The sequence below is a fragment of the Leucopleurus acutus genome, assembly GCF_964270905.1.
Source record: "Leucopleurus acutus genome assembly, chromosome: 4".
Classification (NCBI taxonomy): Eukaryota; Metazoa; Chordata; class Mammalia; order Artiodactyla; family Delphinidae; genus Leucopleurus; species Leucopleurus acutus.
This window is the reverse complement of record NC_139146.1, coordinates 36,553,566-37,130,281: the sequence shown is the minus strand read 5'-3', so window position 1 is coordinate 37,130,281 and position 576,716 is coordinate 36,553,566. Positions and strand designations below refer to the sequence as shown.

The following is a 576,716-nucleotide window of genomic DNA, read 5'->3' as shown; positions in this document are numbered from 1 at the left end:
AGGGCTCAGGAGGAGGAGGCATGGCCCTTCAGACAGAGCTGGCCCCTCCCTGGATTGGGGCTGCGTCTCCCTCCTGCTCTTGAGTAAGATGGTTCTCTAGCTGAGGGCATGTTTGGAGAAGGACTCAGGAGAGAGCCTTGGCCACCAACGCTCCCCAAAGCTGAGAATTGAATGTCCCCTCCCGAAGGAGGACTGGGGCCGGGAACCTCGCCATCCACTACAGGCTTGCTGGGAGAATTAGCGGTTGCTATTCCTCTGTGCTAATGAACCCAGCAGTGACACCTCCCCTGGTGTGAAAAGTTACTATTATATTTGTGGGGGAACTGAGTTGGGGGCAGGCTGCCCAAGTCCAGGCTGCCCAACCCTACAGGTGAGGGAGGTGAGGGAGGCAGTGCCCTTGGGTGAAAACAACCTTGTTCCTGGATTCTGGAAAGTGTCTCCCCTGCAAACAGACGAATCCATTGGAGCGAACTCGGGGGCGATGCCAAGCTGAGAGCTGGGTGGTTAAGGCTGCCTTGGATCCGTCCACGTTTCCCAAATAAATAAGCTGCACGCCATGCAATCCCCCACTTAAAATAAACCCCATTTCCCCGTGGAACAGAAACGACAGCTTAGCATTTCTTGGCAGCCAAGAGTTTCCAGAATTTCATGCAGGTTAAAAATAAAAATGCAAAGCATTATGATAATCCCTCCTGTTTCTGTGGCACTCTGCAGTGTGCAAAGTATTTTCCCAACCATATTTCACCACATACCTCTGCAACCATCTTCGGAGGGTGGTTGTTTTATTCCTAATGGTAGATAAGGAAACTGGGGGCGGGAAGGCAAAGTGGGTGAAGGAAGATCGCCAGGAGTAGCGCAGACCCGTGCAGCTCCGCGTTGAGTGCCCTTCCACTTTGCAAGTTGTTTTCATTAAGGAGCGAGGCATTGGATTTAGAGAATGAGCTACCTGTGTGTGAAGTTCTTGTTAATGTATTAGGTGAGACTGGGAAACACTTTCAACCTCAAATCAGCAGAGGCCCAAAGCTCATTGACCTAAATAAGGTTGGAATCAGTGTTCTCATCATTCGAGCCTAAACCTAGGGGACATTTCTCAGTCTATATCTTACTTGGTGTTGATACCAGTTAGGGTCCAACAGGAAGGAGATGGTATTTTTCATGTGTGGTGATTTGAGAAAGTTTAATCCGGAGACTGCTTACAGGGTGGGCAGTGTGACACAGGGGTCAGTTGGTGGCTCAATCTTGGTTCCAGACCCATTTGCGGGCCAAGTTCCGAAAGCCTAGGGGATAGATCCATCCTGGAGGAGAGAGAGAAGGGGGTCCTCTTTCCACTGATTGGGGCTGTGTAACCTGGGAGGCCAGACCAAGGTCACAGCTGGACTCAGGCAAAGAGTGTGGAACACATGAAAGACTTGCCAGAATTCAGGTCTCCAGAAACAGTGACTTGATGAAAGGCCTCTCCCACAGGTAGGACCCAGCAGAAGATGGGATCTGAGGTCTGTGGCCATCACTGCCAGCCGTTCACGGGGCCGTGGATCACGGCAGCTGGGGTCCCCTGGCTGGAGTCCCCTGGTCTGACCTCACGTCTTGCAGAGCTGTCAGCCTCAGATTCACCATTTGCTCTACCATCTGCTAGCTGGGTGGTCGTGGGCCTGTTACCCACTCTCTCTGAACTCCAGGTTCTTAATCTATAGCAGTAGACCCCTTTCCCGTGGTTGTCAATCACGTGAAAGCAAGGTATTCCCAAAGTGTGTTCACAAATTAGCCTCTGAGAAAGAAATGTGGCAATGGGATGTGCTGCGATGACGCCATGTGGGAGCTCAGCCATGCCCAGGCACAACAAAAACATGTAATGCCTGTCTCCTCTTCCAGGAAGTCCTCTGCGACTGATGTCACCTTCCTGCATCCCCTTTGGGCTCCCAGCTCCCTACCCTAGAACCTCTATCATGGCATTTTCCAGCCCACTTCTTCAGGGTCCCTTCACCTGCCTTCTGTCGAGACTGTGAGCTCCTTGAGGGCAGGACCTTGAGGTTTTCTCCCTGTAACCCCAGATCTGGCACATTTCCTGGCACCTAGGAAGCCAATAGCTTATTGTGCCCGTGACTCGGCCAATAGTTGTTGAATGAACCAATGAATGAACCCGATCCCCTAGCATTGCTGTGAGGCAGCTGGAGCAGTCAGTGTTGCCCCATCTTAGAGGAAGGGAAACAGGGTCTCTAAGAGTTGAGGTGACTCACCAAGGACACAGAGAGGCCAGTCAGAGGTTGACTTTGGGTGAGAACGTTCCAAGGACTTTTGAAGGAAGATAAATCCTGGGGCTGTCTTGTTTCTAACTGACCATGGAGAACACTGCTCCATGACCCTCAAGAATGCCTCCTGGCCTGAGAAAAGCCAGAGGAGGCCCAGGGGCCTGCAACCAGCCAAGGGAGCAAGAAAGGGCTGTTTCTCAGAAAATAGTGGCGCCCAAATCCCCGTTCACCTTATTTAATGCTCCAAATTTTCTGAGAGGCCTAATTGAACATTCCTCCGTGGAACCCTCTAGGTGGAACAATTAACCGGCCTCTTAGCAGCAAGGAGCTCCCTGGGCAGGCCCCAGATTTATGTCTCGTGGGGAGGCAGCCTATTAACTGTGGCCATAAATCTCAGGGCCCTGGCTGGCAAGGTGGATTTTAATAAAATCATAGGGGACGGAGGCAGGCTGGGGTGGCAGATTTCCGGGGGGAGAGCCAATGTTTGCCCATAATTAACTGGGACGCCTTTGAGCTCTGGGGAAATGCCCAGGATTTTAATGAAAATTCAGGATCTGGAAACAGTGACCAGTTGGCAACCAGGCCAGTATCCCTCCTGAGAGGGGGATCAGGGAACTGGGGGGGGGCGGGCCCAGGTCACCCCTGCCAAGGGGTCTTGAAGTTGGTGATATTCAGTGGACTCTGGGACAATTATTCTGGTTGTTTAACTATGAGAATACTTTCATACCAGTTGGCAAATTGCTCCTCCAAGCCCCTAAGGGCCTCCACTTTCCAGGGACCCTTGTCCAGGAATCCTTGGAAACAAGAGGGGAAACAAGACGGGAAATGCCTGGCCTGGCAAGGGGCTTCCTGATCCTGAGGGAGGCCTTCATTCCTCTAGGTCAGTGCTCAAGGCCTTCCTTTGAACTTGGCTGACCCATTAGCCAAACCCTCCCACACTGGAGCACCCCAGAGGCCCATCCCAGAGCCTCTTTTCATCCCTCCCCTTCTCTCTTCTCTGCCTTCTCTTGCACGTCTATACCTCCTGTCCACATCCCTCTCTTGAGCTCCAGACTCACAAACGCATCTGCTCCCTTATACGTCGAATGGGCATCTCCTCTCTAACATGTTCAAAACCGAATGGTTTCTCCCCACCCCTTCCTCCTTGGCCCTTCCATCCTCATCTTAACAAACAGAGCTACCTTCACTCCATGTGCACAGGCCAAAAACACAGGAGAGTCCTTGATTCCTCCCTCCATTTCCTCATCCCTCAATAAGTAGCCAGACCTTCCTCCAAAACTCATGTCACCATCTTCACCAGTTCTGTTCCGGTTCAAGCCCCTTGTCGCAGTAAGCATGGGCTGCCACAACAAAATATTGCAGACTGGAGGGTTTAAACAATGGATATATATTTCTCATGGTTTTGGAGGCTGGGAAATCCAAGATCAAAGTGCTGGTTGATTTGGTTCCTAGTGAGAACCCTTCCTGGCTTGCAGATGCCCAGCTTCTCACTGGTGGAGAAACATAGCTCTCTGGTGTCTCTTCCTTTTCATATAAGGGCACTAATCCAACCATGGGGGCCCGCCCTCATGCTCTCAACCAAACCTAATTACCTTCCCCACCTCCTAATACCATCACCTTGGGGGTTAGGGCTTCAACATATGAGTGGGGGAACATAAACATTCAGCCCATAGCACCCCGTAAGCTCCTGCCTGGATGACTGTGTCAACTCTTACTTTATGTCCTTGCTTCCATTCTTGCCTGCCTGTTTCCTCTACACAGCAGCCCAAGAGAGCTTTTAAAAATGCAAATAAGGTCACGTCACTCCTCTGTCAGGGACAGTGAAGGGTCTGGGATTTTAACCTACTTGCCAGGTAACGAGTTAGCCTGTCACAGCTTCATGGATATTGGCAGAGACAGGAGACTCTTGGGTCAGAGACAGAGAGCTGTGTGTTACCGACACCAGTGGCCATAGCCAGGGCATCATTATTCTCTTGAACCATTTTTCTAAGCCCCAATTGCCTGATTCCCACAGGGTGATGCAACAGGACCAAGAAATTAGTGCATGGAGAGTGGGCTGCATTACAGGAAAGGAACCCCAAACTTAGGGAGCCCCAATATTTTCTAATGAACTACAAGCAAACCTGCCCTAACTTTGCCCCAGAGGGAGATGCTTATCTTCATCATACTAGATGGTACGTGAACCCACCCTCTGCTTGGGAGGCAGACACTCTCTTTATCTTCCAAGGCTGTTCATATACAAACATCTGTGAAAAGATAGCATGGAACAAAGGCAGTCAGTGTTTCCGATTGTCAGAAATGGACAGACCCATAGAGGACTGTCATTGTGTTAGTTATCTATTGCTGTGTAATGATATTGCTACAATCATAGTGGCTTAAAACAACCTATATTTATTATCTCCTAGTCTCTGTGAGTTTGAAGTCTGGAGGAATTTTAAGTGGGTCCTCTGCTAGGCTGGGTTTTCATCTGGAGGCTTGACCAGAAAAGGAACTGCTTACAAGCTCACATGGCTGTTGGCAGAATTTAGTTCCTTATGGCTGTAGGACGGAGGGCTTCTGTTTCTTGCTGGCGGTAAGCTGGATGCTGCCCTCAGCTCCTAGGGGCCATCTGCAGTTCTTTGCCCAAATTTGGGCTTCCCCCAAATGGAAGCGTGCCTCATCGATGTTAGCAAGGGGGAGTCACTTAGCAAGATGTGTGCTTCAGGCTTATGAAACCTAATCATGGGAATCGCATACATCCCATCAGCGTTGCCATATTCTATTGGTTAGAAGCAGGTGATAGGTTATTCCCACATCCCCAGTCCCATAGGGGATTACACAAGAGTGGGAATACCAGGAGGTAGGGATCATGAGGACCATCTTAAGAGGCTGCTCCCATAGTCTTCCAACATCCCGGCTTAAAACCCAATGGCTTGGGACTTCCTGGTGGTGCAGTGGTTCAGAATCCGCCTGCCAATGCAGGAGACACGGGTTCGAGCCCAGGTCTGGGAAGATCCCACATTCCGCAGAGCAACTAAGCCCATTCGCCACAACTACTGAGCCTGTGCTCTAGAGCCCGCCAGCCACAATTACTGAGCCTGTGTGCCACAACTACTGAAGCCCGTGCGCCTAGAGCCCGTGCTCTGCAACAAGAGAAGCCACCGCAATGAGAAACCCACGCACCACAACGAAGAGTAGCTCCCGCTCGCCGCAACTAGAGAAAGCCCTCGCGCAGCAATGAAGACCCAATGCAATCATAAACAAACAAATAATTTTTAAAAAACCCCAATGGCTTTAAGAGTGTGCATCTTATGGTATGCAAATTATATCTCAGCTAAAACAAACAAACAAACAAACAAAACAACAAGGGCATCTCACTATTCTTACGCTTAAAGCCAACCTCCCTGCCCTGACTCAGGACACTCTATGGGCTTTAGCCCCTGCCTATACCTCTGACCTCACCCCCTAAGGCTCTCTTCCTCACTCCCTCTGGCCATTTATCCTTCTGTTTCCCAAACAAGCTGGCAGCTTTCCTGCCTCTGGGTCTTAACACTTGCTGTTCCATCTGCCTGCCACACCCTTCCCCTCCTTTCCCACGGCTAACACCCTCATCAGCTTCACCAGTTCTGCCCTGGTCCAGGCCACCATCAGCTCCTACGTGGTCACCTGCAGTCCGCCCCTACTTTGTCTCCTGGCTTCCATTCTTTCCTCCCTCTCTCCTCACAGCAGCCCAAGAGCTCAGTGTTACTCCCCACAAAAGGCCTCCCCGACCACCCTGTAGTTATAATAACAGCACCCGATACTTCCTGGGGACAGCACAGTCTCCCAGCTGCTTCACAAGCTCCTCATTTAACCCACCCGACAACTTAATGACAGTATGTGTGGCTGTCCTCCTATATTTCAAATGAGGAAACTCACATGGCACAGAGAGGTTAAATAATTTGCTTGAGGCCACGCAGATGGTCTGCTTTAAAGGCCGTGCTCCTCCCCAGGGAGACATACCCAGCCCAGGTCCCTCCCACCCCGGATCTCATCACCTCACTCCAGTTTCGCCCGCCTGCGCCCAGCACTACCTACGTACGTCTCCTGCGCGCACCCGGATGACGTCTGCCTCCCAAAGCCTGCAGCCTCGTGAGAGGGGGACCCTGGCTCTCTGGTCACCAGCACCGGACACGCAGTAGCTGCTCCACGAGGATATATTAACGTGAATCCATTTTGTTCTCAGCAAGCAGTGAGTGGGAAACCACACGGGCCCCATACGGGTCTGAGATTAGCCAAAGCGTTCTCCTCTCTGGGAAGGAATCCGCTCCTGCCCGTGCCACGTGGAGCGATCCCAGCCCTGGGACTTTGTGTTTTCTCTTCTCACTGCGGGGAGGGTAGGAGGGAGACGTGTACTGTCGCAGATCAGAGCGTGGAATTGGCATCAACCCCGACTCTGCCTCTTGCTAATGGTGGGACGTGGCCAGAGACCCTTCCCCTGTGAGTCAGGGTTCATCCAAGGTCGGGGGTTACAGGGAAGGTGGGCTGTGGCAGCACCTCCAAGAATCCATCTAAGCCCGAGCAGGTGTGAAAGCGCTGGGCACTCAGGAGGGCTCGCCGGCTGCTGCCGGCACGGCTTAGAGCAACGTCGAGGCCTCACATGGGGCTGAGAACTTTGCGTGAGTCGTCACATTTCATTATAGGAACCGTCTCCTGCAGAGGTCATGGCCGTCCCCACTTTCTCTGTGAGGAGAATCTGACATTCTTGAACTGGACCAGTCATAAGCATCGCAAACCACAAAGGAGTTCTGTTTGATAGCTTTGTTTGTGGAACATCACGAGGAGATTTAAATCCAGTATAAAGTGTACACGCAGATTCCCGATTTCCATCTCCAGAGGACAGGGGAGATGTTTCAATCATCTGGGGACTTCTGTGCCTGGGAATTGAAGGTGCCAGGTGGATGATTATTGGAAGCAAAGCATTCCCTTCAGAGGAGAGCTTTCACTAAAGCCTAATAGAAATGTCTCACCTCTTATTGGGCTCTTGGACCATGAAATGGACAGTGTCATAGGGAGGACTGGATTGACCTACCTTCCCTTCCCCATAATCCCCTGACCTCAGTTTCCCCATCCACAAAAGGGGAGCAAAAGTCTCTAACTCTGGGTGCACTTGTGAGGATGAACTAGTTAGAGGGTGAAAGATGCTTCGTCTGTCTGTCCCAGGTGCAGAGCTGGGGCACCATGAACGTTGGTCTGATCCTTACTCCGATGTTGACTCCTTGCTTGGAAACAGGAGGGCTGGTCTGGCAACAGGGGTTTCAGCATGGAGATGGAGAGGCAAGTCCTTTATATGTCTGTGCGTGACAGTCCTGGGAGGAGGGCAGAATTAATCCTTCAGGTGGGGACCCTCAGATGTCCCCAAGACAAAGAACGTCAGGAATTTGGGCGGGGGTGGTCGGCACCAGAGGACCACTGTTTTCAAAGCAATTCCCAATCTCTTAGCCCAGGAGTCTTACAGACCCTTAAAGACCTTACTCCTCACGCTCAGGGACCTGAAAGGCCATCTAGAGTGGCCGATTTCTCTCATTTTTACACACGAGGAAACCAAGGCCCAAACAGGGTGAGTGGTTTGGCTGAGGCCTGGAATTCCCAGAGGCCTCCCCCTGTCGTGGGAGGGAGTTATAAATCAACTCCTCTGTGGATTTGTCTTTGAGTCTTCTGCTAATCCCTCGTGTCACAGCTTAAATGTCACTTCTCAGGGAGGTCACTGCCAACCTCTCTGCAGGGGCCCCTTCTATGAGCCAAGCAGCCTGCTCCGTGAAGCCTTACACGTTTTTCTGGAAGCTTCTCCATTCACATCTGCTTCGCTGGTAGAACATCAGCCTCCTCTGTTTTGCTGCTCATCTCTGGTCCTTAGGGCCTGGAACAGTGGTGCCGAGAAGCGAATGTGTGAATCTCTTTCCAAAGCATAGATCCAGCAGTGGGAGTTGGACCAAGCAGGTTCTTTAGTGCTGTGTTTAGTACAAAGCCCTCCTTTGATGTGTGCTCCTTGTCTCATCACATTACATCCTCTTGGATTCCAGTGGACACACCCAGCTCCCTCACAGCACTCTGAGAGCTGGACCTTGTCCACCTCACCTGTTTCTCCTGCAACTTCTGCCATGGTTCCCTGCACACAGTAGGTGCTCATGGAGCTGCGGGTGCAAAGCGGTAGAGCGTGCAGGGGGCCTAGGTTTAAATCCAGTGCTGCCCCATAAGAGGTCTCCACAGGCTTCAGCTTCCTGGTCTGCAAAATGGGGAACACATCCCTGAGGAATGTGGGTGGATTAAACGAGGTAACGTTATGACAGGGCTTAGCAGAGTGAATGGCACATAGTAGGTGCTCTGGTGCACAAGTCCTCCAAGTGCCCTATTTGGTATCTGGTCTTTAAACATCCCCCCGCCCCCCGCACACATCCCCTCAGGCTTCGTCCTTCCACGATAACCCCCCGGGCTCTGCACCTTCCACCCCACCTGCAAATCGCTTTCTCTCCTCCAAAAGAACAGCCACGTCATCTGCCAGCAGCCTCTTCACGCTGGGACCTCTGCCCACAGGGCCTTCCTCACCTTCCCAGCAGTGAAGACCTTCCACTCTCAAGTATCACCTCCACTAGGAAACTCTACCCAGCCACCCTCACAAGGGGATCCAGTCACCCCTCCAGTGGATCTGGTCACCCTATAGGTAGATCTGACCACGTCCCCAGGTGGACCTGGTTCCCCCACAGATAAATCTGACCACCTCCACAGCTCTGACTCCCCCCATAAGTAGATCTGGTCACTCCCACAGCTGGATCTGAGCACTTCCTCCCTCATCTGCTCCCCACCAACCTGTGCATACTTTTGTCTGCGTGTCTGTCAGTCCCCCCCCCGCCCACCCCATGTCTGCCTGGTCCCTGTGTCTCTAGGACTCAGCACAGGTCGGGCACACCCAGGGGCCTTGGGCAGCCTTTCAAAAATCTGAAAGACTGAGAGACAAGCCCCAGGAGTGGGTGCCCCTTCGATACCCACTGATCAAGTAATTTCAATCAAAAGCAGTGACGCGTCCCGGCTCCCCAGTTTGCCCACTTAGCTTTCCCTCCCCGAACCCAACAGAAATCCCCACCGCGTCACGATGAAGAATCAAGCCTTTAGCAAGCTGCTGGGCTGCCTAAGAGTAAAGCAGCATAATTATATCTTAATAGTTGTTTTGCAGCATAGGATTTTAATTACTGAATGTGTGATAACGGCTCCTTAAATGCCCATGCTCTTTAAAAAACCTAATTTATAATTTAAAAAGCTGACACTTCTCCAAGCGCTTTATTTTATCTTGTCGGGAGTAATGGAAGAATAAGTTATTGAAAACCTTTATTTTTCATTAGCCTTAAATTCAACGACAATTAATGTGCCCAATTTGATTATAAACTGCACAAATTAAACAATAAAGAGCTGTCTAATGAGAAATTAATTATGAGGAAGGGAAGGGGAGCGGGACAGGATAAAAGCAATAACTTATAGCCCGTGGCAGGATGTGTCAGGTTTTAAAGGAGATGAAGGGCCCTGTCCTCAATGTGTGTCTTTGCTGATACGACCCATCACAGATCAGTTGATCCAGAAACCATAACAGGCTAGTAATTGAAACTGCCAAAATCAATAGTGCTGACAGCCTTAATTAAATTAAATATGGCTGTGATGGGCTCCCGGTGCCCAGCAGCAGCCGGCCACTTGACCCTCCGGCTGAGCACGCCTGATCGAGTGGCGTGATGGATCTGACCCCAGGGGACAGTTGGGGACCGGGCTTCCGAAGAAAGTGGCTCTGGGAGGATTGGGGCCGGAGGCTGCCCCGCCCCCTGCTGCCCGGCTGGGCCTGGGAGGGAGGATGGGGGACCGGGATGCATTCCCCCTGTCGGAAGTTGGGAGGTTTGGGTCCTAGTGGGGCAGAGAACCCTCCTGAGTTAGAGGAGGTGGGAGCAGAAGAGGAAAATTAGAATCACTGGTGAATCCCTCTTTGACAAAGTGTTGGCATTTCCCACCCTTTTCCGAGAGGCGTTTTATGGCCCAGCAGGAGAGACTAATCAGACAGGCCTGGGTTCAAATCCCAGGTCTGCCACTTAGGATTCCAGGGACCCAGACCCAGACTTGACCTTCCCAAGCCTCACTTTCCTCTTCCATCAAAAGGGCGCATGTGCTCAGAGAGTTTTAAGTGATGGCTGCGTAAAATGCACAACACTGACGGGATGCTGAGCCCAGCAGGGGGTAAGCACGTGCGCTCAAGATGCCCTCTGGTTTTGCAATGAATGAGCGGAAGCCCAAGAGGTAACATAAGCCGTTCAGATCACACAGACTTGGAATCAGAACCTCTGACTCGGACCCGGGGCTCTTTCCTTATTCTAGTGGTGCCGCCCGAGAACTAAACGTGTGAAGTGTTTGGCAAGTGCTTCTTTTCCATATGGAATCCTGACCCGTGAGAAAAGTATAGGGATTGTCAGCTACATTTTACAGAAGAGAAAACTGAGTTTCAGAGTGGCTAGGAAAATTGCCTAACTTCACACAGTCAGTGAGCGCCGGAGCAAGGGCTAGAACCTTGCCAGCCAGGTAGAACGGGACCCCAAGATTGAAGCACACGACAGAGGGACGAGCCTCAACCCCTGGGGTTCCTGGTGAGGCCCTGGTGGTCACCGGGCACTGCCAAACTCCTAGAATCTGAACCCTTCCCTCCTCCCCCCAGCCCTGATGAAGGGGCCGACTTGCTAAGAAGAAATATAGAACCAACAGCAGCAAGTTTTGTTTTTCTGGCTGTTCTTATAATTCCTTTTCTGAAAAAAACACTATCAAGTTGATGATAATAAAAAAAAACAACAACAACACAGAAAGATCTAGGACACACGCTCCCACACCTGTCACTACTATGAATTTGGGTTAAAGACGTTTGGTTCCTTGGATGCCTTGCAGGAAGGCACTACTGCACAGCGTAGCCGCAAGGACTGTGGATTTTTCCTCAAAAGCCCGGGGTGGGTTCCTACGCCACTCCATCACGCATCCGTGGTGTGATCTTGGATATGTGACTAAACCTCTCTGCTCTCCTTCTCCACATCTGTGCATGGGGACAAGCGTGGATGCCCTTCCTTCCTCTCAGAACTGACATGTCACCAAAGCAGCAGTGCCCAGGAAAGAGCTTTGTAAACCAGACAGTCTGGTGCAACTACTATCTCCTGTGTTTATTATTCACTGGTGTTCCATTTGCCTTAGCCGTGGGTCGACTGAAGGAAAAAAACATACGTGATCTCTTTCTGAGATATTGTTCTTTCCTTACCAAAAAAAAAAAAAAAAAAAAAAATCAACGACTACAAAAATATCCTGGCTTCATAAACATTGGTTTTCACCGTAGGAAGCTGAACAAATAAATATCTTCACAGTTTGCTCGGCTGTCGGCCGGCTTGAGCTGACTTCTTACACGACATGAAATAGACAGCTCGGGGAACCCAGTGTTTATGTCAGCGCTAACAAACTGTCCCTTCATTACCGGCCTGCCGGAGATCAGAGGCCCAGATTATTGAAGGAGACGCCTTTGAGATGCCCAGGGAGTTGCTGTGACAACCCCCAGAGGGCGGGAGGTGGCGGGGGAGGCAGCCTGACTGTCGGTGGGGACAAGGCTCTGGGCTCTCCAGGCCAGAGTGGGGATAATCCCAGCCCAGGCTCTCCCCGCACAGAGAGCCCCCTCTGCTCACCTGCTCCTCCAGCCCCATCCACGAAGGCCTTGGTGACCGTGGAATCTTGGAGAGCAGCTGGGAAGCCAACGGGCCATACAGCTCAAGGTTGACCCTTTTCTTAAAGCTGGTGAAAGAGCGATGTGGGTAAAATTTCCCATCCATGGTGGCTGCTAGTTATTGTTCACGGTCATGGTTCCCGTGCAGTGCCAAGAAGTCAAGACTGTTTGCATCAGAGCCGCCTGTGTTGAACCCTGGTCCAGCTGTGTGACCTTGAGCAGTCACTCAACCTCTCTGAGTCTCGGGCTGACAAGCTCTACCTCGCAGGTTTTCTCCTGTCCCAGGCACCTCCCAGAGGTCAAGTGTGTGGGCTCTGGGGCCACAACACCAGGGTTTACACTTCAGGTCTGTCACTCTTGAGCTGCATGACCTTGGGCAAGTCACCCATCTTTGTGAGCCTCAGTTTCCTCATCTGAAAAATGGAGATAATGGTACCCAACTCAAATGCATTGTTCTATGTAAAGCATGGATGCAGCTTGATAAGTATTTATTATTCAATACCCTCAGGACCACCAGATGAGGAGGGTCCTGGTGTCCCCAGCCTACACTCCAAGAGGAATCCAAGGCTCCCAGTGGTTGGATGCCCCTTCTGAGGGTTCATGGGACCACATCTCAACCCTGGAATTTACATGCCAGCTTGTTTGAGTGCAAAGCTGGTGCTGGTTCCTCTGTGAACCACGGTGACTGCTCTGGGGAATAATACATCACACACACACAAGCACACACACATGCGCGCGTGCATGCGCCAGCGTACATCATGAATTGCCAGTGAAATTACGGGTCCGCTGGGGAAAAATTACAACAGGGAAAAAAAGCCCTCATTGAATCAGAGCCCTTCACCTGTGCGCTACACTCACCAGCTTAGGGAGGGCCGGCCAGGCTGCGCTCGCCCTTCAGCTTCTCCAGGGCCCCGGGATGGTGGCAGCAGATGTGATTTGCTTTCCCGGTCAGAAGCTGTGCGAACTGTAGCAAAGAAACGCAAGGCAGATTACTTTGATCAGGTAGAGGGTTTTTACACCGAGCTTGACTTGCAGAATTCATCCAAAAATCTCTCGAGTAACTAACTCATTCAGCACGTTGTGACTGGGTTCCTGCTCTGTGCGGCATTGAGTAAGTGCGGGGGATGCAGGTAGATAAAACGTGGTGCCTTCTCGGGGTACCAGGTGTGAAACGGAGCCTGAAATCAAGACTACGAGATATCACCTCACCCCCTTAGAATAGCCGCTATCAAAACCGTTAAACAAAACAGAAAAGTAACAGATATTGACGAGGATGTGGAAAATTAGAACCCTGTGCACTGCTGGTAGGAATGTAAAATGATGCAGCTGCTGTGGAAAACAAGATGGCGGTTCCTCACAAAATTAAACACAGAATGACCATATGATCCAGCAATTCCATCTCCTGGATATGCACCCAAAGAACTGAAAGTAGAGACTCAAGCAGATGTTGTACTCCCATGTTCACAACTTATTCACAATAAGCAAAAAGTGGAAAACAACCTAAAATCCATCAGCAGATGAATGGATAACAAAATGTGGTCCATCCATACAATGGGAACATGATTCAGCCTTAAAAAGGAAGGAAACTCTGACACATGCTACAACATGAATGAAACTTGAAGTCATTACGCTAAGTGAAATGGGCATGAATTTGTCAAAAAAGACAAATACTGCATGATTCCACTTATGTGAGACACCTAGAGTCAAATTCATAGACAGAAAGTAGAACGGTGCGTGCCAGGGGCTGGGGCAGGAGAAACAAGAAGACCTTTAATGGGGACAGAGTTACAGCTTGGGAAGATGAAGAAGTTCTGGAGATGGATGGTGGTGACAGTTACACAATACTGTGGATATACTTAATGCCACTGCGCCATACACCTTAAAATGGCTAAAATGGAAAGTTTTATGTATATTTTACCCCAGTTAAAAAGAGAAATCTGGAGAGGAAATAAAAGATACAGAGGTTGGAAGGGCAAATTCTAAATATCAGGGGCTGGACAGAGGTCAACTCATCAGCCAATCAGAATTGATTAAGTGCCTACTGTGTGCCAAAGCAGGACAGCTGGGACAGTGGGGGAGGTGGAAGGCTTGCCTAGAGAAGGAGAAGGAGAAGGACCTGCCCTCCCAGTGGCGTTTCTCACTGCAGTGCACTTCTGCATCACCTGGGGTCTTGTTGGGATACTGTTTCTGGTTCAATCAGACTGGGCTCTGGTTTCTCAACTGCACTTGTAACCAGCTCCCAGGTGATGCTGAAATGCTGCCGCTCCGCGAGGGTTCAGACACCGCCCCTGTGTGCCTGGTGCATCTCATCCAGGGGGCCCTGCAACGGAAAGGGTGGGAGAGAAGCTTGATGTCAGGCAGCCCAGCATTTGAATCACCGCTTCACTGCTTGTGTAAATCAGGGCTCTCCAGAGAAACAGAACCAATCGGGAGACAGAAAGATATAGATATTTATAGCTACATCTATATCTATATATCTAGATCTATGTGTGCATCTATATCTATAAATCTATGTATCTATCATATGTATACTATATATATGTACGTATATTTTTATACATGCATATATATATATATATATATATATATATATATATATATATATATATATGGAGAGAGAGAAAGAGAGGGAGAGAAAGATGGCTCAGGGAAGGTTTCTCGGATGCAGTCTTTTTTTTTTTTTTTTTTTTGCAGTATGGGGACCTCTCACTGTTGTGGCCTCTCCCGTTGCGGAGCACAGGCTCCGGACGCGCAGGCTCAGCGGCCATGGCTCACGGGCCCAGCCACTCCGCAGCATGCGGGATCCTCCCGTACCGGGGCACGAACCCGCGTCCCCTGAGCCAGCAGGCGGACTCCCAACCACTGCACCACCAGGGAAGCCCTTGAATGCAGTCTTAAGGGCAGTTCCTTCCTCTTCTGCAAACCTCAGTCTTTGCTCCTCAGGCCTTCAACTGATTGAGTGAAGCCCACCCACACCGTGGCGTGTCATCTGCTTTACTCAAAGTCCATTGATTTTATTTTTAAACTCTTTTATACAATTCTTAAAGCTTACTTTCCATGAAAGTGATTACAAAATATTGGCTCTATTCCCCGTGTTGTACAATACATCCTTGAGCCGATCTTACACCCAATAGTTTATACCTCTCACCCCACAGGTAACCATTAGTTTGTTCCCTATGTCTGTGAGTCTGCTTCTTTTTTGTTATATTCACTAGTTGGTTGTGTATTTCTTAGATTCCACTTACAAGTGAGATCATACAGTCTTTTTGTCTATAAAGTCCATTGATTCAAGTGTTAATCACACTGAAGAAACACCTTCACAGTACTCTCTAGGATGGCGTTCAACCAAGCAGCTGGGCCCTGTAGCCTTGTCAAGGTGATGCCTGAAATTAGCCATCACACCACTCACTGGCTGCCGGCTGAGCTGCTCTGGGCCTCAGCACCCACCTCTGTAACATGAGGACAACCAAGTTCACAGTGAGTGGGAGCTCTCAGATTGGAAATGAGTTTAAAGTGCCGGGCATAATGCCTGGTACCCAAGAAGTGAGAAGTAAGCATCCCATCCCCCCAGCGTCCTTAGAGGAGATGCAGCTTGGGCACCAGGTATCACGAGTGACTCTAAGTGTCTGCGCTCAGGGAGCCCAAGAAGATCTGGGACAGGGAGAACCAGGCCCAGGCTGACAAAGCAGGGCTCTTCCCTGGAGGGAGGGTGATGGCTGCATCAACTTCTGGAGACAGGGCTGCTGTAGGAAGAAGGAAACCAATCCCAGACACCAGAGAGAGGGGCTGCCCCTGGTGTGGCTGCCTTTCTCCACCTTAACTGTTGCCAAGGAAGAAACTTGCAGCGTCAGGGCTGCAGACGTGCTGGTGAGGATGAGGCCAGAACCCCTTGCATTCAGACAGCCCTCTGATGCAAATCGGAGATGCAAATCAAGGGCCCTCTCCGCATTACTCTGCAAGGATTTCCACTCCGGGTCTCCCACCTGTGTTCCGTGGACAGGGGACGTGTGTTTGTTGACCTTGCAATCCGGGACCTAGGCTCTTTGCACAGCCTACAGGCTCCCACGGTCTGGCCTGTGTCTCCCCTCTCCAGCTAGATCTGCTTAGCACCCCTCGCCTATCTCAGATGAAAGTCCAAGTCACAATGAACCATTCGCAGTCTGCTCTGGGGTGAACATTGTCTCCCCTAAATTCATCTTTACCTGGCACCTGTGAAGGTGACCTTATTTGGAACTAGGATCTTTGCAGATGTGATTAAGATGAGGTCAGACTGGATTAGGGTGGACCCTAATCCAATATGACTGGTGTCCTTCTGAGAAGAGAAGAAACACAGACACAAGGGAGAAGGCAGTGTGAAGACAGACACAGGGGTTGCAGTGATGTGTCTACAAGCCAAGGACTGCAGGCAGCCACCAAAATCTGGGAGGAGGTGAGGAAGGATCGTTCTCTGGATTCTTCAGAGGGGGCACATCCCTGTTGACACCTTGACTTTGGACTTCCGGCCCCCGGAACTCTGAGAGGATAAGTCCCTGTTGTCTGAAGCCCCTCAAACAATGGTTCCCTGTTACAGCAGCCACAGGACACGAACACACAGTTCAGTGCAGCCCCCTGCCCACCCCATCACAGCACCACCCCCAGACTATCTTCTTCCAATGCTCAGCAAACATGCCCTCCGCCTCTGGCCCCCAGCCCCAAGTCCAAGTCCTTCTTTGCCAATACTGACTGCATCCCATTGTCACTGCCCGGACCTGCCTGTTGCCCCCAGACAAGTGGCTCCAGGGTGAAGGTCCCTTTGCATCATCCTTGCCTCTCGGCACTGCCTGGCACACAACAGGGGCCCCACAAATGAGTGTGGCCCCCTTCCCCCAGGACCCAGAGTCTGGAGGGCAGACCTCGGCACAGCACCTTTCTGGGGCCTGGGCTCAGCTCTGACGCTGTGACGAAGTGTTTATTTCTGGCCTCACCGACCTGGAGGTGTAACCACATACCTGGTCGAGACACCACCATTCCTATCTTGGACTTCAGAATAAACTCATCTCGGTAATTGATAGTCTCCACACATCACAGGCCCTTATTAAGCCTGGCAGGGCCTCTGAAGGGCAGGAAGGTCACCCAAGGGCCTGGAGAAGAGACCGCTGGCTCCCCCAGGCAGAGTTCCTTCACCCCCGCCCCCGCCCCAGTGAGGAAACCAGTGCCTCCTCCCCCTCTCCCCCCTCCTCCCCCTCCCTCTGTCTCCCAGGCTTTCCTGCCTTTGAAGGGACCACCGTTGTCCCCAGTCACTGCCTCCAGGAGCTTGGCAGTCCTTCCCTACACACTCCATTTCCACCGTACCCACATCCAGGCAGTCACCAAGCTTTGTCAGCTCTCCCTTCCCTGTATCTTTCAGACTTTACCACCCCTGCCTGCCCCAGCACGTCCCCACAGCCTCCCTATGTTATGAAACAGCTCCCAAACTTGCTTTTGCTTCCTTTCTCTCTCCTGTTCCACCCTCTTCAGTGATCCACAGGCGTCTCTACCTAAGGAAGTCAGTCTGGGTGCCTCCCCCTGCCTGAGCCTTTCAATGGCTCCCCGTTGCCTCTGGGTTAAAGATCTAACTGCCCAGCCCCATCTACAAAGCCCTTTGGGATGTGGCTCCTGCCCCTATCTACCCCCTTAGCCATCTCCAAGTGCTGCCTTCATGGTCTATACTCCACTCCATCCAGAATGAGTCACGTTGCACACAATGCAGGTCAAAGCCCAGGCTTTTGAAAACGCTCTTCCCTCTGCCCTGAACTTTCCTAATCTGTTAAGCTCCAATTTAACCCTTCCAGGCCTGGGTCAGATGTCTGCTCTTTCTTAAGTCCACCTGATGTCAGGGTTATGTATCCCATCTGCAGCCTTCCTTCTCCCTAGGCGGAAGTAGGATTATGGGTCCAGAACTTGCTAGTAGAGGGCCCCTGTGGGCCAGCCCCTCATGGGTAGGTAAACCTATTCTCACAGATGGGTCAGTCCATGTAAGACAGTTTCCTCTGGCAGGTGAGTGGGTGCCCATGTTGTAATGACAACAAGAAGTGGTTGGCCCCGAAAGCCTGGCCTGTCCCTGGCCCACTGTGGACATTCTCCCCCTCCTGGAAGGTGAGGAGTAAATGTCTGATTTATCTTTGCCTCCCCAGGAGCTAGTCCACGCCTGGAAAAAACTGTGTCAACAAATGTTAACTGGATAAACAAGAGAAAGAATCAGCAACGTAAAGAGCAGACAAAAGACGAAAGAAAGCAATCAGGGAGGATGGAGGCAGGGAAAGCAAGGATAAAACACATACTCAGTTAATCTCACAGCGTCCTTCCAAGGGGCCCATTATGGTACCCATTTTATAAATGTGAAAACTGAGTTCCAAGGAAATCTAAATGAACTGCCCCCAAATTACACATCTGTTTGCATCTGTGACACAAACCCATATCTCTCTTATTTTTTGAATTGTTTGTGGTCATTTTCACGAATGTGTGTCAAGCTGGGTTTCTCCTCTCCCATTCCCATGCAATTCAGTTTTCCAGTGCCGCTTCTAATCTGCAAATACAGGTTTCTTTCCTCTTTACAAAAGTAGTGTGTGCTGATTTTAAAGAATTAGGAAACTAAAGAAGAGTATTGTTTAAAGCAACAAATATAATTTCCATGAACCCCATCACCCCAGGACAATCCCTCTTAAAATTGTTATGTTTTCTAGTCTTTTCTCTGTTTGTTGTATATGTGGTTAGAAGTAGCTTTCTAATGCCATTTAAAATCCTGATTTTTTTTCACGTAATATTGTATCTAAAGCATTTCTCCATATCATTGGAAACTCTTAGTAAGCATAGCTTTTAAACTTTTTTATTAAGCACCTACTAAGTGTCAGGTACTGCCCTAGATCTGGATTTACATTCATAATATACTTTGTAAACACACCATAATTTTTCCAGCCTTTCTCCAACGGTTAGGCATTTAAGTGGTTTTGTTTTTCACTATTATAATAATTCTGCAATAAACTTCTATGAGTATAAATTTTTATCCACACTTGGATAACCAATGAAGTTTTAAAAGTTAGTTATTGCAATGGACTGAATTATGTTTCCCCCCAGATTGAAGTCCTAACCCTCAATGTGACTGTAGTTGGAGATAGGGCTTTTAGGAGGTAATTAAGGTTAAATGAGTTCATGGGGTGGGGCCCTAATCCGATAGGGTTCATGGTCTTATAAGAAGAGGGTGAGAGGGATCTGCCTCTGTTTCTATGCCATGTGAGGGCACAGGGAGAGGGCAGCTATGTGCAAGCCAGGGAGAGGGTCCTCACCAGAACCTGACCATCCTGGAACCCTGAACTCGGGCTTCCAAACTCCAAAGAGGTGAGGAAACAAATGTCTGTTGTTTAAGGATCCCGGTGTGTGGTGTTTTGTTGTGGCAGCCTGACATGACTAAGACAAATATCATGTTCAAGATCTCCATTATGATGAAGTCTTTGTACGTGTTTAAATTTGTCAAAACTTAATAAATCATACCCTTTAAATACGTATATCTTATTGTATTTGACTATACCTCAATAAAATTGTTTTAAGTAAATATCAGTGTTTAGATTGAAATGAACTATACTTCATCTTGTTAATCCTCTCTTTTTTGGAGATCCCTGCAGGATTCCACACACAGACATCCTCACTCACATCAATATCATTTACAGTTTGGGTCACTCATTACATCACAGAACGTGAAACCGAGTTCCCCAAAGTCTCCATCACTCCCCAGCTGGGTGCACTTGTGCAAGACCCATCCCTCTCTGAGCCTCAGTTTCCTCATCTGTAAAGTGGGGATGCAACATCTTCCTCTTGGGTCACTGTGAGCGGAGACCTGCTAGCCACCCTGGCAGAGAGCTTGGTGCATGGCAAGTGCTTCAAACTGTTTTCAGCATTATTGCTGTGAGAAAATCACGAGCCCTCCTGTCAGCTGTCAAACTAAATACAGGCGGATCAAGCCTTCCAGCTTCCCAGAACTGATGATAGATCAGGCTCAGTGAAAACAGGCGAGCGTTCTCAAGCCATTGCATCAGATCACCCAGGAAGCTCCTTTAGAATGCAGATTTCTGGCTCCGGGTCAGGTCTACCAGACTAGACCCTCTAGGACTGGGCCCTGGCATAGGAATTGTACCACGCATCTGGAGAAATTCCGAAAGCTACTCCCTGGGCTCCGCCAATCACGTTAATGAGAATATCATCAGCTCTTGTTTGTGAGCATCTACCCAGATCCAGGCACAGTGCTGGGAGTGCAGGACAGTGTTCTCAATCCACCTGTGGCACACCCACGTGAGCTGGGGCTCATTGCGGCCCCATTTGACAGGAGAACAAAGTGAGGCTGAGACAGGTTGTCACTTGCTCAAAGTCATTCTGCAGAGCTGGGTTTTCAGTCTGGGTCTGTCTTATTTCAAAGGGCTGTGCTATCACTCACTGCACCATCTGATGTATCCATTTATTCAGCAGACATTCATTAAGTACATACGAAGTGCCGGGTTTGGGTCTAGGCGCTGTGAACCAACAGTGAACAAACAGGCAAGGTTTCTCCCTACATTGCAATAGTGGGAAATGGGCATTTTTAAAGTGTAGCAGTCAGGATAGGAAAGGTTATGCTGCAGTAACAAACAACACCTCAATCTCCATGCTTAACACAAGTTTCTTTCTTTCGCAGGCTGCACATCCACCATGGGTCACCAGGGGGCCGCTGCTCATCACTGGGAACAGACTGATGGAGGAGTTACCTCCAAGACACTGCTAGTCACCATGCGTGGGAGGAAGGGTGTTCTATAGGATCGCACAACAGCTATGAAATCTTTCACCGGAAATGACACAAGTTACTTCTGCTCACAGATCACTGGCTAAAACCAGTCACATGGCCCCATCCACTGATGAGGGGCCAGGAAAGGCTGTGTGGGGACCTCCCATATGCCTGAGGGCAGGGAGACCAGGCCACTGACTACCATTAAAAATAAACTCCTGGCAAAGGAAGCTCATTTACAATCAGGATGACTGCTAGAAAGAAACAAAAACAGGGTTGTGGGGTAAAGAGAAGGGAGTGCAAAGGGCAGGAGGTTCTCTAAACGGGACACTCTGTGTAAGTGACATTTGAACTGTTGGAGGAATATTAACTTTAGGTTAAGGGAAGCGACTGCTTTGATAAACTTTTCTTTGTTTTGGTGAATAATCTGGATTTATCAGGTTCAAGTTGTTGAGAAACCCCAAAAGATGTTAGCTCTATTCCTGGTTGTGTCAATTCTCCTGAGTAACCCTTGAAAAGCCACTGAACTTTTTGAACCTCAGTTTCCCCATCTGGGAAATGGGCACTGTGGGCCTGCTAAGAGGTCCTCAGTTGGCTGCCCCCAGGACAGATGGAGCCTGAAGAGCTGTTGTTGCTTTTAGTTAACGACATTAGCCAGCGTTTTTACATTGGGAAACTCCTAATAAAAGTTTGGGTCTCTAGCATCTCTTAAAATTGCAGTAGGGTGGGTAAGCCCCGGCCAGGACTCCCACGGCACCAGCTGCTGCGCTGTGTTGGCTTCCTCCTCTCCAGGGGACCAGAGCTGTGGTGGTCGGCATAGTCCCACCCTGCTGGGGTCAACCTGCCCCTGGGCCAAGTGCGTTTGCCATTCCTGGAGCGGAGGGCCTCTGGGGTTCCCTTGTAGCATCAGCAATCTTGGGAGTCTGTATGTTTTCTCAGTTAGAGCTGGGGAAATCTTGTGTGTGTGTGTGTGTGTGTGCGCGCGCGCGCGCGCGCGTGAGTGTGCAAGTGAGTTGTGTGTGTGACTACACGTGAGTGTGCATAAGCTTGTGGGTCAGTGTGTGTGAGTGTGTAGAAGCGCTCAGTACGTATGCAAGCGTATGAGTTGTGTGTGCGTGGATGTGAGTGTGTGTCCATGTCGAGTGAACATGCCAGTGTGCATGTGTGTGTGTTTTAGGAAGGAGGGCATTCAACAGTCAAGTTGGAGGTTGCAGCCCAAGATTGTGGCTGGCTGCCTCAGAACTGGAATAAAAGCATTCATTTTTAAGACCCAGAACAGAGGTAAGAAACACTAAACCCCGTTTCCTCTCTTTCCTTAATCAAACCTTTTAATGTAATCTTGTCCCCTATCTTGCAAATCCCCATCCTTCCTTACTGGCTAAACCTCAGGACTGGATATGAGGAGTGGGGACAGAGGTGTTTCTCTCTCTAAGGGACCGAAGTGATAGCGTGATGGTGGGTCTATCTCTGGGGAGGGGGAAGGATGAAGGGAGAGGCAAGTCTCCTTTGATAAAAGAGGCCGGATTAAGTCCCTTGCCCCACACTGTGTCTCTGAGTAGCCCCCAGGGGAGCGAGAATCAGGCCAACAGGTCTTGATAGGTGAGCTGTCTGGGCTCTGCACTGCCTCGGGGCGGCTCCCCACCTCCAGCTTCCTCAGATCCCGGGCCTGCTCACCATAAAACTCCACTGATGCTGCTGCGTACAAGGAGGCCTGGAGACGAAGTGCAGCCCCAAAGCCCAGGTCAGGGCGGCCCAGTCCTCCCAGACCAGCCTGAGTCACGTGGACCTCTGACCCCAGGGCCTTGGGGTGTGTCCTAGCCCCTCCTCCACTGGGGCTCAGGCCTGGGAGGGGTGCTGAGAGAGGGCAGCCCAGGCTGCCCTTGGGAAGGCTGCAAGGGGCCCCCGGCCCCGCCCTGAGGAAGGAGCCTCCTTGCAGAAATTTCAGGCCTGTGGTTTCCCCTATTTGTAATCATTTGGATAAGGTCAGAATTAAAATCAGTTTCCATGGTGAGAAAGGAGGGAGAGACTTAGACACAGACCCAGACAGGCAAACACAGAGAGAAACAAGAACAGAGACAGAGAGGGAGAGACGGGGACAGGGAGACAGGAAGGAGAAAACAGAGAAGAGCAGAGGGGCTAGGGACTGGGCGGGGTCACCATCTTAGGGACTGCATTGACCTGGGGCTTGTGAGGGCCAGGATGAGAGGTGTCCTGAGAGAGGGGGCAACAGAGGATCTCTCCCCACTGTGTGCCCAGGGCAGAGGGCGGGGAAGGAAGGGAGAGAAGAGGATGGGAGAAGACACACAGGAGAGGCAGGGAGGGAGAAAAGGGGGGCTGGGACCAGACTGAGAAGGCAGGTGGCAAAGGGGATGAACAGCACAGCCATCTGAAGATGGTGGGAGGTGTGGGCGAGGAGCGCCCCCAGCCCAGGCAGGGAGGAAGGAGGACCCACTGCCCTTGGCCTTGATCACCACTGCCCTCCCCAGACCCAGGGTCCTGCGACCAGGCCTCAAGGTACCTCCCAAGAAATAGGGCAGAAGAATGTGCAGGGCGGGGGGCGGGGGGCGGTGATGTGATGATGGTGGGCAGGACTAGAAGCCGTCTCCCCAGAAGCCCCAGGAATTCCTCGAGCTCAGCCCCCGCCTCCATGAAGTCCCTGCTTTGGCGTACTTGAGCTGTCACTTGTGAGCCCACTGAATGGGGTTCTGTGGAGGCGCTTGGTTCAATTATCCACCAACACGGACATGTGGCTCAGAGAGGTTGAGAAACTGACCCAAAGTCACACAGCTGACCAGTGGCAGAGCCAGGAGTCAAATCAAGCTCTGGTTTGAGAGCCTGCACTCTCCTCACTGCCCCACACAGCCCTTCCCGAGCCAGGGGACTGCATGGACGCCCCAGGGGGCATGGGTGCCAAAGGCTATACAGACCCAAACTCAAGTTTGCAGACTCTAGTGCTGGTCCGGGTGCTTGGGGATCTTGTTCAAATGCGGATTCTATCTTGGCAGAGCTCTAGACACTGCTGACCATTCCCAGTGAGGCTGCTGCCACCGTTTGGGGACCACACCTGGAGTAGTGGGGGAATCAGCCGTCCAGAGGATGGGAGCTGTTCAGGACTGAATTTCCAAGTTATTCAACCAGAAGAACAGGAAAGTGTGAAAGGACCCCTGAGAGAGATCCTGGGGAGCAGGCAGGGGGAGACAGTGAGAAGGAAGAGGGTCCTGGGGTCAGAGGTGTTAGCACCTGTCCCACGGGGAGCCCAAGACAGGAGCAAAGAGAAAGAAGTTGCAGTCATGCCCGTGGATGGGCACTTGCCCGCAGCAAAGCTACACTGGGAAAACACACACTGTTTGGGTGCAGACACATCTTGTCTGGGATCCTGGTGACCCTGGGAAAAGCACTTGACCTTTCTGACCCTCAGCCTTCTCATCTGTGTAATGGGGAGTAATACGCCCTCCTCAGAGCATTTCTTGTGGGACTAAAACAAAGTCTGTATTCACTTCCTAGGGATGACTTAGCAAAGTACCACAGACCGGAGGTCTCAAAGAACAGAAACCTTGTCTCTCACAGTTCTGGAGGCCAGAGTCCAAGACTAAGGTGTCGGCAGGGCCGTGCTCCCTCTGAAGGCTCCAGGGGAGAAGCTGTCCCAGGCCTCTTTCAGCCTCTGGTGGTTGCTGGCAAGCAGCGTTCCTTGTCTTGTGACTGCAACATCCCCATCTCTGCCTCCGTCGTCACTGGGCCTTCTCCCAGGGTCTCTGGCCCACAGTAGGAACTGTCAGCCCTTCCCCCGTCTCTCCCACATGTCCAGTGTCAGTTACCTGCACAGCTCTATGTCCCAGCCCTCCTTACAGGCAGGAACTGTGCCACCATCTCTCTCTAAGAGAAGTGGCCAGACACAGCCTGGATGCACAGATGACCCGCCGCATTGCTTCTCACGCAGAGGCTTCCTCAGGGTCTGCTTTGAACCCAGGCCTGTTTCCTTCTCTGGTTGCGTCTTCCAGCCTCCCCCCAGGGTGGGGCCTGCCCCAGGGGCTGTTTCCTTCCTTGATGCTCACAGATGCCTTGGGAAGGGAGGGCGTTCTGCGGATCTGTTGGATCTGTCAGCATTTGCTGCTACAGACCCCAGATCACACACTTTTTTTCTGGCCAGCGTCTTCCTGTCAGAACAGTACCCACAGTTTCATCTCAGCATGCAGGAAGGGACGAGGAGTCCCCACTGCCTCTCTATGCCAACGCCTTCCCTTGCATTATCCCAGGTATTGCCTCAGCAGTACTCTCCTGTGCATCAGAGTCCCCTGGAGGGCTTGCTGGACCCCACCTCAGACTTTCTGATTCAGCAGCAGGTCGAGGGTTGGGCCTGAGCATCTGCCTTTCTCACAAGTTCCCAGGCGGTATTGATGATGCTGGTCCAGGTGAGAACATTGTACTAAGGTGGGTGTCATTATCACCATAGTATAAATGAGAAACGACAGGTTCAGAGAGGTAGAGTGATTTGCCCAAAGCCGCACAGCTCACCTGGGTTATAATCTCACCTGGATCATGACACCGGTCCCCACCTGATCTTCCTTGTTGGCCAACGACCCCCAACACATTAGCTGCCCCACCTCAGTGCCCGCCCTCCTGCCCCTACTCTCCGGGGTCAAGCCCACTCCCACAGAACCTCTGCCCTTCAGAGGTGGAGGCTTCTCTGGTGCCGGGTGGGAAGGGTACACGCCCATGAACAGAAGGACCAGCCAGGAGCTCTGGAAATACATTCGAAAGGAGAATCAAGGCAGGCCTCATGGAAGAAGGGCATCTGAGCTGAGTCCTGGAGGACGGCTAAAGCTGGATTCGACTTAAGCATTGTTATGGACCCTCCACTTTCTTGGTAAAGCCCCCTCCCTTCCTATCAGCCACTTCCCTCAACTACCCCAAGGACAGAAAGGAGAGGGAAGGGAAGAGAGGAGTGAAAGGAGGAGGGGGGAGCTGGAGCTGGAGGGAGGAGAGAAGAAGGGAGGGGGCAGGCGGGGTCTCAGTACAGGGCCGCTGCTGGGGTTACATCCAGAGCTCTGAGGCACAGTGACTGCAGACAGCCCGGGAGCCAGTGCGGGTCTGCATGATGGGTGGAGGTTAAACGCAGCCACGAGGCTCAAGTTGGGAAGCCATTCTTCAATTTCCAATAAAAACCCTGAAGTAGGGATGACGCGTGATAAATCAACCTTCCACGAGTCCCATCCTGGGATAATCTTTTCAATCATCTACTTGCTCAGTGTTCGTCTCCTAAGACGATCAAAAATGTGCAGGGTGGGGCTTCCCTGGTGGCGCAGTGGTTTAGAGTCCGCCTGCTGATGCAGGGGACACGGGTTTGTGCCCCGGTCCGGGAGGATCCCACATGCCGCGGAGCTGCTGGGTCCGTGAGCCATGGCCGCTGCGCCTGCGCGTCCGGAGCCTGTGCTCCGCAACTGAAGAGGCCACAACAGTGAGAGGCCTGCGTACCGCAAAAAAAAAAAAAAAAAATGTGCAGGGTGGATGCCCACCCGGGCCAGGAGGCGAGGAGGCCTGAGAGCAGCGTTCGTTTGGCAGATGGGCCCTGAGTACCTGAAAGGCCAGTCTGGCCAGAGTCAGAAGACAGCTGATTAGGGAGGCTTCCAGGGAGAAAAGCGCTTCAAAGAGTGGCCGGGAGGTCAGGGACCAGGGAACCATCTCCTGGCCCAGGACTGGTACAGTCACGGCATCTCAGGAAAGACGTCTCTGAGCCCCAACTATGCTCCAGGGGCTGGCGACAGAGCAGGGAGCGAGGCCAGGTCCCTGCCCTCGTGGAGCTGGCCTTCCAGTGGGGGAGAGAGACATCAGACACAGAAAGGACATGGCGTGAAGGAAATAGGCACAGTGTGACGTGCAGAAGTGGTCCCGGAAGGCCTCTCTGAGGAGCTGAGACTTGAGCCTGTCAAATCGGCTCTACCACTCACGAAGCTGAGTGACTTGGGGGAAGTTACTTAATCTCTCTGAACCTGTGTGAAGCCTCCGCAAAGGGGAGGAGACATCAGCATGTGGTAGGGGCTGTGGAAGAGTGTGTTGCTTCCCAGTTGCCCCTTCGCTCACCTCTCCCGCCCAAATTCCCCTCCCCCAAGAACCCCCCCCTTCTGCTCTTACTCTTCCCAGGAGCCTTCCCTGGTTCCCATTTATAGCATCCCTTCTCCACCTACTGTGGGCCTCCAGTACCTGGCCTTCCCCTCTTTGAAATACCCTCCCTTTCTCTCGTGCATCAGGGGTACTTCCATTCATGTTTTCTCAGCCCTGCAAGACTGAGAACTCCTTAGGGCCAGGATCCTTGCCTGACTTGACCCTGTGGGCCCCGCAGACCTAGCATAGGACACGGCTCAGAGGTAGATCCTTGGATGTCTGCTGCCCTGATGGGTGGGTGGTGGATGGGTGAAAGGGTGGATGACTGATGGAGGGATGGTTGGATAGATGAATAGATGACAGGATGGAGGGAGGGATGGCCTGGATGATGGAGGGATGGATGGATAGATAAATAGATGACAGGATGGAGGGAAGGAGGGATGGATGGATGGATGGATGATGGAAGGATGGATGTGTGGGTGGTTAATGGAGGGATGGATGGATAGATACATGGGTGACAGGATGGGTGGTTGGATGAATGGATGATGGAGGGATGGATGGATGACTTGCTGAATACCTGGGTGGGTAGATGAGTGAGTAGATGAATGAAAGTCAGGATCTAGGGAAATAAGAGGATTAGAATTAAGGACACTGGGGAGGGTAGCTTCGCAGAGGAGGAGGAATATTTCTTCCTCAAAGACAGAAAAATTTTTTCCGAGGAATAAAAAGGAAAGTTGAGAAAACACCTTCTTTTTTCCCTGCATTTATTCAAACATTTGTTCGGCACTATGCTGGGCTCTAGGGATCTAAATAAACGGGGTTCATGGCCAAATAGTGAAAGCAACAAGCGAACAGGCGGTGAATGCATGCTGTGGTCAGCATTATTTGAGCAGAACGGTTAGGAGGCTGCGGGGAAGAGCCGTTCCCCTCCTGCTGGTTGGCACAAAGAAGGCCGCTAACAGGGCTCCCCGTCACCAGGTGACGGTGCCTTCTAAGCAGCCTCAGCTCTTGGCAGCGAGGTAGTTTGGCACTATTTCTTTGCCACCTCTGGCAAGCCTGCCCACGCCTGAGTCCCGACTCTGGAGCTGATGCCTGGGCTCCCTGGGGACCGCGCTTAGGCAGATGCTTGCAGAGGCCAGGGGATTTTTTTTGGCTGTTCCGTTTGATCTACAAAGGAATGGAATTATTCTCCCCCGTCTTGTGTATGAGGAGGCAGTAGCTCAGGAAGGTGTGGTGTTTTACTCAAGGTCACCCAGCTGCAGAGCTGAGGGGCTGGAATTCGCACCCAGGACAGCATGACCCCAAGCCCCATGCCCTTTCCACCAGGCTGTGCCACTCCTCTGCATGGATGTCCTGTCTCTGTTGCTAGGGTAACCTCCCTCCGGGCCCAGCAGTCACCCCTCCTGGAGCGTGATTCTTGCACCTGACATCATAATCCTCTGTGACATCTTAATCAGCTCCCAGGCAACTGACCGTGCCCACAGGGAGCAGAGTAGCAGTATTAAGGCCCAGCAAGTCAGCAGGGCCTGGACTGGGCCCACCTGCCCCGCCTTAGCCTTAACCCTTGCCTGCCCACCCCACTCCCTGGGGACAGTGGTTAGTTCTAGAGTCACGCAGATACTATTTCTGAATCTTTCTAAGCTTCAGTTTCCTCATCTGTGAAATGGGTATAAGGATGCCCATCAGCTAATGCACAAAATTGTGCAAGGGCTTCGAAAAAGGACATGAGGGCACTGTGTCCTTTCAAGGAGCTGTGGGACCCAGGAGTCGCTATTGCCATCATTCTGCTCTGAGTTTACTGCTTTTAGAGCCTGGATGTCCAGCAGCAACACAGAGCTCCCCAGGCAAAGAGGAGGACACACATACATCCTGTCGTGGGTTGCATTCTGTCCCCGCAAAAGACATGTTGAAGTCCTAAGTGCCCATACCTGTGAATGGGACCTTATTTGAAAATAGCATCTTTGCAGAAGTGATCAAGATGAAGTCCCACTGGAGGATTGTGGTACCTTAATCCAATATGACTGCTGTCCTCTTAAGAAGAGAGAAATTTGGACACACACACAGAGGGAAGACGATGCGAAGACATACGTGGAGGAGACAGAGCAGAGATTGGGCTGATGCAGCTGTAAGCCACAGAATGCCAAGGATTGCTGGCGACCACAAAGCCAGGAAGAGGCAAGGAAGAATTCTACCTAGAGTCTCGGGGCAGTGTAGCCCTGCTGACACCTTGATCACCGGCTTCTAGTCTCTAGAACTGTGAGAAGACAAATTGTGTTCTGGGTACTTCATAGGAAACGAATACTAGGAAACGAATACACTCCCTAATAGGACAACTTCAAATCAAAGTCTGATGTACAGTGGGGATACCACTTTGCTGAGTGACCTTCAGCAAATCACTCAACCCATTCTCCCAGAAATATGGGGCTATGAGGCCACGTCGCAAGTCAGACATGAAGAATACGTGGCATCCAGTCTGTGATGTGTCAGCACAGTTGATGGGATTATTGAAGCCATGGCATGATTCCGTAGCATTGATTTATATTTTTTTTAAGTTCTCATTGGGAAGCCCTGCGTCTCCACTCAGGAGGGCCCTGGCACCCAGGAGGAGGCAGAGCTCCTCAAAGTTTCCTCTTTGAAGACCCCCAGCCCACCCCGGGGGTTTACACATGCACAGCGCACCCAAGCAGAGCAAGTGGGAGGAGCCCCCCCTTTTTTTTTTGCGGTACGCGGACCTCTCACTGTTGTGGCCTCTCCCGTTGCGGAGCACAGGCTCCGGACGCGCAAGCTCAGCGGCCGTGGCTCACGGGCCCAGCCGTTCCGCGGCACGTGGGATCCTCCCGGACCGGGGCACGAACCCGTGTCCCCTGCATGGGCAGGCGGACTCTGAACCACTGCGCCACCGGGGAAGCCCGGGAGGAGCCACTTTGATGGACCCTCATCTCCTCCTCTTCCTGCCCCTCTTCCTCCCTCTCTCCCTTTTCTCTGGGTTCCCGCCCTTGCTGAGACCCAGCCACTGGCTTGGGATTGTTCTGCCCCAGATGCACCAGCTGAGCAGAGGGACCTGCTGCTCCCACCTTTGTTGTCAGAGCATGTGTGGGGAGGGAGAAGGCAAGGGGGACTCTTCCTGTGAGGGGTGGGGGCAGGGAGGGCATGAAAAACATTGGTTTCCTTTCCTTTGGGTTTCACAGGCCTCTCCAGTCTTCCCCCCAAAGCGACGACTGCCACGTTTTGCGAGGTTCAAGTCCTTGCTCAGCCCCCAGTAGCTGAGTGACCTTGGGAAAGTTACCCCATCACATCACCCTCATCGCTTTGGTCATCTGTGAAATGGAGACCACAGCACGGACCCCATGTGGCCAGGAGGATTAAATGAGGTAACGTGCCTGCACATCGTGGGTGTTTGGCAAGTTTCATGGTGGTGATTACTCCATCATTAATATTCTCCACGTGCCTGAGGTCAGAAGCAAACACTAAGCCCCTCACCTCAGACCACAGCTGCTTGGTGCCTCTGTTTTCCCATGTGTTAAATGGGTTAATGGTGCCTGGGTTTAAGGCTGTTGGGTGCAGAAGATAATTAAAGCACTTAACACAGAGCCAATATCACTTACTTCTCTACCTTCCCTTCTCATTACCGTTCTCTGCATCATGAGGGTAAAATCTTAACAGTAGTCCAAAAAATTCTTCCAAATTTGCCTTCCAAGTTGGAAAGTCTACAACACAGCCTCACAGGCAACCCAGCCTCAGGAGAATCTCAGGGAAGGCTTTTCCTCTTTGCACTCAGAAAAGAGAACTAACACGCCTGCCTGTGATCTGGGGAGAGGCGTGCTGGGCTGGCTTTTGTTTTTCTAGAAGGGTTGTAAACACAGGATAATGAGGGCTTGAGAAGACAGCTTTAATGACTGTTATTGCTGGGAAAACAGAGTCCATGGAAGCCCCAAACTGGCCCATGCCCTCCCTGACCGAAAGCCCAGAGTGTCTGGGAATGCTGGAGGGCAGGCAGGGTTGCCACGGAGCCTTGGGGTCTCACCTCTCTGACCTTCAAATGCTGCACAGCCTGCCCCTTTCCCCCTCCTGCCTCTGCTCTTCCCACCTGGACCGGCGTATTCTCCTCCACTCAGCATGTCCAAACCCTGTCTGTTTTCCCACGCCCACACTCTGGCACAGGCTGCCCTGTACCCCAGTGTCCTTCTGGCACCAGCTCCTGTGAAGAAAACACCCTGTCTGAACCTACACCACCATCCTCCCAAACATAGCACCTGGATCAAGTCCAAGAATGTCAGTCAACGAGCTGCCAGCCTCTGGCTGGGGACTTAGGGCAAGGACAAGGGAGTTCTCTTGGGAATGTAAAAGGCTCCTGAGCTGTGTGACAATGGGGCAATGTCTTGATCTCTCTGGGCCTTGACCTTGTACCTGCAAAAAGCTCCAATATCTCCTGGTCAGGTCAGACAGTCATTGCAAGGCTCAGATGAAATAACAGATGGGAAGTGGTTTTATCTTCTGGGGTGAGTTATCAAAACCTGCCACCAAGCCTGGTCCTTTTGCATCACTGTATTTGCTGACAAGAATCTTCTGGAAATCCCACTGACCTCTTTTGGTCAGAAAAAGACTTTCCGTGCAGGCTTCCTCAGTGCCAGCCGCTTCACCAAATACCACACATGATTCGCCTTATTTCTCACAGCAGAACGTGGGTAGACTTATTAGGCCCATTTTGCAGACGAGAAAATAGAGACATGCAGAGGTCAGTAACTTTCCTAAAATCATGGCAACTATGCAGGAGATTTATTCAGTCGTTCACAAGTATTTATTGAGCAATTGCTATATGCTGGGCCCCGTGCTAGGTGATGGAGAGACAGTCGAGAGCAAAATAAAGCGTTTGCCGGTAGGGGGCTGAAGTTGAAGGGGGAGAGACAGATAACAGAGATAATAATAAAATGTTGGATGGGACGCATGCTACGGAAAAAAATAAAGCAGGCTGGAGGGAGTGAATGAGTGGGAGAAGGTGTTCAGGGGAGCCTTCTCTGAAAAGGTGACACGTGAATGGAGACCGGGAGGGAAGTGAGGAATGGAGCTATGGGGACAACTGAGGGAGAACATTTCAGGTGTCCTGGGGCAGGAGTGTCTGGGCACCAGCAAGGGGCTCGGGGTGGCTGCTCATGGAGCAGATTTGGAGGCGAAGGGAGAGCGGGCTCGATAACGTAGGGAGATGTGGGGAGGAGAGAGCGGAGCAGGTAAAGCCCCACGGGCCCAAGTGAGGCAATTGCCGACTGTGTCGCTGCACTCTGCCCCTCCCCACACCCCACAGGTGCAGGACCCTGACCCTGACCCTGAGCTAGGAACTGTCCTCAGGGCACCGTGGGGTGGAAAGAACACGGGCTTTGGGGCCTTGGGGCTGGGTTGGGATGCTGTCTCCAGATGTTGGCCCATCTAAGTCACTGTAGCTCTCAGGATCCTTCCCCATCTATTAAGTGGGCACAACAGTGCCCACCTCCCAGGTTTGGAGGACCCATCTCGGGGTTGTTGTGATGGCAGAAGCCGACTCCCAGATCACTAAATCCCTACGAGCACTTAGGAGGTATTCCTCTTTACTTAAGCTTCTCCGAGAATGAGAGAGGGAGACAGGAGAGGGTCAGGAACTCCTCCAAGGGCACAAAGTTGGAAGGGAAGGAGCCAGGATTTGAACTCAAGGAGCCAACTACCAGAAGGAGGCTGTTCCAGGTGCCGAAGGTGGCTTCTGCCTGGGCTCTCTCACTCGCCTTTCCCCCACTCAGCATCTGAGCTGGCCTCCCCTTACCTGGCAATCAGGCTCTGAGCTGGCTCCAGTTACTGGAGGCCCTGAGGGGTCTGTTTAAACAAGTGTGTCTGAGCAGGAAAATCAAACAGACAGGGACCCTCCAGGGCCGCCGGGGGACCACCGCTGGGACCACGCCTGAACCTGATAAGGCCGGATCTATTTTCACTTAATTGGGCTGCGTCCCGGGACCCACGATTTGATCAGATAGGAGGTCTCCGCAGGGATGGAAAGGGTCCGTTTCAGGTGGGGTTGCCCTGTATCCCTGGCTGGGAAGCCCAAGAGCATTGGGGGTGCCCCCGGCTGGGGAGGGCCCCCATGAGAGTTTGCTCATTCCTGCAGAAAAGGTTGGGGAAAAGGCTGTCCGGAGCATAATTCTCCCCCACCAGGAAGGCCCAGGGAGGGAAATTCGGCCTTCCTGGAAGGGTGGGGCCTCTGGATGAAAGTCACATGGCCACATCCTCCCAGCATCCTGCAGTCACCACAGTCAGTGTCTGACACACAGGGAGAAACACGCAGCCAGGGAAGGTCCTGCCGGGTGGAGGCAGCCAGCTGGCCAGGGACATGCTGCTGGACTTGGAATCCATGCCGCTGGACTTGGAGTCCATGCAGGCCTTTCTGAGTGACACCAAGCACATGTTGTTTGATCTCTCTAGAGATCCTCCCTATCTTGAGAGGAAAAGGCAGCTAGAACTCAACTTCATGTTTAAAGGAGGTTTAAACTCAGCAGAGCCAGCAACTGAGTGTTCTTTTGCAAACGTCGTTCAAGAACTATTGGATCAGCGCTAAAATGGACTGTTTTCACCCTTGACCCCAAGGCTCGGGTCTCTGGCCCTAATGTGTCTGACTGATGGGGACGCTCCGGGTTAGGGTCTTGTGCTGAAGGTTTGACACTGCCTGCTCGTCATCCATTCGCCTCTCCTCTGAAGTGCCCCTCTTTATGCCAGGCCCTGTCCTAGTGCCAGGGGCCCCACACAAGCTTGCTCTGGAAAGCCACCCCAGAGGGTACGCCCAGGGATCAGAGCTGGAGCAGCTGGAAGCACCAGGCCCTGTGGGTGGGCCAGGCTTTGCAGCCTGCCTGCCCCTTCCCCATCAGGGAGTCCAGATCAGGAGGCTCCAACGTGGGGCACATCCACGCAGTGGGGCACCCTGAGAATCCCCTGGGTGCCACGTGAAATCTTAGAACATTTTATATTTTTGATGTTGGTTTTTGCTCATAAACAATTTAACTCCAGCTTTCCCATATGCAAACCAAGGATAAAAATAGAGTTGTTGTCAGGATTAAATGAATTAAGACACGTTAAGAGCTCAGAACAGTGCTTTGCAATAGTAATTGTCAATAGGTATTAACTATTATTAATGGGACTTATGATTCCTCATCCTGGCATTCCGCTCTTCAGTTCTCCAGTTTCCTTGGACTCAGATCCTCCTCATACAACCTCAGGGAGGATGGCAAAGTGGGGCTTGGCACGTCCATTACATGGATGCAGCAACTGAGGTCCAGGCCGGGGTTGTCATTCACCCTGTTACACACCTCCTCTGAGGTCATGGGCAGGGCCAGGACTCCCCGAATTCCAGAGGGGCGTGGCATGGCGAGGGGCGTGGCCCTATAGGGAGTCGTGGCCCTGTGCCTTCCAAGCACACTTAGAACTTGTGGGTGTGAAGTCTAGTCCGGATCCAGCCCAAACTCGCTGGCAGTGGGGGAAAAACAGAACTGAATCAAAACCGCAGGCATTTACAACATCCACGGCCCATCTACGCCGTGCAGAGGCTGAGAGTGGGACAACAAAAACTCCCCCACTTCTCTACATGCGTGGCGCAGTGGAAATGAGCAGTGACGCCGTTTCCAGTCCTGGTGTCACCGATGCCCAGCTGTGTGGCCTGGAATGTGCTCGGTTTTCTCATCTGGTTCCATGTTTTTTTTTTTTTTTGGCTGGGAGGCATGTGGGATCTTAGCTCCCTGACGAGGGATCGAACCTGCACCCCCTGCATTGGAAGGCGAAGTCTTAACCACTGGACCACCAAGGAAGTCCCTTCGGTTTTCTCGTCTGGAAAGTGGGCTGGCCATCTCGGGAGCTGTTGTGAGCATTAACTGTGGTGATGCATTGAAAGCACCTAGCACATAGCAGGTGTTCAGTCAAAGCGGGTTCACTCCAGCCTGCCCTGGCTCCAAGAAACAAACCCTGTCCCAGGGCTCCACGAGCCCATGCCCCAGCCCTCGCTGGAGAGAGGGGACAGACGGTCCCTGAACCTACCAAGGTCAGAGTGCACCAGGGTGCACCACGCTTTACAGTCTTTTGCATCTGAGTCCTCAAAAATGGACAGGGTCCTCTGTGAGGTCGCAAAGCTGCAAGCCACTGGTCACAGTTGGAACATCCGGGTTTCCTGACCTTCCTGGGGGCTGGGAAGGATGAGCACTAGGTAAGCCATTGGGCAACATACATTTAGTGCCAGTTCTCTCCCTTTCTGGCTCAGAGACTGTGGGAAAATGACTCCTTTTGGGGTCTCAGTTTCCCTATCTATGGAACATGGGCTCCATAATGCGCTGATTGAGTGCCTACTGCATGCTGGAGGCTTTCCAGCCACTGTCTCCCCTAGCCCTCCACCTACCCAGGAGGGTGGCACCCAGCTCATTTCAAACGATGAGCATCCCTCGTTCACGCTCATGGGCAAGGAAAGAGAGGTCCAAGGATTGCGAAGGCAGGAAGGGAACAGTATAGGGTAGAGGCAAGGCACCGCCTTTTCCGAACAGCTGAGGGTAGTAAGAGTACAGAGACCTGGGGCGGCCTGGCTCGTGCCCCTGCAAGCCCTTAGGAGGAGTCTTGAATAGCCAGGAGGAAACTGGCTGGGACTGGGTCTAAGTGCCCTGCGCTGGGTCAAGGGCAGGGACAGGGCCAACTGCTTCTCCCTACAGACCTGCTGCCTGCTGTTCTCCACTGTTCCCCGTGGGTTCCCTGGCCACTCCTGCCCTCTCCTCAGCGTGCCCTGCATTTGCACTCTGTTTCCTCCCTCAGGTTCTGGAACCGTGGGAGTGAAGGACTCTTAGCTGGCAGCTTGAGGTCTGCCAAGCCTTCTGGGTGCCTGCAGAGCGCCATTCAGACTCTGTCACCCTCCTTTTCCATCCTCCTGACAACCCTAGAGGGAAGCTATATTGTGCGCTCATGATCCAGATGGGGAAACTGAGGCTCAGAAGAGAAATTACTAGCTCCAGACCATGGGCAGTAGAGGCAGGAGCCCGGTGGGCAGGGAGGAGCACCTCCTGCAGCTCCAAAGATGCCAACTGCTGCTCCAGAAATGGGAAACTATCTGCAGAAAGAACTCGCTGGAGTCGCATTAGCTTCGGAGCGACTTGAGGGCAGTGATTCTTACTGAATCATGGGTCTGGGGGGGAGGTGAGAGGCTGCAAAAAAGACAGAAAAAGGGAAAGAGGAGGGGAGGGGTGGGAAGAAACATGGTAGTAGAGACGGAATGACACAGAGACAGCAGAGAGATGGAGGCTGCCAGGTCTACCGGAAGAGACCAAGAGAGACACACCTGAGACCAAGACCCACCCCAGAGACAGATGAGATAGACTAAGGGAAAGAGGATGCAGAGGAAGAATGTCAAAAGCCAGGGCCCCGAGGGAGAGAGACCACGGAGAGAAAGAGGGGTTGAGGTGGGAATCGTCGTGAGAGGGGGCCCGGGGGCCTCCCAGACCACCTAGCCCCACCCGCAGCCCCACCCCCGTTCCTCTCCATATTGTAGGGACCCCTCCTGGTCGCGGAAGGGCCGGATCCCTTGCCTGAGAACTCGGCACAGTCCCGTCGGCTGCCCAGCCACGGCGGGGTGCGGGCCACACTTAGGAGGACACTCCCTGAGCTCCCCTCGACTGTTCTCTTTTCCCGTCTCAGCTCTGGCCTTCCTGGGCATCCCAAACTCGCCGTCCATCCCACTCAATACCTAGGTCTTTCAAAAGTCCCAGGATCGTAGAGACTCCTCGGCTCTCGGCATCGCTGTATCCTCCACCATCTCCGAGGCTGTGTGTCTTTTTGCCTGTGTCTGTTGATCACTGTTCCTGCCCATCTCTGCCCAGTCTGGTCTTTCGCTCAGCCTCTTTCCCCGGGTTGTCGAGCCAGGGGTGAAATACGAGGTTTCCCACCTGCATAGGCACCTTAGAGGAGGAAGTTGCAAGTCGAGAGGAAGGCCCCAGAACCCCCTGGATGCCTCAGAGCACCTCCAAGTGCTCACAGCGCTGGGAACCTGCCACAGCGCGAAGTCCGGCGGTATGGCCAACGGCGGGAGGGCCAAGCTCAGCGTCTCTGAGCTGGGGCACAGAGTTCCCATTTTAAAGACGACAAACCGAGGGTCGGAAAAAACGGCCTCCAGATGGTGAAGCAGCTCGCAGCCCGGATCTGTCTTCTTCTCTGACACACCTGAGCTCCTCCACATTTGATAAATTCATGGGAAATCTGGAGAGTTTTCAAGACTCGAGAATGTGGTGGGCAGGGGGAGGGGAGGAGCAGGAGAGAAGAGTAGTAAGTGATGGACCCAAAACCCATTTTCTGGATTGGGGGCGGGACTGGGAGGCGGTGCTGCCAAATCCTGACAGCACCCTCTGTATTTTAATGCGTTTCGTCTTTTGACAGCTCAGTGAGAGGAGACCGCTACAGCGAGTGAAAAGAGTGGTTTGGGGATTCAGACCACCTGTGTCCAGATCCTGGCGCCACCACCAACTGGCTGTGTGACCCTGGACAAGACACTTAACCTCTCTGATTCTATTCTCTCATCTGGAAGGGGGAAAAAGGCTATAGTAATACCTATCTCCCAGAGTAGAGAGGATTAAATCGGGGAAAGTTTGTGAAACCTCTGACAAGAGCCCTGACACCCAACTCAAAAAAAAGTCAATTCCCTTCCTCCCATTCCTTCCAACCCTTGCACGTCCAGGCCCCTGCCGGAACTGAGATGGGGGCCTCGGTGGGCTGGGCAGAGCCTGGGGGGAGAAGGGCGAGCCTTCCTCAGCTCAGGGTGGGCAGAGCCGGGATGGAAGATGTTTGGTCGGCCCCTGGAGCCTCGGGGTCTGCCTGACATCTCCAGGCTTAAATAACCGTGCGCCTTTGTTATTCGTCGGCAGCAAAGTGGTTCGTTACGCCTGATTGGTCTAATTGCTTTGAAATGGGATATATTATCTATAATTATAGAGCTCTAGGAGGAGCCGGCCGGCCTCCGCTTTCATCTTCCCCAAGTGCACCCTCATGTCGCGATCACATTAATTTGGGCCATTTGAAAGGGGGGCCCCTCTCTCCCCCCGCGGATCTAGACCCCCTCACCCCCTTCCGAATTTAAAGACACAAGGAAGCCCCGGCCGGCTCTGGAGGAAAGAACTAAGGGGGGAGGGGGTGGAAGGGCAGGGCGGGAAGGGGGGAAGAAACAGGGAGTCGGGCTTGTCGATTTCTCCCAGTGAAATCCTCCACTCTTGGGCAGTTCCACCCACAAGTTGGGCCCACTTAAGCGGAGGAACGAGCAAGAAGGAGAAAATGTTTTTTACTAGTAGCTTCCCCCCCCCCCCCCACTTCGCATTGAAAAGAACACCACAACTCTGCAAAGGTATAAGTTCTGCCCAGGTCCCGGGAAAGCAGAAAGCTTTTTGCTCCGAATTTGTGCCGTGGATATTCAGGCAATAGCTGAAGACTCCCTGGAGTTCTTAGCTCTCCGGAGTCTTTCTCTGGAAAGCTGTGAAATCCTCCTGAAGGATACCATCAGTGACTCCCGGACAGTTTCCCAAACCTCTGACTCCTAGCCGTTCACTTCTAGGCGACCGAGACCAAAAGACTGGAGAACTCCGGTCGGGAGGCCCCCTCCGCAAGTTGGGGGATCCCGGGGTGGTGCTTTCTGTCTACCCGTCAACCGCCCTTACCTCCAGGACAAAATACCTCCCCTCTCTCCCCCTCCGTCGCCCTCCTGGAGATTGGTGAATTCCCACCAAAATAAATCGTTCCGGGTAATCGGTTTTCATACCACATTCATTCTATTAAAGAGGACTGTTTGGGGCTCGCTAATTGCCGGGGGATCCCACTGAGCTGCACATTTTAAAAATGCACGCGGGATTCCTGGGTCGAGGCCACAAAATGCAGTGGGAAAGGGGGGGAGGGGACGTAAACAAAAACCCGACGGAGGTGACAACGAATGCCGAAGTGAGGGACCAGCCTGCAGGCTCTTCGAATCCGTGCGCAATACCCAGATAGTGACGGAGGTCTTTCCAATGGGGTCCCTCTCAAAACAAATCTCTGTCCACGAGGCGGGAGTCTTAAAACACCACCCTCCCTCTGCAGCCACGCAGTCCCATAAAATAGGCATTTTTGGGGAAAAAAAGAACACCACCACCAGTTGCCCAGAGAGTGGCCGCAGGACACACCCTCTTTCGGAACCGAAATGCTGAGCTGATCTGTTCGGGGCATGGAGAGAGCTTTAAGATGCCCCGGAATGAGGGAAGTAGGAGCCGGGCGGGAGAGGTGGGGAGGGGAGCCGAGTGCGCGAGGACGGAAGCCTAGCGCCAGTCCCGGAGCTTTATCTGCTGCGGGCCAGCCCTGCCCTTGCCAGGCATGAATTACAGCCCGGCTTTCTTGGCTGCAGCGGCCACGCGGAGAAATGCCGGCAGTAGAAGCGCCTGGGGGTTAGTGCTGGCGGCGAGATAACAGGCGCAGCCCCCGGCCCTGTCAGCTCTCGGAACCCGCCAACCGGGAAATCCGAAAAGGCCCAGACGAAAATCAATGCAGAGAAGGCTCCCTCTCACTGCCCCAAACTTGTGCCTTTCCTCCCGCGGGAACAACGCTCCCCGGGAGACAGATGGATATTTTGGGTTTTTTTTCTCTAAGTCCCTTCTCTGAGACCGTGGGTATCTTTTTCTCGCAGCCCAGTGGCGGATCGGTGGAAGAACCCCGAGCGATTCTGAGCACGGACTCCACGTGGAATCCACTCTGAACCCCTTTCCCTCTGCAGACACTCTGCTCGCCTTGCACGGGTGCTGCGGTCAACCCGCCGCGCCGAGCCAGAACAGACACTAACCCAGACCGAACCTAATAAGATGCCGTGGGGTTCGGGACGGGTTCGCGAAGTAGAGGGGCGGGCGGCAGGGCCGGGGGCTGCGGGCGCAGGCGGTTTGCTCCCAGGAGGCGGGGGCGCGACTTCAAGGGCCCCTGCGCCGGCTGCTGCCTTTGATCGGGCCGCCGCTGGCGCCTAAAAACAACATCCTCGTCTGCCTATTAGGCGCGCTGAGGGATCGTGACAGATTGTTTATCCCCGCAATTAGCGATGCGGCCCTTCTCCCGCCGCCCGGCCGCCCGGTCCCCGGCCCGCGGCCTGGCCTTGCTGCGCCCGCCGGACACAGCCCTGAGCCCCCTCTGCGCCGCGCGCCTGCACTCGCGGGGTTCGAGCCCCAGCTCCGCCCTAAAGCAGGGGTTCTTATCTGGAGGACTCCAAGTGGGTACAGAGCCTTTGAAGTTGCTTTTGCTGATGCGCATTTTCTAGTTAGAAAGTTCTTAGTTATATTAGATTTTCAAAGTGATCTGGGAGCCAAACATTTTGCTATGGGAGACGAGGGCGGAACACAGCAGGTCCCAACCGAAAGTCACACTGCTCGCTTTTAAAATGTTGACCCATACAGCCTAGGGGCCTCGGTTTCCTCTCCCTCTTTCAACCGAGTGCAGAGTGAGATTCCGGCTCGCCCGTTCCAGGGAGAGTTTAATTGGAAAGGCGGGCAATAGAAGTCGGCCATCCAGTCTGGGCTGCTAGCAAGGTGCTTGGCCTACAGCCTTGATGAGTGTCAGGTCGCTCATCTCTGGCCTTCTATCCTTTGCACCCTCGGGCAAACCTCCAGGGTCTAGGTTTCCCTGCCTGGAGGAAGGACTCTCTATTCTCCGTGCCCCCCAGAGGTACGGTGCCTTTAGAGAGGCCGCGTCCGTGCGCCGCTCCTCCAACTGGGCCGGACGCGAGCTGGAGGCCCCAGACCCTGCCCAATGCTTGTGTTGCAGTTTCGGGAGCGCAAGAAGTCTGGAGAGGCTGCGTAAATTTCACAGACGAGAGTATTCCCGAACCCGCCCAAGGCCTTAACGTCGTGGAGCCTGCGGACAGATGGGAGGCTGCCAATGGCCCCGGCGTCCGCAGCCCGACCCCTCCTGCCAGACCCCGGACGCCGTCCGGGTAATAAAGTTCCCTCTCTAGTAATTCATTTTCCTTAATCTGGATGCCCCTAATCTACAGCTTTTATTGCGCCCAGTTAAAAGGCGAGGGAATTCGCTGTCCCTCCGCGCTCGGATAATTACCCCGAAATGGCCACGGCAGCCCCTTGTGTTTCCTGGAGATTAGAACCCCGCAGCCATCAATGGCCGGTCCCGGTGAGCCGCCAATCACTGCCGCCAGCTCCCCGGGAGCCGCCGGCCTGGGCCCCGGGATAAGAAGCCATAAAAAAGAGGTTCAGAAAGCCGCCGAGCCCCGACCCAAGTTTGTGTACATCCTCCGTCTCCCCACACCCCCAACTCATTTTCCTGTATTTTTTAACAGCAAAAATAAAATCACGTTTCCTCCGAAATTGGCAAAATAAAAATTCTCAAGCCCGGCACCAAGGATCCGTCCCAGGAGCAGTCCTCTTTTCTTGGCCGTCTCTCCCAAATGCGCCTCCCCCTACCCCCAACACACACACACACACACACACACACACACACACACACACACACAAGATCAGCGATCCAGAGATAGGGACTGTTATTGTTTTTGCGGACACGCTGATCGAGGTTACGTTAAGGCCAGATCAGTGTTTTGTTGATGTTTCTGTTGGTTTTATATTCAATAAGTTTTATATCAAAAGGATCGGCTTCGTCCCCGAGCCGGTCGTCGGTATAGGTGCTGTTATCCTCCTGAAAGTTCACAGCTGGAAAGTACACATCGGGTATGAAACTCGATTATCCATTCCAGATAACATAATGTACTCTTATTGTTAACGTCCATAGCACCACGGGAGCGTGGCTTCTGGGGCAAACTTCAGTCCAGCGCTTAGGAGACAAAGGCCCACTTTTACGCAGAGGTAAAGTTTTGAAGATTGGAACAGAAGAAAATGAATGCTTAAAGAAGAAATTAATGTTATGTCTTTCTACTGTAATAAATAACCCTGCAGATTTTTTAAACTATAAAAAGAATATATATAAGAAATGGCTTCAACACAAATTATCGTGGTAGAGAAGAGGGGAGGCAGATATTGGAGGAGGACTATCCTCCACTATCCACTGGGTAGAAACAGACACAGCAACTGACTGAACGGAAAGGTAAGGGGAGAGGTAGGAGAGAGAAACAGGAAAGGAGTAGAGAAAAAAGGGAGGAATTGGGAAAGAGGGGCAATAAAGGAAGGGGAGGAGAGGGAAGAGCAGAAGAGAAGGACTGAGAACAAGGGAAAGTCCCCCAGGAACACAGTAAAATAGAGACCCAGGAGGAACCACACAGGGACAGGCGGCGCGGGCTTTAGCGCAGAGGAACGTTTCTCGAGCGCCCCCTCCCCTCCTCTGCCCTCCCGGGGCCGGACCCAGCCCTGCGCGCCCCGAGGCCCAGCGCGCCTCCGATCGAGTCCGCCGGAGCGGGGCCCAATGGATCGCGCCGGGACCGCCCCCTCGCGCTCTGATTGGCTGCCGCCGCACTGGCCTCGCCTTATTAACAAGTTCTCTGGGGAGCTGCGGCCCGACCCGGAGCCGGCTGGTGCGCCCGGGAACTCGGCCTGCGCGGCGGCGCCAGCGGATAAGCAGGCCCGGAGCGCCGGAGCTGGTCTTCTGGGGAGGGGCGGGAGGCGCGCGCGGGAGGGCCCGCCCGGCCAGGGCCCCGGGCAATCCCAGAGGCCGGGCGCGCTCCCAGCCCGCCCGAAGCTCATGCCCGGCGGCTGGCCGGAGCTGAGGCTGGAGGGGGGGCCCGGCTCTGCATGGCCCCGGCTGCTGACATGACTTCTTTGCCACTCGGTGTCAAAGTGGAGGACTCCGCCTTCGGCAAGCCGGCGGGGGGCGGCGGGGGCCAGACCCCCAGCACCACCACGGCCACGGCGGCCGCTATGGGCGCAGACGAGGAGGGGGCCAAGCCCAAAGTGTCCCCTTCGCTTCTGCCCTTCAGCGTGGAGGCGCTCATGGCCGATCACAGGAAGCCTGGGGCCAAAGACAGCGTCCTGGCGGCCTCCGAGGGCGCACAGGCGCCGGGCGGCTCCGCGCAGCCTCTGGGCTCCCGGCCCGGGTCGTTGGGCGCCCCGGATGCGCCGTCCTCGCCTCGGCCGCTCGGCCATTTCTCGGTGGGAGGACTCCTCAAGCTGCCAGAAGATGCGCTCGTCAAAGCCGAGAGCCCCGAGAAGCCCGAGAGGACCCCGTGGTTGCAGAACCCCCGCTTCTCCCCGCCCCCGGCCAGTGAGTAGCCAGAACCCAGGCGGCGGGGGAGGGGGCCAGCGGGGGTGCGGGACCCGAGGGCGCCAGGCCGCGCGCCGGCGCCTGCTTGTCTCAGGCGTCTGCGTACCTGCAGCCCGGTACCCGGGGCCCGTGCAGCAGATGGGTTGGCGGGGAGGCCGGCGGTTGATGCCTCACCCCACTCCCACCCAGGAAGAGGGTTGAGGCCTGGCTGAGGCCCAGCAGTCGGTCCACTTTCGCGGGCTCCTCGCCTTGGCTAGGCGACGCTGCGGATAGGAGTTCACTTGTAGGACGCGGTGTCTGGGCACCCTCTCCTCCTGCCTCTCCCACCCCCCAAACGACCCCAGGAGTCCCGCCTGGCTCCTCTTTCAGACCCTAAGCCCTGTTACTTCGCCGTTCCAGCAACGGGTGGGTTCTAGGGGTGCGGACACCTTTCCAGTGCTCAGTTTCACTTTCTCATAGTTGAAGCCTGGTGCGCCCCCTCCCCTTTTCCAACTCCTCCCCCAAAGTATTTCTTTGCCCAAAGTATTTCCTAATCTCTTGCAAAATCCTCCCCCCACACCTTCGTGTTTCAGGTAGACACTTGGTGCTCTGGGTGGATGGATCATTTAGGGGGAGGGGCCGCTCAGGTTCTAGTGGAGGGGGCGCTCAGGTTCCAGTGGAGGGGGCGGGGCACCAAGTCAGTTAGTGGGAGGCACCCCCTCCAACATGGTAGGGAGCTCCCAAATGTCTCGGACTGGGTCATGGAAGCTGACTCCAGCCGCTAAAGACGCCTCCGGGGTCGTTCCAAGGCCTCCGGGTCCCCTGGCTTCTCTGCGCAGCGAACACACTCGGAGATATTTCAGGAGCACGGGAAATTCCCAAGTTTTCCTCGTTTCCTCTGATTATTTTGCGCAGCATAATAGCAACCCGAATTCAATGGCGTGATGCTGAGGAATGATTTTTATCTGGGGATTAAACGTCTTTGAAAGGCCAGCCCCTCCCTGGGCCTAACGGCCGGAGAAGGTGGCCCAGCGCTGGGCTGTTGCTACCGAAGGGAGTGACGTTTCCCTCGGCGCCCGCCCCTCGGGTGGCCCGGCGGAAAGCGAGTCAGGGGCCAACTGCTTCCCGGACTCTCAATGGTCTCGACCAGGGAAGAAGCAGGGATGTTAACACGAGATTTCGTTTGACTCACATCCTGGTGGCCTGAGAGCCCAAAGGATCTCTTTTTTTTTTTTTTAAGCGTGCAAAAAACATTGCATAATTAGGCAAAACCCGCCTGGTGAAACATTCTCGATTTGAATTAATTGCTCCCCCGAGAGCAACTGCTGCATAGGCAAAGCGTCCTTTCCAAGACTTGAGGATTCTTTTAGGGCCTGGGTCCCGACCCAAAGTCGACGGGATCTCTGTTGTCCTGGGAATAATTTTGGTCCCTGTTTTAACTGGCCGCAGCTGCTGGGTGTGGCAGGGGTTGACTGGCCCCGCAGACCCTGTCCCGGACCTGCATGAGCCCTCTGAGGTGGTGCTCGCTCACAGCCCATCCTTGAGGTATATTTTGAAGCCGTAAGAAAAAGACACCTCGGCACCAGCAGTGTTGATCTCTGCGGACGGAGGCACCCCCCCACACACACACACATTTGAAAGTGACCAGAGGCCAAGGCACCGGGGATGGGAGAGGCGCAGGAGACAATTGAGACAATCAGAAGAAGCAGCCCCGTTAAGATGAAGCACCTCCTCAAACCATGGCACTTTTTATATTTGAGACTTGGCCGTGGTGCGACATTCGTGACATCCGGGGTCACTCCACCTCCAGTCAGCAGGGACCGAGCTTAGAACCCTGTAGGAACGCATTGTTCCAAGGGAAAGAGTGGAAATCAGAGATCTGGATTCCAGGCCACAGAATGGCCTAGCTCAGCGCTGACCACTTAGTGGGCACAGATAAATGTTCGGCCAACGCCTAAAACTAAACGTGATCCCGGGCTGGGTGCAGGGCCTCTTTCCGTGCGTTTCACCGCTCTAACATCCGCCGTCCCAATGTGCGTGGCGTGGCGGTGGAGAAGGCCCCACTGAGAAAGGCCTTCTTATGCAGCCATCTAGCTTTAAGGGCTGTCCCGCCTCTCCCCAGTTATTTCGGGCCTTGAACATGGGCTCGTGTCACCTGGAATCTTAGTTTCCTCATTTGCAAAAGGTAGACAAGAACATCTACCCTGAGGGGCTGCGGTGGGAATTGGAGAAAATATTTTCCAAGCGCTTCTCACGGTGCCTGGCGCTGAGGTGCTCCACGCAAATGAAGAGCGGGTGTTGTAATTTAATATTATTCCCATTTATGGGCCGATGACTCTCCCGCGCGGGTGTCTTAACCTCCTGCGTTTCTCTCTCTCGGCCCCCTAGGGCGGCTGAGCCCCCCGGCCTGCACCCTGCGCAAGCACAAGACCAACCGCAAGCCGCGGACGCCCTTCACCACAGCCCAGCTGCTGGCGCTGGAGCGCAAGTTCCGCCAGAAGCAGTACCTGTCCATCGCCGAGCGCGCCGAGTTCTCCAGCTCGCTCAGCCTCACGGAGACGCAGGTGAAGATCTGGTTTCAGAACCGCCGCGCCAAGGCCAAGAGACTGCAGGAGGCAGAGCTGGAGAAGCTGAAGATGGCCGCCAAACCCATGCTGCCCCCCGCAGCCTTCGGTCTGTCCTTCCCCCTCGGCGGCCCCGCGGCCGTAGCGGCCGCCGCGGGCGCCTCGCTCTACGGTGCCTCCAGCCCCTTCCAGCGCGCCGCGCTGCCCGTGGCGCCCGTGGGACTCTACACAGCCCACGTAGGCTACAGCATGTACCACCTGGCATAGAGGGCCCAGGGTCGCCTACCTGTGGTGCCAGCCGATCTCTCCAGCAAGCAGCAGGAGCCTTCCCCCAAGGCGCTCCCCTGCTCGGCCCCGCCTGGCTCCTTCCCTTTAACCCCTACACTGCTCTGGTTTCTCCTCTCGGTTGACCCCTGAGTTCACTCTCTGAAGTCTGATCCCTTCCCCCAAAGCGGCTAGAAGTGTCCCATAACGCTCTTCTAGAAGGTAGATCTACCCCCTCGAGTTATAGATGGTGGAACCGAGGCCAGAGAGGCTGAGAAATGTATCCACAGTCCCCAGCAGAGTTAGTGGTTGCACCAGAACTAGAGGCCGTGCCTCCTGCACCAGGCAGGAAAAAGCACAGAGAAATTCATGTCTGAAGATGTCGGAAACGAGAACAGTGGGAGAGAAAGAGAACTTAACAGGGGAGACGGATCCCAGGTCCTTCCACTGGAAAACTTAAGAGAACTTCAACAGCGAAACATTTGCTTTTGGGGGGAGGGATACACAGATGCGTGACAAAGGTAGGTTGAAAGGACCTCTCTCTTACCAGTACCAGAAAGAAATTGTAAAATAAAAATTCTCTTTCTATTTAACAGTACATTTGGGTGGCTCTCAAGATTCCCTTTGGAAGGGATTGCTGTAATATACTGTATATTTGAAATTTTATTATCATTTATATTATAGCTATATTTGTTAAATAAATTAATTTTAAGCTACAAGAAATTATCTCCTTATTGATTTAGTCTTCTAATTTTACTTCTTGCCATCTCTTCACATGTACAGTTGCTTTCAGTTTGATGGTAGTTGGATGCCAGCAACTTTTCAAAGGTGACGACAGGATATTCAGGGACGGGGGGGGGGTGTCTTTTTGAACACACAGGACCGACCTGCGTTAGCAAAGTCAAGTGGAGAATTGAAGCAATTACCTAGGATAATTAGGCTCAATTTTCCAATTCACTTTAAGCTGAAATCGACACTTGCTCAGGCGACCCATAACCGACTCTTTCTTTTTTCTCCCCTTTTAACCTGTCTATGAAAACAAAGCGAATCACCCAAATGGTTTGATGACTGCAGACAGCTGATCCAGACAATTCCCACCCCCGCAAACCTGTTTTTCCCACAGGAGGGCCAAGTGGGGGGTGGGGAGGCATTGCTTTGCTTCTCTAAATCGCCGCGCCCGTGTAGACGCGGTTTGCGGAACTAATTTTGGAGCTCCCAGAATGTGAGCGCCTTCACACTTCCTACGACGACCCTTAAAAAGAAAAAAATCTTTACCGAAAACCCAGGGCGACCATATACTTCCCGCCTTGGTGTGTCCTTTGCATGAGCCCTGCCTACAAACTTGGTTTTTCTTTTATATATAGTAGGTTATATTCAGGCTACCAGGAGAAGATATTTGAACGAGCGCCAAGTTTAGCCTTCTGGGGGCAATTCTGTGAGGATGTTGAAGGCAGAAAATGACCTCCAGCAAATAGAGCTTACTATGTTCCAGGCCCCGCTCTGTTCTCTTTCGAGTTGGGGGCCCTGCCTTAATTCTCACCAGATCTGCGCCCCTCCCCCCTCCCCCTCTGTCCGGCAGTGGCGGCGCCTCCAAACTCCACGCTGGGCAGCCCCCCGGCAGCCTTTGCTCGAGCCTTTGCGACGGGAAGCCAACACACCAAGGGTTGTCAGAACTCGAAGTTACCTGGCGTTGGACTCGGGGAGGGTGGACGTCTCCATGGATAGAGACCGTCTCACGACGTGGAAACCGAGTCTATGGCGCACTGCGCGGCTTCTAGCCCTAGGGGAGGTCAGCCTCGAATTCCAAGAGAGCGCAGGGTTGCGCGCACGCGCCCCAGGTGGGCTCTCGGCTAGTGCCGGGCAAGTTCCGGTGTACCGTGGGTCTCGGATGCTGCAGTCTAGGTAGCTCTGGCAAAGGCTCTGTCCCCGCGGCTGGCGCTGCAGCCTGAACTTGTCACAACTCCCCTCCCAAGGAAAAGAAAGCAAGCTTGCTGTGGAGTGCAGTTCCGATGACCAGGCAGTCCCCGGCCTCTGGGCGGGCACAAGCACGGCCATAACCCGAGTTGGGCCTCTTCATCCCCAAGGTAGGGGAGTTACATTTTAAAATGTCTTGTACTCCGTATGCCCACGCGGCCCCTTAGGGGGCTTAGGTACATCACTATGTCTTGCAGACACTGAAAGGATATTTCCCCCCTCTATAAACACAACATCCCGAGTGACCGCGCGCAGGACACCCTGGCTTCCACAAATCTTCCGGGTTCCTTTCTGGAACACCCCTGGCGACTCTCCTGTCTTGGGGGTTGTACTGAACTTGAAGTCAGAGAAGCCCATGTGGTTGATCCCAGCCCTGCCACTTCCTAGCTGCCTGACTTTTTGGGTAGGGAAGATCACTCTGTCTCTCCATTCCTGTTTTCTCATCTGCGAAATGGTCCTGGGAATCCTTCCCCCCCCCCAGGAGTTTGGGGAAGCGTCAACGAGCCCTTGCGCGGGAGGGCGCCCGGGTTATACGGGGCGGTCTGAATTTTCTCAGCTCACGGTGCTTCGGCAAACTGGAATCTTTTCCACCCGTGCGGGATAGGGGAATGGCGGGGCAGGATCGGGTATCTCCTCCGGCCCGTGCTCCCGGGCCTCCTGGCTCCTCGAAACTTGGCAATTTAGGGTCCAGGCAACCTTAGAGCAACATAATTGCAGTAATGAGCAACTGTTCGCGCTCAGCAGACGCACCGAGGCTCCAGCTTGGCGGTAGCTGCAGGCGAAGTGGGCGCGCCCCCTTCCCCCACCCAGCGCCTCAGCCAGTAGGGAACCGGCCACCGCCCTGGGACCCCCGCCCAAGCCCGCTTCCGCGAGCACCCCAGCCCTTCTGCAAGCCTTGGGTCCGGGTCTCCTTCCACTCCTATGTCCCCTGGTTTCCCCATTTTTGTTTCTTTTCGTTCAGCCTTTTCTTTGCCTCCCTGCTTTTGTTTCTGAATTCCCTCCCTCGATAGGGCGTGCACACATAAGGTGCTCAATAAATGTTTGCTGGATCAGGGCGGCGCGCCGCTGTGGGGTGAGGACCCTGAGCCAGATTCAGCCGGGTCCGGCGGGAATTCGAGGCGGGGCTGGGGCACTGCTTCTTGTCCAGCCGAGTCCTTGGAACGCAGTTGCTTGTTTATCAAGCGAGGGCGGAGTGGGCAGGGGTTCCCGGGTCTGGTCCTTTAAGGATCGATTTCCTTGCCTGGCAGGAAACGTCGGGTCAATCACGACGGAGTCGCCACCTACCTCGCTTGTACTTTGTGATGGAGGAGGAGCCAGCACTTAACGCAGCCTACTGTGCGCTGGAGTTCAGGCGCACGCCACCTCCCCCGCGCCTCCCAACAACCCTAGGAGATTTTTTTACAAGGGAGAGCACTGCGGTTCAGAGAGGTTACGCGGTTTTCCCAAGGTCACACAGCCAATAAGGGGGAGAGCAAGGATTCCGAACACAGATTCCACTCGGGGATCCACGCTTTCCCGGTACTGCCCAGCTCCCTCTCGTTGAGGGTCACACAGTCCGGGCCAGCAATTTGGGGCTGGGAAAACCGGCCGCTTAGAACTCAGGCCCTAGCTCTTCGAATTTAACTCCTTCCAGCCCTGACCACAAGTAAGCGCTGTCCCTTGGGGAACAAGAGGGGCATCTCACCTGCCCTGCACGCTGTCTGTGAATGCGTTTTCGTTTTGTTGGGGAGGAGACGGACATCTCAATCTGCAAAACTCAGCTTCTGACCACTCTGGCGAGACCAAAGCCCATGGCGTGGAAGCCCGCGGAGAACCGAGATTACCGGGCGGCGAGGGGCCTGGGGGGCTCCTAGCTCTGTGTGCAGGTCGGCGGGGCCCGGGCGGCCAGGGACCTGCGAGGCTGGGGTGGGGCTGGAGAGCTCGCGCTAAGAGGGCCTAGTTCTAGGGTTCCTTTCTCTGCTCTATGACCCGGGGCTGAAGGCCCAGCTCTCTCAGGAGACCCAGTGAAGACAGTTACTCACGAGGCACAAGGCGGGAGCCATGAGTGCGAATCCTACCGCTGTGAGGCTGGCCCCGGGCCACGCGCCGACCGATGCCCCCTAGTGACCCACGGCGCGGAGGTGAGGCCGGCCTGGCCTCGGCCTGCGCCCAGCCTGGAGCCCTCGGGGGCGCAACGGGAAGCAGCGAGGAGAGGCCGCGGCCGCCTTTCAACTAGGCGGCTGGCGCCGGCCTGGCCTGGCCCCCGGGGCCGTGCAGCCTCCCCGACTCTGTCCCCGCCCGCTCAGCAGCTCACACCGCGGCCGGGCCGGGACACTCCCCCAGCCCCGCCGCCCGCCGCCGGGACAAACACCTTAACCTACCCCCGCCCGGTGTCCATTCTTCAGAGCACCCCAGCTCGCCCGCCCCAGACTCTTGGATTTCCTTCCGCTCCACTCAGCTCCCACTGCCGCCGTGCACCGCACCCCCGCTCCACGCCTTCGGCGACCCTCCCATCACACTGGCCTGCCTCCTCCACAGCGCCCTCCCGCGGCCCCGCAGGCCCACAGCCCCTGCTCTCGCCAGCCCCTGCCCCTTGCTGCGCTGGAGCCTGACGCTGGACTAGGCTCCCTCGGCGACAGAGAGCGCTTGCTCTTGAGCGCGCAAGCACGCACGCACACACACACACGAACATATATCAGCAACGCATATACAACACACCAACACACAGCACAGCATACATCTAACGCACACACAGAACTGACACATGCAAAACATGTTACAACCAACACAGATACCCAACACACATCCAATCAACACTCATCACACACACAAACAGAACCAGCACACATCACCAACCATACACACCCAGCACACAGACCCACACAGTCAACAAATACACACACACACAAACGGCACTTCCCAAACACATGCAATTCGACACACACAACACATACACAACCAAGCCACACAGACACCTAACCACACAAAACCAACATATGCTGCACACTGTGTACACATAAAACCAACACATATACCCAACCAAACACACACAGCACACACCCAACGCCCACAGTCAACATACACGCATTCCAATGAACACGGCTCCAGTTCATAGAGACACATCAAGGCTACGCTCCAACGTCCTACGCGAGTTCTGTCACTTAGGACCGGGTGACACTGATATTTACACATAATCTTGGGTGGGGGAGACCCACTGATAGACATTGATTGGGGGGAGATAAACTCTGAGAAATGATGTACTGAGAGACTTCCAGCCCGCAGAAAGAGACTTCTGGCAGAGGCTGAGAGAAGCCACTCAGAGACTGGGCCACAGGGCTCCACAGAGGAGAGAGCCGCATAGCCTAGAGCACAGCGGATGCGGTTAGGGGGAGATCTGCTGCGTGGAGGACACCGTGAGGGAACGTGCCCAGCGCGTGTGCGTGGGATCAATCCCAGGATGAAAAAGCTTTTCCTGGGAGGCACCAAGAATCGCCCACAGGAATGCTAGGCGCTCCCAAGTACCCCGGGGTGACTTCAGCTCTTCTTTCTCATCCTGGGGGTCCTCCTTGGAAACCCCCTCCCCCCAACCCTCCGTCTCACACACCCGCCGTGTGCCTCCGCAGAGTCTCCAACGCCTTCCCAGGAATCAGATCCGACATCCTGCACGTGCTCCGCTGAACCCAGGCCCAAGATCTGGAATAGCCATTCAGACACCCCCCCCCACCCCCGCCCCGTCCTGCCCCCAACCGAGAAGGCGGTGCTTCTAGAAGTAGCCAGTTTACCGCTGGAGTCAGACCATCTGGTCTTAGGAATCCTGGTTTTGGTACTTATTAGCTGTGTGAACTTGGGCAAGTTACTTAACCTCTCTGAGCCTTTCCCCGTAGAGAAAGTGTGGAATGTGGCAACAATCCCTTTGAATTATTAAGAGTATAAAATGAAATAAAGTGCTTGTGAGATGCCTCGCACTGCCAGCAATTACCCTTGATTATGAGTACTTGGGGTGTGTGCGTGTGTACTTTCCTAGAGAATCCGAAAGAGTCGGGGCTGACGACTCAGACATGGGGGCTGGAATCCAGGTTTATGCCTTTCTGGATGGTGAATTCTAGCAAGTTGATGCTCCTCTCGGAACCTATGAAATCTGCCCCAAAGCCTGGCTCGCAGGGCCTAGAGCATCGTGGCGGGGTGCAATAAAGACCTGTGTTTGCGGGTAGTAAAAGCGAATTCAACGGGCTGACTGGGAGCAGAGAATGATCGGCCCCGACCAGAGGCTGAGTGGGTCCGGGCTCCCACCGCGGCTCCCTTTGCTGCCCATTTTTTAGGCCAGGAAACTATGGCTCCAGGCGGGCGCCGAGCGGTGGCTGGATCCCAACTCACTGCTGTAGGACCGCAGGGGCTGCCTCCTTCCCCACCCATGGGAAGCGGGTTTTGCAGACGCGGGGCTGCGGTCTGGGTGAGGTTTTCCGTGCTCGGCGCTGCGAGTCTGTGCGTGCACGCACGCGGGGCGCTGCAGGCTGTCTTTGCCCTGTTTACCAGGAGCTGGGTGGGGTAGGTTTGGGTAGATGCGGGCGCGACCTCAAAGCCTCCTCTGCGCGGGGCCACTTCCCTGCCTCCCCAGCCAGGCACCTTCAGGACTCCTCGGCCCCTGTCACTTTGTCCACACTCAGGTGAGCTACCCCGAGGGAAGGCTGAACTCTGCGTTTGGGGATGCTACTTAAAAAAAGATACCCCGTTTTCTCTCTTATGACCGGTTCCCTGCTTCCCTCCGGTGGCAGTTGGGGCTCTTCTACTAAACAAGTGGCCAATGTCAGGGCCACACCTACTGGAAGTAAATATTTGGGGCAGGCTGAGTGACACCCCACACCCCCCCCCCCCGATTCTCTGAGACTCAGGCTCCATGTCTGCTAAGTGGGCACAGCAATGACTCCTGGGAGGGTTGGAGAGAGCTAAAGGGAAAGAGCTCTCCCCAGGTCTGTTGGTCTGTTATATCACCTGCGTTCCCAAGCTGGGGCTGGGAAATAACGATGGACCTATCCTTCCGGATGTGACTGTGGTAACGTGTAGAGCCCTTGCATGTACAAGAACCATTCCAGGCACTCCATGTGGATTATGTCAACGAATCCTCACTACCAGGAGGGCATGCGCCATTGGTATCCCCATTTCATAGACGAGGAAACTGCAGCATAGATCGAATGACTCAGGAAAAAGCACACAGCTAATGAGAGCTGGAGCAGAGCTTCTGAACGAGGCAGCCTTTGCTGGGCGCTGTCACCTAGCCTCTCACTTCTCTGAGCCTCAGTTTTCTGGCCCCAGGAATGGAGTCACATTCAGGCTAATGCAGAGGAAGCTGGGGTGACTCGACCTGGAACGTGCCTGGGGAGCAGGAGAGCATGCAGCACAGTGGAGGGATGGCCACGATCACGCTCTGTGCTGGTCGTGCTGATAACCTCTGTGGCTGCTATGGCTGGCCAATTGGAAGTTGGGATGCCTGGATCCCCCAGGGCATGGGTGGGTGGTCCTAAGGGTGAGGGATGAGTGGGTGAAAAGTGGCAGGGGTGTTCTTGTCCTCGGATGGTGGTGGGAAGGATGGAAGATTCTGTACCACTGCGAACCCAGAATTAATCCTTTAATCCTCTCCCTTAGACTCAGACCCACTATTAACCCATATTACAGGTGAGGAAACCAAGTCACAGGGCGGGTAAGTGACTTGCCAAGGGTCACACAAGTGCCTAAGACCGGATCAGTGTTTTCCATCAACCACTGACGATACCTCCAGCGTGAATGCAGAAACTCATCTGAATGGCAACAAAGCCACCAGGAAGCACCGGCACCTGGGCCAGAGCACTTGGCAGAATCCCCCTCGGACCACAGTCAGAACGGACCAGGTTGCCTTGCTCTGGGTGCTTGGTGCCTCCCTAAACCCACGTCAGATTTGGAGAAACCATTCTGGACATCGCCTTAGAGATGTGCCGTTGTCGCCAATGGGATCAATGTCCTCATGCACAGATGAGAAAACTGAGGCTTGAAGGGGTCGTGCTATGTGGCCAAGGTCACAAACTGAAAGTCTGTGTCCAGTGTACTTTCATTAATTCATTCAATGGTTGAACAAGACGAACACACTAACAAATACGAACTTCAGGTAGCGATGAATGCTTTGAAGGGAGAAGATAACAGGACAGCGACAGGAAGCACAGTGGGAACGGTCAAGGTGGACCTCTCTACGGAGGCGACCTGTGAGCTAAGACCCAAAGGGCGAAGAGGAGCCAAGGGAAGTATCTCCTGTGGAGAGGGACCAGCCAGTGCAAAGGCCCTGAGGCGGGAAGAGGCTAGCCAAGGCTGAAACTGGCCTCTGTCGAATTAAGAGTAGGAGGCCTACAGGGTCCGCTTTGCAGTTTCTGAAGCTCTGGGAGATGTTAGCGAGGAGAACGGTGGGGGCGGAATAGGAGGGACCGCGGGCCCCAGTTAGAGGGAAAGTGATGGCGACTTGGACCAGGGTGACCGCTGAAGAGATGCTTTTTTCTTGATAACCTTCCTTCTCTTCTGCGCCTCTCCCCGCTCCGACACCTTCGGAGAGAGTTTCTGGAGAAGCTTGGCAACCCGGCGGGGTGAGGCAAGCCCCAGGCCCCACTGTAGTTTCTCTTCCCTTCGGAGCTCATTCAGATTCGAGACCCCGCCCCCCGGCGCCCTGGTCCCGCCCTGGAGTCCCTGGAACCCGGCCGCGCCAGCCCTAGAGCCAGCTGGGCCTCAGCTGTGGGGCGGAGTCCGCCGCGGACACCCCCCGCGGCGACCGCAGCTCACAACTACGGTCCCCCGCCCCTCCCTCTGACACCCGGCCTGGCTCCCGAGGCCCAGCTGTGCGCCAGCTGTGCGGTCCCGCCCCGGAGTGCGCTCCCGGAGCTCAGCCGTCCTCCAGGGCCTGCCCTGGATCCATCTCGCAGTTTAGGAGACTGAGGCCTGGACGCCAGCGAAGGAAGAGGATTGCCTGCTATTGGGCAGGGGCGGGTACATGACTCTGCGCCCAGCGCCTGCCTTGCACAGTCCCATTTAACCCTCACGAACCGACGACAGGATTCTTATCGTTACCGCTTTGCACACAGCAGCACACTGCTGCCCAGCGAAGTGAAGGTACTTGCCCAGGGCCACGTGGCTAGACAAGATTCCAAGCCACACCGGGGAAGTCAAGCCAGGTGCCCAGGGCGCAAAAGTTGGGGAAGCACTCACTCTCGGGGCTGTGTGAGTGCAGGGTGGGCACACGGAGGGAAGGGACTACATGTCCAGAGAGTGAAGATACTCCCCCTCAATTATCTGAATAATATCTGCTCCTTTGGTGTTATTAACAAAGGTGGAGCCTGGGCTCCCTGCCCTGACCCCCACTTTATTCATGCTTCAAGTCTTGCACCAAGTACATCTGTCAACATCGTTTCCTCCTGTGAGCTGAGGGCAGGCTGTGGTTTGATAGATTCTTTTATGCCAGCGCCCAGTACAGCCCCGGGTGGGGAAGCAAGTACCGCATCCCCTAAATGAGCGCTTACTCTGAGCCAGGCGCTGTGCCAGGCGCGTAACACGCGCTATTTCACTTAATTCACCCTATGACCTTCAAAGAAAAGATTGTCTTTACTCCCTTTCTTAGACACGTCAGTTGTGCTCCACACATGTCAAGTGACCCGTCCAAGGTCACTAAGCAGCTTCCGGGTGAACCCTCAGGAACCTGGACTCTTGACCGGGATACCCAGTTTTCCTCCACGCTGGGGCCGGGCAGGGTGAGGGGCGGGAGGTGGTTTCGAAGAAGTTCGGGAGGTGAGACCTGAGCTGGAAACTTCATGGCGCATTGATTTGGGCGGGGGACGCAAGGAGGCGCCCTGCGAATATTTCTGCTCTCTTAAAACGCCTGTCGGCTGATACCTGAGGCTCATCCAGGTCAAATCGAACTGCTCAGGGTCCGGGGCTGGGGCGGCGGATCCGAGAGGCCCGGTCAGCGGACTCCCTGGCCCAGTAAACGCTACTGGGTTCGTGGATGAGAGCTTGGGGCAGGTGCACCGCCTGCGTCCTGGCTTCGATTTCTAGAAGGGGAGCCCTCAGTCTGACTCCATAGGTCCCCTGAGAGCCGGGCTGGAGGAGGCAGGGAAAGGTGGTGAGGACCCTGAAAGGACATTCTTCTTACCCTTCCTTCACCCCGCCCCAATTCTTTTCCCTTTCTCACCTTTAATTTTCAATGTGATTAAGATAGTTTCTTATGTTGAAAGGTGTGAAGTGACCACTAGAGACCCTGGGCCACCCACTCATTTGATGAGTGTTCATTGTGTCAGGCAAGCCGGGAGAGGTGTTGGGGACAATGCTGTGACAAGACAAGGTGCTGGTCCCTGAGCAGCTCAGAATGAGAGTGGAGGCTGCTGGCACTAACAATGACATGAAAACATGTTGTCAAGCCAGGTGGTATGATGAGGATGTGTCTGGGAGCATGGGATCCCTGACGGGGGATGTAGGGAACATTTTAATAGAATAAAGGACCTCCAGGCCAAGGGACCAGGAAATGCAAAGGTCCCCCATCACTGACGTGGGTAGAATTTTGCGGCTTCGAGCATCCTTTAGCAGTGGAAAGGCACTGGCATGATTTGTCTGGAAAACGGACATCTCTGCTTTTAAACCGAATTCACAAATCTGGTCTCCTTTGATTTTCATCATCTAGCGTGCACTTGGGACACGTTCTCACTGTGCCCATTTTACAGATGAGGGAACTGAGGCCCAGTGCCCTGCCATGGCCCCTCAGTGCATGAGAGGGTAAATCTGGGGTGAGAGGGCAAACCTGAGTCATTCCATGACACCCCAGCTGACTCCAGATGGACTGGTTTCAGGTGATTGCTTAGATCTATGTCTGCCTCCCACCAGCACATCCATTTAAGGAAGGACGAGGCATGCAGTTTGGATGGGCCACAAGCAACGTTCCTGAGCTGGCTGAAGGTATCAGAGCATGGAGCAGAGCGAGCGAGCGAGCGAGAGAGAGAGAGAGAGAGAGAGAGAGAGAGAGAGAGAGAGAGAGAGAGTGCATTGTCTTGCTGAGTGGCCTCCGGAGAGGCTCCGGAAGTCTTGGTGTCTGAAGATCTACAATTTTACAGATGTTCGTTGATCTTGGGGGTCTTCATTTTCCTGAGTCAAATCTGCTCCTCCTGGGTGGAATTCTAAGTTGCCTGGGCAGTCCTTGTTTCCACCTGGGAGGGTGTGCCTACCACTGGTCTCCATCTGCAGCTGGGTGAGTCCAGCACTGCACTCAGGCCCGCCTCACCAGGATTGAATGGGAGCTCTGAAATTCTCTGATGGAATGAAGCCCACCCCCTACCCCTGCCTGCAGGGGCCATTCTGATTTTGTTCTCATGCTGAGCTGGCTTCATGGGCCTGTGACTGGTGTGGTCACACTGGGACCCACTCTCAGAAGGGTCCCAGGCTGGGGGTTTAATGCTGCAGTCACTGTCTCAAAGTCCTTAGTAATTTGACCGTTGAGTTTACATTTTGTAAGTGAGGTCTAATGTGCTGGGGGCTTGGACCTGTCTCCAGCTGCCTCCCGGGACAGGTTTTGGCTGTCTGCTCCCCTCCTTCCTGGTAACTCAGGACCCACCCAGCCTCCTCCTCTGCTCCCTCCCAGTGACTGCTGCTGCTTCTCTCCATCTGGCAGGGGCCAGTGTGCCAGGGTGCGCAGACATGCCAGGGCATCTGGAGGTGGGGCATGGTGGCCGAGCGTGTCCCATGGGCAACTTGGGAGGGGTGAGCCTCTTGTCCACCCTGATCCGGGAGCCCAGCACATTCCAGCATAGAGATTGCAACACCCTTGGGGATCACCCGTTTGCCAAGGGTCGGGGCAGGGGGTCCGAGGGAAGAGGAGGTACCTGGCCCATTCGACTTCCCCATCGTTGGTTAGGTCTGGTGGCTGTCGGGATGGGGAGCCAGGCAGCTTGTGGAGTGGGCGCGTGCAGCCAGGTCACACGTGGGGCCCCCCAGACACCTGCCAGTGTCCCTGTGAACACAAGGGGGTGACACCACATGGGAAACCCCTCTACAGGACAAGAGTGAGGCCACAGGGAGAGGCAAACACTTTCTACGTGAGCCCCTTTAGCACACTTTCACCCCGGCTTTTTGAAAAAGGGGCTGTGCATTTTCGCTTTGACCTGGACCCCACAGACTATGCAGCCAGTCTTGCCCCCGTGTGCCGGGTGGCTCATGGGTTTTTCTTGCTGGAGGCCCAGTATCGCTCACCCGACCCGCAGAGCTGCTCCTCCAGGGGCCTGGGCAGAGGTAAGAGCAAGCTCTCAGCTAATAAGTCTTCGTAAAATGGGATGCCCGGCTCCCACACGAACCCCAGCTTTACAAGGAGGTGCTCTTGACAGCACACCAGCAGGAACTGCTGCTTCGGTTCAGGGGAGACGTGTCTGCCATGTTCTGGGAGTTCCAGGCTCAGAATCAGAGAGCTAGCTGGACACGGAGACAGCCAGTCATGGGTGCAGGTCCTGATGGGCCATAGGAGGAAACTGAGGCCCAGAGAGAGTTGATGACAGTCTGGGGGTCTCACTGGGCGGAGGAGCAGAGTGAGGTCAGGCACTCAGGTCATCTGGTCCAGCTTAAGTCCAAAGCAAACATCCCTGCTATCCCCCTGCCTTCAGTGAGCTTTGATATAACGGTTTCTAAGACCCTTTAGCTTGCTGCTTGGTCCATCCTGTCCAGATCTCCATAGCAGCTGCAGAAGGGACCTTTAAAAACTTGAAATCTGATCATTTCACTCCCCAGCTCTAAACGCCTCAATGGCTTCCCATCTCCTTCACAGTGAAGTGCAGAGTCCTTACCCTACAAGGCCCTACGTGATCTGCCCCACTGCCCCCTATGACTTTCCCAATTACTCTTGCGATGGTAGCTCCTCTGGCCTTCTGGATGTCTCTCAAGCGCAGCACACATACCCCTGCCCCAGGGCCTTTGCACTTACTGTTGCCTTTGCCTGCAGTGCTTTTCTCTGGGTATTTGTATGCCTGCAGGCTCTTTCTCTCTCTCAGGTTTCTGCTCCAGTGTCTCAGAGAAGCCTTTCCTACTCCCCCTGTCTAAAATTGCATTGTCTTCACTGCATGATCACGATTAAGCTTGCTTTGTTTTCCTTCATATAAATCACTACCTGAGAGCCGAGTGTATGTTTACATGTTTATGTATTTCCTGTCTCTTCCCAGCTTGACTCTCAACACCATGAGGCAGTGACTGTGCCCAGCACGTGGGACAGTGCTCAGTGCATAGTAAGGCTTCAGTATTTATTAATTAAATGAAGACTTCTCGTCTCACACACAGGAGGAGCCCTGAGAGGTTCTGTGGGCAGCTCTAGGCCCTGCAGGTCTGGGGGAGCAGCTGGCTGGCAAACTGGGCCCCTGAACAATGGGCCCAGTTTTTGGTCTCTGTCCACACTGCTGCCCATTTCTCAGAGGAGGCCCTGGGAAACCTGGATACCCAGGAAGCAGGAAGATGGGTGCTGAGAAGTCAGCAGCTTCCCATCTGACAGCTCCGGGAACACAGATTTAGGGGAAAATGGTAAAGGAGGAAAAGGCCATCATTTCCATGCAGGCCTGGCAGCTCTCACATCCTGCTACGTCCCTGTCCAGAGTGAAGGCAGGACACCTTGAGATTCAAAGGAGGGACGGGCTTGGCGTGCACATGGAGTTGATGTTGATGGAGCTGAGAGCCATTCTTGGAGCCAGGAAGCTCGGGTTCAAGTGCTGGCTGCTCGCTAACTGGCCACGTGAACTTGGGCATGTTTCTTTGCTTCTCTAGTTAACAGTTTTTTCATCTGTGTAATGGGTGTCGTAATTCCTGCCTCATGGGACCAGTATGGGGATTAAATGAGTCAATGCATGTGACATATTTGGAATAGTGACAGGGACTTAGTAAGGTCTCAAAATTCCCCACTACTATCAGGTTCCTGGACTCAGAAGCCAGAAAGCCTGAGGCTTGGTTCCTGCTCTCCTGCCCACCCCTGCCGCAACATCAGCCAGTGTGGGAGAGAAAAGAGAGGAGGAGAAATACCGGGGGAAGAGACACACAGATACGTCCCCCAGCTGCACGCTCCTCTTGGAGACTCTCACCCCAAATCAGCGAGGCTGACAAAGCAGGAGTTATAACTCCCTTGTGCCAAACAAGGAGACCAAGGGCCAGAAAGTTTGGGGTATTTGCCTAAGGTTGCACAGGGAGGAATGGACTAGAATTAGCCCGGATGTTTGGATTCCTGGACCTGTGCTCCGTTCCCATCACATTTTCACACTGGCCTGCTTTTCCTAGCATCTGCCTTCTGCATTACAGCTGGCTGCCTTTTTTATTTTCTAGTTTTTTCAGGACTTGGATGAGCCGGAGCCTGAAGACATAATAGCGAGTTGGACCCTGTTTCACCACTGATCCCAGGCCAGGGCATGCCACTAAATGCTAGGGCTCTCACAGAAGCTTTTGCCCTCAGTCTGTGATGTCTGTGAGATCACTCTTGACAAGGATTTCCCAGAAGTTCTTAAAGTACAGGTGAAGGTAGGAAATTCTGCTAGGATGAAATTAAGATAAGGATATTTAAGTCCTTAGCATTTGGGTACTTTTCTGTATGTCGTTAGGGTAAAGAAAGAATGATTTTGTTTGCTGAGCACCTACTCGGTTCCTTACTCCTGTTCTTTGGTATAATGGACACATCAATATGTGACACGGCATCTTGTCCCAGTTGTTCAGGGAATACTGGAGCCAAGATTGGGTAAGTCAGTTGCTCAGGATCATGCAGTTAATGAGCCTGTATCTGGAATTCAAATTAAGCTCTGTGTGACTGGAATGCCCATGTCCATGCAATCCCGCCACGCTTGCTTTAAGTGCCTTTAAACACATTAGCAAGCTCTGAAAGCACTGGATATGGTTTCAAAAATACAAATCAAGTAAAACACTTATAAGAAGAAAGAATGTTGGGGAAAAAAGCAAACTACAAACAAACCAACCCCAAACTCTCTCCTGGTGTTGATGGTTTTCACTGGAGATGATACAGAACCAGAACTCTTAAAATCAGTCTTTGGACTTGTTAGTAACAGCCTGGTAAGAGAATGCTAATGAAATGTTATTAGTTTTTTTTCTTGTTCAAACCGCATTTCAAATGATTCGGTTCGTCATCCCCTTTTTACGAGGAACAAAAACAAATGTTTTCCAAAGCTTCAAACCAAAATCTCTGTGTGGGTTTCTTGTTTTGAGCCAAATATTTTGTGTCTTTTCCCAAGTGGGAATTCCCCCCCTCCCCTCACTGTCTGTCTGTTGTTCCAAGTCCTCTGTGTCTTGCTGGTCCAACTTTCCCCTCCCCCATCTTAGAGGCTAGTCTTTCTCCCCACAGAGAGTCAGAGTCCTGGGTTCAAATCCCAGATCCTTTTTTGTTGCCCACTAAACAATTAGTTTTTGTTTTAATATAAGCCATATTTTAAAGACATTCCCACTAAAAAATAAACAAGAGTACTCAGAGTACAGAGCATATGTCCACTCTTCTCCCCAGAGATGATAGGTTTTTTAAACTTTTTAGAATTAATTTTGACTTTTTATTAAGGAAGTAAGTTTGTATAGTTTTTACAGTCAAATGGTTTAAAAGGCTTATAATGACAAAGAGCAGCCTCCATCCTGCCCACCTCAATTCTTCTGCCCAGATGCAACCATTTTCAACTTTTAGTTATTCCTTTTGGCATTTTCTTCCCTCTTTCTAAGTAATATCTCTCCACTAATAATTCTTTTTTTTTTTTTTTTTTTTGCGGTACGCGGGCCTCTCACTGTTGTGGCCTCTCTCGTTGTGGAGCACAGGCTCCGGATGTGCAGACTCAGCGGCCATGGCTCACGGGCCCAGTCGCTCCGCGGCACGTGGGATCTTCCCGGCCCGGGACACGAACCCGTGTCCCCTGCATCGGCAGGCAGACTCTCAACCACTGCGCCACCAGGGAAACCCACTAATAATTCTTGATTTTTTCTGTATCAAACATTATCAATGGACTTTCTGTTACCAAGATGAAATTTGCTCTTACACTAGTTCCCCCAATTATCCTCCCACCAGTCTAATTTCATTTTTTGTTAAATCAACATTCAGTGTTTATTATTATGACCATGTAAATTGTGTTCAAAATCATACCACATAGTATGCTAACTTTAATTACATTTCCTGTCTTGTAGAGCTTTTTCTTTTTTCTGGGGTTGATAATTGCCTTTACATTTTATTTAATTTCCTATGTGTCTGTAGTTAATTCATCTTCTCACTTTTTCAGAAATGGAAACTCTTCTGGGCAAATTCACACATACCAGGTAATGTCTCAGATCCATTTTCTCCCCCTTGCAGTCATTTCTCTTGGAGACAATTACCCTCTTACCACTGATTGCCATCTAGGCCACTACACAACTGTCAGCCTTGAATGTCTCTTTCCCATCACCCAGGAAGTTCCCTTTGCCCCTCTCCTGGGTTGGATCTCTGATTTCCTGAGTTTCACGCTTTTTTTTTTTGCTTGATTTATTTCCTGTATTGGTGTAGATCTCTTTCAGTAACTTTCTGAGGCAGGGTGCATGGAAGGTAAATTTTTCAAAATTTTGCATGACTGAGATTGTCTTCATTTCACTCTCACATTCCAAAGATAGTTTATTTGCCTGTACATTTGCTCCAGCAACCTTGGAACCATTTCTCTGTGGTCTTCCCACTTCCAGCTACTGATGGTCTGATGTCATTCTGATTCCTATTTTATCTCTCTGTAGGCATGTGGGATCCTTCCCTTATACCTGTTGCTTGGGAATTTCATCATCATGTACTTTGGTGTGGTTCTTTTCTATTCTTTGTGTTGGGCCCCAGGTGAGTAATTTCAATCTGGAAACCTATGGCCTTCAGTTGTAAGAAAGCACCTGAATTGTTAATCTGATCATTTCTCTTTCAGACTTCCTATTATGTCCTATCATTTGGTTGTTAACCTGCTTAAATTGATACTTTAACTTTTTTTTTAAACAACAGAAATTTATTCTCTCGTAGTTCTGGAGGCCAGAAGTCTGAAGTCAAGATGTTGGCCACACTCCCTCTGCAGGTTCGAGGGAAAAATCCTCCCTTGCCTCTTCCAGCTTCCACGGTTGCCAGCAATCCTGACATCCTTCGGCTTGTAGCTGCATCACTGCAATCTCTGCTCCTCATGGCCTCCTAACCCACATTTCTTTCTTTCTTTCTTTCTTTCTTTCTTTCTTTCTTTCTTTCTTTCTTTTTTTTTAAAACATCTTTATTGGAGTATAATTGCTTTACAATGGTGTGTTAGTTTCTGCTTTATAACAAAGTGAATCAGCTATACGTATACATATATCCCCGTACCTCCTCCCTCTTGCGTCTCCCTCCCACCCTCCCTATCTCACCCCTCTAGGTGATCACAAAGCACTGAGCTGGTCTCGCGTGCTACGTGGCTGCTTCCCACTAGCTATCTAGTTTACATTTGGTAGTATATATCAGTCCATGCCACTTTCTCACTTCGTCCCAGATTACCCTTCCCTCTCCCCGAGTCCTCAAGTCCATTCTCTATGTCTGCGTCTTTATTCCTTTCCTGCCCCTAGGTTCATCAGAACCTCTTTTTTTAGATTCCATATGTATATGTTAGCATACGGTATTTGTTTTTCTCTTTTTGACTGACTTCACTCTGTATGACAGACTCTAGGTCCATCCACCTCACTACAAATAACTCAATTTCGTTTCTTTTTATGGCTGAGTAATATTCCATTGTATCTATGTACCACATCTTCTTTATCCATTCATCTGTCAATGGACACTTAGGTTGCTTCCATGTCCTGGCTATTGTAAATAGAGTGGCAATGAACACTGTGGTACATGACTCTTTTTGAATTATGGTTTTCTCAGGGTACATGCCCAGTAGTGGGATTGCTGGGTCGTATGGTAGTTCTATATTTACGTTTTATAAGGAACCTCCATACTGTTCTCCAGAGTGACTGTATCAATTTACATTCCCACCAAGAGTACAAGAGGGTTCCCTCCCTTTTCTCCACACCCTCTCCAGCATTTACTGTTTGTAGATTTTTTGATGATGGCCATTCTGATTGGTGTGAGGTGATAGCTCACTGTAGTTTTGATTTGCATTTCTCTAATGATTAGTGATGTTGAGCATCCTTTCATGTGTTTGTTGGCAATCTGTGTATCTTCTTTGGAGAAATGTCTGTTTAGGTCTTCTGCCCATTTTTGGATTGGGTTGTTTGTTTTTTTGATATTGAGCTGCATGAGCCGTTTGTAAATTTTGGAGATTAATCCTTTGTCAGTTGCTTTGTTTGCAAATATTTTCTCCCATTCTGAGGGTTGTCTTTTTGTCTTGTTTATGGTTTCCTTTGCTGTGCAAAAGCTTTGAAGTTTCATTAGGTCCCATTTGTTTATTTTTGTTGTTATTTCCATTTCTCTAGGAGGTGGGTTAAAAGGGACCTTGCTGTGATTTGTGTCACAGAGTGTTCTTCCTATGCTTTCTCCTAAGACTTTTATAGTGTCCGGTCTTACATTTAGGTCTTTAATCCATTTTGAGCTTATTTTTGTGTATGGTGTTGGGGAGTGTTCTAATTTCATTCTTTTACATGTACCCATCCTGTTATCCCAGCACCACTTATTGAAGAGACTGTCTTTTCTCCATTGTATATTCTTGCCTCCTTTGTCAAAGATAAGGTGACCATACGTGCCTGGGTTTATCTCTGGGCTTTCTATCCTGTTCCATTGATCTATATTTCTGTTTTTGTGCCAGTACCATACTGTCTTGATAACTGTAGTGATACTTTAACACTTTAAAAATCTTTTTTTAATCTTTCCTCACCAGGTTCTACAGTGCTTTTCTAGGAGATTTCTTCTGTTTTATCCTTCATTCTTTTCCTTGATGTTTTCATTCCTGTTGTTATGCATGTAGTATTTAAGACCGCTTCTGTGTTCTGTGAATGTCCCCTTTTTATAGCATCTTACTGTGTTCTTATTTCACAGATGCAGTATTTTCTCTCTTTGAGGCTTTGAATTGTATTTTAAAAGTTTTCTTCTGCTTGCTGCATTGTCTCTCTTTTTCTCCAAGTTCTTCTTTCCCATTAAGAGGTGTTTCCCAAAGGGATGGTCATCTTTGCACAAAAAAGTTGACCACAGGCTCTGTGGGCATGGGCGTGTCTTGTGGACAGGTGGGCTACCTGGGTGGGCAGTAAGGCAGTGATCCAGCCCAAATGACAGTTTCTGTGGATCTTTCCCCTTAAACTGGTGGGTTTCCCCAGAGAGAATCACTTCAGTTTCATTCCTGGGAAGGGCCTCGAGGGTAGAGCCTGGCCAATAGGTTTCTGAGGGCTGAGTAGGGGAAGGCACCAAGTGGTCTTATTATTGTTAAGTGCAGAATTTCTCCTCATGCTGTTTTCAGGCAGGTGTCAGCCTGCCTCCTTCAGATGTATCTGATATCTTGGAATCCAGAGCCGGTTTGGGTCCATTTCTCTAGAGAAGAAAGCTCTAGTAGTTCACTAGAATGGGAGACGAGTGTACATCTTGATGCATGTGAGGGAGGACTTTCTACCAGTCCTCCTCTACTTCCACCCGTCTCTCACCCAATCTGTAGAGGCACGTGGGCCTCTAATTCTGAGCTCTTATCCTCTGGTTCTGGGTATGACCAGCTCACGTGTAGACTTTCTCCTCTAAGACTTGGAATTCACTTGAGCCGGCTCTGCTAGGTTGCGTATCACTTGCCCATTCATTCACCGTCTTCCCAAACCTTATGGACATCTCTTGATTCCTGCACCCTTTGTTCTCATAGATGAATGCCTTTAAAAAATCCCTTTATTGTTATTGTAGTGGACTGTTAGAGGAAGTGGAAATAAATGTGTTTCATCTGCAGTGTTTATATGGAAAGAGAAACCTTTCTTGAGACATTTACATAATAATAAATCCATTGATGATAATGAAGATAATAATAACTATTGTCCATCACTCAAATTGTTCAAGGGCTTTGTAGGCACTGTCTCATAATGACACAGGAACTAAGCACTATTTTTGTCCCCATACTACCGATGAGGAAAGGGAAGCTCTGCTAGGCAGGTAATTTGCCCAGAACCAGTGTTGATGAGTAGAGAGGAGGAGTTCAGGACCAGGTCTGTCTCTGGAGCCTGGTCCCTAACCTCCCCCTGTGCAGATCCTCCCAGCCCCGTGTGCACAAGAACACACAGGAATGGGTGGAATGTCACACAATCGGGCTGTGAGCATTACTCCGTAGCTTCCTTTTCTAATCCAACCATCAGTCATGGATATCTGTTTATACCAGCCCATGAGAGCAACCTCATTCTTTTTAACAGGAGTATAATATTCCACAACAAAACCTACCAAAATGTATTTAACCACTCCCTATGGAGGGACATGTATGTCAGCTTTAATCTCCACAACTTTTAGCCATGTGACTTGGGGTATATCAAGTCTCCTCTTGAGCCTCGGTTTCCCTATCTTAAAAATGGAGGCATCACAGAGGGTCCACTCCAGTACAATTCCATTATATAAAGTATAAAAGCAGTTGAAAACTCAAATATGCCACATACAGCGTTGAATGGAAGCCCTCCAAAAGATACGTCCATTGGGCTTCCCTGGTGGCACAGTGGTTGAGAGTCCATCTGCCAATGCAGGGGACATGGGTTCGCGCCCCGGTCCGGGAAGATCCCACATGCCGCGGAGCGGCTGGGCCCGTGAGCCATGGCCGCTGAGTCTGCGCATCCAGAGCCTGTGCTCCGCAATGGAAGAGGCCACAGCAGTGAGAGGCCCGCGTACCGCAAACAAAACAAAACTAAGCTAAAAAGATACGTCCATGTCCTAATCGCTGTAACCTGTGAATAGGGTGTTATTTGGAAAAATAGTCTTCGCAGATATGATCAAGTTAAGGATCTCGAGATGAGGAGATCATTCTGGATGACTCATGTGGACCCTAAATCCAATGACAAGTGTCCTCATAAGAGGCACACAGAGGAGGCAATGTGATCATGGGGGCAGAGATTAGAGTGATGTGGCCATACTCCCAGGAATGCCACCAGGAGGTGGAATACACAAGAAGGATCCTTTCTTAGGATCTCTGGAAGGAGCTTAGCCATCCTGACACCTTCTTTTTCTTTTTTTAATTGAAGTATAGTCGATTTACAATGTTGTGTTAATTTCTGCTATACAGCAAAATGACTCAGTTATACACATATATACATTCTTTTTTATACTCTTTCCCGTTATGGTTTATCCCAGGATATTGGATATAGTTCCCTGTGCTATACAGTAGGACCTTGTTGTTTATTCATTCTAAGTGTAATAGTTTGCATCTGCTAACCCCAAACTCCCGGTCCATCTCTTTCCCCCTCCCCTTTGGTAATCACAAATGTGTTCTCTATGTCTGTTGAGTCTGCTTCTGTTTCATAGATAGGTTCATTTGTGTCATATTTTAGATTCCACATATAAGTGATATCACATGGTATTTGTCTTTCTCTTTCTGACTTACTTCACTTAGTATGATAATCTCTAGTTGCAACCATGTTGCTGCAGATGGCATTATTTCATTCTTTTTTATGGCTGAGTAATATTCCACTGTATATATATATACCACATCTTTATCCATTCATCTGTCAATGGACATTTAGGTGGTTTCCATGTCTTGGCTATTGTGAATAGTGCTGCTATGAACATAGGGGTACATGTATCTTTTTGAATTATAGTGTTGTTCAGATATATGCCCAGGAGTGGGATTGCTGGATCATATGGTAATTCTATTTTAATCTTCTGAGGAACTGCCATACTGTTCTCCATAGTGGCTGCACCAATTTACATTCCTACGAACAGTGTAGGAGGGTTCCCTCTACAGCATTTTTTATTTGAGCCCTACTAACACCTTGATTTCAGACTTCTGGCCTCCAGAACCGTGAGTGAACAAATTTCTGTTATTTAAAGTCACCAAGTTTGTGGGTAATTTGTTATGGTAGCCACAGGAAACTAATATATGCCATTGGAAAAAAAAATTTTTAAGTGAAAGTATCACTTAGAGCGTCTCAGAATTCTCCCATGTATAAAGAAGTGGATATCTCGTGAAGCAGGGCATGGTTTCCGGAGACCTGCACACCAGTCTCGGGTTGACGTTTCTTTGCACTGCAGGCTTGGCTCATTTCTTGCAGGTTCTGTAGTTTTCACTGTAGGTAGTCACCTGGTCTCCTTCCCAGAGCTACGTCTCTTGACATGGGGCTCAAGCATGAGCATTTTAAACAAGGTTCTATGTGAGACTCAGGTAACACAGTCCCTGAAGAATCACTGCTCTGAAATCAGAGTTGGCACCCCCAATGTCCAAGAGAGATGCAGTAGGGCCCGGAGGAAGTCTTGGTCTGTTCTTGACCTCAGAGAAGGTCAGGGTTGGAAGGGTCCTTAGAGACCCAGCCCTGTTACTGAGACACTGAGCCCAGAAAAGGCAGAGACTTGCTAAAGTCTTGGGGCCAGCAGAAGCCTGAGTAAGGGGGTGCCAGGTAGGCAGCCTCCCCACATAGTGGAGTCAGCCAGCCCCAGCTGTGGCAGGCCTGTACCTCCCCCTGGATCTGCCTGGAAGCAGAGGCCCCCCAGCCCTGTTCCGAGGGAGAGCATCTCAGACCTGGGGAAGGCCCATCTGCCTTCTGGGCTGCCCTGTGTGACCCCCAGCCAACGCCTTAACTTCTCTGAGTCTGTTTCTTCATTGCTAACATGGAAAACCTACTGATTATAACAGTCATCTCTACCTCGCAAGGTTGTTTAAAAGATTGAAAATGACCCTGGGTGAACATGCGTCATAAAAACATCAAGGCCAAATAAACAGCAGCTTTCCCGGTCCCACGCACTCACAGAGCTCTAACAGCACCTCTTAGCTCTATTACTGTTAGTTTTAATGTTTGTCTTTATCCTTGGGATAAAAACTCCCTGCCAGCAGTGGCCGGCTGTGACTGTTCTTTTCACTGCTGAATCCTCCACTTCTACATGATTCCTGACACATAGGTGCTTAATAAATAGTGCCTAAATGAATACACTAACACTGTTGTTAATATGAGATGGCATGATGTAGGATTCAAAAAAAATCTTTTGTCTTACGGATAGAGCCTTAGGTACTAGATTTTGTCTTTATGCGTTAGGATATTTTGCGTATCCATCTCTCTCATTCTTTCCCACCCTCTCTGAATCTCTACCTTTGTCCATCCTTCCGTCCTCAAGTCTGACCTCTCCGGCAGGCCCAGAGCCACTGGCATTTTCTTGGTCTGATCATCTCCAGGCTTGCCCATAACCTCTCCTGGCCACAGTTCTGATGGGAGCAAACAGGGACCCTCCTCCTTGGTCCTCCAGGCAGCCTCCATTCCTCCCCAGGGGCATTTCCAAGCCCAGGCCTGGGGACGTTGGGAGCCTGAAATCCAGGTTCTACTGTGACCCAGTGCTGGTCCTAGTGACAGAATGAGGCTGGGTGCAAACCTCCTGATGGACATAAAAAACATGTCAGGAATCTGAAAAAACAATGTTTTGGCTGGAGCCCCACCTTAATCCCTCATGAGCTGTCTCAGTTGAAAGGCTTTTTTTTTTTTTCTTCCGTGCAGATTATCTGAGAACTGCTTGGCACTTGGGAATTTTCCATTGGCGCAAGTCAAGCCTACCGGTGCCAAGAAAGGAGAGAAGAAATATCAGACAACGTGGGCCCTGCTCTCCTGCCAGTCTCAGTTTGGGAGACTTTTTCCATCCCTGGGGCCATTTGTGAGAAATCAAGCTCCGAGGCCTTCCAGGGAAAATCTTTTGACTTTTTATTTTTATTCTCCAGCGTGGAAATTCTCCACATTTGAACACTAAGTGGTGGCATGAGAAGGGTGTGGGGCAGCCAGGCCAAGAAAAGTTGTATGTGCTTATTTTTATTTATTTTTTTCTTTTCTCATAGGGAGGCAGTGAGGTTTCTGCAGTCTGAAAACATTTATTCAAATTGTGACTCTGTTACCGGTTGTAGCATGGATTGGGCAAATCACGTCGTCTTCTGGTCCTCACTTTCTTCTTTCTGGTGTATATGGGTGTGTGTGTGAGTGTGGTGTGAGCTGGGTCCTCAGCTGGGAAGCTGGACCTTGGAGGGTGAGCCTTGGGAAGATGGGGGAAGAGACTGCCCGTATCTCTTCAGATCATCATTCAGGAAGGGCAGGTGTAGATGGCAGGGTGGTGTTCCAGGCAGTGGCTACCAAGATGGAAGCAGGTCAGAAGCCAGGATGATGTAGCCTGCTGAGAAAATATACTTTTATGTTACTCCTCATATTTATTCCCATTTTGAAATCCTTCAGTCTCTAGGGAAAAAAATCTGGATAGAAATCGGCTACTGGATATTCAAGGGAAGAAATTCTGTGAAGAGGGTGACAATGTGTGGGACCCCTGAGCAGGCTAACAATTTTCCTTTCAAACTGATGTTCTCTAAGTATTTACTTTGTAAATATTTACGGGGAGGGCGTGGCAGGCATGGAGAAGGAGGCCCCTGGTGGCTGTCTTGACATCGCCTCTGCTGTCAGAACAATTCTGCTCTGGCCCAAACTTGCACGCTTCACGGAGTAAAACAAAACTTCTTCAGATAACTGCGCCCTACTTAGATTAGAGTTTAGCAACCATCTGTCGGTCCTCAGGCCTACCTTTGGTGGGGGGGTCTTATTCCTCAGCCCATGTGGGGATCTTTTCCAGACCCTCCTCCCTTGAGGGATGTTCTGTAAACACAATTCCCTCCATCTTACTGTCCCAGGGATGATTGGCCCCTCTTGTGGGTGGGCTTCAGGAAAGTGCTCAGCTGTTGGCCCTCAGTCTGACTCTGTGAGTGTGTCTAAGGGGGACACTGCCCACCCAACCTCTGCCAGACCAGAGAGGTGGACCAGGCTAGGAGCAGTCAGCAGCACAGGTCTGTGAAGAAGGGAGCACTGGGACTGTGATGGTCCCACCCCATCCCGCAATGGAGATTCTCTCCCCATCGTTGCAATCTTGAGAGTTCAGGGTTTCTTTATATCAACACATATATAGCACAGTGCCTGACACACACTGGGCATTTATTGTGAGGCAATGCAGTGCAATGGCCAAGAGAACGGGCTTTGAATCCAAACTTTCTACTTTCAAATACTACCCCTGCCAACTGCGAGACTTTGGGGAAATTGCTTAAACCCTCCCTGCCCCCGTTTCTCATCTGCAAAATAGGAATTATAATAGTACTTATTTTACTTGGTTGTTCTGAGGACAAAATGAGATGATATTTCGAAATGCTAGCACCGGGTGTATCGTATTGTGGTAAGCAGCATCATGGCACCCAGAGATGTCCACGTTCTAACCCCCAGAATCTGTGACTGTGTCAGGTTTCATGGCATTAAGATGAGGAGTTCAGATGGCAGATAGTATTAAGGTCCTTAGTGTCCTGGAGATGAGGAGATGATCCAGGATGATCTGGGTGGTCCAGTGTGATCATGAGGGTCTTTATAGTGGAAGAGGGAAGCAGAAAAGAGAGAAACAGCATAAGATGGAAGCATGAGAGAGTTCTGATCAAAGCTGACGGTCTTGAAGATATAGGGAGGGTCATGAGCCAAGGAACGCGGCAGCCTCTAGAAGCTGGAAAAGACAAGGAAACAGATTCTCCCTTAGAGCCTGCAGAAGGAACCAGTGAGGCGGATTTTGTCCTTCTGACTCCAAAACTGTAAGAGAATAACTTCGCGTTGTTTCCAGCCAGGAACTTTGTTATGCATTAATGGAAAAGTAATATAGCTGGGTGCAGGGGAAGGGCTTCCTTTCCTGCAGGCTGAGATTAACATCTGAAAGGTGGTGTATGTGCCCATTTTCAGAGCGGGAACTAAGACAGCGTGAGTTATGTGTAACTGTGTAACAGTATTACCAACTCATTTAAACTGGTGGCTTAAACAAACTCACATGTATTATCTCATAGCTCCTGTGGGTCAGGAGTCCGGCATGGCTTGGCTGGGTCCTCTGCTGCAGATCTCTCAATCCAGGTGTTGCCTGGGGCTGTTTCATCTGAGGCTAGACTGGGGAGGGCACCTGCTCCCAAGCTCCTGTGGCTGTTGGTAGTTCCTTGCAGACTGCTAGACTGAGGGCCCGTTCTCTTTTTGGCTGGAGGCTGGAGGCTGCCCTCAGTTCATGGCCACGTGGCCCTCTCCATGGGGCAGCTTACAACACACAGCTTGCTTCTTCACACCCAGCAAGACAGATGTCACAGTCTTACGTAATGTAATCACATGGGCCTAACCACACGTATCCATCACCTTTTCCACAGTCTTTATGTCTGGAAGCGCATCACAGGTCCTGCCCACACTTGAGGAGAGGGGCTCCCACAAGAGCATGAACATCAGATCATGGGGCACCCTAGAGTGTGTTCTCCACAAAGAACAAACAAGAGATGATATGAGATGACTCCAAGGAGGCAGTGTGATGTGAGAATCAAAAGCATCGGCTCTGGAAACTTTGCTTCGGGTTAGATTCCAACTAGAGCACTTCCTGGTCCTGGAAAAGCTGCTTAGCTCTCTAAACCTATTTATCTCGCCCATAAAATGGGGATGATGGAGCCCTAGCCTCGTAGAACTATTCTGAGGTTTCTAGTTGATCCAGAACTTGGATAGCCGTGTCATTGATTTAGCCCAGGAGAACCTAAATCAATGTCACTCGTGTTCACTGGGTCCCCTTTAAATGTTGGTTGGTTTTGTGTGGTTGAGGGCCTATAGTAGTCTCTTCCAGAAAGCAGTTTTATCTGTGGCAGAGGATACCTTGTCTCGCAGCATCCATCCTCCCTGACTCCCTTTGCTGCTGGAGTCTCCCAGGATCGGCTGGTGTCTTAAGCGGTTTGTTCTGCTCTAACAAATTACCAGAGAATGGGGGGCTTCCCAGTTCTGGAGCCTGGGAAGTCCCAGATCAACATGCTGGCTGATTCAGTTCCTGGTGAGGGCCCTTTTCCTGGTTTGCAGACAACGGCCTTCTTGCTGTGTCCTCATTTGGTGGAGAGAGAGCCCTTGTCCCTTCCTCTCCTTTTAAAGACACTGTAAGGGCATCCTGGGTACCCCACCCTCATGACCTCATCTTAACCTAATTATCATCTAAAGGCTCCATCTCTGAATACTATCCCATTGGGGGTTAGGGCTTTAACATATGAATTGGTGAGGGGGACACATTCAGTCCATAGCAGTTGAGGACCTATCGGCCAAGCTAAAACCACTTTTTAAAATTGCCCCGTGTAGCAAGAATGACCATGTGACCAAATCTGGTCGAGCGGATGTGACCAGAAGTGATGGGTTGCATGCCGTCATAGGGAGCAGGCATACCTCCTGTCCGTCTTCCCTCTTCCTGTCAGCAGGAAGGTGATGGGAGCAAATTTGACCACAGGTTGTTGCGATGGCAGAGAACAGGACAGAAGGGTCCTGGCTCCTGACACCCACCAGCCTTGGACTCTCTACCCAGAGGCTTACGAGAGCAAAAATTAAACTTCTTCTTCTTGAAGTCACTGTACTTGAAGCTTGCTTGTTAAAATGTCTTCATCAGCATTTTATTTAATACTTGGCTATTTACTGGCTTTCGCTGTGAAGAACACTTGCATATGGAGATGAGTTAAATGCAGTCTCTGTTTACAGCTATGCGTGAGTCCTGCCTCTGCCTGGATTCCTGGAAAACAGTACCTGAGACAAAAGGCTTCTGTGCGACAACTTTGCTGGGGAGCGTGATCCCAGGGGGCAGCGAGTGAAGCTGGGCGGAAGGATGCGCTGACCACACTAAGGGTGACTGGTGACCCGAACTCCAACTATTTTGTGAGAATCATCTGAGAAGGATCTCCCAGGGGAAAGAGAGCAGAGCAATTTTCCATTGGCACCTGACCCCTCCTTGGCCAAAGGTTAACCCGTGCGGTGTTAATTCCTCGCATTGCTGGAATGTGTGGGCACAGGGGGTGCTCCCGTGGCATCAAGAGCCCAGCATCGATAGAGAACCCCTGGGGTCAGAGGCGGTCAGGTCTCTGCATCCTGAGGCTGGGCGGAGCCCATGCAGCCATGGCTGGGATCAGTGGCAGGGGAGTCACGAGCATCTCAAGTGCATGGGAGGGGCTCTGAACATCAGTAGAGGAGATGAATCAACACAGCAAAGTCCGTCCTCCCTCCCTCGTCGCCCTCCCCATCGCTAACCGTGATGTCTGGTAGCTGTTTGCACAGCCTTAACCAGACTCCCTGGGTGGGGTGGGGGGAAACGGACAGAGGACACCTGTTGGCTCCTGTCCTCAGCTGCTTAACGTCCTTCCCTGTTTTTCTGCGTAATGTCCACTGTGTTAGTTTCCTGGGGCTGCCGTAACAAGATACCACCACTGGGGGACTTAGAACAACAGAAATTTCTTCTTTCACAGTTATGGAGGCCAGAAGTCCAGAATTAAAGTGTCAGCAGGGCCGTGCTCCCTCCGAAGGCGCCAAGGGAGCATGCTTCCTGCCACATCTAGCTTCTGGTGGGTCCAGGCAGTCCTTGGCTTGTGGCTGCCTCACTCCTCTGACTTCACAGGGCCTTCCCCACTGTGTTTCTCTCCGTGTCATCTTGTCATTGGATTAAGCGCCCACCCTAATCCAGGATCATCTTATCCCAAGATCCCTATCTTAATTATATCTGCAAAGACGCTTACCCCCAATAAGGTCACATTCTGACATTCTGGGCTGCCATGTCTTCTATGGGACAGCATTCAACCCACTACTCTTTCATTTAAAAATTTCTCTGGACATTTTCTGTTTTAGGGGTCTGAAGTCCAACACCAACTCACTTACATAGGAAAGGAGTTGAATGTAAAATACTCAACAAGGAGCTGATTAATGTAAAATAATCAACAAGGGAACTCTACTCAACACTCTGTAATAACCTATATGGGAAAAGAATCTGAAAAAGAATAAATATATGAATATGTATACTAAATCACTTTGCTGTGCACCTGAAACTAATGCAACATTTTTTTAAAACATTGTTATTGGAGTATAATTGCTTTACAATGGTGTGTTAGTTTCTGCTTTATAACAAAGTGAATCGGCTATACATATACATATATCCCCATATCTCCTCCCTCTTGCATCTCCCTATCCCACCCCTCTAGGTGGTCACAAAGCACTGAGCTGATCTCCCTGTGCTATGCGGCTGCTTCCCACTAGCTATCTATTTTACATTTGGTAGTATATATTTGTCCATGCCACTCTCTCACTTTGTCCCAACTTACCCTTCCCCCTTCCCGTGTCCTCAAGTCCATTCTCTACACCTGCGTCTTTATTCCTGTCCTGCCCCTAGGTTCTATTTTTTTTTCTTTTAGATTCCATATATATGTGTTAGCATACGGTATTTGTTTTTCTCTTTTTGACTGACTTCACTCTGTATGACAGACTCTAGGTCTATCCACCTCACTACAAATAACTCAATTTCGTTTCTTTTTATGGCTGAGTCATATTCCATTGTATCTATGAGCCACATCTTCTTTATCCATTCCTCTGTCGATGGACACTTAGGTTGCTTCCATGTCCTGGCTATTGTAAATAGAGCTGCAACGAACATTTTGGTACATGACTCTTTTTGAATTATAACACAACATTGTGAATCAATTATATATCATATCAATTATATATCATAATCAATCAATTTTGAATTATAACACAACATTGTGAATATAAAATTAAAAAAAAATTCTCCCCAAAAATCATCGGGGAATTCTGGTTTTTCAGCACAAGCCACTCATTCTCCTTGCTTGGCCTGGCCATTAGCCTTTCTCTGTTGCAAAAAAAAAAAAAAGAGTTGACATAAGACTGAGAAGGCCAGGAGCGGAGCAGACCTCAGACATGGTGGGGCAACACCCTTCTCTCTCTTTCTGTCCTTTGCCTTTCTCTGTGTCTTGGCCCCTTCCTATGCTTCCTCTAAGTAGGAGGGAAAAAGCAGAGTCACAGGCCACTCCTAGCTCCAGCCATGTCAGATAAAAGGGAGAGAGATTTTCTCTGGCAAGCTAGATGAGGTCTCAGGCAAGGACTCTATTGGCCCATCTTGGGTCAAGTGTCTATCCCTGGGCCCACCCCTTAGCCAGGGGTGTGGGATACCAGGATTCAAGCCCCACGAGGACCCCGTGGAGCAGGGGAAGGACAGTCTGCAAGGGAAGAGAGGCTGCTTTTCCTGGAAGGAGGGTTGGGTGTGGCGCTGGAGGGCTGCAGATGACAGGACCCCATCACTCACCTGCTGTCTGTCCTACTGCACTCTCCACTACCACACCAATGTGTCCTTCCCCAAAGTCTCCATGCTGTCACATGCTCTTCCCTCTGCCTCCACAGCCTTCTTTGGAAGCCATTCTGCCCGTCCCCACCTAGCCCTCCCTGCCTGCAGCCCCCAGCCCTGGCCAAGCTGGGTCTGCCTCCCGTGCTCCCACCACCTACTCCACTTCCATAAATCGAGGCTTATCCCTTTGTGTCATGAAGGTCTGAACATCTCCTTCACTGGACTGGGAGCTCACTGAGCTGAGGGACTGGATCTGTCTGTCCATCTGTATATTCCCAGGCTTAAAACAGAGCAGGAGTGTAGGGAGTCTGTGCTCGCTGAATGAATGAGTGAATGAAAATAATCTCGGACAAGGTTGGACAAGTCATGGCAGGAGGTATGAGTGGACGAGGAGGGGCAGCTCCTCCCCAGCCGCTCAGTCATGGTGGTGGCTATGGCGGATGGCTAGTCCCATCACTTGCCCTCGGCCTCCTGATTTTGTCCACAGCCCCCAGTTCTCTGCAAGCTCAGATTCACCTCGCTCTGAGGCATCCCTGCTCCGGTCAGCTCTGGGAATCTTTCTGCTTCCATCCAGGGCCTTTTCCAGTGTCCTGGCACCTCCCTTGGCTCTGTTGCAGTGCAAACCAGAGGTGCAGGAAAGTTATCAGCCCCACTCACCCAGGGAGAGTGGGGACTTCTGCAGAGATGCCCAGTCTCCTATCCCCAGGGCTGGGCAGTTCTGGGAGACTATTTTAGTGTCCTGTGGCTGTTATAAAAAATTACCACAAACTGGGTGACTTAAAACAACAGAAATTTGTTGTCTCACAGTCTGGAGGCCAGAGTTGGGGACCAAGGTTTTGGTGCGGTTGATTCCTTCCGGAGACTCTGAGGGAGAAGCCATCCCCAGCCTCTCTCCTGGCTCCGGGTGGCTCCCGGCAATCCTTGGTGTTTCTTGGCTTCCAGACACATCACTCTAATCTCTGCCTCTGTCATCACATGCCTTCTGCTCTCTGGGTGCTTTCACGTGGCCTCTTATGAGGACACCAGTCACTGGATTTAGGGTTCATCCTAATCCAGTATGACGTCATCTTAAGTAATTACATCTCAAAGACGCTAGTTCCAAGTAAGGTCATATTCTGAGGTTCCAGGTGGCATGAATTTTGGGGACACCCTTCAGTCCAGCCTGGAGGCCTCTGTACCCTTCTCGGGAGGTCCTAGAGGAATGGAATTCCTGCTGCTTGCAGCAGACACTCTAGTTATGCTCATAGCATCTTCCCCATCTCCCCTGTCCCACTGTCTCCCTCCTCCCGCTGCGTCCTGGGTCACCCCCAGTGAACTACCCTTCTCGGGTTATGCTCTCGGGGGACCCCAAAACCAAGAGAGACCTCTTTTCAGTGCTAGCTATGAACTGCCTTCTTCCCCAACCCCAGCAGTCTCCCTGAGTTACCGCCAGAGACCAGAGTCCTCATAAACTACCCTTAACTGTGACCCAGGAGTCACTGTGTGTCATGAACTGTTCTAAGCAGTTCACAGGCCTTAACTCGTGAGTTCTCATATCAGCAGGCTAGCTCTTAACATTGTTCTCACTTTATAGGCAAGGAAAATACGGTCCAGATAGGTTGTAGAACTGGCCCAAGGTCACACTAGCTAAGGAGCCACAGAGCCAGGTTTGAATCCAAGTGGCTCCCCTCTGGAGCCCCTGCCCCCAAACAACGCCTTTGAGGCCCCTGGTGAGTACCTGACTGGCTGTGTCCTCGGGGCCCACAGGGGCCATGTAACCCCTGGCCCTCCCGCGGGCCCCTGTGCAGTGCTGATCGGCAGGAGTTTCCACAGCGGTGTCCTCGGGGCCCTCTGGAGGGAGTCTGGGTACTGGGGCTGCTCGCTTGGTTTCACGTGAATGTCTTACATGGTCAGCTTCCTGTTCCATCCATCTTAGGGGACAGCCATGAATAGGAAGTGTGGGCTGAGCGTGCCGTGGGGGTCTGTGCCTCCTCCTTTGTTCAGTGTACTTGTACCCTCTGGATGTGCTTAAGCCCAGTCTCAGCTGCGCCATGTCCATCTCATGAAGGGCTGCCTATGAAGGCCAGCTGGGCACACCTGACCACATGGCTTGGCGAGTCTGAGGGCACGCAGCATGCAATGGGCACTTCTGCTGGGTGGTCACTTAATATTCTTTTTTTTTTTTTTTTTTTTTTTTTTGCGGTACGCGGGCCTCTCCCTGTTGTGGCCTCTCCCGTTGTGGAGCACAGGCTCCGGACGCGCAGGCTCAGCGGCCATGGCTCACGGGCCCAGCCGCTCCGTGGCATGTGGGATCTTCCCGGACCGGGGCACGAACCCGTGTCCCCTGCATCGGCAGGCGGACTCTCAACCACTGCGCCACCAGGGAAGCCCGATTATGACTTTTTATAAGTCATAACGACTGACATGAGCTTTCTACTCATCTTTCTGCTTAATCTCTTTTGATTATATATTAATTTAATAATTGATGCCTTTTTGGGGGGCTTCCCAGCCTTCTTGTTTTAGGAATACCATGTTCTCTTAGCTATATTTATAGATATTTGTGGGTTAGGGGTCTCTGATTGCCTATTTAGGGTAACTATTCCCACCTTCTTTTTGACAGTAAAATTCTGCCGCCGCTTCTCTACTATTTGGGAACCCCATCATCCCCCTTGCTACTTTATAACTGCATCTCCTACCATCAGTCCCAGATTACAGAGGATGACCACTAAAGAGCCTCTCATTGATGCTTCTGTCTCTCTTCCAGGGCGTTTCGTATGGCCTTGGTAGATGCAGGGTCCTTCAGGCCTTTCTGAAGAACATAGCCAATGGGTCTTCTGGTCTGATATATAGATCCATTATAGCATATCCTCTTCTCTCAGTTTTTTGTTCCCTTCTTCTAGAAACTTCCATCACAGTCTGACATCTCTACTTCATATAATGCGGCCCATCACTTTTTCAGAGCTTCTAAGAACAGCATGTTAGAACCATTTCCTGGGTCCCTTGTCAAGATATTAAAGCCTGATAAGAACATGCAGTATAAACAAACAAACAAACAAAAACAACTAATACTAAACTTTCTTTGGGTTATTTGTATGGAAATATGTTAATATAAATGTTTCAGACATTACATGAAATTTCTAAAAATCATATGTTCTGGTCTAATGTTATAAGTCATAATTCTAGTTATTACTTTAAAATGTATACCTCAGAAATAACTAAATTTCCTTGTCAATTGCATTATTATGAACTTTCATCAAATCTTTAACCGTGGTCATTTTTAAGTCTTTTGTCATTTACACACAGTTCTGGGTGTACTCTGAGGCTTTTGCCAAAATGTTCCTATAAAAGGGTTTCATCTTCAAGGAATTCATGGAAAAGACTCTGACAAGTACAGGTTTCTGGTAACTGACTATACTGCTGAACTGAATGAATAAGCGTTTTCAGAACTCTAATGGAAAACTGATGAATTCATAAAAGTGCTAACAAAAGATCAAGATGAAAAAAAATTAATTACATGGGACTGAGTGAACTGATGAGGATGATTATAATTTTTGTCACCTTCTGTTTGAATAAAAATAAAAAATCCCACAAGGACTCAGAGGCAAAAAATATACAAATCAATTTTCACTGCAAAGTAAAGGAGCTGTTACAGTGGCAGATTCCTGGACTGAATGTCCATTATGACATAGTATGAGTGTGTTTCGTGTTTCGTAGTTGCAATCATCGTTGCTTTTGTTGCGGTCATCCATTTACAATGCTTGGTGTCAGTTCACTTATCTCTTGTAAAAGTAAAATACAGCGTGTGTGTGTGAAAAAAAAGATTGAGTGAGAATGTACAGATTAAAGACATGTAAGAGACATACAATAAACTGTAAAAAAAAAGATTTAAAAAAATATATTAAAGTCTGTATATGAGGAGCTTGCTCCCCCCGCCTCCCCATGTCAACAAAATCCCCCTCGCTCAGTTTTATATTCCATTTCCTCGACCCAGTACCTTCAGGTCCACTGCAGAGGAGACTGTCAGCTTCCTGCTAGAGCACATTAGCCAGTCCTGAAACTCTTTTTGGACTTACTAGCCTTCTCCTCCCTTAGAACACTTACCACTTCCCCTGTTGAGGGTCATGCTGAGACTGACCCTAACTATTGCTCTGATGGCTAGAAGGGGACTTGGGGAAGATTCTGAGGTGAGGGAATTTTGTTTTATAAGGCATCCCTTTCTTGAGGCTTCAAGCAGGTGATCACCATGACCTTTTAGTGAGGGGGATGGGCCCCTCTCCAGGGTCAGGGGGTTCAAGGGAATTTCTAAGTTCTCAGCTGTACTTACAGAGGTGTCTCCAATCCAAGTCTCAAGAGTCTCGGACTTTCCTTATTGTTGCCCTGACGCTGGCAGAGGAGACTCGCCCAGCTGAGGATTCCACCTTCCCTGAAGTTCTGCTACCTGACAATTAAGCTTTGTCTTGGCCTTCAGCTCCGTGTGCCCTCCAGCTGCAGAGATAAAAGTCTCTGAAACGTGGCCATGGGGATCCTCTGACTCCCACATTTGACTTTTAACCAGCGATTAATCAATCTGAGCTTATCACTTTTCTCCCTTTAATTCATTACTGGTGTTTCCGCAACAGTCACTCGACTGCACAGATCTTACAGTTACTGTTTCTCCGCTACCTCCCAAACTTCAGTGACCACGCACAGGCTAGTGCATCTCCCTGTTGCTTGTACAGTACCATAATTAACACGGGTGAAATTCTCAGCAACTGTGCCGCTACAGCACGCCGGGGACTCCCCCCTAACTACCAGTGATGGGGTCTTCATCACCATCTGGATAGGGAGAGACCCAAATCTAGGTTCTGTCCTAAGAAACTGTTTCTTAGAAACTGGTACCAAATGTGTCTGGTTGGATTCCCCAGGACCAGAGCCTGTGATAGGGACTCTTGTGCAACTGATACGTTGAGAGAATACTTTAAGATGAGTCTATGAGAGGGACAGAGCCAGGGACACAACTTGGCAAAGATGTAGGCTCAGCTAAATTCTAGCCACGGCTTGATCTCATGGGGAGCTCTTGAGTGTCTCATGTTGACACAAGGTGGATGAGACTTTGTATATACATATTAGTCAGAAATTGGCTGCACACGGACCCTGGCCAGGAAGGGGACAGGGTGTAACTCCTCAAATATATTCCAAAAAGCAAAGAGCAGTGCTCCAGGGAACGGGCAACTCAGAGTCACCAGAGGTCACCATCACAGCAGCAAGAGGAATGGGTGCCCACCCAGTGAATGGGGTCTGGCTGACCGGTATCAGCATCTACTCCAGTTTATCTCTGAGTAAGTATTATTTAGTTCTCTTGCTTTTTCAAGTCAGCATCTTCACCAGCATTTTTGATTTTCATCCCAGAACTACTAAAATGAGTTCAAACCAATCAAAGGATGACCAGGAAAATAGGACAGAAGCTACAAGAGGGATTGAGCTGGACCAATGAAAATGTTTTGAATCAGAAGTTGAGTCCAGCTGTTAATTAAAAATTGATTTTATTCCTTATTCCTTTGTAAACTTTACAGTTTACAAAGCACTCTCAAAGCTTTTTGACTCAAATGACCCACACAGCAAGGATTGAGCGGGAGAGCCTCCTTGTCGTCAGAGGAGTGACGTGATTATTCTAAGACCTCGAAGCTGGTAAGTGGTAGAGCCAGAGAGAGAAGCCAGGTTCTGGCACCTTCCATCAGAGTTACCTGACCCTGTCGACTTCTATATGTTCATTAGGGGCCATCACTTGATCTTAAGCACACACTTTTTCCTTCACTCAGAGGAAAACACAAGCCAGCATGGAGTATGATTTCCTTGAGCCATGATGGAATGTTTCAGAGTTACGGATGTGAATGTATGCAAGTTTTAAAGGTAACCACAGAAGTTTATTTCTCTACTTGTATACAGACGATGGCCAGGGAATCAAATAGTCTGCTTCTCTGGTCTCCTACTGTCCATCCCTTTCTGGGTCGAAATCAAGATCTGCTTTTCCCTCCACTGGGGAAGAGAGTTGGGTGTTTTAACTCGTGGAAACATATGGTTCTCTTACCAGCTGACAACTATCTGGCAGAGCCAGGGCAGGGGATGGGCAGCGTGCACAGTAGGCAGGTTTCTCAGAGAACTCGGTCTGGAGGCAGGCTGGGTGGTGCGTCCAAGGAGCTGTCTCACGGCTGCTGTGTTATGTGCAGCTGCAAATCACTACAGTATCTCCCTGACGTGTTCCACCCTTCAAACTGGGCCAGTAACTCTTTTCCCCCTCTCCAGATGATAGAAAACTGTAGACTTTAACTTCCCAGCCAACGGTCCTTCCTCCCACCCTGGCTGTGTAATTCCTCCACTCCAGTGACCTCTGTTTCACAATCTGGACCACATCTTGAAGCTCCTCTCCAGTCATCCTTCTGGAACGGCCTCCTCTTTGCTGGCAACTCTGACATTTGAGCATCCTCCCAGTCACTATCTCAACAACCCATTTTAATTCTCTGTCTTGCCCTCATAACCATCATTTTCTAGGTTCTGTATTGATTTGTCTGATTCCTCTTCCCTCCCCGCCGCCCCCTTAGAGTGTAAGCTCCGTGAGGGCAGGACCTGGACCTGCCTCGTTCACTGCTGATCCCCTAGTGCCCTGGCACATAGTAGTGTTCAATAACTATCTACTGCAGAGCATCTCTTATATCCATGATCCTTCTAAGCTACCCAGCCCCTCCCCACAGGGAGGTAGGCAGTGTGACAGGAGAGGGGACAGACTGAGGGCGTGGGGTTAGAAGGTTCTCCCCGGGCTGCACAGATGACTCCTCACACCCTCCCCACAAAGCCACAGAGGTGGGGTTTCCCAGCCCCCATCAGGCCTGGCCTCAGCTGCCTACAACCCCTCCTCTGCCCCCCTGGGTGGCCCCCTCGCCACTGCTCTGTGCAGAGAGTAAAATCAGACATGGAGCAGATGGTCAGCCATGTGGAGCTCCGTGATGGACAAAATGTCACCTAAGAGAAGTGAGGCTCGGAGGGGACCGTGCCCGAGCTACCATGATGTCCAGGTGACACCAGGTGAAAGCAGGGAACCCCAGGTCGATGGCCATGAGCAGGACATGCCTACAGGCATGCCAGATCCTTGCTCTGTGGAAGGAAAGCCATCTCTGGCCCTCCTCTACCCATGTCAGTGTGGCTTACATCACGAAGGAGAAGGAGACGGGGAGCAATGTTTGCTGAGCACATTAGGTACCGCCCACTGTGTGGCATGTTCCATTTTGAGTCCTCTATCTCCCTGTCTAGTTATCATCTAATGACCCATCTCCAGCTTTCCCTCAGAAGATCTAGAGTGGCTTACAAATACTCGAAATCCAGCTTGGTTAAAAAGAAAACAAATACCAGGTCAAAGAGGAAACAAAGGCAGGAAAAACCCAACGCAGGCGAGGTGAAATTGGTCCACAGCCTGGACAGTGAGGTTCAGGAGAGTTGGAAGAGGTGGGTCACAGGTTTGGGTCTGACCTCTCCAGCGGCCAGTGCCGAGGGACACGTGACCAGGCACATGATGTCGGGTGTCCACAAGGCGAAACTAAACTGGCTGCTGAGAAGCTGGTACGAGACAGAGAGTAACACAGCTATTTTTGGTCCTGAAGTGGACAGAAGCATCTCCCTCTGGGCTTCAGAAGGATGACTCACTGGGGAGCAGGGAGCCCTGTCCTCAGCCCTGTCTTCAAGGTAAATGCAGAGGCCGTTCCTGACAGCATCCCTGAATGCAGGCGCATGGCATCACACCAGAGTGAAAATGCAGTAACAGCTTTGTGCGGTGGGGATTAAGTGGGATAAAATTTAGAGTATTAAGGAGAATGGATAGATGCTAAGTCTCCAGGAACTCTTCCACCCACGCTTTGCTTTTCTCTCAACAGGGCTTCTGATACTATTGTGTGGTGGCCCTAGAGTTCTAGTATATGGTGATAATGATGTACGGGCAACCTGTCCATTTGTACAGCCATCCAAGTTGATCTTTGTTAATCCTCCCACCAACTCTGTGAGACAAGTATTACTGTCTCCGTTTCCAGTGGGAGCCAAGAAGACTAGGTAACTTGCCCAAATTACCCAACTAGTAGGTAACAAACTAGTAGGGTTCCGAACCCAGTGTGGTCTGATCCCAAAGCTCTGGTCTTTCCCCTGCACCATCCCGCTCAGCTTCTGCTCCTCTGGGTGAGCAGGCCTAGTTTTACAAAATGGCGGCCATGCGACTTCCATCGGCTGTCAGGCCCTACTTTCTCTCTCCTCCGTGGTTCCCAGGAACCCAGGGAACAGCCTGTTCTTTTGGCTGGAAAGAAACCAGGATGAATTTCAACATTTTCTAACCAGGCCTCGCCCTTCTCACTCTTGCCTTTGTTTGCAGATCTCCAGTTTTCCAAACCCAAACCCCCTGATTGACGGTGAGCGACTGCCAAACACATCTGGCACAGAGGAAGTCCAGAATCACAGTCATCCAGGTGTTGGGGAGGCCCAGCCAATGGGTCATCCGTGGTCAGCCGGGCAGCCTCCTGGTTGGTCGAGGTCTGGCCCTCCCCCCTTATCTTTGGGGCCTTCCTCCTGAGGACAGACAGTCAGGGGGAGGGGCAGGCAAGGGGACTGGGCCAAACATTTGGAAACGCTTCCCTTGCAAAGACTCGGCCAAGAAAGGAGATTTAAACATTTCTTCTACCCACACGATTCAAGAAAGCTTAGCTTGGAATTCCTAATTTTTATGCTTAATTATGACACAGTGTCTTCGAGGGTGTGTGGAAGAACTTTCATTGGGCTTGTAGAGGTAGGAATCCCCATAGACCCCTGACGGGGGGAAGCTGGTAGAAACCACAGAAGCTCAAGGACAAACCCTCTTATGTAAATGTGGAAACAGGCCAGAGACAGAAAGGCACTCGCCCTTGATCCTACAGAGAGCGGGCGGCCAAGCTGGGGTCTGACCCTTGGCCTCAGGAAAACCAGTCCCTTTCTCCCCCCCACCTCTCAAGCCTGCCCATCAAGTGGGAGGGCTGGCCCAGGGTGGAAGCGTGGAAGGTGCCGGTGGAGCTGGAGGGGGACACAGAGTGCCAAGGGCTTGCTCAGAAATGACAGTCACAGTCTGCAGATTACTGGCCATTCGCTTCCAGAAATCGGCATCACTGAGCAGATACTACCTTGTTTAAATTCAGGCTCAGAGCGAGCCTCGTTGCCCAGCCTCCTTGGCTGGAGGCTTTTGACAGTACCACGAGTCATCATTGGTCCGTTAGCCCTCTGAGGTGACAAATGAGGCAACTGAGGCACGGAAAGATTATGTGACAAGCAGTTAGGGAAGAGCGTGGATTTGCATCCAGCTTTTTTCCTCCTTCCTCTGGGAAGCTGCAAGATGTTTTAGTAAATGAATATAACGTTATGTATAGCCAGGTTTCTGCAGGAAGCAGAATTCCACTGAAAAAAAGCCCGTTCAGTTGTTTTAATGAAGGGCCATGTACAGAGCTGTGGGCAGGGTTAAGGACACTGGCAGCCTTATACAGGCTCCTGGCAATACTAATTCAGGCAATCAGTGTCTCCTTCCAGTCTGAAGAGACAAGGGGAGGACGCAGGAACATTGGAGCCTGGTAAAAGCTGTAGCCGTGGACCAGGGGCCGCCCTGGTGTCAGTCACTGCTGGAACCTGCCCAGTCCCTGGAGCTGTTTGAATTGCAACCTGGTCATCGGAAAACAACTTCCCTCTCCCTTTCTTCCTCTCCCCACCAACCGCTACCAGAGCCCCGCACTGGCTGACACCACCCAGAAGCTGGGATGCACAGGCCCTTGAATGATACAGGCTATGGGTCAACTCCCAAAGATATGTCTAGTTTGGACCGAATGGTGTATTCTACAAACAAACAAAAAAACTGACTTAGTTGCCTATACTTAAAATTTGGAGGCATCACATAAAAATCTGAATTTCAGGCTTCTTTTGAAAAAGCGTTGGTACCGTTGGTCCTACACTTCTGCTTGGCTGGGAGAGGCTGGACCTGCCCCTTTATGTAATGGTGGTATGCTTACCAGCCCTACACCCTCGTCTTATACCCCAGGCTACCTTTGTCATTGATGTTCCTGTCTGGGCCTTGGAGTCTGTCACGTGGCCACAGGAAAGGTGGGGGAACCAGAGCCAGCGAGGAGAAGTGACTTCCCCAAAGTCACCAGAGCCGGGACCACCATGCAGGTCCTGCCTCAGTCGGGCATTCTTTCAAGGCACGCGCTGCTGTCCCGACTGGGTCTGGGACTCTGTGGGCCATGACCTTTGTAGGACCCACCCTTCTCTGAGTCCACACCAAGGAATCACGTTTCACGTCAGGTCAGCATTTCCCAGGCATCCAGCTGGAGGAGAAGCCAGCCCCCCAAGTCTCCAGACAGATCTTCAGGCATCTGGGCTCTGTTTCCGTGTGTTTAACAAGGAAGATCCCTCCCTTCACTTCCAGTGTCCCTCAGCAAGCACCCCCTGTGAGCTCCAGGACAGCCCTGCCAAGGTCCTCATGATCACTCTGTTTCTATAAGAAATGAGGGGCTCAGAAATGATTTGCCAACAGATGTGCAGTGGGGTCTGAGGCTGCACTGGGATTGAGCCCCACTTGTCTTATTGGGGTTTTACTGCCAGTGTCTCCCCAGTGACGGGGTCTACTGGGTGTGGGGAAGGGTTGCCAATTTCAGGTTTCTGGTTTCCCCAAGTTGGCAGCGTGTCTGCCCCATGTCCGTTCACTGAGTGACACGGGCCACAGGGAGCTGCCCCCAGACCCACAGAGAAGCTAGGACAGCACTTCTGTGTTCTCGGATGCCGCCACCCTCGCCTGTCCCTGCGGTGTGAAGCTGTGCACTGCCCATCCACGCCAGGCATTCTCAACCCAGGCATCCAGAGGCTTCCATCAGTGATCTCAGCTCCAGTCTGGAATCTGCTGGCTGCAGAGGCACGGTCAGGGCTGCCCTTTTAGCCACCCCATTCCAAGATCTCCTTGACCTCTCGCATAGCTCTTGTCCTGTCTTGTCCGAGACTGAGATACCCTTACCCAGCTCCAGAAACTTGTCTCCTCCCCATTTCCAGTTCAAGGTGGAACAGTAGCTAGCACCTTCCGTGCATGCTCACCGGGGCAGGGCAGAGAAAAGCTGTGCTTTTGCCCATCACTCGTTCTGGGTCCCTGGAGAGCCAGGACTCCAGCCATGTCTGATGTGTGATTCCTGCTCGATGCACCACCGTCAGCAGACGGATGAGGGCAGTGTTGAGCTGGATGCCGTCTGATAGAGCGGGGGCTGCCTCTGCTCCTGCATGGTGGGGCTCCCTCTGCTCCTGCATGGTGGGACCCCATCAGGCTCCTGGTGGTTGGTCAGCAGGGGGACTGGAGCGCCCCTCGGCACCTGCTTACCCACAGACCTGCCACCTCTCCCGTCTCTGTGAGCCTGGACCCCTGACCTGCATCTGTAAAGACCTGAGATTTGCACTTTGAAGTCAGGTGAGCTTGGGTTTGAATCCTGCATCCCTCCACGCAAGCTGTGGAACCCTGGGCTCTTCTCAGAACCCCCTGGTCCTCAGCTCCTTCCTCTGTCCCGTGGGGACAGGACGTCCTACCTGGCAAAGTTGGGGTAAGGCTGGAGGCACACCTCCCTTCTCTCTTCAGTCGTATCTTTGCTCAGAGGTCCACCCTGACCGCCCCCTGCCCCCCCACAATCTAAAATCCTCCTGCTTCACAGACTTATCTTCAAAACCCTTGTCACCATTAGCCACAGGATAGGTTTATTTGCTTATTTTTTCATTGTTTGCCTCCTCGTCATAACGTAAACTATATGAGGGCAGGATGGCCCCTGTCACTCTACACTGTATCCTCCATGCCCAAAACAGTCCCTGCATACAGTAGGCCCTCAAAAGTATTTGTTAAATAAATGAATAGACGTGTGTTTGCCCGTCCTCAGTGTCCTGCCCTCACCTGTCCCCACAGGTCCTGCTCTGTGCTGTCAGTCCTGTCCTACCCTCTGGTCTTACATCTACTCAGAACTGAACCAGATGCTGCCAGCCCCCTGATTTTGGTCATTGCCAACTTCTGGAATCCCTGAAGCCATGTTCCCTACTGGGTTGGGCAACATGGGCCACCCGGATTAATTAAAATGCAACAAAACATTCCCCCTCCAAAGGGGTGGGCTCTGCCCTCTAAGCTTACCATCTTGGGTTTGCGGGGCGGGGCAGAGAAAGACCAGCAGGCAGGCGGACTACCATGTATGAGGTCCCTGCTGGGCTGGGGTTCAGTCCCAGTCCTGAAGGTGCCTCGGGGGAGACCAACAAGGTCACATCATTTCAGGAACTGGATCCTGGCTGGTTGTTGTGTGTGAGACTGTGTTTTGGTTGCAGGTGCCAGAAACCAAACTCAACCAGTTTAATTAAGTCCAAGAGGAACATTGTTGGCTCAAGGCATCAGTTACAGGAAGAGCAGAGTAGGGACTGGGGAAGGAATAGCCACAACCAGAAACCCCACGTCCCTCTTTCTTAACCTTGTGTATCTATTTCTCTCTGGGGTCTATTTCCGGGTCTCTCATATGTCTATTTTCTTCCACTGCGGTCACTGGGGGAGACACAGCCCTGGGACCCTGAGATCTGAGAGAAAAAAGAATCTGTTCTCTCACTCCCACCTGATAAATCCTAGGGAAGGACTGTGGTCGGCTCAGCTGGGTTGAGAGCTCTGCCTTGGACATGTCACTTCGGTCCAGAAGGTCAGGCACTAGACAGGACATCCCACGCCCCTCCCGTGACCTGGGCTTTGACCAGAGAGGGAAGAAGCAGGACTGGGCCAGCATGAAGGGTGGCTACCGTGGCTACCGTGGATCTGGGTCTGCAACCACATCATGCCTGTCCTGGAGTCTAGATGCCCTCTGCTCCCACCTCTGCCACAGAAGCTTCCTGCTTCCTGCTTCCGGCTCCTCCTGCCGCAGCTCCACCTGCTTCTTGGCATGCCCTTCCCTGGGCCCCCTTCCCTAGGGAGCAAACTGCTAAGAGTTAGTTTCTCCATTCTCAGGTGTTCTGGGCTGTGGCTGCCCCTGTCCCCATGTGCTTCCCTGGGCCTCTGAGCTGGGGCCCCCCTGAGGGACTGAGGCAGGACCACGCGATATCCGTGCTCTGGAGCACATCTGCTCCCTGTGCTTAGGGGAACCCAGGTAAACGACGTGCAAACATCATGGGGCTAGACTGTGGAGCTGAAGGGAAGGATCTGGGTGAGGGTTCAGATGTACACCCTTCATCTGATTACCTCAGAGGCTCTGGGGAGCCCGTCTTGCTAAAGAGGATGGTCTCGTTCTCCAGGCCCTGGTGTCCCAGAGTTCCCGGGAGAGGGATGTCCTTGAGAATCCAACTCCCCGAGCAGCTTCACCTGGATTTACCTCATTCAAAGGAACGTTGAGTTCTTGCACCAAGTCTTGCCTGCCAATTGCTGCTCTGAGCTGTCCAGAGAGGACTCAAGGTGAACAGCCAGGATGGGAAGCTCTCAGAGGGCAGAAAGAACCAGTGCTGAAAACGAGGCAGGGGGTGGGGGCTGTGGATGGTGAGTGCCTTTTATAAGGCACTGAAAGCGTGGCAGAAATGGCAGCCACCCAGCCTGTCTGGGCACCCACTGTGGGCCAGGCATCCAGAAAGCTCCCTCCTTGCCTACAGGGAGCTCACGGTCAGGTGGGTTGCTTGGGTGCTGAGGCCCTGACTCACTCGCCCCGTCCAGCCCATCTGAATCATGGCGCCTCTGGTTGCCCGGGCCAGGTCCCTGGCCAAGCCCTCTGCACAGCTGAGTAACATTAAGAACTTGGCCTCCCTCACAGCATGCATCAGATCCTCTGGGCCTTTTTCTTATTGTTGTTGTCAGAGGCTGATGGGAGTTTGGGAAGCAAATGAGGAATGTGTTCATTTAGGGCCAGGTTAAAACTGGGCTGCAGGGTGGGTTCAGTCTGAGGGAAGAGCCTGCAGGGCATCAGGTCCATGTCCAGGTGGTGGGCTCTGGGTGCATGGATAGACTTGTTCCTCTAAGCCCCATCTCCCCATCTACAAAAGAGGGGAGAACAGCAGAACCCACCTCCCAGGCCCGTGAAAAGATTGAGTGAGAGCAGGCAGGGACAGTGCCTAGATCAGCACAGAGGGGGTGCCCTGTAACATAACACTGGTGCTCCATGGTGCCTCAGTCTCTCCATCCATGCTGTCCATCTGCCCTCCTCCTCTGTCACCCCATTCCCACTGGCCACAGTGTGAGGACATCTAAGTTCCTCAGAAGACCCCACCTGGTCCCTAGCACCCTCTCCAGCCCCTCTCTCACCATACTTTCCCCAACATTCTAGGCCCTAGAACTCTAGAACATTCCAGGCCCTAGAACATTCTAGGCTCTAGAACTCTAAGAACATCCCAAGCCCTGGAATTCTAGAACATTCTAGGCTCTAGAACTCTAAGAACATCCCAAGCCCTGGAATTCTAGAACATTCCAGGCTCTGGAATAGGCATGGCACTTCCCATCAAGCACACTTTTGTGCTTTTGTTGACCTTGTTCCCTTCAAATGTGTCCCCACCTTCTTCAGCTGGCTAACTCCTCATCTTCCTCTTGTGGCAGGAGGTGACACGATGAGATTTTGGCCTCCCATCAACCCAGGCAAGTGACATTCCTCAGCGCAGATCACCTCCTCTGAGAAGCCTTCCGTGACCTCACCTGCCCCCCAGATGTTCTTTGCTGAGCTTCCTCTGTGCCCCAGTGAGCTGAGGATCCCCCACCAGGGCCCCCATGTCCCTGCTCTGGTTTCTCTCTGGCTGTGAGCCCCGGCACCTCAGAGAATTCCTGCATCACTGGGGTGGACCTGTAGGGGGTGTCCACTGACACTTTTTGAGAGACTAAATGAAGGACTCGTGGAGATGGGGCAACAATGGCCTCCCAGTTAGGAGAACAGAGCTGCTACCCTCAATCTTTTGCCCAGACCCTATCAGGCCTCACTTTCCAACCAAGGACCCCTGGCTCTGAGAAAACCCAAATCCAGCCCTGCTCAGCCACCAGCTGAAAACCTTGGACCATCAAAGAACACTGAACACGGCTTCCTGCTACAATTTATCACGCAGATTGTCATGGTGAGAGAGAAGAGAGAGGTGTAATTGGAAAGAGGCCTGAGAAAGTCACTGTGATATTTCAGCTGATGAAATCTTTTGCCAGCTTTTCTCTTTGAGCCCTTGTTGTGTGTGCGTTTGCAGGGAGGCGTGAGAGTGAGGCCGGCAGGGGATATGGGAGCAGGTGATGGGACTTGCTGACGAACGTCTTCTAAGATTCTTCAGGGTTAATTTTTTTAAGTTACTCAAAGATACACCAAAGGTTAGAGTTCTGGAAATGGGAACCAGGTTGGTTCCCTGGAAACTGAAAACTAAAGTGGCTGATTTGTCCAAGTCAGACTCTTCTCCCTAAAAGATTGCCAGGCTCGTAGGACCCTGTGAGTTAGACTCCTGGGACCCCCAGCCCAGGTCAGCATAGATTAGGGACCCATGCCTGATCAGTCTCCACTTCTTTCTCTTCTTTGTCTGCCCACCATCCCAGCATCCTTTGTTGCCATGAGGGTCCTAATGGTCCCTGGGTGATCTCCGCAGTGACTCTGGACTTCAGTTTCCCCTCTTAGGAAATAGAGAGATAGTCCCTTCTCTGCCATCCTCATAGGGAGGCGGTGAACATAAATAGCTCAAGCATGAGAAATGACTATTTTCCTCTTAAATGAGAAATGAGTAGTAGAGAAGAGGCAGCGGGCTAGGAGCCAGGACGTGTGAATCTGAGCCCTGGCTTTCTCTGATCCATGGAGAGATGGGCCCTTGGGTTACTCACCCTCTCTGGGCCCCCATTTTCCTTATCTAAGAATAAGAGTCTTGACCCTTGGCTTTGGCTGATTTCAAGGGCCCTGCCAGCTCCAACCTTCCAGAAGCCTGCACATCCCATTTCTTCTTGACTAAACTGTACTTTTTTTGTGGGGATGGGGTGGGGCATGGTCCCATCAGATCTGGTGCAAAGTTCTTCCCAAAGGATGCAGCCATGGAATGCTCGCTCAGGACCCACCATGAGGCTGAGACTCCCTCCATATCACTGGCCATGCCAGCTGAGACTGTGGCCTTCCAATTTTCCAAGGATGTTATGGAATCTGACCTGGCCTGGCTTCCCTGGCAGCTGGGCTACTCCTTCTGACTTGGCTGGTTGAAGGAGGCTGCCTTCCCTGAAACTGACTCAAGGTTTTGAAAGTCATTCATCACTGTTAAGTCTTCATGGGTGGGGTTCTCTATTCCTCCTAGAATTTCCTCCGGGATTGGTCTCTCATTGTGATGGGCTCTCACGCCAGTGCCACTTAGAGGGCCCATCATGATGAAGATGGGGACTTGCGTTCCAGTCCCAGCTCTGCCACCTCCTAGCTGTGTAGCCTTGGAGAAGTCACTTGACATCCCAAGGTCTCTATGTCCCCAGGGGCAGGACAGTAGGAAAGAAATACCCCTGCCCATCTCATAGGGTGGTGTGAGGTCCAAAGGAGATGATGGGTGGGCAGGGGCTTCCTGGTCTGTGAGAGACTGTGGACTCGTGCAGGGGATGCTATATCTCTGCCGTGGTTACTTAGCAATGGCAGCACTAAGCTGTGACAAGTCCCCGAGTCAATTCATGGTGCTGAAAAGGGGAGTGGTTAAGGTGGGCAAACTTTCCCAGTGTGATGCAGTGGAGAGAGCATAGGAATGAAACGCCACCATACTTGTCACCTCTGCAATCGAGATGGATCCCCAAATCTGGTGGCCCCCAAACATAAAATAGGGGCAGTAGTGAATTTGCCCAGTAATTACGTTGGGATCCCCCAAAGCAGACCCTCAACACATAGATTAGATTCAAGTAATTTGGTGATAACCCAGGAAGGATGGGGAAGGGGGTAAAGGAGGGAGGATCCCCCAGAACCTCTGAGAGAGGGTGCAGAACACACCCAGAGTCACTCCACAAGGGGGCCAGGAACCTAGCTGGTGTTTGTCTACCAACTGTGAGTTGCTCTCAGGGTGTTAATGCCCCAGAACTTCCTGCCTGTCTATGTGTGGGCCACCGATGCCCTACGTGACCAGAGAACACGCTTAGGCAGAGATGCAGGAAGCCAGGGGACTCCAGGGCCAGCTGACGGGGTGCAGGCCGGATGCTGACAGTGACTGCTATGCCACCTCGTAGGCTGTGTGAGGGTGACAGGAGGTAATGGAGGAGAAAATCATGCCTGGCCTTGGCGAGCATCAGAGAGCTCTTTGCTGTCATTGCTATCTATCCACCAACTTCCTCTGTCCCCAGCAGAACCTTCTCCAGACATCATGAGCTTCAAGGGAGGCTGCCGCCAGCCCAGCCTCAGGGCTGGGGTCTTGGTTGATCTAAATCAATCGTGGTGCCCCAGGCCCCTTGCCTGTGATTGGTTTGGGCATGGACCTGGGATGACTTTCTGGTCCATGAGTCACAAGGAAGAGGAGGCTGGCTCCTGGGAGGGGCTCAGGAAGATGGTCTCCTGAAAGCCCCTGCATGTTCTGTGTCTGTAATCACTCCTGGGGCAGGGGCTGCCACCTTGTCATGGTTCAGGTGGCCCCAGGTGGCTGGAGCACCTTCCAGTAACTTCTAGAAAGAAGATGGCTTGAGTCTGATAGCTCCGTACCTAAAACTTCCTTCAGCAGGGGAACCCGAGCACAGGTTTAGCTCCAAGATAAGCTTCCCACAGAATCAATATGCATGTTTTTCCTTCTTTAAGAAGGAAAAAAAGAATGCTCTGGCATTTTTCCTTTAGAGCCACCCTCTCTGTCTCCACAAACTGATCTAATTTGCAATCAACGTTGCATATTTCCCATTCTAAAGGTCTGGGGAGCTGGGCCTGGAAAGCAGGAAGGTAGTCATTTGTGATGGAACTGAGAAGGCTGGAGAAGCTTCCACATTCCTGCATATTCGCACCTCTCTGGGACAGGACTTGGGCACTGCAGTCAGCCGTGTCCTAACGACTTCCAGCTCCTTCTGGGAGCCTGGGAGACCAGATGAAATCATTGGGTTGTGAAGCAATTTTACTTGGAATGAATGGTGAATTTTGTTTTCTTTTGATAAAGAAACACCAGCCTGTATCTGGCCTTTTTTTTTTTTTGGTAGTTAATTTTAGGAAGGACTTTTGAATGCAGTTAAGATGAGGTTGGACAAGGTCACACTTGGGGTTGTCTTGGAGCTGCAGAGCCCATCCATGGCTGTAACAATGGCGAGAGGGAAGGCTTATGACCTGAGGCCTCAGCCCTGCCGGAGGGACAGGAGGGCTCAGGTCCAGGATTTGGGGGACCCCAGGGGCTGCAAGCCTTCCCTGACCCCTCCCTGGAGAAACAATGCATCAGGGAGAAAGCCTGCTTTCAAATGGGCTGACAGAGCTGTGTGAACCCTCCTGGGAAACTTAGGGCCTTGGTCATGAGAAAATAGGAGCCCATGAGGGGAGAAATGAATACTCTATTTTTTTCCCCGAGGGCAAATATGTTTATTTACAAAACGCACAAACCCTCCCTCCCAGAGTGCAATGCCTGTGGGAGAGGGGAAGGTCGGGGCCTCACACACCTGAGACCCCAAGAGTACCAGGAGGGGCGGGACCTAGACAGGGCCGGAAGGACACACTGGCGCTGCCTCAACACTGAATCCAGTAGTGGGTAGGGTTGGAGTGGTGAACACTCTTAATAGTAATGATGATGGTTACTTTGCCCAAGGCACCCTTTCTGTTCTCTCCAGCTCCCCTGTAAGGCAGACACCATCATTCCCACTTTTATACGCAAGGAAATTGAGGCTCAGAGGGGTTGTGTCCCCTACCCAGGGTCACCTGTCTGGTAGGAAGGTGACCAACTCTCCCGATTGGCCCGGGATGGTCCTGGTTTTAGCACGAAGATTTCCACATCCCTGGAAACCTTCAATTCTGGGCAAACCAGGACAGTTGGTCACCCCAGAGGAGTCAGAGCCAGGATTAAAGCTGAGTCCAACGGGTCCCCAAGCCCGTTGCTCTCACATCTACACCACGCCAGCCGCTAGCTTCCAGCCCTTGTGAGATCTTCCCACTCAGGGTGAAGCCCATAAGCAAGGCCATGCAGTGGGAAGATGGGGAGGAAGAACTTGAACCCAAGACTGTCTTTCCCCAGAGTCTCTTTTTCTTACAAGATCACAATGGTGGAAGGTTCCAGAATGCCTTTAGCCCTGTGGCATTGCTGTGAATGGGTAGGTATGCCTAGTGGTTATACCTCTCCAGGGGCTGTGCGCACATCTGGAGGGAGAAAGCTGAGTCTCTGCAACAGCTGCCTCCTTGCCTGGCCTGGAACCCTGCCTGGGAGAGAGCGGGACCCACGAAGCCTTCACGGCGTGAATGAGAGGCGACATCACACATGGGTTTGCTTTCATTTAAGCAGCAACACAAACGTTCAACAACTCAATAATTGGCAGACATAAATACAGACATAAAATAAGGACCAGTTTTAAAAGAACTCCAAACAAGTACAATGTGGTAACTTTTCTCATTAGCATCAACCGTCGTCCTTCATTATGTGACATAATCTAACTCTGGTGTTCTTCCAGGCCTGGGCTAAGCGACTCGCTCTCTCGCTCACTCGCTGGCTCTGGCTCTCTCTCTGCGTGCATGTGTGTGTGTGGTGTACAAATCTTCTGTGAATATACTTATATTCACAGAAGTTTTTCAAGCCGTTTCTCCTTCATGGAAGCTGTTTTGAATGTATGAGCAACTGCAGTGGAAAACTGGCTCTTCCATTGTGGCTGGCTTGGAACATCACATTCAGACTTGTTTCTGTGTTTTGCTACTCCCCAGCATCTCTGTCTTCCCAGCCACCCTGGTTCCAAGGCCCCTGTATCCTCATTCTTTGCAGCTAGAACAGAGCCCAAGCGGAAGGACGTGCCAGCTGAGTCTGTTTTGAGTGGCTTCTGAGTCCTGGCTCTTGGCAAACCACTGGTGTATTCCAATATCCATCCTCCTCTCTTTCTATGGTAAGAGGAGCGTGACGTTTGGGCTGAGCCATGGCCACCCTCAAGATGAAGACTACATTTCTCAGATTTGTTGCTCGCTGTGGCTATTTGGCTAAGTTTTTTTGCTCAAAAGGTATGGGTGTGATTCGTACAAGCTCTGAGTTGTGCCCTTCAGGGGAGGGCTGTACCCTCCTCAGCATCCTTTCTTCCCTTCCCACTGATTCAAACGTAAGCGTGGTGCTGGTGGACTCAGCGGAAACATTTGTTCATTCATCTCATTAACATAACCAAACAAGACTCCACAAGGGATAACCCACAGAGATAAAAGACAATAGAAATAGACCTACAGATTTGTCAGGTGTTGGAAAGATCGGAGGCAGATGATAAAGCAACATCATGGAGATGATCCAACAGCAAGCTAGGAGAAGCTTGGGTCCCTGCAGCCTCGTGGCTGCCTGGCTAGCCTGCATATGTGAGAGAGAAAGAAATGCTTATCCTAAGCCTCTGATCAAGTAACTGAGCGGTAACTAACCCCATATCTGATAATATATGGTCCTTCTGTAGCAGCTGGTTTTTTTCACATGCAAACAATTTTGATTTAATCACGAACAACAATAAAGTAGTTCACACCCTTCTTTTTTTTTTTTTTCCTGGTACGCGGGCCTCTCACTGTTGTGGCCTCTCCCGTTGCAGAGCACAGGCTCCGGACGCGCAGACTCAGTGGCCATCGCTCACAGACCCAGCCGCTTGGCGGCATGTGGGATCCGCGGCATGTGGGATCTTCCCAGACCGGGGCATGAACCCGTGTCCCCTGCATCGGCAGGAGGACTCTCAACCACTGTGCCACCAGGGAAGCCCCACTCCTTTCTTAAATGGAGGCAGTTAGGGGGAAATTGCAAGGGACTACTGATAGGATTTAGAATTGGTTGGTTGCAGTCGAAAAGGAGAGGGAGAAAATGATGGTGGAGAGGAAGAAGAGGAGGAATAGGAGGAGGTAGCTTGGTGGTACCTAAACTTTATTGAGCGCCATATGTATACCTGGAACATACTGACGCTAAACATTATTTGTTGTTTATGTGAAATTCAAATTTAACGGGGTGTTCTGTATTTTATCTGGCTGCCCGATTTCCACCTCAACCTCCTACTTCACCTGGATATTTCTTACTTATCCTACCAGACTCAGCTCGTGTGCAGATTCCTTAGGGAAAGCATTCCTGCCTCCTAGCCCAGACTGGACCCTTGTTACAGCTTTTCCCAGGACTGTGCTTCTGCCCCCAGAACCTTATCTCTGTTTGACTATTTGATTAGCCTCTTTCTCAAAGTAGGCTGTGAGTATCTGATAGCAGGTCCACCCCTGCTTTTGCTCATCACTGTTTCTTCTCCTACCCCTGTAGTGTATCCGGCACCTAGTAGGTATACAATAGATAGATGTACAACGACGTAAAGGCTGGCTGAGGAATTTGTCCAAGACCAGCCACTTAGCAGGTAGGAGAATTAGGATTCAAATCTAAGGAACAAAGACAAGAGCTGTTTTAAAGGAAAACTGACCCCATAACTTGGCCTCTAGTGTCCCCTGGCTGCTTCTGCAGCCCCCTTGTGGAAGGCAGCTCAGCGGGTCAGGCAGGGCTTTGCCTGAGACTGAATCCAAGCTCAACGACTGCTTATCTGGGTGGCCGCGGGCTAGCCACCTAACTTCTCTGCATCTCAGCTTCTCTATCTGCAAAATGATGACAAAAAATAATAATAGCTCTCTCATGGAATTGTTGTGAGGATTAAATGAGCCGGTACATCTGGAGCCCTTAGAAGAGGGCTAAGTGCTCAGTAAATGTGAGCTTCTGTTATGCCATCTCTGCCTTGCTTGCTATAGTCCAGCCACACCCACAGAACTGGTTCCTACCTGAGGGCCTTTGCATGTGCTGTTTCCTCCGCCATGGAAGCCCTTCTCATGCTCTTTTGCCTGGCCAGATCCTTCTAATTCTATCTCTAATTAAATCTCGACTCCTTTCTCAGGAGGGCTTTCTCTGCTCCCACCTGTTGATGTTTTGTACTCACCCCCTTCTCCATCCTGTCTCCTCGGACCGCTGACCACGATATGTAGTGAAATGTGTATTTGGTATGTGTTTGTTTAGGGTCTGTCTTCTTCCGTCAGACTGTAAGAGGGCAGGGACCTCTTCCTTGTTCTCCAAAGACCTACAGTGGCCAGCACAGTGCCAGGCATACAGTAGGTGCTCAGTCAGTGTTTGGTGAATGAATACATGAAAACAAAACCACCAGGACATGGTAGCTGAGGGCACAGAGTGGGGCGATGGGAGGGCAGTGAAGGGGCCTGGGAAGTGGGGAGCAACATTGCTTTTAATGGAAACAGGGAGTGGGGGGAGACCCGGACTCCGTTAATTTCAGTGAATGCTTGTCCAGCGTTGTGTCCTTTGTTGTACTTCTCTCCTGTCAGTCACTCACGCTAGTCTATGAAAACATCTCAAGGGGCCAAGTAGCACAGATGAAAGCTCTTATGACCTTGAAAGCTATTTCCTCCCGTTGCGGCTGCCTTAAGATTTCTGTGTACATCTAGGGGATGGATGAAAATAAGGATAACCATCACTGCCAGGAGATGCCAATTTAAAAATATACATTATATGAAATACTTCTTTAGAATCCCACAAGGTATCTTCTCCCAATTTTACAGATGTGCTAAAGAGTCTTAGAAGGAATAAGTGATTTGCCCAGAGTCACAGGAAGTAGAGGACTGCTGGGATTGGAACCCAATCTGACTGCCTCTGAAGCCCATGCTCTTGCCTGTCCATCCAACAGCCTGTGAAAAGCTAGAGTTTGACATGATTGGTCTGGCTACCCATCCTAGATCAGCATGAGGCAGCAAGGGCCCAGAGGGTCTCAGGGGCCATGCTTCAATACCAGCAAATTGCATGCCCACCAGGCCCTGCTACAGGGGGAGCAAACTCTAGCTTGGTAGTAGCTTGAGTTACTCCAGCTTGATACTTTCCTTGATTCTTTCATTGTTTGATTCATTGATCAACCTATTCATTCATTCAATAAAATGAATTGTACAAGGCAATCACATATACAGGAAATTGTAGGGAAATATGACGTCCCTGGAGTCACAGGCTTTGGGGAAGTGTTGACCTTTGTGTTGCCAAGGTCCTGGGATTCAGCAACCAGATGAGCCCTTGAATGAGCCCTTGAATCTCTAGGACGGGGTCCAATAATGGAGACTCACAGAAGACATCGGCTCCTGTGAGACCACTGGGAGTCCTAGGCACATCTCACCTCTGGTTAATCTTTGTGTCCTCACAGTCTTAACAAAAAGCAATTGCTTTTGCTTTGTGTGTGTGTGTGTGTGTGTGTGTGTGTGCATGCACATGCACTGTAAAAAGAGTGGCCAAGAGGGATTTAATTCAAAACAAGCATCACTAAAAATATGCATCTCCATTGGATGAGGGTCAATTAATGATGTGAACAAAGAAGATACAATGTCAACAGTCATCTGTTTATTCAAGAGACATTCACTGAAGAACCCTGGGTGCCAGGGCCTGGGTCTCATGGGCCCCACAATTTAGAGGATGGAAGGACAATAAACAATGACCAGGAAGTGACCCATGGGCTGAGAAGGGGGTGGACACGGAGCTGTGAGCCCCAGGTCTGTGTTGTCACGTCTGTCTCACATCTGTCCTCTCTCTGGGTCCTCAACTTCCTGAGGGCAGGAGATGCCTCCTGGTCTTGTCTGTCTCCCTGGGCAGGGCCAGTTGGATGCAAAACACAAACGAGAGGCCCCTTGTTCAAAAAAAGGAAAAAATGCCAACAAAGTTACAAAAATATAGAGTTTCTCTTCTTCTGTGGCCTCTTTCTTAAATTCTCATGGTGTTTTAAAATATTTACTATTTAATAGCCATCTAAGTAAATAAAAATTATTAACATGACTTTCATCATTTATCTTCAAATTGTGTGATGCCGTTTTCAATACAAATCTAAGAGCATTTAACTCTTATGCAGAATCTCAGGAATTCCATGCTCATAGCTCGTATGTGAACACGTGGTTCATTCTTACCAGAACAGGGGAACCTGCCCAAAAGTAACTCACCTGTTCTCATTTTGCTTCTTGATGTGCACACTTTGCTCTCAGTCTTCAGCTCACTGATGAGTGAGGAAGGATGGAAAGGTAAAGGAATTGTGGGTCAGTCAGTCCTTCCTTTCCTTGTATGTCATCATTCTCAGCGTGAGATTGGCTAATACAGGGAAGTGACAAGAGATGGAAGGGATGTGATAGGATTTCTTGGTCGCTAGTGTTTCTTAGAATATCATTGCCTTATTTCTGCATTCGACATAAGTTCCAGTTGAAAAAAGAAGGTGGAGGCTGTCAGAGCCCCCTGCTACTCAGTCACAGATGTAACATGCTTACCTTGAACTTGCATTGAGTCTCGCTGAACTCCCGCATAGTGGGTCCACAGGAATTCTGTTCTCACAGGGCTTCATGAATGCTGGATGTGGATGGCGTGGCAAGGAATGACAGGCATACATGCTATATGTACCTCCTCTGCTCTATGGTCCCACTGGACTTCACTTATGAAACACAAGTTGAAAGACAAATTTATTAAGAATTTCAAGATGGTGATAGCAGAGCATTCAACCAAGCATGGGGTCCTTCCAGGTGTGAGGGTCTGAGAAACTGCCCAGGTTCCATGTCCATGAAGCTGGCCCTGTCCCCAGGGCCTTGGCCAATTTTGCTGATGAGTGAAAATCTTCCCCAAGGTGATCATATTTGATTTACGGTTGATTGGCCAAATGGAAGTCTCCCAGGCAGAGAAAGGGAGACCTAACAGAGGCAGGAGAAGTCGTTGCAGGATGGGAGTTGTGGTCAAGTTGTCATGGCTCAAGTATCTTGTGCCAAGGAGGGAGGGGCAACAATGAGGTTGAATAGGAGAGCTGGAGCCAGGTTGGAAATGTCTTTGTATTCTAAACTAAGGAACTTGGCCCTCTACCATTGGCAATGGGAAACCACTGAAGACGCCTTTAGATCTTGGGCTCAGAAAGAGGGATCTGTTGTAGAGCAGGCAGGATGGTAGGGGAGTGGCAAAGAGGCTGGTGCAGAGAGTCAAGGCCAGAGACAATGGGGTCTGGATGTGGGTGAGGCTGCAGGGAAGGGAGGGGGGGCTCACTTGAGGGAGAATACCCAGGTACAGCCCATAGGGCAGGGTGAGCTTCCCGACGGAGGCGGGGCAGCCAGGTGGAGGCCCAGGGCGAGCCTTGGGTTTCTCATTTGGGCAGCTGGGTTTTCTAACTTCTAAACCCAGAGGGTTTAGACATATCACAGGGTCTAGAGACCTCTGATCCACGGCCTGAAAATTCTTGCATTTACTGTTCTCTCCTGCTGAGGACGAGAGCGTTAAAGCACAGAAAGGAAAACACAGCAGAGGGCATGTTATTTTTAAGAAAGCCTGTGGCACAAATAAAAACACAATATTTTAAGCCTTCGTTTATTTGCAGGGGAGAGACCATGTCAGCCTGAAGGTTCTGGACAGTGAGCCAACCCCCGCCAGCCTCTGTAAACACTCCCAGACGATAAATAACAGTAGCACCAGTGTTAAAGCCCCTCATTAGGGTCTTGGCATGAGCACACCTTGATCTCAGAGGTCCCCCTGAGTTGTGCGTGCTTCTCTTGCATTCCAAGAGATGAATCTTTCTTCTTGTAGTTCCCAAGCAGAGCAATGGCTAGAGGAAGGTGGAAAGACTTGTTTGTGCCAACAGAAACTTGTTGTTGTTGTTATTGTTATTTATTTATTAGGCCTTAAGAAGCATCCACACCTTACCCTCGCAACAGAAAGTCCCTTATACTATTTGACTTTCCACACGCTCCTGTACCGGAGCCTAGGCCCATTTAATAAATGAGAAAAAAGAGGCTCCTGGAGGCTAGTGCCTTGCCTAACGCCATATGCTGGAAAACACTGGAACTTTCTCCTCGTGCTTCTTGGTCTGAGGTCCAAGCATTAGATCAGTGCTTCATTTTCTTGCAAAAGTACTCCTATCAGAGAGAGGTTGTCTTGGGGGTTCTAGAAGGAAGTTTACAGTGGTCCCCTCAAATAAGGAAACTGTCATTTAAGTCTAATGTCTTATCTTAATTCATACAAACATTGCATCTTGTGGTATATTATAACCAAATATGTTTTTTAAACATAGATATAATTCATTGAATGTCTTATCCAGTAAGATAGATGCTCTAAGAAGACCTGCTGTATTTATCCTGTGTCTTAGCCACTGGGTAGGTCCTTGGCGTACTTAACCATACATTGAAGGGAACTGCATCACGCTATAGCTGCCACTGTGATCTAAAAACAGGATGAGATGATGTACAAGCTACCCACAATAATGCTGGGTAACAAGCAAGCCCAGGATTTCAGTTGCATACAACAGGAAGCATTTATTTAGCTCAAGGATCAGCTGGTGGTTGGCTGATACTGGTTGGGCTTGGTCACATGTCTGCTGGCCCGTTGGTCTCAGCAAGAATCATCTGGGCAGCTAGGCTCTGCTCCACATGCCTGTCATCCTCCTCCAGGGTCCAGTGCACCAACCCAGGCCTGCTGTCCTCATGGCCGTGGCACGGGGCACGATCATGCCATTGCTCATGTCACACCTGCTAACTTTCCATTGACCAAAGCAAGTCACGTGGCTGAACCCAAAGTCAAAGGGTAGAAAGTATTCTTTCTTTAGGAGGAAAGAATTGAGAAATCACTCAATGAAGGGTGTGGATACAGGGAGGGGTAAGGAATGGGTGCTGTTAATGAAAACTCCCACAGTGACGGGAGTATGGGTCTAGTTATTTTGTGTCACTCTTATTAACTTGCATCAGGGAACCTGGATCCTTTTCTTTTTAAAATTGAGGTATAGTTGATGTACAATATTACATAAATTTCAGGTATACAAAATAGGGATCCACGATTTTTAAAGCGTAGACTGCATTTATTATAAAATATTGGCTATATTTCAGGGAATCTGGATTTTAATGGTAGCTCAGCCATGTGACCTCAGATAAGACCTGTGTTCTTTCTGAGCCTTACTTTTCTCACCTGTATAATAGGAACAATCATTCCTTTTTCCCAGGGGTGTTACTAGGATAAAACAGGTGATTCTATGGAACAGCACTTTATGAGAAAGCAGGATGAAGATATTCTTACTATTACTCCATCTAATGTTTCCTGAGTGGCTATACTTAGCTCCAAATAATTTTTGACCTTCAAAATAGTCAAACCAGGCTACTGAATGCTTTGGAACAGGAATCATTATAAAAACAATGAAAACAACCACCACCACAGCAACTATGATAAAATCACAACAGGAACGCTTTGATATTCACAATTGCCTTTCCTAGATCACAACAGGAACACTTTGATATTCACAATTGCCTTTCCTAGTATCTCCAACGCTGAGACATAGCGCTTACTCTAACAAGGCTTTGCTGAATGAATAATCAAACCACTAACAGTGATCATGTATTTTAAAAACGTCTCTCTGGTTCTAAAATTAGTTTCCAAAGAGGAACTCTAGAAAAATCTTTGTGTGAGGGATCCCCCTGGAAGCCAAGCTTCACCTGCTTTGAAGAGTAGCTACTCATCTCCCCAGATACATCATGGAAGTTTTCTTCCACCATCCCCAGCACACACAGAGAGCCACTCTGAGTGTTTGTCTTTGCAGCCAAGTTGAACCATTCTGTGAGCCCAAATCCTTATCTTTTTTCTCCATGGCATAGTCAAGCCCTAAATCTTGATTATCTTAGGAAAGAGAAATCTGCATTTTATTGAGGACCATCGCTGTGTCAGGCAATTCCACATGTCAATTTCTCCAGTTCTCGCTGCCTCTGAGGGAGGCATTAGTATTCACCCACTATTTACAGCTGGGACTCTGAGCTCAGAGAGGTTGTGGGATCTGAACTCGAAGATGAGCTTAGGCTGGCTCTAACTTTTCTCCCGGCCTGTGGCCTGCACTGGCATTAAATAGTTGTTACTTGATTGCTCTATCAATGAACAGGTTGGAAGAAGCTACTATTAAGGTAACAGTCATTTGGCCGGAGGCAAAATGTGGAACAAGTAGATGTAATGTCTGTCCACACTCCTGCCCTCAGGACAATATCCTGTCCTCAGTAAGGCTCAGGGACGGTTCATGGTGATGTTCACGCTCTCTGGAAGAGAATTCTGGAACGGAATTCTTTTTATTGAGTTCAGGATTTTAAATTAGGCCAAGCACATCCAGAGATTTCTAAGATTCCTCTGGGTTTGAAAACACTGGATGTAGTCTAAACCCCTCATTTTCCAGATGAGAAAACTGAGTTCCAAAAATGTGAGTGACTTTTAGAGTCACCCAGCTAGTTATTGGTAGAGCTTGAGTTTTGCTGGCAAGTTCTCTCTTTCTCTATGTCTCTCTGTCTCTGTCTCTCGCACACACGCTCAGCCAACCCCGGGGCAGGGGTGGGTGCAGGCAGCTTCTTCTAGCGAGTAAGAATGCCCATAATCACCCTCTGCCTTTCTGAGTGACGCTGAGAAGTTGAAGGCTGAAGGTCTCAGCGCCCTGGAGCCCCAGGGAGTCTGTGAACACTTAGCACATTTAAACGTCAGCCCTTCAAACCATCCATCTGTGGAGCTTTCCGTGGGATCGATTCCCCCATACCACCAACGGGCTCCTGATTAGAAGCACAGCAGAGCTCCAGAAGCAGCAAGGCTAGCAGGGGAGGGACTCACTTCAGAGCCATGACACGGTGGACAGCTGAGCTGTCAAAACAGGAAACAGATTCGCGGTGCTTGATTCAGGCTGGTTGACTGCGTGTGTGAGGGAATCAGCCCGTGTGCGACAGGCTGTTTTGACAGGCTCTGGGCCGCTGGGGCGGGATTGCACTCTGTCACACATGCTTTGGGCCTGCAAATGGTCCAGACAGCTGCCCCCTTTTGCATCTTGGAGTGAACAGCTAGGATGAGCTGATTCTGCCTAAGGACAAGTTCTGCTCCCTAAGAGAGAGGGCCCTGGGCCAGAGCCCCCGTGGTGTGCACCCAACTTCCCCACTCACTGCTGTGGAATCTTGGGCAAGTTACTGAGCCTCTCTGAGCCTCCGCTTCCTCCTCTTGTAAATGGGGACAATACTAGAGACCGAATTTAACTCACGGGTAGACAACCCATCGCTGTATCTTAGCGGACCTTAAGGCACAGTATTTAATTCACAGTTAAATAACTCATCCATTGACATTAGTGGAGGTTGAATTATGAAATTTAGAACTTGGAGCGTTGCAAACGGAAGGCACTCACCAGAGGTTGGTCGATGTTCTCACCAACATCTGACCCTGTACCTTCTGCCCTTAAGCCCAATAGGAGGGAGCTCCAGCTGCTTCAGCTTTGTCCAGGGACATCAACCCCGAGTTCTGAACCTGAGCCTCCTTACTTTCTTCCTAAAATTAACATCTGTCACTGATTGGACACCTGCCATATGCCCGGCATTGTGGTGGGCACTTACTCACAGTACCTCGTTCTACTGCAACAACAAATCTATAAAGTAATGACATCCAAATTAAAAATGGCCAATGAGTGTTATTTAAACATTCAAGGTGCACCGTGAACACTTAATATGTATTAACTTTGTTAATTAAGTTTTAGGTCTTATTTCCCCCATTTTGCAGATGGAGAAACCCGACGCTCAGAGAAGTGAGCTGCACAGACTAAGCTGCGGAATGCCAGACACGGAAGACCTTGGAAAGGCCCAATTTACTCTGGACAGAAGCAATCTCTCTCTCTCTCTCTCTCTCTCTCACACACACACACACACACACACTCTCTCACTTGTGTGCAACTGTGCACAGAAACTCCATCACCAGTGGTAGGGAAGGTGTTCCATGGGCTTATAACAGCGATCCTCACATATCTGGAAGCCTTGGTCTGTGTCTCACTTTCCTGGAGCCCAGCAGGGGCTATGGAGATGGGCAAAAGGTGGCAAGGGCAGCAGAGACCAGGGCGGGGCGACCACAGGGTGAAGTAGGGGCTGGAAGTACAGTTTTAAAAGCTGGACAGTGGGCTGGGTGCACTGTGTCAGTGGTCCTGCATCACAACGATCCAGAGACAGAATCCTGGTTCTCTGGAGGACCCACCAAGCTCCTCTCCATTTACTTCACTCGCTGGGTTCCCCCTACTCAGAACACCCCCTTCGCCCACCCCCCCACCCCCCCGCCAGCCCGTCTTTCCCTAGGGAACAACTAGTCATTATTCCAGATCCAGTTAGGGGGTACCTCCTCTGGGAAGCTCTGTTCCCTCCAAACAATGGTTCCCCAGATTCCCATCAGGTCCGGAACTTTCTACCACTGGAGCATCTGCTTGTAGTCTGAGTTCCCCTCTTGCCTGAAGGAGCCCTCTGGGGCATTTCATTTCTGCCCAGCCTAGCACAGGGCCGGGACAGAGTAGGAGATGAATAAAAGTTGGTCGACTGATGAAAATGATGAAGTCTGGGTGAGTTTTCAACCAAACAAATGGAGGGAGAAATTCATATAACAATCTCATTGGACAGATCAAGAGGCTGGGGCTTGGGAAGTGCTATGGGCTGAATTGTGTCCCCCCAAATTCCTAGGTTGAAGTCCTAACCCCTGATACCTCAGGATGTGACATTATTTGGAGCTAGGGTCTTTACAGAGGTAATCAAGTTAAGATGAGCTTATCAGGGTAGCCCGTAATCCAATATGACTGGTGTCCTTATAGAAAAGGAGACGTTTGGACACAGATTTGTATAGAGGGGTGAAGGAACGTGGGAAGGGGACAGACAAGGAGGGAGGCCTGGAACAGAGTGTCCCTCACAGCCCCTGACAGGAACTAGCCTTGCCGACACCTTGATCTCGGACTTTTGGCCTCCAGAACCCATTCTGAGCTACTTTATCACAGTGGCCTTAGATAGCTAGTACAGCACAATGAAGTAACTTGCTTATTGTCACAGGGCCGTCTGTGGCAGAGCCAGGATTTGAACCTGGATCAGCTAACTCCAAGATCCATTTTGGGTGAAGACTTGCTGATTTCCCCACTCTGTACCTCTGTCTTACCAGTTCTCCCATTTTCCTTTTAGAATAAGAGTTGTTCTTGGGCTTCCCTGGTGGCGCAGTGGTTGAGAGTCCGCCTGCTGATGCAGGGGACACGGGTTCGTGACCCGCTCCGGGAAGATCCCACATGCCGTGGAGTGGCTAGGCCCGTGAGCCATGGCCGCTGAGCCTGCACGTCCGGAGCCTGTGTTCCGCAACAGGAGAGGCCACAGCAGTGAGAGGCCCGCGTACCGCAAAAAAAAAAAAAAAGAGTTTTTCTTCTGTCTACTCAATTTCTATCTACTGCTTCTCTATGCAGGGTCAGTTAGATCTGGGGAGAAGGGTGAAACTGAAGAAAGTTGGTGACTGGAGGCATTAAATCAAATGAAAATCACATCCACTTATCATTTTATGTGGATTAAACTTTCTATTGTAGAAACCATAAACCTACACTGACACTTTCTGTCAGTAATGAAACTTATCTCTGTAATGAAAGCCTGACTGCTGCATTGGACACACGAGGGGCTAATCAGCAGTACCTCCAGGCCTGAGGTCCAGGACCCAGACCCTGATGGTTCAGAATGCAGAGGACAGAACCAGACTGGCTGGGCTCAAATCCCACCTTCACTGGCGGACACTCAGGCAAGGTGTTTCATCTCTCTATGCCTTAATCTCTCATCTTAAACATAGGGTCAAAAATATTATCTGTTTCTTATATTTTCTTTGTTTTCCCCGTGTGGATTAAGGGAGGTGGGTAGTACAGGCACTGTGCTTTGAAGAGTGTCTGGCGTGCACTAAGCGCTCCATCAGTGGGGGTTATTTATAGAATATTAATAACATTATAATAGGAATTATAATAATATTATGTATAATCATATATTAGAATGCTAATTATAATGATATTGTAATATTAATAATGCAGTTGTTAATTATAATATTAATAATTAAAATAATATATTAAAATATAATATTAATAATACTATTGATATAACGGTAAAATTGTTGCTCCTACTATTACTGGTAAGCCCTCCATTGATGTGGGTAATTGTTTTGTTGTTCTTATTATTGGTCTTATCAGAAGTTCCTGAAGGTCTCAACAGGTCAAAAGGGGCTACAAGGAATATTAAAATAATTTTAAAATCACTTCTTAACTGTTTATTCCATCAAACAGCCACACTTCAAATATTTGACTTTGTATTTTGCTTCCAATCATTGTTTGTATGGGAATGCAGACATTTCCATGGTTATACCAGTCTCCCTATGATCACAAGCTGTGGACCATTTCTGAACCGCCTGTGTGCCTGGAGTTTTACTTGGTACCTCTTGTGTGTGATAACTTCCTTCTCAACTTCACAATGGTTCTGTAAGTCAGACAGTCCCGAGGTCCATGTCACAGTGCAGGAAAAGGCTCCGAGACTTGCCTAACGTCCAGCCTTGTTGTGAGGCAGAGCCCAGGGTATGACTCAGCTCTCACTGGCTCCAAAGCCCTTCTTAGGGATTATCCCTGTAGGACCAGTTCCAGGAGTAGACGACTTCTCAACCTCACCTTCCAACCTCTGTGGTTCCTCTTGGTGCACTGAGGACGTAGTAATTCCTCAAAAACCCAACATCTGGAATGAATTAATGAGGAAAACAAAGCAACAGGGCCCACTGTGGCTTGGGATGTTGAAAGTTTGTCATCTTCATGCTTTTAATCACTTAAATCAAGTGAAGTTGCGGTAGGGTCCGCGTTCAGCTTGAACAAGCTGATTCTGCATCTCTGGCTGCAGGTGGGTGCCCTGGGTGGACCCCACTGTGGAGAGCTGGGCCAGGGATTTGGTTGGGCGAAAGAGTCACAGTTTTGCCTCCATCAGGCCCTCGTCGTGAAGGAGAACAAGGTGCCCACCTGTTTCTCTTTCCCCAAGAGATTTTCTGTCTGTGATTGTCATTCGTTCCTGGGACTCATTGCTCTGTTTTTCCAGGAATAGCTTGGAGATCTGACCACCTCCAGAAGCTGGGAGGACAGAGATACCTTGGATCCCTCAAGGGCAGCTACAAGGCAGTGTGGGGAAGAGATATATTTTCCATCAATTCCCCAGAGAAACCAGGAACTGAAATGTGTCTCAGGGAAACGATGTGAGGATCTAAATAAGTACGGCTGTAAAGCCACCCCGGAAACCATGAAGTGCTTATAAATGATGAGAATTTCTAGTAATAGGAAATGATGGTATGGGCTAAGAGATACAGAGGAAGATATAATGAGTAAATTTAAGGGGTTTAATGATAACGGTAAAAATAACGACAACTAGGGAGATCAGTTTGGCCTGGGTTTCCTGGAACTGCCCTGGTTTCAAAACTGAAAGGTCAGTGTCCCAGGAAGCCCCTCAGTGTTGGTCACCCCAGTAATGAGCATCTCAGACAACATGAATTCATTCAAAGAAATTAAAAAGGATCCATTTGCAACACTTTTTGAACAATGGCTAGAACATGCATTCTGAGTCGTTTCGCGGAGGGACTCTTTGCCGTCCTTGGTTGGTAGCACCGCTGCGACACCTGAAAAACCTCAGTTCCTTTCAGGCTTGGCAATACGTCAGAGCCAGACTCCTCAGGGACCCATCCCCTGAGATCTCAGGACTCACCAGAAACCCTGGCATTCCCATCACAGCCCCTTGCAATCTGCAAAGTGATTTCACCTATTATTTCATTTCAGTCTTCCAGCAGCCCAGGGGAGTGGAAATAGTCGGCACAATTACTTTCATTTTTCAGATTAGCAAACAGATTCAGAGAGGTTAAGCCACTCTCCCCAGGTCACACAGCTGGTGGGTGATCCAGCCAAGGGCCAGGTTTGTCTGACTCTAAAGCCCGTGGCTTTTTTACAAATACTGTATGATATTACTTATAGGTGGAATCTAAAAAATACAACTAGTGAATATAACAAAAAAGAAGCAAACTCACAAATACGAGAACAAACTAGTGATTACCAGTTAGGGGAGGGGGGCAATTTGCGCGTGGAGGAGTGGGAGGTACAGACTATTGGGTGTAAGATCGGCTCAAGGATGCACTGTGCAACACGGGGAATAGAGCCAATATTTTACAATAACTGCAAATGGAAAGTAGCCTTTTAAAATTGTATACAATTTTTAAAAATTATATTCCATTAAAAAAATAAAGTCTGTGGTCTTTTCCCTGTGATATCTACCACTTCTCTGAGTTATTCCCTCACGTGAAAAACCAAGATCTCAGCATCAAATAAGCCAGTGCCAAGACTCCACTCCAGGGAGCCCCAAAGCATGTGGCTGAGCTGAACCCCACACACCGGTGCCAAGCCAGGGGGACAATGACATGGCTTCCAGAACCTCAGTCCTCCTGGTCTGTCGCATATGCTTCATGACAGTGGCAGTGTGCAGGGGTGTGGGGTTGGGTACTAAGGAGGAAGAGTGGCTTTCGGAGTGAGATAGAGAAACCTTTAACAGAACTAATGTAAAGCAAGATGACTGTAGTTAATAACACCGGCTCCAATGCGGGAAATTTACCAAGAGAGTAGACTTCAGCGGCTCCCATCACACACACAAAAAGGAGAAGATAAGTTAATGAGCTTAATCAACTTAGTATATTAAGTAGCTGGACTGTGGTAATCACTTCGCTAGGTATATGGCTGGCAAATCATCCTGTTGCACCTTTAACAATTTTTATTAAAAAATTAAAAATAAACCCACCTCCATCTATTACTACGAGCCTTGATTTCCTCACCTGTAAAATGGAATTATGGTCACCTTGCAAGGTGATGGTGAGCGTGAAAAGTGATAAAGTGTTGGCACAACATGGTACAGCCAGGGGACTGAGAGCTACCGTTCATTGAGCCAGACGTGGTTTTAAGCACTTTGATGGATAAAATAATTTAATCTCGAGCATCTCTGTGAGGGAAGGGTAGGCTAGTCCATGGGTCAGATGCAGGTCAGCACACAGGGGGCTGGGGTAGGGTCGGGCACGAGCAGGGGCTGAGTAGTTTTGCCAGATCAAATTTTCTAGTCTGAGTGTGTCCCATGCAATACTTGGGACATACTTAGGCTACGTAATTATTTGTTGTTTATCTGAAGTTCAAATCTAACTGGTCGTCTCGTATTTTTATTTGCTAAATCTGGTACCCATAGGTCTGAGCCACTGCCTCCAATAAAACCAGTGTTCATGGCTCACGTGGAACATTTCTCAGGCACTGGGGGGTGGGGGGTGGGTTGGAAGCTTACATGTACCAAGTCTGGACAGCCCTGTAACGGGAGGTGTGCATCCCCTGGGCTTCAGAGTCATCTTTGGGTCTCCTGTGAGGCTGGTTCCTTTGCATCTATCTCAAAGGGATCATCAGCAGCAAAAGAGACAGGGATTCAGATGATGTAATTACTCTTTCTTTTGCTTTCTGATGCCCATCAAATGATTTGTCTAGCCCCCTCATTTTTTCTGCTAGTCTTTGCCTATATCCCACAATTATTTTGAGTGTGAATAAGGGAAGGAAATGTTCTCTTTCATTATCTTATAAGAAATGTTTTAGGGTAGTGGTTCTCAGATTGGAGTCCTAGGACCACCAACATCAGCGTCATCAACGAACTTGTTAGAAATGCAAATGAATCGGAAACTCTGGGGTAGGGCCCCAAACTCGGTTTCCACAAGGCTCTAGGGCGTGTTGATGCCTACGCAAGTTTGAGAACCTCTGGTTCAAGCCATCCGCTTTGAATTAGGAAGCAGGAGAGCTTAGAGCCCAGCTCCACGCCTCCCTGGCTGGGTGACCTTATGCAAATCACTTATTCTCTTAGACTGTTTCCTTCTGCTGAGGGTAATGGGGGAACCAAGGCCCCCAGAGCCCCATCCAGCTGTGTGTCATGTTTCCTCCCAGTCCGTCGATAAAGGCAGCCTGCTGGGGGGTCCCTGGGCAACGTGCCACAGGAGTGGGAGCAGTCTGCTAGGTCCCTGCTCCCTGCCACCCAGCCTGCGGGTCCCCAGCCAAGAACAAAACGACATGTGCTGCCACTTGGCCTGGCAAGGGAGGTGGCCCAGCGCCAGGCCCTGCTAATTGCTGATTTGCACTGAAACAGCAAACAAAGCTCTTCATGTGAATGCCCTGGTTATTTGGCCGGTTCTCCCCCAGCCTCCTTTAGTCACCACCCAGAGGACTGGCCCCATACTCTGGAGCTATTCTCCCCGGGATTCCAGGAGGCCACATGGCCAGGGGCACTCACGCAGCCCCCGGAGAAGCCAGCCTCTCTCTCAGCAGCTGATTGGAAGAGGGTTTGCTGTTGCTCTGTACTTTTTCTCTCCCATGTTTATGCTTCACCATGAAGAAAAGAATACAATGATTTCTCTCTCGGGGGCACAGAGCTTTCGAGAGAAAGCAGCAGAGGCGAGAAAAGAACAAGAGCCCCGACTTGCAGCCTTGAGACCCCGCCAAGGCTTTCAGTCCTGCTGGGACTCACTCCCATGCCTGTAACTCAGGGAGCCCTTGGTGCCTCCCCAGCGATTGAGACCCGGTAGGATTGCCTTGAACCTTCGTTCCACTGCCCGAGGGCACCCCAAGTCTCCCCAGGGAGTCTGTTAAGCCCTGGTTTTACATTCTCAGGGCCCAGCTCCTGCATCCTCATCCTTTCTCATTCTCCCACGACACCCCGATACCCACAGCTCAGCTCCATCACCAAGTACCATAAGCAAAGAGAAAACCACAGGTCCAAACGTTCCACCGTTTTGTGGCCTTGACAGAGACTTGGCGGAGGGTGGGTGGGGTTATGGGGTGAAGTTAAGTGGCACATCCCACCCTCTGGCTACCCACCACCTGCCTCCACCTCATCACATGCAGCTTCCCTAGATCTCAGAAGCCCTGGTACCTGCTCTCACCTGGGCTTCGCAGAGCCTCCTTCACCCCGAGCAGGCCCTTCATGCCAGTCTCCCAGCAAGGAACTCAGTTCCAAGAGGTGGAACTTTCCCTCATCATGTTACAAGTCATCGGTGAAAATGAACTAAGTCTCTGACCTCTGGGAGCTTACATTCCAGTGGGAGGAAAAGGGGAAAAGCACAGAAACAAATAATCATAGAATGGGTCCGGTGGCGATGAGTCAATATATTTGGATTTGGAGCGATTCCCTCAATTTGCGCTTTCTTTCCGCCCACGGGTGAAGCTCCCTGAGACAAGATTTTTTTGTAAACAGCTTTATGGAGTATAATTTACACACTATAAACTGTACATAAAGTGTACAATTTGAGAAGTTTTGACAGATGTACACACTCGTGAAACCACCACCACGAACCAGATAGTGATCCAGCTCCCCCAAATGTCCTTGTGCCCCTTTGCGACTCCTCTGTTCCTTCTGTTTGCCCCATCCCCCCTGATGGTTGGCAACCACGGATCTCCTCTCTGTTACTACAGATTACTTTGCATTTTCCGAAGTTTTATAGAAATGAAATCATACTTTGGCTTCTTTCACTCACCAAAATTATTTTGACATTCATCACTGTGGTCGTGTTAATTAAGAGTTCATTCCTTTTTTTTTTTTTTTTTTTTTTTACGGTACGCGGGCCTCTCACTGCTGTGGCCCCTCCCGTTGCGGAGCACAGGCTCCGGACGCGCAGGCTCAGCGGCCATGGCTCACGGGCCCAGCCGCTCCGCGGCATGTGGGATCTTCCCGGACCAGGGCACGAACCCGCGTCCGCTGCATCGGCAGGCGGACTCCCAATGACTGCGCCACCAGGGAAGCCCCAGTTCATCCCTTTTTATTGCCGAGTATATCTCACTACACGGACAGACCACAGTTTGGTTGTGCTTTTACCTGCCGATGGACTTTTGGATTGTTCCAATTTTTTGACTATTAAAAATAAAGCTGCTCTAAACATTTATATCTAAGTCTTCACACAGATGCATATTTTCATTTGTGCTGGGTAAATATCTAAGTGGAATGACTGGATCATACGGCAGATTTATGTTTAACTTTTTTGAGAAACTGCTAAACTGATTTCCAGAGTAATTGCACCATTTTACTTTCTCACTAGTAGTGCACAAATGTTCTAGTTCCTAGCCTAAAGTTGCTATTACCAACCCTGAAAATTTTAGACACTTTGATAGGTATGTCTTGGTATTGTTACCGAAAGTGAGGTCCAGCTGCTTGCCGCCCTAAAGCCAATACTACTGAGGCAATGTTGGTGGAAAAGAAAGTTTGCTTTATTGCGGAAGCCAGCATCCAGGGGAGGGCGGACTCATGTCCAAAGGCCAACTCCCCCACTGACAACCAGTGGGCAAGAGCTTTTAAAGGGGAGTGTCAGGGGTGTATAGGTGGAGGGAGGGGGCTACGTGCAGAAGCAGCACAGTCAGCTCTGACAGTCATCTGGAAATTGGTCACGTTGTGGTCTGTTCAGCGTCATCTAGATTGTTTTGAGTACAGTTAGTCTTCAGTTCCAGGGTCGGTTTGTTCCCATTTCTTTGAGTCCAGCTCTCGGAATTGTGGCAGCTTATGTCATGGCTACAGTCTGGTCATCTTGTAGTTAACTTCTTCCACCTGGTAGGGGTTTCAGTATCTACAGAACAGCTCACAGGATATGGCTCAGAATACTATCTATAGCCCTTGAAGAGGAACTGAAGGTCCTTGACTTTGTTTAATGACTAGACTCTTATGATTTGGTCTTGTTTGACCATTATCCTTTGCTTCTGCATTTTCTCACTTCTCTGATTAAACTTATTCTTTGACTAAAGTTTTTCCACAGACAAAAGGCAGGTGGAGGACATGAAGGGGCAAAGGACTATAGGATCCTGCTTCATTTCAATATCTCATTGTGGTTTAATTTGCAGTTCATAGTGACTATGAGAGTGTTGAGCATCTTTTCATGTGTTTATTTGCCGTCCAGATATCTTCCTGAGTGAAGTGTATGTTCAACATTTGACCATTTAAAAAATTGGGTTGTTTGTTTTCTCATCATTGAGTCTTTAGAGTTCTTTATACGTCCGGGATGAAAGTCCTTTATTAGAGACATACTTGCTAAGATATTTTTTCCTGTCTGTGGTTTGTCTTTTTATTCTCAACAGTATCATTTGAAGAGCCTAAGTTTTAAATTTTGACGAAGTCCAGTGTATCATTTCTTTTCTCTTATGGATTGTGCTTTTGGTGTCACATCTAAAACATAGCCTTACCCATGGTCACAAAAATTTTCTTAAGTGTTTTTCTTTTTGATGATTTATGGCTTTAGGTATTAAACTCAGGTCTGTGATTTATTTTGGTTAACTATTGTATGTGGTACAAGGTAGAGATCAAAGTTCATTTTGTTGCATAAGGGTATCCAATTGTTCCAGCACTCATTGTTGAAAAGACTATCTTTGTTTCACTTAAATGGCTTTGTACCTTTGTTGAAAATCAACTGACCATTATATGAATGTCTCTGTATATGGACTGTCTATTCTGTTCCATTGGTTTATTTGCCCATCTTTACACCAGTAATGAATGTCATGATTAGTGTAGATTTATAATGTTTTGTGGTCAAGTAGTGTTAAGCCCTCCAACTTTACTCTTTCAAATTTATTTTGGCTATTTTAGGTCTTTTGTACATGAATTTTAGAATTGGTTGGTCAGTTTCTACAGAAAAACCTGCTGGGAATAAATTTGGAAAGGGTTGAATCTATAGATCAGTTTGAGGAGAACTGACATCTAATGATATAGAGTTTTCTGATCCATGAACACAGTCTATTGATCAATGAACACAGTCTATCTATTTGTTTAGATTTTGTTTAATTTCTGTCAGCAATGTTTGTAGTTTTCAATATATATAGTCTTGAACACTTTTGACAGTCCATTCTGCATTACTATTTATACTTTTAATGCTATTCTAAATGGTATTTTAATTTCAATTTCTGATTGTTAAAAACTAATATTTAGAGACACGATGGAATTTTGTATATTGATCTTATATCCTGCAAATTTGATAAACTCACTTATTAGTTCCACTAGCTTATAAAAAAAATTTTTTTCCATTCCATCAGATATTCTGCAGAAAGGATCATATGATCTATGAATCAAGACAGTTTTACTTCTTCCTTTGCCATCTGGATATCTTTTATTTCCTTTACTTGCCTTATTGTTACTGATTTACATCTTTAGTAAAATGTTGAATAGAAAAGGGAAAACCAAACATCCTTGTCTTGTTCTTGATCTCAGGAGAAAACCACTGGCTCTTTTCCCATTAATTACGATATTAGTTGTAGATTTTCCTAGATGTCCATTATCAGATTGAGGAAGTTCTCATATTTTGAGTTTAATAAGATTTTTAAAAATCAGAAATGGATATTGGATTTATAAAATGTGTTTTTTGCATTTATGATAATGTCATGTGTTTTTTTCTTAGTCTGTTAATGTGAATTACATTGATCTTTTGAAAATGTTAAACTAACCTTGTATTCCTGAGATAAATCCTACCAGTCATGATGTATTATCATTTTTATATACTATTGGAGCCTAAAATTTGATAAGTTTTCTTTGCAATTATGTTTATGAGGGATATTAGTCTTTGGTTTTCTTTTCTTGCAATGTCTGTTTAGTTTTGGTATCAGGGTCATGCTGGCTGCAGAGAATGGGCTGGGCAATATTCCCTCCTATTCAATTTTCTGGAAGTTTGTATAAAATTAGTGTTATTTATTTCTTACATATTTGGTAGAATTCACCAGTGAAGACCCTGGGCATGGAGTTTCTTTATGGGAAGATTTTTCACTACAAATTCAATTTCTCTCATAGATAGAGGACTATTTAGGCTATCTATTTATTCTTTTTTTTTTTTTTTTTTACAGTAGGCGGGCCCCTCACTGTTGTGGCCTCTCCCTTTGCGGAGCACAGGCTCCGGACGCGCAGGCTCAGCGGCCATGGCTCACGGGCCCAGCCGCCCCGCGGCACGTGGGATCCTCCCGGACCGGGGCACGAACCTGTGTCCCCTGCATCGGCAGGCGGACTCTCAACCACTGCGCCACCAGGGAAGCCCACCTCCCTGGACTCTTATCCCAATCAACCCAAGGTGACCACTGGACTCCATCTGGGTTACCCTTTACTGTGCCACTTCATGGAAATTCTCTCCGGGCTAGATTGAATAATGGCCCTCTAAAGATTTTCCTTTCCTAAGTGCAAGAACCTGTGAATATGTTATGTTACCTGGCAAAGGCGAATTAAAGTTGCAGATGGAAGTAAGGTTGTTAATCAGCTGCCCTAACAATTGGAGATTACCTTGGATTATCTGGGTGGGTTCAATGTGATCACAAGGATTCTTAAAAGTGGAAAAGGAAGACAGATACAGTAGAATCAGAGAGATGGCAGCTTGAGAAAGACAACACCCAATGTTACTGACTTTGAAGATGGAAGCATGGGGCCCTGAGACAAGAAATGTGGGCAGTCTCTAGAAGATGGAAAAGGCCAGGCAAGGATTTTCTCCTAGAACCTGCAGAAGGGAATGCACTCCAGACAACATCTTGATTTTAGCCCAGTGAGTTCCATTTTGAACTTCTGACCTCCAGAACTATAAGATAATAGATTTGTGTAGTTTAAGTCACCAAGAATGTCTTCGGCTATAGTAGCAATAGGATACTAATACAGATTTGGTACCACAAGTGGTGTGCTGCTGTAACAAATACTTTGAAATGTGGAAGTGGCTTTGAAATTGAACAATGGGCAGCATTTAGAAGATTTTGAGGAGTATCAGAGAAAATGTCTAACTTGCCTTGAACATATTTTTAGTAGAAATGGCTGTTAATGACTTAGCTGGTGAAGGCTCAAAAAGAAGTGAGGTGCATGGCAGAGAACAATGCATATTGTCTTAGAGAATATCTAAATCTTCATAAATAGGCCAGTAGTGGAAATATGGATGTGAAAGGTCCTGTTAGTGAAGGCTCAGGAGGAAATGAGGAACATGTTACTGGAAACTGGAATAAAGGGATCCTTATAGTAGCAGAAGACTTAGTGGATCTGGGACCTACAGTTATGTGGAAAAGCAGAACTTGTGAACTATGAAATTGGACATATAGCTGAGGAGATTTCTAATCAAAGAGCTAATGCTCTGACCCAATAAAGATGTTTAAAAAAAAAAAAGATGTGGCACATATATACAATGGAATATTACTCAGCCATAAAAAGAAACGAAATTGAGCTATTTGTAATGAGGTGGATGGACCTAGAGTCTGTCATACAGAGTGAAGTAAGTCAGAAAGAGAAAGTCTAGTACTGTATGCTAAAACATATATATGGAATTTAAGAAAAAAAAATGTCATGAAGAACCTAAGGGTAAGACAGGAATAAAGACACAGACTTACTAGAGAATGGACTTGAGGATATGGGGAGGGGGAAGGGTGAGCTGTGACAAAGCGAGAGAGTGGCATGGACATATGTACTCTACCAAACATAAAAAAAAAAAAGAGCTAATGCTCTGACCCAGTTTCTTCTTGTGGCTTAGAGTACAATGTGAGAGGAAAGAGATAAATTAAGGGAAGAATGTTAAACTAAAGGGAAACAGGACTTTATAACTCAGAAAATTCTCAGCCTATCCAGATTGTAGAAGACACTATAATTAAGATATTCACTGTCAGGAAAGTATGCTTTAACAACCTTTTGCTAATACCTCAGAAAGATGAAAAGGTCCGAATATTCAGTTACACAAAAGGCTCTTTGAAGAGATTCAAGGTGTGACTATTAGATTCCCTCAGCCATTTCAAAAGAGCCAAAAATAGATATGAGATTATCTAGGAAGAATCTGTGGAGAATCTTCTTGTCTAATGGAGTGAATCCCTAAGACATACATGGGAGACCTACAAGGTCTTTTAGAATTTTACAGCAGTAGAAATGCTACCAGCATTTCCAGTTTTAGCTATTATGAATAAAGCTGTTATAAACATTCATGAATGTATGTTTTTATTTTTATTATTTTATGTTAAATTTATGGCATTAATTGGGGAAAAGTGGGGTCTCAAGAACTGGATTATGGACATATAGGCAGATTCCAATGACAGCCTTGAACTCCTAAACTTTGCCATGCCTCTTTTGACAGTAGTAGAAGCAGCCTTTCCTTCTCTATCTAAGGAGATTAGCCTCCTATTGCCTGAAACTCCAGTGAGATTTCCTGTGGAAAATTTCCTAGCTGCCAATCCAGGACTGCTGATCCTTCTGAAGACCTCCTGCCACTGCCCCTTGTTGTTTCTAAGTCAATAACCACACTCAAATCCTGGCATTACCCAGTGGGCTGGGTGCAAAGTGTTCCCAGGAAAGAGTACCATACATAACAAACAAATTGCAGGATTCTGTCCATTTATTATTTTTTTTATTTTAATTTTTTTTTGCGGTACGCGGGCCTCTCACTGTTGTGGCCTCTCCTGTTGCGGAGCACAGGCTCCAGACACGCAGGCTCAGCGGCCATGGCTCACGGGCCCAGCCGCCCCGCAGCATGTGGGATCCTCCCGGACCGGGGCACGAACCCGTGTCCCCTGCATCGGCAGGTGGACTCTCAACCACTGCGCCACCAGGTAAGCCCTGTCAATTTATTTAAAAAAATCAAAACCCATCAAAAAATTTTTTCGTATTAAGGAGTCTATGTAAATTTGGTATTAAGAGAATTTAGTGTCTTAGAGGGATAGTCTTTTAGCTCCACTGAAATGTGCAGTATTTGACTTATACTTGTGATTTTAAGTGGAAATCTTATAAGGCGTGTGTGTGTGTATGTATATAAAATTATTAAACCACTGTTTTTATAAGTTTATTTGATTTATAAGAATTATTTCCGTATTGGGAGAGTTTGCCAGACCACTGAACTACTTAAAAGCAAATCAGGTATACGCAATTTACAAACGTAATTCAAATTTTTGAAGAAGTTTAATTATTTAATGTGGTTAATAGGACCAAGTATTATTTTTGGATCTCTTGTGAGTGATTGTTTGCTGGTCATAAAAAGGCCTTGTAAACTCTGGTAGAAAGTTCTGGTGGCTTAACAAGATCTGCTTCTCTTCTTCCTTGGTGGATGTTACTTTTTCCCAGTCCTTTACAGTTAGTTGTGGCCAAATGACTGAGTTCTAGCCCAATGGAATCGACCAGAAGTGATGTGGGCCATTTCCAGTCCTGGCCCATGAAAACCTCTCATGGGCCTTCATTTCTTCCCATCTTCATCCATGGCTGGGATGGAGATGACCAAGGCAAATTTGCAAGCCACTGGTTGGAAAGTCAAAGCCTTGATCAGCCCGGGCCCCTGCATGACCTCATGGGCTATGGGGCATTCCTCACTTGTGCTGTCCCAGCACTGCCATGGCATGTTACATAGGCAAAAATTACATTTCTTTTGTGTTGGGGCTGCTCCATATTGGGACTAATTGTTACCTAGCCTTCTCTAACTAATATGGTTTACAGAATATTAAAGAAAAGATTAGGTGTTAGGATATTTAACTTTAATAAGTTGAAAATAAACTTTGTGAAAAGCAAAACAAACTTCTGAATAGACTTTGCTTGGCCCAGGAATCTTTCTTTGCAAAGCTTCACAGTGGTAACAATTTTCAATTGAGGCTTTATAGGTAACAGATCTGTTGAAGAATGTCAAATTTTTCCTTCTTTTCCATTCTCTGCTCTCCATTTCCTCCCCATGATGGATCTAAACCCTGCTACAAGGGAGTCCTTGGAAAATCAATAATGTTGAGTAAAAATTTAAAATAAACCTTGTTTTTTTTAATTCTTAAAAGTAATATACACTCAAAAATTTTGGAAAATATAAAAAAGTGAGAAAATGTCAGAGAAAGACAATCACTGCTAATATTCCAGTACTTGTTTTTTCAAGCTTATGTTTAATTTTACATAGTTGATATTATATTATATACATATGTATTTAATAGATATTAAATATATATATAATAGGGGTTTCCCTGGTGGTGCAGTGGTTGAGAATCTGCCAGCCAATGCAGGGGACACGGGTTCGAGCCCTGGTCTGGGAGGATCCCACATGCCGTGGAGCAACTAGGCCCGTGAGCCATGGCCGCTGAGCCTGCACGTCCGGAGCCTGTGCTCTACAATGAGAGGCCGCGACAGTGAGAGGCCCGCGCACCGCCATGAAGAGTGGCCCCAGCTCGCCAAAACTAGGGAAAGCCCTCGCACAGAAACGAAGACCCAACACAGCCAAAAATTAAAAAAAAAAAAAAAAAAATATATATATATATATATAATTACCATAGTGTGTATATATATATATATATATATATATATATTTTAAACATCTTTATCGGAGTATAATTGCTTTACAATGGTGTGTTAGTTTCTGCTGTATAACAAAGTGAATCGGCTATATGCATACATATATCCCCATATCCCCTCCCTCTTGCGTCTCCCTCCCACCCTCCCTATCCCACCCCTCTAGGTGGTCACAAAGCACCGAGCTGATCTCCCCGTGCTATGCGGCTGCTTCCCACTAGCTATCTATTTTACGTTTGGTAGTGTATATATGCCCATGCCACTCTCTCACTTTGTCACAGCTTACCCTTCCCTCTCCCCATATCCTCAAGTTAGCTGCCATTTCCTAGGTGCTTACCATCAGCCAGGTATTGAGGTTATAATGAACATACACCCTCTCAGTTAATTCTCCCAGAACTCCCACTATACAGTGCTGCTATCATTTATTTTAAAAACAAGCAAACCAAAGCATAGAGTTGAAACAACTTGCTTGAAGTCAGAAAATAAGGAATTGTTTGAACCCGGAACTCTCTGACTCCAAATCCTTGAGCAGGTCTCCTCCACCATGATGCCAAAGGCCAGGTCTTTCCATTAACTTGTTGCATGACCTTGACTGAGGCACTGAAAACCTCTGAAATTACCAGATTGAAGTAGATGATCTCAAAACCTCTTTCCAGCTTTGCAGGCTACAGCCCAGTGATCCCGGGGTGCGAACACCCTCCCAAGCCTCCCTTCCACAGTGGGCTTGCTTGGAGCCTAGGAGGTGGTTCCGCTTACGCTTCCACAGCCCTTGCAGCCCACCTTCACCTTGGCTGCCTGCCCCACAAAGCCTGGAGCCTGAGCCTGGAAATCCACAATCCAAGCAGAGAGATGGAACGGGCTTGGGAAGAGGGCATGAGCTCCCTTAGTGGGGCCCAGTGGCACCAGGAGTCTCCTAACGTTCCAGCTCCCACTCGGGATGGCTTTTATGATTTTTGCAGAGGGGCGGATGCACAACATGCATACATTCGGCACAGTTCGGTACTTACTGCCATGCCAAGGCTGGGGGGTGCTATTTTATATGTCTCTGTTTGGGAAGGGTTTCCGTCTGACTTTGGCAGCCGCTCTGTGCAGCGATAAAGCCCTTTCAGACCATCTCACACAGCCACGGGCATCCAAGGGTATTGTATTCTTTGGCCCCCGAAGGCTATTTCTCCCTTTTCCAGAAAACGGAGTGTGGAGGGTGGGCTTGGAGTCAAGGCTGATCACAGATGGGAAACGAACCCGGGCATCCTCCCTCGTCCCACTGGATGATTTGATGATTTGATGAGGTTAGTGAGGTCCAAACGGGTCAGCTAGCACCCCTGCCCCGGGGCACTGGAGCCCATGGACCTGACCCCTTGTCCTGTTCCCCCAGCCAGACAGCAGAATACTTACTGCTCATGAGGTGGGTTTGGTTGGTCCTTTGATTTCTGAAGAACTTCCTTAGGCATCATCTTACCTGACCCTCCTCAGACCCCTGGGAGGTAGGCTCCGTGATATCATCACACCTCGTCTTCAACACAATCACAGTGGTGATGACAGAACTACTGAGCCTTGACTCTGTAGCAGTTCCTGTTGGAAGTACTTGACACCCATGAACCATGGCTTTGCAGATAGGTCCGGAGAGAATGAAATGACTTAAGGTAGAGACATTCCCTGATCCTCTAGTTCACCCCAGCCATCATCCTCCCCGGAAATTTCACAAGCCGGCAATGTTGCAAAGGATGCTGCTTGCCAAACACATTGTGCTCATCTCCATGGCTTTCTGCAGTCTCTTCAATTTTTCTAGTGCTCCCTGGAAAATGCCTATTCATCCCTCAAAACCCAGCTCAGGAGAAGCTTCCTCCAGTGCAATCCCTCAGACCTCATCAGACTGATTACATCGACCCAGTCACTGCCCACGAGCTCAGTTTAGTGGCCGCTGAGTATGGTCCACTTCTTCCACAGAGCTGCACGGCTCCCTGCTCTGGGGCCAGGAGGCTGACTGTGTCGACTGGCCCCCCTCTGCCCTCCTGCTGGATTTGGTCAGTAGGCGACATCAGCAGGTGATGCCAGGTCAGGAGGAGAGTGAGGGGTGGGCATCCGTCCCCCAGGCTCCTTCTCTGTGCTGTGCATTAACCATGACTTTTATTTCTCTACTCTGATGTTTTGCTCACCCTGGAGGACTGGGCTAGCCATTTCCTGGAGATAATAATCAGTTCACTCACAAGTGCACTTCCCAATGCAAACCAAGCAACCCAGAGCCCACACCCTCCAACCCCCTCCTTTATGGGGTTCACACACTCTGGGCCGCTATCCACCTGTCCTAATCCTCGGGTACCAGACAACTGGGGATAGCCACTCTGCCAGAGCCTGATGTAATCATTCAAAGCAGCCCAAGTCATCTCGCCCTGCTTCACCTGTTCCTTCCATTGGAAACCACAAGAAAGGCTGCTTCCCAGTTTCCCCACTCCCTCTACCTCCCGAGCAACCCTGGTGATTCCCCGTGTGGCCTGCCATACTGTGGCAGGTCCCCTTGTTTTGGAATCTCTGAGTATAGCAAAAATCTTTTCTCTCTTGATTTGTTGGCTTTACTGTATCTACATAATAATAAAATGTAAATTAAAACATAGCTGCAGGGCTTCCCTGGTGGTGCAGTGGTTAAGAATCCTCCTGCCAATGCAGGGGACACAGGTTCTATCCCTGGTCCGGGGAGATCCCACATGTAGTGGAGCAACTAAGCCCTTGTGCCACTACTACTGAGCCTGCACTCTAGAGCCCGTGAGCCACAACTACTGAAGTCCACGCGCCTAGAGCCCGTGCTCTGCAACAAGAGAAGCCACCGCAATGAGAAGCCCGCGCACTGCAATGAAGAGTAGTCCCCGCTTGCCACAACTGGAGAGAGCCAGCACGCAGCAAGGAAGACCCAACACAGCCAAAAATAAAATAAATTAAAAACAAAACAAAACAAAACACAGCTCCTGTGGGCTAGCTGCTTCCCTCTGCTGGAGCACTGCCCGCCTCCCCCACCCCCCACAGCCCATGCTTCTGCTTCAAATCCAGTCCAGTGTTCACACCTCCCCTGCACTTCAGGGCAAGGAGCCTTAGCAGCTCCCCCTACTAGCCCCCAGGTTCTGCACTGTCCACACCTTTATGAGTAGTGTTTGTATGAACATCTTCTCAGTTACACAGTTTGAGGGCGTCTGTTTCCTGCCAGGACCCTGTCTGGTACCTGGGGGTAAAACCTGGAAGCAGACAAGGTGAATGCTGTCCTTATGGCCCATCCAACCATCTTGAGAAGCATCTTAGGGTCCTTCCTGCCGCACGGTGCCTGGACTCACCTGCCTCCAAACTGTGAGATCCCTGGGCCAGGCCCCTGCTCCCCGCATCTCGGCATCCCCCACCTGCACAGCAGGCGCCATCCTGCGGGAAGCCGGGACAAGAATACGAAGGACAGATTCCAGGACAGGAGGGTGAGCACTTGTGGCTGGTTGAAGGAGAAGTCACAGATGGCACCCAGGTTTCTAATGTCACCAATGGTGTTGCCAGGCAGAGCAGTGGGCTTGTGGGAGGGCGAGGTTATTACTGGACGTATATTGAGTTGGAGGGGCCTATGGTGTCCCGTGGCCAGTGGATTGGGAAACAGTGAAGCTATGGTGTGGAGAGACCCTCCAGGGACTGTGCGGAGAGAGACCAAAGTGGGCCCAGGGAAGTCGGGCTACATTTGGAAGTAGGGGTGGGAGGCCATCGCTGGGGGGCATGGGAGGAGGGCTCTGCACAAAGGTGCAGAGCCAGAGGGGTGGGCTCCAAAGGGGACGCGGCAGGGACGTGGGCCGAGAGGGGCCTCTGGATTTGCCAGCTGCAGTGTTCCCTTGGGCTGAGGCTTTGTGGTGAGGGGGCAGAGGGGAATCTGCAGGGGTTAGGATGGCAGGGGGTGGTGGTGAGCCCAACCTCACTGCACTCAGAGGACAGGAGGGTGTGAGGGAGACATTCTAGGAAGGGTGAGGCCAAGAGGAGGGGCTGAAGTGGTGGGAACAGCATTCCAGGCAGAAGGAACAGCGTGGCCAGAGCGGGACATGGAGGACATGCGGCTCATTTATGTGGCTGAAGAAGGCAGTTTAGAGTCAGATGTGCTTTATGTATGAGAGTGTGAGTGTGTGTGTGAGTGTGTGTGTGTAGGTGTAGGTGTGTGTGAGTAAGTGAGTGTTTAGAGTTCTTTTCCTTTCTTGTTGGCCGTCAGGTGCAGATGTCGAGGTGGTCAGATCTTCAATACCCGACACCTCACTTCATCTGGCTGGGAAAGTCTTTTCATCAAGTTTTTCCCTGTTAGCCTCATACCCCACTTCCAACTCCTTCTGTATGTACATGTGTGCACGTGTGTATGTAGTCTTATTTGCATGTTCTTATAAAATATGCGTTGTAATTTGCATGGATATAGTTTTAATTTTTTGTAAGATGTATTGGGTCACGGGTCACAATTTCTTCCTCCTTCCTTTCTTTTCCTTCCTCCCTCCCCTCTCTCTTCCTCCCTCCCCTCTCTCTTCCTCCCTCCCCTCTCTTGCTCTCTTTCCTTCACAGCCCTGGATTTTACTGCGTAGTCAGTACACAGTAGTGGGTTCATCCCTCTGGCTGCTACATTATGCTCCAGAGGTGCCCACCTTGCATTTCCCCCTCTCTTCCCCCAGGGGTGGACCTCCCAGGACAGGTTCCCTGTCCTGGGAGCTGATTTGTAAAGAGTCTGATGAAGAAGGGAGGGAGAAGGGAGGCCAGGAGCCCAGGGGCCACAGAATGGGAGAAGAAGGAGGTACAGAGGTTCTATGTCTGCTGACTCTCTTGGGGGAGAGCATGAGGGGGCGTTGGAAACGGCCAGGCCCCAAAGGGTGATCAGGAAGGAGCAGGTGCCGGAGTTTTAGAGTCTTTTTTTTTTTTTTTTTGCGGTATGCGGGCCTCTCACTGTCGTGGCCTCTCCCATTGCGGAGCACAGGCTCCGGACACGCAGGCTCAGTGGCCATGGCTCACGGGCCCAGCCATTCCGCGGCATGTGTGATCCTCCCGGACCGGGGCACGAACCTGTGTCCCCTGCAACGGCAGGCGGACTCTCAACCACTGCGCCACTAGGGAAGCCCCTCTGAGTCTTGCAGACACCTCTCCATTGCCCCCCGAAGAGCCTGTGAGCAGGAGGGGCTAAGCTGAGCCTGGCCTGCTGACCGGGCATTGGCTGGATGCTTATTTGGTGGGGGGAGGAGAGAAACATTTTCTATTAATAAAAATTGCATGCCTCTCTCTGTTCAAAATAAGATATTTATTATGTCCATTTATTATAGGTGATTTTCTGAACCAGACGGCATCTTGGGAGGCATATTAAAAAGTTTAAAATGTAGATAATAAAAGAAAGCCCTTGCTTGGGGGTAAGCAGGGCTACATAATACCTCATTCTGTTTCTGGATCTCAGTTGGCTGGGATTTGCAGCCTCACAGTCCCTCCCGTTGGCTGGAGGCTGGTGCAGAAATACTCAGCAGGGGATGGTCATCCACCGGCAGAGACATGGGTTTCTTTCCACTCCAGGCAGCATCCAATTTAGCAGGGCCAGGGCTTCAGTTCCCATTCTGCCACCTCTGTACGGACTCCTGCACAGAGACCTTCGCTAACTGGCCCTGGTTTCTGGTTTATGACAGTGATGTGTTCATGCCCTTATTGGTCAGTGCCCGAGGCAGATGCCCGGCTGGTCCCACTTAATATGCCACTAGAGGCAGCTACTGCAATCCTCATTGTACAGCCAAGGGGTGCTAAGTCACTGGCTAAAAGTCATATAACTAGTAAGAGATGTGGCTGGGGTTTAAACTCAGCTGCTTCCAGAGCTCTATTTTGCCCTGGGCCTCAGGCTGTGTTAACCATATCTTCTATTTTCTGTATTCTGATGCGTTCACCTCTGGGGTCTTGCTGACTCTGGAGGGACTGCCCCTCCCAGGACTAGCCAATTACTATAGATAATAAACAATTCACTCACAAGTGCACTTTCTAAATTCAAATCCACCAACGCAGAGCTCACACGCACACCCCCTCCTCTATCTGTTTCTCACATTCAGGGCCATTATCCCTCGCTGTCTTCCTCATCACCCCAGGCCGGGTACCAGACAGCCGGGGACAGCCCTGCCCCCGAGCCTGCTGAAATGATTCCGACCAGCCACTCCCAAGCCTGCTCACTCCGCCTCCCTGTTCCTTCTCATGAGAACCTCAGTAAAGGCTCTTGGCGCCCCCATTCTCCCTGCCTCCTGACCCACGCTGGCGCTCCTTCAAGTGGCCCTGCATGGCATGGCGTGTCTCACGTCTCCAGAAAAAAAACTTCTTCCCTCAGGAGAGCTATTTCTGCATCTGCATGTGTCACCACACCCATGAAAACAAATACTGGTGCCCTTAAAACACACGGGTTTCCCAACATTCAATGGCCAAGAGCTCAGATTTCGGCTTTCACTTTACCTTTTTTTTTTTAAGTATAAATACATTCAGTAAAAAGCCACACGTGTGTTATCCCCATCAGTTCCTGCCACTTCTTCAACCTGCCCATCTTACCCACGAGGGGATTGGATACTCTCTGCCTTGAGGTCTGCTGGTTGGTTACATTTTCTCAGGGAGATCTGGAAAGAGATCCCAAGGTGTGCCTGTACTGAGTTTAGTCCTCACTCAGCCAGGGGAAGGGAGTGTTGTTAACAACTTCACTTAACCGGCAAGGAAACCCAGACTTCACCTTGACCACATACAGTGGGTGGCCGAGAGGGGTTCATGGCCACGGCATCCTGGCTTTGCTCCACACGGGAGGTGGCGATGGGTTCTGATTTCTTGGAAGTTGAGGCCCGTCTGGGCTCCCTGCCATTCTGCCTGCAGTTAAAGGGCTCTTGCAAACAAGGACATGCACCTTAGTTACGAGGCTGTCCAACTCTGTGTTGTAAACCATCGCAAAACTTTAAAAACAACCTAAGTGTCCAACTGAAAGGGAATGGTTAGAAAATGTCTTGCTGTAGCCATACAGTGCAGCACCCTACTGCCATTAGATATGCTGCCCAGAATGTTAACTTGTGGGGAGTTGTCCATCGTAGTTATTGACCAAAAAAAACTTACAAAGTATAATATACATGATGATCCATTTGATATAAATATCTAGGAACGTATGCAGCTATGTCTTTGGGTTAGGATTCAGGTGATTTTAATCTTCCTTGAGTTCATCTGTGGTATTCTCTACTTCCATAAGAAGAGGTGTTACCTAAAATAATACTTTTATTTGAAACAGTCTCTTTAATATCTACAGAGTCTGTCTTCTCTGGCACAGAGATGGGCCTGGAAGAAGAGAGATCCTAGGAATAAACGGAACTTTCCCAGGAGCTGGGGATCTGATTGCCCACCCTGTTCCCTAGGCTGGGCTAGGAACCCTGACACGGCCTCCTCCTCCGGGGTGTGGGAGGTGCCCACACACAGCCTCTGCAGTAGAGGTTTATCTCTAAAATAGACACCATAGTCTCCACTGTCCCGGGGTGAGAACTGAACGGCTATAAAAGTGTGAAGCGCCCAGCCTGGCGCAGAGTAAGGCCCAGGTCTTGTTTACTCTAACTGGGCTTCTTCTCCACATCGGCCTGTGCCTCTCCGTTTGCCTTTCTCATTTTCCATCACCCTGCTTCTTCTCACCTCTCCTGTCTCCTCCTTCCTCCCACAACCCCTCCTCCATTTCGTTCTCGGGCAGGAAGGGACCCCGTCTGTCTGGGCTTCAGCACAGCCATCTTCTCAGAGCTGCTTTTCACCAGCGAATGCTCACTGAAGCTTCAGAACTTCCCAGGGAAACAGAGTCATCATGCCTGTTTTACAGAATGACGCTGGGGCGCAAGGTAATGAGCTGGACCAGAGAGGATCAGTGCAACGATGGTGGGAAGGAGTGTTGCCCCACTGTAGACAGGGTGGTTGGACCTCAGCACCAACGACTAGGTTCAGATAGGGCTCCCCACCTCCAAGCCAGCTTTTCCCCTCTGTAAACTGGGGATAACAATAGTCCCATGCCCCACGGGCTGTTGTGATGATTAAATGTGAAAACCCACAAAAGCGGTTTCACGGGGTAGCCTTCCCGGCAGGAGCAGGGCTCCGGACTTGGAGACAGGGGCCCAGGGTGGGGCTCTGGGTTGGGCAGCACGAGGATTGGGTGGGCGCCTCACCCGGGGCAGTGACCCTCCCCCCAGCCTTTCCAGCCTTACGTTCTAGGGGAGAGAAATGCGTGGGGTTGAGGGCTTCGCAGCAAGTTCATTTCCAGTCCGTCTCTCAGACCATCTGTTGACCCCTTTCTCACCAGGGCCCATGAAAATCCAGCCGCATTTTTTCTTTGCTCCTGATGAACCAATAACCTTGAAAATTTGAAAATAAAATGTCTACGGCCGCACAGCTGACTAAGGCTGTGTGGCTTTGCAGACATTATAAAACATCAAATTAGACGGAAAATTGCCCAGGGTCCCTGTAAATGAAATTTACTCTTTTTATAGGGGGAAAATGACCCTTATAATAGCAACAAACAATTTTGGGCTCTTCCTTTTATTAGCCGGCTCACAGGGAGAACAGGCTTTGTTCATTCCACTGCCCTGGCCCCAGTCAACACTTTTACAAAGTTTTTACAACACTTTGCTTTGCACATTTTCACAGCATTATAACAGGAAAATGAGGTTCTACCTGTGTCTCTCCTGTTGGGATAGAACTTTTTGCCCCCCCTCCCCAAAGTTTATGCCTCCTGACTGGTGCTGGCTGGATCCAGGCTTGCTGTGGGGCAGCGGAAAGAGTCCTGGGTGGGGAATGAGACAAGGAAGTCTGCTGTGTGACTTCAGGCTCGTCGCTTACCCTCTCTGGGCCACATTTCCTTCCTCCATGAAAGGAAAGGGTTGGACTGGATCAGGGACACTCAATGCATCTAGGAGCTGGCACAGTGATGTCCTTGTGTGATGGCCAGGCGGGGAAGTGCTACCCCAGAGTCACGCCAGGGCCTGTGTCACCCATTAATGTGCATGTTCTAACATGAAACTTAACAATATGTTTTTTCCTGCTCCAGAACCTCACAAGAATATTTTGGGGGCAAGGCAAAGAGGGAAGATGCCCCTGGTCCTAGCTTAGTGGTTCTCAACCGGAGGGTGATTTTTGCCTCCACCATAAGACATGCAAGAGTGTCTGAGACGTTTTGATTATCATGAGTGGGTGATCATCTGGAGATGCTCCTGGCATCAGTGGGTGGAGGCCAGGGATGCTGCCAGACACCCTAGAGTGCACAGGAGGCTCCCCCATGACAAAGGATTAACCAGCCCCAGGTGTCCACGTGCCCAGGCCGAGGCCGGCACCCTGCACAGAGGATTTGAATGGAGCGTTGAGACTGGCTGGTCACAGACTGGTCCCCACCACTGGCCCTACTCCCCACGATGCAAAGCAGTGCCCGTGGGACCCTGCAGCGCTGGCTGTCAACCCAGGAGTCACCACACCCTACTACATGCCTGTGGCCTGACCTTTGTCAGGGGCGAGAGAGCTGCCATCTGCCGTCAAGCCGGAAGCAAGGCCTGGAGAACTGGGTGGGGGGTCAGTGTTGAGGGTCCAGGGACGAAGCCCCAGAGGTGAAGGTGGCCCCTGGAGACCGCAAGCTGACTTGGATGAGTTCTAGCTCTCTCTCCTCCCAGATTCTCATATGGGGAGAAAAAAACCTCCGTGGAAACAACCACCCCCATTCACCCTGTCACATTGGCTTCCTTCTTGCAGGTAAGAGGAAATACACTGACCTTTTAAAACCTCAAAAGCGGAGCCTAAGGAGGCCGAGCGAGCAGGGCCCTGGGCGTCAGGGACCTTGGGCTCGAGCTCACGTGGACGTGTCTGTGGACGTCCACCATGCTCTCTGACCCACTGTTTTCCTGTCTGTAAAGTGAGCAAATGGACACAGGCTCCTTGAGTCCTGTAAATGGAAGGGTTTAGACGTTTCCTGATGCAGAGTGGGAATCCAGTCTGGGGACTGGCATGCTTGGTGTTTCCCAGGTACCGCTCTGGTCTGCCTACCTTGGGTCATCTGAGTCATGAATTATGCATCTGCAATTTGGGCAGTAAGGATTGCCTTGTCCTACAACAAGGCTCTACTGTACAGCAGAGGGAACTATATTCAATACCTTATAATAACCTATAATGGAAAAGAACCTGAAAAAGAATGTGTATATATATATATATATAACTGAATCACTGCAGTACACTTGAAACTAACACAACATTGTAAGTTAACTACACTTCAATTAAAAAAAAAAAAAGGACATGCAGATGGTGACATGCTGAACGAGGAAACACAAACCACCTACACAGGGTCCACAGGGAGCTCCCCCTGCATACAATCTCCCACTCTCGGGAAGTGAAAACCCTGGGTTGTTTCGATCAAAGGCGGAGTTTCAATACATCCACACAAAGGAAGTCAAGACACAAGATTTATCACTTATACATCCCAGAAACGGGGGTAGGGAACACAGTGAGCTGGGGGAAGGGCCGTCTTCCGTCCCAGGTCAAGGGCGGGCAGAACATGGATAGAGAACAGAGTGGCAAGCACCTCTTACAAGATGTTTGGGGTGGAGGTCACCAACTTCTCAGGCTCAACTCTAAGTGGTTCTTTTAATTTTAAAAATGTATTGTTTATTTTTAACTGAGGTAACATTAATCTACAACATTGTATGTTTTAGGTATACAGCACTGTATTCCCTCTCCTGCGCGCCCTACAACATGCTCACCACCAAAAACTTAGTGTTCATCTGTGACCATATAGCTGACGCCCTTTACCCATTTAACCCTCTCCCCCAGCGCCCTCCCTCCTGGTCACCACTATTCTGTTCTCTGTATCTACCTGTTTTGTTGTTTAGTTTGGTTTGTTCACTTATTTTGGTTTTGTTCATTTCTTTGTTTTGTTTATCAGTTTTTTATATTCCGCCTACTGTGTTTGTATTTCTCCATCTGGCTGATTTCACTTAGCATAATGCCCTCAAGGTATATCCATGTTGTCACAAATGTCAAGATTTCATCTTTTTTGTGGTTGAGTAGTATTTCAGTGTGTGTGTGTGTGTGTGTGTGTGTGTGTGTGTGTGTGTGTGTGTGTAGTAGCTTCTTTAGCCATTCATCTGTTGATGGACACCTAGGTTGCCTCCATATCTTGGTTATTGTAAATAATGTCATGATGAACATGGGAGCGCAGGTATCTTTTTGGATTAGCGTTTTCACGTTCTTTGGATAAATACCCAGAGTGGGATAGCTGGAGCATATGGGCTCTGTTCTTCATTTTTTGTTGAATAGCCATACTGTTTTCCACAGTGGCCACACTGATTTACATTCCCCCCAACAGTGCACAAGGGTTTCCTTTTCTCCAGATCCTCAACAACACTTATTTCTTGCCTTTTTGATGTTAGCCATTCTGACAGGTGTGAAGTGATATCTCATTGTGGTTTTGATTTGCATGTCCCTAATAATTAGTGATGTTGAACATCTTTTCATGTGCTTTTTGGTAATCTGCATGTCTTTGGAAAAGTGTCTTTTCAGCTCCACTGACCATTGTATAATCTGTTCTTTTTTGTTTTTGAGTTGTATGAGTTCTTTATATAATTTGGGTATTAACCCCTTATCTGATATATCACTTGCAAATATCTTCTCCCATTGGTAGGTGGCCTTTTTGTTTTATTGATGGTTTCCTTTGCTGTGCAGAAGTTTTTAGTTTGACGTAATCCCATTTGTTTACTTTTGCTTTTGTTTCCCTTGCCTGAGGAGACATATCGAGAAAGATATTGTAAAGACTGATGTCAAAGAATGTACTGCCCATGTTTTCTTCTAGGAGTTTTATGATTTCAGGTCTTATATTCAAGTCTTTAATCCATTTCAACTTACGTTTGTGTATGGTGTGTGACAGCAGTCTAGTTTCATTTTTAAGACCTGAATATTATAAGATATGGTTGATAGCAATTGAAGAAGACACAAATAATTGGAAAGATATTCTGTATTCATGGATTGGATGAATGAACATTGTCAAAATGTCCTTATTACCTAAAGAAATCTAGAGATTCAATGCAATCCCTATCAAAATCCCAAGGACATTTTTCAAAGAAATAGAACAAAAAATTATACAGAACCATGAAAAACTCTGAATAGCCAATGCAATCCTGAGAATAAAGAACAAAGCTAGAGGTATCATATCCCCTGATTTCAAACTATACTACAAAGCCACAGTAATCAAAACTGCATGGTACTGGCCCCAAAACAGATACACATATGGAACAGAACTGAGAGCCCAGAAATAAAGCCACACATATATGAACAATTGATTTACAACAAAGGAACAAAGAACACACAATGGGGAAAGGATAGTCTCTTCAATAATTGGTGCTGGGAAAACTGGACAGCCACATGCAAAAATAGAAAAAGAAAACTAAGTGGTTATTTTAAAAGGTGTCCCAGGAAAAGCAAAGTGGGAGTTTGTGGCAGGAGTCCTAAGCTCAGGTCCTTATTTAAATATCCAGGCTCTGGGTGTGAGCTGGTGTTATACTGTAAAATGCCCAACTCATTCTCAGGGAGAAATGCTGGTGGCTTGGTCCCATGTGAGAGCTGTGGGTATGGTGATAAGAGGCTGAATTGGGGACATAGGTAGGTAGTTATGATGGCTAGCTGCAGCTAGGAAGACATTTGATTTTTAGCCCAATTTTCATGATGAAATGGAGACCAAAAAAAGGTTAAGAAATGTGCCCAAGCTCACAGAGCTAAAGGCTATGTATGAATCCATAGAGTCCACGAATCTGTGCCCTTGAGGGATGAACTTGCTGGAGTGGGGCATGTCTGACCCATCACTGAGTCCTGGTACACAGCAGAGACTCAGTGCCATCAAATGTGAATTTCGCTGCATGCTGCAGGGAGCCCTCTGGGCGCAGCCATAGTTCATTCTGGCCAGTGGCCACTAGAGGGCAGCAGTGCTTTTTCCTGTGCGCAAAGTTTCAGGACATCGGCTTCAGCGGAGTCAACCCCATCTGGTCCCAGGTCACCTGGAACTGAGAAACTTTGGGACGGAAGGGCCCCACTGATGACCATCCCTCCACCAACCCCAGCCTCCTACCCAAGCCAGAGGAAAAGAACACGCTTGAGGGCCCTGGCGGGAGACTGGACAGGACCATCAAGACCTGTGTCGCTACCCCTCTCCCTGGCCCCCACCTCACATCTGAGAAAGGGAGGCCAAGAAGGGGGAGGGACTTGCCCAGGTCACACAGAGACTGGGTGCCATGTGATCACCCTGTTCTCTGAGACCCGCTCCAGCCCTTCTCTCCTGTGACCCCAGGGTCCTCTGTCAGTCCAGCTGACACTGGAAGGCCTTTGGCGGGGGGTGGGGGGAGTGGTGTGCGCGTGCACACGATCAGATTAGTATCCCAAGGAGGCAGCAAGGGCTGGAGGGCCAGTCAGGGAGGAGACCTGCTCCAGCAGCCTGCTGACCCCTTCCTGGTCTATATTTTCAGTCCACAGACCGGAGAGCAGTAATTGTGAGAGGTAAATGATGCCCAGTTTCTCAGCCTCAGGTATCCTGGCATCAGCCGAGTGTGGATTGATTTTTAAGCATCTACACACCACTGCAGCTTGACCTTTGAGAATCCTCTCTTGCTTCAGACATGCACATAGAAAGGTCACATTGATTGTTTCCCAAATCCCCGCATAAATATTTGCTTGGCTGGCTGAGAACCTCGTTCGCCTGTGTAAATTAATATAATTTATAATCAATTGCATTTATAATTAATTAATTAATTTATAATTAATTGCATTATTTATTTATTTATTTATAATGAACTAATTGCATTGACAGGGCTTCCCGTCCACAGCCCGATGCCAGCTTCGGAGGCTCTGGCTTTTCCTGTTGATGGTCAGCACGTCCAGGCAAAGCTTTCGGGCTTCTCCAAGCAGTGCCCCCTTTCCCTGACTCATGTCCACAGGTGAGGCCTGTGAAGGCCCCGCCCTGCCCTCCAGTCCCATCTCCCCGCTCCCTTGATGTGTCCTAGTCTTGGCGGTTGCTCACACCTATCGAGCACCATTGATGGCTGACGTAACACTTGCTGTGAGCCAGCCTCTTTCCCAAGTGTTTTCCACACCGTCACTCATCCACGCAACTCTTGGCAGAGCCCTACTCAGTAGTTGTTATCATTAACCCCATTTTACAGGTGTAAAGACTGAGGCCAAGAGATGCTCGTAAGGGACAGAAATAAGATTGGAATGAGGCATCTGGCTGGAGAGTGTATCTCCTTTACCTGTACGTGGTAAGCTGTTGGGCACTGAGCCACCTGACAGTGTCCTGGATGCTTTGGTGTGGGTCCTGCCACCACACCTCTGCTGGAGCTGTTCTCTCCTCCTGACGCCTCCTTGCCCTTCCTCTCTTCATCTGGCAACTCCAATTCCTCTTCCACGTTTCTTCTTAGACCCTCTATTCCAGAAGTCTTCCTAGGATCGGGCCCCTCGCTGGTAACTGTGGGGAATTCTCAGTTTGCCACCAGGGTTCGTCCACCGTTGGAGGAAGATTGCTTCTCATCACTGCTTTTGGCCAAGCATCCGCATCCCTTTGCTTTTGTCCACGGCAGACCTTCCCTCTGTCTTCCCCAGGCCCCACCCCTGCCCTCTGGTTGGCCACCCCAGCTCCCTGCGTGAGACCGGAGCATAGTCCATGGGTTTATCCTGTTTGCTTATTTTAGCAGGAGAGTAATCAGAGGTGGGGTGACTTCAAGATCAAAACAAATCCCACTTTGTGAGCAGCCAGGACGTTTGCTCTGGGGCCCTGCCAAGTACCTCCACCCCACGTCCGCTCCCATTTCCAGCCTACGACTGGTAGTATCTGACCATTTCATTCCCCAAACAAGAGCCATGAGAGAACTTTGCCAAACGATATTTAAAAAACATGCAACCACAAGGAAGGAGGATTATTCTACAGCGGAGAGTCCCGGGTGCTGCTGAGAAGCCGGTCATGTGACTCCAGGCGCAGGAGCTGGTCCAAGGCTGTTTCTGCCCGACTACCTGCGTTTTCAGGTAATTCACCTAATCTTTGAAGACTCCCCTTTGTCATTTTTTTTTTTTTTTTTTTTTTTTTTTTTTTTTTGCGGTACGCGGGCCTCTCACTGTTGCGACCTCTCCCGTTGCGGAGCACAGGCTCCGGACGCACAGGCTCAGCGGCCATGGCTCACGGGCCCAGCTGCTCTGCGGCATGTGAGATCTTCCTGGACTGGGCCACGAACCCGTGTCCCCTGCATCGGCAAGCGGACTCTCAACCACTGCGCCCCCAAGGAAGACCCCCTTTGTCATCTTAAAGATGGAAGAAATCATTTTGTTCTGAATGCATCTCAGGGTTGTTTTGAAACACAGCGTGTATCGTGGGTCCGTGTGTCCCCTGGGCTCTGTCAACTGCAGAGCATCACAGAAAATACGGGGACCGTGAGAATGGGGGTGACCCCAGGTCTGAGGTGGGACGGAGAGAGTTGGACTCCCTCTTCAGATGGATCCTTCGGCTGTGTCCACGCTCTGAAGGGGACACATTCCAGGGCCCAGGATCCTCGGAGGAAGCACAACCTGTGGCCGGAGATAAGCAAGAGCTATAAATCCATTTTATGAGGCCTGCAATCGCTGTCTGCACAGGCGGCATCCTGGCTGCCGTGAGGGAGGCTTATCAGCGATTTCAGGAGGCCTGTGACACCGATAAGACGGAAACCAGGGCTGTGAGCTGCCTGGGACAGCAGCGGGGCCTGCGCTGGGCGCCTGGGAGCCACAGCTCCGCGGTGCCAACGACAGTCAAGAGCATCCTTTCCCGGGGCCGTGATCCTCCGCCGGGATGCCCCTCGGAACTGGGTTTTCAGTTTGTCAGCGTGGTACTGTGGTTCGGCATAAATTTTCCAGCCTCGAAAACGGTGCATCCGAATTTATTATTATTTTGCTCATATGTGTCATAACCATGGACCTTCCAGAAAACGAGCAGGATCTAATTTTACAGTAATGATTCCTTCATTATCTCTTAACTTTAAATCAAAACCACACCATTCTTCGTCTTATAAATATGTTGCTCCAGGGGGTGAACTTGCTGAATCACTCCAGAACTTTCCATTTGAAACTGGAGGGAAGAGGAAGAGGTTTGGGAGGGACGAGGTGTGAGGAGTTGGCAGTTTGGGGAGTCTAAGAGGCAGGAAACCTCGAGGTACCCAGTGGGAGACCCAGAGGAGCTGGTCTAGAAATGTGAATTTGGGGATGGGGGCCAGGGCAGGAAGAGAGGAAGGAGGGATGGAGGCTGAGCTGCCTGGTGGGGACTTTCTATGGAGTCCGTGGCCTGGAGCAGAGAATTTTCTGAAGATGCCAACAAGAAAGGAACACAAGGAATAAAGACTATGTGGAACAGAAAGCACAAATCACCAGATAGACATTTGAAGGGATGTCAAAACAAGAAAAGATGCCAGGGACATCACTCCTGGGCCTGAGACCCTTCTACCTTTAGTTTTTCCTTTTCTCAGAGAGCAGATAGGATTGCCAGGTGAGGCGTCGTGAGGATATCAGATAATGTTCTTCCATCAGGTCTCCAGGAGATGGGCTTCCCACACAGATGTCTTCTTCTGATACTTGGAGTAGATCAGCATAGAGTTCCTGCTGGGGTACAGTGGGTAGTGGGGGACCCGGACCTCCTCCAGGCCCTGGCCAGCAGCTGGGGTGTGGGGTGTGGGACTGTACTGCTGTGGACTAGCCCAGAGCACTCTGCTGGGAGTGGGGAGTGCAGACCAGGGAGGGCAGTATTCAGGCTTTGGAGGTTCTGCAATGAAGCAGTTGTGTGGCCCCGGCCAGTCTCTTTCCCTCTCTGAGCCTTTTGAGCAAATGTCTAAGCTCCCGCCTCGCCCCTTGAGCTCCCACATACACAATGCAAGCCCTGAAATGTCCTCCAAGGGAGTCTTGTCAGGTAATTCCTCCATCAATGGAAAGAGCAGTGGGCTCGGTGTTTGGAACCCTTGGTGTGAGCACCAATCCTGCCACTTCTTGGCTGGGTTACCTCTGGCAAGTTACTAAACCTCTCTGAGTATGGTTTTCTCCCAAAAGTTCTCTCTGGCTCTGTGTTAAACAGCAATGCTCAGCTATACTCTTCACAGGAGGAAATGGTAGCTTATGCTAGAAAAGCGGGGGGGAAAGTACTAATGGAATCATTGAATCATTTATTGGAAGGGGATTTCAGTTGTTCCAATGAATAGAATGGTTATATTCACATTTTAAATTCTGGAATATTGGAAACATACAGAAAATAAGACAGAAAATTATAAATAAACAGCACAACTCTGATTCAGTAAATGTTAACCTTTTGTCATGCACGCCTAAGCTTTTAAAAAAATCCAGTATTACTGATAAAGGTGAAGTTCTGTTTCCCTCCCTGTGCTGCTTCCTCTTCCCCATTCCCAGAAGCAACTAGTCACATGAATGCGATGTGTTTCCAGTCCATTCTCCTATGCTTCTAAGGAGTTTTTGATAGTCTTAAGTACATACAGCTATTTTGGGGGACATACACTCCTGAAACTTTTTTTCTTATTAGACAATAGGGTTTTTTTTTGTTTTTGTTTTTTTGCGGTACGCGGGCCTCTCACTGTTGTGGCCTCTCCCGTTGCGGAGCACAGGCTCCGGACGCACAGGCTCAGCGGCCATGGCTCACGGGCCCAGCCGCTCCGCGGTATGTGGGATCTTCCCGGACCGGGCCACGAACCCGTGTCCCCTGCATCGGCAGGTGGACTCCCAACCACCACGCCACCAGGGAAGCCCAAGACAATAGGTTTTGAGATCAGGGCTTGTTGAATCATGGGCAGCTGATTCATTCACATTAACTGCTGTGTAATATTTCATGGAATGAATATATCAGAGTTTACTCATTTTTCTGAGGGACTTTTAGGATCTTTCTTTTTTCCATTATAGCCAATAATGAAGTGGTCGTGAACATCCTCATTTATATCTCCTTGTGAGATATATTCCTGAGATATATTCCCAGGAAAGAAATAGCTTGACCAAATATCATGAAATTGCTCTTTAAATAACTTGTATCAATTTACACTTCTGAAAGCAGCCCATGAGAGGTCCTGTGTCTCCTTGTCCACACTAACCATTGGTATTATGAGACTTCATGTTTCTTCGTATTTGATGGGTATAAAACTGTATCATATTGCTGTTTTAACGTGCCTCTCCCTGGTCGCTAGAAAGGTTCGACATCTTTTCATAAACTTAAAAGGCCATTATGGTTTCCTGTTCCAGATTATTCAGTCCACATCCTGCCCATCTTTCTATATCGTTCTTACTGATTTGTAGGCAATTTGGATAAGATTAGTTAACATACTATTTTTCCAATCGACAGGGCTTTTCTTTAGCTTTGTTTATTGTGTCTCTTAAAATCTTATGTTATATTTTTTAATGTTTTCTTTATTGAATATATTCTTTGGATCTTGTTTAAGAATTATTTCCTTATCCTAATAACACAACGATAGTCTGCCATGTGTTGTTCTAAATATTTTAAAATATTGCTTTACTTATTAAGTCTGTCATCCCTCTCAAATTTATTTTTGTGTATGAGATAAAATTTCCATTTTTTCTAAGTGGATATCCTATTATCCCAGCAGCATTTATTGTATTGCTTATTATTTTCCCACTGATTTGTCATGTATTCTCAGCAATACACCAAATTTCATTTGTTCTGTTCCACTGGTTATTTTCTTTCCCTGCATCAATAGGCCAGCACACTAATTTCTACAATATTATTACAAGTCTTGATACCTGGTAGGGAAATTTCCCTCCTTCCCTTTTTCTTTTTCAAAATTTAGTTAATCTTTTACATTTTTCTATAAATTTTAGGCTCAGCATATCAAGATCTGTCCTGTTGGGATGTTCACTGAATACATTGAATTTAAGTTGAGATTCATAATCATGGCTTACCTCTTTATCTATATAGGACATTCTTTTATGTCCTTCAATAAAGTTTTAGAATTTTCTCCATAAAGCCTGTACACATGTTTACTTATATTTATTCCCAGTTGCCTTATGGTTTTTGCTGCTATTGAAAATGGGATTGGTTTTTAAACTACATTTTCCAATTAGTTTTTGATGTCACTGCTATCCATTTTTATTTATTAAATATTGACTAAATAATCATATTTTTTTTCTAAAAAGGCCTATCTTCTGTCCTGAATTTTATCTTAAGCACTTTCATGAACTAAAAAGCTTTATCCCATATGTTTCTAGCCCCCAAAATATATTTTATGCTTTTCCTGCTTTTGTCCATTACATAAACGAAATCATTCTGTATGTTTTCCGCTACTTATGTTTCCTCCTCACTGTAGGTACCTGAGATTCAGCCATGTTATTATGTGCCATTGTAATATATTCTGTATCATTATCATTATATGACTCTACAACAATTTATTTTTCCATTGATGGACTTTTGGGTTGTTTCCAGATTTGCTATTGTAAATATTCTGTCATAAACTTAGATATATTTGTGGCACACTTGTACAAGAATTCCTCTAGGGTATATTCTAGGGTTAAAATTGCTGGGTCATAGGGTACACACATCTTCAAATTTACTAGGTAACATCAAGTTGTTTTTCCAAATATCTGTCCCACCAGCAGTATGTCAGTTGCCTCGTGTCCTCACCTACACTTGATATTGTCATATTTAAAATTTTTAGGCATGTTTGTAGATACAACAGGTATTTAATCAAAGACTTGCTTTTAAATCTATAAACGGAGATCACTTGTCCTAATCCACCCATCCTTCAATGTTGGCATAAGAACTAAAGTTAACAGAGGGGAAAATAGATTTGAAAATATTTTGTAAATTACAAAGTTTTCCACATACTTAAGAAGTTATCATCACCAGTAAATTGAGAGTATCCTAGAGAATCAATAGACAATGTTACAGCACAACTCCAGACCCTTCCCCTCTTGAGCTAAATGATCTACAAGCTCAGAATGTCTGTAGACCTGTAGGCCAGAGGAAGGATGCCCATTGTGGTGACAGTGACAGTGATCTGAGCCCATCTTCTGAATAAGGAACACCTTCCAATTTTATAGCATCTTCAGCTGGGTTGATTCTGGAACCTTGGGATCAAGATGAAGTGAATTAAGAAGCCATAACTTGAGCATGTTTTCTTGTTTTTGGGTGGCAGCCAGAAAATTCTTGAAAAATAAGTGATGCTTGCATTTTAGGAACTTGATTACAAACGTTTTGGAAATGTATATCCAATGCTTAAATAATTCCTGGGATTCTTTCACTATGAAGGAATGTAAACCTAAGTTATGACTGCTGACCTGGCCATTTTCTGCACATTGTGCTCTATTTTTCTGTTCTTTCTTCTCCTCCAACACTTAATTGATTTCAAGGGCAGTTCATTACTCTACTTTGTAAGTTCTTTTTTTTAAAATTTATTTTATCCAAGTATAATTGACTCACAATGTTGTGTTAATTTCTGCTGTAAAGCAAAGTGATTCAGTGTTTTATATATATATATATACATACACATTCTTTTTCATGTTCTTTTCCATTACGGTTTATTACAGGCTATTGAATATAGTTCCCTGTGCTATACAGTAAGAGATTGTTGTTTATCCATCCTATATACAATAGTTTGCATCTGCTAATTCCAAACTCCCACTCCATCCCTTCCCCACCCCCATCCCCCCTGGCAACCACAAGTCTGTTCCCTATGAGTCTGTTTTGTAGATAAGTTCATTTGTGTCACATTTTAGATTCCACATATAAGTAATACCATATTATCCTGTGAGTTCCTGATCTACGTCTAGACCTGAATATCCTGCAAAGGCAGAAGGTGATTTCACGTTATTGGCACTTTTGCAAATCAACGAGGCTTAAGCTATGAGGACTTTTGCCTAATAATTCTCAGTTGGTTGGCATCGCCAACCAACTGGTGTGAAGGTGCAATGCTGATGCCAGCAAATTGCTCCAAGACAGCACTTCCCTGGTGGTCCAGTAGGAAAGAATCTGCCTTCCAAAGCAGGGGACATGGGTTCGATCCCTGGTTGGGGAAATAAGATCCCACATGCCGCGGGGCAACTAAGCCCTTGTGCCACAACTAGAGAGAAGCCTGCGCACGGCAAGGAAAAATCCCACATGCCCCAACGAAGATCCCGTATGCTGCAACTAAGACCCAACACAGCTGATCAATCAGTCAATCAATAAAGAAATAAATTGCTCTGAGACAGCCGAGACTGATGACTAAGCTTTTTTTTTTTTTTAATTTTTATTGGAGTATAGTTGATTTACAACGTTGTGTTAGTTTCAGATGCACAGCAAAGTGAATCAGTCATATATAACATATATCCACTCTTTTTTTTTTTTTTTTAGGTTCTTTTCCATATAGGCCATTAAAAGAAAGATAAGGTTCTGTTCACGTCTCTGCTGCTGGCTCCAGTCCAGACAGTCATGTTTTATGGAAGACCTTGGTCAGAGCCCTGTGAGAATGAGTGTCAGCAAGAGGTGGGTCTCTGTGTGTGTGTGTGTGTGTGTGTGTGTGTGTGTGTGTGTGTGACAGAGATAGAGACAGAGACAGAGAGTTACAGAGGTTTTGAAGTTGACCAAACAGTGAGAATCACAAAAGCATAGGAACCAGGCCTCCAAGGCTGTGAATATATCAGTGTTGTAAGTAGCATATACTTTATGAAGAAAGAATGGGCTTTGACCACTTGGAATTGCCAAATCTTAACTTCTGACTTTTCTTGGTCTTCCCAATAACCAGTATCCAGTCTCCATAAATATCCAAAACATAGTTACTGAGTATCTACTAAGTGTCAGGAATGGTGCTAGGTTGGGGGGATAAAGTGATGAAACAAAATGATGTGGTCCCTGCCTTCCTGGAGCTTACAGTCTAGTGGGAAAGACAAAGAATATGAAAATAAACAAATGAACATATGATCAAGTACTGTAATGTCATAGGATGCTTTGCAGAGACTGATGGTGGTGATGGTCAATAAGGGGTTTGTAGATCAAGGTGAGAACTTCAAATTTCATTCAAAGTGGGAAGCTGTAGAAAGTTTTTCAACAAGGGAAGGACATGATCTAATTGATGTTTTAAAGTAGATGATTCTGGCTTCTGAGTGGAAATTGGATGGGAGGGGGCCAGAGTGAAAGCTGGGAGGCAATTGCAGTCCAGGTAAGAGGTCATGATGACCTTGACCAGGATATGGATAACAGGTATGGAGAAAAGAGCACAGGTTCCAGGTATTAATCAGGGTTCTCCAGAACCCTGGATATAGTTATACGTTTACAGATATAACATATCATATTTATTTGAAAAAGGATTTGTTATAAGGAATTAGCTGACACAGTTATGGAGGCTTAGAAGTCCCATGATGTGTCACTTATAGGCTGGAGGCCTGAGAAAGTGGATGGTATGTTTCCAGTCTGCGTCCAGAGGTCTGAGAAATGGAAAGTCAATGGTATAATTTCTGGTTTGAATCTGAAGGCCTGAGGACTAACAGTGACGTTGGCCTGAGGACTAACAGTGACGTTGGTGTAAGCTTCTGTCCCAGGGCAGGACAACACCAATGTCTCAGCTCAGCAGTCAGGCAGAGAGAACAAATTCTCTCTTACTCAGTCTTTGTTCTATTCAGGTGTCCAGTGGATTGGCTGAGGCCCACCCACATTGGGGAGGGCAATCTCTTTACTCAGTCCATTAACTCACATGTTAACGTCTTCTGGAAACATCCTCACAGACACAACTAGGATAATGTTTAATCCAGTATTCTGCACACTCTCTGGCCCAGTGAAGTTGACACATAAAGTGCTTTGGAGGCAGAAAGTACAGGACTTGCTTCTTAGTTGCAAAGGTGGGAGAAAGGTGAGGAAAAAAAAATCAGGGGACACAAGCCCACGTTTTTCATGGAAGCAAATTGTGAATGATGGGGCAATTTTACTGAGACAGGAAAGGCCAATGGGCAAGAAAAGCAAGAGTTACCTTTAGAGAAGTCAATTCTGAGGTACTTGTGGGGACTCTAAGAGAAAATGTAATAACAAGGTAGTTGGAAAATTAACCTAAGCCTCCTCGGAAAGTCTGAGTAGGAGGTGTGAATTTGGAGGTCCTTTCACTAGGTGGGTTAAATCAGTTGAAGAAAGAACATGGGCTCTAACAATTAACAAGCACATGAGAAAAAAAAAAAAAAAACAACCTTCTGTTGTGGAAGCCTCAGGGGAGAAGGATCAGTGATTGTCAGAATCTCACTTGGGACAAAAAGAGCTAATGGTGAGTGAGGATAAGGGGACAGAGTTCTCACCTTGGTCTACAAAGCCCTTATTTAGCATCACCAGCATCAGTCTCTGCAAAGCATCCTATTACAGTACCTCACCATTAGCTCCATCCTCCATCAGAGAAAGGAGTCCTGGGCAAAGGTTGGAGGTCATGTTCTGAGAAGGTTCTGAACTAATGTTGAGGTGGTAAAGAGCAAATGGTGAAGTCAAGAGATGCAAAGAAGGTGGGGTTGACCAGTTGGCTATAGAGAAAGAAGGAGAAGGAGCCCAGGCTGGTACCCAAATGTCTGGCTTGGCAATGGGCTGGTTCACAGGGGAGGAGCCGTGTCCTCATTTTGTTATTTTTGAAATCCAAAGCAGAGGGACCCCTTCAGGAATTGATAACTTCCAACCACTGGGTCCCAGTCTTTCTGCCTAGAAAAGGATTCTCCTTTATGTGACCCTGATTATTACACAACTGGGGTCAGGACAGACACCCTCTGCCTGCGTGTCCCTGCCAGGCCTCACCATGGTCCACACTGATTACATTCTTTTTTTTTTTTTTAATAAATTTATTTATTTATTTATGGCTGCGTTGGGTCTTTGTTGCTGTGCACGGGCTTTCTCTAGTTGCAGCCAGCGGGGGCTACTCTTCGTTGTGGCGTGCAGGCTTCTCATTGCAGTGGCTTCTCTTGTTGTGGAGCACACATCTAGGTGTGCTGGCTTCAGTAGTTGCTGTGTGTGGGCTCAGTAGTTGTGGCACATGGGCTTAATTGCTCCGCGGCATGTGGAATCTTCCCGAACTAGAGATCGAATCCCGGTCCCCTGCACTGGTAGGTGGATTCTTAACCACTGCGCCACCAGGGAAGTCCCGGTAGTTCTATTTTTAATTTTTTGAAGACCCTCCATACTGTTTTCCATAATGGCTGTACCAATTTACACTTCCACCAACAGTGTACAAGGATTCCCTTTTCTCCACAAAACTTACCTGTTGTCTTTTTTATAAAACCCATCCTAACAGTTATGAGGTGGTTTTTCATGGTGTGTTTTTTTTTTTGTTGTTTTTTTTTTCGGTACGCGGGCCTCTCACTGTTGTGGTCTCTCCCATTGCCCAGCACAGGCTCCGGACGCGCAGGCTCAGCGTCCATGGCTCACGGGCCTAGCGCTCCGTGGCATGTGGGATCTTCCCGGACCAGGGCACGAACCTGTGTCCCCTGCAACGGCAGGCAGACTCTCAACCACTGCGCCACCAGGGAAGCCCTTCATAGTGGTTTTGATTTGCATTTCCCTGATATTGAGCACATTTTCATGTACCTGTTGTCCATTTGTATGTCTTCTTTGGCAAAACATCTATTCAGATCCGTTGCCCGTCTTAAAATCAGATTTGGGATTTTTTGCTATGAGTTTTAAAAATTTCTTACGTACTTTGGGTATTAACCCCTTATCAGATACATGGTGCAAATATTTTCTCACATTTCATAAGTTGCCTTTTTTTTCATGGTTTCCTTTGCTGCGCAGAAGCTTTTAAGTTTGATGTAGTCCCACTTGTTTGCTTTTGCTTTTGTTGCCTGTGTTTTAAGTGTCATATCCAAAAAATCATTGCTGGGACTTCCCTGGCAGTCCGGTGGTTGGGATTCCGTGCTTCCACTGCAGGGGCACAGGTTCAATCCCTGGGGAACTAAGATACCACGTGACACAGGGCACAGCCAAAAAAATAAAAATAAATACATTTAACCATTCAAAAAATATTTAAAATAAACAAAGAAAATCATTGCTAAGATCAATGTTAGGGAGATTTTCCCTATGTTTTCTTCCAGTAGCTGTATGATTTCAAGTCTTACATTTACGTCTAATCCAGTTTTGTGAGTGGCGTAAGACAGAGGTCTAGTTTCTTTTGCGTGTGAATACCAATTTTCCCAGCACCAGTGATTGAAGAGACTATCCTTTCCCTATTGTGTGTTCTTGGGGTCCATGTCAAAGTTATGCATGAGTATATATCTGGGTTCTCCTTTTATATCTGGGCTCTCCGTTCTCTTCCACTGTTCTATGTGTTCTGATCCATGTGCCAGTACCATCTCGTTTTGACTATAGCTTTTAGTATAATTTGAAATGATGTGATACTTTGAGCTTTGTTCTTTGTCAAGATTGCTTTGGCTATTTGGGGTCTTTTGTGGTTCCGTATGAATTTTAGGATGGCTTTTTTCTGTTTCTGTGAAAAATGCCAGGGGAATTTTGATAGGGATTAAGTTGAATCTGCAGATCACTTTGGGCAGTATGGACCATACTTTTATTTTAATGGTATTAATTCTTCTAATCCATGAAAAGGGGATAGCTTTCCATTTATTTGTGTCTTCCTCATTTTCTTTCATCAGTGTCTTATAGTTTTCAGTGTGCAGGTATTTTATCTCCTTGGTTAAATTAATTCCTATGTATTTTATACTTTCTGATACTATTGTAAATGGGATTTTTTCTTAATTTCTCTTTCTGAACGTTTGTTGTTAGTGTATAGAAATGCAACTGATTTTTGTATATTGATTTTCTCTCCTGCAACTTTACTTAATTCTAACAGGTTTTCTTTGGTGGAGTGTTTAACATTTTCTATATATAAATCATGTCATCTGCAAACAGAGATAATTTACTTCAAGAAGAGGGAATTTTGGACACAGGGATACAGACGCCAGGTAAATACCACGTGTTGATGGGGACAGAGATTGAATCGATGTGTCTATAGCCAAGGAATGACAAGGATTACCAGTAGCCACCAGAAGCTAGGAAGATGCAAGGAAGGATCCTCTACCCTAAAGCCTTCAGGGAGAGGATGACCCTGACAACACTTAGGTTGCAGAACTTCTAACCTCTAGAACTATGAGGCAATACATTTCTCTTACTTTAAGCCCAGTTTATGGTACCCTGTTATGGCGCCCTAGGAGACCAGTACTGTGATGCTCTGGTCTTGTGCTTCTAGATATAAAATCATAAGCTACTAAATCATTCTCATACATCATCTAAGTCAAAGACACCTAAGAACAAGAGGGAAAGTATGGCCCACGTGTACAGAAGGGAGTAAAGGAAACAAAAAGACCACAGTGTAGCATGTGAACTTTTAAAAAATCAATATTTGAAATCTTTTTCAACAATCCAGTTACTTAACTGAGATGTTACTACTGTGTTCATGAATTAATTAAACAAGCATGCTTCACCTGCAGAGAGCCAGTGTGGGACACAAGGGAGAGTGCAGGCTTTGGAGCTCTTTGAGTTCAATCCAGCCTCCCCACTTAGCAGCTGGTGACCTTGGTCAAGTTACCTAATCTACATGAGCCTCAGCGTCCTACGATGCCCGTCTGTAGGTTTGTTGTGGTGACTCAGTGAACTGATGTTTGTGACGTGTCAGGTACTGCACTGCCATGGGTATGATGCAGGATACAGTCTGTCCCCAAACATAAATTAGAGCATCTTCCGACGCTTTAAAGACAGACATTCACACAGGTGGTTTGAAGCAGACCCAGAAACACCTGTGCTCAATGGAAAGCGGAAGAAAGACATATCTTGCTAAAAGCAGCAACTTGCAGAAAGAGCATGAAATAAACACACTGACACCCACCTTGGACAAATACAGCAGGACATGTGTTTCTCACTGTAATGATAGTCTTTATTTGATTTTCATCACCTTTCAATGAAAGAGTGGTTCCCATCAGCACTATGTAATTATGAACCTCGCAAATACATCTTATAGATAATGAAATTTCCTTAAAAATGAAAGATAAGTGTAAGGAAAATTTGTAGAGAGAGAAGGTATAAAATAGAAGCTTGGTTAAATGTAAAGCAGGTTTTTATCAAGAAAGAAAAATGGTACCACTACTCCGTTAAAGTGGTACTGCAAACATACTATTTTGCTTGTTCTCAAGCTAGTTGTTCATAAAAAAGAAGCTGGTTTGCCCTTTTCTTCTTAGTGATCAAATCAACATGCTTGTGTACCTCACCATCCTGGTAAGACAAAACCAAGGGGAAGGAGAAGCAAGGCTTCTAACTATGTTAAAAATCGTTTCTAGGGTAGGAGCACGAGCCTTGCTTTCCAGAAGGTGGAGAGACACATGACAGTTTCAGGGAGACCTGTGGGGGCCATGGCTTTAGCCCATTGTGTCTGGGCAGCTGACATAACTTCAGTTCCCCTGGGGTCTCTCTCTGGTCTGAGCTGCCTTAGCTCTGATGATCTGGCAGGACCGTGGTCACTAGGATTGGGTATTCCAAGGCACTGCAGTCATCCAACAGGAACACCAAATCCTGGAAAAGATGTGCAATGAGCAGGAATGTCACTGAAGGTGGCCACAGAGCCCATGCACAACTATAGGACTCCTGGTTATCCTCAAAGACTGTTCAATTGTTCCCCTTTGTGTGAAAATTTCCCAACCTTCATTTCCCCAAGGAGAGCTGGTTACGTCTTTCTTCACCTTCCCATTGAATCTCATATAGTCTTTGACTGTTGAATTCAGTTGTACATTGGTTGACCAGATGGATGGATGGATAGATGGGCAAGGGAGTGAATAAATGAATAAATCTCAATTATTGAGCAAAAACTCTGGGCCAGACATCGGGGATACCATGAGTAACAGCACCAGGTCTCACCTTCAAACACTTTAGAGCCAACAGCAGCACTTTTCAGACTGTATTATGTCTTCTTCTTGTCTCCCCTCCATGACCAAGGGGAGAGGGGAATGAGGAGGGGAATGGGTGTGGGACAAAATGCTCGTCTCATTTTTGATGCATAGTAACAAACAAATCTTAATAAAACTTAAAGCTAAAAAACCTAATAGCTAATTATTAGTTTCCTGGGCCAGGCCTGGTATTCGGTATTCTATGTTTAGTCACCTTGATAGAGATCTTAGGACCGAGGGAGTTACTACAGTGTCCAGCACACACTGGTTGTAAGTAGTATTATCCTCCCAATGCTCTCCTGACATGGGTATCATTCACGAATGAGGAAACTGTGGCTCAGAGAGAGGAGGGGACACTGGCATTTAGGAAGCAGGGAGGTGAAGACAGGGGCTCAGGTCTGCCTGATGCTGAAGCCTGTGCCCCTAGGACCACACAACTCTGCTTTCTACATCTTAACCAGTGCTGATTCTGTGTTTTTCCCGTCTCCCTCCCCTCTGCTGCCAGATTCCTCCCAACACAGAGCACACCAGAAGCCCCTCCCCCAGGAAGTCTCCCCTGATCCCAGGGCTCTGGGAATTCTCGGAATTCCAGAGTCCTCTACCCGCAATCCCAGCCCCATTTGACTCGCAGCCTGTGGTCTTGGGTGTTGGAGATGGAGCTGGAGGACAGGAGGAGCCTTGTCCTGAGTTCCCCAGCGCTCAGCAAGAGCTATAGGGTTGAGGAAGGGTGTTGTGACCTGGAAGCACCCCACAAGCTTTTGTTTTCCTCCTCCTCATCTCCCTCTTCTCCTAACCCTTCTCTTAAGTTCTTGGCTGATGACAAGTAGAAAAAGAATGTTCAATGGCGTCACTTACCCTCCTGCAGAACGAGTTCATGATGGTGTACAGTTTCCGCACTTTGTCCTTCAAGGCATCTACCCGGGCCACCTTCCAACACTGGGGCGATGCCACAAAGTCCCGCAGCTTGGCCAGCACACAGTAATTCTGTGAGTGGACAACAGGGACAGGTCTCGTGGTGGAAGTCAGTAGCCAGAGACGCGGGAGCTGGGGACTCCTGGCCCTTCTGCACAGTCTCTCCCCACTCCCACTCCAAGCCCTCCCGCAGGCAGGCAGACCCCTCTTACGTGTATATCCAGGTACAGCCTGGGCAGGTATCTCACACACGGCTCCTGCAGAAAGGGAAACGGGTTTCTGTGTTGCTCACAGGGACACACCCTCAGCCTGGCCACAGAAGGCTCTCTGCCAGCCTCCCCAAAACCAGAGCAGCCCCAGATCCCTGGGGCCTCCCTTGATGCTGCCGTGTACAATACTTTCTTGTACCATATGCCACATTCCCCCAAAGTAAACTGCTCTTCTAGAATTCGACTTTTAGAATGCAACCATTTTATCATTGACTATGAGCTAGGGAACAGTTTTATATATACACACACACATATACATACATATATATATATATATATATATATAGAGAGAGAGAGAGAGAGAGAGAGAGATACATACATATAAATATGTGTGTCTATATATGTATATATATTAAAACAGTTCTATAACTGTAATCTAGACATAGTAATATATACAGTATATACTTTAGTAATATAAAACAGTATATATATGTACACTTTTATATTACTGTATTTCACTTTTGCTTCTGTGCTGGCCTGAAGGTCAGAAGACCCAGATTCTGGTCCCTCCCGACCAGTGATTCCCTGTGTGACGTGGGGTAGGTCTCCTTCTTCTTTGTGACTCGGTTTCCCAGTTGTGAGATTAGAGAGTTAGAACACATCACCTCCACTTCCTTCCAGCTCTGAGCCTATGCATTATTTTAAGCTTTAAAATCATATAGTTTTAAAATATGCTCTACATATTTAATAGCAAGGAGTTTGCGGATACATTGGGGCGTAAAAATACAACCAAATGTTGTTACAAAGAAATCTTAATTTATTTGACAGAGTCGCTAAAAAGTAAATTGCAGAACTGCTGTGTTGTTTGATCCAATTTGCCTACACACTTGGATAACTGTGTACAGACCCAGAGCTGAAATCCTATCCTCTGAATGTGATGGCAGCAGGTCACCTCTAGGTGGTAGAATTGCAGTAATATTTATTTTCTTCTTTGTCTTTTGTGCCTTTTCCAACCATTTTCAAAGTATATGACTTTCATAAGTTGAAAAAAATACTCATCATTTAAGTTTCAAAAAGAAAATACAAAGGAGGTGCTAGGGTATCGTAAGCCCCACATCTGACGGTGCATTTTATTTGAAGGGTTCACAAGCGGTAAAGGGATACTTTTAAATTTTACCAGAGCTTTGAAGTTTAATTTGTTTTGTTTCTACACTGGACGAGCAGTCAGGAGGCCGGATTCTAGTTCTGGGTGGCCCCTGTGGGACTGATGGCTCCGAGCCCCTGGGTCTTCCTCTTAACACAGTGTTGAGAACAGTGCAGACTCCTGGGTTGTCCTCTGTGCAGGCTGTGTCTGCATTCAAGTCTTCAACCCTCCAGCTGCCCGAAGCCGGTGAGGGGCTCAGCCACCCCCTCTCACAGCTGAGGATGCTGATACTCAGGGTTGAGTAATTTGCTCAGGGTCCTACAGCAGGTTAGGGGTGGGGCTGATTCTGGGAGTTGCCCCCTTAGCTCCTGCTGGCTAGTGGAGAGAAGAAATAAGCAGGACTCTTTGGTCCTCCTTAAGCTGGAGCTCTAAACTCTATGGGAGCTTCTCTTCTCCTGTTCCCTTCTCTTCTCTTCTCTTCTCTTCTCTTCTCTTCTCTTCTCTTCTCTTCTCTTCTCTTCTCTTTCTTTCTTTCTCTCTCTCTTTTTACATTTTAAAACAGATCCTCTGATATTTGCTAGTTATAAACAAAAATTGTGATGTCTTTGATTATATTTTCTTTGTATTTAAAAGGAAGTGCAAACCATCGGTATTTAATAGGATGGGAATAAAACACAAATACCCTTGAAATTAACATTGACCAGAAAAGAAAAATAGCGTTTTTTCCCTGGTCCAAAGGCAAATTTTTGAGAGCTGGGTCTCCCAAGTCCTCAGGGGGGCCGAGGGCACTCACCGAAGGCTCCGTGGCCTGCAGGCTCCGGGAGTCAGCGGTGATCTCCCGGCTCAGGGCCAGCATCCTGGAGTAGCAGGTCGGGGGAGCCGGCTGAGCAGCGGGGGGGCCGGCCAGAAGCAGCATCAGCAGGGGAAGCAGCTGGGGGCTCATGGTGCAAAGGCGGCCTGACTGCAGTCTGAGGCCAGCCGCCCCTTTAAGCAGAGGCTTGGGGGTGGTCCTCCACGTCTCCATTTCCTGTGGTGCCCAGCCAAGGCCAAGAGCACGCCCACCTGGCCTGTGGACACTGGAGCCTTTCAGACCTAACGGTCCCCCTTGTTGAGAGGAGGTGCTTCCTGGCAGGGGCGGGGAGGGGGCGATGCCAGGCACCTGGAAGGGAACAGGGTCTTCCTCTCACACAACTTGCAATAGAACTTTCTCTCCTGGCAGGGGCTCTTCCTGAAGTGGCAGGATTGGCAGATGAGGGGGGCAGAGGACAAGAGGGAGACAGGAGGGATGGTGGTTCAGCCAGAGGGGCGGGAGTGAGCATTCAGCCCCTTCAGTTAGAATGGGGACCGTTTGGTAAAACTGGATGATCTCTTGGAGCAGAACTGGGGGAGGGAAAGGGACCAGAAGTGATGGATTGAGGACCAGTGATCCGGGGGTTTGGGGTCAGGCAGCGTGGGTATCACTATCCACCCACCACTGACTGGCCAGGGGAACCTTGGGAAATCCCTTGCCTTCTGAGCAGCTGCGCCTCTGCCTCTGGAAGATGGGCTTGTGCTAGGGCCTGTGATGGGGGATGTGGGAGCATTCCCCTAGCTGGTCCACTTCAAGCTCCCAGCACAAGTCCTGGTACAGAGCAGACCCACTGGAAGGGTGGGTTCTCCATATGTGGGTCTCTTTTAGCAATGATGCTCTGCGGGCTGCTCTCCTGTAAATACAGGAGCGTGGGTACCAGTTAGAAGAGTAAGCTCTGCCCTTAGGGGCTCAGTGCATCGCATGGTCACCCACTTCTGTGATGACCCTGGGCAAGTTTCTTAACTCTTTCTTCCCTCTCCTTGTCTGTGAAACGGGGATGATAAGTGCATAGCGAGGAATAGAAGATGCTGAACTATTATCACAGTCAGAGCTAATGTCACTGTCTCCTTTCCTACAAGCATCCCTGCGAGGCAGGTCCTGCAGAAAACAGTCCAGTTTTCCATGTGGGAAAATTGAGACTCACAGAGTTCCAGCAACTTGTACAAGGTCATAAGGCTGGAGGCAAATGGGTCCAGTGGGGCTTTCTGCCTTGTCTTCATTCCGTCCTCCCGTTCTGCGGTGTGGAACTGGGGAAGAGCAGGACTCTTGCAGCCAGAGATGAGTTTGAGCTCTTGGGCTGCCCAAGACCAAGGAACAAGCAACGCGAAGGAGCTGTCGAAAGAGAGGAAGGTTCTTACTTAACACCAAGCATCACATATGCTCCAGCAGTAATGCGTGAAGCTCATTTATACAACTACACAGCTGTTGTCACAAATGCCATGAGCTTCACAGAAAGCCAGTGAAGTGGGTGGGGTTATTCCCATTTCCCAGAGGAGGAAACTGAGGCTCTCAGGGGATATGAAACTGTCTGGGGTCACAAGGCTTATAAGGGGAGGCAGAGCTGTGCACCTGGGTCTGCCTGTCTCCCAAGCCTGTCTCACCGCAGGGGAGGGCAGAAGAGCGGCCCGGGCTGGCACACATTCCCAGAACAAAACAACCAAAGTGGAGGACCAGAAGGTTAAGGGAAAGGAGTGTGGTGTCCTGCATATTGGGCAGCATCGAGGATCAACAGCAGGGATGAAAGTTCAGCTCCAGCCTCTCCCTGTCTCTGTTTGCCCACAAAAATCCCTTCCTGACAGGTGCCGTTCCCTGTCCATAAACAGAGCAGCATCACCCCAGGCAGCGGGAGGTCTCTTCCCGCCCTGATGTTCTATTTTGCTACTTTTCTGTGTTCAAGCCCTGGGCAGGGATCACAGCCTTCCCTTCCTGTTTTGCAGGTGAGAGCATTTTCTCTAAACACCTTTAGCAAGATGGCCTGGGGACCGCCTTTTGGGTGCCCTCTCAGGCAGGGCAGCACTGTGTGTGTTTGGAGGTGCAAGCAGCAAACACAGATGTGTTTTTCTTCTGGATCAAGGGGTCTCCCCACTTTCTGTGGCAGTGCCTGGGGCGTGGGCCTCCCTGGCAGACAAACCGGCCCCAGTCAGGGACTCCGGACTCCCTTGAAATGCTCCAGTGTTTCTGGATGTGCTCATCGAAGGAGCTTCAAATTCAGGACAGGGAGGAAAAACCAGCCCAAGCAGCAAAACTAGTCCTTGGACCATCCGATCGAGGAGGCATTGCTGTGCTGAAAAAGCGGGCTTTTCTGTGCACTTGATGGTGAGATAAATGTGTCGCTGGGAGATCTGGCCTTGTTCCACCCTGGACACGTGTGTGGTTTTTGATAGGACTCCTTGGGTGAATCAGAAGCCTCCTCTGCACCCTACACACCAGACATCCCGCTAACAGGATCCCATCTGCCTTCCCACTCACCGTGCTTGCCTTCTGCATCTGGGCTTGTCAGCACCCAGCACCCAGCCGGGCAGAGCAGATGCTCAGGAAAGCTTTGCTGAATTAACCTGATGGCTGTTAATCTTGTTACTCAGAGCGAGGCACAAACCCATTAAGAAACCCACAGAGCACAGCCGGAGTCATGCCAGAGAGACCCTGCCCTCGATGAAGGAGGTATCGGGGGACCCACGTGTGTATTGGCTCACAAAGTTCTCCTTTGGCACTGCCGTCCCCCTGCGCCCCCAATAGCTCCCTTCCCTGGCCCCTTCCCTGGCTCCTTCAGCATCAGGCTACTCAGTATGGAACGTGAATGCTAAAAATCCAGGCTGGAATTTCCACACAGACTGAAGCCTCTGTCTTCCTCCAAAGGTTTCCCCAACCCCCTTAGTGCGTGAGAAGAGCAGGGGTCCCATCAAGCCATGGTACCTCATTATGTCAGGAGAGCGGAGCAGCCAGAGCTAATGAGTGAGTGAATGCTTCTCAGCTGGAATGGCATCTACCAGCCATTTTCTTTGAATGGATTCTTCATTCATTCTCCAGACACTTTATTTATTGAGAATCTATTGTGTGCAGGCCTGAGATGGACAATAAGGATAAAACAGTGAATGAGAGATGCTGTCCTCTGAGGAGACTAAAGAGGGCAATTAACTCATCGAACACACAGGGTAAGTGGCATGACAGTGGGAACCCTGGTGCCTCAGAAGCCTCTCCCTGGCGATGGCTCCGTCAGCAAGTTGAGGAACGTTGTGGGGATGCGGGATGGGCATGGGGATGTGGGCGGGGGCAGTGTATGGAGGAGAGAGAGAATTTGGAAGCTGCTATGCTGCCACCTTTGAATGTGGAGGAAGAGGCCACAAGCCAAGAGCTGCAGGAAGCCTCTAGAAGCTGAAAAAGGCAAAAAAAAAAAAAAAAAAAGATTCTCCCCTAGAGCCGTCAGAAAGGAACACAGCCCCGCCAAGACTTTGATTTTAGTCCAGTGAGACTCATGGTGGACTTCTGACCTCTAGAACTGCGAGAGAATAAAGGTGTGTTGTTTTAAGCCATTCTGTCGGTGGTTATGTGTTACAGAAGCAACAGGAAACTAATACACCATCTCTCTGGGGTTCAGTAGGATAACAGAGATCGTGGTTGTGAGGAACTTGGAAATGATCTGCATCAACTTGCCTGGTGCTTGTGCCTCTTTTACAGCTTCCCTGTCAAGCATTCATCCAGAGTCTGTTTGCATACCTCCCTGGATGGGGAGCTCATTGCCCTTTAAGACTGCCCTCCAGTCTCTGGGCAGCTGTGAACAATACAAATTCTTCCCAAGGTGAAGGTGAGATGTGCTGACTCCCTGGAGCTACCACCTGTGACCTAAATCTCTGTTACCTTCTTCCACAGAACAGCCCTGGGTGATTCTCAGCCGTCAACCTGTCTACCACTACTCATCCCTGCCCCCCAGACAGAGCCGGCTCTCTTTCTGAGCAAACACCCCAATTTCTTGAAACTTTTTCCATGGGAAGTGGCTTCAACATCCTTTTCCACAATTACATTACGGTTACCATCTCTCTGCCCAGAATTCTTTCTGCTCCCAGTAGACATTTCTAAAGCAGAAATCCACGCTTGCCTGTTTCACATTCTTCCCTGGTTCCCTGAGGCCTGGAAGATAGTCTGAGGTCTGTGGCCTGGTCCCAGCCTACCTCTCCAGCTATCTCTGCCTGTCCTTTCCTGCACTTTTATCAAGGAATGACAATGATGATGGTGATGATGATGACGATGGTGATGATAGCTAACCCTGAAATGCGGCCTTGCTCCAAGCCCTGTACAAGGCTTAATGCATTCATTCTAGTATCATCATCTGAGGGCACTGAGGCACAGAGAGGTGAAGTGACTCGCTCCAAATCACACAGCATTAGCAATCCCTAGTGTTTGTAGTTATAACACCCAAGTGGCCTTTGGCCTTCATACATGCCGTTCCTGCTTCTTGGAATGTCTTTTCCTCACCTTGTTTGTTCCTGGTTCATTCCTTCTCACCCTTCCAGACTGAGCTGAAATGTCACTTTCTCCAGGAAGCCTGCCTTGCTGGATTGGGTCCCCTCCACCTGCCTGCACAGGCTCCCATGGCCCCTGCACTTTCCTCTGCTTTGACACGGCATTGTCCACTCTGGCCTTTGTCTGTTTGCTTGTCTGCCCCCTACAGGCAGAGCGAGTGTCCTCTTTGTCTTTGTGTCCACAGCATGGAGGCCAGGTCCAACACAGAGTAGGTGTTCAGTAAACATCTCCCTGATGAATGGAAGTGACTGCCCCTTTATCCCTGTTGTGTGTCAATATGTCTCCCACTAGCTGGAACCCAGATTGAAACACAGCCCTCCTTGAGAGGTCTAGTCAGAACTGTTAACCTCCTTGGTTTGGGCCCCTGTTGTGTCAGTTAGGACTAAAGTTGTGAGTTACAGGAAACACGGTTTGAGATACCCATGGCCAGATTTTCTGGAAAGTTCAACTGGAACACGTAGTGGTAGTGTGGAGCTCAGGAATGGTTTGATCTAGGAGCTCGATGAAGTCACCAAGGAATCACCTTATTCTGTCTCCCTCTTCCATACTGTGATGGTCTTTTGATGTGTCAACTCTGCCAGGCTATAGTCCCTGGTTATTCAATCAAATGCTACTCCAGGTGCTACTGTGAAGGTATTTGTAGATGTGATTAAAGTCCATAACCAGTTGACTCGAAGGACAGGAGATTATTCTAGATATTCTGGGTGGGCCTGATTCAGTCAGTTGAAAAATGTTAAGAGCAGAGCTGATGAAGAAGAAATTCCCTGAGGAAGAAGAAATTCTGCCTGTGCAGTAGCTTCGACCCATCACCCTGAGTTCTAGCTTGCCCTTCCTGACAGCCTGCCTTGCTGTTTTGGACTTTCTTGGCCATGCAGGCCTCCACGACCGTGTCAGCCAATTCCTTACAATAAAATAATCTCTTACTATGTCTCTGTTTCTGGTTCTGCATCTTTGGTTGAACCTGAACTGACACATATGTCACTGACTCCATCCTAAAGCCAGGTTTCCTTGTGGTCGCAATGTGGCTGCTGGTAGAGTCCAGCACACATGCTATCCCATCCCTGTCTGGAGAGGACACATGCCATCTCATCCCCTGACCATTGAAGGAAGTCCTGAGCTTTGCGCTGCCAGCAGATCCTGCCATGTCTGTCTCGTGACCTCGTATTTTCATAGTCTGGGAATCCTTTTAGCATTTTTAGATAAAGATCACTTAAACTTTTCCTTCTGGCTATTCAGACTGGCACATTCCTGTAAGTGATGCAGGTAACCAGGGAAACACTTGTTTGTTCCCAGCCCTACGGGGTTATGGGAAATTCCTGAGCAGACCATAAGAAATAAGAACTCTTTCATTACATGGCTCAAACTCAGAATCACACCTTTCCCCCGAATATTCCCTGTGTTCCTGTCCTGTGCCTGTTTGCAATGACAGCCAAGGTTGAAAGGGCCATGGCCAATCTCAGATCTCCTCGGCTACCCAAAGTCCAGCCAGTAGCTGTATTCGCCAGAGATCGGAAGAGCCCTGCGGCAGTTTCCATCCTTGGAAAACATCACACTGGACACACAAGGAGTCTGAGATGCTGACATCAGGGGCTGGTGGTAGAGGCCAGTTCTCTAGCAAAGAGACTACCTCTGAGTCCCCCTTCCTGCCTGCATTTGAGGTCAGAATCCAGGGCCAGTGATGCCTGTGCTATCCTGACAGAGCAGCAACAGCCAGGAGGTATTTGAGCAAGGGGTGTAGGTTGAACAACTAGCCGGAATGTTGCCTCCAGGGTGTCCTGTCAACAGCAGTGTTCCTTTGGTTAAAAGCCACACATCTCCCCCTGTTTATGTGATGTGTTTCGAGCTTGTTACTTGCGCTCTTGGCAAACCCAAGTGGAAAGTTGGCCCACATATTCCAGAGTAAAGGAATGAAGACAAACAACAAGGCCAGGTTTTGCTTTGGGGCAGTGATTCTGAAAATAATCCCACGTTTTAGAATAGAGACCCCTCTATAATCCTTGAAACATGGATTCAAATTTTAATAGGAAACAGTGTGCAGGACAAATTCTCCCAAACATTTTCCTTGGGCCTGTTTATGCAGAAAGGACTCAGAAAAAGTCTTTCAGAAGAGTCCCAGCTTGGCTTTTCTCAGAAAGAACACAGGCTTTGGCGTGATAGAGGCTTCAGTTTAAATCTCACTTCTGTTATGATGTGACTGTGCAAATCTTGCCACCCCTTGTCTTCCTCTGATGTATGGGATTTATAACGTTTATTGCCCAGAGTCCTTGTGAAGATGAAATAAACATGAAATAGCCAGTGTGACTGTGGGGGCTGTGGTTTTCATTTTCTTTATCTTTTCTTTCTTTTCATTTTTTTTCCCTGGTTGTGGACCTTGTTCATTCACTCCATCTTAGGCCAGTTCTAACCTTCCCACAATGGTTATGGCGAAGGGCACGTGGCCCAGGATGGACCAATCAGCTTCCTTCCCTGGGATGAACTGATGGGTACAGGAAGAAAGTCACTCATTCCACCAATGTCCCTACATGGTTGCCAACAGTTATGTCTCCTGACCTGGAGTGGGCTTCTCTGCTGGAGGAGCAGGCAAGGCCAGAAGCAGAGCTGGGAGATGGATGGAGAAGAGAGTCTGGATGGAGCTCCATCCCTGATTCTGTTCCCAGAGGCCCAGTCCTGGAATTCCTCCTTGGACTCTGTAAGCTGTCCTGGGGTCATTTCTAGCTATAGACTTAGTATTTCCTTTTGGCTAGAGCTGGTTTCAGTGAGTTGTTTTTCTATCTCTTAAAAATAAGAGAGCTCTGAATAAGACAGGACCCAGCACGGCGCCCAGCACAGAGCTGGTGCTCGCAGCCATTGTCTTCTCTTTGATGATTCACTATTTGTGGCAATCATTGGTGCTGATCATCAAATACGTCCAGTCTCCTCTCTCTTGGTTCCAAGCCAGCACTGAGCTTCCCTGCTCCCTTGAAATTTTGCATGGCCACGTGAGTCATTTCGTGCAATGACACATAAGAGGACATGATGGGTTTTGCTTCTGGGCAGAAGCTTTAAGAGCCCGTGCATGAGTTGCCACTGTCCCCTTCTCTCTGCTATGGGACCACTGAGTCAGAGATAGTGGCGGCTCTGCTGGCCTCACCCTGAGGTGGAGACCTAGAGCTATACCCCAGCCCACCTCTGGCTTGTTTGTTATGACAGTAGAACCTAGCCCAGCCTGACTGTGGTAGGTAGAATTCTACCACGACCTCCAGGCCCCTGTAGAACCCCGTCCCCTTGAGTGTGGGTGGAGCCCATGTAGGAGATATCATTCCTGTGGTTTAGTTAGTTATATGGCAAAAAGGATCTTGTAGATGTCCTGGAGGTTACTGATCACTTGACTTTGAGTTACTCAAAAGGGAGATTACCCAGGGATCTACCAAGTGTGGAAAGGATTTGACCTACACTGCTGGTCTGAAGGTGGAGGGAGAAACATAGGAAGGAATGGGGCAGCCTCTAGGAGCAGAGAGTGGCCCCTCTGGCCTCCAGCACAGAAATGGGAACCTCAGACATACAGCCACGAGGAACTGGGTCGGTCAGTAACCTGAATGAGCTTGGGAGCAGATCCTTCCCCAGAGCCCCCAGATATGAGACATGGCCAGTGAGACGCACAGCAGAGAACCCAGCTGGTTTCACCCCGACTGACCTCCACAGCCAGTAGCTGATAATGGATGTTGTTGTTTTCCTTTAGTGATGTTAATTTTTTTTATTTTTAAAATTTTTTTATTTAAGTAGAGTTGATTTACAATGTTGTGTTAATTTCTGCTGTACAGCAAAGTGATTCAGTTATACATTTACACATTTTTTCAATTCTTTTCCATCATGGTTATCACAGGATATTGAATATGGTTCCCTGTGCTATAGAGTAGGACCTTGTTGTTTATCCATGCTATAGATAATAGTTTGTATCTGCTCATCCCAAACTCCCAATCCACTCCTCCCCCACTCTTCCTCCCCCTTGGCAACCACAAGTCTGTTCTCCATGTCTGTGAGTCTGTTTCTGTTTCATAGATAGGTTCATTTGTCTCATGTTTTAGATTCCACATATAAGTGATATCATATGGTATTTGTCTTTCTCTTTCTGACTTACTTCTCTTAGTATGATAATCTCTAGGGGCATCCATGTTGCTGCAGATGGCATTATCTTGTTCTTTTTTATGGCTGAGTAGTATTCCGTTGTGTGTGTGTGTGTGTGTGTGTGTGTGTGTGTGTGTGTGTGTACCACATCTTCTTTATCCATTCATCTGTTGATGGACATTTAGTTTGTTTCCATGTCTTGGTTATTGTGAATAGTGCTGCTATGAACATTGGGGTGCATGTATCTTTTTGAATTATAGTTTGTCAGGATATATGTCCAGGAGTGGAATTGCTGGATCATATGGTAGCTCTATTTTTAGTTTTTTGAGGAACCTCTATGCTGTTTTCCGTAGTGGCTGCACCAATTTACTTTCCCACCAACAGTATAGGAGGGTTCAAATGGGTGTTGTTTTAAGCCTTCATGTTTGTGGTACAGTAATTTATTACACAACAATAGACAACAAACACACCGAACAATACATTATTACTTGAGGTTATTCCTTGAGGATTATAATTTTTCAATTTAATAACACGTGTGACATCCCCCAGGCTGCCTTCCAGTGGTTTGTTTGCCAATGTCTGTGTCAGATTCAGGATATTCTGGTGGAGGAGCTGAGCTGGTCACCTCCGTGTCCCCGGGCTGAGCAAAGGCCCCGGAGAGACACTCTAAGATGAGGTAGAGGTGACACTTGGCAAAATTGTGACGTTGATGGAATGTTTTGCACCAAATGTCCACATCCCATCATGCCTGGTTTGGGGACCTTGAAACTAATCACAGCTAATGTGGATACAGAGCTGGCCGAGGGTCCGGTGCTTTTCTTAGGGTGTTGTGCCCGTGAACCAGGGCGATCCTCGTAAGAACCCTACCAGGTTGGTGCTGGTACCATCACATCCCCCCTTCACAGATGAGGCAAGAAGTTACATAACTTGCTCAAGGTCACACAATTCATTAAAGTGAAGCCCAGGTTCAAACCAGACAGGTTGGCTCAAATCTGAGTTCCTAACACCCCACTACCCTGCCAACTAAGAGAAAGGACTCAATAAAAATTTGTTGAGGGATGGAGAGAAGGCAAGAAGGACAAAAATAATTTCTTTATACGCTAACAAGCTGTGTGATACTGGGTAGCTCACTACCCTATCTCTGAACTTTAATTTCCTCAGAAAATGAGGGGAGACTCTATTTAAGGTGCTGTTTTGCATTTCTCTCCATTATAAATGTGGTGGCTTGCTGCTTTTAAGAGGTCCATCACGAGCATGGCGAGTCCTCTCTGCCCTGGGCAGGACCAGCCTACCGGCTGCAGCGGCCTGAGTGTGGGCTCACGGGCACATCGGGCTCTGGACCACCATTCTGCAATGTGCTTGGTCCCCATGTTCTCAGTGTCCTGAGGTTCCTCATGGGGACGTGGTCGTGAGGATTGAAGTGGGCTACTTGTTTCAGGCAGAACGGGCGATGCTCACTTATGAGTAATCTCCCTTCCCAGACCCTGTCTCCAGGGAACCTGGAAAATTCCCTGGTTGTTAGCAGATAGCATGTTGTATTAGAGATTGTATTTGGAGGCCCAGATTTTTTTCCCTTTTGTTGTGTTTGTTTTGTTTATAGGATGCTAAATGATTCACTTAACTGATTCTTTTCAATAAATTAACAGAATCGACTTAGCTGAATAAATATGCTTGTTGCTTTGGTGTCACGCATATACAACCAGAATTCTTTTAAATTTAGAACCTCAGACCAGTCGCTGGTTTTGGCTCCTGACCTATGAAAAATCTATACAACCATTTCCATCTTTAATGATTTCTTTTATAATGAAAGATGAATCATTTCTCCTGCAATGTGATGAGTATTTCTAGAGCTATTCTGTATTCCCCTGAACCTATGAAAAAAAAGTTATTGTCATAAAATATACACAAGATAAGTTTTTGAAATATTTAAACTTTTTTTTTTTTTTTGCGGTACGTGGGCCTCTCGCTGCTGTGGCCTCTCCCGCTGCGGAGCACAGGCTCCGGATGCGCAGGCTCAGCGGCCATGGCTCACGGGCCCAGCCGCTCTGCTGCATGTGGGATCTTCCCGGACCGGGGCACGAACCCGTGTCCCCTGCATCAGCAGGTGGACTCCAACCACTGCGCCACCAGGGAAGTCCCATTTTAAACCATATTTAAGTGGCATTAAGTACATTCACATTGTTGTACAACCGTCACCACAATCCATCTGCAGAACCTTTTCATCCTCCCCAGCTGAAACTCTGTACCCCCTAAACACTACCCTCCACTTCCTCTCCCCCAGCTCCTGGCACCTACCATTCTATTTTCTTTCCGAGGGCCAGCTTGATTTAGAGGTTTCAACTCAAACCACAGATCTAAGCTCTGTCATTTTCTTGCCGTGTGACTTTCTCTACTGCCTTACCTGTAAAATGGAGACAATGGTGGTGGTCACCCTTATGCTCGGGGCCAGAGGGGATGAAATGGTTAAGATATGCAAAGCCTTTAGACCACCAGTGCCAGGGGTAGACAGAGCATTGTGGGTTTGGTATTATTATTATTTATGTGATTTCCAGCCCTCAAAATACGGTTCCCACCCCCAACTCCCCAACACATTGGGCGATGAGGGGCTCGGGAGCTAGGACACACCATCTCCACCCCCAGGCGCTGGCCCAGGGCTTGAGCCTGGTACAAGGACAGAGAACGTGGGTGGAATGAACGAATCAGTGATGCTCCAGTCACTTCCTCCCATAGCATGAAGCCCTGGGAAGCCAGCGCCCCAGCACAGCCACCATAAACAAGGGCCCCCTGAAACCCCCATTCATCTTCCCGGTCCCGTGGATTCCAGCTTCTGAGGTGAAGGCTTCCTCCCTCGGGAAGCGCTTTGAGTGTTTTGGCCTCCATCCTTTCAGGAAGCCTCGTAGCCAACACACACCCAGGGCAGGAAGTTGGTGAGAAGGACTTAAACCTTGGGTGGAAAGCATCTCACCTCTTCAGAAACCATTTCAGAAGCTGGCTGCACATCCATGTTCCTGGCACATTCCTGGCACAGGGAGCCGGATTAAGTGTGACCTCCCAAGTTTTTTTCTTTTTTCTTTGAATAGTTCCTTTTTTCCTTCATGAAGAGGCCATAGTTTCTGAGTGAGGCTCGCTTATGGCACAGAATCAGGAAGGCAAAGGGGGTACAAACAGGTCCTGAGCACTTACGGCTGTAGCTCTCAATACATTCTGAGCAAACAACCACCCTGAGAGATGGGTATAAATCCTCATTTTACACTTGAAGCTCTTAGGTTCAAAGGGGCCATGTGTCTTGCCAAAAATACGCTGCTGGTACGTGATGGGCTGGTAATAAAACCTAGATGATCTGGGTCCCAGAGCTGATGCTCCGCATGGGATGGGATGTCTCTAAACCATCTTCATTGGCTGGGGGTATCCAGATACGCCAAATACACTCACATGGGCTGTCTTTACTTATCACAGACTTTCAGGGTGTTTTTAAAATTGAGCTGCATTCACTGATGCACAGCAGATGTAGGGCCCTAAACATAGTATAAAATTATATCCTTGAAACATTTCAAAACAAAGGAGAAGAGGCAAAAAAGCAGGTGGAGGAATATCACATATGTTTCCAGGCAGGTCATGCTGATTTCACACTGTTATGTAGTTCTTCCTAATTCTATTTCAAATATAGGAGCTTTGGATTCTTATTATTTGCTTATCCATCTGTTCAGCAGAGACTTGAGCAGCAATTGGGCTTCTTACAGCTACAGAATTAGTCTTTTGAAAAATGAACCAGAAGACGTATGGAAATTAATCTGGCCTTTCTCAACGAATACACTGTAATAATAACCTCTTATACACGGGCATCACATGTTTATAAAACATGTGCCCCTTACAAATGAACTTATATACTAAACAGAAATAGACCCACAGACGTAGAAAACAAGCTTAGAGTTAGCAAAGAGGGAAGGAGGGGAGAGGGATAAATTAGGAGTTTGGGATTAACAGATACAAAACTACTATATATAAAATAGATAACCAACAAGGACCTACTGTATAGCACAGGGAACTATACTCAATATTTTGTAATAACATATAATGGGAAAGAATCTGAAAAGGAACATATACATATGTATGTATGCATAGGGGTGTGTGCATATCTATATCTATCTATCTATCTATCTGAATCACTTTGCTATACACCTGAAACCAACACAATATTGTAAGTCAACTATACTTCAATTTTTTAAAAATGTGCCTCAAATGTGTCATTTTCCCTCCGATGCCTGGGCTTCTGACCACGCTGTTCCCCTGCCTGGAACACTATTCCTTCTCCCAGCCCTACTGCAATCAGGCTCAGACTACTGAGTGTCTGGACTGTCCTTTCCCTGACAAGGCATTTTCTCACCCCAGGCAAGATGAGCTGTCTGCTCTGTTCTCTCTCCTAGATTCTCATGCTTCCCTGTCCAGACATTAGCCACAGATTGTTGCTTGTTTACTGTTCTTCTTTCCTGTACACCTTCTATGTTGCTCACAGCTGGATCGTGAGCAACCATCACAGTGACTGACTCCAGAAATATTCTACATGCTCTCCTCCTCCCCCGTATTTGATGAATGAATGGCAGATTGAGCAAACTTTATCGATAGCTGTTGTAAGTGCCACACTCCTACAGGGCACCCTGTGACAGCTCTGTCATCATCGTTATTCACGTCACGACAGTTTTGCCTGATGCTTTGCAAATTGATCAGTGTGCTTAAAAAACAACTTTATCTGTTGTGTACGTGTCACGTGTTTTCCAGAAAAATCTTCCCATTTTTCTGCTTGAACTACTGTTCAAAAATAAGCAAAATAAAACTATCCTCACATCCTTCCACTCAGTCAGCTGATTCTTAAGCTGGTCTCAGCACTTGAGTAAATTTGTCAGGTAGCTTGAGGGGCATCTTGGGTTTTCTCAGGCTCCATCATCAGACATGGGTTCTAGATGCATTTTCGTGGCAGCCTTGCCACACAAGTCCTGCAAGAGTCAGTAGCAAGAGTCTTAATGGACTTTTCCATTAATGGCTGATGTCTGCTTTCCTCCCACTGGCCATCAGTGACTTCCTTTGAATGATGGTAAAAATGCATTTTCGTGGTTAGATGTAAATTTCATTCCAGAGTTCCACAGATGTCTGGAAAACTCTGCTCCCATTTGCAGACTCTACTGGGGTTGGGGTGGATTTTAGCGCATGGCCGAACGCTTGGAGTTTGCAGCCTGACAGCCTCTGCTGGATGTTCTTGGCTCAATCTCTCACCAGCGATGGCATTTCAGAACCACACGCCTTCATATTGCCATTAAATTGTATGCACTACACTTCCTTCCTTCTTTATTTTACTTGTAGCACCCAGCAGTGACCATTTCATAGGAGGTCTTGATACATTTTCATCAAAGAAATGAATAGATAAATCTGTCTCTGAGCCTTACTGTTCAGGTATTAAAAATGAAAAAATAATCTTTATAGGAGACTTAATTAAATGAATGTTTGTAACATGCTTATTATACTAAATGGCACATAGTAATTGCTCAATAAATGGGTAACTGATGACTTACGTTTTTAGTCCTTGTGGGGACTGAAGGGGTTGGCATATCATGCAGACAAGAAGAGGGAGTTTAAAGGGGAACAATTCATTCAACAATGTTTCCTTCCCCAATATTTCAGGCGACCCCTTCCCATGTACATAGTGCCTGACCATGGGATGTCCTAAGGGCTGCAGGAAGGTAGAGGAGGAACTCTTCACTTTGTCAGGGTTGAGCAGTAAGCAGGGGGCATTTCCAGATGAGGAGATGGCTCAGCTGGACCCTAGAGGCTTGTCAGGGGCCCCCATGTAGGGAGGAGGGGCTGGGCATTCTCCGCAAAAACTTGGACTCATATTCAGAGGGCTAAAATATCTTTGAGAACATTTACATTCCAAGTTAACACACTTAGAATTGTTACCTACAAATTGGCACCTGCCATCTACCTCTACAAGGATCAAATCATGAGCCGCTGCAGCCGCTGACCTTCAACACCCCCTGAAAGGAGTTCAGGGTGGAGATCAGGAATGAGGCCCTCTGTGCTCTGGGAAGGATTGGCAGAACAGGTCTTCAGATAGTTAGATATTTTCAGGAGAAGATTTTATGAGTGCAATTCTTGCATCTCCTCGTATCTAGAAAAGCACTAAAATCTTTCATGATGACGTCTGCTCCTCATGACTAGTAACCTTCATGAGACCAGCAGAAACCTTCTGCAAAAAGTATGTGCTTGACCACATGTACTCCCCCTTCACCAGAATCACATATGTACTCACCTCCCTGCTACCTCTCTGGAGCAGTTTCTCAGAGCTATCTGAAATGCTGTCTCCCGGGCTATAGTCCTCATTTTGCCCCAAATAAAATGTAACTCACAACTCTCACGTTGTACATTTTTTTAGTTGACAGAATGTATTTGCATCAGAAACACAAATTAATTGTAAAAATGTTTTTAAAATTATTCTTCATGCATGTTTTCAAAAACATTTTTCTTCTATCATATTCAAAATTATTAAACTAAAAGAATATAAATTAGAATATAAATTGATATAATTAATAATTATACATTATAATAGAAGAAAATTTTAAATAAAAATTCTTTAAACCAATCAAAAATGATTACTTTGAAAATATGATGAAATATGATGAAAATATGATGAAATATGAAAATAGGATGAAATCCATTGACTACTTTTGAAAATATGATGAAATCTCATTGACTACTTTTACAAAATAAAACGATTTTGATTTCAGTGTTCAACATCCACCTAGTTGCTAATATAAAGAATCTGTATCACGCTTCAGACAAGTTCTATCTAGACTTACACACATCGAAATAAGCACAAAATGAATATTTAGTAATGCAAAATGTTCCTCAGCCACACCATGCAATTCTTGCCAATACCCGGTGGTTCATGAGTGCCTCTGGATCTACCTATTGGAGCCAAAAGGAAGCTAGAAATGGATACTCAGCCCTGCTGGGAAACGATACCCTGCTATACAGGAATCTGACGGTTCATGCGCTCTAAAGCAGGGATGCCACGTGTTAACTCCTTTGTCTTTTCTGGTACCCAAACCCTCTGGCTGCTCAAATCCTCCTTACTCTTGGAAGCAGTGTCTGTCTCCAACATCAGCAGTGAATCAACTTACAAATCTTGGAAGCACTGGCATGCAGTCACATTTTGTTTTTAGGAGATAATGCCAGAGATGCAGAGAAGTGTTCCCGGGTTTCTGACCCATCTTTAGGGTTATGGGACATTCTGTGCCAGCTCCCCTGAGAAGGAAGCCCCAGAAGTTCTAACAAATTGCAGGTGTGTTTATGATTTGCCAGACCTTCTAATAGTGGGGGACCCAGTGCAGGAGCCCCTCATGTCTTGATCTAAGAGGGATACACTCTTTTGTATTAGAGTCTGATTGAGGGTAGTTTCTGTATCCTAGATCAGTTTATTTCAGTTTGAGTTTAAGGGCAATTTCAATTCTTTAGAGTACTGATCACTTCCTGAAATATTTTGTTTTTTAAAAAAAAGCATGCTTTCTTGCCTATTTTCCTTCTTAGAATGTAAACTCTGCAAAGGGAGATTTTTTTCTGTTTTCTTCCCGGCCTTGAGCAGCATGTTGTAAGATCCTGAAGAATAAGCAGTGAATGACTGCAAAACTAAACAAAGGTACCTTGATGGCCCACCACATGCCAAGGTGTCGGGGCCACTTAGGAGCCCACACATAGCCTGGCATAGCGGAGGACAGCTGATTCTACAATAGACTCAGACTTGCTTTGCCTCCCCTTCACTCATTCACTCACTCACTCACTCACTCACTGCATTTGCCAGTGTAATACGAAGAGTGGTACACAAAACTGACCCTGAGGGCTGTTAGGCTGCTTGGGCAAGGAGATAGCAGCGGGTAGGGGGTCCCCTATCCTGGATGGAGGCTGTACTTTCTCTCCACTTCTTATGACCCAGAGGGACTTTTATTTTTTTTATTTTATTTTTTTTTACTGTGTATTCCATCCTCACAATGTATCTCATATCTTTCTGTAAATTTTTATTTTTTTATTGAAGTGTAGTTAGTTTACAATGTTGTGTTAGTTTCTGGTGTACAGCAAAGTGATTCAGTTAAATATATATATATATATTTAAATTCTTTTTCATACTTTTTCATTATAGTTTATTACAGGATATTGAATATTTTTCCCTGTGCTATACAGGAGGACCTTGTTGTTTACCTATTTTATATATAGTAGTTTGTATCTGCTAATCCAAAACTCCTAATCTATCCCTCTCCCACAGTTTCCCCTTTTGTAACCCTAAGTCTGTTTTCTAAGTCTGTGAGTCTGTTTCTGTTTTGTAAATAAGTTCATTTGTACTATTTTTTAGATTCCACATATAAGTGATATCATATGATATTTGTCCAACTTACTTCAGACTTACTTACTTATTTCTCTGACTTACTTCACTTATTATGATAATCTTTAGGTCCAACCATGTTGCTGCAAATGGCATTATTTCGTTCTTTTTTATGGCTGAGTAATATTCCACTGTATACATGTACCACATCTTCTTTGTGTTGAGGGACATTTAGGTTACTTCCATGTCTTGACTATTGTAAATAGTGCAGCTATGAACATTGGGGTGCACGTATCTTTTCGAATTAGAGTTTTCTCAGGATATATGTCCAGGAGTGGGATTGCTGGATCACAAGGCAACTCTATTTTTAGTTTTTTAAGGAACCTCCATACTGTTCTCCATAGTGGCTGCGCCAATTTACATTCCCACCAACAGCATAGGAGGGTTCCCTCTTCTCCACCAGAGGGACTTCTACTTCTAATGGACAACTCCAAGGTGCCCAGATGCCAGGCAGATGGCTTTCCCAGACAGCTGTAAGAGCTGGCACCAAAAGGCTCAAATTATTCCTGCATTTGAAAAGTTTCCATTCTGATTGTCCTGCACAAAAGGAGAGCAATAGGGGTGGGGTCCCTCTGCTGGATGGTAGACCTAGTCTGGACACCCAACAGAGTACCCTGGCCCAGCACACCTCTCCAGGGGAGGGTGGGAGGATGCCACCCCGCCGACCTTGGCTTTATAAGATTTGCTTTCTCCAATAAAGCCTATTCCTTCACCTAAATCACATGGCTTTGTAGAGTTTAGTTAGAAACCAGGTGCATGGCATTCAAGATCTCCTTGGTATAATAGTCTGTCCATCATTAACCCCACTATCTTCTCTACTGTCTTGAGAATTGAAAAAGAAAATGCTCTTCAAGAATCTAGGCTAATGGGGAGGCACTACATAAAGCTACACATTCTAGACAGAACGATAAATCAAGAGATTGCAGCAACGAATAGAGACTTTATTCAGAAAGCCAGCAGACCAAGATGATGGTGGACTAGTGTCCCAAAGAACCATCTTCCCCAAGTTAGAATTCAGGCTTCTTTTATACGGGGGTAGCGGCGTTTGGTTGTTGCAATCCTCTTGGTGTCAGAATCCTTTGTTCTTGCCGTTGTCCACTAGGTCAGGTCATGATGTTCCTATAAACCTCCAACAAGACAAATGTTTTTCTCTGTTCTGCAGCTCTTTATCCCTATGTGAATGGAAAAGTGTTGTACCTTTAAAGGTCAGAGCCTTGAGAATGGGCTATCCTGTATAATTCAGGCTGTAGGCAACTTTCTTAACTTGTAGCAAAAGGAATAGAACACAAAGGTTAAAGCAAAAGAAACTGATCCAATATGGAGTCAGATTTGTTCTTCCCTATTACAATATGCATCTAAGTTTAGTCTACCTATCCTACTAGTTAGTGTGACCTTGGGCAATATATTCATCTCCTGTGGTAGCCATAAAAGTATCACAAACTAGGTGGCTTAAAACAGAGTCTTATTTTCTCACAGTTCTGGAGGCCAGAAGTAAGTCTAAATCAAGGTGTCAGCAGGATTGGTCCATTTTGGAGGTTTCTGAGGGAGAATCTGTTCCATGCATCCCTCAGCTTCAGGCAGTTCTTGGCAATCCTTGGTGTTCCTGCTTTGCAGATGCATCACTCCAATCTCTGCCTCTGTCGTCATGTAGCCTTCTCCCTGTGTGTCTTTTTCTCTGCATTTCCCTCTATTATAAGAACAGTCATTGGATTAGGCCCATTCTAATCCAGTATGACCTCAGTTTAACTTGATTACAACTGCAAAGACCTTATTTCCAAATAAGGTCACATTTACAGATTACAGGTGTTAAGACTTGAACACTACCTTTTTGGAGGACAAAGTTCTACATATCAAGGTGAGTTGCCTAACCTCTCTGGATACACTGTCCTGTTTGGTTAAACAGGGATGAAAATAAGGTCAAGAGGATTAAATGCTAAAATATGTGTCAGATGCTTAGCCGAGGCCCTGGCACATATTATACACTTAGTAAATGGTGGCTGGGATTATTGGTGAGTCGAGGTGATCAGCCAGAGAGGCCAGAGCCCTGGGTCTACCAGATGGCCTCGGATATTTCTAAGGCTTTGCAATAAATGAGCTGTCATTTACAGAGGTGGAGCTCAGGTGTTGTCACATGCACATGGGGCTCAGAGAAATGTCACCAACAACAAAGGAAAAGCTTGAGGTTTCCCCAATTTTAATTGGGAAATGGGGCCCAGAAGGGAAGACCTGGAGCTCATTCCCATGTATTCCCAGAGGAATAACCAAGGTTCTTATGGAGAGAAAAAGGCACAGAATATGGATCAAAGAGTTCAGGGTTTGACTCTCCATCCCCCCATTTACTGCCTACATGCACTTGGGCTCGTAGCACCTCTGAGCCCTGTTTTCTTCCATTTCCTAGTCCCTCCGTCCCATACCTGTGATATTTTTGTCACTAATCTCATTATCTCTATGCTATTATTACCCAATATATTGTTACTCTTATTACTTTAAACAAATGGTTCTTTTCCAGATCAATTAAGAATAAGAAAAGTAAAAGATTTTATTTATCTTCATTTGTTCCTTCTCTAATCCCCTCCCTTCCCTTAGGTAGATCCAAGTTTCTGACCTATAACATTTTCCTTCTTCCTGAAGATCTTCTTTCAAGATATTTTGTAGGGCAGGTCTGAATTTCCTCAGTTTTGGTTTGAGAAAGTCTTATTTCTCCTTCATTTTGAAGGATAAGTTCACTAGATATAGAATTCCAGGTTGGTGGGGGTGGGAATGCAGAAAGGCAAAAACAGATTGGAGGCCATTACTGCAATAATCTACCTACTTAATCCACTAATGGTCCATGCCTTGCTCATCATAGGATTTGGGCCTCTGCATTGTGGTTGCCCAGCAATTGGACATATGTCATCGTGGTGTCTGCCCATTATCTTTTGAATGGATTTTTTATTTTAGGGAAGGAAATTTCCACGTCGTGAATCCTGCTTACCTCTGCAATGGAGAATCAGAATTCGATTTTCCTAGCTTCCCTTGCAGCTAGGACAAAGGACATGACCTAGATAGCACCAATCAGATGCAACTAAAGGAGATTTGGCTCCAGAAGAGAGAAATTGTCTGCCGTGTTGCAACTTCTGTTCAGCATCTCCAATGCTAGTGCCTAGAAGCAGTGGGATTATGCCTGCAGCCTGTCCAATGGGGAGTTATGATCTTGGCTACTGGCTGCATCATGCCCTGTTCAATTCTCTGGCCATCCCAGGGATTGTGTAAGCTAATGAATATCCTTTAATACTTTCCTTTTATGTGTATATGACCTAGGGCTCATTTTGCTATTTGCAGCTAAGAATCCTAATTACGCACTTGTGTGTAACTTTCTCACCTCTAAGAACTACCATTCCTGCTTATTTCAAAGATTTGTGTAAATATAATAATATATACTAAAGCCATCTGAAAGCAGCTAGGTGCAATTAGCATGGGGGCTGCGTTTGTTTTATTTCCCACCGAATACCCAGCACTTAGCAGTTAGTGCCTGGAATGTAGTAGGTCCTCAACGAATATTGGTTGGAAAAATATGCTAAGATCATCACAGCTTACACTGGTAATCACCATCATCAACATCCCACTCCTTCTCCATACAGCAGGCCCCTTATGGTTCTGATTATGAGGATTGCATCCAGGTGTCTCTGAAGTCAGAAAATAGACTCCACAATTGCAGACCAGACTAGAAGATGGCGCTGTTTCCTGATGAGTAATCAAGTGGACCTGAGCAAGTCGGATCAGGTTCTGCCAGCAACAATTCATACATGGATAGAAGGAACTAAAACTTGTGCTGCTGCTATTTTGAGGAAAAGCTTTCAAAATTCCAGTTGACAGTCACAGAAATACTGTTTTATGATTATTTATTAAACACCAAGGCAAGGGTAGCATTTTAAATTGCATACTATAGATCTCTAGCAAGAGTTTGAATGTATCATGTGGAAGTTGGTATTTTGATGGACTAGAGCACAGTCTCTCACCACTGGCACTATTGACGTTTGGGAGGGATGTTTCTTTGTTCTTGGGAGCTGTCCTGTGCATTATAGAATGTTTAGCAGCATCCCTGGTTTCTATCCACTAGATGCCAGCAGCACTGCTTTCCCCCAGGGCCAGTCATGACAATCAAAAATGTCTCCAGACATTGCCAAATTTCCCCTGGGTGGGGATCACCCTGATTGGGAACTTCTGGGCTAGAGCAATATTTCTCATGCTACCAAATCAGCATCTATTCACATGTATTGAGCCCTTGGTAGGCAGTGGGCACTTTGTTGGGTATTTTGATTCGAAGTTCACAGTAACGCTATAAGATAGGAAAAATTATCTTCATTTTACAAATGAAGAAATTGAAAGGAAACTTGTTTGAGCAGAATGACTGAATAACGAATGAGTGGTCCAACAGCGATGGTGGGTTCAGATCACAACCAGCTCTTCTCACTCCCAGGCTGGAAGTTTGACCCCTCCAGAACCCCAGGTTCATTGCTAATCAAACTCAATTACTCCGCAGACAAAGGAAGTGGACGTAGAGTGAGGATGCCTTGAGGATTCTGAGACCTGGCTCTGACAGATGAACTTCCCCAAAGCAAATCAGGAACTCCTGATCGTGTTGAAGCTGGTGGAGATAAAGATACTTCTTTTCTGGAGACCAGCTCTGGGAGACTCTGAAGACTCAAAGATTAAGATGTCACCATGTTTCAGCCTGTTTTCAGCTTCCACCGCACTGCTTTTATTTACCATTGCTCCCCTTTCTTCATTGGCTTGTGAAGGTTAGCATGCGGATGTGTTCATTTCTGTACCCACTGGTGCCTGGCATGTAACAAGCACATGTTTGTTGAGTGAATAACTGAAAGGGGGCAGGAGAGAGGACAAAGGGGTGTGTGTTACATCTCTTTGCTCCCTCTTAGAACCTCGCCTTCCCATCCTTTGTTTGGAAGACACTTGGCTAAGACAATACCAGTCACCTTGGTGTTCCCAGGTGACCCTCAGTTCTGAGAAACAACAGGACAGAATTTTAGTATTGGAAGAATACTTAGACATGATATCATCCATAGGCAGTCTGGTTCATCCCTACAATATTCCTGACATGCCCATTAAACCCATTCATTTATTCATTCATTCTTTCACTTTGCTGGCCATCTGTTATGTGTGTATTTGTTCTGGATGTAAGGGAAGATGAAGATCTTGGCATTCATCCAACCTGTAGTAGTTAAATAATGGGCTTAACTGCTGAACCAAAGAAATGATGATAACTGTGATCGTTAACTATGATAGTATGTTTTCCTCTCTTAACAGTCCAGAGGTGGGCAGGCAGTCCAAGGCCAGCAGGGCATTCTGCTGTGTGAGGTTATCCAGGGACCTGGGCTCCTTCTATCTGATTTTCCTGTTCCTCCCTAGGCTGTGGTCCTCTCCTGCAGGGTGGAAGCTGGCTCACAATATCATGTCTCTATTACAGCCTACAGAGGAAGGTATGGTCATTATATACATCGTTTCTCACATCCTATTGGCTGGAACTTAGTCACATGGTCACTCCTCTCTATAAAGGAAGCTGGGAAATGTAGTCTCTAGCTAGGTAGCCATGTGCTCAGCTAAAACTGGGTGTGTGCATGTTCTGTTTTTACAAAGAAAGAAGGGACAAATCAATACCAAAGATCAAGTCGTAGTCTGCCATACAGCCCAACTTCTTCATTCTTCTGGGTTGCAGATAAGGAAACTAGGTCCAGAGAGGGGAAGTAGCTTGTCTGAGGTTGCAAAACAAGGCAGTGACAGTAGAACTTTTAAGACCTGTCTCCCGCCTCCTAGGTCATACACTTTTCATCTCAATACATGGTGCCTTTTATTTATTTATTTATTTAAAATTTATTTATTTAATTAATTTATTTTTGGCTGTGTTGGGTCTTCATTACTGCACGTGGGCTTTCTCTAGTTGCAGTGAGCAGGGGGTACTCTTCGTTGTGGTGCGCGGGCTTCCCATTGCGGTGGCTTCTCTTGCTGTGGAGCACGGGCTCTAGGCGCATGGGCTTCAGTAGTTGTGGCACGCAGGCTCAGTAGTTGTGGCGCACAGGCTTAGTTGCTCCGCAGCATGTGGGATCTTCCCGGACCAGGGCTTGAACCCGTGTCCCCTGCATTGGCAGGCGGATTCTTAACCACTGTGCCACCAGGGAAGCCCCATGGTGCCTTTTAGTAAATTGTTATTATTACTCCTACTCCACTTGGCTTCTGCTTTCTAAGAGAAGGATTTATTCTCTCTGATACAGATTGTGTAGACTGAAAAAAAAAAAGCACAACCTAAAAGTTGAGAGTTATGTTTTATTCGGTGGAAAAAACTGAGCACTTAAGCCTGGGACACAGCATCTCAGATAGCTCTGAAGGACTGCTCCGAAGAGGCAAGGGGGAAGCCAGGATATACAGGGGTTTGTGCAACAAAGACCAGGTAGTCCGAACATCACAAGATGACTGTTCATTAAAGAAAGCCAGACATCTCAAGTTAAGGAATTTAGTGCTTTTCTACGCATTATGGGAAGATGCAAGAGTCTGGGCTCATTGAAATCATTCCTTTGATATGCACCTCAGCTATCTGGGGCCAGTATCCTGTGTTTTCTCATCCTGAGTTTCCTCAGGGTGTACGGTTGGGAGAAGGGGAGTGCAGGGGGGAGTGGGTGGCTGCATTTTGCAGATTCCATGGTGGGTATTATGTTTTCCATCCTGAGTTCCCTCAGGGCTCACCAGCACCATCCAGGGTGGCTGGAGCGGCTGTAGTGGCTGATAGCTGCTACAGCCTTTGTTCACTGATAATGGCAGGCAGCATTTTTAGTTCACAACGGTTCTACAGATCAGTGGTTCTTAGTCCCTTTTTTTAGGGGAAGCGGTAGACTCGTGGAACTTTTCAGGGAACTATGAAAGACTTTCACTCTCCCCCCATAAAAATACTCAAACATACACGCACGGGCAGGCACACACACACATAAGTACACACACACAAGTTCAGGTGCAGTCTGGAGTATTCCCTCCCATATGACCCTAAGAATCCCTGTCAACCCAGGTGGGAATACAATGTAACACACTCCATGGATGCTGTACTTGGCAGCTACAGAGCCTTCTTCCTGACCCAGCTGGGTTCACGTTACAGCTAGAATTCCCCGCAAACACTTAATTTGAGATCAGCGTGGAGCTACTATGCAAATTGTTTTAATATAAGAACGAGGAGCTCAGAATTGCTCGGCTACCAAGTTCCAAACGAGGGAAGTTTTATCAGGCCAGGAAAGGAAGAAAGGCCATAATAGTAGCAACTGATGGATCCTTCTTTTGGGTAAGCATGCACACCCACGCACTTACCCACAAAGACACAACAATAAAAGGTAACTCTCGAAATGATCATTTTTTAAATCATTAGGGATAATTTGCTATCTGAGTGAGGTGATTTTCAACAATGAACTGGCTCTGCAAACCGTTCCTTATCTTGGTGTGCCACAGAACAGCCTTTCTCATTTTTTTCTTTATAATATACAACACTGCCAAACAGAACATATTGAAAGAAAGTGCAAGCAGACAGTATTTACTCTAAGTGAACCAGAATCAAGTTTTAAATAAAATAGGCTTAACAGAAACGATAACAAAATCTGATCTAGCAGACTCAAAAAAATCGCTTGGCACAGAAGACAGCCTGCCCGGAGAATTACATGAGCCTCTCCTGTGCGATTGTGTTACATAAAATTAAAGGTTACAGCCGCTGGAGTTTATAGTTCTAAATGCGAGTCTGGTGAATGCCTAATCATGTTCTCTGTGATAGGTCCAGCAGCCCCAAGAATCTACTCATGAAAATTGAAGTCAGAAAAAGCATCCCAGTTCTTATTTTCTGTGCCTCTATTTGGGATTTGAGATGTAACATGGAATCGTATACTCAAGTTCGTGTCACATTCATAGGAGAAGCTTTAGACCGCAACTTCCATGGTCTTTCCACAGTCAACCTCCTGGGAAAGGCAGATACACTCAGGGCAGAGAAGCAGATGGCTTTTATTTAATTTATTTATTTTGCAGCTAGTCAGAAGACCACACAAAGCCTTATCAGTATGTGAGCCAGGCAAGAGGGCAAGACCTGTAGCTGGCTTTGCCTTGACCACGGCCGATACCAAGTTCAGCCATTCTCATTCAGGGGACTAGGTGACACTCCACATTGTGTAGGAGATAGAGGAGGAAGGTACTTACGTCAAAATAATTCAGCCAGATTGTGCCAGGAGGACGTGACCGATTCCTTGCAGCCATGAAGAGTCATGACGAGGGTTTCTGGAGGCTTCCAGTCTCAGCTGTCTGCTAGGGAGAGCAGAGTGGGAGAAGGAGGGTACCACCTTGTCATCCATCCTCCCTTTCCATACCTGGAGACCTGCCTGGTTGAAAATGAGTCTTGGTTGGGGGGGGAGTCAGATTAGATGTGTGACTCTGTCTCCTTGACAAAAGAAGCCCTCACCCAGACACCAGTAGGAGAATGGAATTCTCATCTGTCTCCTTTTGGCAGTGAGCTTCTGACTACAAATGTCCATTGGAGTCTCCTCTATCTCAGTCCTTCCCAACAGCACCTGCAAAATCTTTTTCTGTAAAGAGTATTTTATGGAGCTGTAAGTAGAAAGAGTTAAGAACTGAGTGCTCTATGAGGAATGAAAACATAAACTTGTACTTAGCTTTTAAGCATATATTCCATGTATTCGTCTTAATTATGCACATGGAGTCACTTACATCTCTCATAAATCTAGAGCTATATGTGTCACATAATCCTTGGAACAAATGATGACTTTATAGGTGACAAGCCACAGAGAACAGTCATAAATCCTCTGCTCTGCCCCCAGGATACCTTGGGCAGCATCTTCTCATACGAGGCGGTGGGATGCAGTTTTACTTACTGGTCTCCTTAGTGCTCCTAGCCCAGCGTCTGACACAAAATACAAGCTCAGGGCATGTTAACTAAAGCACTAAATGATAGTAGGAAGCCATTTGCCAGAAGCAGTTTGGACATTATTTCTAACCAGATTTTTATCGGGTTCACTTCTTGTGTTGGCCACTAATAAACATAGCTTGATTGTTACCAATATACCAGGGGCTGTGCTACACACTTTCTCTACATGAACAAGTTTAATCCTCACACCTGCCCCTGATGCAGGTACTCTATTTGCCGCTGTAGATCATCTCTGTGCCTCAAGCCCTTCCCCCACGTAGCTCCCAGAGCATCCCAGACTTTGGGTTTCCTCTTATATGCTGGTTACTGCCTCTACATCTCCCCAGCCTGTTTTTATTAGAGGCCCTGGGGTTTGACATCTGGCATCTCCTTCTTCCTTGGCGTCTCCAAGATGATCTCCTCCAATCTCAGGGCCTGAAATGTCATTTAGAAGCTCAGGATTCCCAAATTTACATTTCCAGTCTCACTTTCTCCGCTAATCCCCAGACATACCTGTCTAGAGGCCGGTAAGCAGCCACAGGAAACATGTCCCAAACAGGACTCCAGATCTCCCCACTTCCCCTCCCATCTCCTGCTGCCACTCACCTCCCCGCCCCACAAATGCACAGATCCTATCCTGCCCACAGTTTTCCCCAACTTGGTCAATGTCAACTTTTTCCTTCCGGTTGTTCAAGCCACACCCTCCTAGTCATCCTTGTTGCACCGGCTGCCCCCTCTGCCTGTAATGTTTTCACCCCAGGTGTCCATGTGGGCAGCTCCCTCCCTGCCTTCCGGATTTCCCTCTGGTGTCTGCCCAGTGAGGCTTCCCTGACCATCCCGCTTACAAGTCCAGACGCCTGATTGGCGGCGACGGAGTTGGGGTTCCTTTCATGTTTCCCAGCAAAACCTGGATTTCTACACACCTGAAACCATCCTCATTCATCATTTTGTCAGTGAATATTTGTGAGCATCACTTCTGTATCAGGTACTGAACAAGACCTCGGGGGCACAAAGATCCCTGTATACAGACCTGGCTGCCCTTGAGGCTCACGGATAACAGGAGAGAGGGTAGAATGTGGAAGCAATGCCATGTGGTGTGGGTCCACGCATGCCTGTAGGGAGACAGCCTTGCTGCTGAGTAACTGTGGTGGTTGCGTGGCGGCCGCCAATGAGATACATCCGAGTTCTAACCCCCCTGCCGGGAACTGTGAATGTGATCTTATTTGGAAAAAGAGTCTTTGCCGGTGTTTTGGGATCTTGAGATGAAAGCATCCTGGATTATCTAGGTGGGTCCTAAATCCAATTTATAAGAGACAGAGGAGGAGGTGACACGGAGAACAGAAGGCCACGTGAAGATAGCAGCAGGGATGGGGTTCTGCAGCCCTAAGGCAGGGAATGCCTGGAACCACCAGAAGCTGGAAGAGGCCTGTAACGGACCCTCCCTCAGAGCTTCTAGAGGGAACCCCCCCTGCAGACACCTTCATTTTGGACTTCTGCCCTCCAGAACAGTGAGAAAATATATTTCTGCTGCTTTAAACCAAGTTTGTGATAACTTGCTACAGAAGCCATAGGAAACTATAATACAATAACTGTGGCCTTAAGGACAAGCCATTTGACCCTCTGAGCCTCTTTTTCTCCATCTGCAAAATGGGGATCTTCCTAGCACCCCCTCATGTCACACAGTAACGTAGTGATGAACCATGCCTTACAAAATCAGGTGTGTTAGTGTCCACAGATTTTTTTCAAAATGAAAATATTGCTCATTGTTTTTACTGGTTATTAAAATAATACAAAATTTTAAAAAGAAAATAAAAATGATCTGAATTTCGTAACTCCAGAAACAGCCACTGTTCCCTACTTCCTTTTTTCAGATCTGATATATGTGTTTAATTTGTGGATCTAAATCTCCACCACTTTGCAACCATTCGGCCTTGCCTTAACCTCCCTGTGCTTTTTTCTCTATTAGTACAGGGGTGATAGTCACGTCCACCTGCCAGGTTTGTTGTGAGTATTAAAAGGGGGTGATCCATGAAAAGTACTTGAACTAACAGGCCTGACACAATATCTATAAATGGGTAGGGGGTCAGGGAAGGGGTTGCCTGGAGAGCCACGCTTCCTGCAAAGTGCTGGCATGGAGCTGACACACAGAGAGTTCCCCCTAGAGCACGCTGCAGCTGCTATCCTGATCACCCCTGCACTCAGTCACCGCACTCCAGCGACCTGGAACAGCCGAGGCCCTTCTCGCTTGGCCTCCGGACTTTGCCTGGTTGCCCCTCTCTTCTCCCACCTGGCTGATTCTTCCTTGCCCTTCTGGTCTCAGCTAATGTGCCATCGCCCTCCTGTCAGCTTCTTTGAGTGTGGTTCTGTAATAGGGAAGAACAAATCTGACTCCATATTGGATCTGTTTCTTTCACTTTCATATGCTATTGCTTTTGTAGCCTCTGGCCTGGAATATACAGGATAGCCCATTCTCAAGGCCCTGAACTTTAGAGGTATAACACTTTTCCATTCATACAGAGATAAAAAGTTGCAGAACAGAGAATAACATTTGCCTTGTTGAAGGTTATAGGAACATCGTGACCTGACCTAGTGGACAACTGCAAGAACAACGAATTCTGACATCAAGAGGTTTCCAACAACCAAATACACTCTCTCCCCTTTTGGTATAAAAGAAGCCTGAATTCTAACTTGGGAAAGATGGTTTTTCAGGACACTAGTCCACCATCATCTCAGTCCTTACCCAACAGCTGTCTCTCTACTGGCCTGTCCTGGGGTGCGTGGTATGAACTTGGACTCGGTAACCGTTCAGGGGCCTCCCCTCTGCCTTCACAGCCTGTGCTTATCCCCCTAATCAAAGTATGACCCGCTCTGCGAGTGTTGCCCTTGTCCTTCACCAGCCTTTTAAACTTCAGCTTCATGGAAGCAGACCCTGTCTTACTCATTGCTGGGTCTGCCTCCAGCACCCAGCCCAGGGCCTGGCCCACAGCAAGTGTTCAGAAAATGCTTGTTCAGCAAAGGAGGAAGTGAAGGAACAAACACTCGTGACTCCTTTCTGGGGGACCCTGCGCCTGCCCTGACTCTCAGGGCTGGGACAGGTCCCTCCTGTGTTCCCGTAGCCTCCTGGGATTCCTTCCACACAGTACAAATCACAGTTAGAGACTTTGCATGCATGACTATTCATTGAATATATGTATTTGTCAGTTCTTTCTGTGATAATGCTGTGGAACAACCACCCCCTCAGCAACCCCTCCCCCCCCAAATCTCACTGGTTTACAAGAACATATTTTTCTTGCTTGTGAGCTTGTAGTTCTGCTTCAGGATACACGTGGGGTTCAGGTGTACACCTTGGGTCTCTCATTCTGGGAACAGAGGCTACCCAGGGCCAGATCTTCTTGTGGTGGATGGCAAAAGGACAAGAGAGCTGAAACATGCAACGTCTTAAGGCTGTCACTCTGAACTGGCACACTGTCACTGCCTCCCATAGACCACTGGCCGAAGTAAGTCCTACAGCACGCTCCACCTCAGTGGTGGGAAAGTAGGAAATGCCCCCTCATTCTAGTGAGCAGTATCAAGGACAGGGAGAGAAGGAAAAATTGTGAGCCAACAGTACAATTTACACCATAGCTAATTACTGAGGATAATAACTAACACCTGTGTTGTGCTTATTATGTTCCAGACATCAACATCAATTCATTTATTCTGCATAACAACCCAAGGAGGGGGAAAAAATACTATTATCACCCCCATTTTGCAGATGAACAAACTGAGGCCAGTAGAGGTTAAGTAATTTACCCAAGTTAGCTTGCTAGAGAGTGGCAAAGTGGAATGAAATCTGGGAAGAACAGGGCCCAGCACTCATGCCTGTCACCATCCCTCCTCCTGCCTCTTGGTCTAGGGGCTGTACCTCCTTTATCTTGGTTAAGTACATTGCCTGGTGTAGACTGGCCAGTCAGTCAATGCTTGTGGGCAGAATGAAAAGCAAGAAATAGTTATTGATCATTTGTTACATGCCAGGCCCTGTTACCTGCTTTTATAAATATTATCTGATATAATTCTCATAGCAACGCTGGGGAGTTAGTATCAACCTCCCCACTGGAAGTGGGGGGGCACATACAGCCTGTAAGTGGTAGAACCAGTCCTGTAAATGATGCTTGTCTGACCCCTGAGGCCTAGCAGTTTAGGCCAATCCTGAAACTTTAGCTGGATGGGGCTGGCTCGTCTGCTCGACCTCTTCCCGTTGTCTCTCGGAGTTTTCTTGCTGTGTTAGACAGAGAGACACTCCCTCCGTTCCCTCCTCCCCCACAGAAAGAGACAGACAAAGAGACAGAGACAGCTTGGGGGTGGGGGAGACAGGATAGGGAGATAAAAAGAACCACTGCTTTCCACCAAAGCACAGACGGTAACTTAAGGCGCCCAGCAGATGGCAGGATGTGGCCAAAGATTCCTGGCTACCAGGTGCCTGGGCGGGCAGGACTGCACCGCGCGGGTAACCTGCGCGTCCCTCAGGAAGCGCCCTCTGAGAATCTGTGCTCGCCCCACGAGAGCTTTGGGGCACACCCATCGCATCCCTGTCATTAGTATCCGCGTGTCCAGTCTGGGCTCCCCAGCTCCCGCCGCCAGGACCCCACCGACCCAGATGCGAACCGCCCTTAGTTCAATTTCAGGGGACTCCGGAGGCCCACGCAGAGCCACTCCTAGGGAGAATGATTTGGGGCAAACCACGCCCCTTTGCGGACTCAGTTTCCCCGGGAGAATGAAGGGGTTAGACTGAGTCCAAAAGGGTAACTCTACTTTCACTCATTAAACATTTAGAAAAACACTAAGAAGAAAGAGCGTGTGTTGCAGAACTGGCAGACACACCACTGCCCGGGTCTCAGTCCGAGTGGACAAATAAGGCCAATAGGGCGTCCGGGGGTCCCCCTTCGTAGCCAGGACTGACTAACTACTGACCGAAGAGTTCCTTTACCCCTGAAATCTACCTGACTCTAAAATGGGCAACAACGCTTTTTCTAACCGTTGGGTTGTTGAGAGGTGACATGGGATTGTGTTTATAAAGCCCTTGACTGAGGCCCGGCACACAGTAGATGTTCACGACTCGCTTACTGCCTGGAGGGAGCGCCCCGACTCCTCTGGGCCGACGCTGCGCTCAGCTCCGGTGGGTCCAGCGGGGAGGCGGCGGCCCGCGCCCTCTCCTACAGGCAGCCCGTAGGGCTGCGTTCGCCCTCTGTGCCCGCCGCGCCCTCTCCTCCAGGCCGCCCCCGGGGCTGCGCTCGCCCGCTCTCCCCCTCTGCGCAGCCCCCGCCCATTCCCTCCTTCCCCTCCTGCTCCTCCTACTTTTCCCGCGCCGCCTCCGGTCTCCCGCGTGGAGCGCGCCTCGGTGGCCCCCGCGCCGCGAGCTCCAGTGTTCCAGGGCGGGCGCAGGCGAGGGGCGCGGCAGAAGAGTTAGCGTGGCCAGGGAGCGGCGGGCGAGGCGGGAGAGCGTCGCCAGGGGGACGCCCGGGAGGAGGTGGCGCGGTTCCCGCCGCTGCGCGGCGCTCGGCCCCCTCCGGCTCGGCGCGCGGCTGCAGCCTGGGCTGGGCGCTCGCGGCACATTCCGCACCCGCACCCCGGCGGCCGGGCATGTAGTAGCGGCAGCTGCGGCAGCCGCCGCGGCGAAATATGGGCGGGAACCACTCCCACAAGCCCCCGGTGTTTGACGAGAATGAGGAAGGTAAGAGGGCGAGGGGCGCCTGCCCCGCGCTGCCCCTTCGGGCAGAGGCCGGGTATCCCTCCTTCCAGCACCCTTGGCCGAGCGTCGGCTGTGTGCCCGGCCCGTGCCGGGCTAGGGGCTTCTACAGAGGCAACAACTCCTCGCGTCAGTGCCCCTTAGGGGCCGGGACGGTGCCGAGCGCGAGCCCGGGCGGGCCATTCCGAGAGGAGAGTGAACCCGAAGGCTTCACTTGGGGGAGCAGCAGGGATGAGTTGACTTCGGAGGCGAGTCTGGATGTTGTTGCTTGGGCTCCGGGGAAGCCGAGGTCTCCTTTAGAGCCCGAGGCTGAAGGAGGCGTTGTGTGTGTGTGTGTGTGTGTGTGTGTGTGTGCGTGCGTGTGCGTGTGCGCGCGCGTGTGTGTGTGTGTGTGTGGTGTGTGTGTGTGTACTACGCATTTGGTCTTATGCACGGACAGGTTCCATGCTGCCCTCCTCATTCGCCCAGGACAGCTTAGGGAAACTTTTCTTGATTAAACTCTGTCTGGGCGGAAGGCGTCCCGCTGTTGGCAGCCTCCCAGGTGGAGGAGTGGTGTAGGCGGTCCAACCTCATCTAAACTCCAGAACTGGGTTCTTATGGCTCATATCGGTAGAGCTTCGTATTTGGAATAGCAGAACCCCTTTTCCAGCGCTGTGTGTCTGTGGGCAACTTCCTTAACCTCTCTGAAACCTTTGTTTCTTCACCTAGGAGAAGAGACTTACGATTACCGCTTACTACCTTAAGGGGTCGTTTGAAGCTTAACCAGTGGTAATTCATGTGAGAAGTGCCTTGTATATATAATCAGTTACAGAGCTCTGCACGGTGTTCTGTGTTAACTTTGCCTCTAAAAGCTCGGTTTGCTATTGCACTGGTTTCTCCAGTCTCCACTGTGCCCCCAAATGAGAGCCAGGTCTACTGAGCATAGTCCATGTGCCAGCCAGTGTTCTAGGGCTTTACATGTGCTCACTCAGGCCTCATGGCAACTGTATGAGGTGGGTACTTTTGTTGTTCCATTTTACAGTTGAAGAAAGAGATGTGTCCTAGTCAGAGCTGGCTTTGAGGCTGGACAGTCTGCCCTGGAGGCAGTGCTTCTTGTGCCCAGGAATAGGCTTGTGGGCATCAGTCATGATCTCTAAATCTACCAAGGCTGTGGGTGGTAGTCAAGCGCTCACCCTGGCAGTCCCTCTGAATAGAATACCTGAATACAGTCAATGTAATTGAGTCACGCCATTTGGTTCTTTCTTAAAGGAGTTCCTAGTCTAGTGGCACTGAGGACCATCCATGGTGATAAGGGCAGTGAGTGGGACCAGTGCAGGGCCTTGGAGACCCAAGGAAGGCTAAGCCCTTCCTGGTTGTTTAGTCTGGAGCACAGGTAGATAGGGAGCCAGGAGTGGACAGACAAGAGGTAGCCAGGTGGGTGGGGGAGGCTCTTGTGTATCCCAGGAAGCATTTGGACACCATGTAGCTGAACTCTTCCCCAGTCAAGTTCATAATGACCCTGAATTGCTCTATGAAAGTCAAAGCGATCTTGACACTTAAATCAGTATTTAAATACGTGTTCTGCTAGGGACACATCCTGCTTGGGGTGGATGTGGGGCAGGCCTGTCCCTTTGGGAGAACTTCTGTCCTGTGAGGTTACATTCAGGGGTGCTCAGACCCTATGAGAAGATACACTCATTGACAGATGGAGAGGATGACTTGGGCCGAAAACTTTCTGTTCTCAATCAGTCAAAGGTTTCCTGTCTGTTTTGGGGAACGGACCTATATTAGTCTGCTCAGGCTGCTATAACAAGATACCCCAGATGTGGAACTCCCTGGTGGTCCAGTGGTTAGGACTCTGCACCCTCACTGCCGAGGGCCTGGGTTTGATCCCTGGTCAGGGAACTAAACTCCCATAAGCTGTGTGACATGGCCACAAAAAAAAAAAAAAAAAAAAGAGAAAGCATTCACAAGATACCCCAGATGCTTAAACAAAAGAATTTGTTGGTGGTGGTGGCTTAAACAACAGAAATTTATTTTCTCACTGTTATGGAGGCTGGAAGTCTAAGATCAAGGTGTCATCAGGGTTGGTTTCTGGTGAGGGCTCTCTCCCTGGCTTGCAGACAGCCTCCTTCTCCTTGGGTCCTCACATGACCTGTGTGCTCGAGGAGATAGAGATCTCTGGTGGCTCTTCCTCTTCTTATAAGAACGCCTGTCCCACAGGGTTAGGGCCTCACCCTTATGACCTCACTGAATGCTAATTATCTCCTTAAAAGCCCTCTCTCCAAACATAGTCATGTTGGAGGCTAGAGCTTCCGCATCTCAAATTTGGAGGGGACACATTTCGGCCCATAACAGGATCCTTTGATGAAAGCCATGGACTCCTTTCCCAGAAGAAAGCACAAACTTATGCATCACTCCCAATTTTAGAGGTTTGTGGTAGTAGCCTGGGTCAAAGGTCATGCTTTAGGTAATTTTTTAGTGTCTTTCTCTTTTATTTTCAGAGTAAATTTGCTTCCCTGTCTCTATCCTTTATCCCAGAAAATATGCTTTAAATATCTGTTGGCAAAATAGTTATATCTGGCATAGCCAAGCTTTTGATTTTCTTGCTGTTGTTCCTCATTCCAAAAGTGGTCGGGCTCAAGGTCAACTGCCTGGTTGAAATACAAGGTTAGGACTCTCCTCATTTTGCTGGCTTTCAGCTCAGTGAAACATTAACTTGTTTGATTTTGCCAGCATATGTCTCAATACCTGTGCAAGTAACACACTGTTATTTGCCGCCAATTGATTCGCTTATTTCATAGGCATGTACTGGTCATCTTTTCTGCACCCACCCCTGTGCTGGGCAGCAGGAATATGGAGAAGATGAAGGCAAAGTTCTAACCCTCAGGGAGCTCGCAGAGCAGATAAACAGCCAGGACAGTGTAAGAGAGCTCAGGGGACTGTGGTATCCTACAGGAGGTGCCCTAACCCCGGGGCAGAGAGGAGGGGTCAGAGAAGACTTCCTCTTAGACTGAGTCTTGCAGAAATGGTAGAAGTTCCCAGGAAGGAGAGGTTGGTAGGTAGGGGAAGGGTGTTTCAGAGGGAGGGAACAGAATGTGCAAAGACAGATGGTAAAGAATAAACATGGCTCTTTGGGGAGATTGTGGGGACTTTAGTACCCCTGCAATGTGGTGTGTGAGGCTGGAAGCTACAGATGAACCCTGAGTGCTGGGGTGGCCTTAAAGGGCCCAGTGGCCATGGCCATGTATTTGGAATTGACCTTATGGACATCTGTAGTCAACAGAAGGATTTTAAGCAGGGCAGTGACATGGTCTGGTGACCGAACATGCTCTCCCAAACCAGAGTTGCTGAGTGGTTGAAGATGCAGATACCTACGCAACCAGAACGAATCTGATTTGTAAGTAATTTAAAGCTAAACTGTAGCTGAAAATTTGCCATTGTGTAATTGTACCATAACTGTCTACATTCTGATGGCAAACATTTAACTTGCATCCAGATAATATTAAAAACTGTAACTTAGTGATGCATTGTGTGGACTCCTTTTCATACCTAATTGGGAATCATTATCGCGACTCAGCCAGGGAGGTCTCAGAATCTGCCTTTTACTAGAGAGTTTACAAGGACCTCTGGAAAACTGCCCAGGGTCCCATGGTCTGTGTATGGATGAGCTGGGACTCATGAGTTAAACCCCCAGGGCTGTTTAACTCCAGAGCCTGGTACCTAACACTGTTTCCTGTGCCACCCTTTAGGACCTACAGGAAAATGAATCCCTCAAAGATATGTAGGACCAACGCAGAATGAGACTAGCGCAGAGATCAGGCTCTGATAGAGGTCTCTTTATGCAAACGTCTATAGGAAGAAAGTAACAGTGCATCCTGACAGCACTTGATCATTTACAATAATCAGCTACCATCTTCAAAAAACATTTTGTTGAGCTGTCATATCATAATGCAAGTTCTGGGAATGAAAGCAAAATCATCTCCCTTTCCAAATTCGTGTCAAAATTGTTTTTAAGGTCTTTTTCCTTTACTGTCCTAATCTATGTCTAGACATTTTTACATAAGGGTACACTTGCCACACAAAATGATTTCTGCTTTTTCTCTTAGCGTCCTGTTTTAAGTAGTTTATGTTGCTATAATGTCTTCAAAATGACTATTTTAATGGGCTATAATATTCCATCTGATGGAACTATTGTAACTTAAATGTTTTCTTGTTGTTAGACATGCAGGCTGTTTTCAGTGTTTCATCTTTATAAGTAAGTTGCCTGAAAATTTTATACGTAAAGCATTTTTCTTCTTTTAAGTGAATTCCTTAAAATGAGGTGCAGTGAGTGAGATTATTGGATCGAAAGGATCGAATAACTTCTAGGACCCCAGAAACATGTTCTTAAATTATGTTTCCAAAAGGTTTTTTTTTTAATATCAATGTTGTATCAATTTATGGCCTGTACCCACATTTGAGGGTATCAGTTTCACAACCTTGTAAACAGCTCTGGATATTCTCATTTTAGATTGTTAGGAGTTAAAGGGACATTTAAAAAGAAATGTACCTTCTGTATTATTGTTGGGCCAGGTAACTTCACATGCAGTGTAGAACATGAAAGCATCTTCTTGGTTAACGTAAATGTACAACAAAAGTTGTTTAACTCTGGGCACAGTCAGATAACAAAGGCAATTTAAAAAATCACTCCCTGAAGTTGCAGTCATGCTTCACTTGGAGAGAGTCTTTTGAACCTGGGGTGTCCCTGTCATTGTGATTCACAAAGTGGCTGAAATCTCTTAATGGGGCAGGATTCGCTTCCAATTTTGTCTCAACTTTTTTAGAACTTGGGGCAAGCTCACTTATGTTATATATTGCTTTTCATCCTTGTACCAGTTGTGGCTTGTGCAAAAGGTGGAAACCAAACATATTCTGAGAAAGTTTGGAGTTGCTTTGAATGCACTTTGTTCTTTATATATAGAGTACGTACAGAAGTAGAGGCTGGAGAGAGGCCATGTAAGGGATGTGGGCTTATGGGCTTGGTGTCCACATGTGTATCAGGCATGTGTGTGTCTAATGCAGGAGTCTAGAATGTAAAGCTTAGATTTTAAGATCTACACCTCATTTGAAAGTTCATTTTGATTTGTCTTGTACATGGGGGATTAAGAAAATTACCATAAATCAATCTGAGATGGTTAAGTAGAAATGAATTGTAGGATGCATTTATACCTTTCAACCCTCCTAGAAAATAAATATGGATTTCATGAGGATAAACCATGTACTTATCATCTCTAGAAAGTCAGACATAAGTATACACACTAATGGATTTCATTGACTATGACGCACACACTTTCCCATGTTTTAACATTTCTGAAATTGGGATGTGCTTTATGATCACTGCTGGTCATGGTGGTACTTGTGATGTAATTTTATTGTTTGTACATGGTCACAGTTGTTCGTACTAACATGATATATGAAAGGTCTAAAGGAACTCTTTTAAGGGATGCGAAAGAATCACATTGTAGATTAATCGGCAGCATTTCTTCCTTCTTCGTGGCACATAAAGTAAGAGTGCATTTAATGTGGATGGCACCTGAAAGCAGATGGAATAGAGCATGCCTGCCTCCTTCAGCTGCAAGTGACAGAAAAGCAACATGAGTTCCTTTAAAGGGAATTAATTGGCTCCGGCCACTTCTCATCACTTCCATTCCGGTCCAAGCCAGCGTCACCCCTCTTGCTTAGGTTATTACAATAACTTCCTTAACTGGTCTGCTTACTTTTACCCTTCCCCTCTTCAGTGGTACCTCCATGCAGCGGCCAGAGTGATCCTGTTAACATGGGCATCATTTTTCGTGCATTGGTCTCCTCCTAAGGAGTTACAAGCTCCTTAAAGTAGGGATGTGGTGTGATTGATTCACTGCTGTGTCCCCAAGCCCTAAAACACCTGGAACATAATAGATGCTCAATAAATTTTTGATGGACAAATCAATAAATGAATGAATGGAGGTGTGAGTCTCATCAGCTGTGGCTGGAACCAAGTTCCTGAATACTATCATGAGAAATCTTCCTCCTTGGATTCTCTCCTCTGTGTGGCTCCAAGCAGGCTCTCTCCTCATGAGGCCCTTACCACCCCCAGGCTCACAACCTCACAACGCCAAGTGTGGAAAAGGGAGTATCTTTTTCACCATCGTTGCAGAGAACATCCCAGGGTTAGTTCCGATGGGTTCTCATGAGGTCTTGGGTCATTCTTGCACCAATGCCTGTGACTGGGGAGACTGAGGCTGTAACTGGCCGGGCTGTATCTCATGCCCACCCTTGGATTCAGGGGGTGGCGTTGGTTCCCCTTGAGGCATTGGGACAAAGAAGATATGTGAAGAATATTCTCAAGGAATATTGCAGTATCAACAGAAGAAGAGAAGTGGACCCTGGGTCAGGCAGGTAAACACAAACAGAAGCAGCTACTCCAGTGATGATTATTTTTGTGTTCCTTGAAACATGGAACATTCCTGGTTTATTTTGTTGCATATCCACCTCTGCACTAGACTGTGACTTCTGAACAGCAGCAATTCTTTCCTTTTCACCTTGGTGTCTGCAAGGCCTAGAATGGGGCCAGTGAAGGCCTATGACAGCGCTTTGTTGAATGAGAGATGAAAGTAATAACTTATTGGGGGCCAATTTCTTCTATTCTTCTGAGTTCAGAAGCTGTTGAGAAACAAATGAAGACATTTCGGGTGTATTATTAATAAAGTTGGTTTGGAGAACTGACTTGGATTTGAGTCCAGAATGGCCTTTCTATTCTTGTCCCTTAATTTCAAGCTTGAGACCTGCTTGGGCAGAGAATTGAGTCTGTAAGGTGGGCTCTGGGACCGTGGTTCCCAGTCACAGAGAAACCCAAGAAATTTCCAAAAAATGGTAACCTGTAATGATCAATGGATATCGGACTCTTGTATGTCATGATTTGGGCTATCACTTCTCTCCCAATGGAGAGAGAAGGCAGATCTTTCCCCTGGTGCTTTCTGGGTAAGACAAAAATCCCTCTTTTATGGGACAGCAAAAGGGTGGAGAGGGGAGATGGCTCTCACGATATGAGCTGGAGTGGATAGGCTGTTAGGATGGCGACAGGATTTATGATGTCTTGAGGGAAGGGTTTAAATGCCTTGAGAGAAGAAGGATCGATATTTTAGAAGGATCAATCAGCATAAGCTAGCACTGAGCTTGGGCATTCTCCTGAGAGAATTGGTAGGAACAAAATATTCTTAGCAATACTCAGTTATCTAAAATCTGGGCTCTGAGCTATTACAGACAGAGATGGAAAAACTGTTCTACAAAGAGCAGTGAGAGTCCTGACACCCTAAAGGGATATTCTCCTGCAGACAACAATGGGGACAAACAGTTTAGGATACCAGGGGAGAATTGTGCACCAGAACCACCAAGAAGAGAAAATCAGGCTTATTAGCCAGAGACAACCAAGGAAGAAGTGAAGACCGATATTGTTACTGATCCTGCAGTCTAACTCCTTTCAGCCCTTGGTTTTTCTGACCATCTTGGAGTGTCCTTATTCATTGAGGAGTCTGGCCTCTGGTTCCTCTTTCCATCTGTGAAGTCAGTAATACAAATAGGCCCCATTCTCTCAATGTGGGGCTTTACCACTGTTCACCCATATCCCGTCCCTGTTTATTTCCATGCAAAGGATTGTCCTTCCTTGTCCCGTTGCAGTTCTGTGGGAACATGTGACTCGCTTTGGTCATTGTGAGCAGAGGCAATGCGTGGCACATCTTGGAAAAAGTATTTACGAACTAGGTGTCACTTCGTATGTCTCTAGCTCTGGGCAACCACAATGTTCTGGATGGTGGAACTTACTTCAGCCTGCCTCCCAGAGTGAGTGCAACGTGGAACAGAGGCCACACCGACTACCAGCCCACCTGACCTGGGACATGGCATCAGTGAGACAGACACTTCTGCTTTTTGAAGGCACTGAGATTTGGGGCTGCTTGTTACTGATTGTGCCTGTCCTGATTGGCACATTTACCAAAACCAGCTCTCCCTCAGGCAGAGAGCATTCACTATTTTACAGTTAATTATTATGTTAGCTGTATTGTTATTGTAGATATGCTTTATCATGTTATTTTCCTTCTATCCTAATTTGCTGGGAGGTTTTATTATCAATGAGGGTTGAATTTAAGTAAATGCTTTTTCTCCATCTGTTGAGATAATATGTGGTTTTTCTCCTTTTTCTTTGTCTGACTAGGTGAAGAATCAAATTTTTAGCGTATTCTTAAATAATAAATTAACCTTTCATTCTTGGCATAAAACCCAGTTTCTCATGATGTGATATATTATTAGATTTGATTTGGTAATATTTTGTTTATAAATTTTTCATAAGAGGATATTATGAACAGTATGCCAATACATTTGAAATTTGGATAAAATAACTACTTTGGAAAACACAACTTAGCAAAAATAATACAAGGAGAATTTAAATATTAGAATAATTCTATATCTATTAAGGAATTGAACCTGTAGTAAAAATTTTCTTGTAAAGGGAAGTCTAGGCCCAGATGTCTTCATAGGTGAATTCTTCCAAATGGTAGAAATAATAATAATGATACAAAGCGAGTGAGAGGCATGGACATATATACACTATCAAACGTAAGGTAGATAGCTAGTAGGAAGCAGCCGCATAGCACAGGGAGATCAGCTCGGTGCTTTGTGACCGCCTGGAGGGGTGGGATGGGGAGAGTGGGAGGGAGGGAGATGCAAGAGGGAAGAGATATGGGAACATATGTATATGTATAACTGATTCACTTTGCTATAAAGCAGAAACTAACACACTGTTGTAAAGCAATTATACTCCAATAACGATGTTAAAAAAAATAATGATAATCTTCTGCAAACTCTTCCAGAGAAGAGCAAGAAAGGACACACTTTTAATGTCTTTAAAAAAAAATTTTATTGAAGTATAGTTGATTTACAATGTGTTAATTTCTGCTGTACAGCAAAGTGACTCAGTTATATATATTTATTCTTGTTCATATTCTTTTACATTATGGTTTATCACAGGATATTGAATATAGTTCCCTGTGCTCTACAGTAGGACCTTGTTATTTATCCATTCTATATATAATAGTTTGCATCTGCTAATCCCAAACTCCCAGTACTTCCCTCCCCCACCCCCTTAATGTCTTTATTAGTTTTTTTAAAAATAAATTTATTTATTTTATTTATTTTTGGCTGTGTTGTGTCTGTTGCTTCGTGCGGGCTTTCTTTAGTTGTGGCGAGCAGGGGCTACTCTTTGTTGCGGTGCACGGGCGTCTCATCGTGGTGACTTCTCTTGTTGCGGAGCATGGACTCTAGGCATGTGGGCTCAGTAGTTGTGGCACATGGGCTTAGTTGCTCCGCGGCATGTGGGATCTTCCCAGACCAGGGCTTGAACCCGTGTCCCATGCATTGGCAGGTGGATTCTTAACCACTGTGCCACCAGGGAAGCCCATCTTTATTAATTTTTTGTATCAAGGTTATATTGGCCTCATTAAAAGAATTTGGAACTATACCATTTCTTGCAATTCCCTGTAAGAGTTTGTTTAGGATTGTTATTATTTCTAAGTTGCACATGTATGGGCCAAATGTTCATAATATCTTCTTAATCTTTTCAGTGTTTGTAGGATCTGTAATGATATCTACTTTTTTAATTCTGATTTTGGTAATTTGTGTTTTCTCCCCCCTTAATTTATTTTTTGATTGGTCTTGCTTGAGTTTATCAGTTTTTTTAGATTTAAAAATACCCTTGGCTTTCTTAATTATTATTTGTTTGCTAATGATTTACTGGTTTATGTTCTCATTTTAATTTTCTCCTACATACATTTTGGTTTAACTTACTGTTCTTTTTCTAGATTTTTGAGACAGAATCTTCTTTGATCATTGATTATATTTACTCACATATTCTGCTCATTATTTCTTCCTTCACTTGGAAGTTTCCATTGGAATTATCTTCATTTTGCCTGAAATATTTTCTTTAGCATTCCCTTTAGAGTATGACTTCTGGTGACAAGTCTCACTTTTTATTTGTCTGAAAATGTCTTCATTTAAACTTTGTTTATGAATTATTATTTTTCTGGATATCAAATCTGTATCGGCATCTTTTTCCTTCAGCATTTTGAAGATACGATTCTATTGTCTTGTGGTTTTTATTGTTTCTGATGAAAAGACGACTGTCAGTACTATTTTTTGCTCCTTTTCAGCTGACGTTTTGTCTTGCTGCTTTTAAGAATTTTATATTTTGCTATAAAATTTAAATCAGAAATTAAATCAGAAATTTCATTACGGTTTGCATAGGTCTGGCATTCTGGCCATTACGTCCTGTGGCTCTTGCTTCTTGTATCTGTGCTTGAGGGGCATTGCTATTTTTGCGGGATTCTTATTTTGTCTTCTAATATCACATCTGACATTTTCTTTCTCCTCACATTATCAAACTCAAATTGCACAGATATTAGGCCTTATCACTATGCCTTGTATGGCTCTGACAATATTTCCGTATTTTAAAAAAACTCTTTTCTTTCTCTTTGTTTTTAGTCCGAATATTTTCTTCTACCCTATTTCTTTTGTAATCACTTCAGGTCTCCCTATCTGCTATGAAGTATAACTTTCAAGTTCTTAATATTCATTGTTGCACTTTTCAGTTCTAGAATCACCATTTGGTTCTCTTTTATGGCTTTCACCTCTGCTGAAATTCTCAAAACTTGCTTTTTAATTATTTAAACCTAACAATCACGTTTACTTAGAAGACATGTTTGATAACTCCATTATTTGGTAACCTTCTATTTTTTTTTTTTTTTGCGGTATGCGGGCCTCTCACTGTTGTGGCCTCTCCCGTTGTGGAGCACAGGCTCCGGACGCGCAGGCTCAGCGGCCATGGCTCACGGGCCCAGCCGCTGCGCGGCACGTGGGATCTTCCCGGACCGGGGCACGAACCCGTGTCCCCTGTATTGGCAGGCAGACTCTCAACCACTGCGCGACCAGGGAAGCCCATAACCTTCTAGTTTTATTGTCAATTGTTTCCTTTTAGACATCTTTTGTTTTCTCATCCATTTCATACTCATTGCTGGAACAAAGCCCTTTGGCATCCTTACGGGAAGCGCAGAGTTTACCAAGCCTCTTCCTTTTTGGTAGACTCTGATTTTTAGTGTGTGTCCTGTCCCTAAAGCCTGTGAGGTCTTGCAAACCCTGTGTGACTTCTTAGCCTCCTGAAAGCTGTTTTCAGATTTGGCAGATAACCTCTTGAGGAAGAGTGATCTCAGTGCTGGACCCATCTCTTTGGGCTTTTCTTTTTCATCGATATTCAACCTGCAGCTCCTTACTCCTTTGAGAGCTCTATGAGTCCTTCAAATAGATTTTAAAATATATATTTTGTACAGTTATCATAATTCTTATTAGCAGGAAGGTTGACCAGAAACACTCTAGTCGACTGGAAGCAGAAGTCCTCTCCTCAGTGTTTATGTGTGCGTAATGCCTTCTAGTTTAATAATAAGCTCTCCCTGGTACCCGTGTCACCTTAGGTCTACCACCCAACACGCCTCGCTTTCACAACCATACTTGCCCCCAAAACAGTCTTTTCTTGGTGTCCTCACTTTCTCCTGATAACTTGGTCCTTAACTCACTACGTTGGCTTCATCATTTCAGTGAAATAGCTCTGAGTAGAGTCATGATCATTTGGTACTTAAAACTAGCATATGATTGTAAGTCTTTTCTTTCTTGGAAATAAGAAAATGAGCTCATGCATAAACTCATGATCCAACTGAAGAGTAGAGCCTGTCCTGTACTTTTGAAGCTCCCTGGGCTTCTCCCTGACTCCATCCTCTTTCCCAAACTTTCTCATTCCTAACCATACAGTGTTTAATTGTTACTGCTTTATGAAATTTATAAAAATAGTACCACGTTTTATGTATTCTTCTGTACTTTGCAGTTTTTGCTCAAGATTGAGTTTCTAAGATTCACCCATGCTGTGTATAGCTGTACTCTCTTCATTTTCACCAATGTATTAATGTTCCATCATGTGACTGCACCGTGAACTTTATCCTTCCTACTGACAGTGGACATTTGTACTCTTTCTAGTTTTTGACTATTATGAACAATGCTGCTATGAACAATTTTGTATATATCTCCTGGTGCACATACGCAAGAGTTTCTCTAGAACGTATACCAGGAAAATGGCTGGGTCATAGAATAGGTGTATGTTCAACTTTGTTAGATAATGGCAAATTGTTTTACAAAGTAGTTGTACCAGTTTACACTCTGATTAGCCACGTATAGACGCTTCCATTGCTCTACATCAGCATTGTTGTAAAGAAATATGATGAGGTCGCCAAATGCAAGCCATATTTGTAATTAAAAAATTTCTACTAGTGACATTATAAAGGTAAAAAGGATTAGGTGAACTTAATAATATACTTTATTTACCCTAACATAACTAAACTATTTTAATTTCAATGTCAAAATTATTGAGATATTTTACATCCTTTTATTCATACTAAATCTTTGAAATTGGGTATGTATTTTACAGTAACAACATGTCTCAATTTGGATTAACTACATTTAAATTGTTCAAAAGCCACATGTGGTTCGTGGCTACCCTGTAGGACCACACACCTTTCCTTCCTTGCCAATATTTAGTTATGGGCTTATTTCATATTTGCCAATCGAATGAGCATAAAATGGTATCTTATTGTTTTAAATTGCATTTCCTCACTAACAGGTTGAGGTTTCTTTATATATTTCGTTCCCACTTTTGTGAAGTGCCTGTTCATAGCTTTGTTAGTTTTTCTTCTAGAAGAGTCTGCCTTTTTGGATTGATTTGTTCCTTACATATTCTAGATAACTCCTCTTTGTCAGTTATATGTGTTGCAAATATTGTCTCCTATTTTTTGATTTCCCTTTTTAAGTCCTTTATGATGTTCATTGGCTGTTCCTTCTCCATCTTCTTTGCAAGTTCAGCCTCCTCCCCCTTGCAGTAAATCTTGGAGTTCCTCAATACTGAGCCCTGGTACCTCTTCCTTAGCTCTCTGTACTGTCTCTCCAGGTGAGATTGCCAACCCCTACGTGTTCAGTCACTCTGTACCAGTCTGAGTGCAGTCAGGAGACCAAAGCAATGTCAAAAAGGGAAAATGTAGTACAAAGGACTGTCATCTAGTCAAAAGGTTGACTTCGAAAAGGAGTCAGGACTCTAGGAGATCCAGAAGTAGCAATTTCAGGAAAACAGCTGCTCCCGCTAGGGCTGAGGGTGAGTTAACAAGGGAAAAGCTCAGAAACCTAGAAGAGGGCTTCCCTCTCCATCTAGGCTGTTTCAGATCTCATTGGGAGGGCCTGGTTGTCAGAGGAACAGGCATCCTACTGGGTGGCACAGAAGCTTGCGGGAGGATGCTGGCTGCAGCTTGCGCAGGAGGGCCGCTGAGATAAGGGCTACCAGGTCCCCTGCACCCCAGCCTAGTGCAGCACGTGGAAAGCAGCACACTGGAAGAAAAAGGAACGCCCCTTCCTCCCACTCTGGACCGGCCGTGTCTCTGTTGTGCCCTCTATTGGCCATGCCGAACATGAAGCCAGCTGGAAATAAACGTCCACAGGGTCCCGTCCAGTGTCACAAAGCAGTGGATTTGGAGCTCAGAGACAGCACATGCGTAACTGGTGCCTATTCCTCTAAAACCATGACTCAGTAATTTATTTCCTTAATTCACATTTCTCCTCTGGGCTCCCAGTCTGTGTGCCTGTATTTCCACTTGGATGTCTCAGAAGATTTAATACCTCAAATTCAAAATGACCTCAATCAAACTCATGTGTTTTTCAGAGTTTCCGAGCTTAGTGCGCAGTACCATCACCTACCCGGTTGCAGGAGCCAACATCTCTGAGGTTTTCCTTGATCCTTCCGTCTCCCTCACCCCCGTGAATCCAATTAGGCACCTGGCTGTGTTGATTTTACCTCCCAAATCTGCCCTTTCTTTCCGGCCACACCACTACCATCTCCATTCAGCATCGCCCCTCATGGGACCCCTGTGCTGCCTCCTGACTGGTCTCCGTGCTCCCTCTTGCCCTTTCAGCACATCCTCCATCCAACCACCAGAATCACAGTTTTAAATCATGAATATGACCAAGCTGGTCCTGCTCAGCGGTCCTTAGTGGCTTCATTGCTCTCAGGACGAAGACTAGGAATGTAGTATGGCCTCCAAGGTTGTATGGTCCGGAACCTACCCAACTCTCCCATCCTGTCTCATCTCGCTGAGTTCAGTTCACTGCTTGAGTTAAATTGCTCAGAGCAAAGTTGTTAGAGTACCTGGCATGTGGGCAGTGTCCCATCCAGTTAGCAACTCCTCTCATTCTTCCTGTAATCAATGCTGTTATTTATACTCTTTGCCATGGGAGCATTCTTTCAGTTTCATGTAAGTTCCATGCCCACTACTGCCCCAGGGCCTTATCACTTGTTCTCTCTGCCTGAAATGCTCTCCCACCCACCTCCACCCCACTTGGTTTAGTTATCTCCCACTTATCTTTCTTCAAGGTGCCTTATCTTATTCCCAGACTGCGTCATGACCCCCAGGGAACCCCCCTCAGATTACCATGTGCCCTTTCCTTACGTTTATCACATTTGCAGTTCTTTGCTTATTTGTGTGAATCCTTCATTAATGTCTGTCTCCCCCCTGAGACCGAAGTCTCTATGAGGACAGGGCCTGTGACTCTTGTAGTGTCTAGTGTGGGTCCCACTGCTTTTACAAAGTGTCTGTCATTGTAACTGCTGGTCCTTGACCGTCTGCCAGGAAAGACAAAGAAACATCACTGTGTAACCTATGAAAAGTAACAGCTTCCCTCCTTGTATCTGAAGGAGGCAGTCTAGGGAAAGGGAAAACCGAATTATATTTAAGAAGCACCTTGTATGGGCCAAACATTGTTCATACACGATTTCATGTGGTCTTTAGAATAACACTGCAGAGTAAGAGTGGTAACTTTGGCTTCATTTTATACCCAAGGATATTGGGGTTTGGAGAAGTTGACTAAGTTGTCTTAGGTGATAAAATTGTGGTGCTTGGTCTCACTTCTTTCTGTATATCTGGAGCGATCTTTCCCGCATGACAGTCTTTCCCAAGATTCAGCTGTTTGTGTCCCACCTGCAGAATTATTTTTTACCACAGCCATGTATTACCTGTACTGTTATTTACTTAATACTTTTTTCTATCTTGACTGATTTTACTTTACTAGAACTTTTTTAAAAGGCGCTTAAATGGATTAAGACTTCTATAACTGGGAAGAAAGATAAAGTCAAGATAAAGTACGGTAGATAAAAAACAATGATATTCAGTGTAGCAAGATATTATTAACCTTTTTGTTTTGTTTTGTTCTTTTGTTTGTTTTTTTGTGGTACGCCGGCCTCTCACTGCTGTGGCCTCTCCCGTTGCGGAGCACAGGCTCCAGACGCACAGGCTCAGCGGCCATGGCTCATGGGCCCAGCCGCTCCACGGCACGTGGGATCTTCCCGGTCCAGGGTATGAACCCGTGTCCCCTGCATTGGCAGGCAGACTCTCAACCACTGCGCCACCCGGGAAGCCCTTATTAACCTTTTGTACACCCTTCCTTTGTGACTTGCTCAGTGGATATTTTTGGAGTGGATTTGTAATCACTGAACTCCCAGCAGACCTGGGCGGCAGCTGGGTAGATGCAGGGTTGGGCCCTGGGGGGGGGGGGGTCTGCAGGGTAGGTGTTTGCATGTTAGCTCGAAGGCGGGGGTAGGTCCCTGAAGGGAAGTGAGTCCCACACTTTGTTCCCAACATCAGAGCTGCGGCTTGATGCTCTTTCAATCACACTGCAGCTTCCAGCCCTGCTTAGAGATAGTATATTGGCCTCTGGGCTTATGTGTCTCTGGGACACAGCAGGCGCCCTGCCAGGTACACCCTGGAATCTTCCAGCAGGGAAGCCCCGTCCACAACACAGTGGTTAAGAGCGCAGACCGTGGAGTCAGACTGCCTGGAGTTCCATGCTGGCTCTGCTACTTACTATCTGAGCAACCTCAAGTAAGTTTCTTCTCCTCCCTGATTCTCAGTTTCCTCATCTGTAAAATGGGGATTCAGTGGTACTTACTTCATAAACTCTTCTGAGGAGTAAATGAGTTACTACATGTAAAATGCTTACTAAATAGTCTGGCACATAATATGTACTATGTAAGTTTTATTAAATTAGATTAAGTTTTGTGACTGAAGAAGGTCATGCACAGAGGTTAAAAGGACAGGTTTTGGGGGTTACACAGGTTTAAATCCTGATTCTTCTACATATTGTCTAACTGTGGAGCAGTGCCTTAACTTTCCCAAGCCTCAGTTTCCTCTTCTGGACAATGGGATGCAATCTGATACAGTTGCCATGGGAATGGAGTGAGGTGATGCTTCTTACAGTGAACAGTGCTTAGGAGGGCACTTGGCCCAACACCTGGCAGCATGATATATGTACAAAGAGAGAGGTCAGGTGAGGATTGCTGTTCCTTTCAGCCTGAAGAAAGAAGTTGTTCTGACTCCCTCCTGCCTTCAACCCCTATCGTCAGGAGGGATTCCTCATTTCCATTCTCCTAGGAAACAGCCTGTTCAGACAAGCTTCCTTGTCCGAGTCCTCATCACATCTGTCAGGAAGGCCAAGGCCTATTTTCAAGAAGCCCGACTCTGGCAAGTTGTGTGGAACAGGCGATCAGGGATAGCCATCCTCTTGTTGGTGGTCGATGCCACTGACATGGATCAAGCCGACTTTTGAGTCTTTTTGCTAAATCTCTTGGCGGCCCCTATGGAGGGCTTGGGAGTGGAGTGGGATTTTAGGGAGGATTAGATATCGGGCCCCCGTCTTTTAGAAAATGTCCATCATCTTAGGTGCTTAAAGGAAAAGAAGAAAAAGACTTCTGGATGCCTGGTATTGTGGATTGAGTTGAGTCCCCCAAAATGAGTATGTTGAACCCTAACCCCCAATACCTCAGGATATGACCTTATTTGGGGACACAGATGTAGTTAAGTTAAAAAGAAGTCATTAGCGTGGGCCGGAATCTCATAAAAACAGGAAATTGGAACACAAAGACAGACACACACACAGGGAGAGTGCCATGCACACATGGAGGCACAGGTGGGGTAATATGACCACAAGCCGAGGCACACCAAAAACTGGGCAATCCACCAGACGCTGGGAGAGAGGCATGGAACAGATTCTCCCTCACTGCCTCAGAAGAAACCATCCCTGCTGATACCTCAATGTTGGACTTCCAGCCTCCAGAGCTGTGAGAAAATAAATTTCTATTGTTTTAAGCCACCCAGTTTGTGGTACTTTGTTATGGTGTCCCTAGGACACGATTTCACCTTGTTTTACCATTATGTAGTAACTTCAATGTGACGTTCTAGAGGAAGCCACAGATCAGGTCTGGGAAGTGTTTCCAGAAAAGGCAATTTCTTTTTTTTTTTTTTTTAAGATTTTTCTTTTATGTAGACCATTTTTTAAAAGCCTTTATTGAATTTGTTACAATATTGTTTCTGTTTTATGTTTTGGTTTTTTGGCCTCGAGGCATGTGGGATCTTAGCAGCTCCCAGACCAGGGATTGAACCCACACCCCCTGCATTGGAAGGCAAAGTCTTAACCACTGGACTGCCAGGGAAGTCCCCAGAAAAGGCAATTTCTGAGTCAATCCTGAGGTAGGGACAGGAAGCATTGAGGGGGAGGTAATGTGGGGAGGAAGGAAAGAGCTGAGAAGGTGGGGCTGGGGAGGCCCTTTAAGGCTAGGAGAGCAGCATGTGCAGAGGTGAATGGGTGCAAGGAACAGGGAGGTGTCTAGAGTTAATGGGGAGTGGGTATGGTGGGGGAGGGGGCATGGGGGAGGAAAGCCATAGAGATGGGGCTGGAGACTTAGGCCAGAGCCATGCATTAAAGGGCCTGGAGTGTCATGCTATGTGTCTTGGTTGGCTTGGTTGCCACAACAAATACCACAGACTGGGTGGCTTGAACAACAGACATTTATTTCTTACAGTTCTGGACCCTGGGAAGTCCAAGATCAAGGTGCTGATGAGACCTTTCTTCTGGTTTGCAGACAGCTGTCTTCTCTTTGTACCTTCACCTGGTGGAGAGGGAGAGAGTGCTAGTCTCTCTCTGTAAGGACAGTAATTACTCTCTCTCTAAGGACACTAATCCCATCATGGGGCCCCACCCTCATGACCTCATCTAAACTCATTATCTCTCAAAGGCCCCATCTCCAAATACCATCATCTCATTGGGGGTTAGGGTTTCAGCATAACAATTTTGAGGGGACACAAATATGCACATCTCCATATACTAAGGAATTTGATTTTTATTCTTAGTTGGCAGAACTGACTCTGTTATCTGTGAGACTCAGTGCAAAATAAAAAGGTGGGGTCCCTCATTCCAAAATTGGAAACATGCTGTTAAAGGTACTAAGATATAAAGCTTTTTCCTTTCTTTCATGGTCTCCCTCTTTCTCTTGGTTTGTCATGGTGTTTTTTATCTGCTATTTAATAGCAATCTCGCTAAATAACATTTAAAATTTTGAATTATCAGTGAGCATTTTACCATTCATCTCTGAATTGTGCAATGCCAGTTTTAAATGCAAATACAAGAGCATTGAACTCTCGTGCGGAATCACAGAAATTACCCAATTCATACATCGAGGTACATATATGAACATATATTTCGTACTGACCAGAACAGTGGAAACACTGCAGAAAATTAACTCTTTTTATTTCCCTCCTTGATACGTGCACTTTCTACCAACGCTGCCTACCTTCAGCTGACTGATGAGTGAGGAGAGATGGAAGGGAAGAGGAACTATGGTTGTCTCATATTTTCCTTTCCATCTGTGTCATCACTTCAGCCTCAGTGATTCGCTAACACAGGGAAGTAACACAGGAAGGAAAGGATATGACCAAGGTTCTTTGGTCCTTGCAGTCTCTTAGGACACCTATGCTTCTTTTCGCATTTGGAGTAAGTTAGTTCTAGTTGGACAGAATACTTGGTCTCTGCGGACCGTCAGTGCCCCTGCTTACTCAGATATAGACAAAACACACTTACCTGGGTCTTGCTGAACCTCCACACTTCATGGATCCACCAGAATTCTGTGCTCACGGAGCATTACAGATGCCATATGGGAATGAGGGACAGGCACATTGAGTGTAAAGCCTCTGCTCATGCGCACGCCCCACTGTAACGCCTTACAAAGCTACATTTCCAAGGTGAAAGACAGCAACTCCATAGTGTTCAACCAAGTGTAGGGCCCTGAGCTCGGAGCTCTGTGTTATTGCATGCCCACAAAGCTGGCCCTCTTAGTAGAAGATGAGGCGACACTAATAGTTTTAACCTGGGGAGTGATGTGACCAGTTTCCGTTTTAGAATGATCACGATACCTGCAGACTGAAGGATGGGTTGGCAGGGGGAGAAATTGGTGGCCAGGAAGACAGTATAAAAAAATCCATAAGAAAGGGAGGAGGGTTGTAAATCCCCATAATTGGATATGTTGGCATATGTGTAGACAGTTATCTGTATCACTATATATTGATGTACAGGAAAACACAAATACTCCTACAGGTGTTTTTTTTACGAATCTAGCCCCTTCACCCTGTGGATAGAGCCAGTGAGCTCCCACTTACAGGCAATATAGCTTATCAAATTCAGCAAAATCATGGCACAGCAGAATTTTCTATAGTTCACTTAGGTGGTATAATATGTTTATAAATTCCATTTAAAATGTAATTAATTTTAAGAACACTTTTTTAAAAAAATTGGAAAGTCACTGCATGTCATATTTAATAAGTTCCAACATAGTTTCTTAACCCTCCTCTCCAGAGTATAATTACTCCATCAGTCTTCCTGGAGAATCAGAGGGAGCTTAGTAGAACACACCTTTCATGCATTAACCAGAATTGTGCTTGCTTTGGAGTTGCATTGGAAAGTTATTTGCATTGACATTTTACTTCTTCCAGGACATAACAAATGTTTCTGATCTTCCTGAGGTATCTTGGTCTTAAACTGAGGTTATAAATCTTTCAGAGCTTCTGTTTACCAATTCCTTTAATTTCTGTGATGTGACAGGTAGGGAGAGAAACAAAGCTATAATTTATGACTCTTCTTCTTTCTTAGCCAGCAAATAAGACACAAGATCAGGCCCTGGTATGCAGGTTGGCAATTTGGTTTGTGTTTTGGCTTCTGCTTCTGAGTTGCTCCTGGGGGAGGTGTACCTACTCCCCATCTTTCTGGAAGTGTTTATCTGTTTGTAAATAATGGGAACACTGTGTTAGATTTTGATATAGATTTCTGGCTGAGGCTATAGGGCAGAGGGTCTTAAATATGATATTGGTTTGAGATGAAATAGCTGTTTAAAAAACCACTAGTGGGCTTCCCTGGTGGTGCAGTGGTTAAGAATCCGCCTGCCAATGCAGGGGACATGGGTTTGAGCCCTGGTCCAGGCAGATCCCACATGCTGCGGAGCAACTAAGACTGTGCACCACAACTACTGAGCCTGCGCTCTAGAGCCTGTGAGCCACAACTACTAAGCCCGCATGCCACAACTACTGAAGCCTGTGCGCCTAGAGCCCATGCTCCGCAACAAGAGAAGCCACCGCAATGAGAAGCCTGCACACTGCAACAAAAGAGTAGCCCCCGGGCTTCCCTGGTGGTGCAGTGGTTGAGAGTCTGCCTGCTAATGCATGGGACACGGGTTTGTGCCCCGGTCCAGGAAGATCCCCACATGCCGCGGAGCGGCTGGGCCCGTGAGCCATGGCCGCTGAGCCTGCGCGTCCGGAGCCTGTGCTTCGCAATGGGAGAGGCCACAACAGTGAGAGCCCTGCGTACCGCAAAAAAAAAAAAGAGTAGCCCCTACTCGCTGCAACTAGAGAAAGCCCGCGCACAGCAACAAAGACCCAATGCAGCCAAAAATAAATAAATAAATTTATAAAAAGCAAACAAACCACTAGAACATTATTTGCCGACAACCCCATCATTTGTTTTTGTAGGCACAACTTATGCCCTGCAGGCTTAAAGTTTTAGTTGCCAACCCAAAGGTTTTACATAGATATCTGGTAGGAATCTCACTCTTAGCGCCCCTCAATTGAACTCTTGCTTCTCTGCCCCATCCCTAAATCTGATCCTTCCCATCTTCCCTATTTTAACAAATAGCAGTTCCATTCTTCCAGTGATGAAGGCCAAAACTTTGGAGTCATCCTTGACTTTTCGTATGGCACCTACCCTCTTTCCCGTAGTCCTCCCATTCCTGTCCTGTACTCCCGCCTTTCACACCCACCATTTCAATACCAAGACACTGAGAAATTTGGAGCAGGAGTTGAAAAAGACTCATCTCTCTCAATTGTCTCACACTCCCACTCCCAGTTCTGTTTATTTTCAGTCTTCTGGAGTTTATTGAGACTTATGTCTTGGCATTTGGTCAACTTGCCATAGCCTCTTGTAAAGAATAGGTATCCCGTAGTGATTGGTGTAGTGTTCTATAAATGTCACTTAGGGATGTTCAAATCTCCTGTGTCCTTAATGAGTTTTGCTGCTTTTTTAAAAAATTGGTTACTGAGAGAGGAGTTTCAGCATCTGTATGTATGTTTGTGAATTTTTCTATTCTTTTTAGTTTTGTCAATATGTATGTATTTTGAAATATGTTAATAGTTATATGCACATTTAGGATTATTTTGTCTTCTTGATGAATTGACACTTTTATCATTATGAAATCATCTTCTTTATCTCTGAAAGTAATGCTGTTTTGAATTCTACATGGCTGCTATTGATATAGTCATGCCAGCTTTTTAATGCTTTGTGTGTGCATGGGAAATCATTTTCCTTTTTTTCACTTTCATTTACTGTGTCTTTGAATTTAAACATCACTTTAAACAGCATGTAGTTGGAGCTTCCTTTTTTTGTTTTGTCTGAAAACCTCTCCCTTTTAGTTGGAGTAATTAGTTCATTTATGTTTAATATATTTTTGATGTGGTTGGGTTTAATCTGCCTCTGTCTGACTTTGCTCTTTGTTCCCTGTGCTCTTTGCTCCTTTTTTATTCCCTTTTTGAATTTTTATAAACCTAATATGTTTTAATATTCCATTTTATTTTGACTATTGGCTTTTTAGCTAAGCCTCTTTATATTTTTTAAAAGTTGCTGTAGGGATTATAATATGTGTTCTTAGTTTATCACAGTCTACCTTGAATTAGTATTATACCACTTCATGTATAATGGTAGACTCTTATAATACTGTAGTGTAATTTCATTCTCCAATTTTTGTCCTTTTTTGTCAAATATATTTATTTCTATGTAGGATATAAAACCCATGGTACTTCGTTATTATTTTTTCTTTATCAGTTGTCTTTAAGAAAAAAGTTTTATATTTACCTACATGCATACGATTTCCAATGTGCTTAATTACTTACTGTAGATTCAAAATTTTATCTCATATCATTTCCTTTTTGCATGAAAAATTGCCCTTACCCCTTTGGTAATACAGTTTTGCTGATAACAAATTATTTAAGGTTTTTTTAAACTAAATATCTGTATTTCACCTTCATTTTTGAAATGTATTTTCATTGGACACAAATTCTAATTTGACATTTGTTTTTTAGCACTTTCCATTATCTTCTTGACTCTGTTATTTCTGATGAGAAGTCAGCCATCATCCAAATCATTTTCCTCCTGTAAGTAATGTGTCTTTTTATCTCCAGTTGCTTTGAGGATTTTTCTTTATCTTTGACTCTTATAGCTTGCATCTTATGCATCAAGATGTAATTTTCTTTGTATTTATTCTGCTTAGGGTACACAGAGCTTCTTGGATTGTGGATTGATGTTTTAAATAAAATTTGGGGAATTTTGGACCAATATTTTTTCTTTTTCCTTCTCTCTGTCTCCCTCTCTCCTTATGGAACTCTAATAACATGTATGTCAGACCACTTGATAGCATTCCATAGAATATTGGAGTGTCTGTTCCATTTTTTTCTATTTGTGTGTTAAATATATTTTCTCACTTTGCTTCAGTTTGAGTATCTTTCTGTTGATCTGTGTCTTCAAGACTCTTCTGTATTGTTCAGTCTGCTCTTTCTATTAAATGAATTTAAAAATTTAAGACATATTTTTCAGTTCTTTGGTCTTCATTTGCTTTTTCAGATTTTCCATGTCTCCCCTGAAATTCTTCATGTGCATATTTGTCCAATATATTCATTTTTTTCCCTATAACTTCTTTAACTGTTCTTCTAATTTCAGCGTCTTAATGTGTGTCTCTTTCTATGGATGTTGTTTTCTAGACCATGGGATACGTTCTCTTGTTGCTTCACATATCTAGTAATTTTCTTTATATGCTAGACGTTGTAGATGGTACAGTGTAGAGGATGGCACTAAACTTATCCTTGGCACAATAAATATTAGCTAGAATTATCACTTTAGAATGTTTTATGAATACTACACCATTTTATCCAATAAACTTTTTATTTCAGATATTGTATTTTTCAGTTATAGGTTTTCCACTTGGTTGCTTTCTTCCTCCGAAGAGTGTGAGTTCTGTTCCACTAAGAAACTAAATTACTGTCTGTTTACTTTGATCTTTAGAGTCTTGATTTTAGGCTTTGCTTCTGGGACTTGGTACTTACTCTTGCTGGGCTTAACTTGAACTCCAAACTCTGTTGTTGAATATACTGCGAAGTTGCTGAAATTTCTGCTCCTCTCTTTCAATTTTTCATTTGTTTCACTGGACTCCTTGGAGTCTCACCCAACTCATGCCCATTTCAGGAGTCAACTAAGGACTCCAAGGGGAATTTGTATGCACATTTTGGGGCATTAAAATCAATTGTGTCCTGCTGAGTTATTTCTTTAGTATAAATTTCAATGGTGTGATTATTGAAATAAAGAATCTATATGTCTCTATAACTTTATAACTTGTAAAACACTGGCATTCCAAAACATTTTTCTTAAGTTTTGTTGCCACCAGTACAGCTTAAGTATAACAATTCTTCAAGAACTTCTGTCCAAAAAGTGTTAGCATTGTTAAATCTGTTTTCTTGATTAACTAGGTTTGACATGGAACTTGAGGGTTTTATTAATGTTCCTGATAGCAATTCCTGAGAAGGATGAACCCTTTTTTCAGGTCTTTATTCATTATTATGTGTCCTTTCTGAAAATTATCTTTGTATATGTTTGCCTATTTTTTTTCTGTTGTGTTTTTGATTAAAAAATATATCTAACTAGGCTCTTAATTCATTTTGGCGATTAACCCTTGTGTCCAATTTTATCTTCTCCTCTTTTTAAGATTATCATTGGATAAATTGAATGATAACCAAATTCAGTTCTAGTGAACTATTTTAATTATTTTTTTATAGTTAATAATGCTCATTTATTACTTAGAAGACCTGGAAATCACAGAGCACACGTGGGGCCACACAGCAAGGTCACAGGTAGAGGGACGTTCACCTGGGGTTCTGCTTTTACTGAGGGTGGGGGCCTAGAGATTTGTTGGTTCGCTCTTTATTGGTGAATTTAGAACATAAAAGCAGGAATTTAAAGTGCGGGAAGAGAAAAAAATGAAGCATGCGGCCCAAATAGTCAGTTATCAGAGTCAACCAAGATTTCTAAAACAAAGGAACCTCAGTCAAGTGAGGGAGCCTGGCTCTTTATCTTGCCATGTGGCTGGCAATGTGTTTGTTGAGATAGCCGTCTTTGAAGTGGATGCCTCTCTGAAATGGTTACCTTAGCAGACAAAGCTTAAGTCAGGCACTTCCATTACAAAAAAAAAACAAACCCAAAACAACTGTCAGGGTTGACACTACACTAGTAAATACTGCATATTCACAGGGCTGATCTCTACTGACATAATCTGCATTTTGTATCTTATCGGCTAATGCCGTGGAAAAATGTGCTAAAAAGATGTTGAATTTTAAGTTGGTGAACTGTGTACATGGTAATTACAGGTTGCAAGATGGTAATGATGATAAACTCTGCATGTGTAAATCTTTACCATGGTTACAGTGGCCACAATTATGGGAAGAGATATCGATATCATAGGGTACTTGGACCTTTTTTATAACTTTTTTATAACTGTGGGTCAGAAGGGAAATCCTTATTCCTTCATTGTAAAATTTTCCTGGGCAGTGGTTTTTCTTTCTTTGAATTGTTGTGGAAAGGCTAGGTCACTGGGGGAAGAAGGGCAAGGAGAAGAGAGACAGGGGTGCTTCCTTGCTCACATCTCGCCATCTGCACTGATGCCCTCAGGATGAGATGCTCTGTCTTGCTGAAGGACTCCTGGGTTTCCGAGCTGCATCCCTGGGCTGTCGACTCCACTTGTGTGGACTTTGTGGGCCATGTTTCTCTCTATACACTCAGCAACTAGAACACTGCATGACGCAATATGCAGAAGTCCCCGTCGTATATTTGTTGAAAGAATAAATGAGGCTCTTAGTGTTTGTTACATTGAGTATGGTTTCCCCCATGTCAAGTTACCAACAACATGAAAATGTCATGACAATGAGAATAAGCAGAATCTAACAAAAATATTATGTCTCACTACCCTGTCCACCTCCCTGCTGCACACAGTCACATCCTTTTACAGTCTAGACCTCTTGTTAATCCCTCCTTATCCCCCAATCTCACCCCAGCCACTAAGATGTCATTGCTATATGCCGGTTTCTCCAGTCAGCTGTGAGGCCAGACACTACTAACTAAATCATGGTACCACACCCACTGAGCTCAGATCAGCTTCAGAATCCCCCCTAGGCACGCCCAGCAGCTTTTCTCCAATGACCAGAGCAGGCATTGGAGGTAAAACCTCTCCCCGGTTGACCCCTTGTTCAGCCTTCCTCTGGGTGCACCTCCCATCCTTCTTTCCAAGACCTCTTCTCCCTTTCCCCCGAACTTAAATGATCAAAATACCTCTCGCCTATTGCCAAGGCTAAGACACATCGCGTAGTTTTGTACAACAACCCAAGTTCTGTGTAATCCTTAGCAAAGATGCTGCTAGGAAATAGGGTTCCCTAACATCAGGATCCCTGGAGGACCCACACCATTGTAACAGTTTCAAGCCTACACTAAGACAGACTCTGTGTCAGGAGGTTTTGTGGTTAAAGAAAACAATTATTCAATGACACTTGCTAAAGTGTGGGAAGGAAGACTCTATTCAAGGTGGGGGTTGCATCTTGAAAGGTGTAGGGACCACTGCAATGGAGTCTTGTGGTGAGGTAGAGAGCTTGGACTCAACTCTGATATAGCATGGGTAAGTGGGAATTCATAGCCATGGAGAATGGCGGGGGTCGGAGGATGGAAAATGTCTTGGAGGAACATTAGGATTAAGGGAGGATATTCTGAATAAACTGAACTAACAGAATTCTTGCTGAAGGCAGGCCAGGGTGATCACACATCACCTGGAGGATGGTGGAGGATGAGGAACCCAATTAGATATTGAGGGTAATCAGATATGGAGAATGGGGGATTTTAGCTAAACTAACTTCCAGGATTCCTGCTAAACTTGGACAATGCAGAGATAAGCAAACATGGAGGCTCAAAAGTCAGGCCTAGTTGAAAAGTTCAGGGGAGGCTGAGTAGAGTTTGGCTAAGGAGAGGATCTTTTTGTTGTTGTTTGTTTGTTTTTGCTCCGGACGCACAGGCTCAGTGGCCATGGCTCACGGGCCCAGCCGCTCCACGGCATGTGGGATCTTCCCGGACCGGGGCACGAACCCGTGTCCCCTGCATTGGCAGGCGGACTCTCAACCACTGCGCCACCAGGGAAGCCCAGGAGAGGATCTTTTTGAATGCTCAGTAGGATGCTTTTGGCTTCAGGTAATGGAAAACTGAACAAATAGTAACTTGAACCATAAAGACATTGCTGTGTAATTAACCAGAAGTACAGAAGGGCGTGGACCAGGAATGGCCGGGGAGCAATGATGGCATTGAAGACCCTGGCTGTTTTTGTTCCGCCGCTCCACCCTTCTCCCCTTACTGGCTTTTCCCCTCAGGCTCATCGCTCAAGGTCTCAGGATGGCTGCCACAGCTTCAGCATCTCCCCTCGTGAGAGTGTCTGAAGATGGGGTGGGGGGGAGTGAAGGAGGAGAGAGGGCTTTTTCTTCTCTTGCCTCTCTTACAGGGAGGGCAATACAGTTGGCCCTTGAACAATGAGGGGTTAGGGGCACTGACCCCTGTGCAGTTAAAAATCCCTGTATAACGTTGCAGTCGGCCCTCCATATCCTTGTTTCTGCATCCTGGATTCAAGCAACTGGGGATCGTGTCGTATTGTAGTATGTATTTATTGAAAAAAATCCGTGTATAAGTGGACACATGCAGTTCAAACCCATGTTGTTCAAGGGTCAGCTGTACTTCCTGGAAGTTATTTGCAGAATTCCCTTTGCCACTCATGAGTCATAACTAGGTCACACGTCCTCATCCTCCACCAATCACTGGCCAAAAATAACTGGAATGCCATATTTGTCCTGGATCAACAAGGATTCACTCGCCAGGACTGGCCAAAGAAAACGGGAACTTTCAGCCAGGGAGAAGATAGAATGGCTTTAGGGTAGACAAACTGTAGTATCTGCTACAGCCTAAAAAACCAAAAAAACAAAACACCCAACAAAATACCTGCCATGGTGTGAAAAGTGGAGGCTAAATTTAAACCATGTAAAATGCAAGACCACATTACTATGAAGTTAATGATATTTGTAGGGTAAGCCTTTCCCACTAGCCATCTAGTGGGAGATTCTGGGGGTCTGGAATTCTGGAGGTCCTACCCCTAGGTCTGAATATATCCAAGCTCCAGATTCCATTTGGCACCTCCTGGTAGCTTTTGTCCACTCTGGCTTAAATATCACCTGGGAAACCTCCTGATGTCAGATCCATGGGGACTACTGGGGATTTGGGGAACGATCCTCCACCTCCCATCTTCTCATGTCAAGGTGGCCAGCATTGCGCTGCCTGGCCTCAGTCCCCGTTAACTATCCCCACCACCCACTTATCCCAGATGATCCAACTCTCTCTGTCTTTGAGAGGAGGGGCCAGCACAAAGCAGGGAGCATTATAATGGGCTTGGTGTTAGCACAGGTTTAAGTGTATTTCATTTTATATCACTACCTGTGAGAGTAGAACAACCATCTCCATTAAAAATAAGATTGTTGGGGCTTCCCCAGTGCAGGGGACACGGGTTCGAGCCCTGATCCGGGAAGATCCCACGTGCCACGGAGCAACTAAGCCCGTGTGCCACAACTACTGAGCCTGTGCTCTAGAGCCCGTGAGCCACAACTACTGAGCCCACGTGCTACAACTACTGAAGCCCGTGTACCTAGAGCCCGTGCTCTGCAACAAGAGAAGCCACTGCACCACAACCAAGAGTAGCCCCCACTCACCGTAACTAGAGAAAGCCTGCACACAGCAACAGAGACCCAATGCAGCCAAAATAAATAAATATTTTTAAAAAAGATTGTTTTTCCTCATAATATTAAAATTATAATGTTGAAAAAACTTCAGTTAGAAGAAAAAAATATTCTTAGCATCCAGAGACAACTGTGATGCTTTAGTGATTCCTTGCCAGACGTTTTTGTTACTATTCATTGTTTTTTTTTTACACCATATTACACTGTATTACATTTTGTATTGCCATTTCCTTTAGAAGCTATGTTTTAACAATTCATAAAAAATTTTAATGGCTGCACAATATTCTATTATGTGGGTGGGTACACAATAGTATTTTAACTGTATCTCTATTGTTGAATGTTGGGCTCTTGCCAATTTTTTATTTTTAGGAATAAGAATGTAACTGCATACATAAATCTTTGTACATTTTTCTATTTTCCTAGAACAGATTACTTGAAGGGAAATTAACAAGGTGAAATTTATGAGCATGGCAAAGAGTCCTGATTTTTATCCCCAAATTATTTCTCAGAAAATGTATGCCAGTGCATCCTAGCCAACAAAGTTCTAATATTTTACGTCTTTGCTAATTAAAAAAGCAAATACTTAACCTTATTATTTACATTGGAATTGTTATTGCTTAGTAAGGTGGAATATTTTTTACACGTGGTTGTTAGCTATGTGTCTAAAATTGAAATCTTGATTTTCTCCTCTGAACAGCTCCTGGCAGCGACTCATGGATAATCTATTCTTCTAGATGCTCAGGTCAAAATTTTGGTGTCATCCCTGACTTTTCTGTTTCTCTCCCACCTCTTATCCCTCACCCTGTCCGCAGCAAACCCTCCTGCACCACCCCCACTGCTCCTCCCAGGTGTCTTCTCGGAATCACTGCAGCAGCCTCCTGATTGTTTGACCTACAGCCAGGTCTTAGCACAACAGCAAGGGTCATCCCGTTAAACCGTAGCTCAACGTTACTCTAGTGCACAGAGCCCTCTGTGTTCCCTATTGCAATCAGCAAAAAAGCCAGAAGTTCAAACTCTACAGGGCCGTTCATGATCAGATCTCCTGTTACCTCTCAGACACTGTCTTCTTCTGCTTTCCCATCCATCTCCAGTGACACTTGAATATCCCAAGGCCATGCCTGCCTCAGCACCATTGCTCTTACTGTCTGCTCCTGCCACACTTTGCTGTCTTGGTATTCCATGAACACTCCAGCATGGCCTCAGGACCTTTATACTTGCTGTTCCAGCTCTCTGAAATGCTCTTTCCCCAGATACCTGCATGGCCAGCTTCCTTTCTTCCTTTAGGTCTTTTCTGAAATACCTTTTGTCAGTGAGGTCTTCTCTGGTCTTTTTAAACCTTCCATCCCTCTCTACATTTCACCTTGCCCTTATGACTATCTAGCTACTATATGGGTTACTATTTAAATCCTTTTTTAAAAACATTTTTTATTGGAATATAATTGCTTTACAATGTTGTGTTAGTTTCTACTGTACAGCAAAGTGAATCAGCTACATGTATACATATATCCCCTCTTTTGGGGATTTCCTTCCCATTTAGGTTACCACAGAGCATTGAGTAGAGTTCCCTGGGCTATACAGTAGGCTCTCATTAGTTATCTATTTTATACATAGTGTCCATAGTGTATATATGTCAATCCCAATCTCCCAATTCATCCCACTCACCTTTCCCCCTTGATATCCATACGTTTGTTCTGTACGTCTGTGTCTCTGTTTCTGCTTTGTAAATAAGATCATCCATACCAGTTTTTTCAGATTCCACATATATGCTTTAACATACGGTATTTGTTTTTCTCTTTCTGACTTACTTCACACTGTATGAGAGACTGTAGGTCCATCCACGTCTTTACAAATGACCCAATTTCGTTCCTTTTTATGGCTGAGTAATATTCCATCGTACATATGTGCCACATCTTCTTTATCCATTCGTCTGTTGATAGACATTTAGGTTGCTTCCATGTCCTGGCTATTGCAAATAGTGCTGCAGTGAACACTGTGGTACATATATCTTTTTGAATTATGGTTTTCTCTGGGTATATGCCCAGTAATGGGATTGCTGGATCACAGTAGTTCTATTTTTAGTTTTTTAAGGAATCTCCATACTGTTCTCCTTAGTGGCTGTATCAATTTACATTCCCACCAACAGTGCAAGAGGGTTTCCTTTACTCCACACCCTCTCCAGCATTTACTGTTTGTAGATTTTATGATGATGGCCGTTCTGACCAGTGTGAGGTGATACCTCATTGTAGTTTTGATTTGCATTTCTCTAATAATTAGTGATGTTGAGCATCTTTTCATGTGTTTGTTGGCCATCTGTATGCCTTCTTTGGAGAAATGTCTATTTAGGTCTTCTGCCCATTTTTTGATTGGGTTGTTTGTTTTTTTCTTGATATTGAGCTGCATGAGCTGTTTGTATATTTTGGAGATCAGTCCTTTGTCAGTTGCTTCACTAGCAAATATTTTCTCCCATTCTGAGGGTTGTCTTTTCATCTTATATATGGTTTCCTTTGATGTGCAAAAGCTTTTAAGTTTAATTAGGTCCCATTTGTTTATTTTTGTTTTTATTTCCATTTCTCTAGGAGGTGAGTCAAAAAAAGTCTTGCTGTGATACATGTCAAAGAGTGTTCTGCCTATGTTTTCCTCTAAGAGTCTTACAGTGTCTGGCCTTCAATTTAGGTCTTTAATCCATTTTGAGTTTATTTTTGTTTATGGTGTTAGGGAGTGTTCTAATTTCATTCTTTTACATGAAACTGTCAAATTTTCCCAGCACCACTTATTGAAGAGGCTGTCTTTGCTCCATTGTATATTCTAGCCTCCTTTGTCATAGATTAGGTGACCATAGGTGTATGGGTTTATCTCTGGGCTTTCTATCCTATACCATTGATCAATATTTCTGTTTTTGTGCCAGTACCATACTATCTTGATTACTGTAGCTTTGTAGTATAGTCTGAAGTCAGAGAACCTGATTCCTCCAGCTCCATTTTTTTTTTTTTTCCTCAACATTGCTTTGGCTATTTGGGGTCTTTTGTGTTTCCATACAAATTTTAAGATTTTTTGTTCTAGTTCTGTGAAAAATGCCATTGGTAATTTGATAGGAATTGCATTGAATATGTAGATTGCTTTGGGTAGTATAGTCATATTCACAATATCGTTTCTTCCAATCCAAGAACGTGGTATATCTCTCCATCTGTTTGTGTCATCTTTGATTTCATTCATCAGTATCTTCTAGTTTTCTGCATATAGGTCTTTTGCCTCCTTAGGTAGGTTTATTCCTAGGTGTTTTATTCTTTTTGTTGCAATCGTAAATGGGAGTGTTTCCTTGATTTCTCTTTCTGATTTTTTGTTGTTAGTGTATAGGAATGAAAGAGATTTCTGTGCATTAATTTTGTATCTTGCACCTTAACTAAATTCATTAATTGGCTCTAGTAGTTTTCTGGTGGCACCTTTAGGATTTTCTATGTATAGTATCATGTCATCTGCAAACAGTGACAGCTTTACTCCTTTTCCAATTTGGATTCCTTTTATTTCTTTTTCTTCTCAGATTGCTGTGGCTAGGACTTCCAAAACTATGTTGAATAATAGTGGTGAGAATGGGCACCCTTGTCTTGTTTCTGATTTTAGAGGAAATGCTTTCAGTTTTTCACCATTGAGAATAATATTTGTTGTGGGTTTGTCATATATGGCCTTTATTATGTTGAGGTAGGTTCCCTCTATTCCCACTTTCTGGAGAGTTTTAAATCATAAATCAGTGTTGAATTTGGCAAAAGCTTTTTATGAATCTATTGAGATGATCATATGGTTTTTATTTTTCAATTTGTTACTACGGTGTGTCACATTGATTGATTTGCATATATTGAAGAATCCTTGCAGCCCTGGAATAAATCCCACTTGATCGTGGTGTATGATCCTTTTAATGTGTTGTTGGATTCAGTTTGCTAGTATTTTGTTGAGGATTTTTGCATCTATGTTCATCGGTGATATTGGCCTGTAATTTTCTTTTTTTATGATATCTTCGTCTGGTTTTGGTGTCAGAGTGATGGTGGCCTCATAGAATGAGTTTGGGAGTGTTCCTCCCTCTGCAATTTTTTGGAAAACTTTGATATGGATAGGTGTTAACTCTCCTCTAAATGTTTGATAGAATTCACCTGTGAAGCCATCTGGTCCTGGACTTTTGTTTGTTGGAGGATTTTTAATCAGAGTTTTAATTTCATTACTTGTGATTGGTCTGTTCATATTTTCTGTTTCTTCCTGGTTCAGTCTTAGAAGGGTTTTACCTTTCTTAGAATTTGTCCATTTCTTCCAGGTTGTCCATTTTATTGGCGTATAGTTGCTTGTAGTAGTCTCTTATGATCCTTTGTATTTCTGTGGTGTCCATTGTAACTTCTTCTTTTTCATTTCTAATTTTATTGATTTGAGTCCTCTCCCTTTTTTTCTTGATGAGTCTGGCTAAAGATTTATCAGTTTTGTTTATCTTCTCAAAGAACCAGCTTTTAATTTTATTGATCTTTGCTATTGTTTTTTTCATTTATTTCTGCTCTGATCTTTATGATTTCTTTCCTTCCACTAACTTTGGGTTTTGTTTGTTCTTTCTCTAGTTGCTTTAGGTATAAGAAGAGGTTGTTTATTTAAGATTTTTTTTGTTCTTGAGGTAGGATTGTATTGTTATGAACTTCCCTCTTAGAACTCCTTTTGCTGCATCCCATAGGTTTTGGGTCATCTTGTTTTCATTGTCATTTGTCTCTAGGTATTTTTTGATTTCCCCTGTGATCTCTTGGTTATTTAGTAGTGTATTGTTTAGCCTCCATGTGTTTGTGGTTTTTACAGTTTTTTTCCAGTAATTTCTAATCTCATAGCATTGTGGTCAGAAAATATGATATGATTCAATTTTCATTTTGATATGATTTCAATTTTCTTAAATTTACCAAGGCTTGATTTGTGACCCAAGATGTGATCTATCCTGGATAATGTTCCATGTGTACTTGAAAAGAAAGTGTATTCTGCTGCTTTTGGGTCGAATGTCCTGTAAATATCAGTTAAGTCAGTCTGGTCTAATGTGTCATTTAAGGCTTGTGTTTCCTTATTAATTTTCTGTCTGGATGATCTATCCATTGGTGTAAGTAGAGTGTTAAAATTCCCCACTAGTATTGTGTTACTGTCGATTTCCCCTTTTATGGCTGTTAGCATTTGCCTTATATATTGAGACCTCTTGTATGAGGTGCATAAATATTTACAATTGTTATATCTTCTTCTTGGATTGATCCCTTGCTGATTATGTAGTGTCCTTCCTTGTCTCTTGTGATGGTCTTTATTTTAAAGTCTATTTTTTCTGCTATGAGTATTGCTACTCCAGCTTTCTTTTGATTTCCATTTGCATGGAATATTTTTTTCCATCCCCTCACTTTCAGTCTGTGTCTGTCTCTAGGTCTGAAGTAGGTTTCTTTTAGACAACATACATATGGGTCTTGTTTTTGTATCCATTCAACCAGTTTGTGTCTTTTTGTTGGAGCATTTAATCCATTTACATTTAAGGTAATTATTGATATTTACATTCCTATTACCATTTTCTTAATTATTTTGGGTTTGTTTTTGTAGGTGTTTTTCTTCTGTTGTGTTTCCTGCCTACAGAAATTCTTTTAGCATTTGTTGCATAGCTGGTCTGGTAGTGCTGAATTCTCTTAGCTTTTCCTTGTCTGAAAGCTTTTGATTTCTCCATCATATCTGAATGAAGCCTTGATAGGTAGAGTAATCTGGGTTGTAAGTTTTTCCCTTTCATCACTTTAAATATATCCTGCCACTCCCTTTTGACCTGCAGAGTTTGTGCTAAAAGATCAGCTGATAACATTATGGGAATTCCCTTGTATGTTATTTGTTACTTTTCCCTTGCTGCTTTTAATATTTTTTCTTTGTATTTAATTTTTGTTAGTTTGATTAACATGTGTCTCAGTGTGTTTCTCCTTGGATTTATTCTGTATGGGACTCTCTGTGCTTCCTGGACTTGGTGGCTATTTCCTTTCCCATGTTAGGGAAGTTTTTGACTATAATCTCTTCAAATATTTTCTCAGACCCTTTCTCTTTCTCTTCTTCTGGGACCCCTATAATTTGAATGTTGTTGTGTTTAATGTTGTCCCAGAGTCTCTGAGACTGCCCTCAATTCTTTTCATTCTTTTTCTTTATTCTGCTCTGCGTCAGTTATTTCTACTATTTTATCTTCCAGCTCACTTATCTGTTCTTCTGCCTCAGGTATTCTGCTATTGATTCCTTCTAGTTTTTTTTTTTTTTTTTTTTTTTGCACTACGCGGGCGTCTCACTATTATGGCCTCTCCTGTTGTGGACCACAGGTTCCGGATGCGCAGGCTCAGCGGCCATGGCTCACGGGCCCAGCCGCTCCACGGTATGTGGGATCTTCCCGGACTGGGGCACGAACCCGCGTCCCCTGCCTCAGCAGGTGGACTCTCAACCACTGCGCCACCAGGGAAGCCCCTAGTGTATTTTTTTTTTTTTTTTTTGCAGTACGCGGGCCTCTCACTGTTGTGGCCTCTCCCATTGCGGAGCACAGGATCCGGACGCGCAGGCTTAGCGGCCATGGCTCACGGGCCCAGCCACTCCGCGGCATGTGGGATCTTCCCGGACCGGGGCACGAACCCGCATCCCCTGCGTCGGCAGGCGGACTCTCAACCACTGTGCCACCAGGGAAGCTCCTAGTGTATTTTTAATTTCAGTTTTTGTGTTGTTCATCACTGTTTGTTTGTTCTTTAGTTCTTCTAGTTTCTTATTAAATGTTTCTTATATTTTCTCTATTCTATTTCCGAGATTTTGGATCATCTTTGCTATCATTACTCTGAATTATTTTTCAGGTAGATTGTCTGTTTCCTCTTCATTTATTTGGTCTTTTGCTTTTTACCTTGCTTCTTCATCTGCAATGTATTTCTCTGTCTTCTCATTTTGTCTAACTTACTATGTTTGAAGTCTCCTTTCCACAGGCTGCAGAGTCATAGTTTCTCTTGCTTCTGGTGTCTCCCTCCAGTGGGTGAGGTTGGTCCAGTGCCTTGTGTAGGGTTCCTGGTGGAAGGGACTGGTGCCTATGTTCTGGTGGGTGGAGCTCCATCTTTCCCTCTGATGGGCAGGGCCTCATCAGGTGGTGTGTTTTGGGGTGTCTGTGGGCTTAGTATGACTTTAGGCAGCCTGTCTGCTGGTGGATGGGTTTGTGTTCCTGTCTTGCTTGTTGTTTGGAGTGGAGTGTTCAGCCCTGGAGCTTGCAGGCAGTTGGGTGGAGCCTTGTCTTGGAGTTGAGATGGAGACCTCCAGGAGAGCTCTTGCTGATTAATATTCCCTGGGGCTGGGAATTCTCTGGTGTTCCAGGTTCTGGACTCAGCACTCCCACCCCAGAGGCTCAGGCCTGACCCCAGGCCTGGGAACTGAGACCCTGCAAGCCACACAGCTCCACAAAACAGGGGAAAAAAAGAAAAGAGAAGAAAAAGGGTGGGAAGAAAACAAATGAAAACAAACAGGGAAACAAAACCCAAGATAAATAGTAAGACAAAAACAAGTAAACAGCAACAGCAACAATTAAAAAGAAACAAACGAACAAGACAAACAAAACCCCAGACAAATGGTAAAAGCAAAACGAAACAAACAAAATAGAAACACACACACAAAATAAGAAACACAGAGAAAACAAAACACAAGAGAAGGAGACAAAGAAAAGAATCCCAAAAGGAAAGGAAACAATTAAAAATAAAACTAACAAAAATAAAAACAAAACAACAAAAGCAGAATGCAAACCGGTTATGTGGGGATCTGTCTTGTCCTTTCCGGTGTCTGAGGTCTTCTGCTAGTGTTCAGCTGGTGTTCTGTGAGAATTGTTCCATCTCTAGATGTATTCTTGATGCACCTGTGGAGAGAGATGAACTCCATGTCCTCCTACTCCTCTGCCATCTTGTGTTTTCCCATCTTACAATCTGCTTTTTAAATCTTAATTGTTGTTTGCATCTCCACTAAAATTAAGCTACAGCAAGGCAGGGGTTTCTGTCTTTCTGATTCACCCCTATATTCCCAGCATCAGTGCCTGTTGGGAAGATCATAGCAGCTCTAACATGTGCATGAATGAATACATGTGTATTGTCTGTCCCAATCCTTTGGCATTTATTTGTTTGGGATCCTCACTAATTTTTTTCTATCATAAAACTAATAAAGGATAAAAATTGGGAAGAGTTCAGAAATCACTGCTGTTGTCCTAACTTTGAGTTGAAACCAATGTTAAATTTTGCTTTATTTCCTGGGACAATTTTTTCCCCTCTCTGCTTAAGTACTTTTTAAATGTATTCTTTGTGCAGTGAAATTTTATATCCAACTTTTGCACTATTCATTATGAGTTGTTTGTATTTTTCATGTAATGATAATTTCTACATAACATTTTTAGTGATTTCAAAATATTACACTAAATGAACTTACTTCATTTTCCTTAGTTTCTATTATTGGCTCTTTGTATTACTTTCATTTTATTTACTGTTATAAATAGTGCTGTGATGAACATCCTAGTACATATCACCTTTTCTGCCTTTCAGATCATTTTCTTGGACTAGATTTTCCAAAGTTAAAAAATGTTTATGAATAGTTTTAAGGTGTAACAGTTTTTCAACCTAAGACTTTGCTTGGAGAGTCCCAGAGATGGCTAAAATTCAGCTTCAATTAATAATTCCCTTTCAAAATATATTTAGAAATCTGTATTCTGTTGGCTTCAAATGCTTTTTGAGATGTTTTCGTTTCTGTTCATGGTGTTTGTTGAAGAGGGGTCACTTGGTACTGTGGAAGGTAACAGACTCTGGGCTCAGATGTGTTTTCAGCTCTGGATCAGTTACTCATTGCTAGAAGACTTGGGGCGAGTTACCTAACTTTTGAGCCTCATTTTCTGCTTTAGTCAATTGCAAATAATTATACCTGCTTTGTGGTAAGGATTAAATGAGATGGAGTACCTATAGCCCCTTTCACGGACACTGGCATACAGAACATGCTCAGTGAGTGGACGTTGGCACCACTACTATTTCAGATGATTAAGGACTAGAATTATCTCCAGTGTCCACTACATACAGAAATAATCATTAGAACAATCATGTATTTAAATAGAAGAAGGAAGTGATAGCCTCTGTTTTGGTTCCTTAGCTACAAACTGCTCCTCTTCTATTACCTGGTTTGTTGAACTTTCCATGTCTGTTCCTCTCTACAAGACCATGCTTTTCAGTAACAGCTGCTCCTCAAACTTCTATTTTTAAATCCTTGTGGTTTTATTGGATGTTTCATATTTTAGATATAATTTTCTTTGCTGAATTTGTGGATTCATTTCCACGAGTCTATCCCTATGTCACATTTATCCTCTCTTCACTTCGCTATGGCTGGAGACTGTATCCTGTCAGTTGGCACTGCTGTGTGTGTATTTCGCTGTGTACCTTCTGCCTGCACCAACTTCTGTGTAAAAGATGGACACGCATTTCATGATCATCCAGAGCTGTTTATCACAGAATTATTTAAAACAGTAAAAAGACGGTTAACAAGCCAACATGAGTGGAAAGATTCTATAAATTATGATACTTCCCTGGAATGGAATATTTTGAAGGTATACCAAAAAAATGATGTTTATGAAGGGTTTTAATAGCATGAAAAAAGAATTCTAGTAATAAAAATTATATGTATGGCAAGATTCCAAGGATGAAAAGAAAACAAGGTCCTCAAAACGCTAGAAAGAGCTATGCTGACAGAAATTACTTCTGAGTGGAAGGAATTAAGTTTTGTATTTTCTGTTCCTTTAAATATTTTTGTTTTCTTGTCAAATTTTCCTGCACTGAGAACAAATTTGCCTTCTTCATTGGAAAAAATAGCTTGTGCAAAATATTGAAGAAAACAAATCTTTAAGGTGGAACCCGTTCACTTAGTTCTTCTACAACTTCATAAATTAAAATTATATTTGTAAATTCTGCCTCAGGGTAGAATCTTTTGGGTTTGTTTTTGTGTTTGTTAAGATAGCCTTTAATGCCTACCCCCAAGGAGACACTAAAATTCAGAAGCTTCTACGTATGGATAATCTATAGGCAGACGAGCTCCACATTCCATTCTTCAATCGATATTTAATGTTGTAGCAAGTGTCTGTTGCGTGATTTATGACAGCAAAAGTGTCGAGAAAAGCACAAATAGGTTTCTGAGATATGGTGTTTTAGCTCAGCATTTTCCAGAATGTATTCTGAGACACATTAACTCTCCAAGATTCTCTGTGAACAAATGTTTCTGTTGGCCAAATTAAGTTAGGGAAATCCTGCAGTATGGTGTATTGACTTAGAGCAAAGGCTGGAAAGTACTTTCATTAAATTCCCAACTCTGGCAATTACTAGTTGGGATAATTTACTTAAACTTTCTATGCCTCAGTTTCCTTGCCTGTGAAATGGGAATAATATTATATGGTGGTATGAATTAAATGAGATAATAGATAGACATATCTAGCACCATTTTTTGGCCTGCAAGTTACCTGCTGTTATTTTATTTTATATAGTATATTTCCCTTGAAAGTGTGCAGCATCTTTAGGATAGCAAATTATGGATTCTGAGAAATCTATGGTAAGGAAATATGTTTAAATTTAACATGCGAATCCCAAACTTATTTCACCACAGAATATAGTACCAGTTGTTTCCCCATGGAACTAGTATTCTGGGGAACACACATTGGAAACATAGCTCAGGATAATTCTAAGGGAATAAACTGTAAAATTCAAATGCACCCTTAGTCATGTTCAAAACAAACATCAAGGGGGACGTTAGTGAAAGTGGCAGAGCAAGAAACTCTGAAATTCTGAAAAAAAAACTGTCAGAATTAACTTTTTGGAGCTCAGGAAATTAACCAAAGGTTTATAGAAACCCAAGGAGCACTTATTCAAGAAAAACAGCTGAATCTCAGTAAGAACAGCAAGCTTTGTGGTATTTTAACTCACCCTAGTCCCATTTCCCACTTTGTACCTCGGCAGTAGCCTTGAAAATAATAGCTCATATTCTTAGTACAAGGGGGAACAGTCCAGACCTCATTCACAAAGAATAATCATTACTAGATCTGTCTGTTGGCTCCCTGGAAGAAGACTGGCTGGGAAGGCTTATCTTTATTTCATCTGACTTGGAACTTGCCCACTGCTCTCTGGGGGGTGTTGGTAAAAACTATTTACAGGCAAATGTTTTAGTCATTGCTACATGAGACAGTGGATAACAGTTGGAGTGAGTAATGGACTAATCAAAAATCTTGGGTGGAAAGGCTGGAGAATGAGATGCTTTGGATAATAAGGGCTTTGAATAGTTCTAGCATATTCATGGGAATCTAGAAGGTCACATGTATTTCCAGGGCTTGAACATGCTCATGAAAGACCTGAGAAGGCCCTAAGATCTCACCTTTGACTGACCTTGGGGGTCTGTACCAGAAGGAAGTGAAGACTAAGGTATTGTTGTCAGCTGCACAGCTGAGTGCTGAAGGTATGCTCCAACATACTCACAGAGCCCCTCTGCAAAGATGGGAGGTTTTTTCTGCCCAGGACTGTAAGGAAATCTCTTTCCAATCATTAGCTGACCACTAAGCTAATGGGACCAAGACTTCAGTGGACACACATGACAAAGAATACAGACTTTACAGAATTAGTTCAGAAAAGCCATGAGATAAAAAAACAGCAACTACAACAAACAGCAACAACAGCAAACCCTGAGAAGGGGGAAGAATCTGATTTCCAGAGTTGCCACAGTGTAATATTCAGTGTCCAGTTTTCAACAAAAAATTGCAAGGATTACAAAGAAGCAAGAATGTATAGTTGGGGCTTCCCTGGTGGTGCAGTGGTTGGGAGTCTGCCTGCTGATGCGGGGGACATGTGTTCGTGCCCCGGTCTGGGAGAATCCCACATGCCGCAGAGCGGCTGGGCCCGTGCGCCATGGCCGCTGAGCCTGCGTGTCCGGAGCCTGTGCTCCACAGCGGGAGAGGCCACAGCAGTGAGAGGCCCGTGTACTGCAAAAAACAAAACAAAACAAAACAAAAAAAGAATGTATAGTTGCTACACAGGAAAATAAAAAAGCAATCAATGCAAACTCTCCCTGAGGAAGCCAAGAGATTGGACTTTCTAGGTAAAGACTTTCAATCAAGTATTTAAAACACGTTCAAAGAGCCAAAGAGAACCACACCTAAAGAACTAAAGGAAAGTGTGAGAACCATGTCTTACCAAGTAGAATATTGATAAATAGATAAAAGTTATACCAAATATAAATACCAGAGTTGAAAAGTATAAATAACTAAAATGAAAAATTAACTAAAGGCGCTCAACATCAGATTTAACTAGGTAGAATAAAAAAATGAACATGGAGATAGGTCAATTAAGATTATCTAGTCTGAGGAACAGAAAGAGAAGAGAATGAAGAAAAATGAACAAAGCCTCAGGGACCTGTGGGGTGTCATCAGGCATATCAACACACACATATAATGGAAGCCTCTGAAGGAGAGGAAAGAGGGAAAAGGGCAGAAAGAGTATTTGAAGATATAATGGCCAAAAATGTTCCAAATTTGGTAAAAGTGTTAATCCATACCTACAAGAAGCTCAACAAACTCCAGATCGGATAAACTCAACGAGATACACACCTCCTTAGATTAATCAGACTGTCAAAGGTTAAAGATGAAGAGAATCTTGAGAAAAGAAAAGTGACTCATCATATGCAAGGGTTCTTCAATAATATTAACAGCTGATTTCTCCTCAGAAATCATGGATGCCAGAAGGCAGTGAGATGACATATTCAAAGTGCTAAAAAATATACTGTTGAACAAATACTCTGTATCCAGCAAAACTACCCTTAAAAGATGAAGGAGAAATTAAGACATTCTCAGATAAACAAAAATTGAGAGAGTTTGTTGCTAGCAGACCTACCCTGCAGGAAATGCTAAAGAGAGTCATTCAGGGTGAAGTCAAGGACACTAGATAGTGACTCAAATCCACGTGAAGAAATAAAGAAAACCAGTAAAGGTAAAGGTACCTACACAAGTAAATACAGAGGACAGAATAAATGTATTTTTGTTTGTAACTCTTTTTATTCTATCTGTACTAAAAGATGAGCACATAAAGCAATTATAAATCTTTGTTGATAGGCATACAATGTTTAAAAAATAATTTTTGGCAATAACAGCATAAAGGAGGTGAATGGAGATATATGTGAGCAATGTTTTTCTATATTAAATTGGTATTAATCTAAACTAGCCCATTATAAATTAAGACATTAATTATAGTACCCAGGGCAACCACTAAGAAAATAACTGAAAACTATACAGAAAAAGGAAAGATCAGGGAATTAATTAAGGTACACTAGAAAAGCTTCTTTAACAAAAAGAAGACAGTAATGGAGGAATTGAGGAATAAAAAAGATACAAGAAATAGAAAACAAACATCAAAATGGTGGAAGTCATTCCTACACTGTCAGTAATTATATTAAATAGAAATAGATTAAACTCTCCAATTAAAAGACAGATATTGGCAGAGTGGATAAAAAAATATGATTCCAACTATCTGCTGCCTACTAGAGACCTATCAATACTTTAGATTCAGAGACACAAATAGGTTGAAAGTAAAAGAGTCAATCCATCAAGAAACCATAACAAACATTCACTAAAAACAGAACCCCAAGATACATGAAGCAAAAACTGGCATAACTGAAGGGAGAAATAGACAATTGAGCAATAATAGTTGAAAACTTCAATACTCCACTTTCAATAATGGGTAGAACAACTGTACAGAAGATCAAAAGTAAACTGAAGACTTGAACAACACTATAAAGCAACTATACCTAACAGACATATAGAAAACATTTCACCCAACAATAGAAGAATACATATTTTTCTCATGCGCTGTGGAACATTTTCCAGGATAGACCGTATATGCAGAAACAAAACAAGTCTCAATAAGCTTAAAAATATTTGTCATACAAAATATGTTCTGTGACCACAACAGAATAAAATTAGAAATTAACAACAAAAATAAATTTGGAAAGTTCACAAATATATGGAAATTAATGGCACACCCCTAACTAACCAACATTAGAAAATAGTTTGAGATGAATGAAAATGACAGCACATACGACAATTTATGGGATGAAGTGAAAACAGTGCTCAGAGGGAAATTTATAGTAAATGTCTACATTAGAAAAAGAAAAATCTCAAATCAATAGCCTCACCTTTCTTTAAAAAAATAGACAAAGAATAGCAAACTGAACACATGCAAACAGAATGGAAATAAATGAAATGGAGAATAGAAAAATAATACAGAAAATCAACAAAACAAAAAATTTGTTCTTTGAAAAGATCAAGAAAGTGGTCAAGACTTTAGCTAGACTGACAACGAGAGAGAGAGAGAGAAGAAAATTACAATACTAAAGTCAGGAATGAAAATGAGGACATTACTACTGACCTTATAGAAATAAAAATGATTACAGGGCAATGCTATGAACAATTGTATGCCAACAAACTAGATAATCTTGATGAAATAGACAAATTCCTAGAAACACACAAACTGCAAAACTGAGCGAAGAACAAACAGAATATCTAGACAGACTTATACCAAGTAAAGAGCATTTGATAATAATAAAATATCAAAACCTTCCAACAGATAAAAATTTCAGGACCAAATAGTTTCACTGGTAAATTCTACCAAATATTTGAAGACGAATTTACACCAATCCTTCTCAAACTCTGAAAAGTATAAGAGGAGAAAACACTTCCCAACTCATCTTTGGGGAGCCCATATTACTCTGCTATTAAAACCAGACAAAGATGTCACCAGAACATCAAAATACAGACCAGTACCACTTAGGAACATTGATGCAAAAATCCGCAACAGAGCACCAAAATCTGAACCCTAAAGAATTATATACCACAAACAAGTGGGATTTGCCCAAAGAATGCAATTTTGGTTCAATGTAACAAAATCAATGTAATATACCATATTAATAGAATAAAGAAAAAAGTCACATAACTGTCTCAATAGACACAGAAAAATCATTTGACAAAATTCAGCAGCTGCTTATGGTACAAAGCATTCTGCATACAGTAGACAAGTACTTTCTCAATCTGTTAAAGGGCATCTGTGAAAAACCCATAGCTAACATTATACTTACTGATGAAAGACTGGATGTTTTCTTTTTAAGATCAGGAATGGAAAATGATGTCTGCTCTCACCTTTCCTATTCAGCTTTTTCTGGTGATTCTAGTCAGGGCAGTTAGGCAAGCAACAAATAAATAAATAAATGATTGATAAATAAATAAATGACATCCAGATTGGAAAGGAAGAAGTAAAATTCTCTCTCTTTGCAGATGATATGATCTCATATCCAGAAACACCCAAAGAATCCACAAAAAACTCTTAGAGCTAATCAAAAAGTTCAGCATAGTTATATTGTATAAAATCCATAAAAAGTCAGTACTTATATACACTAGCAATGAACATTCTGAAAATGAAATTAAGAAAACAGTTCCATTAAGAATTGCAACAAAAATATTAAAATACTTAAGAATAAAGTGTAAGGCTTTTATACTGAAAACTATACAAAACACTGTTGGAAAATACTAAAAGAAACCTGGGACTTCCCTGGTGGTCCAGTGGTTAAGACTTTGCCTTCCAATGCAGGGGATGCAGACTTAATCCTTGGTCGGGGAGCTAAGATCCCACATGCCTCGCGGCCAAAAAACCAAAACATAAAACAAGCAATATTGTAACACATTGAATAAAATACTTTAAAAATGGTCCACGTCAAAAAAAAACTAAACTGAAAGAAACCTAAATAAATAGAAAGACATCCCATGTTTATGGATTGGAACACAGTATTGTAAAGATGGCAATAGCTTCCAAATCAATATACAGGTTAAATGCAACCCCTATTTAAAAAAAAAAACCAGCTGCCTCTTTGTCAGAAATTGAGAAACAGATCCTAAAACTTAGTGGAAATGAAAGGGGCTTGAAATAGCCAAAATAATCTTGAAAAAGAATAACAAAGTTGGAAGAATCACACTTCATCATTTTAAAACTTAGTACAAAACTACAGTAATCAAGAAAGTTTGGTACTGGCATAAGGATAGACATATAGGTCAATATAATAGAACTGAGAGTCCAGAAATAAACATCTATGGTAAATTCATTGTTGAAAAGTGTGCCAATATCATGCAATGGGGAAAGAATACTTGTCTCAATAAATGATGCTGGGACCACTGGGTATGCATATGTAAAAGAATGAATTTGCATACGGTATTTGTCTCTCTCTTTCTGACTTACTTCACTCTGTATGACAGACTCTAGGTCTATCCACCTCATTACAAATAGCTCAATTTCGTCTCTTTTTATGGCTGAGTAATATTCCATTGTATATATGTGCCACATCTTCTTTATCCATTCATCCGATGATGGACACTTAGGTTGTTTCCATCTCTGGGCTATTGTAAATAGAGCTGCAATGAACATTTTGGTACATGACTCTTTTTGAATTATGGTTTTCTCAGGGTATATGCCCAGTAGTGGGATTGCTGGGTCATATGGTAGTTCTATTTGTAGCTTTTTAAGGAACCTCCATACTGTTCTCCACAGTGGCTGTATCAATTTACATTCCCACCAACAGTGTAAGAGGGTTCCCTTTTCTCCACACCCTCTCCAGCATTTATTGTTTCTAGATTTTTTGATGATGGCCATTCTGACTGGTGTGAGATGATATCTCATTGTAGTTTTGATTTATATATATGGAATTTAAAAAAAAAATGTCATGAAAAACCTAGGGGTGAAACAGGAATAAAGACACAGACTTACTAGAGAATGGACTTGAGGCTATGGGGAGGGGGAAGGGTAAACGGTGACAAAGCGATAAAGAGGCATGGACATATATACACTACCAAACGTAAGGTAGATAGCTAGTGGGAAGCAGCCGCATAGCACAGGGAGATCAGCTCGGTGCTTTGTGACCGCCTGGAGGGGTGGGATAGGGAGGGTGGGAGGGAGGGAGACGCAAGCGGGAAGAGATATGGGAATATATGTATATATATAACTGATTCATTTTGTTGTGAAGCTGAAACTAACATACCATTGTAAAGCAATTATACTCCAATAAAGATGTTAAAAAAAAAAAAAAAAAAAAAAAGAATGAATTTGCAACTCCCCCCTATCTCACAGCATATGCAAAAATGACCTCAAAATGAACTAAGGACCTAAATGTAAAAGCTAAAACTTTAAAACTCTTGGAAACATAGGTGTCAATCTTCATAAACTTAATTAGGCAATGGCTTCTTTTATATGACTGCAAAATACAAGCAACTAAATAAAAAATAAATAAGTTGGACTTCATCAAAATTCAATACTTTTGTGCTTCAAAGGACACTAGCATCAATGTGTAAAGACAGCCCAAAGAATGGGATAAAGTATTTACAAACCATATATTTGATAAGATCTAGTATACAGAATATATAAAGAATTCTTACAATTCAAAACTAAAAAGACAATTAAAAAATGGGCAAAGGATTTGAATAGACATTGCTCCAAAGAAGATGTTCAGATGGTGAAAAAGCACATGCAAAGATGCTCAAGATCATTAATTATTAGGGAAATGTAAATCAAAACCACAATGAGATAGTATTTCATACCTACTAGGATATGTATAGCAATAATTTTTAAAAAATGGAAAATAATAAATGTTGACAAGAATGTGGAGAGTTGGAAACTTCATACATTGCTTGTGGGAGTGTAAAGTGGTGCATGTGCTATCCAGAACAGTTTGGTCATTCCTCAAAAACTTAAACATAGAGTTAAAATATTACCTAGCAGTTCAACTCCTAGGTTTATAAGAAGAGAATTGAAAACACGTGTGCACAAAAGTGTGTACATGAATGTTCATAACAGCCAAAAAGTAGAAACAACCCAAATGTTCATCAGCTGATGAATAGTTATACAAAATGTGGTCTGTCCATACAATGGAATATTATTTAGGCATGAAAAGAATGGAGCACTGTCACGTGCTAGAACATGGATGACCTTTGAAAACATTATGCTAAATGAAAGAAATCAGTCACAAAAAGCCGCATCTTGTATGATTCCATTGATTTGAACTGTCCAGAATAAGCAAATCCATGCAGACAGAAAGCAAATGATTGCTTGCCTAGGGATTGGAAACGTGGTGGTAGGCAACGGGGGAGGATTGGGAGTGACTGCCAACCAGTCCCAGACTCTTTTTGGGGTGATACAATTTCCTGGATTTAGATAGAGGTATGGTTGCACAATATTGTGAGTATACTTAAATCATGAATTATACACCTTAAGATGGGTGAATTTGTTATGTGAACTATATCGCAATAAAAATATTGTAAAAAAATAAAGCAGATATGATAGTTAATTTTGTGTCAACTTGACTGGATCATGGGATGAGCAGATATCTGGGTAAACAGTTATTTCTGGGGGTGTCTGTGTCAATGATTCCAGGAGAGATTAGCATTTGAATCAGTAGGCTGAGTAAAGCACACTGCCCTCCCCAGTGTGGGTGGGCATCATCCAATCCATTGAGGGCCTGACTGGAATAAAATGATGGTGGTTAGGAGGATTTCCTTTCTCTCTGCTTGACTACTACAGTGGGACATCAATCTTCTCCTGACCCCGGGTGTTCTAGGTGATCAGACCTTCAGACACGGACTAGAATCTACGCTTACTAGCTCTCTTGCCTTCCAACTATATGGTCTTCCTGGGTCCCCAGCTTACAGAGAGCAGATTGTGAGACTTCTTAGTCTCCATAGTTTCATAAGCCAGTATCTTATAATAAATTATGTAGTTATAGATATAAATCCTGTAGGTTCTGTTTCTCTGGTGAACCCTGATTAATACAGCCAGAGCAAAGGAAAAAAATCAGCAAAAACCATACACTTATTTTCAGCCCCGAGTTATTTCAGAATCCGTAGTGCAGTCTTAGGTCAAGTCCTGCAAGTAATTCGTTCATCCAGGCTGCATTTACTGCACACCCAGTAGCTGCCAGCCCTGAGCTGGGTACCAGGAGTACAGAGAGGAATGAGACTCAGGCTCCCCCTTGAGGAGGCCACAGCCTGGCAGGTGAGACAGAGGTGAGGTGGGTCTAATGCTACCGAGGACAGGTGCTTGAGCTGTGAGAATGAGGGCTAGGGACATTTTCACTAGGAGGGGACAGTCGGAGGGCATACGTTGGTGTGGTTGGGGTCCAGGCAGAGGTGGCCGAGGGCACTCTGTGAAGAGATCAGGCCAACCTCAGTTGCCAGGCTGGGGTTTGGACAGTGACTTAATGCTAAGCTTGGAGATATGGCTTTAAAAATATTAATAGAAATTACATTCTAAAAATATAACAGGGTTTATTCAATAAAACTATATACATTGTTCCAGGCCCTGCACTTGGTTTGGGAGAAATCTTGGTGATTAAAAGAGGTATCGTCACTGCTCATGTGGCCCTTCAATTGTGTGATTAGAAGTCTTCGTGGCAGCATGATTTATAACGGAGAACACCTATAATTTCAGTGTTCAATCTTAACAGAATGGCTAAGTAATTAGAGGACATAATATGATGAAATGTTATTAATCATTCAAAGTAACGTTTGTTGGTAATTTTGATGGTTGATGTTTAAGATTTAAACAAGCAGGTTGCAAATACAAACTGAAAAAATTACTGCTGGGAATTATATTTCATCGGATGGTAAAATTATAAGTGATTCTCATTGTATTCTCTCTACTTTTCTACATTTTCTAAGCAGGGAAATATTTTCTACAACGAGCATGTGCTTTAACATAGTAAAATATTCCTTAATATGCCTTAAGAAAACTCCTAGAAGAGCTAAACATTCGGGTCTACACCAAAATATCTTTTTAGACTTTTCAGACAGCTGGTATGAGGGATAAAGAGAGTACTGTCTTAGCACTTTAGAATTTTTGTACTTTCCTATTAAATATAATAATAAAACACCCACTTCTGTCTCAGCAACCTTAGCTGCTTGTGGTGCTGGAGGAGCCAGCAGGCGATCAGCATTTCTGCACACCCACTGCTGGGAGTGACCATGTAATCCAAGAAAATTGATCTCCAGGTGTCTTTCACCCCAGATGGCATTTTGACAACAGAGATAAAACATTCACACAGTCACAGTGCACATCCAGCTCAATTAGACTCCCTCGCCTTACCCTGGATCTTTTGGAGGGGCTTCTTTATTTCTAAATCCTCCCTTTGAACTTGAGGAGTGCTTTTTATCAGGCTGTAAGCAATAGTGGTGTTTTATTGTCTGGTGGCTTTTAGAAACCTGGGGCCTACGGCGACTGCCGAATCCATTTGGGGACACCCTGTGGTTTACCTGAGATGATGGGAAAGGGGAGGGTAGAGTATGTCAGCGCATGTTCAAAAGCCCAAACCCCCTTTGGAGATGGACACTTCTGTGTTGCCACATAAGGAGCCTGGATGATTACCAATGGGCAGAAAAATAGGAACAAATATTAACACTCATAGCAACCAAGATTTACTTTCATGATGTTGGCCATTTGTGAAGAGGGAAAGGACTAACATTTATTGAGCTCCTGCTAAGTGCCAGGCGCACTCCATGTGGAAGCTCATTGAACCATCTCAGTGACCCTAGGAGTGTTTTTATTCCCATTCTGGAGAAGATGAAATTGAAGCTGAGAAAGTAAGGAACTTATCCAGCTTGTAAGTGACAGAGTTGAGATCTGCACCTCAGTCGTTCCAGTTCTAAAGACCTTGTTTCTTCTTCTTGTCCTGACTGCGCTTTACGTATATGAAGTCTCATTTAATCAGATTGGCTTTCTTGCCCATGGTACTTTTATTGTGGGCAGGAAAAGGGAACATGGAAACTATTATTATACTAACAAGGGAAGCCTGACTAATTTCTGCAGTAAGTGGATGTGGTCACACTCCACCAGTGTTTGTTGAATGAATGAATGATACGCACGTGCCTTAAAAATGGTATAAATGCTGCTTTTTGTTATACTCCTATGTATGTATGTGTGTATGTATGTATGTGTTTACCTATTTAATTTTATTGTTATGAGGACACTTAACATGAGATCTACCTTCTTAACAAATTTTTAAATACAATACATTGCTGTTGACTGTAGGTGCAATGTTGTACAGCAGATCTATAGAGCTTATTTATCTTGCTTAACTAAAATTTTATGCCCATTGATTACTAACTCCCCATTCTCCCCACCCCCAGCCCTGGTCAACCACCATTCCACTCTTTATTTTATGAATTTGACTATTTTAGATACTGTATAAGTGGAATCATGCAATATTTAACTTTCTGTGACTGACTTATTTCACTTAACATAATTCCCTCAGGGTTCATCCATGTTGTTGCATAATACAGAATTTCCTTCCTTTCTAAGGCTGAATACTATTCCACTGTACATAGGTACCACATTTTCTTTATGCATTCATCTGGCCATGGACATTTAGGTTGCTGCCACACCTTGGCTATTGTGAATAGTGCTGCAACGAACACACAAGTGCTAATACCTCTTTGAGCCTGATTTCAATTTGGGGGGTTAAACACTCAGAAGTGGGATTGCTATATCATATGGTAGTTCTCTTTGTAATATTTTGAGGAAGCTCCATATTGTTTTCCATAGCAGCTTCATCTTTTTACATTACCACCAACCGTGTGCAAGGATTCTAATTTCGCTACATTCTTGCCAATACTGGTTGTCCTTTATATATATACATATATATATATATATGTATATATATAATAACCATCCTGACAGTTGTAAGATGATATCTCATTGTGGTTTTGATTTGCTTTTCCCTGATGCTTACTGATATTGAGTATTTTTTTCCTATACCTGTTGGCCATTTGTTATGTCTTTTCTGGAGAAATGTCTATTCAAGTACTTAATCCATTTTAAAATTTGGTTATTAGTTTTTTTTTTAAACTATTGAGGTGTAGGAGTTCCTTATATACTTTGGAGATTAACCCCTTATCAGATATACGGCTTGCAATATTTTTTCCCATCCTGTAAGTTTTTTTTTACTCTACTGGTTGTTTCCTTTTCTGTGTAGAAGCTTTTTATTTTGATGTTACCTATGCTTTTGGTGTCATATCCAAAAAATCATTGCCAAGATCAATGTCATGCAGTTTTCCCCCTATGTTTTCTTCTAGGAGTTTTTCAGTTTATGGATTAAGGACATAAACAGCCTTATATTTGTGTCTTTAATCCATTTGGGGTAGATTTTTGTGTATGGTGTGAGATTAGGGGCCAATTCCATTCTTTTCTATGTGGATATCCTGTTTTCCCAACACTGTTTATTGAAGAAACTCTTTTCCCCATTGTGTATTCTTGGCTCTTTAGACAAAAAGAAATTGCCCATACATGTGGATTTATTTATAAGTTCTCTATTATGTCCCATTGGTCTATATGTCTGTCTGTATGCCAGTAAACTATGTTTCAATTTCTATAGCTTTGTAATATATTTTGAAAACAGGAAGTATGATGCCTCCAGCTTTGTTCTTCTTTCTCAAGATTGATTTGGTTGTTCATGGTATTTTGTGGTTTCTTTTGAATTTCAGAATTATTTTTTCTATTTATGTAAAAAATGCTATTGGGATTTTGATAGGGATTGCAGTGAATCTGTAGATTGCCTTGGGTAGTACAGACATTTTGATAATATTATCTTTCACCCCACGAAATGGATGCCTCTCCACTTGTTTGTGTTTTGTTTACTTTCTTTCATTCAATGTTTTGTAGTTTTCAGTATACAAGGCTTTTACCTCCTTAGTTAATTTTATCCCTGCATATTGTATTCTTTTATTCTGCTGTTATAAATGGGATTGTTTCTTTAATTATTTTTCAGATAGTTCATTATTTATAGAAACACAACTGATTTTTGTATGTTAATTTTGTATCTTGCAACTTTACTGAATTTCTTTATTAGTTCTAATAGTTATTTTTAACTCTATAACCATAAAAGTATAGTTACATAAAACATTAAAATATAAATCTTTGGGATTTTCTATATAGGATTGTGTTATCTGCCAACTGGGACAGTTTTACTTCTTCCTTTCAGTTTGGATGCCTTTATTTCTTTTCCTTGCCTAATCGCTTTGGCTAAAATTTCTAGTACCATGTTGAATAGAAGTGGTAAGAGGAGCCTCTTTGACTTGTTCTTGATCTTGGAGGAAAAACTTTCAGTTTTTACCATTGTGTATGATGTTAGCTGTGGGCTTGTCATAAATGGCTTTTATATTTTGAGGTAAAATTTCCTTCTATTCGTATTTTATTGAGAGTTTTTATCATGAGATGCTGTTGAATTTTGTCAAACTTTTTTTCTGTGTCTGTTGAAATAATCACGTGATTATTATCTTTTATTTTGTTAATGTGAAATATATTAATAGATTTGTTTATGTTAATCCATCCTTACATCCCAGGAAGAAACTACTTGATCATTGTATATGATTCCTTTAATGTGCTACTGGATTTGATTTGCTGGTATTTTGTTGAGGATTTTTTGCATCCATTTTCATCAGGGATATTGGCCAGTATTTTTTTGTTTGTTTGTTTGTTTTTGTCATGCCTTTGTCTGGCTATGGTATCAGGGTAATGCTGGCTTCACAAAATGAGTTTGGAAGTGTTTCTTTTTTTTCAATTATTTGGAAGAGTTTGAGAAAGATTGGTATTAATCATTCTTTAAATGTTTCATAGAATTGACCAGTGAAGTCATCTGGTCCTGGAGTTTTCTTTGTTTGGAGGTTTTTGATTACTGATTCAATCTCTACATTGGTTAAAGCCCTATTTAGACTTTCTGTTATTCATGATTTAGTCTTGGAAGGTTGTATGTTTCTAGGAATATATCTGTTTCTTCTAAGTTATCCAGTTTGTTGGTATATAATTGTTCACAGAAGTCTTTTATGATCTTTTTATTTCTGTAGCATCAGTTGTAATGTCTCTTCTTCTATTTCTGCCTGTTTGAGTCTTTTTTCTTTTTTTTCTTAGTCTAGATAAGGGTTTGTCAATTTTGTATGTGTTTTCAAAAAACAAACTTTAGTTTCATTGTTTGTTCTGTTGTTTTTCTGTTTTTAAAATTTCATTTATTTCTGCTCTAATACTTATTTCCTTCCTTCTGTATTGGGCTTAGTTTGCTCTTCTTTGCCTAGCTCCTTGAGGTATAAAGTTAGATTTTTATTTGGGAGCTTTCTTCCTTTTTAATGTAGGTGTTTATCGCTGTGAATTTCACTCTTAGTACTATTTTTGCTGCATCCTATAAGTTTTGGTATGTGTGCTTCCATTTTCCTTTGTCTCAAGGTATTTTTTAAGTTACACTTTTGTTTTCTTCTTTGATCCAATGACTGTTCAAAAATGTTGTTTAATTTCCTGTATTTGTGAATTTCCAGTTTTCCTTCTGCTATTGATTTCTAGTTTTCCTTAGTTGTCAGAAAAAAAAAAAACTTAGTTTGCTTTCAGTCTTCTTAAATTTGTTAGGACTTGCTTTGTGATCTAACATATGATCTATCCTTGAGAAAGACCTGTGTGTGCTTGAGAAGAATGTATATTTTGATACTCTTGGTTGGAATGTTCTATATATGTGTTAGGTTCACATGGTATGTAGTGTTATTCAAGTCTTCTATTTCTTTATTGATCTTCAGTCTGGATTTTCTGTCCATTAGGGCATTGAAGTCTTCTACAATTAATTGTATTGCTATCAGCTTCTTCCGTCAATTCTGTCAATGTTTGCTTTATATGTTTAGGTGCTCTGATGTTGGGTGCATAGATACTTACAATTGTTATATCTTCCTGATGGAGTGATCCTTTTATCATTATATGATGTCCTTCTTCATCTCTTGTGACAGTCTTTGACTTAAAGTTTATTTTGTCTGATATAAGTACAGCCACTTCTGATTTCTTTTGGTTGCTGTGTGCATGGAATGTATTTTTCTTTACCTTTGCTGTCAGCCAAAGTGTATTCTTAAATCTAAAGTGAGTTTCTTGTAGACAGCATATAATTGGTTTTCTTTTTTAATTCATTCAGCCACTCTTTGTCTTTTGATTGGAGAGTTTAACGCATGTACACTTGAAGTAATTGCTGATAGGGAAGGATTTACTAGACATTTTTTTAGTTTTCTGTCAGTCTTCTAGTTCTTTTGTCTGCCTTTTTCTCTCTTGCTGTCCTTCCTTGTGTTCTGTTGATTTTTTGTATTGATATGCTTTTATTCACCTCTTGTTTTCTTTTATGTACTTCTATAGGTATTTTTTTGCATGTGTGGTTACTCTGAGGCTTAAGTAAAATATTTTTATAATTTTAACATAATTTTAAGCTAATAACAACTTAAGTTCAATTGCATACCAAACACTATACTTTAACTTCTTCCTCTCCACTCTTTTTATTATTATTGTTACAATTCATATCTATTCATACTGCTTATCTTTTAACATTTTTTTGCTATATTTTTAATACTTTTGTCTTTTAACTTTTGTACTGGAATTAAAAGTGATTTACCCACTACTATTACAGGAATGCATTATTCTGTATTTGTCTAGGTATTTACCTTTACCATCATGTTTCAGACTTTTTTATGACATGGCATACTCTTGAGTGTCCCTTTGTTTCATCCTGAAGAACTTTTTAATTATTTCTTGTAAGGCAGTTCTAGTGGTGACAAACCCCTTAAGCTTTTGTTTGTTGGGAAAGTCTTTATTTTTTCTTCATTTTGAAGGATAGTTGTTTTGCCAAGTGTAATATTCTTGGTTGGCAATTTTTTGGGGCACTTTGAATATATCATCCCACTCCCTTCTGACCCGCAAGCTTTTTGTTGAAAAATCTGCTGAGAGTCTTATAGGAGTTCCCTTGTATGTGACAAGTCACTTTTCTTTTGCTTCTTCCAAATTATATCTTTATCTTTGACTTTTGACAACTTGGTTATAATATGTTTCAGTGTGGATTCCTTTGGGCAGTTCTTACGTGGTGCATTTTGGGCTTCTTGGATCTGGACATTCATTTCTTTCCTCAGATTTTGGGAGTTTTCAGCCATTATTTCTTTGAATAAGCTTTCTGGTCCTTCCTTTCTCTCTCTCTTCTTCTGGGCTTTCCATTGCGTGTATGTTAATCATTTGGGGGGTATCCCATAAGTTCCTAAACATTTCTTTACTCTTTTTCATTCTTTTTTCCTTTTGCTTCTCTGACTGAATTATTTCCAATAACCTGTCTTCGTGTTCACATGAAGATCTTTACTTCTGCTTTATCTAATTACTATTATACCTTTCAGTTGAAATTTTCAGTGCAGTTACTATGTTCTTGAGCTCCTTGATTTCTGTTTGGTTCTTAAAATGTATTCTATCTTTGTTACAATTCTCACATTGTTCATGCATTGGTCTCTTGACCTCAGTGAATATCTTTATGACAATTTATGACAATTATTTTGAATTCTCTGTCAGGTAAATCATATAGCTCTTCTTCATTATGGTTAGTTTCTGGAGATTTATCTTGTTCTTTTGTTTGGAACCTCTTTGCTTGATTCTTCATTTTCCTTGACTCTCTTTGTTGGTGACTGCACATTGTACAAAGGAGACACCTCTCCCAGTATTTGCCAACTGGTCTCATACAGGAGAAAACCCCACCAATAAGCTGGGCCAGATAATCTTGGGGCCTCTACCAATTCACCTCCCCAGGAAAACACATGCAGCTGTGTTTTTGTCTGCTTGCTCTATGCTGAGTCAGTGAGTGGAAAACTATGGTGTCTACCAGTCCAAACCACCATCTCTGTCCTTTCCCTGGAAGCTAGACTGTATTATACCTGTTAGGGCTTCAAGACTGGAAAGTCAGATGCCAGTTCTTTGGGGATCACTGGAAAAGTTTGTGTATTGAATACATAATTCAACTGTTTCCCTCCCCAGAAGGAAGCCCCTTCTAACTGAAGCTAATGTGTCCTCTTGAGCAAGGGAGGAGTTGCATGGTATTTTTAAAACTCCACAAACTGGTAGAGTGATGTCAGCAAGATGTTAGAATAGGAAATCCTAGCTCCTAGAACCTGCTGTTTCATTAGGAATGTCTACACATCTACAAAGAAAGAGTCCCTGCCTGCTCCTCAACAGAGTGTTAGGGTCTTGCCAAGCATCCCTTTTTCTTGCCAATCCTGTGTGGTCATTGCTGCTCTATCCTCCAGGCATTGAAGTGCAGCCAAGAAGGAAAATCTAAGAACTGGGACTCTTTTCATGACTGTGACTGATCAGAGTCTTTTCAGAGGAGGCAGTTTTACAGTTTCGAAAGGACTTAGATCGATACTCAAACAGCACCCTGGTCACTCACTCATTCGTCATCTGCATATGTGATTCACAGGTTTCTACAGTCACTAACAAGTAACAAAAGGATATATATCAGTTAGCTATTGCTGCATAACAAATCACCTTGTTCATAGATGGTGGCAGGGTTCCAAGAGAAAGGATGTAATTGTGCAAAGCCTCTCGAGACCTAGGCTTAGAACTGACACACCATCCCTCCCACCACATTTGTTTGGCTAAATCAAATCTCCATGCCAGCCCAGATGCGAGGACTGGGGAAATAGACTTCATATCTTGATGGAAGATGCCAGAAAGCTGTAGTGCAAAGGATATGATATGAAGATGGGTGAAAAACTGGGTGTTAAAGTCAGTGACTTAGAGCAGAGAGAGTTGTTATCTTCATAGTAGAGCAGCGGAGGAAATGGGGTGTTAAGATCTATATGTATGGTTTCCTTTGCTGTGCAAAAGCTTTTAAGTTTCATTGGGTCCCATTTGTTTATTTTTCATTTTATTTCCGTTACTCTAGGAGGTGGGTCAAAAAAAATCTTGCTGTGATTTATATCAGAGTGTTCTGCTTATGTTTTCCTGTAAAAGTTTTATAGTGTCTGACCTTACATTTAGGTCTTTAATCCGTTTTGGGTTTATTTTTGTGTACGGTGTTAGGAAGTGTTCTAATTTCATTCTTTTACATGTAGCTGTCCAGTTTTCCCAGCACCACTTATTGAAGAGGCTGTCTTTTCTCCACTGTGTATTCTTGCCTCCTTTGTCAAAGATAAGGTGACCATATATGCACAGGTTTGTCTCTGGGCTTTCTATCCTGTTCCATTGATTTATATTTGTTTTTGTGCCAGTACCATACTGTCTTGATTACTGTAGCTTTGTAGTATAGTCTGAAGTCAGGGAACCTGATTCCTCCAGCTCCATTTTTTTTTCCCTCAAGATTGCTTTGGCTATTTGGGGTCTTTTGTGTTTACATACAAATTGTAAAATTTTTTTTCTAGTTTTGTGAAAAATGCCATTGGTAATTTGATAGGGATTGCAGTGAATCTGTCGATTGCTTTGGGTCATTTTCACAATGTGATTCTTCCAATCCAAGCACATGGTATATCTTTCCATCTGTTTGTATCGTCTTTGATTTCTTTCCTCAGTGTCTTATAGTTTTGTGCATACAGGTCTTTTGCCTCCTTAGGTAGGTTTGTTCCTAGGTATTTTATTCTTTTTGTTGCAGTGGTAAATGTGAGTGCTTCCTTGATTTCTCTTTCTGATTTTTTGTTGTTAGCGTATAGGAATGCAAGAGATTTCTGTGCATTAATTTTGTGTCCTGCTATTTTAAAAAATTCATTGATTAGCTCTGGTAGTTTTCTGTTGGCATCTTTAGGATTCTCTATGTATAGTATCATGTCATCTGCAGTGACAGTTTTACTTCTTCTTTTCCAATTTGGATTCCTTTTATTTCTTTTTTTTCTCTGATTGCCGTGGCTAAAACTTCCAAAACTATGTTGAATAATAGTGGTGAGAGTGGGCAACCTTGTCTTGTTCCTGATCTTAGAGGAAATGCAAAAAAACAACCCTCAGAATGGGAGAAAATATTTGCAAATGAAGCAACTGAGAAAGGATTAATCTCCAAAATATACAAGCAGTTCATGCAGCTCAATATCAAAAAAACAAACAACCCAATCCAATAATGGGCGGAAGACCTAAATACACATTTCTGCAAAGAAGACATACAGATTGCCAACATACACAGGAAAGGATGCTCAACATCACTAATCATTAGAGAAATGCAAATCAAAACCACAATGAGGTGTCACCTCACACTGATCAGAATGGCCATCATCAAAAAATCTACAAACAATAAATGCTGGAGAGGGTGTGGAGAAAAGGGAACCCTCCTGCACTGTTGGTGGGAATGTAAATTGATACAGTGACTATGGAGAACAGTATGGAGGTTCCTTAAAAAATTAAAAATAGAACTACCATATGACCCAGCAATCCTACTACTGGGCATATACCCTGAAAAACCATAATTCAAAAAGATACATGTACCACAATGTTCATTGCAGCACTATTTACAATTGTCAGGACACGGAAACAACCTAAATGTCCATCAACAGATGAATGGATAAAGAAGGTGTGGCACATATATACAATGGAATATTACTCAGCCATAAAAAGAAACGAAATTGAATTATTTGTAATGAGGTAGATGGACCTAGAGTCTGTCATACAGAGTGAAGTAAGTCAGAAAGAGAAAAACAAATACCGTATGGTAACGCACATATATGGAATCTAAAAAAACGGTACTGATGAACCTAGTGGCAGGCTAGGAATAAAGACGCAGATGTAGAGAACAGACTTGAGGATGTGGTGCGGGGCGGGGGAGGAGAAGCTGGGATGAAGTGAGAGAGTAGCATTGGCATATATACAGTACCAAATGTAAAATGGATGACAAGTGGCAAGTTGCTGCGTAGCACAGGGAGATCAGCTTGATACTTTGTGATGAGCTAGAGGGGTGGGACAGGGAAGATGAGAGGGAGGCTCAAGAGGGAGGGGATATGGGGATATATGTATACACATAGCTGATTCACTTTGTTGTACAACAGAAACTAGCACAACATTATAAAGCAATCATACTCCAATAAAGATATATAAAAAAAGATCTATATGTATTATTCATGTAACAGAAGGACCCAGGGAACAAGTACACCCTTGGGGTTAGTTAACATACCACCCCAGTATTTCCTGGCTGAGAACCAGAGCTCTTTCCCAGGTTACAAAACCCAGTGTCAGTAGCAGAGAGTGAGTTGAAATGTCATCCTAGGAGTTTATAATGAACATGTGGTGCATATATGTATGTATGTTCTAAACATTTAAAATAAATCTCCTGTGTGTACCAGTTACTTATTACAGTAATTCTGTAAGGAGGTACTGCTTGCCCCATTTTACAGGCGCGGAGACTGAGACTCATCAAAGTGAAATAACTTAACAGTTACCATAGCTACTATGTGGTGGGCCAGGATTCCAGCCTCCATCTTCCGAGACCAAAGCCCTGCACTCTTCCCGTCTTCTCTCTGTTAAAGCTGATTTCTCATTAGGCGTTAATTGTGTATCCTGGTGACTCAGCAGCATGGAATGAGAGACAGTGAATCTTTGTCCTTATGTGATTCTGGGATGCAGATAAGGAATATGCGGTCAGATTCAGTGTCTACAGGCTTATATTGAGCACCAACTATATGAAAAGATGGCGTATTAGTTTCTTATTTCTGCCCGAACAAATTACCATCACCACTGGCTTAAAACAACACAGATTTATTCTCTTACAGTTCTAGAGGTCAGAAGTTCGGAATGGGTTTTACTGGGCTAATATCAAGGTGTCCGTGGGGCTGCTTTCTTCTGGAGGCTCTCAGGGGAGAATCTATTCCTTGCCTTTTCCGGCTTCTGTGGGTTGCCTGCATCCTTGGCTCGTAGCATCCTTCTGTTTTCAGAGCCAGCAATGGCCAGTTGAGACCTTCTCGCATCACTGTGACTCTGACATTTCTGCTTCCCTCTTCTGCATTTAAGGGCCCTTGTGATTGTATTGGGCCCACCTGGATAATCCAGGAAAACCTCCCCATCTACAGGTCATCTGATTAGCAACCTCGGTTCCGTCTGCTCCCTTAATCCCCTTCTGCCATGTAATGTAACATTTGTAGGCTCCGGGGATTAGAACGTGGACACCTTTGGGGGAGGTATTATTCTGCCCACCATAGAGAGATTCTGCTAAATGGGGAACACAGATGAATTAGGGCCTCTACCCTCGAGAAGTTTACAGTCTGGGGTGTGTGTGTGTGTGTGTGTGTGTGTGTGTGTGTGTGTGTGTGTGTGTTCACAGCTAAGTGGAGTAAAAGGCAGGATGTGAAAAGGGACATGGCAGGGTTAAGTCTAGGAGGTAGAGGAAGTGAGAGGAGGGGTATTGCTTCAGATTGGGGAGTGGAGGGGATATAGAAAGGCTTTTTGCAGGAGGTGGTCAGTGAACTTAGTGCTGAATGATGGATAGAATTTCAAAGGGTAAAGTTGGTTGGGAGAACATCCTAAGCAAAGGGAATGGCCCAGAAACACAGGATGAGTGTCCTGCTAGAGGTGTGTATGTCGTGGTCCCCAGCTTAGCTGCCTTCAGGGGGCAACAGTCACAGGGGAGAGAGGAGCCTCCTTCCCCCTTGCTGGCTCCTGGGTTTTCAGGAGGGGTGGGTCCCAGCCAGAGTGGGCAGCCACCACTGAGCTCCAGCATATTGTTGCCATGCAGAAACCTGGACTGTTGTGGCCAGATTGTTGCTTTTCTAAAGAAGCCTGAAATCTGGATTTTTATGTGAAATACTTAGGTTTTAAAAGTGAGTGTGTAAGTCAGTTCTAAAACCCCACACTGGGGGCTTACCTGGTGGCGCAGTGGTTGAGAATCCCCCTGCCAATGCAGGGGACATGGGTTTGAGCCCTGGTCCGGGAAGATCCCACATGCCGCAGAGCAGCTAAGCCCGTGCACCACAACTACTGAGCCTGCACTCTAGAGCCCAAGAGCCACAACTACTGAAGCATGCGCGCCTAGAGCCTGTGCTCTGCAACAAGAGAAACCACTGCAATAAGCCCGCGCACCACAACCAAGAGCAGCCCCGCTCGCTGCAACTAGGGAAAGCCCACGTGCACAGCAACCAAGACCCAATGCAGCCAAAAATAAATAAATTAAATAAATTAAAAAAAAAAAAAACACCACACTGAATAGGCCAAATGGAAATCAGAGGGCTTCCAGCTGTAACTTCTGATGTGAGGCACAGAGAGATTGAGTTATTTGCCCAAGGCCACACGGCTGTGAAATGACAAAGCCAGCATAGTCATTGATCCCTGGGTTCTTGATAACATGCTCCAAATTACTCAACCATCGTGAGTAACCTCTGGAGAGGTGGATAGACAGCTGTCATGGACCACAGGAGGTGTTCAAGTCAGGAGAAGATGGCTACTGATCGGTAAGATGGCCTTGTAAGAGTATTAGTGCAAGAGGACAAGATTTCTTTCAACCCTGAGATGCTGTCATTCCAGGAAGATTTGGGACACGTCATGTGGCTTCCCAGGAGGGTCTGCACTGTTCCGCAGCATGAGGTCTGGAACATTGATTCAGGAATTTATGTCCTGCAGTTGTTTCTCTGAAAGAGAGAGGTGGGGGGTGGGTGGGGAGGGGAAGGAGGGAGGGAGGGAGAGAGGAAAGAAGGAGAAGAAAAAAAAAAACAGAAGAAAAGAAAAACCAAAATTACCTCTTTTGTTTATGCTGAAAGAAAAGGCATTTGGCTCACAAAAAGGGGATGGATAATTAAGATCATTAATGTTATGGAAGTTCATTGGAAACTCTTTTTATTTTCAAGAACGGAACGATAGAAATGATTCCTTCATCATCATCTCTGATAGAATAGAAATTTTATCCCATCTTGTACCCCAGTTACAGACTATAATGACTTAGTCTTTAGAAAGAGTTTTTTAAAATACAAAGCATTTCTTTAATTTGCATTTTTAACCTCTGGGTTTGAATAACAGGCTGTGCAATGATAAAACTGCAACTGAAATTCCTATCTGATGGGAATTGCTGTAGGTTTACATTGAGGTGCCTGCTTTTTCAGCAAATGCCCCAGGTAAGTACAATTCAGTCTCGCAGATATGTCTTGCACAGTGTTATGTGGTGATTAAGATCCTGGCCCTCAAGTAGGAAGGGTCTGCATTCATTCATTCAATAGTTATTTGTTAATAAAGTAACCTTTCCTCCCAGTCTGTCCACGACTGCACTGTTTTTCCAGAGTCTCCTCAATTTAGTGTCTCCTTTTATTCTCAAAATTGTCCTGGTTCTAACACTAAAGTATATGGTCATGCTCATCTTGGGTGTTTACTCTGCACCAGGCACTGCTCTCAGCCCAGAGGGAAGAGGTGCTGAATGGGGCAGACACATCCCTGCCCTTTCCTTAAATAACCACCTCATAGCTTTGTGACCCATGGCAAGTTACTTAACGTCTCTGTGCCTCAGTTTCCTCATCTGTAGAGCACACCTGGTTGTATCTACTTAGTGAGGTGGTTGTGAAAAACTAGATGATCCATTCCATGCAAAATTTGTAGCAGAGCCCCTGGCACAGAGAGAGAGCTGGTTACATGCTAGTTATCATTGTTAGTATTTCTCCTGAATGGAGGGACTGTGCCTGGTCCAGTGTGTGTGTAGCAGACGAGAGCACACTAAGGTAAGCTGTGGACCAGTGAAGGAGAAAGGAGCACACACAAACGGTGACAGAGAATCCAAAGGCATTTTTTATTCATTCGTTTATTTAACAAGTAATTTACATGTTTCCTACCTAACCTAGGCTCTTGGCAGGGTTCTGGGGACTCACTGGTAACTGAGGTAAACCCTGGTTAACATGGCCTGAGATCGCTGTGGTGCAGCTGAGGCCCCCGTAAAGACGGGTCTCTGGTTTAGTTAGAGGGGTAAAGAGGCCTTTCAGGGTAGGCTGAATTGTGCCGTCTCAAAATTCATATACTGAAGTCCTAACCTTCAGGACCTCAGAGTGTGATCTTATTTCGAGCCAGGGTCTTTACAGAGGTAATTGAGGTCATCAAGATGGGCCCTAATCCAATATGACTGGTGTCCTTATAAAAAGGGGAAATTTGGACACAGACATGCACACAGGGAGAACACAGTGTGATGATGAAGGCAGAGACTGGGGTGACGCTTCCACAAGCCAAGAAACACCAAGGATGGCCAGCAAGCCACCGGAAGCTGGGAGAGAGGCCTGGAACAGATCCTCCCTCACAGCCTCAGAAGGAACTCATTTCACTAACACCTTAATATCAGACTTAGGAGAGAATAAATTTCTGTTGCTTAAGCCATGCAGTCTGTGGTACTTTGTTACAGCATTCCCCAGATACCGACAGACCTTCCCAGAGGTCACGGTGTCCAGGCAGGTGTTGCTGGGTGAGCAGAAGCATTTGCACTGGTGGGACGTGTCCCTTCACTTGGCTGCAGTTCCTGGGGGCTGGTACACTCCCTTATCTTAGATATGGACATCCTCGGAGCTCCATTCCAGCCCATTCACTTATCATGACCCCAAATCAGCATGCCAGTGTGACAAAGAGGAGATGAGGCTCCGAAAGCATGTTTTGAGGGAGAAAGATGCAAATCGTCGTTTTCCAGAGGCAAGTGATACCACTGGAACAGCTGCAGGAGAAAAGAAAAAAAAACTGGTTTCAAGTGAACCACAGATTTGGAGTTCTCAGACATACAGCTGCTACCTCGTGTACCTTAACCATTTCAGTCTTCTGTTTTCTGCCGTGCATCCAGTGATTGGCTAACTACATTGACCAACTCACAGAAGGAGAGATGTTCAAGTCTGCCACTGGCTTTTTCTATACTTGTGGGGAAATTATGACATCTCGGGCATAACCACATGCAACTGACACTTGTCATTTGCAAGAGATATGTCTAGAGTCCTTCATGGATTTGAGGAATCGTGAATAGGATCACTCTTGCGTTAATGATTTTTTTAAGTGAAATATGTCCAACACAGACAAGTACAGAAATAATATAATGCCCACCAGCATATCCTTCCCCCAGTGTAAGAAATGAAGCATCGTACATACAGTTGAAGCCTCTTGTCTAGCATGCTGTAATCGTTTTCCCTCCCCAGAGATTACCACAAACATTTCCATGGTTTCTTTTATTCTTTTGCCTAATGTTTTGTAACCCAAAGCAATAGATCCTATTCTTAAACTCTACCAAAATGAAATTACATCATTCTGCAACTTGCTTTTCTCACTCCCCATTACTTTTTAATGTTTATTCATAGGATGCAATTCATTTATTGTAACTGCTCTACAGTGTTCCCTGGGATTATGCCACAGTTTATTAACTTATTTCCATATTGATGTAGATGTGAACATTCTTGTTTGGGTTTCCTTGTGTACATTTCTGGGAAGTTCTGTAGGGCACATTTTACAGGATACATATGGAGAAAAGGGTGGTCTTGCTGGGTCGTAGGATTTGCCATCTTGGAATTTATAAGATTGTGACAAATTACTCCCCAGAAGAGTACTTTGCATTTCCACCTGCAGTTTTGATAGTTCCTACTTGTCCAGGCCTAGCCAACACTTGGGATTATGAAACTTCAAATTTTTGCCAGTATGGTGAGGTTTTTTTTCGTTTGTTTGTTTGTTTTTCGGTACGCGGACCTCTCACTGTTGTGGCCTCTCCCGTTGCGGAGCACAGGCTCCGGACGCGCAGGCTCAGCAGCCATGGCTCACGGACCCAGCCGCTCTGCGGCATGTGGGATCTTCCCAGACTGGGGCACGAGCCTGTGTCCCCTGCATCGGCAGGCGGACTCTCAACCACCAGGGAAGCCCAAGTTTTTAAAATTGCATATTCTGATACCAGCGAAGTTCAGCCTCTTTGAAATATTTATTGTTCATTCAGATTTCCAAAATGGGAAAGGGTATTGCCCATTGTATCCTTTGCCCATTTTTTTTCGAACAGGTTGAATTGTTGAATAGCATCAGTAAGAGAGGGCATCCTTGTCTTATTCCTGACTTCAGTGGAGATGCTTCTCAAGTTTTAACCTTAAAAATTATGTCTGTTTAAATTTTTTGATTGTTACCTGTTACCACATTAAGGAAATTTACTATATTCCCAGTTTTCTTTTAGAGAACTTACGATTTTGCCATTCATACTCAGATCTACAACCCACTTGTAATAAGATTTTTTGTATAAGGTGGAAGAGAGAGGTCTTTAGCAGACTTAATAAAATTAACAGTAGTTATGTCATTATCTTTCAGTCCATATTCAAATTCCCTCCAGTGCCTAAAATATGCCTTTTGTAGATTGTTGAAATTGACATCCAAACAAGGGTTTTCTTTAAACATTACTTTTTCATGCTACTTACTTGTGAAGGAGGTGAGTTGTCCTGAAAGATGTTTTAGGTAATGGGTTTTATTATTTCTTCTTTGTGGTGTCATTTAATTTGTTCCCCTGGCCCTTAAGTGTCTTATAGATCTTCAGTTAGATGTAAAGCGTGCATTAGGTTTAACTTGATTTCTGTTATGGATTCTTCACTAGTGGTGTTTTACCTCATGTCCAATTTTGGGTTGTCATGTTTAGTGATGCTTAGATTGATAAGTGGGTTAGCTAGTGACAGTTTCATTCCTTCCTTGTAAAATCTCTCATCAACCTTCCACCTAATAATTTTACCATCCATCAATGACCATTGTCTGAATCAGTTATTAACTGAGGAATTGCGAAATGGTAAATTTTAATTCTACCATTCCTTCAGTATTTAGTAAGCGAAAGAACTTTATCCTCTTTGATATTTGATTACTCTGAAGTTACATTCATGTTAGAGTGGCAGAATAAATGCGTAACTCTTTCCCTTTATATATCAAATTTCAGAGGAGCTGGTGTCTTCGCAAGACCCAGCGTTATCCATCCAGTGAGTTTTGTTTCTCTCTCCTTTTTTATTGAGGCTAATTATTAACTCATTGTTTTCCATATATTCCATGTATTTTAGTAAATTACAGTCTAATTTTTATGAGTATTTCTATTGAAGCATAATATATGTATAGATGATCGTATGAACGGTTAATGTACAGCTTGAGGTGGTTTTCATAAGGTGATACCTATATGACCACTGCTCATATCAAGAGATACAAAATGAAAAGTCTTCCTGTATTCACAGATTGGAAGACTTAATAATGTTAAAATGTCCATGCTATCCAAAGCAATCTACAATACAGATCCAATGCCATCCCTACCAAGATCCCAAAGACTTTTTTTTACAGAAATAGAAAAACAATTCTAAAGTTTATATGGAACCACAAAAGACCACAAATAGCCAAATCAATCTTGAGAAAGAACAAAGCTGAAGGCCTCACGCTTCCTGATTTCAAAATATATTACAGAGCTACAGTGATCCAAATAGTATTATACGGGCATAAAGACAAACATACAAACCAATGGAAATGAATAGAGAGGCCAGAAATAAATTCAGGCATATAAGGTCAACAGATCTCTGACAAGAGTGCAAAGGAGACACAAGGGGAAAGGATAGTCTTTTCAACAATGGTATTGGGAAAACCAAATAGCCACTTGTGAAAAATGAAATTGGACCCTTATCTCACACCACACACAAAAATCGACTCAAAATGGATTACAGACTTAAATACGAGACCTGAAACTGTAAAACTCCTAGAAGAAAGCATAGGGGGAAATCTTTATTCTGTTGATCTTGGCAATGATCTCATGGATATGACAGCAAAAGCACAAGTAACAACAACAACAAAAATACACAAGTGGGACTGTTGCCAAACTAAAAAGCTTCCTCACAGCAAAGGAAACAATCAACACAGTGAAAAGGCAACCTACAGGATGGGAGAACATATTGCAAGCCATGTATCAGATAAGGGGTCAGACTCCAAAATGTGTAGGAAACTCCTACACCTCAACAGTAAAAACAACCAATAACCCAATTAGAAATGGGCTAAGGTCTTAAATAGACATTTCTCCAGAGATGACATAACAAATGGCCAACAGGTAGATATAGGAAAAAAAGTGTTCAAAGGCACTAATGTTCTTTTGATTTGCAGGGAAATGCAAGTCAAAAACCACAGTGAGATGCCACTCATACCTGTCAGGATTGCCATTATCAAAAAGACAAAAGACAACAAGAGAAACTGGAGCCCTTGCACACTGTTGGTGGTAATGAAAAACAGTGCAGGTGCTGTGGAAAACAGTATGGAGGTTCCTCAAAAAATTACAGATTGAACCACCATATGATCCAGCAATCCCACTTCTGGGTATTTCTCCAAAAGAATTGAAATCCAAATCTCAAAGAGATATTAGCATTCCTATGTTCATTGTAACTCTATATAGAGTAGCCAAGATGTGGTAACAACCTAAATGTCCATTGATTGATGAACAGAATAAGAAAGGTGTGCTACATATATATACACACACATATATTCACATATATATATAGACATACATTGGAATTCTATTTTGCCTTAAAAAGGAAGGAAATTCTGAAATATATATAGCTTGAATGTACCTTGAGGACATTATGCTAAGTGAAATAGGCCAGTCACAGAAAGATAAATATTGCATGATTCCTCTTACATGAGTTATCTAAAATACTCAAATTCATAGAACCAAAGAGTGAAATGGTGGTTGCCGGGGCTGGAGGGACATGGAAATGGGGAGTTATCAATCAATGGGCATAAAGTTTCAGTTAAGCAAGATAAATAAGCTCTAGAGATTTGCTGTACAATATTGTACCTATAGTGAATAATACATTGTACACTTAAAAATTTGTTAAGAGTTTAAGAGAATAAATATCACGTTAAGTGTTCTCACCATAAAATAAAATAAAGCAAATAAAAATAAACGGAGTCTCTTGCAGACAAAAAAAAAGAGCAGTAAGAAGAAGGAAAGAAAGAAATTACTGACCTCAAGAACCGCAGCCCCTCTCTCCTCCACCCCAGGCTCTCTGCCACTCATCTCCTCCTAAAGATAACCATTGCCCTGACTTCGTCAACCTCATTTAGTTTTTTCCCAGGTTTGGAACTTTAAATAAATGTAGACCTGTGGTGTATCTTCTCTTGTATGAGGCTCTTTCATTCAACATTATGTTTCTGAGGATCACTTGTTTCATGTAGTTGTAGATTGTTTATTCTAGCTTGTGCCTGTATTTCAGTGTTTGATTATATTGCAGTCTGTTCTTTTGGCTTGATGGAATTTGGGTTGTTTCCATTTGGGGCTGGAACAAATCTTGTATATGTCTTGCACATTTTTTTTTTTGGTGTACCTGTAATTTTTTTGGATGTGTACTTCGGAATGGAATTGCTAGGTCATATGCAAATGCTTAGTTCTGATTGGCACTGTCAAATCGTTTTCCAAAGTGTTTTTACCAATTTACACTTGCACTGTGATATATGAGAATTCTAGTTTTCCCTCATCTTTGCCAACACTTGGTACTGTCATTCTTTATAATTTTAGAAATTCTGGTGTATGTGCAGTGACAATCCATTGTGATTTCGGTTTATATTGCCCTGATGCCTGATGAGATTGAGTGCATTTTCATCTGCATATTGGTCATTTTATGAAATATCTGTTCAGATCTTCTACCAATTATTTGTCAAATTGGTTTCTCTCTCTTCTTACTGATTTTTAGGTGTTCTCGATGTGTTTTGAAAAAGAAACATTTGTCAGTTATATACACTGCATATACTTTCTCACACTCTGGCTTTTTCATTCTCTTAATTGTATCTTTTAGTAACAGAAATTGTTATGTGAATGTACCCAACATAACAAGTTTGTCCTTTGTAATAGTTAAGACATATTTTGTTTCCTATTTAAAAAATCTTTGCTACTTATAAGTCCCCAATATTTTTTTCCTGTGTAACCTTTTGAAGGTTTACATTTTTACCTTGCATTAATGATTTTCCATCCATCTGGAGTTGATTTTCTTTATGGGGTGAGGGGAGGAGGGGACAGTATTTATTTCCAGTTTACCCAGTACTGTGAATCGAAAAGGGCCTTGTGACAGTTTGCTATCACTGTGTAACAAAAACTATCAAAAACAATTTAGTCACTTGAAACAACTACCATTTATTTTGGTCAAAATTCTGCATGTCAGCAATTTGGGCTGAGGCTCACTTATACATGTGCAACCTGCCTCTGGGTTGACTGGGGCACCTTTCCATATGGTTTGTCACCTTACAGCAAGATTACCTGGCTGGTTCACATAGCAGCTAGGTTCTAAGAGAGAAGAGAATGTCATAATGTGAAAGCACTTTTCAATCTCCATTTATATCACATTTGCTATCATCCCTTTGGCCAGAGGAAGGCCAGTATTCAACCCCAGACTTTGGGAGGGGACTTCCCCATGTCACGGATATAGGGTAGTGTGGACATATTGGGGTCCATTCTGCAATAATCTGCTCAAACCATGCTGTCCCCATGGCACTACAATATCACCCTTGTCTCAAAGGAATTGACTGTATGTGTGTCGGTCTGTTTTTAGTTTTGGACTCTTTATTTCATGGTTCTACTTGTCAGTCCATATGCTAGTAACATATTTCCTTAATTCCCCTAACTTTGTAATTTTAGATATGGCATTTTAACTTCTCTTACTTTGTTATTCTTCTGTGAGATTGCCTTGGCTACTCTTGGCCCTTTGTATTTCCATATAATCATAGGAACAGGTAGTCAATTTTCTTTAAAAAATGGCTGGAATTTTGTTAACTAAATAGATAAATTGGAGGACCATTAACAACTTCAAAATACTGAGTCTTCTAATCCATGAGCATAGTATGTCCCTCTATTTATAGTCATTCTATTTCTCTCAGTAAAACTTGAGCTCTTGCACATTTTTTAGATATGAAAAAGTCTGCATACAGTTAAACATTATAGATGTTTAATTGTATGATGCTATTTGAGTTATCTTTAAAATGATACATAGAAATACAATTGCTTTTTTGTATATTGATCTTGTATCTGGTGTCCTTTCTAAAATTACTTATTAAGTACATTAGTTTTTCTGTAGATTATCTTTGACTTTCTACATATGTAATTGTGTCTTCTGTGAACAAGGGTGTTTTATATTTTCTTTTCCAAACCTCATACCTTTAATTTCTTTTTGTGCCTGAGAAATTTTCTAGGACCTACTAGAGGTTGAATACAAATAGTGATAACAAGCATTTTGCTTGTTTCCTAATTTCTTTAAATATTGAACCATTAGGTTTTTTTTTAATTTTTAAAATTTTTTTGGTAAATACTCTATCACATTAAAGAAACTCCGTCTACTCCTAAATATACTGTGTTTTATCATGAATTTGTACTGGATTTTATCAAATACTTTTAATGCAGCAATTAAAATTATTTCAAATGCCTTTTTTTTCTATCTTTTATGTCATCAATCTTACATTTCTGGGATAAACTGACTCTGGTCATGTTGTAGTAACCTTCTTATAGCAGGATTCAGTCTGCTAATATTTTATTTAGGATTTTTGCATCCATGTTCATGAGTCAGACTGACCTGTAATTTTCCTTTCTTATAATGTTTTTCTCATGTTTTGGTATCAAGATGAGGCAGTCTCATAAAACACATTGGGAAATGTTCCCCCTTTTTCTGTTCTCTGGAAGAGTTTACATAATTTTGGTGTTCTTTCCTACTATAATAGAAGAGGCCATCTGGACCTAAAGACTTATTTGTGATAATATAGTTAATTATAGATTCTACTTCCTGAGAGATACAGGACTATTCAGATTTTCTATTGAGTTTTTTATCTGTCAACCAGTCAGGCAACTTGCAGAGTGAGAGAATCAAGCTCATGTTCAAGTTCAGGTTCATTTGGCATTACACATTTTTTTAAGTCAATGGATTTTATTCACACTTTATCAATCATTCCACTAGTGTCTTTCATAACATAAGGAAAAAATTTTCACAGTTCAGGAGCCAATTCAAGATCACATATTACATTTAGTTATCATGTATATTTCTTTAAACATTATTTAAGTTGCTGTTTATAGTGGCCTTTGATTTTATTTCTTTATTTCCGTTTCTTGCTATTGTGAATCAGTGGCTTACAATTTAAAATATTTCTACTCCTGGGAATTATGACTGTTTCTTAAGTGGTTAGCAGATCTGGTGATGGAAAATACATAAACCCACACACACCTGGATTCAAAGTCCAAACCTACCAGTTCTAGCTGTGTGATCTGGGGAACAATGCTCCACTTCTTTGAGCTGCAATTTTTTCTTTTTTTAAATAAAACTTTATTATTATTTTTGACATGTACCATATTATAATTCTACTCCACCACTGTGTGCTTCAGGGTCACCTGCAGACCTTAAATCTGCCGATGCTGAGGGTCATTGACTTTAGGAAGTGGGCTCATCTTTCTACCTCCTAGAATCACAAGTAGAAATCAGGAGAAAAAACAGAAGAGTGACTAAAACAGTAATTAGGAGAGAACAGTTATGTTTAAATCTGAAACACTCATTAGTCTCAAAGAATGGAAACCTTAAAAGGCAATTTATATGCAAACACTTCCAATGTTCTTTCTGCGTCAGGCTGTACGCTATCATTAGCTTGCCAAAGACCAGCTCTAAGGAGGATTTTTTCCCTCTCCCTTTTTCTTCCCTCCTAATTGCCATGCTCCCGCCAGCTTCCTTGTCAAATTAATGCAGACAGAAGCCACGTTCTTACCCAGAGCTTTGTCCGGCAACAAAACCATGTGCTTCATTATCCCGCCCCGGCCACTGATGTCTCAGAATCTCAGGATGTGAAAGCCAGAAGTAGCCTTCCAGGTGCCATGCACAACAGCCTCATTTTCCTAGTGAGGGAGCCGAGGTCCGGGAAGAAGGCACGAGTCCAGGGTTAGATCCTTCCTTCATCCATTTACTCGACAGATGTTTATCAAATATTTATTGAACAACTACTTCACACCTGGCACAATGGAAATAAAGATAGAAAAGTGCCCTAGTTACAGACAGACAGTGAGATAATAAATTAATACATACAAAATGGGAGAATATGATATATGCCAGGAAGGAAATATACAGGGTCCTATGATAGAAAATGATGTGCGTGGACCTCCTTGATGGGGTTTGTCTTAGTTCAGGTTTCTCTAGAAGTAAACCCTGAGACAAGGTTCTACGTGCAAGCAGTTTGCTTAAAAGGCGATCCCAAGAAAGACAGAGGGAGGGCAAGTGAGGCAAGGAAGGGGAGACAGTCATTAAAGCTTGGGTTATCAAGCAGGTTACCACTGTGGGCGCCTGCAGACTTTGGGAAGTGGTGTAGAACATGCCTCAGGGTCATCCCACCCCTATGTTCAAGGGATGTGGGATGTTGATTCACGCATGCCCACCAGTCACTGGTTGAAGGCTCCCCCAGGGTACTTGCAATTCTGGGCATTTACCAGCTGCTGTGCAGGGCAGAGCAGAGTCCCATCACCAGGGAAAGCCCTCCGTCAAAGTGATGCAGGTGTTTGCAGTGTGTGCATTGAGGTGGTAAGGACAGAAGATGAGTGGGGTACCAACAATGTCAGCTGCAGGGTAGTATTAGTCAAGGAATCCAGAGAAACAGAAGCAATAGGGATGCTATTGGATGGGTAGATGGATGGATAGATAAAGAGGTTTGTTATAAATAATTGGCTTATGCAACTATGGAGGCTGAGAAGTCCCAAGATCTGCTGTCAGAAGGCTGGAGACCCAGGAGAGCCAATAGTGTAAGTTTCAGTCTGAAAGCTTGCAGGCTCGAGATCTAAAAAGAGCCAATGTTTCAGTTCAAGCCCGAAGGCAGAAAGACTGATTTCCCAGCTCTAGGGAGTCAATTGGAGTGTTCTCGTACTCCTCAAAAGGGTTAGCTTTTTGTTCTAGTCTGGCCCTCGACTGATTGGATGAGGCCTACCCACATTGGGTAGGGCAATCTGCTTTACTCATACGACCAATTTAAATGTTACTTTCATCCAAAACACCCTTGCAGACACACTCAGAATAATATTGGACCAAATATTTCACACCCAGTCAAGTTGAAACATAAAGTTGACCATCACAAAGGTAGTCCAAGAAAGTTTCTCTGTGGAGCAGAGGTCTAAGATTGGAAAAATGAACCATGGGTGGGGTTCACAAAGAGCTGGGGAAGAAGAGTCCTGGAGTAGGGAAGGGAGGAGATTGGCTGGCTCTCAGGGTTAACAGATGACTGTGACTGACCAAAGTGAACAGCATTCATTTATTCAATAGATGTGATTCAATGCCTCCTATGTACCAGGCACTGGGGAGAAGGGAGTGAACAAATCAGACAAATATGCTAGTTCTTAAGGAGAGAGATAGACAACAACCAAAGGAGCAAAATACATAGTAGGTCAGATGGAGCCTCTGTCAGCCCTAGTCCCTGAGTGAGTGCAGTAGATGGAGCCATCGGCTGATCTGTGTGGACAAGTAGTACAAGTGACAAAACAAACATTCATTATTACAACCCATCAAGATTTTGGGTTTACTTGTTACACAGCATAACCTAGCCCATACTGATTGATGAACCATCTTGCTAAATGGCAAAACAGATCATATCACCCCCTCCTTTTTTTTTTTTTTTTTTTGAGATATGCGGGCCTCTCACTGTTGTGGCCTTTCCCGTTGCGGAGCACAGGCTCCGGACGCGCAGGCTCAGCAGCCATGGCTTACGGGCCCAGCCGCTTCTTGGCATGTGGGATCCTCCCGGACTGGGGCACGAACCCGTGTCCCCTGCATCAGCAGGCGAACTCTCAACCACTGCGCCACCAGGGAAGCCCTCACCCCATCATTTTAATACACACACACACACAAACACACACACACACACACACACACACACACACACACACACCCCTCTACCACTCAGAACACTGTATGCTCCCCATTGCCCTCAGGATAAGGAATAACATCTTTATGCAACCTCAGAAGCCCAGCATGGCCTGCTCTTGCCACCTCTTCAGTATCATCTCTCACCTCTACACACCCCTCCACCCCATTTCAGCGTCTTTGAACTTGCTCTTTCTTCTGCTTGGAATAGTCTCTCATACTCTCCCCACTTCCACCCCTCCTGCCCTTCCTCCCAACACTGCCCAACTCCTGTGCATCCTCTGGTCACAGTGTCAAGTTCACTCCCTCAAAGGAGCCTTCCCTGCCCCCAGGTGTCTTTCTTCCCATGACATGTCTTCTTGTAGCCTTCAGCACTTCTGCCAATTACAGGTAAAATTCCTGTTGAATGTCAGGTTCCTATTAGATTTTAGGTTCCTGGAAGACAGAGATGCCCGTCTTATTTGTTCTGGTGTCTCAGCACACAACACCAACAAAGTCAAAGAATAAGCTCCCTGTAAATACGTAACCAATGAATAAATAACAGATCTTTCTGACATCTTTCCACCAGAGTGCTTTTATTAAAAGTCAGATTTTCTCTTAAAAGGAGTCCTGCATAGAGACATAGGACTCACTTTTGTGAGTTCCAGTCTTTTCAAAGAACTCCCTCCTGTCTTCCAATAAAAAGAGAGACAGGAGAACCAAGGAAACACATCTCCTCCAGAACACACTGTGCCTCCTGCATGGAGGGCGGCAGGGGAGATGTGATGCTTTAATTGGGAGCAGCGGGGGCTCCTTATTCCGTGGGTGGAGGTGTGATGCACCTCCCAGGTTGGAGCCCGGCATTTGTTTGGGATTACTCAGCAGCCCCAGCTCTTCCCAACCCCTAACCCCACATTAATGACCCAAGTTAAAGAGAGGGCAACTGTTCCCACCACTTTGTGAGGTCACAGGTTGCAGGGAACCTACCCTGCATGGGAGGGGGTAGCTGGAGACCTTCCCCGAAAGTCCGTCATCAGTTGTCAAAGATCATAGTGAAATTATGATTTAATTTGGTTAGAAGTACAGGGATTTGGGAGATGCTCAAGGGTGGTTCTCTTGTAAGTGTCACATCTCAGGCTGTCCTGTGTCATTGGTTAGCTTTGCCAAGTTGCTTTATCGTCCAAAAGGGAGACTCCCATCTCCCGGTCCTTGGGATGCTTCTGGTGCCTCCAGGGCCTCACGTGCGGATTTGCACATAACTGGCTGATTGAGCCCAACCCAGTTCCAATCCCTGGGCCACCAGGCTTCCCAAATTGCACCGGCCCTGAAAAGGATCATAGTGAGGGAGACACGTGTGTGAGCTTGAAAAATTGCTTTCCTACTGTGTTCCAGGAAAGATTCAGTTGTCTTAGCAGGCACTGGACGTATAAGAGGGTGGCACAAATGAAAATGTGAGTGAAAACAAGGAAGAAAAACAGGGATGGGGCAGAAACAGCACCAGAGGGAAGCTGGAAATGTGTACCTTCAAAGCCCCCATGCAGATCTGAGCTTCCTCGTGGCCAATTCGAAAAGTGTAGTCAAGGCAGTAACCCATTTCACAGGTCTGTACAGAGAAACCAGGCCTGGCGCTGAGGAGCTGCACGAGGACTCCTGGCCCTGAGGGGGGCCCTGGACAAGCTGTCAGGAGGGTTGGCCCTCTCCTTGGCACTGAGACTCTGCTGGTTGCAGGAACTTGGCCAAGTCACTTGGCTCCCATTAAATCAAGGACAAGCATCTCTCTCTGTTCCCCTCCCAGGGTGCCGTGAAGGTCAGAAAAGGGTGGAAATGCTTTTTTGAACCAGAAAGAACCATACAAGCATGAGGCGTTATTATCTATAAGAAACTGATGGTGCTAATTCATCTCTCTGAGCTTCAGTTACCTTAACTGTAACATCGGGCATGATAGCAACCTCATAGGGTTTTTGTAAGAATGTAGATCGTCCGATTGGTGGCAGGACTTGTCTGATCTTAATCCTCTCCCTCTCTGGCCCTCTCTCATTAAGCAAGAGGGACAGACCCTCAGATTGAAATGGAGTGGATTCAAATCATAATGACGTAAATGTTCTGCTCTGAACATTTATCTATTCTTTTTAACACTGTACATACATGGAATGCTCTACATACTCACACACATGTTACACACACACACACACACACACACACACACACACACACACACACACACACATACACACACCCCCCCCACACTGTATTCTCCTACATTACCTGCAAGCAAGGCCAGCTCCGTGCATGGGACCTGGGCAGTCGCCTAGGGCTGTACCCTGCGAGAGGCCCCACATTTGGTTTGATGCTCTATCACCATCTTGAAATGTTTAATAATATTTGAATAAGGGATCGTGCGTTTTCACTTTACACTGAGCCCTGCAAGTTCGACAGCTGGTCCTGTCCTGTCTACACGCGTGACCGGCCAGCACGTTGCAGGAGGAAGAGAAGAGACCTTTAGAGCTGGAAGCTCAACTTCCTCCCAGAGTCTCTTTCTTTTCTCAGGAAAGCAGAGAGGGCTGTCTTACTTACTCTGGTGTCTGCATGTTGCTGCCTGCCTGAGACCCCCAGAGACGGGGGGCTTCCGCCTGCTTCTGGGCGAAGGGGACATGTGATGGGGGTATCCTGGTGTGGCCGGTGCTTGCTGCGTCTTTGACTTTCATTCTTCTGTCTCTGTGACTCCCACTGGCCTCTGATCTCTTCATCTTCATGCTGCCATGGCCGCCTGCACCAGTGCACATCCTCCTGCACAGTGCTGTGGACCCAGTGGTTTCAGGCTCAGGCTCTAGAGCTGGAATGGCCAGTGTTCAAGTCCTCGGCCTGCCCCTCCGCGCCTCTGACCCAATGGCAAGGTTCCTGGCTTGTCTGGGTCTCAGCTTCCTCGTATGGAGAGCGGAGAGAGCGGGTGTGAGCGCCTCACTGTGAAGACTGAGAGCTAGGCCTGGCCCCGAATCGTCTGAAACATCAGGCAATCGACGTGGCTACAGCAGCCTCTTAACCCACACCTCTTTTCTGAGTTTGCTCCCAACCCATGACTTGTGACAGGCAGCAACAGGGATCATCTGAAAATCTAAGTCAGGTCATATACTGTCCCTGCTTGGGACCCCTCCACAGTACCCCCTGCATTTAAATTCACTCCAAGCTCTGTAAACAGTGGCCTGAGGGGCCCACCTACCTCTCTGACTTCAGCTCACTCCCACCTGCCTTTCCCATCACTCACCACTTCAGACACACGGCCTTTTGTCAGGTGCTCAGAAACACCAAACTTGTTCCTGCCCCAGGACCTTTGCATGTGCTGTTCCCTGTGCCGAGTACTCGTGCACAAATAACTAGGATGACTGTTACAAACACCTGGCCAAATGGCACGTTCCCCATGCTTGGCTGGTCACTGCAGGCCAGAGCTTCTCAACCTCTCTTGCATCATCACCTTCCCACGCCCGTCCCAGGAGCCTTTTGAGACATTGTTTTCCTGAGCATCTCCCCCACTCCCCACCTGCCATGGGATTTTGATAGCTCAGGTATACTGTATACCTGTGTACACCGTCTCTGTGTGCCTGTGCTTTGCACTTAAAAGACTAAGATAATTTTGCCCCCAGAACCAGTCTCCCCCTTCTTGCAGGATTGCATGCTGTGGGCAGTCCTGATGGTGGCGAGCTTCTGCCCCTCAGGCAGGCTCTGAGTTTGGTGTCATTCCCACAGTTTAGTAAATTCTTTCTGTGCCTTGTCCTGTGTGCGAAGTTTTGTCAACGTTAGAAATGGGAAGTTTGATATTCTGTTAGCTGGGAAAGCTCACGGAAGGGGCAGGAGCACGTGTAACCACTGGGGCGTTAGGAAGATTTCATACCGGGCTGGAACAGTTTTCATTTCTAAATGGACAGAAAAGGAAATGGTTTGGCCTTTTTCTTAGCAAATATCTGACAAGGAGTACTTTGGAGCTGGGCTGGGCTGTTGGAAGCATGAGATTTCCAGAAAGCTTTCATTTCCTTTTCTTTTTCTCTCAAATATTGTCAATTTTTTCAGACTTCTGTTCCCAAGGTTTTATCTCCTTCCAAGAATCTGACAAAACCCAAGCATATGCTCAGTGACTGAGCAATTTGTGTTATGACTGTATGATTCTGTTACCAAATGTTCCATTTTCAAAATAAATTAGATAAGGACAGTCTCAGTTCTGAAAGAGTGCACTCAGCTTATAAATGTGAGTTCACATATGAACTCACAAATTTCAAATAGCATGTTTGTATGTTCTGAGACTAATGTGGTGACTTGAGCTACAGAAGTTGCTTTTGTTTGCATAGACTCTATTATGTCCTTAAAGTGTTAATGATTTCTTTTTCCTCCACATTTATTTCAATATCCAGTCAGTTTTTAATCCCTACACATAGAGATCCAGGACTCACAAATAGACACTTTTTGAATGAATGATCGTAATGTTTGCAGATCATGTGTGAAATCATGAGAATTTTTGAGATCTGTCTGTTAGTGTAAAAACAACTAAATCACTTAGTGACAGTGATCGGGGACCTGCCTGGTGCCGTGCTTTGTTCTGAGCACTTTACAAATATTAAATAATTTGATCCTACAGCAATCCTATTATGTAGCTGTTATTATTACTTTCCTATTACAGAGGAGGAAGCAGGTCCCACAGCTTGTAAGGGGAAGAGCCAGCTTCAGGTTCTGTGTATGTAGTGATGTCATTACAATAACAACAATATCAACAGCTGCCAGTAGTAATGGCTTAGATGGCGGTAACACTAAGAACAAAGCAGGTCAGATCTATCAGGTAGAATGCTGGATGTTTTCTGTAAATCATCTCTAATTTTCACAGTGACTTTCAAAGGTAGTGAAATTACTGTTCCCATTTTGCAGATATGGAAGCAAAGGCCCAGAAAGGTTAAGACAGCCTCAGGTCACACAGTGCTGGGTGGAGAGGCTGGATCTGGAGTTGGGCCTGCATCCAAGTCTCTGTTGGGTCTCGCTGTGAGAGCTGAGAAGATTGCTGTCCCTGATAAGGGGGAGGGACAGACGTCTGTTCAGGAAACTTCTCCTGGCCACCACTTGACAGCCAGCCACATTGAGAGGCCAGGAAGGCTAGGAAAAACATAGCCCAGGCCTGTCCATGCAGGTCTCCTGGGCCAGTGGAGAAGGGATAAACGTCCACAGAATGGGGAAGAATGGCTGAGTGTTCACTGTGTCCACCCATTCACTCATTCATTCATTCAGTTGTCCATTTGCCAATGCTTTGAGGGCCTACTGTGTGCAGGCCCTGGCTCCACTGGGGATACTGACCACACCCATACCTGTGACATTTGACCCAGTGGACCCCTCCGTGGACTCTCCTCCTTGGGTTCTCTTATGGACAGAATGTTTATGTCCCCCTGAATTCACACCCCAGGGTGATGGTATCTGGTGGTGGGCCTTTGGGAGATACTTAGGTTTAGATGAGGTCATGAGGGTGGGGCCCCATGATGGGATTAGTGTCCTTGTAAGAAAAAGAAGAGAGAAGAGAGCTCTCCCTCTCCATCATGTGAGGACACAGCAAGAAGGCAGCTGTCTCTGAACCAGGAAGAGGGGCGTTACCAGAACTGAATCTGCTGGCACCTTGTTCTTGGATGTCCAGCCTCCAGACCGTGAAACATAAATGCCTGTTTGTTTCAGCCCCTCAGTCTATGGTATTGGTTACACCAGCCTGAGCTGACTGAGACCAGTTTCGTGATATTCTCGGTTTCTCTCCCCTGTCTCCAAGCAGTGTCCCCTCCTGTGTCCCGTGTTGCCTGCCTTTAGCTGCAGGTGTCCCCAGGCTTCTGTCCTCAGCCCCTATTCTTGACTGGTGTGCCCCACCTGGACCAGTTCATCCACCCCTCCCATGCTGGCTGCTGAGTCCAGAGCCAGCACCCCCTCCTTACAACTCTCTGCGTCCTCCTGCTGTCTCTTTTTCACCACGGGCCCCTCAAGCTCACAGGCCCTGAGCCAAACTCTCCATCTCTTCCTACAAATTGTCCTTGTTTTTCCTTTGGTCTTTGCCTCTGCTGGGGCCTTCACCCTCCATATCTAATCAGTCACCTGCGCTGGGGATCCAGAATCTTCACTGAGTCCACTCCTCCCTTCCTCTGTGGCCACTCCCAGTGTTCTTGCTGATTTGTGTCCTTTTCTCTCCTCCTGTCCTGGCTCTGGTTCAGACTCTCTGACCCCCTTGTCTGGATTCTACATGTCTCCTGACCTCTCTTCCCTGGATCCACACTGTGGTGGGCATGGGTGATGATTGAATACAGAGTTTTCCCTCTATAACCCAGGGTCCCTCATGTCCCCTAGTCCTGTGCTTTTCCAATAACATCAATAGCATCATCATTATTGTCTGAGTCTGCTTGGGCCACCATAACACAGTACCATAGACTGAGGGGCTTAAACAATGGTAATTTATTTCCTCACAGTCCTGGAGGCTAAAAGTCTGAGATCAAGGATTCAGCAGGGTTGGTTCCTTCTGAGGCCTCTCTCCTTGGCTTGTAGACGGCCGCCCTCTCCCTGTGTCCTCACATGGTCATCCTTCTGTGCATGTCTGTGTCCTAATTTCTTCTTCTTATAAGGACACCAGTCATATTGGATTAAGGCCCACTCTAGTGACCTCATTTTACCTTAATCACCTCTTTAAACTCCATTTCTCCAAATAAGTCCCATCTAAGGTTCTGGGGACTTTAGCATGTGAATTCTGGGGGACACAGTTCAGCCCGTAACCATCATCATCAATCATGTCACCATTGTCATCATCCCCATCACTCCTCCCCACCACACACATTTATTGATCACCTGGTATGTGTTGGGCTCTGGTGTAAACCTTTCCACGTGTGATCTCATTTAATTTTCACAGGAATGGGGAGGAGAGAGGTGAGGTAAACCCCCACTATGCCTCCTCAAGGAGGTGTTCTCTCATGCCCTGCTTCTGCCAAAATGTCATCATCCCTCCAGTTTGTGGGCCAGGGGAGCTGCTACGTAGCCCATCCACTTAGAAATCACACCCTTCTTTGAATTATAGAATCTGGCTCTCTCACAGGGAAAACGTCCTGAAATCTTTGAGTTCATCAGATGTCTAAGCAGCAAAGGATTTCACTGTGATTGTCAAGAGCTATATAATCCCAACTCTACTTAAAAGTGAGCAGCAATTTCTGGGCTCTGGAGCCTCCTGAAACCATCAGAGGGGGTGGCCAGTACCCCCTCTGCGTCCACCCAAAGCCTCCGGAGCTTTCCTCCATCCTAGCCTTTGTAGGTGCTGCTTACCCTCTTGATGGGCACACGCTGGATATGGCTGGGACCAAGTTTGGTTTGTTTCTGCCCCAGGGCCTGAAATAGAATCATATTTCTGTGAAGGTCAGGAAGGAAATACAAAATAAGCAGATCTTCTAACCCCAAAGGGACACCACAGGCCACGGATATAAAGCATTTCAATGAGGCTTATCTTATTATTCTGGTTTGCGTTAGGCTAGTAAGGGAATTACATTGTGCATGTGTGCCCATGTGTGTGCATGTGTGTGTGTTTTAGGGGCCATCCCTAATCTCTAGCGGTTCATAACAAAAATTCATCATTTATTTGGCCCTGTAGGTGGCAGAATTTTAAGATGGCCCCCATGAGCATCCGGTCTCCCACTCCACTCCTGGGATTATGTCACATTGTATTGCAAAAAGGAGATTATCTAGGTGGATCATATCTAATCACAGGAGCCCTCTAAAAAAAGAGAGATTTATCAGAGTAGTTACAGAAAGGACAGTAGGAGAGAGATTGGAAGCATGGGAAGCATTTGCTGTACTATTAGGAGCTTCCAGATGCTTAGAAAACTCCCACTTCACAGCCAGGAAAGAGACAGGCACCACCATCCTACAACCACAAGGAACTGAATCCTGCCAACAACCTCGATAAGGTAGGAAGCTGATTCTTCCCCAGCATTTCCAGTAAGAGCAGCCCGGCCAACACCTTGATTTTGGCTTTGTGAGACCCTAAGCAGAGAACCCACTTGCTTCCACTCAGATTTCTGAACTACAGAGCTGTGGGCTAATCATTGGGTGTTATTTTAAGCTGCTAAATGTGTGATATTTGTTACACAGCATAGAAAACCAATACAGGTCCTTCCTCTGTGTGTAGGACAGGACCTGGGCCAGGAACCAGGGACATGGAGATTCCTGGGGCAGGCCTCTGCCCCCAGGCGCTCATGGTCAAATGTGAGAATCCAGAGTTCAGGCTGGAGGACCTTAGCTGAAGGCAAATGTCACTGGGCCATAGCAGCACTTGATGGTGGGAAAGAGTAGTGGGCAGGCCTGGGGCCAGGGCAGGTACTGGGGGAGAGGACACCGAGTTGGCCATCCTACCCCCTGACCCAGGGTGGCTTTTCTGAAGCTGTTGGGTCACGTGGGCATGTTTGGGCTCGGGGCCATCCAGGGCACCCATCCCTGGCTTTCTCTCTTACCTTCCCCGGACCTCTGCTTCCACGCTCCCCATTTGCCTTCATCAAGGAGTCTGATTTCTCTTTCACAGTGAAAATGGCAGCCCCTTACACCAACTTCACAGTGTCTACAGATCTGCCTCCAGGCTGCCCAAGCTCTTCCTCGGACCTCACAGCAGGGCTGTCTCCTGTTCCTGTCCCAGCAAATTGATCGGTGATCTGACCCTGCCCCCCGCCAAAGACTCTGGCCTTGACTTAGGTCGAGGGATGTCCATGGATGTTCGGTTGTTCCAGCACCATTTATTGAAAGGCTGGCCTTCTTCCGTTGAATTGTTTTTGTACTTTTGTCAAAAATCAGGAAATTGGTAGCTTGGTTTCTAGGAAAAACGGTCATGCTCTAAGTCACACAGAGTTTCTCTTTCAATCATTGTGTTGAGAGCTGGCCGGGACAGCACATTTTGTCCAAGGTTGCACAGCTGGAAATAACGAAAGCCTGCCTCTCCCAGAGCTGGTTCCACTCTACCAGAATGAGGAACCAAGTGATGCCATTTTGTTTCTAAAGTATCTTTTTGTTTCTACAACTAGACACACAGGTGCATACAGCCACGAATGTGGTCATTTGGTCATTCATGCATCTGCTCGGTCATCCTTTATTCAGCCTCTCCTCTGGGCCAGGTGTCGTTCTGGGTGTTCTGGGTTGAATAGTGTCCCCCCAAATTCAGGTCCACCTGGAACCTCAGAATGTGACCTTACTTGGAAGGAGGGGCTTTGCAGATGTAATTAGTTAAGATGAGGTCATTCTGGATTAGGGCCCTAATCTAATGACTGGTGTCCTTATTAGAAGAGAAGAGACGCAGAGACAGACACAGAGGGGAGACGGCCACGTGATGATAGAGGCAGGGATTGCAGTGATGCGGCCACAGCCGAGGAGCAGTAAGGATGGCTGGCGGCAGCCCCAGAAGCTGGAATAGGCAGGGAAAGATGCTTCCCTAGACTGTCTGGAGGGAGCCTGGCCCTGCTGGCGCCTTGAGTTCAGACTTCTGGCTTCCAGAACTGTGAGAGAATATATTTCTGTGGTTTTAAGCCACCCAGTTTGTGGTTCTTGGTTACGGCAGCCCCAGGAAATGAATATACTGGGCACAGAGGAAGCAGATGTATCTGAGAGAGTCTTTGCTTTGAGGAATTGTTAGTCTCTCTCTCTCTCATGTGTTTGATACTTTCATTATCATAGATTCCACCTGTCAAAGAGCATCCAAATTAGCTTCTGTCCCGAGATTATTGCCATATAATATTTTCCTATATGAATTGGGCATATGATTTCCTAAATGCTTATAGATTTAGTGTTTTTGCTGATAAGAGTATAGAGTGAGAAAAAAAAGGCTTTTGGTCTTTATGAAACACATTTATCAACTAGAAAACAAAACAGTTTTTAACGAGGCTAAAAGAAGCAGCTCAGTTTAGCAAACACTGGTTTTCTCCTCTGTATGTAAGAAGTCTGGACAGAATAACTGGTCCAGCTCTGGCCCCGACCAGCCAGAATGGATGCTGGCCAAGGAGCTGGATCAGAGTCTCCAGCTGAATATCAGCCCCTGATGTGACCATGGATGAAATCTACACCTTAGGGCAGAGGAACCGTGGATGAGCGAGGGAGGCTGTGCAAAGGTGGCTCCCTCCAGAGCCCTGAGTGCTACTAGCATAGACTTGCGGATGGACTCATAGCCTTCAGCATGGGGAGTGAATATATACACGTGGCTCCCCTGTGCAGCCACTCTTCCTGGGTGGGAAGGTGTCAGTTCTAGTCCCGCGTAGCCTATGAGTCTGTGGCCTCTGAGTAAGTAGGCTACCTGGTGAGGGAGGAGGTTACACACCTAGAAGATGGTTGTCTCCATCAGTCATGGGGAAGGAAGAGACTGGTATTTGTTGAATACTTCTTGGAAGGCACTGAGCTTTGTGGTTTTGATGTTGTTACACTGAACTCTGATCCACTCAAATTGATTTTGGAGTCTAGTGAACAGAGAGAGGTACTGATTTGATTTGGTTTTTGTCCCAAGAACTAACCAGTTTTCCCAGCCCTACTTACCAAATAGCTCTTCTCTTCTCTGCTGGAGTTCAGCCTGAGCTTGTCAACCTGCAGAGCTGTGTTCCTTCCTCTGCTCCATCCTGAATCTCTGGTGGACATTTTTGTAACTCAGTTTCCCAGAAGAATCACACTTCACTCGGGATTATGTCTTTTTTGTTCACCACAGGCATTTTATCACATGCAGTGACCGTTGAATGAGTAAATAAACTATTACTCTTATATCTGGTAGGAAAAGACTTTTCTCTTCAAAACTTATTTGGTAGAACATTTTACCCTATTCTCACTTATTCTTAAGAATGATTTTGCCAGTTTTGGGAAACAACCTCGATTATGATTATATAAATGTGAGCATGAATTTGAGAGGAACTGACAGATGTCTTCTTGTGTCCTGAAACCTTTACTGCCTTATCCCATTCATCATCCTGACAACCCCATGAGGTTGGCATCATTGTGCCCATTTCACAGATGACTAGGGTGAGATGCTGAGACATGGAGGGCCCCCTCCTCCTTGAAGCTATCTCTAACCCAGAAGTGAGGCTGCCATCCTTAATGTGCTCAGCACTCTCTTGGACTTCTCCCTTTCATGGCCAGGTATGATGTATGATGTATGTAGGTATTTATTGAGCACTTATTATACGCCAGGCACTGTTCTAGGCTCCAGGGATACAGCAGTGAACAAAACAGGCAAACATCCCAGCCTTCAGGGAGTCGGCATTCAATATGGGGGTGGAGACAGCGAGCAGGTTGACAAGAGAGCAACAGATATTTCAGTTTGTGAGAATGACTAGGATGGAAATAAGATGGTGATGAGGTAGGGAGGACTGAGGGGGAGGTCACCCAAGCAGGGCGATCAGGGAAGACCTCTCACTTCTGCAGGGAAGAGAGACCCAAGGATGGGAAGAAGCTGGCACAGGGGTAAACCAGGAGCCAAGCATTCCAGGCGGGGGAAGAGCAGGAGAGTGCCTGGGCATTTGGGCAACAGCTGGGAGGCCTTGGAGGCTGATGGATGCCAAGGGAAAGGAGCATGCCTGGGGAGGCTGGGAGGGAGGGGAGGACAGGTCCTTCCAGGTCATGGTGAAGAGTGTGATGGTATTACCTGTGCAACCGGACACTACTGACGCATGAATCCGAATAGTACTTGAGTTGTAGGCTCTTGGGATGGTGGGCAAAGGAGGGAAGAGAGGACTCTTCTTCTTGGACGTGAGAACACACTCAGACCCTGGGGTCAATAGGTGAATTGGTCCCTTTCTAAGAATTGCAATGGTCCCATCTGCTGTCCAAGATAACCCCTTACTGAAACCCCGAGTCCCTGCAAGGCTGATTCCCGGGGACTTGGTGGCTTGGTAAATAAGGGGAGAGGATCCTCTTGGGCAGTACTTTTCCCAAAAAGCTCTTGCAGAGGCTGGATGTGTCCTTGCCCTGAAGAAATGTCTAGTGATCTTTCTGATGGGTTAACCACCCCCCCAACCCCACCCTACTCACTCCTTTCCACTCATACTCCTGTCCTGCTGTTCCAGGAACTCATCCTGCTGTTTCGTGCCACTGGGTGCTTGTTTTCCTTGTAGCTTTCCTTGGAATCCTTACTTCTTCTCCTCACCCCCTGGAGAACTCTTATTATTCCTCAAACCCACGCTCAGGGTCTTGTGCTTTCAAAACTTTCCCTGACTGTCCCCGAAGGATGGAGTAGATCCCTCTCTATGACCTTGGTCCTAGTCGCTACGGCAATCAGCACCCTGCAGGGCCCAGTGTGTCCCCTGCTAGGCTGCCAGCTCTTTGTGAGCAGAGCCCTGTCACTTTCGAAGCCCCCTTCTCTCATCAGGATCAGCACACCGTAGACACGGAAGATGTGAGGATGGACCTAAATCTAGTAATGAGAATGTCTCGTCCCTGCTTCCACATAGGCACAGGCTGAACCAAGACAGCTGTGTTCTTGCTTTGCTTCTCCCTTTCCTGGGCTCCTGGCTGATCACCACTCCATCTTTTTTTCTTTTTTTAATGACTTTTTTAGAACACTTCAAGGTTCATAGCAAAATTGAGGGGAAGGCACAGAGACTTCCCATATACTCTGGCCACTACCCATGCACAGCCTCCCCCATTATCACCTCCCCTACCACAGTGGTACCTCTGTTACAATCAATGAACCGATGAAACTGACACATCATTATCACCCAAAGTCCATAGTCTACACTAGGGTTCACTCTTGGTGTTGTGCATTCTGTGGGTTTGGACAAATGTATCATGACATGGACCCATCATTATGGTATCATGCAGAGTATTTTTACGGCCCTAGAAGTCCTCCATGCCCACTTTATCTTTTCAGATAAATTTATTTAGCAGACTGTAACATCATTGCTGGGATTCCACGTCCTTAATTACCATCCTGTGGCAGTTCGGTTTGCCTGAGATTACAGCTAAATTTGCTTATTTCCAAATAGCTTAAACCAACAACACCAAACCATAGTTTTATTTTCCCTCGTCAGGACCCTCTAGTACTTTCCCACCATGTTTAGAAAAGTCTCCTAAAGCCCTTACCCCAGCCGTGTATGGCCAGCTCCTGACCACCCTTCTGACCTCATCTCTCCTACTTTCTCACCCTCTCGAGTTGCACTCCAGCTATCCTTGCCTGCCTGCTCTTCCTGCAGACCATCAGGCATGTTCCTCCCAAGGGCTTTGCACTTGCTCTTCCCTCTGCCTGCCGTTACCATCCCCCAGATATTTGCATGGCCTTTTTCAAGGATCTGCCCAATTGTCCTCTCCTTAGAAAGGCCTGCCCTGACCACCGTATTCTACTCCCAACATAGTCGCCGTTTATGCCTGTCCCTGGTGGGGTCGGCAGAATAATGGCCCCGCAGAGATGGCCACATCTCAATCCTAGAACTGCGTATACACTGCATGACACTGCAAAAGGGACTTTGCAGATGTGACTAAAGTTAACATCTTGAGATGGGGAGGTTATCCTGGATTATCCTGTGGGCACAATGTAATCACAAGGATCCTTGTAAGGGAAAGAGGGAGAAAAGAGGGTCAGAGAAGGAGATGTGACATTGGAAGCAGAGGTTGGAGTGATATGGGGCCATCGGCCAAGCAATGCAGGTGACCTCGAGAACCTGGAAACCTGGAAAAGGCCACAAAATGGATCATTCCCTAGAGCCTCCAGGGGGAACTCAGCCTGCTGACACCTTGATTTTAGTCCGGTGAGGACTGTGTCAGACTTCTGACGTCCAGGGCCATAAGATAATATATTTGTATTATTTACGCCCCTGTGTTTGTGCCTGAATTTGCTAGAGCAGCACTAGGAAACGAATACACGTGGATTCATTGTTTTCTTTGTAGAATTTACCACTTCATACCGATGAGTTATACACTGATGGATTAGTTGCCTCCTTGCGCCAGAAGGTCAGCTCCGTGGACGGAGAGTCATTTCGTGTTCTGTTCAGTGCTGGGTCCCAGTACCTAGAACGGGGCCTGGCACACAGCACACACTTGTTGTCACTTCAACAAGTATATGTATCCACTCAGTAGACCTTTATTTTTTCAACCAATAAATACTTGTTGAATAAGTGACTGATAGAAGCATTTCATGGTGATGCCTGATGCACCTGGGTCGTCCCTCCTTTCTGTATGGAGGTCAGTTGTGTCCTATAAAGACACCACTGTCTTTCCCAGTCCCAGTCCCTGGAGAGCCCAGTCCCTGGAGAGCCCCTTCCTGATCTCCTACCTCACTGCACAGCTCATGTATTCATGCCTGTGTTTGGTTATCTCAACTGAGTACTTCCTCTGTGCTACCTGTCACGTATCTGGGAGTCAAGGATGAACAGGGCTCAGCCCCATTCTCAGTGAGTCACCTGGGTACATGCATTATCTCTACGCTAATGAGAGACAAAGCAAAACCAAATAATCACCAGCGTTATGTGCTGATTATGGAATCGTCTTATCCCGAGAAAAATTCCACCGGATGAGTGTGATCCCACTGGAGAGATGAGCAAACAGATTGTGAGATGCTAAGTGACCAGGCTGAGGGTCCAACAGCTGCAGCAGGGATTTGAGTTGATACTTTTCAGGGTGGCTTCCGTTTGCAGAATCAACCTTCTGCTCTGTCATAGCCTGTGGCCCTCGCCCCGACTTGGGGAGGTAGGCATCACTACTCCCATTTTACTGATGGGAAAATTGAGGCTGGGGAAGTTAATTTATTTCCTCAGGTTCACAAGGACAAAATGGTGGGGTTAGGTTTAAAGCTACCTGTGCAGAACACCAAGCTCTCCCTTCCACCTCTGCCCCTTACCACCTCCCCATATGATAGGTCTTTTCCCACTGCAGTCCAATGACCAAAACCTCAAATACTTATGGGATCCGGCCGGAAACAGAGATGCATGAACTGGGCAGGCATGGATAGTGGTGACTCAGAGAAGACTATTGTCCTGTTGTCAGGGGGCATCATAGGGCCAGTTATGGCAGATCTTCCAATTTTTGAAATGATGGCAAAAATCAGTATTTTGAGGTGAAATTTCCTATACACGCACGACCAGCCCAAGTGCAGTGGTACAAGGAATGAACTCCAGGTTTCAGCTTTTTAGGGAAATGGAAAAGGGGACATTTGCTTGCTGTCTTTGCTTGTTGTATTTTTATAGGATATTGATTGGGGTTTACTTTCTATTACAGATTGTTTAAAGAGTAACTAGCCATCTTGAAAATTCACACTTGGCTCTCTGAATAAGCTGCTTCCTGCATATTGCATGTTGAAAGAGTGCTGTGAAATTCCTTAGAAATAATTGGCCTGTTGGAAATGAGAAAAGAGCCCAGTAGCTCACAAGGTAGAACAACCAGATTTACCTAGTGTGATAATTACCATCAGTAGTTAATAGGCACTAATACAGTTCTCACTTTATCACCCAAGCAATGTTTGGTCATGATTTAATCAGATTAGTGTTGTGTCATAAAGGTGAAAAGTGGGGAAAAGCTACTCAGACAGAATAATAATGATAATCATACCTAATATTGGTAGGCATTACTTCAGACTCAGGATTATTCTAAATACTTTACCTATATTGATTCACTTAATATTCATGACAACCATAGATGGGTATTTTAGTTTACCCATTTTATAAGTGAAGAGACTGAGGCACAGAGAGGTTAAGTGACTTCCCTAAAGTCACCCAGCCGGTGCGTGGTAGAGCCAGAATTCAAATCCAAGCAGTGTGGCCCCTGTGTTTACACCCCAAACAACGTTGTTCTTCTGCCTTTCAGTAAAATCACGATGAGGCTGGAAATTCAACAATAAAATAGTTAGCATTTACTAAGCTCTTACTATGTGACTGTCTTTGTGTATCAGAGAGGAATGCTTCTGGCTTCTTGTAGTAGCAAATCTGACCCACAGTGACTTAAACAAGTAAGACTGCTTTGTTCTTTTTTCTAGTATAATAAGAAGTCCAGAGGTAGGTGGTTGCTGGCATAGCTTCAGAGGCTCAACAACAGGTAGTGGCTTCTGTGCCCATAAGTCTTGGCATTTTGCTTGTGTTTGTTGTTTCATAGTCACAAAATGGCTGCTGCAGCTCCAGACATCACATCCTCATTTATGGCAGGAAGAGGTGGGAGGGTTCAAGAGCCAGTCCAGCTGTAACTGTCCCTTTTCATCAGGAAAATACGCTTTCCCAGAAATACCCCCATTAATCTCCTGCTTAGATCTCATTGACTAGACCTATGTCATGAGGTCACTGCCAACTGCATGACTGTCTGTGACAGTGGAGAACAGAATTGTCCAGTGGATAATCAGTATCACCTGGAAACTTGCAACCTGGGAAATGCAAGTTCTCTGGCCCCTCCTCAGAAACTCAGGAGGGGACCCACGATCTGTCTTAGCAAGCCTCCAGGGGATCCTGATGAACTCACTGGATTTGGTCAGTTGTGACTCATTGTCTGGGGCCGGCCACACTGCTCCCTGACGAACCTGAGGTTTCCTGATCAAGGATGAAGGGCGAGTTGGGCCTGGCCTGCCCTCCAGGCGGGCGTCACTGTTGTGGAGCCTTTGGGTGAGGTCACTGGCACCCCCTTGGCTTCGCTTCTGGCTGGCAATGTGCTGCCTGTTTCTACTTCAACAGTGTACTTATCACAGTGTCACCCTTGGCAACCCTAGTGTCTGGTGGTCTGAACAAACACTGCTTTTCAAGAATTCACCTTCCCGTCCCCCGGCCAGCTCTGTCAGTGCTTGTGACTTCAGGTGGGACAGCTGATGGTCTAGAAACCTACAGGTGACCAGTTGTCCCAGTTTTCCCAGGACTGTGGGGTTCCAGGGTTGCAGGACCTTTAATGCTTAAGACCAGGAAGGTCCCGGGCAAACCATGACCTGATGGTCACCCTAAGAAACCCACTAATCACCCCTCCTACACCCCCCAGCCAACTCCTCTTGCTCTGGGCCAACAGCCCTAGGTGACAGTGCGATTTCTAGGAGCCGTCTTTGGCCTGGGACTCTCATTAACTGAAGTCATTTCAATCTGCTTATCAATCAAGTGTAAACCCTTCCCTTATTCACAGTGTATTCATGGAGGCACTATTATGTAAGTCTCAGTACACCAGGTCAGGGGGGTGCGAAATAAATGAAAAACCCAGGCCATACACTCAGTCACTTAAATCCAATCTAGTCCAGTAAGCAAATAAACGTTAAATAAGTACCTATTTGCCTCGTATGTTGTGTTAGACACCCACCCCCATGAACACACCTTTCTGGAGAGGATGTGGATGAGTGAGATTATTTACAATATTATAATGCTAATTATTAAAACAGTAATAGCTTTAGGCACTTGCCAAGTTGCTCATTAATTAAAACCCCTTCCAGTTATGAGACAAGACAAAAGAGGAGGCCAGTGGAGAACCAAGCCTTACCCCTAGAAGGGATCTAGGTGGGGTTGAGGAGTGGGACCCAGGAGGGCAGCAGCAATGGGCCCCGTGATTCTGAAGCCCAGAATTAGCCAGGCTCACCCACCTGTTCAGCAACGACTCTGGACCCCGTAGACCTCTCCACACAGTGCCTGGCCCTGAAAAGCTTCTGGCAAGAGGGAGCAAAGGAAAAGCTTGCTCCCTGAAGACAGACAGATTCCAGAGAGAGAGCAGGACAAGCAGAAATACACCAGTGCAGTTCCTTTTCCAGCTCACCACTTGGACAGCTCCCACAACATTTGATGGGGCAAGCGGCCACAGATGTTCACTGAAGTATCCCTCCTAGAACCCAGAGAAGGGGGAGGATGGCTCCCCATCCCCAACACAAATAGCTAATGCTTTTTGAAAATGTGTTGTGTGCCAGGCACCATTCTATGCTCTTCTGGAAGGTAGGCACCATTGCTCCCATTTTACAGACGGGGTACGTGACGCACATAGAGGCTCAGTGACTCATCCAACGTTACTGTGGCAGAGCTGGGTTATGGACCTAAGCAGTTTGACTCCAGGCTGGGGTCTCCTGATCCCTGTACCGATGTCTGCAGAAGGTCCTGCTATTGCACTAAGGAGAAAGTGATTTGTTGAAAGTGGGGGAAAGCTTCGTGAGTGAAAAGAACATGTGAGCCGTGTGTCAAAGGGCAGGTAGGAGTTTTCCCTGAAATAAAGGGTGTCGGAGGAATGACTTTCCAAGCAGGGGAAATAACAGCACAGGGAGCATGGAGCCTTCAGGGAAGTGGGGATGTTTCTTGCTAGTTGGTGGGGAGGGCAGGTGTCAAATGCCAACAGTGGTGCCTGCCTCCCGGGACCTTGGGGGCTTGGGATAGGATTCGTGCATTTCCTAGCTCGTTGCTGGTCACATCACAAGTGCAGTCCCAGCCCACTGCTTTCTCTCTTCCCAGTTTCTTTTCCTGGCAAGTTATGTGCAAAGGAAACCAATCTAGGTCAAGGTTTTGCTAAGTTAACCGTTAACCCTGTCTCTCTATTCTAAGCACGTTAGGTGTTAGATGGCGCACTGGATTCTGACGTTGGTTTGGCAGGGACACAGTTCAACATAATTATCCTCCATGGTGGTGAGTTGAATGCACAAGGAACTAATTGTATTCATTCACCTCCCCCTATCCTTGCCCCCATAATGTAGTAAACTAATCAGTTCACTTCATCTTTTGTAAACAGCATGTCTTTCCTAGTTACTAGAAACTGGCCGTAATTCAATCTAATTCAGAAATATTTACCGAATACCCATTATGTACCAGGAAGTGTGTCTGGCACCATGAATATGGGGATCTGCTTTCAATCATTCCTTTAGCTGATGACTATTTGTCAAATACGACTGTGTACCAACGCCGTACTAGCTGTAGGGATACAGTAGAAAAACAAACATGGCCTTTGACCTCAGGGAGCTTAGAGTCTAGTGGAGGATCAATGATCTTAATCAAATGCATGTAAAATAACACAGAATAATGTCTTTTGGAGCAAAGTCCCAGGGTGCTGTGAGAGTATATAATAGGGGGAGCAGACTTAGGCTGAAGGGTCAGAGCAGCCTTCTCTGCTTGCAGAAGAATGAAGAGGAAGCAGAGTTAAGTTAAGTTAAGTGTGGGGCCAAGAAAAGAATATTAAAGGTGTGGGGAATGGCTGCTCAAAGCACAGAAAGAAAGCTTGCAAGTCTGAAGCTCAGTGGGTGTCTGGAGCATGGTAGGAGGTGAAACAGGAGAAGTAGCAGGGGCACAATGGTGTAGCCTCATGGCCATGGGGAGGAATTTCCTCTTTTCCCTGAAAGCAATGGAAGGGCCATTGGAGGGGTGTAAGCAGAGGACGATCAAGAAGACCCCCCTCCTGAGAGAGGTGGTTGGAAGACCACTGTGGTTGTCCAAGCGAGAGACGATGTGGGTTAGACCAGAGGGTGGCCACAGGGTGGATGGATGGGAGAGACAGGGAAGAGGTGAAATGGACCTAACCTAGTGAAGGATTAGCTGTGGGGTTGGGAGAGAGAGGAGTCCACGATGAGTTCCGGGCTTTGAGCTTGTGAGGTCGAATGAATGTTGAACCACTCATCCTAGGCCATGTTTCTTTTCTTTTATTTTTTAATTGATGTAAAGTTGATCTACAATGTTGTGTTAGTTTCAGGTGTACAGCAAAGTGATTCAGTTAAATATATATATATTTAAATTCCTTTTCATACTCTTTTCCATTATAGTTTATTACAGGATATTGAATATTTTTCCCTGTGCTATACAGTAGGACCTTGTTGTTTATCCATCCTATATATACTAGTTTGCATCTGCTCATCCCAAACTCCCAAACCATCCCTCTCCCCCCCGCCTCCCCTTTGGCAACCACCAGCCTGTATATATGTGTGTGTATATATACCTATGTATGTGTATATATATATATATATATATATATATATATATATATATATATGTGTGTGTGTGTGTGTGTATATATATATATACATATATATATACATATATATATGTTCTTTTCCATTATAGGTTATTACAAGATATTGAATATAGTTCCCTGTGCTATACAGTAGGTCCTTGTTGATTATCTGTTTTATATATAGTAGTGCGTATCTGTTAATCCCAAACTCCTAATTTATCCTTCCTGCCTTCCCCTTTCCCCTTTCATAACCATAAGTTTCTTTTCTATGTCTGTGAGTCTGTTTCTGTTTTGTAGATAAATTCATTTGTATCATTTTGTTAGATTCCACATATAAGTGATATCATATGATAGTTGTCTTTCTTTGTCTGACTTACTTCAGTTAGTATGATAATCTCTAGGTTTATCCATGTTGCTGCAAATGGCATTATTTCATTCTTTTTTATGGCTGAGTAGTATGCCATTGTATGTATGTAACACTTCTCCTTTATCCATTCATCTGTCGATGGACATTTAGGTTGCTTCCATGTCTTGGCTATTGTGAATAGTGCTGCTGTGAACATTGGGGTGCATGTGTCTTTTTGAATTAGAGTTTTCATGTTTTCTGGATATATGCCCAGGAGTGGGATTGGTGGATCATATGGTAGTTCTATTTTTAGTCTTTTAGGGACCCTCCATACTGTTCTCCATAGTGGCTGCATCAATTTACATTCCCATCAATGGTGGAGGAGAATTCCCTTTTCTCCACACCCTCTCCTAAGTTCCATTTTGGACCCATTGAGTTCAAGGTGGCTCCAAAGCCTTCAGGAGTTTCTGTGTGGTAGGATCAATCGGTACACACAGCCTGGAAAGTCATGGGCCATTAGGTGGTGACTGAAGCCTTTGGAGCCAGTGAGGAGAGGAAGGTTGTAGGATGGAGGCTTGATGGAGTCCAGTAATTAATGGCCAGGAGGACAAAGATGTGTGTGCAAGAGGGTTGATGCATGAAATGGAAAATCAAGAGGGTGCGCTTCCATTGAAGCTATGCAGGTGTTTTGAGAAGAGTGGCCAAGTAGAAGGGGCACAGTAAGTTGTCATTGGCTCGAGTGGCATAGCCATACGTTGTTCGCCTGTTGTGCTATGGGGATGGGGTATAAGCCATACTGGAGCAAGGCAGTAGAGATAGCAGGAATGGGGAGCCCCATCAAGAAACGTGATGAAAGGGAGGCATGAGACAGGGCAATACCAGGAGGAAGGTGTGGGATCATCATCCTCATCCTCTTGGCTCGTGATATCAGTGCTTAGACAGACACCCAAGCAGGGAAGGACCATGATGTGGTCATGAAACTTGGGGGTCCAGAGGTTCCATAATGGAGGTGGGATTAACTCCTTGGATACTGAGGCAGGTGAGCTGATGTCTGAGTATGTAAGGTAAGAGTGCTTGATGGACAAGACAGGAACTAGAAGTAGGGAAGGGTCATCCTGGCAAAGGGATTAGCAGGTGCAAGAATTTGATAATCCAAGCATCCAGGTTTTTCTCTGTCCCGCCTTCCCTCTGGCCCAAAAGATGTCTCTCCTCCTATATACCATATAGGTGTATATGGTTGTGGGTGTCTAGGTATATGGTGAGGTGTTGACTGCCAAATATATGTGCTGGGAGGGGAAATGGAATATGCCGAGAAGTATCCATTCAGTGGTGGAGTGCTGCCATGACAAACATGATCCAGTAAACCAGGAGCCGTTTGAAATACATGGGTAGGTGTGCAGGTAAGGACATTTAAGAACCAAAACAAGGTTTGCCAAATCTGACTTATTCCTGTTTTTCTCTTTTTTCTTTTACAGTCAACTTTGACCATTTTCAGATCCTACGGGCCATTGGTAAAGGGAGTTTTGGGAAGGTAAGAATGATGGATTTTAACAAATTTCATCAGTAAAATAGGAAAGTTCCGACCACTGGGCTTATGCCTATGTGCCTGTTTGTGTGTTTGTTTCTTTGTTGATTGCTGGGCACTGGGAATTTCCTGTTGGACAGAAAGATTTGAATTTGCTAAATTTGAAATGTGAAAGGAAGTCTGAATAGTTTCCTTTGGATATGCTGTAATTTCATTCTGAAAATTAAATTACAGCAGTCCTGCTTTAGGTGAATTACTATGGTAATTATTTCAAGATTGCTAATGCTATTTCTTCCTTGAGGATGTAAATAAGGAAAGTGGAAAAAACCCCACAAATTTATGTGATGGCCAGCAGTAGCTCTTTCCTGCAATGGAGGTACTTTAAAAAATTACTGTGGAAAGATTTAACATGAGATCTGCCAGCTTAAATTTCTAAGTGTACAATCTATGTATCGTTGTTGCCTATACAGAGAACACTGTAGAGCAGATCTCTAGAGCTGACTCATCTTGCTTGGCTGAAGCTTTATGCCCATTAGTTAGTAATTCCCTGTGTCCCCATCCCCTCAAGCCCTGGCAACCGGCCTTTGGTTCTATGAATTTGAATATTTTAGATACCTCTTGTAAATGGAATCATGCAGTATTTATCTTTCTGTAACTGGCTCATTTCACTTGGCATACTGTCCTCAAGATTTACACATGTTGAACAAAAGTGGTGAGAATGGGCCTTCTTGTCTTGTTCCTGAACTAAAGGGAAAAGCATTCAGCTTTACACTGTTGAGTATGATGCTAGTTGTGGGCTTGTCATATATGGCCTTTTATTATGTTGAGGTTTCTTCTATACTCATTTTGTTGAGAGTTTTTATCATAAGTGGATGTTGAATTTTGTCAAAAGCCTTTTCTGCATCTATGGAGATGATCGTGTGATTTTTATCCTTCATTTTGTTTATGTGGTACATCATGTTGATTGATTTGTGGAGGTTGAATCGTCCTTGCAGCCATGGAATAAATGTCCCTTTGAATAGTGTAGATGATCCTTTTAATGTATTGTTGAATTCAGTTTGCTAATATTTTGTTGAGGATTTTTGCTTCTATGTTCATCAGATACATTGGCCTGTAATTTCCTTTTCTTGTGGTGTCCTTGTTTGGTTTTGGTATCAGGGTAATGCTGACCTTGTAAAATTAGTTTGGAAGTGTTCCCTCCTCCACAGGAAGAGTTTGAGAAATATAGGTATTAAACATTGGGTGTTTGGTAGAATTCACCAGTGAAGCTGTCTGACCCTGGATTTTGTTTGTTGAGAGTTTTTAATCTCCTTACTAGTAATTATGTTTATTCATAATTTTCTCTTTCTTCATTATTCAGTCTTGGAAGACTGCATGTTTCTAGGAATTTAAACATTTCTTCTAGGTTGTCCAATTTGTTGGCATATAATGGTTCATAGTAGTGTCTTACGATCCTTTGTATTTCTTTGGTATTAGTTGTAATTTTATCGCTTTCATTTCTGATTTTATGTATTTGAGCCCTCTCTCTTTTTTTCGTAGTGAGTATAGCTAAAGACTTGTCAATTTTGTTTATCTTTTCAAAGAACCAGCTCTTAGTTTCATTGATCTTTTCAGTCTCTATTTCATTAATTTCTATTCTGACCTTTATTGTTTCCTTCCTTCTGGTAACTTTGGGCTTCATTTATTCTTCTTTTCCTAGTTACTTTAGCTTTATCGTTAGGTTGTTTATTTGAGGTTTTTCTTGTTTCTTGAGGTAGGCCTCTATCACTATAAACTTCCCTTTTTGAGCTGCTTTTGCTGCATTCCACAGATTTTGGTATGTTGTATTTCCATTTTCATTTGTCTCAAGGTATTTTTTAAAATTTCTCCTTTGATTTCTTCTTTGACCCATTGGATGTTCAGTGGCATGTTGTTCGTCTCCACGTATTTGTGTTTTTCCAGTTTTCTTCTTGTAAATGATTTCTAATTTCATACCATTGTAGTCAGAAAAGATACTTGACATGATTTTGATCTTCTTATATTTATTGAGACTACTTTGTAGCCTAACATATGATCTATCTTGGATGATGTTACACGTCCACTTGAGAAGAATGTGTATTCTGCTGCCTTTGGATGGAATGTTCAATATGTATGTATTAAGTCCATCTTGTTTAAAGTGTGGTTTAAGGCTGATGTTTCCATGTTGATTTTCTGTCTGGATAATTTTCCATTGTTATAAGTGTTATAAGTCCCCTACCATTATTTTATTGCTGTCAATTTCTCCTTTTAGGTCTGTTAATATTTATTTTATATATTTAGGTGCTCTTATGTTGGGTGCATAAATATTTACAAATGTTATATCTTCTTGCTGGAGATGACTTTATCATAATGTAATGCTCATCTTTGCCTTTTATTAGTCTTTGTTTTAAAGTCTATTTTATCTGATATAAGTATATCTACCCAAGCTCTCTTTTGGTTTCTATTTGCATGACACATTTTTTTCCATCCTTTCACTTTCAGTTTGTGTGTGTCCTTACATCTGAAATGAGTCTGTGGTGGGCAGCATATATATGGGTCTTGGTGTTTATCTGTTCAGCCATTCTATGTGTTTTGTTTGGAGAATTTAGTCCATTTACATTTATAGTAAGTAGTGATAACTATGTACTTATTGCCATTTTGATAATTGTTTTCTGGCTGTTTTGTAGTTCCTCTATGTTTCTTTCTTCTTCTCTTGCATTCTTCCCTTTTGGTTTGATGACATTCTATAGGGTTATGCTTAGATTCCTTTATCACTATCTTTTGTGTATCTACTATAGGCTTTTGCTTTGTGGTTACATGTGGCTCACATGTAACAGCTTATATATATATATACACAGACACATAAATATATATGTAAGTGTATATATAAAATCATCTATTTGAAACTGATAGTTAAGTTTGAATGCATTCTAGAACTCTACATTTTGAACTCCCCTTCACATTTTATGTTTTTGATTTCACATTTTACATTTCTTAAATTTCATGTATCATTTAACTAAATTATTATTTTTATTACTTTTATTTTTTAAACTTCATAATAGCTTTGTAAGTGATCAATCCACTACCTTTACTATATATTTACCTTTACCAGTGAGATTTTTACTTTCATATGTTTTCTTGTTACTAATTAGTGCCCTTTCTTTTTAGCTTAAAGAAGTCCCTTTAACATTTATTGCAGGTCTGGGTTAGTGGTGATGAACTCCTTTAGCTTTTGTTTATCTGGAAAGCTCTTTATCTCTCCTTCAATTCTAGATAGTAACCTTGCTGAGTAGATTATTCTTGGTTGGAAGTTTTTTTCCTTTCAGCACTTTGAAAGTGCTGGCCTTCAAAGTTTCTGCAAAAAAAAATCTGCTGATAGTATTATGGGGGTTCCCTTGTTTGTAACAAGTTTTTCTCTTGCTGCCTTTATGATTTAGCTTCAGCTTTTGACATTTTAACTGTAATGTGTCTCGGTGTGGGTCTATTTGGGTTCATTTTGTTTGGAACTCTCTGGGCTTCCTGAATCTGGATGTCTGTTTCCTTTTCCAGATTAGGGAAGTTTTCAGCCATTATTCCCTTAAATAAGTTGTCTGCCTATTTCTCTCTCTTCTCCCTCTGGACCCATATAATGCAAATGTCATTCTGCTTGATGTTGTCTCATAGGTCCCTTAAGCTATCTCCACTTTTTGAATTTTTTTTTCTTTTTGCTGCTCTATTTGAATGAGTTCCAGTGACCTCTATTCCAGACCACTGATTCTTCCTCTGCTTCTTGTAGTCTGCTATTGAACCCCTCTAGTGTATTTTTCAGTTCAGTTATTGTATATTTCATCTTTGTGACTTTTATTTAGTACTTACTTATATTTTCTATCTCTGTTTAAGTTCTCTCTGTGTTCATCTAGTCTTCTCCCAAGTTCAGTGAGCATCTTTATGACTAACATTTTGAACTGTTTCAGCTAAATTACTTATCTCCATTTCATTAAGGTTTTTTTTTTTTTTTTTTAACCTGTGGTTTTATCTTTTCCTTGTGTTTGGAACAAATTCCTTTCTCTCCTCATTTTGCTTGACTCTCTGTGTGTTTCTATGTATTAGGCAGAACAGCTGTCTTTCCCAGTCTTGAAGTAGTGGCCTTGTGAAGGAGATGAACCTTCTTGTTTAACCTTGCCCTAGCTCTTGGTTATATTTTGAACCATTGTGATTGTCGTAGCACCCTGATTTATTCTTGGTAATTCCCAGTTGTTGAAGACTTGTGAGTGTTCCAGAGGGTGGGATCTCAGTTAGCCCTTAATTTCAGGCTGATTAGAAACTAAGCAGCAGCTTTTAAGGTATGCAAGTATACACAGTGCTGTGAAAATGCAATTGTAAACCTTGCTGGCCTCCGCACCAGGTGATCTACAGGTGTCCCATTAGTGAAGTTGCAAAAATCGGGGCTCCAGGTGAGTGTTTGATTTCATTTCTGGGAGGTACCAGTGAGCTGTAGTGAGGTCAAGGGAGAGCACAAAGATGATATCCCCTAGACCTTCCATAGCCTCTAGACGTATGGAAAACTGGAAGCCTGTCCATCAGGCTGAAGCTTCAAGACAGGTAAATAGGGCTTTTTCACAGGAAGACTGGGGGTGCATCACAGTCAACTGTCTGTGCAGTAACTGGAGTGTGGTAGCCTGCCAAGAATAGTCTCTCTGATTGTTTCAGACCCATGGTGGTCCCCAAACACAATCCCCCCTGGACACCTGAGCCAGGTGCTCAAGAGGCATACACTGTATGGGCTGCATGCGTCAACTGGCTTTGGCAGGGCTGCAGAAGTGGCATGAGGATGGGGCATGTACGGTGGGACCAACAAGGTGGAGAGAGAGCACAAAAATGGCACCTGCCAGCTTCTGTCTCCAGGAAGAGTCCCAACAGATTCCTGCCCCTCCAGCAGATGCTTTAAGATTAGTAAATAAATCTCCTTCACCTATGGTCTAGACCTTTTCATACTGTTGCTTTCGTGCTGGGTCCCAGGGCGAGTGAGTCTGTGTGCGAGCCCTTTAAGGGTGCGTTCCCTGTTCCCTACAGCCCTGTGGTTCTTCTGGATGTAAGTCCTGCTGGTTTTCAAAGCCAGGCATTTGGGGAGCTCTTCTTACCAGTGCAGGTCCCAAGGGTTGGGATGACAGATGAGAGCACAAACTCCTGGCTCCTCAGGGAGAAGTTTTGTATTTGTGAGACCCCTCCCAATTTCAGGTCACCACACTGAGCGTGGGGTTTGGGCAAGATCACATCTCTGCTTCTCCTTCCCATCTTGATGTGGCTCTTTTATCCTTTGTTGTGGAGGAGCTGTTCAGCTAGTTTTCAGATCCTTTTCATAGGGAGTTTTTCCATAGGTAGCTGTAAATTTGTTGTGCCCATAGAAGGAGGTGAGTTCAGGATCTTCCTACATCGCCATCTTGAACCGCCTCCTTCCTCAATCTCTGTCTTTACTGATTTTAACAATCTAGTTGTTTTATCCATTTCTGAGATGGTTGTATACAGTCTCCAACTCTGATTGTGGAGTTGTTTCTTCTTCCTTTAATTCTGTCAGGTTTTTTGTTTGTTTGTTTTTTTGCGGTACACGGGCCTCTCGCGGTTGTGGCCTCTCCCGTTGCAGAGCACAGGCTCCGGACGCGCAGGCTCAGCGGCTGTGGCTCACGGGCCCAGCCACTCCGCGGCATGTGGGATCCTCCCGGACCGGGGCACGAACCCGTGTCCCCTGCATCGGCAGGCGGACTCTCAACCACTGCACCACCCGGGAAGCCCTAATTCTGTCAGTTTTGCTTCTTACGCTTGGAAGATCTGTTGTTAGGTGCATGCAGTTTTATGGTTGTTATGGCCTCATGATGAATTGACCTTATTATCATTGTGAAATAAACTTTTCTATCTCTGCTAATAATCTTTTTTGAAGCCTATTTTTTCTGAGATTAATATAGTCATTCCAACCTACATGGCATATATTTTTCCATGTCTTTTCTTTCATTCTATCTGTGTTTTTATATCTGACATAAATCTCTTGAGGATAGCATATAGTTAGGTCTTGCTTCTCTTTAAATCCACCTGGCAATCTCTTTTAGTCCTTTATTTGTTCTTGTTCTCTTTCTCTTTTGTTCTTCTGTTTCTCTTTTCCTGTTTTGCTTTGGATTAATTGAATATTTAGAATCTCCATTTAATTTATCTGCTGACTTTATAGCTACACTTCCTTGTGTTATGTTTTAAAATTGTTGCTCTAGGGATTATAATACACATCTTCAGTTTATTTCACAATCTGCTTAGAGTTAATATTTTATACTTCACGTAAAATATAAAAACCTGGGGCTTCCCTGGTGGCGCAGTGGTTGAGAGTCCGCCTGCTGATGCAGGGGACACGGGTTCGTGCCCCGGTCCGGGAGGATCCCACATGCCGCAGAGCGGCTGGGCCCGTGAGCCATGGCCGCTGAGTCTGCGCGTCCGGAGCCTGTGCTCCGCAGTGGGAGAGGCCACAACAGTGAGAGGCCCGCGTACCGCAAAAAAAAAAAAAATAAATAAATAAATAAATAAATAAAAACCTGGCAACCATATAGGTCTATTTATCACTCCTGTCAACCATTATACTATAGTTGTCATATGTATTACAGCTTCTTAAATCATGTCTCCAATACAATATTATAGTTTTTTGCTTTAAATGTATAGAAATATATGAATATATAATATATGTGTAAAATATATATCTATTTTAAAGTATGTGTAGTTTTTTGGCTTTTAAAAAATTAGGAGGAAAGTAGTTCTTGATATTTACCCATACCTTTCGTGAAGGTCTGAATTTCCCTCTGGTGTCCTTTCCATTCATCCTGAAGAATTTTCTTCAGTATTTTATCTGGTGCAAGTCTCCTGTCAACGCATTCTCTTAATTTTATTTTCTCTGAAATGTATTTATTTCACCTTCTTTCTTAAAGAATATTTTTACTGGATACAGGTTATTGGGTTGACAGTTTTTTCTTCACTGCTTTAAAGATTTTGTACCATTGTCAGCTGACCTCCATGCTTTCTGATGAGACGTCATTAGACTTGAATCATTATTATCTGATAGTAATGTGTCACTTTCGTCTCTCTCCTTTCAAGATTTTCCTTTCATCTTTGACTTTCAGCAATTTGACTATGTTGTGCCTAGGTGGAAATTCTGGATTAAAAGAAAATATTTTCTCTCCCTTTGCTTAGATTTCCTATATTTTCATTTATTTCTGTCATATTGCCCTTTATATCATGCAGCATATTCATAGTCATAAGAGCTGTTTTCATGTCCTTTATGCTAATTCCAACATCTGGGTCACTTTAAGATTCACCTCCATTGAGGATGGGTTCCATTTTCCTGGTTCTTTATACGTTGAATAGTTTTGGGTTGCATCCTAGATATTGCCAATGCTATGTTGTATAGACTTCGGATTGCATTGTATTTCTTTGAAAATATAGTTTTAATGAGCAATTAACTTGGTTGGATTTACACTGCATACTCTGCCTCTTGGACAGGCGCACGAAGCGTAGTCTTTTCTTCTTCACTGTATTGCTTATAGTCTGCCCCTTATAGCCCTTAGGGGTCAGCCAGAGATTTGGGCAGAGTTTATGTGCCACGTTTGAGATTCCCCCTCTCTGGATTTTTCAGAGAGAAGAGTTGTGGCCCAGAGAATTTAGGAAGTTTGCCTCTAGTCTCTATGGATAGTAGCTGAACTTCAACAACAACAAAAGATTTTAAAATTCTGTTAAATCTTTACTTTCTGTTGTCCCTTATGTCGAGGATTTCATGGATGAAGGAACATGGAAGCAACTTCTTAAGTCCACAACACAATTGGCACCACATAGACGCATATCACTTTTACCCTCATGTCAGTGATGATTTTGGTCCTGAGCTCCTTGCACCCCTTCCTGTCATACTACCAAATCTGTTAGCATGTGCCCTCATGAATCATTAATGGATTATATCCTGTCACCATCCTTAAAAGTTTTGTTTTCCTTTTCTGCCTACATCTGTGCTGCTCTTTGCCTACTGGCTTGGCTCTCAGAACCTGTATTCCAGAGCATAAATGTATTAAAGCTATGGTTATAGCGGATGTTCTGAAAAACATGCAAGCTTTATAGAGCATCTAGTTTTAAGTCCCTCTTTAGCTTGTAGCAATTTCTTGATGACACCCAAATTCATGTAAAATGTACACAAACATCCAGTATTCAGGACGAGGTTAGTTTACTTCAAGGCAATCAAACGTAGCTTTGTTGTGGTCAAAATACCAAATAATCGCTGCCTTTCATGGTAAGTGTAGATGAGTCTATGTGACTATTATGAGACTCAAGGTGGAACTGGGCTGGACTAAGATGAAGAAAACCACCCTCCTAATATTGAAGGGATATTTTGGCTTTGCTATCTGCCTTTGGCAGGTTTTGATATCTGACATTTATTAAGAGTTTTCAAGAAAGACATTTCATTGTTAAAGTATGACAGTAGCCTTGGTTATCAGGAAAAAGCACATGTGAATTCACAGAAATCCCATTTGACTTTCATTCTGGAGGAAATTGTGCTTCCCCAGTGTAGCACCTAAGTAAACAGCTACAGGCAATCCATTGATTTTAGCAAGAATTCACTGAAAACTTTTATAACCCATTTATGACTGAATTTTAGGACAGTCGAGGCACAGCAGATTCTTTTCTACATATCTCAGTGGAGACACTTTAGATTTGGGAAGCAGACTGACTCTGATATGTACTAGTTGTGGCTACCTGGGAAAGTGAATTAGCCACCCTGAAGCTTAGTTTTACTCATCTGTAAAAAGGAAAGGGAATGGAGAATCATAGTGGACTGTAGTAGCTGTTGTTTTTGACTGTTCAGCATGCTTTTTGGTCCCCTTTCTCATCAAAGTAACATCTCTTTCCTTTGGAAAACACCTCCCCCACCCCACGTGGACTGTCAATTATTATGGTCCCTCACTCACCTTCTGAGATGGGCATGTGACCTGGCTGGGCCAACCACTTGGGCCATATTCAGCTAGACTGGTGCTTGGTCCAAGGAGTGGCTGTGTGACCCAAGCCCAGCCATTCATAATCCTTCCATGGAATCAGAGGTGAAAGGCTTGTTCTCATCCTCTCATTGATGATGTTCTGTAAGAAAACAGGTCTGCATGAGTTGGTGACCATTTTTCTCAGCAACTGGTGAAGGTGAAAGTCTCTCTGCAAAAGGAAAGAATGAGGCCCAAAGTGAAGAAACAAACAGATGTAAGAGGCAGGTGGAGAGATGGACTCCTGTTGAGTAGGGTCAGGACTGGGGCGAGCGAGCAAGGCACCAGGAGTGAAAATTTAAGGAGGCATTGCTCCCAGGGTCCTCCAAATGCAGGTCGACATTGCTTCCTTACATTTTGTTCCCTCACTTGCTGGACCCCAGTCCTGGCCCTGCTGGGCACTGTCTGAGCTTGGGTTCCTCCAGGAGCTGAAACTGAGACAGAGAATTGAGTGCAAGCAGTTTTTTGGGGGGGAGGTGATCCCAGGAAACACCTGAAAGAGAGGGGGAGTGAGACCCAGAAGGCAAGGCAGCCAAGGATGGGCATTTGGTGAAAGCACTCACCACTGAGGCCCTTGGACTCACCTCCATTCTGGAACTCAATGCCGAGGGTGCCTTGAGGCAGCCGAAGGTCAGAGAAGCTGATGTTTTTATGCACAGTTCCCTGTTCATCATTGATGGAGGGCTGCTTTAAGCAGCATTACCTCTCCTGCACTTTTTGGCTTATCCCATCCAGGGCAGAAGAAGGTCCCCAGCAGAGAGTCACAGGTGTCCACAGGAAGCATCCTGAGGTGTGTGGAGGTGCAGGAGAGGGAACATGGGCAGGTACCATCAGTGCCTCCGCCTTTGTGCTCTTCCAGTCCTGTGAGCCTTATCCAGTGTCCTTACCAGCTACAGGAGCTGGCATCCTGTTTTGATTATGCAAGATCATGTTGGGTTCCCAGTATTTGCAACGTGGAGTAGAGTCCTGACCAATCAGAAACTCACAGTCATTGTCCTAGGAACTGGACCCCTCTTACTATCCTTGTTGCCCTAAAAGCCCAGTATGCTGGGCATTATTATCCCCATTTACATATGATGAGTTGGAAGCCTGGAGAGGACCCCACTGTCACACACAGCCTGTTTTGTTTCCACATGTTCCTCCCAAATACAGAAGTTGGGTTGAAACTATAGCTTTAGTCACATGTGTATCAGCAGGAGACCATGGGGGTCAGGGGGATAGTGTCCATCAGTGTCCAAAAACACTGGACATTTGGTTTGGGAAGTAACATAACATAGAGGAAAGATCATGGGCTTTCTAGATGGGGAGGCCTAGGCTCAGATACTGGTCCCACTGTTTCTAGCCATGTGAACTTGGACCAGTCATAAAGCTTCTTCAAACCTATGTTTCCTCTTCTGAAAAACAAGAATGCCCATTTCTATCCTTATTATGTTCACATTTTCCTTAAAATCCTTGAACATACAGAACATATTAATAATAGCTCTTTTAAATTTTGTTTAAAATTGTTTAAATAATTCGATCACTAATGCTTATTTACTAATTTCATCACTGGCGCCATTCCTGGGTTTGTTTGTCTTTATTAGATTTCCTCCTGCTTATGAGTCATATTTTCCTGCTTCTTTGCACGTCTAGTAATTTTTTTGGACACTGGACATTGCAATTTTACTTTATTTATTTATATGTTTTTATTGATTTACAATGTTAAGTTAGTTTCAGGTGTACAAAATAGTGATTTGATATGTTCATAGATTATACTACGTTTAAAGTTATTATAAAGTATTGGTTATATTCCCTGTGCCATACATTATATCCTTGTATCTATTTTATACCTAGTAGTTTGTACCTCTTAATTCCCTTCCCATCTCTTTCCCTTCCCCCCACCCCTCTTTCCTCTGGTAACCACTCAAATAGAACCTAGAGAAATGAGATCTACAATATATGAAATGAAGTATTCATTGGTTGGGATTAACAGCAGATTAGGCAGTGCAGAAGAAAAGGTTAACGAACTTGAAGATATAGCAATAGAAACTATACATGATGAAGCATAGAGGAAAAAAAATTAACAGATCCTCAGTGACTTATGGAACAAAATGCTATAGTTTAACATATGTGTAATTGGAGTCCCAGAAGGAGGGATGGGCATATAAAATATATTTGCAGAAATTGTGGCTGAATTTTTTTTAATTGATGAAAATGATAAAATCAAATCCAAGAAGTTCTACTGACTCCAAGCAAGAGAAACACAAGGAAAACATCATCAATGATCATCATAATCAATTAATAAATAGTTTAAAACCATTAATAGAAAATCTTAAAATCAACCAGAGAACAAAAGGACACATTGTGTTAGGAAATGGAAACCATGTAAGCCCAAAGACAATGGAGCGATATCCTTCTAGTGATAAAAGAGAACAAAAATACCTTTGTACAATGAAGGCAAATAAAGACTTATAAAGAATGCCCTGAGTGATCTTACTGGGAAAATAAGGGGCAGAGACCATGCAGCCTCCAACATCAGACCTGACGTATGGTTGGCATTTTTAAAATGCCTTCCCTGTCTTCTTGGCCCTGGGTGATGTGGTGGGTTCTGGAAAGTTTTAGGTAACCACCTGAAGGGGTGCGTCAGGGGAAGACCTGGCACTCTTAGCTTCCTCTTTCCATCTGTCACAGCACATCTTGCCAAGGGATGGTCTTCAGCTTGCTCAGCTGCCTCTGCCATCAGAGTGTGAGATTCCTGAAAGCTTGGGATTGGTCATATTCACCTGCCCAGTCCCATCAGCACCTGGCTTAGTGCTCAGCAGGTGGTAAAGGCTCAATAAATGCTACCTAGAGAATGGATGAGGGGGAGAGAGACAGAAGAGGGAAAGCCCTGGTCTACGTAGCAGCCAGTGATGTGATAAAGCATGGATTGGATCACATGCTTGCTGCTTTCAGAATGAATGCCAACCTCTTCTGCTGGCCCCCAAGGCCCAGCAATCTGACTTGTGCCTAGTTTGCTGACACCTCTCTCTATCCCCTCCATCTTCCTACTCATTCCGCTCAGCCCATCTTCTCATCTCTCGAACATGCTGAACTTATTTCTAACTCGGAACCTTTACACTTGCTGTGCCCTCAGCCTTGATCACTTTCCCCCAGAACTCTGCAAGGATCGCTCATACCATATAGGATTCTGCTCAAATGTCCCCTCAATGGGGGCCCTCTCTGAATATCCACCCCACTTGACTCCACCCCAGGCATTTCACATCCATGTACCCTTTCTGGTCCCCTTTTCTTCAGTGCACCCGTCATTACCTGTAATTCCACTGCATGCTTATTGATTTGTCCTCTTAGTTGTTGGTCTCATGCACCAGAACATAAGCTCTCTCTGAGGGCAGCAATGTTCCCTCACTGTCCACAGTTGTATCTCCAGTACCTACTAAGCAAATATATATGTATAAAGTATAATACGTATACACACATATGTATATTTACACATACATATATGTCTAATGCACATACATATACACACTCACTAATCAGCATATAGATATACGTATACACACATTAAGCAGTGTATATATACATATGAGCACACATATGAATATGCATATATACACACCTAGTAAGCTGTATACATAGACACATGCACATATATATACACACATATCTACATGCATGTATATACACATACATATAGTATTTCTAAACACATGTAAATGTATATGCATATAAGCAGTAAATATACGTATATACATATATATATACACCCACTAAACAGTTTATATATAGGCAGATATACATATACCCACCATATATTATATAGATACATATACACACTCATATATGTATACATATATATGTAAGCCCACAAAGCAGTATATATGTATATCTACACACATATATATGCATGTATATACATACAAATACATGCACATATACGTATCCACTAAGCAGTGTGTATATTTATATTCATATATAATATATACTTACATATACATGTGCATATGATACATATGACATATATGCTCTATATAATTAACTGAATGAATACATGTTATGTAAATGAATGAAAAACTTGACAATTAACCAATCAACTGCTAAGAGTTAGTTGACTGGTTTATACTGACTGGGGTTAGGGTCCTGAGGAGAATTTCTCTATCTCCCCTGCTGCAAACTCTAATTTTTCACAAATGCCCCTTCAATTTCCACCTCTCTCCTGACTCACTCTCCACCTCCCACAGGTTGCTCTTGACCCCTTCGTTCGTTGAGCCATTGGACATTTTGCTCCTGCACCAGCAGAGAGAGTCCAGACTGGAGTGTCCTGCTCTGAGTCAACTTTGAAGTCAACAGGGCTTAATTATTTTCAAGGGAAGGAGGAAGATACCTTTGGGAGAACTTTCTGAGAAGTTTGCTTCCAAAGTGTGTTTCTTGGATTAGCAAATGGGCCCCGTGCTTAGAGAGTCATAGGGTTGAAGCAAAATAAACAGAGAGTTAATTAAAATTCATGGAATAGCCAGAGGCAGTCTGCACATAAAACAGCAAAAAGTGGCACAGATTTATATGATAATAGCTCTTTATGTCTCTCAAAGGAAGAGTCTGGGTAAAATTCAGCAAGAGTTGCACAGCTGATAATTCCAGACTCCACACTCTTATTATGCAATGATGATCATTTCTACACGCAAGCATATTATTAGCTGTCTCATTCCACATTGCAGATTTTCACATCTGCATGTGAATTCATAGTGTGAAAAAAATTTTGATTAATAGCGGACTAACCAATTTAGTGCCCAGACTGCAACAAATCCATTTTGGAATTAAGTGGAGATTCGATTTTATATATATGTTTATAAGTTTGAATGTTCAGAAACGTTTGACTTAGTGTTTTTTTTCCTTTAAAAATGTAGTCTTTGGAAATCTTGTTCATCTTTTAAGATAAGGGTAGCATGGTGGAAAGCATAGCAGGATTTTGAGTCAGACAGTAAACGTTTATGCCAACTGTTCTGTCCCAGCATCAGTCTAGGTACTTGTGATGGTGTGGCAAACAAGATGGACGAGGTCCCTGATGCCATAGAGCTGACAGTTCAGTAAGGGAGACAAATACACAAACAATATCCAACCGCGATTTTGATAATGAGAGTTGCTCTGCAGAAAATGCATAGTGCAATGACCTGGGAGGGTAGGCCTGCTTTCCTTGGAGGACAGGGCAACAGAGAAGGCTTTGCTGAGAAGGAGACATTTAAGCCAAGGCCTAACTGCTAAGAAGGAAACAGACCATGTGGAGATCCAGGGGGTAGAGCATCACATACAAAAGGGGCAGCAGATGCAAAGGTCCTGTGGCAGGGACAGACTTAGTAATGGGGCCATGGCAGCAAATGTGTGTAAGATGCCCAGCCAACATTGTGTCTGCCACAAGCAGGGACTTGGAATATATGTTTGCTCTTTTCAGGACAATGCAAGAGTTAATCAGTTTATAGCAAAATGGTTAGAGAGCTTTGCCTCCAAGTCTGACAGAGCTGAGTTGGAATTCTGGTCAACCAGATGACTCTGGGCAAGTTACCTAACTTCTCTGTGTTTCCAAAGTGAGCTGTTATTCTTATGTAAGAATCATTTTTAGAATTCTTAAACATGATACTTTTACTAGAAGCTTTTACTGTTCATGCAGACATCTTTTATAAGCGGTGGAATCCATTTCTTTTTAATGAATATTTATTCCTTTCATATTAATTAGTCCATGTTTGGCTTGAAGCATAGGTTGGAGGAATTTGCTGGCTCCCAGGGATCACTTTATTAAAAGCTAAATATCACAGGAAATGCAAGCTCATTCGCGAATGGCTTTCAAGCATAGGCCAGAGCAAATGATCCATTACTGACCAATTTAACAGACGTCATTGCTCGTTTGCATTTCGCATTTTCCAACAATGATGTCTCATTTCATATTCTGGATGAGCCTTCCCAGGCCTTTTTACATCTGTAAAGTGGTCTCAACCTTGCTTCACCCTAAAAGATACATTTCCAGCACTAAGGGTGTCAGAAAGCACCAACATTGGTCCTGGACCCTTGCCCCCATGACTACTTTTTGGTGTTTCCTGACAAAGTGATGTCCCTTATGACTCCAGAGGGAAACTGTGTGCGTAAGCAGTGGCATTATTTATAAAACACACGATCATCTCTTGGAATTACCTCCAAACTCTCCTCCACCCTGTTGCCAGAAAGAACTCCTCTCCCCCTCAAAACCCACATTTTCCATGTTGTTTGTTTGTATGTTCTTTCCTTTATTCATTCATTTGCAATTGTATACCTAGGATCCACTTTTTAAACCCTTCTGTATCTCCCCAGTGCCCTCAGGATAAAAGCCAACTGTATTGTTCTGCTGGTGCTGATGTGACAAAATCCCACAGGCTGGGGGCCTTAAACCACAGGAGTGATTGTCTCACAGTTCTGGAGGCCAGAGGACACCAACCCAACTGGGTTGCCCTCATGACCCCATTTTAACTCAGTTACCTCTTTAAAAGTCCTATCGCCGGGGCTTCCCTGGTGGTGCAGTGGTTGAGAGTCCGCCTGCCAATGCAGGGGACACGGGTTCGTGCCCCGGTCCAGGAGGATCCCACATGCCGCGGAGCGGCTGGGCCCGTAAACCATGGCTGCTGAGCCTGCATGTCCGGAGCCTGTGCTCCGCAACAGGAGAGGCCACAACAGTGAGAGGTCCACGTACCGCCAAAAAAAAAAAAAAAGTCCTATCGACAAATGCATCACATTCTGAGGTACTGGGGGTCAGGGCTTCAACATACAGATTTGGGGAAACACATTCAACCTGCATCACTGACCTTTAAACATGTCATTCAAAACCATCATGTCACCTGCTCCTCACCTTTGTCACCTCATCTTTAGCCATGATCTCCATGATGTCTGTCATGCACTGTCTCAGGGTGAACACCAGGGAGTATCACCTGATACAGGTCAGAACTCACAGATGAAGTGTCCGCGGGACAGGCGCACTGTTTCTTAGCATCTTAAGGAGAGACTGGCTTGGCTTAGAGCGTAGCTGGACACACCATGGGGCTGTGCCCCAATCAAGACGTGTCTCCCCATGCTGCTGTCTCTTTTTATGCTGACTGGGGACAGACAGTTTAGAATCAAGTACCAAGCAGTTTGAGCTTCCTGTGCTTCCAAATGCCCAGCACTGGTGGCCTGAGTGACTCCTTGGGTCCATGAGAAGTTGAAATCAGGTGCTGACTTCTGATCCTGGCTAGCTCATTGCCACATGTATTAGTCAATGTTCTCCAGGGAAACAGAACTAAAAAGAGGTGTGTGGATATAGATATAGATAGATTTATTTAAGTAATTGGCTCACATGATGATGGAGGCTGGCAAGTCTAAAAATCTGCAGGATAGGCTGTCAGGCTAGAGACCCAGGAAGTTGCTGATGTTGCTGTGAAAGGCCAAAGGTCATCTGCTGCAGAATTCCCTCCTTCTTGGGGGAGGTCAGTCTTTTGTTCTAGTCAGACCTTCAACTGATTGGATGAGGCCCACCCACATGGAGGGCAATCTGCTTACTCAAAGTCCACCTTTTAAAATTCATCACAAATTAATTTTATCTAAAAGCACCTTCACGGAAACATACAGAATCATGTCTGACCACATGTCTGGGCACCATAGCCCAGCCAAGCTGGCACATATAATCAACCATCACACCAAATAATTGTGAAATTGTTCCTGAGCTCCTTGGGCCACTTCTGCATATCTCTACAACGTTCTCTGGTCTTACCTTCAGTACATGTGTGAATGATGATCATAATCACAATAATAATCAATAATTTAGTAAGTGCTTACCATGTAACCCTCAAAACCACCCACTAAGATAAGTACACTGCTACCCCCATTTTACAGATGGGGAAGTTGAGAACGCTACTAACACATGCTAAAATGCACCATGCATGTTCCACCTCTCTGTACTTAGAGAGGGGCTGTGCACTCTCCTGGTAATGCACTTCCTTCCCCCTCTTCCTACACCTCCATCCTCATGAAGCCAACCCTTGATGACTGAGAAACAGTTCAAATGCAGCCTCTTCCAGAATGTCTTTCCCTAATCCCATATCCTGGTTAGGATCCGTCTTCTCAGGTCCCTTAGTCCCATGTGCTCACCTATCCTATAGCACTGTTCTTTCTGAGTAGTAATTATCCATTTCTCCAGCCAGCCAGCCACAGATGTCAACTAGATGTTCCAGGCACTGTTCTAGTCACTGAGGAGGGAGCAGTGAATAATAGGAAAATCCCTATCACTATGGGGTTTACGCCACAGTGGGCGAGACAGACAAAGGGAAAACAAACAAACCAAGAATCATGTGCTGTTATGGAACTTGGCCAGGGTGATGGAGGAAACAGGGAGGGAGGATGGGGACTGGGGAGGGATTAGCTCATTCACACACGGAGGTCAGGGATGGCTTATAGGATAAGGTGATTCATGGGTAGAGCCTGTAGGAGGTGAGGACCCAAGACTGGACACCTGGGGAAGAGCATGGCAGACACAGGAATGGCACAGGGGCCATGGTGGGAAGTGAGCAGGGAGGAGAGTAACAGATGGAATTAGAGGGGACTTGGGGCCACGCCATGTAGGGCCCAGTGACCTGAAGTGAGCGACTTTGTCTTTCACTCTTGAGTATTGTTTGTTTATCCCATTGAACCTTGAGTTCCTAGAGCAGTGTCATATCTTCATGGCTAGCATAATGCCAGGACCATGACAGGCATTTCACACATGTTTGTTGAGTGAAATATTCATCCAAATGAGTATTTTTCTTGAAGCTAACTTTTGATCACTCTAGTGAGGCCACCATTGGTCACAGCCCACATGGACTTTCTGTGCCATGAAACATCATCGTATAGTTTGTGTATCAGATGGAGATGTTCTCAGGAGTGAGAAACAGAAAATCTGCCTTATAGTGGCTTAAACAAAGAGGGTTTATTTTCTCACATAACAAGAAGTCTGAAGATAGGTGGCGCTATGATAACAGGTTCAGTAACTCCGAGACCTTCGTAGCTTCATGGTCACAAGGGGCTGCTGCAGCTCCAGACATTACATATGTGCTCAAGGTAGAAAGGAGAAGAATAGTGGCCAAGGGGAGAAAAGTGGAACCATCTGTAGCTATTCCCTTTTATTCAAAAAGCAAGACTTTTCTTAGAAGCCAATAGCAGACTAATATTTCATTGGCAAGAACTATGGCTACTTCTGGCTGCAAATGAGTATTTAATGGATCATACTGCCTCCTTGAAGAAAATTGTCCTATTCAAAAGGAAGAAGAGGGAGGATGCATTTGGGTAGTTAACAATCATTGTCTGCCAAAGACAGTCTTCTTGTCAGATAAGGATATTTGAACAGCAGTACCTAGCATGATCACTCTTTTTTAGTGACCTTATTTAATCTTGATTTTTTTTTTTGCTTTTCCCTAAATTGGTTGTTTCCCAGAATCTTGCTCCTGTGAGCATAACCAGTGTCCGTTAATGTCGCCCTATAGCTGTGCATCAGTCAACAGCATCTGCTAAGTGTCCTCAAGCTGGGGGTGGGGTGGGCCGCACAGAGAAGGTCAACTGAGTCAGGTGAGAAAGGGCAGCCAGGCTGGTCCGTGGAAGGGCAGAGCCAGCCTTTGCACCCGCACAGTTCTGGGTTACCAGCACAGCTCTGGCTTCTCTGATTCTGGGTGACCTGTCCCCCCAGAGCTTGGCTTGCCTGAGCTGAAAAGTGAGGGTTACAGTCCTGACCGTCAAGGTCACTGAAGATGCAGGCAGACAAGGACTTTCCTGAAGAATCCAGCGAAGTGATTCTCAACTAGCCTGCTTATCTGACTCCCCCCAGGGAGTTTTTACAAAATACAACATCCCAGGACCCTCGCAGACCTCTGGGGGTGCCACAGAGCCGAGGCCATCAGTGCTTTGAAGGTAAGATCCGGCTGAGGACCACCAGGGGCTGGTGTGATGGAGGTTCTCAACACGCATCCCTACCCCTTCTCTGCTGAATTGGGGTCAGTTCCCAAATTCCTGACGCACAGTGCTTGGCACGTGCCATTCTCACGGCAAATCGCCTGAAATCCATGCTCGCTAGCATTTATGTATCTGTGCCAATAAATTGTAATTAGTAATGATGGCGTCAGGCGTCCTAACTGAATTAGACTAATGAGGAGTGTTATCGGGGTGCTTGCCTGTCAGCAGCTTGGGTGGCTTTGGCCAAATTGCTCATCCCTTGGCTCATTACGTGTGATTTCTAGTGGAAAGCGCTATGTGCTGACCTGCTCAGGAGCCCTGGGGCCACTTGGGACCCGCCTCTCCTGTTTTGAAGGCTCCCAGGATGTAGGCAGAGCTGCCTGTTGGTGAGGAGGGCTGACGTTGCCTCTAGAACACCTGTCCTGAGCCCAGGAGGCTGAGATGCTGCTTTCGTTTTAGCAGAAACCCTCCGTCACGGGGTCGCCTTGGGCTTCAGAGCTGGGAGGACCGGCAGGCCCTCCTGCTGTGAGTCCAGGCATTGAGGACCCCACCTCCCTCGAGCACACAGGGCCTGGTGGGCCTTGTCTTAACTGAAATTCCAGCGCCTCTGTGGACTCCCGCTCAGGCCTGGAGGTCAGGGTGGCCCTCAGGTCAGGAGATGGTGATGCCCGCAAGGGGTGAGGCAGGGGACGGCCTGTAGGAAGGGTATTCTAAGCAGAGGGAACAGAACATGCTCGTGCTGGGGGTCAGGGGCCAAGGTGACAAGTTCACATGTCTGAGCCTCTGGAAGCTCGGGGTTCCATAGGGCACCAGGCAGCATGGCTCCTGCCTTCCTGGTGCCTGGGGTCTGCCTGTCAGTCAGTAAACAGGGCAGATCCAGTGTAGGAAGCGGCCCAGTAGAAATAGGGGCTGTGGGAGCCCACTGGGAAGGCTGTTGAGGCAGCCCCCCCGAAATAAAAGGGAACCTCCTACAGAAAGTAACGAATGAGCAGAGACAGCGCTGGTGGGTGAGCGGGAGGGAGGGGGTCATGGGCCAGGGAGGAAGTGAGAAGGGAAGAAAGCAGTGGTGGTGGAGAAACTCTTTAAAGAAATTCTAAGGGGGGTGAGGTAGCTGGCATGAAGGGGATGTGTGCGTGTGTGGTGTGTGTATGTGTGTGTATTTGTGTGTATGTGTATATATGTGTGTGTGGTGTGTGTATGTATGTGTATGTGTGTGGTACGCATGTCTCTGTGTGGTGTGAGCACGCACTTGCCTGTCAGAGGTGACAGAGGCGCGGAGGACTTTGAATGACAAGACACAGACCTTGAACACTTCCTGAAGGTGAAAGAAAGCCCCTGCAGGGCTTCAAGTCTTTCATTTTGGGGAAGTTCCCACTGGGCAGAAGGACATGTGCAGAGACCAGAGCCGAGGAGACGCTGCTGGTGACGAAGCTATTACGGTGAAATGTTCCCGCCTCTGAAATCTCAAGCACTAACTCTAAGTACCAGCAGTCACTCTGGTCACAGGGACTTAGGGGGAGAGGACACAGGCCAGGGGATCGGGCTGGAATGTGGAGTCCCGGGCGCTGATTTGGGAGTTAATGCACTCAGGGCTCAGGGTTGGGTCCCAGGCTCAGCAGTGTGCTCAGCTCCCCACCCGCCCATGTTTCCTGGGCACCTGTGTGGGCCACACGCTCTGCTGGGCTCTATGGACACCTGACTGTAGACCTGCGGGGCTCACATGAAACGCACTGCACAGGAAGGATCACAGAGGTGCCTGGCCGAGTTGGTCAGCCAGAAGTCGATGGCCATGATGGACATTTACAGACTGTCTTAGTTTCCTGTGGCTGCTTTAATACACGGGGTGATTTAAAACGGCCGAGGTTTATTCTCCACTGTTCCGGAAGCTCTGGGAAGGATCTGTCCCGGGCCTGTCTCTTGCCTACTGGGGTTGCGGCTATCCTAGGCCTTCCTTGCCTTAAAGATGCATCATCTCTCCAATCTCTGCCTTCTTTTCTCTTATTATAAAGACACTGGTTGATTTGGGGCCCGCTCTAGTCCTAGATGACACATCTTGAGAGCCTTAATTATATCTGCAAAGACCTTTTAACCAAATAAAGTCTCCGTCACAAGCTGAGGGGGTCAGAACTGTTCAACCAGGACTACAGCCTGCCTGTCCCCTCCTATTTGGTTTTGTGCATTGCATTCCCTGTGCCACAGTCATCCTGCCTGACAGAGAGCCTGAGGGCTGGTCCCACCTGTCCCAGCTTCCTTGGGTCTGCAACGTGAAGGGATTGGCTCAAGCCACCCTGGCAAGCCAGTAGGAAATGTCACCCCAAGCTCCAGCCATGGGACCCTGTGTCCTGGGAAGCATGCCTCCCTCCCAGCACCCTGCCCTGCCTTCAGATAAGTCCTTAATGATGGTTGTGATGACAGTACCAGTAATCACAATAATAACTGCATTTGCTGAGAGGCCTCTGTCCCGGGAGCATTAAATGTCCATAACCCTACGGGAAGTAAAGAAAACTCACCTCCATTCGGTACCTCCGACATGACAGCACCACAGCACACCCTTCACAGCATCCCCTCCCATGTCCTCACAACAGCCCTTGGAGTAAGAACAAACCACCCCCATTTTACTGATGAGTAGACTGAGGCTCAGAGAGGGTGGTTGCACAGCAAAGAACTGGAATATAAGCCCCGCTCAGAGTGACCCGAGAACCCAAACTCTTTCTGTGTCTCTGAGACTTGCCGGCAGACCTTTGTCTCTACTCAGTGCCTTAGACTTGTCTTCGGTCTTTTTTTCATTTTAGCCGCTCTGTCCCCTGGTCAGGTTGAGTCAGCCATTGCTACCTGCCTTGCTTGGCCAGTGAAGAAGCAAGGGCAGAGGAGCCAGGGATACGTGCAAGAGGGACATGAGCAGAGCCCAGCTCTCCAGACCCCGCGTCCAGCTCTGTGTTCCTGAGAAACATAGAGTGTTTCTAAGATGCCTTAGAAAATAGATTCAAGCCCTCAGTTTATAGAGGAGGAAGTTAAGGGATCCCAGCCACACCTTTTCTTTTATTTTTTGTCTTTTTACTTTTGTTTGTTGTTTTGTTTTTTAACATCTTTATTGGAGTAAAATTGCTTTACAGTGTGGTGTTAGTTTCTGCTGTATAACAGTGAATCAGCCATATGCATACATATATCCCCATATCCCCTCCCTCTTGCGTCTCCCTCCCACCCTCCCTATCCCACCCCTCTAGGTGGTCACAAAGCACCGAGCTGATCTCCCTGTGCTATGCAGCTGCTTCCCACTAGCTAGCTATTTTACATTTGGTAGTGTATATATGTCATTGCTACTCTCTCACTTCGTCCCAGCTTACCCTTCCCCCCCCCCCCAACCCCGTGTCCTCAAGTGCATTCTCTACGTCTGCGTCTTTATTCCTGTCCTGGCCTTAGGGTCATCAGAACCTTTTTTTTTTTTTTTTAGATTCCATATATATGTGTTAGCATACGGTATTTGTTTTTCTCTTTCTTACTTACTTCAGTCTGTATGACAGACTGTAGGTCCATCCACCTCACTACAAATAGGTCAGTTTTGTTATTTTTATGGCTGAGTAATATTCCATTGTATATATGTGCCACATCTTCTTTATCCACTCATCTGTCGATAGACACTTAGGTTGCTTCCATGTCCTGGCTATTGTAAATAGAGCTGCAATGAACATTGTGGTACATGTGTCTTTTTGAATTATGGTTTTCTCAGGGTTTATGCCCAGGAGTGGGATTGCATAGTGGGTCACATGGTAGTTCTATTTTTAGGTTTTAGGAACCTCCATACTGTTCTCCATAGTGGCTGTATCAATTTACATTCCCACCAACAGTGCAAGAGGGTTCTGTTTTCCCCACACCCTCTCCAGCATTTCTTGTTTGTAGAGTTTTTGACGATGGCCGTTCTGACCCGTGTGAGGTGATACCTCACTGTGGTTTTGATTTGCATTTCTCTAATGATTAGTGATGTTGAGCATCCTTTAACTCTTAGAGGAAAACATAGGCAAAACACTCTATGACATAAATCACAGCAAGATCCTTTCTGACCCACCTCCTAGAGAAATGGAAATAAAAACAAAAATAAACAAATGGGACCTAATGAAGCTTGGAAGCTTTTGCACAGGAATGGAAACCATAAACGAAATGAAAAGACAACCCTCAGAATGGGAGAAAATATTTGCAAACAAAGCAACTGATAAAGGATTAATCTCCAAAATATACAAGCAGCTCATGCAGCTCAATATCAAAAAAACAAACAGCCCAATCCAGAAATGGGCAGAAGACCTAAATAGACATTTCTCCAAAGAAGATGTTCAGATTGCCAGCCACACCTTTTCATCAGCATGGAGCTGGCCAAGACCCCAGGCCTCAACCTCTTCTTTGACTTGTAAATCCAAGCCTTCAAGCTCCAGGCAACGTCCTGTACCAACCTCTCTTCCTTATCTGGTACCCAAAGTCAGACCTCCAAACCCTATTCAAATCCTGAGCTCTGCTTTGAAAGCCAGAATTCTAATCCCATTTTGACGAGTCTCTGCTAGTTCCTGAGCTGTCTCCGAGCTGCTATGAGGGTCACCCTCCTCCTTCCCGCCCACCCCCCTACCCTGCCCCGGGAGGTGAGAGCCATCTCTCAGCACCTTTGCCCCTCGTCAGTCATACCAACAAGAGCTGGGGCTGGGAGGGGTCTTCCTCTGACGGGGGCGTTGCCCAGACTCAGCTTTTCGAGATGATGCAGCCAACTGGATTTCAGGGCTTCCAGCCCTGGCAGAGACCGTGTCTATTCCACATCTCTTCTGAGAAGGCAAATGAGGAGTGAGAGAGATGAGAAACCCTAATTAGTGGAATGATCTGCCCCCGTGTGTCTGCCTGCGGACGTGGGTCTCAGGGCTCTGGAAGTCTCTCTTCCGATTCCTGCGAACCAGGGCCCCAAGGGGCTTTTGTCCAGCACACCTTTGCCTTCTGTGGTTTTATATTTTCAAGTTCACTGGTAAAGTTCTTGGGCCTTCAACCTCATGCCACTAATCGTACTGCCTGGAAAAGCATTCTTTTGGAGATTTCATGAAATGTGCTTCTCAAGACATTGAGATTCGGGTGACATTTATCATCCCCCAGACACAGCCGGGCACTCCCACTTCCTTGGTCTCATTTAGTTTCACCCCAGTGGGGCAGGGTGGGCTTTGATAACTCTGTTCAGACAGATGCTGAGACAGAAGCTCAGAAAGGCAGCAAGAACCAGAGTGGGAATTGGAATTCAGGCTTTTCCCTACCGTCTTGTATCTGCCTCAGATTCATAGCACATCGGAGCAAAAGGGGTCCAATTTCCAATAGAAGACCAACTTGGGACGCCCAGAGAAAACACCGAATTCCCAGGCCCGTAACCATATCCCTCGTGTTCTCTATCACAGACCTGTTCCCAGGGAGGTTGCATCATTGGTGCGTCCTGGGAAGGCAGAGAGCCTGGGTTTGAGTCCTGAGGCGTGAGGAAGGTCTAAAACCTTTCTGTGCTTCTCTTCCTTTATCTGTCAAGGGAGGGTAATAAAACTACTTACTGTACGGGGTTGAATAGTATCCGTCCCCAAATTCATGTGATGTAGCTGCTAGCAAGGGGCATCAAGGATTGATAACAACCCCCAGAAATGAGAAGAGGCAAAGAAGGACCCTCCCCGAGAGCCTGCAGAGGGGACGCGGCCCTGGCAACACCTTAATTTGGAGCTTCTGGCTCAGAACTGTGAGACGGTAAATTTCTGCTATTTTGAGCCCCCAGTTGTGGTACTTTGTTATGGCAGCCCGAGGAAATGAATACAATTCCCCATCAGGATGTTGGGAATACAGGACGTGTTCACCCTGCTACTTTTTTCCAGCCACGCCATACTCCTTGCCGGGTGTCCTAAGGCTCTATGTTCTCCTTTATATCTTCCCTTTCCCCTAAAAGCCTCTTCGTTTGCCTTTGCCATCTTTCCATCCTTTCATGCCCACCCTCTGGCATTAGTGCCCCGAGAGAGCCTTCTCTGACAGCATGTCCCCCCTCCCAGCGCTGCCCCTTGTGAGTAAGGGCGTCACTCAAAAATCAGACTGTTGTGGGTTTGAATCACTGTCCTGACACCGAGGGGCTTGTTGAACTCTGGGCAAGTTAACTAGTGCACACGGGGCTGCAGCTTCCTCGTGCTCAAGGGAAGGTGGAGCCTTTATTCGCAAGGTTCTGGTGGGGATTACGTGAGATAATCAAGGAGACAGTTTGCTCAGTCTCCCAAAGTAGAGTGCTCAGTACAGGAGCTGCCACCATTGCTGTCACCACTTCTCCTTTGCTCCCCCAGGGCCCCTGTGCCTTAGTTTGGGTCTCCCCAAGGGCCCTGGAGAGGAAGCAGGCACAGGTAGTGAGTTGGGAAATGAGTCAGGGAAGGAAAGGCAGGAGGCTGCTGGTAAGGGTGTGCCGTCAAGCCAGTTAGCTCTGTGGGCAAACTCTCAAACTCCGGGAGCCGTGGGATGGACAAGGGGTCTGGGGTGTAGATGCCCCAGCTGCCTGCATGGGCCGAGTGTTGCTTCTGTGGACCTTCACTCTTTGGCATCGCCAGTCTGTTACAGCAACGCGGGCTCTGCTGGCAGACAGAATCGTCGGTCAAAGAGAAGCGGGGCTGGCGATGGAGGTGTGAGTGGAAGTGGGGAGGGTGGGGGCCATGGGAGGCACAGATACGTGTATCTCAGCATCGTAGATATGGGTGCATCTGTCTGTTTTCCTCCCAGGCTATGAGCTCCTTGAGTGCAGGGCTGCCTCTTCCCCCTCCTGTTTCTGCAGCTGCTTTTTCAGCACTTTCTTAGTGTAAATACCTGATGAACAGGTGAATCTGGTCCAGCTCTTCCATTTTGCAAATATTGGAGAGGTTGTGGCGTAGCCAGCACTGCTCCACTAGCAAGATTTCAGAACCAAGACTTGAACCCAGGAGTAGGGATGCCGTGAGGGGCTGCCTTTTTGTTCCTTTGAAACGTTGGCCTGAATGTTCTCCCTTTTGGCTGTCACTCAGGTCTGCATCGTGCAGAAGCGAGACACTAAGAAAATGTACGCGATGAAGTACATGAACAAGCAGAAGTGCATCGAGAGGGACGAAGTCCGGAACGTCTTCCGGGAGCTCCAGATCATGCAGGGGCTGGAGCATCCTTTCTTGGTCAATCTGTGGTGAGTGATTCCATCCAGGGCTCCGGTGAAATCCTCATTATGGAGCCAAATGCAAATCTGGCTCTGCTAGAAGGAAGCTTCTGTACTGTAGAGAGAAAGAAATGAAATTTTCTGGGTTCAGATATTCCTATGAATATTTCGTTGGGTACACTTTCTGATGACTAATCGGTAGAGTACATTTTCTGATGAAATCATTAAACATAGGCTTAATTTTCATTCGGTCCTCTTACCTGGTGAATCAGAATTGAAATCGGTTTAGAAGAGAAGGTTTTTGTATGTTCGAGAACACATGTAGAATGTGATAAGAGGATGCCAAATGGAGCCTTCTAAGGGGAATTTAACTTTTTTAGAAAATTACACCCACAGTGTTCGTGGCAAGCAGGACTTGCCATGAACATGAGGAGCTGACGTTTTACTCACTTACGATGGCTGCCCGGTGTGGACATGCTAAATTCCAGGTTTTGAATCTGGCCGATGAGGCCCGCTAGGAGCCATGTTCTGGAACTTTCTCTCCCTCCCACCCCTGGCTATCATATCTGCTTTAATTTGTGTCCTAGATTTGCCCCTTTGCTGGTTGTTTCCCTGCCTCTGTGTCTTTGCATGTGAGGTCTCCTCTTCCTGAAACTTCCGCCTTCCTGTCTCCCCAGCTTCCTCTGACCAAATGCCGTGCATTCCTTTGGTTCAGCTTTCGAGGTACGTAGGCGAGGAGCCTTCGCTGCCCCACAGGCTGGGTGAACACTCCTCATGTCTCCACCTTGACCTGCGCTTGACCCAACATAGCCTGCATCACCTTGAACCCAAATTATTGTTTATTTATCTGTGCTTACTAAGAAATCACTTGCTCCTTGAGAACAAAGACTGTTTCCTGGTTCTTTGTTTCTGGGAGTCTAATACAGCCTCAGACATGTTGGGGGCACTTAATCAATGTTTCCTGAGCTGGATTTTGTTGAAGGGGAGAGGACAGGCTATTCTAGGAAACAAAATCTGACAGTTGCATTCTGCATCTTTTGATCTTCAGAGCATCCTTTCTGATGGGAAAGTCTAGCCTAGCCTGAATCCCTAATATCACCAATTATTTCTCTTGCCCTTCATATATAGAAGCACTCTGAACACTGGGTGATAGGACAAGGAGGGACATCAGTTGTCCTGTTTGAGAAAATCCAAGTCTGCCCAGCAGATGCCTCAGACTTGGGCATTTCTGTGGGCAAACACCATACTGTGTGTCATACACTAGAATCTGGGTAACAAGTGTGCATTTGTCATGTCTCCAGCCACCCAAACACTTCAGTTATTTGGGGGCAATAAACCTCTTCATGTTTTGATTGCGGCACGAGGAAATGTTTTAAATTTATTTTTTATTGCGGTGACATTTGGTTTATAACATTACATAAATTTCATGTGTACAACATTATATTTCTACTTCCATATACCCTACAGTGTGCTCATCACCAAAAATTAAGCTTCCGTTCATCACCATACAGTTGATTCCCTTTACCCATTTCACTCCCCTTCCCCCAGCCCATCCCTTTCCTTCCGGTAACCACTCCTCTATTCTCAGTATGTATGTACGTGTTTGTTTTTCATTGATCTGATTTGTTCCTTTATTTTTTGTTTGTTTGCTTTTTATATTCCACATATGAGTAAAATCATACAATATTTGTCTTTCTCCACCTGACGTATTTACCTTAGCATAATAACCGTCAAATTCTATCCATGTTGTTTCAAATGGCAAGATTTCATCTATATTTTTATGGCAGAATAGTAATCAGTTGTATATATATACCACATCTTCTTTATCCATTTGTCCGTTGATGGGCACTTAGGTGTTTACCATATCTTCACTATTATACATACATAGCACTGCAAGGAGCATGGGAGTGCAAATATCTTTTCAAATTAATGTGTTTGTATTCTTTGGATAAATACCCAGAATTGGGACAGCTGGCTCACATGGTACTTATAGTCTTAATTTTTTGAGGAATCTCTGTACTATTTTCCACTGTGGCTGCATCATTTCTAATCAGAAAAGCAACATAGGTTCATTGCAAAATACAGAAAATGACATACATAAGAAGGCAACAATTATCCAGAATCCTACCACCACCAGATCACATTTCGGTGTGTAATTCTTTTTATACTTCTTTTCTCATATCAATATGACTGTAAATGTCATTGATATAAAACCATGCATAACAATGTTGGGTTTTGTTTTTTCAAATTAATTGTCTAGTAGGAGCACTATCTCCTTACTACACACTTTCTGTAAATCACTTCTAATGGCTACATAACCTTCCACTGTGGAGAAGTTCAGTAAGACATCTAACCGCTAACCTGTCGTATAGGTTATTTAGGGCTGTTTCTAATTATCTTGCCAATGTAAATAATGCTGAGACGAAGATCTCTGAGCTTGAACTGTTTCAGGGGAGACTCCTCAGACCGAGTAAGGGCATGGGATGTACATCTGGACTGTGATGTGTGTTGAAGGAGGGAGGATGTGTCGGCATCCTCCCTTTTTAGGACCGTTTTTCGATGCTCTGTTCATGGTCTCCAAGATGCCAGCAGATTAATGACAGACCCCCTTTAATTCCATGTAAGCGCTGGGTCAATGGGAAAGCTCCCTGTGCACGTTGGCCTCTTAGGGCATGGGATTCCCATCGTAAGCGAGAAAGGATAGAACCTGCTGCTTGATTTTGGAGTCTCCAACTCTTTGGCCTCAATTTTTCACCTGCTAATGGTGAAAATAATACCTTGTTTACTGCTAGCACTGTTTTGAGAGTTAACTGATAGGAAAAGATATGACAGTATATTTTCTGTAAGTGAAAATATTGTTTACTGTAAGAGGTTATGTATATATGTGTGTGTGCATGTGTATACCTACATATGATAATAGATGGATGATACAGAGAGAGAGAGAGAGAGAGAGAGAGAGAGAGAGAGAGAGAGAGAGAGAGAGAGAGGAATGCTCCTTCCAGCTATAAGTGAAAAGGAGAGGGTCCTTAATTCACTGGGCAGTACTGAGTACTTTACATACAAGTGTGTGAGTACTTTACATACAAGTGTGTACTTTACATACAAGTGTGTGAGTACTTTACATACAAGTGTGTACTTTACATACAAGTGTGGCTCAGGGGGCAGAAACTTAAACTTGCTTCAACACCAAAGGGAATTTCTTGGGTTTTATACCTAAAAAGTCTAGAATTCTAGCTGACTTCGGTCTCTATCTCCTGCTTTCCCCTGTGCTGGCTGTGTTTCAGAGCCACGACTCATGCTGACTGATGGTTTTCCTACTTCTACTAGCTGAACAGCCACAGCAGAGGCTGAAGGTCACGGGCGTGATTGACCTGGTCATGTGCTCCTTCCTAAAGCAGTGGGGAAGGGGCCAGGAGGTTGGTCCCACCTGAGTCTTAGGAATCTGCAGAGGGAGGTTGGGAGCTGTTTCCAGAAAACAGTAGTGACTGTGCCCACCACGTGATTGGCACCTGCCACCCAGACATTACATCCTTGTGCTGGAGTCTTCATAACAGCCCTGTGGGACAAGGGGTTTGGGCCCCATTTGTCAAAGAAGCAAAGCAGGGCTCAACGCAGTTCATGATCTTACCTGAATCAACGGAATTGCGATTCAAACTCAAGATCATCCAGTGTGCCCCGAGGTTTCCAGTTCTTGTAGGCAAATACCACTAACGTTTATTAGGTACTTGATAAGTGTCTTCTTTAACTGCTATTAATCCTCCTAACGGCCTCTTTAGTTTCCTGCTATCATCCTATTATTATTGTCCCCATTTTACAGATGGGGTAACTGAGTCACACCACTAATAAATGGAGGAGATGGGACTTGAACCCAGGCTGTCTGGCATCATGGCCCACATTCACAACCCTTCTGCCATGGCTGCTGTGAGAAGGCCCTGACCCTACCCTGCTTAGCCCACCACACCCCCTTCCTCCCTGCCTGCAGCCCCTCCTGCTGGGCTTCTGTTTGCTGCCTCCCTTACCCTGCTAGGAGGGAGCATGGCGTGGGATTGCTCATCAGGTTCATAAGGACACCACTGCTTTAAATTAATTATACATCAGCTTTTCATCTCATTACACGGAGAGTGAATTATCGCAGACTTGGAAAGCCTGACTACGCCCCTTGTCCTTCTTCTCTTTTGCTGACATGCTCTATAACTGGCAAAGGCAAAGGCAAAGGCAAAGGCCGGGCACTGATTAGTTTTCACGACAATTTGCCCTCTAAAGAACGAATGATGGGTGCTCCCAAGCCCGGGACGATCCAGGTGGAGTTGTCAAGTGCAATATTTTCACCTGTTCTGAAGCAAAGCTGTTTTGCTCTCTGGGGCTTAAGACAACTGGGGCAAAGGAAAAAGGCAATGAAAAATCACACCCCAGAGAAGAGGGCTGTGCACTAGCGGGAGCCCTGGAGAGGTGGGGAGGGGAGAGATGGCGGGGAGGGGAGAGATGACGGGGAGGGGAGAGATGGCGGGGAGAGTTTCAACACTCGGGCTCTGAGGTCCGATCTCCCAGGTTCTAATGACAGCTCTGCCTCTTGTAGGCAAAGCGGCTACTCTGGAACTGTGTGGCCTCCCCGCCCCCTTCCCGCCCCACAATATGACTAACCCCCAATATGACTATATCTGGAGACAGGATCTTTAGGTGGCTGTTAAGGTTATACGCGGTCATTAGGGTGGAACCCTAATCCGAAAGGATGGTGGCCTTGTAAGAAGATGGAGAGAGAGCGAGTCTCTGCCATGTGAGGACATAGCAAGAAGGTGGCTGTCTGCAAACCAGGAAGAGAACCCTCACTGGAACACGACCACGCCCAGACCCTGATCTTGGACTTCCAGTCTCAGAACTGTGTGAGAATACACTAACTTCCAGTGCATCAGCCTCCCAGGCAGTGGTATTTTGTTATGGCAACCTGAGCAGACTAATACGGGGGCTCGAGAGTGATTTGATTCTCCCCCGTGTCTCAGTTTCCTTATTTGGAAAATGGAAGTGAAAAGATGACCACATGATAGAGTTGCTATAAGGACCAAATGGGGGAATACATAACAAGCATCCACATGGTCCCAGGCATGAGGTGACCGCTGGATCAGGGACCTCCACTGCTGTTGATATGATTAGCACCTGTCTTTCAGGTTAGTCTGGGGCTGGCTGGACCAGTTCTCTCCTTCTCTTCCAGCGGGGAACATGAGGACATGCTGACTGTTGGAAGATGAGTCTTGAGATTTCGGTACTAGATTTTTATCCTGATTACATTGTGGTGGGTAGGTAGTTCACTGTGTTTTCAGACTGTATTTCCAAAATCCAATTCTGCTTACCAGATTGACTATATTTACTCTAGTGTTAAAATGTTCTGTTTATAATTAGGCAGCGCCTCCCCTGCCCTGTTTGCTGCTGGATTAACTGTGAGGACGGACACCTAGCAGGATAGGCTGAGAACAGATACCTGCAATCAGTTTAAACTGTTCTCGTAGCAAGTGTTTCTGGAACCTTCTCTGAGTAGCGAAAGGCTGAGTCAAGGCGTAGTTCTCCATGAGCCACTCGCAGGCAAGAAAGAATCACTTAAATTAGTGGCTAGTTTTTCTTAAGCATTGAGACCTTAGATTAGAGTAAAGCTGTGTGAGGTTTTTAAAGGTGAAGCTGATCTGTCTGAAGCAAGTGGGCAGGAAAGGAGGTTGGGGGGAGGATAGAGACAGAAGGTCCCTCAGGGACCTTTGATGAAGGATAGAAGCGCTTCACAAATAACCACCAGTCACTGAGCAGCTTCATTTCCATCAAACTAATTATCTTTGGCCTTGAATATCGCTACAACCTCCCAACCAGCATTTCAACACTCAGCCATCACCAGTTTTCCCCACACAGGGTGTCTTGGTCAGCTCAGGTCACAGTAACAGACTACCATAGACCGGGGGCCTTAAAAGACATTTATTTCTCACAGTTCTGCAGGCTGAGACGTCTGAGATCAGGGTGCCAACATGGTCAAGTTCTGATGCATACCCTTTTCCTGGTGTAGAGATGGCTGTCTTCCTGCTGTGCCTTCACCTGGGGGAGAGAGAGAGAGAGAGAGCTCTCTCTTGCCTCTTCTTGTAAGGGCACTAATCCCATCATGAGGGTTCCACCCTCATGACCTAATTACCCCGAAAGCTCTATCTCCATCACACTGGAGACTAGAGTTTCAACATATGAATTGGGGGAGGGGACATAAGCACAGTCTATAGCACAGGGCAAGTCTTACCAAAGTGCAAATCCGAGCCCACTCTCTGATTAGAATTCTGCGATGACTCCCCAAAGCCCACAGAATAGATGTCTCTCCATGCCCGGGCCTCTTGACATTATGTCAGTCTCTCCTCCTGACACCCACCCCTGCTACCATCTTGGTGCATTTTTGTCCCAGCCATACTAACTGATTAGTGGCACCTGTAATTCATCTTGCTGTCATCAGCCCTCCGGGCCTTTGCACGTGCTGTTCCTTCTGCCTGGAACACCGTCCCCCTTTGTTCTCTTTGAGAACTTCTGCCCCCACAAGTATTCATTCATTAAATGGATATTTATTGGACTCTTACTGGGTACCAGGCACTGTCTTAATTTTTAAGGATCCAGAGAAAAAGAGAATCCTTATGACTACTGCCTCTTAAAGTCTGTAGGTCAGGCACCAATTCCTCTATCGAGCTGCCTCAGGATTGCCACCCAGGCCTCAACTGGCAGTGCTTTCATCTGCACTCTGTTGCAGTACCAAGCAGCTCAATCACATTTATCTATCTGTACATCTGTTTCTTCCATTAGCAGTGAGCCACTTGGGGAATGGGACCATGCTTTATTCACCTCTGTATTCCTAGCATCCAATGTTCAATAAATTAATTCACTCAGTGTTTGTTAAGGACCTACGACATGCCAAACCCTGTGTTGGCATCGGTGATAGAACAATGAGCGAGACAGTCACTCTCCTTCTTTACAGAGCTTACAGATGAGAGAGGACAGACCTTAAACCAGCAGTTGGCCCTGCTCCCCTGCTCTCTTCCTTCCATCTTAAGTAGTCACTGTCCTTTGGGGTCCTGGGTAACTTAAAAAATATAGAGGTTACAAATGTCCACCATGTCCTGGAGGTCATAGATGGGAAATGCTCATGGGCTTTTTCCCAATTCCAATTAGTATCATCTTCTTTAGTCTCCATCAGCATGGTAACTCCCTTAATAAAAGGGCACAAGAGGTGAAGCTGACTCATCCAGGGTCCTTTTCTCATCCTTTTCTATTCCAAGGTTTGTTAACATCACTGGTAACTTCAGTTTGTGCTTTCAAGATGGCAGATTTCTTAGGTTTGTTATTCTGAAGGGGGTGAGTGTGGATTACAAGATGTCCCAGCTGCGTTCTGGCATCCAGGGGGTCAGCGCTGAACCGTGGAAAGGGATGCATGAGGAGCCAGAGGTCATGCTGTGTAACTCCGGGGCTCGAGGAGGGTGGAGTTGGGCCCTGGTGTATCAGACAGTTCCTGTGGGTGAAGGGGGTAGATCCAGCAGTCAATCAGGAAGGGCATGAAGTTTGCCCAAGGTCAGAGGGAAAGCCAGGACTCACTTGGACCCACCAGTGGTCTTTGGGGCCCTCTGATTCCCCACCTTCTGTCCCCACATGGCACCGTCTTGTACCCATTTCTCTGACTGCTCCTCATGCTTCCCACATGTTTTTCTGTAATTAAGACTCTCCTGGGCTTCCCTGGTGGCGCAGTGGTTGAGAATCTGCCTGCTAATGCAGGGGACACGGGTTCGAGCCCTGGTCTGGGAGGATCCCACATGCCGTGGAGCAACTGGGCCCGTGAGCCTGTGCGTCTGGAGCCTGTGCTCTGCAACAAGAGAGGCTGCCATAGTGAGAGGCCCACGCACCGCGATGAAGAGTGGCCCCCGCTTGCCACAACTAGAGAAAGCCCTCGCACAGAAATGAAGACTCAACACAGCAAAAATAAATAAATTAATTAATAAACTCCTACCCCCAACATCTTTAAAAAAAAAAAAAAAAGACTCTACTTGGTCCTTGGGGAATCATTAAAGTCTTCCCACACTTCATCAAGGCCTAAAATATTGGTAACACTATCCTTTATGGATCACCTATGGTACATGGCTCTTTTCCTATTTTATCCTGGTTAATCTTCAGAACCATCTTACAAGATGGATGTTCTTGTCCCCAGTGTACAGTTGGGGAAGCAGAGGACTGGTGGGTTAAATAACTTGTGTAAGATTATGTAGCTGACAAGAGGCAGCACTGGGATTAGAGGCAACGATGTACCAGGAAATGCTTAACAGCTGTCCAAGAGGACAAAAAGCAAGTCCCGATTTGTAGAGTCAGCTGATTTCCGTGGTGCACATAGTCCCATCATGGCCTGCTATAGACTTAATGTATATCTCTTCCCAAAATTTGTATGTTGAAGCCCTAGCCCCTCAATGGCATGGTATCTGGAGGTGGGGGCCTTTGGGAGATGATTAGGTCATGAGGGTGGGGCCTTCATGAATGGGATTAGTGCCCCTCCAAGAGGCCCCAGAGAGCTCCCTCACTCCTTCCCCTTCTGCCATGTGAGGACACAGCAAGAAGACAACCATCTATGAGCCGGAAGGCTGATGCTCACCCGACACCGAATCTGTCTGCACCTTGATCTTGGACTTCCAGCCTCCAGAATTGTGAGAAAGGAATTTCTGTTGTTTATAAGCCACCCAGTCTATAGTATTCTATTATAGCGGCACAAACAGACTAAGACATGGTTGATTTCAAGCTAACAGCATGTTGACCCGCTTATAAAATTTCTGAAAATTCAGCAGTTCTCATGAGCCAGTATGAGCCAGCTCCAGCACAACTCTGATAGACCCAGATCTAACACCAAAGCTTTTGCTCTTCCTAAACCAACTTCTGGGAGCCAGGCCCGGGGATAAGCCTCATGAACCTAAGATGAATAAGCAATGAAAGAGATACCTTGAGAGGAATTAAAAAGAAGAAATACAGTAGTTGGATACTGGACAAAAAATGGTCCTTCCCCTTCCTAGGATGGTATTCTTGGAAAGCCTCAGTTTCCTCATCTTTAAAATGGGGATAATACCTCCCTCCCTTCCTTGGACTTTGTGAAGTCCAAATCACATGAGGACCAGTGAATGAAAGCCCTGTGGAATTGATAATATGCTAGCGAGATATACATTAATATACCTCCTTCTGAGAAAAACTGAAGGATGGGTAATAGCCTGTAAATCCCAGGCACAGTTTGTATGCATGAAATTGCCAGTGGAAGGCAGTGAATGCGGTTATACATGTAAGGACTGCAGATAAAGACGAGGGATGCTCAGTGAGGAGCAATTTTATGCTAAGTTCACATCCCAAAGCGATACAAAAATTGCATTAGAACGTAATACATTTAGGAAGCATTTACCCTCTGTAGTGAGCTTAATTAAATTGGAGACTGTGGCGCCCTTGTTCCTCAAGTTTTTGAAAGTCACGTGGCAGCTCCCCATGTTCTTCCAACAGCTGGGCACGCCCCCCCCCCAATCCCCACTCCTCGCTTCCACCCCTACTCCTGGTCTTTGCACCGGTGTTTCCTCTGCTTGGGACCACTTCCTCTAGACACCTGCAGGGCTCACACCTTCACTTCCTGCAGATCTTTCTCAAATGTTACCTCCTATCTGAGCTCTTTCGCTGACCACCCAGTTTAAAATCATAAGCTCCTCCCCACCCTGGCTGGCAGCCCCCCTAACCCACTAACCCTCTTCCTTGCTTTATATGCTATGGTACTTTTCACCCTATAACACGTGATACATTTTACTTATTCAACTTGTTTATTTTTCTATGTCTCCTACACACACACACACCCCCACCACACACACGAAGGAAGGGCTCCAGGAGGGCAGACTCGTCTGCATTTTCACTGCTCCTTCCCAGCGCTCAGAAACATGTCTTGGCATCAAAGAGATGCTCAGTGAGTACCTGCCGAATGAAGGACTGAATGAATAAATGTCCTGCCTCCCCAACACGTGATATTCAGGGAGCCATATATGGCAGCCACCTTGGTTCTTCACTCCCACCGACCCACACTGACCTGGAAACCAAAACCAAGATCAAACGCTCTAGTCTTCTAAACCCAATAGAAACGATTTTGCTAATCTGAACAAATGGTGTTTCCACCCCTCCCTCTGATCCAGAGTAAGTCTGTGAAGCTGAGGAAGGAAAGTGACCTTTTATATTCTGACGGGTAATGATGGAAGCAGTTCTAATAGCGAACCTTTATTAAGCACTTGCTGGGTACCTGGCTTGTGCTGGGGGTTCCACGTGAGTCATCCCGTTCATTGTTCCCACGGCCTTGTCAAGAGCCACGGTGCCTCTCCATCTTGCAGAGAGACAACTGAGGCTCAGAGGGGTTCGGGGCTGTGAATAAGCAGACCGTGCATTGGACTAGCGCTCTGCACCAGCGCGCTCTGCACCAGCGCGCTCTGCACCAGCGCGCTCTGCACCAGCGCCCCCTGCCTTTGGGTTCACGAGTTCGTTCATTCAGCGCCTGTTTAGTAAGCGCCTGTTACGCGTGCTGGGCGTGGTCCTAAGTGCTGGTGATATGCGCAGAGCAAAATAGGCGTGGCCTCACCTGCGCGGAGCAGCCCCTTTTCCAGTCTGGACAGGAGACAGGCAAAAATCCAATAACTTTATAAAAACATGGACAATTCGAGATTCTGGCAAGTGCTGGGAAGGGAGTGCACGTGCACAGGAAACTGACATTGTAAAGGAAGAGGAAACTTGGCATCCTTTGTGGCATCGGGGAGACTCCCTGACCAAGTGGCACCTTGGGGATTTCACGGCACCCAATGCTCGCAGCAAGTCGCCATGGCAGGGGTTATTACACACGGGGAAACTGAGGCTCAGAGAAGCTGAGTGATTGATTGTATAGGGCCCCACAGTTAACAGGATAGAGCCGGGATTCACCCAGAACTTATACTTTCCACCACCTCCATTTTTCAAGCTGATGCGATAAGAGTTTTTGGAAATAGTGTGGGAATTTCAGAGGGAAAACTGAGACCTGCCATTGGGATCTTATCCACTCACTTGAAATTTGATACCTTCCTTCTCTGGATACAGTTTTCTCCTCCGTGGCCTGAAGGCCTTAGACTCTCTCCACTGGTTTCCCTGGAGCCCTGGGGGACCCAGGAACTTCCTTAGAGGTTACTTGGGGCTGATGGGGCTGAATGTGTAGGGATCAGGCCTCTGTCCTGCCTCATTCTGCATTCCTGTTTCGTAATGTTCTACATTTGGTTTCGTTTAAGGAAGACTTTTTGCTGCTTAACCATTATGACAGCCAGTAGCCTGAATTGTCTCTCCTGCTCTGTGAGTGTGAGATTGGACCACTGCAGCCTGCCCTGTGGGCTGAAAACTGGGCCCAAGCAGAGCCAGCTCTGAGAAGCAGAGCAGAATGACCCAGACTGTGTGATCAAATCCAAAGAATTACGGGCTTAATGAAAATACATCTCAACATGTAAAACTAGAGGCCGCACATTCATGGTTAAAGAAAAGAGTTCTGTTCCACACTCAGGTTAACTGCTGTGCCCAGGCCAGTGACAGATACCACGGGGGACAGGAAAGGATGCCTGAACGTGCTCCCCCAGCCGCATGCGGCTCCCACAGAACCAGGAGCCTCGCAGGGCCCCGGGAGTCAGGAATTATGTCTGGACAGTAGAGATGCACAGAGAATATAATAGAGTCGTTGTTGACTCTCAGGAATGCGTGCTTCGTTGATAAATGGCCATTGTGCTTTTGCCCTGAGAACTGTTTGAGAGGCGATGGGAAATGACAGTGGAAGACCACATTGCTCATGAAGGGCAGAGTGGAGATTTGCAAGGTCCTCAGTCCAGAATGGTGATATTTTCTTAGAAAACCCATCACAAGGGACCTCGAGGGCCACTCTTCCTGCTGTTGGATCCCGAGGGATACCTGTGCCGTGCACAACTCCCAGGGGACCATCACAGCCTCACAGTCTCCTGCGACATGGTAGCCTGGTCCCCAGGGCCTTCCTGGCTACCCCTGAGAGCTCTGTGGACCATCACTGTCCTCCATGACTCCTGATGCCCTGTCTGAACGTGACCCTGACAATGTGTTGACCCCTCCTCTCTGCTGTAAGACTTTGCCTCTGCAAGACTAGACTTCATTCACTCCTTTCCACCTCTCAGCCCCTTGCCCCCAGTGGATCATGGGCCTTCTTCCTGTGCAAGGAGAGGGGAGGGCATGCAGTGAGCATCATTAGCTCGATCTGTAGATGAAAAGACCCAGATCTGGGAAGGTGGAGCCATTTCCCCAGCATCATCGGACCATTAAGCTGGGGAGTCAGTATTGTAACCCGTCTGTCTCACTGCAAAGCCTGAGCATCTCCCACCACTTTCCCGGCCTCGCACGCTCCGTGGAAGCCTCGGCCGCCGTCCAGCTGGTGCAGATGCTCATCGGGAATCATAAGTGGACATGTTGCTTCTCTGTGAGTCCCTCTTCTGGCTGCGTTTCTGTATTCCAAGGGGTCGGTGCCCTCACCTGGGGCCCCTGCCCTGCAAGAACCCACCCATGGCTCCCAGGGGCGACTTCTTCACAGGTGACACTGGGTTTTTTATTTCCAGCCACATTATCAGTCACGCGTGAAACTGGGAGAAATATCCTGAAAAGGTGGTGACGGGAGGAGCCGTGTTCCCGACACACGTGCAAGAAGAGATTTCAGGATGTTTATGGACTTAGCAGCCAAATGTGTTTGCTGGATTGTTGACACGTTGAACTGGAAACCTACAAAGGCCACCACAGTCAGAAACCCTTATCCTCCAGAGACATCCCTGATCAGCACCTCCGTGCAGAGCAGAAATCCTTGCTCCCTCCTCTGGGTCCCCGCAGCACGCGGCTAGTGCTCTCGTGTGGTCCTTCTCAGAGTCTGCCCTGTGACTGTTCCATCCGAGAATCTCGAAAGAGGGTCATGGCTCATTCATTCACAAGAGGCCGTCCTGGACCATTGGCTTCATCCAGCTCCCGGGCTTTCTCTGTCACGTCACCCTGTTTTATGTAGAAAGCTCAGCTCCTTTCTGCCTCTGGTGTTTGCTCATTACTTCACAGACTTTTCCCAGAATAAATATGAGTTCCCTGAGGCCAGGGTCCTGTGTATCTCATGTGCTGTGTTTCCAGTACCTAAAACGGGATCTGGCACAGGTGGGCACTTGATAATCCATTTGTTGGATGTTTGCACCCAATCCATGGCTTGGGACGTAGTAGTCTCTCAATGGGTGGGAGAGAAAAGGGAGGGATGTTTGGGAAGAAATGGGGAGCTACCTGTTCTCCCAGTGTGTCCCTGGGGGCGGGGACCATGCCTTTTCATGTCTGTACCCCTGGCTTCTAGCACGGGAGAACACGCTTTGCATGGATGATAAATTAGCCCCATAACGTGCTGAGTTTAATATGCAAACATATGTGCCTCAGCAACAGAACAATGCACTTAAATGCTTCTCGATCTCAAAAATCCTTTTATTTCTTTCATTTTTAATTATGTTCTCCATAATTCATAACAGAAGTGCGTTTTCTTTTTGATTGGCAGGGCACGTACCTTTGATTCGCCAATGTGTTCTTTACAATAGGTCTATGGCTGTTGGCTCACATTGAAGTGGGGGAATGAGGCATTTGTAAAATATATTTCTGTAAGATTCACGTTTACTCCAGCCTTTTTTGCTGCTACCTCTCCTTCCTCCATGCCCTGCTAATGCTAGCAACCTGAGATTCCCCAGGCACATTTCAACCAGCAAAAAAAAAAAAAAAAAAAAAGTTGAAATGACCTTGAAAAGTGATTATCCACTTTCCAGGCGATAAATTGATTCCGTGACTTCCTGGAGAAGGAGGTTGGAGAGACCCCATAGTGGTCCCTCATGATGATATGTACAACGTCTTCGTATCTAAGAACGACCTGCATATTATGGACTTAACATTTTTATATCAGCTCACTTTTTTATTTAGATTAACTTGATCTTAAAAGCTTGGTATTACCCCATGAGTACAAAACCATCCTCTGTTTTCTTAAATAGAAAGCAACACTAAGAATTTATACCATGAAACATATATAGTATCATTAGATTCTAACTAAATACTGTTGCCTGCCGAGATGGCGAACCTGAGATCAGGTCTTTTCATTGCTTGAAATGGAGATTGACAGGTAGTAGGAGAGTGTTGAAGAGAAGCTGGCATCAAACCCAGACCTTCCCCTTGATATAATCAGGATGGAAATGCAATTGGAATTGGAGTGAGCAGCCCTTTGCTCTTCATTAGATGGCATTCAGTGCCACACCAAAGGCACCTGGGATCATCTTATTGGTAGCACTTGCGATACACGGCCCACATCCTCAATGATACTGGGTGCTGATGACCTGACGTGAGCCAGGTACCACTCTGCAGGGTTCTCTTACTCTTTCTTTTTCCCCCTCTCTTTTTCTTTCTATTCCTTTTCTACCCTATTGTTTTGCTCCAAAATTACTTAAAGCCACTCACACAAATTTTTTAAAATTCAAGATAAGATATTACTAAGCGAGAAAACAAAAGGAAGAACTAATGTGGGGCATGTAGGCAATGAAAATGTCGTGAGGAATCAGTCCGAGTTCAGATAAGCACATAGCTCCACTGCCCTGGATCAGTGATGGTAGACGCCATGGCAAATCCCCTTACCCCCACTCAAACCTCTTTAGAAGCAGCAGGGACTCAATCTGCCAGGACCTCAGTTGGCTTCTTTCTATGAGCAGGTGGGCTTGAGAAATGACCCTTACCCTCAGGCCCTTGGGACCAGGAACCATGTCAAATTAGGACTCACAGGCTCAGTTGCCTGCAGGGGCAGACAGGTAACAAATGAAGAAAAAAGTAAGAATTGTGGCCAGCAGAGATTGTGGCCTTAGCACATCATCAGCCTGTGGGGGTGATGCAGGGCGGGGTTTGTGGGCGGAGCTGAGAGGAGGCTCCCAGCTCTGTAGGTCACCCACTGTCTGGGGCTGACCGTCTCTCATCATTTGGCATCCTCTTGGTCTCACTTTGCTATGTGGCAAGGTGGTGGGTGGACCAATGGGTTTCAGGCTGAACTCTGTGCCATCCCTTTAGTTGCTGCAGGCAGTGAGGGACATGTGTGACGGGAAGGTTCTTGTGACTGCAGCCCTTCTATCTGTTTGTCAATACTCTGGATCATTTTCCTCAGATCATATGTCACCATCAGAAATTAAATTAAATTCATTTAGTGGTTTATTTACTTCCTCCTTCAGAATGAATGCATCATTTCTGGGCCACCAGCACTTGATCACAAAGAATTCACTCCAGAAATATTGGTAAAATGAATGAATGATGAGTCAACATATTCTACTTTTCCAACAGTTCTACCTCTTAACTAGTTCCCTTGTTTGAGTGCATGGATAACCTTATGGATGTTATCCTTTAATTCTTGTTTTCCTAAGAGTTTTTTTATCTTTGGCGTTGACTTTGAATTTTATCAGATGCCTTTTGAAGAATCATCAGGATGCTTAGGTGTTTGGTTTCTTTGATCTCGAAGTCTGGTTAATTATATTATTAAATTTATCAACAGTGCCTCATGCCACCTAGAGTAAATCTCACTATTATGTTTCATGGTAGAACACGTGTTGTTGTTTTTTCAGCAAATAACAATGACAATAATAGCAATATCTAAAATGCACTGCATTCTTTTTGCATATCAGTTTCTCTTTAAAATGTGTTATCCCGTGTCATCCTAACCACTTCCTGTGATGGAGTACTCCTACTTCACAGAGTAGGAACTTCATAAAATCTATGTAAAATGAGGGCAGGGTGCCCAACAATGGTTAAATCTCAAACTCAGCTATTATTATGATTATAAAACTTTATCTGCTTCCCTGATCATTTGCTTAAAATATAAATTGTGGGAGACACAATGGTAATCTTAATTTTCTTTCTTTTTTTCTTCCTTGGCCGGACTGTGGGGCTTGCGAGATTGAACCCAGGCCCTCGGGAGTGAAAGCGCGGAGCCCTAACCACTGGACCGCCAGGGAATTCCCACAATGGCAGATCTTGGTGTCAGGCTGGTTTAGAATTCCTGCTGTGCACAGCGTTTATACGGAGGTGGCTAATCCTGTCTTTCCCTCCGAATTCTGCGCTTTTGTATGAGGTGCAGTGAGAGGGCAAATCAGTCTAAACCACTCTGACAATTTCCATTTTATTCGCACCCTTGAGATCTGTACTGGGAGTAATGAGATTTCTGATGAACCCTGAGCCAGTCTCGGGTTTCACGTCTGGATGGGAAACTCAAAGGAGTCTCAGGCCTTATGGAGATCCTTTGTGGGATGTTAAAATTCAGATGGGTGGCCTCAGCTGCCCTTCTCAACCACAAGTCTGGGGAACATCTGGTGTGCAGTGAATGTCATTTTAATTAAGGATGCGTGATGGTGATTTGTGCAAAAGCAGCTCAAAGTGAGGCAGGCCCATGCACATCAACACGGTGTGGGAAGTAGAAAGTCTAATAAGGTGTACACAGGAGCGGTACCATGGGGAACTATTTTAATGAATGTATTAAGTGTTTGTCATTAGCATATCTTTGTTGCTATGTGACCATGTACTCCTGAATATTTGAAAACCTATTAGTAGCCTGTGTGGTTTGGAATTAATGCGTCTAATCTTGCTTACATTATAAATCAGTTCCTCAAATGCTTCGTTTTACCTATCTGAGTTGCTCCATATTCCAAATTAGTGGAGCCCACCTTAATAAGATTTTATTATCCATCTCTAAATTAAATGTTCTCTTCACTTCCCCTTGGTTTTCCAACTTGACTAAACTTAAAATTGTGATTAGATTAGTTAACCTCACATTGAGCTCCACAAGTACTGGACTCCTGGGAGCCAAGCATCAACACCAAGTGGTTTCAGACACTTGTCCAGGTCTTTGCATGGGATGTTCCATTTTCCTGAATTTTCTCCCAACCCTGTTCACCTGATGAGCTACTATTTGCACCACAAAACCCTGCCCAGTGCTTATCTGTGAAGCTTTCTCTGATCCCATCTGAGGGATGCCTTTCTTTCTTTCTTTTTTAAAATGTATTTTTTTGAAGTATAGTTGATTTACAGTGTTGTGTTAATTTCTGCTGTACAGCAAAGTGACTCAGTTTTATATATATATATACACACACACACACACACACATTCTTTTTCATATTCTTTTCCATTATGGTTTATCACAGGGTACTGAATATAATTCCTTGTGCTATACAGTAGGACCTTGTTGTTTATTCATTCTTTAATAATAGTCTGCATCTGCTAATCCCAAACTCCCAATCTATCCCTCCCCTACCCCACTCCCCTGTGGCAGCCACAGGTCTGTTCTCCATGTCTGTAAGTCTCTTTCTCCTTTGTAGATAAGTTCATTTGTGTCATATTTTAGATTCCACATATAAGTGATATCATATGGGATTTGTCTTTCTCATTCTGACTTACTTCACTTACTAAGATAATCTCTAGATCCATCCATGTTGTTGCAAAGGCATTATTTCATTCTTTTTTATGGTTGAGTAATATTCCATTATATGTGTGTGTGTGTGTGTGTGTATATATATATATATCTCACATCTTCTTTATCCATTCATCTGTTGATGGGCATTTACATTGTTTCCATGTCTTGGCTGTTGTGAATAGTGCTGCTATGTGAGTGATGCCTTTCTTGAAGTCAGTGTTTGGAAAAAAAGTTTGATTTCCCCGAGGAACTAGAAAACATCTTCATTCTGATAATGAAAATTGTGTATCTGGCTGTGTCATCCTCTCCCCTGTGATTGAAAGGAAGCTCAGAGCTAAACCACATTACAGAGGCTACAGGGTACCTTAAGAAGCAAAAACCCTCAGACAAGCAGGCCTGAATTTGAGTCTCAGGTCACTGCCTGCAGGACTTGGGATGATCGATTGAGACTCAGTTTCATCATCTGTAAAATGGGACTAATGTCTAGTGCTTACTTTTTTTTTTTTTTTTTGGTGTTACACGGGCCTCTCACTGTTGTGGCCTCTCCCGTTGCGGAGCACAGGCTCCGGACGCACAGGCTCAGTGGCCATGGCTCACGGGCCCAGCCGCTCTGCGGCATGTGGGATCTTCCCAGACCGGGGCACGAACCCGTGTCCCCTGCATTGGCAGGCGGACTCTCAACCACTGCGCCACCAGGGAAGCCCTAGTGCTTAAGTTTTAAATGTATATTATTAAATGTCACAGTGCCTGAGTTCTTCACACGTTGAAGGACGTTCATTCTTCCATGTGCATTTATATCTTCATTTCCTGCCTCATTTTGATCTGCATTTCTCTGCTCTTCTCTTTTTATTGCTTTGTTCTCTACTTGACATTAAAATTCCTTGGTCCCTCTTCTCTTTCTATTTTTATCATCATTTTGTTTTCTATGTTTATGTTGTAAGCCACCTAAAGTCATTGTGGGAGTGGCCAAAACACACTGAAATAAGCCGTTCTATTTTTAAAGTGGTTGAAACCTTCCCATATAGTGTGTAAGGGAGTCATGGCACCCAGGTCCTCCCACACTGCTTTTCTCCTGTAGGGTTGGGGCAATGGAACAGACCCACAGGGATACAGAGCCAGATGTGTGAGTGCTGCCTTACTAATATATTGGCAAAATCCCCATACCTCATACACGGTTCTGCAAAAAGCAGGTTTGGAAAGCTCTGCTTGGACTTGAGGTCGAAACAGAAACTTCTTCCTTCAGCTCAAAGCTAGAGGTGGGGGGGGACCTTCAAGACAGCAGAGGAGTATAACGTGGAGATCGCCCTCCTCCCCACAAATACAGCAGAAATACATCTACATGTGGAACAACTCCTAGAGAATACCTACTGAGCGCTGGCAGAAGACCTCAGACCTCCCAAAACGCAAGAAAATCCCCACGTACCTGGGTAGGACAAAAGAAAAAAGGAAAAACAGAGACAAAAGAATATGGATGGGACCTGCACCACGGGAGGGATCTGTGAAGGAGGAAAAGCTTCCGCACACTAGGAAGCCCCTTCACTGGTAGAGACAGGGGGCGGCAGGGGGAAGCTTCGGAGCCACGGAGGAGAGCACAGCAACAGGGGTGCAGAGGGCAAAGCATAGAGATCCCTGTATAGAGGATCGGTGCTGACCAGCACTCACCACCCTGAGAGGCTTGTCTGCTCACCCGCCGGGACGGGTCGGGGCTGGGAACTGAGGCTCGGGCTTCAGAGGTCAGATCCCAGGGAGAGGACTGGGGTTGGCTGCGTGAAGACAGCCTGAAGGGGCCAGTGCGCTGGGAGGGAGTGCAGGAAAAAGTCTGGAACTGCCGAAGAGGCAAGAGACCATTGTTTCGGGGTGTGTGAGGAGAGAGGATTCCTTCCCTGTCTGCCCACAGAAGGCAGAACACCGCCTAAATGAGGTCCAGAGATAGGCACGAGCTGCAGCTATCAGCTCGGACACCAGAGACAGGCATGAAACCCTAATGCTGCTGCTGCAGCCCCCAAGAAGCCTGTGTGCAAGCACAGGTCACTCTCCACACCTCCCTTCCGGGAGCCTGTGCAGCCCGCCACTGCCGGGGTCCCGTGATCCAGGGACAACTTCCCCGGGAGAACACACAGCGCGCCTCATGCAGGGGACATGGGTTCGTGCCCCAGTCCGGGAAGATCCCACATGCCGCGGAGAGGCTGGGCCCGTGAGCCATGGCCGCTGAGCCTGCGCGTCCGGAGCCTGTGCTCTGCTACGGGAGAGGCCACAACAGTGAGAGGCCTGCATACCACAAAAAAAAAGAAAAGAAAACCATAAACAAGATGGAAAGACAACCCTCAGAATGGGAGAAAATATTTGTAAATGAAGCAACTGACAAAGGATTAATCTCCAAAATACACAAGCAGCTCATGCAACCCAATCCAAAAATGGGCAGTTGACCTACATAGTAGACATTTCTCCAAAGTAGATACACAGATTGCCAACAAACACATGAAAGGATGCTCAACATCACTAATCATTAGAGAAATGCAAATCAAAACCACAATGAGGTACCTCCTCACACCAGTCAGAATGGCCATCGTCAAAAAATCTACAAACAAGAAATGCCCGAGAGGGTGTGGAGAAAAGGGAACACTCTTGCACTGTTTGTGGGAATGTAAGTTGATATAGCCACTATGAGAACAGTATGGAGGTTCCTTAAAAAACTAAAAATAGAACTACCATATGACCCAGCAATCCCACTACTGGGCATATACCCCGAGAAAACCATAATTTAAAAGAGTCATGTACTGCAATGTTCATTGCAGCTATGTTTACAATAGCCAGGACATGGAAGCAACCTAAGTGTCCATTGACTGATGAATGGATGAAGAAGATATGGCACATATATACAAGGAAATATTACTCACCCATAAAAACTAACGAAATTGAACTATTTTTAGTGAGGTGGATGGACCTAGAGTCTGTCATGCAGAGTGAAGTAAGTCAGAAAGAGAAAAACAAATACCGTATGCTAACACATATATATGGAATCTAAAAAAAAAAAAATGGTTCTGATGAACCTAAGGGCAGGACAGGAAAAAAGATGCAGACATAGAGAATGCACTTGAGGACACGGGGAGGGGGAAGGGTAAGTTGGGACAAAGTGAGAGAGTGGCATGGACATATATACACTACCAAATGTAAAATAGATAGCTAGTGGGAAGCAGCTGCATAGCACAGGGATATTAGCTCGGTGCTTTGTCTCCACCCAGAGGGGTGGGATAGGGAGGGTGGGAGGGAGATGCAAGAGGGAGGGGATATGGGGATATATCTATACATATACCTGATTCACTTTGTTATACAGCAGAAACTAAAACGACATTGTAAAGCAATTATACTCCAATAAAGATGTTAAAAAAGAAAAAGAAAAAAAAGCTAGAGGTGGGGATCCACAAACCCAGACGTGGCTGCAGAACTAAGAAAAGTTGTGACCAGCAGACCCTGAGTGTAATTAACCAAATAGCCTCTTGGTGGTTCAGCCTTTACTGAGCATCAGATCATTGGGGTGACTTTGCCAATGATGGGTGCTGGGACCCCACTCAGTGGGATGTGATTGAGCTGAGACCAAAGCCCAGGCATCAGTGGTTTGAAAGCTTCTCAGTTGAGTCTAAGGTGCAGCTAGTGTTGAAACTACCGAGCTGCTGAATGCCTCAGCCCTAGGAGGTGTGAATTATAGGGGTGCAGGAAGCAGAGGCCAGACCCTTCCTGGGACCCTGCTGGCAGGGAAATATGCACAGGCTTGCTTTTTGAGGCTCAGCAGGGTCTGATCAATTGGGTGAACCTCTCCTCCTATACTAGGGAGATGTGAGTCAATGGGGAAGTGAGAGACCAACAGTGTTCTCAGCAACATTCTGGAGTGGGAGGGGCAGCAGCTCCCTCCTGTCCAAAAAAGGCAACATTGCTCATGGGAGATCCCTGCGCTCCTGTCCCTGCACCTGAGTCTGAGGATGCAGTGAGCATTCCTGCACCCCATCTAGCCTTGGAAGATCCCCAGCTCTGTGGGTTTCCACTGAGGAAGCTGTCAGCCAGGTGTTTCGTTTTAGGAAAAGTTGTTTGATGTTCACACACTGCTCAGTGATTGAGGTGCCAATTGTATTCCCCGAAGTCAATTGTACCCCAGTCTTAAAGTATGGGGAGGGGAGGAAAGAAAGCAGAGTTGTCCGATGCAGGGCACCTTTGGGGAAAAGGTAGTGTGGCTGCTCCTATTCTTGCATTGCTTAAGCTGATCAGCAAGAAACACAGAGCTGGCCCTAGATGTGGGGCTTGCACCCTGGAATGGAGTGACCTGCAAGGCATAGTACCTGCACTTCAGCCCTAGCTCTTGACTGTTCCGTCTCCTCCCAATGGAGCAGTAATTTCAGGAGTGTCCTCTGGGTACTTTAGTTAAGATTCACCTATTAATGTTTACCCTGGGAAAGGACAACCGAGCTTGGGGCCAAATTAACTTGGCTGATGTTGACTCGCATTTCCAGCTCTGTGGCTCTTACAGAACTGGTTTATTTATTCTTCTGAAGCAAACACATGGAACATTCTCCAGGAAAATCATATGTTAGGTCACCAAACAAGTCTTAAGAAGTTTAAGAAGATTAAAATCAAATCAAGTATCTTTATCATCCACAATGGTGTGAAATTAGGAATCAAAAACAAGAGGAAAGTTAGAAAATTTGCAAATATGTAAAAATTGAACAGCATACTTCTGAACAGGTAATAGGTCAAAGAAGAAATTTAAAAAGGAAATCAAAAACTGTCTTGAGACAAATGAAAGTGGAAACACAATATACCAAAAGTTATGTGACGTGGCAAAAGCAGTTTTAAGAAGTATGTTCATACTGATAAATGTCTACATTAAGAAAAAGAAAGATCTTAAATAAACAACCCAATTTTACGTCTCAGAGAACTAGGAAAAAGAAACAAACTAAACACAAAGTTAGTAGAAGGAAGGAACTAATAAAGATTAGAGCAGAAGTATTTAAACAGAGATTAGAGCAACTGTAGAAAAGATCCAAGAAACTGAGTTGATTTTTTAAAAGATAAGTAAAATTGAAAAACTTTCAGCTAGACTAAGAAAAAACTCAAATAAATACCTTATAGATGAAAGAGGAGATATTACAACTGATAACACAGAGATACGAAGGATAACACAGAAATACAAAGGATTACAAAAGTTGAAAAACCTTTAGCTAGACTAAGAAAAAACTCAAATAAATAAAATCATAGATGAAAGAGGCGATATTAAACTGATAACACAGAGACTACTATGAACTATTATGTCCCAACAGATAATCTAGAAGAAATGAATAAATTAATTGAAACATACAACCCTCCAAAACTGAATTATGAAGATAAACATCTGGACAGGTCAATAGTGAGCAAGGAAATTGAATTAGTAATCAAAAACCTCCCAAAAGGGCTTCCTTGGTGGCGCAGTGGTTAAGAATCCACCTGCCAATGCAGGGGACACGTGTTCAAGCCCTGGTCTGGGAAGATCCCACATGCTGCGGAGCAACTAAGCCCGTGCACCACAACTACTGAGCCTGCGCTCTAGAGCCCACGAGCCACAACTACTGAGCCCGGTTGCCACACCTACTGAAACCTGCCCGGCTAGAGCCCATGCTCCGCAACAAGAGAAGCCACCGCAATGAGAAGCTGAAACACTGCAACAAAGAGTAACCCCCACTCGCCGCAACTAAAGAAAGCCCACGCGCAGCAATGAAGACCCAAGACAGCCAAAAATAAATAAATAAAAATATATTAAGAAGAAAAAAACCTCCCAAAAAAGAAAAGTCCAAGACCAGATGGCTTCATTGGCGAATTATACCGAAAATTTAAAAATTATGCCAAACCTACTCAGACTCTTCCAAAAAAATTGAAGAGGAGGGACTACTTCCAAACTCATTTCACAAGGCCAGCATCACTATGATTCCAAACCCAGATAAGGACCCAGATAAGAGAAGAAAATTACAGGCCAATATCCCTAATGAATATAATAGATGCAAATATTCTCAACAACATATCAGCAAATGGAATTCAACAGCACATTAAAAGGACCATACACTATGATCAAGTGATATTTATCCCTGGAATGCAAGGAGGGTTCAACATACATGAATCAGTAAATGTGATATACCACATTAACATAATGAGAGGTAGAAGTCATATGATCATCTCAAAAGATACAGAAAAAGCATTTGACAAAATTTAATATCTTTCATGATAAGGACTCTCAACAAATTTGGTATAGAAGGAATGCACCTCAAAATAATAAAGGCCATATATGACAAGCCCACAGCTAAACTTATCCTCAAAGGTGAAAAACTGAAAGCTTTTCCTCTAAGTTTAGGAACAAGACAAGGATGTCCATTCTCACCACTTCTATTCAACATTCTACTGGAAACCCTAAACTGGGCAATTAGGCAGGAAAGAGAAACAAAAGACACCCAAATTAGAATGGAAAAAGTAAAAGTGTCTGTTTGCAGATGACTTGATCCTATATATAGAAAATCCTAGAGACTCACCAAAAAACTGTTAGAACTAATAAATGAATTCAGTAGAGTCACAGGATACAAGATCAACATAGAAAAATTAGATGTGTTTCTATACAATAACAACAAACTATCTGGAAAACAAATTAAGAAAACAAAACTACTTACAATGGCAACTTGCTGCAGAGCCAGAAGTGCCTGCCTGGGAGTCTGCACTCCTTCCAGGTGACCCTGTAGCCATTGAATGATGGTCCCAGGACTGTGAGAGGCCGACTCTCTTGTACTGAGGTATGTGCCCTCCAGAGCTCCCTGCAGGATCAGGCTGAGGCTGTATTTGCCTGATGTCACACCCTTGCTTCCTACCCCGCTGGTCACCCAGGGAGCACTCCTTAATGAATCACTTGCTGATAAATCCTCACCCCAGGGTCTGCGTCCAGAAAAACCCAACTAAGAAAGGTGCATATCTGAAATGGTAGAATTACAGAACTCGGAAACAGACAGTTTGGGGAGCGGAATGAACATGGTCTCTGGAACTTCTGGTTCTGATATCTGAACCTGTGCTCATAGAAAAATGGTGATAACTGAATTGTAGAACTTTAGAGCTGGACAGAGTCCTAGAGGTTAACAAGTGAGATTCCCATAATTCATTTCAGTGGGTATTTTATTGAATATGTGCTCTGTGGTGGGACTGTGATGGGCTTCAGATGGGAAAACTGAGGCCTAGAGAGCGGACGTGGGCCACAGAGCACATGAGTGGTACTGACAGGACAAGAACCCAAGTCTTTTGCTTCCTGTGCAAAATATAGTCCTTGACCCTATTTTCTTTCTTCTCCTTCGTGGACCTCTGGTGGCTGTAAGTAGGGCTGGGGCTCTTGAGGCTTCTACTTCTTTACCTCTTCTCCCTCACTCTCTCCAAAGACAAGGCAGCGTCCAGGGCACATGGAGACATGGAGAAGAAAGGGTGTTGCCCATGAGCCTAACTGGACTGGACTAGACTATGTTGGTAGTGGCTGGAGCCCTGAGGGCCTCTCTGGATGTCTACTCTGTACCTCTGAGGGCTCTGCTGATGTCAGAGGCAGTTTTTCCTCTTAGTTGAGTTGTCATTTCAGAGGTTCGGGCTTGGAGGGGAAAGTGACACAGTAGGGGTGATGGTGGACTGTGTGTGTCTGGGCAGCTCAAACTGGGAAAGCCTAGGATTGTGTAGAGCCCTCATCCTCTACTCTGGGCCTTGGGGAGAATCCATCCTGCCTTAGAGGAATTCTTTCCTCCTTAGTCTCACCTCCCTTCCTCTCTCCATCAGAAGATATTGGGACACAAGTTTAGGATGGGGCCTTGGGGCAAAGGAATGGAAAAGGCAACAGGAGCTGGCTTTAATTCAGGCCACCTGGGTTGTCTCTACTTAGGTCAGAAGGAATATTCTTAGCACCAGGGCGCCCAGCCAGTCCAGTCCAAGAGGGGCCAAGACTTCCCAACTGGGGGTTTGATTGAAAAGCTTTATAGTGTTCAACCAACTGCTTTAGTCTAGAGTGTCACCTTTGCTATTTCCTTCTCAAGTCTGTGACAAGGATATAAGTTCTGGTCAAATACCTTCCCAGGTCATAATGCCTAGCAGAAAAACAAAACATCCAACAAACCAACCCCCTTATATTCCAATAAAAACTATGACTTTCTTCTCTTGTGGTAATTCATCAGAACTTCCTTCTGACTCCTGACTTTCCTTCAACCGGGGATGGCTCTAGCAGTAGGGCAGGGAATGGCTTCCATGTAAGTGGATTTGCAGCAAAATCCTACTATATAGTCACTTTCCGTAGCCCCTGTTTCTGGCTGCTCCTCCACAGAGCTGCCATACCTCTTGGAAACAGTAATGTGGTCAATAGTTGATGGTGGTTATTGCTTGGAGAGATCATTACAGTTCTCTAGTCCTGAGCTGACAACAGCGTCATCATTTCTCAGGGGTGGTGGCTGGTGTCCTCAGGAGGAAGAGCCCTGGCAGAGGGAGGGGCTCGCAAACGGAGGCCTCAGTAATTGAAGTGACTGCGGGTGAGTCATGCACACTCGAGCAGAGTGGGAACAGCTGTGGAGGGGGAGGTGGAAGTCCCGTCTGTGGAGCCTTTCCATAAACCTAGATCTGTTTCTGCGGAAACAAGACAGCATCCGCCAGAACCATTCTGCACCCATGAAGACAGGGACACATACAAGGAGGAGCCTGAGCCAGGGGACAGGGAGAGGAGGAGGTTAGGAGTTGGGCCTGGGGTGCCTTCATCTTCGAGTTTTCATTGGCTGTCTTCTCTCCCTTCTCTTCTGCTTCCACAAATTCTTCCATTCTTTTCTCCTTAAGTCCCTTTATATCGTTCTTTCCACCCTGGCCAACTACTACAAAGTGCCATTGCAGACCCAACCCATTCTTGACCTGCTTGATTCTAAACTGCTTTAGATGGTTCTGGTTTTCAGTCTCGATGGGTTGGCAAACTATGCCTCATGGACCAAATTTGGTGTGCCTACTGTTTTTGTAAATAAAGTTTTATTGGAACACAGCCATGCTCATTTCTTTAAGTATCGTGTATGGCTGCTGTCACATGACCAAAGCAGAGCCGAGTAGCTATATGTCCCACAGAGCCTAAAACATTGACCCCACAGCACCTATCCTGACCCCTGTCATCCCTCACTCTGTCTCCATCTTCTCCAACTTCCTGGAGAACTAAAGCCTTTTCGATTTTTCCCAGGCTGATCCAACCACTTACCCCACAGCCCAGGCTAGAGAGAGCAGACCCAGGAGGGGAAAAGATCTTTTATTTTTCTAGCCATGTGACCAAAAGGGAGCCATGTGGCATTTGTCTTACATTTGTTGTCCCTCATCTGGATACTCTCATTCCTTTCCTTTTTCTCCCCTTGCCCCTCACTTTTTTTTTTTTTTTTTTTTTTTTTTTGTGGTACGCGGGCCTCTCACTGTTGTGGCCTCTCCCGTTGTGGAGCACAGGCTCTGGACGCACAGGCTCAGCGGCCATAGCTCACGGGCCCAGCCGCTCTGTGGCATGTGGGATCTTCCCGGACCGGGGCACGAACCCGTGTCCCCTGCACTGGCAGGCGGACCCTCAACCACTGCGCCACCAGGGAAGCCCCACCCCTCACTTTTTAATCCTCAATTACTTTTATGTACATTTATTCAAAAAGAAAACATTATCTGAGTTGCTATGATGTTTCAGGCACTGCTATGTTGGTCAAGATGGGCTAAGCTACGCTGCGGTAAAAAACAGCCCTCAGTTCTCAAGAGCTTAAAACAGCAAAGATCTATTTGTTGTTCTTGCTACAGTATGTGCAGCCTGGCCTGACAGAGGGCCCCGTTCTTCACAGGGATCCAGGCCTATAAGTTGATGATACGTCTTGAGCACCATCCGTGCCAGGCCAGAGGGAAAAGGAGCTCAGCCCCAAAATGACAGATACCCATTTCTGCTCACAACTCAGAATTAGTTACAGGGCTCTGTCCACCACAAAGGGGTCAGAAATGTATTTCTACCATGTGCCTAGAAAGGAAGGAGAACCAGGTATTGCTGAGTAGAATGAATGATAATCAAACACTGGTGATGTAGAGATAAATAAGAACAAATCACAATCTGTGCTCTGGAGGAGAACCAAGTCTCATATGTGATTTATTGAGTTCTTACTGTATACACAACGTTTTGTAGGTGTTATGACATTTGATCTTCACATGAGTCATGAGAAATTTCCCCACTTACAGGTGAGAAAACTGAGTCCCAGCAAGACTACATGACTTGATTAAAGTCACTCAGCTGGTGGGACTTATGGGTATAATTCTCACATCAAAGAAAGAGCCCTGTGTGTCATGCTACAAGTGCCCCCAGTTTCCCTGCTCAAACTCTGGCTTTGGATTCCCATCTGTGACTTCAGCCACTGGTCTTTGAAGTGGGGCAGGAGGGAAGATCCATTTAACCACTCGTTGATCACCCCATGGTGGGTAGGAAAGAGATGAGAGAGCCTTATCTTGGCTTGAGTTGTCCAAATCAATCCCATCTGGCAAATATGATCATTTTGTCCAAAGTCTGACAAATTATTGTAATGCCTCATAAGCAATCTTCAGTAAATTCCATTTTCAGCGACTTCCCTGGTGGCACAGTGGTTAAGAATCTGCCTGCCAATGCAGGGAACATGGGTTCGATCCCTAGTCCAGGAAGACCCCACATGCTGCAGAACAACTAAGCCTGTACGCCACAACTACTGAGCCTGCGCTCTAGAGCCCGCGAACCACAACTACTGAGCCCACGTGGCACAACTACTGAAGCCCCATGCCATAACTACTGAAGCCCGCACTCCTAGAGCCCGTGCTCCACAATAAGAGAAGCCACCACAATGAGAAGCCCGCGCACCGCCACGAAGAGTAGCCCCTGCTCGCCGCAACTAGAGAAAGTCTGTGCGCAGCAACGAAGACCCAACGCAGCCAAAAATAAATTTAAAAATTCCATTTTCAGAAACCACTTCCTCCCCTCTGTGAGATTGTTCATGACCTCCCCCCACTCCCCCCCACTCCCTGCCCTGCCACCCATTGCCTTCAGGAGAAAGCCCAAATGTCTTTGACTGATTTCCAAAGTCCTGTCCATTGACCCCTCCTCCTTATTCAATGTTCTCTATCTTTCTCCCAGCTTCCATCCCTCAGTCCTTCTGTAGATTGAGAGGCTCAGGGCAGACAAGATGAATGTCTGGACTAAGACACTGACGGTAGGATGGATGGAGGGGGAGAGAGATTGGGAGACTAAGTATGAGAAATTCAGGTTTACATTTCTTGACTGAGGTAACCAACAGTCAAAATTCTAAAGACAGTGAGGGGAATAACAGTGGGCAAGAGAATAATCTCATGAACTTGCTTTCTCCCGACTCATTCCTATGTTCCAAGGAGGCAAGGACCAACCTTTACTTCCCCTTGTCTCTTGTCTATTTGACTTTTTAGAGAACTGACTGCATGATGCATAGTTCACCATGTCACTCAGTAAATAGTTGTTGAACGGAACTGGATGGCTAATGATGATATAGTAATCATAGTAGCCATAGTTTACATTGAACACCTACCATGGCTGGTCTCCATGCTAGATCCCTTGTCTACATTATCTTACCTAATTATCATAAACCCCTAGGAAGCATTTATAATATCCTCATTCTACACAGGAGAAAATTATTCAGAAACTTTAAAGAGCCGTCCAGAATTGCAAGGCTAAAAGAAACAGAATCAGGATGTGCACCACCCCCAACTGTCTACTTCCAAAACCCAGACCATTTCATCTACGCCATTACTTCTCCAAGGACAATGTGTTTCATGTTGCCGACACAAGGGATTTTGGTCAAATATGTGAATTTTTAGAGGCTGACTGCCTGGTTTGGATGTAACAGCACAATTCCTAGAAGACTTAAATTATGCATCATTGAAGCACTTCCATTGGAAAGTTAAAATGTCAAACACACGCCCATAGCTCAGCACATACGTAATCTAGCAGCCATTTCCTTGAAAATAGCATCTTGTTACAAAGGCATAATGTCGCAGACTGAATCTCCAGCCTACGTATGCAAATGCGGTTTCTCTAAGTGCATTTGAGGAGAGGAGTGAAGAGTCTGGTCAGGGCCAATGGCTCGAGGGCTGAGACATCCCCCCTTCCATAGCTCCAGGCATGTGGCATCGATGAAAGGGACCTGATTCAGCACTGCAGCTCAGTAAAGATGAATATGGGGGTTCCCCCTGGATCTCTCTGCAATAAGCCGTTTCCTTCCTTTCGGGATGATGAGCGCCTCTGATCTATTCAAGTCATCTCACCATCCTGGACCTCAGTTTCCTCATCTATTAAATGGATATAGTAATTGTACCTACTTCATTGGATTGTTGCAGAGGTTAGATAAATTAATACATGTAAAGTGCTCAGGGTAGTGAGCCAGCCCTCAGTGAATATTAATTATATATTAATAATCATCTTCATTCCAATGCGGCAAATTCACTAAGGGGTGATCATTGACTTTGGTGTCCGGCAGCCTGCAGATCAAATGCCCGCCCTATCACTTATTAGCTGTGTGGCCTCAGGCAAGCCCTTTATGCTCCCTGAACCTCTGTTTCTTCAATGTGTTTTTCTCTAGTACTTTCTAAGTGTTAGGTGGGCTGCTCAGCACTTTTCATATATTATCTGTCAGGCCCCAACAATCCTGGGAGCTAGATTACAGAGCCTGCCTTTACAGATAAGGAGACTGAAGTTCAGAGAGGTTAAGCAAATTGCCCAGTGCCACACAGCCAGTAGGTGGTGGAGCCAGGCTTAGTCTAGGTCTTTCTGCTTCCAAAACCTGTGCTCTTAACCACCTCACTAAGCCATAACGGTTGGATTCCCTACCTCAGAGGGTTCTTGGGAGGTCTAAACAATATCTGAAATGTCAAACAGCAGTTACGGGGCAAGAATGAAGTGGGTGTTCAAACATGGTAGTAGAAGTATTGATACTTTATCATTATGATTGTGGACAACAACCAAACAGCTGCTTCTCTCCCCTTCCTCCTCCTCCCCCGCATCATTCTCATCATCCTCCTCATCATCAAGGCTTTCCCCAGAATGCCCTGACCCATTGTGCATATCCTGCTTCCATCTCGCCCCTCCTCGCACCTGCATGACAGCCTGGGCCTGTGTACTCCAGCCTTGCCCTGGTCCCTGCTGTTCTTTCTGCTCTACCCATCTCTGCACATTCAAACCTTAGCCAGTCTTTCATCAAAATCACAAATCCTTCCTTTTCCATGGAGACTTTTTCTTGCCCTCTCCTCAAACTTAGCCTGCTGTGCTTTTGCATCGTTAGTGGTGTGTATTATGCACTCGACTTGAGGGTGTATTGAACTTGTCAGTCATTCCCTGGTTAGACTTCAAACTCCGTGACAGCAGAGATGGAGCGTGGAGTTCACCGTCATGTGCCCAGCCCTGCGGTAGCCACTGGCGGGCATTCAGCAGCAGATAAATGGGCACTTAATACAGTCTTAAATCTGCTCCTTTGAACACGGTTACACATACCACAGTGTGCAAGACTGTACTGTGGTTAAGTCAGCTTTAGAAATTCTTCTTATATCCCCACTCCTGAAGAGTCATATGAATAGTGGTGTGCAAAGGCTCTGAGAAACCCATTTTCATTTTATAACCCAGTAAACTTATTTGCCCATGGGATGCCCCCCTCCCTTCCACAAATGCCCATTACTCCTCACACCTCTTCCCTGCATATGTTGTAAGAAATTAAGAAGAGAAAGCTTTTCTGATCCAATGCTAATGGAAACGATTTGTAACTCTGGTAGAGAGAAACAGAGCTTCTTCCCCCGCAGACTCCAACTTCCTGGATGTAGAGCTGCCATGTGGGGAGCAAGGTTAGCATCAACAGCCACCGGAAGTGGCCTCACCCGCAGTGGGATGACCTGAAGACCTACCTCCCCTCCAGTGACAGAGCTCAAACCAGGCCATGTGTCCATTGGCTCATGGGATTCAGGCAGAAGAGGGAGGGAGATGGAGATGGAGATGGATGGCTCTGATTCCTTGCTGGATATGTTGTTCATAACAACGAATGAATGTTATTTGTTCGTTTTTTCGGGGAAGGGAATACTCCATCCAGCATCTCCTACAGGCCAGGCTTCCCTTGTGTTAATTCGCTCACTCTGCATAATGACCCTATGAGATAGGAGAGAAATAAACAAACGAAACAATCTTGTTTCACAGTTTAAAATGCAGTCTGTTCATTTGAAAAATAAACAAACTTGCATTTGAAACTGTGAATCAAAACAAGCAAGTGGCAAGTCTTCCTGATTTTTAAAAAAAAAATTTTAGTTTTATTTTTCCTTGCTGTATAGTTGATTTACAATGCTGTGTTAGTTTCTGGTGTACAGCAAAGTGATTCAGTTACACACACACACACACACACGCACACAAATATTCTTTTCCGTTATGGTTTATTACAAGATATTGAATATAGTTCCTTGTAGTGTACAGTAGGACCCTGTTGTTTATCTATTTTATGTATAATAGTTTGTATCTGCTAATCCCAAACTCCTAATTTATCCCTCCCCCACCCCCTTTCCCCTTTGGTAAACATAAGTTTGTTTTCTGTGTCTATGAGTCTGTTTCTGTTTTGTAAATAGTTCATTTGTATCATATTTTAGATTCCACGTGTAAGTGATACCATATGGTATTTTTCTTTGTCTTTCTGATTTACTTCACCTAGTATGATAATCTCTAGGTCCATCCATGTTGCTGCAAATGACATTATTTCATTCTTTTTTATGGTTAATATTCCATTGTGTGTATACATATGTGTGTGTATATATATATACATATTTATATACATATATACGAGACATTCCGAGACATTCCTTGTCTTGGCTATTGTAAATAGTGCTGCTGTGAACACTGGGGGTGCATGTATCTTTTCAAATTAGGGTTTTCTCTGGATATATGTCCAGGAGTGGGATTGCTGGATCACATGGCAACTTTATTTTTAGTTTTTTAAGGAACCTCCATACTGTTTTCGTAGTGGCTGCACCAATTATCATTCCCACCAAGAGTGTAGGAGGGTACTCTTCTCCACACCCTCTCTAGCATTTGTTATTTGTAGACATTTTAATGATGGCCATTCTGACCGGTGTGAGGTGATATCTCATTGTAGTTTTGATTTGCATTTCTCTGATAATTAGCAATGTTGAGCATCTCTTCATGTGCCTGTTGGCCATCTGTATGTCTTCTTTGGAGAAATGTCTGTTTAGGTCTCTGCCCATTTTTTGGTTGTGTTGTTTGTTTTTTTTTTTGTTATTGAGTTGTGTGAGCTGTTTGTATGTTTTGGAAATTAAATCCTAGTCGGTCACTTCATTTGTGAATATTTTCTCCCATTCCGTAGACTGTATTTTCTTTTTGGTCCCTGATGAACCACCATTTATTTGATATCTGCCATATTATTTCATGTTTGTGACAACCTTGGGAGTTGATTTTACTGTCCTCTTTTATCAATGAGGAGACTGAAGATGGGAGAGTGATGATAATTCATTCAACATCCTTGCAACAAATGGTTATTTGGCCCCTATCACGTGCTGTGTACAGTAATAGAGTATTGTTGCAGGTGGTCCTATTTAAAGATAATATTACCTGCTAGTCTTTGTTGAACATCCATTGTGCATTAGGCACTCTTCTGGTGTGCCGTACACTGAATGTCTGTGACCCCCAAAATTCACATGTTGAAACCTAACCCCCAATAGGCTGGTATTTGGAGGTGGAGCCTTTAAGAGGTGATTAGGTCGTGAGGACCCCAGAGAGCTCCCTTGCCCTTTCCACTATGTGAGGACACAGCAAGAAGACAGTCTGTGAACCAGACACCGAATCTGTTAGCAGCCTGAGCTTAGACTTCCAGTCTCCATAAGAGAGAGAAATAAAAGTTTGTTGTTTTTGTTGTGTAAGCCCTCTGGTCTGTGATGTTTTGTTATAGCATCCCCAGCTGACCAAGACATAGCATTTTATACAGGTCATCCTTTTTTAATCCTCACGCTGAGTAGGGAAGCAGATGGGATTAGTGTTCACATTTAACAGATGGAGAAACTGAAGCACAAGATTCAAAAAGACTTGTCCAAAGTGGTGCAGCTGCTCAGGTGGTCAGGGTTCCTTGCCCAAGTAACGCTTGGATGTGACACCTCATGAAACAACTCTCCCTTCCCTATAGCCTGTGGCCTTGCTATCAGCCTAATAAAGAGCTCTCAGGACATAATTCATGATTTTCTGAATACAGGGACTGTGTGGACCATGAAAGGTACAAAAGATGTGGGTGAACCCCCAGCCCCCCATGGTCCCTCTGAGGAAGCACCCAGTGGTTGCTTAATCAAAGTCAGCTGGCAGCCCTGAAGTCAGAATGCCCTCAACACACTGTGATTTAATCCAAACATTCCAATTTTGTTACCTTAACAAAGGCCACTAGGCCATCTCTCCTGCATTTGTCATCATCCCTTAAAACATGATATAATTGGAAGTTGCTGTGCTGGTCTGAGGGTAGGATGACATTTTATGCACATTCAATTTGGGCATAAATGTCATTTTTGCACTAGGTTGAGGCTGCTGGCTGTCAGGAGAAAATGTTCGTGAGGGATGAGCAGACTTACTGGAGATCTTGGTGAGTGAGAAGAAAGCAGCTTCTGAGGACCCAGGCAAAGAGAAATTAATTACTGCAGGAGGAAGGTTGCCATTGTTCTCTTAAAAGCATGTGTCCGCCCTCTGCATTTTCTTACTGCATCACTACAAAATAGATTCTCTCCATCTTCCTGCTCTAAACATCAGATAAAACCTGATCAGCATTCATTCATTAAAAATGCATAGATATGAATATCCCCTTTATATATTAGTACAATATATAATAATATATAATAAATATTCTATTTATTTGAAGAGCCATTGTGAATTAGCACCTCTATCTTCAAGACACGTCCTATCCACTATTCTTTACATTTGATTTAATTCTAGGGCTCATCCTTGGTCCCGTCTCTCCCCTCCCCCGCCTCTCCCATTCAATACAGTACACACCCCGTTGGCTCTGACGGCTTATTATCCCTCCACTCCTGTCACCAGACCACCCTCATGCCTGCCCTGGGTTTGGTGAAAGTGGACTAATGATCTTTTAGCTTTCGTCTCTGCCCCTGAGTCTATTCTCCATAGAGCCGCCAGGATAAACTTCAAAAAACCTGAAGTCACGTCATGTCATACTTGTTCAAAACCATCCAGAATAAAATTCAGGGTCTTTCCTGTTGGGATCTGAGTCTGATAAATAATACCTTTCCCTCTCTTTTACCCGCCCGGCTTAGAACCAGTTGAGAAATGAACCCAGAAGTGAAGCCGATAAAGATGCAAATATCATGTTTATTACCGATACAGAGGTTGTCCAAGAACAGAGCTTGGGTCTGCCTAATGAGTGGACTTCAGTACTCCCCTTAATTGAACTTTCTCCTGCCGTATAGAAGCCTGCCTCATTAAAATCACAAATGTTGCCTTCGCGGGGAAGCCTTCTCTGTCCCCTGTTTCAGACAGTCCCTCTCCCATCTATAGTCATGCCATTTGCTCATTTTTAACAAGATTGTCTTTTTCCTTATTGATTTATGGGAGGATTTATATATGTTGGATATCTTCTTGCAATTTGTAGCTTGTATTCACATGTTATGGTGACTTTTGATAAAAATGATCTCAGTTTTAATGGAATTAAATTACCAATCTCTTCTTTTTAAAGTTAGTATATTTTATGTCTGCTTTGAAAAAGCTTTCTCAATCTCCAGGTCACAGTGAGATTTCCCTATATTTTCTTCTAACAGTTTGTAGTTTGGCTTTTCACATTTGATGCTTAAATCCAAAAGGTTTCTATGTATGGTGTGAGATGTTGATTTTTGTATATGGTGATATTTAGGTGCAGTTTTCTTTTGTTCCTTTTAGAAAACCCACTATTTCAGCACCACTTATTATAGTCCCTCATGGATACAATGTCCCTCCTTTCTCCAGTGACCTGCAGTGTTATATATCATTTTATTATACCTGTGGGTTTGTTTCTGGGTTGTCTTTCTGTTCCTATGGTCTGCTTGTCCAACCCTGCACTACTGTCACACTGTATGAATTGTTATAACCTGATAATAATAAGAGAAAATTAAAAAGAGATTTTAAATCTCTCATGATCCCATCAGCTAAAGACTATCTCTGTCGGGGCTTCCCTGGTGGTGCGGTGGTTAAAAATCCGCCTGCCAATGCAGGAGACACGGGTTCGAGCCCTGATCCGGGAAGATCCCACATGCCGCGGAGCAACTAAGCCCGTGCACCACAACTACTGAGCCTGCGCTCTAGAGCCCACGAGCCACAACTACTGAGCCCACGTGCCACAACTACTGAAGCCCACGCGCCTAGAGCCTGTGCTCTGCAACAAGAGAAGCCACCACAATGAGAAGCCTGCGCACCACAACGAAGAGCAGCCCCCACTCGCCACAACCAGAGAAAAGCCCGCGTGCAGCAACGAAGACCCAACGCAGCCAAAAATAAAATAAAATAAAATAAATTTACAAAAAAAAAAGACTATCTCTGTCTCAGTTTCTTTGGCATTTCCTTTTAGTCTTTTGCTTATGCCTATTTTTGTACATCCAGGAGAGACTGTATATACAGATACGAATTTTCACCTTTCCGTAACATAATTTTAATTTTTCCTTAACATCTGTAATTCCTACAGGTTTGAATTTTCATTTTTTTCCTTATAAGGAAGAAATTTTCATTTTTTCCTATATTTAGATGCATATTGGCAAATGCTCCAAATTTGTGTTTTTATTATGAGAAAGATATGAACAAAAGCGTTAAAGTTTTAAGAGGAAGCGAGAAAGCATTTCACCTTGGGAGAAATCGAGAAAGATATTGCGGCTCTAAACTACTTACTTAACATAGTTCTTTCCGTGTTGATAAGTGAATGGTAACAATATATGGAAAGGGCTGGATCATCCATTCAAAACTGTGACACGAAGACATCTGGGAATGATGGATGTATTAAAAGTCTAACCATCATTTCTGAAGGTCTTTAGATGGAAGCAAGGTATTTGTTATATGGGATCATCACTGAACTATTTATTGCAGGAGCAAACAGTGACACAAAAATATGTGGAATCCTTTCCCTTCAGCAGTGTCAATCGTGACCCTTTCAGAGTCTAGAGAACAGAGTCTGGAGAACATAGCGTGTTAACTAAGTTCTAAGTCGAAAGAGAACCATCCTGCGATTTGTATGGTGATTGTGTGAACTGCAATTTTAAATAGGGAACTGATGTGTTGATTGTTGTTGGGAGGTGTTTAAAGATCTCAGTCGCTTCAATCAGTTTTTACATCTTTCTCTAATTTGACTGCAGGACTTTCGACATCATTTCCTCTCCAAATGATTATCTATTCAGTCAGCTCCAAGTAGTAGACAGTGTGTAAACTCAGAGCACCTTTCACAGGGAACACACGCCGTTTGATTTCCGATACTGGCAGCTTCTCCTGTTCAGGTTTCCTGAAGTTGGACCTTCTTTGATCAGTCAAACAGCTTCCCACTTAGATTTAATTTTTTTTTTTAATTTAGAGCCACTTACAAAATCTTTATTACTTAGCTTCTCCTGGAGTCAGGTAGAGACTGTTCATGGCTTCTGCTATATTTATTCAACATTAGAGGTTGTTTTACCTAAGCCACTCTAAGCTTCATTACGCTCCTTTAAATCTTCAGAGTAGGCACAATTGTGGTGTCTCCAACAGTCTTCGAGATGAATGGGAACATAGCAGCTGGTCTTACCTGACTCAGGGATCTCTTCTCCACCGTTCAAGTCACCATTTATTGAGTGGTAACTCTAAGCCAGAAAATGTACCTGCACAGCTAGGTGCCTGGTATGCCCTGATCACTTTCTCAAGTGCATTCTGTTATGGAACTTTCCTGATTGTGAGAAAATGCCTCCTATCCCTTATCCAAAATCAGCCTGCAAAGAACATCCACCCATTGGTTCTAGTCTTGCCTTTTGTGGTTGAGCAGTGTTAAGTCTTGCCTGTTACAGTGTGAGTGCCTTAGTGTTAAAGATCAGTGGTTCTTGGTGCTGTCTAGAGGTAAATAGATAGCTAACAAAGACCTACTGTATAGCACAGGGAACTACACTCAATATTTTGTAATAACCTATAAGGGAAAAGAATCTGAAAAAGAATATATATATATAAATATATATAACTGAATCATTGTGCTGTACACCTGAAACTAACACGATATTGTAAATCAACTATACTTTAATTAGTTAATTAATTTTAAAAAGACCAATGGTTCTCAAACTTTTGTGCACATCAGAATCACTTGGAGAGCTTGCTAAAGCATGATCTTCTGGCCCTACCTTAGAGTTTCTGATTCTGTAAGTCTGGAATGGGACCAGAGAATTTGCATCTCTAAGTCTCCAGGGGATCTCATGCTGCTGGTCTGGGGACCACACTTTGAGAACTTCTGCTACAGACAAATAACATCCATTTATCTAGGTGCTAGGCATTTGTTGTCTGCCAAGGATACAGCAATGGACAAAATGGGCACAGCGTTTATCCTCATGGAACTTATGGTCCAAGAGAACTTAGTGGAGATACAAACAGCAAAGAAAGGTGTTTGTCATGACAGGGAAATGTTGAGAAACTCTGAGAGTATACAGTAGGGGACCTTATCTGGTCAGTGGGTCAGAGTCAGGGAGGCCTCCTTGCAGAAGTGATTTTTGAGCTGTGACCTGAAATATAGATTCGAGTTTGTCAGACTGAAGAAGGAGGATGGAGCAGTGAGAAAGACAAGTTCTATGCGTGGGCACAGGTTGGACGAGGATGGATGGCACATAAATACAAGATGCATAGATACAGCCGATGTGTTGGCTATGCAGAAAGTAAGGGGAAGGCTGGAGGAGGTGGAGGTGCTTTCTGAACTAGCTTATGATGTCTAGTTTTTATCCCAAGGTAAATGGGAAGCACTTAAAATCCTATGGGGTTTTAAACCAGGTGAAGTGGGTGTACCTCGTTATCAACCTATCAGGGCTCTATAAACGGCTTAAATCTATACTGCTGTTATTCAAGACCCAGCCCTAGGAGTTGCACAGAGACACTTCTGCTGCACTGCTAGTTAATACAAGCCACTGGGCCAGCCCAGACTCAAAGGGAGTGTAAGGAGATTATACCTTTCGATGGGAGCAGTGGCGAAGAATTTGGTGTCCACTTTTAATCCACCACGCTGATTTGTATGTTTAAAAGCTCACGCTGATTTCTGTGGGGAAGATAGATTGGGGTGCAAAAGCAAAACAGCCTATTTAGGAGGCTTTTGTGGCCCAGGAAAAAGATAATAGTGTCTTGAATTAGGCTTGTAAATGGAAAGTAGATGAATTTGAGATACATTTTAAATGTAGAGCCAGATAAAGGATTGGGCCTCATGGGTAAGAACTACAAAGGCCAGCCTACAATATGTGAAGAATTCTTAACAAAGAATCCCAAAGAGAAGATGGGATTAACCCCAGAACCCTCACTCATTAGGGCTTCAGGAACCATCAGAGCAAAAGAGCTCCTTGGGAACTGTCCAGGGTCCTGAAGCATTTCTCAGCTGTTCATCCATCCAAGGGCCTCTGGCTTTGTGCCAGGCACTGTGATAAGGTTTGGGAATGTTAAGACCAACACGACAGGGTTCCAGCTCTCACAAATGAGCACACAGTCCTTTTGTAAGGATTAGCAAGTATGTAAGAAATCCCAGAGACAGGGTGATGAGTGTTGAGTATAGGTCAGCCTGCTGAGGTCAGATAAGGCTTTCTGGTGAAGATGATCTCTGAGCTGAATACTGAATAGTGAGTGAGAGGTTGCAGGTTAGTGTGAGGCAGAGAGAAGGCATTTCATGTATAAGCAGGTTACGGTAACATAAAATACAGAAACATAAAATGCAAAACGTCAAACAACTAGAGCTGAGGCTGAAAAGGCAGAGAGCAGATCACCAAGAACCTCATATGCTAGGCTTAGAAATTTAGATTTCATCTGGAGACAGTGAGGGGGCACAGAGGATTTTAACTAGGAAGTGAGGGTATGAAATGGTTTATACCTTGGCTGCATCTCCATGGGAGTGTGGCACTGACTGGAGGCAGAAAGAACAGAGGCGGGAGCTGACTGAGGTCCCTGTTGCAGTAATCAACTAAAAGAGTGGCAGTGAGAACCATCTCTGCTCTCTCCTCTTTATCAAGTTGACACCCCAAATAGGAATTTCTACTAAAAAATCCAATCCATCTTCTAAGAAAATTATTGGAGAATAGGCTGCTGTCATTTCTTCGTGCTTCTCATAACTTATTGGATTTCTGAGTAATTGGATATATAGTATCACTTAAACCTTCTTTCTCTATTGAAAATAATTGGCATATTGAAGGTGAGTGTCCCTATGAGGGTGCCTGGGCCCTCTCTGTTCCTTAGAGATGGCCTGCCTGGAAGCAGTTCACGTCCTTCTCTTTGTTACTGCCCCGCCCACCAGGATGGTGGGTTAAGGATCTGCTCTATAGATCCAACTCTTTGAATGTTGAAGTTCCAGAGTCTGCTGTTGGAAGGAAGCAATCAGTGGTATCTCTACTTCCACCAGTAGAATAAGCTGTATTCTTCACCCAACTTTACGGCAATAAAATGCATCCAGTATTTCTAACGGGCATGCATTCCTGAGATGTTAAGGAAGTAACACTGGCAGGGCTTGGTGACCTGATTCCTATAGGAGATAGGAGATAAGGGAAGAGGAGGAATCTTAGTAATACCTGCGATTCAGGCTTGGAAGGATAGTATCGTTTACTGAGATGGATAATACAGACGAAGGAAGACATGTTTGGGTGGGAGGCAAAATAACTTACCTCACCTGTGAAATAGGCGCGTAGCAGATGCTGTCGGTGCTCTGGCCGTGCCCTTGCCTGCTTGGATCACTTTACCGCTTGTTGATCCCAGCGTGCTTCCCTCCAGCTTGCCAGCACCCACGTGTCTTTGTTGTTGGGCTGCTCTCAGCCTTCCAGAGCCTTCTCTCCCTGATGCACGTATTGCTGGAACTACCGAGGAATTTATATCCTCCTGGAGATACCTGGGTGCAGATGTGTAAACCCTCCAGCTCCCTTGAACCTCAATCAGGGACATCTCAGGAGTGGTTCTCATTGTCTCCAGAGCTCCCCCTTAGAACCCTCCTGGGTATAGATGTCACATTTTTCCTTGGCCTCTTTTCATGCTGGGTCCCACTTCTCTACTCCCTGACTGGTTTTCCTAGAAGCCCTTACTAGTAAACTGCTTTCAGACAAATCCTCATCTCAGGACCTGTTATTGGAGAACCAAGACAAAGACTGGGAGCAGTAATTAATAATACCTGTATCATAGAGCTGTGAGGATTAAATAACGCTTATAAGGACTTTACTGCAATGATTGGCTCATAGTCAACGTTCAAGAACTGTTAGCTACTTTTTTTTTAAGCTGAGATTGTTAGAAATGTTTATTTCAGGTGTCCGTGGTCATCTAAGTGGACATCAGATAGACAATTTAGATGAGTCGTTTTCAAAATGTTTTGTCTCAGGAGCCCTTTTACACTCTTGAAAATTACTGAGGACCTCAAAGAGATTTTGTTTATATGGGTTGGATCTATTAATATTTACAATTTTAAGAATGAAAACTAAGGAATTAAAAAGGATTTATTTATAAATGTATTTTTAAGTGACAATAATAAATCCCCTACGTGTTAACATAAATAACATTTTTATTAAAATTCCTATTTTTCCAAACAAAAATATAGTGAGAAAATGCCATTGTTTTACATTTTCTCAAATCTCTTTAATATCTGGTTTTATTGAAAGCAGTATCCTTATATCTGCTTCCACATTCAATCTGTTGCAATGTGATGCTTTCATTGACGTATATAAAGAAAACCCAGCACACACACATGTATTGTTGGTGGAGGGTGGAGTATTTTGATGGCCTTCTTTCAGATAATTTCAGATATTCTTCTTTCATATTATTTCAAAACCCAATGAGTGGCATCTCCTTAAAGATCAGTTGTGGTATGATATCTGAAACCATGTCCATGAACTTTTCATATTCTATTACCATAAAATCCTTTAGTCTGTCTTGAAATTTAAGTGGACCATTTACTCATGCATTATTTTGTAACATAATACATCAGTACTTTGGAAAACAGTCAATGATTTATTCAGAGCTTCTCAGTGTTGGCATACTCCATTATACACCATTTAAAAGTCACACTTGTTAATATGACTACCAAACTCATCAGAACCATCTTTAAGTGTCAGAAAGCTGTCAAACTCCTATGACAGACACAAGTTTCCTAAAAGTCTACTTTTTAGTTGAAAACTTAAATTTTAGTATCAGCAACAAATACAATTAGATGTTTTGTTGTTGTTGTTGTTGTTGTTTGTGGTACGCGGGCCTCTCACCGTTGTGGCCTCTCCCGTTGCGGAGCACAGGCTCCGGATGCGCAGGCTCAGCGGCCATGGCTCACGGGCCCAGCCGCCCCGCGGCATGTGGGATCCTCCCGGACCGGGGCACGAACCCACGTTCCCTGCATCGGCAGGTGGACTCTCAACCACTGTGTCACCACATCTATGACATGTACATATGTAAAACCCAATTAGATGGGTTTTTTTTTGAAATGACAGGCTGACTTCATTCATCTTCAGGTTTGTCAGTCAATCTCTGAATTAAAAATGGCATCCCATGAAAAAAGTGTCTGGTTCAGTTTATGACTTAACTGCAAAAGGGTTTGTTGTTTTTTTTTTTTTTTTCTGGAGAGAAGTGCTTTATACAAATTTCCCATTTCGTCACTCAGACTATTAAAAAGAAAGGATATAAGTTTATACAGTTTTTTTCCTGCTTCATCAATGCCGTTCTTAAGTGAATTGGCTTTTATTTATGAGTGTGTGGCAGCGAGAAATACAATGACTATTGGTACAGTTTGGTGCCATTCCTTTAATTTGTGCAAAGGGGCCATCCACTTCACCCATCATTGCATTTGTGCTGTCAGTGAAAACACATTCCAAGATTCATAAGATAGTCAGCACTTTGAATACTTCAGCACCCCTGTTGCAAAATCTTCTTTGATGATTAGCAGATGCTGATACCAGAAGAATACCAGCAAAACTGCAAGTCCTGCCATGTCTGTCGATTTGTAAGACAAAAGTACAGTTCCACATTTGATTGGTTGACTCAGTCTTTATGTTTGCAACTAACTCTTTAACTCAAAAGGTTACTGTGATTTTGGAAACTGTCAATGCCATGGTTTCTTTTGCGGACTTATTCGTCAGACATTCAGTAATGTCAAGGGTATAAGGCGGTATTAGCCTCTGAGCTATCATCTGTGCTTCCCCAGCCAATGAAATGCGATAACTTATCCTGTAACATGGTTGAGTGGCTTTTTCATTTAAACTGTGCAAAACTGTAATAAACAACCTTTTTGGCGTTTAAGGAACTTGTTTTGTCTATGCTTAATATATTTAGTTCCTTTTTCTCTAAATTCGGAATGAACTGGCGCCACAGTAGTATTCTAAAATGGTCTGTTCCATAGAACACAGTAAGATAAATGATTAACATCTGTGAAGTTGAGGGAACTAAAGTCATTTTGTTTGTTTTTCATTGTAGTTTTGTTTGTATTTTTACCTAATTTCTTTGGAGTAGATTGCTTTCTTCCATGAGTCAGAATGGTCTGATATGTCTGTTTCATCTTTCTCAGCAATTTTAGTTACAGATGATTCAGCTATGGGTTGAGGAGGTGAATCGTCTAAATGATTTTAAGCTAATGACCTATTCTTAAGCAGAAGAAAAATATTTTATAAATGTTCATTTATTTTCAAGTAAAATATTACTAAGGTATAAAATAACAAAGGTTTTAGATAAGATTTAAATTTTCATATTTTTATTTTCTAGAAATTATTCTGAAATTATTTTCTAAATGTTATTACAAAATGGGACAACATAGGATAGTTTTTATGTTTCTAAGTAAGTATAAGGAGAACTTCAGGATTTCAAATGAACAATTTATTAGATGATAATGAGGTTACAGATATTAAGCAGATATAACCAAAGATGGCTAATAAGAACACAGTGGAAATTCTGAGACCAAACTGAGATAATCTTTGAAAAATGAACATATGTATACCTCAAACTTCTTACCTTAGAAAGGTCTAGAAAACACAAGAATATACAAGCACGCATTCCATTTAAATTTGACATCATAACATGTCATGTGGCTTTGGAAAACTCCACTACACGCTCATGAGAATATGAAAGTTTGGGCAAATAAAGATTTAATAGTATAAAAACAATTTTGATGATGTAGACACCCTGAAAGGATCTTGGAGATCCCCAAAGGAGCAATTTTGAGAACTGTTAGTGCAGAGCTTAAGATGCTTATTTGGGCCAGTGATATGGTGTTTAAGAAGCATTTATACATATGTAAAACATGGAGTGCAGTTCTGACATAGAACACTGAAGAAATATTAGCTGCTATTTATCACAGGGGCTAGATGAATCTACAGAAAATTCCCCCACGGGATTACCTTAGAAGAGGATGAGAACAGTTCTAGAATGGAACCTTCAGGAATACCAATATTTAAGGAATGGATGTATTACCAAGAAATTCCAGGAATAGTGGAGGTGGGGGAAATTGGGAGAGAGTGGTTGTCACAATGATGGGTAGACCTATGCCAGCAGACCTATTTAGAGTCCATGGAAAAGGATATAGAAACTTCTGGAGACAGATACAAAAAGGCAGGAGATAATCAAGCAGGGCTGCTGATGTAGGTACAGTTTCCCAGGTCCTCCAGGCTTCCCTGTCGGGTTGTACAGCAGTAGGAAATGTTCCCTGCCAGACTGAGGACTAGCCAGGCCTGAGAAACTCCACTGTCGCTCTCATAAGGAAGTGATGGCCTTCTTTCAATATTCCTTATCACACTTTCTATGACTTGTTTTATTTGTGCTTCCCTGAGCTCCAAGATGTGAACAGCTCATGAATGACTTCTTCCATGCTCTAGCTGCCTTGCCTCATATACAGCAGACAGTCAATAAATACTGACTGAGCAAATGAAGGATGGATGTGACCTTAGAAAGAGTTGTTCTCAAAGGAATGGTTGTGGGTAGAAAAGAGAAACCAGATACCAAAGGGCTCAAGATCGATGGTCACAGGGGTTGAGGCACCCAGCAGGAACCACCTCACACCAGAGGGCCCACATCACCAAGGATATGGGAACCTGGCAGGACTGAACTCACACCAGAGGGCCCACATCATGAAAAGTTGAGGAACCCAGCAGTAAAAAAAAAAAAAAAAAAAAAGATCGATGGTCACGGAGGAAGGAGAAGAAACAAGTGTAAACACATCTTTAAAGAAACATGAACGTGAAGAATCAAAGAGAGAAGAATCAAAAGGAATCAGTAGCCCTGTGACGATCTAGGGGACAAAAGAGAATCTTTTTTTCGAGGGGCAGGATTAGCAGAATCATGTGCTGAGATGAAAGATCCGAGAGAGAAAGAGAGAGAGAGAGAGAGAGAGAGAGAACAAAGATACAAGGGAGAAGGAGCCCCATAATAAGGGTGGTAAGAATGCATTCATTCATTCATCAAATAGTAACTGAATGCCTGTTATGTGCCAGGTCTTGTGCTGGTTGCTTGAGATGGGGTGGAGGAGGATGGAGGTGCGTCCTTGTCATGCACAGATTTGGAGATGAGGTGGACTTTCTCAGTCTTTTACTAGTGGGCAGCTTTGGGCAAGAAGCTCAATCTGAAAAAAACTGCAGATTTGTCATCTATAGAATGGGTTCTTGGCTGCCTCCTGCACGAGATTGTCATGCAGGGTGCTGTGTACGATGCCTAGCACGCGGCAGGTGCTGGATAGCCAGCCTGGTGGACAAGAAGACGTTCCCTGGGACCTGAATACTTGATTTTGAATCCCAGCTCCACCATTTACTGGTTGTGAGACCTGGGGTAAGTTACCTAATCTCCCTGTGCCTTGGTTTCCTCTCCTTGGAAAGGGAATGACAGTGTGTGTCCCTCTTAGTGTTATGGGGAAGGTGGAATGAGGTGGGATGTGGCGAGAGCTTAGAACAGCGCTGGGCATGTGGACGCTGCTCTGTAAGTAGCTGCTGCTATTCTTCTCATGCCTTCCCCTCTCCTTTGAAAGGTTTCACTGCAACACTGTAAATGGTGTGTTTTTTTTGGACCGTTTGAAGGGTAGTAAGAGTTTTAAAGAGTTTTAAAGTTTTACAGAAAGAACACTTCCTCTTTAGATTATTCATCCTAGATTGCATGTCAGACTCAATCCAGCAACTTTATCCAAGAGCTTGTCCGTATGAAGAGAATTGAAGATAAATAGAAGGTTATACCTTAGCCAAATATACAGAAATTTGCCTACACTTGAAAGGTTGGCATCGCAACTTACTAAATCCAAGTTATAACATAACTTGTTATTTTGACTAAATAAAGTCTTTGTCACTGAGGAAGAGAATCTGTTGAGAACAGTTGGCTCCTATCTCATTTGGCTAAAAATAGAATCTTCAATTTGAACCTTTGAACCCAACAGCACTTCAGATTCTTAACAAGGCTAATAACATCAAGTCCTGGTATAACTTCCTCCTCCTAAGAGTGAGTCTGCAGAAGTGAAGATGGAGGTACCAGATGCAGAAGGAGGAGAGATGAGCTATCAGCTGGCAGACGTGGGCTGGTCTGGTCCTTGTCACTTACCAGCTCTTCAACAAACAAGGGGAACTGAGCATCTAACACTGAGAGACCTGCAGAAGGGGACAGGAGCAGAATAAGACTCCAGGAAAACAGGGGTGGGTGGGGTAACTATGGGATCCATTTGTGGGAGCATCTGGACACTTACTGACCATCAACTGTGGTGTGTTGGTGGTCAGAGCCGCCTCTCAAGCTAGGTTGTATTGGGAAAGTTCTTTTTTTTTGGCCCGCAGAAATAAAATTTTATTTTTCTGTAGCCAAGCCCAGAGCACTCCTTATGATGAAGACAAAATGAGTAATCTTAGTTACTTCCTCTTGGGTATCGTAGGGTGTGGAGCAATTCAGGACATTATCACATGGCTGGTTAGGTCACTGATTTCTTTGGGGCGGAGAATATGCCTTAGGTTTGTATCTCCAGCACCTAAGAGCTTATATAGGAAAAGAGATTTTCTTTCTCTTTCCTTTTTTTTTTTTTTTTTTTTTTTGCGGTACGCGGGCCTCTCACTGTTGTGGCCTCTCCCGTTGTGGAGCACAGGCTCCGGATGCGCAGGCTCAGCGGCCATGGCTCACGGGCCCAGCCGCTCCGCGGCACGTGGGATCTTCCCGGACCGGGGCACGAACCCATGTCCCCTGCATTGGCAGGCGAACTCTCAAGCACTGCGCCACCAGGAAAGCCCTCTTTATTTCTTTTTAAAAAATATTTATTTACTTATTTGGCTGCGCCAGATCTTAGTTACAGCATACGGGCTCTTAGTTGCATCATGCGAGATCTAGTTCCCTGACCAGGGATCGAACTTGGATCCCCTGCTTTGGGAGTGCAGAATCTTAACAGCTGGCCCACCAGGGAAGTCCCAGGAAGATTGTCAGTAAGTGTTCATTAATGACACAAAAATATTCTTCAATTTTAAGTTTTTGAGGTAGCCAGTGTGTCACACTAATTCACTGTTAGAAAAATTTGCTGGAAACAGGAGGCAGATTCTTCCTCCTGAGTTTTATTATTTTTATTTTATTTTTTATTGGAGTATAGTAGATTTACAATATTGTGTTAGTTTCACGTGTACAGCAAAGTGAATCAGTTATACATATACATATACCCACTCTCCTTTTAGATTCTTTTCCCATATAGGTCATTAAAAAGTATTGAGTAGAGTTCCCTGTGCTATACAGCAGTTTCTTATTAGTTATCTATTTTAAATTCATTTTATTTATTTATTTGGCTGCATTGGGTCTTCGTTTCTGTGCGAGGGCTTTCTCTGCTTCTGGCGAGCAGGGGCCACTCTTCATCGCGGTGCGCGGGCCTCTCACTGTCGCGGCCTCTCCTGTTGCGGAGCACAGGCTCCAGATGCGCAGGCTCAGTAGTTGTGGCTCATGAGCCGAGTTGCTCCGCGGCATGTGGGATCTTCGAGACAAGGGCTCGAACCTATGTCCCCTGCATTGGCAGGCAGATTCTCAACCACTGCGCCACCAGGGAAGCCCAGTTATCTATTTTATATATAGTAGTGTGTATATGTCAGTCCCAGTCTCCCAATTTTAAATGTTAGTGTCCCTCAGAGCTGAGTTTCTGGGTCTTCTTCCCTCTCATTCTAATTCCTTTTTGAACCTGCTTCCATTACCTGCTTCATATGCCAGCAGTGCCCACATGAGGATCTCCAGGCCAGATCTCATCTTCTGAGTTGCAGACTCATCGTTTCAGTGCCTACAGTTGTTTTTTAAAAAAAATTTATTGAAGTATAGTTGATTTACAATGTTATGTTAATTTCTGCTGTACAGCATAGTGACTCAGTTATACATATATATAGATATACATACATTCTTTTTCATATTCTTTCCCATTATGGTTTATCACAGGATGTTAACTATAGTTCCCTGTGCTCTACAGTAGGACCTTGTTGTTTATCCATCCTATATATACTAGTTTGCATCTACTCATCCCACACTCCCAGTCCTTCCCCCAGTCCCCACCCACCTTGGCAACCACAAGGCTGTTCTCTATGTCTGTGAGTCTGTTTCTGTTTCATAGATAAGTTCATTTGTGTCATACTTTAGATTCCACATATAAGTGATATCATGTGGTATTTGTCTTTCTCTTTCTGACTTACTTTGCTTAGTATGATACTCTCTAGGTCCATCCATGTTGCTGCATATCAGTGCCTACAGTTCTTCTTTCATGAATGAGATGGGCATCTCAAACTCCCTATGTCTAAAACTGGATTCGTGGTATTAACCTCCAGTTCTGTTTCTTCTGTCATATTTCCCAGATCAGTCAAAGGACAGCACCTCAGTCCATTTACACACCTGTTCATTCAACAAATACCTATTGTCTGCCTGTGATGTGTTAGGAACTAGATGTTAGGAAGGCATTGATGACTAGGCAGGTAATGACCGCCCTCACTGATCTTTCACATCTTTTCCTTTTCACATCTAGTCTGTCACTAAGTCCTATTGTTCTACTAGAAAACATACTTCTAGTCGTTCCACTTTCCTCCATATCCATTACCATTGCCTAAGTCCAAGTTATCATCATCTGTCAACTGAACATCCACAGCATCGCCATAAAGTGATTTTGTTGTGCCCATTCTTAACCCCTTTTCTGTTCATTTTCTCCACTGCCAACATGGTAAAATGCTTCAAATGCAGTCCTTACAAGACCACGTTAACATCTCTGGGTTAACATCGTCCAGGGTCTTCTCATTACTCTTAGAAGATAGCATAAAATCCTTAACATGACCCATAAAGCCACGGAAAATTTAGTCCCTGCGTACCTCTCCACTTTTATCCTCTACCTCTCTATGAAACAGCCACATGGCCTTTTTTTTTTTTTTTGGTTGTGCCAGGTATTAGTTGTGGCAGGTGGGCTCCTTAGTTGCGGCAGGTGGGCTCCTTAGTTGTGGCATGCGAACTCTTAGTTGCATCATGCATGTGGGATCCAGTTCCCTGACCAGGGATTGAACCTGGGTCCCCTGCATTGGGAGCACGGGGTCTTATCCACTCCACCTCCAGGGAAGTCCTGCCACATGGCCTTTTATATTGAGATACAACTGAAATACACCACTATATTAGTTTCAGATGTACAACATAATGATTGGATATTTTTATATATTGTGAAATGATCACCACAGTAAGTCTAGTTGACATCCATCACCACACACACATTACAATTTTTTTTTCTTGTGATGAGAACTTTTAAGATCTACTATCTTAACTTTTAAATATACAATACAGTATTATTAACTATAGACACCAGGCTGTACACGACATCCCCAAGACTTATTTCATAACTGGAAGTTTGTACCTTTTGACCACCTTCCAAAGGCGAAGATTCAAGGGGAAGTTCTCATTCTCAAAAAGGTCACCTTTACAACTCAGTTGTAGTGTCTCCTGGTCATTCCCCTCCTGTTTTAGGTTCAATCTTCTGAACTTCACACCTGCTTCTACCTGGCACTCTCTCAGATACATAAAGATCTACAGTTGTGCCTCCTACCCAAGTCTTCTCTTTTCCTAGATGAATAGCCTTTGTTCTTTCTTTAAAATCGTTTAGCTTTAAGAAAAATTCAACACATACAGAAAAGCGCACATGTAATAAGTGGTACAGCTCAGAGAATTTTCCAAAACTGTACTCACCCAGCACCCAGAACAAGAATCAGAACATAGGCACCCCAAGATCCCCTTCGATCTCTATCCCCCCAAAGTAGCCACTATCCTGACTTGGAACAGTATAGATTGGTCTTGCCTGTGTTTGTATTTTATATAAATGTCATCCGACAGTAGTTATGAGACGTAGATAAAGTGCACACAGCATGGGACCAGAGCCTCTTCTCTGGATTACTGTGTTCAACATTGTGATTTGAGGTTTATCCATACCTTCCTAGGCAATTGTAGATCACTTGTCCTCATTGCCGTGTAGTATTTCATTGTGTGAATATAACACAATTTATTTATCCGTTCTACTGTTGATGGGCTTTTGAGTTATTTCTACTTTGGGATTCTAACAAATAGTGTCACTATGAACATTCTCCTACAAGGCTTTGAGTGCAAACATGCACATTTCTGCTGGATATATACCTTGATGTGGAATGACTGGGTCACGGCACATAGGTGGAATGTTTTCATATCCGGTTTGAACAGGTAGAGTCAAACAGTTTGCGAAAGCAGCTATACCAACACCTTCTCTTCTTGCACCATGTGTTACTGATTGTGCTGCATAGGAAGCTCTCTGATGAACTTAGTTTGTAGAAGTGGAATACATAACTAAGAAGAAGAAAAAGGATTGTCCAGAACCTCCAGGAATTATCAGCCTAAATGAAGGTTAAATTCTGCAACCCCCAACCCCCGCCGCCAAAAGGTGTTCTGGTCTGGCTTGGTCTCGTGCCTGAGCCCCTCCCTGTGACCAGGGCAGTGGGACCATCTGATTGGCCAGCCTGGCTGTCACTCAGGCTCCCTAGTGCTCTGCCAGGGTGGTACACTGTGATTGACAGCTCCTCTGCATGGGCAGCTAGCCAAAGGCGAATAGGCGACTATACCCTGACAGGCGGACCGTTCCTATCACAGCCACTGGGGCATCTGAGAGCCAGGGTGCTCCTGCATTTCACCACCTGCTTCACGCTGTCTGGAGGGACCGCTGGGAGCATCACATGAAGAACTGGATGTGAAAATGCTGTGCGAACATCTGCAGATGTTAGTTATTAATGTCCTGCATCCATTTCATCCTTTATTGTGAAGAGTTTTCCCACTCGACAGATTAATAAGAAAGAACCCAGCTTCTGTCAGTGAGGTCTGTAAGCCCAGCTGGATTTAATTGTTGGGGAGTGAAGAACTTGCAGATGTTTTCTCTGAGGCCTTACCAGAAAGACTGAGACAATGAATCTAATAGGATGAGGGAAAGGAATTATTAAAAAGAGAAAGGAAATGTGAGCTAGAAACAAATGTAAGCCTTAATGAGAGTGGATCATGGGAAGGGTGGTGTGTGACCAAGGAGAGAAGCAGCAGCACGTTATCACCCAGGATATGTGATGCCAATGTCGCCCTTTTCCCCAGAGAGGAGTATGTCAAGGTGAAATCTGCATTGGATGTCTCTACTGCCATGTGATGTGTTTGATGACGTTGGAGAGTTAAAGTGAGCTTTCCAGTAAAGGACCACTGGACTCTTTCCTTTGTCCTCTCTCACTAATATTTTTCAACATTTACTTGGATGATAAGATGGAAAGAGAATCAGAATACATGTTCCAAATCAGAGGTCGAGGCCTCTTTCCGCCCAACAAATTCCTTTATCTAGGTCTTAGTTTTCTTATTTTAAAAAAAGGGAGCTTAAAAATGTACAAGGTTGTGTTAAGCTCACAGTCTATGGTTGTGTGATTCTTTGATGAAAATATAGAAGGAGGCGTCAAAAGTTGGATTTGTTTCCTATGGCTACCACGACAAAGTACCCGAAACCGGATATCTTAAAACAACAGAAATTTATTCACTCACAGTTCTGGATGCCAGAAGTCCCAAATCAAGGTGTCCGAAGGGCCATGCTCCCTCTGAAGGCTCTAGAAGGAGAATCCTCCCTTGCCTCTTCCATCTTCTGGTGGCTGCAACCGTTCCTGGGCTTGTGGCTGCATCACTCCAGCCTCTGCCTCCGTCTTCACGTGGCCCTCTCTCTGTTTCTTTTTTCTTTTTCTGTCTCTTGTGAGGATACTTCATTGGATTTTAAGCCCACCCTAATTCCGGATGATCTCACCTTGAAATCCTTAACTTAATTACATCTGCAGAGTCTCTTCTTCACAAGTAAGTTCACACTCACAGATTCTTGGTGGGCAAGTCTTTTGGGGAGCCATAATTCAGCCCCTTATAGCAGTTTTAAGTGGCATCCTTTTTGAAGGGATTGTTCAAACTGTGGAGGGCAAAAGAATCTAGATTCACTTGTGCATGTTTTGGCTTACATCCTGGGTTCAGACCTGGCAATTTGAAATTTAATTCTGATAAATATAAAGTTCAGCATTTAGAATCAAACAATTAATTACCCAGAAAATGGTGGGAAGACTTGACTTGGCAGTAGTTCATAAAACATTTAATTCGACCAAAAAAGTGGCACATACCATCATTGTGAGTAGGTGCTTATCCACTTAGTCATTGAGGAAATGTGTTCTGGTATCTGCTTGTGTCAAAGAAGAGGGAATTACATGTGGTTCTTGCCTGCCATTGTAGGGGGAAGCATTCAACAAGGTTTGTTAACTGAATATTGAATTAAGGAGCCTAGTCTAGTAGTAGATACAGACAAGTCAGCCTACATTTGCAGTTGATGTTTGTAGGAGGCTTTGTAAGGGTTCACATCTGTGCACAGAGGAGGCAGGCATCCGTCCTCCTGGGGAAGAGGATGGGGAGTGGTGAACAGATCACAGTCAGTGACTACCCTACAGGGTTCGGCTCTGTACAGACCATCATGGTGGTAATGGGGTCAACTCCGGGGAGCCTCACGTCAGCACATTGCACTAAGAGGAGACTAAAAGGTGATGAGGGGTACAAATTATATCTGAGAAATTTAAACCTCTCTTTCAATAAGACAAGACCAAGGTGAGTTAGGATAGGGTCATAATGGGATGGAGATGACCAGACCACCTGATGTGTGGGAACGGGAACCTCTTAGAGCAGTGCAAGGGGAAGAAGGCATGCCTGGGTGAATGGACCCATGTTTGGCATTGGTCCTGGTGGTGCCCGATGAGTGTCCACTGGATGACACAGATTCAAGCATGATTTAGGCAAGTGGAGAAGGTAGTATCTAGAAGGCGGGCCATGATAAATTATTAATTCATTCATCCACTCAGTAGTTGCGTGCTCAGCATCAAACGTATGCCAAGGACTGTGCCGGCATCATGGGACGCAGATAAGCACATTCCAACAACCCTGATCTCAAGGAGTTCAAATCCTGGTGGGGAATATGGATGAGCAGATAATTACAAGGCAATAAACTCAGTGCTGTAACAGAGAATGAGCAAGATACTATGGAAATTAGACCAGGAAGTGCTTAATGCTTTTGAAGAGACTTTGGTGGTGTCTAGAAAGGATGATGTTTATCCTAAATCTTGAAGATGGAAAATGGGATTAATCAAAGGAAGCATTTTTGGGGTGGGGGAGGTTTCCAAGCTGCAAGAGCAGCATGTGGAAGACCCAGCGTGAGAGCACAGTGAAGCACTGATGTTACTGGAGCCAAGCACCGAAGGCATGAAGACAGAGGCAGAGATGGGAGAGGTGAGCGGGGCCGGTGTCTGGGTGTTATTCCAGGAAGTTGGTGAGGTGTTTTAACTAGCAAAGAGATCATATTTTCTTTTAAAAAGATTTCTCTAGCTGCTGGGTGAACAATGAATTGGAGTGGGTTGGGGTTAAGGAGTGAGGTTGCTGGGGGACAGATGTCAAGTGACCAGCAGAACTGGAGGGAGGAAGGCAGGATCACATCTTTCCAGATGATGTGTCCCATACAGGCAGAACTGGGCTCGTGGCCTGGGGTTGAGGGGGATGGTTCGGGTAACGGGACTCAGCCTCTGTGGGGAGGGGTGGCCAGAGTGAAGTATCAGGCTCTGAGTCCCGCTGACCATGCCAGAGATGCGAGGTCTGAAGAGTGAAACTGATCTTAGTGCTCCCCAGATGGAGGTGCTGCGCATGCGCATGGAAGTGCTGCGCGTGGACGGAGACTTCCTGCCCGCTCAGGTGCCAGACAGGGCTGAGCCTGCAGGTGGCGCCCATTCTCAGGAAGTCCAGAGGGTTGAGGCAGGTGCTTAAAAGACTCAAAGGCAAGATAAAAAGATGAGTGTTGACTATCAGCTGTAATTATTATTATGGCTATATTAAATTAAATGAAGCTTTTTCTTTTATCTGAATGATGTTGAAGGTTAGACTGTGGTCTCTTTTTGCCTCCAACTTCATTCCCCAACAGCACATCTGTTCCCGGCAATATAAACAACATGATTTGCTACAAATGAATCATTCTCTTTCATACCCCCATACCTTTTTCTTGGCTGTTGCCTGTGCCTGGACACCCCATCTTCTGCCAGGTTAACTCCTACCCATTCTTGCTTCCTCCTGGAAGCTTGCTTTCCCTGACACCCCAGGCTGCCCTAGACATTTGAGTTGTGCTCCCATCTTGATCTGTGCTTCTCTCCATCACAGCACTTAGCAGATGAAATTGATGTCGTCTACTTCTCTGTAACCCCCTAGACTAGAAGTTGGCTGGAGACTGGGACCGTGACTTACTTACTTTTGTGACTGAAGCAGTGATTCAAACCTAAGCTCTCAGTAAATGTTTTTGAATATGTGGGTGAATGAGGGAGTGAGCAAGTAAGGATATAATTGAATAAATAAAACTAAAAACAATAATGGCATTCTGATATCAGGAGGCATCTTTGGTCTCAGATTAAGAAAGAACCTTCTCACAGGTACCTCTGCTTAGGGAAGGGATAGGCTGCTTGGGGTGGGAGTGGGTGCTCTTATCTGGAGAATGTAACTCTGGGCTGGATGACCCTCACTCAGACAGTGAATTTATGCCTTGAGTGGGAGGCTGGTTAGCAAGACTGCCAACTTCCATTTTAACTGTAAATTCTCTATGCTATTCAGAAATGAGTCAAGCCTGAAATTGGGTTATAATTTGTGGGGATGACACTTTATTGAGGTTTACAAATAATGAGATCTAGAAAAGTGAATTTGTAACTATATCCATCAAGAAACATAGAAAAATGAAGTGGAGAAATTTTGCCTAGCTATTAAATATCTCCTGGACCAAATAATCACATTAATTCCTACCTTGTGATTTTATCTCTCTTAAGTAAGCAATCCATCTTTTTAATATTTATCATAGATTTTAACATATTAACCTTATTAAAAGATGGATTGCAGAAACGTTTATCCTGAAAGTCTGAATTTTTAGTTATTTCTGAGAGCTCAATTACTAAATCAACAAGTATTTATTGACTTTTATGTGTGCCATGTGCTTTTTCATATACTCTGTCACTTAAACTTAAAAACAAATACTGCAAGAAATGTATCCTTATTCCAATGCAGACTTACAAAAAAAAAAATACACCAGTGTACCCATCACCTTTCTTAAGAAACCATTGAGGAGTGAAAGTACAGTAAAACACGACCACAGACACTACCCAATGGTAAAGTTTACATTACTTTTCTCCATATGGATGTATCAATAAGCAACATGTGATATCGTTTGCATGTTTGTAAATGTTATCATGTTATAAATGATACCATGTATGAAAGTTATCCAACTTGCTTAGTTGTTGTTTTGTGTTTGGAAGTTCGTTCATTTTTACTGCTATAAAGATTTTGTCATAGGAAACTATCACAACATATTTATCCATTCTTCTGCTGGGGAATATTTGTGTTTCCAGTTTTCTATTATTACAAATAATGCCATTACGTGCCTTCTTATACATGCTGTATGTTTGTCCGTGTTTATGTTAGTGTTTCTCCATGTTTATGATGGGTAGTAAGATTGCTGGGTCACATGATACAGCAACCAGATAAAGTCAGTTGTCCCCCAAAGTGGTTTTATCAGTTTGTATCACTTCTAAGATGCTGATAGTTCCTGTTGCTCCACATTCTTGCCAACACATGATATTGTCAAATTTTAAATTTTTGGCTATCTGATAGTGTGAAACTTTGTTGTTGCTGTTTTACTTAGCATTCTATCATGACTTGTGAAGTTGTCTTTAGCTTCTGTTGATTTGTAGGAGCCCTTTGTATGTTGATGGAACGGGGTGGAAGAAGCAAGTGGCATTGTCATGACTGAAGACTCCCTCAGCCTCATTACCAGATTTCAAAGGACGAATCTGAAATAGTGCTGAGTTTCTGTTCATGGTCAGGAATAAAGTCACTCATCTTCTGTGCACTGTCCTACTCTGATTCCTTGTCCTAATCCCAGCTGATAGAGGGAAGCGCTTTGCCTTCTTAGCTAAAATGAGTCACTGGAGACTCTCATGTTGAAATGCGTGGTGCCTTCACAGCATGCCAAATATTCTGAGCTTGGCTCCGCTCACTGGAGGGTCAGTCACCATGCAGGGAAAGCCCTGCTGCCCTAAGTGCCATTAAGAGGGAAAGTGTCTCTGTTTTCTCCTACGATTGGGGAGGCTGTGGGCTGAGATGGGGCAGTTTAGGCTTTGGAGCCAGGCTGCATCACTTCCTCACCATGAAACCTCAGCAAGTCACTAAAGCCATGAGCCTGTGTCTTCATCTGCAAAGTGAGCTCAGTAGAGCACAGGCACAGTGCTGTTGGAGATTGGTCCCTGGTGTCTGGATTGTTTAAGCAGGTTAAGTGACTTGCCCGAAGTTCCCATTGGTGAGAGATGGGATCCAGACTCAGGCTTTCTGATTCTAGAGCCCAAGCTCTCTCTCCACTTTCCATCTTCTTCCCTCCCTCCATTCTTTCCTCCCTCCATTTCTCCAACTTTCCTTCCTTCCTTCCTTCCTTCCTTCCTTCCTTCCTCCCTCCCTCCCTCCCTTCCTTCCTTCCTTCCTCCCTTTGTCTCCCCTCCCTCCCCGCCTTTCCTTTCATTGGCTACTCTGTGCCAGACAGTATGTTGAGCATCAGGGACACAGTGGTATCCAATTAAATGTGATTCTTGCTCTTAAGGAGTTTACAGCATAGTGGGGGGAAAGAAATAAAAACTTAAATTATACAATTGTGAGGAGCTAAGACAACAATGGATCTACTGAAGTAAGGGGAAGTGTATTTATCTATATGTATCTTCAAGGGCTAGCAAAGGCCCAAAGCACATAAAATTCATAATAAAACATAGGTTTAATGTTTATTAAAATAATTTTCTCCCCAATGGTTTCCCTCTTCCCTGATCTAGATATCAAGCATAGAGGTAGGTTAAAAGCCTTTTTTCCCAAGGTGTGAATGCCAGAGTTCTCAGGCTCGCTCTTCCCCTAACTCGTTTTGTGACATTTGATAAGATGTCAGACCCTGTGCGGGCACCAGTTTCCTTATCTGAGATATATGACTGATAATGCTACCCTCGCTGCTTCTCAGTGAGTTATGTAGAAATTGGATGATGTTTATGAAAGCTCCCTGAGAAGGTACAAGTTATAAATGGATATGTGTGAGGCTTCCATTATGATGTTCATATTCTTTGAACTTCTCTAACCCAGAAGGGTTAGTCTATGGCAAAACCCAGCCAGGGGACTTAATTGAGGCACTTCCAGGAAAAGAGTGGGAAAGGAGGAGTTTCTGTGATGAGATACCTTTTCAATACTCAAAGCCACTTCTTTCTATCTCCACCCCCTCGCATAAATTCCTGTCGGACATTTACTACGATTGACCGTTAAGAGAACCATTTCGTGAGTATGTGCCAGTGCCAGGACCTGTGCTGCATGCACTGGATAAAGAATCTCTAATTCTTACAAGAATACTATGACATCAGTTTCAGTATCCCCATTTTATAGGAAATAAAACTGAAGCTCATGGGCAGTGGAAGAAGCTGAAACATCTTCCGTATCCATGATAACGACCACCTGTGCTACAGTACCTCATCTCAGAGAGTGATGCTGGGTGGGTAGATGATGAGCAGCCCCATCGGTACATCTTCTTCAGCCCTGTGTTCTCCTTTGTCCCTTGCCCTTTAGCTATCCTGTCCACTCTATTACACTTAACTATTCCCTCTACTTTAGGCTGTCATTGTCACTCATTTTTAGGAGAGAAAAGAGTGAAGAGAAAGAACCGGAGCTGGAGTCACACCTGGATATAAATCCCAGGAGTACCACTTCTAACCTGTGTGATCTGAGGCAGACTATTTAGCCCATGCCTTGGTTTCCCCATCTGCAAAACAAAGGCAGTAAAATCATCGAATCAGTGTCAGAGCTACATGCAATGACTTATAAAGTGCCTGGTGCATTGCTTGGCATTCAGTAGGGGCTGAGTAAATGCAAACTTCTTCCTCTCTCATCAGGATTGGTTGTAACCTGTAACTGATCACCATTTTTCTACTCTCTCTAATTATTTGTCCCTTTTAATCCTTCTACCACCGCTGCCACATTTGGCTTCCCAAGGACGTATCCTTGTTCTTCTCATTGGCTTCTGAACACCTACCAGAACAACTCTTCTCTCTGGCTTCTCAGGATGATAATTTGGCCTTATCATCCCTTTCCAAAGCTGCTTTCTGGAAAGCCCCTGGGGGTTACAGCACTCCATCCAGTAGCACAGGGTTCATCCACTTGCCCTGTTGTTTCTTGGGTAGTTATGTTGTTCTCTCTGCCTAGAGGGAGCTCCCCTCCACCTCTGCCTAAAGAAAGCCTATATAAAACCAAGCCTGCTCCTCCAACTAGACATATTTTTGAGACTGAGTGTTTCTCTGGGGCAAGGGTGATGGCTTATTCATCTGGCATCCCCAGAACCTGGCAAGTGTTTATAATTTATTTCATAGATACAGGACCACTCAGATTTTCTATTTCTTCATGTGCTAGTTTTAGTAAGCTATGTCTTTCTAGACATTTTCATTTCATCTAAATTTTCAAATTTATAGTCATAAATTAATTTACCATACCTCTTATGTTTTTAATGTCTCTAGGATCCAGAATGATGCCTCTTTCTTCACACCTGATGGTGTTTGTGTCTTTTCCTTATTTTCTTCATCCATGTTACCAGGGGTTTATTAATTTTAGTAGTGCGTTCCAAGAAGTAACTTTTGGTCTGCTAACTGTACATTTGTTTCTATTTCATTGGTTATGCACTTTAAAAAAACTATATCCTAGCTTGCAACTTTTAATTTTTTTCTAATTTCTTTAGATATATACATGCATCGTTAATTTTCAGCATTATTTTTTCTAACAGTGCACTTAAGGCTGTAATTTTCTTCAAAGCATTGCTTTATCTGAACCACACGAGTTTAGTATATCATATTTTCATTATCATTCATTTTGAATTATTTTCTAATTTCAATGGTAATTTTTGCTTTGACTTATTCGTTGTTGAGAAGTGTATTTTTAATTTCCAAACATCTGGAGATTTTCTAATTAACATTTTGTTATTAAGATCTAGCTTAATTGAACTGTAACCAGAATGTAATCTTCTGTCAGGTTTTGCTTTCTGACCTCACATGTGCTATGTTCTTAGATGCAGTTCTTCAAATTTTGCCCATACTTTTTTTTAAAGATACCAAAAATAAAGGTAAAGGAAAAAATTCATGAGGTGAAGTGGATGTTATGATCTTGGGTTTTCTTTTGAATTATCCTCAAGCCTCAATAAACATTCCATACATAAAACTCCTAGTTTATTACTAGCAGCCATCATTCACTAAAACAATATTTATGGAGAACCTTTTTCACACTAAGCATTTAGCTAAATGTTGGAGATTCCACAGCGAGAAAAATCAGACAGCATCCCAGATTTCACAGCCCAATGGGGCAGACTGACATTAATCAAATAATCAGTGTAATAATGTGTTATTTTAAACTGAGATAAGTGTTCTGAGGAAAATGAACACGTTCTCTGAGACCATATACTTAAGGAATCTTGCCTGTTCAGGGTTGGAGAGGGGCAGGTCTATTATTCACACACCAAGTTGTAGAAAAACTGATAGGGTTTGGTGCCTAACATCGCAACGTTCTTGTATTATTTTGAGAGCATCACAGCCATCTGACTTTCCCCTTTTGTTAATTAATACTCAGCCATCTGACTTTCTCCTTCTGTTAATTAATACTTACCTCATAGGATTTTTTCTTTTTTTTGGCCATACCACGCGGCTTGCGGGATCTTAGTTCCCCTACCAGGGATCAAACCCATGCCTTCGGCAGTGATAGCACAGAGACCTAACCACTGAACCACCAGGGAATTCCCAGAATTTTTTAAATTTATTTTTTAAATGAGATATAACACACATATACAAAGTGCATTAATCTTAGCTATACAGTTAAACAAATTTTTACGTATGTATGTACCTTAGTTGACAATGATCTGAATCAAGATGTGGAAGTTTGTCAGCATCCTGGAAGATTCCCTCATGTTCCTTCTTGAGCAATACCCCTACTAAGAGGTTACTGCCCTTCCAGTCTCTATCTCTAGAGGATTATGTGGTCTCTTTCTACCTTATATGAGTGGAATAATGAAATAAATACTCTTTCACGTTTGGCTTCTCTCACTGAACGATGTCTTTGAGATTCGTGTGTTGTATCTTGGAAGTTCTTTTTCACTGCTGTATACTATTCTGCGATATGAATTTACTATAGTTTATTTAATCATTTTCCTACTGATGGACAATTGGGTTGCTTATAATTTGAGGCTGTTATTAATAAGGCTGCTGTGAATTTTCTTGTCCATGGTGAACATATGTACTGATGTCTCTTGGGCAATTTACACCTCATGGAGTATTGTTGAAGGAAGTATAAGATGCAAAGTATATAGTAGGTGCAAGGATATTGCAAGTCCCAGTGCCATACTGCATGTAAGTAGTTGCTTTGGTTATTTATTATTCTGAATTTAGAAGAAGGAAACTGTGGGCTTTGTGCTCTAGAGTTGATGTTTGATCTCGTCAGGCCTTCCCGTCTGTTATAGATGCAGACACTGAACCCAAAGGGAAGACGTGACATTCCTGGGACCACACCTGGAATTTACAGATGGTTCATCTCACAAACTTAATGTCTTATTTTTGTTTGTTTTTTGCTGTACGCGGGCCTCTCACTGTTGTGGCCTCTCCCATTGCGGAGCACAGGCTCCGGACGCGCAGGCTCAGCGGCCATGGCTCACAGACCCAGCCGCTCCGTGGCATGTGGGATCTTCCTGGACCAGGGCACGAACCCATGTCCCCTGCATCGGCAGGCAGACTCTCAACCACTGCGCCACCAGGAAAGCCCCCAAACTTAATGTCTTTTAAGCCAGAGACTGTCTTTCATAAACATGTGTGAAATTCAGTTGACAGAACGTTCTGTCATAGACAGAGTGTAGGCGTATTGACAGGGTGTCCAAGCCTGGAATCTCAGGAGGAGGACTTGAGGTTTTCTAAGGGACAGGAGCACAGAGCGGGGTGGAGTTTGGTATACATAAAAGAGCAGACCCAAGGTGAGCATCCTTCAAAGGCCCTCCCTCCCCAGCCCCAGCCGTCCCAGCCCTTTCCCGCTTCCCTGTGGAATAACCCACCTGTATCCTTCGGTACAGACTTAGAGCACCTCTGTTCTCTGAATGCTTAGCCAAGCTTGTGCTTCAGCTTTTCTCTCTGTAGTGTCTGAGCACCCTTTAGCTACTTTTCTAACTTTAAGGCCCAGGTCAGACATCCTGTGCCCGGAGAGACTGACTCTCTTGTTGGGTTTCTGCAGCTTTGTATGAGCTCAACTCGGCCCCGGCTCACAATGGATCAGCTCCTCTGAGATAAGCCCTACATGCCCCGTGGAGCCCTGACCTTCTAGAATGCCTTGTGCAGTCATGTGCTTCCTGTCTCCTTTCCTGGTGAGGTTCTGAGCTCTGTGAGGGTGGCGATTGTGTCCGCCTCGAGCCCACTATCCTTGGCACCTCGCGCAGGGCCTCACACAGGGGAGGATGGAGCTATGAATAGTGCAAAGCAGGCACCCCAGGAATAAGTAAATGAATGAATGAGTGAATGAATGAATGGGCGAATGAATGCAGACTTCTGCCCAGAACATGGCAGCTCCTCTCCACTTCACCATAACCCTTCTCTGACCACCAGGGTCTCAACCCTTAGGGGTCTCTTCCTCCCATCCTCGGCCCCCTGCAGTCTCTTCACAACACAACACAACAGTCAGGGGGACCTCTTATCATGTCACTCTGCTCAGAATCCTTCAGTGACTCTTGTCTCATTTAACCACTACAGTGGGGAAGAGTGTGGGCCATGGGGTCAGACTTCTTGAGTCCAAATCCCGGCTCCTCGGTGTTGGCTACGTGACTCTGTTCCATTGCTTCACCTCTCTGTGCCTACTGATGGGTTTGTGGAGAATACTGAGTGAGTCAGTTCATAAGAAGCACTAAGGACAGTGCCGGAGCATAGTCAGGACTGAATAAGGTCAGTAGAGTGTGGTGAGGATCAAATCAGAGAATAGAAACAAGAATGGTGATGGTATTGTAAAGTGACACGGCACTGGGGTAAAAGTGCAGGCCGCATACAATGCTGGGCTCAAGTCCTGGTCTGCCACTGACGAGCTGTGTGACCTTGGGCAGGTGATAGAACCTTTCTGAGTTTCAGCTTCCCCGTAGTGCTTTGGGAGAATCTTAGTTCGCACCTTGTAGGTTTTGAGCAACCCGTACTTTACAGAGAAAATCAGACCTCTCAGGGCCCAGAGGACCCACACCTGAATTCTGCCTGGACATTCAGGAGAGGCTTCCTGGAGGAGATGCCATTCAATCTGCACCTGCTGGAGGAGAAGGGGCTCTCTAGGCTGCTAGGTTTGAAAGGTCCTTCTAGAAAGAGAGAGAAGTGTGGGTAACAGTAGGAAGGCGGGACAGTGAGTGGCCAGTGGGAAGGAGAGGCAGCTGGCACATGTCACACATGTGACACATGTGAGAGGTGGGTCACCCATCTAGAGAGGTTGCCTGGGTTGCAAGTTGGTTTCCTGGGCAGCGGATTCTGAGGTGGAAATGATCAAGCAGGGGATTGGTAGGGAGCGTCTAATTAGGGAGTGCCCTGGGTATCAGCATCTGGGGAAGGAGGAGAAGGGGGGAGACAGGGTTGAGCAGGGGAGCGGTTGGTCCTGGTGGGGTTTCAGTGAAGCCTCAGATGACCCCATGGGACGTTCTGAAACTGGCCAGCTCTTCCGAGTTATCCTGAGTCAGGGTGACAGGGCCACGCTTTTTCTACCCCCAGGGTGGCCAGGCAGTGGCTGTGGGGTGCCCCAGGAAGGCGCGAGTGACCTTGGCTAAGGCAGCTCTCTTAAGCTGAGGCAGTTCTAAAAGCAGCTGATGTCTGAGGGCTGTTTACCCTCAGCTCTCCCAGCAGCTGGGTGATGAGCCTGCCATCTTATCAAGGGTCTAGGGGGTGGCTCGCAGCCTCCATCACGGCAGCCTGACCCTCTACATGAAGATTTGTGTGTCTTTTTGAGGCTTGGAACTTGTCCTGCAGGCTGCAAAGAGTCATCAACAGTCTCTGCACAAGGAGAAGACGTGTATTCAGATGTGTATATATGTGCAACACTGGAGGAGAGGGGAGGGAGGGAGAGGGACCCGTGGGGGAAGTTATTGCTTCAGTCCAGGTGAGTGGTGATGAGGCCCTTAGCAAAGATAGTGGCAGTGGGGCCGTGTAAGATTTCTGGGTAAATGAGAGTAATGACAGTCATCATTTATTAAGCCCCTGCCCCACAGCGGGCCCTTTAACCTAATGTTATCAACCTTCACAACAGTTATGCAAGGTATGCGTTTTTACACAGAATAAAGTTGAGGATCAGAGAAGTTAAGTAACTTGCCTAAAATCACACAGTGGTAAAGAACAGAGCCAGGAATGAAACCCAATTTTATCAAACTTAAACTTCTGCACTTAGGACAGCTTCTGAAACACAGTGGGTGCTCAGAGCACCAGTTGCCATTAGTATTACTTATCACGCCTATTGCCATCATTTTCTGGATAAAATGCAGGCCCGGGTAGCAGATCTGCATTTTATTAGCAGAAAAAGCACTGAGGATTGCTGACAGCTATGATGATCTTGACAGTATTAGGGGCAGACGTATTCAAATGCAATTAAAAACAGCAAATATAATAATCAAATGTAAATGAGCCGAAGCCAGCAATTCCTGGTGCATATGCAGTTAGCACACATGGTAATTTAGTGGGAGGCATAACTTGCTCCATTTCATCGCCTCTAACAAATTGCTGATGCCTCGCCTTTCCCCTCCCGCCTTTCCCTTCTCTTTGCTGCTAACAATTTCCTCTCCATGTTTGTCCACGCTCTCTGTTGGCAGACAAGAGTCTAATTAGCTGGACTCTCTCGGAGCCAGGATGCATCTAGTTGTGGCTCAGAGAAGGAGCTAGCTTCACAGGCTGCCCGGGGCCAGTGGGCAGGAGCCATCAGAGAACTTTGTGTCCTCTCCCTTTTGCTGACAAATGATGCTGCTCATGGAAAGTGTTAATCATCTTCTCCAGCAAACACTTACTAAGCAGCCACTGTGCGCCAGGCCCTGTGCCAGGCACCAGGAGGACAGAGGTGCATTGGTTCACGCCTTCATTTATTTATCTGCCAATCATTTGCTGACCACCTGCTCCATGTCAGCATCTGGGCCAGGCAGTTAGGAGGTGGAGAGGAATAAAACAAGGCTGATGTCCTTTGGGAACTCACAATCTTTTGGAGAAAAACAGAGAAGCAAATAGGTAATTTCCACACAGCATGCTGTGTGTGCAGTAGAGGTTAGGGTTCGGTCCAGGGCCATGTGTGCAGTGCACCTGCCAAGGGTTTGGGCTGCCTGCAATTGCATCCTCGATCCTCCTCTTACAAGCTGGGTGACAGTGGCCACATCACCTGACCGCTCTGTGTATTTTTACAGTGATAATATTAACACAGACTCACAAAGGTGGTTGTGAAGACGAATCGGTTCTCGCAAAGCACTTAGCCTAGTACACAGCACACACGGCAGATGCTTGGGGAATGTGAGCTGTGGTCACATCCTTATCTCTGCTCTTGGAACTCAGAGGAGGGACAGGCTGCACTTCTGCCCTGGGAGTTACCGAGTTCAGGAAGAGCAAAAGAAAGTCTGGGGGAAGGTGTTAAACTGAGTTTGTATTGTGGAAGGAACACACTCAGCCTCTTACTGGATGATGCCATCACCTCTTTGAGCCTCAGTTCTTGCATCTAGAAAGTGTAGATAAGAATACAGTCAATCCTACTATTTGTGGATCCCTAAAATTTATTTGAAACCCCAAAATCAATACTTGTGGCACTTTCATGGTCATTTGTGGCACTTTCATGGTCATTTGTGGCACTTTCGTGGACATAAACAGAGCAGCAAAAAAAAATTGAGTCACCAGATGTGCATGTTTCCAGCTGAGGTTGGACAAGTCTGCCTTGTTTCAGCTCTCATATTGTGACAAGTGTCCTATTTGCATTTTTATGCTTTTTGTTGTTGCTGTTGGTGTTTTAAGTGGCCCCCAAGCCTAGTGCTGAAGTGCTGTCTGGTGTTCCTAATCTCAAGGCTGTGATGCACCTTATGGAGAAAATACGTGTACTTAGGTAAGTTTCATTCAGGCACGAATTATAGGGCTGTTGGCTGTGAGTTCACTGTTAACTAATCAGTAATACACATCAAATAAGCTGTCTTTAAACAGAAACACACACAAAGCAAGGTTGTATATTGATTGGTTGGTAAAACGTTGGGACCAGAGGCTCTTGGGAGCCTAGCCCTGGTTTGCTATTCACTAATCCAGTGTTCATAGCAACTTCATCCAACAAAGCTACCACGAGCAGTGAGAATCAACTCTATCTTTGTTGCAGGGCTGCTATGAGGACTAGCACTGTGCATAAAACACCCAGAACAGTGCTTGGCACAGAGCAGACTCTCAGTAAGTCTGCCTGAACCCACAACAATTTTACATGAAGAAGCTGAGGCCTAAAAGAGCTGGATGGAGTTCATAATTGCTCCCAAGTGGCTGATGACTAAATTGTCAGGAGTCACAGCCTGAAAAAGATTAAAATAAAAATAAAACAAGCCTCAACAAATATTAAAGAGTTACAATCATTCAGAGTATAATCTGACTGTAATGGAATCAAAACCAGAAATCAATATCAGAAAGATGTTCAAACACTTGGAACTGAAACAACAAACTCCTATATAATACAGGATCAATTGAGAGGTATCAAAAAAATTTAAAATACGTTCAACTGAATGGAAGTGAAAATACAATACATCAAAATATGTGGGAAACAAAACAGTGTTGAGAGGTAAATTTATAGCATTAAATGCTTACATTAGAAACAAGAAAAAACTCAAATTAATAATCTGAGTACCTACTTCAAGAAACTACAAAAAGAAAAGCAAACTAAACCCAAAACCAACAGAGGAAGGAAATAATAGATATAAGAATAGAAATCAACAATATTGAAACTAAGAAAACAGTCGAGGGAGTTCCCTGGTGGTCTAGTGGTTAGGATTCAGCGCTTTCACTTCCATGGCTCAGGTTCAGTTCCTAGTCTGGAAACTAAGATCCAGCAAGCTGCATGGCACAGCCGGAGGGGGGAAAAAAAAAAGAAAACAGTAGAAAAAAAATTTTAAGCTGATTTTTTTTGACGTGATCAATAAAATGGAAGAACCTCCAGAAAGACTGACAAAGATAAAAAGAGAGAAGATACAAACCATGAATATCAGGAATAAAACAGAGGCTGTTAGTACAGATCTTGCAGCGTTAAGAGGTTAATAAGGGAATATTTCAGTCAAGTTTACAGTCAAAATAAGTTCAATATCTTAGAAGATATGGAACAATTCCTTGAAGACCACAAACCATCAAAACGTAACTAATATGATATAGATTATCTGAATATTCCTACAACCATTAAAGAAATGGAATTTGTAATTTAAATGCTCTTGAAAAAGAAATCTTCATGCCCAGAGAGTTTTATTGGAGAATTCTACCAAAATTTAAAGAAGAATTAACACCAACTTTATATAATCTCTTCCAGAAAACAGAAGAGGGTAGAACATTCTCAACTCATCTTATAAAGCCATTATTACCTGATACCCAAACCAACCTGCACCCAAAAAACTATAGACAAATATCTTTCATGAACGTACACTTGAAAATCCACAACAAAATATTAGCAAATTGAATCCAACAATGTATAGAAAGAGTCATACACCATAAGCAAGTAGGATTTATCCCAGCTATGCCAAGTTCAGCCTTCAGCATTGTTAGTCAACGTAATCTACCATATCCACAATCTAGAGAAAAAAATCATATGATCATATCTATTGATACAAAAAAGAACATCTGATAAAATCCCATACTCATTCATAATAAAAACTATCAACAAGTTAGGAATAGAGGGAAACCGCTCAACTTGATAAGAACATTTACAAAAACCAACAGCTAAGATCATACTTATGATGAAAGACTGAACTTTTTTCCCCTAAGATTGGGAACAAAGCAAGAATATTCACTTTCACCATATTTATTCAACGTAGTACTAGAAGTTCTAGTCAATGTAATAAGGCAAGTAAAGAAAATAAAAATGTATATGTAGTGGAAAGAGAAATGAAACTATTCTATTTGCAGATATCATGTTTGTCTATATAAAAAACCTAAAAGAATTTACCAGAAAAAATTCCTGTAACTAATAAATGAGTTCAGCAAGGTTACAGAATACGAAACCATCACACCAAACTCCATTTCATTTCTATATTCTAACAATGAACATGCAGAAACCAAAATTAAAAACACAGTATCATTTATAATCACTCTAAAGATAATGAAATACGTAAGTGTACACATAACAAAACATTTACAGGCTCTGTGTCCTGAAAATTGCAAGTGCTGATGAAGAAAATCAAGAAAGACCTAAGTACACGGAGCAGCATACCCTCTTCATGGACTGGTAAACTCAACATAGCAAATATGTCAATTCTTGCCAATTGACCTATAGGTTTAAAACAATCCCTAGCATAATCCCAGCAAGGAGTTTTGTTGACCTGGACAAGACTATTCTAAAATTTATATGGAAGGCACAGGCCTTAAATTAGCTAAAACAATCCTGAAAAAGAAAAAATAAGTTCTTCTTATTCTACCTGATAATAAAGCTTATTCTTCAGTTATGCTTATCAAGACCACACGGTATTGGCAGAAGGGTAGAACTGTAAATCAATGAAACAGAATGAAACCCGCAGAAATAGAACCACAAATGTGTGTGCTCACTGGTTTTTGACAAAGATCAGAAGGCATTTCAATGGAGGAAAGATAGACTTTTCAACAAATAGTGCGGAGCAATTGGACATTCGTAGGCAAAAGAAAAAAAAAAAAACCTAAACCTTACACCTTATACGAAAACTAACTGAAAATGGATCATGGATTTAAATGTAAAACTATAAAATTTATAGGAAAAAATATGTAGGAGAAAATCTTGGGGATCAAGGGCTTAGTGAGTATTCCTAGACTTGATATCAAAAGCATGATCAAAACATTTGGTAAAATAGACTTCACTGAGATTTGAAATGTTTGTTATGCAAAAACTCCTATGAAAATACAGGCTACAGAGTAGGAGAAAGTATTTGCAGCTCACACATTTGACAAAGAACAAGTATCTAGAATAGATAAAGAACAGTGAAAAAAAGCCAGTTAAAAATGAGCAAGAGACAAGAGTAGTCATTTCACTGAAGAGGATACACAGATGGCAAATAAGCACATGAAAAGTTGTTCAACACTGTTAACCATGAGGGAAATGCAAACTAAAACTGCAATGACAAATCACTCTACATCTATCAGAATGGCTAAGATTTTAAAAACTGTGACAACACCAAATGCTGGTGAGAATGTGGAGAAATTGGATCCTTCATTCTTTGCTGGTGGGAATGTGAAATGATACAGCTGCTCTGTAAAACTTTTGCAGTATTATAGTTTCTGATAAAACTAAACATTGAACTACCATATGACCCAGCAATTGCACTCTCTGGAATGTATCCCAGAGAAATGAAAACTTAATGTTCACACAAAACCTAATCATAACAACTTAATTGGTAATAGCCAAATGCTAAAAAACAGCCCGGTTGTTGATCATATCTATTGATACAAAAAAAAGCATCCTTCAGTGGGTGAAGGATATCCTTCAGTGGGTGAAGGGTATCCTTCAATGGGTGAATGGTTAAATAAACTGTTGTACGTGCATACCATAGAATATTACTCAGCAATCAAAAGGAACTATTGATGTATACAACTTGGATAAATCTCTGTAGAATTATGGGGAATGAGAAAAGCCAGTCCCAAAAGTTTGCATTATGATTCCATTTATATAACTTTTTTGAAATAACAAATTTTTAGAAGTGGGGAACAGATTAGTGAATGACAAAGGTTAGCCAGGGGGGCTGCATAATGGGGGAGCAAAGGAAGATGGAGGTGAGTGTGGTCTTTAAAGGACAATGCCACGTCTCCTAGCAGTGATGGAACTGATCAGTATCTTGACCATGGTGGTGGTTGCAGGAACCCACCCATGCGATAAAATTGTGTAGAACTGAATGCACACACCTTTGAGTAAAAGTAAAGCTGGGGAAATATGAATAAGATGGGTGGCTTGCAACAGTGTCAATACCAGGTTGTAATATTGTACTATAGTTTTGCAAAATATTGCTATTTGGGGGAAACTGGGTTAAGGGTACATGGGATCTCTCTGAATTATTCCTTAGAACTTCATGTAAGTCAAATTATTTCAATAAAACTTTCAATTAAAAATGGCAGAAGTCAACTAATGATAGAAATGGAATTCTCTGGAGAAGACTCCTTCTGGGTTTGTATTGTATTGAGGAAGAGCTATATGAATTCAGAAGATTTGGAGGTTGGGACATCAAGGACTGAGCTTTGCTTAAGGAGGTCTGATTATATCTTAAATCCTTCTTAGTCTTAATGAAATTATGGTGAAATGAGCACTTTTTTTTTCATGCCTATTTAATACAACTGCCCTGTGTCATACCCATGACACCAAATGTCCTCCCTTCTTTCTTTCATGAGCTATACATGCATCACTTTGTTCATTATATGTTTGGTCAGTGTATGTGTTCACTTGGTCTTGACACAATCTGATGGCACTGATCACTGCTGAGATTATCTTCTATGTTTATTTATTTGCGGTCTCCCCCTCCTGAATGAAGGCTCTGGAAGACAGGATTTTGTCCATTTTCCTTAATGATATATTCCCATCATCCAGAACTGTGACCAGCACATAGTTTGGACTATTTCATTATTTTTCAATTTTCCTGTTTTTTTTTTTTTGGTTGTTGTTCTCAAGTTCTTATTTTTGACTCATGGCTTCTATTCCTTATTTTTTTCTTTAAATAATTTGAAAATACTTATCTACAGCTCCCTTTCAGATTGTTCCTTTAAGTCCGTTTGTTGAGAGGTTAATTCTTTTCAAAAAATCTGATGTGTGGTTAAAGTTTTTGTCAGAGAATTCATCTTCAGCCAATTATCTGTGTTGCATTGGTTGCAGAAGTGTTTCACATTTTCTTCTGCTGGGGTCTCAGTTTCCACTAGTTCAAGGCCAGTTTTTATGTTAAATGCCTACCAGATCAGTGGTATGAATTTCACCTTCCAACCACATTTGATGCAGACTTGCAATTTTTATTTCTTGCAGGTGATTTTTCCCACCATTTCCCAGAGTGGATGGCAAGGTTTTCTTGTATTTCCCTGGTTGTGCAGGAGGTGTTTTAAGTGTATTTTCCACTGATCATGTAGCCCTTCAATGCTCCCTGCTTCATTGAGCCCTCAATTCTCTTTTCTCCCAATTATCTTGGGCCCAACCCCCATCTCCTTTCCCCACATGGGCTGACTCTTCCCCACCTTTAAGGCCTGTTTCTGACTTTGTGAGTGTTTGACTTCATCTCACCTCTCTGACTTAGAGATACCACCTGGTCTCTGCATCTGCCTTCTTTAACTTTCTCACTCTTGACCTTGAACAGATTATTTAGATCTTTTGGTTATCTTTTATTCAGAATGTCCATACCCTTGGAGTGGGAGAGCGTTCACCCCACTTCACCTCTGTGTCCCGACTCTCTTCCTATTGATATACTTCTTACTGGAGCCTCTTGTCCCCTTAACTAGAGAGTGTCAGCCAAAACCACATATGTCCAAACCTTCAATGTGTCCCTAAGTCAGGTAATCCATCCAGAAGCCACGTGCTCAGACCTGAGAGAAGAATTAGCCTGAGCCAACCTCAAAGGATAGCTATTCAAGGCCGAAGTATCCACAGGGATAAAAACTCAATGAAAGGAATTATTGGCTGCCTCTGGCTTATATTCAGTCCCTATGGTCTAGAGGGGTGGGGGGTTATTTCCTGAACTGATTAGAATAGATACCCAAGATTGTAATGCATAAGGCAACAAAGTGCTCAGGAAGAAAAGAGTGGCCTTTCAAAAACACAGATCTGCTGGTGTCACTCTGTTGATTCAGACTTTTGATTTGCTCCCCCAGACTTTTGGACTCAGGTGCAAATCCTTAGACTGGCCATTAAGACCCTTTCTGTTTGACCATATTCCCCTCTCCCATCTTGGCTCCACACACAGCCTGTGCCCCAGCCTCACAGAATGGCTTGCATTCTCCAAATTCTCCGTGCCCCTTTCCATGGTTTTGGCTTCATGTCTGCAGTCATCTCTTCCTTTTCCCCTCCCACCTCTTCATGGAAGCTCCTCCCTCTCTAAGACCTAGTTAAACACTTGTAACAATTGTAAACAACTGAAAACCATTGTGGATGATCCAGAAAAGGTTGGTTAAATGCAGGGCACAGCTTTTGGGGTAGAATTCTACACAGCCATTAAAAATGGCTACGTGGACTCATACAGGCATGAAGAGCTAGCAACAATATATGGTGAAGTATTAAAGAAAATGGCCTATAAAACAACATGTATAATAAGATCCCATCTTCACGTTAAAGAAATAAAGAGCACTTAGCATGGAAAGGTCTGGCAGGAAAGACACAGTCATAATACTGACAGAGCTTATCTCTGAATAATAGGATGTAGACTGAGGTTACTTAATCCTCAGTGCTTTTCTAATTTTTTTTCACAACGAACCTCTATTACTTTAATAATCAGAGTAAAGCCATTGAGTTACTCCCTTGTGAAGACTTAGCACAAATATCAGCTCCACTCTGAAACCTTCCCTGACCGCTCACTCCCCACCTGCCCCAAAGAGTTGACGATCTCCTACCCACCCCTCCATTTTAGCACTTTATTTTATTAAATTGGTTTGTGGAGCTCTTTCTACTAGACCGTGAGCTCCTGAAGGGCAGTGTCAGCACCATTAGGGGCTCAGAAAATATTTGCTGGTGTGAACTGGTATTCACTAAGGTGGTGGAGAAAGAGGGATGTCTCACTGGGGGACAGTCCATTTGGATCAATACAGGCTCATATATTTTGTATATATCATCAGGGAGTATCTCAGACTTGGTTTTGGCTCTCACCGGACACAGAGCTCTCATCAAGACACAGAGACACCAGATTTCTTTTCTGCACCTTCCTTGTCAGTCTCCATCGCTGCGTTCCAGGAAATCACTGTTCTTATCTCCTTCACCATAGTTTCATTTTGCCTATTAGAATTTCATATGAATGGAAAATTTGTGCCTGGTTTCTTTCAAGCAACATGTTTTTGAGATTCAGTCATATCATTCATTGTGTGTATGTAGTTCCTTCCTTTTTCTTATTGTGTAGTGTTCTACTGTATGAAAAATACCCCACGTGATTATCCGTTCTCCTGTTGACAGACATTTGCTGTTTCCAGTTTGGGACTATTATGAGTAAGGCTACTGTGAATATTCTTGTATAGGTCTTTTTGTGAACAATTTGCTTTCGTTTCTATTGCGTAAACATTTAGGAAAGAGTTGAATTGTTCAACTTTATAAGAAACTGCCAAAGAATTTTCCAAAGTTATCATAAAATTTGATGCTTACTTATGGCAGCTTATGAGAATTCTGCTTGCTCCATGTTGCTTTCAGCATTCGGAGCCATCAGAGTTGTTACTTATAGACGTTCTAATCAGTGTGTACAGGCATTTCCCTGTGCTTTTAATTTCCTTTTCTCTGATAACTAATGATGTTAGGAACTTTTTATTAGCATTTATATATCTTTTCTGTGAAGTGCCTGCCCAAGTCTTTTGTATTTTTAAAATTAGTTTTTTTTAAAAAAATTATTGAACTATAGATGTCCTTTATAAATTCTGGATGAAAGTTCTTGGTCAGTTATACACTGTGGGTATTGTATCACAGTCCGTGAATTGCTTTCCATTTTCTTTGTGATATCGTTGATGAGTAAGATTTTAGTTTGGATGAACTGCAATTGATCAATCTTCTTATCATCTGTATGGCTTCATTTTTTCCTTGTGGTGGTTTTACTTTTTTTTCTTTTGGCCACACCATGCAGTATGCAGGACATTTGTTCCCTAACCAGGGATCAAACCCACACCCCTTGCATTGGAAGTGCTGAGTCTTAAACACTGGACTGCCAGGGGAGTTGATCGATCTTCTTTAGGTTCATTGCTTTTTATCCCTTAAGAATTCTTACTTACCCCAGAACACAAAGAGAGTTTTCTGTGTTTCTTCTAGAAAATATATTCAACTTGTAGATCTGTTATCTGTCCCAAGTTATATTTTGTGTATGGTGTGAGGTAGTGATTGCTATTTCTTTTATCCCATACAGATGACCAGTTTTTCTAGTCCTAAATGTTAGAAAAACTTTCCTTCCTCCAGTGACTCTTTGGTCCTTTGTTAGAATCTGGGAAATGGTGCAAAACAGCCATCTCAGAATTATACCACCTGAAAAGTGAGAATGTTGGGTGTTTGTTTGACTCCTAAGAATAGTTGAAGGCTCCTTCTAAGAAAGTGTTAATTCTTTGGATCTTCTAATCTGCTGTATACATAGCCTCCTGCAGGTCCAGGTAAACGTCCTTGGGTATAGAAATACAGATACTGGCAGTTAGGAGTACTTCATGGCTAATTGAGATGGTAGGGTCCAAAGTTTATGGGCGGGCTTTGACACATGTGCCGTAGAGAACTATAGTGCAAACATCCTGAATCGCACCATGATCATTGAGATGTTTCTAAGATATTTTGAGTTAGGTCAGTCTAACTTCTATTTGTTGCATACATATTAACTTAAAAATAAACATGCAAATAAAACTTTCCACAATCTTGTCACTCCAAATTGACTGTTCTTAATTTTCACTTCTGGTCATTTCAGTGTTTGCCCATACAGACTTACTTCTATATAAAGTAATTATAGATTATGCATATTTGTCTTCTTTATTTTCCACTTGATGTTGTTATATCCCAAGTGCCTTCCCTGTAATTACATAGTGTTGATTTGAGTAACAGTGTACTATCCCATAATATGGTATCAAAATGTACTTACCCGTTCTTTTATTGTTAGATAATAAGATCAACTCCAGTGTTTGGTAATATATGAAATGATGAGCATCTTTATACATAAACATTTTTTTCTTATATTAATTTAGTTCTTTAAGGCAACTTCCTAAGTCTTGGATTCCTGCATGAAAGGGATAAATGGATGGGTATTTCTAGTCTGCTGATATACATGTAGTCCCCCGATAACACGTATGCATTCAGCAGGTTTGGGATTTAAACCAAAGATGCTACGGTGAATTTTATCAATATTTTTTTCTGATTACCTAACATTAATAATAACAAAAGCATCGACAACATTTGGAAGCAGTTGATTGTGTATGGATTTTGACAAAACATATTCAGAGCTGGCTCACAATCTGTCCCTGGAGAAATTAACTTTTTGAGATAGTACAGTTATAAAACTCTCTTTGCAAACTGAGCATATAATGTGAGATTAAAATAAACAGTTATCTTCAGAGCCAAATGAAAGTCTCCAGGGAGTGTCTGAGGGTAAAAGGGTTAGGCCTGGTTTCAAAGAAAATTTTAATTAATGATCTGAAAGACCAAGACAGCAGCTGGTTAATTAAATTCACAGATGGGTCTCAGTTGGGAGGTGGCGTGAACTCTGGGAAAAGGTGAAGAAATTAGATAAAAAACTCTGTTGCAATCGCCAAGGAACGCAGAATGAAAGTGAAAATTTGCAGTAGTCTGAATCAAAATTATTTGGTCTCATATTAATAGTGTTTTGCCCCAGTCATAGCTCTCTTCTAGTATGACTTAGATGCTTCTCAGGAGCCTTGAGTTTGGATAGGCAATTTGGGTGTGAGTTCCTTGCCTCCATCTTTGTGATCGTCACCAATTCCCCTTGATCTCTCTGGGGTTCAGGTTTCTGTCTATACATGGGGGATAATAGTTATGCTGACTTTGCAAAGTAAAATAACAGGAAGAAGGTGAAACTGCTTGGTCAGCTCTAAAGTTACTTTACTTGTAATTCCTTTTCAACCCCCGGAATCTTTTGCATGAACTTTGATTTTCTACTTTTAAATATATTTTGCCCACAGCAGAGAAAATTAAATAAAGGCCAAGCAAAGGGCTTCCCATCTCAAACACCCAAACTCTTTGGGGTCCATAGGACCAAGATGGGACCCAGGAGATAGGTTCTGAACCATGAACCCAAGATGACGTAGAATGCTTAGATGGAGGACTTTACACGGAAAATTTGTTTTGTTTGCAAAGAGCAAACCACATTTTAGATCACCTTGTTGAAACTTTGAGTGAAGAAGATCTGAAAGATTCCCAGCGAGCAATGAGTGGTAAATAGCTGTTCATTATGGCTGAGTCAATGGGTGCAACGCCATTGACATTCTCTTAAACTCAGTTCAGTCTTTAATTTTTAAAATTGAGTAGAAGTATTTATTACAGACTGTGATCTTGATTCTTTCCCTCTCCCCATTTCCCCTAGGTTTCTCAGCTTAGCACCAAATTCTCTTCTCACTTGGGGGATTGTGTGTGGCTAAACCCCATGTCTGGGTAGGGAAGGACTCCTGTATCATTAATATGGTTAATAGCAGCTCCCCTGGGAGAGGATGGGAAGATGGGAGCATCCTCGTATCTCAGGAAAGGAAACAAAATCTCAGGGAGATTAAATGACTTGCCCAAGGTCACACAGTGAGTAAGTCACACAGCTGGGACATAAATCAAGTTTTTCAGATATTCTGGTTATGTATTTCTCGAAGCCAAATATGGAGAGAACAAATTATACCAGAATGTGGGGGAAGGAATCTGAAAAATGGTTCCGCTTATTATTGTAAATGGCAACCCACTCTAAAGAGATACTGTTTGTACCACTTTTTCTCATGCAAAGAGAACACTTGAATACTTCATCCATTTCTATGCTCTATCATGTCTGGAAGGAAATGTGGCAGCTGCCAAACAACTTGCAGCTCTGTTGTTTCCTTTTTGGGGCCAGAGAGTGAGGAGGATGGCTATGGGCTCCGCGGGAATTGTTTGCCAGCAATGCTTAGGGTGGTGCTGTGGGAGGATGCCTTGGATGAGGTGCAGGACAGCAGTAGGTTTAGGAACCATTCCATCCTGATTGCCAGCAGCCTGTGGGCTGAACACACTCTGCAGATACAAGGAAAGGTGAACCAATTTCTCTGATGTTTGTTGTTCATCCTTCTAGAGGGAGGGATGTAAAGAAAGTTTCGCTTTAATATTTCTTTGTGTGTTTGGGTGCAGTTTTCCCACTCTGCTCCACACCTTGCCCCTGATGTGTAAGACCCTATCAGATCTGGCCCCTGCCTTCCACTTCTCTCTCTCACTACGTGACAGCCACTCTAGCCCTCATTCTGCACTGCAGTGTGCTGAGCTCACTTCCCACTCATGACTTTTGTACCTGTGGATCTCTCTACCTGCAGTACCCTTCCCCGTGACTGCTACGTGGTCACCTCCTCCTCAGAGATGCATTCCCGACCAATATCTATAAGGTTGTTTTCCCGCTGTCTTCCAGTCCCTAGTGATCACCCTCACTTGCCTAACGCTATCTAAAATTGTCTCGTTTATATATTTATTTTTTCCATTATGTTAGTTGACTGTCATCCTCCACTAGACTGTAAGCTCATGAGCGCAGAGATCTTTTTGTCCTGTTCACCGTGCATTCTTGGCACCTAGAACATTCCATAGTCATTAATTCCATCAGCATTTCTTTTGCAAAATCTACTCTGTAGCAGAATATAGGCTAAGGGCTTCCACTTCTGACCAAGGTGGAGAAAGGGAGACCAGATTTATCCTCCCTCCTGAAACAACCAAAGAAGGGAAAAATTGTATGAAACATACAGGACATTAAAAGTTATTATAACTGTATTTCATAAGTTCAAAAAGTTAAGTAGAAACATGGAAGATATAAAAAAGACCTAAATTGAACTTCTAGAGTTGAAAACTAAATGTTTGTGTTGAAGATATACTGGATGGGATCAATAGCAGGTTAAAAATTGCAGGAGAAATGGTTAGTGAACTTGAAGACATACCAATAGAGGGAATACTCCCTAGTTTATTCTTTGAGTCCAACATTACCCTGTTATGAAAACCAGACAAAGGCATTACAAGAAAAGAAACCTGCAGACTAATAACCCTCAGGAACATTGATTCAAAAATTATTCACAAAATTCTAGAAAATCAAATCTAATAATATATAAAAAGGATAATACATCATTTCCAAGTGAAATTTATTCCAGAAATTCAAAATTGGTTTAACATTTGAAAAGCAATCAATGTAATTCACCATATAAACACGCTAAAAAAGAAGAAACATGATCATTTCCATCAGTGCAAAAACATCATTTGACAAAATCCAACATCCATTCCTGGTAAAAACTTTTAACAAACTTGGAGTAGAAAGGAACTTCCTCGACCCAGTAAAGGATATCTACAGAAAACCTGTAGATAACATTATATTTAATGGAGAATAATTGAAAGCTTTCCCCCTAAAATCTGGAACAAGACAAGAATATCCACTCTCACTACTTCCATTAAACATTATAGTGGAGGTTTTAGCCAGTGCAATAAGGCAATGAAATGAAAAAAAAAAAAAAAGTATTCAGATTGGAAAGGATGGATACAACCCTCTTTATTTGCAAATGATATGATGATGTTGTTTATATAGAAAATATGATAGAATCTACATAAAAAATATTAGAACTAATAAGCAAACTTAGTAGGGTTCCAGACAAGGTCAATATATAAAAAATTTATCGTATTTCTGTGTATTAGCAATAAACATTTGGAAATTGAATTTTTTAAAAATACGATTTATAGTAACATAAAAATATGAAATACTTAGAGACGAATCTGAATAAACATGTATAAGTCCTATACATGGAATACTACAAAACACTGTTGAGAGAAGACGTGAATAAATGGTTAGATATCCCTTGCTCATGGGTCTTAAAATTCAATATTGCTATGATGTCAATTCTCCCCAAATTGATCCACAGATTCAGGACAATCTCAGTCAAAATCCCAGCAGGCTCTTATGTAGAAATTGACAAACTGGTTCTAAAATATATGTGGAAATGGAAAGCACCTAGAATAGCCAAAACAACTTTAAAAATTAAGAATGTAGTTACAAAACTAATTTCAAGACTTATAAATATACAGTAATCAAGACAGTATTGTATTGGTATCAACACAGACAGATCAATGGAACAGAATAGAGAGTCCAGGGATAGATCCACAAATATATGGTCAATTGAGTTTTGACAAGGCCTCTGTCCTCTAAGGACAGTCCCCTTCTAATGGGGGGCACAGACTATATTCAGATAAAACAAGTAAACCAATTATATAATATTAAGCAGTGATGTAGTTTCAACTTAGTCACTGCGTATCTAGCCTTCATGTTCTTTCATTATCACAATGTGAGTGAGTTGATTCTGTTCCAATTTGTCATCATATTTTATAGTAAACAATTATTTTTCAGTCATGATTCCAAGAGTCTGTTGTTTTTGTTTTATTTAAAACTGCCACAAATCAATTTCAATGCAAACATCTTATTGTGGTTCATGTCTGGTTGCTCTCTCAACCAGTTTGTGAGGGGAATAAGAAGAAGGCTTCTCAGAGGAGGTACACTGTCTTCCAGGATTGCTTTACCCCTTTACCATACCTCTGAACCCCCATGAATCCTTTGCTTGCTATCTTGCTATCTTTGCTTGCTTGCTATCTCATGTCCACCCTTCACATCGTAGCTCTGATGTTGTATCCATGACTGTCACCATTGTATCCCCATCAATTTCTGCAATGGCTGGTGTCCAGTGGGTGCTTTGGAAACATTGGATGAATAGATGGAGGGATGAATGGGCCTTTAGGGCTGAGTTGAGAAGTTCTGGGAGGGTCCCCTGTAGGAAGAACCACCATTGAGTCATTCACATTGAGTATGGCTGGGGCCCAGGTCACTGGTGGGGTGAGGAGGATGGTGGGCTCGAAGTAAAGGCAGGGCCCACATTTGAGAAGTCAAGGAGAGCCTCATGAGGACTTTTTAGCATTTTAAACAGAACCAGTTTTTCAGCCACGCATCAGTCACCCCAACTCTTCCAGGTGCTCCAGCACATCGCTTCTATCTTCTGTTGTAGATGCCCCAAAGCACCTCATTTCACCTAAGAACAAAGTGAGAACACAGCCCACATTTTAAAGGAAATTTTATCAAGTTTTGATGCTTTTAAAAAATATACAGACTTATTAGAATGTACATCCTACTTCTGGGAGTTCAGGAGCCCTCTCTTATTATGCCATCCTTGCCATGTAAAGGTTCCATTCCAAGCTCTTCCCCCCAGGCTGCTGAGTGAAGATAGAGAATTTGATGTTTCCAGAGTCTCCGATATCTAATCTTGAAGAAATTCACTGAAAGGGTTGTTGTACATCATGTAGCAACTTCTTGGCTGAGAAGAAAACCAAAGGACTTAAAACACAAGCAGATTCTTTTTTCTTTCATTTATTATTTTAATGGAATAGTAATTACATCTATTTTTCAAACTGCTTCCCCATGCGTCTTCTCATGTGTTTCTCATAACAACAACCCGTGATTTTATTATTTTTACAATAATCATATTAGAAAGAAAGGAAATGCAGCTCAATGACTTGAGATACTTGCCCAGAGAGGCACAGCTGGCAAATGGTAATACGTGGTCTCCACCTCTGCGCTGTCCAAATGCCCAGCTCTGGTGCTTTTCTGCAGCACCAAATTGCCTCACAGTGAGAACAGGAGCCTGCGGGGTTTTCCAATTTCCTCACTGACTGACTGACTCGTATAGAGGGCACTCTGTAAATACTTGTTTAATTGCCATTCGTTTGGACTAGTTCCCACTGAATATGAGCCAGACTTTGGAACCAAGACGGATGGCTCCAGATGATCTTTTGTCTCACTGAGTTTGTTCTCTCCAACTCCAAATCCTTGTGATAAACATGGAGTCTTTGAAAGCCAAACAGGTTTGTTTGCTTTTGTTCCTGTTTATTGTGGGGTTTTTTTTTTAAGATCGAGTATAGCAAGCATGTTCCATTTGGCATTGTAGGATGGTTGTGTTGTAGATGGTAGAGTGCAGAGAGAATCAATGCCCATTCTAGGATTGACTTGAATATGCTTAGTTTGAACCATTATTTGTGCAAGTGTGTATCTCACTTTTAATTTTCAGTACAGGGCAATGGAAGAACTATTAGAGAACAGGTCATTTCTGGGACAAGAAAGCTGTCTGGAGTATTATTTTTTTACCCAGCCAATTCATTCTGTTTTTAAGTTACCTTAGACACCTTAGAACATTACAATCAGTAGCAATTTTAGTGGGGTGCCTATGGATCAGCTAACGCAGAAGTCAAGAAATTGAAGCATGAAGCTTCGTTTGCTTATGAGTACACTCTCAGACCCATTTTTTCTCCATTTATAACAAGTGGATAAATCCGTTTTCACCTGCCTACCTGGCTGTGATGTGAAAATCAACGGGAGGTGTTTTACTCAAAGGAAAAAAAGATGTTATAAAGAGCTGCACCTCAAAGTTTATATCTCCGTGGCTCACCCATATATGGTCTTTTTAGTGTTCAGATGGCCAACATTTTCAGGAGCCTTTAAATAGTATTTTTCCTTTCATATTTGAAAAGGATACACAGATATTTTTTAATTGTATAAAGATTGTATGTTACTGACAACCTGTAATCTGGATCTCTTAAACATTTCTTTGACCATCAATAAAAAATATTTCTGGCTATACTAAGCCTTGCCTATCACTCAGCAGGTATTCTTTAATTATTTGTGCAATGAATTAATAAGTGAGTGTCCTAGGAACTGTTTCTAATGCTTGATGTGACACTCTACCACATATCCACCATCTTTAAGATGCCCTAAGTGAGAGCGATTGATCAAGAAGCCATACTCTGCTGTGCCCTTAGCTGCTGGCCAGCGGCGAGGTGAATGGAGTGATTGATGAAGAGTCCCGGGGGTGGTGAGGCTTGAATAAAAGAGCTGCCGTTCAAGATTGCATGGCAGTTTCTACTTCCGGCAAAGCAGCGCTCTAGTATAGGACATGAAAAGCCTCCCAGTAAGAACACCAAGACACATGGGACAAAACGTATTTTTTAAAATTACTTTAAGTACAGAACTTAGCTTGAAAGAAAGGAAAATCTTCATGTGCCAAAAGTAAGGCGGCCACCAAAAACCAGAGCATGAAGGATGTGAGCTGACACTATAGCTGCCCAGGAACAGGTGAGGATGCTGATCTCAGTGACACTGGCACTAAGGGTTCAGCACCCAAGAGGTAGAAGATTAGACCTTGGGCGAATGTAAGACAGAGAGTATGAACTGAGACCTCCACGTAAACTGGGAACCTTCCAAAGGCTGTGCCTTCATTGAAAAGTCAACCAGGAAAACAATGTTCATCAGCAAAGGAGATAACCAGGAAGTCTCTAATGGGCTCTGGAAAGAAAAAAAATTATTTCACATGTGAATGTGAGACCCCAAGTGTACACCTCACAAGTACCATAGCTTGAATATATATTACCTATGTTATTACAGAGAAGTACTGCTGTATAATAAATATCATTGTATACATTTTAAATTATGCTAAACCAAGCAACACATTTTAGATACATGTAGGACTGTATATCTATAAAATAGTAAGACAAGGATAAATTTTTTAAAAAGATTAAGTAGTTCCATCTGGGAGGTAGAGGAAGATGTAATTGAAGAGACGTCTGCAAAGACTTAGGTGCTATCAGTCAGATTCTATTTTTTGTTTTATTTTTTTATTCTGTCAGAATACATATATAAAATTTGCCATTGTAACCCTTTTAAGTGTACAGTTCAGTGGTATTAAGTACACTCGTATTGTTATGCAGTCATCACCCCCATCCATCTCCAGAACTCTTTTTGTTCTGCAAAACTGAAAATCTATACCCATTAAATAATAACTCCCCATTACCAGCTCCCCCATCCCTGGAACCACCATCCTTCTTTCTGTCTCTATGATTTTGACTACTCTAAGTATCTCATAAAAGTAGAATCATATAGTATTTGACTTCTGGTAACTGGTTTATTTCACTTAGCATGATGTCTTCAGGGTTCATCTATGTTGTAGCATGTCAGAATTTCTTTCCATTTTAAGGCTGACTAACAAGGTGGTATTTCATTCTGTCACTTTGCTATTTGTTTTTTGTATACCTTATAGCTTTTTGCCTCTCGTTTCCTTCATTATTGTCTTCTTTTGTGTTTAGTTATTTTTTTTTTGTAGTAAAATGTTCAAGCTCCCATCTCTTTCCTTTTGTGTATATTCTATATCTATTTTCTTTGTGGTTACCATGGGGGTTAAATTTAACATCCTAAGATTATAACATTCTAATTTGGATTTACACTAGTTTAACTTAAATAACATACACAAACTCTGCTCCTTTACACCTCCATCCCCACTCCTTTCAGTGCTTGATGTCCCAAAATTACATCTTTAAACATTGTGCATGTAAAAACATAAACTAATATTTTTAAAAATACATTAGTCTCTTAAATTATGTAGAAAATAAAATATGGGGTTACAAACTAAAGTTATAATAATACTAACTTTTAGACTAATAATTGCTGTTTTAAAAAGTATTAATCTCTTAAATCAGAAGATGAAAAGTGGGGTTACAAGCTGTTGTTACAATAATACTAGCTTTTATACTTGCCCATGTATTTACCTTCATTGAGACCTTTATTTCTTCCTGTGGCTTCAGGTTACTGTCTAGTGTCCTTTTGTTTCAGCCTGCAGCACTCCCCTGAGAATTTCTTACAGGGCAGGTCTAGGGGTAATGAACTTCCTCAGCTTTTGCTTATCTGGGGATGTCTTATTTTCTCCCTCACTTTTGAAGGACTGTTTTCTGGATATAGGATTCTTGGTTGACAGGGTTTTTTTGAGGACTTTGGACATATCAGCCTCCTGACTTCTGGCCTCCAAAGTTTCTGATGAGAAATCTGCAGATAATCTTATTGAGGTTCCCTTGTATGTGGCATGTTGCCTCTCTCTTACTGCTTTCAAGATTTTGTCTTTGGTTTTCCACAGTTTACAGTGTGTCTCAGTGTGGGTCTTTTTGAGTCGATCCTATTGGAGTTCGTTGAGCTTCTTAGATGTTTATATTACTGTGTTTTCTCAAATTTGGGAAGTTTTCAGCCATTATATCTTCATATATTTTCTCTGCCTCTTTCCCACTTTTCCTCTTAGGACTCCTACGATGTGTATGTTGGTCCACTTGATGGTGTCTCATAGGACCCTTATGCACTGTTTGCTTTTCTTCAATCTCTTTTCTTCTATTTCTCAGCCTCAATAATTTCCATTGTCCTATCTTCAAGTTTGTTGATTCTTTCTTCTGCTCATTGAAATCTGCCTTTAAATCCCTCTAGTGATTTTTCATTTTAGTTACTATACTTTTCATCTCCAGAATTTCGTTTTGGTTTCTTTTAAGTTTTCTATCTGTTTTTTGATATTTCCATGCTATTTGTGTATCATTTTCTTGACTGTCTCCACAGCTTCCTTTACTTCTTTGAGCATCTTTAGAACCATTATTTCAATGTCTTTGTTTAGTAAATCTGTCATCAGATCTTGTTACAGGGACAGTTTCTGTTGGTTTATTTTTTCCTTCAAACAGGCCATACTATCCCATTTCTTTTTATGGCTTGTGGCTTTTTTTGTTGAAAACTGGACATTTGAATCTAATAATTTGGTAACTCAGGAATCAGATTCTTTCCCTTCCTCAGGATTTTTTTTTTTTTGCTTTTTTTTTTTTTTTTTTTTTTTTTTGCGGTACGCGGGCCTCTCACTGTTGTGGCCTCTCCTGTTGCGGAGCACAGGCTCCGGACGTGCAGGCTCAGCGGCCATGGCTCACGGGTGCAGCTGCTCCACAGCATGTGGGATCTTCCCAGACCAGGGCACGAACCCGTGTCCCCTGCATCACCAGGGACTCTCAACCACTGCACCACCAGGGAAGCCCCTTTGCTTTTGTTTTTGATTGTTGTATATTGTGTCTGTGCCAAGGATCAGTCTGAGATGTAAACTTTAGATCTTGTCAATTTTTTTCTGAGCCTGTGCTTTTCCCTGTGCATGCATGGTGAATTTCTAATTTTTCCCATATATGTGGTTTTAAATGTACTAGTCATTAATATCTGGTTCCCAAAAGAGAAAAAGAGTAAAACGAAAGTGGGGTGGAAAGGGCACAAGCCCTTTAAGTCTCCTGAAAGTCACTTCGGCCAGTGGGGGCAGGGTTCACAACAATGGGGGGCGGTGCAACAACAATGGTCACCCACCTCTTTGTCTGCACTTCTGTGATCAGAAGCAACAATTAGCAGTCAGGTCACAGATCTCCAATATTTGAAGAACAGGGTCCTCTTCACCCACCCAGGCTTCTGCAAGCTGTGTGCAAGCTGCTTCTGGAATACATGCACAGCTGCCTGCTCTGGGGCTTGGAGGTGAGGGATGGGTAGCTACTACCCTACTAAGAGCTGAAATTGACCATAATTAACTTCAATCCAAGCCTTTCCCTAAAAGTTGCAAACCTTCATCAGACTCCAGAGTTCCAAGATAATTACATCACACAGATTCTACCAGTGCAATTGTTGTCAAGGTGGGAATAGAGATTCCTGGTGCTTCCTTCTCCACCATCTTCCCAGAATCAGGTCTGTTTATTAAGCTATAGAGTTTATTTAATTCTTATTTACAAACCACAGGTACACGTGTTTTATACATATATATATAAATATACATATTCTTTGTCTGAAATACTTTTAAGTGACCAAAAATAGAACAAGGTTAAGATAAAGAAAATTTAATTCTAAAAACTAGGTTTAAAGAAGACTAGGTGACAGTAACATAACAGATATGGAAGAAGAGGTGATCACAGTAAAACATATTACTTGTATGTTTTTTAAAAAGAAAGTAGAAATATTGTTTAATTCAATACCATGTTAAGTAAGGTACAGACGCTGAAATTTAAATGTAAGCTCTAAACGTTTAGAAATAGGGTACATAGCCAAGAGGGGAACTAAAGAAACTCAGTCAATGAACTTAAAGGCAGATGTGAAGGGGAGAAAAGTAAGAAAAAAGTATGGTAGACAGAAAGCACTAAACACAAGGATAACTGTAATTCAAAAAGTCAGTCACTATAATAAATATAAACATACTAAACGCACTAAACAATACTCAAACTCTCAGTTCGGATATTTTAAAAATCTATGCATGGCCTATTTACAAGAGTCACAGCAAAAAAACATGAAGGTAGTGAAAAACTGTACATAATGAGATGGAAAAAGATAGGCCAGGAAAAGAATATAGGTCAAAATTGATGTCACAGCAGAAAAACCTTTTCTTTTTCAGGATAATGAGGATAAACTACAAAATGATAAGAAGGAAAATTCACGTCTCTTAACTTGTATGCTGATATAAAACTGAAAAGTATGTGAAGCCAAAATTGCTGGAATCGTAAGGAAAAATAAGAAGTCAAATATTTGGTGAGAGACTTTTAACTCACCTGTCTCATGGGGAGATAGATCAAAGGAACAGTTAGTGAGACACAATTAATAAGTTTAAGCTAATGCATAGAAATAGCAGGAAACAAAGTGAACAGTCAGAGCACTGGCTGAGAGAAGGTATTGTCAGCATAGACACATGTCAAAAGGTTAGTCTCCAATATGTAAACAGTGTCTACAAATAACTAATGAAAGATCAAACAGCCATATAGATAAATGGACGATGAACAACAACAGGCAGTGCATAGAGGAGAAGGCCCAAGTGGCAAATGAATCTGTGGTTAAATATCAGACTCATTGTTTGGGCTGAATTGTGTCCACTCAAAATTAATGTGTTGAAGCTCCCAGAGCCTCAGCATGTGACTGTATTTGAAGATAGGGTCTTTGAAGAAGTAATTAAAGTTAAATGAGGTCATCAGTGTGGACCCTAATCCATCTGACTGATGTCCTTGTAAGAAGAAGAAATTTGGACACAGACACACACAGAGGGAGAATCATGTGAGGACACATGGGGAAGACAGCCATCTTCAAGCCCAAGAGAGAGGGGCCTCAGGTCGACACTTTGATCTCAGACTTCCAACCCTGCTGAATTGTCAGAGAGTAAATTTGTTATGGTATCCCTGAAAACTAACACACTCAATCAAATACTGTTGGTAGGAACATTTTGGTGCATGTATTTTGGTGTATATAGGTGAACATTTTTGCTGGGTATATACAGAGGAAAGAAATTGCTGGATTATGTTCAGCCTGTGTAGATACTACCAAATAGTTTTCCAAAGTGTTTGGCCAGTTTACTCTCCCATCAGTAGTGTATGAGAGTCAGGGCTGATACACAGCCAGCAACTCATGGTATTGTCCGTAGTTCTTATTTTAGCCACTTTGTTGAGTGTGATGAGAAACCACATTTTCATTTTGATTTGTACTTCTCTAATGACGCTGAACTCTTTGTATATTTTGTATATATACCAGTTGTATATCCCCCCTTTTGTTGAAGCACCTCTTCAAATCTCTTGCACATTTTTCTTTCACTTTAAATGGATGAACTTAATCTAATGAATAGGTATATTCATATGATTCATAATACAAAAGGGTATATAGTGAAAATTCCCTCTTCTAGTTCTGAAACCAGGCCATCTAGTGATCCTGCCCAGATCACAGTTGTCGGTCTTATAAATATAATTCCAGAGATCTTTTAAGTGTGTATAAATAACACATATATTTTGTGAAAATATATGTGTTATTTATAAAATGTTCTTCCACTTTTTACACAAATGGTTTAGTACACTAAACATGGTTGTGTATATTGCTATTTTGGTAACAGTTTCATTGAGATATAAATTCACATGCTATAAAAGTCACCCTTTTTAAATGCACAATTAAGTAGTTTTTAATTCATTCACAGAGTTGTATGACCATCACCACCATCTAATTTTAGGACATTTCCATCACCCCTCAAAGAAATCTTATACCCATTAGCAGTCAGTCTTTATTTCCTATACTCCCCAGTCCCTAGAAACTACTAATCTACTTTTTGTCTCTGTGGACTTGCCTATTCTGTAAAAATGGAATCCATGCAGTGTATGGCCTTTGTGACTAATTTCTTTCATTTAGCATAATACGTCGTTTCACCCATATTGTAACATGTATCAGTACTTCATTCCTTTTGATGGCTGATTAATCTTCCGTTGTGTAGATTTACTGCATTTAGTTTATCCATTCATCCGCTGATGAACGTTTTGGTTGTTTCAGTTTTTGCCTATCATAAATAATGCTACTATGAACATTCGTGCACAAGTTTCTGTATGGACGGACATATGTTTTCAGTTCTCTTGGGTATATATCTAAGAGTGGAAGTGCTGGGTTATATGGTTATTCTTTATTTAACATTTTGAAGAACTGCCAGACTGTTATTCCCAGTGGATATACCATTTTGCATTCCCAGCAGCAACGTATGAAGGTTCTCCATATCCTTGTCAATACGTGCTATTGTCCATCTTTTTTTGAGCTACTCTAAAGAGGGTGAAATTGTATCTTGTTGTGATTTCGATTTAAATGCCCCAATAACTAATGATGTTGAACGTCATTTCGTCTACTTATTGGCCATTTGTACATCTTCTTATAGGAGATATGTCTATTCAAATATTTTGCCCAGTTTCAAATTGGATTGTCTTTTTATTGTTGAGTTGAAAGAGTTCTTTATTCTAAATAAATGTTCTTTATAATATACATGATTTGCAAATAATTTCTATTCTGTGGGCTGTCTTTTCACTTTCTTGATAGTGTGCTTTGAAGTTTTTAATTTTGATGACATCCAATTTATCTATTTTGTTGCTGTTCTTGTTACTTGTGCTTTTGGTGTAATATCTAAGAAATCTTTGCCTAATTCAATAATCAAGCTATGGAGCTCTACACCTATGTTATTTTTCATGAGTTTTAAATTTTTAGCTTTACATTTAAGTCTGTGATCTATTTTGAGTTAATTTTTGTGTGTGGTGGCAGGTAAGGGTTCAGCCTCATTCTTTTGCATGCGGATATTCAGTTGTTCCAGCACCATTTGTTGAAAAGACCTCTTTCCCCTATTGAATTATCTTAGCATTCTTATCAAAATCAATTGATCATAAAAGTAAAGGTTTATTTCTGGACTCTCAGTTCTGTTACATTGATCTATGTGTCTCTCCTTATGCCAGTACTGTACTGTCTTGGTTACTATAACTTTGTAATAAGTTTGAAAATGTTAGAGTAAATCCCCTCACTTTGTTCTTCTTTTTAAAGATTGTTTTGGTTATTACGTGTTTTTTGTTTCCATGTAAATTTTAGTGTCAGCTTGCAATTTCTGCAAAAGCTGCAGTTGGAATATTGATAGGGATTGCGTTGAATTTGTAGATGAACTTGGGGAATATTGCTATTTAGTTTTTTGATCCATGAACATTTTCACTTCTTTATGTCTTATTTAATTTCTTTCACTGATGTTTTGTAGTATTCTATGTAAAAGTCTTGTACTTATTTTGTTAAGTTTATCCCTAAATGTTTTAATAATTTTTATTTTAAATGGAATTGTATTCTTAACTTCATTTTCAGGTTGTTTATTGCTAGTATATACAGAAATACATATGATTTTTTTTGGTCTATTGATTCTCCTTCCTGTGACCTTACTGAATGTATTTATTAGTTCTAAAAGTTTTTTTTAATAGATTTCTTAAAATTTGCTATATACAATATCAGGTAATTTTTGAAAGGAGATAGTTTTACTTCCTTTCTAATCTAGTTACCTTTTATTTCTTTTTCTTTCCTAATTGTCCTGACTAGAGCTTCCAGGACAACATTCAGTTGCAGTGGTGAGAGCTGATCATTGTCATATTCCTGATCTTAAGGAGAAAGCGTTCAGTCTTTCCCTATTAAGCCTGATTTGACTGTTTTTTTCATAAATGACCCTAATCAGGTTGAGGAATTTCCCTTCTCTTCCTAGTTTGTTGACTGTTTTTATCATGAAAGGGCACTAAATTTTGTCAAATTCTTCTTCTGCAGCTATTGACCTGATCATGTAGGTTTTGTCTTTTACTCCATTCATATGGTATTAACATTGATTTTTGTATATTAAGCCAACATTACAATTCTACCATAATTGTTATATATATAAAAACTTGTTATGTGTGTATATATATGTATATACCTATACATACATATATAAGAAGATATATTATAATTTATAATGTTATATATATAATGATATATATGTAACAAGATATATATATATGTGTGTGTGTGTATCTATCTATCTATATATCTGCCTGAATGACTGACTCTTTATCATTTTAAAATGTTTCTTTGTCTCTAGAAACAGTTTTTATCTTAAAGTTTATTTTGTCTGATGTGGTATAGTCATTACAGCTTTCTTTTGATTACTGTTTGTATGTTTATTTTACTTTAAGCCTAATTATTTCTTTGAATCTAAAATGTGTCTCTTGTAAATAGCATATAATTGGATCATTTTTTAAAAACAATACAATCTCTGCAATTTAATTGTATTGTTTAGAGTGTTTACGTTAATGTATTTTCGAGAAGGTGGTATTTTACATGTACCACTTTCCTATTTTTTTCTATATGTCTTATGTTTTTTCCCTTCTATTCCTCCACTACTGCTGTCCTTTGTGTAAAACAAATATTTTCTGGCATACTCTTTTAATTTCCTTGTTTCTTTTAACATATCTTTGAGTTATTTTCTTGTTGCCCTGAGGATAACAATTAATATTTTAAGTTAAAACAATCTCATTTGGATGTCGGTGTGTGTGTGTATGTTGGCAAGTTTTATTTTGATATAATTTCAAAATTACAAAAATTGCAAAAATATTACCAAGATACTTATATGCTTTAAACATATCCCCAGTTGTTAACATTATGCCCCATTTTTATTCCATGTGTTTTTTGAGAACTGAAGTTCTTGATTTTAATCAAATCCAATTTATCAATGCATTCTTTTTATCAGTGCTTTTAATATCCTGTTTAGAAGTCTCTTTCTATCCTAAAGTCATGAAGATCTTCTCCCATGTTTTTTTCTAGAAGTTTCAGTTTACATTACACATTGAGATCTACAATCCGTCTTAAATTGATAGATGTGTATGATATGTGGTCTTTGTCAGAATTCATTTTTCTCCACATAGATATACAACTGATGCAGAAACATTTACTGAAAAACTTTCCATTTGCCACTGGTAAAAATGTCCCTCTTCCTTCTAAAAAATAAATCAAGTGTATGATGTTAAGTAAGCTACACTCTCAAGGTGCCTGTTTGGACCTTAGTAAAATAGGTATAATTGTGTATTTCTCTGTAGTTACTGTAAGGATTATAAGAGTAAGGATGTGATACACTTTTATCACTCAGTATGTTTAACATCAGGATGTTAGCTTTATTCATTTAGCCACTCATTCTTATAACCACCTCCCCCTAAGGCCTCCTATGTGCTACCCACTGTGCTAGTTGCTTAGTTCACTTTACGTAATCCCACATAGAGAGGGACATGATTTCTGTTGTTTACTTACGTATCTAAAGCACCTAGACCAGTGTCCAACATATGGTTGGTGCTCAATACATGCTTGTTTAATAAATTATCTTGTGCATGTGAGCACAAGAAGAAATATGTAAATAGCCTCATTGCAGCATCACTTGTAACAAGGGAAAAGTAAAAACAATTGTGCTGAAATTTATCTCTCAGTAGGAAATAGATAAATAAACTTTATAAATATAAAATATATACATGGTAATATGCTACAGTATACTATATTAAAATGATTCAAATAATGTGTTATAAATGGGTCAATCATCATAGTTTCCAAATACATGAAACAAAATCTGATAGTGCTGAAAGGAGACATAGAAAAACCCACAATTATAGTTGGGGACTTCTTAGCAATTGATGGAACTTCTAGACAGGAAGTCAGCAAAGATATAAAAGAATGAACACCACCATAACCAAGAGTACCTAACTGACATTTACAGAACATTTCACCAAATAACACAGAAAGTACTTTTTTTTTTCAGGTTTCCATGGAATAGTCACAAAGATTTACCTGGCTCCTGGTTCATAAAACAAACCTCAACAAATTTTTTAAAATGAAATCATGACAGAGTATGTGCTATGACCATAATGGAACCAAACTAGACCTCAATAACAGAAGGACAACAGGAAAACCTCCAGATACTTGTGAATTAAACACAAATTTCTAATAATCCTTGGGTTAAAAAAGAAGCCTCAAAAGAAATAGAAATACATACAAGTGAATGAAAATGAAAACACAGCATATCAAAATTTGTAGGATTCAGCTAAAGCTGTGATGAGAGGGAAATTTATAGCTCTTAATGCTTACATTAGAAAAGGGGAAAGGTCTCAAATTAATCTAGTCTCTATCTCAAAAAACTAAAAAACAAAAAGAAAAATAAACCCGAATCAAACAAAAAGAAGGAAACAATAGAGTAGAATCAATGAAATTGAAAAGAGGAAAGCAATAGAAAAAAAATCAATTGGAACAACAAGCTGGTTCTTCAAAAATAATTGATAAAACTCTAGCAAGACTGAAAACTATAAACTGAGAGAAGATACAAATTAAGAAAATCAGGAATGAAACAAACTATCACTACAGGCTCTGCAGCCATTAAAAGGATAATAAAGAAATACTGTGAACAACTTTATACTCATAAATTTGACAACTTAGAAGAAATGGACCAATTCCTCAACATCCACAAACTACCAAAACTTAACCAAGAAAAAATTAACTTAATTCTATCTTTTTTATATAAATTGAATTTATAATTTAAAAGCTCCTGAAAAATGGAGTTCCATGTCCAGATACTTTCACAGGAGACTTATAACAAATATTTAAAGAATTAAATTTAAAGAATTTTATATAGTCTCTTCCAGGAAACAGAAGAGAAGTGAACACTTCCCAATTCAATTTGTGAACTTGTATTACCCTGATACCAAAGGCAGATAAAGACAGTGCATTGTCTTTTCATTTTGTTTGTGGTTTCCTTTGCTGTGCAAAAGCTTTTGAGTTTAATTAGGTCCCATTTGTTTATTTTTGTTTTTATTTCCATTACTCTGGGAGACAGATCAAAAATGATATTGCTGCAATTTATGTCAAAGAGTGTTCTGCCTTATGTTTTCCTTTTAAGAGTTTTATAGTATCCAGTCTTACGTTTAGGCCTTTAATCCATTTTATTTTTGTGTATGGTGTTAACAAATGTCCTAGTTTCATTTTTTTACCTGCAGCTGTCCAGATTTCCCAGAACCATTTATTGAACAGACTGTTTTCTCCATTGTATAGTCTTGCCTCCTTTGTCGTAGATTAATTGACCATAGGTGCATGGGTTTATTTCTGGGCTTTCTATCCTGTTCCACTGATCTATATTTCTGTTTTTTTGTGCCAGTACCATACTGTTTTTTTTTTCTTTTTTAAATGGCATGATTGTTTATATGAAAAATCACTCATAATCTGAAAAATAACGACTAGAACAAATGAATTTAGCAAAGTTACAGTTTCCAAGTTTTTTTTAATTAATTAATTAACTTTTTTAACATCTTTATTGGAGTATAATTGCTTTACAATGGTGTGTCAGCCTCTGCTTTATAACAAAGTGAATCAGTTATACATATACATATGTTACCATATCTCTTCCATCTTGCATCTCCCTCCCTCCCACCCTCCCTATCCCACCCCTCTAGGTGGTCACAAAGCAATGAGCTGATCTCCCTGTGCTATGCAGCTGCTTCCCACTAGCTATCTATTTTACGTTTGGTAGTGTATATATGTCCATGCCACTCTCACACTGTATCACAGCTTACCCTTCCGCCTCCCCATATCCTCAAGTCCATTCTCTAGTAGATCTGTGCCTTTATTCCCATCTTGCCCCTAGGTTCTTCATGACTTTTTTTTTTTCTTAGATTCCATATATATGTGTTAGCATATGGTATTTGTCTTTCTCTTTCTGACTTACTTCACTCTGTATGATGGACTCTAGGTCCATCCACCTCACTACAAATAACTCAATTTCGTTTCTTTTTATGGCTGAGTAATATTCCATTGTATATATGTGCCACATCTTCTTTATCCATTCATCCAATGATGGACAGTTAGGTTGCTTCCATCTCCTGGATATTGTAAATAGAGCTGCAATGAACATTGTGGTACATGACTCTTTTTGAATTATGGTTTTCTCAGGGTATATGCCCAGTAGTGGGATTGCTGGGTCATATGGTAATTCTATTTGTAGTTTTTTAAGGAACCTCCATACTGTTCTCCATAGTGGCTGTACCAATTCACATTCCCAACAGCAGTGCAAGAGTGTTCCCTTTTCTCCACACCCTCTCCAGCATTTATTGTTTCTAGATTTTTTGATGATGGCCATTCTGACCGGTGTGAGATGATATCTCATTGTAGTTTTGGTTTGCATTTCTCTAATGATTAATGATGTTGAGCATTCTTTCCTGTGTTTGTTGGCAATCTGTATACCTTCTTTGGAGAAATATCTATTTAGGTCTTCTGCCCATTTTTGGATTGGGTTGTTTGTTTTTTTTTGTTATTGAGCTGCATGAGCTGCTTGTAAATTTTTGAGATTAAGCCTTTGTCAGTTGCTTCATTTGCAAATATTTTCTCCCATTCTGAGGGTTGTCTTTTGGTCTTGTTTATGGTTTCCTTTGCTGTGCAAAAGCTTTTAAGTTTCAATAGGTTCCATTTGTTTATTTTTGTTTTTATTTTCGTTTCTCTAGGAGATGGGTCAAAAAGGATCTTAGAGGAAAACATAGGCAGAACACTCTATGACATAAATCACAGCAAGATCCTTTTTGACCCACCTCCATACTGTTTTGATTACTGTAGCTTTGTAGTATAGTCTGAAGTCAGGGAGCCTGATTCCTCCAGCTCCATTTTGCTTTCGGGGATTTCCCTGGTGGTGCAGTGGTTAAGAATCCACCTGCCAATGCAGGGGACACGGTTTTGAGCCCTACTCCAGGAAGATCCCACATGCCATGGAGTAGCTAAGCCCATGTGCCACAGCTGCTGAGCCTGCACTCTATAGAGCCCATGAGCTACAACTACTGAGCTCATGTGCCACAACTACTGAAGCCCATGCACTTAGAGCCCATGATCCGCAACAAGAGAAGCCACCACAATGAGAAGCCCATGCACTGCAACAAAGAGTAGCCCCTGCTCCCCGCAACTAGAGAAACCCCGCATGCAGCGACGAAGACCCAACACAGCCAAAAATAAATAAATAAATGTATTAAAAAAAAAAAGATTGCTTTGGCTATTCGAGGTCTTTTGTGTCTCCATACAAATTTTAAGATTTTTTGATCTAGTTCTGTGAGAAATGCCATTGGTAATTTGATAGGGATTGTACTGAATCTGTAGATTACCTTGGGTAGAATAGTCATTTTAACAATATTGATTCTTCCAATCCAAGAACATGGTATATCTTTCCAACTGTTTGTGTTGTCTTCAATTTCTTTCATCAGCATCTTATAGTTTTTGGAGTACAGGTCTTTTGTCTCCTTAGTTAAATTTATTCCTAGTTATTTTGTTCTTCTTGATGTGATGGTAAATGGGGTTGTTTCTTTAATTTCTCTTTCTGATCTTTCTTTGTTAGTGTATAGAAATGCAACAGATTTCTGTGTATTAATTTTGTATCCTGCAACTTTACCAAATTCATTGGTGAGCTCCAATAGTTTTCTGGTAGCATCTTTAGGACTCTCTATGTATAGTATCATGTCATCTGCAGACAGTGACAGTTTTACTTCTTCTTTTCCAATTTGGATTCCTTTTATTTCTTTTTTTTCTCTCTGATTGCTGTGGCTAAGACTTCCAAAACTATGTTGAATAAAAATGACAAAAGTGGAAATCCTTGTCTTGTTCTTGATCTTAGAGGAAATCCTTTCAGCTTTTCACCATTGAGTATGATGTTAGCTGTAGGTTTGTCATATATCTTTATTATGTTGAGATATGTTCCCTCTATGCCCACTGTCTGGAGAGTTTCTATCATAAATGGGTATTGAATTTTGTCAAAAGGTTTTTCTGCCTCTATTGAGATGAACAAATGGTTTTTATTCTTCAATATGTTGATGTGGTGTATCACACTGATTGATTTGCAGACAACCCACAGAATGGGAGAAAATATTTGCAAACAATGCGACCAACAAGGGATTAGTCTCCAAAATTTACAACCAGCTCACGTGGCTCAATATCCAAAAACCAAGCAACCCAATCAAAAAATTGGCAGAAAACCTGAACAGACATTTTTCCAAAGAAGATATACAGATGGCCAAGGGGCACATGAAAAGATGCTCAACATCGCTAATTATTAGAGAAATGCAAATCAAAACTACAATGAGATATCACCTCATACCAGTCAGAATGGCCATCATTAAAATGTCTACAAAAAATAAATGCTGAAGAGGGTGTGGAGAAAAGGGAACCCTCCTACATTGTTGATGGGAATGTAAACTGATACAGCCACTATGGAGAATAATATGGAGGTTCCTCAAAAACTAAAAATAGAGCTACCATATGATCCAGCAATCCCACTCCTGAGCATATATATAGAGAAAAACATGGTTCAAAAGGATACATGCACTCCAGTATTCATTGCAGCACTGTTTACAATAGCCAAGACATGGAAGCAACCTAAATGTCCACCAAGATGTGGTACATACATACAATGGAATATTACTCAGCCATTAAAAAGAATGAAATAATGCCATTTGCAGCAGCATGGATGGACCTGGATATTATCATACTAAGTGAAGTAAGTCAGACAAAGGCAAATACCATATGATATCACTTATATGAGGAATCTAAAAAAATGTGATGATACAAGTGACCTTATTTACAAAAGAAAAACAGACTCACAGACTTAGAGGGTGAATTTATGGTTACCGGGGGGAAGGGTGGAAGGGAGGGATAGATTGGCAGTTTGGGGTTGACATGTACACACTGCTATATTTAAAACAGATAACCAACAAAGACCTACTGTATAAATAAATAATTTTTTAAAAGACAGTGCAGTGAAAGAAAACTACAGACCAGTATCTGTCATGAATATTGGAATGTGCATAGGAAACACTCCACAAGTGTGAGTTACCATTATTTGCTTCCTATTTCTTACTCCATGCCTCCTCTTTGTAAAGAATGCAAATTATACATTTCTTTTGGAATTTAGCCCAAGGGGAGATGTTTGGCTCCATCTCATTCAATCAGACAGTGAGAGTGGGTTGTCTGTTATGCATTGCCTTTGTTGCTCTGTCCTGTGAAGGAGGTTGAACCATGCTCACAATCAGTTTGTCCATGGGAACAAAACATTCGCCTCTCCCTTGTTCCACATTTTTCCTCTCCATCGCATCCATCAGTCTTACTTCGTTAGACACCACAAAACTTTTAGAAGTAAGCAGAAGCGAGCACAGATTTAATCTATAAATTAAACCATTAAGCCACAAGAACAGTATCCTGCACTGACACAAAGAGATGACACTTGAGGGTCTGCAAATCCCACTGTGTAGCTGGCAGGTGGGGAGGGCCATGGACTTGTGTCTTGCCTTTGCATCATCCCACAATTTCTCCTGCCCTAAACTACCTTGGCCCGGGGAGCTGGATGGCATTTGAGAGTCTCCCCTTCATGGCACTTGGCTTACAGACAGAAGATGGAAACGAACCAGTAATCTCCTGGGACAGAGACAGAGCCAGAATCAGCCTAGTGTGAGAACAGTGAGGGCTAATGTGTTTGAATGGCTTGATGACTTTTGTGGCTGAAGTCAAATTAAAAATTTTTAAAACAGCTTATTACTGTGAATGTTATTAAAGGCATACGTATCAAGCACAGTTCAGGTTTGATAAGCTTCTTTTTATTTGTCTGACATGAGCTAATGGAAGGCCCAGCATCCCATTATTGGATTTCTTAGTCTAGAGGGTATTTCTAGCTCTTCTCTTGCTGGATATTAAGTCTCTGAGAATCGCTGGAAGTGAGCATGGTGGGTGAGCTCCCTCTCTATCTGCTCCCCCTCGAAGATCAAATTAGACAGAAAATGGTCTTAGGAGACGCTCGGCTCCTCGTCCCTGTGGGTGGACAGATTAAGGACAGAGGAGATGAATGTTGGAGACACGTGGCTTGTCCTGCTGCCAGGGCTTCCAGAATCACCATCCCACGGAGTCCTCTCTGGGCAGTTGACTCCTTTTGCCTCAGGAAAAGTAGAGAAAGGCATTTGTTTCCTGTGGTCAGGTGGCATTGCGCTGCTGGAAGACTAAGAAGGTTTAGGATTTCCTGCAGAAGGTCCCTTTCCTTTCCATGCCTCCCCAGCCATTAATAACACGCGGTTGGTTGAAGAGACCAGGTACTGGGCAAGGTGAGATGAAGTGAGAGGGAGCGCTGGAGATGCTCTAACTGGACATTCGAGGCAGATCATTCTTTGTCATGGGGCCATCCTGTTCATTGTAGGATGTTTAGCAGCATCCTTGGCCTCTAATCACTAGATGCCAGCAGCATCCCTTCCAGTGTGACAACCAAAATGTCTCCGGATATCATCAGATGTCCCCACTGGAACCCTGGTTGGAAACCACTGCTCTAAACTGGCAAGGGGATGATGGATAAGAGTAGAGAGGTGGGATTAGGGAGCATTGTGAGGGAGCAGGCAGGGATGAGAGAGTGACAACAATGAGTGTCTTTGGGACTGTTAAGTCCATGGCCAAGTGCAAAAAATAGAAATGCAGCAATGGATCATCAGGGAGCACTTGTCCTGGCACAGGACATCAAACTCCAGACCCCTTGTGATTGTCACAAACTCAGGTGACCTATTGGGGCAACTCCTCCCACTGAATCCCAGCTTCTGGCACAGGGCTGGATGCGTAGTAGAAGCCTACTGGGTGTTTGTTGGTGTGTGCATGAGCTCATATTTGTGAAGTAGTCCCTGAGGCCATTCACCAGCATCTCTTTTATTAAGAAAGCTCACCTGTGAGCATGACGCCCAGACCACTTTGCTGTTGCCCCATGTAGCACTGCTTTAACGGAATTGGACTTGGATGCATTCAGTCTATCTTGAGGAACATCATACAAAAATCCCGTTAAACTTGCAACTCTGTTCAGAGCTATTTTAGATAGCTCACTGATCACCACCTTACAAAATGTCGTCTTTATAAGAATCCAGTGGGAGAGATTTCTCTCTGGCTTCTGCACCAGCAATAAACAATGAAACATAAAAATAAACAATTGATTTGTTTTTTCACTTTGACCCTTGAATCATGAAGCTGGTCATGATTCTCACTTTGCTCTGGTTGCTGGGAAGGTTAGAAATGCATTGATGGCCTACTTCAGGCAAGCAGGCAAGTTCTTTGGGCATGGATTGGGGTGTTTTTGCCTGCATCCATTTTCTCATATTCCTTTATTATTCTTTGACTTGGTCTGTGGCTTACTTATTTTTAATTGTATTATGTTATATGTATTTTGCAAGTCACTTTTAGTCCGTTTTGGAATAAGGTAGGAAATTAATACATTTTTTTAAAAACCCAAAGGATGTTGGATTCTTCATGTTGGCCTATGTCAATGTCCAGGTCAGGACTGATGCCATCCCAGCTCCTGACCTTCTTTGATCTTGCATATTGAGCCTAATTATCCAGATTTCTCCATGGTCAGCATTACTGCAATCAAGTGCAGGTTTTTCATTTGTGATCTCCATCATTTCCATGACAATATGCAACGGCATCATGAGAACATAATTATAATTCCAGTCCAATAAGAAGCAAAAGAGGCAATGGCACAGAGCTGTGGAATGGCACAGAACTACAGAGAGATCAATGCAAGGTCATTCTCTGTTCTCCGATAATAACATTGAGTCTCCTGGAGAATGTAGGGTCTGTGGCCCAGGGTGACGATGGATCTGCAGCGAGAAAAATCCATAATCTGAGTTATTGCCTAAATTATCGCTATCTTTGCATTTGGGATTTTCTCTTTAGAATTCATTCTGGTCTGCAAGTTTCTCCCCTGAAAATTCATGTTGCTCCTCCAAAAAGTTCTGATGGAATACTGAATGAGATTCCCTTTGACAGTTTAGCTGTAGATTGAGGGTGCAAGAACTCACTGGTCATTAACACAGCGTTTCAATAGTCCATCAACTATTAGAATACAAACTGAGCGTCTGTAGGAGCGTATTACAGCTGATTCCTGTCATTTCTTTCTGAGCATCTAAACCCTTATCTCCAGTAGCAAATACGTGGAAAGATGCATCAGATGACTCTTTCAATTCCAAGTGACAGAAACACAGTGTTAAGTAGCTTAAATCAAAAAGTACAGTCATTGCCCATGTAAATAGGAAGTTCAGGGACAGACCGCTCTTCCGCCCAGGCTGGAGCCCTCACCTCCAGCAGGGCCTCTCTCTGTTTTCAGCCCTTCAGCCCTGCTTGACTCTCTGCAGCTTCACTCTACAGATGGGTCTTATCTTCATTTTGGGCCACAGGATCTAGACAGCCTCAGTTACAGCTTCTAGCCGAGCACACCTAGAGCAAGTTCCTCATCCACACACTGACCCCAGGAGCACTCTGAGGGGGCCTGATGAACCAACACCAGTGGCCAGAGGATGCGCATAAACTTTCTAGTCATGTTGTCATCTTTTGTTGAGAGGGGGGAGCAGGAATCATCAGACAGCTCCAGCAGATGTGCCTTAAGTGAGGGGGGAGAGTCCCAGGTGAATCGTAAGTGGGGGAATGGAGGGCGTTTTGACACCAGACTTGTTACAAGCAGATGATGTCTCTTGTACACTTCTTTTTTTTTTTTTTTAAAAGAAGATGTTGGGGGTAGGAGTTTATTAATTAATTTATTTATTTTTGCTGTGTTGGGTCTTCGTTTCTGTGCGAGGGCTTTCTCTAGTTGAGGCGAGCGGGAGCCGGTTTTCATCGCGGTGCGCGGGCCTTTCACTATGGCGGCCTCTCTTGTCGTGGAGCACAGGCTCCAGACGCACAGGCTCAGTAGTTGTGGCTCACGGGCCCAGTTGCTCCGCGGCATGTGGGATCCTCCCAGACCAGGGCTCGAACCCGTGTCCCCTGCGTTGGCAGGCAGATTCGCAACCACTGCGCCACCAGGGAAGCCCCACTCTTCTTGAACATAGACAAAACAAAATCACTTCATCATACAAAGCCAGTATTACCATGATACCAAAACAGGGTCAGGACAAAGGTAGGAAAATATAGGCCAGTGTCACTTGGAACGTTTGATGCAAAAATCCTAAATGAATAAACCTGAACCCAGTAAAAAAAAAAAAATATATATATATATATGTGTATATATATATATATATACACACATATATATAGTATATGTTATATATAATATACTTATATATATTTATTATACATTATTATATTATATATATTATATGTTATAAATTAAAGTATATATTATAAATATATACTTATATATTTATTTATTATTATATATGTTATATATAATACACAGATACACATATATATGTATATAGATATACATATATATATGTGTGTTTATCAAGTAAGGTTTAGACTAGAAATGCAAAGACAGTTTAATGTAAAAAAGAATAAAATAAAACCTTTGAACCCATCCGATAAAAATTCTTAGCAGTCTAGAAAGCAACTTTCTTAACTGGATAAATGATATCCATCAAATATCTACAGCAAACAATTTACTTAATGGAGAAACAGTTTACTAAATTCCAGAACAAGATAAAAATGCCCAGCATCACCTCTTATAATCAATGTTTTACTGGAGGTCCTGGGTAGTAAAATAAAACAAGAAAAAGTAAACAGCATAAGGATCGCAAGAGTATAAACATGGGAGTTTTTTGTAGAATACATAATCATCTTCATATAATAAGTGGAAAAAATATATGAAAGGTATTAGAACTAATAACTAAGAAGTCAGCCAAGCTGCTAGATTTAAGATAAACATAAGCAATTCCGGAGTGTATTTTCCCCTAGCAATGACCATTTAGTGCACCTTACTTTAAAAGATTATCTTCACAATAGCAATAAAATTTATCTTAAAATATCAGAATCCTCTGCTCAGTGTTATGTGGCAGCCTGGAAGGGAAGGGAGTCTGGGGGAGAATGGGTACATGTCTATGTATGGCTGAGTCGCTCTGCTGTGCACCTGAAACTATCACAACGTTGTTAATCAGCTATACTCCAATATAGAATAAAAAGTTAAAGTCATAAAAAAATGCATACCTGCCAGGCCCGTAAGTAGAAAATTATAAAATTTAATTGACAAACATAAAAAGAAGACCAGAATAAATAGATATTTCATGTTCATGGAAAGGTTGGAAAGTTCCAGCATCGTAAAAATGCTAATTCTCTTTAATTTGTAAATTAAACATAATTCCAACAAAAGTCAGAGTTTTTCAAGAAACCAGATACATGTATTCTAAAATTGCCATGAAAGAGAAAGGGTTAATACAGATGGCTATGACCGTGTTGAAAGACAGATTGAAGCGTGGCTTTTACAGAGTTCGCTAAAGAGGCCCGTGGTTACCTGCTCCATGCTCCAGTGTGTCAAGTGCATCTTTGTTTGATTCTCTCCATCCTCGCATGGGCCCAGATAGTCCACCCAGAAAAAATAGTGTCTGGAAAAGGCCAGTGCCTCCAGGCTGGGAGCCTACCTTGGGCAAGGCTCCTGGGCAAGCTTTATTTTTTAACCTCTTCTCGAGCATCCAGCTCCTGCAATGCATCAATTGAAGCAGTGATCACGCACCACACAGCTCATACTTGTCCTGAACCCAATATAAAGTCCAGCTGGTGCCCTCCAGGCGGCCCTGGACACCCCCACAGGCCCCTGGACCACCTCTTTCCTGCCTGGGCAGGCAGCCACTGCTCCAGCCCTGAAGTGAGCCTGAAAGAGAATGGAAGAGGCTGGTCTGCATCATCACCCTTGGGTTGTCAGTGGCTAAGATGCTGAAACTGGGGGCATGGGAGGTGCTGTCCCCAAGACCCTACTGAGTCCTGGACTCCCAGCACCAGAAGGTTCATGCTGTCCATCTGTCTGGGTCACAGTCCCTGTGTGTCCCAGACCCAGGGTACCCTTCATCTGCAAAGACCTTTCCACCCACCTCAGGTGCTGGAGAGCTGACTTCCTCCCTCCACATGGCCACTGCACCCCAGAGAGATTTCTAGAGCCCCTGTCCCCCTGCATGACCACTGACTGTTGACTCAGCCCTTCTCTCCTAGGGGACTGTGTGCCCCTTCAGAGTGAGGACAATTGCTTTGTCCCAGTGGACCCAGCACACCGCCTAATGCCTGTCACAGGACAGGTACTCTGTAAACATCTTGTAAATTTACAGTTAGGGGTCACAATATATCACCCCCCTCCTCCTTGCTTTGATCCCGACCCGTATAAACAGCAGGTGAGACATACAAGGAGAACTGTGACACTCGGGCAGCCATTTCTTCTGTCTCTGGATCCCAGTCTCTGTAATACAGGGCGGGTGGGACTAGATGGCATTTAAGGTTCCTTCCACCCCTGGAATCCCTCATCCCGTAAGCACATGGTCTGTCCCCTCTCCTGTGGCCGAGTCGGGCTCCCTCCTCAGGGCTGCATGCCCAGGTCAGGGAAACACAGCAAGTACATGTTACAGCAGCATCTCAGCAGTGTGTGGTTGTAAGAGCTCGATGGGAGTGGGGGGTCTGTCTTGTTTTCACCCTGACGGTGGCTCACTGAGGCCCTTCTTCCCTCTTCTGTCGAATGAGGGGAATGGCCTGGCTGGCCCAGGTCTAATAGTCGAGGATCTGAGACACAGATCTAAGCCTCCAAGACAGCATTCTGTCATTCTGTGATGCCCTCATTACAGTTCATGGTTCTGTATGGAACGTGACGACATTTTATGACGTGATTCTAGTTTACAATTGTTTAACGCCGTTCTCAGGGTTTTTATGTTGGTGCTTCAGCCCTTAAAAGGCCTAAGTGCAACTCCTGTTGCTTTGGGGGAAAAATACACTCAAAACCTTAGTGGCTCAAAATACAACCATCTCATTATCTCATGTTCTATAAGTTGACTGGGCTTATCGGGGCGGCTCTTCTGCTCCATGTGATGTCAGCTGGGACTGCAGCAGAATATTCAGATTCCCAAGGTGGCTCACTCTCACGGCTACTGGTTGGCGCTGGCTGTCACTGAGTGCTCAGCTGGGGCTCTTGAACAGAGCGCCTTGGTTTTCCTTCTCGTGGCCTCTCCATAGGGCTTAGGCTCTGGCCGGATTCTGAGAAGCAACGTGAGTAGAAACCGCCAGTTGCCTTAAAGCCTGGATGTGTCTTACCAGAGCATCACTGCCTTCAAGGGCTGCAGAAACAAGATCCTTGTGGGGAGCGGCATGTGTGGGGAGGACAGGGGAATGAGTGGAGAAGGGGCTGCACCTTTGGAGACCAGCTACTTAAGTCCCGACAACATCTAATTAAAACATATGCTAAAAACAAAGTAACCTGTTGGAGTCCAGTATTGGTTCAAGTGCCATTTGTCAGCCAGAGGACTGGTGCTCTGTCATAGAACACTGTAACTTGGGCAGCATCGGTGCCTCTCTCTGAGCCTCAGTTTGCTCTTCTGTAAAATGGGGGCATCGGTCTTGAGGGCATTGGAGTCGTCTCCATCCCTAACTTTCTCTGCCCCTCGGTGCTCCTAGGTACTCCTTCCAGGACGAGGAGGACATGTTCATGGTGGTGGACCTGCTGCTGGGAGGGGATCTACGTTATCACCTGCAGCAGAATGTACATTTCACAGAGGGGGCCGTGAAGCTCTACATCTGCGAGCTGGCCCTGGCCCTGGAGTATCTGCAGAGGTATCACATCATCCACAGGTAACCAGGCTGCTGGAGGGGTGCTGGGGGGAGGGTGTGCTGGGAGGAGTCTGCAGCCATCGAGAGTATCTTCTCACTGACATTCTTGAGAAGTGGCAGCACGTGGAGATCCTAAAAAGCAGAACAGCTTTATTGCTTTCACCTTCTCTACCTGCTCCCTTGTCACGTGCATCGAGGTGGAACTCCCACTCCCCCCACAGTGGGAACTCCCACTGCTCCCACTGCCTGTGTAACCTCCTCTCTTGGTACCCCACTGCTTAGACACGTGGCTGGTGGTCGGCCTTTGCTTCTCCATTCTGGTGTGTCTTTGGGAGGCTGGAATGTTCTGTCCCTCTAGCGTCAGGTTAGAAGAGTCACAGTGGCACGAGATGGGAATGTGAGGGATTCTCCTCTATTCCTTTCCTTACTTTGAAATCAGTGCTGTGTATCATGGAGGATTTCTTCCTCTTGGGAAGCTTCAGTGCTGGCTCTGGGCTTTGGATATAAGCTCTGAGTTTCTGCTGCTTCCTCAGGGCCTTTGCTTCTCCCTGCCTGTGCACAGCACCACCACATCCAACCTGGTGAGCAAGGCAAGTTTGACTGCAGAGGCAGGAGGCCAGCGAGAGGCTTCAGAAAGCAATGGTTTGGGCTTCCCTGGTGGCGTAGTGGTTGAGTCCACCTGCCGATGCAGGGGACACGGGTTCGTGCCCCGGTCTGGGAAGATCCCACATGCCACGGAGCGGCTGGGCCCGTGAGCCATGGCCGCTGAGCCTGCGCGTCCGGAGCCTGTGCTCCGCAACGGGAGAGGCCACAACAGTGAGAGGCCCACGTACCGCAAAAAAAAAAAAAAGAAAGCAATGGTTTCATTAATAAAGTCCTATCTCTGACCACAGAGGAGGGGGCCAGCGTGAGTAGCTCCAAATCTGTTCACCCATCGTCTTGCACTGTGCCTAGTGGATGTTCTTCTAACTTATACAGTTTTGGAGGACTTGGGAAAGACAAGAACTTGAGCTTGAGAGTAAAGACGGTGGATGAAGCACACACACATGCACACACACACTTACAGTTTCTCCTTTCTAAAATCTCCATAAATTGACAGTAAGGAGGGTTTGAAAAATGGCAAATTCACAAGGATGGGGAAAACTAAAGAGGAGACTACAGCAAAACATGGTGGGGAGGGGGATTAGAAAGAAGATGTAGAGTAGTAAATGGCTTAGGACGCCAGAAACTGAATTTTGAGTTGTCCCTGGGAAGAACCATGAATTGACAGGCACTAAAGAATCCCCCGCAAGGCTCAGGAATGGGGAGTCATCAGTATAGATGGAAGGCGGAAGAGGGGGTCAAAGAGAGGCTAAAATGAGGTTCATTGTTTGAAAGCCTTTTAAGATGTATTGAGAACCCCCAATCTGCTTACCCATCCTGAATAACTGGATGGCTGTCCCTTCCTCTTCCAAGCAGGAGGCTGAAGGTTTGTTCCCTCAGGAGAGTAAAATAGAGAGTGTCTGGACTGAAAGACATCAAGCCTCTTGAGTTGGGATATGGTACTGAAAATAGCACCACTACGTAGACACATCCATACCAGATGCTCAGATAACACACGCTCCCCACTTCCAGCTGGGCTCAGGCCTTCCTCCTCCTGAATGGACACCTGAATGATTTCAGTGGGGGTTTGGCTGAGCCAAGAGGAAAGAGATTTAGACATCGGAAGTTCCCCAAGACCCTTGGAGTGTAGTTCAGGGTCAGCAAGACCTGCTCTTTTGTTATAAGCTCCCAACTAAGTTAGTGACAACTAACATCCAGAGAAATCTTCTAACATGAAGAGTGAGAGCCACGCAGTCAAATGGAAAAAGAAAAAAAGCTTGGAATAAACAGAGACTCTGCCAGGAGAAGACACTATCAAAAGAGCTATGATCAGTATTTTCAGCAGGATGAAAAGATTTTTGCAATCGTAAAATAAGAAGTACTATGTGTATTTAAAATTCAAAGGACAAACATCAGATCAGAGCTCTTATAAATTAAAAATATGAATGTAGAAATGAAAAATTCAAAAGATAAAGGTGTTAGAAGATAAAGCTTGAAGATATCCTGTGCACAGTAGAATAAAAAGACAAAAAGAAAATATAAGAAAATTAGAGGACCAGTACAGTAAGTTCAGTATCAGAGAGAGAGAGAAAGGAAGGAAGGAAGGGAGGGAGGGAAGAAAGAAAAGTGAGAAAACATAAACATAGGGGAAGAAATCATCAATGAAGTAAAGAAAATCTCCTGGACCTGAAATATATGAATTTCCAGACTGAAGGGTCCACCAAGGATACAGTGACTAGAAACAGACATACATCAAAACAAACTTTGGATCCAATAAGCTTGCACTATAGAACAATAGTTTGGGATTATCAAACACCAGAAGGCAGTGGAAACATGCTTATCGATCAAATGTGAGATGTACGTTTTCACAAGTTCAAGGTCTCAAAAAATATACTTCTCATATACCTTTTCTAAAGTAGCTGTTAGAAAATGACATGGACTCCACTAAAATGAATGACTAAATCAAGGGGGAAGAAATGGAATACGGAAAGCTGGAGCTCCAGCAAAGAAGACAGAGGCAAAGGAAATCTTCCGGATGATGGGTGGGTCAAGGATGTCAGCTGTGCCTGCGGTGTAGACCATGACCAGTTCTGATTGGAGTCGGATCAGAAGTCCCTGGGAGAGACTTCTTCAGGAAGAGCGAGCTGATAGAATTCCTAAGACATCTGGCTGCCTTGAGATATTTATTTATGTGGCAAAGAATCTAAAGTTGAATAAATGAGAAGTTCAGGGAAAAAACTCAGCAATAAATAGAAGATAATTTTTAACTCCAGGGAATGAAAGTGTTGGACAGGACATTGCATATCATACAATTTACTACATGAATCATCTCTGCGTAGCATGCTTAATCATAATCACCTAACCCCTAAAAATTGACCTAACCAAAAATACAATAATACCCCATTAGGGGAAGTGAGGAAATGGGAAGATGAGTGTGTCTTGTGGGGACACATGAAGGAAAGACTGCTACATACTCATCTTCCATAGTGGGAAGCCAGCAGATAGAGCCGGAAATTGAAAAGTCAAGGAGTCCTGTACATCAGTCATTTCAAGATAAGGAGCTAAATACCAAAATTATAGCCTGGGTGAGATAAATGGACGGAGAGGGAGAAATCAAGGAGAAAGTGATAGGGATTGTCGCTATATTGTAACAAAACTTTCAGCACAATTTGATTCTTGGAACTATTCCTCTGTATCATTTTGACACAAATAGTAACAAACGTAACAAAATGCAAATGAAGACGAGGAAGGAGGGGGAGGAGAGGTAGAAAGAGGAGGAAGGGGGAAGGAGGAGGAAGTGTAGTAGTTCCAGTCGTAACAGTAGTAGTAGTAATAGTAGCAGCAGCAGCCCTGGTCGAACAGGAGTAAAGGGACTGTTCAGTGTGATGCAGAGTATTTACTGAGGTCCACTGTTCATTCACACAGTCATTGACTAGCTTTTGCCCGCAGGCATTCCGGCTGTGGAATCTGGGTTTATAAGCACTGTGCTATATTTGTTAAGGAAGGTCACCCTATACCAGAGTAGCCTCTGTGGGCTGGCTGGGCTTCTTTGAAGGCAATGAAAGGAGCAAGTTCTTTACCAACCTATTGTACAAGTGTCATTCACCCATTATCACAGTCCTTCCTCCGCTAGTGTGTAACAGATGATCTATTTGCCTACATCCCCCCACACACTGAGTCATGTGGACCTTGGTGAGACAGATGCCAACATCCCAGAGCAGAGCTGACGGTAGACCAGGCGGAAAATGGAGCTGTCACATAAGAGCATGGTGGTTCGGAACCATTTCATTGTATTTCAACAAATGTTTTTATGTTGCTCTATGTGGGGTCATCTGCCCTCAGATTCCAGATCTACCTGAGAGAAAAGGAGCTATCCAACGATGTAAGGAAATTTTTAACAATCCACTAAAAGTAAATGGAATTACCTTACCATTTCTACACTTACAGACTTGACAGAAATTTGAGTCAGGGTTTTTTTCCCCCTCCCATATGGTAAATGGAATTACCTTACCATTTCTAAACTTACAGACTTGGCAGAAATTTGAGTCAGGGTTTTTTTCCCCCCTCCCATATGGTTCAATAAATCTCTTTTTCATTGTGTATGTATGTACAGACTTGAAATTATGTGTGTCTGTACACATTGTGCATAGGGATATAAGATAATGTTGTGCAGTGTTTCGTATTCATTCAACAGCTGAATATGTAAGTCCCCTACTGCATATGTACAAGGCACTGTCAATGCCATATTTTATACAGACTGATGAATGTTGCTTCTTTCCAAGTAGCCACACTTGCAAGTGGCAGAATCATTCCACAAATGCAAGCCTGAGTTGAATTGCCAAGAATTTCTATCTTCCATCTTGGTGGACTTGGACATGTGACTTAGCTTTATGGACTTCCATTTCCTAATCTGTAAAATGGGCCTGATGACACCTACTTCACAAATTCCATGAGATGCAAATTCCATGAGAAAATGTTCATAAAGGATTTAACTGTGCCTGGGGGCTTTTAGGTGCCTCATTCCTCTTTCTTTCATCTGAGGGAATTGATTTTGAAACCAGGTGTTCATTTATACTTAGTGGTGACAGATCTCCATCCTTTGAGGATGATGTAGATCTGTAGAAAATAAAAGGTATTTCAGAGTATAACCCAGTGAGCTTGAAAGTGCATAAGCAGGAAAACACCATTGTGGGTTCCAAATAAATCATTGTCTTAAAACAATTAGAAGTTTTACTTTTTAGAGCACTTGAGTTGGCCCTTCGTTCTTTCAAAACACTCTGGGCCAAGAAGTGTGCCAGCCCCGGGAAGAAAATGATGGGTGGGAGCCTTTGCCTGCACCTGCACAGATTCCCTGGGCGGAAGAGACAACCACTCTAGGGGCCAAATTACTGCAGTCCGAGGGGGAGAGGGGACCCAGGACAGGACACCACACAGTGGCGGGCGGAACCTCTGAGGAGGGCACCGAACCCAGACTGAGGTGGGGGGCAGAGCAGGGGACACAGAGGAGGCTGGCAAGGCTTCCTCTGGGACACACAAATATGATTTGTGGGACAAATAGACATTAGCCCAGAGAAGAGGAACGCTGGAGGCACTGGGCAGACAGGCTCCTACTGAGAGGCCTGGGTGGGCAGAGCCTGAGCTGGTCACCTCGGCAGGGAGCATTTCCTGAGGCTCCGGCTGGTGTCAGTCATTGATGGGTTGAAGCTTGGGAGTGATGTGGTCCAACTGGTAATCGAGAATGACGTTCACCGAAGGCACCTCCCCGGGGTGCTCTTCAGCCAGAGCTGGTTACTGGACTAGCTACCCAGAAGGGCCAGGTCATGCAGAAGAGCAGATGACTAACAACAGTGACAGTGAATCAAGTTTGTTAAGCTCCTGTGTGTCAGCACTACTTTAAACTATATATATACACACACACACACACACACACACACACACACACACACACACGCATGTGCTTGTGTGTGTTTACATATGTGTGTGCATATATATGCATATGTGTGTATATTCATATACATACAAATATCTCATTTAATTCTCACATCAATCAAATGGGCTAGGTACTAGGATTATCCTAATTTTTCAGAGCAATTGGGTGATTTGCACTCTGGCACACAGCTGGCAGGTCATGGAATCAGGTTTCAAACCAAGACACTCTGACCCCAGATCCCATGCTGATGAGCACATGCTATCCTGGCTTTCTGCATTGAACTGTTTATAAAACCCTTATATGAGTGAGGGTGCTTGCACATCTGAACATAAAAATATGCATGGATGGATCTCATCGACTCCTCCCAAGCGCCCCTGAGGAAGGCTCTTCCAGCAGTGCCCATGAAGCAAGGGAGGATTCTGGTGGTGACGCCCCTAGCCTGAGGTCACCCCTGACTCACTGCCCGGCACAGAGGAAGTGCTCCATAACTACATATTGAATCAATGAAGAAATACTAAAGAAAGAAATGAAAGACACGCCTTACTTGAAAATACAAGTTCAAATTCAATAAGTCACTACCCAAATCTTGCAGTGCTTCCTGTAACTTTTCTGCCCAAATATCCCTTGATATCTGAGGAGTCAGCCTTTTGAAAATTTCTGGTGGGGCCCAAAGTAGCCATGCACAAGCATGAAATTCCTTTGAAATCTCATGTTTGATGTTAAAAATTTCTCCAAGTTCCACTGCAATATGTAATCATAATTCTTTTGATACATAAAGTAGTGCTTTGAAGAACTACATTTCATCAGAAAAATAAAGGAAATGAACAATAAAGGCTTCTTGGAGTCTCCTTGGTCAGTGGCAGGTGCTGTTGCATTATCTATCAATTTGGGAGAAATGAGCAGATTTGAAGAGAGCTCATGGTTCAGGTGAGGTTCACGACACCAGTAATTCTCTCCCTTGTCTTTTATTTTTAGATCCAATCCACTCGTAAATATGAGCCCGTAAACAGCAAGCTTGTTCACTGTTTTGAACAGAGCAGTGATCTAAATGCTAATCGAAGTGGGTTTGGGGCAACATTTTCAAACTCCTTTTGAAGAAAACTTTTCACCAGTGAGGTTACTTCTACCAAACTGTGGTCTGAAAATTCCTGAAAGTCCTAGGGCAGTGTCCTTTACTCCCTTAGGAAAATCTCTCGATGAAGTCTGATTATTTATATAGTGCATTTTATTTTGCTTCCAGCCCTGAACCTGCATCACATGAAAATTAACTCACAGTCTCAAAGGTTTGTAATCCCAGTGGTCCTTCACTTCATCAGACTCACAGGCTTCCTTTCCAGGGCAGAAATCTCATCAGATACATGAGAAGCATCTTCAGCTTCGCCTTGGAGTTGTTTTGTGTGTGTGTGTGTGGTACACGGGCCTCTCACTGTTGTGTGGCCTCTCCCGTTGCGGAGCACAGGCTCCGGATGCGCAGGCTCAGCGGCCATGGCTCACGGGCCCAGCCGCTCCGCGGCATGTGTGATCTTCCCGGACCGGGGCACGAACCTGTGTCCCCTGCATCAGCAGGCGGACTGTCAACCACTACGCCACCAGGGAAGCCTCTGGAGTTGTTTATTGAAAGTATTCAGCCTTGAGAAGATATCTGCTTAATGAGTCAAATATTTGTGAAGCCCTCTCTATCATTAAAGCTAATTATAAATTTTATTGAGGGCTTCTTTATGGGCTTTGTCAGAAATCTTTTTCTTTTCCTTTTTATCTTTAGGAAAAATAATAGTTCAATCCTGGAACACTAGCAAGCACCTTTCTTTAAACTAGCATTATCTTTGAGATAAGCAAGCTTTTCAAAGCCACTTCTCAGTTCTACAAATTGTCTAGAAAATAAGTATACAAATGCTAAGTTATATAAAGTTTATCATTTTGTTACCGAGTTCAAGCGCATACTGCTCACCACACAACAGGCCAATAAATCAAGAGATGAGTTGTGGAGGCAAGGAAGAGTGACTTTATTAGGAAAACCAGCAGACCGAGAAGATGGTGGACTCGTGTCCCAAAGAACCATCTTGCCTGAGTTAGAATTCAGGCTTCTTTTACACTAAAAGGGGAGGGAATAAAGCCAAACATTTCCTGGTTCTGGTCAGCCTCTGGAGGGGATGTGTTCATTTTCTCCTTGCTGCTGTCATTCATAGGTGGGCCTGGTCAGGATGTTTCCTGTGAGCTAAACAAAGGTATTTTAGCTTAATGCCCGTTACCTGGGAGGCAGGGTTCCCAGAGATGGACCATTATGCATACTTTAACATCCCTTTAGTGAGTAACCTGTAGTAGAATACAAAGTTCTTCCCTATTACAATTTTTTGTCACTTTATTGAATAAACTGAGAAAATAAAGAAGTAAAAAATTTTTTTTGCTATGGGTTTTGTTAGCGTTAAGTCCAGGCCTTATTTTTTAATAGAGAGTATGTGTACGTGTTATAAAGTTCAAAAGATTAAAAAGTGTGCAAGTGAAAAATAATTCTCCCATTATTTTGAGGATTTTCACTTATTTACAGCATATGCTTCGAACTTCCACTTTGAATTCACCATTCCTATTCCCTGTGGACAACTTAATTTAAAAATATTAACAGGTAAAAAGGAAATGAAGCATGTGCATACGCACGCACACACACGAGATTTTTGGCATTGTGTGTCTTTGGGTGTGAATAGTATGAGAAGGAGATTACTCACTGGGGCAGGGCTTGGAACTGAGCTTTGTTCATATTTATGTACAGTAAGAATTTAAATGCAGTGGATCATCCCCATATTTGAAACCTGGGATTGGTAGGTAACAAAATAGAAATCATTGTTTGTAAGATGCTACACCCATGATGGAGATAAAAATTTGCTGAGCACTTTGCTTGTGCCAGGCTCTGTTTTAAGTACTTTGCAGGTATGATCTCACCTAATCCCAACACCAGCCAACAGAGGTGGGGCCCATTATCAGCCCCATTTTACAGGTGGGAACATTGAGTCTCATAGGGAATAAATAACTTGCCTGGGAGCAAACACTAAGTGGACGCCTCAAGTCACCAAGCTCTTACTGTCTCTATACTGATAATAATTGGCAGTCAAGTTCTCTCATCATATTTACACATAGAATCTTTCTATTACCCAGGCTTTTGTGAAGGAAAAATCATGTGACTGACTCTCAGGAAAAGGTGATACCTTTTGTTGTTGTGTTCACATACAAATATAGCTCTATTTTTTGTGGCAATATTCAACCTCCTCCGTCCCTGAAGCCCTTGGCATTGCCAGATGAGTTGCTCATTATCTTGTGGGGCAGCACCAGTTTTCAGCTTGGGCTGTACGAACTGATGGGGCTAGCGTTACTGTCCTTACTTTGGAATGCTTGTGTGTTTATGATTTTTTTTCTTTTGGTAAATAGACTCACTTCCTTATGCTTGTGCCTCCTGAACTCTGGAAAGAGAAACTGTCTTAATTCCTGATAATCTGGCAACATGGCCTACATGCATTTCCCAGGGAGCTGTGTGCAGAGTGAGGTGGGGTGTTGGTTTTCAGTGGCCGAAATCAGTTTATTGGAAAATCAAATGCCTCTAAGCTGTAGGGACAGGGATTGTGCCAAGGGGTGAAATATGACCGGGCTGCTAATCCTATGTCATCTTTGGCAAAGGCTTGTCCCTCGTGTAATGGCAGTGGAAGTGAACAATTTCCTAACCTGTGGCTTCAGTGGCTTTGGCTGAGTCTTCGCAGTAGCCTGCTGTCTCTGGCTCCCAGTTTGGGTCCCATTTGATGACCAGTGGAATTTGTAAACAAACAATCCCAACCTCTGACCACAGTGGTGGGACACAGGGAATGAGATTGTGAAGAGGAGAAACCAGACTTCGTACCTGACCGTAGGGGAGGGGTCAAGGGCATCTCCTGCATGTAGGCAGGGTCCTGGCCCACCGCTCCCATTGTAAGGAGTAGTGCTGAGAGTTCTGACATTGTGGTCCAGCCGCAGGAGACCTTAGTAAGTCCATTACGTCTCTGACTTGAGTCTGCTTCTCTGTTAACAAGAGGAGCGACCGCCAACAGAATGACGTGATGCAGGTGGAGTGTCAGGCACACATGAAGTATTCAGCAAGTGTAGCTCCTTGTTTTCGGGAGCAAAGAGCAGGAAAGCACAGTGGTGAAAAACCTGGATTCCGCTAAGATAGAGGAGGCTTCCATGCTGTGAGCTCAGGCACAGCATCTGATTGCTCTGAAGCTCTGGTTTATCACCTGTAGACAAAAATGGTGGTGGACAGAAAAATGTCCTCCCCACGAGATGTCCACATCCTAATTACTGAACCCTGTGAACATGTTATGTTCCATGGCAAAGGGGAATTAAGGGTGCCAGTGGATGAAGGTTGCTCATCTGCTGTCCCTGAGATGGGGAGATTGCCCTGGATTGTCCAGGTGGCCCAGTGGAATCACAAGGTTCTTTAAAAGTGGAAGAGCAGGCACAAGAAGAGGTCAGAGGGATGCAGTGTGAGAAGGACTCAACCCTCAATACATTCTTTTCTGGCCTTGATGATGGGGAAAGGGGCCATGAGCGAGGAAAGACAGGCGGCCTCTAGAAGCTGGGAAAAGGAAGGAAACAGATTGTCCCCAAGAGCCTCCAGAAGGAAAGCAGCCCTGCTGAAACCTTGACTTTGCATCAGACCTCTGACTGGCATACAAAATATAAGGTAATAAATTTTGTGATTTTAAGTCACTAAGTTTGTGGTCATTTGTTACAGCAGCTGCAGGAAACCAGTACTCTACTACCCTGGGGTGTTGAAAGAACAAACTGAAATAATGTGTGTTGCATGTTTAAATTTAGTACCTAGTAAGTGTTCAATAAATGTGATCTTCTGTGACAAAGGTTACTGGTGATGGTGATGATGATGATGGTGGTGATGATATTGATGATGATGATGGTGTGTTGATGAAGGTCATGATGAAGATGAAGAAGATGATGATGATATTTGAGGGCCTTACTCTTGCCCATCTCTCCAGCCTCATCTCTTGCATCCCCCTCCTCTGGTTCCGCCCATAGACCTTTGCAGTCCACTTGTCCCAGACTCTGCTTTTCTCCCAAGTTCATGCTGTCTTCCACCTCTGTTTTTCCTTTGCATGATGATCTCTCTTTAAGAAACGCTTTTACTTACCCTATCCACCTGTTTAGCTTATTCCCATCTGTCAGAACTCACAATGGAATTCTGAAGGCCAGAGGGAAGGGTTTCTGCCTATCAACACTGTTGATATTTTGGTCCAGATAATTCTTTGTGGTGGGAACTGTCCTGTGTACTGTATTTAGCTGCATCCCTGTCTTCTACCTGCTAAATGCCTAGAGCCCTACCTCTCCTTCCCTGCCAAGTTATGACAATCAAAAATGTCCCCAGACATTGTCAAATGTGCCTTGGAAGACAACATCATCCCTGGATGAGAATTACTGCATTAGGGGATATCATCCTTGAGCCCTGCCCCAAACCAACAGCTTTGCAAACACACGGCTTCCCTGAAGAATGCAACCCTGTGGAAAACCTGAGTAGCACTTTATTTATAGCTGGGCTTGGGCCCCAAACCTCAAAATAAGGCATTTCTAGGGGCAGAGGCGGACGTTGTGGAGCATCATCCCACTGAGCTAATTAGGACTCAGCACCTTCAAACCAGAGGCCAGGTGGCTGCATCTCCCTAGTGCCCAGGAGGATGCCTCAGAGATAGGTGGGCAATAGGGATGGTTGGATCCGTGGCAAGTGCTGAGCAGACTCACACCCCACATGGGCCCAGACCGGCCTCACCCCTGGATGGGAAGAGGTGGTCAGTCAGTGAAGAGGTCATCTGTAGGGCTTCACCTCTGACCACAAGGAAGAGAGAAACAAGAGGGAGTGAGCCCCACCGCTGCACTCACCTTTCAGCACACAGTGGCCCAGCACCTAAGAGAAGAGGCCCTAACCCATACCTGGAATCCAACCTCTCAGAATAATGGTCTGAGGAGAAGTGAGGAAAAGAGGGATATAAGGAATTGGTGTTGAGCATCTTCTACATCATCACATTCGTTTCCTGTGGCTGCCGCGGCAAAGTACGAAAAGCTTGGAGGCCTAAAGCAACAGAAATTTATTCTCTCCCGGTTCTGGAGGCTAGAAGTCCACAATCAAGGTGTCAGCAGGGTCAGGTTCTCTCTGAAGTCTCTAGAGGAGGATCCTTCCTTATCTGCTGATAGTTTCTCCTGATGGCTCCTGGCGCTCCTTGCTTGTAGCAGCATCACTCCAATCTCCGCCTCCAACTTCATGTGACCTTTTCGTCCCTGCCCCTCCATGTCTCAAATCCCCCTCTCCTTTCCCTTTAAAGGACACCAGTACTAGGATTTAGGGCCCACCTTAAATCAGGATGAGCTCATCTCTAGATACTTAATTTCATTATATCTTCAAAGACCCTATTCCCAAATAAGGTCACATTCACAGACATGGAGGGTTAGGATTTAGACATATTTTTTGGAGGACACAGTGTAACTCACTACGATCATGTTCCAGCTCCAAGGTCACTCCTGTGTGAAGACTCCCGACTGCTCCAAGGAACTGGGTGGTTCCTCCTTTGGGCATCCTCTTCACACTTCAAGAAGAACTTCCCTCCACTTGTTTATTGTGTTCACCTCCAAAACTATACGCTCCTCCAGAGGATGCTTTCAGAATTATCTATCTCCTGGTTACCTATTTTAGGTCCTGGCACATAGTAAGTGTTTAATAAATGTTTATGCCTTACCAGCACTTTGTACAATAGCCAAGACATGGACACCACCTACATGTCCATCGACAGATGAATGGATAAAGTAGATGTAGCACGTATATACAATGGAATATTACTCAGCCATAAAAAAGAATGAAGTAATGCTATTTGCAGCAACATGGATGGACCTAGAGATTATCATACTAAGGGAAGTAAGCCAGACAGAGAAAGACAAATATATGGTGTCACTTATATGTGGAATCTAAAATATGACACAAATGAAATTATCTACAAAATAGAAACAGACTCACAGACCTAGAGAACAGACTTGTGGTTGCCAAGGGGAAGTGGGGGGCAGGGGAGGGTTGGATTGGGAGTTTGGGACGAGCAGATGCAAATTATTATATATAGAATGGATAAACAACTAGGTCGTACTGTATAGCACAGGGAACTATATTCAATATCCTATGGTTAACCGTAATGGAAAATAATTTTTAAAAAAGAAAAAAAGTAAATGTTTATGCCTTAAATGAATGATTGAGGCCTAAGAAATAGATAGGATTTGTCCAGGTAGTGAGATATTTCTGCCCTGGCAGGCTGTGAAGTAAACCAAATCTCAGGATCACATTCATTCAGTTCGTAAGTGTTTAACTGGCACTTACTGGGTGCCAGACAGCACAGCAGAAACCCTGATACATAAATACTTGGTCCCTTTCTTCAAAACCCAAAATCTTCTTAAGTATGCATTGAGCACCTACTGTGTGCCTATGACTGGGCTCACAGTCGGCCTAGGGAGACAGACATGTCATGGCCATCTCAGCTGGGGCGGGAAATGCTTGGTTCAAGCACGTTCAAAGTGCTATAGAACACAGAGGAGCCAGGATAAAATTTGGCTTCAAGGATCATTCAGGCTTTGGGGAGATGATGGCATCTAGGTTGGATTTTACTTTCGGGGGAGAAGGGAGTGCTTCCTAAGACAAAGCATTCTAGAAAAATAATTTCTGGGCAGTCTGAATATGTATTTGCTGGTGGCAATAGAAATTGTTACAACCCTTTTGAAAAGATATTTGGCAATAAGAATCAAGTACTTTTAAAAATATTTATACGCTTTGACCCACTGATTTCACATCTTGGAATATATTATAAGGCTCCAGTCTGGCCTGCCTAAAAAGTTCTAAGTGTGAGGATCTTTATTACAACATTGCTTATGTTAATCAATAATTTTGAAATAACCCAAGGGAAAGAAATCAGCTTAGTAAACTGTATACCTACTGTTGAGAGACTTGAGACTATGATACACCCACATATATAGGGCTTACTATGAAAATCCTGCAGTATTAAAAGGGGTTGTTTTTATGATCTTGAACGAAAATTATAGCTTATAAAATTATATAGACTATGTAAAATTCTTTACATAGTCTTTATATGACTATGTAAAGAAATGTCTGCTTATTAAACAAACAAAAAAATCCCTCAGCTTTCCAATGCACTAGATTGAAGGGAGATTTTTCTTTCTTTCTTTTTCTTATTTTGAAATTTTCTGTAATAAGCATGTCATCCTTTTAATGAAGAAAATCAAAGCATAGCTTTCTCTCTAAAAGGAAGGTATTTATCAAACATGAACTTTGTTTTTTGTTAATTTTTATATTTTATAATAGCAATGTTTTATTTATGGCTGCATCAGTAATCATATGTATATTCAGATACACAGTTTAGTATTTTTCTACAGAAATTAGTGTATTTTAGTACCAATTAAATCATCTTATGTTTCCCTTATATATTTTTTCTAGATCCTTACTGAAAACTACGCAATTGGGGTGGGGAGGTGAGTACCTTAGAAAAGCAAATACATTTGATAAAAATTCAGAGCTGTTGAAATCACTTTAACATCCTCCTAAATTTTGGTGCTTTACACTTAGACTTACAATTAGTCTATCAAACATGAGCTTGAGATTGGAATACCTGGATTGGAATCCTAACACCACTGCTTAAGCCAAATGTGAGAGCTCAGAAAAGTTCATCTCATCATTCCTCAGTTTTGTCATCCTTAAAATGGGCTCATGTGAGAATGGGGCGAAATTATCCATGAATTCTCAAAGCATAATGCCTGCTTCACACATACTAAGCCTTCAGTGAGATCCATAGTAAAATAATAATTAATAAGCACAGAATAAAACCGATATGACCTATTTTTGTATCCTAAATATCCTCCCCAGCCCCTCTGGCAACACTGTGCCGAAAATAAACTGCCAATTCTCATCAGATTAAAGAAGAAACACTTCATCAATTCTTCTTCACTATCCTGTGGGACCAGGGTCAGAGCAACGAGAAGGAAATTTTGAGATGGGAAAAAAATTTGAAGACATGCAGAAGTGTCACTTAGGATGGAAATTCCAATTCAATTTCAGGAGTAACTCTGTTATTTCTAAGCACAAAGCTTGGTTTCCCTTCTGTTATAGGCCAGCATTTTGAGAATTTATGACTTTGTGATGATAAAAAAAAAATGAGATACAAGAGAATCCAATTTATTCCTTAAAGGGGTTGCTCCGTCTCTGGGGGTATAAATTGCTCCTGCAATTAGGTGGCAAGCATTTATGTTAGATAATAAATTTTAGAAATGAGGACCTGGGTCTCAATTTAATGTCAAAGAAACTGGAATGAAATCTGGGAGCAGAATTTGAAAGCAGAGAATAAACCTCTGAAAGAATCCAATAAATTAGAGGCTGTTTTACAGAAGATGTTCAAAAGCAAGACAATGAATGCAGTGTCAGGAAATCAGGTCAGCATTTTTGGAAGCGTCAGCATGCAGTGAGAACACAAAGATTTCTGAACTTTGTTCCCATGCTGTTCCCTATGGCTCTGAATCCCTTTCCCAAGTAGAAGCCTTCATTCATTCATGCAGTCATTCAATAAACAATAATGGACAAGTTTCAAAGCTTGGGCATTAAGGAGAGATGCATTAAGAAAGCAAAACTACCCTTAGGAAGCCTCAATCCTTGTGGGAGGAGCACATTGGTTATTAATAATATTAGCTACCATATATGGTGCTCTATATAACCATATACATATACACACACAGTTACAGATATATACCTTACTACAATATATATATCTTATACATATCTTATTATACATATCATATAAATATTATTATGATTCATTGTAGCCTCCCCACCCCCTTTTAACAAGTGAAGAAAATACAGGGCTAGAAAGGATATGAATCATGAGAGGGGGTAGATGAAGACAAAATATTCTGACAGTTCCAAGAAGTGAGAGATCACATACATTTTATACCTTGCCTGGGCTTCTGGAGGAGCTATACTTTGAAGTCTGAATAGCATTTTAACAGGCACAGATGGTGGAGAACATTTTTTCAGGAGGAGGAATTGACACAAGAAAGAGGTTGGCTTACTTTAGGTCTTCTTGTGCAGGACCTTGAGTACAAGGTTATTAAATATGGGCTTTATCTTGTGACAGTTGCCATAAGGATTGTTGAAATAATCCTTCAAGTCAGATGAAGATTGAGATAAAGAAAGAAGAGAGGACTCCCCAGTGGCCAATGATTTAATCAACCATGCCTACATAATGAAGCCTCCATAAAAATCCCTGAAGTACAGGGTTTGGAGAGCATCTGGTTGGTGAACATATGGAAGTTCTGGAAAGAAAAGAGAATACATGAATAAAAAGTAGAACAAGGCTTCCCTGTGGTGCAGTGGTTGAGAGTCCACCTGCCGATGCAGGGGACGCAGGTTCGTGCCCTGGGCCAGGAGGATCCTGCCTGCCGCGGCGCGGCTGGGCCCGTGAGCTGTGGCCTCTGGGCCTGTGCTTCCGGAGCCTGTGCTCCACAGCGGGAGAGGCCACAGCAGTGAGAGGCCCGCATACCAAAAAAAAAAAAAAAAAAATAGAACAATTGGAAGTCAACAGGCTTTTTAAAAAAATTAGAAGTCACAATGTATTTATATTGCACTGCTTTTCAAACAAAAGAGATTGTTCCTGAGGAGCACAGAGCTTGGAAGATGAGAAAATGACCTGCAAAAAATGATCTTTCACTTAAATGAGTAGATTGCTGATTGGCACCCTGTGGACTAGCATCAACACCGTGTACGGAAGGCCACTAGTGCCCTAATGTGAAGTCTAACTCATGAAAAAGAGTCAGAGGAGGTGCCTTGAAGATGGCGGAGGAGTAAGACATGGAGATCACCTTCCTCCCCACAAATACCTCAAAACTACATCTACATGTGGAACAACTCCTACAGAACACTTACTGATTGCTGGCAGAAGACCTCAGACTTCCCAAAAGATGCCCTCAGGAGACCTACACACAGAGGTGGGGTCAAATCCAAAGCTGAACCCCAGGAGCTGTGCGAACAAAGAAGGGAAATTTCTCCCAGCAGCCCCAGGAGCAGCAGATTAAATCTCCACAATCAACTTGATGTACCCTGCATCTCTGGAATACCTGAATAGACAATGAATCATCCCAAAATTGAGGTGGTGGACTTTGGGAGAAACTGTAGTCTGCATCTAATTTGTTTCTGGTTTTATGTTTATCTTAGTTTAGTATTTAGACCTTATTATCATTGGTAGATTTCTTTATTGATTTGGTTGCTTTCTTCCTTGTTTTTCATATAAATATATATATATATTCTTTTTTCTCTTTCTGTGAGTGTGTATGTATATGCTTCTTTGTATGATTTTGTCTATATAGCTTTGCTTTTGCCATTTGTCCTAGGGTTCTCTCTGTCCTTTTTTGTTTTGTTTTGTTTTGCTTTGATTTTTAGTATAGTTTTTAGTGCTTGTTATCATTGGTGAATTTGTTTTTTGGTGTGGTTGCTCTCCTCCTTCTTTCTTTTGATTACTTTTAAATTTTCTTATTTTTAATAATATTTTTTATTTTAATAACTTTATTTTATTATTTTTCTTTCTTTCTTTTTCTCCCTTTTCTTCTGAGCCGTGTGGCTGACAGGGTCTTGGTGCTCTGGCCAGGTATCAGGCCTGAGCCTCTGAGGTGGGAGAGCCCAGTTCAGGACATTAGTCCTGAACTCCCAGCCCCACATAATATCAAACGGCGAAAGCTCTCCCACAGATCTCCATCTCAACACTAAGACCACCTCCACTCAACGACCAGCAATCTACAGTGCTGGACACCCTATGTCAAATAACTAGCAAGACAGGAACACAACCCTACCTTAGCAGAGAGGCAGCCTAAAATCATAAGTTCACAGACACCCCAAAACACACCACTGGACTTGGTCCTGCCCACTGGAAAGACAAGATCCAGCCTCATCCACAAGAGCACAGGCACCAGTTCCCTCCACCAAGAACACTACCCAACCCACTGAACCAACCTTACCCACTGGTAGAAGACACCAAAAACAATGGGAACTACGAACCTGCAGCCTGCAAAAAGGAGACCCCAAACACAGTAAGTTAAGCAAAATGAGAAGACAGAGAAATATACAGCAGATGAAGGAGTAAGGTAAAAACCCACCGGACCAAACAAATGAAGAGGAAATAGGCAGTCTACCTGAAAAAGAATTCAGAGTAATGATAGTAAAGATGATAAAAAAAATCTTGGAAATAGAATGGAAAAAATACAAGAAACGTTTAACAAGGACCTAGAAGAACTGAAGAGAAAACCGACAATGATGAAAAACACAATAAATGAAGTTTAAAATTCCCTAGAAGGAATCAAGAGCAGAATAACTGAGGCAGAAGAACGGATAAGTGACCAGGAAGATAAAATAGTGGAAATAACTACCGCAGAAAAAAAGGAATAAAAAAAAAATGAGGACAGTTTAAAAGACTTCTGAGACAACATTAAACATACTAACATTCACATTGTTGGGGTCCCAGAAGGAGAAGAGAGAGAGAAAGAGGGAGAGAACTTTTTTGAAGCAATAATAACTGAAAATTTCCCTAATCTAGGAAAGGAAACAGACTTCCATGTCCAGGTAGCATAGAAAGTCCCAAACAAGATGACCCCAAACAGGTCCACACCAGGACACATTATAACTGAAATGACAAAAGTTAAAGATAAGGAGAGAATCTTAAAAGCAGCTACGGAAAACTAACTAGTTGTACACAAGGGAACTTCCATAACACTGTCAGCCAACTTTTCAGCAGAAACTTTGCAAGCCAGAAGGGACTGGCAGGACATATTTAAAATGAAGAAAGGGGAAAACCTACAACCAAGATTACTCTACCCAGCAAGGATCTCATTCAGATTTGATGGAGAAATTAAAACCTTTACAGACAAGCAAAAGTTAAGAGAATTCAGCACCACCAAACCAGCTTTACAACAAATGCTAAAGGAATTTTTCTAGGCAGGAAACATAAGACAAGGAAAAGATCTATAATAACAAACCCAAAATGATTAAGAAAATGGTAATAGGAATATACATATTGATAACTACCTTAAATGTAAATGGATAAAATGCTCCAACCAAAAGACATAGACTAGCTGAATGGATACAAAAACAATACCCATATATATGCTGTCTACAAGAGACCCACTTCATACCTAGGGACACATACAGACTGAAAGTGAGGGGATGGAAAAAGATATTCCATGCAAATGGAAACCAAAAGAAAGCTGGAGTAGCAGTTCTCACATCAGACAAAATAGACTTTAAAATAAAGACTATTATAAGAGACACAGAAGGACACTACATAATGATGAAGGGATCAATCCAACAAGAAGATATAACAATTGTAAATATTTATGTACCCAACATAGGAACACCTCAGTACATAAGGTAAATGCTAACAGCCATAAAAGGGGAAATTGACAGTAACACATTCATAGTAGGGGACTGAAACACCCCACTTTCACCAATGGACAAATCATCCAAAATGAAAATAAATAAGGAAACACAAGCTTTAAACGACACATTTAACAAGATGGACTTAACTGATATTTATATGACATTCCATCCAAAAACAACAGAATGCACTTTCTTCTCAAGTGCTCATGGATCTCCAGGATAGAACATATCCTGGATCACAAATCAACCCTTAGTAAATTTAAGAAAATTGATATTGTATCAAGTATCTTTTCCGACCACAATGCTATGAGACTAGATATCAGTTACAGAAAAAAGATCTGTAAAAAATACAAACACATGGAGGCTAAACAATACACTACTATATAACCAAGAGATCACTGAAGAAATCAGAGAGGAAATCAAAAAATACCTAGAAACAAATGACAATGAAAACACAATGACCAAAACCTATGGGATGCAGCAAGAGCAGTTCTAAGAGGCAAGTTTATGGCAATGCAATCCTACCTCAAGAAACAAGAAGCATCTCAAATAAACAACCTAAGCTTACACCTAAAGCAGTTACGGAAAGAAGAAGAACAACAACAACAACAAAAACCCAAATTTAGCAGAAGGAAAGAAATCATAAAGATCAGATCAGGAATAAATGGAAAAGAAATGAAGGAAACAATAGCAAAGATCAATAAAACTAAAAGCTGGTTTTTTGAGAAGATAAACAAAATTGATAAATCGTTAGCCAGATTCATCAAGAAAAAAAGGGAGAACTCAAATCAACAAAATTAGAAATGAAAAAGGAGAAGTAACAACACACCACAGAAATACAAAGGATCATGAGAGATTACTACAAGCAACTATATGCCAATAAAATGGGCCACGTGGAAGAAATGGACAAATTCTTAGAAAAGCACAACCTTCTGATACTGAACCAGGAAAAAATAGAAAATATAAACAGACCAATCACAAGCACTGAAATTGAAACTGTGATTAAAAATATTCCAACAAACAAAACCCCAGGACCAGATAGCCTCAGAGGGGGATTCTATCAAACATTTAGAGAAGAGCTAACACCTATCCTTCTCCAACTCTTCCAAAATATAGCAGAGGGAGGAACACTCCCAAACTCATTCTACGAGGCCACCATCACCCTGATAGTAAAACCAGACAAAGATGTCACAAAGAAAGAATACTACAGGCCAATATTACTGATGAACATAGGTGCAAAAATCCTCAACAAAATACTAGCAAACAGAATCCAACAGCACATTAAAAGGATCATACACCATGATCAAGTGGGGTTTATCCCAGGAATGCCAGGATTCTTCAATATACACAAATCAATCAATGTGGTACACCATATTAAGAAATTGAAGGAGAAAACCCATATGATCATCTCAATAGATGCAGAAAAAGCTTTCGACAAAATTCAACACCCATTTATGATAAAAACCCTTGAGAAAGTAGGCACAGAGGGAACCTACCTCAACATAATAAAGCCCATATATGACAAACCCACAGCAAACATCGTTCTCAATTATGAATAACTGAAAGCATTTCCACTAAGATCAGGAACAAGACAAGGTTGCCCACTCTCACCACTCTTATTCAACATAGTTTTGGAAGTTTTAGCCACAGTAATCAGAGAAGTAAAAGAAATAAAAGGAATCCAAATTGGAAAAGAAGAAGTAAAGCTGTCACTGTTTGCAGGTGACATACTATACATAGAGAATCCTAAAGATGCTACCAGAAAACTACTAGAGCTAATCAATGGATTTGGTAAAGTAGCAGGATACAAAATTAATTCACAGAAATCTCTGGCATTCCTATACACTAATGATAAAAAATCTGAAAGTGAAATCAAGAAAACACTCCCATTTACCACTGCAACAAAAAGAATAAAATATCTCGGAATAAACCTACCTAAGGAGACAAAAGACCTGTATGCAGAAAATTATAAGACACTGATGAATGAAATTAAAGACGGTACAAATAGATGGAGAGATATACCATGTTCTTGGATTGGAAGAATCAACATTGTGAAAATGACTCTACTACCCAAAGCAATTTACAGATTCAATGCAATCCCTATCAAACTACCAATGGCATTTTTCACAGAACTAGAACAAAAAATTTCACAATTTATATGGAAACACAAACTGCCCCAAATAGCCAAAGCAGTGAAAGGAAAACAGAGCTAGAGGAATCAGGCTTCCTAACTTCAGACTATACAACAAAGCTACAATAATCAAGACAGTATGGTACTGGCACAAAAACAGAAATATACATCAATGGAACAGGATAGAAAGCCCAGAGATAAACTCACGCACATATGTTCACCTTATCTTTGACAAAGGAGGCAAGAATATACAATGGAGAAAAGACAGCCTCCTCAATATGTGGTGCTGGGAAAATTGGAAAGCTACATGTAAAATAATGAAATTAGAACATTTCCTAACACCATAAACAAAAATAAACTCAAAATGGACTAAAGACCTAAATGTAAGGCCAGACACTGTAAAACTCTTAGAGGAAAACATAGGCAGAGCACTCTATGACATAAATCACAGCAAGATCCTTTTTTACCCACCTCCTAGAGAAATAGAAATAAAAACAAAAATAAACAAATGGCACCTAATGAAACTTAAAAGGTTTTGCACAGCAAAGAAAACCATAAACAAGACGATCTTCAAAATATACAAGCAGCTCAATATGAAAAAAACAAACAACCCAATCCAAAAATGGGCAGAAGACCTAAATAGACCTTTCTCCAAAGAAGACATACAGATTGCCAGCAAACACATGAAAGGATGCTCACCATCACTAATCATTAGAGAAATGCAAATCAAAACTACAATGAGGTATCACCTCACATGGGTCAGAATGGCCATCATTAAAAAATCTACAAACAACAAATGCTGGAGAGGGTGTGGAGAAAAGGGAACCTTCTTGCACTGTTGGTGGGAATGTAAATTGATACCGCCACTATGGAGAACAGTACAGAGGTTCCTTAAAAAACTAAAAATAGAACTACCATATGACCCAGCAATCCCACTACTGGGCATATACCCTGAGAAAACCATAATTCAAAAAGAGTCATGTACCACAATGTTCATTGCAGCACTATTTACAATAGCCAGGACATGGAAACAACCTAAGTGCCTATCGACACATGAATGGATAAAGAAGATGTTGCACCTGTATACAATGGAATATTACTGAGCCATAAAAAGAAAGGAAATTGAGTTATTTGTAGTGAGGTGGATGGACCTAGAGACTGTCATACAGAGTGAAGTATGTTAGAAAGAGAAAAACAAATACCGTATGCTAACACATATATATGGAATTAAAAAAAAAGTTCTGAAGAACCTAGGGGCAGGACAGGAATAAAGACGCCGATGTAGAGAATGGACTTGAGGATACAGGGAGGGGGAAGGATAAGCTGGGACAAAGTGAGAGAGTGGCATGGACATATATACACTACCAAATGTAAAATAGATAGCTAGTGTGAAGCAGCCACATAGCACAAGGAGATCAGCTCAGTGCTTTGTGTCCACCTAGAGGGGTGGGATAGGGAGAGTGCGAGGGAGATGCAAGAGGGAGGAGATATGGGGATATAGGTATATGTATAGCTGATTCACTTTGTTATAAGGCAGAAACTAACACACCATTGTAAAGCAATTATACTCCAATAAAGATGTTCAAAAAGAATAAAAAATTAATTTAAAAAAAAGAGAGAAGAGAGGAAGATGGTGTAGATTTTCCATAGTTACAGGTTGGTGATACCTACTGTGCCAGTCTGCATTATCTCCCTTGGGCTGGACCCAACAACCTGTGCAGTCTTCACAGGTACTCATTCATTCATTGATTCATTGATTCATTTGTTCATTCAGTTGTTTGTCCATTCGTCCATCCAATCATGCATGCAGCCATCCATGTATCCATCCATGCATCCATCCACTAAACAGTGACCTACCAGGTACCCACATCATGTCAGGCTAAGGCTGCAGCAGTGAACAGCTGATCAAGTTTCTGCCTGTTTGGTGCATATGTTCTTGTGGAGGGAGGCAGACAACAAACAAATGTGTATGTAATATGTCAGAAGATGATAAGTGCTGTTAAATTCTATGGCAACATAGGGAGGACCGCAAGCAGGGGTCTGGCTTGCTGATGCTTTATGGAGGAGAGTGGTCAGAAAAAGACCTCATACAGGGCCATGTGAGCATGGGCTGGAAGTTGTGAGGGTTGGGATTGTGGCAATCTTGGGGTAACCTTTCCAGGTGCAGGTGTAGAGGTGCCAAGATGGGAGTGTGCTTGGCGTGTGTCGGGAACAGCGAACAGAGCAGTGTGGCTGGAGCATCAGGAAGAGTGGTGGAGGTGAGGCCAGGGGAGAGGTGAGATAGAGGGGATTAGTCATTGGCTTGGGCTTCTACCCTAACAGAGTGGAAAGCTAGCACCCATTTTCAGCAGAGGAGTGACATGATTTGATCTGTGGCTTCAGTAGAAGTGCATGCCGGCTGCTTCTCACAGGGTCATTCTGGCTGCTGTGTTGAAGGTGGACTGTAGTCAGGAGGAGCGGGGAGCAGCCTCCCCTCCCTACGGATGAAGAGATGGCATGGCTCTTGCTGGAGAGCGGAGAAACATTTCGATAGAAGGTCAGATATCCTGCCCTAATACCTCATTTGGCCAAACCAACCACAGTTCAGTTACCAGGAAAGAGAGACACAAAGACCATTTGTTGTTCGTTTGACACATTCTGCTGTGAGGGGCCCGATCCAACACTACATTCTGGGGTGACAGAATTGGGCTGGAACCATGCCAATCTTCAGAGCACTCCATGCCCAGTGGGGGGGAAGATCAGAGATGCTCACAAACTACAATAAAACAGGTCAGAGAGCCCCACATTCTTGGAGAGAGAAAGCCGTAAGTCAGGGGCAATGTCATTGTAAGCCCGCCCAGGGAAGGGGGTGCCAGGTGAGATTAGGTGACCCTTTGATGCTTTAGGAGGGGTGTGTGCTCTGCTGTGAGGGGCTGGCCATTTTCTGATTGTTGGAGCTATTGTGTGGGAGGGCATAACTGATGCAGGGCGTGGCGTGATCCTATGTGCAAGAGGCTCAGGTGTGTGAGGTGGGCATTACCTAGATAGCCTCGCAGCTGGCAGAGAGGATGAAGCTGAGCCAGAGTTGTTTATTTTCTATTGTGGTGAAATACACATAACATAAAATTTACCATCGTAACTATTTTTAGGTGTACAGTTCAGTAATGTTAAGTACATTCACATTGTCGTGCAGCCAGAACTCTTCCATCTTCCCAACCTAAAGCTCAGAATAAACCCATTAAACAGCAGTGCCCCATCCCCGCTCCCTCCGGCCCTTGGCATCCACTGTTGTACTTTCTGTCTCTGAATTTAACTCTAGGGATTTCATATCAGTGGACTTCTACAGTGTTTGTCTTGTTGTGACTGGCTTCTTTCACTCAGCATCATGTCCAAGGTTCATCCATTTGTAGCATGTGTCAGAATTGCCTTCATTTTTAAAGTTGAATGATATTCCATTGTATGTATATACCACATTTTGTTTATCCATTCATCTGTTTATAGACATTTGGTTTACTTCCACCTTTTGGAAATTGTGATTAGTGCTGTTGTAAACAATTCTTTGAGGCATATACTTAGAAGTGGAATTGCTGGATCACATGGGAATTCTATTTTTAATTTTTTGAGAAGCTGCCTGTGCTAGAGTTTTATATTGAAGAACTTCAACTGCTGGACTAAAGAATTCAGACTTGGTTCTGTAGACCATGGGGAGATGAACAGTGTACTCTAGTCTTCCTGGCAACCACACAGAGCAAGCATTCTAAGAGAGAGGTTTAGGCCAAGGCAGCCAATGAGGAGATGGCTACAAATGTTAATGTCATGGCGTACTAATGTAAAAGGAAAGATTGAAATCAGTATTTCAGTTCTGAGGATATTAGAATTAACTTAGACGTTAGAATTAACTTCTAGCACTCACAGTAATTGAGATTGCTTCCTTTCCACCATCATGGGAGGCATTTGCAAATTCTGAATGTTTTGGTGCAGAAACAAGATTTCTCTCTGCAAAAGTAAACAAGCCTTCTTTAATGTGAGAGAGTTCATCTCCATCAAGATATATAGAGCACTGTTATTTATTTGTTTGAAAAGGCAATAAAAATTGCGTATTGTGGGAGGAGCTCTCCTTAGTGCTGAAAGTAGGAATTTTACATCTGTTCCTTGACTTCAGCTTGGAATTGCAGATATGAAGACACAAACAAGTCACAGACAGTCAGCTAAACCTCAGGAATGGAAGGAATACATTTAAGCCCTTATGCACTCCTGATCTATTTGAAAATTGGCAGGTCCTGTCATCTCGGGAACCATCCCTCAGCTCTCCTCTCTCTTATTCCCACGTGCACAGAAGTTCACAATCCTCCGGGTTCACCTCTCTGCCTCCATCCATCATCATCTCTCTCGGACTAATTCATTGGCCTTTGTATATAGGTCAGGATGCTGGCAGAATATAGAAATCACCCTTAGTATTTCAAACAGAGGGAACTTAGTACAAGGAATTGGTGACATTGATGTATGTCTTCTGGATTGAGGAACAAACAGGGGTTGATGAGGCAACAAAAGAGATTAGCCAGAGCAGGCAGCTGCTACATACCCTGGAGGGACACAGGGGTCAGGGGATGGGGAGGGTGGTGTCCTGGATCCCTGGAGCCAGGTTTCTGCAGTGGAGCTAGACCCTCAGAGGATCTGGTCCGTGAGAGCTGGAGCTGAGAAGTACCACAGAGGCAGGGACTGTGTGATACAAGCTGGAACAACAACATGGAGAAGATGCAGCCCTGCCAGGGGTGCTGCCCAAAGACACACCCTAGCTTCTCCCCAACTCCCACTCTCCAGTCTTCCGCCATAGGGCAAAACCAATTGGAAACCAGAAGACAAGTATCCCCAGGAAATATGGTCCCTGTGATATAGAAAAGAACAGGAAATGGATCAAACCATGTGCTGTCCCATGACCAGCACAACCTCCTGGTCTAGCTGGTTATACTTTGGCTTTCCATCAATTCAGCCTCCATACTTCCTGGGTGATTTCCCTAGAACTTTGTTGGCGTGATGTCACTACCAACTCCAGTATTGTCCCCTCCATGATGGCTACCATGACTTCAAAGGGAAACACATTGCAGTTCCATGCTTCCCTGCTACCAAAGTACCTCATACAGACCCCCACTATCATAATGACCATCCCTGTGGTCTTAGTCTATTTTTCCCGTTTGGTTTCAGTCCCTACAAGCTTGGAACCATATTCTCATCATCAGTACAGACCCAGTGCCTAACAGAGTACCTATCAAGAATGTTTGATGGGTGACCATGGAATGCCTGTAAACAAGATTATACACCTTTTATATAAATACATCTTTCACATAAATATTTTGAAATTCAAACAGTTTAACTTTAGAGAGTCTTGTATTATTTCATATAATTCACGCAACAATTCTTTAGCTTGGGCTATATCTTATGATTTCGCTTATTTTATAGATGGAGAAAATGGAGGTTCAGAGAGAGGCTATGACTTGTCAAGGCTGCAGGGTTAGTCAGGGCTGGAAGCAGGTCCTGCTGCTCATGTTCTGGATCAGAGTCCAAGGCCTGGGTGATGTGTCACCTGTGGGTTCTGGGAAACCTTTGCACATTAAAGGAAGACTCCAGCCTTGATGCTAGCTCTGTGGCCTTTGCTCAGTTACTATGCCTGGCATTGCTTCTTTTAGATATTATAAGGATAGTCAAAAGTTGAAGCTTTTAGACCAAAACAGAATGACTTCTAGTTCAGGGTTATGAAAAAGATGTTATCCAGAGCAGAGCTGCTCTAACCAAAGAATTAGATATGGAGAAATGTGTTTGGCCAGCCTCCCTATTGTGACTGTTCCTTTGTTTCCTTTATTCATTGATGTGTTTGCAAATTGTGACACATGTCCTGTTACCTATGGGGCTTTGGCTGTATGAGATATGTTCCTGTGAAGTGTTTACTCCATTACTGAACACAGAAAAATTCAATATTCATTGCTAATTGAATAATCTTAGTTACTAAAAGAGAAAACTGCCTCCTGGCATATTCAGATGAAATTATCAGTTTCAAAATATGCATCCTTCTCTCTCCACCCTCACTGAGTAAGTGGAAACTCTCACAATATTTGCATGAACCAATGAATGAAAGATCTCCTGACTCATTCCCCTGCTGGAGACATCTTTCTAAAACAAAACTGAACCATGTTACTTTGCTTCTTAAAAATGCTCACTGACTCCCCATTGCCCACAGAATAAAGTCTGAGTGTCTTAGCCCTGTTGTTCATAATCAGACCCTTAATTCTCATTTTGCCCACTCTTCCCTTTATGCTACTAGGGTACAGCAACTTGTCATAGTTGTTTTAATAAATTCAGAGTGATAGACACTCAAACCAGTTTAAGAAAACAGGAAATTTTATTTTAAAAATTTGGAAGTTAGCATATCTGATATTGTTGAAGCCCAGTCTCGCGTGGGGTGTGCGAGCGGGGGGAGGCGCAGGGAGAGAGAGAGAGCTCTTGCGTTGTAGCTGTCTGCTAACTTCATTTGGCAAATAAGCTCTCCAGTGGGCCAGCAGCATGGCTGCTCACAACCCCACTGCTGCCATGTCCCCAGCTGGACCATCACAGAGGAAGCTGGTCTTCTCTTTCACCAGAGAAGCATGATTGAGTCTTCTGAGTCACATGACTATCCCAGAAAAGCCTCTGATTGGTTCTGCTTGAGTCACGTGACTATCCCTGACTGAATCCCTGTAGGCAGAATGATGGAATATTATAATTTAGATACTTGAACCCTGTACCCCCACCTCCAAGCCCCTGTGGGACCACCATGAGGGGAGAGGGGCTACCGAAAGGAACCAGAAGAAGAGGCAGGAAACTATGTTAAGCCGAAAAAGAACTTGCTCCTCCAGTCCACACCCACAATATCCTTTTAGGTCTCCATGTGTTCACAGGCTGAATGCCCCTCTTCTATCAACTCTTCCTGGAAAAAAAAATACTTCCTCCTTTGAGAAGGCTTCCCAAGTTCTTCTAAAAATGTAGCTTTCCCCCCTCCTTGAGTCTTTTTATGCATCTTGCTCCCTTTGGGGTTTAATACAGTGCCTAGCACACAGTAGGTCCTAGATATATCTAGAAGCAGTGAATAAGGTGATCAATAAGAAACTTCTCAGTTTTCTCTATATTAAACCTAAATATACCGTTTCATTCCCATTGTAAAGTTCCTTACATGTTTTTACCATTCATCTTGTTTATCTGCATACTTCAAAAGCTGCATCTCAAGTCACATTTGGTTTTATAGCAGTGAAATTAGATTCTGGGCTGGAGAAGAGACTTTCACGTTTAAAAACCTTCAACCTCACCAGTTGCATGAAAATGCAGAGAATTTCTATTGCGTTTGGCAGCAGGTGATATTCCTGATGTGGCAACACACATTTTCCTGTGGAATGTTGAAAAGTTAACTTGGGAGCTTGCCTTCAATGTTGATATTACTCATTTTTCAAAAGAGACTGATTAGTGAGTCACTGGGAAGAGGATGTTATCAAGAGTTGAGTGAGTGTGTGTGTTGTGTGTGTGTGTGTGTGTGTGTGTGTGTGTGTGTGTGTATCCTGCAAAGGTGTGCTGCCAAGAATCAGACTGCTGAGGGCTTGGGATTTTAAAGGGCAGCGTTCCAGGACCTGATTTAGAACTTGGGACTCCACACGGCTGTGCTCATCCATGTTTACAGATGTGCATGAAAAATGTATGGAGAACTCACAGTTGTGCAGGTGCTGGACAGATCCTCCTCCCTAGTATTTATTTCTGTAAGAGGTGTGCATCCCCTGAACCTACTTCCAAAAGAACCCGGGGTGACATAAATGGAAGGAGAGCATGAAAGGCAACAAGCAGAGATTCCAGGTTCCGAGGCCGAATCCCTAGCTGTGCTCTCTGTGGAAAGTTGCTTCAGTCCCCTGAGACTTGATCTACTTCTCGTCTTCCAGAATGGGGATGGTGATGAAAACCACAGGGGTCCTGTGAGGATTAAAGAGATAATGTGCCAGAGGGCAAAGACCTGGATGTGTCTTGTCACAGTCACTTGCTCAACTTGTCACATCTCCCCATCTCTTACCTTCCCAAAGGGTTTGACAAGGAAGGTACATTAAAACAGAGTGAAATATTTATTTACAAAAACTGAGTTTGGAGGCTGCCGTTTGCTCTCTGAGTCCCAGGAACAAGCTGATCAATCGCTCTGATTCCTCATTTCCTTCATCTTTAAAATGAGGTGAGTGTATATGTCACTCAGAAGAAGATGCTCAGCGCCAGGGAGGTACCAAAGCATGTGTGCGAAAAGGAAACATGCACATCAGTTCTACCGAGCAGGGCAAGAGGCGTGAATGGCCCAGTCACCTGTCCCAGGTGATGACGCAAGTGGCATCAGATGTACCTGGATTCTTGGTGGCCTCTTTGTAATGTTTTGCATTGAGCAGAAACACCAGACATTTCACATAGAAAGACTTGGGTCCAAATCCTGACCTTGTCTTGGTTGAAGTTGGTGTCAGATTCCTACACTGCTAAGTATAGAAGGCAAATTGGAGTGAATAATACCCATTGTGGCCCTGAGGGTCGCTGCCATTTACTGCATGCCTAATGCATTACAGGGTTCCACTAGGCGCGTTACATGCACTATCTCATTTAGTCCTCACAACCATCGTGTCTGTTGGACATTATGAACACCCGCCTCCCATTTTGCGGCTATGAACATTGAGGCCCAGAAAGGTTAAATAGCCTGTGGGAGATTTTGAGGACAGGAATTGGTGGAAGGCATTTAAACCCGCAACTGCAGATCTCAGTGTCCCTGCCCTTTTCCTCCAGTCTACGTTTAGCTTTTAACTTCAGAAGAAAACACCCATATCACATGGAAAGAACTCACATTTCTCCCTAGAACTAAGCAAAAAGAGAAATGTGACACATGGGTGTTTTTTTTTTTTTATAAGACATTGACGATTCCTTTGTCAATGCCCAGTGAAAGGCTATTCACCCCACCATGATGCAGAAATGCTCTGGGGCAGCTCTGGGGTAGCTCTTTATGCCTTTTGATTTGTCAAATGGAAGAGGAAAGATACTTAAGTTGTGTGGCCCCAGAGGGCAGAATTGGCACAAAGGGGCAGATGTGATGGGGAGGCTGGTTGGATTCTCCATCACATAAAGGATTTGGAGCTGTCCAGCCTGTGGCCAACAGCCTCACCAGGCAGTGAGTAGTTGCCTTTCCCTGAGCCCATTTCAATGGAGGACCACTGAACAGGATGCTGGAGAGAGGACGCATACAGGGACAGAGCACCAGGCCAGGGGGCTAGCAGCTCCCCTGCACCAACGCTGAAACTTCCTCGGGCTTGTCTATAGCAACACCCTTGAACCACCCATGGGGCTGTTGCGCTTGGCCAAGTACAAGTCAACTTGTAGGAAGGAAATGTGAACATAACCAGTTTATTATGTTATTTCTGCTTGTTGGGCTATTTAAATCAAATCGTCTTTATCTTTCTCTAATTCTGGTTCAGTTGTACAGTGGTGAATGTTCTCTCTCTGTTGGATAGCAGATCCCATTTGGGGTAGATTCCATCACATCCCAGGAAACTTTGTTAATCAAAAGTCCAATCTAGTCCACTTGGAAACCCTAATCTCATATAAGATCCAGAGCTTTCCCCTCCCCAGTCACTGTCCAGGCGTGGCTACGGACGCTGAGGTGGGGAGGTGCTTATCTGCCTTCTTCCTTTTCCGTTTCTCCCCTTGGCATGTGAGTGTGGAGATACCCACCCCCCAAGTCCCCCCTTTTCTGGGTCTCTCACTTCTCTGATGTGTCAGGTCACAGAAGAGAAAGATTAAAAAGGGACTTGAATAACCAGCCATGTTAGTCCTTTTGCTGTTGGCTGACCAGCCATGGACGCTCTCTACATGGAGATGTCTGAATAAAGCCACAGCAAACTTACCACTTGCTGGGTGTGGTTCTAAGGGGTTTGCATTCAATAACTCACTTAATGCTCACAACAATGTCCTGAATTAGGTCTGTTATTATTCCCAATTTATAAATGAGGAAACAGGCAGAGAGGCACAGCGTGCATTTCCCAGATGTGGGCCATTAGGTGCATTTCCCAGCTGTGGGCCAAGATGGTCTATGAAGCTATGAGCAAGTACATTGAGCAGAGTTGATTTAAGCAGTTCACCAGTGGTAAGGCTCTTGTGGATGTCTTCGTGTTCGCTGTGGGATTCTCACTGGCTGACTCAGTGCCTGCCATGTTGCAGGAGCGCCATGTTTTTGAATGAACAAACCAGTGAATGAATGAACTCGTTGACAGCCCTTTTGAGAGAGTTTAATCCTGAAGAGTGACTAATGGCATCAGTGGGTAAAGATGGTGATCAAGACTATGAATCAGAGGTTTGTTTATACTTCTTGGGTGAGAAATGTTTTATACAAGCAAAGGGGTCCCCAAGCTCAAATCCAGAGGTCAAATAGGAGGTGAACCCAGGCGGTCCTGGTGGCACATGGCCTCGTCTCTCATGGGCATGAGTGCATTCTTAAGTGGGCCTGGCAGGGACCCCCTGACATGGGAGTTTCAGAGCAGACCTTCCTTTTTCCATCCCCCTTCAATTCCTATCCTCTGAAGGACACCCCCAAAGGGGACGCTTGCCTGGGGACTCTGCACAGGAGACTCACGCATCCTTGCTGTGTCAGATGCTGGAAGGGAGAGGGCTGCCCTCCTGCTATTCTCTTCCTCTTTCCTGCTGTGGCAAAATAGTAAATTGTCCCCAGTAGGTGTTCTTCCCATAGTATTAAATTCTGGCCCATAGTATTAAATTGTATCTGGGCATGCTGTCCAGAATAGACACCATGTTGCCTGCCTCCCTTGCATTAGCTGTGATTGTGGGACCGGGTGCTAGCCTATGAGATGCGAGCAGAAATTCCAAAGGCAACTTCCAGGAACCTTCTGATGAGCAGGTTGATACTTATTCTTTGCCTCTTCCTCCACCCTTTTTTCATCTGGCTGTTTGGATGGAGACATGGTGCCTGGAGCTCCATCCTAGCGGGTGAGAATCCACACCCCAGTGATGTTAGAGTGGGGAGGTGGAAACAACCTGGTTCCCCAAAGACTTGGTGGTGCCCAGCTGCTGTGCCAGCTCTCGGGTGCCTACCTCTAGATTTCCACATGGGGGAGAAATAAACTTCTTTCTTTTGTCAAGCCACAGTTATCTAGGGGCCGAAACTAAATCCAGCTAATCAGTCTATATCTCTCACTCTCATTCTTTCTTCCACTGTTCAGGTCAGCACAAGGGCAAGCAGCAGGCTCGCTGCCTGAGCAGACAGTGGATAAAATGCCGTTCATCAGGTCTTGCAGGCAGCTCTGATCACTGCTGTGGGTCTCTTACCCCCTCTCTTGGGTGGGTGCAACTCTTCCGTGTTCATGCGCTTCCTTCTCCAAGCTGGCAAGTCATGCCCAATGATTCTCACTCTCTACCCTCACCAGTCATCTTATATGAGGGTTTGGGGTGCAGTGGCAGCTGAAGGATGGACCAACTGTGTCAACTCTTTGTATCCACTTCTGGGACCTGGTGGCCAGTTCTCAGGCAACATGAATATCTCAATCGTGATCCTGTTAGGTGCATTTCCCAGCTGTGGGCCAAGATGGTCTATGAAGCTATGAGCAAGTACATTGAGCAGAGTTGATTTAAGCAGTTCACCAGTGGTAAGGCTCTTGTGGATGTCTTCGTGTTCGCTGTGGGATTCTCACTGGCTGACTCAGTGCCTGCCATGTTGCAGGAGCGCCATGTTTTTGAATGAACAAACCAGTGAATGAATGAACTCGTTGACAGCCCTTTTGAGAGAGTTTAATCCTGAAGAGTGACTAATGGCATCAGTGGGTAAAGATGGTGATCAAGACTATGAATCAGAGGTTTGTTTATACTTCCGGGGTGAGAAATGTTTTATTCAAGCAAAAGGGGTCCCCAAGCTCAAATCCAGAGTTCAGCGTGTGCAAGCAGCGTCTGAGCTTGGGTGCCTAGCTGGAGAGGCAGGGGCCACAGAACAGAGTTGCTGGACTGGATGCCACAGAGCCTGGACGGGAGCCCTGATGCCATCACTGACTGACTGTGGCACTTCAGGCGAGATAGTCACCTCTGTTAAAGAAAAGATTATCCTGACACTCACTAAAATGGTAAGGAAGACTTTACTCAGGACTACTGCAAAGGGGTCAAGACCGTTGCCATAGAGAAGACAGATCAGGCTCAGGTCCAAACACAGCAAAGACAAGTGGAGATTTCTAGCCAAGGAGCAGAATGGAGGTTCAGCAGATGAAAACTTACTAGAAGGAGACATCAAGAGTAGGGGAATTCTCACTAAACTGATGTAGCAGCAGTGTTCTTCCTAAAATCAAACTTGGCAGGCCAAAGACAAGACCCCAAGATGAGGTCTGATCAGAAAGGGGGTTCAGAGGAACCTGTCCGGGGTTTAGCCAAGCTTTTGTCATTCTTGAGCCTGTCTCTTGTCTTAAGTCCCTTGCAAGGTTATTATGAAGACAACAACAAGGTAGGGCAGCAGAGGAGAGAGGGGAGCTGGAATCCAGCCCTGGCTGTGCTCAGCTCACTGTGCATACGTTTTACCTACAGGGCCAGTGAGGGAATATTTTACGCTTGTGGGTCATAAGGTCTTTGTCTCATTGCTCAGCTCCGCCATCACAGTGTGAAAGCAATAATAGACAATGCACCAATGACTGGGGGTGACTGCATTCCAATAAAACTTTATTTACCAAAACAAGATTTGTGCCTGAGACATAGGTTGACCTCTGTCTAGAGGGGGGTGTCTTTTTCCAATTCATACAAGAGTACTGTATAGACCAATGGTGCAGTTTTCATAGGGCTTGAATTCTGTTTCCCTCACATTATCAGTTATTATTTATTTTATAACCCAGTGGTAATGTATATGTTGTGTAAGCCACTTTATAAACCTTTTTGGAATAAAGTGGATATAAATAAATATATTCTCTTGCGCGACTGTCCAAGATTCCAGCCTATGGAACTTGGGGCAGGGAGACCAGGGAGGGGCAGTGTCGCAGGAGGTGGCACAGTGGGAATGAGAGCCCCCCCGGTGCAGGACACACCCAGATGGTCACAGAGATGTCCTGCTGGAGGCACAAGCCACTTCTGTCCACCCCTGGCAACAGGCCAGTATGTGGGCTGCACTTGAGTTGACCCTACTCATCCCTGCAGACAGGCAAATAATACAGATAAAGCAGTGGTCCAGAATGAGAGCACAAGAAAATTAGCCAATAGTTGACTAACCCCATGACAGAGAGATGAGCACCAGTAGTGAGAAGGGCTTACATTTGAGGAAATACAGACAAAGGATTGGGGACCAGGGTAACCAGCAAGAGAACAGAAAATGTGGAAGCAGAGGGTGCCACAGCCCTGGTACTCCCTGGTTCCTGCCTCCTCTGCCTAGCCGGGTTGTGCATGGACTTGTTAATTTACTGAAGACACCATGATGCCATCCATTCTTTCTGCTGGAGCCTTGAAGCTTCCATTGGGCCAGGACTCGTGGTATCCAGCACCCCTTAGCTTTCGTTCTGCATTCTAGACATCGTCATTGCTATTCTGTATTGGCATCCTACCGAGGCAATTGTCCTATAGTTGACCAAAAAATTCAGAGTGTTTAAAAAGGAGAAGATGACAGCTTTCATCTTTTTCTGGGTCAGTGGACTATTTAAGATTAAGATTTCAGCTTAATCCCTACCATTACAATAATAACTGCATCTACACACTTTGAGCTCAAGGCCTCAGCAGAAGAAAGGGGATTCTACCAAACTAATATTCCCAGCTCTTCCTCTCCAACACACATGTGTACTTTTTTCCTGAATTCAGATTGATTTTTGCAAGGCATTTCATGCTACAGAGCATGGAAGCTGAGTTTTCTGCCATAAGCCCAATAAAGTTTAAGATTGGGTTCAGCAACGGTGGAGGCGCGTCAAGACACAAGACCCATGGACCTAGTGGTGAATCCTCATGTTGCTTGCTTGAGGTCGACAAGGATTAACTGGATGCTGTCTAGGAGTCAAGCATTTTGTTCACACCAATTGAAAGATGTGAGTGCAGCAGCAGCGGGGTCAGCCTGTGGAGCCAGGAAGAGCTTTCTAGAGGGAGACAACTTTGCAGCTGTGACTTAAAGCATGAGTAGGAGTCACTCAGAAAACAGAAACAAGATGAGTCCTCATGGATATAGCTTGCACATCCATATTTGTTAGGGTTCTCCAGAGAAATAGAACCAAGAGGATAGATATACATATTTCCCTCAACTTACAGTGGGGTTACTTCCTGATAAACCCATCGTAAGTTAAAAATATTGTAAGTCAAAAATGCATTTAATACGCCTAACCTACCAAACATCATAGCTTAGCCTAGCCTGCCTTAAACATGCTCAGAACACTTACATTAACCTGCCATTGGGCAAAATCACTCAACACAAAGCTTACTTTATAGTTAAGTGTTGACTGTCTCAAGTAATTTATTGAATACTGTACTGAAGTGAAAAACAGAATGGTTGTCTGGGTACGGAATGGTTGTAAGTATATCAGTTGTTCGCCCTTGTGATCGTGTGACTGACGGATCTGCAGCCACTGCATCATGACACTGCATATTATGGGGCTGGGAAAAGATGAAAATTCGAAGTATGGTTTCTACTGAATGCAAATTGCTTTTGCACTGTTGTAAAGTCGAAAAATCATTAAGTTGAACCATCATAAGCAAGGGACCATCTGCCTATGGAACTGGCTCACTTCATTACAGAGGTGAACAAGTGCCAAGATCCACAGGTGAGTCCTCAAGGTGAAGACCCGGGAGAGCCGATGGTAGTTCCAGTCCAAGGGCCAGGTGGCTCGAGACCCAGGAGGAGCTGATATTTCACTTCAAGGTCAAAGGCAAGCGGGAAACAATTCTCTCCTCCAAGGGGAAGGGTCAGACTTTTTGTTCTACTCAGGCCTTAAACTGATGGATGAGGCCCACCCAAACTGGGGAGGGCAATCTGCTTTACTCAGTCTACTGATTCAAATGTTAATCGCATCCAAAGAATCCTCACAGATACACCCAGAATAACGTTTGACCAAACATCTGGGCACCCTGTGGCTCAGTCAAATTGATGCAGTAGAGTTACCATCACACCATCCATTCACAATTCCCACTAGGGTGGCTGGTCTATGGAGTGATCTGGAATTTTAACCAATGACAGCTGAGATTGTTGGAGACAGCAGCTGGGCAGGCAGGGACAACCATGTCAGTCTGGACAGATGACTGGCATCAGAGGCATTGGTGGACATGGTCCTTCCTCACTCCTGATGTTCTGCCTCTGAAGGGCACTCATTGTAACTCTTGGCCTCTCTGAGCCCCTCAGTGCTAATGTAGAGTGACTCATCTGATTAGTAACTTGGAAAGACTTACTGGCCGGGGCCTGCTCAGCTCTGCCCACAGAGCACGTGTTCTGTTCTCTGTGCTACACGTTTAACTGAGCAGATCTTCTCCATGTGGAGGAACCTTCCTTGGTTGAGTTACCCAAGACTGAGTGGGCAAATATTCTGATTCCCAGGCCCTTTGGGCCCTCCTGCTAAGCCTCATCCTCCAACTTAAGCTCTACCAGTAATAAAGATAGCATGTTGGTCTCTAGCTTTACTCTTATTTTATTCCTCAAAGTTCTCACACTCCAGGTGTGAAGGATATGTGCTGTTTAGCAGACGTCTGCTCAGAGATGCCATACATTAATTTAATGATTTAATAAGTTAATAAGAGTTAAACTTTGGAGGTTGAAAGTTCAAGACCATAAGAGAAAAGAAGATTCATGGAATGGTAGAGAAAACGTTTAAAAAGAAACTCAGAGGGCCAGGGCAAGACTTTACCCAAATTCCCACACTTTGAGAGCAGCCGGAAGAGAAGTAGCAAAGGAATGAGAAGAACAGAGGTGAGAGAACTCAGCCAGCACACACCAACACTCATGGGAAGGAGCTTCAAGAAGGTGATGGACAGTGGCAAGTGCTCAAGCCAGATATCCAAGAGCTTTCCAATTCACCAACATCCCAAACCCCCAAAGTTGAAAGAACATCCCAGATCTATCCATTTCCTCCACTATTAGGGCTCTTCAGAGAAACAGAATCCGTAAGATATATCTACACATCTATATCTACATCTACATATACCCTTCCCTCCCTTCTCTGTCTCTCTCTCGAAGACAGAGAGCTTTATTTTAAGGAATTGGCTCATGCAATTACGGAGGTTGGCAAGTGCAAAATTTGCTGGGTGTGCTGTCAGGTTGGAGACCCAGGAAAGAGCTGACCTTACAATCCAAGTGTGAAGATCATCTTGCCGGCAGCATTCCCCCTTGCTTAGGGGAGGTTACTCTATGTCCTAGTCAGGCCTTCAACTGATTAGATCAGGCTCTCCCACTCTGCAGAGGGCAATCTGCCTTACTCAGTCCACCAATTTAAATGTTATTCTCGACTTCCCTGGTGATCCAGTGGTTAAGATTCCATGCTTCCACTGCAGGGGGCACAGGTTCGATCCGTCCGCAGGAGGGAAGTTCTGCATGCCATGTGGTGCAGCCAAAAAAACACAAAAACTGAAAAAAAACAACAATAAATGTTACTCTCATCCAGAAACACCCTCACAGAAACACTTAGAAATAATGTTTAACCAAATATCTGGGCACCTCATGGCTCAGTCAAGTTAACACATAAAATTAACCATTAAATTCCCTAAATCCAAAGACTGTGTCCTACGACACAGAAAAGGACACACAGAGACACAGAGGAGAGAAAGCCATGAAGACAGAGGCAGGAACTGGAGTGATGCAGAAGCCAGGGAACACTGGAGCCACTAGAAACTAGAGACAAGAAAGGACCCTTCCCTAGAGCCTCAAGAGGGAGCCTGGCCCTGCTGACACCTTGATTTTGGACTTCTGGCTCCAGAACTGTGAGAGAATAAATTTCTGTTGTTTTAAATCATTCAGCTTGTGATGATTTGTTACAGCAGCCCTAGGAAACACATACTCTACCTTTATGACTTTTGCCGTATCTGCATACTACCTATACTACTGTTTAAATAGCATTCAAACTCAATTCGCTTTTGCTAAGATAAATTTGTTTCAGAAAGACACTCTACATTAGTCCTTGAAAGAGGAAATGGTGCTGTTTGTTGTAAATATAAGGTGGCCATGAAAACAAACATAGTGAAATCAAAATGATGTTATTAAGGGCTAGCTAGATCCCATTGTCAAAGGTGCTCATCCTGCCATCTGCTTTCTCTTTGTGAAAAGGGATATTAGCAAGTGGCCGATGTTAAAGAGATAAAAGAATCAAACCAAGACACCTCTTTGACCTAATTAGAAGGACTGAAGGAGAATTTCTCATTCTGTGCTCCAGTGCGACAGAATGAGGCTGCGTGTATCCTAAAACCACCGCCCACCCACTATGGTCCTCGCAGCCACACTTCCTGAAACTCCAGGCTCCCCCCCACCCCCAGCCTACTTTTCATACCCTGCCACCTCCTCCACCTGCTGGCCCAGCCTCATTGGCCACACTCCCTCTGCTCACATTGGACCTTCCTGTGCTCCTAAATTATTTGGATGTTGGACTTGCTAGAATGATCCCCTGTGTTTTAATTTTTTTTTCTTATTCTCCATCTGTGAGACTTTTCATTCTAGTTTCTGAGAAATTTCCCTGGCTTCATCCTCCAAACCTGTCTATTGATTCTTTTTTTTTTTAGTTGTCAGATATTCGATTTCCCAGAGCTCTTTCTCCTCCTCTGACGGTTCCTTTTTCATTGTGCCCTGTTGTGTTTTATGGGCACAGTATCTCCTCCTACCTCTCTGAGGATATTAATAATAGTTATTTTGAAGTTTCCTCTTCCCTGAATTTATTTCTGTTTCCTCTGAGGTCCTTTGATATTTTTATTTTATCTCTGCTTTTCATTTTGAAGATTTTTCTCAAATGGCCACAGGTCATGCATAACTGTTCACTGATATTGAAGAAGGAGGCAGTTAAAAGCTGGTTGGTGGGTCTTGGGCATGGAGGGCCCCACAGTGGAGCTTCATACAGCGAGAGCTGGTGGAGAGCTTCCTCCACAGGATGCCCAGGCAGTAGCCCTGGGGCCCCCTCAGTCTCATGAATGGTGTTGACCCTGGCCTGGCTGCTGAGGTTGTGGCTGCAGGACAGGACACCATTTATGAATCCGACTTTTGTTTATTACCCTCCCTGTTTCAGCCCTGTGCTCACGTCCACCCTTCCCTGTGAGTGACCCAGCATCATGGGGCTGGGAGTGGATTTGTGGGTTCAACACCCTAGGGGCAGAGTGTCAGCTATCCAGCCCCCAGCACAGCCCATCTTCAATGGCTCCCGGTCCTTCTACGGCTGGAGATCCTCCAAGGTTCTGTGAGTGACCGGCTTGCTGGGCTCCCCTATGGGAGCCCTGACATCAGAGCACCCTCCAGCCCATTCGATCGGCTCCTCCGTCTGCTTTGCTTTTTAAACATGTGATGACAGCTCATCCTTTGGTATAAATTGTCCTGATCTCTTTGTCCCAGTGGGTCCATACTGGTTTTATTCCTTGTCTTGCCGGGGGACTCATTCAGTCACTGAATAAATACTTGCTGATCCCTTACCCTGTGCCAGGCACTCTTCCAACGTAATGAGCAGAAACACAGCCGTCCTTGTCCACCTGGAGCTTGCGTTCTAGTGGTCCAAATGCATCTTGTCAATTCCCCATGTTTACTGGAAAATGTCAAACCATCTTCTACAAATGTAAATCAGACCATGTCACTCCCCCAGTGGAAACCCCTGTAACCAAGTCCAGGCTCATACTGCTTGCTGCAGGACAGGCCAATAAATCAAGAGATGAGTTGTTGGGGAAAAGAATAGTGACTTTATTCAGAAAGCCAGCAGACCAAGAAGACGGTGGACTGGCGTTCGAAAGAATCATCTTCCCCAAGTTAGAATTCAGGCTTCTTTCATACTAAAAGGGGAGGGCGTATGGCTGTTTGTTGCAACTTCTTGGTGCTGGAATCCTTTGTTCTCGCAGCTGTCCACATACCTCTGGTCACAAGTTTCCTCTAAGCCTGCAAGACAAATGTTATTCTCTGTTCTGCAACTTTTTATCTCTATATGAATGGGAAAGTGTTAAACCTTTAAAGGTCAGAGCTTTGAGAATGGGCTATCGTGTATATTTCAGGCTATAGGCAACGTTCTTTTATAAAGGGGCAGAGCCAGCATGACTAAGCACCGGCAACAGAGCACAGGGGTTAGAGCTAAAGGAATAGATCCAACATGGAGTCAGGTTTGTCCTCTGTTACACCCCTGCAGGACCCTCACACTGCAATTAGACTAGACCGAAGGCCCTCAGCTTGGCTGGAGTGTGTCCTGACACCCCCCAACCAAGTCTCCCCAGGACCCTTCACCCCCAGTCCTCTCAGCCTCGATGCCTCCTTTGTCTTCCTGCGGCATTGGGTGTCCTGTTTTCATGTTATCACATTAGGCTTCATAGCGCTCCTTGGAAGCAAGAATTGTTGCCTCCACTTTGTAAATGAGGAAAGTGAGGTGTAGAGAGGTCAAATGACTGAGTTAGGTCAGGTCACAAAGTAAGCAAGTGAAGCCAGCTGGGTTCAAGGAGGGACATCTGACATCCCAGCTCCCCTTGGCCCCCAAACCGTCTCCCTCCCTTCTCCCAAGATCGGTGCACAAAGCCATGTTCTCTCTCTCCCTCTCCCCCTCCCTCTCCCCCTCCCCCTCCCCCTGCCCTCCCCTCCCCTCCCCCTCCCCTCCCCTCCCCCTCCCCTCCCCCCTCCCCTCCCCCTCCCCCTCCCCCTCCCCCTCCCCCCCTCCCCCTCCCCCCCCACCTGCCATCTGTCCGAGAGCAGAGAGGGACCCAAGCACAGCACTGGCAAGACCCAGGAGCCAGCGACCCTACCTGTCTTAGAAAGGCCGGCACAGAGATGTACTTCTTTCCTCCTCCACAGGCGTGCACAGATCCCAGGGAACTGTCACAAATGCGGCCACTTGTGAGCTTCAGGTTGATGAAAATGAGGCTGGAAGAAGCAGAGTCTCCCACAGCATGTTTAGTCCCTTTTAAAGTTACTGGTCAGAATCTGCAGCCACCCCTCCCCCTCCCCCCTCCCTTGCCCACCCCTCCCCCTCCCCTCTACCTCTCCGCCTCTCCTCTGTCCCTTCCTCTCCATGCCCACTCACTTCTCTCCTAGCTTACTGACAACCCTCCTGGTGGTCTCAACACCTTGCCTCCTTTCTCTGCCTCTTTATCCTCCCAGCTGTCCCGCAGGATCTTTTTCAGGTGCTAAGTAAGCAAGTGGCCACTGTGTTAGAAATTCTCCTGCTGCGGTTTCTCCTCAGGTCTCCTCAAAAAGCCCAGATTCGGTGGCCCTGTTCCTCATAACAAGCTGCTGCTACTCCCAAGTTAGCTTGTGTTGCCACCCGCCTCCCCCTCCCCCGCCTGCGCTGGCTCTCCTTGGTGTGTCCAGTCTGCCAAGCCCTACGTAGAGAGGTGAAGCCTCTGGGCAGCTCTGAGCCATGCAGATAGTGAGCACTCAGAGAGCTTTCAGGGGTCAATACTGAGGTTAGGGACAAGGGAACACTGGTGGGGAGAAACCTCAGGATTCAGCCCTGAACTAGGCCCCCTCCTTCCCACCTTTGCTGGTCAGTGATAGTGGTGAGGTTGAGAGTAACCGGTTAGCTGAGATTCTGTAAATGGATATTCCTGTATTCCTTGTGAGACTGTTGGCACAGCTGGATTCAAACCCAGGTCTCCAAGGCCTGTGGCACTAGCCTCTCTGCTCCCCCTGGGCGCTCCCTACCACATTCTCTTTCTTCTCAGACCTTTCTCCAGGGTCCCCTTGGTTCCATCACTTGGTCCTCACTCTCTACAACATCCTTTAACTCCATTGCTTGGTCCACTCTCGGACATCTCATCCTTAATGCCGACTGCAGACACCCTTTCTGACCTCAGGGAGCCTGGTTCTTCCTGGACCTCTATTCCCCCATAATCATCTCCAGAGGAGGCAGATGATCGCCGCTTCCACCCAGAGGTCAAGAGGGTTCTCTCCTCTTCATACAATCCCTTAAGAGGATGTTATGAGCTGAATTGTGTCCCCCAAAATTCATATGTTGAAACCCTAACCCCTAGTACCTCAGAAGTGGCAGTATTAGGAGACAGGGTCTTTAAAGAGATGACTAAGATTAATTATATGGGTGGGCCGTAATCGAATATGATTGGTGTTCTTATAAGAAGGGGAGGATTAGGACATAGACATGAACAGAGAGACAGCCATGTGAGTTCACAGCAAGAAGACGGCCATCTATAAGCCAAGGAGAAAGGCCTCAGAGGAAATCACCCCTGCCCACACCTTGATCTTGGACTTTTAGCCCCCAGGAATATGAGAAAATAAATTTCTGATTTTAAGCCCTCTATCCTCCCTGCCCCCTCTGTGGTATGTTGTTATGGCAGCCCAAGCAGACTATACTGAGGGCTAACGGTCCCTCTGGTGCATCCCTGGGGCCTCAAGCAAGTACAACCCCTAGATCCCAGCCCCGCCTAAAGCCGGCTACCTGAGGTCATTTCCTCCAAGGAGGCAGGGCACAGGTATTCTCCTCCTTGTGCGCGTGATGAATTAGGATCTTAGTGGAGGGGACTCCGATACTAAGAACAGTGAGGATCATGGCCCAGGGGTTGCTGGCATCAGTATTGCCAGGATTACAGCTGGAGCCGCCATTGTCTGAGACAGGACGTGATGAAAGCGTGCACATGTGAGGCCGCCGGAATCTCAGGGCCACATCCAGTGCACAGGGCACCTGCCCAGCCCACTGCTTCTTCCCTGGGGACGATTTAATATGTTTATTATTCTGGTGAAGCGGCCCCTAACCAGACCTATCCCGCAGCTGGCTGAGAGCTATTTCATTATCTCTTCACTCAACAGATAAAAAAGAAATGGAACACAGTGGGCTGCATCAGAGCAACCCTTTATTTTTAATCCAGGGTCCTCGCTTCCCTCCCAGCCCCACTCCCAAACTTCTCCAACGCTACCCAGAGAAACACAAAAAGCCAAACTTCTGTGCTGAAATTACGCTATGAAATAAAAGGGTGTTGCTTGGGAGACATACAGGAACTGTCCTAATGCTCTGTCTAATTTTGTGAATAGATGTTATGTAGAGAAAAGCCTCATGTTTAAGATGAGGATGACTTTACAGGAATCCTGTCCCAGCCCCTCTCCCTCTCTGTGTGTATATACAGGGACTTAAACTCTCTGTTTTAGCTTCCTCATCCATCAAATGGGAATAATTGTCCTTCCAGAGGGGTAGTTGGAAAGATTAATTAAGATAAAGGATGTAAAGTAACGGCAGTTTCTGGCCATGGAAACTTGGGAAATCATCAGTTCCTTCCACAGTGTATTCGGACCTTACTATGTGCCAGGCACGGCTCTCTCCTTGAAACAGTGGACAAAACTCAGGCAGGTTCTTAACTCTCTTGGAGATTACGCTCCAATAGGGAGAGACGAGGAGTGAAAAGAAAACAGGTGACACAGGTAGTCATTCACATTGTGTTATTGTTGTGCAGATGTATCCTGGGTGACAGGACAGAGAGCTGGGGGGCAGGGTAGGCTAGTGGGGATGATGATGGTGATGATGATGGTGATGGTGATGACAATGGTGCTGGTGACGATGACGACAATGGTGATGATGATGGTGATGGTGACATCAGTGGTGGTGACAGTGGTGCTGGTGACGATGACGACAATGGTGATGATGATGGTGATGATGACACAACGACCTTTGTACCGTGGGCACGCTGCTTGACTTCTCTGAGTCTGCGGAATAAGCTAAGAATTACATGACTAGAGGCAAAAACAGGACTAGCTACATAATTAGAGGGGTCCAGTACAAAATGAACATGCAGGGGCCACCCCCCCCACCATTCAGATCTTATTAAGCTTCCCTCTCAGCTGTGTCTTGCTTTCCCTCGGGTGGAAGGAACAGAGGGAGATGTGACAGAGGGCCCCTCAGTCCCTGTCCGTGGTCTTCCTCCTGAGGCCGCCCCAAGATGTTAATTCTCAACAACTTGCAGCAAAAAGACCCCAGCTTTCCATCCTGGTCTCAGTTCTGCTGCTTTCCATGTCACTTCCCTTCTCCAAACCAAGATTTATTTATAATTAAGCAATTAAAATTTTTTGACGTATTAACTGAGACTTCACAACAAGCCTAGGCTAATTCTTTTGTTTACATCATTGGACTGAATCCTCAGAACAACCCTTGGAGGTGGACGTGATGATTATCCCACTTTACAGATAAGGAAACTGAGTCTCAGCAAGGTTACAAGACCCAGGGCTAGTTTGTTTCAGATAAACTTAAGGTCCCAGACTGGGACTCGGTGACTCTTACACATTTTGGCAGCGTGCTCCCTTGGATGAAATATCAGAGAGATCGGGCCCTAAAAATAGCAACTCTTTAAAATATTAATTCACTGTAATGCTTCACATAGACTCTACTTTCTAACCAGGCCTCCCTCATTCCTAGAAAAATCAGAGAAGGGAAATCCCTCCTTCTGTGGTTCCAATCTGGGCCCTGCCATCAGCCTTGGGTGGGTGGGTGTGAGGGGCTGTTTTCTTCTCTCCTTTGCCGGCTGATCAGTACCTGCCATGTCTGTTTGCTTTAGAACCCACTAAAATAGAGCCTGCTCTGCTCACTTCGGCACACAGATCCACGCTGTGAGTCAAAAGGTGATTCTCCCCTCTCCCCATCCCCCCATCACGCCAATCAAACTGAGCAGGCCTGCCCCTAAGGGGGCCCACAGGACTCAGCAGCTATAACACAATCCTCCTAACTTATTCCCAAAGGAATCAGAGCCCGTTACCTGGACCCCATGTTTTAGTGAAAGACACCTACACGCCAGGGATTGGAGACTAAGAATTCTGGGCAATTCCTCTCCGGAATTCAGCCTCCCATTGTGAACCAACTCAGATATCTGTCTTGCCCCTTAAGCAGAGCAGGCCTCTCAAACGCCAAGAGGCATCAAAATCCCACTGGAGCTCGTCAAAATGCAGGTTCCCAGGCCTGGCTCACAGAATCTGAGGCTGTGGCTGGTCTAGGGTGGGGCCTGAGTTGCTGTATTACTCAAAGAACCCTAGTTTCTGGAGCTGGAAGACTGTGGACTAACCCTGAGAAACAGATGAAGAGGAATCATGGGGGCAGGCAGTCCTGAATGCTGGGCCTTCACCCACTCAAGTATCCAAACAACTGTTTACTGAGTGTGTTCTTTATGGCAGATAGCGTTCTAGGTCCTGGTGGTACAGCAATGGGGGTATCATCCCTGCCGTCATGGGGTTTATAGCCCAGTCTGGAGAGGGAGACCACGAAAACAAGTCAGTACGTAAAATGTCAGGTGATGAGGAAGCCAAGGGGGAGGTAAACAGTGGTCTGAAGGGAGGGGGTAGGAGGAAGGTAGTAGAAGCGGGAAAACAAATTCTTGGCGATAGAAAGGGCACTGGCCATGGCGAAAGATCAAGCCAGACCTGATCGCAGATTTGTAAGGACGTATTTGTAAGTTAGCGCAAGTCATTAAACCTTTCTGAGACTCATTTGCCTCGTCTGTAAAAAGGGAGGGAGAAACAAAATTATTTCCTAGCTCCTTTTTAGCTATTCAATACCTTTCTCACTGACTCAGGAAGATCCAGGCAGTTAAGAAGGTTACAATAGTCAGGAAAGCATAATTCAGACCCCAGCCCTGAGTCTAACTTACCGATTGACCCAAGGAAATGACTCACCTCTCCTGAACGTCAGTCTGTTGGTCTGGAAAATGACAGGTTATTCCTGAGGGTGGTCAGGCGTCCTCCTGCCCAGTGTTCTTAGATTCCAGTAGGAATCACATGAATAGAAGAAGACCTTGACATGGAGTCTCTTTCCAGTGTTTTCCTCGGAAAGTAAGATCAAGAACATGAGGGCTATGTCTGAGCATCTTAATGGAAAAGGAAAGAACTGGGAGCTGTGGGAGGGACCGCGGAGCTCCTGAAGAGGCACAGCACTTCTTAGGCTCCGCCACGTGGAACCCACCCGATTACTGAATCCAAGGGGGGAACGCAGGACCGAATGACTGTGGCAGTTTGCAAGCTGCCGGAATTGAGTGAAATAAAGCGAGAGCTAAGCTGTGGTCTCTGGGGAAGCCGGGAGAGTTGGGGGGATCCCCTGCCCGGACCACGCCCTGCCAGGACCTGACACTAATTGGCCTGGTTCTCCCTCGGAACCTTTGGACTCCGACGTTAGGGTTCTGGCCAACATTTACCCAGTGCCTTGGGACAAGTTTATAGATGTAGAAACTTAATCAATAGTTGTCAAAAGCCCAGTCTCTGCTCAGCACCGTGCCAGGTTGCTGATCTAGAGGGGGGCCCTGCTTCGATGGGACTCAGAGCCTATTGGGAAAGAAGAACATCATTCAGGTAATCACACACACATACACACTGGCTGTGGTCACAGCCCGCGAAGTTCGGGGAACAAGAAAATGCAGGACAGTGACCGGGACCATCCAGGACTTCAAGGAGAGCTTCTCAGAGGCAGTGGCGGCTGAGCAAGGGCAACCAGATGCAAGGGGCTGACCAGGAGGCGATTGGAGAGCTCCAGGCCAGGGAACAGCGTGCGCGCGGACACGAGGACTGGGTGTCTGCCCCACCCAGGAAATGGAAAGAGCATTGGGCATCAGGAGAGCTGGGTTCAAATCCCTCTGCTGCCACTTTTAACTCTGACCATGGGAAGTCACTTCACCTCTCTATGGCTTCAGCTTCCTTGTCCATGAAAAGAAGATAATGCTTGTTCTGCAGAGCATTCATGTGGGTTAAACGAATTACAGTATGGGAAGGGGTTTTGTGAACTGTACAACTGTGTACATGTGAAGGATGGTCATAATCATTTTCAGGGTCAGCTCTTCCATCTCCTTTTCTGCCCCATACTGTTCCCTCTAAACTCCCTGCTAAGTAGAGGTGGGTCAAAGTGGGGGAAAGTGTCACCATTTTTGGAGCACCTACTCTATGCTAGGAACTGAGCTAGGTCCTTTACATTCATTATGTCATTTCATCCCCATTTTACAGATGAGGAAAACTGAGACCCAGGCAGGCATAGAGTTCATGTGTGAAGGGCTTTAAAGCTTTATCCATCATCGCAGGCTGTCCTGCGGTCCCTGCAGGGCGTGGACAAGCACCGTATCCTTCTTACACACTTTTATTGTTTTCCATATGCTGTGCAGTGGCGCTTAACTTGAGGAGTTCACAGACTGACTCATGGACAAACCTTTGTAATTTAGTGTTCCTAGAGCAACTAGAAAGAAATAAAACTGGGCTAGGTGGGTTTGTGTGGGCTTCACGGACCCTTCCTGACCTGCCTGGGAAGGTGACGCCCTCATGGTGTCTAGGGCAGCGTGTTGTTGGCCTGTTGTTGGCCTCACCCATCCATGAAGGAATTAATTGAGCCCAGTGCATCCCTGAACCTGTTTGTAAATCCTGAAACTCTTGAATTCTCCATGAGGTATACTTGGCAATTAGCTGAATGCAATTTACACCCAGGCCCCGTGGAGTGGCATAGCCGTTTGAATGTAATGAATCAATGTCAACCATGCCGATGCTTGTTCTTTGCAGGATGAAAGAAAAACCAACAAACCCCGAGCATGGCTTGACAAGATGCACTTTCTCTCCCGAAGGATAAAGGGAGAGGAAAGTGATTTGAGTTGCAACAAGAGGTTTTAAGCCAGATGTAAGAAAGAACTGACGCACCAGGCTGTGTGTACATTTAAAAAATTGTCTCCATCCCTTTAAATCAAGACCTGGGTCTCTGACTGGTACATCCAGGCTCTACCATGAACTCTGTGACCTGGAGAAAATGTTTAACTGCTCTCAGCTGCAGTCTTGTTGTCCAGTAAAATGAGGATAATAATATTACCTACCTGTGTTAGTTTTCCTGGGCTGCATACAAAGTACCACAGACTCGGTAGCTTAAACAACAGAAGTTTATTTGCTTATAATTCTGGGGGCAGGAAGTTCAAAGTCAGTGTGTTAACAGGGTTTCTTCTGAGGCCTGTCTTCTTGTAGACCACCACCTTCTCCCTGTGTCCTCACGGTCATCCCTGTCTGTATGTACAGCAGAAATTAACACAACATTGTAAATCAACTATACTTCAATACAATAAATTTTAAAAAATAATAAACACTTTTCCAGGAATGGGCCTGAGGCCTGTGACAGCTGTGCCTTATTCTGAAATTGTGTCCTCATGACTCTTCCGGGCTCCTCTTTCCCTCTTTTTGTACAAGTACAGTGGTAGTGGTTGCTAGCTTGCTTTGATGCCCTTGACGGTTTTCAAAGTTGACAGCCACATCTCAGCATTCACTTTTTATTTTTGAGATTATGTTAGAATATGGACTCCCAGACACCGGCCACCAGCACTGTGGGTACCAGAGGGCAATTAAGGGAATTCATGTAAGAAGGGACAGATGTATGTTTTGTAAAGCCATTCAGGTCATATTAAAAAAGAAATACAACCTTGTATGTGGGTGTTGTAATAAAGAAACATATCCTGAAATCCAAGTAACATAATTTTGCTGACCAAATATCATAGGTATTATAGCCACGCTCCTGGAATTATGAGATTCATTTTTTTCTTGAGTATTTCCCCCAGGTAGAGAACATTGATCTAGAGGCAAGTTGAGAATGGGTCTTGTCTGCTGACATGTGACCTTTGACCCTCTGTAAATACTTCTTTCTTCATCAATGAAATAGGAGTAGTGAGTGATACCTGCCTCTAGAGTTGTGTCAGAATTGAGCTGGGTGACACAGAAGGGGATGCCACAGCCCCTGATCCGAGAAGCCACCCTCCTTGTGAAACCCACGTGACCTGCCCACGTGGTGCCCAGCTCACAGTAGGCTCTCCAGGAAGTGCAGCTGTGAGTCGTGTCAGGACTTCCGACAATGTGGAAGCATCGTGTTGGGGGCTGGGGGCCGTACATGGTCCCTGCCCTCCACAGGAGGCAGGAGAGAGACAGGAGAAAGGAGTGAAACCTAACCAGTAGCAATAATATGCGGTTTCAGAATCGGTACCCAGTTTCTGGACGGACAGTCCACACCAATATGGTGAGAGATTCCCAAACGTGAGAACCAAGTTCCTCAGCCTCCTGCCCCCCATCGGCTTGCTGCTGGATGGGTGCCAGCTGGCCACAGAGGTCCACGGCCAAGGTGAATCCCACCCATTCAACCCTGGCTCAGTCACTGCATCCAGCCTCCCTCCCTAGTGCCCGTTCTGGTAGCTCATCCCCAAGACTGAAATGTCTTTGCTCCTTCTGTTACTAACAACAGGTGTGCATCCTACAGGCCTGGCCCTTGGCTGGCTGCTCTCATAAAACCCCACCTACATCAAACGGAATCATCTAGTACCCAGCCAGCCTGGAGGAAAATCCCAGGTATTGCCTCCTAAGTCTAACAACCTGAAGTTGGCTCCATAATCAAATAAAGCCCCTCCTAAGTGGTCTCAACCCACCCGTCTAAACCCATCTCCCTCTACCCACCAACCTCTAACCCACCACTCCGGCGCGACCCGTCTTCTCCAGCCTCAGAGCTGGCCATCCTTCCTCCTGTCCCCAGTCCTGCCTGTAATGCCTTACATGTAACTCCTTGGACAGCAGTGAGGAACTACAGAAGTTTCTGGATGACAAGACTGAAACTATCGAATTTGCATTTCAGAACACGATAAAGATAAGCTCCTGTAATAGATAGGATGTAGGTTTAGGTGCTTTAACAATGGGCAAAAAGAACGACTAAAACAAACAAATCCTCACCGTAAGTACGTGGAGTATGTGTTGTTTTCCAGTTTACAGCTGAGGAAACTGAGGCTCGCCCTGGGCATTGTGCCAGGACCTCAGGGCCAGCAAAGTCGGGACTGGAATGGGACCGCTGTGTGTCCACCTCCTCCTGCATCACTTCTGTGATGTCAACAGCATCTTCTTTCTCTAGGGGTAAATACCCACAGAATTTCATTTCACAGATGCGACTCTTTTTCCACCAGGTTTTTATTTGTCTTTATTGCTGCATAAGATCACGGACATATAACACTCAGAGACCCCCAGCAAAGGCACACGTGCAGAAATGGCCCCACGGCCCATTTTTGCAGTCCGGATCAGAGCCATTTCTGTGCTTTATTTATTTATTTTTGCGGTACGCGGGCCTCTCACTGTTGTGGCCTCTCCTGCTGCGGAGCACAGGCTCCGGACGCGCAGGCTCAGCAGCCATGGCTCACGGGCCCAGCCGCTCCGCGGCATGTGGGATCTTCCCGGACCGGGGCACGAACCCACGACCCCTGCATCGGCAGGTGGACTCTCAACCACTGCGCCACCAGGGAAGCCCCCTCCCTTTTTTTTTTTTTAAATAGCCCAACTGACATTTTATGCTTTGTTTTATTTGGGGGTCAGGGGATAATTCAAAAGCAGAACCAGGTTTTATAGCCTCGCATGCACACTTTCTATCAAAGTATCATTTTGCCCAGCTCTGAAATTATGGGCCTGTCCTCGGAAAACGTTGTCGCAGACTTGCCCGTCCTCGCAATGCTTCTAATGCCCTTTCTGAACACACAGGCCCATTTTCAGCAGGATGATGTGCTTGGGCTGAGATATGATCAATGTGAAAAGTGGAACCGGAGGAAGTGGTCCTGGAACCCACTAACCTAGAGGCTCTGATAAGATGCTTTGCCCATAAAATGTTATTCTTATCAAATCCCGAATGAATCAGGCTCCCGTCTCCTACGTGAGGCTTTGCCTGGTGAGTCTCCTCTGAAAGAGATCTAATTCACTTTGCTAAAAGTTCAAGAATCCACCCCTGAGGGCTCCCTAGCTCTTTTTAAAGAGCAGAGATAGGACCCTCATCGTTATTTATTTCAGCACTTCTTACGCACTGGGAGTGCTGCTAAGCCTTGTGTGATAGCACCTCCGTGTATACGCCCAGCAACTGTCAGATAGGGACCGTCATTCCCATTTTCCAGATGAGGAGAGTGTGGCTCAGAGTACGTTGCCCAAGACCATACAGCTATCATAACAGTTTTCTGTCGCTGCGGAACAGATTTCCACTAAATGAGCGGCTTAAAACAAGCACAAACTTGTATCTATGTATTTCCTCAGAGTTTCCACAGGTCAGGAGTCTGGCCACAGCTTAGCTGGCTCTTCTGCTCAGGGTGTCACAAAGCTTCGACCCCGGTGTCCACTGGGCTGCACTCCTTTCTGGATCTTTCTGGATCTTTCCCAGGCTCTCCTGGTTGTTGGCAGAATTCAGTCCCTTGTGGCTACAGGAATGAAGTCCCCCTGTTTCCTTGCTGGCGCTCAGCTCCTAGAGGTGCCCGCAGGTCCCTGCCATGTGGCCACTCCCGCTCCAGGCCGCCAGGACTCAGTCTGATAGCCTGTAATCATGGGAATGACCCCACCACCTTTGTCCTGTTCCCTAGGCTGGACAGATGTCACAGGTTAAACCATTCACCCTCCCAGCTTTCCATGGACTCATCTGCAAGATGAGAGCTTGTTCCCAGGTTGTGTCTAACTGACTGTTTCTTGTCATTCACATGTCAACCTAATGTCACGTCTTCCGAAAGTCCTTCCCTGGCCACCTACCAAAAGCAGGTCTCTTTTCTAGACCCTGATTTGTTCTCTTCAGAGCACTTGTCTCAACTTGGGGTCATGTCACTTATTCACCCCTGTCAGGCTTCTAGAAGCGAGTTCCATTTGCTGGGTCTGCCTTGTTCACTGTTGCAGCCCCAGTGACCATGGAAGGGATGCCCCCAAGATGCTTGAGGACCATTGACTCCCCTCCGTGCTAAGAGCTGACACAGAGGCATATGTCAGACATTTAGGAAGCCGAGGCACAGGGAGGTCACCCCGATAGCAGGAGAGGCGCCGGGGTGTCAGACAGTCTGCTCCCAAACAGGATTAGCCTGGGCAGGACACCCTCTTTCCTTGGAGCCATGGGGTCTAGTTTACCAAGCCACTGATATCTGTGCCCCTGTTTGGTCCTCATGATATGAGAGGCCATGAATGGAGGCCTTTCAGAATGTGGGCTCTGATGGATGGTGGGCCTATCCAAGGTCACACCGTGGTCAGTGGGGGAAGCTGGCTGCCACTTGACATGTACCCACTTCCTTCATTAGCTCTCTTTCTTCTCTGCCAGATGTGTAGCCTCCTGTGGGCTGCTACAGCAAATTATCACAGAATTGGTGGCTTAAAAAAAAACGCAAATTCGTGACCTCACGGTTCTGGCCAGGACTGAAATTAAGGTGCCAGTGGGGTCAGCCTTCCCCAGAGGCTCCAGGGGAGAATCCTTTCCTTCCTCTTCCAGCTTCGGGGGTCCTGGTTCTCCTTGGCTTGTGGTCTCTGCCCCTGTCTTGACATGGCCTCTTCTCTGCTTTGTGTCTGTGTCCAAACCTCCATCTCTTTTCTAAGACGGCAGGCATTAGGACCCCCAAATCCAGGATGATTTCATCTTTCCTTGAACCTGCAAAGGCCCTGTTTCAAAATATCACTTTCTGGGGTCCTAAGTAGATGTGAATTCTGGGGGGACACTCTTCACCCTACTGCACAAGGTCACCTCTCCTTCGGTTGGCCACCACTGCCCCATCTTTTCTTGGCTCTGACACCCTGGTCCCCACTGGTCCGTGTGATTCCCTGGCCGGCCGTTCCCTCTCCAGCTGCCCCAGTTCCATCTCCCCCAGGCTCCAGAGCAGTCTCCCTGCACCGTGGCTTCTGTGCCACCCCACCTGCGTGTCTCCCTCTTCCACTGATTCTGAGCTTCCAGAGGGGAGGGACTGTGTCCCCAGCTCTCTGCCCAGACCTGCCAGGAAGAAGCATTTGAGGGCTATCCCGGGAATGCCCTGGAAGGAAAAGGAAGAAGTCAGAGGAGGGAGTGAGGGATGAAGGAGGAAGAAAAGGAGCAGGGTGGGCAGAAAACCCCAAAACAGGGCAATTTCAGCATCAGCGGAGGCAGCAGCTCAGGCCAAGGACCTTGCAGGCCTTTTGGGCTCATGGTCTTGGTCCACGGCCAGCTCCTCTGAAATCCGCACACCCCAAACAAGGTCATCGCAGTTCTAGTGACACCTTAAAGAAAGGATGCTCTTGGGCTTCCCTGGAGGCACAGTGGTTGAGAGTCCGCCTGCCGATGCAGGGGACGCGGGTTCGTGCCCCGGTCCGGGAGGATCCCACATGCCGTGGAGCGGCTGGGCCCGTGAGCCATGGCCACTGAGCCTGCGCGTCCGGAGCCTGTGCTCTGCAACAGGAAAGAAATGCTCTTGAATATTTGCTGCTGTGTTTTCATTCTTGACAAGTATTTATTTTCCCTTCTCTCACCTTTTCTGGAGAAACCCTCCTGGGAGAGGCCCTAGACAGGGGCCAAGTGTTTGCTGATTTGAGCCACAAACACTTGACTCCAGGTCTTCCGTCTTTTGTTTTAATTGTGTGAGCTCTCTAGTTCATCCTCCCCCGGGGACTCCCCTAACGACCAATCTCTGTTCACCAGGGGCCTGTGTCTGTGAACTTGGCAGCTGGGGTTCCACTGGCTTAATGCTCATCAGTATTCACAAGTCACAATGCAAATGAAAATTTAAAGCTATGGTATGAGTGTATCTTTCTCCCCCAAAGCCGTAGGCATTACCGCATACTGTTACAAATAACCATGGTGTGTTTTCAGGTAGAATTGCTATTTGATAAACTCAGGGGCAATCACTTTTTATTTCGAAGAAAGCTGTCATTAGTCTCAAAAGATTTGACATTTACTCTAAATGAGTGAGTGGGGCTTGCATTTCTAAAACCCATGGCTTTAATACAAAGCTTTGGAAAGTGTATGCATGTTAATGATGGGTAAATCAGAGCTGAAGCTGTCCACTGAGTTTCTCCAAGGCTGTGTTTCTCTCACATTCATTCTTCCGTGTTTCCTGTGCATTGACAAAGGTTCTTTTCCCCCTAAAACTCCACTCAGCGTCTTCTGATGAGTTCTTCTGAAACCCAACTTTGTCTTTTGTACTTCTGCGTTGTCTCTGCATCGTCCGGTCTTAGCAAGAACCTGCTAAGTTGGTTTAGCCAGAATCCCCCATCCTCCCGACTTGATCATCTTCTGATCAGGTTGCTCATCCCCCGGGGGGTTTGATCCCCCTGGCCTGCCATCAGCAGGAATCCTGAACCCCTCTCACCTCTGATGTCTCCTCTTAGTAACTTTCCATCCACCGATCCCCACCTGCTCCTCGGCTACAAATCCCCACTTGTCCCCCTTGTGTTCAGAATTGAGCCCAGTTCTATGCTGAGGTGTCTTTTCCCCTTTGGTGATTGCAACTGAATAAAATCTGTCTTTACTGCTTTAACTACTGTCCTGGTTTTTCTTTGACTGTGTCCGCTGGTGACAGACGCCATGCTAGGGGTGCAGAAGTGAAGAAAGCAAAACCCCTGCCTTTGAAAAGCACAGCTTGGAGTTGGGAGCCCTTTGCTCTAATGATGACATAGAGCAGAATTTTCCAGAAACTCCCCAGCCGAGATTTCGCTGCACATGGCCCGCTGTGTGCAAAAGGGATCAGCAAACTTCTGAAGGACCAGATAATAAATATTTTAGGCTTTGAGGGTCACATCAGTCTGTGTTGTACATTTTTCATTTTTGCTTTGTGCATGTGTGTGTGTGTGTGTGTCTTGTTTTGTTTTTTACAATCTTTTAAAAGTGTAAAAGGCCTTCTTAGCTCACAGACTATACAAAAACCAGCTGATTGCTGGGTGTGATCTTTTAAGAAACTGAATTGACATCTTCAACCCTGATTTAGTCATCATGAACGTGCATACACTTTCCAGAGCTCCATGTAAAAATCACAGATTTTAGAAATTCAAGCCCCATTCACTTCTTTATAATAAATGTCAAATCTTCTGAGATTGTACAAAAACTGGCAGAGGCTGTGGACAAGGATGACGAGGACAAGTTACTGAACCTCCCAGAGCCTCAGTTCCCAGGTCTATAGAGCAGAGACCATTACACCTGGGAGGTTTAGTACCTAGCAAGGTGGGAGGGCTAAATTCCATCAGGAAGGGTAAGTGTCTGTACTCACCAGTAGAGACCCTGTGCTCAGTGAGCAGTCATTCCTGGGCCTCAAGAGGCCAGAAATCGTTAAGAATATTGAGGAGAAAACTATTCACACAATAATCCACTTGCAGTTCCAGGAAAAGGAAAGGGAAGGAAGCAAGAACACGGGGCTCCACTATCATAACAATCACTCTTCTGCTCCCTGTCTGAGCCCTCATGCCGGGGGAGAGACGAGCACTCTAGGTGTTGTCAGGCATTTATCCCCAGTTGTCATGTTTGTCACGTGCTCCTCCGTAGGCTCCAGAAATCACATTTTCAGCTTCTTTGTTTTCTCTTACAGAGACATCAAGCCAGACAACATACTGCTGGATGAACACGGTAAGCCTGTTATGAACGCTTTCTAGAGACTATTTCAGTGGGAACTTTGAGGCTCTGGGAATTTGGTCCTGGTCCTGGTGAGTTGGATTTTAGGGTTGACTAGAAAGCCTTCTTTTGTTTCAATCCTGGTGAATGAACAGCTGTGTAAATTTCTGGTCTGTGTCCTGCTGCGGTGAGTTAAGTCCAATGTATTTGATGGTTTCATATCTAAAGACATCACCATTCACGTCCTGGTGTGAGGACAACAGAGCAGAAATGGGAATGGGATACAAGGTTGGAAAGCTCTGAGCCTCCCAGCCCTGCTCTCTGACCTGTGAACCTGGGGCTTCAGAAATGTCACTCACCTCTCTAAGCCTCAATGTCATCTTCAGTAAAATGGGGAAAATGATACCCACCTTCCAGATTGTCATGGGGATCAAATGCGATAGGGTGTGCTTGGCAAACTAGAAATCAGTAATCAGTAATCCTCTAAGCCTTCCCTCATCCAGGCTTCTCAAGCTTTTATGTGTGTACGGAGTGTGCGCATCTTCTTAAACTGATTCAGTGGAGTGAGGTGGACCTGGGATTCTGCATTTATAACAGCTCCCAGTTGAGGCTGACACTGCAGGTCCATGGAGAAGGCTCCATGTCAGCGGCTCTCCAACTCTGGTCTTATCGGAATCCCCTGGGGGACTTGGTAAGCATCAGAGGCTAGACCCTGTCCTGTTTAGAGAACCTGGGCCTCTGTGTTCTGAGTCAGTCCCAGGGATGTGGTGCCCAGTCAAGTCAGGACAAGTCCAGGGCACAGCCCAGCAATGACTGACAGTCTACTACAGTCCACGCCAAAGGCAGCTTTGCAGCCAACCATCATGGCAGTCTTGGAGACTAAATTCCCCGATGTTGCTTCAGGAACTCATCTCCCAAGGGCTTTCGGGGCTGTGGGCTAGAGCGAGCAGACAGGGATTTTTCTGCTGTGCTGCTGAATCTTTCAGGGATGAGTCTGCCGCCTCATCTACATGGCTCCTCTGACCTACCTCCCCCACTCCCTCCCGCAGGCTGCGGCTGTGTCTCCAGCCCGAAGCCCCTCTAGGACTTGTGTGTGTCACCAGTGTGTCTCAGGGAATCCTGCCTCGTTGTATAAACCCCTTGGTACTGGGAGACAGAGTGGGAGTGGTGGATGGGACCATCTGGGCTCCAGTCTCCTGCCAGAGGCTGAAACCAGCCCAAGTGCTTTGGGGCAGAGAGGTGAAATCCCTGTGCTCCCGAATGGAAGGTCAAGGATGACCTTAGGTTGCCGGGGGGAAACTGAGCAGAGCTGAGGCTGCAAATCAAGGTCCCCAGTTTGTATCTAAAGGGCAGGAACCCCAGACCTGGGTCTCAGCTGGTCCCCCAACTAGCTGTGTGTCTTCAGGCAAGTTGCAAAACAAGTAATACCGCCTTGCAGGGTGGCAGAGGTCTAAGACAAGATGGGGAGGATGAGCCACTGTCCCAGCACCAGGACATAAAGGTGCTCGGGAGGGCTTGTATTAGCTTATAACTCTCAGCCTCCCCTGTCCCTTCTCTGCTCAGATCACAGAAGCAGGTGAGGTGGAAGGAGAAGAGGCACAGGCTGGGTGACGCAGCACCCCTGGCAGGGCTGTCCTGGAAACCAGGGGTGTGGAGGGCAGGGTTCTGGCTGGGATCCTCACGGCCCCAGCCTAGAGACTTGAGAGAGGCTTTTGGACAAAGACCTTTCAGGCCCTGGGCAGCTTTCCAGAAGCAAAATCAAGGCAGGAACGCCAAGCAGTAGGAATAATTCAGCCGTTTCCTCTAGGATGAAATGAGACTCAGCAAGCCTGTGGGGTTAACCAGGGCCTGCCTGACGCCGTAGTTCCTGCCCGATGCTACAGCCTCGGGTCAGAGCTCACACAGCCTTCTCCGGGTTCCCTCGTTCCTGGGCTCCTGGATCTCCGTCCATCCCTTCCTACCTCCCCTTCTGTGCTCGTCCTCACCTCTCCCCCTCAGCCCTTTCCCACTTTCCTCCCAGATCTCCCCATCCTTCCCCACCTCCCGCATGCCTTACACAGTGTCCTGACCTCTGCCCTCTGGCTTTGCAGCATCCCACACACTCCCCAAGGATTCGAACCCTCCTGTCTCTTCTCTAAGCTCCTTTTTCATCAAGCTTGCTGTCGAGACAGAGCACTGAACACTATTTCATACTAAGATGTGAATGGCTGATGCCCTCCCCTCCATCAGCTTTAGCATCCAGTGAGTGCCTTTTTGGGCAGTGCAGAAGGAAAATCAGGAGCAGAAGATTCTCAAAAAACACAAATCTTCTCCCCTAGGAGAGAAGGACAAGAGAGGAGACTGTGGCTATGTTTTTCCTTCCCCTGATTTATGACAGGAGATAAATGCTCATCAGCTTTTCTTTCTTTTTTTCTTACTTAGTCATTGTTGCCTTTTTCCCCCTCCAGCTTTATTGAGGTGTGATTGGCAAATAAAAACTGTATATGTTGTGGTTGTACAATGTGATTTTTTAAAGGTGTACAACATGATGATTTAATACACAGATACATTGTGAAATTAACAACACAAGGTAATGAACGTATCCAGCACCTCTTAAGGTTCCGTTCTTATTGTGTGAGTGGTGAGAACATTTAAGATCTACCCTCTTAGCAAATTTCAACCACACACCACAGTATTATTAACTACTGTCACCATGCTGTACATTAGATCTCCTTACCCTGTTGTTAAATGCATTAAAAAAAAAAACAGCTTACAAAACAGATAACTATTTCTATTTAAAGAGTTTGCTGATTGATCTCATTAAGTGTTTTCTCAGAGAACAAGTTGGCTGCTGTGTTTACAGTGAGTCATAAGCATAATTAAATAAATGCATTCATATTTTATTCAAAATGTTCAAGATCTGCTGGTTATACAAAATCCAAGGCTCTCACAGAAGCGTCTCTGCTCCCCCGGTGTCTGCTCTGCTTCCTGATCTTGCAGGCTGGTCTTATCTCCTAGAATGGGCGCTAATTCTACTCTGAGATTTGGGGTCTCTTGGCTAGCAGCAAAAGCAGAGGGAGACCGTACCTGGAGGTCAAATGAAGTTGAAGGAGGATGCAGCATCATAACACAGTGTGAGAGGAAGAGTTGAGAGTGCTTTAGGGCTGAGGACAAAGTGCTCTAGGAAATGGGGAATTTAAAACTGTAGAGGGAAGGGGAAGGGATTGCATTCATCTTCTGTTGGTACAATAATGCTGGGTGATGAATAACCACATGAATTTAATGGCATAAACAAGAAGCATCCAGTTAGCTCACAGGCCTGTGGAGTTACGCTCTCGTAGGCAGGGCCTGCTCCTAAGACTGAGGTCCTGCAGGGTCAGCCAGGCAGCTACGGTGACGTTGGCTGTGCTCACTCCCATGTCTGGGGGTCGCCTGGCTGCCAGCTGGTACACCGTGACCTTGGCTCATTGACTGGGCAACTCGGCCCAGCTCCTCATGGCTCACCTTCTGGCGGGCCAGCCCTGTGTGACCTCGCATGGCCATAGCAGAAACAGAGGCAGGGAAAGCCCAGTCCCTTAAGCCACCACCTGCATCACATTTGCTGCCATCCCAGTGGGCAAAGCAACTCACAAGACCCAACCGGGTCGGGGTTGAGCACTGCCAAATGACATGGCGAAAGGAAGGATACAGAGGAGGAGGAACTGCGGAGATTAATGCAGTCATCCAGCAGATGGGCAGGTGGGAGGCTGGTCTTTAACACGTGGGAGCTTGACTTTCCCCCAAATGAGCAAAGAGCCGGGAGTCAGAGACAGAAGGGCAGTGCCTGCGTTTTGCCCTGAGTGTCTACTGAGGACCCTTGGTCAAAATGTACTGACCATATACTGTCAGCTTTCTTATCTGGGGTTTCACATTCTCGAATTGAACCAACCTCAGATGACAAACATTCAGGAAAAAAACTCCGGAAAGTTCCAAAAAGCAAAACTTGAATTTGCTGCTAGCTGACAACTATTTACATAACATACGCATTGTACTTACAACTATTTACATAGCATTTACATTGTACAAGGTATTGATAAGTAAAAAAAAAAAAAGTATATGGAAGGGTGTGCCCAGGTTATATGTAAATTGTACACCATTTTATACATGATTTGGACTTGAGCATCCAAAGATTTGGGTATCAGTGGGGGTCCTGGAACCAATCCCCTGCAGATACTGAGGGACAACTGTAGCTCTGTCCTCTTCTGTATGCAAGAAAGTAATTCCTTCACTTTTGCAGACCTGCCATAAGCCAGGTGTTGTGACAGGCGACCCAAGGACACAGACCCCCTGTGGCCGAGGACATCGTGGTCTAGGGTGGCGCTTCTCAGCCACGGCTGCATGTCACCCAGGAACCGTAAAAGGTGCCGATGCCAAGGTCCCACCCGCAGAGGCACTCATTTGACTCATCTCGCAGGAGAAAGTGCTGGGCGGGGTGTGTGGGGGGGTGAACGTGGGGTTAAAGCTACCAGGTGGTAGCTTTAAGGTGTAGCCAGGGCTGAGGGAGGGACAGAAAAGTAAACAGGTGATTCTGACCCAGCAGGGTCAGTGCTGGGACGGGCAGGGGTGAGGCTGTGCCGGAGCAGAAGGGCAGTGAAGCTGGGGGGGGGGGGGGGAGGGAGGGCTTTCTTGATCCTCCCTCCAGAGTGTGGGCACCAGAGCATTTGGGAGCAGAGCATTCCAGAGGGCAAAGGAGAAAGCTCCACTGGCCAGAGGACAGCAGGCTGTGAGGCGTAGAACTCATTCTTTCCTCAGGGACCTCGGGATGGGCGCTTGGGGATCAGAAACCTCACCTGGACGTTTAGTAACAGGTGACACAGCAGCCGTGCCAGCAGAGTGAATCTGTTTTCTCACTGTATCCCTAAACACCCCAGTGCCAGGATCCAGACAGCCAGGGACAGCTCCTGTGCCCCAGAACCCCTGAAATCATTCAGACGAGCCAGTCCTAAGCCTGCTTGCCCTGCCTTGCCTGTTCCTTCCCACAGAAACCACCAGAAAGGCTCTTGGCCACATTTCCTCCCTTCTTCCTCTGTCTCATGACTAACGCTAGTACTTCCCTGGGGGGACCCACATGGTGTGATGTGACCCGTCCTCTTAGGAACTGTGAATAACAAACTATCTTTTCAATGGCAATTGTCTCCTAATCTGCGGACTTCACTTCTAATTTTCTATTAACAGGCTCTATTTCAGAGCACTCATTCACTGGACTTATTTCAAAGAATTTCCTCTCCATCTGTTGCTGACATATTTGTCGGCAAGTGTTCCCCAAAACGGCAGTGGCCAGCAGCAACACCCCCTTATCACTTGTCAAAACACTGTATGTGCTGTGACATCCCCCTCACGAGACTCCAGGAAATTAACAAATCAGGCGCGTGTTGATTCTGAAGCCTCAGATGCAGGGATTGGAGCAGCTGAGATGGAAGCGGGAAAAGCCACCCAGGCAAACTGGGGGGGTGGGCAGAGGTGTTTCTGCTAAGTCAGAGGGGCCAACAGTGCGTGTCATTATTCTAGCCGAGTTTAAGGATAGAGCTTAGGAGTGTGGCTTAAAGCTAGCCTGGAGTCCTTGGGAGGTTGGTGATGAGATTCTTTCTGAAGACTGCTGGGAGTGGAAGTGTCTAGCACAGTGTGATGTCTTAAAGTCCTGAAGACCCAGAGCAGGAATCTCTGAGGACCCCCAATAAATAGCCCCCTGTATTAGTTTCCTAGGGGTGCTGGAACAAAGTCCCACAGATTGAGAGGCAATAAACAGCAGAGATGTATTGTCTCTCAGTCCTGGAGACTAGGAACCCGAGGTCAAGGTGTCCGCAGGGCTGTGCTCCCTCTGAGGTGACAGGGAAGGGTGTGTGTCATGTCTGTCTGCCAGCTTCTGGTTTGGAGACACGCATACTTCTTTGACTTGAGACGGTGTAACTCCAGACTTCAAATGGCATTCTCCTTCTGCTTCCTTTCTGCTTCCAAACCTTGCCTGAGTGCATTTGAAAGGCAGAAGCTCAATCTTGTCCAGAACCCTAGCTGCAAGAGGGTCAGGACATGTGGTTTTTCTCTCTTTCTGGTCCTTATAATACAGGAGGCAGGAAAGAATGGAGTGGAAAAGGATGCTAGGTATCAAAATATAGTCTCTATCCCCGTGCCTCTCAGTCATTGCAAAGAGCAAATCATGGCTGAGAAAGTTTATAAAAACCTCCCTGTAAACCTAATTCACTGTGATTAGTATGATTGCATAAAATTACATGCCAACACAGAGACATGGAAGGGAAATGATTGATCAGGGAGCCATGGCTATGCTGTAGTAACTAATTAACCCAAAATCTCGTGACTTAACATTAAAAGCCACAGAAGTAGAGAAAAGGGGAAAGAAACTCAGAACTGTTGAGCCCTCTCAAAAGCCTTGGGGGAGACGGTTTCCAAGCAGCATCATATCAAATAGGGTGTGAAGGTTGGGCGGGTTTTACGAAATCACAATATATCCCGGGGGAAGGCGTTGAAACTCGTCTTGGGTGGGAGTTCCCCCGTATCTCAGCCTAGGAGCTCAAGAAATCCCACACGTGTTGCATTTCTTGTACCCTGCTATTGCTTGTTCACCCCCGCACAGGGGGAGCAGGGAGCACACAGATTTTTTTGGTTTTTTGAAGATTTATTTATTTACTATTTATTTATTTTATTTAGTTTTGGCTGTGTCGGTCTTAGTTGCGGCACGCAGGATCTTCATTGTGGTGCGCGGGCTTCTGGTTGTGGCATGCGGGTTTTCTCTTCTCTAGTTGTGGTGCACAGGCTCCAGGGTGTGTGGGCTCTGTAGCTGTGGTGCGTGGGGTCCAGAGCACGTGGGCCCTGTGGTTTGCAGCACACGGGCTCTCTAGTGGAGGCCCGCGAGTTCAGTAGTTGAGGCGCACGCGGGCTTAGTTGCCCTGCGGCCTGTAGGATCTTAGTTCCCTGACCAGGGATCAAACCAGCATCCCCTGCATTGGAAGGGGGACACTGGACAACCAGGGAAGTCCCACACAGATTGTTTTGAAAGTCCTTCTTTCCCATCCCATGTCCAAGATAGGGGAGGAGGTCAAATCAAATAGAACAGAAGAAAATCAGAGGGTCATTCATTCTACATCAGGCAAAGGTGTGCCCCGAAACAGAGTCCATCTTTGGTTGAGGTAAAGCCACATGAAGACTGGATAAGCTGGTGCCTTGGAATTTGATTTGGTTTCTTTCTATCTTTCTCTTCTTCTTCCTCCCTTCCTTCCTTTTCCCTCTCCTCACCCCCTCCCTCTTTCTGCCACTGTCCTGCAGTACATTCACTGTCATCTCCATGAAGGCAACAGGAAACAGTGCCCAGGATGTGTGATCCTGAGAGAAGTATCACAGCCAGGGTAGCATCACACTGACATCTTGGAAGTACAGATATTATTAGCAGTGAGCATGTGAGCCTGTCATGGGCGGGGCAGTTGAGTCTACAGCAAGGTTCTCATCCTCTTGGGCATCCAGCTGTGTCTTTTCAGCAGCACCACTGTGACCTCTGGCTTAGGCATGATGTAGACCCTGTAAACCAGCTAAGGTGGGGATAGATGTTCCCACGAGGCTTTACTCCAAATTCCAGGGAAACAAGGCAGAAAATAATGTAGGAGGAGATCATCTCTTACATATGGACCCCCTGTCAGCCTAACTCCCAATCTAGTGCCCTCTGGTGGGCACAACCTTAGCACTCACTCCCAGGAATTCACAGCCACGAATCCAATCTTGGCTTCCTGAGGATAGATCTAGAGAGAACTCACTCTGCAGGAAACAAAGCCTGACGTTCGGTTGACTATCCCCTCCCAAGCAGACCCCATCTTTTCCTGGACTGTGGCCTTGTCGGTCCCAGTGAGAGCACTGCACTGCCCTCACTCATTTGGTAAATACCCACGCGGGTTTGGGGTTATTTCATTACAGGGGCTGAAAGGGGAGAAGGGAAGGGGGTGGCATGGTGGAGCAGGAATAGACACTTGTGCAATGTAGCTGCAGACGAAACAGATGAAAAGTCAGCAAAATTCAGGAAGGCTTTGGATGTTTTCTCCTGGAATATACAGGGAAGATGCAGGAATCAGTCTTCAAAGTAGGAGTCCCTGTTACTGGTAATACTGAGAAGATTCTCTGCATTGCCAGTTATACCGCAATGAGGGGACTGTGGATGGGACTTTAGCCCCGTGTAATCTCCATCATCCCATCCCCCAGTTCCATGACACAGGTAACTGGCACATCCTTAGTGTCTGCAGTTCCAAGCCCCCTCCACCCATATGCACAGGTAGGAGGTGCTCATTAAATGATTGCTAAGTGAATGAAGAAATGAGTGAGAATTTTTCCAAGTCACATGGATGTCAAGTACTTTTGTACTCGGAAAATAGCCCAAGTTACAGGTCTTCGTGGTGCCAATCCTGACAATGGCACCAGTGATTACAAAAACCGTGGAGAGGGTGGCTGAGTCCCATCAGCTGAGGTCCAGCTGAAAAAGTGACGTTGCTACAGTTTTAAAAGTCAAAAATTGAAATGGAGTGTTGTCAACTCCTGTAAATACCATGATAGCCTTAAGAAATAAAGAATGAAGAAAGGTGATAGGATTGCCTACCATATTTCCTTCATTCAGTCTTTTATTTGGTCAGTCGATCAGCTAGTCAACAAACACTTGATAAGTACCTTTTCCAGGTCAGGCCAGTGCTAAGGTACTGGGGACATAGAAATGAATGAGGGAGGATTCCTGGCCTCAAGGAGATGGACAAAGTGACAGATACAACATGGTGAATGCTAGCATGGGAATGACAATGGAGGGGACTGTGGAGGTACAGGTCGGGGCCCAGAGGAGAAGCCTAAACTAGTCAGTCTGCCATGGATTAAATGTATCTCCACCAAAATTCATGTTGAAGCCTTAATCCCCAGTGTGATGGTACTTGGAGTTGAGGCCTTCAGGAAGTAATTGGGTTTGGAAGAAGTCATAGGGTTGGAGCCCCCATGATGGGATTCGTGCCCTATAAGGGGATGAAGGGACCAGAGCTCTCTCTCTCTCCACCATGTGAGGATACAGCAAGAAAGCTGTCATGTAAACTAGGAAGAAGACCTTCACCAAGAACCCTACCATGCTGGCACCCTGATCTTGGACTTCCGGCTTCCAGGACTGTGAAGAATAAATGCTTGCTGTTTATACCACTCAGTCTGTGGTAATCTGTTTTAGCAGCCCACGCCAACTAAGACACACACACCCCTCATGGTAGTGAGTCTCCTGTTAGTGGAAGCAAGCAAGCAAAGGTTAGATGTGCATCCAGCAGTAATATAACTCTCCAGCCAGGTTTTGAAGAATGAATGGAAATCTGCGAGGCAGAGGGGAGGAAAAAGCATTCCAAATGGTGTCAGAGTCTTGGAGGTGTGATGAATTTCCATGAGTTCAGAGAACGGAGAGAAGCAGGGCTGGAGTTCAGGATTCATAAACAGGGCTGGGAGGATGATTATTGATTATTGATTCTCTCATTAAAACTTGTACTAACAGATCTCACACAGTATCCTGGGCTCCTTCTCTCCCTGAATTTTGAATGTTTTTAATTTACAGAAAACAAATAGCTGAAAAGTCAGTCCATATTTGCACATTTTGTAGTAAATTTCCATCCTCCTTAGAAGGAACTCGGAGACCTCATAAGGCACTAATTTTCACTTTCCCACATCTTGACTCAACTGTTAAAGGAGACACACCAGGAAGTTACAGCTCATCAACTCACACGGTACAGAAACCAGAAGTGGAATTCTGCTGTCTGGCGCTCCTGTTGGACGTGAATTCCCTGTAGACTGGTCGGCCTCAGAGCTGCCCCAGATCCTCCACCCCAGAGGGCCGGAAGGAAGTAAGGGCTGGGCTGTGAGACTCAGCTCTGAAGGGGGCAGCGTGGGGCGGAGGGAAATGCCCGCCCCGGAAGAGGCTGGAGACAAACAGCTTCCCGCGTATCAGCTGCTGACCGTGGATGAGTCACTGGTCTCTGGAGCTTCAGGCTACTCTTCTGTAAAAAACAGGGTAGCCATACCCCCCTGATAAGAGTACTTACGGATTAAATGCGCTTCAGCACCAATTATGTACCAGTTATGCAACCCTAAACGACAGCAGCTTAAATAGATGGGGGATACATTGTTTTTCTCCCTCTTTATCAGTTTCCCTGCTTTGACTATTACCCCTACAATCCATACACAAGCCAAAGTGATTCTAAAGTGAGTTGGATTGTATCTCTCTTTCTCAAAACCCTCTCACTTGGAGTAAAAGCCATCTGAGCCCCTTTCCCACTTTCTCTCTCTGGCCCCCTCGCTGGTCCCTTGCAGGGCCTTTGTGCTGCCCATTCCCTCTGCCATCACACTCCTCCCCCAGAAGTCCAATGGCTTGCTGCCTCTCTTCTTTGGGTCTTTGCTCAAAGGTCACATTCTCAGTCCCTATCTACCCTGTTTAATGCTTACAACTACCCTACAAGGTACTTATTAGTATTAGAAGAATCAGAGGCTTATAGAGTGGAATAACCTGCCCAAATCTCATGGTAAGTGTCTGCATCAATTAGGACACCAGCAGTGTGTGGCAAAGAACAGGGAGCCCAACTCAAAGAGTCCTAAACAATAGAGGTTTTTTTTTAGCTTGTATAACTGAAGCCCAGTGGAATGTGGCTTCAGGCAGGGTTCGCTCAGGCTTTGGCACCATTTCTCTGCCACCCTTGCAGCCCTACCTTCTCCAAGGATAGGCTTCATCTTTAGCTTGTCTTTCTTTGTGGAAGCCAATGGCTTCTACAGTTCCTGGGGGGTCAGGGGGGTGGTTATATCCCCACATTACACTGGCCAAAGGCAGAGAATATCTCTTTAGGTAGCTCCTGAAAAAAAAGAAAGAAAACTCTTCATTTCCTGAATCCCTAGAAAATCATCTCCCCAGTTTTCATTGGCCCCAATTGGTTCATATGCCCAACCCTGAGCCAACTCTTAGAGCCAAAGGGTGAGGTTAGCCTGGCTGGCTGCAGCTGGAGCCACATGCCCCATTCCACAGCCAGATGTGCAGGGATGAGTAATTGCTGAGATAAGGGGATGTGAGTGGCCACAAACAGCAGATGTCCCACACAGGAGCACAGCTGTTTGTTCTTGAGCAATCTGACTCTAAAGACTGTGTTCTTAACCACAGTGCTCTAAGCCCTTCAACCAGGGAAAGGACACCATCATTGTATGCAGATGATGTGCTTCTATGCCTAGAAACACCAAAAGGCTCACTAGAAAAATTATCAAAATTAATAGCGGGTTGTGAAATTTAAGAGAGACATAATTGCTTTTCAAAGACTCACAAAAATTTTTTAACGAAACAGAAGTAGTTTTCTCTTTGGTAAAAGTCTAATCTCTCCTCCATTGACATTTACTGTGACCCAAGCTGCTTCTACTTTGTTGCCCCTCATCTGTGTGGCCCAAAATAACCCCCCAAGTCCACATAACAGGTGACAGAATTGGGGGGTAGTGGAGGGAAGGAGGGAATTCTCATTCCCTTTAAGGAACTATCCTGAAAGTTGCAAATATCATTCTGTTCATATCCCATTGGTCAGAACCTTGTCACATGACCACAGCCAGCTGCAAGGGAGTCTGGGAAATATAGTCTTTAACTGGGTGAGCATGAACTCAGTTAAAAATTCTATTACTACCTAGAAGGGGAGATGGGATATTGGCAGATAATATCTTATACTATGGATGATTAATAGAGTAGCCAAATAGGAGATAAATAAGCAAAACTTAAGAGCTTTTTATTGTGCTAAAAACAACTAAGTATAAAAAGAAAAGGAAAATATTTTCATTCAGAATAGTGACCAAAACTATATAATATCTAGGAATAAATTTATCCAGGGAGTTACAAGGTCTAAATGAAGAGAACACTAAACATACACTGAAGGAATAAAGCTGAATGAAAGACAGAGCATGACCTTGGGTGGATTACATGTCCACACTTCTCACATGAATGCATAACTTAGTGTAATTCCTATCAAAATCTTAATGGGAGTATCTCCTAATTCATCTCCAAAAATAAACATTTGAGAATAAATATTCTTTTCTATGTTTCCAAGAAAACATGGAAAAGAAACAATCATGAGGGTGACCACTCTCATCTAATTTTACAATGGGCTACAAATCTATTGTAATGAAATGAGTATAGTTCTGGTCCAGCAATAAACAATAGGTCAGTACAACAGAAGAGAGAATCCATATGCAAATCCACATATATGTGTGACTTGATGTAAAATGAAGGTCACATTACAAGTTACTGGGAAAGGATGAAATTTTCAAGAAATGTTGAAACAAAGAGCTATCTCTTTGGAAGAAATAAAATCAGAAACTATATCATACCATATAGAAAAATATAATCCATATGGTTGGGAGATTTAAATATTGATACAAAATATAAATTATATATATGTGTATTATAAGAAAATATTGAGGAATATGTAAAATCTTGGGGGTAGAATAGGTTTCTGGAAACTGGAAAGTTATAAGAAAAATAATACTCAGAAACTATAAAAATAATAAAACTATAAAAATATATTGTTTGAATTCTTTAAACTTTCATATGGAAGAGATACTATAAAGTCAAAAGAAAAGCAATAATCTAGAAGAAGATATTTGCAGTAGATGGACCAGAGAAGAGGGTAAATGTATTGAATAGTCAAGGAGCTCTGACTGAAAATTGACCAATATTCTAGATAGGCAGTTCACAGGGATACTGGTCACATGAAAACTATGCAGCCGCATCAGCACTGAAATAACATTTCTCATCATCTGATAATAGCCAATAAGTAAAATTATTGATAACAGTGAGTGCTAGTAAAAGTGCAGAGAAATACACACTCATATTCTGTTTATAGTACCATAAATTGTAAGTTTTGGGAACATAAAATGCATACCCTTTAACTACACGTTTCCACTTCTGGGAATTTATCTAGTCAAAATAAAAGTAGCAATATGTAAAGATAAGTTCAAGAATACTACTGCTGCATATTTTATAAGAACAAGACAAACAATTAAGCAAACAAAACTGGAAACAACCTGAGTGCCATAATAGGAGAATTGTTGAATAAAATATGGTATAACCATATATGGAATACTCTGCAAATACAGGTCCACAATTTCTTATCTGAAATTACTGGAGCCAGATATGGTTTCATAACTCAGATATTTTCAGACTTAAATATATATACTTGTATTAAATAATATATATAATAATATGAAAATAGTGTCTAACATAACATATAATAATATTTTAAAATATATGCTGTATATTGTTATATACATAGTACTGTATACTATGTAGCAAGGCTTGGAGAACATCTCGTAATCAAATATATAAATATTTCTGTAGCAAAACATGACTTTTCACCCTAAGTAGAATAAATAAAACTATGAAGGGCTTCCCTGGTGGCGCAGTGGTTAAGAATCTGCCTGCTGATGCAGGGGACACAGGTTCGAGCCCTCGTCCAGGAAGATCCCACATGCCGTGGAGCAACTAAGCCCATGCGCCACAACTACTGAGCCTGCACTCTAGATCCCGCGTGCCACAACTACTGAGCCCACCCGCTGCAACTACTGAAGCCCACGTGCCTAGAGCCCGTGCTCCACAACAAGAGAAGCCACCGCTCGCCACAACTAGAGAAAGCCCATGCACAGCAACGAAGACCCAACGCAGCAAAAATTAATAAAATAAAATAAATAAATTTATTTTTTAAAATAAATTTAAAAAACTATGAAGAGGACTTCCAGGTCAGATTTTATCACTAAATGAATTACAAAACAACAAAACAAAACAAAACAATGGATTTCGAATGGAGGTAGGGACTGTGGATCTCATAGGTAGACCTACATATATTGATTTGGAAATATGTCCACAATACATGGTTAAATGCAAAAGTGACTCTTAGAATGACACGTGGAGTATTGAGCTCTTTATTGTAAGAACAAAGCCAAAGTCCTAACGTATGTGGGTATACGTCTGCATAAGTGAAGGGAGAAATAATGGAGAAGCTGTATGAATCAGAGTGGTTATATGGCAGGGAAAGGAGAGATTCAAACACATGTTTGTATTCTGTGATTTATTATAATGAGCTGGCTTTACTTTCATAATGCGAATATTAAAAAATTTTAAGAGGAGGAGAAATGAAAGAAAACCAAATAAAAACTATATTTGAAGATTCCAGAATTCCCTCCCAGCAGTGCTACTATGCTTGGAACTGTTCAGGTGTGGGGTGCAGAAATGACTCAGACGTCCACCTACTTTCACATACCTCACAGTGGAAAACAGGACTGTGAACTTACTTGTTTGTTAGTATTAGAATTGAGGCAAAAGAGGATGCAGGAGTGGACTGGCCCTAGCTGGAGAGGGGATTGGAGCCACACCTTGGCAGGACAGTACTGCTAAGAGTAAATGCTTATACGAAATTCCCTACTTCATGTGTGTCAGTATGCTCTAACCATTTCATATGTATTAACTCCCTGACTTCTCCCAACAGCCCTCTGAGATGGATATTTTGTTATCATCATCCGCATTTTACAGATGAGAAAACCAAGGCTCAGGGAGATTATTTGCCCAAGGTCACGCAGCGGGTCACAACAAAGCTGAGACCCAAACCAAGGCAGCCTGTCTCAGAGTCTGTCCACCCAACTACTCTGCAGATAGGACCACGGATGGCTGAATGGGAGGGATGCTCATCCGAGCCCCAGAGGCTGGAGCAGACTGGATATGTTCTAGAGATGCTACCTGGGTGGGGACACTGTGTGTCTGGCCAGAAAGGGTTCCCAGCAAAGGCCTGGCTGGGTGACCTAAGCTTCATCCACAAGCAGCTGAAGGGTACTACAGATCATCACTGAGTACCTCCTGCTGCATCTCACCCGGGGGCACTGGACAGAGCGCCTGGCAGAGCAGCTTAGTCACACATCGGTGCTGGCTGTTGAGCCTGAGATTTGGGATTTGCATGTGACACCACTGGTGCTTTTTCCGTCCACCGTGGCTGATCACATCAGGCACGCCTCTCCCATGAACCTCTCAGCAGGCCTCTTTGCACCTGCTCTAGTGGGGGGGTCTGTCCATCTCTTGGAGGTGCCCTCCAGGCTCTCCCAATGTCCCAATTTTGTGTATGCCACCCACCTATGTATTTAAGCCCCACCATCCCAAACACAGCTCTCAGATTTGGTGAAAATCCAACCATTTTCACAAAATGATGTGATGACAAACAGAAAGAAATGTGATTGCATTTATATCAGGTATTCAAGCGTCTCAGAGCTGGTTTTATTTTATTTTATGTGTTTTTAAAATTCTGTAGTGCTTTACAGTTTTCAAAAGTTTCACACACATGATTTCCTATAATCCCATAATAACCCTTTTTTTTATCCCCTACCCCTTCCCTCTCCCCGCTGGTGACCACTAGTTTACTCTCTACATCTGTGAGTCGGCTGCTTTTTTGTTTTGTTCACTAGCTTGTTGTATTTTTTAGGTCCCACATATTAGTGATATCATAACGTTTTTGTCTTTCTCTGTCTGACTTCATTTAGCATAATGCCCTCCAAGTCCATCCATGTTGCTGCAAATGGCAAAATTTCATTCTTTTTTATGGCTGAGTACTATCCCATTGTATATCTACACCCATTGTACCTCTTCTCTATCCTTTCATCCATTGATGGACAGAGCTAGTTTTATTTTATGTTCCAAATCCCCAGAGAGCCAGTACTCACTATTTTGGATTTTCCTCCTTCTCACCTCTCACCCTCTTTCTGTCACTTTCTTTCTTTTCCCCTTTATCCCCACATCTCCTTGTCTCCTTCCTTTTCTGTCCCTCTTCCTTCCCTCTCAGGGTTCTTCAACACCCACGTCCCATCTGCTGTCGTTACTTTAGGCTGGATGGAAGGTGGTCTCAACCCCCAAGCCCCCTCCCTACTCAATTCATCAGGTACAGTACTAAGGCCCCCGCTGACCAGAGCAGACAGACAGCAGAACAAGGGTGTCTTCAGGGCATGAGAATCCTCTCTCCATGCACCCTCCCCCAACCCACTGTTTTCCTGAGAGAGGGAGTCTGGACTCTCCGGTCTCATTTATTTATCAGGAGCTTTCACTCTCTGGACCAGTGCTGCTAAACTTTAATCCATAAAAATTTCATTATGTCTTCAACATATTTGTTTATTTATAACTAATATGCATGTACCACCAAAATTCACATTATAAAACCTGCGTATAAAATAGACTTTTTTTTCACCTCACATATTTATATATGTATATGTATCTGTTTTTGGAGGATGAGTATATTTGAGTTCTACTATCTTAGCAAATCTTAATTATACAATACAGTGTTATCAACTATAGTCACCATGTTTTGCATTATCCTCAAACCTTATTCTTCTTAGAGCTGAAGGTTTGTATCCTTTTACCAGCCTTTCCCTATTTCCCCCTCCCCCAACCCCTAGCAACCACTTTTCTACTCTCTGTTTCTATGAGTTTGACTTTTTTTTTTAGATTCCACATACAAGTGAGACCATGCAGTATTTGTCCTTCTCTGTCTGACTTCTCACTTAACATAATGCCCTCAAGATCCATCCTTATTGTCCCAAATGGCAGGATGTCCTTCTTTCTCAGGGCTGAATAAATTCCACTGTATACACATACCACACCTTGATCCATTTGACTGCTGATGGACACTTAGGTTGTTTCCATAGCTTGGCTACTGTAAATGATGCTGCCCAAAATAGGCACTTCTAAAGTATCAGTTAAAAATACTAATGTAAATAAAAGTTCTAATATTTTCTTCCTGCCCCACCCACCGCTTTGCAGACCACAACTTTAAATCAGACAAGGAAATAACCCAGCTGCCTGCAGCTCTTGCTAACTGTGGTCTCTGATTCTCTATCTCCAGGACATGTTCACATCACAGACTTCAACATAGCGACGGTCGTGAAAGGCACAGAAAAGGCTTCCTCCATGGCCGGGACCAAACCCTACATGGGTGAGTATTCCAGATCCCCGCAGGCCTCAGCATTCCTCTCCTGCTTCATCTCACCCCTCCCTCACCCACCTCCCATCCCCTCACCAGACCCCAAACCATGCCCAGTATGTGCCGTGCTCTGTCACACCTTTGGCCCTTACCTAAGCTGTCTCCCCTGCCAGGAAGACCATCTCCTCCTGTGTTTTCTAGAGAACTCCTACTCAGCCAGAAAGGTTGGCTCCAGCTTAGGGAAAAACAAACAAACAAGTAAACAACAAACTCTTCTTTTTCCTTAAAGTCCAGTAGTGTTGCCAGAATACGATTTTGGCGTTGGTCATTTTGGATCTATATTCTCAGGTACACAGTGCTCTTGCAATGTGGCTTCAGGTTGGTTTTTCTTTAGGACTTTTCATGGAAATGTCATTTTTTTTAGTACACATTCTTTTCCTTTACTTTTTCTTTGTTAAGGATGCCTATTGTCTGAATGTTGGGTCTTCTTTGTCAGTCTTCAATATTTGCCATTTTCAAATCTTTCTTATCTCTTTCGTCCTATGTTTAAATTTTTTCTCATTTTTTTTCTTTCTCTTTACTTTAAAGCATTCTCTGTTGTGTTTATTTGCTTTGTGTACTTTCTAGTGAAGTATTTATTTCTGAAATAATTTCCCTTTGTTTCTATTTTTTTTCCTGAGATCTTTTGCCAGATTTATGAGTATTTAAATTATAATTTATGTGTTCTTTCATGTCTTGCATAATTTTTAAATGTCTATATTAGTTATTAATCCTTAATGTCTATATTAGTTGTCAATTGTTATATGACAAACCATGTCAAAACCTAGTGGCTTAGAACGGTAACAATTGTATTATCACAATTCTGCCACTTGATTTTTTTTAACATCTTTATTGGAGTATAATTGCTTTACAATGGTGTGTCAGCCTCTGCTTTATAACAAGGTGAATCAGTCACACATATACATATGTCCCCATATCTCTTCCCTCTTGCATCTCCCTCCCTCCCACCCTTCCTATCCCACCCCTCTAGGTGGTCACAAAGCACCGAGCTGATCTCCCTGTGCTTTGCGGCTGCCTCTCACTAGCTATCTATTTTACTTTTGGTAGTGTATATATGTCCATGCCACTCTCTCACTTTGTCCCAGCTTACCCTTCCCCCTCCCTGTATCTGCAAGTCCATTCTCTAGTAGATCTCCATCTTTATTCCCATCTTGCCCCTAGGTTCATCAGAACCATTTTTTTTTTTAGATTCCGTATATATGTGTTAGCATACAGTATTTGTTCTTCTCTTTCTGACTTACTTCACTCTGTATGACTGTCTCTAGGTCCATCCACCTCACTACAAATAACTCAGTTTCGTTCCTTTTTATCTGCCACTTGATTGAGTGGTTCTTCTGCTGGTTTTTGTTGTGGTCACTCATTCAGCTGCTGGGTCAGCCAGGACAGCTGAGATAAATGGGCCCCTCTCTCTGGGTGGTCTTTCATATCAAGGGGACTAGAGAGAGCTTGCTCACATGGTGGCAGCGGTTTCAAGAAGGAGAACCCAACTCCCACGTGCCTATCAAGGCTCTGCTTGCTTCACATTTCCTGATGTCCAACTGGACAAAGCAAGTCACATGATGAAGACCAGGGACCACATGGGAGGGAACTGCACTGCTCATGGATACCAGGCAGCCTGATTCATTGGGGAGCCATTTATGAAACAATCCACCACACTGTCTTTTCTGAGGTGCTTTCCTTGTACAATGTTGTTCTGCTCTTTATTCTCCTTTCTCTTATAACTTGACGTGGAATTTGACTTTGATACTTTTCTGTTGCTCATTTTCACGTAATATTAGTTTTCCTGAACCTTTATAAGATGGTGTGGCTCAGGGTAGCTTTTCTAACAGACTTGCCTCTTCTGTTGTTTAAGTGACATGTCACATCCCAAGGCAGCTTGCTACCTGGGATTTCCTTGCCCACTTCCATCTGGACCGCCTCTTTCTTTGGTCTGAGGGGCCCCCTTCCTGCTCAGTTTTGATTTCATTCCCAACAGTTTCTCCCTGGGATCTTTCCTAGATGGGAGCTCTGGCTGGATTGATTAAAGCGATTTTGTGTCCCAGACTCTCCAGCTCCTGCAAAACTTACCAAGGGCCCTTTTCACTCACCTGAGATGGGTCTGGACAAGTCCCTCCCAGTTTCATCTGCTATTCTCAGACTTGTCAGCTGTGCCTCCCAGTCAATGTCTGCTCACTATTTTGAAGTCCCCTGTGCTCTGGTCCATCATAGGCTGTGTTATTATTTTCTTTGTTTCCTTCTGTACAGAAATCACTGCCATGGAGGGCTTGTCACTGTTGCTGGTTTGTTCCCACCTGCTTATAGTTTGGGGTCTGGGGGGACAACTTAGCTTTGTAGTAAATATTGCCCATGGTTTTTGGTTTAGCTCTTTATCTGCTCTGCCATTGTTTATAGGTGGATTGTGGAGATTCAAAAACTATGTCATCGTCTCCCCAGAATGGACTCCTTGTGTCCTTCATCTTTAACTTACTAAATAGATTACATAAATGAAGTTTGGCAATAAATAATGGTAAAAACAATACTTTTTTAGTATTTACTATGTATGTGCCAGGCATTCCATCCATAACCTTATTTAATCCTCACAAACATAAAGTAGGTGCAATTATTTATTCCCATTTTAGAGTTGAGGAAATGGGCTGAGAGAGGTCGGGGGACCTACCCAAGTTGACCTTGGTGGTGAGAGCAGACCCAAGTCAGTGTGAACACCAGAGGGTATACAATGAGTGGGTCTGTCCATTTCACAGAATCCCCTTGGGATGCTGAATACAGACCTTAATAAGGCTTTCACTGTTGACGACCTTTCTGAAATCCCATTCCAGAAGGATCCAGAGCTGGGGCAGTTCTATCCAAGGAGGTCCTTGCTTTAAGATTCAACAGAGATCAGACATGGAGGTGGAGAATGGCAGTGAAGGAGGGGATAAGGCTGCCTCCAGGCCTCTGAATCAAGCAGTAGAGGGGATTACAGTGATGATCACTGTGCAGGGAACACCGCAGGAGGAGCAGGTGTGGGGGACGGTGGGAAGGATGAATTTGAAAGTGAGGTCTGTAGGAACTTCAAGACATTCAGATGTACTTCAAGACATTCAGATGTACTCCAAGCAACTGGAGAGTGATGTGAACTCCATCTGTGCATGGGGAGTTACCGGCACGGAGATGCAGCAAAGCCACGGCAGTGACAGGATCCCCCAGGGAGGACACAGGAGAGAAGAACACCAATTCTAAGCCCAGGAGCATTTTGCCAGAAGGGGCAGGTAGAGGCCGGAGGAGTCATCATCTCCAGAGGGAGGATGGAGGAGAGAGGTGACATACGAGAAGAATCTCCCAGTTGGAGCCACCTCTATAATCCTATAAATTAGTTCCCACTGCCTTGAGGCTATTTCCAAAAAGCAAATTGATCTCTAGGAAAGTAGATTCTGGACCACTGGAGAAATTCAAGACAATGTTCTCCCAACCCTGACCTTTCTGCCCCTGCTTTGCCACTGTTCATAGCAGACTTTCCTGGGCTACCTCAGCCTCATGCCCTGGCTTCCCACTCATCTCTGACGCAGCTCTGTCCTGGCTCTCAGCCTCTGGGAAAGCAGACCAAGATTGACCCAGAGGCCCCACTGTCAAAAAGGAGAAGAAAACCAACATGTATTTTGACCCTACCAGATGTCTGTCATTACATTTACTCCCCAGAAGATCCACATGAGAATTCTACATCTCTTTCATTTTATATATGAGTAACCTGAGGCCCATAGAGGTTAGCTAACCTGCCCAGAGTCACACAGCTAGCAAGTGATGGAGCCAGAATTTGAAGCCATGTCTATTTGGGCTTTTTTAAAAATTTTTTCTTGAAATAGAGTCCATGCTTTTTTAAAAAATTTTTCTTGAAATAGAGTTGATTCACAGTCATTGGGTTAGTTTCAGGTGTACAGCAAAGTGATTCATTTTATATATACGTGTGTATATGTATATGTATAAATATATATATTCTTCTTTTACATTCTCTTCCATTATAGGTTATTACAAGATATTGAGGAGAGTCCCCTGTACTATATAATAGGTCCTTGTTGGTTATCTATTTTATATGTAGTAGCGTGTATATCTTAATCCCAAACTCCTAACTTATCCCTTCCCCCCCCCCTTTGGTAACCATAGTTTGTTTTCTATGTCTGTGAGTCTACTTCTGTTTTGTGAATAACTTCATTTGTATCATTTTTTTAGATTTCATGTATAAGTGATATCACGTGATATTTGTCTGGCTAACTTCACTCAGTATGACAATCTCTAGGTCCATCCATGTTGCTGCAAATGGCATTATTTCATTTGTTTTTATGGCTGAATAGTATTCCATCATGTATATGTACCACATCTTCTTTATCCATTCATCTGTTGATGGGCACTTACATTGCTTTTGAAGTCCATGCTTTTGCCACTGTACCAAGCTGTCTGAGTTCTTGTATCAGAAAGTCACATTTCTCAGACAAGAAAAAAGTGTATTGTCCCAGCTGTACCTAGGATTCAGGGCTTCTGAATCCTAGAAGTGTCCTTCTAATTAAAGGAGCTTCAGTCCTGAATTAGTGAACGAATGCACAGGAGAGATTTTTATGGGATTTAGAGAGCACAGCTGATTGACCAAATGGATATATTTTCAGAGACGGTAGGGGTTGGCAGTGCCAAGCAGTGGGAGGTTGGTGGGGAAAATGGGGGTGAGAGGGAAACTCTCTTATTCAGGTCACATCCTGCAGTTCCCAGGGCTATAAATTCCTGCTATCAAGTGGCAGGTTTGTTGATTTCGTTCACTTGAGCTGTTCAGTTCAAAGGCCCAGTAACAAGTTCCCAGAATGTTCCAAACATGGATTCAGGGAACGGGCTGATGAGTAAGCTCCCAAAGGTTGCTCACGAAGGATGATCCCAGAAGAAATATTTGCATAGTACTGAATTTTCATTCATTAAAAGAGCAGATGGAATTCACCAACAGAGAAAAAAAAAAAAACTCTCTGAAACGTGCCAAATTAGAAGTCAGAAATGTTCCAGCAGCCTCCCGGGGCTTCAGAGTTTATTCATCTGAGGTGAAATGAAGAGCTGAGTGTTCTTTCAGCAAATACAGTGTTTCAGAGGTGTGAGGCTCAGAGTTAGGCACTGGGGCACAGGGGTGAGTCATGCTCTCCGGGGCCAAAGGGGCTCAACATCTGTGGGGCAGAGAGCTGTGCAGGCCTGGATTTAAGCAGGTCCCTGTCAAGATGGATTCCCCAGAATGGGACCATCTGAGGAGTCAAAGTCTCAGGGTGTGCTCAGAGCTCACCTGCCAGGCGAGGATAAGGAAAGGTCATTTTAGTCCGAGCAAAGGCATAGAGGAGTGACGCAGCATGGTGGGCTGGGAGACCCTAGCACTCCCATTTTTTTATAGCTTGTAGAACAAGAGGAGGTGAGAGGGAGAGACGAAACAAGCCAAAGTACCAGGGTCTTGAATGCCATGATAAGGGCCACGGAACCAGTGGAAAGGCCAATGCTGGAGACTCATGGGATTGGCCTCATGGGTGGCCTTGGAGAAGAAAATGGGCAATCGGGCTTGCCAGAAATGGGTCTCGATGAAGTGTGGGCTTCAGCGTGGGATGATTTGGGTGTCTTCCACTTAGAGGCTGGGTGAACTTAGGCAAACCCCATTAGCCAACGTAATACACTTAAACTGCCCAGCATGGTGAATGAAGGTCAAACCACGGGACCCGACAGCGTCCTCATCTGAGAAATGGGATTAACGGTTATGCAATCTGCCTTAGTAGATTGTTTGTGAGGATTTCATGATGTAACTATGGAAAGTACGTAACGTAAAGTTAAGTGTAGATGCATCAGACTGGTAACTGATATTATTATTGTTGCTGTTATCATTATTCAGACTATTTAGTATATGTTAAGCCCTGGGAGCCCAGACCCAAATCTGACATTCCCTTGCCTTATGGAGTTTGCCGTCTAATCGGGGAAAGAGACCCCAACCAAATCCTAATTCATGATAGGAGCTGGGTCGGCTGGGGGGTGGTGGGTGCCCCGGGAGATCATTGGGCCGGTGCCCTGTCCGTACTCACCATATGTGAGTTCCTTTCCCCAGTGAGCAAACACAGGTGGCTGTGGAGGCACCATGGCCATGCTTGTACTTTCCTTGTAGAAATGATGGAGGCTAAAGGAAGTAAAGTTTGCTACCCCTGTGCCAGAGAAAGTGACAGAGCCAGCATCCAGACCCAGGCCAGTGAAGCTCCAGGGCCCAATATCTTTCCTGAGAACCTGGCAATCCATCCATCCATCCATCCATCCATCTATCCATCCATCCATCCATCCATCCATCCATCTATTCATCCATCCAGCAGAGATTTATTGAGCACCTTCCACCTGCCAGGCAGTGTTCTATGGGCTGAAAACACGTCTGTGAACAAATAGGCAATATTCCTGCCCTCATCAGTTGGGCTGTTTGTGAGGGAGACAATCACTTTGCAAATCATCAAACTGATAAATATATAGTTCGAGATGCTTATTTTTGAGGAACAACTTTCATGCGGTAAAATGCACTCTTTTAATGTAATCCAGTAAATTAATCCACCATAATGAAGACGGAGAAACAGCTCCATCACCTCCAAGATTCCCTCATCCCAGTTCCTGGCAACCAGTGATCAGTTTTCTATCCCTATAGTTTTGACTATTCCAGAAAGTCACAAAAACAGAGTCATATTTCTACAAACTTTTGAATCTGGCTTTTTTTACTTAGAATAATGCATTTGAGGTTTTGCCATGTTGTGTGGATCAGTAGCTTTCCTTTTGATTTCTGAGTAGAAATCCTTTGGATGAATATACACGTTTGGTTTGTCCATTCACCAGTTGTACGGCATTTGAGTTGTTTCCAGTTTTACACAATTGTAAATAAACTATTTGCGTACAGGTTTGTATATAAACTTGAGTTTCTACTTCTCTAGAATAATTACATAGAAGTGGGATTGTTGGGTCATATGTAAATATACATTTAACTTTTTTAAGAAACTGACAAACTCTTGAATATAGTTTCATTGGCTTATTTGCCATCCTTCTCTGTGAAGTATCTGTTCAAATCATTGCCCATTAATTTATTGGGTCATCTGTTTTTTATTATTAAGTTCTCATAATTCTTTATATATTCTGGTTATAAGTCTTTTGCCAGATATATTTGCAAATATTTTCACCAGTCAGTGCCTTGTCTTTCTGTTACCTTAATAGCATCTTTTTAAAAGCAGATGTTTTAAATTCAAATGAAGTCCAATTTTTAATTTTTCATTTATTGATCATGTACGGGATGTCATTCTAAACATCTTTTCCTCCCTCACATGAGGTCACAAAGATTTTCTGCTTATTTTCTTGTAGAAGTTTTATACTTTTGGGTTTTACATTTAGAACTATAGGCCATTTTGAGTTCACTTTTGAATGTGTTGTGAATTTTCATTGATTTACAAGGGCTGTCCAATTGTTACATCCAGCATTTGTCGAAAAGACGATTCTTTCTCTATTGCACTGGCTTTGCAACTTCATCAAAACTCAATTGACCATAAATGCATGGGTCTGTTTCTGGATTCTATTCTGTTCCATTGATCTACTTGTTTATGCTTTGACTAATCTCATACTTTTGCTTTCACTTCATAATAATACTCGGATCAGGTAGTGAGAGTCCTTCAACTTTTTTCTTCTTTTCAATTATTTTGGCTTTTCTATCCTTTGCCTTTTCATATAAGGAAAAGGCTTTGTGCCCAGTCTTTGCCATGAGTACCCAGTGAGGGTATGTAGAGAGGAGTCTGTGAGTAATGCAAATTCCTCTTGTATCTGGACAAACAATAGTTCTATTCTCTCACTTAAGTTCTTATACAACCTTCAGCAATTCAGTTAAATTAAGCATCTTAATTTAAGTCTCCTTACTCTCTTCTATGGCAGCCCTGTTTTCTTCCCATGCTCTTCCCAAGGTAAGCCAGTATTCACATCCCAAACCTTCTTGAAGGTACCCATCTTTCCTTAAATTTCAGACTAGTTGAGTTCAAGAAAAGTTATGGTTTCATAGATGATCTAGCTTTCTCTCACTGTTAGGCTGGGAGTGACACTCTTTCCAACTCCTATATTTTAAACAGAGTAGAATTGTTTGAGGTCTTTTTAAGGATTATGGTGGAAAAAGAGAGATGCTGATGGGATAGATGATTAGATTGGAGGGGTCAGGATAACTTTGCTGAGGAAGTGACTTTTCAGCTAGGTTCTAAAGGACGAGTAGGTGTTGTTCAGCACAACAGGTGGAAAAGCACTGCAGGAGACAGCAACTTTTTGCCTAGACTCTGAGGCAAAAGGGAGCTTGTCACATCGAAAGAACCATAAGGAAGCTAGATTGGCCTGAACAAAGTAGGCAAGGAGAGTGAGCCTGGAGACATGGCGGGGCCAGCTCACATGGTACTTGTGTACCTACCAAAGCTTTTGACAGTGGGAAATTTTAATGAACATTATGGGCCTTAGATAAACAGAGATCTTGGAATCCTTTAAGGGAGTAGCACTATCTAAATGAACTTTTCCATCAGCCTAACATGCTGTTTAGATGTTTATCACCCATTTCACATATTAACTGTGTAAAATGCACAGGGTTAGAACCCTGTGCTTTCAGTTAGCACTTTCCATCATTCTCTCTGAAAACTTTCCAAGGGTCTTCTTTTTTTAATTTGCTAATTTAATCTGACACATTTAACATGAAGTAGTTTTCTGGTACTGGTGCATCATGAATTTCTGTACCTCATCAGAGCTTCTCAGCCAGTTAAACTTCCCCTGCTGTTCCTTTTCTCATGCAGACAGGTGAGGTCCTACTGGTCCACACCTGAGCAGCGTCTTACATACCTTAATGAAACGACTCTTCTGTTATGTTACTATTAACACTACTAGCATCACCAGATAGAAAGAAATTATCAGACTGATGCAGCAGATTCATTTCGTCTCAAATTAATATCTGAGTTCATTTGCCAAGATAAAAAGCCAAAGAAACATGAATTGCCCCCAAGGGATCCAGACAGAGGCCAGGCACCCTGCTCATCTCTGCTTTCCACAGCTTTTCCACACACTCTAATCAAAGAATGATGATGGAGCTCTTGAATCATTTGGGGAACATGTACAACATGTACACTTGTGAGTTGGTCTTTCATTTATGTGTGCATTTCATTTCCCATTCAATAATGAATTGATATAATAATAACTAGCTCACATCTATTTGGAACTTGCTTTGTGTCAGTCCTTGTTCTAAATGACTCACATATAGCTTTGTGCTAATCCCTGACGTTTTGGCCCTGACTTAGTCATACCCTTATTCAAAGAGCTCACGGTCCAGTGAGAACGGTGGACATGTATATCCTTAATTACAGTACGGCATGATCAGTGCTGCAAGGGAGGAACCAACAAGGGTTTGGTGAGAATCCAGAACACTGATGTACTTGGCCAAGAGAAGGGAAAAGAAGGGAACTGAGAAACAGGAAGGGACTTGAAGAACACTCCACAGAAGGTGTAAAATTTGGTCTGGGTTTTGAAGTATGAGTAGGAGTTCATGAGTATAAAAAATAAGGTAAAGGTTACCAGGCAAGTCATAGAAGATTAAACATAAAGTGTGTCCTATTCTTTGAAGTTGGCACAATGGCTATAATAAAGATAGTGGCCAAAATATGAGGAGGTTGGAACCTATTTTTAGGAATTTTTCATGCTAAGGAGTTTGACCATTATTCTACAGTAAATAGAAAAATTTGGAAAGATTTTAATTAAGTGATTTGAACATGTGAATGATAATACAATGACAACAATGTTACATTGTATTTATTGAGCACTTACTTTGTGCTCAATAAATACATATGGAACTTCATTTTCTCTTCTCAATAACTTGATGTAGCAGACATCGTTATTCCCTTTTACAGATGAGGAAAACCAAGGTACAAATAAGACGTTAGGCATTTTGCCTGAGGCCACTGTGGCAGTAAGCCTGGGAGCTGGGGTTCAGGTTCAGGTTGAATAATCACTACACTCACACCTTCCGTCTCTCCGTTCCACTGATTCTACTGACGTAGAAAAGTGTTTGAGGAGTAAGTGTAGTGGGATTACAGGGCCCCAGGCTGGGGTAGGGGAGGAGCTGTCATGAGTCCAAGCAGAAGTGAAAAAGGACCAGAGAAGAGAGGAAGATTCTGGAAGGGAAAAATGATGAGTCTTGAGAATTAATCACATGATCCAAAACATAGGCTGGACGAGGGGCAGGGTCCATGAGACTCCCACGTTTCTGACTTGCACAACTGAGCAGCCCATCAACAGAGACTGAGAACGCAGGAGAAGGGGCAGTTGGAGAGGGAGAGTTTGGCTTGGACAGATTGAATGTGCCATGCCTGTGGGGCTTCTAGGTAGAGGTGTCCGGATCTGGCACATCCTGCCAGCCGGGATGTGTGAGCCACAGAAAGGCTCAGTGGACAGGAGAACGGGGCTCTGGTCCCAGCTGGGCTGGAAGCCATGGAACTCCTCCAATAGGCTTCAGCTTCCTCACCTACAAAAGGTAGGGGAGGAAGGAAATTACCTTGAAGGTCCCCTCTAGGCTGAAATGCGGTAATTCTATGTTCCCAGTCCAGAAGGATGCAATTACCTGTAGAAACCGATCCTGGAAGCCAGTCAGCTTGTAAGCTAGACATTGAATAGCATTGTCACACTCCGCTGCAGCGATCAGAGCCTTCAGGAATATTCGTAGAGCTAAAGCATCAGACCAATAATTATAACTTAGGTGGTTTCTGTGGTTTTTCTCCATATTTTTAGTCTAATGAGGAAGTAAACTCTGTGTGGTGAGGATAGGGGGCAAAGCCCACCACATGCATATTTACATTGCCTCGGGGTGATCTCCTTCAGACGACACCCCCTGTTCTTGCTTTTCTGGAAGGCCAATTCTCTGTGAATCCAGACTCACTTTCCATTTAAAACCTGCACTGACAGAATTGCTCAGCTACTGGTAGAAAAGGTTAGTGGGAAGTGGGGCTGATCTATCCATGCCACTGGCCGTGCTGGGGAAGCAGCTTCCGTGCAGCCCGATGTCCCCCCAGTGTATTCATTCGTGGGCTCACAGCTATCCATGGAGCGTGCAACATGCATGCACACCGTGAAAGATCCTGGGGATGTAGCGATGGAAGGAAACAGGTGTTGCTGGGGAATGTGATTCAACAGCCACTTTTATTAATGTGCATGTTAATGGCGAACCACATGTTTTTTTTTTTCTTTTGGACTATGTTGAAACCTTAATTTCCTAATTTTAGAATACCCGGACCTTCGTAAATACTCTTGATTTTCGTTCCAATTGAATTCACAGATTTAATGCATTGACCATGGAGAGATTTTGGCGTATAGAACATATAGAGTATATATATTGTGTGTCTATGTATATCTGTTTTATGATACATCATTTTCATTTTCAGCATATACATAAAGATGGTGTAATGTCTGGAGTTTGAAGGAGACAGGGCAAGGTCTGGTCGTCATTCTGGATGACCCCAGAGAATGGGGGAGGCCTGGGTTCAAATGAGGCTCAGAGCCACGGTAGCTGTGTCACCTCTCCAAGCCTGGCTTTCTCAGATGGAGATCATGATCATACTCGCCTCTCAAGTTCCTTCTGAGGATAAAATGAGATAATGCATGTGAAACTATAGAAAGTGTTCCATAAATGTTAGCTTTCCTGAGGAGTAAATAAGATATGTAAAGAAACTCGAAGAGCTTCTAGCACATGGTAGATGCTCAACAAATGGCCACATCAATAATGCAGCTCTTGGTGTTGTAAAGAAAACCACTGCTCGTGATAATAATGGAACAGCTGTATTGAGCGCCCCTTGAAAGTGGTAAGAGCAGCTTTCCAGTCCACGCTCTTCCACTTGCTGTCTCCACGGCCCTGAACTTGCCCCTTTACCTCTCTGTGCATCCGTTTCTTCATCTGGGGCTTAGGGTGCTTTGAGCATGGGTGTGGGTAATTATGAAGGAACCTTTGTGCCCGAGAAAGCTCTGCATGACTGTTTTGTGCGTGACGATGATGGTTACAGTGGGCATTTTCAATGGCTCAAAATAGATTCAGGGTTGGCCCTTACCCCACCAGGGCATTGCAAGAAGTTTTAGTTGTTTTTCTTTCTGGAAGACCTTGGGAAATTTCATTTATCCATCACCCTTGCAGGTGTACCCAGACCTTGGACCCTGGACATCCTTTCTGGGCGAGGCCATAGCCAACTTCAGCTATCTGCTTGGTTTGTCGTTTGCTGTCCTGGGCTCCCCCTTCAGGGTTCCTTCATCACTCACTCTGCTGCAGGGAACCCCCAGTCCTAGCCTTGCCAGCATCAGCCCAGAACCTCCTGGTTCTTTCCTCAGTGAGACTCAGCTGCAACTAGCCAAATGGCACGTCATTGTGAAGATTAAATGAGTGAATACCTGCTAAACTCTTAAAACAAAGTTTGGTGCATGACAGATGCTCCAGAGAGATGAGCTATTTTTATTAGCAGTGTGTCAAGAACTTAGAACAGGGCTTGACACATAGCGAGGGCTGTACTGGTGTTGTTTGCTTTTTTTTATATATACGATCACTCATTTATTTAGTCAGTCAACAAACCTTGCCCACGTGTCTTCTTCATGCCAGGCAAGACTCGGGGAGCCAGGGAGAACATGACCGTCCCTGCCCTCAGGGAGCTTAAAGTCTAGCAAGAAGCAAACAAATAAGCAAAAATGCAGCCGGAATGTAAAAATCAAGAGATGCCTGGGGCAGGTGGGGATAAAGAGGAAGCTCTAATCTAGTCTGGAGGGAGGGGAATGATAAGAAAATGATAATAGCAGAGATGTACTTTGAGGAATACATGACAGATGTAAAGAAGCCTGCAGAATGGTATGTATTCGGTTCCTAGAAGCGGTAACTCTGAAGCTGCACCCTTTGTGAGAGAACCTGGTGGATTAGGGGAGAGAAAAAGAGACAGATAGACAGACAGGGTGTTCTAGGAACGGCAAGCAGCGTGTGCAGCTGGAGCCCAAGGTGGCCATGGGCAACTCCTGGGCCATAATACAGCTTAGAAGATCTACAGGTAGGAGCTGAGGGGCTACAGAATTTAAACCACCCTCTAGGCCACATGGGTTTCCAGCCCTAGCACTTTGTACTGTTCCACTGAAAAATCAAAAAGATTCCAGGATCAAGTCTAATAAATTTCCAAACCATGCTTGCTATTGAGTCATTAAAGGCGCTATGAAGTCCACAAGAAAGAACGCAATTGAACCTCGTCATTTCCCAGACATGTTTGACCTCAGAATCATTTCTCCTCCAAAATCTATGAGCCTAACATGGCTGGTGGCATTCCTGGGAATACAGATTGTGAAACAGCCATCGTGATAGGAAGACCTTGAGGCAGGGTACTGCCGTGGTCTGAGTTGTATATCAGAAAGCTAACTCCCCCAGAAGCAAGGACAGACTGGAGAAGGAGACTCTGGAAGCCAGAGGACGGGTGGAGAAGCTAGTGCAGGAGCAGGAGGAAGGAATGGGGATCTGAACAAGGGCCATGTGTTGGCGAAGAGGAGGAAGGGGATACAGGAGCTGAAGAGGGAGAGTCATCCGGCATTGATGGCTGAATTTAACTGTTCCAATAATGGGAACTCCCTGAACCTGGAAGTCAGGACCAGGAGTTCTGACTTGAGCCCTGAGTTGGTGAGTTGTGGGCGAGGCAAGCCACTCTCGCCCCTCAAGCCCGGTGGCCAATTCTAACACAGAGGGGATGATGACAAGATGGTTTCCAAGGGACCCTGCACCTCTGCCGTGCTGACAGTCCTAGGCTGTGAGCTGTCTCTACTTCTGAAGCAGGCAAGCAATGTGCTGGACCGGCTGTATGGCCCCAGGGTGAAATTGACATGCATTGATTAAGTGCCTACCATGTACTTGGCTGAGTGCCAGCCTCTGCGACAGAGGGAAGGAAGGTAGTAGCTTTCATCAGGACCCATCCTCAGGTAAGTCCATCACCCCTGGAAGTCACCTCAGTATAGGAGAAAGGACTTTGGAATCAGATACTGAGAGAGGCTAATCCCAGCTCTGCCATCCCAGCGGGCTGACCTGGAGCAAGTTCCCAGCCCCTCTTACTAGTCTCCTAGGGCTGCACAACAAAGTCCCACAAATGTGGCTTGGAGCAACAGAAATTCATTCACTCACAGTGCTGGAAGCCAGTAGTTCAATATCAAGGTGTCTGCAGAGCCGTGCTCCCTCGGAGGTGTAGGAGAGGCTCTTCCAGCTTCCGGGGGCTCCAGGGCTTCCTTGGCTTGTGGCCGCATCCCTCCAGGCTCTGCCTCCTCCCACGGCTTTCTCTTTTTCTCTCAAATCTACCTCTTCTTTCTCTTAGAAAGGCATCAGCCATTGAATCTAGGAAGGGTCCACCCTGAATCCGGGATGGCTTTATCCTGACGTCTGTATTAATTACATCTGCAAAGTCCCTATTTCCAAATAAGGCCCCGTTCACAGGTACTTGGACATATCTTTTGGGGACACTTCACCCAACTACACCCCTTCATGTCTCTGCCTCTTCATCTGGAACGTGGAGATCATTGTAGACTTGTTCTATTGGGCGGTTGGGAGGATGAAGAGAAGTAGTACATGTAAAATCCTTAACAAAGCACCTGGCAAACTGTAGTTTCCATACTCATTCATTCATGATGAAATGATGGTGACAGGTCTGTGTCTTGTACCTGTCCTTCAAGCTCTAATCCTGTATGATGCCCTCGCCTCTAAGCACTGATCCAGGCCACTAAAGCAGCCGTTCTGGTGGCATATGGATTGTGACATAAAGGTGGTTTATGTTCTCTCAGCCCCAGCTGTGCAAGGGAGGAGAGACTGTCACCTTCTCTGGGAGTGGGGTCACAGGCTGCAGACGTTTGTCACTTGGTTGGTCACAACAGCCAGGACAGAACTGGTCAGCTGCTGCTTCTACCCTGAATTCCAGATGGGCATGGGGCTGCCAGGCACCACAAGGATTTATGGGGACACCTGGGCACGCAGCCTCGCCTGCACTCCTGGGCGTGTCCCTGCCTCCCTCACTGAGCACATGGGCTGGGCCAGCAGCTGTCGAGGCCCTGGTTCTGTAGAATTACATCTACACATGCACAGACCAGCATGATGTGGCTCCTTCTGTCCTGGAACCCTCAGCACGGAGGGAAGAAGGACAAGTACACAGATTGGGGTGCAGGGAAGGAAGCCCCTCTGGGTTGGAGCTCAGCCTCAGGCTCCCAGTGGGATTCAGAATAGCACAGCTCAGTGCCTGGAGCTGCTAGGAAATCAAATATTTTCTCGCTAGATGTTTAATGAACAGGTATGATTGCCACCTTTGCATTCAGGTTGATCTAGGATCGATAGGAAGGGGCAGACAGAAAGGTGCTGGAAATGCCAAACTCAGCGGGTCTGTAGACTGGTAGTCATGAGGCTGAGGACGATGAAGTTTAGCATGCCTCCCAGGCGACTGCGTGGACCGTGGCGAGGCTGAGCACGGTCAGAAGAGGAGGTTTGAATGACGATTCTAGTAATAAAAACCATGCCCAAGATTCCCGGAACACTCACAATAGACCAGCCAGGCATCCGGCTTAGCTCTCAGCCTGCGTTGTTCCTTAATCCTCATAAGAACCCTATGAACACACTGTTGATTCTTGTTCATGTTTTACAAAACTGAGGTAAATAGAACTTGTTAATTCAGCTCCAGCCCCACTGACCCTCTTCCTGTTTCCCATCACACCATGTTGCTTCCTTTGGGAAGCTCAAATTACCCAAAGGGACATTTCCTCAAACTCCCAATCACATCTTCCCCAACGTAGACTGGGTATGTTTCTGTACTCAAATGTTGATACGAACCTTATTTCAAACTGGGATTCGACCAGTGTATAAGGCGCACCTCAGCTCTGAACTTCCCTGCTGTGTAACTTCCTGTGCACCGCTGTCCCTCTCTGAACCTCTTCGGTAAAATGTGTCAAATGATAACACGGCCCTGAGGGTTGTTGTGAAGAGGAAAGGAGAACCCTCGGGTGAAAGTGCTAGAAAATACAAAGTAAATGGAGAGGGTCTCTAGAGGGCAGCTGAGATCTGCCCGCTGGTCAGGTTCAGTGGTCCAGCTGCCGATCCAGAGCCCAGATTCGAGCGTCCATGTCTGCCCTCATCTGCCTCATCTGGCCCTCCCCAATCCCACGCCGTCTGAATGCCAGTCTGAAAATTGAGTCGAGATGTCTTTAAACACAGCATGTCCTGGTTCCCAGCGAGAGAGTTTGGCTGCTCTGACACCTGTAAAATGGAATTATATCTACAAATTAATTTGCTAGAAATGATCCACATTTCCCAAGACTTTCCTGGAAGCCAATATGAACAATTAGAGCTGGAGATGCAACTCCTGGCCTGATGAGTTGGGGGTGAGGCAGTAATGAACCCACCGCCCATTAGCTTAGGAAGCAGCAGGGCTGGGGGACCCTGGAACAGCTGCAGCCCCCCTGAGGAGTGAGGATCCGTCACCCACCGGCCTCCACCCTCCACTTGTTTATTTATTGAGGTGAAATTCACATAACGTAAAATGAACTGTTTTCAAACAGAGTGGCATTTAGTATGTTCACAATGCTGTGTAACCACCACCTCTGTCTAGTTCCAGAACATTCATCACCGCAGAGGAAACCCAGTGAGCAGTTGCTCCCCATCCCCCCTCCCGGCCCCTGGCAACCCACGATCTGTCTTCTGTCCCTGTGCATTTACTTATCCTGGATATTTCATATGCGATCCCACCTACGCTAAAATAAAACCGTACCTGAGACAGGCACCAGGCACAAAGGGCTCTGAGCATCCTGGTTGCTGGGACACCTGACCTGGTGTTGGGGCCAGAGCAGAATGACATTTAGCAAGGTTCTTAGCCCCTTGGGGGTGCAGTTTCTTCTTCTTAACTCAGACTTTAATCCCCGGGCTGTGACCGTGATTCATGCTCCAGCAAACCCTCCTCCTCCCCAGACTTTCCCTGACCCTCCCCGACAGACCGCCCTCCACAGCACACTTGGGTTGCCCCATTTGTATTCTGTCCCAGGTGTCACACTGGTGTTTCCTGTGATGCCTGCACCTTGTTCTCTAGCCACCTCGTGACTTACGGAGTGCAGAAACCACGTGGCATAGCAGATGGAGTACTGGCTTTGCCATCCAAAAAGCTGGGTTCCTGGCCCCGTGTCCTCTCTATAACAGGCAATGAGTGTAAAGTGAGATGCGCAGTAATGTTCTTTTGTCCTGTCTTTGGCAGCCCCGGAAGTGTTCCAGGTGTATGTGGACGGAGGCCCTGGGTACTCCTACCCCGTTGACTGGTGGTCCCTGGGTGTCACGGCCTACGAGCTGCTGCGGGGCTGGGTAAGATGTGCGCCTGTGTGGTGAACGCGAGGGCTGTGGAAGTGGGGGGCTCAGCTTCTACCAGGCTTGGGTGGGGTGGAATGGCCCTGCCGCCGGATGTGCACCATGCCGGCCCTGGGTGTCAGTCCTGATCGCCCGTGTGCCAACTCCAAGGTCCTGAGCATTAGAAAGCTCTTAACAAGCTTCTGGTCCAGCCCCTCATTCTACTCACGGGGACAGGGATGTCCAGAGGGGTAGGGTCTTGTGTGAAGCTCAGCAGCTGATCCGTGGCAGCTCAAACACCCAAAGCATCTTGGTGTCATGATTTCAAACGCTGTCGTCTTTCCACCCACAACATGAGGCTCCCGTGCCCAGCTTTCCAGCTTGGTTTTTTGTTGTTGTTATTTTAGTTCCAACCTTCCCCGAATACTTAGCTCAGTGTCCTATAAAAATGGGGCATTCAGTACGTATTTTTATTTTATTTCTTTTAAATTTAAAAGCTGAAGATGACTAATGGAGCTATTTGGCAACTAATAACTCAGTTTTATTTTAGCAGAAAGAATTGTGACAAACGAATTTCGAGGCTTTTTTTTTTTTTACACGAGTATCATTTGAAAATGACGCCTTTTAACCTCTCAGGACCATGGTTTCCCCTTCATACAATGGGGATAGGAACATCCTCTCAGTCTATTCTGTGGTGCTGAAGTTATCCTGGGATCGATGCACCCCTAGACTAGGACACTCAGTTTGCGTATTACCCACCTTATAGCTCCAGCACCCAGCACACAGCGTAGAGAGTCAGTTCCTCCCACTGGATGCTGCTTTAACAGTGTCTCACGGTCATCTGCATATATGCATATTAAGGCGGGTAGACGGTGCCCCTTGAGGGCAGGAGCCCCCAGTGCACAGTAATAACTGGTGGGAATGAATGAGGGAATGAATGATGGCAGCTGTGTGAAAACCATACAAGCTATGTGAGTGTCATTAGTTATCACCGTGTGGTTCAAGCAACTGGGGTCTCTCCTGATCTCAGTGATTTCCCCTGAATTCCTCAAACACATACTACAGTACATGATGTTGTTAGAAAGCAAAAAATATGTATATGAACTTGTGAGTTTTCTCGGGCACTGAATGAAAACAATCCATCTCTCCCCACCTCCCTGGTTGGTTCCTTTGTCGTGTACTGGTTCTTTAATATACATGCTCCAGGAGGGGACATGAGGGTCCCCATGATATTTGTATGAACCAGAGAACACAGACATCACCAGATGATGTTTATCACGGAATCAATCATACAAATGACCTTGGCAAGCAGTTGACCTAAGCATGATTGGTCATTTGCCAGCAGAAAGTGTATTCTCTGCCGGAATACAAGTCAGAACAGTCAGAGATGATGACTTGGCAGAAAGCCCCAAGGGCTTCAAAATAAAATGTTTCATTTTCAGTGTATCTGAGTTTTCTGCTTAGGGATGCAAATGCCACTTTTAATAGAAGAGGGAGGGTCCCATGGTGGGATCGGGGCTTTGGTGTGGGGACAGAGTGAACAAGAATGCCTGTTATGGGTTGGTGTGACTCTGTCTCCCAGATATCTTGGTCTGTTCATCTTTGACTTGAAACACAATGGGTTTATGCAAATAGTTGATTCTGTTTTTTTAATCCTGGAAACGATCACATTTAGTCCAAAAGCTATACTGAAAAACATTCATATTTTTCCATGGACTGTGTGAATTTAGAAGTTATCCTTCCTCATTGAAATTCCTCCATCATGTCAGTGACAGCATCCCTGATAGGTGATCACCCCCCTGTTCCTTGATTCCCTCAGGATCCAGGGGACTCCTTACCTCCAAAAGATGCAAGTCATGATGGGAATTTTCAAACACATATTCTAAGATCATAGAGTTGGAAAGTGTCAGAAATGAAAGGTGGGAGATTGAAGGTATTAATATGGTATGTTAGCCAGGGACCCAGGCATGCTCTGGTCTTAGAGCAGAAAGAGACATCTCTCCCGAAATGCTCTTTCAGGAGAGCAGAGGAGTGGAGTGTCATCAGTGGGCTTGAAATTTCAATGCAGAGAATTCTGTGAGCCTGCTTGGATCCTGTGGCCCAGACGAGGGGAGTAACTTGTACCCAACTTTCCTATGAGCCCAAACAAGAATCTCAGTTCTCACCCTGAGACCTGCTAAGTAAAAAAAAAAAAAAAAAAAGACTCAAGAAGCACCACGCAGCTGCATAGCACAGGGAGATCAGCTCGGTGCTTTGTGACCACCTAGAGGGGTGGGATAGGGAGGGTGGGAGGGAGGGAGACGCAAGAGGGAAGAGATATGGGAACATATGTATATGTATAACTGATTCACTTTGTTATAAAGCAGAAAGTAGCACACCATTGTAAAGCAATTATACTTCAATAAAGATGTAAAAAAAGAAAGAAAGAAAGCACCACCTGGAGAGTTCCCTTTTGAGCACAGTTGTCTCAGGGACTGTGACCACACCCCCTGGAGAGAACCCCATGGGGACAGAGAGGAGAGGGAGGTTTCTCATCCACTGACCCGGAGAAGGGACTTAAAGGTCTTACCCAGCCCCTGTTTACCCACCTACCAGGCTCCTTGGTGGTTTCCCTGGCAGTGTCACCCACCTGTCCACTGGTTTTCCTCCGCATGCACAGGGCTCTTATATCCAGAAAGAACGTGTTTCATTTTTTTTAAAGCCCTAATGGCTAGAAAGATTTTCCTCTTACTCAACTGAAAGCTGCCTCCTCGTTAACACAGAAAGAGGATCTTAGAAGAATTCACAGGTTCAAACCCTGGCTCTACCAGGTACCTTGTCTGTGATCTTAACCAAGGCCAATAGACAGACCAAATGCTCAGAATCCTCATCTGTTAACTGAAAAAATAATAATAATAGTAACACCTACCCAACAGGGTGGCTGTGAATATTAAGTGATTCTGACGATGCAAATTACCCAGCTCTGTGACCGATAAAGGGTCGGCACTCGGTCAATGTCAGCTCCCCTCCCCTGGTCTCTCTGATTCCCATGTGGGGGGCCTGCTGGCAGGTCTGCATCCTTTCCAACTTAGCACCTCTCAAGGTGGAGACAGGCCCTGGGAGAGGAGCTGAGTCACATGTGGCTGCTGACGGTTAGTGGGGAGGTCCCTGGCCCGGTGGGCAGAGGTCCAGGCTCCCATCCACACCCCGTGTGCCTTGATGCTGTGATTCCGCCTTAGTCACTTAACTCATCTGAGCCCTGGCTTCCTCCTTCATGAAATGGGGATGATGAGGCCGGCCTGCGGGGTCACCGTGGGGATTCCAGGAGAAAATGTAGGCGGAGCACACGCGGCGTCCAGCGCACAGGAGGGATGCTGACTGCTACATAAATGTGCACGTGTGATGATTCTGAGACAGGTAGCTGCAGAGACAGTGCTGATGACTTCTTAGAGGAGCAGGGAAGAATTTCTGAGGGAGGAAGCGTTAAGGGGGATCATGTATGAGTTGGTTGGGAAACCGTGTGAGCAGAGACCGGGAAGGGCAGCTGAGGCTGACACAGCAAACATCTTAGACTGACCAGCAGTCAGAAAGACAGTCTGGGGGCTGTCTAGAAAGGACCCTGAGGTCAGCTGGAGGCACTGGCTTCACTCTGTAGGCAGTGTGGTGCTGTCCATGGAAGCGACAGCATGGTGGTCAAGCGAGAGTCTGGGCTTTGGAATCACACGTTTTGGGGATCAAATCCCAGCTTTGTTGCACAGTTTCTGAATGTCTGGGGTGAGCCTGTTTCTTGTCTATCAGATGGGGAGAACAGTGGTTGCAAAGCACAGGGTTCCTCAGCCTCAGCTCTACGGACGCTTGGGACTGGGTACTGCTTTGTGATGGGGGCTGCCCAGTGCACTGTAGGATGTTTAGCTGCATCCCCGGCCTCTACCCACTAGATACCAGCAGGACTTTGCCCCCACCCAGTAAGGACAGCCAAAATGTCCCCAAACATTGCCATATGTCCCCTGGAGGGACAGATTATCCCCGGTTGAGAACCACTGCCATGGAGTAATCAAGGGGACTAAAGGAGATTCTGGTAACCAAACGTTGTCTTCTACATCTGTGACTCTATTTCAGTTTTGTAGATAAGTTCATCTGTACCCTTTTTTTAGATTCCACATATAAGTGATATCATATGATATTTGTCTTTCTCTGTCTGACTTACTGAGGGATAAATTGGAAGATTAGGTTGGACATATACACACTACTATATAAAATAGATAACTAATAAGGACTTACTGCATAGCACAGGGAACTCTACTCAATACTCTGTAATGACCTATACGGGGAAAGAATCTAAAAAAAGAGTGGATATATGTATACGTATAACTGATTCACTTTGCTGTATACCTGAAACTAACACAACGTTGTAAGTCAACTATACACTAATAAAATTTTTAAAAATAAAGTTGCAACTCCCCTCCTTCCCCCGCCCACAGACACCTCAGGCCCTCCTTTTTCTCTAAGACACGTAACACCATGTAATATCTATTTTACGTATTTTGATCGTCTATGTCCCCACACTAGAATGTAAACTCCACGAGGTGGGGACTTTTCTGTTGTTTATTTACTAACGTATTCCCCAGCCCCTAGAGCAGAGGTTGGTATACCTTGGGGACACAATATTTGCTGACTAAAAGAACAGATGGATAAATAAAGTCTCAGGCAAGTTTCTTAAAAATAAATAAATAAATAAATGAGATTCTGAATGTCATATCACTGACCCATGGCCTTGCAGCAGGGGGCGGAGCCCTAAGAGCCCACGCTATGGTGCCATGAGGACTCCTACCCTCTCTGCTTCCCCCAGCCACCTGCCTCATGCGGTGTTACCCTTGCCTTTGACCTCTGTCAGCACTTCTCCTTAGGGTTCAGTAGGCAGAGAAGGTATGGGTGATGGCTAATAGAGGAAGGGGTATGGCGTTCCTAGAGGTTGGAGCAGAACTAAGAACCGCTGGGTACACACCGGATGGTGGGCTCAACCACAGAGACGAGGAATCTGTTGGTATATTAACCCAAGAAAGGGAGAGAGGCAGCCCTTGGGTTGAGCACCGCCTTTCCGTCCCTCGGTAAAGCAAACAGAGAGAGCCCTGAGCTGGGAGTCGAAAACCTGGGGGGAAATGAACTCTGGGACCTCGCCCCTCCAGGTTTTATATCTCCATAAAGGGAGGGGTTTTCAAGCTGTGTTTCCTGGAAGTATAGGACCCTGAAGAGATGATTCAGCGGTTCATACAGGTCCAGGCTTTGGAGGTTTAAATAGCCCAGGGAACTGTTATTCCCTTTCATCTGTTCTATGTTTGGGATTTTGAGTAAAAAGATTTGGGGGGAAAAAACATTGGATGAGATGGTCCCCAAGGCCCAGCTCAGCTCTAACAGTTAAAATAACAGGTCTGAGCCGGAGAGCCTTGTCTGCTCACCCGCCGGGGCGGGCGGGGCTGGGAGCTGAGGCTGGGGCTTCGGTCGGAGCGCAGGGAGAGGACTGGGGTTGGCGGTGTGAACACAGCCTTTAGGGGGCTAGTGCACCACGGCTAGCCGGGAGGGAGTCCGGGAAAAGTCTGGAGCTGCCGAAGAGGCAAGAGACTTTTTCTTCGCTCTTTGTTTCCTGGTGCTCGAGGAGAGGGGATTAAGAGCGCTGATTAAAGGAGCTCCAGAGACGGGCGCGAGCCGCAGCTAACGGTGCGGACCCCAGAGACGGGCATGAGACGTTAAGGCTGCTGCTGCCGCCACCAAGAAGCCTGTGTGCGAGCACAGGTCACTATCCACACCTCCCCTCCTGGGAGCCTGTGCAGCCCGCCACTCCCAGGGTCCCGTAATCCAGGGACAACTTCCCCGGGAGAACGGACGGCGCGCCTCAGGCTGGTGCAACGTCACGCCGAGCTCTGCCGCCGCAGGCTCAGCCCGCATCCGTGCCTCTCCCTCCCCCCGGCCTGAGTGAGCCAGAGCCCCCGAATCAGCGGCTCCTTTAGCCCCGTCCTGTCTGAGCGAAAAAGAGACGCCCTCCGGCGACCTACACGCAGAGGCGGGTCCAAATCCAAAGCTGAGCCCCGGGAGCTGTGCAAACAAAGACGAGAAAGGGAAATCTCTCCCAGCAGCGTCAGAAGCAGCGGATTAAAGCTCCACAATCAACTTGATGTACCTGCATCTGTGGAATACCTGAATAGACAATGAATCATCCCAAATTAAGGAGGTGGACTTTGAGAGCAAGATTTATTATTTTTTCCCCTTTTCCTCTTTTTGTGAGTGTGTATGCGTATTCTTCTGTGTGAGATTTTGTCTGTATAGCTTTGCTTTCACCATGTGTCTTAGGGTTCTATCCATCCGTTTTTTGCTTTTTTGTTTTTCTAATTTTGTTCTTAATAATTATTTTTTATTTTAATAACTTTATTTTATTTTATCTTTTATTTTATTTTATCCTACTTTTATTTTATTTTATCCTCTTTCTTTCTTTCTACTTTTTCTCCCTTTTATTCTGAGCCGTGTGGATGAAAGGCTCTTGGTGCTGCAGCCAGGAGTCAGTGCTGTGACTCTGAGGTGGGAGAGCCAACTTCAGGACACTGGTCCACAAGAGACCTCCCAGCTCCACATAATATCAAACAGCGAAAATCTCCCAGAGATCTCCATCTCAACACCAGCACCCAGCTTCACTCAACGACCAGCAAGCTACAGTGCTGGACACCCTATGCCAAACAACTAGGAAGACAGGAACACAACCCCACCCATTAGCAGAGAGGCTGCCTAAAATCATAATAAGTCCACAGACATCCCAAAACACACAACCAGACGTGGACCTGCCCACCAGAAAGACACGATCCAACCTCATCCACCAGAACACAGGCACTAGTCCCCTCAACCAGGAAGCCTACACAACCCACTGAACCAACTTTAGCCACTGGGGACAGACACCACAAACAACCGGAACTACGAACCTGCAGCCTGCAAAAAGGAGACCCCAAACACAGTACGATAAGCAAAATGAGAAGACAGAAAAACACACAGCAGATGAAGGAGCAAGATAAAAACCCACCAGACCTAACAAATGAAGAGGAAATAGGCAGTCTACCTGAAAAAGAATTCAGAATAATGAACTAAAGATGATTTAAAATCTTAGAAATAGAATAGAGAAAATGCAAGAAACATTTAACAAGGACCTAGAAGAACTAAAGATGAAACAAGCAACGATGAACACCACAATAAATGAAATTAAAAATACTCTAGATGGGATCAATGGCAGAATAACTGAGGCAGAAGAACGAATAAGTTACCTGGAAGATAAAATAGTGGAAATAACTACTGCAGAGCAGAATAAAGAAAAAAGAATGAAAAGAACTGAGGACAGTCTCAGAGACCTCTAGGACAACATTAAACACACCAACATTCGAATTATAGGGGTCCCAGAAGAAGAAGAGAAAAAGAAAGGGACTGAAAAAATATTTGAAGAGATTATAGTTGAAAACTTCTCTAATATGGGAAAGGAAATAGTTAATCAAGTCCAGGAAGCACAGAGAGTCCCATACAGGATAAATCCAAGGAGAAACACGCCAAGATGCATATTAATAAAACTGTAAAAAGTTAAATACAAAGAAAACATATTAAAAGCAGCAAGGGAAAAACAACAAATAACACACAAGGGAATCCTCATAAGGTTAACAGATGATCTTTCAACAGAAACTCTTAAAGCCAGAAGGGACTGGCAGGACATATTTAAAGTGATGAAGGAGAAAAACCTACAACCAAGATTACTCTACCCAGCAAGGATCTCATTCAGATTTGATGGAGAAATTAAAACCTTTACAGACAAGCAAAAGCTGAGAGTGTTCAGCACCACCAAACCAGCTTTACAACAAATGCTAAAGGAACTTCTCTAGTCAAGAAACACAAGAGAAGGAAAAGACCTACAATAACAAACCCAAAACAATTAAGAAAATGGGAATAGGAACATACATATCGATAATTACCTTAAATGTAAATGGATTAAATGCTCCCACCAAAAGACACAGACTGGCTGAATGGATACAAAAACAAGACCCATATATATGCTGTCTACAAGAGACCCACTTCAGACCTAGGGACACATACTGACTGAAAGTGAGGGGATGGAAAAAGATATTCCATGCAAATGGAAATCAAAAGAAAGCTGGAATAGCAATTCTCATATCAGACAAAATAGACTTTAAAATAAACACTATTAGAAGAGACAAAGAGGACACTACATAATGATCAAGGGATCGATCCAAGAAGAAGATATAACAATTGTAAATATTTATGCACCCGACATGGGAGCACCTCAATGCATAAGGCAAATACTAACAGCCATAAAAGGGGAAATCGACAGTAACACATTCATAGTAGGGGACTTTAACACACCACTTTCACCAATCGACAGATCATCCAAAATGAAAATAAATAAAGAAACACAAGCTTTAAATGATACATTAAACAAGATAGACTTAATTGATATTTATAGGACATTCCATCCAAAAACAACAGAATACACATTTTTCTCAAGTGCTCATGGAACATTCTCAAGGATAGATCATATCCTGGGTCACAAATCAAGCCTTGGTAATTTAAGAAAATTGAAATTGTATCAAGTATCTTTTCCGACCACGCTATGAGACTAGATATCAATTACAGGAAAAGATCTGTAAAAAAAATACAAACACATGGAGGCTAAACAATACACTACTTAATGACGAAGTGATCACTGGAGAAATCAAAGAGGAAATCAAAAAATACCTAGAAACAAATTACAATGGAAACACGACAACCCAAAACCTATGGGATGCAGCAAAAGCAGTTCTAAGAGGGAAGTTTATAGCAATACAATCCTACCTTAAACAGGAAACATCTCGAATAAACAACCTAACCTTGCACCTAAAGCAATTAGAGAAAGAAGAACAAAAAAACCCCAAAGTTAGCAGAAGGAAAGAAATCATAAAGATCAGATCAGAAATAAATGAAAAAGAAATGAAGGAAACGATAGCAAAGATCAATAAAACTAAAAGCTGGTTCTTTGAGAAGATAAACAAAATTGATAAACCATTAGCCAGACTCATCAAGAAAAAAGGGAGAAGACTCAAATCAATAGAACTAGAAACGAAAAAGGAGAAGTAACAACTGACACTGCAGAAATACAAAAGATCATGAGAGATTACTACAAGCAACTCTATGCCAATAAGATGGACAACCTGGAAGAAATGGACAAATTCTTAGAAATGCACAACCTGCCAAGACTGAATCAGGAAGAAATAGAAAATATGAACAGACTGATCACAAGCACTGAAATTGAAACTGTGATTAAAAATCTTCCAACAAACAAAAGCCCAGGACCAGATGGCTTCACAAGCGAATTCTATCAAACATTTAGAGAAGAGCTAACACCTATCCTTCTCAAACTCTTCCAAAATATAGCAGAGGAAGGAACACTCCCAAACTCATTCTGTGAGGCCACCATCACCCTGATACCAAACCAGACAAGGATGTCACAAAGAAAGAAAACTACAGGCCAATATCACTGATGAACATAGATGCAAAATCCTCAACAAAATACGAGCAAACAGAATCCAACAGCACATTAAAAGGATCATACACCATGATCAAGTGGGGTTTATTCCAGGAATGCAAGGATTCTTCAATATACGGAAATCAATCATCGTGATACACCATATTAACAAATTGAAGGAGGAAAAGCCATATGATCATCTCAATAGATGCAGAGAAAGCTTTTGACAAAACTCAACACCCATTTATGATAAAAACCCTGCAGAAAGTAGGCATAGAGGGAACTTTCCTCAACATAATAAAGGCCATATATGACAAACCCACAGCCAACATCATCCTCAATGGTGAAAAACTGAAAGCATTTCCACTAAGATCAGGAATCAAGACAAGGTTGTCCACTCTCACCACTCTTATTCAACATAGTTTTGGAAGTTTTAGCCACAGCAATCAGAGAAGAAAAGGAAATAAAAGGAATCCAAATCGGAAAAGAAGAAGTAAAGCTGTCACTGTTTGCAGGTGACATGATACTATACATAGAGAATCCTAAAGATGCTACCAGAAAACTACTAGAGCTAATCAATGGATTTGGTAAAGTAGCAGGATACAAAATTAATGCACAGAAATCTCTGGCATTCCTATACACTAATGATAAAAAATCTGAAAGTGAAATCAAGAAAACACTCCCATTTACCACTGCAACAAAAAGAATAAAATATCTAGGAATAAACCTACCTAAGGAGACAAAAGACCTGTATGCAGAAAATTATAAGACACTGATGAATGAAATTAAAGATGATACAAATTGAGAGATATACCATGTTCTTCGATTGGAAGAATCAACACTGTGAAAATGAGTCTACTACCCAAAGCAGTTTACAGATTCAATGCAATCCCGATCAAACTACCACTGGCATTTTTCACAGAACTAGAACAAAAAATTTCACAATTTGTATGGAAACACAAAAGACCCCGAATAGCCAAAGCAATCTTGAGAACGAAAAACGGAGCTGGAAGAATGAGGTGCCCGGACTTCAGATTATACTACAAAGCTACAGTAATCAAGACAGTATGGTACTGGCACAAAAGCAGAAATATAGATCAATGGAACAGGATAGAAAGCCCAGAGATAAACCCACGCACATATGGTCACCTTATCTTTGATAAAGGAGGCAGGAATGTACAGTGGAGAAAGGACAGCCTCCTCAATAAGTGGTGCTTGGAAAACTGGACAGGTACATGTAAAAGTATGAGATTAGAACACTCCCTAACACCATACACAAAATTAATCTCAAAATGGATTAAAGACCTAAATATAAGGCCAGAAACTATCAAACTTTTGGAGGAAAACATAGGCAGAACACTCTATGACACAAATCACAGCAAGATCCTTTTTGACCCACCTCCTAGAGAAATGGAAATAAAAACAAAAATAAACAAATGGCACCTAATGAAACTTCAAAGCTTTTGCACAGCAAAGGAAACCATAAACAAGACCAAAAGACAACCCTCAGAATGGGAGAAAATATTTTCAAATGAAGCAGCTGACAAAGGATTAATCTCCAAAATTTACAAGCAGCTCATGCAGCTCAATAACAAAAAAACAAACAACTCAATCCAAAAATGGGCAGAAGACCTAAATAGACATTTCTCCAAAGAAGATATACAGATTGCCAACAAACACATGAAAGAATGCTCAACATCATTAATCATTAGAGAAATGCAACTCAAAACTACAATGAGATATCATCTCACACCGGTCAGAATGGCCATCATCAAAAAACCTAGAAACAATAAATGCTGGAGAGGGTGTGGAGAAAAGGGAACACTCTTGCACTGCTGGTGGGAATGTGAATTGGTACAGCCACTATGGAGAACAGTATGGAGGTTCCTTAAAAAACTACAAATAGAACTACCATATGACCCAGCAATCCCACTACTGGGCATATACCCTGAGAAAACCATAATTCAAAAAGAGTCATGTACCAGAATGTTCATTGCAGCTCTATTTACAGTAGCCAAGAGATGGAAACAACCTTAGTGTCCATCATCGGATGATTGGATAAAGAAGATGTGGCACATATATACAATGGAATATTACTCAGCCATAAAAAGAAACAAAATTGAGTTATTTGTAATGAGGTGGATGGACCTAGAGTCTGTCATACAGAGTGAAAGATAAAGACAAATACCATATGGTAACACATATATATGGAATCTAAGAAAAAAAATGTCATGAAGAACCTAGGGGTAAGATGGGAATAAAGACATAGACCTACTAGAGAATGGACTTGAGGATACGGGGAGGGGGAAGGGTAAGCTGTGACAAAGTGAGAGAGTGGCATGGACATATATACACTACCAAACGTAAAATAGATAGCTAGTGGGAAGCAGCCGCATAGCACAGGGAGATCAGCTCGGTGCTTTGTGACCACCTGGATGGGTGGGATAGGGAGGGTGGGAGAGAGGGAGACGCAAGGGGGAGGAGATATGGGAACATATGTATAACTGATTCACTTTGTTATAAAGCAGAAACTAACCATTGTAAAGCAATTATACTCCAATAGAGATGTAAAAAAATTAGAAAAATAAAATAACAGGTCTACTGCAGTTCTTTTCCTGTTTCTTCCATTTCTCGGTAAATTGGCCATCTTTGTAAACTGAGTTTCCTGGAATAGAGATGCACCTCCACTCTATAATGAGTATATCCAGTGCCCTGCTGCCAAAATCACTTTCACCAGCAGAACATGTAATTACTTTACCTTATAAAGACCACTTGGTTTTCTGAGTCAAGACATCCTAAGGCCAATGAGTGAGAACAGAGCATCAGTAGAACTCTTTACCTGACGCAGATGGAATATGGATCTTAATATGTGCCAGTATTCTTGTCGAAGGACCTGGGTTTCTCCACAACCACACAAACAGATTAAGGCTAAGCCTGGAGCTTAAAGGCACAGAGCTGACTTTATTTTATTATTTTTAAAAAATATTTATTGGAGTATAATTGCGTTACAATGTTGTGTTAGTTTCTACTGTACAGCAAAGTGAATCAGCTATACATACATATATATCCCCTCTTTTTTGGATTTCCTTCCCATTTAGGTCACCACAGAGCACTGAGTAGAGTTCCCTGTGTTATACAGTAGGTTCTCATTAGTTATCTATTTAATACATGGTATCAATAGTGTATATATGTCAATCCCAATCTCCTAATTCATCCCACCCCCCAAACTCCCACTCCATCCCTCCCCCTCCCCCTCCCTCTTGGCAACCACAAGTCTGTTCTCTATGTCTGTTTTAACCACGTGGGGTCTCTCTCTCTGACGCCGCCTGTTGTCCTTTGGTTGCAGAGGCCATATGAAATCCACTCGGCCACCCCCATCGATGAGATCCTCAACATCTTCAGGGTGGAGCGTGTCCACTACTCCTCCACGTGGTGCAAGGGCATGGTCGCCCTGCTGAAGAAGGTAAGGGGGCAGCCGCCAGCCCACCTGGCCAGGGAGCTGGGCACTCAGTGCAGTAACAGGCAGACCAGCAGATTAAGGAATGAGAAAACGAATGGCAGGACAGTGGTGGAAATAATAAAGTCAGTGGTGCTCTAATGCCTCGTCGTAAACACTCTCACCATCCCGCAGCAAGATCACAAAGCCGCTGGACAGGGTGGCTTTTAGTCACGTCTGTGACAACAAAGCCCACAGGCTCTTCTCATGGCACAACAAGCTTCTAGTAATTAGAAATATTTAATGCATATAGCTCTTTTAAAATTTTACAAATCATCTTTTAACTCGCTGACCTTTAAGACATCGGGCGTCTCCTGACTTTTCCTGGGAACTAGTAGTTGCTAGTAGAATAAAGCAGTGGTTCTCCAAGGTGGTTCCTGGACCAGCATCCCCCGGGAACTTGTTGGAAATGCGGATTCTCAGGCTCCATCCGCAGACCTGCTGAATCAGAAATGGTGGGGCAGGCCCTGTTGTTTGTGTTCTGATAAGCTCGAGTTCAGCATGGGCAGTGGGTCGTGGCGCCCTCCTTCCGAGGCTGGCATTCAGCTAAACTCACTCGGAATCCTCCGAGACACAGAGTCGAGCCTTGCATGTGGTCAGCGCCAGTCACCTTTAATGAAGGAATTATGATGACGGCAGCCAGCACTGGTTGGGGGAATGTTATATGGGGGCTCTGCTCATTTAGTCCTTACATGCCCTGTGAGAGGAGTAGTGTTAGTGCCCCCATAGTAGAGATGGGAAAACTGAGGCTCGGGAAAGAAAATCATTCACTCACTGTCACAGGGCTGTTAGAGGCAGAGGAGGATTTAAATCCAAGCTCTCTGAACTCCAGATGTCAGCTCTTAATCCCTCCAAACTCTGTAGATGACTTAGGGAATTACTCATTAGTTAAATTGCTTTAGGGGAGATTCACCCCCTGGGTTTTAGACATCAGTGGTCCTTAACCAACTGCTGATTGGAATCACCTGGAAGCTCTACCCACCTGCCAACACCTCCACCTCCCACCCACCCATGGAGTCAGAGAACTAACTGCTGCTCTAAACGGTGGCCACCCCCTTCCACCGCCGCCCTGCCCTGGGCATTGAAGCAGCGTCTCTGTTTAAATCTGTACCCATCATTCTGGGGACAGTTCCTAGAGAGAGGCCACCGTGATCAGCAGGTGAGACCCTGCCAGGTGCCCCTCCCGTGGTGTGACTGTAGCCCACTCGCTGCAGTGGCAGGTGGGAGCCGACTGGCGGGGGGTCCTGATTCCAGCTCCCACCTGCCAGCAGCTGGGGGTGGCATCCTGCCTTGGTGTGTCCCAGGTCCTCATCCATCCCCTATGGGTCTCATCTGAATCATGAGCCAGAAGTGGAAGAGTTACCATTATCCTTCCTACTTTCGGAGGAGGAAACATGCACAGCACAGTCAGCAACTCAGCCGGGGCCACGCTGCTACCGAGTGGCCCTCCCAGAGCTGGGCCCCGTCTTTCATTTTTAGCCTCAGTGTCCTTGCACCAGATAAGCTAGTGTTTTGAAAGCTGAAAACCCCTCTGGATGCAAGGTAATGTACGGCTATTTTTTTTTCTTTTACTGCATCACCCCTTATTAGCAGAAACTCCATTTGAAGGGAAGCTAAAAGTTGACCCCTTGGCTACAAATGAGGCCATTCCATCAGACTGCAGAGGTCACCTCATAGCTGTCCAGGGAGAAATGTTATTATGCTTTTGTGCATCCCATTACCAAGCTGAAAGTCCTAAAACAAGGTGGCTAATTCTTTTTATTTTTAATTGGAAGCCTCTGCAGACCTCATTGAGAGGTGGCATGTCACAGGGTGCGAGTTCCCAAGGGGAGCAGGGCGGGCGAAAATCTAGTCCCTGTCCAAAGAGCCCATTGCTGGATGACCTTCCAGCAGCCTGACCCCTCAGTTCCTCCCTGGCTATAAAGTGTAGGTGATGCTTCCAACACAGCAGCCCAAACAGGGCAGGACACTCATGGAACGCAGAAAGCGGGGCACCTTCATTTTCCCAAGACTCCGCCTTCGGATTCCCCCACACACCTCGGTGGGGTGCACTGCCCAAGCGAGCACGTTTGCCCTTTGCCTGCAGCTCCTGACCAAGGACCCCAAGAGCCGCCTGTCCAGCCTCGGTGACGTCCAGAGCGCACCCTACTTGGCCGACATGAACTGGGACGCAGTGTGGGAGAAGGCCCTGATGCCCGGCTTCGTACCCAATGTGAGTGAGGTCCTGTTCGACGGCATCCCGCCCTGTGCAGGGTCCCCCACCTGGGCGGGCAGGAAGACGCCAGAAGCTGTCCAGTGGGGGCCCTGCTGGCCACGGTCACCTGAGCACCAGAGGAATCACGTTTCACTGAGATTCAGGGTGGATTTGTACCTGATTTCCGAGGTCCACACGCAGATGCCTGCAGTTGTCCCCTCTGGCCACACTGTTCCTTAGCTCCATACCTCTGAACACACTGCTTCCTCTTCCAGGAGTGCCTTTCTTGTCCACTTGGAAATCTCCTCCCCCTCCTTCCAGACTCAGCGTAAAACGCAGCAAGTGGTCCACTGGAGGGTCTTGGTAACTGCCTTCTGGATAAGGAGGAAACTCAGTCATTGCCTCCTCTGGGACGTTTTCCCAGCCAGCCTCTCCATCCCCTTACCTGGAGTGGATCTCACCCTCCCTGGTTCCCCACTGGACAGGTGCCTAGGTCTGCGTTAGCGGTCAATAACGTTCTGTCGCGTGCATCCGCCATTCCCCGAGAGCTTCAGAGGGTGGGTTGGCTGACCTTCGCCTGAGAGAGATCCCAGAGCAATGGGTGACCCCAGAAGCTGCTAGAAGACCTCGATATGTGCTTGTCACATGCGTATGGATCGGTTAATGATAACAGCCAATAGGGTTAAGCGTGTTCTAAAGCGTCATGTACATTATGTCACATAAGCTTCACAACAGGGAAGGGGGCCCTGTTAGTAGTCTCAGCTTAAGTGAATAGTCTCAGGTTCAGCAAACTGCCCACGATTACTCAGGAGAAATTGGCAAAGCCAGGGCTTCACCTCAGGCAGTCTGGCTCCAGAGCCTCCATTGAAGGAAGGGAGGGAGGGAGGGAAGATAGATCAGGCCAGGAAAGACTTGGGCCTGGAATCTGACCTGCTCACTGGGAGAGGGAGAGTGGTGGGGGACAGATGTACCACCAAGGGAAGGGGGACTATTAGTGGAGCCGTAGCAGTTGGTGGTGTGAGGATCCCGGCAGGGGCAGGTGGGGGAGAGCTGTCAGTACAGACAATCCCGGCGGGGACTGTTCCGCTGGGACCTCTCTCCAGGATGGAGAAGGGAAAGGGAAAAGAACGTAGAACTGCTCCCCAGCCTCACAAGTTCGGAGCACTTACCCTCATTTTGCAGTTATGGAAACTGAGGGCCAGAGAGGTTGAGGGACTTGCTAGTGAGTGGAAAAGCCAGGCCTTGCCCCAGTTCTATCTGCAAAGCCCTGGTTCCTCCTCCTGCCCCGGCCATGGCAGGGCACTGGCTGACATCGAGGGGCGAGGCAGCCTGGCCAAGGCAAGTTTGATGGCAGGTAGCAAGACCCTCGCTTATAAGTTGGGGTTTAAGGCCGGGCTCCCTTGGGAGGCGGCTGGGACTGCAGGGCAGCAGAGGGAGTGGTCAGTCATTGCAGGCCTGCCATGGATCAGGAAGGACCCATTCTAGGAGATTTGCAAGCACTATCTCAGTTAATCCTCATCAACCCACTGAGCCTGTTGCATTTTACACAGATGAGGAAACTGAGGCAGAGAGAGGTTATATGTCTCCCTCAAAGACACGCAAGTGAAAGGTGAGGCTGTACGACTCAGTGGCAAGGCTGGCAGCCCCCCCACGTTTGTGCCTGGTCCCTCCCCTCCCTGGCCCCCATCCAATCAGGAACAGGGACACCTACTCAAGGACTCACTTCTCACTTGGCCCTACATGAAGAACTTTATTAACTTGTTTAATCTTGCATGAGGGAGGAATGCTTATCCAGACTTTACAGATAATGAACTGAGTCCCAAAGAAGTTCAAGGTCAGAAAGCAGCAGAACTGGGTTGTTGTTTTTTCTGAGCACCTTCAGAGCCATTGATGTTATAACCACCAGACTGTGCTGCCTGAGAGGGCCAGCATCCTGGGCTGGGTCTCAGGATGGAAAAGAGCCACCTGGGATAAGTCAGGGAGACCAATATTGCTCCTGACCAAAGTGGCAGGAGCCCAGCCTAGGGCAGAGCCAGGCCTGAGGGTCAGCTGGCTCTAGCTGCAGGAGAACAGGGAGCCAGGATGGGGAACTGGGTAGATTTTGGCCAGAAATGGTATTTTTAAATGGAATTGTTAAAAATGATATTTACAGAAAAGGTAGTAATGACATGAGAAGGAGAGTATGAGAAAATAAGTGAAAAGAACAGATTGGAAAACTGAACTCAACCTCACGAAATGAACATACGTAAGGAGATCAAGGGAACCTGTGGATGTTAATAAATGGGGTGTGCAAGGTGGGCGGGATTATGGGGATAAGTGAATGACGTGTGCAGCGAGGGTGTGTCACTGTTCATTATCAGGAAGAAAGTGTAGCTGACGTATCCCATAGGAGTAGTTCATTGTTCCTCGTTGAATGAATGAATGATTGATTGAATGAATGGATGAATGAAAATACAATTCAATGGCACGGAACAAAGGCAAACCATGTTTTCTTTTCCATTTCTTTTCAGAAAGGGAGACTGAACTGTGATCCCACATTTGAACTTGAAGAAATGATTCTTGAATCCAAACCACTTCACAAAAAGAAGAAGAGGTTGGCAAAGAACAGGTCCAAAGATGGCACGAAGGACAGCTGTCCTCTGGTGAGTGCCGTCTCAGGAGCAGACCCCAGGCAGAGAGGAATCCTATACTCCAGTGAATATGGTTGAGCTGCTTCTTAGCCAGATGGGGGGCTTGTCACTTTGCCCCACCAAATACGTTCATTTGCAGTCAATAAAATGCCTCCATCGAACAAGTGGTCTTTCATAGCAGGACCCTGTGAAATCATCCCTGTAGAGGGACATATCCGTGCTCTCATCATTCACATTAGCACTGTTCCTAGCACAGGAACCTCCGTATCTGTTAGCAAGAGCAGAAGAAATGATGTTGAGCGACACCAGCGCTGTTCCGAGTAGCCCCCAGCACCCTCTGCAGAGGTTTTATACTGTGGAGGCACCCAGGGCCACACTCTGTGGGCCACTGCATTCATTTTCTAGGCTGCCAACACAAAGTATCACACACTTGGTGTCTTAAAACAACTGAAATGTGTTCACACAATTCTAGAGGCCAGAAGTTCAAAACCAGGTATCGACAGAGCTTTGCTCTCTCCAAAGCCTATGGGGAGGGTCCCTCCTTGCCTCTTGCAGCCTCTGGCGGTGGCCAGCAGCCCTTCACATCCCTTGGCTCACGGCTGCATCACTTCCATCTCTCCCTCCGTCTTCACGTGGCGTTTTCCTCTCTGTGTCTTCACACGGCCCTCTTTTAGGGACACCCATTGTCAAATGTAGAGCCCACCCCGCTCCAGGGTGACTTCAGCTTAACTAGTTCCATCTACAAAGACCCTGTTTCCAAATAAGCTCACATTCACCAGTCTAGGGGGTTAGGACTTCAACGTATCTTTTTAAAATATTATTTTTTATTTTTTATTGAAGTATGGTTGATTTACAATGTTGTGTTAATTTCTGCTGTACAGCAAAGTGATTCAGTTATACGCATATATACATTCTTTTTCATATTCTTTTCCATTATGGTTTATCACAGGATATTGAATATAGTTCCCTGTGCTATACAGTAGGACCTTGTTGCTTATCCATTCTATATATAATAGTTTGCATCTGCTAATCCCAAACTCCCACTCCTTCCCTCCCCCACCCCCTCCCCCCCTTGGCAACCACAAGTCTGTTCTCTATGTCTGTGAGTGTATTTCAGCTTTGTAGATAGGTTCATTTGTGTCATCTTTTAGATTCCACATGTAAGTGATAACATACAGTATTTGTCTTTCTCTTTCTGACTTACTTCACTTAGTATGATAATCTCCAGGTCCATCCATGTTGCTGCAAATGGCATTATTTCGTTCTTTTTCATGGCTGAGTAGTATTTCATTGTATATATACAAATCTCTATCCATTCCACAACATACCTTTTTGGAGGACACAATTCAACCCACAACTGCCCCTTCCTCCATCAAAATATATTAAAAATTGTAGTGTATGATTACATTGGTAGGAAGATGAATATAACTTTCAAATTTAAAAATTCATTTTTTTCAGCTTATTTGAAAAGAAATTAAAACATCCTTGTAGCCCCTAAGAGTATCGTGGAGCCTAGGCCAGTGCCTGCAGAGCCTAACGCAGAAGTTGGCCTGGGAAGGGCTGGGTGTGTGTACGTAAGGGCACACGAGGGTGTGGGGCTCCTGCACAGGCATGCAGTGTACATTCTGCATCCAGGCAGCCTCTGAGACGTGTATTACAGAGCATCCGTGGGACGGGTGGTCCTGGGCACCAGTTCCTGAAGAGACTGAGCACCTTTGCACGATGGCCTTAAATCTCTCCCTCTCCCCACCATGCTTCTTAATTAGGACTAACGAACATTCAAGTGATCAGGAAACCAAGGTCACGATTTTCAATTCCTATTCCGTTTTAACATGGCTTTTAAATTGGATTTAATGGCTTCAAATGGAGAAAAGCATCTCTGTCTGCCAGCCCCCCTCCCCACCCCCGGTGGCACAGCGGCCGCTACAATCAGGGCTGCTCCAGCCGCTTTGATTGTCCCCAGCCCCAAGCATCCGTGGCCCCATTTAGATCAGTCTCTGCTCGTCCTCACTCTCTGAATGATGCTTCATCACTTACAGTCCCCTCTCTGTGCTCTTTGACAGAATGGACACCTCCAGCAGTGCCTGGAGACAGTGCGGAAAGAATTCATCATATTCAACAGAGAGAAGTAAGTCCACCACCAGCATCTGCTGGGCAGAGCCCTTCCAAGGGCAGAAAGTCTCCCTGGGAGAATCGGGGTCCCTGGCCCCCCATGAAGCCAGCCACGACACTGGAAGGGAAGCAGCAGGTGGACGCCGTTGTTCTAATCCTGCCTCTGCCATGTGGCCTGAGCAAGGCACTAACTTCACCTCTCTGGGCCTCAGGGTGTTCATATGAAGTGGGGTGGCCACAGGAGGACCAAGCCGGCACACAGGATGCTGGCGCAGAGGGGCAGGCCTACAGATGGTTACGTGCCCAAGCTCTGGAGCAAACTTGCCCGGGATCAAGTCCTGGCTCTTCCGCTGCCAGAGTGACCTAATGCAAGTCACTTAACGTCACTGAGCCTCATTTTCAGCAGTGACAAAGTGGAAATCACTCCCTTGCAGTGTGTTTGTTGTAAGGTTAAATGAGGCTGTGCATACAATACCTGGCATGGTAGGAGCCCTCATGAAAAGGATTACTATTATTGTTGTTGTTGTTATTGTCATCGTTCTTGTTATTATTTGATGGGGTGAGGTGGTGTGGACTGTGCTAGGACCCCAGCATCATTGGCTGGCAGGAGATAGGATGATGCTGAGTTGGGAGGGGCGAAGCTGGGGTCGGACCTGGCCGCATGACTGCCCTTACAGCAGTCAAGGAAGCAGAGGCTCAGGCTTGGTCCCAGCTGACGTTACTATCTGGGGGTTCATCCACCTGTGCCTGATGAGTCAGAGCAGAGGCTTGGGCAGCCGTGGGCTCATGCAGCAGGAGCTGAAGCCCTGTAGGCAGGACTGACAGCACATCAGCCCCATTTGGCCAACGCTCAACTAAGCCTTGGGCTTGCGGAGATGATGGGATGCGCTTCCCTACCTCCAGGAGGGCCAGATGGACACATGCCAGGCTGGCCCTTAGGCGTTCACCAGCGTTCCACCATTTTCAGCTTATAGCAGGTGACAGCAGCACTGGGGATGCATGATATGGAAAACGGCAGCCCAGGCGTGGCTCCAACAGCAGGTGCCAGGCTCAGCCTGGGTGTCAGGGAAGCTTCTGGAGCCACCATGCCCAGCTGAGTCCTGACGGGCGAGGAGGGCAAGGCGTGGAGTTCCAGGAGTCAGGACAGTGCCCAGAGAACGAGACGGCCTGGCAGACACAGGGACCAGCGGCTGTTGAAGAAGTTTGTATTCCCTAGGCGTGCACGGAGGGTGGAGCAGCACGAGGTGAGGGCCCTGGGGCAGAGTTGTTTGGGTCGGGGGGGGGGGGCAGGGCGGGGCCCCATTCCCAGTGGGCACTGGGGGAGGTGAAGGAGACTGCAGCCTGTCATTTATCCTGGTCAGGTAAAGCTCTAGGGCGGGTGGATGCCCAGGTTAGCCCAGACACACACACCAAGCTGGGCAGCAAGTCTCACCCACTGCGAGACTATGTCCTTGGTCCCAGCAGAACGGGAAGTGCCTCTGCAACACAGCGCGTCAGACTTGGGACGGGGCGGGGGCGGGGGGGCGCTGACGTGGTGAGCGGTTTCAGAGCTCATCACAATTTCCCTGTGGTCCTGCCTGCTCTGAGGCTCATGGTCCCTCCCAGCAGTAGACACCCAGTCCTGGGAACTTCTGCTCAAACCAGCTTGGGCACTTTGGGCCAAAGTGATGGTGGGCTCCAGGCAACCTTGCCTCGGGTCCTTTATCAGTTCAGGCATGTCTGAAGGGTCCTCAGAGAGTGCCTGGATGGCAAATGTGAGCCTGTGAAAAGGCAGAGGGGTGACGGACCCGAGCGGAGAGCAATCACATTGCATATTGTGCCGCGTGCCAGGAGATGCTTCAATCTAGAATCCGAAGAATCCAAGTTGTTTCCCTTTAAAAGAAGATGAACATGAGATATCCGTCCTTGTGTTGTCAGGGGTTGCCTCTGGCTGCCTTTAGCAGAAATCTAACTATTTAGTGGCTTCGACCAATTAGGTGCTCTTTCTCACATGGAAAAGTGAATGGATAGGGCTTCCCTGGTGGCGCAGTGGTTGAGAGTCCGCCTGCCGATGCAGGGGACACGGGTTCGTGCCCCGGTCCGGGAAGATCCCACATGCCGCGGAGCGGCTGGGCCCATGAGCCATGGCCGCTGAGCCTGCGCGTCCGGAGCCTGTGCTCCGCAACGGGAAAGGCCATAGCAGTGAGAGGCCCGCGTACCGCAAAAAAAAAAAAAAAAAAAGAGTGAATGGATAGGGAAATGTAGTAGGATCGCCCAACCGTGCTGAGAACCCCTTTGAGAGTTGTGGTCATGGATTTGAAGTGAGGCTGGCACCGTTAACAGAGGGAGGGTGGAAGTCATTTTCCAATGGAGGCTGCGGGGTCAAGGACCAGCATATGCAAAAGCAGGAGGCAGGAAAGAAGATGGCCCGTAAGGGGAGATGTGCATGGGTTTCACCGAGGTTCCTGCTCTTTCATCCCTGCCTCTCTGTTCACCTCAGGTGCTCCCCCGTGGCTCTGAGGCTATAGGCTACCTGTCAGAGCAGGTGTGCTGGGAGCAGTGCCTTTCCCCCAGCCTCTCCCCACCCACCACATAAAACTATCCAGGTGGACGGCTTGGTGTCTGGATGCTGTCTGAGCATCACGTCGACCCATCCATGTCAGACCCCATCCCTGCTCCACAATGTACGTGGGAAGGGAGCCACACTGCATCTACCCATAACCCTCTCTGCTGCGGTTTCTCATCTACAAAAGTGCCTGAGAGAAGTCAATTCATGAGGCATGATCTGCCCCAAAGCAAGAGATTTCCTTTTAAACCAAGAAAAAAAGTCAGCGCTATTCATCCTGCACTTCTTTCTGCAATCCTGTTTTTGAAGCACCTGCTGTGTTGGCGTTTGAGTAGCTGGAAAATTAAGTCAAGTACCTTCTTTCCGACCTCAGACATGTGGCCAGTGGGGTGACAGTAGGGGACGCCAAGACGCCGAGCCAGGCTTCCCTTCATGCTCTGCTGGGACCATGCTGCCCCTCGCTGCCTCCCTCCAGCAGTTCTGTTTCCTTTCATTCTCTGCACGCCCGGCTGTCAAAGTGCAACAGACTGGTCCTGCTCCATGTACCGTTGTTAAAGGCCTTGTCTCTGCAGAAGACTCTGTAAAGAAGAACCAGACGGAAGTGCCACAGTCACAGGGGGTCATGTCGGAATCTCCCGGGGGGTTGTTAGCGTTTAGAATTGCTGCATCTGTTACAGGTTGAACTGTGTCTCCCCCCACCAAAATAGATATGCTGAAGTTCTAGCCACCAGGACCTTAGAATGCGACCTTATTTGGAAATAGTGTTGTTGCAGATATAATTAGTTGAGATGAGGTCATACTGGGGCAGGGGACCCTTGCCTGGTGTCCTAATAAGAAAAGAGACACAGACTCAGGGAGAACACTGTGAAAATGGCGTCAGGGATTGGAGTGATCCATGTGCAAACCTAGGAAAGCCAAGGATGGCCCAGAGCCAACAGAAGCCAGGAGAGGGGCCTGGAACAGATTCTCCCTCAAAGCCTCCAGAAGGAACAAACCCTGCCAACACCTTAGTTTCAGATTTCTGGCCTCCAGACTGTGAGATAGTACATTTCTGTTACTATAAGCCACCCAGCTGGTGGTACCGTGTTACAGCTCCCCAGCCCCGCCCCCGGGAAACCAACACGGCATACTTCTGAATCAGAAGCTGAGAGAATGGGCCTGGGGATCTGCACTGTAACATGTTCTTCCAGTCGTTCTGATGAGAATTTCTGCAGGAGACCAGAGTGCCCACACCGTGCATCCTCCAGTTGGTTCTGGACTGAGTCATGAGAATTCCCCATCTAAAACTGTCTCCGAGGACAGAGGGAATGAAAAGTGCCCAACGAACTAAGAAGGTATCTTGAGACCAAACAACGAGGCAGTCAGCTCCATAAAGTACAGTTGTGAAGTTTATTGCGGGTAACTTACGTGCGGATTGGATGGGGCGTATGGCAGTCTGGAGGCATCGGCAGCTGCACTCCGCACCTCCGAGGGACCATCACCATTTTATAGTTAACCTAGGGTATGGGGGTAAGTGCTTGGAGACGGGGATTGCATTCCTAAGTCAAGGCCTTATCTGATTTATGATGGGTGGGTGCCAGGAATATGTCAGCAAAGGTCTTTATCATTATTTGGAGACTACCTGGACCTCATGATCATTAAACAATATCTATTAATTACAAATCCACTGACGACAGAGAAGAGATTTACTACACAGTACAGTCCTAGGTAGGGTCAGTGGAAGGACAGGAGGAAATGAACAGGCCCAAGATGGCGTCAGTTATGCTAACAGCCAAACACACTGCAAACCTTCCAGCCCTCTTTCTCCTTTGCCCTGGATCATTCACCTGCAACTTCGAGCCCTCGTGGGTGGAAGAATACTGCTGAAGGCTCTAACCGCCCCAGCATAACTACCTACCTCTTGCATGGGCCAAGTACGCTTCCTCAACTAGAAAAAACTCTTGGAGAGAGAAAAAGCTCCCCTCCCTCCGTGGGATGAGGAAGCTGTCATAGGCACGAAGTGCCAAGGGGACACGGGCCGGGCATCTACTGTGGCAGCTCCCATAGAAGGTTCTCATTCAGCCCTTTGACAGATATATTATAATCCTGACCTGACACTTGGGGTCATGGAAGTGGATCTAGCAGGACCATGTCCTCAGGATGCTTGAAGCCTGCAGGGGAGATGGCGGGATGCAGACATTCTTAGACCGCTGTGAAAACGCGGAGGAGATGCCCTAGGTCTGACCTCTCTGGACTTCAGTTTCTAAACAGAGAACAAGATTAAAATTAGCACTGCCTAATTTTCTGGAAATGCAGCTATTATTGGTTAATGGTCTCAGCTGGCAAAAGGCCACTGAGCCAGGTGGAGCATCTGCTTCCAGGGACTGGTCGGGGCTTCCAGGGCCTGGGCAGCTGAGCTTCCATTAGTTTGAGAAGTGCACTGTGGGGCTTGTCCTATTTTGGCCAAAGATCCGAGCAGGGGTGATTTTTCCAAAAGGTCTTTTCAATAGCATTTGACAAAGTTTTGCAGGATAAAAAGCCCCTGGTGCGAAAGGAGTTTGAGGAGGTGAATTTTCTATCTGCTTCCTCTCTTAAAGAAATAAAAACATTTAAAAGCACATTTAAGCTACCTTTGGAGCCCTTGAAAACATTACATTTTAAACATCGAACACTGCACATGTTATGTTTAATAATATTATTAACAGTAACTGTACATGATTTTATGGTTTTAGATCCTGTTCCTTTAATCCAGGGCTTCTCAACCTCAGCTCTGTTGACACTTGATGACTATTGACCTCAATTCTTTGATGTGGGGACAGTCCTGTGCATTGTAGTATGTTTAGCAGAATCTGTGACCTTTATTCATTAGATACCAGTAGCACCTCCCTAGCTGTGACGCCAAAAATGACCCCGGGCATTGCCACATGTTCCCTGGCAAGCAGATCACCCCCAGCGGAGAACCATTGCTCTAATCCTTGCTCATCACATTTTCCTGAGGTACTTATTATTATTATTATTCCCAAGCTCTTGCAGCTCTTAATTGGAAGATAAAGGACTTGAACTCTCTTCTTCCATCCACTGGATTCTGGGCTCTTTCGAAAACTCAAATTTCATGAAAACTCGAAATCAAGCAATCCCACGGAAATCAGGGCCCTCTGTCCATTTCACTTGGTTCTCCATCAAAGGAACTTTCAGCCAGGTGGAAAAGGGTGACTGATACTGACATATCAATCTCAACCAGTAAAAGACAGGAGCGTTGGTTTTCAGTCAGCCAAGGGAGACACGCAGACCCTGACAGATCGCCCCGAGTGTATACAAGCCCGTTGCCCCGAGCAGTAAAGCACGTGCTCTTACTGGTCTGCTCAGACTTAGCTCATTTAAAGACCCATCTTTACTTTCCCTTCAATCGGTTTTCTCTAGTAAAAGAGAGGTACCCTAATTTTTCTTTTTTTCAAATTTTAAATGGCTTTATTAAAGGCTGTTAATATAAAGGTGCCCTAATTTGTTATGTCAATATTTATCGGCCTTACGTGAAATGAGGCTATGTGTAAACTTGAAAATTATAAATAGGACCTAATGTTCTGTTTTAGAATAAATGATGGTGGTGGTGGTGGTGGTGGTGGTGGTGGTGACATTCCCACCAACAGTGTAAGAGGGCTACCTTTTCTCCACACCCTCTCCGGCATTTGTTGTTTGTAGATTTTTTGATGATGTCCATTCTGTCCGGTATGAGATGACATCTCATTGTAGTTTTGATTTGCATTTCTCTAATGATTAATGATGTTGAGCTCTGAGCACGTTTAAGGTAGGAAGATCTAAGCTATGATGTTCGGTAGGTTAGGTATGTTAAATGCATTTTTGACTTATAGGATATTTTCGACTTACAAGGGGTTCATTGGGATGTGTATATATATGTGTGTGTTTGTGTATGTATATATATATGTATGTGTATATATGTTTATATGTGTGTGTATATATATATTAAAAAACACATACCTAAGTCCCATGGCTTAACCTACACAAATCGTGGCTCTAGGAGTCTAGAGAGGAAGATAACCAGCATAAACGGTGAATCCTCTGAGACTACCATGGCTACAAGGGATGAAAACAAAAAGAAAACAGCTTCAGTGAAATGGAAACTTACTGCAGGACTCATGTAGCCACAGGAAGTGCTGGAATGCAATGTGATCCCAAAGCAACTGGGACGGGGGCCAGGAACCTTGCCTGAACTCACTCCTTCCTTCTTCCAGTGATTTGTTTTTCTCTGCACATCAAAGTCATTTTGTTTTACTGTAAACCAGTTCTTTCTACACACTGAGCTCCAGAGTCTCCCAGCTCTGCCACCAAACTCAAGAAAGTAGATAAAACAGGGAGTTGAGGAAAGTCAAGAAGGAGAATGCTTTCCTGATCTCAAATTCGAGTACCCCAGGGAATGACTCTGATTGGTCAGGTGCTAGTCCCTGGACCAATCAAATCTGGCCATTGGAGAACTCTGACTGGTGCTGATTGGGTCATGTGTCTGCCCTTAGGCCAATCAATAGCTGTGAGAGGGAGGTAAGATTTATAAAATCACTAGAAAGCAAAATGATGGTGGTCCACTCCACTTGGAAAGTAAGGACGATAGCGTAGGGTAAATAGAGCCCAGGAGAGGCAAGAATAGGGAGTGACAGATGTTGAGGTCTGGGGAAGGTTAATAAAGAAATGGCAGGTGGTCCCTCTTGGCTTTCTGTCTGACCTCCTCCCTTCCTCTGGGCAGGTAGAACGTGGTAACTGTACATGGATAGGACGGGGGAATAGGGGACAGGGAGAGCTGGCTGCCCAGGCATGGAAGTACCAGCCCCAAAGTGGACACCATTTCAGGTCCCTTGGCCGTCGAAGAGTTCATCTCAATCTGCAGCCCCAGGGTTTTCCCATGGTGACTCTCTGGCCGAGAATTGGACTGAGGCCATTATTCACCCACAGACCAGTGTCTGAATCTCCAGAACCCCTCTCTGAACCTAAAGAGGCACAAACTCCCTACAACAGCAAAGGTCTGTTTCCTGTTCATGGCAGGTTAGCTGGGGGGTGCTGCTGCCATGTCACCATCCCCAGCATTCCAGGACGCAGACTGAAGGAGCATCTCTGGAACATGGCCGTGAGACTGACAGAGGGAAAGAGACTTCGGGAGGGTCTTGCATCGGCAATGCTCCAGCCTGATGGCAGCCTTTCTACTCACACTCATGGGCCAGAACTGGTCACATGGCCGAACCCAGCCCCAGAGGAGCCAGGAGGTGCAATCTTGCTACGTGCCGAGAGGGGCAAATCAGAACGTTTGGTGAACACCATTAGTGGCTCCCTGTCCATCAGGCCCCCAACCCACAGAAGTGAGGACCCAGCAAGTCTCATCCTTAAGCCAGCTCAGACGTAAAAGGTCAGCCCCACCTCTAAATCTAGAGAGAAACCTACTAGTGCCAGTGCATAGGGAGGATCACTTAGCTGGGAAGGAGCCGGGGCTCCCCGCTGAAAAGTTGTGTGACCTACCACCAGTTCCTCATCCTCTCTCATCCTTTTCTCACCCTCAGAATGGGTGCTGTTAATTCTTATCTGGAAGGGTGGGTGTAGGTATTAAATGAGGAGGTGCTGGGTGAGGATGAACTCATCAAATCTCAACCCCTATCACTCAGAAACCAGGGCGGCCATCCCTTCAATTTTCCCAGAGCTCATCCATTTGCAAAGGGGTGTATAGAGAGGACGCTCAGTAAAATAATCCCCTACAATTTGCTATATCACACCCATGCCACAGCTGACGCCATCCTAAGACTCCCTCAAATAGGTTTTGCTTCAGGCAAAGCCGATAAAATAGACAGAATTGTAATGCTTCTGGCCAAAGGCTGTTACTGAATTTGTGAGATAAGTATTGCATGCAAGGTGGTCTTCCCAATAAGTGATGAGGTTTGAAAGCGGAACAGCCAGTTACACTGAGTTTTTACTTAAGGAAGAGACACCTCATGGGAGAGCAGAAACATGTATCAGTCAGAGTTGCAGAGGAAACACTCCAAGGATAATTTATTTTCAAAGGACACTTTACAAAGGTGTGGCTGTAAGGGCGTCATAGAAGCTTGTGCAGTGAACTGGGGCTTCGGAGAAGGCAAGGTGTTCCCACCCGGTGGGTGACAGAGAGGAGGAGAGGGAGGTCGTCCAGGGAGAAGGCTACCTTGATTGGAGCAGCGACCTTCCAATGTTCCCAGCAGCCCCAGGTGACAGTGCGGGAAAGGGGCTGGGGACCTGATGCCCAAACTTGACTGCCCTTACTCCTGATTTCTGCCAGGGCTCCCCATGGGCCAAGCCCAGCTGGAAGCCCAAAGAGCTTGGGAGCTTTCGATACAATTCCTACAAGTCGGACTCCCAAGCTGGAGAGCAGGCGGGGAGTGGGGCAGGGTGGACCTGGGGTACGATGGAAGATGGATGATGGAGGTCCAGGGGGCTTCTAAGAATTGAAGGAGTGTCCCATGAGAGAGAAATTAGAATCAGCTGAATAATTCTGGGAAGCACAACAAAGGCCAATGGGGAGGAGCTCTCAGGCAGCAGATTTCTCAGTTGAAATTCTATATGAAGGAAAAGTTTCTAAGGATTTAAGCAGTTCCCACATGAAATGGGCTATCTTGAGAGGTGGGCAGTGGGGTTTGGGTTAAGACTGGCTGGCTCTCTGCTAGGGATGCTAGAGGCGGGATTCTTGCAGTGTACAAACAATTAGACCAGGTGACTGTTTGCTTTCTTCTCTTCAGTATCCACCCCCTGTCCCCAAACAGACAACCATTCTTCAATTTGGAGTGTTCCCTTTCAGAACTTTCTGGTAACTTCGACTCTGGTATTTATTACCCATAGAGAAGCAGTGTACATAACAGCTACAAGCACAGCCTCTGGAATCAGACTGCCTGGTTTTGAATCCTGATCCATGCTAGCTTTGTGACCTTGGGCCTCACACTACTGCCTCAGTTTCCTCATCTGTAAACTGGGGTATTAAAACCTACTCCATATGAAGGATTGTTGTAAAGACCAGTGAGTTAACAGATGTTAAGCACTTAACAGCCCCCCTACACAATCAGTCAGCACTGCCCAAGTGTTTGCTAGTAATATTAATTTTGCACAGAATTATCAGACCAATACAGTACTGTATCAATTAAGTGCCATGTTAAACATCATTTTGCCTTAATTCTTTAACGAACTCTTACGCATACACACAAAATAACAACCTATCCACTCCCTTGGCCACAAGAGAAACAGCTCCATGCATGTTGACTCAGGCAAATTGTTGTCCACGAGGGCTGTGAGCTCGCCAGTTCTAATGGTCATCCAATTTTTGTCCAGCTAAGACATCCTTTTACTCCATTTAATTGGGACTGGCATCCTTCCCCCCTCGGTGTCTTGAGACAGAGCCTGCCAACCTGTGCAAACAGGCTGCTGATGAGGGGTGGAAACCTGGCTGGGCATTTATCCCTGCATTCACCCGCCCGGCCTTCCAACACACATTGACTGTGCACCAGCCCCAGGCTGGTCGCTGTGCCGGCTGCCGTGCAGCCACAGATGGCTTTCGGTGTCCCTTGCCCAGAGGAGGGGAGACCAGTAACCAGGCTGGAGACCCAGTTCCAGTTGCCATTTCCATGCCCAGCCTTCCCTGGTTTATGGGCCCCTCTGGACTCCACCATGACTTGTGGGGCTGGATTCCCTCCCCGTGAGCCTATTGTCCTGTTTCACCCATTTCTGGGTCCTGACTCTCAGCCACTGTGTGTGTACCCCCTTCCAGTACCCTCCTCTTCTCCAGGTCTTCAGCCTTGATCCCCCAGAACGAGGCCTGCAGAACCATCTGTGGAGGCCTCCTTGCTGGGAGACATTCATCAGAACTGTGGCAGGAAGTTAAGCTTTACTTACTGATCCTCAGTTTCTCCATCTGTGAAATGGGGGTGTCCCCACACTGCAATCATCATCATAAAAATCGCTGCCCTTTATAAAGTGCCTGTTACAGGGCAGATGGGTACTACGCATTAGTTCATCTTCTCCTTTAAAGAGGTGGTGCTGTGGCCATATCACAGGTAAGGAAACAGGGGCTTTAGGAAGCTGGGTAAGTTCCCCCAGGCCCCTCAGCCAGTCACGGCAAAGGTGGGATCCTGATCCAATTCTGTACAGCTCCAAATCCTGCCTTCTCCCACCGTGCCACACTGCCACTCCACGATGCCACACAGTCCAGGAGACATATAACCAGTGAAATGACGTGAATAGGTGTGACGGCACTTGAAAGGTTTCCCATTTTTAAAGCACACAGCACAAAGGAAAGCTGGCCATCACCCTGGAACGGGAGTCCAGGCCACACCTAGGGTTTGATGCTGCAGATCAATGTTGGTACGAAACTGACTCCATCCTCGGGGTGTGAAATAGCTCGATTTGAAATTATTTGATGGCTAACCGTTTTATTTTAGTCCTATGTAGTGCTTTGCCTTTGAAAAATGCCTCCAGCCCAAATTATTACAAACTTTAATGTGTTCTGTTCTTGTTACTCAAGGGTCTCCGCCGCAGAGCCCTTCCTTCTGGAAGCTAATGCTTGAGTTCGGGACGTTGAGGGCATTCGCATCCATCACTCAGAATTCTGGCCACAAAGCTGACAGTTAATTTGATAAAGTGGCTGAGAAAATGAAATGTTCCTGCCATCATGGAGATAACTAGGCAATCTGCGTCCGTAGACTTGGGCTATGTCTAGTAAGATACGTAAAATCCTTTTTCGTTTCCTCCTGAATTATAGATAACTAGGCTCTGGGCTAGTCGTGGAAGTGAGCTCTCGGGGCCAACCATATGGTTTCATATCATTGTCTTGGTTCGTGGGTTCCTACTTGAGCAAACTGAGACTTTCTAATTCCTTCAGAGTGTGGAAAAATCATTCCATGCTACGTTCCTTCCATATCCAGACTGAAAGGCATAAGAGTCGGTGGAAAGGGCAGGGGTCTTGGAGACAGACAAGACCCCTGGGTCTTGAATCTAGCCTCCCAAAGTTACACGGCTAGTAAGTGGCAGACCCAGGGATAGAACCAGACAGTCTGGCTCCAAACCCAGGCCTTGAATGCCAAGCCATACTGCTTCCTTCCAGCAAAGACTTCATCCCAGTGAATGTTCACTGTTTGCTCTCTGTCCTGCTCCCCAGCCCCTTCAACTGTGAGCCTGGAACATAGAACCTGGCACACGGATAGTGCTGGTAAAAAGGATGAGTGGAAGGATAGGGGAGTGAATGGGTGGGTGGGCATTGAACAGATGGGAGGGTGGCAGTGATGAATGGAAATATGGGAGTAGATGGATGACTGGATGGGCAGAAGGGTGGTGGATGGATGGATAGACGGGTGGATGGATACTAGATGAACAGGTGATGTGAGGTAGCTGTGTGGGTGGATGGGTAAATAGGGGGTCTGTGGGGGGAATCAATGGATGGGTGGATAGTGAATAGATGAAATGGATGGTAAGTGGATACTTGGATGATGAGTAGAAGGGTAGATGGAGGGATGTATTGATGGATGGATGGATAATGAATGGTTGAGGTAAATAGATAGGTATCTGTATAGAGGTACATGGGTGGGTAGGTGAATAAGTAAGTGAGTAAGGGGAGGTCAGTTAGGTGAGTAGGGGTGGACAGGTGGGGGTGGGGTGGGACAGATGGACATATGGATGGATGATGGTTGGATGGATGGGGTAGATGAATAGGGTAAGCAAATGAACGAATATATGGATAGGTGGATAGAAAGTGAATGGGTGGGTGGATGGTGGCTGGATGCTAAATGGTTGGTAGTAGGTGGGAATGCAGATGTAGTGGGAAGAATGCAGGCTTTGGAGCCTCCCAAAACTAGATTCGAATCCAGTTGTGTAAGCCCGTGGATGGATGGGTGGATGTCTAGAGAGGGGTCCATCCTTCTGGATTCTGCCTTCTCGTCTCACACTGCACCTTGTGGTGAGTTGCAAGGCGCGTGACTCACACCTCATTTAGACACCACTCTAGGCCTCCAGTACCCATGGTCATAGTATTCTTATGAACACTTATGACCCTCCATAGAGGAGGGGAGACTTGAAACAGCTGGTTCTACTCTTTTTTTAAAAAAATATTTTATTCCTTTATTTTGGCTGTGTCGGGTCTTCGTTGCTGTGCGCAGGCTTTCTCTAGTTGCGGTGAGCGGGGGCTACTCTTCATTGCGGTGCGCGGGCTTCTTACTGCGGTGGCTTCTCTTGTTGCAGAGCACAGGCTCTAGGCGCACAGGCTTCAGTAGTTGTGGCTCATGGGCTTAGTTGCTCCACGGCATGTGGGATCTTCCCGGACTAGAGTTTGAACCCGTGTCCCCTGCATTGGCAGCTGGATTCTTAACCGCTGCGCCACCAGGGAAGCCCCTGGTTCTACTCTTTGAAATAGCTCTGGCCAGAAGGAGGAGATGAAGTGGCTGAAACTATCCAGCTCCAGAAAGGACTCTGGTCCGCCATGCAGTATTGTTTTTACTTTCCGTGACTTACCTCACTGGTGTCCCTTCATTTCAAATCTCCTCCCTCCCTCCCTTCAGCTTCACACATTCCAGACCAATCCTTAAAGCCCAGCTCAAAGGCTGCCTCCTGCAGGAAGCCTTCCTTGATCTACACAAGATTTCAGAATCCATCTCTCCCTCATCAGGGCTGTCTCATCCCTTTGCTCCACTCTTTATTATGCAGTCTTTGAAGCTTTATTTTGCGTTATAATCGGGGAAGTTCAGAAATCTAGAGATAGTAATGCTTTCTATGCTATGTTTAGGCATTTAAAAGAAAATCTTAATGGCATTCATCTTTATCTTGCAATTTACCCAGAGAATTGTGGGGCTTCACAGATTATGAACCAAACAGCAATGCCCTACTTTGGAGTAAAAGCATTTCCCTTTCACTCTCATAGATTTCTTAGTCACTTGAGTGTTCCCTAGTTCCGATCTGATTTTCTCTCCAGAGGTGTCTGAGAGTCTCTGAATGTAGGAGAGGGAATAAAGGGCCAGGGGAGCAAGATTGCCCGGCAATCCCAGCATTGCTGAGGAAGTCTGACCACCTCCCTTTCTCATCCTAGGCTCTCCCCTCCCTGCTCACTTTGGCCTCTAGATCCAGTGCCTCTGGGCCTCTGGGCCCTGAGCCCTCCTCCACTAGGATGATGTATTTTTATCCTGACTACCTTTCCCAGTTGTCCTATCTGGAGGGCTGCAAGCCTCAGAGGCAGAGGCACTGGGCACCTGGTCCTAGTCCCTGCAAGTAGACAAAGGACAGGAGGTTGGGCTTCCCTGGTGGCGCAGTGGTGGAGAGTCCGCCTGCCGATGCAGGGGACACGGGTTCGTGCCCCGGTCCGGGAAGATCCCACATGCCGCGGAGCGGCTGGGCCCGTGAACCATGGCCGCTGAGCCTGCGCGTCCGGAGCCTGTGCTCCGCAACGGCAGAGGCCGCAACAGTGCGAGGCCCGCGTACCAACAAAAAAAAAAAAAAAAGGACAGGAGGCAGTAGCTCCAAGTTCACTGTCTTATAAACGACTTTGTTGCTGCTGGTATTTCACATTGCCTGAAGGACTTGCTCAAATACCGGCATGGTTCCAAACACTAGGCATCTCTGCCAAACACACACACACACAGAAGGCATCCCCACCACACACACACACACACACACAGCATTCCCACCATGCACACACATATACAAGGCATCCCTACCTTGTGCGCACACACAACACACATACGCACACGTGACATCCCCACCATACACACACACACAACTGCGATCCATCCGAGGCCACGGGCTGTGTTGTATTCATCCAAGAATCATCCACAGTGCCCTGCACGTGACAAGTACGTACAGATGTTTGTTGGGTGAAACAACTCTTTCATTTAAATCAGGCAATAGGTCTGCACTCTGTTTGACAGAACATACTAATGTACAAGGTACATTTCAGCTGAAACCTGTGTCTTTCCGAACAAGGTAGAACTGTAGTTATATTATTTCCAGCCCTGTACTAGATATTTCACACACATTCTCTCTGGTTCCCCTTAGCCACCTGCCAAGGGAGTGATATAGTCCCCAGTGATAGGAAAACTGCGGCTCAGAAGATAAGCAGCTTGACCCTTTGATCCAAGTGGCTGATGTTGAGATCCAGGGTTTGAGCTGAGTTCTTCCCTATTCTCAAACTTCTCGCTGCTTCCTTAAATGTCTTGGTTTCATTTTTTGCCTGCACGGTCCACATGGAGTGACAGATGTGGGGTAGTGCATGAACCTGCAATTGAAGATCAGAAAGAGAAGTGTGTTGACGTCTTCAATCATGTGGAAGGTGACCAGGTGACCAGCTGTTAGGAGATGCAGTGTACGTAGTCCTGCTTCCTCAATGTAAATTGGTGTAGCCATTATGGAAAACAGTATGGAGGTTCCTTAAAAACCTAAAAATGGGGGCTTCCCTGGTGGCGCAGCGGTTGAGAGCCCGCCTGCCGATGCAGGGGACACGGGTTCGTGCCCCGGTCCGGGAAGATCCCACATCCCGCGGAGTGGCTGGGCCCGTGGGCCGTGGCCGTTGAGCCTGTGCGTCCGGGGCCTGTGCTCTGCAACGGGAGAAGCCAGAACAGTGAGAGGCCCGTGTACCGCAAAAAAAAAACAACTAAAAATGGTGTTGCTATGTGATACAGCAATCCCACTCCTGGGCATATATCTGGGGAAAACTCTAATTCGAAAAGATACACGCACCCCCATGTTTGTGCAGCATTATTAACAATAGCCAAGACATGGAAGCAACCTAAATGTCCATCAACAGATGAATGGATAAAGAAGTTGTGGAACTAGAGGAAGCCCGCATGCAGCAACAAAGACCCAACACAGCCAAAAATAAATAAATTTATTTTTTAAAAATCAAAAAAAAAAAAAAAAAAAGAAGTTGTGGTACATATATACAATGGAATATTACTCAGCCATAAAAAAGAATGAAATAATACCATTTGCAGCAACATGGATGAACCTAGAGATTATCATACTTAGTGAAGTAAATCAGAGAAAGACAAATACCATATGATATCACTTATATGCAAAATCTAAAATATGATACAGGGGCTTCCCTGGTGGTGTAGTGGTTGGGAGCCCGCCTGCCAATGCAGGGGACGCGGGTTCAAGCCCTGGTCTGGGAAGATCCCACATGCCGCGGAGCAACTAAGCTTGTGCGCCACAACTACTGAGCCTGCGCTCTAGAGCCCGCGAGCCACAACTACTGAAGCCCGTGCACCTAGAGCCCGTGCTCCGCAATGAGAGAAGCCACCGCAATGAGAAGTCCATGCACCGCAATGAAGAGTAGCCCCCGCTCGCCGCAACTAGAGAAAGCCCACGCACAGCAACGAAGACCCAACGCAGCCAAAAATAAATTAATTAAATAAATAAAATTTTAAAAAATATATGATACAAATGAACTAATTTACAAAACAGAGACAGGCCCACAGACATAGAAGACAAATTTATGGTTACCAAAGGGTGAAGGGAGGGAGGAGGAATAAACTAGGAGTTTGGGATTAGCAGTTGTAAACTACTATAAATAAAATAAACAACAAGGTCCTACTGTATAGCACAGGGAACTATATTCCATATCCTGTAATAAACCATAATGGAAAAGAATATGTAAAGAGTAGATATGTAGATAGATAGAGATATATATAGATATATAGCTGAGTCACTGCTGTACACCTGAAACTAACACAACATTGTAAGTCAACTATACTTCAAGAAAAAAATTTTTTTAACATCTTTATTGGAGTATAATTGCTTTACAATGGTGTGTTAGTTTCTGCTTTACAACAAAATGAATCAGTTGTACATATACATATGTTCCCATATGTCTTCCCTCTTGCGTCTCCCTCCCTCCCACCCTCCCTATCCCACCCCTCCAGGTGGTCACAAAGCACCGAGCTGATCTCCCTGTGCTATGCGGCTGCTTCCCGCTAGCTATCTACCTTACGTTTGGTAGTGTATAGATGTCCATGCCACTCTCTCACTTTGTCACAGCTTACCCTTCCCCCTCCCCATATCCTCAAGTCCATTCTCTAGTAGGTCTGTGTCTTTATTCCTGTCTTACCCCTAGGTTCTTCATGACATTTTTTTCCCTTAAATTCTATATATATGTGTTAGCGTAAAAAAAAAAAATTGTGCTCCCTTAACACAGTTTGTCATAGGGTGGTTTGTAAGTCTGGGTGCTCATCTGTTCAGATATTTCTTTGTGGGACAATTTGATCACTGTCCCTCTTCCCCATCAGGTGATAAGCTCGATGAGGACAGAGAACCTGACTGCTTTGCTCGCCAGGGTTTCCTCTGCTCCCTGGCATGGTGACTGGTCCATCAGTGGGCATTCACTACACATACATGCGCGAATAATGTGTGGGACACGCCCCTTTACCTACTGTGTCAACTTAGGCAAATTATATACATGATCTCCTGTGGACTTCACAAGGAGCCGTGATGTAGGTATTACTATCTCCATTTTACAGATAGAGAAACCGAGGTTCTGGGTGTTGAGTAACTCTTCAGATCCACACCTGAGCTGGGTGTGGATCCCAGCCTGCCAGGCTCCAGACACAGCATTCTCGCCCCCTCAGGGGTTGTGCTTCCCCAGGCCAGCGCGACAGGCAGGCTCCTCGGTCGCCCTGCTTCCCCAGCCGTGTCCCTGGACATCCCCCGCTCCACATCACTAACTTGGGTCTCTGCTGTGCTTGTCTGCAGGCTGAGGAAGCAAGGGCAGAGCGGCCAGCTCTTGGACACAGAAGGCCGAGCCGGGAGCCAGGCCCAGAGCAAGCTCCAGGACGGGTGCAACAGCAACATTCTGGCTCACGCCTGCTCCCGCGGCTGCAGCAGCTAAGCCACCACCTGTGGCTTCCAGCGGGACTGCACACACCTCTGCCCTGCCCACCAAAAGCCCCTCTCTGTGCCACGATGGTCCCTGTCTCACCTCTAATAACATCAGATGCAGAGAAGGAACCCTGGGCTCGGAGCTGGGGAGCCTGGGTTCTGGTCCCAGCTGCCCGGCTGATACCTGCTTGACTGTGGACAAACCTTGCCCTTTCTGTGCCTCAGTTTTCCACATCTGCCAAAGGGGTTAAACAGCTCTCTGCCGCACCTCTAATTACAAGGTTATTCAAAGAATCCAGTTGGGTAGCGGACATGCAAAACCTTTATAAAGTTGTTCACATGGGCAAAATAAAACCTTAATATTTGAAGTGCACTCCCCTCCCCCAAAGCAATTAGACCAACACAACTTTGCAATTCGGTCCATCCTGACTCTTAAGACAGTACTTTCGAAAATGCAGCCCTCAAACATCTGATGTGTTAGCCCAGCCTATGGAAACACCATTCCCGAATCCTGGAGCTAAGCCGGAAGTGTCTTCTTTTGCCTTCTTTGTCAGGCCAGTCTTTCTGACCTTCTAAGATGGCTCTCCACCATCTCCACCTTTAATTTCAGTAGGTCTCCACTCCCACCCCACCCCTGGTGCTGGGATGGCCCGTAGATGCCCATTCAGAAGGTCAAGTCACTGACCATCAGTCTCTCCTATAGAGTGTCAGCAGAGTTCCTCCCAAAACCCAGTCCCACAGCAGAACTCTGAGTGTCCGTCCCCTTCCAAGTTTTCTTTCCTGAAAAGGGGTTATGTCATCTCATCGGCGTTGTCTTAAAGAGGGTCTCCAACTGCCATCCAGGAGGCTGCTCCACCTGATAAATTAGGAAGCACAGGTGGTCAGAAAGTGTAGGAGGACGGTGGGCTCACACAAAGAGCAAACTACTTTATGATCTGTTCAGGGAGCACTTTGTCTTTGAAGTGGGAGATGCTGTAGCATAGGGGATACAGCTTGGACTTGGAACCAGGACTGTGTCCAGAATCCAGCCCTGCTGTTTACTAACCAGAAGACCTCAGGCAAATCGCGTAATCCCTTGAGTGTCAGTTTCCTCGTTTTAAAAGGAGGATAATAAAACTAACCCTCGGGTTAAAAAAAGATCCTGTGTGTGATATACCCAGCACACAGTACTCTGTGAATGGTAGCCGGTTTGGGTCTGCACTCTCATCAGCATCGTTTAAAGAAACTTTCCTGTTTCATTCATTTGGCAGTCAGTTCTCTGTAGAAACAAGCCTGGTGTTTAAGATTCTTTGAAATTTTCATCCTGGAGTCTCTGATATCTGTACGTTCCTCTGAAAGTTCAATTGTGTTTTTATTTTGCATCCAACTTTCACTTTTTACCTCATAAATCAATCCTTGGGACTGTCAATGCCATCTCTTAGATTTCTTAAGAGACATTTTAATGTATTATGTGGTTTTATATGTTTATTTGAAAAAAGGAAAGAAATGATTATTGTTTTCCTCCTTCAAACCCAGGCTATTTCTAGATGGTGTTGCCCACGTGTCCACTTGTCTTGCACACTTTTCATTCGTTGATTCCCGTTGGCACCATCCTGTCCCCTCCAGGAAATAACGGGGCTGCTTCTCTCTTCACTGTGACCCTGGCAGCACTTAGGGCCCCTCACTGGGTTGAGTTCATGAATTAGGGGCGGGAGCTGGCAGTAGCTCAAGATGCTGGATTTCCTGGCTCTGTTCAAGTTAGCCTTGTTCGTTGTTCAGAATAAACTATTTCTTGGCCATTCCTTCCTACAACTTTGTTCTTATTCAGGGTTGGGTTGGATGGGCAATGTCCCCTCAAAGACAAGTTTAATGAGGAACATAGAGACTGGGGGCGGGGAGGTGGGAAGGATTTCAAGTCAGTGATGTGTTTACTTTGCCCACAGAATAAAACCAAACTTGGCAATTCAAGGCTCAATCAACTTGATCACAATTCATGTTATCATCGTCACCATCATCACCAGCATCATCATCATCACCATCATCATCATCACCATCATCATCACCATCATCACCAACATCCTCATCACCATCATCATTGCCGTCCTTATCATTATTTAAAAAAATACAGAAGATTCTCCACCTAAAGAAAAACACTCTTAAAATCTCCTCAAATTACTGCTCAAACCTTTATATAGCACACACATGGATGCAAATGAACAGTAACTGCTCTACTGTACAGATTCTAACTTAACTTGCCGCCTCCCTGCTTTTGCCCACCCTGCCTTCCCTACCCAGGATGCCTTTCAACTCCCATCTCTACGTGTTAAAATACGTGCCTCTCATGGGCCAATTCCACCTTTCCCATGATGCCTTCTGGGTCTCATGGCAACCCTAACCCAAGCCAGTGTTATCTCCTCCACACACCCTCTCACGCATTTTCTGTGACTTTCTCGCAGCTCTGATTGCTGCCAACTGCACAACAGGGTTACTTTCGCCCATGGCTCATCCTCAAGCTCCTATGAGAGGTCTGATTCTCGTGCCCATCTCCTCTCATCCTCCATCTTCCGGTCCTAACAGCCCCTGTTTCACGGGAGGTAATCAATAATTTGAAATGAATGAGATAAATGCAAGCCCAACACAAACTCTCCAAGTGGGTGAAGCTTGCTTTTTGGCAGCCTCCTGTCTGGTCCCACTGCCACCTCCCCTGCTTTTTTTTTCTCTCTTGGTCCCAGTGGTTTCCCAGAGGCTGCCTCCCCCTGAACCACCAATGAGGTACCCAGTCCCCACCCCCAATCCCCCTAAGAGCATATCTCCTCAGTCTCAAGTTCCAAATGAGTTTTCCCTTCTCCCTCATCCAAACCCCCATTCCCAGAGTACAGAGCCCCAGGCCAGTTGTTGGGAAAGCAGTCCGATCAGAGAAACATGTATCCAAGCAAGAATTCGCATTAGGAATCACCTTATGATTTGGGATTCAGGCACAGAGGGACAAGCTGTAAATTGGTAACACTGACAGGGCTTTCCCACCTCCACTGAGATATAACTTGGGCTTCTCGTGCCAGTAAGTAAAAATAGGTCACGTTTATAGTAATAGTAATGCCAAGCTGCATGCTCTGAGTCCCTCCCCACTTACTGGCAGAAAGTACAGTATATTGTCCGAAATCCTCCCCATATTTGCCTGAGTGACCACAGCATGATTTCCTGTTAGCCAGAAGGGCCCCCTCCCCAACACTGGGGAGAAGGGGATCCCCTATGAATCCTCAGTGCCTACGGCTGTTGTCATTCTGCTGTGTTGACCATCCTGGTTCCTGGCCACCATGAGCCGTGACCCTCACCTACAGGCTTCTGCCAGAACACCAGCTGCACCCCTTTTCTTCCTCTCCAGCCTCTAGAGACACAGCCTGGACTTCTTAAAATCAGCTCTTCTAATGCTGGTTCCAACGCAAAGCTCTTGACCTGTAGGCAACTCAGTTCTTGCCTTTATGCCTCCTCCCCTCACCTTCTCAGAATACACGATGTGGCTGGTCCTGGGACGGTCCTGTGCAGGGACACACTGACCCTGGGGCCCCTGCCTCCTGGTGCTCCCTGGCCCCCTTGCCAGGGCTTATCTCTCAGCTTTCTTCAGGGACCCCTGTCCATCAGACTCACCTCCACTCCCGTCATGGGTTGGTCCGCTTCCCTTTCCAGGGTCCTTGGCCCACAGAGAAATCAGCTCTTGAGGCAGGCAGCAGCTTCCATGTGCTGAAGTCTCCAGCGATGGCTGGGAGGCTGCTCCCCACTGGACACACTGGTCCTCTCTGGGGTGGGCATGAGCCCACCCAGTCTGATACTGGCCCAGCGAGAGCTGGCTCTGCAGTGGGAGATTTGGCTTCAAATCGTGGCTCCACCATTCACTGTGTGGCCCCACTGGGAGGCTCTCAGCAAGTGTCTATATCTCTGAGTGTCGGTTTCTGCACCCATGAGCAGGGCCTGGTAATTCCTGCTCTGCCTTTTTTTTTTTTTTTTTTTTTTGCGGTACGCGGGCCTCTCACTGTTGCGGCCTCTCCCGTTGCAGAGCACAGGCTCCGGACACGCAGGCTCAGCAGCCATGGCTCACGGGCACAGCCGCTCTGCGGCACGCGGGATCCTCCTGGACCGGGGCACGAACCCATGTCCCCTGCATCGGCAGGCGGACTCTCAACCACTGCGCCACCAGGGAAGCCCCTGCTCTGCCTTCTTCATACAGCAGTTATGAAGGTCAACTTCAGGGCTCTAAGCTGGCGCACGTGTTAACTCATGGAGTGCCGTGTAAAGCTGAAGTCCTCACCATGCAGGGCATCGCTTCCCACTTCATGAAGCTCTTCCCACACATTGTCCAAGTTGATCTCTGCTGACAGCGGTCTCCACCACCCACCCCCTTCATAAGCCCTCCATCTCTGTCCCTTCCCATGCAGCCTACTTCAGGCTTCGGGTCAAATAGCTACCACTGACCTTCCCAGAAGCCACTACAAAGACCAGGCGTGAAGGGAACCCAGCAGGCAGTGCCCCAGCCTGCTCGTCCCCCAGCTACTTGGTGGTAAAGTCAAGATTTGAACTGTCTGCCAGGATCCAAACTTCACGAACTTTCTATTACATAGTGGACCCCCACAGGGTTGGCTTGGGGGTGCCCTTCCCAATCTCTCTTAGTATCACAAAGCCACCCCATAAAGGTGCTCTTTAGCTAAGCACAAGGTGCATGCTAAACAAAAGCGGCCCTGAGGCAAATCCTCCCCCATCCCTCCAGAATGGTGCCCTGAGTCCCTGCTCTATAGAGACCCTGGAGCCACCCTGCCACTTGTCACTACAAGGAAACTCTGTCCTCTACCAGGAAACACATTTGGAAGAGAACCTTCTCAGGGGGGACAGCACCCAGCTTCCAGCTCTGATGTGATGCTCCTTACCATTTCCACGCTGCTGTGAACCAGGTTTAAAACGCTTCCCAGTACATGGGTTGTTTGTGGCCCCTTGCTCTAGGAGGGAGAAGGAGGGTGGCCAGGGGATGGAATCTCTGAATCAGGACCCGGTCCTAGCACTTCTGACCTCGAGCATCCTACAGAAGATTCCCAGGGACCAGCCAAGCACAGAGTCCAAGGAAAGGTAAATGCTACCCCTTCTTCCTTTCTTGTGGAATTAAAAGCACAAGGAGTTGCTGGGAGGAGTTGCCTGGAACCCTTTACCTTGACAGGTTCCTTGACTTTGAGCCATCCAGGAAACTTCCTTCTCTTCAGGGAAGGGAGGTGTGCCAAGAGACTCCTAAGTCATCAGAGGGCTTTATTACTAATAACAACAGCAGTATCATAGCATCAGCAAGTGCTTGTGCTGCCTTTCGGGCCCCATTTCCCTCAGGATGCTGTGGAGCAGGCCAGCAGACATGCACATGCAGTGGGATGCATTACACAAAAGGCACCCTGAGCTCAGGGAACCTGGATGTTTTATAACAGGCAGTGAGCACACTAGCCCTTTGCTCCCAGGGAGACACAGTCTCCATCAGCCAGGTTTGTCTGCTGCACAGACATCCTTGAGAAGATCTTCTAGAGCAGAAAGGCCATCAGTCTCACTTATAAGACCTACACTGACACAAGATACCCATGGACAGTTGTCTCCCAGCGTTGTCAAACTGTGAACAGTTAGGATTCTCACACCACCCCGCCTGCGGGGTATATGAATCATCGCCATTTTACAGGTGACAAAAGTGCAAGCACTGTATATAGTAGTGACGTATGTGGAGGCCTCAGGAACAATCCTTGTGAGCAGCAGATTCTAATTCAATGGGCCCCAAGTGGGGCCTGAGATTCTGTATTTCTAACAAGCTTCCAGAGCATGCTGATAATAATGGACCAGGGACCACACTTGGAGTAACAAGGATCTAGTCCCTTCTGTCCTCAGGCCAACCTGGCCACGCCCATTTGCTTCCATGTGTCTACAGCTGCATTCAAACTACAACTGCAGAATTGATTACAACAGGGATCAGATGGCCTGCAAGGCTGAAAATATTTATCATCTGGCCCTTTAGGGAAAAAGTTTGCTGACCTCTGGTCCAGGAGGCACATCTGGGACATTAGATGGGCAGATTGAGAATGCACCTTTGGCTTGCTCACCGGCAATTCAGCCCCACAAGTTCCCCATGGCGAAGAATTTGCAGAGAAATCCACATGTCTTCATGGGTTGACTGTTGGGACTTTTCCCAACTGTGGACGCTTTTCAGTGACACCCTTCCCAGTTGAGTATTGAAAGTCACTCTCTTTCTCTCTTCTTCCTCCCCGTGCCGGCAAGTCCCCCCAGCAGCCCTCTGTGTAGCGTCTCTCCTTTTGCAGTTTATTTTTTTTTGCGGTACGTGGGCCTCTCACTGTTGTGGCCTCTCCCGTTGCGGAGCACAGGCTCCGGACGCACAGGCTCAGCGGCCATGGCTCACGGGCCCAGCCGCTCCGTGGCATGTGGGATCTTCGCGGACCGGGGCACGAACCCGCACCCCCCGCATCGGCAGGCGGACTCTCAACCACTGCGCCACCAGGGAAGCCCTGCAGTTTAATTTTGGCAGCAATTACCACACTGCACCAATTGAAAGTAGCTCTTTTGCCCCTTTCCTGTTTACCCATTTCTGTCCCCCTCTAACCTTAAAAACCAAATTAAAGGAATGAGATCACTAAGCAATTGAAACTAACTCCTGAATTATGCTTTCCTGAATGCACACCACGCCTTGTCTAACCTGTTGATCCTTTTCCTAGATAAAAAGAAGAATAAAGAATCCAGTAGTTAAGGAATGATTAGCTCTCTACGCCCCAACAACCCCCTAAGGAATCCTGCAGGCAGATCACACGGGCAAGGTAACATCTGAAGAGAGAGGGTCAGCCAGTCTGCATTCAATGAAGAATGATGCAGAACCCAACCTCCTGCCTCAATGATTCACTGAGATTCTTCCCCTTAAAAAACTGTCATGGCTAAGCAGAATCTTCAGAGTTTGTCTCTGGACGTGAGTCCGCCTTCTCCCCAGGTTGCCGGCTTTTCTGATTAAAGCACCTTCCTTTCTACTGGCACTTGCCTCTCGAATTATTGGCTTTTGAGCGGTGAGCAGCTGAACCTGAGTTGGGTATAACACAATGATGGTTATGTGTCCCACACTCCCCACTCCAGGCTGTGAACTCCATCAGGGTTCACAGGCTGTGTATAGTTGGCCCCCCAGCACAGAGCTGCCTTAAAGCCATCTCTCAATGGAAATGAAAAAAGTGCAGACACTCCCACCTTGGCACCGAGCTTGGGCCACATTTAGCAAATGCCTATCACTTTGACGATTCAGCCCACACACTATGCCTCTCACCATTCACTGTCTCTCCCATTTCCTCTTCTGATCTCAAACATGAAATCATGGCTAGGCCTCTCTCATGTTTAATTACTAACTGTCACAAGGAACAAGCAGGTGCTTCTTCCTGGGTAATCACAGACAAACATGATTAATGTATTTCCCCCTCAAATACATTAATCAGTGTCTCTGCACTTCATGTTTATTCTTCATCCCCCCCCACCAAACACACACTTGCTAATTATTTCCTCTCTGCAGGGAGGATGGCAAGTTACACTCAGACCCTTTGCAAGCATAGAGACTGCATCCTGGCCTTGTCTTCATTCTAAGAATCTATTTGTACAACCACCTTCTATGCTCAATTCAATGGCATCTTCTAAATAGGAATTCATTTCACATGTCATGTTTAGTCAACAACAATTAAGGGTGAGAATGGGGGCGTCCTGGATGGTGTTCTGGCCAGGATGAGAAAAACCTGAATCCTGTTTTGCTGATCAGCCCCTCCCCAGCTCCCCGGCTCCCCTCACAACAGGTTCTCAAGGGAGCTCAGCATACAAGAACATAATAGGAATCAGCGAACAACTGACCTTCTCAATGTTGAAACCCCAATGCCGAGCCAGCCCTGTGGGAAGTTCAAGTTGAAGTAAGAAGCCCAGGATCAAAGCTTTAGCAAGAACCCCTACTCTTCTCAAAATCTGACCTAGGATCCAGCAACCTCAAGGGTGCCAAGCATGGCAGTTCCACCCATTAGTAATAGTGGCCCATCAATGGCTACTATCAGTTAGGCTCTAAATAATGAGATCAAATTCCTCCTTTATTTTGAGAGAAATGGGGAAGGATTGATCACAGACATGCCTGGCAAAGCAAAATGTGTGAAAATTCCCCTTTTCTCTTAACTATGAAGCTGTAGGAGAGTCCTTGTCTATCAGAGAAACCAAAATCGAATAAGCCCAGGATTTATTTACTTGCCTCCTCTACATCTCCTTCCATAGAGTTTCTCCACCCTCACCTATCCGCCACTCTTTGAAGTCACAGCAAAAGAGCATGATAGACATGCTCTTTTGTATTACATTTCACATCTATGCCTCTGAAAGAATTAGTCCCATATCATGTAAGACTCTGGGTATTACTAAGGTTTTTACACTGTCAGGATATCCACCTGACAATTTGAACTGTAAACATCTATCATTCAGGTAGACGACATTGCAAGGGGGAGGGGGAGTTATAGGAACACAGAGCAGGGATCCTAGCCCAGCTTTAAAGGATCAGAGTAGACTTCCTGGGAAAGGTGACAGTCCCTCAGTCCAGAAGGAAAAGTGAAAGAAAGAAGGAGTTAATTAGGGGATGAAGATTAGGAGGAGGGTAAGACCATATTTTGCAAAGTCCCGAAGATAAAAAAGAAATCTGGGCATCTTCCAGGAATAGCAAATATTCAATATGGTTTAAGCAGGGAGTGGATAGAAGGTTGGAAGAAAATGATATTGTGGATATTGGACTTTCAGACTCTAGAATCCTGTGGTCATTAATGCCCTGTGCCCTCTCATGGCCAGTCTGGGTTTTGGCAAGTGTCAGCTGTCCATCCATGATTTGGATAGTTAGGAAATTTCATTGCCACGATAGGTGGAATCCTCCTTCCAACTACTCATAACCCACCGGGTAGTTGCCACAGTGACTGGTAATACGGGCTACTCCGTCAGTCTGGGTCCCAGAGTGAAGACTTTTTGCAGCAGAACAGCAGTCAACCTTTGATGGATATGTAGCAGAAGTGGTAAATAGGTCTTTGCTTTGTAAGCCACTCAGTTTGGGGGGGATGTTTGTTACTGCAGCACAACCTAACTTAGTGTAATTCAGTGTTATCGTCTCTTATCAATCAGTCCTGGCCTCAGGACCACATGATTACCAAGAACAGAGACTTAGAAGCTCAAGAAAAAGATTTGTCAAACGGACCCAGCGGAGTCCTGCTGATCTAACTGGGGAACGTCAGATGGCCTCCTGGGAACTGGGGAGTCAGCAGGCAGCTACAGCTGCCACCGTCTTCTCTGAAGCTGCACGAGCTCTTCCGCTGCTCCATCTCCGCATGGCCATGCCGTACTCATGCTCCTCTTCCCACACTTGCTTTTCCAGCTGCTCCATCTACTTGCCCATGGCCCAAGACTTGTTCTTTTCATAGTCCCAGAACATATCACCCCCCGTCCAAGTCCTTCTCTGTATCTCTTGGTCCAAGTGTGAGAGAGTTTGGCCCAGTTCAGGTCAGTGACCGTCCTGATTCAGTCAGGTGAGGCTGTGTGGGCAGGAAGTCCATGTCTAGAACCCCTTGCCATTTACAAAGGGCTTTATTGAACTATTTACAAAGGGAACCCGTAGCCAAGATTAGGTTCGTTTTTAAGAATTGCATTGGGTTAAGTATCTGGTGTTGCTCTTATAATTTAATTTACATTGTCCCTATGTCTGATGTTCTCGGTGTTCATTTACGTTTTTCTATGTTATTAGGTTTCTTCTTTGAGAGCCACCTCGAAACCTTTGTGGAATAGCTGAGCAATAAATAGAGAGCTCTTCCAATTATGTTCGTTGGTTCATTAAATATTTATTGAGCACCTACCATGTGCTAACCGTTGTTCTGAGTGCTGGAGGCTCAGTGGTGAGAAGGTCCTAGCCTTCATGGAGCCAATATTCTAAACAGGGGAGTCAGTCAAGGAGAGTAACTGAGAAATAAAAATAATTCAAGTTGAGATGAAGGTAATAAAGGGAGTACCCTGGGTGACACACAGAGAGGAGCTACCCTGGTGTGCTCAATGAAAGCCTCCTGTGTCAGGACCTGCAGGTTGAAAACCATCAGCCGTGCAAAGAAATGGTGGATGATGTTGCGTTCCAGGCAAAGAGGACAAATGGGCAAAGGCCCTAAGTTAGGAATTACCTGGAAGATCAGTAAGGAAGCCAAGGAAGCTGGAGGTTGGGGAGTGGAGTGAAAAATGTACAAGATGAGGCTGCAGAGACAAGCAGGACCAGATCATGGAAATCCGAAGGGACCACAAGAAAGAGTTTGGATTTGCACACTGAGATGTCCTTGAATCATTCTGGAAAGAGGAGCGACCAATAGACAGTGCAGACAACAGACAATAGGCAGTAGGAGTGAGGGTGGCAGTTGAGACACCAGTTAGATGGGAGATGCCGCACACCGGGAAAGGGATGATGGGGCTTGGATCAGGGTGGTGACGCCAGAGATGGAGAAAAGTGGATGGACTGGGGACATTTCTAGAGGACTTGTCTAAGGATTGGATTGGGGTGGTAAAGGAAAGTGGCGGGACTTTGGTGTCAGATTTTAAGCCACTTTAAATCTCTAAGCCCATCATGGGGAGTCAATAAAATCATGTATTTAGAGCTCCTATTGCCTGACCTGCAATACACACTGAGTGAAAACTGTCCTCTCCTGTCCTTTATCCCTCTTGTGGGAACGGTGAGCACCCGATGTCTTCAGCTGAGCTCTTTCTCCCACCTGCTTCTCTTAGCTGGTTGCTCCTCTGCTCAACACTCTATGCCCTGCTCCCTTTACACACAAATACACACACACTTTCTCTCTCAGATAAAAACATCAGCCGCGTTTAAAGGACATCTCTGTAAGAGTCTCCAGAGAGGTATTTCAAAAACGTTGCTTGTTTGCAGGAGGATTTTTCTAAAAGTGTACTGTATCCGTTTTCTTTCTGCTATAAGCAAGAAGAAACCCAACTCTAACCATCTTATACGAGAAAATGTATTATCCCACTTAACAGCAAGTCCACGGGAGGGAAAATCCCTGGCACAGAATCTTATTAGGTTTCTTCCTTATGAGCCACCTTAAAACCTTTGTGAAATAGCTGGGCAATAAATAGAGAGCTCTTCCAATTATGTTCATTTGTTCATTAAATATTTGTTCACAGATCGACAGCATCACCAGGAGCCCGTGTTCTGTTCATCCTTCTGCACTGATATCCCTGATGTGTCGGCATTGTCTTCAGGACGTTGACCCTCTTGGTCATTAAATGGTGGCCTCCGTTGTGCACATCCTATCCAGATAGAGGCACATTCAGGGGAAGGAGAAGGAACAGGACATTCCCATATCTCCCTCTCAAGAGTGGCAAGGGAGGCGGGTCATGGGAGAGCATGGCAGTTATCCTGGGACCTGTGGGCAGGGCTTACTGACTCGCTTCTAACAGATACAATATGGAAAGAGGAGGAAAGTATGTTATAGTGGAGAAAACTGACAGACACCACGTAACCCAGGTGATCAAAGATAACATCACCAGGAAAAAGTCACATTGATACCGTGTACCCCGAGTTAGATGTGATGAGCAGGGCACTTCATCTCTGCGGTGTGCTCCCCCAAAATCCATAACCCCAGTGGATTCATGAGAAAACATCAGACAAACCTCAACTGAAAATTCCTGACCACCACTCACCAAAGTATCAGAACCATGAAAGACAAGGAAGACTGAATAATATCACAAATTACAAGGGACTAAGGAGATACGACAATTAAATGAATGAGGTAACCTGATGGCCTCGTGGAGCAGAGAGAGGGCATTAGTGGAATAACTGACGAGATCCCAAAAAAGTCCAGAATTTAGTTAATGGTAACGTACCAATGTTCATTTCTTAACTTTGACAGATGTACTGTGGGTATGTGAGATGTCGACACTGGGAGAGGTAAATCATGCTGTCTTTGAAGCTCTTCTGTAAATCTAAAATTATTATGAAATAAAAACGTTTTTTGATTCTCTTTTTATTTTTTTAAATTCTATAGTATTTTACAATTTTCAAAAGTTTCACACACATGATTTCATGTAATCCTATAATAACCTTTTTTTTAAATCCCCTATCCCTATACTCCCCACCCCACACCACCCCCGCCTTCCCTCTCCCCTCTGGTAGCCACTAGGTTTGTTCTCTATATCTGTGAGTCTGTTTCTTTTTCGTTTTATTCACTGGTTTGTTGTATTTTTTAAATTCCACATATAAGTGATATCATACAGTGTTTGTCTTTCTCTGCCTGACTTATTTCATTTAGCATAATGCCCTCCAAGTCCATCCATGTTGCTACAACTGGCAAATTTTCCTTCTTTTTTATGGCTGAGTAGTATTCCATTGTATATCTATACCACATCTTCTTTATCCATTAATCTATTGATGGACACATAGGCTGCTTCCACACCTTGGCAATTACAAATAATGCTGCTATGAACATTGGGGTGCATGTATCTTAAAAAAGATTTTTAAAAAATATGTCTGCAAAAGAGCTGGCCATCAGCCCTCCCAACACTGTTTCCTCCACCCACACCCCAGCAAAACTTCATTTTTTCCAAAGCTGAAATTGGAGTCTTACTTTCCAAAGAATCGGAAAGGTCCCTGAGGAGGGCTAACCTAATTGCAGGTCCTAGTGCTCAGGGTAGAGCTTATGCTTGGAGGAGGGGCACTCTGTCTGTCTGTCTGTACCAGCCCTACAGACTGAAGTCAAGCCACGCTCTGACAGACCCCACCCACGGGGAAAGCCCACGTCAACCTTCCTTCACGGGGAAGTCGAGGGATCAAACACAGTCACACAGGCCTGGCAGAAACCCATGGAGCCACCTTGACCATCAGCTTGGTCCTTTATTGACAAACCATAAGAACAGGCCAGGATAAGCAGACCTTGGGGAACAGCAGATCACAGGAGAAGGAAGCCAGGATAAACACAGAACAGCTCTCCTCAAAGGAAATAGTCGAATCAGGGAAGAGAAGAGAACTCTGAAAGATTGAATTCATATCCTCAGAGAGATTTGAGAAGATATTGCAGCCATAAAATAACAGAACAATCTGTTCTGAAAAAAAGGGAAGAATATGAAAGAGTTCCTGGAAATTAAAAATTATGGCCCCAATAAAAAATGCAATAAAAGGGCTGGAGAAGCAAGGGGAAGAAATGTCATAGAACTGAGAGTAAAGAGAATATGAGTAAAGAGAATATTCCATCCATGAAATCTGATGGAGAGGTTGAGACACATGAGGTCAGTATTTGTAATAATAACACTAAGGTATACTGAGTGCTTACTACATGCTAAGCTGTCTACCTTGCATGCACATACACGGAACTTTCACAGCCCGATGAGATCAACTCAGTTAGGATCTCGATTTCACAGATGAGGAAACCAAGGCCCAGCGATGAGGAATGACTTGTGAAAGTCACACATTTAGCGAAGGAAAGAGCCAGTCCCCAAATCCAGGCCTGAATCTCTTTCCTCCTCTGCTTCTTGCATAGTGGCTGCGTCTTCTTAGAACTAAGCAAACCCCTTGGCTTGGTAGAAATTTCTATCCAAGGAAACATAACAAACATAGTATTGCAAATGCTTCTGCTTGTGTAAAATTGTAGAATCAAACCATGGACAGAGCAAAGATGTTTTCCTTATATTTAATAAAGAGAATGTGACTGTGATTTAGCTGATAGAAGTCAGAAGATGGAGGGGTGAAGAGATGGAGAGACTCCACCAGGTGCTAAGCAACTCATTTTTTCACGATGGGAGTCCACAGGCACAATTTCAATTGATGAAATAAGAAATAGAGCTTATTATCATCCTCATTATAGCATGGTGATTACAGCATGCTAGTAGAGTTGTATATTATATACCTATACTGCATACATATGTGACAACTTTGACATTATAAAGTTAACGGGGCAGATCTGGATTTTGAGGGTCTGAAGCTTGTGCAATTTGTGGACTTTCTTTAAGAAAATGAGCACAGAGCTTCCCTGGTGGCGCAGTGGTTGAGAGTCCGCCTGCCGATGCAGGGGACACGGGTTTGTGCCCCGGTCCGGGAAGATCCCACATGCCGCGGAACGGCTGGGCCCGTGAGCCATGGCCGCTGAGCCTGCGCGTCCGGAGCCTGTGCTCCACAACGGGAGAGGCCACAGCAGTGAGAGGCCCGCGTACCGCAAAAGAAAAAAAAAAAAGAAAAAGAAAATGAGCACAATCTTTCAAATTCAAAATTAGGTCCAAGGCTTTGGAAAGAACCTGAGAAACTGAGGCACCCAAAGCTTAAACTATCTAAAATTTACAGTCATTCTACCTCTAATCGACAGATGACACCAAACTTCAAGAAAACGTAGAAAATGTAGAGGGAGGGAAGAGGAAGTGGATAATAGAGCAAATACACTAGATCCCTTATTATTCAATGTAAAGAATATATAATCTCAAAAAATTTGATTATGTATAATTATAAAAACACACACATATTTCAATTTAAAAAAACATTAAATTTAGTGATAAAGAACACGCATTTATCATCAGAAAGATCTGGGTTCAAACTTCTGGATTCTTTATGTATATATTTTGGTAGGTTCATCAACCTTCAAGAATTTATTTCTTTATTTGTAAAATAAAACTGAAAACAGAATCTGCCTCCTGAAATTGTTTTCAATATTAAATGGCATAATGCGTGAAATGTGATTATCTTAGTGACTCAATAAATACTACCTATAACATAAAAAACCACAAAAACATACATACGTGCACATAAAATTGGGTGATACACAATCAGAAAAAATAAAAGCAGAAAAGTTTAAACATTATTTCTGTAGCAGGACTCATCTGGAGGTGGGGTACCCATTCAGGACGCTTGTATTCTGTTTTCATTTTCATAGACTGCTTTTATAATTATACAGGAGCCTTGTGCCAGAGCCCTGGGCACACCAGGCCCCTCCCTCATGGCCACCTGCACACGTGGGAATTCTGAACAGGTGGGGAGAGCCATGCAGGGGACATTCTGCTGCCAGCGGGGGTTACGGCCTCAAACCCCAGGATGACCATATCTGACTGTGGCAGTGAAGGTCTCCTTCTGCCCAGATCATGGGGACCGTGTGAGCAACACCAAGCAGGCCTACCCTTTTTTTTAACATCTTTATTGGAGTATAATTGCTTGACAATGGTGTGTTAGTTTCTGCTGTATAACAAAGTGAATCAGCTATACGTATACATATATCCCCATATCCCCTCCCTTTCTTGTCTCCCTCCCACCCTTCCTATCCCACCCCTCTAGGTGGTCACAAAGCACCGAGCTGATCTCCCTGTGCTATGCAGCTGCTTCCCACTAGCTATCTATTTTACATTTGGTAGTGTATATAAGTCCATGCCGCTCTCTCACTTCGTCCCAGCTTACCCTTCCCCCTCCCTGTGTCCTCAAGTCCATTCTCTACGTCTGCATCTTTATTCCTGTCCTGCCCCCGCGTTCTTCATAACCATTTTTTTTTTTAGATTCCATATTATATGTGTTAGCATACGGTATTTGTTTTTCTCCTTCTGACTTACTTCACTCTGTGTAACAGATTCTAGGTCCATCCACCTAGTTACTACAAATAACTCAATTTCGTTTCTTTTTATGGCTGAGTGATATTCCATTGTATATACACTGATCTATTACCCAAACCTTTGGTTGAAGGAAAGCACAGCAGGCCCAGCCCAGACCTCCTTAGAAACCTCTCACCAGCTCTATGCCTCCACCCCCGGGCCCTGTGTGCTTTGCTGCCAAGGGTGTGCCCCTGCAACCTTCCCAGGCTTGCCCCTGGGCACTGGAGCCTTCTTTGCTGGTACAGATTGCTACAAGAACTCTCCCAGGGTCCTTCCCATCCCCCCACCCCATAGCCAATGATGGCCAGTATGGGAATACAAAAGCCTGCACCTTCGCCTGGGGCAGGACAAATTCTGAGATGTAATCTCTGCTTCAGCGGCACCGCTCACCCTGGGGCTGAGGCTGGAGTTCTGCCGGAGATCAGAATCTGACCCAAGGGGGAAAAATAGTCATGAACAGCGCAGCCCCTGAGCTCAGGAAGCCAATGGCGAAGAAGAATGATAGCTTTGTCGGTGGGTGCTGACCACGGCAGGCCAAGGAGGGTGAGTGCCTATAGTCAGGGATGAATTCTGTTGGCCGAAGGTGGGGGACTGCTTCAGCCCTCTTCCGCAGATGCACATTCTGCATGGACCATTCCCACCCCCGCTTCTCAGAGCACGTGTGCTTCACCGTGCTGCCTTCAGGTGTGGGGCTTGAAGAAAATGTGTTGTTGTTCAGTGGAAGCCCAGGGTCCCCTGAGCATCCTGGCCTTTGTGTCAATTCTCTTGGGATCAGACATGCAGAACCCCAACAAGGTCCTCAGATGGATAGAGGTTCAATTCCCTCTGTCTTCGGAGAGTCTGCCTTGAAGAAGTAGGGCTGTTTGGGGTGTTTTTCTGTTTGTGAAGGGTTTTTCTTTTAATGTTTCCTGAGAAAACAGAACTGAGCAGCAGTGAGAAGCTGAAGATGACAAGCGTAGGGGATCCAAGGTGTCTTCTCCCACCCGTCTGAGATTTTCTGACAGCTCCCAGCTGATAGGACGCTAAATGATGAAAGATAAAGGACCCCAGAGAAGAGAGAGGGTGGGCAGGAGGGAGACCTCAACCCCGAGTTGTTTCTCTTCGAATCTGATTTGACAAGACGCCTTCCAGGCGACCCCACTGGGAGGGTGCTCTGCACCTCACACATCACCTTACTCAGTCCTCACAGCAAAGCTAGAATTCATTTTTTAAGCTCCCCGTGAGAGATTAAAAACTGAAATTCAGGAAGGTTGTGGAACTTGCTTGAGGTTGTTTACGTAACAAATGAAGCTGGGTTAGAACCCAGACTGGTCTACCTCCAAAACTGAGTTCTTTTTCACTGGATGACAGATATCTTAGGGGTATAATTTCATCCACAGTCTCTCCCTGTTTCACCTTTTCAGGCAAATCCTGTGAGGGTTAAATGAGATGATACATGTTAAGTAAACACACTGTGCTACTCCCTAGCACCAGAGGGCGTAGTGCTGCCGTTGCTGTTGCTGAGATGCTGCTGTTACTATTATTGTTGTTGTTGACATGTTGATGATGAGGGCCGTGTTAATACACCTGTCTGAATTCATTGCTTCTGTTAGTTTTCCAAATCAACCTAAACTTCAGCCGGCCATGACTGGCCAGCTTTGCAAGGAGAAATTTCTTCCCTACTCCTGGTATTTCCATAAAGGCAAGAGTATTTGCATCCCACTCTCCAGGAGGGAGAGTCTGAGTTTCTCTCTGTCTCATCACTGAGTTGGGCATGGTCGTCTCAGAACCCCTTCTCAGAGAGCTGCCTGCTGTGCACCACTGGACAGCACCATTGACTGGGTCTGGGTTAAATCTGAACTCATCTTGTATGTATGAACTACTGTGATGGTAGGGAGAAAACCTACCTAACGCATGAGGTAGTGGTAAAGTAGAAGGAAATCCATGTGGCCACTCAGCTCAGGTACAGGGACCAGTCCAGCCTTTTCTTCTGAAAGCCAGCAGATCCAAAAGGTGGTAGATTAGTGTCCCAAAGAACCATCTTCCAGTTCAACCTTTAAAGATGGTATTCTCGTCTCCACCTATTGTGCTCCTGGTCTTAATTGGTTCAAAGTTGGGTGTTATTTTCCTCCAAGATACCCACAAATTCCTCGCAATATAATTCGATTGAATTGTCACCTTTTTAAAGGTATCTTCCCTTCCCACCTGTGAATCTCTGTAGCAGCTCATTACTTACTTGCATTCCGTCGTCTATACCATGAGATACGTGAGTGAACCCAGCTAGACTGTGCGTCCTTCAGGCTGAAAGCGCATCCTGAGCAGCCCCTGCTACCACCCCATCTGCAGGATCGATGGTGTCCTGATTCCTTCCAGAGCTGAGCATCCTTGTCCCCTCTCCCCAGTGACCACCTGAGCGTGGCCACCTCTGGGCTGAACCTCTGGCAGACAGGAGTTTAGCTGCTGACAGTTATTTACGTGCCTTCTTCAGACATGGCACTCAGGGTGCTTGAGGTGAAGGGTGTTAATCAGATCTGTGCCCTGGGCTGTTTGTGTCGGGTGAGAAGCCGGGCCTGCAAGCTGGACAGGAGGGGACCTGAGATTTGTAGCTGCGGGCAGCACACCAGACACTCTAAGGACGTAACCTCATTTCGTCCTCACCACCCTCATGTCAGGAGGGATTCTAACCACCCACTGCACAGGTGAGGAGGAAAGGAAGCTGATCTGGTTCATTCATTTGCTCAGCAGATCTGCCTACGATGTGCTTGGATTCTTAGTGCTTGCGAGCATCCTTTCTCATGGAGCGGTCACTGCAGTGAAGGGAGACAGAATATAAACAAGTGAACGACACAGTGTGTTAAGAGCTGATGAGTGCTACGGAGAAACACAGAGCAGGGAACGAGGGGAGGGGGAGAGGCGTGGGGAGGGAGAGACGGGGCTGCAGCTCTCAACCAGGGAAGGTCTCACTGAGAGGGCAACGTCTGAATGAAAGCTGAAAAGAAGTGAAGAAGCAAGCCCTGTGGATGGTGAGAGAAGAGTGCTGCGGAGAGAGCAATCGCAATCGGCAAGTGCAAAGGCCCTGAGGGAGCAGCATGTCTAGCTGCTCGAGGCATAGCAAGGACCAAAGTGGCTGGAGCAGAGCGAGAGGGGAAGGAGCGGGTGAAGAGGTCAGGCACGCAATGGTCCAGTAGGTTTGGCTTTACAGGGCTGAGAAAAGAGCCTGACCTTTTCTCTGTCTGAGACGGAAACCCTTAGAAGGCTTTGTGCAAAGGAAGCGTATGGCTTGACTTACCATCTTTATAGGATCAAAGACGTTAAGAATCTTGTCTCAGACCACACAGCTGGTAAGGGATAGAAGGACAGGTCAGTGTGTCAAAGTGTGAAGGCTGTTATTCCCTTTCACCATCACTACATCAGCCGGAGTCCCTTTCCATTTCTTGTGACTAAGAAAGCTGACTGATAGTATTATGTGAAAAATACAACAGGTGTTGGGGGGAAATGGGTGAGTGTGTGATAATTTAGGTAAGGTAGACAAGTCTTGGAAGGCCTCCCTGAAGAGATGATACTTGAACCAAAACCTGAATGGTAGCAGGGAAATACATGGAGAGTAACATGTTCAGGAATAGACGGTGCAAAGGCCCTGAGGCGGGATGCAGCTTGGTGTATTGGAAGGACAGAGAGAAGACAAATGTGGCTCAGTTACACAAGGCCCTCAAGGCCTTGCAGGCCATGGTAAGGAATTTGGATTTCCTTCTTATGAGTGATGACGAACCACTGGAGGATTTTCAGCAGGGAGTGATTTGCATTGTTTTAAAAGATCAGTCTGGCTGCTCTGTGGAGAACAGACTGGGGAGGGGCTTACAGGCTGCATAATCTGAATCTCAGGTTTCCATATGGAAAGTGATCTAATCCAAGAGAGCTGTTCACCGTGCTATGGGAGAAGGGGTGGATACGTTTCCACAAGAATGGTTCGGATAAGTTTCCAAAGTTAGGGTGTTAATGCCACGGAGGGGAGGAATTTGCAAGTAGTGTTCACTGCTGTGCACTCATTCTAGAACAGTGCCTGGCATATGGTAGATCCTCCGTTAATTACTGGTTGAATAAATGAAGAAAGGGAGGAAGGAAGGAAGGAAGGAAGGAAGGAAGGAAGGAAGGAAGGAAGGAAGGAGGAAGGAAGGAAGGAAGGAAGGAAGGAAGGAAGGAAGGAAGGAAGGAATATGCTTTGAAAATTGTGAAGCACGACATAAAGGTGAGAGGCTGGGGGTTTTGCATTGATCATCAAAGTTTAAGGTTTTCCCAAGACATGGAAACAACCTAAATGTCCACTAACAGATGAATGGATAAAGAAGATGTGGTACATGTATACAATGGAATGTTAGTCAGCCATAAAAAAATAAGGCAATAATGCCATTTGCAGCAACATGGATGGACATAGAGATTATCATATTAAGTGAAGTAAGTCAGAAAGAGAAAGACAAATGCCATATAGTATCAATTATATGTGGAATCTAAAATATAACACAAATGAACTTATCCACATGAAACAGAAACAGACTCACAGACATAGAGAACAGACTCGTGGTTGCCAAGGGGGAAGGGGCATGAGGGATGGATTGGGATTTGGGGTTAGTTGATGCAAACAATTATATATAGGATGGATAAACAACAGGGTCCTATTGTGTAGCACAGGGAACTATATTCAATATCCTGGGATAAACCATAATGGAAAAGAATATAAAAAAATATATATAGATATATATGTTTAATTGAATCACTTTGCTGTACAGTAGAAATCAATACAACATTGTAAATCAACTATACTTCAATAAAATAAATTTGAAAGAGTTTAAAGGCTTTCTCAAGAGAACCTAACTTATAGCAACGGGAACTAAAGGCTTAATGAACAATTCTGGGGATTTTTCTTCCTTGGAGTATTGTCATTCTGTGCTAACAAATTTCCTATGATATTCTTGGGAAGGGGGGTGGAATAACCTCCCGCTAATTTCTCAAATTAACATGTCTGGGCTTCATGTTCAGTAACTTCAAACATCTCACACTGCGCAGCCTGTGCAGAATTATTTTCCGGCACAGCACCTGGTATATAGAAAATGCTAGACTCTTTTTCAAATGAACAAAGAGAATGGTTGGCGGCGATAATGCAATGGTTTTACTTTCATCTCTAATTTCTAAAGAAAACAGGGAGAATTTTTTTCTTATTTGTCTCCCTCTTTTTTACCCGTTATTTGGGAAGAAGCTGCAAGTTTCAAATGCAACTTTTTACTGACAAGACTTAAATAATGGGTAATAGCCAGAGGTTTCCCCAGCACCAGTTTAAAGATGTGAGGGACCTCCCAGACGCCCCTACCAAAGGGTCTGAGGATCAGGTTTGATGGCTACAATATCCAGGAACGATGTCCAAATCTCCCTGCTTGTCACCTCCAGTGAAGTTCAGTCACTGGCACTCCCATGGAGCTTGGACATCTTATCTTACTAGGCTGCCTGGGAGGCTGGACCCCAGAAATCCAGTCCTGCCTGTCCCTCTCTGGAGTAACCTCTGCTGTAATTCTCCTGAGAAAGTGGATTTCCAGAGGCACTTGCCTCATCCAATCATTTCTCTTTTGCAAATCAAAGTCTCAGGTCAGTGCATCTGATTGGTGAAGACTGAGTCACGTGCCTGCCCTGAATTGCAAGAGAGGCTGGGAAAGTGAGTTACTGATTTCTGCTTCAGGGATACAGGTATCATAAGGAGGATAAGTTTCCAAAGTTAGGAAGGGTATTCCACAGACTAGGCAGCCACAAACAGGACTACACCCACTGCAGCCTTTCTCTTATACAACTATCTTCTTCTACAGGGTCACCACATGGTATATGCTCAGTGAATGATGGTACTGCTTTTCCCTAGCTGTGCTTCCCTGTTTAGACTCTCTGCCCATCCCTAAATGTGAGTCTTCCTGCTTGGGTTCCTGTGCTTGGAATTTCTTCCCAGGGATCCTTTCCCTATAACCAGAGCTTTGAAAGGAAGAGCAACTGAATTCAATATTCAGAGGTTTACCTCATACAACTTTAGCAACAGATTCGTAGCACAGGTTCATGCAAATATTCAACACAAACATATTTCAAAGACATTATTCTCTAAATAAAATCTGGATACTGACAGTCTAGCTGTTACATCAGAACCTTAGTGTCCCTCACCCAAGGGATGTTTAAAGAGTTTATCTGAATGCTTTTTTCCCCCTAATGTGCTTACTTATATTGCTTGTTTTTAAGAAATACATTTAATATATATATATATTTTTTTCCGGTACGCAGGCCTCTCACTGTTGTGGCCTCTCCTGTTGTGGAGCACAGGCTCCAGACGTGCAGGCTTAGTGGCCATGGCTCACGGGCCCAGCCGCTCCGCGGCATGTGGGATCTTCCCGGACCGGGGCACGAACCCGTGTCCTCTGCACCAGCAGGCGGACTCTCAACCACTGCGCCACCAGGGAAGCCCCATTTAATAATTTTGAAGCAATAAGGGCAAATACTTTTACATAAAAATTAAAAGCATTTGCATGACAAAAATATAAATGACAAATATTATTCTAGGAAAATATTTGGAATTTAAATCACAAGAACAACAAAGTATCAGTATCCCTAATATATAAATCTCTATAGAGTTTTCCAAAATTATAGGAGGAAGAAAAACCCCGGTGAAAAATGAGCCAAGAAACAAAGAGACAATTTACAGGATAAGAATCTAAAGTGTATGAAAAGACGCATAACTGGTGTGACAAAAAATAACTAAAGCTACGTTAGTCTAGAGCCTGTGACCAAGATGTAGTAACAAGGACCAGATTTACCCTTCCACTAGAAAAAAAGAGGTTTTTAATAGACTAAGTTACAAAACAATAGTTTTCAAGATATCGGACATCAGGCAATGAAGGACAGTCACCCTGAGAGACGGGAAATAAATGAACTGAGCCCTATGATGGCCCCACTTTCTGCCTTGAAAGACATTCTAGGCATCCCTGCAGGGAAGGGGACTCAGGTGGAGTCCAAGGGCTCCTTGAGTTAAGGAGGCAGAGCTCAGAGTCCAGAGAGTTCAAGGTGGCCAGAGATTCTGGGCAGAGTACTAGAGAGGAGAGAACTTCAGAGAACTTCAAAGGGTCACCCTCAACTATTCAGCGGAGTACAGTCAGAACATGCACATGAGAAAACTACTTGAGACCAGGGAAAGAAACACAGAAAAGGATTAGAGGGAATAGTATTCAGGGCTCACACAGGGCTGGGAACAGTGCTCTTCCCAGACCTGACGATCTTTTAATTCTGGGACCATTCTGTAGAGTACTCAGAAAAAGCATATCTCAATAGTGGGGAATAATTAGCCATAGACTAAACACTGCCCTGGTCCCACCTAATAAATCTTAAAAACTAGACTCAAAAGATCAAAACACCTCCAAGTGCTTAACTGCACCCCAGAACAAAGCTCAAGGATATTTATAGGAATACAAAAATATCTAGCCCCTAACAAGTTACAACGACTGTCACTCAATAAAGTAATAATGATGGGCAGAAGACTCAAAAAAAGCCAAAAATTGAAAAGTTTAAAAAGCAATATGATTTACAATAGTATTAAAAATAATTCATTACTGTATTTGTGGGTCAGAAGGCTCAGTCTTTTTAAGATGTAAATCCTGCCTAAACTGATCTGTAGATTCAAAACAATCTGAATCAAAATCAGGATTCTTGGTAGAAATTAACAAGTAATTCTGTGGACTTCCCTGGTGGTCCAGTGGGTAAGACTCCATGCTCCCAGTGCAGGGGGCCTGGGTTCCATCCCTGGTTAGGGAACTAGATCCCACATGCATGCATGCTGCAACTAAGAGTCCACATGCCGCAACTAAAAGCCTGCATGCCACAACGAAGATCCCATGTGCTGCAACTAAGACCCGGCGCAGCCATAATTAATTAATTGATTAATTAATTAATAACTAATTAATAAACAAATAAATATTTTTTTAAAAACCAAATAATTCTGAAATTTGTACGGAAATACAAAGAACCTCTTATAGCCAAAACGACCTTTTAAAAGGACAACAAATTTATTTATCTAATACTACCTGATCTAAGACAATAAAGATGTAGTAATTAAGAAACTGTGCTATTGGGGTCAAAATAAACAAATCGATTAGTGGAAAAGAATAACGAATACAGAAACAGACTGACTCATTGTGCATAACTGACAAAGCTGCAAAGGCAATTCAGTGGAGAAAGGAGAGTCTTTTCAAAAAAAATGATGCTGTAACAACAATTGGATATGCATATGCAAAAAAAACCAAACTTCGATCCATAGCTTGCCCTATATACCAAAAAGCTTCAGAATGGATCATAGATGTACATGTAAAGCTATGAAACTATATATGTATACATGTGTATATATACATGTATACATATTGTTGTCTATGTGTACATATACATATATAGTACATACATACACATGTGTATGTCCATATATACATATATAGTATATATTACATACATATATAATATACATATATAAAACTTCTAGGAAAAAATATAGGAAAAACCCTTCATGACCTTGGGTTGAGCAAATATTTATTTCTTAGATAGCAAAAGCACAATCCATATAAGAAAAAATTGACAATTTGGACTTCAAAATTAATGAGTTCAGCTCTTTGAAAGATGCTGGTAAAAGAATGAAAAGATAAGGAGAGAAGATGTTTGCAAACCATATATTTGATAAGGAATTTGTCTTCAGAATATAAATAAACTCTTTATACCCCCGAAAATAAAACAAGCCACCTAATTAAAAATGGGTAGAAGATTTAACCAGATGCTTCACCAAAGAAGATATGCGGTTGGCAAGTAAACATATAAAATCCTAATTAAAACTGCAATAAGAAACCACTACTCACCTATTCGAATGGCTAAAGTAAAAAGAATGGCCATACGCATTTAGGTGAGGGCGTGGAGGCGCCTGGAATTCTCAGTGGGAATGTAAAGTGGAACAACCACTGTGGAAAACAGCTTGACAGATTCTTACAGAGTTTAACATATGCTTATCCTTCACTCTGTATGACAGACTCTAGGTCCATCCACCTCATTACAAATAGCTCGATTTCGTTTCTTTTTATGGCTGAGTAATAGTCCCTTTTATATATGTGCCACATCTTCTTTATCCATTCATCCGATGATGGACACTTAAGTTGGTAAGTCAGAAAGAGAAAGACAAATACGGTATGCTAACACATATATATGGAATTTAAGAAAAAAGAATGTCATGAAGAACCTTGGGGTAAGACAGGAATAAAGACACAGACCTACTAGAGAATGGACTTGAGGATATGGGGAGGGGGAAGGGTAAGCTGTGACAAAGCGAGAGAGAGGCACGGACATATATACACTACCAAACTTAAGGTAGATAGCTAGTGGGAAGCAGCCGCATAGCACAGGGAGATCAGCTCGGTGCTTTGTGACCACCTGGAGGGGTGGGATAGGGAGGGTGGGAGGCAGGGAGACGCAAGAGGGAAGAGATATGGGAACATATGTATATGTATAACTGATTCACTTTGTTATAAAGCAGAAACTAGCACACCATTGTAAAGCAATTATACTCCAATAAAGATGTAAAAACAACAACCACAACAACAAAAAACATATGCTTATCCTAAGATCTAGCCATTCGCTCATAGATAAGTATCTAAGAGACATGAAAGCCCACTAACAGAGCATTATATGTAATAGCCAAAGCCGGGAACAACTCATATGTCCATCAAAAGGTGAGTGAAGGGCTTCCCTGGTGGCGCAATGGTTGAGAGTCCGCCTGCCGATGGAGGGGACGCGGATTCGTGTCCCGGTCCGGGAGGATCCCACATGCAGCGGAGTGGCTGGGCCCATGAGCCATGGCCGCTGAGCCTGCGCGTCCGGAGCCTGTGCTCCGCAACGGGAGAGGCCACAGCAGTGAGAGGCCCGCGTACCGCAAAGAAAAAGAAAAAGAAAAAAAAGGTAAATGAATAAACACTTTGTGGTATATCTGTACAACTGAGTACTGCTATGCGATAAAAAGAATAAACTTGATACACTGCAATGACATGGATGAAACGAAATCATTATGCTGAGTGAAAGAAATCAAAGAAGGATACAGGCTGTTTGGTTCCATTTATACAAAATGCTTTAAAATTCAAACCAATTTATAAGGTCTGAGCAGGTCAGTGGTTGCCTGGGGATGATGTGGGAGGTGCCTTTAGAGTGGGGATTACAAAGGAGCACAAGGAAACGTTCATGGGGGACGGATATGTTTTTTATCTTGATTTTGGTGATGGTGTAACAGCTGTATCCAAACTTCAAAATGCATCAAATTGTGCATTTTAAACATGTGAAATTTATTACACGTCAGTTATACCTCAGTACAGTTTTTTTAACTACCTTAATATGCAGTTTCTCCCCTATCAAATTGGCAAAATTCTAACATTTGGACAACATATACTGCTAGCAAGGTTGTAGGGAAGCAGGTTTCTGAGAGAAGCTCTTTCAATTTCCACTCCCACCCTCATTGTCTGAATGTTCCCCATCACTACACACTCATCCATGCTAATGAATTTTTAAAATCTAATTTTTGCTATTCCAGCTGCCTCTGACCTTTCCAAACAGCGGAGTTTCAGTCAACTGTCGTAGTAAGATTGCTCGGTGAGAATATAGATTTTTAAGAGAGGAATCAGCATATGAGTGAGATGCAATTTTTTTTCACTTACTCATTTCTTCCTTTTTTGTAAATTTCTACAACTTTTAATTGAATGCCTACTAGGTGTCAGGCACTGTTTTAGGCACTGGAGATATAGCTGTGAACAAACCTGACAGTATCCCTACTCCCACAGAACCGACACCCCAGTGCCGCCATGCAGACCATACACAACCCGTCAGATACATAGGTATGTGTCAGGCGGTGTATGGAGAAAAATAGGTGCAGAGATGGGGAAGAGAGGAGCTCGGAGGGAGTTGTCATTTGAAAGAGAGGGGTCAGGTGGGTCACCGTGAAAGGTAACACCTGGAGAGAGAGAAAGTGTTGGGATAAGATGATTTGGAAGGGTTGAAAACAAGCTCCTTTTCCAGCATGAGTTTACTTTTTTTCCCCATTTGTACATGTTTGGAACGCCAGAGGGATTTCATGCCCTTTCTTCTCAGCCTCTTCACCTTTCCCCAGAGCTTTGAAGTCTTTTCAAGGCCTGTTGATGTTTTATTGTGAGCTCAGAGTCCCAGGCCTGGCAAGAGTCCTTCTCACCAGCTGGGTGACCCTGAGCAGGTCACTGCATATCTCTGAGCCCTTGTCTCCTCGTGTGAAAATGGAGAAGATAAATAATTTGTGCACTCACCCAACAAATGTGAATCGAGCAGTTAGTAAGTGCCTGGCCCAGTGCCAGGTGCTGAGGTTGCTGGTGGGTAAGATAAAGTCACAGCCTTCACGGGTCTGTATCCAGCCAGGCATGCTGACGTGTGCAAAGATCCAGGGTGATGCACATTTCCAGCAAGACATGTAGGGGCCACAGGGCATAAAGAGAGGACCAGGCTAGGTCTGGACATCAGAGAACGCTTCCCAAAAAGGAATTTAAATGAGACCTAAAGAAGTTAGCCAGGCAGAAGAACAAGGATGGCACGTGTGTGTGTGTGTGTGTGTGTGTGCGCGCCTGTACACATGTGTGTGTTGCAAGGAAGGGAAACATACCAGGAAGCAGGAACAGATCAGGTGTAAAGAACCCTGAGGCAGCACAGACGCTGATGCTTTTCAAGGAGTTGAGGGGAAGCCAGGATCAGCGTTGATGGAGCAGAGTATTCATCTCACAAGGTCACAGAGTCAAATGCGACCCCTGAGAAGATGCTCCCTCCCTTAGATGCACGATACATGGGACTTCCTGTCTTTCCTTCCTAGAGCTCTGAGCCACCATCAGGGTGCAGGACACTGTCACTGTCCCGTCACCCCTCTAGTAATCTCAGGTTCTGTTATTGCATTTAACCTACACACACGCAGGTTTGACAGTAGAGATTCTTGTGTGCGTTTTCCAGATGAGAAAACAAGCCCTGGGAGAAGTGATATTAATAACACCTTGTTTTCAATCAGTTCAACAAACGCTGACTGATTCTTACAGGAGACCAGCTTCTGGGTGGATCTGGCTTGGACATGCCATGCGAAAGTGACCTGTGCCTGGGAAATCCCCAATATTTATACCCATGATGTGTATCTCAGCTTCCTGTAAGGAGCCCTCATTTTCCAATGCCCACAGCTTTTATGGGGACCTCCTAAAAGAACCAACACCTTTACCCCTCTGGGGCCACCACTCATCCTTGTCATCTGATGGTGATGTAGGATCCAGACGTAGACTGCCTAGGTTCTAATCCTGGCTCCCTCACCTACAAGTTTCTGCTTCTGTGTCCCTCACCTACAAGTTTCTGCTTCTGTTGCACCCCAGTTTTCCTATCTGTAAAATGGGTATTATATTAGTATCTACCTTGCAGAGTTGTTGTGAGACATAAGCGTGTTATTATACACGAGGGGCTAGTCGTTGGTCACACAGCAAGCTCTCAGGATTGGCCCCTCCAAGTCCTTCTGGACAAAAGGACCACTCATCATGGCAGGGAAAGTTCATGCATAGCCTGCTCATGGGAACCACAACAGCTGTCCCAGTCCCTTCCTTGGTTTTCCTGGGTCCACTCCCAACCTCAACAGTATCAGCAATGAATGGTTTTCTCTGCCCTGCCGTGGAAACAGTTCCTCCACTCCCCCTGACCACATTGCTTAAGTGAGGCAGGTAGGCAAGAATTCCTTATTTAACCAACTTATAATTACAGGAACGGAGGTTCTGATGATTGGAATGCTTAGTCTAAAATCATGTAGAAATGTGCTTCTTACATTTCATAAATCCACCCACTTAACAAACATCTGTGGGGTCCCTACCAGATACCTGGACGTGGAGCAAGAGAAAATTCTGGGCTAACCAAGGTTCCCCCCACCATCACCACCCATTTCCTTGTACCCATTACCCATCCACCCCAAACAAGCAGCAACAGTCAACACACATGGTCCTCTCCTTGGAACGACCTAGCAGAAATCAGATTACAGTGGAAGATGTTGACTTCCAAAATAATCTCTTGAAAATCATAGAAGACACAGGTTTGAAACCCAGATTTTCAACAGCAAGAGGCAAGCTTTGAGAGACTCAGAAGTGTTTCCCAAATCTGGGAGTTGGGAGTATTCTGAGTCTAAAGATTGGATCACACACAGTAGAGATGGCAAGAAATATGTTAAGAATAAAAACAAGTTTTCTAACCCAACAGGAGGTGAGGCTATGAGGGAAGGAGGGAGAGAGAAGAAAAGAGGGGAAGAGGCTGAGAGAGTGTCTTTTAGAAGGAATTCCACACTATTCCCCCTTCTCCGGGTTGAAACCCTGGAGGTGGGGTGAGAAGAATGTTAGAAACCTCAGTTACATGAGGAGTGTCTGCAGGGAACGTGCACCTGCTTCCTTTCTGGGGCTCCAGGAGGGCAACAACACTCAAGGAAAAGGTGCATTGTCATCACGGTGCTGGAGTCGGGTTGGAAGAGTGGGGTCCAGGTGGTAGACTGGAGGGCGGCTTCAGGGAATTCACCTCCACGCCTGCATGGCACAGGGAGACAAGAAAAGGCTGCAGGTCCTAGCTGAGTGAGGGGACCTGGAGCCTGCAGGGCTGTGATGAGGGGACACAACCACAGGTGACAGTGTGGGTGTCCTGGCCACAAGCTGAGGTGGAAACTGACAACAAGACCTCAGCAGGTTGGTCATATACACCTCAAGATGCTCATCAGGGGAACTCTGGACCAGAATCATGGGTGCCTCCCTCTCCTGGAAACCAAAATGGCAGTGGTGGGAGAAGCGGGGAGGGAGAAACGCTGAAATCATCTGAGTTTAAACTAAAACTAAGAAATCACTGATTTTGCTGGGGCTTACCTGGCCGTGACTTGGTCAAGTTTTTCTACAGCAGAAAATGCTGGCTAGAAATGGAAATTAAGTCATTACAGTAAAAGAGAAAACTCTGTGTTTGCAGCCTGTATGTTTGCAGCCTATGTCTCTAAGTCGTCAAGTGTTCGACCCACTGGAGGAGGAATGAGATTAACCCTTGCTTTCACGGAGCCACCTGAGATTTATATTTATTTCCTCTGGAAAGAACACAATCCTACCATCCACCATTCCTACCCCCCCCCCCCCCCCCCCGCCATACACGCCCGCCTTCTTAGTTTCAAGAGGTGCAACTCTGGGGAAAGTACATTAACCTTGAAAACAAGCACAGCCGACTCTGTCCCAGGAGCTGGAGACCTGAGGGTGAGTCCACAGAAAGCCCTTGGCCACTGAATCCCCCCTTTTCACCAACAGGGAAGTCAACTCACATAATTCGAAAACTGAAATTGGAGCTTCAGGACACACCACCAGAGTCTCCTGCCCATCACGCTGGGTGTTCACTTCATAAATTCCCAAAACTCAGCTGCTGAGAAGGAAACAAGAAGAGTGGAGGTGAGGGGCTACAAACACGGTAAAGACACAAAGGGGCCACCAACAGATGCCCAGACTGAGCTCCATGGCCTGTTCCGCCCCAGGGACACAGGGCATTTGAGCCTTTGAGATAGAGTCCAGCCCTTGGTCTCCAGGACCTGCCCCGTTTCACCCTGACCCTCCCGCTCTGGAACATCCTCACCTCATCTTCCCACCCGCACTGTGATCCCTTCAAGCCCGAGTTCCCTTCCTGTCTGCACACCCTGCTCGGTCCTCCCGGCTCAGGTGCGCACCCAGTATCCTTGGTGACATTTTCCTGGGTGCTCCTCAGAAATAGGGGGTCACAGCATCCTGTAGATGGCGCTGTGTGGCCCTGATTGATGTCCCTCACCAGGAAGACAGTGAGCTCCTCCCCACAAGGCAGGCATTTAGTCACTCATTCATTCATTCATTCATTGGACAAATGTTCACTAAGTATCTACTACCTGCCAATACACAATGCACTTAGCAATGGCTGAAAGAAAAAGTAAATGATGCCTGCATTTGCAGACCAGGGGCGTCAGGATGGTGCAGTAGAAAGAGATGGGCTTTGGAGTCAGACAGACCTGAGTTAGAAACCCAGCTCTGGAATTTGCAAAGCTGGTGGCTCTTAGGGAGATATTTACTCTATCTGAAGCCCACTTTCCAGAGGTAAATGGGAATAGTAATATCCACTTCTGAGTCTAAAGAGTTCTGAGGAGTTGGGCTTCCCTGGTGGCGCAGTGGTTGAGAGTCCGCCTGCCGATGCAGGGGACATGGGTTCGTACCCCGGTCCGGGAAGATCCCACATGCCGCGGAGTGGCTGGGCCCGCGAGCCATGGCCGCTGAGCCTGCGCGTCTGGAGCCTGTGCTCCGCAACGGGAGAGGCCACAGCAGCGAGAGGCACGCGTACCGCAAAAAAAAAAAAAAAAAAAAAAAAAAAAAGAGTTCTGAGGAGTAAATGAGAATGTCCACAGAAAAAACAGCACACAGAAGTCCTAGTTTCCTCTTCCCATAATAAAAAAGTCTCAACCATTTCCGGTCTCCACTGGCCACATGAGAACTTAGCAGAGATTTTGAGTTGCCCACCGTACCCTTTATTCCACTTCTATTTTACTAGAGAACCCCAGTTTGGGCGATGCCATTTCCAAATGACGTTTCGCATCCTCCCTTGCACTTGGGGTTGTCATGTGATTTAGTTCAGGCCAATAATTTGCAAGCAGACCTTATGAAGTGGGGCTTCTGGTAAAGCTCTTTAAAGGGGATTGCCACATCTGGTATATTTTGCTCTTCTCCTTCCTCTTTCCCTCAGCCTAGAATGAAGATGTTATGATTGGAGTTGCAGCAGCCATCTTGGGACCATGAGATAACCGGGAGGATGGAAGCCATGCACCTAGGATGGCTGAGCAGAAAGATGGCACTGGTGACATTGTGGAACTTCTGTCCCCGCCTGGATGTCACTTCTAGATGGTGTGTCATGTGAGAGAAAATTAAACTCCTATCTTATTTACATCACTATTACCTTTTTTTTTCTGTTACATGCAGCAGAACTCAATCTGTAACTGGAACTACGAGTGTCTGCTGATCACGCAAATCTACCCAATCATAGCACAATAGAAAAACTGGTAAGAAAAGTTGATTTTAAGTTTTATTATTGTTATGTGAAGTAGGTTTTAGATACTCCTAAACGAGGAATATGATTAGAAGGTAAATATGATTAGAAGGTAAATTATGAAAATTATTTTCTTTATACCAAATTTCTGATTTTAGATACCATTTTGTGCTCTTATCTGATTACAAAGGCAATAGAGATTCATTTTAACAAATTTAGAAGCTACTTAGAAGCACAAAGGAAAAGGAAAAGAAAATCATCTGTAATCAATTCTCCAGGGGCAAGTAATGTTAACATTTTACTCTACTTTCTTCAAGTTCTTTTTTTATTCTACATAATCACTTGAAAAACAAGGTTCCTTCTTTCCTCCCTCCCTCCCTCCCTCCCTCCCTCCCTCCCTTCCTTCCTTCCTTCCTTCCTTCCTTCCTTCCTCTCTTCCTTTCTTCCTTCCTTCCTTTCTTCCTCCCTTCCTTCCTCCCTCCCTCCTTTCCTGTTTTATTAATTCATTTACTGAACATTGATTAAATGCTAAACATTGTTATCTCTCATAAGTCTGCTTTTTTTTACTTATTTGTATTTGTTAAAGCTCTCCTATGTCATTAAATATTCATGAACACCACTAAACAACTGAATAGCAACAATAAAACTGAATAAAATATAGAATATTTATATGATGTTATACTACCATAAAAAATCCATAACAACACAATCAGCCAACATTTGTTAAGCCCTTAATATGTGCTGGGCATTGGGAGTTTGCTTTTTCTTTTCATCCTCTCAACAACCATAAGATGGGTGCTATTTCACATCCTCACTGTACAGGTGAACAAAATTAGTATAGAGGTTGAGAAACTCTTCCAGAGTCCCACGGCTCGTCAGGGGGCAAAACAGAGCCTCAAGTTTGGGTCTGTCTCATGCAATGTTCTTCTTTCTCCAGCTTCATAATGCAGAAACTTAGATTATTGATTTTAGATCTTTTGTCTTTTCTACTACACGCATTTGATGGTATACATTTCCGCATACATACTTCTTTGGCTGCATCCATACATTTTGTTAGGTTGTATTTTCATTTTCCTTCAACTCAAAAAATTTTTTTAAATTTTCTCGAGACTACTTTTGGAGGATCCATATGTTCTTTAGAAATGTGTTGTTTAATACCAAATACTTGTGTGATTTTCCAGCTATCTCTCTGTTTTTGATTTCTAGTTTAATTACACTGTGATCTGATAACATACTTTGTATAAGTTCTATTCTTTTAGATTTTTTTTAGTTGTGTTTTATGGCCCAGAATGTGGTTTATCTTTGCGAATTTTGTATGTGAACTTGAGAAGAATGCATATTCAGCTGCTGTTAGATGGAGTATTTCTCCTTGTAGTTCTATCAGTTTTTGCCTCATGTATTTTGATACACAATTGTTGGGTGCAGACATATTTAGGATTGCTATGTCTTCCTGGAGAACTGACTCATTTATTAATAGGTAATGTCTTCTTTATCCATGATAATTCCCTTTGTTCTGAAGTCTGATTTGCTTCACTGTATAAATCCAGACTTTTCTTTCTCTTTTTGGTTAGTGTTGGCATGCATGGAATGTCTGTCTCCATCCCTTTACGTAGAATCTGTCTGAGTCTTGGGTCTTGGCTGTGACTCTCCTGATTGGCCCATCCCTCCAGATTTTAGGGGGGGAGTTTGCCCTGTGACTTCAGTTCTCTGATAGGATCCAGAAAAGACATTGGTTTTCAGTTTTTTCAGCTTTTCTTCTTGTTGGAAAGACAGAAGTTCTGACTTCTAAGCTGAACATGTCAGAGCTGAAACCAGAAGTGGTGTGAACACTTTTTATATCTTCTGTTTCTCCCATCGTGTTTATGTTTTCTCCTTCATTTTGAACATATGGGGAATGTATAATAGCTGATTTAATGTCAACATATGTTAATATTTTCATATCTGTCATTTCTAAGTCAGTTTCAATTGACCGGGTGTTTTTTTTTCATACTTATGAATCTTATATTCTTGCTTCTTTGCTTGCCTGGTAATTTTTAAATTTTTTATTGGAGTATAGTTGATTTACAATGTTGTGTTAGTTTCTGCTGTATAGAAAGTGAATCAGCCATGTATATACATGTATCCTCTCTCTTCTAGACTCCATTCCCATATACGTCATTACAGAGCACCGAATAGAGTTCCCTGTGCTATACAGTAGGTTTTTATTAGTTATCTTTTAGTTATAGTAGTGTGTATATATCAATCTCAATCTCCCAATTTATCTCCCCCTCTTGGTAACCATAAGTTTGTTTTCTACATCTGTGACTCAATTTCTGTTTTGTAAATAGGTTCATTTGTACCATTTTTTTAGATTCCATATGTAAGTGATATCATATATTTGTCTTTCTATGTCTGACTTACTTCACTCAGTAAGACAATCTCTAGGTCCATCCATGTTGCTGCAAATGGCATTATTTTGGTCTTTTTTATTTGCCTAGTAATTTTGGATTGGCTCCAGGCATAGGTGATTTTATGTTTCGGGGGCACTGGATTATCTTGTATTCCTGTAAGTGGCTTCGGACTTCGTTCTGGCATGCTGTGAAGTCACTTGAGATCAGTTTAAACTGTTTGGGTCTTGTTTTCTTTTCTTTTTTTTTTTAAATGGTTTTATCAAGATAGAATTTGCATACCATAAGGTTCACCCACTTGAAGTGTACAGTTCCCTGTGTTTTTAGTATATTTACAGAGTTGTGCCATCATAGCTATAATCTAATTTTATAAAATTTGCGTTACCTCAAAATGTACCCATCAGCCATCACTCTCCACAATGCCCATGCTCCTGCCCAACCCTCATGATTCCAGGCAACTACTTTCTGTCTTTATAGCTTTGTTGAGACTTGCTTTTAAGCTTTGCTATGGTGAATCCAGAACTGTGAATTTATTCCTATTGCCACGGCAAGATCCACCAGAAGACCAGCTGATGCATCGCACTCTGGCTGGTGGGAATGGGAAATATTCCCAGTCCTTGGTGAGCTTTGGGAGTTGTTTGGAAACCACGTCTTTCTGGTGGTTCTTTCTCCCCGCTGACAGTTCACCCTCATGTACACATGGCTCAGTATTCAGACAAAGACTCAAGGGGGTCCTTTTATTGATACTAATGTGCCCTCCCTCTTTCTCTTTCTCTCTCCCTCTCTGTGTCTCTCCTCTATATTCTGCCTCGTAAATCCCAGTTGCCTCAGCCTCCCTGAATTCTGCTGTCTCCTCAACTCAGGGAGACTGCTGGGCTCTGTTTGGGTTTTCCCTCCCTGATCTGCAGCCTTAAAACTGCCTCCAGGCACTAAGCTAGGGCAGTCATAGGGTTCCCTTCATTTATTTCCCTTTTTTTAGATATCACGGTCCCATGCTGCCTATTGCTCAATGTCTGAAAATAGTTCTTTCCTGTATTTTGGCTAGTTCTCTAGTTGTTTAAGTTGGAAGTTTAAATTCAGTCTGTGTTACTCTATCATGGCCAGATGTCCTTTCATGTTATGTTGAAGCAAATCTCTAACAACATATAATTTCGTCCATAAATATTTCAGTATGTTTCTCCAAAAGATGAGTCTTTTTTTTTTTTTTACCATAACTATCAATTATTCCTAGCCAATTGTTAACTCTAGGGAAAATGAAAAGTTACACCAAAAAGGAAATGTAATTAAAATGCACTACATGGATCAGCTTCAAATAAAATTTTATTAGTTATAATAACATAAATGCTGAATATTTAGTGAAAATTGTACTTTAATTGCATTAGATAACTGGAGAGGAAGGGTGTGTGTGTTTACATGTGTATAAGAAAGCTAAATTCTCATCTGCTGTAATAGAAGGTCAATATATGTTATGAATGATACAGCACTGAGAAGTTGCACTATGTTCCTAAGAGTATAAATCTTGATGCCACAAGAAACAGCTAAACAGTTGAAATTAGTTGCTCCTGGAAAAGAAGAAATTAAAGGTAAGGAGTAGTGGTCAGGGGACTACAGGGGGCGGTAAGAGACTGTACTTTAATCTTAAATAGAAAAAAAGAAATACTAAAATTTGTTGTATCAGAAGTCAAAGAAACTGAAAATAGGACAATAGAAACAAATCAAGAAAACATAAAACCAGTTCTTGGAAAAGATCAATAAAATCAATATACGTGTAGCCATGTTAATCAAGGGAGAGAAAAAGAGAATAAGCTTATTACATATCGGAAATGAAAGAGTGGTCATCACAACTATTCTCTTGGACATTAAAAGGAAAACAAAGGAATATTTTCCAAAACTTTATGCTTGCACATTTGATAACTTATATGAAATAGACCAATTTCTCAAGAGACACATGCTACCAAAACTCGCACAAGAAGTAACAGACAATCTAAATAGGCTTATATCTATTAAGGTAACTGAATCAATAATTAATACCCTTCCAAAACAGAAAGCACTAGGCCCAGATGGAATCACTGGTGAAACTATTCCATATGATAATTATTATCATTCAAGGAAGAAGTGATACCAATTCTCTACAATCTCTCCCAGATAGTAGAAGCAGAGGAAACACTTCCTAAATCATTCTATGGGACCAGCACTACCTTAATATCAGATAAAGATATTATAAGAAAGGAAAACAACAAATCAATATCTTTCATAAATGCAGATGCAAAAATCCTCAACAAAACATTAGCAAATCAAATCCAATAAGAGTGACATCTTTAAAGTAGTGAAAGAAAAAAATTTAAACACTGGAAACCTAGAACTCTACACTCAGTAAAAACAGCTTTTGAGAATGAAGGCAATAGAGAGATTTTTGACACAAAGTGTGAGAAGACTCATCACCAGAAAACTTGCACTAGAAGAAATATTATGGGACATTTTTTATGAAGAAGGTAAGTGATACAAGATGGAAATATGGATCTACATAAAAGAAAAATGAGCACCAGAAGGTGCAAATATTTGTAAAAACATATTCTTCTAATTTTAAGTCTTTAAAAGATAACTGCATATAAAAAGTAGAATATCATCAACGTACATGGGAGTTTAACACAGATAGAAGCAAAAATGTGGTTAACAATAGCAGAGAGGATAGAGCAGGGAAATGGAGGTGTATTGTCGCAAGATTCTTACACTATATGTGAAGGTACATAATACTATTTGAAGATGGAATATAAGTAAAAAATGTATATTGTAAAACCTAGGACAGCCTCTAAAAAAAAGATATGATAGGATTTCCCTGGTGGTGCAGTGGTTAAGAATCCACCTGCTAATGCAGGGAACACGGGTTCAAGCCCTGGTCTGGGAAGATTCCATATGCCACAGAGCAACTAAGCCCATGCGCCACAACTACTGAAGCCCATGTGCCTAGAGCCCCCACTCTGCAACAAGAGAAGCCACTGCAATGAGAAGCCCACGCACCGCAACGAAGAGTAGCCCCCACTCACAGCAACTAGAGAAAGCGCACGTGCAGCAGTGAAGACCCAAGCAGCCAAAAATAAATAAATAAAGTTAAAAAAAGAAGTATGATAATAATCCAACAGAGAAAATAAAACTGAATCATAAAAGATACTCAATGCCAAAAAGGCAGGAATGGAGGGAAAAGAGAACAAATAACATATCAAAGAATGGAAAACGAAATAGCAATTTGGTAGATTAAAATGCAAACACAACAAATATCAACAAATACATTAAATATAATGGTCTGAACACCCCCGTTAAATAAAAGGCAGAGATCTTTAGCATCACCCCCACAGCCTGTAAGGAAACTCTGGGAGTCAGTGATGGTTCATCTCCTGGGGCTGGCGGAGGAATCCCCTTCCCCTGAACATGTTACCACACCAATGAAGTAGGGGTGCAGTAAAATCAGGGAGGAAGTACTCTCAGGTGGGTGAGAAATGGTCGTTCCCATATACATTAATGATGAGTAAGGTCATTTCATAGCAGGTTATCTGTCAAATAAGATTAGTAACATCTCCTCTACCTGGTCTTCTTGAGGATTAGGAAAAATTTAGATAAATCTTCAAGTGATGTGCCTGATCCAGAGAAAGCAAACTCACGAGTAATGGTGTTAGTGTTGGTGGTGGTGGTGGAGTTGTTGCTGGTAATTTTGGCAAACAAAGGCCAGACAAGCAAGGACACATACAAAGCAGAAACAATTATCTCCGCACTCCGTACCTGTAGCTGTGTACTGGAAGACAGAAGCCAATAAAAAGCCCAAGTAACTGCTTCTACTCCTGGACCATCCTCCATAAGACCTTTAGAGTTCCTTTCTAAAACAAATCATATCATGTCACTCTTCTGTTTACAAACTTTCTAAGACAACAATAATAGCTAGCATTTATTGTGTGTTCCCTGTAGCAGACACATTACAGTATCACTTCATTAATCCTATAAAACAGGTGAGGGAAACAGAGGTTCACAGAAATTAGGTAGCTTCTCTAGGGCCACAGAGTAAATGGCAGATCCAGGAGGCAAACCCAGATCCACCTTCTTCTTTGTGTCTCATTGCCAATCAATGGCTCCGTGGAAAGTAGAGGCTTCCCCTAGAGACATGGGTAGGAAGGTTATTAGCGGACAATTCATGGCGGTCTTGTAGGCATTGAAAAGTTTTTGGAGGTCTTTCAGCAAGAGAGTGACTCAGATATGGCTACGATAGACCAAATTGGCTTGAGCCAACCTGGAGAGAATGGACGCTGCTGGCACCATCCAGGAGAGACATGGCCTGGGAAGGAGTGGAGGGGAGGAAGAGGGCATCAATGTGAAGGTTAATGCAGTAGTCCAATCAGCAAGACGTAGTCATCATATTTGGGGGTTGAAAACAGGAAGATGTCTAGGATGACATGTAGGTTTCTGACTTGGTACCATCTACTCAGAGATGGGACATCCCATAGTGGAACAGGTTTTATAGGAAGCCAATGGGTTCAGGGCTGGACAGGCATCTGTGACAAATGTGTCTGGAGCCCAAGAGGAAGTCCAGTCTGGAGATAAAGATTTGGAGTCAAAAGCTTAAAGCTGTTCTCAAATATCCCCAGTCAGGCTGCATCTCGCTCCCAAACTCCCACAGCATGGTTTTCAGAACTCTATTTTATCCCTTGCGCTTAATGATGACTTATTTTTGTGTCTGTCAACTTAACTAGACTGAACTCTTAGAAGACATGATCCATGGGACACTGAGCCTCAGAGAGGTTAGCAATTTTCTCAAATTCTTCCAACCTGTAAGTAATGGAGCCCCATCTTGAAATCAAGTCCTCTCAATTCAAGTTCCCTGGAGCTTCTCGCTTATGAATAGGCTTCCATGTATTGTGGCAGGTACAGCCCTTCTAGAAGGGTCACTGTCTTCATGTTGGGTGAAAACAGGAATGAAAGGAACCACAAAGCTCAATGTTGTATGTAAAAACATAATAAATAAGCTACATTTATTGCATATCAACATTTTATTGAACACCAACATTTTATATAATATCCAATATCTTCACTCTTTGTGACATCCCTACCCTAAGGTAGGTATTAGGACCCCTGTTTTACAGATGAGGAGACTAAGGTTCAGAGTGGTAAAGTGACTTGCTTAAAAGTTGTAGAGCCAGGATTTAAACCTGAGCTACCAGATTCCAGGAGCATAAGATTTCCCTATCACATCTTCGTGTTTCTCATGCAGTGAGTTTAGAGAAATTAAATCAATAGCTAGTCTTTGTCTATTAACATAACGAGTTATTATTAGGTTCAAATGCTGTATTTTGAATAGTTTGAGCACCTCCTGTTGTTGCTAATAATATATTCAATCAGCCTTCAGCCCATAATTTTGACCTATTTTTTCGAATCCTTATGTGCAATCTATTTTCAACCATGCATAATTCTAGCAGAGTCCTAGAATCAGGAAATTATTAGAAAGGCAGATGGGTCACCTTCAAGGAATACAGAAGGACATAGATGTGGCAGGTGCACACCACCACCAAACACTTTACTGATCCAGTTTCATCTAATCCTCATAACAAGGGATTCTCATCATCCTTTTGTTGATGAAGTATATAAGGCTCTGAAAGGTCAGGTGAGTTCCACAGGACACACAGCTCACGAGCAACAGAGCAGGATCTGAACTTAAGTAAGCTTACACCAAAGACCATGCGTTTTCCACTCCACTATCCTGTGTGAAAATCACTGCTCTTTCTCTCCTCTCTCTTCTTACTTGAGCTTCTGATGGGAAAACTGACCCCATCCACTCTTCTCTCCTGCATTTGAACTGCTTACTTGCACATATCTGCTAATGCAGAGATATGGCCAACTGGCAGCCACTATGATGGTACACAGCTGCCCCCGGAAGAAGTGCAACTCCAGGCAAAGATCCCTGATCACCAGGCTGCATGCATGCTGATGGGAAACTGCAAATAAGACTTGGCCTTCAGGTTGCCAAAGGCAATGCGATGTCTCATGGCAGGTAAGGGTTTGAAAGCTAGGAGACTTGGGTTCAAAGTGAGGATTCCTCCCTTACACATGGTGTGATCACAGGCGAGTTACTTAAACTTTCTGAGTCTCAGTTTCCTTGGCTGTAAAATGGGAGTAGTGATCCTCATCTGCTGGGTATTGTCAAGGATTAAGAAGTGGGTTCAATAAAAAGGAATGAAGTTGGGTCATTTGTAGAGACGTGGATGGACCTAGAGACTGTCATACAGAG

General features: G+C 45.2%; 3 protein-coding genes across 3 annotated transcripts; 2 read left to right on the top strand and 1 right to left on the bottom strand.

The window, feature by feature from the left end:
* The first annotated feature begins 42,446 nt into the window (after positions 1-42,446).
* Positions 42,447-46,553, top strand: MSX1 (msh homeobox 1). Its single transcript, XM_082837543.1, has 2 exons — positions 42,447-43,039; positions 45,407-46,553. Exons 1-2 carry the CDS (start codon positions 42,571-42,573, stop codon positions 45,847-45,849), a joined length of 912 nt encoding a protein of 303 aa, XP_082693669.1. The 5' UTR covers positions 42,447-42,570; the 3' UTR covers positions 45,850-46,553.
* Positions 46,554-148,723: 102,170 nt separating this feature from the next.
* CYTL1 (cytokine like 1) lies at positions 148,724-152,386 on the bottom strand (the record flags this gene model as incomplete). Its single annotated transcript, XM_082838112.1, has 4 exons — positions 148,724-148,807; positions 150,034-150,162; positions 150,303-150,347; positions 152,237-152,386. The coding sequence occupies 4 exons, from the start codon at positions 152,384-152,386 to the stop codon at positions 148,724-148,726; spliced, it is 408 nt and encodes a 135-aa protein (XP_082694238.1).
* A 31,358-nt stretch (positions 152,387-183,744) lies between these two features.
* STK32B (serine/threonine kinase 32B) lies at positions 183,745-538,072 on the top strand. The gene is made up of 12 exons (XM_082838226.1): positions 183,745-183,988; positions 278,693-278,748; positions 304,742-304,893; positions 408,835-409,008; positions 464,521-464,558; positions 481,457-481,546; positions 498,877-498,980; positions 511,829-511,945; positions 514,065-514,190; positions 516,683-516,814; positions 518,866-518,930; positions 536,178-538,072. Exons 1-12 carry the CDS (start codon positions 183,937-183,939, stop codon positions 536,311-536,313), a joined length of 1,242 nt encoding a protein of 413 aa, XP_082694352.1. The 5' UTR covers positions 183,745-183,936; the 3' UTR covers positions 536,314-538,072.
* The last annotated feature ends 38,644 nt before the right edge of the window (positions 538,073-576,716 follow it).

What these genes read in the sequence shown, in the direction of transcription:
- MSX1 (XM_082837543.1), top strand. Translation starts at nt 42,571, where the DNA reads ATGGCCCCGGCTGCTGACATGACTTCTTTGCCACTCGGTGTCAAAGTG. An exon ending in CTTCTCCCCGCCCCCGGCCA is followed by an intron (nt 43,040 to 45,406) that starts GTGAGTAGCCAG and finishes TCGGCCCCCTAG; the next exon opens with GGCGGCTGAGCCCCCCGGCC.
- STK32B (XM_082838226.1), top strand. Translation starts at nt 183,937, where the DNA reads ATGGGCGGGAACCACTCCCACAAGCCCCCGGTGTTTGACGAGAATGAG. An exon ending in GTTTGACGAGAATGAGGAAG is followed by an intron (nt 183,989 to 278,692) that starts GTAAGAGGGCGA and finishes TTTCTTTTACAG; the next exon opens with TCAACTTTGACCATTTTCAG. An exon ending in ACGAGCTGCTGCGGGGCTGG is followed by an intron (nt 498,981 to 511,828) that starts GTAAGATGTGCG and finishes CTTTGGTTGCAG; the next exon opens with AGGCCATATGAAATCCACTC.